The sequence below is a fragment of the Podarcis filfolensis genome (genome assembly GCF_964270895.1).
Source record: "Podarcis filfolensis genome assembly, chromosome: 10".
Taxonomy (NCBI): Eukaryota; Metazoa; Chordata; class Lepidosauria; order Squamata; family Lacertidae; genus Podarcis; species Podarcis filfolensis.
The window spans coordinates 46,793,757-47,365,513 of NC_139612.1; the positions used below are offsets into that span (position 1 = coordinate 46,793,757).

A 571,757-nucleotide genomic window follows, 5' to 3' on the forward strand; every position below is an offset into this window, starting at 1 on the left:
ATAAACATTGACTGCACCACCTTCCCCCCCCAAAAAACCTACAACAAATAACAACACGCCTCTATAAGTGTCAGTTTGAGATGGGGGCTGAAATGTGCAGTTGTGGAGGGGGGGTGCCTTAGAATCTCCTGCCTGTATACAATGAATGCATCTGGGCCATAAAGAGCTCTTAGCTCCACCCTCTGTCTTTCCCTCCCCCTGTGTAAAGCGGCAAGCCAGTCACAGAGACATTCATCCAGGGTATTAGGAAAAACCAAGCCTCCCCTTAGGAATGGCACTTGTCTGAGAGTTTCCTCAGCACACAGCTCCTGAAAAGCCACCAGGCTTGTGAAAGGAGAACAGAGGGGCTATTGGGATACAAATTACAGCTCTCTCAGGATTTGCCCGACAGAGCGGCCGATGTAAGTTTCTCTACCTGAGCTTGGTAACTCACTGTCTCTTTCTCTCTCCCCCTCTTTCTCTCTCCTTTTTAAAACACATCTGACAGTTTTCTCCTTCCACTGAGCTTTGGGTGAAGAATTACAGATTGAAAAGGCAGCCAATTTGGGGTGGGGGCTAATTTCTTTTACGTTAGGGAACCAGCTAGGTGCCTGTGCCAACTTTATTTTTAGGTATTGCTTTCCTGAGGTTGGTTAATGTCTGACAGGGTTGAAAAGTGATAGAAGCGTCAAATTTTCTAGAAGTTTTTTAACATACGTATATATATTAGATATATGCGATGCACACAAACTTTAAAAATAATAATATCTGGAGCGTAAGTGAACCAGGAAGGGAATATGAAGCCAAAATATTTCCAGCCCATTCTATGATGCCTTTTACCTGGTCTGCTTCAAATGGCGCAGTGTGTTTGAGACGCACTCCGAATACACTAATTCTTACACAATCATGAGGCGTTTTGTCTTGATCCTTTAATACTTATAACCACCCATTTCCCCCCAACTGCTGATATTCTTGACTCCAGTATCAAAGCAAGTTAAGAAACTGCAGGCATATTTGGGATTTGGAAGGAGAAATTAAGAAATAGGTCTTGTTTTTTGGTCTTCACCCTCTTGAAGACCTCCCCAATCTTTGTTTGTAAGATAATATGTACACCAAAAAAAAGCGGATTCTCATGTTAGAGAAACTTTATGGCACATGTCAGAAGTTCCCAGCTAATTAGAATGTTTTCCACTCACATTTGATAACGGCTTTTGTAGGTCCCATAAAACAACATGTTAATGTGGTAGGGTCCACAGATTTTTATTAAGTGTGTACCAAATCCTTTCCAGATTATTCGGATATTTTGAACTTTTTTAGCTTTAGTGTTCATTTAGACCTTTTTTGTGTGTGTGGTTCCAGTTGGAAGACGTTGGTACCTGAGGAGTAAAACAAAGAGGAAACAATGACAGACGATCAAGACCTTTCTGAGGTGGAGATGAGTCCTGTAGGTTCTGAAGACCACCACTGCCTCTCTCCAGGACCTTCCATGGCATCAGATGCTAGCTCTCACCTTAGCAACCCCAGCAGCGGTGAGATGGGGAAGGTGAAGAAGGAACAGCAGGACTCAGAAGCGGATGACGACAAGTTCCCAGTGTGCATCAGGGAGGCCGTGAGCCAGGTGCTGAGTGGCTACGACTGGACCCTGGTGCCCATGCCTGTGCGGGTCAATGGAAGCAGCAAGAGCAAGCCCCATGTCAAGCGGCCCATGAATGCCTTCATGGTGTGGGCGCAAGCGGCCCGGAGGAAGCTGGCAGATCAGTATCCTCACCTCCACAATGCAGAGCTCAGTAAGACGCTTGGGAAGCTCTGGAGGTAAGAATGGCTGGGAGAAAGACACCACATAAGATGAGGGGAAACTGGGGTGCACTAGAGAGTGGTGGAAGCTCAGCAGGCATCGATTGATTGGTTTTAACTTTTGCTTTGATGTGGTGATAAGGGGAGAGCAGGTGGGGTGATCCAGGAAATAAGGCACAGATAAGTGGCGTAGGGAGCAAAGCATAGAAGGCACTTTCTTTCTTGATTATGTGCTGCCAGTATAAAACTTGGTCCATGTTTTGATTTGACCTGTAATCCTATTCCATTGCAAGGCCCAGTTAATCTGGCCGCTAAGCCACAGTCCCAGCAGTTGGGTTTTCAGAAACTGCATACTTCACCTTCTCCTCTTGACCTGTTGTGTTCCTTCTTTCTACTACACTTTTGGGGTTCTTCTTCAGTTTTATCCCCTAGTGAAATCACAAGTCTCTCCTCTGCTACATGCTGTTTATCCAACAGTTCTGAAGTCCAAAACAAGCAGTGTCATGGTGGTGAAATTAAGGGAAAGATTAATTCGAAAATGTAAAGTTGACAGCTTTCATGGCTGAGAGAAAAGAAACTTGATTTTCATGGAACAAAGGCTGAGCAGCAAAATGACAAATTGTGCTCCCCTGTACGCAAGCTGGTTTTCATTTCATGATTTTGAGCCAATCTTTGATTTGTGAAAGTTCAAATTGAAGTGTTTGGAATTTGACATTCTGTGTCTGTTGAGTTTTCTAGCCTGGCATTTGTTTGTATTTGTGTTTTTTGTTTTTAAAAACTTCCTTAAATGTATTTGTACCTGTCTTGAAGACAGAGTGAGCTGCTGTTGGCATGGCGGGAAGGAAGGAGCAGGTATGGCAAAGGACAGAAACTCAGCCCCCTGTTACAGACCATTGCATTGTTGTTTAGTCACAGATATCGATAATTGGTGATTGCCTGAAGGTGATTTGGATTTGGAATTTGGCAACTGTGAAATATACGAACAATGAAGAGTCGTGGGGTGGGGGGAGGCTAATGGAGCAATAAACAAGGCTTGTAATAAAAGGCTGATGGCGAGATAAGGAAACACAATCAGAATATAAGATCCCTTATATTGCCACTGAGCAATCTATGCCAATGCATTGCTTCTGGCTAATTGGACTGTCACAATTTGGGGTTGTTTCTGTTTATGGAACAACATGTTAGTCCAACCATAGTAGAAACAAGCCAGTGTCCACTCAGGTAGCGAGAAGGCACTTTATGTTCCTTATTCAAGTGCACATATGTTCATATAGTAAATCTTTGAAGACAACATTCCTTTGCAAATTTACTTGGGAGTAATCCCAACTGAACATACCGGAACTCACTTCTAAGTAAACATGCATAGGATTGTACTGTTCAAGACTTTCCAGATTATCTGTTTATTGTGCATTTGTTGTGCGGCTCTTGCTCACCGTTTAAATGGAATCTAAGCATCTTACATTAAGGAAGCATGACTGTTTCAGAGACATTACATTTCCCTGGCATTCAAGTAACACTATGTTGCAGATGGGGAAATGTGATTATTTACCCCACCTAAGAGGACTGTTGTTGTTTGGAGCAGTGTCTAGAATCACGCAGTTGTGAGAATGTCATGGGCACCTACTGGGCAGTGTCCATGCCCTCATGCATTATGGCAGGCACAACTCTGCCTCCAACCCACGTTCTCCAAATGCTAACCTGCAAAGAGAGGGCTAGCAAGTTGGAGCTGAAAATAGCAATCCTTGAGGCAGAGGATGGAGAAGAACCTTGCTAGTTTCTTGCCCCCAGCAGCCAGTCTCCACATGCCTTGTCTTGAGGCTTTATCTGGACTTATTGCTTTGGTTGATTTGATAAGAAGCTCCTGAACGTTTAATTTTAGCTGGTTTCATTCCCAAGTGAATCCTGACTTTGTAGGCAAAATACTTCCCTTCTCCGGAACATACATCAGAATTTTTTTTCTTTTTTAAATTGGTACCTCCCTTGGCACAAAGGCTGGTTGTGCATTTTGTGAGGATGGGCACTGCATTATTGCATTGACACAGGGACTTGTAAAGCTCTCCTGTGAGATTTGAAATGCAGTGGGGCTGTTCATCCACGTAAACCTTTAAGAACGAATTCCACCAAGGCAGGATATCCCTTCTACTTCAGCTTGCAGTACTCTGACAGCTTAAATATTCAAAACCCACAAAAAAACACTCGAGTTAGGCTTGAGCAAAGCTTAAATTATTTTCTGTTTGAGTTGAAGCCTTGAGGTTATGGTAAGGATTTCAGCTTTTATCTGAAAATCTGATTATTAGAAAATACCTTCAAGACAAAACAAAATGGAAGACGCAGGGTTTTTCTTTAAAAAATAATAATTATCACATGACTCTTGGTTTTAAGTGAACAGATTAGATATATGCAACATGCTGAAATCTTAAGATCCGGCCACCCTGTGGGTTTTTTCCTCTCTTTTTTTTCCAAATTCTTCTCCCATCCACACCCTAACTGCCATTCCTTCATCTAAATAAGCAGGGACCTAGTTCATGTGATTAGCTTTGCTGAGCAATTTGTCTGTGGAAAGCCATGCAGAATCCATGTGATTGCTGCAGGGCCAAGAATTCCACTTCTTTTCAGGCTTCTTGTTTATAGGAAGGGCTGTAGCTCAGTGGTAGGGCATCTGCTTTGCACGCAGAAGGTCATGGGTTCAGTCCCCGGCATCCCTAGGTAGGATGGGGAGAGACTCCTGGTCTGAAACCCTGGAGAGCCCTTGCCAGGCATTGTAGACCAGGGTTTCTCAAAGTAATCAGTACTGACCCCCTGAAGGTTGATGAGACTCTTCAGGGAATGTATAAAGACCCATGGGTCAAAAGGTCATCGTGGAAGTTTCTGAGATACAGTACAAAAAAATTAATTAGGAATTACGAGCCTCAGAAATAAAGGCCGTGGGCATGTACAGAGTGCGCATCCCTTGCCAATGAGTAACGGTGAGCGATTGTTAATAAATATCAATTATATCTTGATCTATTTTCATCTTATTTCATTTACATTACAAAGAATTTGGGATGGGGTTGATGACGACTTTATAAGCTCATCAGTGAGTCAATGAACTCAGAGGTTTGGGAAATCTTGTTGTAGAGACAATACTGAGCTCGGCGGTCTGACTCAATATAAAGCAACTTCCTATATGGAGAAATGCTTTTTCACTGCCACGTTAGACTGGTCAGAGACACACCCCTTTCTGACCCTGAAGTTTCCTCCCCCCCCCCCTTTATGGCAATTCATAAGAATTCAGACTGAGCTTCAGTTAAAGGGTTTGGGTCTCCATTCTTTCCGCCATGTTATATCTGACAGATAACCCTCTTTCTACGTCTAGTGGGCATGAAGCTGAAATATTAAATACAGGCATTCAAAGGCAGGGCCTTTGGGTTATTTCCACAGTTTGCCTCTGTGGTGACAGAGAATAGCGCCCAACGGAACCTTTTCCTCTGTCTATCAAACCACCTCTCTTTTCCTAAGTCTTCCTGCAGTACAACTCAAACAAAATGGCTTCCTCAAAGAATTAAAATGGAGAAATGTGGCAGACCGTAAATTAGATTCCTAAGGCTTGGCACTGGTTGATTTGTCCTGAAAAGAAAAGCCTTGCTAGATCAGGCCATAAGCCCATTTATTCTAGCATCTTATACTCACAGTGGCCATCCAGATTCCTCCGAAAAGCCAGCAAACAGGACCCGGGTGCCACGACATTTACCCCACGTGCGATTCCCAGCAATTGTCCTGCCTACATATAAATTTCTCCCAGTCTAAATATTTAGCCATCATTCCCATAATGCTTCACTGGTATGTGGACTTAAATGCTTTGCTGAACCTGATTAAGATTTTGGAAAGATGTGTACGCCACTCACCTGACTCTTCTTATACACATTTCCTACTTTATCCACCAGTCATCATCATAATACTGCTGATACCTAGCTGATTTAACCCAACTGACTGTTGTTGTGACATACAGACAAGTTGACTGTAGTTCAGTCCTAGGCAGGGAATCCTTTGAAATATTCCATTTAGCCATTCAGTTAAAGGTTCTCCTTTTTCTCTGTAGCTTTTATTTTTAAATTTGCGGGAATACCTGCGTATATCAATTTTCTTGCTGCTTGTCAAATGGTGGCTCAGGGGATTCTTTGACTCAGTTCTGCTGTGGATAGAAGTATATTTGTAGTAAACCTATCTGGGCATGCATCTCATTAAGCTCAATGGGACTTACATCTCAGTGGGATTTACCATAACAGCCCAAACCTTATCATGTCTGCTCAGAAGTGTGTCCCATTGAACTCAGCAGGGCTTTCTCTAGGGAAAGTGGACAGACGATTGCCGCCTAAAGAGCCCGTTGCAATATAAACCAATAAGGAAACCTGTGTCTCTATTGCATTGGTAACAGTAGCACATACATCTGTGTAATGCCTTGGCCTCTGTTGGCAGAGAGGAGTAGACAGAGTGTCAACAAAGGTTAGTTATAATTGTCTGCATGTACTTTCTTATCTAGTCCCAGTCAGAAACCATTCCTTTCTCCCCGACCCTTATTTGATGTGATTTTTCAGCATTGCAAATGTTTAACCGCTCCACAAATGTAAGGATTCAGTTATAATAAAATCTTTTAACCTGTGTAAGAAAAAATCCAACTAGCAAACAAGTATCTGAAATATATAAATTATGGTGGAGGGAGGCAAAACAACAACAACAACAACATTTTTTGAGTGCCGTCCACTTCCCTAACTAGCTACAAGCTCAGTGATGGTGTAAGGTAGCAGTCCCTGCCTTTTAAACCCTTCTCTAGTTAGTCTGATATGTGAATCACTAAACAGAATGACGATATCTTTGGATCTCAATATCCTTTAACTCATGGCTGCATTTACTTTCATTGTTCTTATATTATTATATTTGTCTTATTAATGTCTTATTATCTCCGCTAGTAGAGCATGAGACTCTTCGTCTCAGGGTTGTGGGTTTGAGTCCCACATTGGGCAAAAGATTTGTGCATTGCCAGGGGTTGGACTAGATGACCCTTGTAGCCCCTACAATTCTATGATTATTTGATAACTTTATCACAAATTTACTTATTAGTGGCCTGGATGAGACTCTCTGAATGTAATGGAACTTATTTCAGGGTACCAAAAAAAAGAAAGAAAAAAAAGGGAGAGAGAGAGTTTAGGATGGATCTGTACTGTGGACATTGGTATTTTCATGGGTCTGCTAATGCACTCCCTACAGTCTCTACAGTGAAGAGAGCTGGATGCTACCTTTTGCTTCCCTTTTGTACTAAAAAGTGCTTATGAATGCTCATCGTTTAAGGCAGAGGTCTGGATAATATTCAGCTCCCTTTTAGCCTTAGATCCCTTGGTATTTGCCCTGCATGCATAGTTCTCATTTTAGAAGTGTATTCACAGCATGTCCCAGTGGCTTCCACGAGGACAACCCATGGGCCAAATCAACATGGCTGCCTTGTGAAAAAAAAGAGAGGGGGGAAACACCACCAATGTACGCCTTTACTTGTTTAGCCTTGTTTGCTTTTGCTAACAGAGACTTCCTTGTGTCTCTCGCCACTAACATGGCTCTACACGCTTTCCTCATTTTTTAAATACTCTGCTGCCGCCAACGCTTTAAAATCAGTAGAAATATTTTAAAATAAATACTACACCAAAATACACTTACACTTCTTTTTTTTAAAGAACTTTCCTATGAAGGAAAACTGAAATGCAACTTTACTTTGCAGTTCTGATGTGGCAGCATTTGAGCCTTTAGAATGAAGTCCGTCTTCCTGGGCTCTGTTGCGTGGAAAGGCAGTATACTACTACTAATCTATTATTGTCATTGTTATTTTGATTCTACACACACATATATAAATCAGAGAGGTCACACCATTTACCAAATACTATGGTTCTGTGACTTCCACTCCTTTCATTGTGGCTTGGGTAGGTTTGTGGTTTTTTTCGCATAAGTGGCCGGTTTCAAATAATAGGGGCTGCGCAGTGGCACCATGTGTGGTGGATCGCTCCCAGAAAGATTCCATTGTTGCTGTTCCACTTGAGTTGGGAAGGGTGAGAGACACCAAGCCGAATATAAGAGTCCCAGACCTCTGGTTTGCCACTAGAGGGTCTTATCTCTCCCCCCCCCCCCCCGACGCTGCTTTGGTATGTCACAGCAGCAGTGCTACAATTACATTTTAAAGAAGGGGGTGGATAAAATGTATTTGCTGGATATTACTGGACTCCAGTTTCTATTATCACTGACCATTGGTCATGTTGGCTGGAGCTGGTGGAAGTTGGAATTCAACAATGAATGGAGGACTACAGCTTCGCCACCCCTTGTTTTAGAGGAATGAGAAAGATGATGGAAGGAAGGAAGGTTGGGGTTGGGGGAGAGAAATGGTAGAATTGTATATAACTAAGTCCCATGTTACACAGGTTGGTCCTAGGTCCAGAAGAGTGGATGGGTGGCAATCTAGAGCCATTGTTTCAGGCTGTTTTCACTCATGACATGAGGTTTAAAATGTGAGTGGGAAACTTGCACTTGCCAGAATGACAAATGCCTCTCCTCTGCATTATATTCTGCATTGGGAACAAACAAACAGGCAAGAGAGATGCAAAGGTATTTAAGCTGCAGATATGAAAAAAATTACAGCACCTGGTTTGGGAATTGGGATCAAATGGTGACTGGCCTTGGTGCCACCAAAAGCTGATGCATTAAAGTCAAATGATGAATCGCTTTGGCAAAATATAAATACAACTTGCTCCTCGTATGTTGACCTGTGGTGTGGTTGCTGTTCCTCTTGTGTTGTTAGTAGTTTCCATATCCTTCTCTTTCTGTGACTACATTCTGTGGCAAAAACAGGAGCTCCAAACAATTTTATATTTCATTTTAAAGATTTATTAGGCTCCACAGTAGCCTTTCTTTCCCCCTTCAAGGAATGCAAAACTATTGCCTGAATTTCCAGATTTCTGTTGTTTTAAGGAATACCCAAGAACATTACAGTCCCGCAAAACATAGCGAATACTGTTGCACTCATGTCCTGCTTGCGGACTTCCAGTGGGCATATTTTTGGCCACTGTGAGAACTGGATGCAGGATTAGATGGGCCTTTAGTTTGATCCAGCATGGCTCTTCTTACGTTTTAACAACAACTAGGCTGTTTACACACCGTATCTTGCATAAATCGTAATGCACGTCCTTTGTTTCCAACCCCATGGTTCCAAAACATTCCTTATTCCTGAAGTGATGATCTGTCAGTCCAGTCCTGCGACACATGCTCCTCAGATGCAAAATGATTATAGAATGACATTGATCCCTTTATCACGACTGCCAAAGATGAATGCTAGTGTCCGGAAGATAGGAATCATACTTCCTCTCCATTTTAAAGTAGCTTCCATGAAAGATGTTTCCCTGGGTGAAAGCCAGGGAGCTGTAGTTTGCTTCAAATGTGCCCACGCTTCTCTTCCTCTATCCTCTACATGTGCGCGCACACATGCACCCGCACCAAAGTCAGTCACTGCACTATGGGAACCGCTGTCTATAGAGACAGACATCAAGGGGCAGGGCATTATTCATTGTGGTAATATCTGCATATCAACACGACCTGGGAGTTCCTTGGGGGAAGGAAAACCTGCAGTTAGTACTTCCAAATACACCCAGAATTGTAAAGATAGGCAGCACTTTAAATTTGCAATGTGCTTTAGGTCATCTTTCCCACAATAAGCCTATATGTCTTGTTTTATGGTAGGGTAGCCATGTGTCTTGCCTTACATACCTCTGTTTGGAAGGGCAGTCAGAAGACAGCCCTCTATTTGAAGAGTTGTTGTTGTTGTATTTCTATACCACCCTTCATCCGAGGATCACAGGGCAGTTTACAATTTGAAAACACCGGAAATACATAATGTAGAAACAAACAAATCCGCCCCATGTCTGGTTTAAATATATGTAACTATAGAAAGGGAGCTTAGAAGCCACTAATCACAATTAGCCACCCCTGGTCAGTAAAAAAGTAGGCACACTTGGTGTCTTCCCCACTATAGTGTGATGTACAGTGGTACCTCGGGTTACAGGCGCTTCAGGTTACAGACTCCGCTAACCCAGATATAGTACCTCAGGTTAAGAACTTTGCTTCAGGATGAGAACAGAAATTGGGCGGTGGCAGCGGGAGGCCCCATTAGCTAAAATGGTGCTTCAGGTTAAGAACAGTTTCAGGTTAAGAACGGACCTCCAGGACGAATTAAGTTCTTAACCCGAGGTACCACTGTATTGTAGTTCTTCTTAAATTATAGAAATTATTTCTAGAGCCATGTCTATACATATGAATTTCGTTATGTGAATGTTATGCAAAGTGATCTCTTTTTTTGTCCATGCAAATCCTCTTTTTTGGCAGTCCATAACTGGTCACCCTATTTTACTGATGAGGAGCTGGGAGTGACTTATCCAAGACCCCCTCCCTCGCTGCATAAACACACCAGGTCTGTAGCTGAGTTGAGCTTTAACTAAATAGATCTCTCAGCTACTGGGCCCTGCTAGTTCTTAAAGGCAAAGGCCAGTTACTTCATCCACGATTAATTTCCTTCACAGATGTATATTTTACTTAGGAACTCACATGCACATTCCTCAAGAGTCCATTTTCTTAAGTGAGGAACGCACATGTAGCAAAGCAGACGTTTTGCATTCATTACAAGTTACAGCGCACATGTGGGTTACATGTAATTCGCTTCAGAAAAAGTATGTGCAGCCTGTGTCTCTATTTTGCATGGCAATGTACATATATTTGGAATCCTTGCCTTCTCGTGTGCCTTCTTCTCTTTGCTTGTGATTTTGCCGAGAACCTGTTTGTCTTTTGAAATGTTGCTGTCAGGCAGTGTAGTAATTGGGGTCGCTGTACACTGACGGAATCAACAGTTGCACGGGCATCGGCGGGCTTGTGAGCGTGGCAGAATAAATCTGAGTGAAGCACACTCAACTGCTATCCGTCCCGTGGGCAAGTCATGATAAAACCACACCTCTGGGAGACATAAACAGGCCTTTGAGTGGTTTGCTGATTACTCTCCCACTGGTTTGTTGTGTGCCTTCCCCATATGCTATAAGGCTTACAGTGTGCCTTGAGTTTTAATCGTATTCAACTGAGTCCTACTTGAACTAGATTCATTGGAATTAGTGAACCTACATTAGTCGTGTCCATTACTTTCGATGGGTCTACTCTGAGGAGGACGAGCTTTGAATACCTCCCATCACAATTACTCTTGACAATGTGAAGGGCAATTACAAGGGAATCAGACTCTGTGGCAACATCCGTGATGCTAACGGCTTCATTTTCACGCTGTAATTAATCGGTCTAATTAATTCCCAGTTATTTATCTCCTTTGTTGAGAACAGCTATTTTGCAGCCTAAAAAGCATGTTGTCTTCTCATGATGCTCCATTTTACTGCTGGCTTTTCCGGAGGTAACTGAGGCTGAAATCCTAACCCTGTTTACCTGGGAGTAAGCCACATTGAATTCAGTGGAACTTACTTCTGAGTAGACACGGTATGGGTTGCAGCCTAAAACATCAGACCTCTCTTCACAGGCTACACCTTGGCTTAAGCTCAAGGTCACCAGAACTCAGCCCTGTAACAAAATTTTAGAGCTGCTCAACCGTGGAATATATGGGATTATAAATGTGTATGTCTTGATGTATTTTTAATCCTTGTAATCGCTTGTAAGCTGCTGTGGAAAAAAATATATTTTGAAATGTGAGATAACAACAACAACCAACAGCAGCCTCAATGTGAAATGTTAAGGTCCTACGGCACGGCTTTCAGGGTCAGCTTCAGTTGTAACTTCTAGAAATGAGCCCCTAGATGCAGCAAGGAGAAAAAAGAATTAGAGACCTCCACCCTAGTTATGGTGCTTCCAGATTATCACTATTTTAGGGCGGGATTCAATCACATACAAGCAAATTCAAGTTGTGCGGTTACCACTGACTCAGACTTGGGGAGGTCTTTCACAACTAATCCACTCCCCACCCCCTGCAAAATCTGACTTCTTTGAGAAAAGGAAAATGATGAGTAAATAGAATCATAGAATGCACTGGAAAGTGTGCTATAATACTTGATTTGACACGGTGTCAGCTAACCTCCTTGTAAACAAATAAAAATGAATGCTCAATAAACAGGCTGTTTGGAAGCAGCCTTAAATAAAGAAGTTACAAGGGGTGTGTGGGTGTGTGTGGGTGTGTGTGGGTGTGTGTGAATGCATACGTGTTTCTTTCGACTTGTCGGCTTGCCGCCTAATGATCCAGTTTCCCAGCTGAATGTGTCATCTGTCTCTATTATACAGTATTTTATTTTTGGTTGGAATCCTTCTCAGAAAATGTGGAAATTTAGGCTTCTGGGGTTAATCTGTGGTAGACGATTCAAACATGCAGGTTATCACTGGACATTTCAGCTAACAACAATGCTTCCTTGGGAACTTAAAAGCAGTGGAAATTAAACTGCTGCCCCCCGCCCTGCCATTCTGCCAACTTTGGTGAGGCTAATTATATAGAGCTGATTTCTTTTAATTTTCTTTTTTTAAATGCATCAACCTAGAGTAGTTTTGAAATTGAATCTAGTTGGTTAGTTGACGCTTTTCAACATCTTCCTGTAAATAACAAAAATCGGTATCCAGTGCCTGAGACTGAATGCCAGGAAATTGCTGGACCCAGGATAGCTGCCAAATTCACTTGGCCTTTCCTAGGGCAGGGTGTGTGTGTGTAACCTGTGGACCACAACTCCCATCATCTGGCCATGCTGGCTGGGGCTGATGGAAGTTGGAGTCCAATGAAATCTGATAGTTCCATACCCTGCCATAAGGAAACCTGAATTCTTCTAACTTAGTCAAATCCTAGAATGATACTCTTTAAGGATGATTCCAGGTGGGTATCTATTGTGGGGCAGGTTATCGTTAGGCATACATTTTTTGCAGCACTTTCACAACTTCATAGGCATCAAGAGGTCTCTGTGGCGCAATGGGTCAGTGTGTCTGGCTGTTGGCCAGAAGGTTGGTGGTTCAAGCCCACTCAGGGGTGACTAGGGGCAGAATCCCTGCATTGCAAGGAGGTTGAACTCGAAGACCCTCAGGGTCCCTTCCAACTCTAAAGTTTTATGATTCTATCCCATATTCCCCACTTTAATCTGGATTTACCTTTCCAGTAAGAACTCATAAAGTTAGTGGGGGGGGGGGACTCTGTTGCAAACAACTTATTTGCAATATCTGAATACATCATTAAGTCTGAATTTGGAAGCACTCTTAAGTCTGAAAGAATGATCCTAGGCGTGCCTGTTCAGAAGTCAGTCCCACTTAGTTGAGTTGAACTTAAGTTGAAGAGGTAGGCTGAAAACAGTCAAAACAGATAGGTAGCCGTGTTGGTCTGCCATAGTCAAAACAAAAAAAAATTTTTTCCTTCCAGTAGCACCTTAAAGACCAACTAAGTTAGTTCTTGGTATGAGCTTTCGTGTGCATGCACACTTGGTATCTGAAGAAGTGTGCATGCACACGAAAGCTCATACCAAGAACTGGAAGGAAAATTTTTTTTTGTTTGTTTTAACAGTCAAAACAGTGAGATAGAGGGAGAAACGGGGACAATTGGTAATACTCAATGGTTTCACACCTATGGGAAGTGAAGTGGTGGCTTTCATACACACACACATACATGCAGGGTATCTACAGACATTCTCCAAAAAAGCCTGTAAACAGGAGCCTTGCCCTTTTGGAAGCAAGACAAAACAATTATCAGTATCTGGCATAATGCAGCAGGAGAGCAAACTTGTTTCACTGCTTGAAAAATGCAACGCCAAGATACTGGTGTCCGCAGCAGCACCCTCTACTGGACAAGAAGTCAAATAACAAACAATTGGTCACAGGAACGAGCCGCAGAGGAGTAGCTGTTGTTGCCACAAAGGAGGAAAAGAGGGAGGGAGGAGAGTGCTGAGGCACATTAAACACAAATTAATTTCTTGGTACATGAATTTATGAAACAAGTGAGATGAACCAAGGCGCATTAGAAATACTCCCTGAAGCGCCTTCGTTTCAGTTGAGCGTGCCCAAGAATTTCAGTAAGCAATCTGGTCACAAAGAGATGTTAACTTTGGAGGCATATATACACACGAAACATATATCCGTATTATAGCAGTTTAAAGGTTTTCCCAGACAGTCCTTGGGAGATGTAGTTTAGTGAAGGTTCTGATAATTATGTTAGAAATCCATAGGCATGGACAAGTCTATCCGGTTTCTCAGTATTAAGTTCAATTCTCCACATTTTCACATCTGTTTTCTTTTCATTAAAGAAGCTCTTGTGAAAATTCGCCTGCATGTTTGTGCCATTTCCCCCCTAATATACACAATTTTGCAAAACAATTTCCACCTGATATAATGCATTTTTGTACGTTGTTTTCACAAACATATGCAGTCGTATGCACACTTTATCCTAGTATGCAAACATTGCCTGGATGCAGAACTGCATTGCAAAATTCAGAGAAGTGAGAATTCGGAAGGGTTGTTGTGTTTCAGTTTGTGTGCTGTTTCAGAAAGTGTGAATAAGGCAGATTCACCTTGAAGTACAAACTGAATTGAGCTTCTTCCGCAAACCCCTCTCCCATCGCTAGAGATTCCTATGATCCTCATAGGACTATGGTTCACAGGAAAGAGGGGGGGGTTACTTGTAAACCCATTCTATGCCTGTAAATAATAGGCCCTCAGATTGAGCCTTTCCATACAATAACTCAAAGTGTGCCCTGGCCACATTTCACCTGTTGTGCAGTACTTGCACAAGTGATGCAACCAGCAGCAGTACCTCAGTATCCCATCTCTGCATCCTAGTTGTAAACATAACAAGTGTGTTGTGGAAGTGGAATATTTTTTACTGTTTATTGCATCCTCTCTCTCTCTCTCTCTCTCTCTCTCTCTCTCTCTCTCTCTCTCTCTGAATGCCACAATGCACATGCTTCTCTTCATGATTTGGGAGAAGACAGCTTTCAAACCCAAAACCTAAAATGAAGCATTAAAAAACCAAAACCCAGACAAACCCCGAAATGGATCTGGCAACCAATAGAATGTGAGGGAGAGAGGGAGGAGCTGTTTTCTGCCAGGAATGACATCACAGACGGCTGGGCCCAACAGGTGCCTATGACCCTCATGCAATAACAATCCATGTGCTACATTGACAAGGGCTATAAATAGTGCCGAGTGTCGTGCCACTTGTGACATCGCAAGAACAAAAGCACAGCCTGAGCTTCATGCCCACAGACTGTGCTCCACAAATGCCAGATAATTGTAGAAATCTTCCACATTCAGTTCACCTTGCAATTACGGGAACTACTTTCGCACATAGTTCAGAGCTTTTTGAATGAATTTTGCTAAGCTAAAATAAAGTTTTAAAAGGTGTGACTGGCAAGAACCCACCAACAGCATACAAACTGATATGGCTAACTTGACCCAACAACCCTCCCCCCCCCATGGAAAGAAAACTCACAGCAGTCGGCTGAAGGCAACTAACCATACCCTGAGTCCCCAACCACTCTCAACACCAAGGAAAACTAATTATTGAATAGAAAGGGAACCTACACATGTGTACCTGACACAGAAATATCACACATACACTATGTAAAAGAATGAAAGTTTACTCCCCCCTTTTTCTCTCCCCAGTTTTCTCTCCCTACCTCTCTTCTTCCCCAACCTTCTACTGTATGCAGCATCAAAGTCTCATATCGAATATAAATGATCTGAAAAAAGAACTTTATGATCAGAAAACAGAAACGATGTATGTACTTTTGTAACCCAAGAAAGTCTTAATAAAAACATTTAAAAAAAAAAAAAAGATGCGCATGGCTTTGAATAAAATTGATGCTTCCTAAATTCCCAGAATCGGCCTGCATGCCAGGCCTTAGACTGTGAACATGTGAAAAAATATTAAAGGTGCCTTTGAATAAGTATATTTCCCTTAAGTGATAGCTTCCCCTTTAAGGCAGAATACATGCCTTAGGACTTGCATGTTTATTGTGGCATATGCTTTTATATGTTAGGGTGCCCCTTCGTGATCCTCAGTTAGCAATTTGGTGTACAAATCTCTCTCTCTCTTTCTCTCTCTGTGTGTGTGTGTGTGAAAGTGTATGCAAGTGTGCATATGTCTGTAAGTGTGTGTATGTACATGTGTGTTGTTTTTTCTCTGGGCACTGGGAAAAAGGAGCCCTTTCTCAGCACTCAAAGAGAGAAAACAGCAAGCTGGCCATGTAGGGAACTTCCCGCAGGGGCAGATCATTTTGTTTTCCTCTCTGCGAATGAGCATGAAGTGACAGGAGGGGTCTGGGGGGTCTGATCCAGCCTTATAGTCCCCCACCTCTGATGTAGAGAGCAAAAACTGTCAACAGTGGCATCAAATGGTTAAAAATTATAGCCTGCTGCTCTGCTTATTTTGCATATGCGTTAATTGAATTGTCAGAAATGCATTTAAAAACTTAAATGTACGTATTCAAAATAAGCACAGTTAATTACTCACACCTATAATGAGACAGGAAACCACTGTCTCCATTCAAGTCTGAGTGGATAGCAACTAACGTTTTTATAAGTTAGCAGATTCATGCTCAAGTCTCTTTAAAGTTCCTTTGGTCTCTCTCTTCTGCATTCGGTGCATGGCAAAATAGGATGTAAAATGTCTTTGGGGTGTGTAAATATGGAGGATCCTCTCTCGGAGCAGCATGAAATGAATCCATTGGCTGCCATAGATTTGGGTTTTTTTATTCCATGCCTGCATGCTAGAGGCAAGAGGCCTATCAAATATAACAGATGAGTTGATGGGATCTCAGCATGTGGATAACAGCTGAATTTTCTCGGCACACACCGCTCTGAGCAAATTGTCCCTTGGAGCAGTGCTTGCAACATCTGCATTGGGTCTGTACACACATATGCATAGATACAACTGATCTCTTCCCCCACTCTATTCCCTGCCTTAATTCTCCTCATTGCTCTCTATGGGACCAATGACTGAGCCCTTCTTATAGCACTGACTCAGCTGTAGCAGACACCGATGAGTAAAGAGGCTTGGCAAAATATATCAGCTGCATCCTTTGCAGTCACCCACTAATAGAGCCACTACACTATAGACATACTGTATTTTTCCATGTATAAGACTAGGCTTTTCCCCCTAAAAAATAATGTCCAAAATTTGGGGGCATCTTATACACAGATAGAATAGATCTCCCCCCATTTTCTTAAATCAGAGTCCCCCAAAATAGGGGGCGTCTTATACATGGGGCATCTTATAGACGGAAAAATACTATACTTTGGCACAGATGGCCAAGGTGGTGCCCTCCATATGCATACCCTCCCACTGCCCCCACAATGCCAGGATTGTCACGAAAACCCTTAAGCCATTACAGCATCTCACTTCCTCATGCAGAGTCCCAAATTCCCAAGGGCCCTTCCCTTCAGTACAGCATTTCAATGTGTTACTAGAAGTTCAGTTCTGTGCATCCTTCTAACACATTTATTAGATGCGCTCAATATGGCGTCACTTCCTGTTTTTATGAAAACAAGTCACCTGAATGCCCCCAAGAAAGTTTTTCACCGTTTTCCTGCCCCTCAGTAGGTCGGACTCCCATAAAGAAAGTGGAGAGTGGGGGAGCGAAGGGGGTGGGGCCTTCTGCAAGGCCATTGCCATGGCTGCAAGGGGTGTTGTGGGAGCTGAAGAGCAGCCATTATGGTCACTTGGCTCCAGCTTGGTTCGTTCGGCCACTGTGTCTGAGTCCATGCCCTAGCCTCTGAGGAGAAGGAGGCACGGGGGATAGCAATGATGACACTGATGTAGACTATGTCCCTATTTTCACCTGAGGAATGTTGGAGGGTATGCCGTATGTTGTCAGGCCCCAGCTCCCATCAACTCCAGCCAGTAGCAGTTAGGGAGGATATGAGTTGTAGCATGGTGGTGATGTGGGGGGGGGGGAGTAGGTAAAGGATCCCTGGACGGTTAAGTCCAGTCAAAATCAACTCTGGGGTTGTGGCGCTCATCTCGCTTTCAGGCTGAGGGAGCCGACGTTAGTCCACAGACAGCTTTCCAGGTCATGTGGCCAGCATGACTAAACCGCTTCTGGTGCAATGGAAACTCCGTGACAGAAGCCAGAGCGCATGGAAACATCCTTTACCTTCCTGCCAGTGCGGTACCTATTTATCTACTTGCACTGGTGTGCTTTTGAACTGCTAGGTTGGCAGGAGCTGGGACTGAGCAATGGGAGCTCACCCCCGTCGCAGGGAATCGAACCACCAACCTTCTGATTGGCAAGTCCAAGAGGCTCAGTGATTTAGACTAGTTGCATGTGCTACGACTACAAATGTAGAAGCCATGGCAATGGATCCCCTCCGTGATCACAAAACTGGAGTGTAAATGCCACTCTGGCTGCATCAAAAAGTATTCTGCCTATGGGGAGGAAGGAGGAGAAGGTCCAGTTAAAGCTGCCTTAATACCAATTGCATTTACATGCCAATCTTTCTTTCCTTCTTTCCTGGGTGCCTGCAAAAATTCCATTGCACGAAAGGTCATGAAGTAGGGGGGACGCCAAGGCAGGAAACAAGTGAAATCCAAATCCCGCAAATCTCCTGGCCTCTCTGCCTGCTCATACCGGTTTCCCTTCGCTAAAGCTGATTTGAAGTTCTGATCCCCAGGAAGAACAAAGGGAAGCCAGGTGACATAGCAGGAGAAGACAAGGGCAGGGTTGGGCCACGGGGTAGGGTGGGAGGAACGGAAAGAGGACTTGGTTGCACAATGCAGTCAGGGAATCTCAAGAGCAAGGCTGCTATCGAGCACTGCAGTTCAAATTTGGAGTTCACTGTTTCTGTGGCTTGTTTCCTCCTGACAAACATGTATCTGTAATATTGCACATGATACCTTTTTCACAGTAAAAGGAAATGACATCCTAAACTCAGAAGAAGCAATATGGTTAGGCACATGTGGGTGCCATAACTGAAAAATCCATCCCTGTGCATGCACTGGGGGTTGTAGCTCGGGGCAGAACATCTGCTTTGCATGCAGAAGATCCCAGTTTCCATTCCCAGCATCCCTAGGTAGGGCTGGGTAAAGCCTTCTAGCTGAAACCCCAGAGAGCAGCTGTCTGTCAGTGTAGACAAGTACTGGGCTAGATAGCCCAATACTCTGACTGACTATAAGGCAACATCCTATGTCCACTAGCATAAGCAAGGGATGGAAGCTCTGGAAAGCTTGCAGAAACCCAGTTCCCCACCAGCTTGTACTCAGACCCCCCAAGTGTCCCAATTTTCCAGGGACATCCCTGATTTAGAGAAGCCGTCCTGTTTCTGATTTGATGCCAGAATGTCCCACTTTTCCTTAGGATGTCCCTATTTTCACTGGAGAAATGTTGGAGGGTATGGAGTTATCTGACCCCCAAGCCGTCTGAAGAAAATCCTGTATAGGGAAGGTTGTTTTATTAATGTTTATTGTTTTATCATGCTTTTATATAGGTTGGAAACTTCCCAGAGTGTCTGGGGCAACCCAGTAAGATGTGTGGGGTATAAATAGTAAAATTATCATTGTGAAATGGGACATCCCTATTTTCATTGGAGAAATGTTGGAGTGTATGTTGTACTTAGTACCTTCCAGGTTTAAAAAAGGCTGGATCCTTGGCTGGAATGAGTTTTTGCTTCTTCCAGTGTCAGAAAAAACCTAATTATGCTATCCTAAATTGTTCCAAGCACGATTATTCAACGAGTCTAAGCCCAGCTCCTCATTGTCTCCAAAAAATGGGAGACCCAGGAATTAAACCTATCTGGAAACCTGTTTGGGGGCTTTGGGCAGATCCAAACCATACGTTTAAAGCACATCCAGTGTACATTTAAAACTTATGACTTCCCCCAAAGAATCCTGGGAACTGTAAGTTTCCTACTCACAGAACTACAATTTGCAGAGCCCTTAACAAACTACAGTTCCCCGGATTCTTTGGGGGAAGTCATGTGCTTTCACTGTGTGTTGGGTGTCCTTTAAATATAAAGGTGCCAGGCAAAAACATCCCTCTTCCCTCAGGCCTTTGGCTAATTAAATGATCTATAACCTTTTAAACTGTTTGGGGGAAGTATTGTTTTGTTTGTTGCTACGTTATGTATTCATGTATTTTTACATTGAAAACTGCCCTGTGATCCTCAGAGGAAGGATGGTATAGAAAATTAATTTAAAATAAATAAAGTAAATAAATATGGTGTGGATCCACCTAAAGCACCCAGAATAGGTTTCAAAAGTCTCCCGCTTTTTGGAAACCATCAGGGATAGTCTTGGACTCATTGAATAACTGTGCTAGGAGCAATTCAGGATGAGAGAATTAGGATCCTTGGGGACATTTGTGTGTGATAAAAAGGGGTGGGAAGGAGACACAGGAAAGCTGGTGTTGAACTCAGGGTGACTCAATCGTTTTAATCTCCTGGATTAAAGCCATGGTTGGAATGCAGTTACGTGGCGGAGACCCTCTCAGCCTGGTGTGAAGTTAGGTCAGCTCCACTAGAGGTATCACTGTAGGACATCCTGCCCAAGAGAGAAAAGGAGAAGCTCAATCCAGGGTTGGCCCGGGCCTTTTGCTCGCTGAAGTGAAGTGCAAAATGGTGTCCCTACCTTTGTGTACAGAAGCGGACTGGACTGGCAGTTGGATCATAATTCAACCTTGGTGAACGAGGCAGCACCCTCTATGGCTTCATTGGATAGCAGAGGCATTTGAGGGAGGCAGGGCAGGTTCCTCCAACACCTTGCTGCCACTCCTCACCCATCAGCAACTGCTGCCTGAGGCAGCGTCTTCAGTCTGCCCAATGGCCTTAACAATTCTTAATACTGTATTTTTAAATTGGTGTAACTAGCCCTGAGATACCATGGTGAAGGGTGGGTGAGAAATGTTGTTGTTAGGGCCTGACTAAATCATTCTTAAGTCTGCCACTACTTTTGCTATGGGCTGCTTTGCGTTCATTATTCCTGCCATTAGCTCTTTCCCCCTTTTTTTTCTTTGTCCTGAGTTTATTTACTTTCTAGCAATAGACTCTGCAGAAAGTTTGGTTCTGCATTTGTATAGGCCCTCAGAAGCTTCTTCAGTTTATACTTTCTCCAGAAGTTAACTCAAATTTTCAACTAGAGAACTTGCATATAAATGAAAAAAATTGCATGTGAGATATTACAGCTAGGTCTGTCTTGACTGGAAATGTCACCTAAGAAGCTTTCACACCCTGGAGCTTTTCCGTTTCCTATAGAACACAGAACGGCATTTGGGCTGGTGGGGAATAACAGTCAATTTGTGTTGCAAAATAGAATGACCATGGAACCATATTCAGAACAGAAGACAACTAAACTGGAATTCTGGAATCTACAAAAGTTGTGTAAATTATGTTTGAGCAAATTAGATGGGCTAAATAAGCATATTTGGGAACAAAGATAAGAAACGTGGTCCACTCGATGCTGTTTCTTATGAGGGAAACTGACAACAAGCATGTACACGACACCTTGATTAAAATCTGGTAAGAGTTGCCAGGGTCCAGAAAAAAATTACTCCAGGGTCACCATTTAGCCACCCCTGATGTAGTATGAAAAAAGGTTGTGGTCAAAGCTTGATAGCACCTGCAAAAGAGGTATAGGAATTTGTCTAGTCCATGTCTAATGTGATGAAGAGCAGTGGGATTCTGTTCTAACTGGAGAAAACTCAAAGTGCTAGAGGAGTGACCTGAGTTTTCATCCTGAGTTTTCAAGGCTCTGTGCTGTGTATTTAATTAGTCACCCCAAAACAGAACAGCATCTTATAAAGCAGCGCCTGTTAAAGAGAGTGGAAAATGAGATCAGAACACAAGGACCCTAGAATTTTGTGGTTTTTTTAATGCAACAATATCTGGGATAATTAAATGGGACCTTCCCAATTGCACAGCTTTCAAAACTACACAGAACAAAATAAAGAAAATTAAAAGACATTTTGCCCGTGTGTTACTGAATCTAAATAAAACTGTGCTTAAGGTCAACAACTTTGCCGGTGTGATTGAATTGCAATTCTGATAAATGGATCAGATGGCTCATTGGCTGAGACTAGAACTGTATCAAAAAATGGGGAGCTGATCACATATGCAGGTCGTTCATAAAATGGCCCGAAGAGCCTCACCCTGCCACTGCAAAACCTTTGAAAGGGAGTGCAGGGTTGACAGGGGTCACAATGGAGCAATCCACTTTCAGAACATATTTGCCCCTCTTTCCTCCAATGCTATGGCTTCTGGTGGGTTTGTGGTTCCGCTTTTAACAAACTCGTTTCGCATGTCCTCCCCCAACACCCCCTTCCTCTGCTTTCTTTAAGATTGTTGAATGAAAGCGACAAGCGTCCCTTCATTGAGGAGGCGGAGCGGCTGCGAATGCAGCACAAGAAGGACCACCCTGATTACAAGTACCAGCCGCGCCGGCGGAAAAATGGCAAGGCCGCCCAGGGTGAAAATGACAGCCAGGCCGAGGGAGAAGCTGGTGGAGCAGCTGCAATACAGGCACATTACAAGAATGCCCATTTGGACCACAGGCACCCTGGGGAAAGCTCTCCCCTGTCTGACGGGCACCCTGAACACCCCTCAGGTTAGTCCCATAATACAGTTTAATCCACAGACATAGCCTGAAGATCAGCAGCTGGGTATATCAGGGGTAGGCAACATGGTGTTATTTTTTTGACTCCCACTCCCATGTGCCCCAACCAGCATGGCCAATGGTCAGGGATGATGGGAGTTGTAGTTTCACCTTCATCTGTGGAACGTCACTTGGCTGCCCCTTGTCTAACTGTAGAGTACCATCGTGAAAACAAATGGTTGATTTTGTTCCTATTTTTCTGACCTGGCATAGTTAAGATATGGCACAAGTGAGTTTGGCAACTTTTTATTTTTTTAAAAACAAACCCTCATGGTTCATCATTGCCAAAGTCTAAGGGCTATATTTAACCCAGCTGTCATTTTGTATTTCATTAGCTGCTGCCCAATTTATTTTTGCCTCGCCTCTGAGGAACGATGCTAGCACAGCTTTCCTACATCTAGTGCAGAAGTTCTCAACCTGTGGGTCCCCAGATGTTGTTGGACTACAACTCCCATCATCCCTGAGCTCTGGACCCACAGGTTGAGAAAGGCTGATCTAGTGCCTTCCAGATGCTTTGGGCTCTGGCTCCCATTGACCCCAGCCAGCACGGCCAATGATTAAAGGTGATGGGAGCTGCACCTCAACAACATTTGGAGGGCTTCAAGCTAGGGAGCTGCTCTAGCAGGTCTGTGCAGCGAAGGGAGACAGGTCAGCTACTCTCCTGCTGTGAAGTTGTTCTCTCTGCTTTATTCATGGCGAGGTGGTAACTGACATCTTCTCTCGGCTTCCTCCTATGTGGTTTTCATATCATAGGTCAGAGCCACGGACCTCCCACACCGCCGACCACTCCAAAGACAGAATTGCAGTCCGGTAAGGCTGACTCCAAGAGGGAGGGGCGTTCCCTTGGGGAAGGAGGAAAGCCACACATCGACTTTGGCAATGTGGATATTGGGGAGATCAGCCACGAAGTGATGTCCAACATGGAGCCCTTCGACGTCAACGAGTTTGACCAGTACCTGCCGCCGAATGGACATGCTGCTCACCCAGGTCATGTCGGAGGCTATGCCACAGCTGCTGGTTATGGCCTCGGGAGTGCCCTGGCTGCAGCCAGTGGACACTCGGCCTGGATCTCCAAGCAGCATGGAGTCTCCTTGTCTGCTGCCACATCATCGGTGGTAGACTCCAAGGCACAAGTGAAAACAGAGGGCTCTGCTCCGGGGGCCCATTACACTGACCAGCCCTCCACTTCACAGATAGCATACACCTCTCTCAGTTTGCCCCACTATGGCTCAGCTTTCCCCTCTATATCCAGGCCTCAGTTTGACTACCCTGACCACCAGCCCTCAGGACCCTACTACGGCCACTCCAGTCAGGCTTCTGGCCTCTACTCGGCCTTCTCCTATATGGGGCCCTCCCAACGGCCCCTATACACTGCCATCTCTGACCCGGCACCTTCAGTGCCACAGTCTCATAGCCCCACACACTGGGAGCAGCCTGTATATACGACCCTCTCGAGACCCTAGGGAACGGGGAGCAGTGACCAAAGCAGCAGCGGAAAGGCTCCGGAGAATCAGCCCCAGAAGACGAGCCTCCGGGTCCCGAGGTCATTCGGTGTAATCCAGTCGCCAGAACCCACAGAATATCCGGGCGTGTCTATCTTGACCGCAGTTATCGATGGCTCACCTGGCTGGAGGAAGGTTCCCAGCCACCCCCCACAATCCCAGTCCTTGATTGGCTTCCGAGGTCCCATAGGCCTTCTAGATGAGGACGATTCTAGGCACGGAGCAACTAGTCATGGCGGGTTTTTTTGTTTTTGTTCAGCAGATCAAGGGTTTAAAACAAAATAAAATTGAGAGATAATCCCTTCCCTTCTCTCCCCCTCCCTGAAGTTGTCCAGACCATCATCCTGATGGTTTAGAAAGAAACACAATGGACGCAATTCTGCCACTCGCTGTGGGTGAAGGCTAGGTGGGCACCCTGGTGGGGTAATGTTACAGGTGGAGAAGTAGAATGGTGCAGCCGTCCGATATGGACCATGCTCTAGGACATTCCTGCTTCAGAGTCGCACGTGCATGAAATGTTGCTCCCCATTGGAAGACCAACCTATGCTTGCTTTTCCTGTTGATATTTGGCGCCTGCGCCCACTTTCCCTTATCCATTCCATCGCCTCTCTGCTGCCTGGCTCTCTTAAGACTTAACTACACAGTACTTTGGACTCAGGAACTGCATTATATGCTCTGGCCGCCTTTGCATTGCAGCATGTAAGCATGTGCATACATGCTGGTCCCTTGGACCGTAAAATCAGCAAATGGGACTGAATCCAACTTTGTTGTTATGAACATTTTGTATTCCTAGTTTGTTTCCAACACTTTGTGGCTCCCTTCTAAACTCCCTCAGCTACCTTTCTAACATGCCAGAAGATACCCTACCAAAGCCAATACTTTTCCTTCCGGCTTACGAGAGTGATTGTGTGTCTATATGTGTGTGTGCACATGTGTGTGCAGAGTGGGTGAGGGAAAGCAGAAATCTATCAGTGCCTGGAACGGTCAGTGTGGCTCTGCTATTTTCTTAAACACAGACCAAATGTGCAGGGGGAACTTCTACATGAACACAATGCTAGAACAGACATATCCTCATTCCCCCACGAGAGACAGCTAAAGGCGTTTTGGTGCCCGAGGCAGAGCATGCACATGGCTTGCCAAAAACATTATAAACTAAATCACCAATCATTTGCTCCCGCTTTCCAAAATCTGTGTGCCAGAGGCTGCCTCACCCTGCCTCCTGGCAGGGCCAATCCCTGTCACATGTTCAAAATTGTTAGCAGCTAAGTTCTGTCTTTGCCACAACAAGGAGGACCTTGCTGGTGTAACTGATGTGGAATGGGCATTTAAAGAAGAAGTAGGGCTGTGCAGAATTCAGATGAACCCATGTTCACTTTTGAGTTTTTCAAATGGAGGCAGCCTCCTCAGCTAAATCAAATTTTGCCTTTATTTTCCTCTTCTCCGTGGCCCTGATGCATGCCCATTCCACAGCTTCAAAAAAGGAAAATGAGTATGTCACTTTGATGGCTGCCGTGACTTAGACAGTACCAAAAACACACCCCGGAGAGGCCAGACACTGTGCAGTTGCATGAGGATAGACCCACAACTGGCCACCATGTACATGGTGGTACTTGCTGTTGTTCCTAACCCCTTTGGATTGAGATGACTGAGGCTAACCTCCCCAAAAGTTATGAGCTTTATATATGCTTGACTCCATTTTTCTGCTATGGATGATTATCTCTTCTCCATGGTGTTTGAAAAGAACATGTAGTATGTCTGTAATCCTTGTATGCATGCAATCTATTAACTGCTCTACACCCTTATTTATGGAAGTAGCACATCCTCCCCTGTTCCCAGCACCACAACCCTCTAGCACCATTAACTTTGCATCAAATGTATGGAATAATAAACTTAAGAGGTTTCAGCTATGCGTGTCAATTTCTGTTTCTTCTTTTCTCTATCTCAATCCTCACCCCCACCGCCCAAAAGGGGTGTAAGGAAACTATTTCTACCTACACATACCCTTCTGGCTCACACATTTTTTTCTTCTTATTTATATGTTAAATCTGAATCTCGCCTTTCCTCCAAGTACAGTCGTACCTTGGTTTTCGAACAGCTTAGTTCTTGAACGTTTTGGCTTCCAAAAATAGTTCGCAAACCCGGAAGTGATTGTTCTGGTTTGCAAACTATTTTTGGAAGCCAAATATCCGACGGGGCTTCAGTGGCTTCCGATTGGCTGCAGCAGCTTCCTGCAGCCAATTGGAAGCCGCACTTTGGTTTCCGAACGTTTTCGAAGTCGTTTGGACTTCTGGAACAGATTCTGTTTGACTTCCAAGGTACGACTGTAGTGCTCAAGGCGGCTAATAGCAGTAATGCAAATGCAATATGAAAATGGTGTTTCATATTTCTTCCCTAAACATTGTTGAAAGGGCACAAATGGTAACTAAGAACTGTCTTTGCTGGGTGACCATATCTCCACCCAGTTAGTTTTCAGGGATAATCACAAATGAGATCCACCCCCTGGTCTGCATCTAATCTTTTGGTAGAAGCACCCATTCCCACCTTCTGTGGGAATGTAGTGACAGGGGGCTGGACTAAGCAAATGCTGAGGTCCCTCTCAGCTAGACATGGGCAAAACTATCCATTTCAGTTTCTCATTTTTCCAGACTTAATTTCAGTTCTTCACATTTCCACATCAGGCCCCCAAACTATTCATTTTAAAGTCCTCACCAGTATTTTAGTGTGAATTTGTCCCCGAATAAGCACATTTTTGTATGCAGCTTTACCTAATACACACTTTTTTGCAAAGCAATGTCCTCTAAGTTAAAGCATTTCTGTGTGTTGCTTCCATGAATATATGCATTTTTGTGCACATGGCATTGCGAAATTCAGATAAATGCAAATTTCAAAGGCAGGCTGTGTTTCAGTTTGACTATATCATTGGGAAGTACAAATTAGGTAGGCTCATCTTTAATTGTGATCTAAGCAGAATATCTCCCCCATCCATACCTGCAACTGATTCAATGCATTTGTAAGTTACACACTGCATTAAGTATGACTTCGTTTTGTAAGCCTCCTTCTAATCTATTCCACTAGGTAGCATCACATTCTAGTAGTACTGAAACACATACAGAGAGAGAGAGAACTCAGAGAACCTGCCTTTATCATGCATAGCTCAGTTAAAGCCAAAGGTTAAGTAAAAGAGGATGTTCTGCCTCCTCCATCCCATCGCTGCCTGCACACCTCCAGCAGATTGCTTATGGCAGCAACAACCCATCCTTTGCTCCACACCACTGGCATTTCCACTCCCAACCATGATTCCTTTGTTTCAAGCCTCTGCACTACCCTTGAAGGCAACTGATACCCTCTGATCTCAGAGCTGTCATACTGCACAGTAGTCAGGAGGAGAAAAAAACACCATTTACAGAAGCTTCCCCCGGCTTTTCCACTCCATCAGATAAAATGGTTCCACAGCCAGCCTTTCAAGATGACGAACAGACGACACATCCTTTCTTCACTCTGAAATATCTTTTTGCAAGGCCAAGGGTAGCAAAAGGTAAGAAGGGGGGGATACGCAGCCAGAGGTCACTTCAAAGAGTTAGGAAATGCCACGTTTTTGCATGACAGAGCAGACACTTTGCCCGTTTTCTGCGCGTGGGCACATGCAAAAATGCAGTAGGCGAGTGGGTTATGCATTTGGCCTGACATTATCCCAACTGGCTTTAATGGGAATCTTTGGCTCCACGCCTACAGAGGGTCTTTCCAGTTCAAATGCTTTAAATGCCCAGTCAAATTAAGCAATTTGGACCATGCCTCCATCATGGTGCCAGAAGTTGCCTAATCAAGTGAGGGGGGGTACTCTGCCTCAGTTAAGTGCCCACGTAGCCACCATTGCACCCATGGATGAAAGTGAAGAGGAGAAAGAGGATTATGAAGGGATAGGTCAGCAAGCGGAAACATGAAGAACTGCTCATACCCATTCCTCTTTGTAAAAACAAACCCAGGGAAGAGTTCCTTCACCATTTAAAAAATGCAACCTGTGTAATAAACCACTAAGGAAATATATTATTCACAAACTTACAACACCCAGTAAAATCTAATAATCAAATATGGCTCAAGTGCCAGGTTACCTGGGCAAATGTGGCCTTAGGCTGGCACTGGAAACTAATCAGAGTCTGTACCAGCCATGGCTACACATTCAGATGCTTTCAGATGGCAAACGAGACAGAAATTAGGATACTGCTTAATTCTAGAGGGCCCTTGATCCTTCACTTTCCTGACAATAACAGATTTATTGTGGCATAAACTGTGGTGAACTAGAGCCCACTTCATCCAACGCATCCCCAAAGCTTATGCCAACATAAATATTAGTCTTTTAAGATCCCAAAGACTGTTTTTGCAGCAACACACTATCACAGCTACCCCTCTAGAAGTTGCTCCCTGGATATGCAGGCAAAAGCAACAGCAGAGCAAATTGCCTTGTGGTTAAGTGCACATGAAGACGTGCCCTTGGAAAATCCAAGGCAGAGAAAATATTTTAAAAAGAGTGATGGAGAAAAGCCATTTTTTAAAGTTAGGAAAGATAGCTAAGAATAAAGTGCAGGTTCAAATCCTGCCTTTAGGATTTGGATTAGGGGAATGTGCAAAAAAGTGATGCACATGAGACCAAAGCAAAGCTGGAGAAAGAAAACCTCCCAGCCTAATTCATGGTCCTCAGATTTCCCTACGAAGAAGGCTGCTTAAGAGAGCAGTGGCAGGCTGTCTTGGTCACTGACTGGCAGGAGTTAGTGCCAACGACTCCACTTCTGTCTTCCCAGCAAAAGCAGGATCCGGCACCCACCAGCTTCCACACTGGACACAAAGGGGCTGCACGTTCCCTTTCGCAGTCTGGTGGGAGCTGGCCTAGAGTCCCTCGCTATCCCTTTAATTGTATCTGATATAGATGCAAGGCTTGGGCTGGGGGAAGGGGGGAGCATTAAAACAAAGAAGCTTTTTTTAAAAAAGAGGACCAAGAAAACTACTCCCGCGCTCCATTGCAGATGCCAAAATGATCGCACAAAGGCACATTTCATTACTGAAATTTCATCACGCCAACGTGATTAAACGCCAGGGGGAGCGGGGAGGACAAGGAGGCCTGTAAGCTTTAACTCCACGGATTAACCTTTTCCTGGCCAGGGTGCTGCGAGCACACAGCACATTCCTTGTGGCTTCAGTGCCCTGCTCCTGCTGACAGCTGCTTATCATATCCCTTTAAAGCGGTCATTTCTCAAAACTGCCTCTTAAACCGCTCCCTTGATTAAATCGCCGTTCGCATCTCTGCATTCCATTTTCACATGGGAAGACATTATCGATGGGTTGCCTGAAGCAACACACAACACAGGATGAAGGCTGTTGGTATTTGAGGGCTGCGGCTGGAGTGGGGGGATACAGCCATATCAAATCTGCCTTGTCAGATGTAGCTCAGGATTTCATGGCACCCACAGCAACTGTTGGTCACTGGCAAGGCACATATACCCTACACTGGTCACATGGTGAGGAGTAACAGGAAGCTGCTTTAGACCGAAATCAAGGCTACTGATCCATTTAGCTCAATACCATTCCCACTGGCTGCCATTGGCTCTGCAAGGTTTCAGGCAGGAGTATTTTCCATAGCGCATCCTGCAGATACCTGGGACAGAGCCTGGGATGTTTTGCATGCGAAGTGTCATGGACTGGCTAGATGCAGAAGAGTGGCAGGAACCAAGGAAAGAAGGTTCAGAGCTAGGGGATCGGTGGTGGGATGACGACGAGTGGTCAGAGGGAGAAGATGGGACAGTCTGGGAGGAGGAAGAAGCTGAAGGGGCAACAGGGTTTAGTGAGCAGGAAGAGGCTGGGGCAGAGAGTAGTCCTTATTCAGAGGAGGTAGAGGAGGGGGAATAGGAGACAGAGCGGAGGCTGGCTGCTGAAGAATCCAGGAAGTCTCCCTGTCCTGCTGTGACCAGCTCCCCTCGCCACTGGTCTGCCAGAACACATAGAGAAATGAAAAGAGCAGGGTAGAGATTGCATGCAGACACAATTCCAATTGCTTGGGGGAAACCCTGGAAAGGAAGGGACTTAGGCAAGACCTACATGGGGGCAAGACCTACTGAGATGACTAGGTCTGCACTGTTTTGCTTTATTTGAATTGCTGACCTCCACTGGGCTCCAGCTCCTGACACAAACCATGTGCTCTACTGCTGGGTTTTAAGGCAACATTTCCGTTTTGCAGCTGTCACATGATGCGGTGCAATCACACCATTTGAATGGCAATGCCCATCAATTTTGGGAGTGGGGCCTGGCTCCCTCAAATATTTTATGAGGGGGGGCTGAAGACCCCTCAGCCCCTAGGAGTTGTCTCCTATGAGATCAATTCAGATATGTCTTCCTCTTAGGACTGATGAATCCAATTGGTTTCCAAACATTCTGGAGATGTTGCCAGCTGCTCCCACTAGTGTTTTGGTTTGTAGCCAAGTTGATTATTGAAATCAAAAAGTATTTTGCCATGATCTCTTATGCTGCTAACAAGAAGGATTTCTACTTGGTTTATGGAGTAGTTCTTGGCAATGAAATTGCAAGGAAGAAGCAACCTGAATACAACTGATGGTAGATTTGTGCAGAATTTAACTAAAGTAAGGTTACACTAGATCAGGAGTAGCCACCTTGGTGCTTTCCTAATATTGTTGGACTCCAATTATTTCTGGCTAATAGTTATGCTGGCTGGGGCTGAGGCAAGTTGTATCCGCATCTGGAGGGGATATTGGCTACCACAGATCTAGATTATTAGAATTCAGCAGACAGAGTGTAACAGTGCTTCTTGACCTCAGTGACTTTCACCATTATAGGTCAGAGGTAGGAAATCTGTGGCTCTTTAGATGCCCAGACAGCATGGCCAATAACCAGGGATGGTGGGCGTAACATCTTGAGTCCTACAGATTCTTCACTCCTGATTCATGCAGCCTGGAAGTGCTCCTTGACTGTGTATGGCTGATTAATTCTCAGGTGGAGAAAGTGTCCAGTAATGTTTACCATCACCTTTTGTTGGCAAACCATCTAAGACATTCTTTTAGCCCAGAATTTTGCTCGTATCGTCTCTGTGATGGCAAGGCCTGGTTTAAACTGTTGCAACGTGCTGCCCTGGACTGTTTGGAAAGGTAATACAGAATGCACTTTCCACCTACTGGCAGCTTTGTCTAGGACAGATCATATTATTCCGATGCTGATCTGTCTGCCCACTTCTTTTTTGGCCCCAATTCAAGGTGCTGCTGTTGACCTTTAAAACCACTTTACATGCTTAGGGAGTGCCTGCTGCCTCATGTACTTCCATTCACATTGCGATCAGCAAATTAAGCTCTGCTTTGTAACTCGTCATGTATTTATTTATTTTGATTTATTACATTTATATACCACCTTTCCTTTGATGATCACAGAGTGGCTTACATTTGGTGGAGTCTGTAAGAGCATAGTATAGTTAGGGGTGGTTCTTTCCCCCACCCCAAATTATTAAAATTTCACTTCTGGAATTCTTTGCCTAGGGAACTTCAGTTGTTCACCCACTTTGTAGCTTTGTCATCCGCTTAAGATGTTTTGTTTCTGACACTTTTACAGGTTACCACCAACTGCTTTTTAAAACTTGCAGTGCAGCAATTTAAAGGTGGTGCTGTTTTTAAAGGGTGGTTTTTAAAGGATGGTTGTTGCTTTAAAATCTGCTTTCAGTACCTAAAATCTGGAATTAGTGCTATATATGCAGATCTTTAGATCATCTAAGATACACAGCAAAAACAATGAAGAGACACAATTAATTTGTCAGTCTTTAAGATGCCAAAAGACACTGTTATTTTTTCCAGAACAGACTAACACAGAAACCCATCCAGAAGCATCCAAATAGCTGCTCTTTTCTATTTTGTTTTTTTCAAAAGTGAATATTTCCATTTGTTACCTGCAGAGTGCCTCAAACAGATCCCTGCCTCAATAGTGGTTGATTCACTAAAATTTAAGAACCTCACTTCCTTACAATAGGAGGACCAGATGTACTTACATTAAGGCTATGATGGGATCTGTGGGAAAGAGGTGCACTGATACATACCGTAAATCATAGTTTATACCTAAAGATGTAAAACAGAGCCTCACTGGGTTGGGATTCATAGAGGCAACTGTGCTTTCTGCTGCAGAACTGCCACTGTAAGAGGATCCTGTTGATTGATAAGAAGCTGGGGCAGAAGAAGGGAACAATGGGAGATTTGATGAGAGTTGCTCTGTGATACTCCTGAGAAGCCCACAGAGCCAGCCCTGATCAGAAGGGAAATTGGGGGTTTCCAAGGCAACTTGTTCCCAGGCACAAAGGCATGTCTGTCTGCTGGCAGACAAGAGAAAGGTCTCCTCTACTACAGGCCCCTGGAAAAGGGTGTGGGTTGGGCAGGGGGGAGGGTGTCTCTCAATTGCCTTAGAGGGCACCTGGCAGCCTGGCAGCTGCACAATCACTTTAAAAAACACTTAAATATACAACATGGCAGTCAGAAACAAGTACATGAGAGTCTGTTCTTGTGGCCCTCAACTAGTTTGCTGATGTAGTATTTCAAAGCTCAAACCTAGCAATAGGCCAAGTAGCCTGGATGCTCCAGGAAAACAGAAAGGAAAAAAGGATACTATGGCCTCTTCACGGAATTAAGTTGTGAGAAGGAAGAGTAAGCAACAAAACATTTATAGTGGGGTTTTAGTATTTATTTACACAAAAATAAAAACATCTGCAGTCAAAGTGAAGTCAGAGCACAGAAGGATAGCCGATCAGTCTGTGATAATTAGCTCATCCACACCCCAATCTTCATAGCTTCCATCTGGCAGATACCGGCGGATTATTATCGGAATCTTCCGGGCTCTGCAGGGAGGAAAGAAAAGTATATAGAAGAAGGCACTTTGGCCACATCATGGAGTTTCGCATCCAAGGGCACTTTGGTGGGGTAAGATCACACAAAATGTTTACAAAAACTTCTGACGTTAAGTGATGAGTTCCCCCACAGCTCAGCAGGAAATGGTCTAATTTAGTAATACTGAATCCAAACCAATGGATCATCCCCGCCCCCGCCCCCGCCCCTGCGGAAGTGGAGAAACAATTGAATAAAGATTCTGCTGGGATGACACAAATATCCGCCACATGTTGACCTATCTATAACACATCTGTCTAGCAGAGTCTAAAGAGCTCACACACCTCATCAACCACTGAAACGGTCCCACCTTTGAGTGGAATACAATAGCCGTGAACAAGCATTTGGAAAAGTGAACATTTCAGGACTGAAAGGAAAGAAACTCAAATCCAGATTAATCTAAGTACGACTTTTTAGGTCAACAATGTAATTAGCCAGCTTGGAATTTGTCCAGGACATCAGGCTTATAATCTTGCAGCACATGAACAGTAAAAAAAACCCCACATGAAAATCTTTAAAAATCACAAGAATTCATTACATAGCCGTGGCCAGAATGGCGTAACTGGTAACAGGCCCCTCATCATGACTCCTTCCACACAACTCAAACATGCAGTAAAACAAGCTTACAACAAAACAAGCTTACATACTTTTAATGTTTGGACTATTCAAACTTGTTTCCATGAAGTTACACAGACACAGATGCACAGATGCTAAATTATATGGAAAACAAGAGCCAAATCTCTAGACTCTTACGGAGAAAGCCGAGCTATAAATGAAATATATAAAAGTCTAGCACAGATGCGAGGAAAGGTTGACTGATTTGTCATACTTTTTCTCATCACTTCTGTAATGTGTGAAGCTGAGTTATGAATCTCACTTGCATTATAGCAGAAGCGCAAGTTGCTGGCACTTCTTTCGCAGCTCCTACGTAATTTATGAAGTGGCACTATGGCTTTCAAGCTAATGAAGGTTCTACTGCACTTTTAATAAAATGAATTTTCCATTTAAACTCCATATCAATACCAGCGTTGTCTGTAATCTACGTGTGAATGAAATGACAGCAAATATTAAGAGATGGGATGAAGCCCTCTTCTTCACATTGCTTTATATCAACTTTCCTCTTTCAGGCCCGAGCATTCTACAACAAATCATGCACACGTGGTTAAAATCTCCAACTTACTTGAGTTCTTTCATTGCAATCAGTAACGGGTCTGTCTCTCCTTCTAGCTCTACCATCACTGGGGCACACATGCTGGGAGGAAGGGAAACAATTCCAAAATCATTACAGCAATAGGGATATACTGTGTGGCAGTAGCAGCTCTATTCTCAGTTCAGAGTGGGCAATGAATTCCATCTTGCATCATATTTTTTATTTAACCTGTGTTTTTATCCTTCTACTGTTAGCTTTTTGACCTAGTTTCATGATTTCTGCTTGCTGCTATTTTAACTGAGGTCACTTAATACCACTTGCTTTATTTGTTTGAGATGTTTTGATTGTGTTTTTTAAATTTTCTATTGTAGTTTTTAAATTGAAAGCCACCTTAGGGGCCCTTTTGCGGGCAAAAAGACAGAATAGAAATATCTGAAATAAATAAAGCAAACAGAGAGTATAATTGTCAGACACGCACATTATTCTGACAGGCGCCAGCAAACATGTCTCAGCTGGCTTATCAAAGCAACTGCGCTATGTGGGACTCCTATTAACTTCAGGGAGAAAAGCAGTCCAGGGATCTTTTGTATCTACAAACTACATTTATTTTTGCCCTTTCAATGTTGTGGAAAGATACTGTTAGGCTCGGCTCAGGAGTACTGTATTGCATTACACTGATTCCATGTGCTTCCCTGAAGCCCTAAATAGAAGATATTGCCAAACACTGGACATCACTCCACTTTCAGTGACCAGTTAAGCAGAGAACGGCTGTTTTTCACTTCCAGATTTTACAGAATGCCAAGCAGGGAAAATCTCCATCTTCTGCAAGACATCAGGTATCTCAAGTAACAACAAACACAGGTGGAGCAAGGTACTTTCAGTACCTCACCCTAAAGCTTCCCTTTCTCTTTGCCCAGTAGACTGGAGTAGATGTAGTAATTTTGGTGCCTAGATAGATATCCAACCTCCTGCCCTTCATACCTTCCCTTGTGTGAACAGTGAAGTTATTATATGCTAATATAAGTAACATCAATGTATTAGAAAAAATTGTTTTACCAGGAAAATTAAGAGACTTGGACCATATATCATTTATTCAGAGCATACAAAATGTCTAGACCAGGCACCCGCAAACTCAGCCCTCCAGATGTTTTGGGACTACAACTCCCATTATCCCTAGCTAACAGGACCAGTGGTCAGGGATGATGGGAATTGTAGTCCCAAACATCTGGAGGGCCGGGTTTGGGAGTGCCTGGTCTAGACAATACACCTTAAATTCAAGACAGTTTTTATTTTAACAATTATGGATGCAAATTAGCTTTCTAAAAATTCTGGTTTGCACATGAATAAGATTGCCTGGAAATACTGGTCTTTTCATGAAATAACCTGCATATTATTATCACCAAAACATGCACTAAGTCAATGTTGCATTCACATCTAATATTACACCTGGATGAAAAGTTGAAGAAACATTCTCAGCAAAATAACTATACATGCTATACTGATCTAGCTTCTAGAGGTTTCTGCAGGCCTAGATTCTGTATTCATGGCATATTAAGTTATGCAGCAACAGGTATTAACTCAGAGATACAGCATGGGAACCAATTTAAGAAGAAGAAAACACTTTTCTCCTTGACTAAGATTACTTATCAATGTAAAGAAGATTGTGCATCATATACATTCACTGAAAAATGAAATGTATTTACTAACTACAAGAATATAAAATACGCAGAAAAAAATGAAATATTATGTACCATTTTGTTATATAATTAGTATGTAAGCTGATAAGCTTGTTTTTCCCTTTCATTTCCACTACTACTTTAAGTATAAACATTTTTTAATTGAGTTGATGCTTAAATTATTTTAAGTTTTAACCTTTTCAGGTTTTTTGTTGTTTATAATGCATTTATTGTTTGCATGTTTGTGGACCGATAATAAAGGTAAAGGGACCCCTGACCATTAGGTCCAGTCGTGGCCGACTCTGGGGCTGCAGCGCTCATCTTGCTTTATTGGCCAAGGGTGCCGGCGTACAGCTTCCGGGTCATGTGGCCAGCATGACTAAGCCGCTTCTGACGAACCAGAGCAGTGCACGGAAACGCCGTTTACCTTCCCGCTGGAGCGGTACCTATTTATCTACTTGCACTTTGACGTGATTTCAAACTGCTAGGTTGGCAGGAGCAGGGACCAAACAACAGAAGCTCACCCCGTCACAGGGATTCGAACCGCTGACCTTCTGATCAGCAAGTCCTAGGCTCTGTGGTTTAACCCACAGCGCCACCCGCGTCCCATGGACCCATAATAAAAAATACCAAAAAAATTATCTCTTAGATAATTTAAAGCACATCTCCATAACAGCACTCTAGAAAAATGAGATACCTACATTTTATGACAATATAAGGGACTGGAATTATATTAAAACCTAGAACCAGAGTAAAAGTAAAAGGTGCAATTTCACATGCTCATATGAAAAGCTTTCAATGGGTGAGATTAGGTGGCAGATTATATGCAACCTGTTCTTTGTCACCCCTTATGCACAGCTTACTTCTTTTGGCGATCCACTGCATGCATAGTTGCCACACGTGGCCCCTCAAGACCAGGGTTTTGTGTGGGTGTATTCTGCAACATGTCACTGACACAATAACAGTGTGTTACTGGCCCATCCACACATCATTCCACTTCATTAGTTGTTCTGAAATGCTTCCCAAATGTTATTTTATTATTGCTCTCTGGAGGGGCACTGTTGCACAATGGGGCAACAGAAGGGGGCAGAAAATTATAGAAAAAGCCTAAAACCTTCTGGGATTTGGCTAAAGCACCTAACTTGCTTTATAGCACAGGGATATTGTCCTTGGTTGGAACGCCAAATCTTCTGAGGGGAGAGGATTGAGATAAGAACTAGGTGTAGTTCTAAACAGTAGTAACTTTAAACACATGAAATAAGTTCTACCAATCTTCATTGACTAATATCCATATTCCTGGACCAAAACCATACTTACGCTATCTGGAGGGCACGTGTACCAAGAACTCTGGCACGCTCATATTTGGTCATATAAGGAGTGGTGATTCGCTTCTGGTTTGCCTGCTGGCGTTCTCCAGAGGGGAGGATTTCTACATTTTCCTGACCCTCCTGTAACACAAATATAAGGAATTATAACCATATTCACAGAGTTATATGTGTATTAGTTGTTTGAGCCACTTGAGATCAAATTCAAATCTACAGAGAAGATTTCAATAAAATATATTAAAATAAAGGACTGAAAGAGAAAAACCATTAGAGAGAAGTATTTATTTGATTAACACATAAGGCTACTAAGTTTTACCATTTCAAAAAAAAAGAAAGGCTATGAGATATGTTCACCTTAATAGATTAGATCCCTAACCTTTTTCTATTGTTCTCATCACATGAGTTTTGGAGGAGTTGATGACGTTAGGCATAGGAACCATGCAGGTACAGGTTACAGACACAGATACAAGAACTGCAGGTAAATGTTGGGATGTTTACATATGCTATAGGACATCTTATACTGAAGTCACTTACCTCCTCAGCATTTTCCAGATCATCCAGTCCTTCATCTTCCTCCACATCATCAAAATCATCTCCATCAAAACTGGAGGAAGAAATGTATCAAAGGCTTATATAAAATTTCAGAGCTCAAATCTTACTACATCCCTGTCTTCAAATACTCTCTTGCTTGTTTTCATAATAGCCACTAAATACTCAAATAACTTTTTGTGGAATTGGCTAGTTACTGTATCTTGCTTAAACTTTACTAACAGCAAGATTCCCTTTGCAAAATCATCAACAAAATATGTTCAACTCATCTCCTTTGCCAAGGATTCCAAGATTGGAGAACTGAAACCTGCCATCACAGCTCTCGTACATCTTCCAAGAATCTCCAAATCCTAGCATGAATCTTTTGCATATCGCAGAAGACTTGGGGAAAGGTTGGTGGCAACATGCAGTAGTGGCTAGTCAAAGTTTGTGGGCCACTAGTCCTGCTTCAAGGCCTAATGTGACTCACTGGATTCCTTCCAACTTTTCTAAGACACTTTGGACCAGTTCAAAATACTCTACATAATGTGAGGTGAGAAACTTATGAGCATGGCTGCCATGACATGAGATACATAGCATGTACCTCCATGTAAACAGTGCACCTTATTCTCACAATCCTTTCGATCGCATTGAGTGGAAGGTTTGGAAGAAATGTGCTAACAGTCATATTAATTTCTGAGAGTTTGAACTGACTGCTTGGCTTATGCTTCAGCTTGGCAACTAGTTTAAAGAGCGACCACAGACAAATCACAGCCTTTCAGGTTTTTTCACCTGAATACAGTATAAGAAAAAGGGAAAGAAAAGAACCCAACCACCACCTACCAAAATTTTGATTCAAGCACAAGACTGCTCTCCCCTCCATGGACATAGCCAAAGGGGGCAGGGGGGGCAGCCCCCCCGATCAAGTAAAACAATAGAAAGACAGTGGTACCTCGGGTTAAGCACTTAATTCGTTCCGGAGGTCCATTCTTAACCTGAAACTGTTCTTAACCTGAAGCACCACTTTAGCTAATAGGGCCTCCTGCTGCTGCCATGCCGCCAGAGCACGATTTCTGTTCTCATCCTGAAGCAAAGTTCTTAACCCGAGGTACTATTTCTGGGTTAGCGGAATCTGTAACCTGAAGCGTATGTAACCCAAGGTACCACTGTACGTAACTAATTGACCAATCACATCACTTCTGCCCTCTCCCCTAACAAAAGTCCTCCCCCCAAAAAAATCCCATGCTCCCCTCCTGTAGTTCTACAAACTGGTGTTCAAAGAGATTACTGCTGCCAACTGTGGCAGCAGGGCATAGCCATTGTGGCCAATAGTCACTGGCAATATTTGGTCGATCCTCTTCTAAAATCATCGAACTTTTGTGGCCATCACCACCACAAAACTGTTGGTCAGCCATGAAGCTCACTGGTTGAGTTTTGGCCAGTCCTTATCTCTCCACCTAACCTACCTCACAGGGTTGTTGTGTGGATAGAATGTGGATAGGAATAACCAGGTAGGCTTCCCTGAGTTCCCTGGAGGGAGGACGTAATAAGAATAATGTCAATAATGGCGTTTAATATTTGGGAATCCAGCGGCACAGCACAAAATAAGCGCCCTGCGTAAATACCACCGTTGCTGCCTACAGAAACCCCAGCGACCCACATCCATCCCTTTCCCCTCACGAGGGTCCCTTACTTATCCTCGTTGTCAGACATGCTGAGGCTTTTCCGGGTTCGGCGCGACCTCTCGCGATACCAGAGGCTCCGACGAGAAGCGAGGCGCCCAGCACGAGGGAACCAAGAAACACCAAAAGGCACCCCGGCCGCCGCGCACAAGCCTCGCAAACCTTCTACCGGCAAGGATTTTGCTAGGCGCAAGTCCTTCCGGGTCGCAGCTGACGTCACCGGAAGTGGACGCCGGAGGCGGTTGCTATGGCGACGGGAGCCGCCAGCTCGGGCAAGAGAAGGAGGAGGATGTGAGGGATTCGTCTTACCCTTACAAATGAAGGGAACAATTAAGATCCTATGAGGGAACTTTTTTCTTTTAAAGGTAAAAGGGTGGAACTGGGGCGTCCACGGTATATGTAAGGCGGAAGAAGACTGTCCCTCCGTTGTTTGCGAGGCAACAAGCTGCTCCGTGGCATCACGTGCGATGCCAAAATGCCCCCTAGAACCAGTCAGGAGTAAGAAATGCGCGCGGATTGTTGTAGCAACATGCACGAGGGGCTGTGTGTTCCCTTATGAGATTGCTGCTTTGTTTGTATTTTATTGTTTATGAAACGTGTTCTTACCTTGTATTTTTATACCGGGAACTGCCCTGAGATCTACGGGTGAAGGGCGGTATACAAATTTAATAAAATAAAATAATAAAGATATCATTTTTATCTTTAAATTGGTCTTGTGAGAAATTCTGGCTGAGTGCCCCCCCCCCGCCCCAAAGCACCACAACTGTAGTTTAGCCATCACTGAGCTGCAGTTCCAGCACCATTAACAAACTACAGTTCCCAGTATTTTTTGCGGGGGGTGGGTAGGCATGTCGGCTTTAAATATATGGTGTGTATACAGCCTCAGCATGAGAAACTCATATGTTGCAATAATACCTGAAATATTTGGCTTCCTAGAATCATAGAGCTGGAGAGACAAAAGAATCTGCTAGTTCAGCCCTCCATCACATGACAGATGACCATCCTGCTTAAAAACCTCCAATGAAAGAGAGTTCACCGCTTTCTGAGGGAGTTCGTTCCACTGTTGAACAGCTCTTACTGTCATAATGTTCTTCCTGATGTTTAGTCGGAATCAGCGTTCGAAACTCCCATTGTTCTAGGCGCTTTGTATTCTTATTAAAAAGTGTGTCTAGATACTCCATTGTGGTGCCCATAACCTAGGTTTAAGGTGTCATTTAGCTCCTAGCTTTCATATCTCAGTTTGTAACACTGGTCAGAATATCTGTTCTTGTAACCTGAATCTATTGGCTTGAGTCCTACCCTCCAGAGCAGGAGAAAACAAGTTTTCTCAGTCTTCTGTGTGACAACCCTTTAGATCTTACTTGGTACTAAGCCCCACTGAAGTCTGAAGGGCTGATTTCTGAGTTTTTATGTGTTTTTATTCATAATAGAGGCATATAATAAATTAATCAATATTTAAAATAGCATCTCAAACACAGTTCTGAAAAAAACCCAGATCTGTAACAGCATCAGCTGCTTTTTGTAATTTGCCTCCTGTCCACCCAAACCAAAAGCCATTTGAAAAAGCCAAAGATTTTCAGCTTTTCAGGTCTGATATCATTATTCAGGATGAGAGCAAATGCTGTAAAAAATCTGCTTCTACCAACTGAGGTTCCCATCCCCTTCAATGATGGAATGCAAAGGGTTTTCAAGGTTAAAACCAGCACCATGAATATGGACTGGAAGCACATTAGCAACCAGTACCCAGTAAATATGCATAGGACTGGACTGCATATAAGGCAATCAAATCCTGAATTCATTTAAACCATTACCTGTAACTTCTCAAAGTATAATTTTCACTCCCCATCTTTTTTTCAGTAGTACCTGACAGCACAGTGAAAGGGTAAAATTTGTTGATGTTGACCAACGTTTATTTGAAAAACTATATTTGGTGTTGGAATATGTCTTAGAGCTGTAGTTCTAACCAATGCAGAAAATGCATTTCCCTACCTTTCTTTTAAAGGTGCTGCAATGGCTGCCCGAGAAAGGACCACACCTGCTGTGGCAAAAGGCTCTGGATTCTGGCATGTTCCCATTGTAACCGAATATAGCCAGGAAACACAGAAACTGTTGAAAGGTAATTAAGGCTGTTAAGCAGATATTAGAACAAGACTGAGCTTTCGTAGACCTTGCCCAGCAACTCTGTACCCTGCTTCATGCATCAGATCATTTGGCCATGCTGCCCTGTATAATCTTCTGTGTGAATGCATTCCCATGCACATAGGTCCTTGAGATTGTAGATCCACATTCACTATCACAATCTGCAGTCCATCTAGCACTCATCGCCCCTCTTTTGCGGCCTGTCTACACCTTGGGCAACAGCAAGTGCAGATACAGCAAAGTCTCTGCAGTTACATGAACACTGAAAGGTGCTTTCTACCAGGTCAGATCATTGAGTCATCTCAATCAGTATTGTCTGCAAAGATTGTATGCCGGGTGAGAATCTGGGGCTCTCCAGATGTTACTGAACTCCCACCATTCCTGTTTATTGTCAATGCTGGTTGGGCCTGATGGGAATTGGAGCCCAACAGCATCTAGAGGGTCACAGATGCCCCACCACTGCTCTAGGCTGGCTGGCAACTGCTCTGCAGGGTTTCAGGCAGGAGTCTTACCCAGACTGCTTGGACAAACAAGGGGCTGACATCATGCATACTACCACCGTGCTACAGGTTTTCCTTGAGCCAATAATAATAATAATAATAATAATAATAATTTATTATTTATACCCTGCCTATCTGACTGGGTTTCCCCAGCCACTCTGGGCGGCTTCCAACAAAGATTAAAAATACAATCCACATGGCATGAGTTTTATTGTATAAGTGCAAGAAAATGGACTTGCATTTCAGAGTTATCTAATTTGTGGGCTTCTCACACTTCTGATTTAGCCCTCTTTATCCAAGTCTACACTTAAGAGCACAAGCCAAAGAATATATATTACGCCATAATACAAATAATTTTTAATGGTGCTGAAAGTGCAAATCGGGATTATAAAGCAAAGGCCTAGTTTCAGAACCAATTTCATAAATGATGACTACAGAAACAAACCTACATCAAGTCCCTTCTTTGCCTAGCATGTGCCAGGAAGGATTTCCACACCTGCCACGATGTAGTGGAAGCAGCATTTGGCACACTACCATAAGCTGCTTAAGCTCCCAACGCATGGGGACAAGTGCATGTGTCCCATTTGCCATGCTCTGCAGTTAGCTCCATATCGGCAAAGATTGGGTTTCTCTCACTGCTGCTGTCCACTGAAGTTTTAATGGAAACAGATTCTAAACTGATCTGCAATTTTGTGTTAAAAAAAAAAAAAGCTTCTGTATAATGGCCTTTCTGAATAATACTTTTTAAAATGAAAGATCCAGTACAAACTCATAAAAGTGTCTCTTTCCTTTGGATTTCTGTGGTTCAGAAGGTATTTAAATATTTGTATTCTTTTTCAGAAATATGGGGAAAATCAATTATTCCATTTGGGGGTCTCTTGAAAAGTTCAAATAGTCATCACCATTTCACCCAAGAATTCCACTTATTGAGATCAGTGGGAGCTGATGGCGAATCACACATTTGAAGATTTAAGTAGTTATTTTGCTGTATATACTTTAACCCCCCCCCCCAAAAAAAACACACGTTACCTAAGATCTTTTAAGAATCTGTAGGACCATTGCTCTTCCTGTTTATGTTAAAACTAATCCTGTGAAGGTGATGATGTCCTAGGAATTTTCAGGCCATGATATTTACAGATAGCTTCTGTTTTTCAGTGATGATGCAAGAATCCAAACTTACCAACTTCCAGCAACGTCATCTCACAAACTGCATAAAGCGTGAGTTATGTCTAATTTCAGCCTTGCCGTTACACTTAGCATTGCTGCTGAGTTGTTGGTTGTTACTAGTCCAAATACGGTTTAGTCACATTCATGTTATCCATTTACAAACAAACAAATCATCCCTTTGGAAAGGAAATTAGCATTGACTCAAGCAGCTAAACAGAATGTAAGTGGAAATGAGTCATGGATGATTCCCTAACAGATACTAGTTCTATCCAGCTGTCTCTGTAGGGACATAATAAAGGCTGTTTTATTGTTCTGGTCACTGCATATACTGTAAAACTAGATTTGTAAAACTAGATTTGGGTAGTTTTTATTAAAAGCTAAGAATCAAAAGATTCTGAACGTTAAATGTCATCTACCATGCTGCACCATGCATTTGCAGCCAAACCAATTGCCAGAGCCGCTGCTGAGAGGTTGTGAGTAGAGCACTGTGCATCTGCTTGGCTGTGTTAGGCCTTTGGTTCAAATCTGAGCTCTTGAAATGCTTGGTTTTTACCAGGTATACCTTTGAAGCCTCAGGATTACATTCACTTGCTTCTGTCAGTAAGTCACAAGATCTACTTCCTTGATCTTCTGCTCTTGGTCTTTCCTTCCTTAGGAGGTGACTCCCTTCCTGATAAATGCAGCCCAACATCCAGCAAGGAACCAGAGCTTTCCAAGCCTGTCTCACCACCAAAGGCTTTTTTGTCCATCAGTCCATATGGAAGACCTCGTCTCCGGCCTGCTGAGATGTGCCGGGCAGGCGATGCATACATCCGGGAGAAATTCAGGCCCCAGGCCACCCGTAAGGAACCAAACCTTTGCAAATGATAACATTCCCAGGGGGCTAATTTTGAAATGGGAGTTAAGTAACCATGACAACATTTTGCATTTATGTAGCACTTCAGAATGTAAAATGGATTTAGCGCTCTTCACAACAGCCCTGTCAGGTCAGCATTAACAGTCCTTCCATGTGCAACGGGTGGGTGTGTTTGTGCTGAAGCTGATGGATAAGTGACTTGCCTAGGGCCACCAATAAGTTTATGGTTGAGGACAGGATTTGAACTGGGAAATTCCTGGCTTCCAGCTCCTAGCCACTGCAGTGCAGTAGCTCACAAGTTTTCTTTGCAGTAACGTTTATGAAAGTTCCTGTTTGTGAAAGCTCAGCAGAATTTTTAGACCACACACTGAAATTTTCCAGGTGTTAAACCAGTTTTCACACCTCTCCTCTGAAAAGCTTAATAGAATCTAGTTTCCATTACTAAGGCTACAAGCCTTATGCATGTTTACCTGGGAGCAAGCCCTGTTGAACATAGTGGGACTTACTGCCAAGTAAATATGAATAGGATTGTGTTGCAACCTCTGCCCTCCTCTTACCAGTTTTGGTGCCTGCCATACCTTGCTGTGTTTAGGTTGTTTCACATTACCATTGCTGATTGATTTGTGTCAGAACTTCTACCCAAAATATTTGTCATTTTCATGATGCATGGCCTCTGCAGCCTACAGTCTGTGGTGCCTGATTTTGATAAGTCTCCTATGCAGACACCTTTGTAGGAGCTCTGAATATCTAGCACAGAAACTGCCTGAAGAGCTTGCAATAGAAGAAAGCACTTCTCCCACATGTTGTACATCATCTGCTTGCTTTGGCATTTGTAGGAGACCTGGAGAAGGAGAAGGAAAGACTCCAAAACATTTTTGCAACAGGAAAGGACAAAGTTGAAAAAAAGCCGAAGAAAGAGCCAGTCAAGGTAGAAGAGAAGGTCCCAGAACCAGACCGGTTTGAAGAATGTATGTACAATGGATTGCCTTGGTTGAAAGCAGTGATCTGATGCTCTATGTATGGTAGGGAGGCTGCTCTCCCATTCTGAAGCATAGGAACTGGTCAGAGGAAAGTAAGGGTTGTATTATTGGGTTCAGGGAGAGCCCTAAGTAAAGAAATCTCCCTTATTGTGTCTTGTCAAAGAAGGTTACCTCACTAAGTAGGAATTATAGAGTGCAGGACAAATTCCACCCTATAAACATGGTCAGTAGTGCCCTCTGTTCCCCGTGATGGCACTACAGCAGTCTGATACAAGATTAATACATATTTAAGATGGGTATAATGAGTTACAAGGGCTAGTTTCATGTCTGAGCACACAGTGCAGACCTGACTCAGTAAAGCTGTCCAAATATACAAGCAGACTAGGCAGGCAGCCTAGTTTTCCTAGTTAAATGAACTCCTGCCACAATAGAAACAGCACATGTATTGTGGGCTTGTGTCCTCTGTGTAAAGTGAATTCACACTGCAGACTCTCATTAGTTTAGGAGCCCCAGAGGTGCATCCCATTTGCATGGGAACGCCTTCACAGTGCCAGTGACAGCTGGGGCATCAAAAACCTTGAGTTGAGCTCATTCTGAAAAACATCTGCCAATGGTGTGGGGGAATATTCTCATATTTGATTTGGAAAACATGCTGAGTAGGTGATATATATACATGCAAGTTGGGAAAGCTATGCATATTTTCCTCCGCATTCAAATATGTTGATTGGTGGTGATCAGGCAAAAGTCATTTCATAAACAGGGCTGTACACTGCTCTGATGATTGGTGAGAGGATGGTATAAAATTAAATACTTTTATAAATAAAAATAAAAGGAAACAAAATGTTATTTTTAATTTTTAGGACAGTATGTTTACAATATTTGTAATTGTATACCATTTTTTTAGTAATTGTTTTATACCATTTTTTAATAGGATTGTATTTTTAATGTATATTAAGGCACCCCTGTGTGGTGTATCAAAACTAGAAGGGCAGAATATAAATGCTCTGATGAAAGATTCCTGCTGGATCAGTGTAAGGGCCATCCAATCTAACATTCTGGCAAGCAACTGCTGGCCTGTACTTGTTGCCCTCCAACCACATCAAATAGAATTTATATGCTCAACTCTGAATCTGGAGTTCCTATTTAGTTATAGCTCAGCCTTCGCTAAGTGAGTAGTCCAAAACAGCTGGAGGGCACCACACTCATCTTCCCTGGCCCTTGAGCCCTGCTGCTTGGGGTTGATGTATATTGGACTCCAGCAAGTTGATATCCATAAATTTGCTCAGTCCTATTTTAAAGTTACCTAAGGCTCTGACCACCACTTTTATATTGCAGGCAAATTCGACAAATTAATTAGGCACTGTGGGAAGACTTCCTTTCCATACATGTAAATAAACCAATTCAGTCATCAAGCTTTCTTTCCAAGAGAGCAATGCTCCAAGTTTAAAGAGCATACTAAAAATGAATACAATATGTGTAGTAATTAGGAAATTGGATGAGTCAGAGTTCCGGGATTACTTCTGTGTTCCTGCCTTCAGGCTCCCTCATTCCATTGTTTCATTTTCTCTCTCCCCCACCCCCAATAAAATGCTCAGTGGTTAATGAAGTTCAAGATCGAAAGAGGTTTCTGGAAGAAATGGAGGCCCTGGGACAAGGCAAATTGTACCGAGGGATCATCCTCACTGAAATATCACAGGTATGTGTCCTCTTTTGGTTTGGACATTCTGTCATGTATAGTACTGAGCATTACTGTTCTAGTCTGATAACTGGCCATAATGTATTTTGAGAAGGTAGGGAAAGAGATTGACCGACAGGTATATGAAAGACATGAAGATCCTTTAAAAAAATGCTACAGGGGTGGGAATAAATCTCTGACACTCATTGCATGTGATTTTGTGATGAATGTGTCTGGAATTCTCAGTCTCCCCTTTCCCTGCTTTTCGCAGAAGGTACGAGAGATGGAGATCATCGACAAACAGAGGAGTGCAGAACTGAAGGAGGCAATGGCTAAATCCTTCAATATAGGCAACAAACCTGACCCTGAATGCACAAGTCAAGAAGACCAGTAGTCCTTTCCCACGCCAGAACATGATTATTGCACAAGGGTGCCAGAACTAGGCTTTCCACAAGACAGTTTCAGAAATGGCTCTTAGCCCTTAAGTGGCAAATGGAAGAGTTTCAGTGCCCCCAGGGGCTTTGTTTTTGCAGGAACTCAAAATATTCTATTTTCATAGCCTTTAACAGCAAGAGGTCTTTTCGAGGGTGTGGTTTAAAAGCAGCCATAGGATTAATGCCTGGCTACAGTAAAGGGCATGAATGGGCATTTCGTGTTTAAACAGACCAGCAAGGGGTAGAACTTCCACACACCTATCTAGTCTCAATGTGAAGCATAACAGGATGCAGTTTTCTAGAAGGTTGTGCTTCTGCTTGTTAAAATCACAATAGCCTATTATAGGAAGTGTTTGGGTCAAAAGCTTCTGTCTAAGCTCATATCCTTTACTTTTCACACATTTTCCGGTGAAAGCTGAAAGTTAATGCTGCCGTCTCTTACAATCTTGTGTACAATTATACCTGACAAATGATGTTGCCTGCTGCTTCAGAGCTAGTAAGAACACTGTGGTGACTTGTTTTTAATTTTATGGCTACCTCAGGGAGATTGGGAGCATGTAGGAACATGTCAGGACCAACCTAGATATAATAGAGGGCACCCATGTTTGTTTAGTCACAGGCCTACCCCATTCATGACTAAAGCTGGGGCCAAGGAGGGCTGATGTCTTATTTGCTTTAACTCACTGTGCTCTGTCACTTGAAACATTTTCTGGCTGTTTAGCTCATGGTTGGTATTGGAACCAGGGCAAATGCCTGAAGTGACAAGAGTGGAAAGAGGTAAACTGGAGAGGGAGTAGGCAACCAGCTCCCCTTACCTTTTATTGTAAAAAGAAAACCCACTCCAGTTTAGTTGTGGGGCAGAAGTGTGAATACAAAATACAGCTGCCCCCTCAAGGCTAGTTTACCCCTCATATACTCTTCTCATATTATTATTTTTAAAAACAAGACTGGTATGAAATATATACCTGAGACGTCTCTATTTTATATGCCCTGGGACTACCTTTATAAGAGAGGGTCTGTTTTGTTTCTACTGTGATTCAAAACGGAGAAATAAACACCAACACTGTTGCTAAATACAATAGTTTTATTTCATTTGTTTGTTCCCTGCATGTAAGTGGAGATTGTGGTTAATACAGTGTAATTCTGTCCATCAGGGCTAGGGGGATTTGTGATGGGAGCATCTCTGGTGGCATTTTGTAACAGTTTTGTTTTAGAGGGGAATGTTGTGCTCTGGGATCAAACCCCAGGGTGGCCTTTCTGTGGAGAGCAGGATTCAGCAGGAGGTCGTCAGCCACTTGTGGGGACTGATAACAAGGCCCTGAACCAGCGCTGGCAACACTGATGAACTCAGATCCCCTTCTGGGACAGCATAGGCTGAGTATCATAGCCAGGGACTGGCCAAACATTCCATCATATTTGGATAAGGCAGCACAGCAATTTGCTCTGGGCTGGTAGTCTACTCTGCTAACAAGAACCCAAGACTAACAGCTGACTAACCAACACCTACAATACTATCAGTGTTTAACTCAGACCAAACAAACATCTCAATAAATAGCTCCTCCACTCGGAGGAGAAGGCAGAAAGGAAGGTGGGAAGGCCCCTTCCCTCCCAGCACACACGCAAACACACACACACACACGCAAACAAATAAAAACAAAGCTGGAAGGGAGAGGTGGAAATTCAAGCTAAGGAAGCAGTATAGAAAGGAGCCCTCTTGCACTCTTAGGAAAGTATATACATGTCAAGCTGAGGGGGGAGCAGCTGGAATCCCTCCCAAATGGGCTAAGGGTGGCACTGGTGAGCAAGGCAAAAAGGAAACCTTGTTGGCATCGAGTACAGCATGAGATCTTATGCCCTCACAGTGGAGGGGAACGTTGGACCCTTTCCCAGCCCACTGTGTCCCTTGAAGAGCACCATGGATGAAATTTAGCAGCAGCAACCAAGAGGGTGAAAAGGCCCAGTGAGTGTCCGATTCAGACCTTACCAAGTACATGAAAATCCAATCCCTTTAAGCTTTCCTCCCTGCATTGCTAAAAACGGTTTCCAAGAGACTCGGCATTTGCAGCACATTGGCAGCAGGAGAGAAATAGGCCACTGGTTAGGCTCTTGGCTGTTTCTATCCGCCCTTATGGCATGGAAGCGTTTCCCATGATACTCGGTTTAACAGTTTTAAGCCAAAACAAAAAAATAACCGTGCTCCAAAAGCCCAAAACCTTTCCAAATGCCCCAAGTGGGATTTCTGACTAGCAGGCTAATGAGAAAAGGGATTTGGAGCAGGGGAGATGAGTCCCCGTCCCTGGACTACTATGGAAAGTCTCCTCCTCCCCGAAGGAGAGGGGTACGAGGCACATGTGACTATCACAGTTGAGAGATGGGAGGGGGACAATTAGTGCAAGTTTCCCACAGACACCCAAATTCTGCACCGCTCAGAACCAGTAATAAGAAGTACACACGTACAACCGAGGAAGCCTAAAGCTATTTCACTTTCCCACCCCTACCCAGAAGCCGAAGAGACAAGTAGCTTCCTCCTCCAGTCTGTCCCTCCAACTATTTCAGTGCTGACTAGGCTTGCCCCACCTCTCTCCCCTTTTACTAGGCAAAGGAGCTTCTGTTGATGGAAGAAGACGGAATTTCTCCGAGGGAAGCCAGCTTTGGTGTATGGCGAGGCACAGCATTGGTGGTGGCGGGAGGGCAGGGAAGGGGCAGGAGGCAGAAGCCCCATTTGCCAGGTGGCCGGCCAAACAGGACCGGTTTTGTCCCTCCCCGCTTCTGGCTGCCTCCTGCTTTAGCTTTTCTCCTTGGGCGACTTGCTCTTTGACTCATGTTTGTTCCCAAGCAGTTTCAACACTTTCATGGGCTTGAATTTCCCTCTCTTCTTGCTTTCAGCTTCGGTCTCCTTATGAAATTCTGGAGAAAGGAGGGAGGGGGAGAGAGAAAGTACAGTGATCACTTTCTGTGGAATGCACCTGGGGTTGGGCAAGAGAGGAAGGTGAGAAACTGTATTCAGCTGAGTCAGACAGGAGCTCAGCAACTGGCAGCAGCTCTCCAGGGTTTCAGACAGGAGACGCCAACATTATTTAGAGATGCCAGGGACTGAACCTGGGCTTAAGCCCTCCCATATATATCAGGATCTTCATGCAACAAGTATACACAAAGCATACCCTGGCAAATGCTTGTAACGTCATGGATGCTACAGTTCTATACTAAAATTAGATTCAGTAACCAGAAAATCCAAATGCCTCAAGGGATTACATTAGCTAAATTAGCATAAATCTGCTTATTTGCATGCTTCATACAACAGGCCAATTGTCAAGTCAGGACAAGCATTGTTTACAGAATCTGGAATTATTATTCTGCAAGGGACTGAGAAAGGAGGATCATCACCTGTGGAAAAATGCAAAAAGGGAGGAATAGCAACCACTAAATAGATTTGTGACCCTTGCTGTTTGCCAAAACAAATATGCACCTAAAGGGTGTATTAGATGACTGTATTAGATACAGTCTCAAACTGGAATTATCCCTGGGTGTTCAGGGTGTAGCAGGAGACCCCCCCCCCTTCATTACATCGTAATGCACAAGCACCACACACACACCTCCCACCTTCCCGACCCTGGAGATGCCCCTTCTAGAGGGGCATCCCCTAAAAGCCTTCCATAAATAAGGAAGCGCTAGCCTGACAGCTCCTCACAAAACCCCGTCATTTCTCATGTATTTCCCCGTAACGCTCCACATCGCCCTATCTTTATTATGGGTAGACTTGTGGGCGGTGGGAGTCCTGTCGCGACAGTCTTTTCTTCAATAAAGACCGGGCCTACAGGCTGCTGATTTGCTTCAAAACTGCTCTGGTTGGTGTCTTGATTTTGTCCAAGGGAGCCCTCGGATTTTCCGGTAACAAGGGTTGATCCCAAAGCTGTGTATATCCTGCCATTCTGCAGGAGTCCAGAAAAAACCCATAATGTTTTCTTAGTCACTGAATTTAGTTTCCTGATTAAAAGAAAAAAGAAACCAGGAGGACAGAAAAAGGTTTCTAGCCTTTTTGGATGTGAAGAAAATGCTTGAAAATGCAGAGTTAAAATCTCAGAAGCCATAAAAGAGACTGAATTTCCTATGTTTGGGGGCAGGGCTTTCAGTGCCTTGCATAGTTTCTTGCCCTGCCCTGTGGCTAGCAAAACCAGACTAAATTAGCAAATTAGCAAAAACAAGCATGCATCCATGAAAGAATTTCCATGGCTTTCATTCTTCCTCTAAAATAGTTGCTTCAGAAGGGAAGGGAAAGCTTAGATTCCCTTTGCCCCCCAGGGAACTATTAAGAGGGAAGGATTTAGATTTAGGTGCAATGTCTCAGAGCTTCCTCCTTCTGTACTGCAACTGCTTCCGAGATGAAGAACAGGACCTGGGCTATAGGGATTATGTGCTGCCCTGTGCTGGGAGCGATATTCCCCAACAACAGAGGGAGTGTGCATGCACCACCCATGGCCAAAGGCAGTTTGGGGAGAAAGCAGAGGAGCATTTGACATCCTTTCCGTCCCAAATCCCCCCCACCTCGGCTTCCTGCCCCTACTGCATCTGCAAGCAGAAGGCTACTTTCCTGAGTGATCAGCAGGATTACAAAAAAAGAGAAAAATTATGCAAATTTACTTAATTTTGCATTTAAGTCATACAATTCAGCTTTCCTTGGAGCAGAATTCAAATTGCTTGGGTGCATACTTTTAGTGTGTTCAGTATGGAAAGGACACATAAGCACACTGTGTCCTGGTTAACAGTCGTTTTAACTATCTAAATGAAAGGTGGGTTAGAAATATTTTAATAAAGAATATTCAGGAACCAATGCCTTAACTCCTGGACCTCTCTTACCTTTCTTTTTAATCATGGCTTCCAGCATTTTGTCCTCTTCTTCTTCCCTGGTAAAACAAGGGGAAGGAATAGTAAGATTGGTCTTTGCCAGAACAGTTGAAGTGAAGCTTCTAAAAAGATGTCATTATGCCATAAACACAAGAAGCTGCTCTTCTCCCGATTCTGCCCAGCCAATAGTTTCTATGCTGGGGGATAGGACCCTGTGACCCTCCCCTGGAAGCTGTTGGGCTCCAACTCCCATCAGTCCCAGCCACCATGGCCAATGGTCAGGGATGATGGGAGCTGTAGTCCAGAAACAACTGACAGGCCACAGGTTCACCATTCTTGGCCCAAGTAGGAAAGCCATTCTTTCAGATCCCAAATGCACCACATCTTTGGGCAAGCTCCTAGCACCAGCTCCCTTGGACAAAGCTCTTGTGTCTTGTCTAGGGAAGATGTTCACTATAAAAATGGCATTTGGGGTCATGCAATTACAGCCATCTTTACAGTCACCCCAGCCCTGTTATTTAGAAGTAGGCAGGTCATTTCCAACCACTCCCCCTTCTGCTACCTTTGCCGGTCCTCGTCCAAGCAATTGACAATGGCGTTCCGCTGCTCAATAATGGTCACCAGTTCTTGCATCAGCACCTTCTCCCTCACGCGGTCCTCATCTGTCCAGTCTTTCTCTGTCCACCAAGAAAGAGAGAGGTGAGTAGGCGATTATTTATTTACTAGGTGTTTGTACTTATAAGCCCACCTTCCTTGAAACCGTCCCGGAGCGGATTACAAAAAAAATGTGACAAACAAGTACAGTTTACGTTAAAATCATAAAATGAAAGCACAAGAACACCCAACAGCAAAACATCAGCGCAGAATAGCAGCGAAGAGCAATGCAGGAGTTATGTGATGGAACTTCCTAGGGTTAGATGGTCACACTTCTGCTCTGCGAAGGATTACGTGACAAGTGTGCACTTGAACCCAGCGTGCTCCTCCTCTTAACACGAACAGTGCTGGAAATACCACAAAGTCTGAGCGAGTTCTGGCTTTCTAGCCTAGCACGTGCCACCCAAAGGAGAAAAGGTGGCCCTTATGAAGGGGCACAACCCGTGGGATTGTGTGGGGCAGAGTGTGTCAGTTCCAGATAAAATGGGTGAGAAAATCTGTGTCCCTTCAGAAGTTGCTGGACTACAACCCACACCGTCCATGACGGGGTGTTGGCTAGGACAGACAGGAGTTGTAGCTCATCAACCTTTGAAGGTACCCAGGTTAGCCACTCCTGAGTCAAAAGGGGTCTCAGGTAGTAGAGTTAAGGAAAACCTCTGTCTGGGCCCCCAGAGAGCCACTGCCCTTCAGAGTACATAGAACTAGGCTGGGCAAAGCAATGTGTAAGGCAGTGACTCAGTACAAGACTGCTCCATGTTCCTTTCTTGCCTGTGAGGCTGAACATCTTCCAAGTTCTCCTCACAAAGGGTCAATTGTGGCTCAAGAAACACTGGGTTTTGCTCACTATGTTCTTCCCCATACCTCTCTACAGATCATCCGTGCCTTGAGCCTGTTTCGAGAGCTTCCCTCTTGTTGGACTTTCATTAACTAACTAGGGCAGGAAATGCCATCGACTGAAGGCTGGCAGTAGGGAAAGAACCTCTCGTTTTATTGAACAGTGCTCTCTGCTGGCAGTCAACGTGCGTTGAGATAATATTCTGCTCTGGGTAGTATTGCGCCTACATATAGGTTCATGTCAAAACTCTGAAATCCTTCAATCTCAGCAAGCCTTAGAATAGCCCTGTAAGGTAGGCCACTATTATTCTGTTCGTACTGCAGATGAGATTGAGGCTGGGAATCTATGGCTTGCCAAACGCCACCTAATGCGCCCATGGCAGAGAGAAGGTTCAAACTACGGAGTTCTCCTCTTAGCTGACACAGTAACAGCAGTTGTCTAAACTAGCAACACTCGGGCCATAGTGAAAGAACAGCTGCTGGGCCCCAGGTATCAGGCAGTTTCCTAGCCTGCCATTCCATTAGCCTGAAGCATACAGAAGAAAGGACCGCTCCATCAGCTCCACCAAGAAGCTGTCTCCAGCAGGCTTTTCTTCTCCCTCAAATGCCATCTTGCCATTGTGTCGTACTGCAGCAGAGCAAAGGGAAGGGAAGCAGGACCACTTTACTGGCTCTGATGCAAAATCAGAAAACTTTTGGCTGTTCCTCTCCTTGAGCAGTTTCCCTTCCAGTAGTCAAATGAACTCCATATCTAAGAACTAGTTTCTGAGTTTCGTTTATTTCCTCCTCCTGCCCAATCCTTTTTCCTTTTGTGTTGTGTCTTTCAAATTTTAAACCTAGGGACAGGGGTGTTTGTGGAATGCCCTCCCTAGTGAGGTGTGTCCATCGCCTTCATTACTGACTTTCAGGAGAACTCTAAATACATTCCTGTTTCTCCAGGCATTTGATGGCTGAAAGACATTGCTCTTGGCAACCCTGAGGTCACCGACTGAAATAATGTATTTAGCTGGTTTTTAGAGTGCTTTTAACATGCTTGTAACTGTTTTTGACTGTTTTTAGTTGTGATTTATCATTGCTGTTTCTGCAGTCCTAGACTTTTTCGGCAGGAAAGGTAGGATATAAATTGGATGAATGATTTATTGATTGCTATTCAGTCTTTTTTGGCTGAACAGTAGGGTAAATAAACAAACAAACGGACATACACAATTTTAAGGATACTGAAGGAACTGTAAGCACCTTATGAAGAAACATACTTAGGCTAACATTCAAAGTGAGCAGCCTGGAGCACCGGCCATCCCAGCAAAGCCTGAACACACCAGGGGAACAAGAAACAGCTCACATCGCCTGGCATGGTCTCCTCACGTAGGCCCTGTAACACTGTTCCCTTCAAATGCATCCAAAATCATTTTCAAGTCATTCTCAAATGCTACGGCAAAGATCACTTTTTTAAAAACTGCTCATATCACACCCCGAGAGACGTACCAGGTTTGTTGAGGAGGCATCGCAGCTCATACTCCACGTCAGCCTGACGCTGCTCCAAGTTCTGCTGCTTAAAACTAAAAGGAAGGAAAAGGGGAGAGTTACATGCCAGCACCAAGATGTGGGAGCAGCGGGATGGGAATCTTCAGCAAGGCAAATTTATTTTTTATTTTTAACAAAATTTGCATAAACCGCTTAACTGGAAGTAAAACTTCTAAGTGGTTTACAAAAGGCATAAAATGTACATTAGTATATTGATAAAAGTTAAAAGTTATTTTTTAAAAATAAAATATATAAATAAAATCAGCTAGGCTAAAATGGCAGATTAAAATGCCTGCCAGTTTTTACATGTTTGGGTAAAGTTTCTGGCAGGTGCTGAAAAGAGTACAGTAAAGGCACCTACCTGGTGTCAATAGGCAGTGAGTTCCAGAGTTTTGGTGATGCCCCCCTGCAAGATGTACTTCTTACAAGTGCAGAACTAATATTATGTGGCATCTGTAATAGTATATTATATAACTAGCTCATCCTCCTTGCCATTATGGCATTCCCTATGCCTACTCAGCAAACTCCAGATTATTTCAGAAGGTTGGAAGATCCACTCTTGGATGGGGAATCTGAGCCTCTCAAGATGCTGCTGGATGACAGTTCCCATCATTGCTGACCACTGGCCATGCTGGCTGGAGACAATGGGAGATGGAGCCCAACAACATATGGCGCCCCCCGAACCTCTGATCTACCTGTTTGGGGTGGCCTTTGGCACTTGGGATTGAGCCTGCAAAGAGCGGCACTTGCCCCCTAGAAAGTGTGTGGCCATTCATCAACCATGTGTACTTACATATAGATGAGTTCAGACTCCCGGCGCACCAACATGTGCTTCTCGTGGATGAGCTTGAACCAGTCGACCAGCAAGCCATCTTCAGGAATATCTGCTGGTCAAAGGGACGGAGGAAGGAAAAGAGCTGAGAAGGCCACATGGGTATGAAGCTACCTTATTGTCCTGGCCTATCTCAGATAAGAAAGATGCACATCTGACAGTTAACTCTTTGTTGGCTAGAGAAACACTTACAGCAGCTTCCATCATGCTCTGGATACACATACTGCACTCACACACTTCTAGCCTCTATTCAGCTGTCCATAGGTCTGGGCCCTATGGAGAAGTTGCAGCAACAGTGGGGGGCCCTCCCATCCTCAGGCTTATCTGACGGGTGGCGTGCCCTCAATCTGAGACCTCCTGCACAGAAGTCGTCACTGCTCTTCCCTTTTCAAGCCCCTCCTGCTCCCAGGAGACAGTGGGACAGAGGAAGGTGGGGAATCTACTGACCCGTCCCTCGCCTGAACCGTCTCTTCTTCTGCCTTGAATTGCCTTGGCTCCTGCCTTGTGGGTGGCGTGGAATCCCATAAATCACTGGTCCCTCTCCAGGGTCACTCCCCTGTCCCCCTGCCTCTGCCACACACTCTTCAAAGCCTGACACCAATACTGAATTAGACCATTGGTTCATCTACCTTGGCAGTGGCTCTCCAGGGTTTCAGACCAGGGGACTTTCTCAGCCCTACGTAGAAATGCCAGGGACTGAACCCAGATCTTTGCCACGCACAGCATGTGCTCTACCACTGAGACCTTCCCTGAGATCTGCCCACCACAGAGGCAAAGGGATGAGGCAGCTACAGCTGCTCTTACTGTTAGTCCACATTAGGTTCAGGGCACCTGAAACCTAGAAATGCTATTTTTGAAGCAGAAGCACAACCAGGACACGCACAGAGGCATTTCCTCAATCACCTCCATCTCCGGACACAAATACCAAAGATCCTGGAGGGTTGGCTTTTGTTTTTAAACCTGACCCATCTTTTCCAAGTTGCCAACGCTTAACCTCTTCCCTCCTTGCCTTTGCTCTGAACACAGAAACCCTTCTGCCTGAAAGTTCCCTAACCAAGTATTACGTGGTATATATTTTAACAAACATGGATAATTCATATACATAGAATGTTTTTTAACATTCACCCCATGAATATACACAGTGGGATAAGCAAAGATAGGCAGGTGGTGCCCAAGCCATGGAAAAGCAAACTTGGCTGCATTATATCAGGTGCAGGGAAACCTTTGGCCATCCGGGTGTTGCTGAACTAGAACTCCCAGCAGCCCCAGCAAGCATGGCCAAAGATGACGATAATATATCCTGCAAATCTTCCTGCTTTCTGCCTTGCCCTGCGCAGCCTCACAGGCAGTTATCCACCACCCTACCATTATTTTCCATGCTGCGAAGCTTCCTTTCCAGCTCAACCCCTCGATGCTCCAGCTCATCCAGCTGTTGCTCAATGCTGTCCATCTCGCCATAGATGTCCTCCACTGGAACATACTGGTCTGACTGAACCTGTAAAAAGGCAAGGAACCAAGGATCATGCTTCCTGTTTCTAACAAGGCAGGCGTGGCTTTCTAGAAGATAACTACTGACTCCAGGGTGGGAGGAGGGAGATAAGACTCATGGGGAGTACATTAAAAAAAATATGTATCTGTGAATTAGGGCAAGATGTAGGGCAGAACCTGGCAGGGGTGTCCCAACCAAAATCCCTCCTAACCTCCTTACCTAAAATTATCACTACTGAATGCTCAGATGGTTTCCTACACAATCATGAGGGACAGAAACTTGTTTTGGCCGACATTCTTAAGGAGACAAATTCTGGAGTCCACAGAGTAAACATAAAGCACTGGTGAGGAACCTCCAGCCTGCAGGCCTAACTAAACATGCCCTGGCCCCACTTTGGCCTGTGCTGTCATTTCCCCAAGCCTTGCCCCAGCACCTGCCCTACACCTGACGCCAGATAACTGTTCCTCTGCAAGCGAGGCTTGCCTTCAGCACCTTCAAAGCCAGGTTTCAGGCTCAGCATTTAGAATCTGCCCCAGCAGCTTTTGTTATGGTGTAGCTTTCAGAGGAAGCCACAACCACTGCATACAAATGCTCTCAATCAGCCCGCTAGAAAGTATACAACCCCTCTTCACAGGGGTGGTATTCAATTAAGTTTTACTCAGAGTAGAACCCACTGAAGTTAACAAACACCACTGAGTTAGCTCAGTTAATTTAAATACTCCTTTTGTGAGTGATTTGTGGGAATTTAAGTAGCATGGCAAATGAGGCAGAAGCCCCCAATCCTCGTTACCTTCCGTTTAATTAGCGGGAAGCCATGTCCCGGAGCAGGAGGCCTTGCTGGCTTGGGTCCCTTTGGAGTTTTCTTAATGGAGGGGGATGTGACAGGCGACGGCTTCCGGTTGAAGGGATTCTCTTTGCAGGATGACTGGGGACAAACACACCAAGCAGAATATCAAAATATACCACAATGGGATCCTGAACCTACCACTCCACCCTGGCACTTTTGAGGACCATATCTCTGGAGCAGGGACTCAGCTCTGGCACGGGGGGTGGGGGGTCGTAGTAGCCAGGCCTCTTTTACAACAGACACAGGCCAGGGACTCCTGATTCTGAGCAAGGGAAATGAGGCAGTGCACATGAGAAATCACAAATGCTGGGAACACTCCCAACAGCCATGCTCAGCAGCTGTGGACAAGCCAGCCACAGTAAGACTGCCCTGCAGTTCAAGGGATCCTGGTGGAACAGGGAATTGCATGGTGGAGCAGTGGGTTTTACATTTCCTGGGGTGAAAGATAGAGGGAGGGGGGCTGCCACAAAACCCTGCAGCACTCTGTGGTGGGGAGTTTTGTGTCAGCCCCCTCCTCTGCAGCTCATGAGCCACAGGCAGCCTTCATTTCAAACCCTCTGCATGTGATCAGTTTAGGCTTATGTTAATGGGAAGGGGGAGAGAATGGAGAAAAAAGCCAAAACTGATGGAGAGATAAAGCAGGGGTGGGGGAATCAGAAGCCCCCCAATCAGATCTGGCCCTAAGCACCACTAAACACAGCCCTAGCAGACTTTCCCCGTGAGAACAGCCTTTGTTGTGCATGCCATCTTTAAAGCAGCATCGTCAGAGGATCTGAAACTCTGTGCAATACTTCATAACAGCAGCTTCTACCCAGTTCTACCCAGCAGTACATAACATAACCAGCAGGTGGTGCTAGAGGCGAGAGTGGGGAGCAAGCCAAGAAGTTGTCATGTCTCTGGGAATACAGTGGTACCTTGGTTTACAACCATAATCTGTTCCGGAGGTCTGGTTGTAAACCAAAACAGGTTGTAACCCAAGTGCGCTTTCGCCAATGGGGCCTCCCAAAAATGGGTTGTAATCCCAAAAAAATGGGTTTTAATCCAAAAAACGGGACACACACTTCTAGGTTTGACGTGGTTGTAATCCAAAACGGTTGTAATCCAAAGCAGTTGCAAACCAAGGTACCACTGTACGAAGACAGTAAAGCCATAACTCTGGCTGGGACTTCCTGGCCAGATGCTTTGTTACACGCACAAACATGAACATGCACACATAAAAACTTCTCAGTTGATTTCAGGGACCTTTCAAAGTAACAGAGCAAGGCAAAAGGTCATTGTTTTTCAAAAACCTGCAGGGACGAAGAATGGGTCTCATGACCAGAACCTAGGAAAGCGACTCCAACTTACCTTTGGCTGTGCTTTGGGTGATGGAGAGCTCCTGGCAGCCGCACCACTCAGCTCCGAGGCCAAGAGGATAGGTGTGGGAACGGCCCCGGCCGAAGGCTTGGGGGAAACTCCCCCAGGGGAGGTTTTCAAGTTCCCAGATGAGGAGGTTCGGGCAGTCTGTGAATGTCCCCCTTGTGCCTCGCTGCCATCGCCAGCCAAATCGCTGGAGGACGAAAAGGAGGAGTTGGCCGAGCTGCCGGGCAGGGCCGTGGGACACTCCTCACCAGAGGAGGAGAGGCGGGAGAGTGGGGGGCCTGAGGAGGAGACGATGGAAGTGGCGGCCGGGACATGGACTGCGGGCTCCGAGGAGCTCTTGGGCACGGAGGTCTCATCCAAGTCATCCGCGCCCTTGGCCAAACACTCAGATGCGATGCTCTCCAGGCTCAGGGCGGGCGAGGGGGTGGAGGAAGACGGCTCCGAGCGGGAGAGTCGGGAGATGGGGTGGTGAGCTGCAACGAGGGGCAAGTACAGGTGAGACAAAAGTGGGGGAACTCAGGCCCAAGCATGGCCCTTTAGGCCTCTCTGCCCAGCCCTCTGAACCCTTCCCATGCCACACCTCCCACTGGCCTTGCTTTGGCCCCCAATTTGCCTGCTTGGAATGTGCCCTTGAACTCCAATATTGCCTCTTGATTGTCCATTTGGAGGACAGAGAACGATGTGTGCGCGCAAAACCTAGCCTACTGGTCCAAAGGCAAAATTTACCTTTGTTGCCCCAGCCAATTTGGCTCAACCCACCACAAAGCACCCAGGAGTGAAGGCAGCGCTTGGGCAGAAAAAAAGTCATAGCATGACAGAACACCTTTTCCAGACAGGCCCATTCGAAAGATGGGGAACCTGAGCATCTCCCCTTCAACGTTGCTGGACTCCAACTCCCATCAGCCTCCACCAGCATGGCTAGTGGTCAGGGATGATGGGAGCTTGAGTCCAACAAAGCCCCGAGGGCACCTCAGCCACGGCAAGCATGGCAGGACCAGGCCTCAAACATCCGGTGCAAACCATGAGAGAGCTCACTCTTTTCCTTCCTGTCGGAAGGCAGGGTGGAGACTCACCAAGAGGGGATGCATTGGGGGCCCTTGGAGCTGGCCGCTTCTTGGTCTTGGGGCTGCTGGTGGGGGTGATGCCGTACCAGGGGTGAGCCCCCTTGGAGGTGGGCTCGCCCTCACTCTGCTCTTGCTTTGGCGTGCTCTGTTGCGCGATGACTCCCTCCTCTTCTTCCTCCTGCTGCTCCTCCTCATCATCCTCAAAGGGGTTATACGGCTTGGGCTCCTCCGGAGCGGGCTTGCCTTCCCTGCCTTGCGCTTTCCCTTCTCCACCTTCATCCTCCTCCAAAACCCTCGAGGGGCTCTCCTTGCGACTACCTGGCGGGGGAGGCGGAGGGGCCAGCTTCTTCTTGGGCTCTCCCTGAACCAATGCAATCCAGGGAGGGTCTTTGGGCCGTGGGCATTCCCCAGTTCTGGCAGGAGAAAATATATGGGGTAAGGAAGAATGAAAAGGGGAGAGTACAAAATGGAAAAGAGGCTCCTCCCAAGCAGGGAGGGGCCCACCTGTCTGTCGCTTGAGAGAAAGCAAGACGCTCGGTCTCTGAAGCCCAAGGCTGCACATATTCTGCAAGTGTGCCACACAAGACCACAAGCTGATGCTGAACACAACATTTACTCCCCCCCCCCCGCAGAATCTTAATTTACTTCATAACCCTTTGCTTAAAAAAAAAAGAAAAAAGATACGACACATGTATATTTTGAAAGCTGAAAAGCAGAAAGCAGATTTTCTTGGTACTGAATCATGACTTTTGTTGTTATGTTTACAATATACACAGCCCTGTTATTTTTTTCTCCAATCTTTCAGGAAGGAATACTGAGCAGCAGCTTTGGATTCTCAAGCTAAGGATAGGGATAGTCTGATGCAGTGAGAACAACCCTTTCCATCTGTGCTGGACTGGGAGACATCAAGTGACTCAGACATGACCCTGAGCCTTTCCATCTTCCCCTCTATGTGGCTGAAATTGCTAAGAGCTGCTTAAAGCATGATGAAGAGTCTTGTGACACATTAAAAACTACCCGATTTCTTAGCTTTGCTAGTCCTTAAAGGTGCCACAAGACTCTTCGCAATAGGCTAACATAGCTATCCTTTGGAAATCAAGACATGCTGTTCTTCCTACACAGGGTTCACCTGCATGATTTACTATCTAGTCAGCCTTCCCAACTGGGTGCCCTCAATATGTTTTTTAACTCCGCTTCCCATCAGCCCCAGACTGCACAGGAATTGTTCAGGGATGGTGGGAGTTGCAAGCCAACATCTGGAGAGCACCAGGTTGGAGAAGTGTGGTCTACACAGTTGTTTGTTAACTTGCATTTTGACAAGAGATACACAGATTGAAGGGGGGTGTTGCTGTCTGTATTGCTCTGCAAGGACCCAGGATTCTCTCTTCAATAGACGGGGGGGGGGAGTGTCACTACTTCAGAATAACAAGTTCTGAATAAGCCCCCACCCCTCACTTAAAACCTCCAATGCATGCCCATCCTGCAGCTCGATTTGCATGGATAGGGAAAAAGGAAACTGGAGGGAAGGTCAACATTTATCTTGCTGTCTGAGTGTGATTTGCAAGCGAAAGGGACATACCGCTCGGAGGACGTGGGTCTGCCTCTGGGCTTTGGAACAGGAGGACAGGGCTCAGGAGGCCTACCTAATCCAGAAATGAAGAACACAAGAAAGGGTGCAACATTAGGGGCTTTTATGTTTAGGAGAGGGGGAAAGGCAAGTAAGGGAGAACATGATAGATATGTATAAAATTATGCACAGTTTGGAGAAAGTGGATAAAGGATTTTTCTCCCTCTCTTGCAACAGTTTTCAAGCTCTACTGAATTTGTTGGAAAATTCAGGACAACAGTTAATACTTCTTCACATAGCACACAGTTAAATCTATGGGATTCATTCCCACAAGACGTAGGGATAGCCAGCAAAATAGGTGCCTTTAATGGAGGCTTAGACAAAGTCATGGCAGATTGCCATAATGGCTAATAGCTCTGTTTTCCCCCCTGTACTGTCAGAGGCAATCTGCTGCTGAATAACAGCTGCTGGGAACCACAAGTGGGGAGACTGCTCTTGAGCTCTAGTCCTGCTTGCGGGCTTCCCATAGGCCTCTGGTTGGCAACTGTGAGAGCAGGATGCTGGACTAGATGGGCCTTTGGGCTGATCCAGCTGGGCTCTCCTGATGCTCTTAACATACCCATGTGTCTCATCTCCTAGCAAGGACGTCCAAATCCATTACGCTGGGATAACTTGTTTTTATAGCCAGGGATGAAAGCTCCCAACATGCAGCTGCGCAGCATCTTGCGAAACCTCAGAAACTAGGAAAGTGGCCAAATAAATCTATTGCCTTCTGGGAGCATGACTGCACAGCCACACAGCTCCTTTTCCTCCACTCTGGCTACGGCTCTCTGATCTATGCCCAAGGCACACCCAGCCTTGAATCTCCACGCCCTTCTTTCCATCTACTCCACTGGTCCTTACAAGAAAATCGTGCTTGTGGAAGAAGAATGAAGCATCACACAAGGAGTGAATGCAGTTAATTCATGGGCACAGAATCCAGGTTATCTGTCCCATCAGAAGGGCATGTTTCACAGGACAAAAGGGCTTTCGCCAAGCTGCCCACTGCTACAACTGAAAGGTACCTCCAAAGGTTTTCTCGTACAACCCCCTGCCAATTGTATTTATTTATGCAGAGAATTCTATACTGCCCCTCAACAAGAATGGCTGCAGTGCAGTTTACAAAAAAGAGACAGCAGGGAATCTGCTCCTGCAACATCACGGGTGGCCACCTACCAGAGATGTTGTAGCAGCAGGTTTCCTGCCTCAGGAGTCTAACTAGATGGCCTTTGAGGTTCCTTCTGTGATTCTAAGATTCCAATCCACACAAGCTGCAAATGAGGGCTCCCATTTCAGTTTGGCTATTGCCACGGTGCTGCAGATGGGTTCTTCACTACTTCCCTCTGTGCACGCATTTCCTTACCATTGGCCAGTCCAGTGCCAGGCTCACTGGATCCCTCGCTTTGCACGTTGGCTCTGGGCTTCGGAACAGGCTGGGAGCTTGGCGGTGACAGGGCTGCTGCTGTGTCTGTGCTCTTCCTGGGGGCAGGCGTGGGCCGAGCCTCCTTGAGCTGCCCGTGTTGCATGAGCAGAGGTGGCTTTGCTGGCACAGGAGGTTTGGGGGGTGTTTGGGAGCAGGTTTCAGATCCGGGAGCAGGGGCGAGTGTTTCGTTCTTTGGCTGCGCAAGAGGCATCTCGTTCTCCACTCCATCAGCTACCCTCTCCCCCGTTTTGCCTATCTCTTCCGCGGCTGATGGGTGCTCCTCCAGTATTCCGTTCTCTTCCTCCGCACCAGTGCTCACTATCCCAGCCTCTCCGCTTTCCCCCGCGTGCTGAAGATCTGGGCTTGGTCTGCGCTCTATCCTCCCGCTCAGGCCCAACTTGCCACGATGCTGGGTGCACACAAATGTGCCCAGTTCAGGTCCAGGCTTGTAAGAACCGGGGAGGAGAGTGCTGGAGCATTCCTTACACCTGCCAGAGACACAAGCAAAGCCTGTCACCAAACAGTGGAGATAGGCAAGAATTGCGGAGTTGTGATCACATGCACCCTTAGAAGAACAAACTTCCCTTTACAGCTTCACCAAAGATGCCTTGTGACACTCTAGGCTAAGTCACTTAGCTTCTCTGTTTATTGATTCCCCATTTGTCCACGTAGAAATTACAACTGATTTGCACTTCTAACTCAGGCTATAAGGTTTTCAGAGCAGAGGCTGGTGCCGTCTCTCTCACATGACTTAAACTCAAAAGCAGTTTTGCTCTCCGGGGCTGGATCTGTCTTCCCTTTTTGTGTGGGCAAATATGACACCATAAAGTTAATCAAGTACATTTTATTCCTCAGAGAAAAGACATCCTAAGTAAAACAATCAAAGCTGGTTTGGAAAATGTGCCTCTTTCCTGAGAAAATGCCCCTCACTTTTTCTACACTACAGTCGCACGCCGGTAACACGGAAAGCAGATCACACCTGGGAATGAGAGCGAGACTTATGAGCCTCATGGATTTAAGTAGCAGAACATCACAGTATAGTTCTATAGTCCCACACTTGCCCATATTTTTGAAAAAATTGATATGACCTCATCATTTAACCTACAGTACTGGTGTGAAAAAGCCTTGAAGCCCCATCTGTTTCAGCTTTCTTTTTTCTTTTTAAGCTGTTGGGTTTTAGAGGACTGGGTTTTAATCTTCAGTTTATCTGGACATTGTGGCTATTTTTATGCTGGGCTGTACATTGTTTAAAAGTCTGACTACTTTGTAGCTACTATTCACTGGCTGCTGTTGCAATCTGTGTTTTACCTGATGTCATATTTTTGGAATCATCTCTTAGAGAGGACCTTGAGCTGTATCCAATGTGGCAGCTCCACTACTACAACAGACGTTTGTGTGCGCAATGTCCTCTCCAGCACCCCTTCGTACCATCAAAATCAGCCCTGGAGGTTTGGGGGGACCCTCAGGAGCAGATTCTGGGCGTTGTGGGGAGAAGGACATGAAACAGAAGTCCTCCTATTGTACTGAAATGCAGCCTTAAAAAGAAAGCTTTTAATTTAAATACTAATTAAAGGAGGACATATCTGAAGAAGTGTGCATCCACACAAAAGCTTATACCAAGAACAAACTTAGTTGGTCTCTAAGGTGCTACTGGACTATCTATCTATCTATCTATCTATCTATCTATCTATCTATCTAAACGAGGACAATATCCTATAAAGACAAATAGAGGACAACCACCAGCCAAGTAAAGCCCCTTCTGCCTGATTCTCAGAACAGCAGCAATTATGGGACCCACTCAAGTACAGAAGTTTTAGTCTGCTGCTTATTTCTCTCTTTTCATAATGAAGTTACTGACCTCATGGTAGCTGGCAAAAATATGCAGGTAGTGTGTTCTCACAACTCAGAAAACAGAGATGATCTCCGTGGGCTTGGCATAATTAGAAGGCCATGCCTGGCAAAGAAGGATAAGGCTACAGGAGAGCAGGTGGCTCCACTTGGTCTTCAGTGAGGACGAAGAGCTTACCTGAAGCACTGGCGGTGGTACAGCTTGCCATCAGCCAGGTAGCGCTGGACCAAGTGGACGTGTTGTTGGCAAGCTGCGCAAGTGCTGCTCAGGGTGGTTCGCTGGGACTGCTCCGCCAGGCCTGCAGCATCCTCATCCTGTGGCAACAGAAAGGTGGCGTAAGAATGCCTCCACAAACAAAGAGATTCAGACATTCTTGGGACTGGCCTCAAGAGGACTCTTGTCTAGCACAGCAGAGCCTCAAACCTGAAGAAAGATCTATTCAGGTACTAGGGTTGCTTACCAACTTAGGGCTCCACTGTGCTGCAAATTCCTGCCCCACCCAGTTCAAAGTATTAAGAAGCGACTTATCCAACATCCGCAGCCCAGATCTCAGCAAGATGCTCTGGCTCTCAGCCAGTCTTGGAATGAATGGAGCATGATGCTCTTTCCTACGATGACTGCCAAGGAGGAAGAGGGAAATCTTCCAATACCAGTTCAATAATGTAAAATTCTCAACAGCTCATGGGAACTACTAAATCTCTCAACAAGACCCTTGAAAGAGGCACATATATAGCATCCAGGTTACACTATTCTTTTCAGAATAGAAGCCGTATCTTGACTTTCCTTCTTCTTCAGAAATCCAGTTGTTACCTCCGATTGGTTTGCATTATTTGGCTTACTCTCAATTTGCGGATAACTGGTTTGTTTTCTGTAATCAGGAGTGGCCAACCAGAGGGGTACATGCCACATCCACACACACACCAAAGCAATTTTCTATGGACTCTGGTAGTAGCAACCCCCCCCAAAAAACCTTCTGATTAAGTTATGCTAAAAGATCTGTCTACGTTTTCACTTGTAAAGATGAAAGTTTCTGAGTTTCAGCAGAGAGGCATGCTATGCTCTCTTTTGGATTTTGAATGTATTGTTAAGCCTGAGCAAATGTGCTGCACAACTTTGCAGGATCTCCAATTCACTGTCACCTCCTTCTTCGCATGCATGTTTCCATTCCCCGGATGATTGCAGGCTTCTGTGTTATTGTTTGACATGATCATGTGGAACTGTTGGCAGTAGAAAGTGTTATACTGAGAAGCCATGGAGGAAGCCAGTACTTTGTCTTCATGCATTATTGCTGACTGAAGAAAGACAGGTGTTTATCATACAGCAACCCTGTCCAGAGGCAAGCTCTGTTTCACAGTCTCTATGTGCAACTGAATACTAGTTTGAAATGTGCATGGCAAGGTTTAACAGGTTTGCTATTTGCCCTGGGCAAAAATGTTGACCCTTGTCGCAGGAGGTTGTTTACAATAGAATTGTTTTTATCCCAAGGTGAAACAAGATATGTAGGGCTGATATCCTGTAAACACAGCAACGACTGGTGTGAGCTAAGGGATAGTTATTTCAAAATACTCAATTATGTTAAAAAAAAAAAGGCCCTCGGATATCAGGAATAATAGCATCTCTCTACACCAGACCTGCACAATTTACAACCCAAGTATTGTGGCATGCATGGTGCTAAAACACCCCTTTTTTTGCAATAACTGGCAGGTAGCATAAACATAAGGTTTAGCAAACCCTTACAAGAGAACCTCTAACCCTATAGATATTATTGGACTACAACTCCCATGATCCCTGACCATTGGCCATGCTGCTGAGGCTGCTGGGAGTTGGAAGACTAACAATACCTAAAGGGCCACCCCTGCCTTTGTGGGCTGTTATTAGTGGCACAACGGCTGCATTCAACTTTGTGAGTAACACCTGCTCTATACACTGCATTCCCCTTCCTGAAATATACATATCTCTGTGTCAAGTGCAGAAACAATATAAACGCTGCCGCAGTAACCACAAAAGGAGACCCGTAAATTCTTCAAAGCTGAAGAGGACAGAATGATCAGTCATACTTTTTGAATCGCTCGCTTTTGGAAAGATTCGATTCAGAAACTGGAACCTGAAGCAGGCTAGAGACATCTGACCGATCAGAGGAGCAGGCTCAGTACCTTGGGTGCTGATGTGGTCTCGGAGGCAGGCACAGGTTTGTGTGCTGGCAGAGTAGGTGAGGAGGCAACTGCAGGGTGCTTCATAGGCGGGAGGACTCTGGCTGCAAAGACAGATAGGAACCAATCCATGATGGTGGCTGATGAGTCAGTAAAAGACAGAAGCCCTCTTCAGGTGCTCACCTGAAAGCATGTGGGCTAAAAGTGGGCAGGGGACAAGTACATGTACCCAAGCACATCTCTGAACACAAACCAGAGGGAAAGTCAGAAAAGGGAGTCTTAATGTATTTGGGTGAGTGTGCTTAGGATCCTTGCGATCGAGAACCAGCTAAGGCATGGAGAGGCTCATGGGGAGGATTCTAGGCCTGTTGGGTGAACGCATTTAGAATCTCCCTTCAGACTTCCCCTCTCAACATGGGTCTGAAGCTGAGCTGCTAAATGCAGGGACACTGGAGATGGATTTGCATATCCACCCCCACCCCCTTTTAGCCTGTATGCTTTCAGGGCCAGAAGTTGTGAACAATCAGTGCATTTGACAAGGTGGAATTGGCCTACCTGGATTTTCTCACTTGGCTACTGTCTCATAGTTGAAAACACCTAGACAGGGGTGGCAGCACAGCCTACATGAGTTTCTGTTCTTTCCGGTTGTTGTGGGCAAACTATTCACCCCACTCCTTTATACTTCAAAGCTGCAATGAGCCCTTAAGCTCTGCTTTCAGCACAGAGCCCAGAAGCATTAAGCAGCATCATTAAAACCATGTGCAGTTCTTGGCATCTGCAAAATTTGGCCAATTAGGAGCAGGTAAGTGTTCTGTGTCCTGCCCCACGCCAGTCTCAGGAAGGGTGATGGTGTATTGCTCCCAGTATGGTAGTTTGGAATCTACTAACCCACTCACCAAAGGCAAGACTCAGCAGCTGAACTACAACTCCCATCAGCCCCAGTAAGTATGGCCACAGACAAGGGATGATGGGAGTTGGTAGTTCAGCAACATCTGGAGGGCTAAAGGTTCTAGGAGAAGGGCATGGATTCATCAAGCTTGGAGAAGCCAGTGCTCGCCACTGCGAACAACTTTATGGACTGCAAGCGAGCAAAGGTGCCAATATTGTCATGGAGCGGTCATTCAGATCCCTGGAGGGGTAACTGTGTCATTCAGATCCCTGGAGGGGTAACTGTGTCATTCAGATCCCTGGAGGGGTAACTGTAGGAAAATACCCTGCTTCGGAGCTCTCACCTTGGTTGGGGTTGTTGAAATGGTTGTAATACTGAGAGACATAGGTCATGATGCTGAGGCAGTCGGGGACCTTCATGGAGACCATGTCACTGGGATCCAGCAGGGCAGGGATCCCCAGCTCTTGCTCAGCCACCTCAAAGGCCTGCAAAGGCAACAAAGAGCAGACAATCAGGAAGCGGAAGCTGACTCTGAGAAAGAGACAGGCACGCACCACTGGCGGAACAAAATAAGGGCAGAAGTCGCCAAGTAGAAACTTGCAGGACAGAAGGAACTAATAAGGAAGATGACACATATTGGGACCTAGGCCACTCATACCACCTCTTTCCATTGGCATTGCTACCAGTCACAATGACTATGTTTTGCCTCCACTGTCAGATGCAGCATTCCTCTGAATGCCAGGGGATCACAAGTTGTCGGGGATAACAGGTTGGGAGAGTGTTGCTGTGCTCAGGTCTGCTTTCGGGCTTCCCATGGGCATCGGGTGCCAGAAGAGGTGGACCTTTGGCCTGAACCAGCAGAGCTTTTTTATTGTACACCTCTGAAATTTCAGCAAGGGTCCAATGATCCTTTCCACCATTTTAGTTTAACACCCCCCTCCCCCCAAAAAAATTCTCTCTTTCTCTCTCTCTCTCTCTATATATATATATTACTTACACACACACACACACTTTAATTGGGGAGAAGTTAGTAGCAATAGAAGTGCCCCTGCCAGGGTATGGCAAAGTAAATTTCTCTAGTCATTAGCAATTGCTCGGGGACAGAGAATGAAGCAGAAGTAATAGAGATGACGACGCTGTATTTGCTTCCAGCATGGCCCATTAGTCAGAATTTGGACTCTGACCAATTCTCAGCTGCACCACAGGACTTACTGGGTGACCTTGAGGCTCTCTCCCTCAGTTTGAGAATGTTGGCGCTTATCAAATATAAAGAATAAATCATATTGTGCGGAGTATGTTTTATTTATTTATTTGCTTAAAATTGCTTTTTCCCATTCCGCCCCTCCAGAAATATGTGTTCAAAGTGGTTGCAATCAATATAAAACATAAGAAAACAACACTGAACAAAACACTAGGAAGAGATGCATATTAAACAAATACCAGTCACACAGAAATGGGAGATCTGCCCACCACAGTAGTAGGAACCTAGGAAGCTGTTTTATACTGAATCAGACTATTAGTCCCTCTAGCTCAGAATGGTCTATGCTCACAGGCAGTGGCTCTCAAGGATTTCAGTCTCTCCTAGTGCTACCTGGAGATACCAGGGATCAAACTTGAAAACTTCTGCTTGGTTCCATTTGGTCTTGGGCTGGGAATTTAAACACGGTAAGAAAGCCTGGTACCATGACTTTAGTGCCAAGGGAAACGTACAAGGCAAAACTTCAATAAAGGCACTCTTGACTAAGTATGCATGAACATTTGTACGGTACATATGGTTTGCTCTGGCGTTTTCCAGAATGGAACCACAAAGGATTATGTCAGAACCAGCCCATCTCCAGCAGAAGTCTGCAATTACATCAACGCTTGTTTGCCCAGCTGAGATTATTATTTACACTTGCTTGGTATCGCTGGCAGGCCACAAAGAGAAATCTAAGCACATTCCTCCACTGTCATGGCAAGTCCATCATGCTGGGCTGCATATTTGGGTCTGCAAGTTTGCTGTGCAAATGTGGAATCTCATATGCTACCCTGGAAATCTGAACTTGATTTCTGTTTTTAAGGAACAGAGTGGAGGGTGGGGAGAGAGTTTCTAACAAATACAGTCTGGTTGCAACTAGTTTTATTCAGTCTGTTTGAATAAGGATGGAGCTGTACACTGACCACATTCAGATGGCCATATCTCATCTTAATAAGTCACAGCCTCCTTTGGGAGGAATGGTGGCATATGACATTAATAAAAACAACAAGAAAGAAAGAAAGAAAGAAAGAAGGAAGGAAGGAAGGAAGGAAGGAAGGAAGGAAGGAAGGAAGGAAGGAGAGAGCCTTTGGGGCCTTTGCCCCATCCTTCACACAAGCAAGCAAACATGTCAGGGAGTCTTCAGGTTACGTCTAGTCAGCATCAGACTGTCTAGAGAGACAATGGAGTGTGCCTCCGAGGGTGAAACCAAACTGCTGTGTTAGCAGCACCAAAATGATCTTCCTGGGGCACAAACCTGGGCAGTGTGTATGAAGGTCCTGGACTGCCCAGGCAACAAAACCCCTCTCTTGGCCTCGCTGATGTGGTCTAAAGGAAAGCAGAGCAATATGTTTGGTACCAGCTTGGCTGCAGGAGTTGCCAGAAGGAGGTGTAAAAGGCACCATCCAACCGTCTTGAGGACTCCAGATTTGTCTAGGGTTTACTCCTCAGCTTTTTCTTCTCCCAAAGATATCCCACAAGACAGCGGAGGTTTAGGATTAGAATTTTCCTCTTCCTAGATGGGTTGCCTTCCCAGGTTGCCAAGCCCCTTCTGCCCCTCACCAACTTAGTAATGTTCATTAAATTCCATGGCTCTACACTGATTAAAACTTAGCTAAAAGGTTTCAAAATTCCAGCTTGTTCTGAAGCTATTAACCATAGTTTCCTAGTTCAGACAAAATGGGAAACTATAGCTAACAGTTTGTTTGTACAAGGAAGAAAGGATCCAAGAGTCTGTGTGTGCAGCCAAAAGTCTAATTCGTATTTCATCTTATTAAGCTGAGATAAAGTCATACAAACTTCCTAAGTGAACACATTCTTCCTTCTTTTCAGTACTGGCTGCTTTCAGTTTCATTTCTGCTCCTTTTCCTGTACAAACCAATTCCCTTGCCAGGCCCATCTCTATCCCAGAAACATTAAGCAGCTCACGATCCAAAACTTTGGTCCACATGCCTTACACGCATCCATTTAAACTTTGCAGAAAACTGAAGGTGTAACACTTTCCAGAAGCAAAAGCTGGTAGTTACTGGACAAGGCAGTTCACATTCATCAGATGAAAAGGGAACATCCTCATTTCTTTATATAGACTGAACATTTGGAATTTGCAAGCGAGTGAATTGCAGAACCTGGATACTTAGAAGAACACAAAAACAGAAGCACACAAGATCATCCTGGTGGGCACAGTAGATGATCTTTTGGGTGATTCTATATTTATTATTAATTAATGACTATTTATATTTATTTATACTTCAATATCTTCACTCGCTGGATATCAACATACTTATATTTAGTTAGGAAGAGATAAGAGGGATAATCCCCTCTGTACTTCAAGAAGTGAATGCAGCCATCAGAAACACAATCATGCAGCCAGGGTTGGAAACAGTTGCCAAAATATCTGAGTACCAGCATCGTATTTTCTAGACACCTGGGCAACCAGGCACCTGGGATTTTTTCAAAACCTGCTGTAAGCCAGAATGGCGTCAGAATTAAGTGAAGTAGTCAAGAGAGAAGACAGAGGCAGGGACTCACCAAGCGGTTGTTCTCGTATACATTGTCCTTGGAAAGCGAATTAAAGTCCCTGAAAGGAAAAAAATAATAATAATAAATAAAGGTAGTGTTACAAGAGGAGCAGGAAGCACAGTTCAATCTATACCAGATCACACATGAGATCTGAGAGGCAGCATCTCTGGGTAACCATTAGTATAGAGACACTTCAAAGCACACTTTTCAAACCACAGAATCTTTGTAGTTTAATTGTCCTTGATGTTACAGGCAGGAAAAGAAAGCTTCCGACTACGGCATTTTACAAAACACAAAGGCAGGAAATGCAGGCCGTAGAACCTCGATTTTAGGGCGACCAAAGATGAAAAGTGAGCTTTGGTTCTTATTATTATTTTCAAAAGAAAACCAACACTTCCACTGCTGCTCCACAAAGGTACTGTACAGTTCTACACCAATATGTTCTTAGCCAGTACACGTATGACATTTCAGTCTATCCAAATAGGGATACACCATCATGTGGATTGCTTCACACATGACATTTCCCCTAGCAGAGGGCTGCTATACGTCCGGAATTTTCTGGATGTATCTGGGATTTGTCCGTTGGAAATAGCATCTGGGCACAATTTCCCAAAACCGGTAAAAATGTCAGGGAAAACCCAGGTGTATGGCAACCCATGTCAGAAGTGTTGGGTTTTTGGCAAATTTCCTTTAAAAAACAGCTCAAAAACTTCAATTTGGGGGGGGGGAGATTTTGGCCAAAACAACAACAAAAAAACCTTTTTTGAAATCTGGCAACTCTACCCTAGCATCCTGTAGTTGAAGAAAAACTGTGTGTACAGCAATGACAGCATCATAGGGGAAGGCTGTGGGTTGCCACACTGTGAAGTAAGTTAGTGCTTCCACCTAAAGGGGGTGGGGTATAAGACCATTACATCCAGAGTCTAAAACTACCCAGTGGCACTTAATTGCTAATGGTGTGGACGCTTGTTCAGCAAAAGAGGTAACATTTGCCAAGATTTCCAGTACCTTTCGCAAAGGAGGAAACTTAACAAGCTAGGGCATGATCTGCAAATGTCTGAGTTGTTGCACATCCACCATAACAGCAACCATGATTGGTTATGATGGCACCATCTGTCCAATGATCTCAGCAATTGTGTGTGTATTTTAAACCCTTAATTAGGCATCTCCACGCACCTGAGATGAAGTCAAAGATCATAGAATTGTAGGGCTGGAAGGGACCCAGAGCGTCATCTAGTCCAACCCCCTGCTGCTTCATGTGCAAGAAAACAAGCACTTTGATTAAGGATGAGGCTAAGCTCCCTTTCTTCACATGGATGCATTTCATCAGTTGCACAAGGATTTTATTTTTAATTTAGTCTGTTCTCCTGCTACCCTAAAGAGTTTTAGCACTTAACAAGCTATACAACATGTCCCGTGTTGATTTATGAATTGCAGACTTAAGGATAACAAAATCTAACTTTGACTGAAATCCTATGAATACTTTCTCAGGAACTCCATATGGCTAACTTCCTGAACAAACATATGTAGGTCTGGTCTGTGCATGTCTTTCTTTTCCTGTTATTCATGTTACTTATAAAAACTGCCAAGTAAGAAGAGTTTCAATTTGCGGGCCCTACCTAGCAATGCTCCTCTCACAAAACACAGAGCGAACTTTGCCATCTCACTGGCATATTGCTGAGCAAGTGCCCTCGAGAGGAAAAAAAGGTGCACTTTTTTAGCCTTATATGCAAGTCCTGGAAATAAGAGGGACCTGAGAGCATAGAAATAGAATTCATTCATGCCATTCCAGTATTAGAGTTGCTTTTTATGCACCACCCAGTATCATTACTGCATCTGTTTCAGGGGTGCCCATTTCAGGCCCCAAAAAGTTTGATCTTCAAATCAGCCTAAGCAAACCTAGCTAGCACAGTGTGGGTATTCCCATTACTGAAGTGACCTCAGTGAAGAACCTTCTGGCCACTGACTAACTACTAGATCCTTCAGGGCAAGATGGAATATAAGGCACTCCTGTTCTGCATGAGCTTTCCTTGAGCAACGTAAGCTTGCTGAGCAATAGTGAAAGAGGGAGGGAGGAATGAAGGAAAAGATGCAGCTGAGAGCAGCAGCTCAGAAACACGGCGTGAAATGTGCTAGTTATAGCCGGAGTCGAGGAAGTTCACAACTGGATAATCAAAGACACGTGAAGCTAAACATTCATTTTTCTCCAGGAGGACAAAACACTTTTTTTTCCTCATCCAAGCAAGGTTTGTGCATTTCCCAGCAAGGCCTCCTAGCAGTACTGCTTTTAAGCTCATCCATCCAATGGAGACTCAACTGCAGGAACTACTCACTAAGAAAGGATGGGATTTCAGCACAGATACAGCCAGGAGGGGCTCGGCTCAAAGCTGGAGCGGGTTTAGGCAACGCAGAGGCAAAAGTGGGTCATATGATATTGCAAACTTCTCTCTCTGTGCAACTAATAATCTTAGAAACCTACTTTGAGAGGTGAGGGGGAGCTGATGGGCCTTAATCCCTATCCCGTACCACAGATGCTGATTTCTCTATATCCATCTTGCCCCCAGGTTAGCAGCACAGAGAGCCAGGCAGCGCCTCTCAGGAGCCAGGTTTAGCCCAGGGCCTCTAGCTGCTAACTCTAAAGCAGCAGGGATTTCTCTTTGTGATTTATTTGTTAATCTTAATATGAAACACCTCCTCTGTCATCATCTCACATACAAAAAAATAAAGCACGGGAATTATATGCAGCCAGGACACAACATTGACTAGCTGCTCGTATATAAAAGGTGTCTTAATGCTTGGCATGTACAGAGGCACCACAGCCCAGAGAAAACTTCACTGAGCCCAAGGATGGTATTAATACTGATACAGGAGAGAGAGAGAGCTCATTGGTCAAATTGAACCAACATGCAACTCACTGGCCCAGGGTTTGAAAAGCTGTGTCTGATCCCAGGCTCCTCTGGTTCATTGTGTAGTCAGAAAAAGGAGCGACTACCCTGAAAACAAAAGGGCAAGGCTTATTCCAGGTGCGAGTGAATGACAAGGAACATATGGGTTGCCACACATCACCTTCACTGAATGGCCACAATGAACAGAGAGGGTGGAGGGGTCTATCATCCTCTTCCTCAACCCATATCTAGTTCACCACCAATGATGTATACGAAGGCAGTTTCAGTGCCCCCAACAAATAGAGCTGTGTGTATTCCACAATGGTGCGCAGGGAAGGGGGAAATAACATAATTCAGCTTCTTTGGTGCCTATACTTTAAAAAAAAATCAAGTTCCTAGTCCTTAAGATTGTGAAGATATGCTTAAAAGCACGTTGACAACCCCTGGTGAAATCTCAGGTCAAAATGACTGCAAGATTTCACATGGCCAATAGGCAGAACATTCCTCCCCTATAACTAGTGCAAGCTGAATAAGTCAGTAAACATACAGACTAAATTACGCAAAGTAAGAATTTAAAAGTATTCTATTCAAGTCACAGAAATCTTTCCTTAGCGGAGTTTTGATTTATTTGGTGGTAGCGCAGCTGGGATAGCTCAGTCAGTAGAGCATGGTTGTGGATTCAAGCCCCACTTTGGACAAAAGATTCCGGCATTGAATGGGGGTTGAGCTAGATGATCCTCACCGTCCCTTCCAACTCAACAATTCTATTACTTTTTACCACACAAAGCCCTGATCATATGGTCTGTGTAAGCTGTGGCAATGATTAATAGCACAGCTGCATGTGAGCATTCAGGGCTTTTATAGAATTCACTGTGGTCTAAGCAGATTCTTTGAGTTCTCCAAGGCCTCAGCTGAAACAGCCAGTCCATGTGGAGGACCTTGCAACACAGCCAGAACCCATTAATATGAAGGGAAGGAGAGAGGGTCTGCTTTTGATCTGTTTGAGTGGTTCTTTCCACTCTTAGATCCCCTGCTTCCAAATCAAGGCATACTAAAGTGGTTAAAATGATTCAACACTCCCCTTAGATGCTGCTTCGAAAATCCTTTCTTAACGTGCCATGTCCTTGTAAGGTCCTATGTGTCAAGTCTGCAGTATAGTTCACTAAACTGAGAAGTGCTTAGTTAGACCATCTGCTAGAAAAGAGATTTATGTCCTGGATATTTAGCAGCAACGACTTCTGCTTAATGGGATAGGAAAGCTGTTTGGAGAAGAAGTTTGCCACTGCTGAATGTAGCTCTTCTGACCCACTTGTTCAGATGCTGGCTTAGGCCACATGCTCTTTAAACAGCTGCTTTTTGGACCCTTAACAGCTGCCACACACATCTAAAAAGTATATGAATTGTTCACTGTTTTCATGCCTGTCTGTCATCGCACGTCAATGTCACACAGCACTCCGTGGAGACCCTTGGCAAGAACTTCTCCACCTGTGAAGATAGAACAATGTCCTAGTAACAAAACCTTGTTTGCTACAGGTTGTGGGTTTACTCTCTTGCATGTGGTGCGGACCTGTGCTAAACCGAAGCTGATTTAATTAGCAGCTAACCTTCTGTGTCTACACTGAAAACATCTCAGAATTAGAGTAGAAATCACCAAGATAATGTGTTAGCACAATTCAGTCTCCATTCTGAAGAGTAGCAAATGTTCTCATAAAAAAGGGCCAATCATGATGATGATAATATAACACACATATAACAAGGGAATATTTATTTTTAAAATTACGTTCTGCTTTTCTTCGGTTATAGAATCCAATGCAGGGTACATAAGGTGCCCAGATGGTCACCTATCCAGGTAATTGCCTAGACTTTCTTAGACTTCAGCAAGTCTCATGCACTTTCAGGTCGCACCTTGGCACCATTTACATGCATTACCACAATAAATTATCCTTATGGCTTTGTAAGGTAGGCCAGTATTCTTGATTCCAAATAGCAGAGAGGGAAGGGTCTGAAGCTGAGAGACTACTGGCTTGTGTAAGGCCGCCTTGCAAGAAAATCAAAACCAGAGACTTCACGTGTTTCTGGAAAATCTACCCCAGCAATCTGTCTCCTGCAGAGGTCAGTAAATGCCCTAGGAACCTTTGAGGCAGAGCATGATGAAAACGAACCTACTGTCCATTACTGTTGCCATCAGTAGCCCTGTTCTGCCACCAAAGGAGGTGTGGCTAACAGTAAAAAGACCTTCTTGGGAACTACTCAATTGCTGAATTCTCTCTCCCAAAAGTTCAGTTGGCCCTTTTGTTCATAGTTTCCCAGTTGACAGACAAGACTTCTTTAAAAAAAAAATAATGATGGTCAAGTTTTTAATGAGTTTTAACTGTATGTTAAATTTGTTTTTATAACATTTTTACTATTTTCAATTTCTATCGTATCTAGACTGTGTTTTTGTTTGTCCCAATCTACCATACAGGTCCTAATTCAAGAATTTTTTTAAAAAATACCATCCCCTGTCTGCAGCAGGGCCCTCTAGATACTGCTGGACTCCAGCTCCCACAGCCCCAGGCAGCATGGCCAATGGTCAGGGATCATGGGGCTCGTAGTCCAGCAACATCTGGAAGGTCATGTTTCCCAGTTCTCACCTACATGGTTATTCGAAATGCTAGTTAATTTTTAAAATTTTTATTTTAAATTAAAACCTTTGCCAAGTAAGACCTGCATTTGAACACTCTCAAAGTTCTACATAAGGAAGTTTCCTGTTGAAACGGCACCAATTTTTCTCCCCAAGCACTTAATCAGATCATAAGGAAGCAGCAACCAGATGCAACCGTCCATTGTAATACAAGCACAGAAGTCACTGAAGGACACAAACTAGGTCACATTCATCAATCTCTTGCTTTTGTCTATGGATGTTATTCTCCGGTGCTGCAATTCACAAGTCATGTTTATAAATAGTAATATGGAAGGAAGCAGCACATTGTCTGAGACAATGCAGGAAGCTTTCAAAATGAGATTAGAAGGTGAAGTATTAATTACTACACTAAATGGCAACGATAATACTGAATTGTCAGGAGAAGTTGGCACTATCACATATTAAAGGCAACCTGTCTCTCTTTCAAGAAAAAGGCTCAACCAGTTTGCAACAACCAGGTGTGTGATAAAGAAACCCCACAGTGTACTGGGTTAGATAAGGAAGCTGAACTGATCAAAGGTTGCACATGAAAGGTTGCATTCAGATTTTAAGACGGCACCACCAGCACCCCAATAATCAGATGCCTCTCTTTTGGCTGGAAAGCTCCTCTATGATTTCAGAGCAGCTAAACCAATGGCAGTCTGAGGCCACCACTCCCATCAGAGCAGCCCAAACAAAGAGGAGCCCCATTATCAGGTTCAATCTGCTCCCTCCAAATCCTCTTTGATAAGGATGTTTTCAACCGCCTAACTAGACCCCAGACTTCAGAAAAACAGTCTACAACCTCTCTTCCTTGATATGGATTGAGGATTTCATCTGGTATTCCCTTATATATGGGCCTAGTTTGCACGTAAAACTAAGCCAAACTATGGCTTAGCACGAATGATCAAATATGCAAGTCCCTCCCAGCCTAACTGCAGCCATAGTGCTCCTTTCCCAGCCCTAATACACTACCCATAGTTAAGTCATGGTTTACATTAGTGTCCCCTCCAGACTCAGGTTTATGGTTTGTCTCCCGCTCTCAAAAAATAGAGAGTGATAAACCAAAAACAGACTTTGGTTACAACGCACGATGCCTCTGCAGCAAGACCGAACCATGAGACCGGGTTCAAGCATAACACCATGGCTTTGCTTGCTATAGTACAGCAGCTGCCGCTATGATCTTTGGTCTAGGAACTTCTACGTCTGCTTGTTCAGGCTAAACCATGGTTACACACAACCTGGGTCATGAGATCACCTTTAGGCAGATTAATTACTCCCACGTTTTAACTACCCTAATCTCTATATACATCTATGGGTGATCAAAGAAGGATTAAAAGGGCGGACTCTCCTTCCAGCCTTTTCTAGGCTCCCATTTTTGAGGTGAGGCCCTAATTTGTACTGGCAACTGTAATGAGCAAAGGACAGAAGTCACTCAGGATCAATGAATATGGAGCAGAAGGGTGTGCGCTTGAGTGCATGTTTCCCTTGACAAGGCTTCCCCTCCTACCTGCCAGGTGTGGCAACCTGGGCTCCCTCTCCTCTTTCCTAAGGAGTCTAAATCCCACTCGAGGGCTACCCCACATCTACCCCATGGCCAGGGGGCTTCCTTCCTTCCTTCCTTCTCTACGGCTTGTTCCTCCCCTGCCCTCTTTTCAAATCTCCATTCCGCAGCCGCAGAGGAGTCGTTCCCCGGGCGGGCTGCTTGCCCAGGCGAGAGCGCGGCTGCTGGGCCTAGTCCCGGAGGGGGGCGCGGTGAGGTGGGGTCGGGGGTCTGAGGCGCTCGCCCGGTACTCACAGCAAATCAGGCCGGTTCCTATGGAGGATGGCGCAAAAGGCCAGGCCGTCCCGGAAGGAGCTGCTGAGGTCTCGGATCTCCACGCCCGGGTAGCCCTCGCACTGGCGGCGGCACCAGGCCTGCAAGGCGCTGCGGGGCCCCGACATCGGGGCGGGCGACGAGCCGAGCAGCGGGGCGCGGGTCCAGGCTCAGGGAGCCGCCGCCGCCGCCCTGGCCCGGCCAAGGGACATGGATGGGGCGGAGAGGCAGCCGCGCCAGGCTGGCTAGGCGCGCCTTGGTTGGATGCGGGCGGCTCCTGCGCGGCTCGAGGCGGGTCTGTGCCTCCCAGCCCGGCGCGGCTCCTTTGCCCCGTGCTTGGGCGGGGAGGCTGAGCTCCGGGGCCCGCGCTCAGGTTCCCTCTGCCGGCTCCCGGCTCGCCTCCTACCCCCGGGGGGCGCCTCCTTCCTCTCTCGCCCAGCCGCACCGCCGGGCTCTGCTCAGACCTGTCTCTGCCGCCGCCGCCGCTTCTCCGCCCATGATGATGATCCCCGCGCCGACCCCACCGGAGCGGTTACTCATGGAGCGGCCCCGGGAGAGAAGCCCGTCTGGGCCGCGAGCTGGCGGGCGAAGGGAGGTGCGGCGCGGCCGCCGGGCTGGAGAGGAGCAGGAGGGCATGCCTCGCTCCCCGGCAGCCGAGAGGGGACGGACTCCGGCAGCGGAGCGCGCTGGCTGGAGATGCGGCAGTTTATTTTTAGGAACACCAAATGGAGCTTCCATGGGCAGAGGCAGCGGGCTGCTCAGCGCCAGCTGCATCCGCGGGAAACGGGTCTGTGAGCTTCCCGGAAGCACCGAAGTGGCTTCTGTGGGAAGCGGGATATTTGGTCTAGAGATCAAGGGGCGGGGGGCAAGCTTTGGTCCACCAGGTGTTGCTGTACTACAACTCCCAACACTCACACCCCGACCATCGGCCTCTGTTGGCTCGGGCTGGTGGGAGTTTTGAGTCCCTTAGTTGCTTCAGGTTCCCCACTTCCGGGGCTAGATGGGTTTTTGGTCTGCTCCATCAGGCTCTTCATAACATGACACTGGGCTGGAGGAGACCAGGCATACAAGCAAGAGTTTGGTGCTAAAGGATTGGTAGTTGTGGCAGGGAAGGCCTGAGCGCTGGAGAGTTCAGCGGTCCTCCTGGGAATGCCAGACCAAACTTAAATCTGTAATATCATGTCCCAGACACAGACTGAGTCCTGTGGGCTAAGCTGATTTTCTGTAAAATGGTGTCTACCTAAGGCCATACATAGGTTACCTGTTACTGAAATGCCCCCGAATTAAGCTGAAATAATACTAAATCCTGCCTTTTTTCCTTACAGAGTCATTAGGGTAAGGTTACAAGATTTTTTCCAATGAATCCAGGGACACTTTTCAACTTCAATGCATTGTATGGGGACTGTCCCCAGGAAACAGGGACGTCTGGTAACCTTACACTAGGGGGAAATGTGCAGGTATATGTATCTACTATTCACAGCTCTAGGGTTCTGGCCAACCAGTGCAAATGTTTTGGAAAAAATCCAGCCTAGATAGTTGCACCTAATTCCCTTTGCAATCAATGGGATTTAAGCAGGTCATCATAACTATTTTTTTCACATGGATTCTCATGGGACATAAGGGCAACTAGTTTAGTTAGTCCGGATCCAACTCAAAGACTTGTAAGCATATTGGACCACTTAATTTCAGGTTGTCATTTCACATTAATTTACAACACAGATACTACCTGCCTGGCACATATTATTGTTGCAGAGTCTGGAAAACCTTCCTTTGTTAGGAAGACGGTCCAGGATGGCCAAGGGGGAAATCTCTCTGGGAGAACTAATTATCAGGAAATGGTTTCTGGATGCAGAGATCTCTCAGAAATATTTGGGGCTGAAAAAGCCATCAGTGTGTGTCAGAAGAAGAAAGTAAGTTAAACCATTGTCTCTTGCTTCCCTTGGGCAGGTAGTGCTAATAATGGTTGCAGAGAGACAACAACACACACACAGAGAGAGAGAGAGAGAGAGAGGGAGTTGTGCCCTGGAGGCACGCAGTGAGTTGCAAGGTGCATCCCTCTGGAGTGCCTGTGCCCCCAGATATGTTCTACCTGTATAATGGTAAATAAGCAAAATATTGCAGAAACACAGTTTCCAGTTCTCCACTCACACACATACCCCAAACGAAACCGAACTCTGGCAGTGCTGCTTTTTTAACTACTCACAGTTCAGGGAAGTGAGGAGCATGTGACTTCTAAAAAGTTGCTGAGAATTGCCTGGCCTCTAGAGCTGAGCTAAATCAGAGCGAGCATTACTGCAGAAAAAAGGTACAAGTGTGAAGGAAGAAAAGGAGTCACAAGTGCCATGTGTGAAGCCTTTGGCCACTTTCAGACTCTGGTTATTTTGCAGGAGGGATTCAAGTACAAGCTGGAAATTTAGGTCTGTGCAATTTAAGTAGCTTAAAGTGCTCTGTTGCCCTTGCACAACAAATTCACTTTAAAAAAGAGACATCAGACTTCTTGTGGTTAGGGAAGTGTGCCCTTTGTGGTCTGCATGCAGTCTATGGCTGCCCAGTGCATGATATGTCTGCACAATGCTATACCAACCTGTGGGGCATTTCTTTGCAAACTGCACTGAAGAGCCAAGCTGGTCTGTACCAGCCCAACCTGCCTGGCAACCATAGCATGAGCTTTCCAGCCACCAGTGGGGAAAGGAGGCGGCTGTAGTAGTGCAATACGACTCCATTCCACTCTCACCTGGTAATCCAGTTTTTCAAAGAAATAGTCAAGTCAGCATTCCACAACTTGGTCCTCAATGTGCTCTTTTTGTCGTCGTCCCCTTTTGTATTTTTAAAATCTGCAAACCTTGGGGTTTCCCCCAACCTCCAGCAAGTGTATGTGTGGTGCCGTTGCCTATTTTGCCTACATAAGCCAAGAATGGAGAACCTCTGGCCTGGGAGCCAAATAAAGACTTCCAAGGCTCTCTCTGCCCCTTGGAACTCTCCCCAAGCCACACCCGTCACTGATCTTGCTTCAGAGGATAGAATGAATATCTGACCCAGTTTCTCAGGGAAGGCTCTAATAGAGGAGGCAAGGGAGGGAGGACCCATTCATTGATTCTTACAGTAGTTGGTTGTCCCCAAAACGATGCAGCAAGTAAACTTCTTGATGGCTCAGGCTAAAGTTATCAAAATTCTAACTCCAATCCTCCCATTAACACTCAAGACAGTTGCCTCACTAGAACATGCAGTGTGGTGTAGTGGTTAAGAGCGGTAGTCTCATAATCTGGGGAACCGGGTTCGATTCTCCGCTTCTCCACATGCAGCTGCTGGGTGAACCTTGGGCCAGTCACACTTCTTTGAAGTCTCTCAGCCCCACTCACCTCACAGAGTGTTTGTTGTGGGGGAGGAAGGGAAAGGAGAATGTTAGCCGCTTTGAGACTCCTTAAAGGGAGTGAAAGGCGGGATATCAAATCCAAACTCCTCTTCTTCTTCTTCTTCTACTGCCTGTTTTTTGATCATTTGAATGCATCTGAAAGACAGAAATTTAGCATCGAAAGGAAGGCCATATTTAGCATATATTGCTTCTTGTTTGTTTGGCTTTGGATCCCCCGATGAAAAACCAGGACTCTACTAAAACTGTATAAATCTACAGAAATCACATACATTTTGGCATTAGTGAGTTCCAGTTGGAATCTTTCAAAACGTCGTTGCCCATCCTCTCTGGGAATGAAAGAGAAGGAGATTTTGGTCCCACGCTGTGACACTAATGAATGTGCATATTGTTACATGTTCCCCGCTGCCAAGCATTGAGAAGTTCCAGGGACAGCACAACAGAATTAGTTCCTTTTGAATGAGAGAGCACAGGACTATTGTGGCATTTTTTTTGGTAATATTTGCTTTTAAAACAGATAGGCAAGCCAAGCATAGTGGAGGTGAGAGCTACTAATCCTTCATGAACTCTACAAAAGGTGCAACTGTACACCAAGGATGTTTCAGCCAAATCAACACATACTCTGCCTCTGAAATTCATACTGCAGAACTGGCTCTAAACCATTTCACCTTCTCAGTATCTGCTGGGAGTATTCCATTCCAAGGGCTGGAGAGGGAGACCCAGCTATTAAGGAGCATTAGCATTCTTGTGATCAAAAGTCACTAGCCATTCATTCAGAATTATCAAAACCAGGCATAAACTAAACAATATTGTGTAAACCTCTGGAGGGCTAAGGTTCTCCACACTGAATTAAGCTAAGGAATATGTGATTGAAAGAACCACATATTTATCTCTTGCTTGCCCATTTCCTCCCAACATTTCCTCAGTTTCCCTGCGTCTATTTTAGATTGTAAGCCCTTTGGGGCAGAAACCTGTCATACATGGTTCTTTTTAAAAGCACCATACATATTGCTAGGTAAAATGATGATGATGTGGTGAGAAAGGAATAATTAAAAACAGTAACAATACCGTTTGTTTTCCCCCACAAGTTTGATATTCTGCTTGACGGTAATAAAACCTCAAATAACATAATATTGGATCAGTTGTTTGGGAAAGCAAACACGGCTAGTCCAAGTCGTCTCCCAAGAAACCCATGCAAAAACTGGTCAGACCAGGGGAACTGGAATGAGGAGCTAAGCAAGGTAGGTGTGGAAGGGTGTGTCCTGCATCCAAGCAGAGGCGTGACTTCACCTTTACAGGTACACAAGAGGATTTGGGGCTCTTAACAGCCAGTCGCCTGGCAGCGGTGCCCTGAACCAGCCCTGCTGCAAGGAGCTATGGAAAACAGCGGCATTTTCAGACCAGCGGATACAATGAGTTCTTTGTGGTCTCCAAAGCCGAAAGGGCAGGAGTAGGCGAGCAGAAAGGCTGGAGGCCAAACAATTTGGAATATGACATGCTCCTTCCAGAGATAGCTGCAGATGTTATGGCCTTAGCTAAGCCAGAAAAGATCTCCTTTGCTGCAGTCAGACTGCCCCCCTTCACATGTTTTCAAACAGTTTTGTGGTTTCCTTGATCCAGGTAACGAGGTGTACATGTCTCGAACTCTTCACAGAGGGTCCTTTCTTCTCGTTCTCTATGCTGCTCTTAACCTGAGAACAGAACACTACTGAGGAGAACCTTTATTTCCAGCCAACTTACTTGTTCTACACTCTATTGTTATAAATAAGGGACTCAGCAGCCACATAAGATGATCTGTGGAATTTAAGAATGGTTTACTTTAAAAGCAAAAGTATTTATTTTTCATTTGACTGCAAGCAAGAGGAGAGATAGCTTCTTTGCTGTTGGCTCTTTTTTCTTGAGTTGGATTCCTGTGAGGGATTAAAACAGAGAGAAACAGCGCTTTAGTTGAGAGTCCTGCATGGCAGGGGGTTGGACTAGATGACCCTCAGGAATCCCTTCCAATTTCAAAAGTTATGAAGTGATTGCTGAAAGCAAACCGGGCCTACTGTGTTCAGCTAATTATCACCGAGACTGCTGGGAGGAGCACTGTTAAGTTGTCCCATGTTACAGAGGCCAGACTAACCTCACGGGTCCCATGTTGTGAAAACCTTCTTCCAGCAGAGATTCGATGGGCATCCTCACTTGTGACTTTCAAGCATCTCTTGAACACTTTTTAATGCCAACGGGTCTATGCAGAATTTTAAAACTGATTGTTTTGTATTGTTTTTAAGGGTGTGTTACATCTTAAGTATTGCTGTACACCTGTTGTTGTATATCGCCTGGATAAATAAGCCACAGTGCTAAATGTGCAACAAATAAATAAATTAACTGCATACAGCGTGTCTTGTTCAGACAAGAGTTGCTTCGGTATGTGCATGCAATTTTAGCATGCCAGGGATCAGATGTCTGAACAGGCACCATGCTAGCATGTTAATACCGGACGCAGAGTTGGCCAATGGCCCCATTTAAAATATGAAGCCAGGAGCAGTATGGCATGGTGTGGAGATAAGTGCTTCTTCCTGACCTAGTAGCATGGTTGCTCTGCAGCACCTCCTCGTCCCCCCGCCCTCCTTTGCGTCACCTCTTGCTGACATGAGAGGTCTTGAAGAGCTTGTCACTATTTAGTCATACTTTGGTTGATTGATTTTGGAGAGCTTTTTTAAATGGACTAACACCTTTGCTTTTTACACCTCACTCCAAAATCTCATGAATGATAACTTTCTTTTCTGATCTGACAAGTGTTTTACCTTCCCAACGGCTACCAACTTTCAGAATCTATCACAGCAGCTGAGCCTGGAGAGGAGAACCAACAACAATGTTGCTCCACAAAGGCTTCACCAGCATTTCAACAATTGGACTCTGTTGATGTGGCTGCGTGCTCCAAATTCCTTTTGCCTTCTGTCGGTGCCAGGCACAGACTCTTGACGGAGCCCAGCCTTCCTCTTGCAGCAAAGAGCAACTGGCCTGATTTCTTTCCAGGAGGTCAACTGTGGTGAGTGGAGTCAATCTCTCCTAACCTTTAGCGGCTTGTGGGGGGATCACAGTGGCTTAAGTGTGCAACGCATGACATAAGCCATTCCGTACTAAATTCCTGGGAATGCGTAACAGGTGCAAGATGCACAAGTTCCATATTTAAGCCCCAAGCAAAGGCTGCTTTGTGTGCTGTACTCTTTTTATCACACATGTTGAAAATGCAACACGTAGAAATATGGATCATTTGGAAAGGAACTGAAAAACTGCCAATAAACTGCATTATAAAAATCTATGGTGCAACTGCTCTTGGAATATTGGGTAGAGTTCGGGTCGCCTCACCTCAAAAAGAAAAAGGAAATTCACACCCACCAGAGGTTGTGATTGCCACTTCAATGGCATTAGAAAACCGCTCCACTTCCCAGTGGGGAGGAGTTGCGGTGGACCGTGTGGTCACCCACTCCCCACCAAGGGCAGGGGACTTTGTTCCCCATTGCCTGGGGGATCCCGGCCGCGTCAGAGCCTGGCCAGCCAATCCACTGGCCGGGGGGGGCATGGCCGGGGCCGTTTAAACCAAGGAGCGAGCCGGAGGACTTCCTCTTGGCTTGCTTCCTCAATCACCCGCCCTCCCTCCCTATTTGCACGTTAGGCACTGGCCTTGCTATGGACTTCGGTTGGTTGCCTTGGTTGTCCGAGGGGCCTGGTAGGAATTTTTCCACTTGGCAAATTGGCACTGGCCACTTGGTTTTCGCCTACCTTGTAGCAATCATCACAACTTTGTTAGGGTTGCGGTTAGGCATTGTTTGACCTTGTGTGGGGGAGGGGAGGTGTGGCCATCACCTGCCCCTCCATGCTTAAGGGTATTCTGTTAAAGGAATCCGGGGGTGTTGATCTTGTCCGAAGCCCGGTTGGGGGCTAGGGCCTTGACACAACCCCGGTGGGAACACCAGGGGGAGCTTGAGTTGGCTTGCATCGACAGGGCTCCCCCTACCAGTGCTTTACCCTTACTGGACTTCCTGCATACCAGGCAGGAATCAGATATAGTCGGGTCCAATCAATGCCTAAGCCAATACCACTCACATTCTGTAATTCAATAAAGTTGTGGCCAAATTTGCCCAATAACATAAACCTAATATTTGTGTCCTTGTGTGAGTTATTTTCCAACGAGGGGGTGGCTGCGGGGTCTCGACACGCAAGAGGATTAGACATTCATGGAGGATGGGCTATCAATAGCTACATTCTCCCTCCACTGTGAGAAACAGTATGTCTCTGAATGTGTTGCTGGGAATCACGGGTGGGGAGGCTGCTGTTCTGCTCAGGTTCAGATTGCAGAATTCCCATGGGCATCGGGCTGGCTACTGTGAGAACAAGATGCAGGACTAGACAGGCCTTTGGCCTGATCCAGCAGGGCTCTTCTGATGCATGCTGAATATGGGTTATGTCACAATAGGCTGCAACTCTTTGTAGCATGCGAGTCTCCCAAAACAAATATTTCTGCCTCTTTTGTCTCACATGGCTCTAGCCATTCTGAAATGGTAATATATGTGTATGTAGTCCTATTCCCTCTGTCATCATGAGGGTATGTGCATGACTACAGCCAAGTGTTACATTGGCTTTTCTCTTTTCTCTCTCTCTTTTTTCCATTGGAAAGCTCACTATGACAAAGTTGAAGAACCAGTTTGTTAACGGTCCTGCAAACTACATAAGCTTCTGACACCCATTCATATAAACAGATCTTCCCAGACTAATGAACAGGACCTTCAGTCAAGAGTCATCATACATTGCAAATACGTACATCAACCACCCATTAATACCATTTAGGCTTATGCAGAACACTAGAAGGTTTAAGTCTTCTCTGACTGTACCAATAGTTGCTGCATGCATTCCAAATAAATATCACCCAGCAGCAAGAAGCAGTTATATGAAATGTGTTCAGCAAAGTTGCGAAATACAGGGTTTGCCGGACTCTGGTTTTATATGGATCTGATATCTACCTCCATTTTGGAGGTGAGCAAACAGTACAAGGAAACCCTCACCAGGAGGCAGAAACTAGGGACAGACAACTGTGTTTTGTCCAAAACTGCTTTCAAAGCCTTCAAGCATCACCCATTCCTTACCAAGCCTTATTCCGCAGCCAGAAATGAAAAACGTTTTAAAAAAAGGAACAGAGAGCAGATGCAGGTTCTTTGGATGCCAAATTGTGAGAAGGATCCAATTTTGCTCTTTTGTGGCAAACCTCTGAAGTGAGAGATAAACATAGGCCTACTTATAGTTCTCTTAAGCAAATCCTTGGGAGGCTGCAGCATATGCATTAACAGAGCTCATTATAAGACGCCTCTTACAGGATGCAAACAAGGTTTCCAACAGGTGCTAACCTCACACTGAGAGGATGGATGAAAGCTATTTGCAGTCAGTTTCACATACTTGCTCCTGCTGGGGAAATCAGGAAGGAGTCTAACTTGAACAATGTGCTCATGGTTCTTTCAGCACATTGTTCCATCACTGCAATAAGCCTTCCCCAACACCTGTTGCCCTCACTTACACTCTGAAAGCTATCCTGGCATTGGATTCAAATATAAATAAGATAGATTTGTGCTTTGTGCAGCTTGATCCTGCGCATGAGTACTCTGAAATCAGCCCCAATGAGTTCAATGGGAGTTACTGCCACGTATGCATCGACAGCACCCCAGCCACAGGTTCTTTTATTTTATACAAAGGGAAACTGAAAGGCCCATTTAGACCTTTGCTGCTATATTTTCTGCTGTAAAAGACTTCTTTAAAGAAGGACCAGTAAAAACTGTCAGTTTCAGCATGAACTATGCAACACAAGGAAGTCTGAAAACCTATTGATATTGTAGAACTCATAACAATCCACTGTTACAGTGCTTAGCGTACATTTACCAAAAGGACACCTAGTGATAGTAACACCCCTGAAAGGTAAGCAGTGAATAGCTTGAGATCGGGATAATACTCTCTAGCAAATTGGATTGAACTCACATGACAGTCTAGAAATGCCTAGGAGAGATATAGCCAAGCCCTCTCTTTCTTTTAACAGTATACAGCATGTCAGGTCTCCTTCCTATGTTAGGAAACAAAGCAACAGGGGAAAGGGCAGGTGCAAGCTTTTCATTGTAGGTTGTTTCTTAAAAAAAAGAAAGAAAAAGAAAAAAGGACAGCATCTACGGATCACTTTTCAAAGTAGTGGACGGCTGTCTTGGTGTCCTCATGTGTGCTCTGTCTGTCAGCTATCCCGACACACCTCCCACAGAGTGGAAGTGGGTGCTCTCCACAGGCTTAGTTAAGATATCAAAAGAAGCTAGGAAATCGGTCACCTCCCCCCTGAAGGGACAAATGAACTAGAACTCCAGAGACACAAGAGATATTTCACTCATTTAATTAGATTTCTTAGTCCTTTTATATGAGCTCATCTGTCTGCTATCCAAGTAAAAACTGCAGAACCCTACAGAAAATTCCAAAATTCTTAGCTCATTCTCTCTCCCCGCCCCCTGCTTGCCCACTTAACAGAAAGAACCAGGCGGTTGATGACGAGTTCAAGACGACTTTCAAGGTCTTTGGCCCATCTTTTTCAGAGTGCGATTCAGCTGAAAGAGACAGACATCTAATTACAAGGGAATTCTTGGGGGCAGGGTAGAAAACACACACACACACACACGGTACTGTCCGAATTATGCATTGTTCACTCAAGGATTTGGGCACCATGCAAGAATCCCAAGTGCAGACATGGGGAAAATTAAACCACTTAGACCCTACCAAGATGGAGAGATTTGAGGTCAGAACACAGAAGAGTTAAACATCAAATAGAAGTTTGCATAACTGCGTAAATTGCAAAGGATTGCAAGGATATTGAGTAATTTAGTATTTAGTAACAGGCAGCAAAAGGCTCCCCTAAGCTAACTTGTGGCCTTCCAGTGCTGTTGGACTTTTAATTCCCATCAGCCCGAGCCGGCAGACAGGGATACTCAGAGTTATAATCCAAAAATTTGGAGGGCCATAGGCTCCTCACCCCTACCCTAGCGTTCATATGCCCAGTCTTAAACAAAATCATGCCCTGTCCACGTTCTTGCAGTTGGGAAGCAGCCAGCCAGACTGAAGTAGGCTGCATAAAACCTGTACCCATGGCTCCAGAATCTTCCTTCAACGTATTTTTGCTTTCTTGGACTGCATTTTAGAATGCCAAATACCACTCTACTACTATCTCTGCCTCTCCGACATTCTGTGCTACATATTCCAGTTCTTTCCCTAATCCCTAACCTAGCAATCTTAAAAAACTCAACCCTTAACTTACTGCTGACCTGCAAATCTTGTATTTATCCTTATTCTTACATGTTTAAGTAATGCACAGTACAGCAGAGGATGCCCATCTGTTACCAAGAAGGGCACTCTTCCATCTGTGGTGCTGTGCTCAGTGCTTTCGGTTAACCCAGCTCAAAGTGGCACTCTCCATGTGAGTCAAAACAACACAATGGCTATTTCCCCTTCATAGAGCTTTCATTCCCTCGGGTGGGACTCCTGGTGATGCAGTGCCCTCTGTGGGAGAGCTGGAACAACTACACTGTGTTCCCCCTTGCAAGCAGCAGGAGACAGAAGAGGGTAGGTGACATTGGGAGAACTCCTTCCACTCACAGATAGATGGCACTGCTGCCACCTACTTTTTCATTTCTGGCATTCATGGCAATGCTGTTTAGATTTCACTCTCTCCTGTACAGATAGAGACACACAGACACAGCTTTTCCTCAAACCCTGGCTGAAAGCGTGCAGATAGGTCACCCCATCAAATTTTGCAAACGGTTTCGAAAGTATATTTCGCCTGCTCATTCAAGCAAGTAGCTTACCTCTTCAAACTTATGGATCTGGCGAATGAAGAAATCCCCATAGCGACGAGCAACCTTTGTGTCTGCGATGTGGATCATGTCCTGCCAAGAGATAGGCAACAGTAAGGAACAGCCCAGGGGTGCTAACAGGCAACAGCTCCGTAGGAAGTTCACTCTAGCCTGGAGCTAGGGATATTTTTTCAGATAGGCTCCTTCATTCCTGAAGGAGTGAGGCCAACATTAACGTCTTCTTCGTGCCAGATAAGATCTACATCTTTTCCCAGGCATTTGAAATAATCTGATTACTTGGCTATCTTGGTCCATAAGCACTGTGATGTTTATTTTTTGTTGATGCATTATTGATGTGTTATTAATTCCAAGTGGCTATCAATGATTTGTTTCTATATCTATAACTATATCTATATCTATATTCCCCACTGTAATGGCTTTAGGGGTTGCTTGTGCATAAACAGCCGCCACTCTGGGCTAGGTTGGCTGGTTAAACCATTTCTCGCTGGACAGCCATCCATCAGTGGGCGTTTCTTAAACCTTTTCCAACATAAAAGTTGTTTGACGCCCAGTCTCCTCCTACTCTCCCTGCGCGGAAGTCTTCTGCGCAGGGAGGGCGTGGGTAGCGGAGGACCTGTGCTCTCCCCGCTGGTGTCCAGTGAAGAGTCCCGGAGCCTGCTCTCTGCTTCCCCCATTGGCCCCCCTCTATCCCTGGTGTAGCGCTGATTTTCTTCCCCAACAGGAGACTTGCCTCTCTCCCTGCTTGGCCCCTCTCCAGCATCGTTGTGGGGCCTCGCCTCCTCCTCTAGTTCCGATGGCAGTTCCCTGACACCCACTTTCTGCAAGTTGCCTACGGACTGTTTTATGATGCCACAAATAAACATAATACTACTCCATACTTATAAAGAAGAAAAGGATAAGCCTGTCAGGTATTAAGACAGGGTGCTTCAACCAATGCTCTCTCCATTGAAAACTGTCCTTGTATTCACCCCTCTCCCTAGGAAACTTCATCCAAGCATATGAGAATGGGAATTGATTTGGTGATGGTGTATCAGGATATAGCCCTCCAGATGTTCATGGGAGCTCAAAGTTGAACAACATCTGGAGAGCCACAGGGTTCCCATCCCTGGTGTATAATCACTAATGTATATGCCTTTAATCTGAAGCATTTGCAGAAGATGAACTGATGGAGAAAACTGGGTGAGTAAGAGTAGTTGATTTCTAAAGGTGGGAGTGAATGGAACTCTTTGGGACAAGATTCATAGCTTTGTCCCTTTTAGAATGAAATGGGGGGGGGCTGATGGTACTGAAAAACAAAGTACCTCCTATAGTAGGTGGCACTATGAATTTTTTAAAAGCATGCATCTATTCTTGGGAGAGCCTCTAACCTCTGCCTCTCCTGGCTTAAAGCTCATTTCCACTCCAGGAACTCTGCAGTGAAGAGCTCATTCCTAGCAGGTACCTCTGGCTGCCTGGAGATGGGCGCTCTAGGAACTCTGCAGGAAGCTGCTTTCTACCAAGTTAGACGACTAGTTCATCTAGCTCTGTCTTGCCTACTCTTCGTGGCAGCGAACCCAGGCTTTCAGACAAGAGCTTTTCTCAGCCCTACCTGGAGACCCCAGAGATGGAACAAGAGCCCTTTCGCATGCAAGGTAGATGCTCTAGCACTGAGTTATGGTCCTTCCCCATGTCACCTATGCAATCTGACCAACCCGGAAAGCTTCTCGTAAGGGATGGGGAGACGTGAACAGACAGGCGGGAACGTACAGACCTTGTCAATGTAGAAGTCCACCTCGGAAGCAGACTGGAACTCGCCATCCAGGGCAGAGATGCCGCTTGTCCAGACCAGGTTCTTCATTTTGTGTTTGAAGACGAGCAACTGGATACGGAACTCCTGCTCTGTCAGGTCCAGGAAGCCGGCTAGCTTGGCAACCGGCATAGTGGTGTAGAGCTTCAGGAAGCTGCGGATGGTAGAAAGCTGGGCCTGCTGCTGGACCTCATCGGCAAAGACCTTCAGCTGCTGCAGGAAAGGCTCCTTGTGGTAGTTGGGGTGAACGTTGTCATAGTTGGGGACCACAGGGGAGAGGAACTTGGGGCAGGCATAGCTGAAGAGCTCTTCGTACACCTGAGGGTCGCCTTTCTGCATGCGCAGCATCTTGTCCCCGTATTTCTCTCGGAGCTGCAGGTGGATGCTTTCGTCAATGCGCATAGGGTACATGGTGAGCGCAATGGCCAGCAGGGCGTGCATCTGCTCGTTTTGTTTGTTGATCTGCGACACAAAGAAAGCTCGATAGAAACACTCCGCTCTGTATTTTCAAATTTCCACGTAAGGACTCGTGCAGCACAGTGGCCAAAAGTCTGAGTGACAGAAGCCTCCAGTCAAATCTCACCCCTGCTTTGAGTTGACATGTAACTTTCATGGAGACCAAAACAGAATAGAAAGGCACACAGCCTGAACTGCCAGGATTAAACTGAAAGCTGCCATTGGCCATTTCGCTACACGGATTCAGGCAATGGAGTCACTCTTACCCTGCATTTCCATAGTAAGGCCTATGTGCCCTTGCACTGGTAACTGAAGAGTGCCAACTTCAGAAATGCCAACTAGGAGCGCCTTAGGATCATACTCTCTTGGTGGCCTTAGGTAAGCCACTATTTAGAGATTTCTAGGTGTTATTAATGTTTTTAAAATGTTTTCAATATGTCTTAGCTGCCATATATTTTAAGAAACTAAATTTTGCATGATTGTTCCCAAGATCCAAGTGCACATTTGCATTTATGTTTGGATACAATTGGATGCAGTTTTGAATCAATATGGCAGACCGAACCTTTCAAAACTGCACTGTTTTTTTGGTTTCTTTGAATTTCTGAGCAATGCTGGATATGAGGCTGCTAGTATAAAATACACAGAATAAAGTGTATTATTTTGCAAATTTGTTATTCCTCTCTTCCCCAGAATAGAAATGTAATAAATCAATCTTTGAGTCTCTTCCTCCCAGCTGCAGAACAGGAATAACGATACTGATCTACAGGGCTGTTGTAAAAATTACTGAGATAATGTACACAAAATATTTTCTACAAGTATTACTATGTGAACCTAAGCAAATATAATGGTGCATTATTATAAAAGACAAGCATGTTACTAACCCACAGGGAAAAGCCTAGAAATATGTTGTCGGGGGGGGGGGGGGAGATGTCAAGAAAGCTTCCTTTGGCTATTTCCCACCTATTCTTACTCTCTATTACTTCCCTCCTCACCCTTTAGTTCCCCACTCAAAACAAAAGTTACTGAACTGACCTTTAAAGTAGATACATGCAATTTTGGTAAACAAGTTTAATTTGCACAGTTTATTTTGGACAGAGAACCTGGAGTACCTTCGAATATGATAACAGCATCCCAAACAAACTCTTCCCACTACAATGAGACAGGTAATAACCAGAAGTGGAATGGCCTGGGTTGAGTTGCACCCTGACTCCTGAAAGATTTAATCAGCTGCATTCTGAAGGAGTTTGGCAGAAGATGTGAGTCCTGCAGGTACTATAAAATCTTCTAAAATACTATAGAATGAAGCAGCAAGAGTGTGTGCAAAGCAGTGAGTTTTAAGGCCATTGTACTCACACATTGCTAGCTGACTGAAACACTGCAATAAGCCCTAGTGGGACAATTACACCCAAAAATTCATCATCCGTGATACTCAATACTGACTTACTGGTTTTAGGGATCCAGAGAACAAACTCAACAATTAATAAAGAGAGCAACGGTTTTGGCAGATCAAAATGATGAAGCTGTTTCAAAGTTGGCTCCTACTATTGCAAGGAGGATTAATACAGTGAAGGGGTGGGGATGGGGGGCGCGCACAAATACCCAGAGAGAGAACACCACAGCTGGTATTAATGGCAGGGGAAAGTGTGTGAGCAATGTAACAAGAGACAAGGTCAGATTAGCAGAAGAAAGCCTTGAAGGTGAAGACTAATTTTGATGTATTTGGGGCAGACAGTAAGGAGCCAGGGAGAAACTGGCTCCTGAAAGATTTAATCAGTTGCCTTCTGGATGAAGATATAGTTCCCCAGGAAGGCCAGTAAGTCTGTGGCCAAATCAGGCTTAACTGCAGGTAATATAAAATGGTTTTTTTAAAAAAAGGGGGGGGGAGAGAAAACTTGATAATCTGGTTAGAAAGAACAATAAAGCAGTGATCTTGGTGTAGTCCAATTAAATACAATGGGAGTTACGTCTGGGTAGACAATGCATTAAATTACTCTGGACGTAGAGGAGCATAGTTTGTTTTACACGTAGCGCTAAGACATAGTTTATTTAGCCTAACTATGGTTGCCTGAATGTGCAAACCCAGCCCAGCTAAATAAACTATGTCAGCGCTACGTGTAAAACGAACCATCATGGTTTGTTGGCAAAAAATATGCCTTCCCCCACCCTGCTATGTTTGGCTACCTCAGCAGCTTAAAAAGGTAAAGGTAAAGGGACCCTTGACCGTTAAGTCCAGTCACGGACGACTCTGGGGTTGCGGTGCTCATCTCGCTTTACTGGCCGAGGGAGCCAGCATTTGTCCGCAGACAGCTTCCGGGTCATGTGGCCAGCATGACTAAGTTGCTTCTGGTGAACCAGAGCAGCGCATGGAAACGCATTTACCTTCCCGCCGGGGCAGTATCTATTTATCTACTTGCACGTTGACATGCTTTCGAACTGCTAGGTTGGCAGGAGCAGGGGCCGAGCAACAGGAGCTCACCCCGTCACAGGGATTTGAACAGCTGACCTTCTGATCGGCAAGCCCTAGGCTCTGTGGTTTAGACCACAGTGCCATCCGGCGCCACCTCACCAGCTTACCATGCTACAAAAGTCAAGGGCAGCTGGAAAACAAACCAAACTTTAGAAAAACAAGTCATGACTTGTCTGCTTGTTTGTGAGACAACTTGCGGTTAATTGGACAAATGGAAGTTCAAACAAATAATAGTTTAGCATTGTGTACAAATCTGGTCTATGCCTGGGAGGAAATAATCAACAGCATCAAGAAAAGGCGCTCGGAACAGAAGCAACAAGCAAATGTTTACCACATGGCTTCAGGGTACCTTACCATCTCATACTTGTAGGTTGTCCTCTGGAACATGCTCTTGGTCCTCTGAATATACAGGAGGATATTTGCAAAGACACGGATGGCATCTTGGTAGCGTCGCATCATGAGGTATGCAAAGCCGACGTAATAATAGGTCGTGACCTGGCACTCTGGCACTCGTGAATACATACTCTGGGAAGGGAAAAGATTCAAGTGAGATGACTGGGGAAAATAATTTTCAATCACTACCGAGGACAGCTTTCTTCCAAAGGATATGGTGGAGGAATTCTGCTCAAGTTCTTTATGTTAGAAAGGGGATCAGTGGTAGTCCTGAAGTGGTACAACAGAGCAGCTCCATGCTATCTTTTTAAACCTGGCTTGGGGCTTCATATATTATTTATTCCAGTTTTACACTGGGCATGACTGTTGCCTTTCTAATAGGTGTAACATTTTATTTGATTTACTAACAAACCTTAGCAAAATTTACAATTTATTTATTTTTCAGCATGAAAAAGGGAAATGGGGTGTGCCTATTTTCCTGCAGATGTACAAACATTTACACTTGACACTTCCTCAGTGCTAAGATCCCATGTTGTGTTCTCAGTTCAATGTACTTGGTCACAACGGATGACAATGCAATTAACACTTTGATACATTTATCTGCTTTTATTGAGACCAGCATGTTTGTGTGTACACAACATGCATGCTTTATTTAGAACCAGATGCTCAAGGATAAGATTTTAGATAGATGATGATAGATAGATAGATAGATGATAGATAGAAACAAACATGGCATTCGGGAAAGGGCAGGTAATTCCTGAGGTAGTAAACAGGACTGGCAACATAGAGAAATGGGCAGGTCATATTTGTAGCTTGCCTTCTCTGAAACATGCTCTTGGTCCTCTGATTGATATTGGAGAAGTTCAGAAATAGCATCATGGTGCAAAGGATACAACATCCAAGGTAACAGGACACCTAGCACTCAGATACTTCAGAATATTAACTCAGGGAATGAAAGAAAATGACAAAACAGATGCTTTGAAGGAGATTCTTTGCATATTTTCAAATATACACCTCTAATTTAGAGAGCAAAAAAAGGTTTTTTTCAGAAGAGCTGGATTCTCAAAACCCCAAAATTTTGACTAAACCTGGAACTGAAAACGAAAAAATTTTCACAGTACCCTCCATTTACACAAAATGGCTGTACACACAGCACTTAAATGGGGCAACAGAGATTTATATTTGCCACACATGACAGCATAGGAGAGAAGAGCATTCAGAAATCATTAGGTGCACAAACCTCTTTGAAATCCAGAGGATTCCTCAACAACAAAAATGAATGTAACACACAAGAAGAGAAAAGGAATGTTCAATTTTAATGCTCTAGCATCTGGCAGGATTTGAGTCCTGTGCTCCGTTACCTTCTTGTTAAGTTCAATGTTCTCCAGAACCTTGATGGCTTGATAGTAATCTCCAAGGAGTGAATGGAGGCGCAGCAAGCCCACAAGACTGAAATAGCCCAACATCTTATAGAGAGAATGGCGGCCATACTCTCCAGCTACACTCTCAGGATCACCTACGGAAGGAAAATAGTATTTGCATATTTAATAGGAATTTGAAAGTACCACTGTGCATTCTGTAGCAGGACAGGGAAGAGATGCAACCTTCAACATGTTGTTTTATAATCAGCTTGATCAAACTTTCCATACAGAAAGTTTATTTGGATTCATCTACGGTAGGAGAGGCTAGAACAAGAACTGAAAGTGTTTTAAGAACCTTTACAGGAGTTTGAGAATTTACTAGTTCCACTGAGACATTAAAAGAATCAGATCCTCCTGTCTGAACAAACATCCCTATTGTGCACATTAATCTATCCGAAATAAGCACCATCCTCTGGTTTTGTACTTACAGTCACTACTACATCAGTGTACACAAATGGAGTAAAAAAAGATCAATTTCAACATATATAAAAATGTAAGAGTAAGGAACAAAGAGCCTGATCTATTTTTATTCAGAAATAAAACCAATGGTTTCAATTGGGATTACTTTCAAGTAAGTATGCAAAGAATCATGTCAGGAGTGGGAAACTGGTGGGCTTCCAGATGTTGATGGACTAAAAATCCCATCATCCTTGATCACTGACCATGTAGACAAGGGTGGATGGACCAGAGTCCCACAGCATCTGGAAGGCCACAGCTTCCCCACCCTGAATTACAACCTAAAAATTACAAGCCCAAACCCCACTTACTTGGAAGTAAACTCCATTAAATTCAATTCAACTACTTCTGAGAAGACATAGTTAGGCACTCAGTAAGCTCACTGAACTCAGGGACTTATTTCTGAGTAAACCTGCTGAAAACCGCACTGTAAATGCATTGGAATGAAAATAATCCATATTATGCAATCTCAAGCATGCAGTTTACCAATTCAACTGAAGTAATTTACCACTAGTAAATTGTTTTCATGAACTGTTGATTGTTTTATGTATATTTGTTTTTCATCTTATCATTTATAGTCCGCTGTTTTTGTTTTTTAAAAAAATGAGTATCTTATACTATTATGTAAACCGCTAAGACTCATGTCTGATTAAAAGACCTACAAAACAAAACAAATATATTCAAAATGAAGTTTCCTTCCTGGCTAATCTACACACTGGCTAAATCCAAGCATTAGATTTAAGACTATTTAGCTTCATGTAAACAAAGTGAGCAGGATAGAATTAGCTTAACAGGCTTGCAGATTAAACTGTACCTATCACACAGATAAGGAGAGCTATAGCTCAAAGCCTCTCAGTGATAGGATTCTGGAGAAAGAATACTAATAAAGGTATTGGAGGATAAAACCACAACAAATTATGTTACTTGTAGAAAACTGCACACATACAGAGCTGGTTTTATACAAGTGAGTTAATACAAGAGAACTTACAGCCTCTACAGGTTTCCAATCAGGCAGGAACTCAGGGAATAAGGCTTTGTTTTATTATTTAATCTATTTATATCTTGCCCTTCCTTGATCATGGAAACCAACACATTGTGGTGCCTTCACACCACAACCTGGAACCACTTCTATTCTCTCTAACATGCACCTTTGCATGGATCATGGAAACCAACACATTGTGGTGAATGCATGGTTCTTCATGTGCCTTCACACCACAACCTGGAACCACTTCTATTCTCTCTAACATGCACCTTTGATTCCTTCTTACCTCCACTAGTGTAGACCTCTAGTTGCCGGTTGATGTTGGATTTGTCCACCAGGGAATGCAGCACATTGAGAACGCTATGGACATTCCAGATCTTGGGGTTTGAACGCAAGAAATCAATTTCTTCATCTGACTTCTTGGCTGTCTTGCAACGGTACTGACTGAAGGACTGGAACTGTGAAGGAATACAGAGAACAATGTTGGAGAAAACTGGGTCAGTATATATGTTCACTTCCAATAGTTTGTGCATAGAGTCAGAATACAAATCCCAAATAAATAAAGGAGTTTCCCAGAGCAAGGCTGGAGGGAAGGCAGTTTATTAACATGCATGCCCAAATAACAGAGGTCTCTTAACTAAATGGTATTTTAAAGATGAGCAATTTGAGCAAGAAAAAAACTCCCAGAGGCTTCTTCACCCAGAAGTCTAATGGTGGCTACAAGAATGGAGGATCAGGGAAAACAGCATGGAATCAAATTCCAACTTTAAGCAAAAATCTCACCCAAAGCAGCTAGCAATTCACTTAAGTCTTTTTCTGTTCAATATATCCACATTCTGTATCAAAGAAAATCAGATGCTAGATACAGAAAACATGTAAGCCAAGCAAGAGTCTGTCTAAGCCCATGTCTGTTTAGAAGTAAGCCTCTTGAGTTCAACAGAACTTACTCCCAGGGAAAATGTATATAAGATTGCAGCTTCTACTGCAGATGTCTCGGAAGTACTAAGAGCCAAGCAAAGTAAGAAGGTACATAACCCTCAATGAGAAGTCCTGAGCCCATATTGCCTGGTGCACACACTTTCCAGTTGACTACAGCTAGGTTTCTATTTCTTATGGCTTTCAAACTTAAAGCTACTGCACCTGATAGATGAATTCATCTATGATATCCCAGAGCCACTGGTTGGGCAGTTCCAGGGGAGCTGGTCCATCTGCATCTAGAGAAGAACATTCACAAAGAATTTATAGTGCTTAAGAGACTGAAAGAGCAATCCAACCCCCTCGATGTTGTCTGCTGGAGGGAGCAAACTGCATGCACAGAGAGCTTGGCAGATGAAAAGCTACCGTCGGTGGTATTCCCACAAGTGACAGAAAGAATAGTGCTTCACAACAGGGTGTTCTGGGGTGGAGCAGAGCTGGCTATGGATCCACAGCTGCTCTGTCCCCCCAAGAGGGGCCCAATTTAGGTCCTTAGCTGTACCTGACTTGAGGTGACATAGCTAATTGCCCCCATTGCTTTCAGTATGTGTGGGTGGGTGATGGGGATTAAACATAAAAGGATCTGCTGGACAGAAAAGTTCAGCTAAACAGCCACCAACATTGTTTTGTGCGTGGGTAGGATAGCATTCTAGGTTGATTAAACCCACCCCGGTATATAAATTGTCCTTGTTTTCTCTTTCACAATAAAAGAAAGAAGTTATATATACAGATCCTAGGAACTCACTGAGAATATAGTTGAATAGATTGCAGTAGTTGTAATATGACTCAAATCTCTGTTCCAAAGATGGACCACCCTGTAATTAAAAAAAGAATCAGAGTTGAGATGGTATATAGCTTAGGAGTTTAATTTTCTGGGCTTCAAATACTAGCTGAGCATCTCACCTAATTATAAGCCCAAGTCAAAACAACCCAGGGATTCAAGGTGGATAAGCAACTGAATGAGTCAATTCACTTTCCATCACAGTACTTACACTGACTTTAGCATAGATGTGTCTATAATACAGCTCCTTGTACAAAATCAGGAAGACAGCATCTTCAAGAAAAAATAGATATATTATCTTATTTAAAATATTTGCATCCTATTTTTTCACCCAAAGAATTGATTCAATTCCAAACAACTTTTGCCAACCCACTGCTCACCACCTTGGCTGGGGCTGATGGCAGGAGGGTCCCATTGGGGGACAAGGTGATAATAAGGATAACGACAGTAACAAGAACAACAACAACAACAAATCCAAAATATTTGGAGGACTCCAAGTTGGTGAAGGCTGATACAGAACCACCAAACAAGATCAAAACCACATCTAGATACATAAACCTTTCCAATCAACAGGAGAATGCCAGAAAAGGTGCGGTAGGAACGTAACAGAATAAAGCTTGGGGAAATAAAGTATCGTAATGAAAAAGAGAGGAAAGTGTTTCTCTCAAAATTACCATCAATTAAAAACTCTCTTCTCTGCGCTCAGACATTTATGAAAGAAGTAGGAATCTGCAATACTAAAGGATCTAGACATAATCTAAAGGCTCCATTGTGACCAAGCAGAAACAAGTTTCTTAGAACCCACACAATGGTGGTCATAAGTATCTAGATTACATAGTGCAGATGCCTTTGGTCTCTTTTCCTGCCACCTCCCCAATCTAACTTTTTGCAGTTAAATTAATGCAGTTGAATTAATTGTCGGCCAATTGGCCAATACAATACAGAATAACTGTATCACAGATGTCAAACACAACTAAGCATTTCCAAGCATAAGTAGGGGCCCAGATGAAAATGCAGCACAGAGTAAAGCTTGCTTCTGCTCACTGCAAATGCCCAAACTGTCATGGTTCCATTTCTATTTCTTTTTAATAATAGGTTAACTGTTCCAATGTATGACAAAGGCCACAATGAGTCTTTACCTTAAGGAAGTGATAAGAGAACCTGCAGCCCTCCAGAGCTCCATCAGTTCTGGAGGGCTGCAAGCTCCCCATTACTTTTCCTTATTAAGCTGACCAAGGGAAATGAAAATACTTACCATTTCCAACCTGCGGTGCAATAGCCTCTGCCTCTGGCCACGGTGTGTTTTTAAAGAATCTTTCTGTCAGTTTGGTCCAACTGCAACACACAGAAATGTTTAGTAAATCAAGTGCCTCACTCATTAGTACTAAAGAAACCAAGACATAACATGGTCAATAGCCATTAAGTCATTGCTGCTGCAACTTGCATTGCTTTCTCCAATTTTTTAAATCAAGCATATGTAAATATGGATTACTGATTTGCTGTGAGAAAGAAATCTACCATCTATAGACAGCAATAGCAAGACTTTTCATTTACACATTTCTGTTGGTGAGACCTGAAGGACCCCCTTCAGAATGGAATGAAAAAAAGTCTTCTTCTGTAAGGACTATAGCTCTGCAGCACAGAAACCCCCAGGTTCAACCCCAAGCATCTCTGCTAAAAAAGATCCTCAGTATTATGGCTTAGAAAACAACCTGCCAGAGATTTTGGACAGCCGCTACCTGAGATGTTTTGCCAAAATAAACAGAACTAGGCTAGTTGCATGATTGGACCAACAATATAAACCAACTTCCTACACAAACCTCAGCTAACTTCCCAGAATTTATAAACAAGGCAACTGCTGCGCATTTTTGTCCCATGAATTATTCATTCTCTTACAGGTGTTGATGTGAGGGACTCGATGAAACCACAAGACATTTATATTTACAGACTTCACACTTCCCTGAGAAAACTGAATCTTACCTGTTTTCATAGATGTCTTGGATCTCATAAACCTTCTGATCAATAACATCACTAGATACACGACTGGCCTGAAGCTCATACACTTTCTGGTCAATCAAGTCAGACACAGTCTTGTGAAAGTACTGGATAAAGTTTTTTATCACCTCAGGAATCACTTGATAGGTTTGCTGCTCATACTGTCTTTCATAGGCAAGATCCTGTTTTGGATCTCCTGTGAGACAGAAGAGATGAAAGAATATTAAAACAGAACAGGAAGATGTAGAACAAGGTGGCATTCCAGATGTTGTTGAACTCAAAGTCCCATAATCTATGCCAATCGTCATGCTAGCTGGACGGAAATTGGAGTCCAACAACACATGGAGGGCTACAGTTTCCCCACTTTTGATGTGGATTAATAGGAAACAGTTTGCACTCCAGCCTTCAAAAGCACTTGGCACTTAGAACCCCACTTCCCTTCATAATTTCTTTACATGCTTAATTTCCAAACATCCATACACATTACATAAAATAATACTGGAACCCAGGAACAGCAAGATCGTTTTAATCTAAGAAATACAAATAACCATCATGTTTACTAAAAAGAAAAGTTTTAGGTCTTTACCTAAATTTAGGTCTTTACCAAATTTAGACATTAAATTTGGTAAATAGATATAATTCAAGTTAATCCCCCTCATATCAAATAAAATACAAGAATATAAAATCAGTAACAGTTTAATAGTTACTTTGCTCTGTCAAGATTTTCCTATTAATTAGTACTAATGGAAGGAGACAACATTGAGGGTAGCAAAGTAGCAGGAAGAAGGACCCTCATCAAGAACCTCAGGTATGGGGAATTTATGGTGCTCCAGATGATGGATTACAATTTCCGTCAGGGATAATACAAATTTTAATCAGAAAAGTACCTTGTCTAATCTTCAAGGGTTGTCAGATTCAACACAGGAAAAAGTTTGGTTCTTTTAATAGTGGCCCAAAACAGAAAATTCCAAACAATGTTGTAGAATTCTGATGCAGCACTTGCTGCTGGTAAAATTCTCTTAGCAACTTTTGTACAGCACCCCCTTTTTTTAATTAAATATCAGCTCTGGCCTGTGCATATCCCACAATGTCCCGGCCTAATGTACCATGAAAACATCTTGTGCAGCACATCCACTTTGTCAGCATGTATTGGGAGTGGGCAAGGTCCATGTGTCTTCTTGGTACTCCAGGCCTAGAGGGGAGCCTCATTCCATAAGGACACTTTTTTCAAAAGCGGCACCCTGTTTGCGGACTGCCCTCCTGTTACAAGTACACTTCCATTTTGGCACCAAGTGAAGACATGTATCTGTCTACTCAGGCTTTGTAGATTTTTAAGAAAGGAGTGGGTGGTGGGTTAACCTTCTCTGCTTATTTGTTTCTAACCTAGTGTTTCCTGGTGTTTAAAAAAATCCCAGCTTTTGGTTGTTGTACTACAGCCTGAGATGAGAGAGTAACAAAAACATTCTAAAAAGTTTTGGGGGGGTTAACCCCAAAAGATCTTACAATTTAGCAGCAGTACTGATGAAGAGCAGACCACCATATTTTTAACAAATAAAATAAGAACAAAATAACTCACCTGTGTGCATATCATACTCCCCTGGATAAGTATAGGGATCATATGAGCCCTGAAAACAGAGAGAGACCAGAATATCAACACACCTGACCAGTGTCAGATTTACGTATAAGCTAAACAGGCTATAGCTTGGGGCCTCACTCTCTCGGGGGGCCCCCAAAAACTTAAAAAGGGAAAAAACCTGGATGTACATTTCCAAAATATAAGATAAAATCAAATCAAATAAAACCTACATACAGCAACAGTGTTTTGTGTTGTGTATGGACCTATTAGGTCCATAAATTACCATATAGCATACAGTGGTACCTTGGGTTAAGTACTTAATTCGTTCCGGAGGTCCATATTTAACCTGAAACTGTTCTTAACCTGAAGCACTACTTTAGCTAATGGGGCCTCCTGCTGTCGCCGCGCCACCGGATCACAATTTCTGTTCTCAACCTGAAGCAAAGTTCTTAACCTGAAGCACTATTTCTGGGTTAGCGGAGTCTGTAACCTGAAGCATATGTAACCCGAGGTACCACTGTATATTCAACACAAAAAACAGCGACAATTTGTTGTTGACAAAGGACAGCAGGACATATAAAGGGCCCCATTACCTTCAGTAGCTTAGAGCCTCATCAAACCTAAATCCAGCCCTGCACCCGACACACCCATAAGATGCTTTGCCCTTTCCCTACTCAGATGCGGACTGCCAGCTAACCAGAACGCGACACACCACGGCCTCGCCTTCCTTGGGCTGCTCGGCCGCCCGACAAAAACCGCCCTCGCCGCCTCCCAAGGCCAGCAGGGCTGCCCTCGCACCCCCAAGACCGGCCGGGCGAGTTATTTTTACCCGCCGACCAAGACCCCGGGTGAGGAGTGAACAGGCGAGGCCGGTACCTCTTCGTAATCCTCCGCCGGGTAGGACATGGCGAGGCTTTCGGAGCGAAGGCGAGAGGAACGCACACCGTCAGGGAAGGAGCGTTGCGGCAAAGAAAGCGCTCCGGTCAGCAACCCGCGCTACTTCCGGTGCCGACCGTCGGCGGAAGTACTTCGGGTGTTCGCTGAATATTGGCTATGGGAGGAACGGAAACGCAAGAAGCGGTTCCTTTTAAGCGCGGTTTAACGCGGGTTGTTGTGGCGCAGCACGACTGAGGATGAGCCCCGCTGGCGCATATTTGGCACGGGAGGGGTTAAAAGAATGAGGAGAGTGCTGTTGGAAAAGAGCGAAAGGCGCATTTAGCGCGGTATCCTATTCCCACTGGCCACCAGCCAGATCGAGGAAGCCTGGTGAGAAACATCTCGTTTCTCACAAGGTATCAGATGTAATAAACAAAAAATCTGCAGTTATTCCTTTATGGGGGACACAAGAGCCCTTATAGAGTCCTTTGTAGGTTCTCCATCGGTCGGAGGAAAAAACAAGAGGCCAACCAGAGAATATTGAGAAGCAAAGCAGCTAGTAAGCCTGATCTTTATTGATCTGTTGCAACTCACCACACGCAGGAGGGAGGAGGAACCCAGAACAATGGCACGCAAGGCCTTATTTAGACATTTTAAATTCCCTGCCCTGGAGCTCAAGACCACCCCTCCATAATCACAGAAGGGGTGTAACCCAAGACCACCCCCCACATACCTACATCACAGAAAAGGTGGTTAAAACAGAAATTTGAATGTTGTTTTTCCTGTTTGCCAGGTTATCTGATTGCCTTTCCTGATAGTCTGTCACCCATTAAAATACTGACTACTCAATTCCTGAGACAATAGGAAGGCTCCCTGACCCCCCTCCCTCCTTGCAGGGAAAACGTTTGGTCAGTTTGGGAATCAAAATGGTTTCAGGTCGGACTTCCTGTGCTGATCTATGTACGTGCTTGGTTGGTACACGTATGAACATTTAACATATATCTAAGACCTCAAAATTCCTATCACAGTATGAAAGAAACTTGACAAGAATATCACTTCCCCCACCCCGATGGCGTTTTAAAATACATCATGGCAGGCAGCAATTCTGCAGATAGAAATGCCGCAATGTTAAAAGCTTCACCGGTTGAATTTACACAAGCAAAGGCCCAGGAATGTGCCTTCTTTCTGCTGCAATTGCTTTGAAAGCATTTCTGAAATGGGGCAAAAATAGTTTTTATTTAAGGGAGAAAGCGAAAGGGTATTTTAACCTTGCTGTATAATGCAAATCATTGTGGATTCCTACATGTGAAAAGTGCAACAAAGGGAGCACTTTGCACATGTCTGGAGCTCCAGCCGGCTATCCCATCCTCCCAAGATACTCCGTTTTACTTCCCTTCCACAGTTAGCATTCCCACCCAGCCACATCAAGCTTTTTTTATTAAAAGAAAAGAAAAGAAATCTATTATTAACATTAACAGCTTGGCCCGTCGATGTAGCCCCGCATACGACGGATTCCTGCGTGGTGGCTCCTTTCTCAAATAAAACATCTCTTTGGCGCACGACCCCTCTTCTGACGTCATTTGCCCCGCCTCTTAGAGTCGCTCGCCTTCTGCCATTGGCTACGCGGCGGCTTCTGCGGAGCTCCTGAGTGGATGTTTGCGGTGGCGGCGGCCGGACTCTCTCCTCTTCCCTCTTCCCCCTCCCCCACCTCCTCGCCCCACATTCTATTGTTCCTATGGTTACGCGAGTTCGCCCCCGCCTTCGCGCTCTGAGCCTGGGCCCGCTTCGCTTGAGATCCGGACGCGCAGTGGCGCCTCGACGGCGGGGATGGAAGGCGGAGGCGCCGGCAGCGCGGGAGACCCGAGTCCGGCCTCCGCGAACATGTTCTCCCTGACGGGCCTCGGCGCCGCGTTGCGGGCCGTTCCCGAGGCGCCGGATCCCGCCTCGCTGCACTACCTGCAGCTGCCGTGGCAGTGCGAGCACCGCGTGTGCAAGCTCGTCGGCCGCCGCCGCAAGGCCGCCCGGCTGCACCGCAAGGTGGGGCCTACCGGCAAGGAGATCCACGGTGAGGGGCTGGGCGCGGAAGGGGGAGGCCCCCGTCCGCCTTGTCGGCGCGCCGCGTGAGGGAACCTCCAGGCCGCCGCCGGGCCTGTGCTGGGAAAGATTTGTCCAGGAGATTGGGGGGACGGTGGTAGCCCAGAGTGGCTGGGGCAACTCAGATGGGCGGGGTATAAATGATAAACTTAATATTACTATTTATTATTGGTAGCCCAGAGTGGTTGGGGCAACTCAGATGGGCGGGGTATAAATAATAAACTTCATATTAATTAGTAGTAGTAGTAGTCCAGTGTAGCAGGGGCAACCCAGTCAGATGGGCAGGGTATAAATAATAAATTTATTATTTTTTATTATTATTGCACGACTAACAAGCCCAGCCTGTGGCATGCTTTACTGGGAGGAAATCCTAATGGGTTCAGCAGGGCGTGCACCCATGCAAATATGCATTAGGGGAGTGTAACTTCAGTGGGGATTCCCGGGTAGCTGTGCCCCAATAAACACACACAGAGCTGGGCTTCCATCCCAAATGTGCTTTCTAGGAAGTGAGGCCTGTTGTGCACTGAATAAACAGCCACACGACTGGGCTTTCATGCTTGGTCACATGGTCAGGTATTTTAGCTAAACTGCCTGGAAGTTGTGATCCACTGTGCCTCAGCTCTTCTGTTGCTCTATTGAGGACCCACTGTAGTGTAGCGACCAGAGTGTGCTTATGGGGCACAAAGAACCATGCTGAGCTCCCCAGAAAAAGGGTGGGATGCAATTGTGATACTCAAATATGAATTAACTATAGTGGCTTGGTTTTATAGTAACTGGAACCTTCATTTTACCTGTTTTACCTATTGAAGGTTTGGGGCATGTTGCTGTCTTGATTGGGAGTAAAAAGGGTATCTGAAGTCTGTGAAGGAGTAATTGGTCTGTTTTGAATAATTCTGAGTATGCAGCCTTACAAGAGCAAGACTATTAAGCATGCTTATGCAGTGGAAAGACCGCTGGAGCTTGCTCCTGGGTAAGTGTGCATAGGACTGCAGCCCAAGTGAAGTCAGTTTTGGCTTTGCAGAACCTGGAGAAATAGCAAGCAAAAGAGAAGGAGGAAAGATGCTCTCTTCTGGGTCACTGCATGGGAAGAAAAGAGATGGGAATACCCTGTCGAGTCACACTTGTCTCTTTATACAAATACAGCAACACTTGAAGAGTTTCTTCAGAGTGCACTTGTATGAGAAGGTGCAAAATGAGGAAGTGATTTGAGAGAGAAAACAGTTTGCAGGTAGACTGGCTACATGAATGCAGCCAGGCTGTGGGTAAATTTACACTCCCATGTACAAGATGGGGCAGTGCAAAACCTTCAAAATCTTTTGTAAAACTTTACAAAATAATGAGACTATCAGACAGGGTGGGGGAGGCCTTGCTGCTGTTTGCACCTGTAGTTTTTTTTTTTTTTTCTTAACAGATGAGCGCTCTTGCACAGGAGTTATATGGTGGGGAAGCAGATGGCCTTCTAGATATTTTTTTAAGGAGTGCATATGAAAGTAGAATAGTGTTGAAATGCAGGAAATACCCAGTTTAGTGTCAATAGGAATTGAACAAGCACCTTCTGCATGGCAGTCACAATGAATATTAGCTAGACAAAAACTGTATTTAGCTGGGTGAAATAAATTGAATTATGTAAAAATCTTAAATGCAGACATAAATTAGAAATATTATTTGTATAATCAGTCCTAACTTTTATCATGCATATAACATAGCATTATGTTAAGTTCTTACCCTTAAACAATTACAAATGCCATTCCATTCTTTGTAGTTTCTTCTTTGTTTCTAATATTATATAAAATTATACTACAAATCCAAAGCCCTCTCTAGGTTTTCTTATAACTTAATTTGGTCATCGGCACCATGCTCAGTAAGTTTCTATTCCATTCATCTAATAATGGAGATTGCTGACTTTTCCAGTTTTTCTGACATTTCCAGTTTCCCCCCTTCAGTATCAGAGCAGTTAATTAACATAGTTCCTGCTAACTTTCAAAGGTTGTATCCCATAAAATAAGTTCAGCCTTGTGAAAAGGTATGGCTTGTGTACAGGAAACGAGAAATGAATAAGCATCTGTTTTGCAAAACCTGAATTATTGAATTATTATTTTTTAGAACAAGCCTAGGAGTCAGGAATTAAGCAGTTCTTCTTGTCCTATTTGCTTTCCAAAAAACTCACCCTCTCTTTTTCCACAGCTTTGAAACGCTTGAGAGAAGCTGCCAATTCTAATGATTTAGAAACAGGTACGGTTACATGATTTGGGCCCTAGTGTATATCTTTGTGTGTGGTTGTCTTCTACATCAGTTCTGGTGATGTGTATCTTGTAAGCTAGAAATGTGGCCAGCAAGAATGTGGTTTCCTGCATGGTAAGGAGAATGCCTTGAACTGTGGATTTCGGTGGTTTCAAAATCCCCTTGGAAGGAACACCTTTAAAAGACTCTTGTCAATAGCTTGAAGGAAATTAGTGAACTGAGGAAGTATCTAGTGACCAAGCTATAAGCTTCACTTATTTAAAACAATTTTTACCCACTCTTCAGCTGTCAAATGCCTTCAGAGTAGCTTACAACAGTCCCTCTTAAGGAGGCCAGTGCCCTCAAGCCAGAATCCATTGTGCAGAAAAGAGATGAGAAACCTCTGGCCCATGCACCTAACAAGGCCTGCCTCCTCATTTTGGCCATGCCCTGTACCTGCTGCCAAATCTGACATCCTGTGTCGGGCAGGTGAAAGGGGTTTGCAGGCAAAACCTCATGCAAAGGGCTTCAAAAGACTTGGATCTTCGACAGATCCTGTAAAGTGCTTGAAAGGCACTTTGTGAAGTGTGCATTTGTCCTGCCCAGCTATCAGATTTGGCTCAAGGGGACTTAGTTGGGGGGGGGATAGCAATCTAGCCCACCAGCTAGATCCAGTTCCACAGCCCGGACACAGAAGTTGGAATATGAATGATGAATCACCAACAGAACAGCTCTCTGACTGCTGTCTTGTCTTCCTTGGTGGCACAGTGCAGCAGCTTCTGGAAGATGGGGTGGACCCCTGTGCAGCTGACGACAAAGGTCGAACGGCCCTGCACTTTGCTTCCTGCAATGGAAATGACAGCATTGGTGAGTCACATTGAAATGAGGTGGGCCTGTCAGCTTCTGGCCCCATTTCTCCAGGATAGATTGCTAATCATTTTCTTTCTATCTTTAAAAGCTGAGCTTAAGAAGACAAAAAAAAAACCCTTATCCTTTTTGCAAACATCTCACCCAGCATGTGCAAGGAGACTGAGGAGTGATGTTATGCACACTGATAAAATTTTGGAATATTCTTCCTAAAATATTGTGGTGTCACGCAAGATTGTCAGAATATTTCTGAACAACTTCAGGAGGAGCTGAAGTTTTGTGTCATGAGTCCTGAAATGTTTAGTTAAAAGAATCTTAGAAAGTAGGAATAGGAAGGAACTCTGAAAATGCCAGAAACTACTTCCAAGGAAGAATGGCAAATTGGTGCCTATGATGGCTTCTTAATACTCTGTGTGCAAACTTAAAAAGAGTTTCAGGGGACATAAAACTTAAAAAGAGTTTCAGGGGACTTAAAATAGGCATTTTACTACAGGAGATCCTAGTTCCTGTGGATCACTTTGTGAGGGATGGATTTGGGGAGATTCAGGCAAGGGCACTTTTGCCATAAGAGATACGATTGCTCCCCTTCTTGTTATCATTTAGAAGGGCTCTAAAAATGTTCTTCTTAATGTCTGTTTTTAGTGAGCATATATAAGAGCTGGGGGCTCTTGATTTTTTATGGATGGCTGATGGAATTGAAGTAGAAGTAGTGTTGATATTTTTAAGTCAGTCCAAGAGCCTTTTTGGCTAAAGGGTGGCTAAATGCAAGAAACCAATCATTAAAAAGTGAAATGTTTTACTGCTGCTATGGTTAGAGCATTGTTTTATGTTATATATGCTTTAAAATTTTGAATGGTAACTTATTTGTAACATTAATGAGTCGGCTCTGTTGAATAGCCAGTCTTATCAATTTTAGAGGTAAATAGTTCAGATCTGGTGGGTTTTCTTTGCCCATCATGTTCAAGTTACACTTAGGTTGGGTCTGTTTGTGTTTTAGTGCACTTGCTTTTGGACCATGGAGCCAACCCAAACCAGCGAGATGGGCTGGGGAACACCCCCCTGCATTTGGGTAAGCGTCTCTCACACCCGCCAGACTGCAGCAATGTTGTCACATTTGGCCTTACCTTTGACCTGCCTATTTCTTTCCTTTATATCTTCTTTCCTTCCTTTGCCTCACAGTAGCAACTTGTGTGCTTAAGGATATTTGGATTTTCTTCAGCACTACAAGGAGAGAGTTAGAAAAAGCTGTTCTGCCTTAGGGAGTTTGAAGCCAAACTGAGACTAGATTTGTATACCGCCCTATACCCATAGATCTCGGGGCGGTTCGCAACACAAAACGACAATATAAAAAACACAAAACACATTAGGAGGAACTGAAAGTAAATGCAGGTGAAGACTTTCTCCTGGCTGTGCAGGAGGACGAAAGATGTGTGCATGAGGTTTTGCTCCGAATTGTTCCGGCTTCTGGGTGTAGCACTAAAAGCCATGATTTAGGTTACATGCCAATGGGGACATTATCTCTAGAATCCTTATCTCCATGCTGCTGAAAGTGATTGCTGAGGCTGAGGCAGTATTGGCTTGTTTATGGCTGCATAGGGATTGAAAGTTGAGATTTGAATTGAGGATTTCTTGGCACCTTTGTGAGAGTGCCATGTGCCAGCCTTTACCCCATTAAGCAGAGTCTGTCCCCCACCAAGTTACTGTAACTACTTAGTTGTATGTCTCGTGTTTTCCCTCCCCAGCTGCCTGCACGAACCATGTACCCATCATCACCACACTGCTTCGTGGAGGTAATGCCAATTAGAAAGCTGCCTTCTCTGTTTATAGATATCCGGAGGGGGCTATCTTCCTCCTTAAAACACCCTTTCTTCTTCTGCATGTGCATCTTCCAGGAGCTCGAGTGGACGCCTTAGATCGAGCTGGACGGACCCCTCTGCACTTGGCCAAGTCGAAGCTGAACATCTTGCAGGAGGGCCTCTCACAGAGTCTGGAAGCTGTGTGCCTGGAAGTAAAGCAGGTGATAAGGAGAATGGGTGGGCAAGGAATCTAATACATAATATAGTATAATGGAGGCTGGTTGCAAAATGTTGATCTTCTGTGCATAGAAGTTTCTTATGGAACTTTTTCCATAAAAGCCATCCCCCCCCCCCAGGAACCCTTGAGGAAAATAGGCTCCTGCCATCTGCTGTCAGATTTAATATGCATATAAAATAGGGGGAAAGTCCAATCTTAATAGTAGCAAAGCAGTCTGCTGATCTGAAAAGTATATTTAGTTTATTTCTGTGCCAGTGGAAAAGCCATGGTGTTTGCCCCCATTTAGTTCTCATTTGTTCTGTTTTATTTATTTCAAATGTGCTTCCATTTTATTTCAGAATTCATCAAAACCTATAGCAGAATTACAGTACTTAAATTTTGACCTGGTACTTAGAAGTGTGAACCCTCTACATTGTTCATAGTAAATCCCATCTCTCCTATGCTGCTTGTTTCAGATCATCCAGATGTTGCGGGAATACCTTGAACGCCTCGGGCGCCACGAACATCGGGAACAGCTGGATGATCTTTGCTCCAGGCTACAGAAGACTAGTACAAAAGAGCAGGTGAATGAATGTCAGGGGGGATTTTGTATATTTAATTAAAATCTGACTTAACCAAGTTTAAATATATTTCAGTGTTACAAAATGACAGTGCCTTTTTGAGACTCCTGAAGGGTAGAGAAAAATATATTTATTAAATGATACACTATTTAGTTACAAGACATTGTGGGGGGAAAGCTTTAGTTTAATAATACTTTGTCAAATTGGTGACAGTACATTACTTTCTGTTATTAGAAACATAAGGATGAAAAGTTCAAGACCCATCAGTACAGTTGGAGAAGTTTAAATTTTAAAGGCTATCCTGATTTCAACAGAGCATTGCCCACTCCACTTGCACGTGGTTCTTCTTGCTAGAAGCAATGTCGCAATAGCTTTGCTGTGAAAATAAAATGATTTAGTAGCTGTGGCTCCACTTAAAAGGAAAAGCCATTGTCCTGATTTCTTTTCCATCAAATCTGGTACAGGAGGAAGCCTGTGCAACTCTGCTTCTGCATGGCAGCAGATCCTTTTAACAGTCCCAAGTCTCACTGTCATCCCTCTTGAATCGGGGACCAAATTTTAAACACTGGCTTTTGTTCATGAATTGCACCATTTTCAAAGCTTACAATGGTCGTTGTTAAAAAATTATTATTGTTGAAAAATGATTATTGAAAAAAAAAATCTCTTTTCCTGACCTTACCCTCTGGCCCATTCTTCAAGGTCTCTTTCTTTTGTGGACATACTTCTCTTTTCTCTCTGTCCTTCAGTAGCAGAAATTTCTCTTGCTCAACAGGACCATACCAAGTTCCAGTCTTTGTGAATTAATGAATTCTGTCACCTCACAAATTTCATTTCCTACATCATATTCTTATTTGACTTCTGTAACATGTTCTTATGCTTTTTTCCTCCCCTCTGGAAGGTGGACGAGGTTACTGACCTCCTGGCCAGCTTCACCTCCCTCAGCTTGCAGAAGCAGAAGATGGAGAAGAGGTAACGGGATTTCCCACTGTTTTCTCAATCAACTGCACAAGCCTTGGGAGAAAGAGCAACTGGAGCTCCTCAGCAAGACTTACAACTTGCTGCTGCTGGTTCCAGGCATGCTTTTCCTATTGGATATATTTGCTCAGCTGCCCAAGACTTGTTGGGCCACTATTACTGCCGTGGAAGCTTCCTTCAGGACAAGAGGTTCATACTGAGGCCCTGACTTTCAGAACAATGAACCACTCTTTTTTTTAAAAAAAATGCATCAGTGACAACTGTTTTAGTAAAGGCGGTCACCTTGTACAGGGGAGTTGCCCCATTTCAGAAGCATCTCCATGGTCCTACAAGTGACAAATCCAACGTCCTTTGAGAACATTTGGGGAAACTGAAGCTGTTGGGCACAGCATGCCACACGAGTTGTCTGACTTCTAAGGACATGAATTGTTGAGCAATTGCATAAACAGTGAGAAACTACACCCTGTTGGGCAACTAAGTTTTAAAGGAGGGCTATTTTAAACTGAGAAAGGGCTAAAGGGCCAGCAATGCTAGCTTTGCCCACTAAAATGCTATTTAATTCCATCCTCCTCTGTCCCATCCTCCAAAATAGCAGTGGAAGATTTTTACAGGGTTCTTTGCTTATGCTCCCCTCTTATAAACCATATCACTTTCATTTCCTGCCTTTCTCATGTACCTGCATCGGTAGCTGAGGTGTGCAAGAGAAGAATTCTGCCAAAATCTCTTGTCTGAGAGGGCAAGTAAGAGACTTAAAGAATTCCTTGCTTGCATCTGTCAGCTTGCACCGATTTTTTTTGCATAGTTATGGGCTGCCTGGGATTCAGGCCTAATAGGGAGCTATAATGAGTCGCCAGGCTACCCATTGCCTACTCCTGCTTGTTACTGTTGCTTGGACTTTCTTTTGCTCTCTGTGCCAGTTAACATAATCTAGATCAATCCTCAAAAACCTGAGCTGGAAGTAATGGTGTCTCTCAGGGCTGCTTCATACACTACTTTTCTTCCTTCAAAGACAGGACTGATTCAGAAGTAACAGAAAACCATAGTTTGGCAAGTTTAGACGCAGTGACAAATCACAATTTGTTCTGAAACAGGAACAGAAGCTTTAAATCCCTACACACACACAAGTAAGGGAGAGGGAAGAGCGTGAGCCCAAGGTTTGTGATCACAGCAGCAAACCAAGCCAGTACTCCCAATGTGGATATTGCCATAAAGGGAAGAGAGAGAGAGGTTGCTTTCTCAGTGTGTGGGCACATGCCTAGGACATATATTTTCTTGATGACAATGCTGTACGTTGCTTTGGTTGAATGGGCCTTGGAAATGTATGTCTTCCCATTTGCAGTAGTTGCCTGTCACTGAAGCGAGGGAAGCTTGACTTCTCATTCTGCCGCTAAAATTAAAAAAGACAAAAAGACTAAGCAGCCCTTATGCTCACAATGAGAGAAGAACTCGTTTTGCCTGATACATGCCAACTCATCGGATTCAAGGATGTTGCTGCCACATAACAGCATGTATTGACTTCAGCCAATCCACATTTTTTAATCGGAGGAGGCAGGGGGCATTTGTAGCAAATCCATTATTGTGGTCTGATTCCTGCATCATTGAAATTCCAAGGCTGCTTCTGAACCTTGAGCCTAGTAGGCTATTATGACTGTCTTTTGTTGTTGCTTTAAAAAGTGTGCTGCTTTTGTGAAAGACAAGATTTAATGGGATTTGTATCTTTCGACAGAAGTCCACGTTTTCGATTTCACAAGCTAAGCAGCTTTGATAGGAGAAATCCTGAATGCTCAGGGGAGGAAAGTTGGGGACTGACTTGAATCTGACCTTGCCAGAGCTGTCACTGTGAATACGGAGAACTTTAATACAATGTGCAAGGAGGGTGGGAGGTGATTTGAACTTTTCCATTGTAAACTTCAATAAAGTGCTGTCTGCTTTCAAGGTGGCTTTGCACATTTCTGCCTGCCTACTTTTCCTCTTTCTCCCCCACCACCCTGTTGTCTTCTCTGCCTGGGGCCTGGAGGTGGACTCGGTAGTTTCTTCACTTGAGCAAACTGCATTGAAATGAAAGCTGACAGTGTCTCATTGCCTTAAGCTCAAAGGCTGAGGCAGTCTGTAGACCTGATGTAATTTGCTGCCTCCGTCTTGTGTTTGCGGCTCTGATCCCACGGTTGCGGCCTCCTAACTCTTAATAGACTTGCTGAGGACTCCATGAAAATCAATGTCTCTGCTACCCCCTGCTAGTTTCCTGGCAGTCACTTACGTGCACTGTACCTGGGAAACAGCGAGGCTGTCTAACTGAATCACATTTTCATATTGAGCTCCTTTAGTGTGCAGCCGGCGAAAACATTAATCACCGTTTGGGGGAGGGGAATAGCCGAGAGGAGGGTGCAGAATGTCCTTATATTTAAAGCAATTCACCAGGTTGTGGGAAACGTGGGCGGTTTTTTTTAACAGGAGGACAAGTGGGAAAGGGCAGCACATACAAAGGGCCATTCTGGTGATAGGAAAAGTATGTAGTACAATAAGCATAACCTACTCTTCGTTTCGGAGAACATCTCATTAGCCACATTTTAAGACAGGTGTTGCTAAACTATACCTCTTGTCAGCCAGTGTGGTGCGAGGTGTAGTTCACCTGTTTTAAAACGAGGAAAGGTCTATGTTGGAGGTGTGGTAAAGCAGAGGGGACATTTATACATGTTTGGCAGAGCTGTGAAAAAATCAAAAGCTTCTGGGACATGGTGTATGATGAACTTTAGAAAATGTTTTAAGTATAACTTTATGAAAAATACAGAAGCTTTCCTATTGGGGATAATGGACACAGGTATAACAAGAGAGGATCAGAAAATATCCCTCTATGCCACAAGCATGGCAAGGGCCTTAATTGCCAGAAATTGGGGAAAAAATCGTGCCAACAAAAACGGAATGGCAGGATAAATTACTAAACTATATCGAATTGGCTAGATTAACAGGCAATTGGGGGACTCTCCAGACAATAATTTCAAAAAGAATGGGGAAAATGTAAAGAGTACTTTACAAAACAGTGCCCTAAAATATACACCTGGACTTGTTTCGATTAATGTCTGCAGGAGACTTTGTGGTTTGTTTTTAAGTCATAATTTGAAAAATTGTAATAACAGCTCATAAAAGAAACAGTTCATAAGAAGTAAACAAGGCGGCCATGTCTTTTCTTTTGTTGTTTGTTATATTTTATGTTATGTTTATTTTTTGTTATGTTTATGTCTAATGGTGGTGGATTTGTTTATTTGAGTTGTGGTGGATTTATGTTGTAAATAAATAAAATAAAAACGAGGAAAGGTGACTGCAAGTTCTCACCACGTGGGTAAAGGAAGCAATAAAGGACCATGCCTTTCTGCTTAAGATACCCATCCGCACTTGAAAATTGAAAATGGGGAACAATTCCATGGGAAGCTCTCCGGTGCAAGCCCTTTGGAAGAACAGGAGCTGCGTAAGACATAAGAAGCTGCCTCACACCAAGTCAGGCGGTTGGCAGTGGCTCTTGAGGGTTTCAGAGAAGTGTACATACCCAGCCTTGTGTGAAACCTGCTGGAAATTGAACCTGGAACTTTCCACCCACAAAGCAGATGCTCTTCCTTTGAGGGACAGCCCCTCTCCAGTGGAAGCAGCCTGGTTCGTTGGCAAGGCGAACTGAAACACCCTTGTGTAGGAGAGGAACAACCTCTTTCTTCTGCCATGTAGTTAGCCTCTGCTGTGAACTGGGCCCTCCTCGCCAACTGTTTACTCCCAAGAAAAAGGGTTAGGGAGGGGTAATGAAATCCAGGCTTCAGCTCAGGCAGGCATGCATGCAGGGGACCTGATCCACTACAAAGTTCACCTCCAGTGTGAATGCTGGGAGGCTTCTAGTGCTCCTACACCATATATTTGCACCATCCTTGACTTAATGCACAGACTAAAAAGTTCTACGTTCATGCATGTTATTTCAGGCTCTGCCCCTTGTTACCGCTTCCATTTCAGAAGTAGTCTAAACTATACACACATCACAGAAAATGTCAGGTGCTTCGTACTTCACCATTGTCCTTTGAGTAGACATAATTACCATGTTTGTTTATTCATAACATGGGCCTGAAGAAGTGTGCATGCACACGAAAGCTTATGCCCAGAACAAACTGAGTTGGTCTCTGAGGTGCTGCTGGACAATTTTTTAATTTACTTTGATTGCGTCATACCAACACGGCTACCTACCTGAATCTCTAGTATCATGGGCTTGAAAGCTTCACCTTTCCTAGATAGATCTGTTTCCCGATTCAAAGATAGTATGGACATCTTTGTATTATCTATATACCATGGTACAATAAAGGTAGTTTGGCATGTAGTGTTAACAAATACCAGGGGGCACATAATGATGGGGATGGGAGAGAGAGTCTGCTCAGAAGCAAGTTTCACTGTGTTCAGATCTCTCCCACAAAATGGCATAGGATTGCAACCTTGAAATAAGCTGGAAATTGGGGTAGTTGATAGCACTTAATGTTAGTAGCCCTCAATGTGCTATTGGACTGTACAGGGTTTGGAAACCTTGTGCCTTGTCGGAACCTGCGTTTGATCGAGCTCCTCCGGAATTGCCTCCGATGTGATTAACGACCTGAGCCCCTGATAAGGCTCCAGGCACATTCCCCATTACGCAGAGTTTCAAAGCAGCATGCGGAAGGACGAGAGAGTATGAGCTACATCGCAAAGAGTTTTATTCCTAACTACGCAGACAGAAAAGAAATAAACATGCTTTCTCTGTGAGAGCAGAGAGCAACTGAACAACAAAGGAACAGGAAACCAGTAACATCACATCCGTCTCCTGTCTTCCGTGAGACTTCTAACAGCCTGGAATGTCTCTGGAATGTAAACAGAGTCTTGTGACTCCAAGAGCACTGCACAGTGGCAACACACAGAAACCAACAGGCCTGGGGGCCAAATACAGCCCCCGGTCTGGCCCTTGGAATGCTCCCCGGCCACACCCACCACCCCTTGCTTTGCATCCTCCTTTATTTTTGCCTTGCTGAAATGTGCCTTTGAACTCTGATTATGGCTTGCTTGCTTGCTTGCTTGCTTGGATGGAGGACAGAATGTCTGTAGAAAGTAGCCCTACTGCAGCGAGGCCAAATTTACATCCATTGCTCCACCCACTTTCACCTCTGGCACCTCCTACCTCCTCAGGGTCACCCAGAAGGGGAGTGCAGTTGTCAGGCTCAAAAGCCATTTTCTAACCCCAGGCTATAGCTCCTGTCCTCCCTGAGCATTGGCTTTGCAAGAGCTGCAGCAAAGGCCACAGATCTCCCCTTTCCCTAGTGCAGCATTTCCCCATAGTTATTTGCAGGTTGCTTTGTTAGTGTGGGGCATGCATTTCTTAAGAGCTAGCGAATGAGAGCAGGGATTGTAGTTCTGTGGTGTAATCTATTCCCAGGGATTTAGAGGACACCTGCGTGAACTTCACACTCTGTGCTGGGCAATGATGATACGAAGAGGACCATTGACCCTACAGGGCCACAGGTTCTCCACCCCTTGCTATAGGCCATCAGCATTGTGATAACTACAAAAATCCAGCTCTGCCGCACTGTTTATCTTCATCTGGGGTGCATCTGCTATCATGAAGAATTCATAAATTCCAGATACTGCGGCAGATGTAGCCATACAACCTAAAATGAGCACCACCAGCTCCTCAGCTACTGAAATATTTAAGCTAGGCTTTGAGACAACTGGCATTTCTAGAATCAAAATATACCTTTGTCTTCCCCTCCTGTTAATTTCATACTCCAATCACTTGTATTCATTATCCCTCATTGGACCTTTGATCCGACTTTTGGGATGACACGTTTTTCACTACCCGTTCTTTGAACTCTCTTCTTTGTTTATTGCAGAACATGTTTGTAAAACAAGGTTCTTATTCACTGCAATGTGCAAGGACACTGCGGGGAGAGAGCAGCCATGTCTGTGGAGGAGAAGCATTTGATGAACGTGTGGATAAGTAAGAACTGACAAAGTAGGCTTTCATAACGTCTTTTTAAAATTATTTTTAAGGCCCCTTACAATGATGCTGTTAGCAAAGGGTTCACCAAGCAGCCAACTGGGAAAGTATTACAAAAACATTGAAGACTGAAAAATGCTGATACATATATACATACACATTCTTGGAGGCAGTGGAGTAAACGAAGAGGCAGAATGTATTGCTCATCACATCCCTAATGGTTTTAGTAACTACTGGAAGAGAGAATAAGAACTGCAGAACAACTGATACTAATGGCCAGTGAAGCTGAACAAAATAAAAAGGTGTCTTTATTACAAACAGCTTTAGTTGGTGGTATAATGATAACTGTTTTCAGTTCGGACCACGAAGCCCTGGATTCAAATCCCTTCTCAGTCTTCAAGTTTGCTGCATGATCTTGGGTCACTCGCTGTTCATCCTCAAAGGGTTGTGAGGATAAAATATGTATCAGAGGTGAAGAGTTTTGCATTCTGAGCTCTTTGGAAGAGGGGAAACAAGTGCCTAAGAAATAATAAACATCTTTCATTGCAAGTTGGACTCAAATTTGATGGTAAAACCACAGGATATTCTATTAACTGAATTGCAAGCCATGTGAATCAACAGTTTTGCTGATAAGAATTGTATTACAACTACGTGGTCCTTTCTGGCTGACTCAGAACAAATCCAAGTTATCATCCGTAGCTATTATGCACAGTACATTTTCACAGTCCTAATGGCACTATGTTAGGTTGACAAACAGGTCAGTTTGACCCAGATTCTTGCTGTTCTTGTTTAAAGCATCCTCTGGTAACAAAGGGCAGGGTGGGGGTACTAGGAAATGGAGAATTATTCAGAGAGTGTGAATACCCTGCATCAAATATGGCAGTGGTGGTGGTGGTCCAATTCCTCATGGTTGTTACAGTGATGAACCAGAGAACAAAGACTGCAAAGGACTTCCAGCGGCGAAAAGAGGATAGAGAGTTTGATAAGGCGCACTGGCAAAACATGACGTCCCAGAAAAATGTTTCTCCCAGTGTCCTCACTGCCTGGCATTGGATTGTGAAAATAGTCAAAGTAAGTAATCTATTTTCACTGTTTGGAACTGTTTGTCGTTATTAGCATGATCCGTTCCATGTCTACTCAGAAGCAAGATCCACTGAGTTCAGTGGGACATACTCCCAGGCCAGCAGGATATAAATAAAATAACAACGACAATAATCCATATAGCTCAGTTGGTCGAGCACGAGACTCTTAATCTCAGGGCTGTGGGTTTGAGCCCCACGTTGGGCAAAAGATTCCTGCATTGCAGGGGGTTGGATGAGATGAACCTCATGGTCCCTTCCAACTCTGCAATTTGTGATTCTATGAACTCATACGAAAAGTTTGCAGCATTTAAGGCTTTTTAGTTGAGAGAAAAGGCAAGGTAGAAGTTTTTAAAGTGATGAACAGCATGGAGAAAGTATTTGTCCCTCATAACACTGGCACTCATAGACGTCCAATGAAACCGAATGTTGGGAGATTCAGGACGGAGAAAATATATTATTCGCACACCACATGGTGACACCAGGGAACTTGCTTCCACAGGAGCCAGCAATGGCCACCAACTTAGATGACTTTAAAAGAGGGTTTGGCAGATTCATGGAGGACAATGCTATCAAGAACTACTAGCCATGATTGTTTTGCTCTGTCTTCATGGTTGAAGGCATTATTCCTCCTTAGGCCACTTGTTGGGACTCCCAGCTGGGCTGAGTTATGGGGTGCTCTGGTCCTACTTCAGAGTTTCCCATAGGCATCTGGTTGGCCACTGTGAGAACAGGATGCTGGACTACGGTGGACCATTGGCCTGATCCAACAATCTTGTCTTCTGCTCCTATGTAACCCTGGCACCAGAGGACTTTGCACTGCCACATTTTGTTGCAGGTCCCTTTTGTATATGCTAATAGTGAATTCAGTTCTCTCAGTGCCAGACCTTAATGCAACCAAAACAGCATCGCCCACACACACAAAAGAGAGGTGTCAGCAGCCTCAGGGAAATCCCCAAAGTTTGCAGGCTTAAAAATAAGATTTATAAAGCCTGTAAAGCTCTGCTATGACTTTCCTGAGTGAAATTTTCCATTCAAACAGATTCAGCAGAAAAGCAAGGTAAAACAACGCATTAAGAACTCCTTGCATTCACCTAGTAAGTGAGACGGGAGAACAGCAAACCTCAACCCACAAAGTAAATGATTTTAATTAAAGACAGTGCCCAAGAGCTGAAACATCATCATGTTAATTCATTCAGAGGAAGCAGCAGAGTTCTCCAGAAGCCAAAGGAAATATTAGAAATGTTCTTTTGTGGTAGTTCTTTTCCCTGTGAGCAGCTGTGGCAAAGGCAACAACAACAAAATACCCTTGTGGCTTTTTTTGCTCCTCTTCCAATGAAACTATCAGCAGCTCAGGAACATGGCTGCCCTTTGCTCACTAATATTGATTCTCCTCAAAAATTTATTGTATTACTAGCTAGAGGCCTGTGGGAGAGGGGAGCAGGTTGCATTTGCAGGAAGGGGGAAAAAGGCATCCACCGTTTCCCTTTTCACTCCAGTGGTCCAGCTCCTTTTTCTCCACTGCAACCCCGTCTTCTAGTGACAGCCCAATATATTTTGTTGCCTGAAGCGAGGGACAAAATGGCTTCCCCTTCCTCTTCCACATACAGAAGCCAGCTAAACTGGCAGGTTACTTGGATGCTGGCAACAGGACTGTGCCCTCCTCTCACTACACCTGCAAGCAGGCTATATCACAGGCTATAAGAGATCTTCTTCAGTACATCTCTGTCACTTCCTGCCACATCTGCTGCCTGAAGTGACTGTCTTAATTTGCCAGTGCAGGGACGGGGATCCTGTGGGCCTCCAGATGTTGTTGGACTACAGCTCCTATCATCCCTGACTATTGGTCATGCTTGCTGGGATTGATGGCAGTTGTAGTCAAAAACTGTTGCCTGGGACTATACCCATTACACTGCATTGCTTCTCAGAGTAGGATTGTCAACACTGCTGCAGCTGCCAAGACTAGGTAAAGAGTGTGCAGTGGGAACTAGAAGATTAGTTAAAGACCATAAACAGAGAACGGATGATGGTATTGGTTCCATAAGAAGCATTGGTGTCCACTGCAAGACAATACAAACATAATTACAGAATGCGAAACCCAATTACGAAGCTCCCAGAAGCTGCAGCAAACAGGAACAAAACAGCCCTGAAGTGACAAAAAAGCAAACAGCTACAGAACAGGGTCAACAAAAGTTCAAACGAACGGTGAACAAACAGGTACCCTATAGAGAATGGCATCCCTTTTGACAGTCTGCAATTGACTCCCACCTGTAAATACAGTGGTACCTTGGTTTACGAACTTAATCCGTTCCGGAAGTCTGTTCTTAAACCGAAGCATTCTTAAACCAAGGCATGCTTTCCCATAGCAGCGGGGGACTCAATTTACAAATGGAACACACTCAACAGGAAGCGAAACATGTTCTGCTTCCAAGGCAAAGTTCACAAACCAAAACATCTACTTCCGGGGTTGCAGCATTCTTAATCCAAGTTGTTCATAAAATAAGCTGTTCTTAAACCAAGGTACCACTGCAGTGATATTCTAAAAGTGCCCATAGTCTTCCCCACTTTGGTGAAATACATTGTATTTCTGTTAAAATTATAGTATTTATTTATAAACTGGCATCTGTACTTATTAATTAGCATGTGCAAATCAGAGTACTTTTTTGGACTTCTTTTTTTTTGGCAATGGATAAGTGTGGACACCTTAACTTAGTTGGGAGTAAGTCTCATTAAGTGCACTTCTGAGTAGATATGTATAGGATTGCACTCTAAAAAAAACCAACGGTAATTATAGTGAACGCACCAATATTCTTCAGTTGTAATGCAAACTTCAGACCATGGGTCTTCAGCTCAGATGCTGCTGCTCCTGTGTTCAGTTGCATAACCAGCTTATTAGTGGCTTTTGTGAAAGTGCAAAAAAAAATTGAGGCTGCAGGGGACCCCTTCAGAACATTAAATCCAGGCCACCTCCTTCCTACCAGTCTGCTCTGTGACTGAAAGGATGGTGCTCAGCAGACAAGAGCTGACTATGGGAGACAATGATGTGGGCTGCAATCCTATAATAATTTACCTGGGAGCAAGTTCCATTGAACCCAATGGATCTATACACATATAGAATTGCACTGTTGGAATAATAACAACAATGGGTTTTATATGTGGCCCATCTGACTGGGTTCCCCAGGCATTCTGGACAACTTCCAACAGATACAGTAACACATCAAGCTTTAACAACTTCCCAGCACAGGGTTGCCTTCAGATGTCTTCTAAAAGTCAGATATTTGTTTATTTCCTTGACATCTGATGGGAGGGCGTTCCACAGGGTGGGCGCCACTGCTGAGAAAGCCTTCTACCTGGTTCCCTACATCCTCACTTCTCGCAGTGAGGGAACTGCCAAAAGGCCATTAGAGCTGGATCTCAGTGCCTGGGCTGAACGATGGGGGTGGAGATGCTCCTTCAGGTATACAGGAAGCTTCCGGAAGCTTGATAAAAGTCCTTCTGTCCTTCTTTCCTTTCTCAAGAGCTGCAGCCACAAACCTCCATGCTGGCAGCATGTATGTGTGAATAGAGCCATCAACGGCGACTGGTTGAGCATCCTGTTGTAAACGTATTGTGACATCCCTCCCTCAATATCTTTTCCCTCTTTAAAGCAGCAAGGGCCTGGAGTACACTCTCTTTCAGACCCCCCGTACGGAGTATCATTTTCTTCTCTTTCTAATTACAGTCACTGCTTCTGCTCTCTATTGCATTAGCTGGAATTATAGATTCTAGCCTGCGGGATCAATGAATTATTCACATTCCCCCCCCCCCCTCATTTGGTTCCCCATGCTTCTGTTTGCTTACTCCTTGTCTTTGGCATTATTCATATCAAGGCTGGCAGTACAATGTGTGTGATCCCAAATCCCAGTCCTAGTCCTTGGGTAGGCTTTAAAGAAAGCCTATAATATCCACACACACACACCCTAGGGATTCTGATGTCAGCTTTGTTCTCCTCTCTGATACTCAGTTAATTAGCTGACTGGTGTGTCATCTTTACATAAAACCCAGAACAGTGCATGAGCTTTTGCAGTTCTGCAGCTACTGAATTCTTCACAGTCATTTCCTTTGGTTCTCAGAAAATGTACAATTTTATTTTAACCAGTGAGGTACCTGGTAAAGAAGTCCAAGGGCTCAACACTGCGGAGTCCATAGCTATATCTCCAAGGTGTGTCCAAAAATGTCGGCAGTTCTGTTGATACATTTTTTATACCAATACCCTCCCCCCAAAAAACCTCCAGTAGTACATAGCATATTACCCATTTTATTAGGATCAGCTGACAGTTACAGAAATATGAGCTGGCAAAGGGTGATTTGTAGGGATGGGCAAACATGTCAATTTTTGTTACTCTCAGTTTCTCATTTTTCCAATTCAGATTGCAATTTTTGCAAAAAAAAGAAGTTCTCATGAAAATTCATTTTTGCATGTTATTTTCACTAATTATTTTCACTAATATGTGCATTTATATGTACACTTAACACTAATAAACACACACACACTCATTCATATACAGTAATCCTGCAGGAGTTACATTCCAGGGATCACACCTAAACCAAAATCACGTATCGTCAAAACCCATTGGACTCAACAGTGGCTGGGATTGCCAAAGTTATTTTCCCCAGATGCCTGCCCCCCTTTCCACCCCCATATATATATATATATATATATATATATATATATGCTATACACATAATGCACACAAGTTGAATGCATGTAAGTTGCAGACTTAACTGTACAATGGTACCTCGGGTTAAGTACTTAATTCGTTCCGGAGGTTTGTTCTTAACCTGAAGCACCACTTTAGCTAATGGGGCCTCCTGCTGCCGCCGCACCGCCGGAGCACAATTTCTGTTCTCATCCTGATGCAAAGTTCTTAACCTGAGGTACTATTTCTGGGTTAGCAGAGTCTGTAACCTGAAGCGTATGTAACCTGAAGCATATGTAACCCGAGGTACCACTGTACTGCAAACTCCAAATTAGCATTAATTTGGGAGGAGGGTGGTGTTTAAGTTCACATCTTGTTTTGGAAAGCAAGTTTGCCTTTACGTATGAACTGAATCGGATTTTGCCCCCATCTCTGAAGGTGTCAGGGTTTGCACGTTGGACTTAGACCAGGTTCACACCCCAATCAACCCTGAAGCTCACTCAGGGTTTATTTGTTTTTTTATCTTATATTTTGGAAATGTGCATCCAGGTTTCTTTCCCTTTGCATTTTTTGGGGGTGCCCCAAGAGAGTGGGGCCCTAAGCTATAGCTTGTTTAGCTTATACGTAATTCCGGCACTGCATGCATATAGCATATATATGTTTTGAAATTCAGGAAGTCAAAAAATCAGGTACAGCCATTTGTAATTTTACATAGAACCATATAATTGTAGAGTTGAAGGGGAGCCCGGGGATCATGTGATCGAACCCCTTGCAATGCAGGAATATCAGCTGAAGCATCCATGACAGGTGGCCATCCAAAATGGGTTGGGTTTTGTTTTTGTTTTTTGGTGCGCCACTCTTATCTCCTTAGGGAGGAAAAGCACGATAGAAAATTGTAAATTGCAAAAAGTAATAAATGAAAAAGGGCTCGTTTATTCAAAGGGCTGCTGTGCATATCTTTGACCATCCCGGCAATAGCCATGAGTCATGGATAATACCTGTAATAAGATACTTTCTGCTTCTTTCCTTCCTTGCAATCTGAAAATGCTTCACCATGGCGACAACTAGCTACTTTGCAGTTCTGAGACATGTTCCTCCCCAAAGAATTCCATTTGGAGAATGTAAGCAACATTCAGCAACTGCTTTGATTAGGCAAGATCATTAGGAATTGATGATACAAAAGGGCATCTCTTTAGACTGGCAGCCGGATAGATTTAAATTGGTCCGTTTTCCAGTTTTCGCCTTAGTTCTATCCAAATGCTAACCCATGCTGATTATTATTTTTATATAGAAAGAAAAACAGCATACATTGAAATGAACTGACATTTGCACATGAACAGGAGCCAGGATTTTTGTTTTGAGTACTATAGCTGGGAGGCTGCATATCATCACTGAAGACTTTACAGAGCAGACAGGAACACATCTTTCTATGGTGGAACCATCACCTGCAAAATCACGTTTAGATCTAAGACCAAAACACTGTGCATGATAACTTGGGAGGACACCCCATGGAACTCGGTGGGGCTTATTTCCAAGTAAACATACAATGTACAGGGCTGTGTGAATCATATTGGCCACAGGATGTTGAAAAAAATGGCTGCAATTCAGAGGAAGACTAGAGGAAATTATTTATTATGGGAGAGGATGAAAGTCTATTGCACATAGCTCTGATTATTAAAAGGGAAGACTGTACAATAATTATTCAGAAGCCAAACCAAAACCATCAAAGCCCCTGAATGGTCAAAATAAACAAATTCATAATTATGTATTTGGAGTAACACCCTTATGCCCAAATGAGCTGTATAGTGACAGAGGAAAATTGGGGATGAGTAAGGAAGATTCATAATTCATAATTTTGAATTATGGTGCTGGAGGAGACTCTTGAGAGTCCTGTGGACTGCAAGAAGACCAAACCTATCCATTCTTAAGGAAATCAGCCCTGAGTGCTCACTGGAAGGACAGATCCTGAAGCGGAGGCTCCAATACTTTGGCCACCTCATGAGAAGAGAAGACCCTGGAAAAGACCCTGATGTTGGGAAAGATGGAGGGCACAAGGAGAAGGGGACGACAGAGGACGAGATGGTTGGACAGTGTTCTCGAAGCTACCAGCGTGAGTCTGACCAAACTGCGGGAGGCAGTGGAAGACAGGAGTGCCTGGTGTGCTCTGGTCCATGGGGTCACGAAGAGTCGGACACGACTAACAACAACAAGGAAGAGCAGGGGGGAAATACATACAATAGGGTGACACTGTATCTTATTTTGCAGAGTACAGACCTCTGTTTGAACAGCTGTTCAATTTGAAGATAAAGAGCACCAAGAAGCCTTGGAATTGCTTATCAGCAGTCAGAGCCTGGACAACAGACAGAGGTAAATCCATCACCTGGTCACAGCCCACTACAGTGACAGCCATCTGGAATGAGAGGCAGACACAGGCAGGACAGAAGGAGGGCTAGGAGACAGAGATGCAGCAGGCTTCTGAAGAATCCAGGGAGTCTTGCCCTCTTGCTGTAACCAGCTCCCCTCCCCCCTGGTCTCCCAGAATCCAAAGGGGTTCAAAGAGGGCAGAGCAACAAGATAAAGGCAGCAGAGCTTTGGGTTGCTTGGGAAGGAACCGAGGTGGAATCTACACACATATTAGCGTTTAAATTGGACAGTAAAATTGGCTTCCAGGTGGAAAAATCAAAATTGGAGACAGAATTGTTAGAACCCAGTACTAAGAATTTGTCAAAAATGTACAACTTGCTGCTGAAATGGAATACACAAGACGAAACGGTTAAATCAGCTATGATTAAATGGGCTCAGGACATTGGTCATAATATTTTGTTTGCTGATTGGGAAAAGTTGTGGACCACCAGGATGAAATTTACGGCATGTAATGCTCTAAGAGAAAACATTATGAAAATGATATATAGGTGGTACATAACCCCAGTCAAGCTTGCAAAGATTTACCACTTGCCTGATAATAAATGTTGGAAATGTAAAGAAAAGGAGGGTACATTTTTTCACCTTTGGTGGACGTGCCCGAAGATTAAGGCATTCTGGGAAATGATCTATAATGAACTTAAAAAGGTATTTAAATATACTTTCCCTAAGAAACCAGAGGCCTTTCTCTTGGGTATTGTCGGACAGGGGGTGTTAAAGATGGATATAACTTTCTTTTTGTACGCTACAACAGCAGCTAGAATGCTTATTGCGAAGTACTGGAAGACACAAGAACTACCCACACTGGAAGAATGGCAGATGAAGGTGATAGACTATATGGGCCTGGCAGAAATGACGAGCAGAATCCGAAACCAGGGAAGAGAAGCAGCGCAAGAAGAATGGAAAAAGTTCAAGGACTATTTAAAGAAATATTACAAAATTAATGAAAGTTAGAATGATGTTGGACTGGAAAGTAAACGGTTACTATTAGCAAGGGTTAAGACAAGGAGAATAAGGAAGATTAGATTAAATTTAAATTAAAATAAGGGAAGATTTGCTGAGTAATTGATAAGAATTTGGAATACAGAAAAGGGAGGCATGAGGAAGTCGAGGAAGAAAGGTATAAGAAATTAAGATATGAAATGGTACATGTTTTTTGTTTTGTTTTTGTTTTTGTCTGTTTATGTATTTGTTATATGTTTGTTATTGTTATAAAAACCTTTAATAAAAAATTATTTTAAAAAAAAAGGAATCTACACACATATTTTAAAAATGCTGTGAAAATGCTTTTTTTAAAAAAAAGTTTTGAAAAATACATTGAATTTTGCATAGCTCACTGTCGCCATCTAGTGCCACATTTGTATATTGCACTTTAAAACACATTTTAAATGTTTTGCTTGCAGTTGTATAGCTGAGTCCCAGGAGAAGAGCCTTAGAGACCAGTGGGAAGGCGGGGACCTTGAGTCCTCACAACTGTCTCATTGGGGCCAAGGCTTATTAGGAAGAGTTGCTGTTCTTACTAGGCCTATGCTGTTTTGGTTTCTTTGAATAAAGTGTTAACTTCACTGACACTGGTGATTTTATTGCTGCTACTACTCCTGACAGTAATTGTTTCTAAATATGCACATATGAAATGTGTGGTATATGCCGATAGGAACATAAAAATGTTATGCAAATCTGAGTCTTCTTTTGTTCTTTTTAAAACCATGCATTCCTCTTCTTTACTTCTGTTTCAAAATCTATATCTTAGCATATGCAAATTTTAGGCGAATATGTGTCCTTTTATGACGATTAATTTGTTATTTTTGGTGATATATACAGTGGTACCTCGGGTTACAGACACTTCAGGTTACATACGCTTCAGGTTACAGTCTCCGCTAATCCAGAAATAATACCTCGGGTTTAGAACTTTGCTTCAGGATGAGAACAGAAATTGCGTGGCGGTGGCACAGCAGCAGCAGGAGGCCCCATTAGCTAAAGTGGTGCTTCAGATTAAGAACAGTTTCAGGTTAAGAACGGACCTCCGTAACGAATTAAGTTCTTAACCCGAGGTGCCACTGTACATGGCCACCCTAATATAAAAAATATGCTACATTTTTCTTTAGCATGCTTGCCTACAAAATGGTGTTTGAACAACTGCACAGAGCCTGTTACCTTCATATGGCTATGCACATACTGTTCTCTGAATGTTGAGAGGTCTTGAGGATCTGATCCAGTGTCTATCTTGGTTTTGGTTTTCCTGGAATTAAGGTCGCTGCAGTGAAAACCAATACCATTTCTTAAGATGTAATGTTTGTTTACACAGACATATAGGCTTAGTGTGAGGTGGAAGGCTCCATCCAAGAGGTCTTGCTCCTAATCATTTGGGGGGAGGGGGGAGGGGGGAGGAACCCAAGCCATAGCTTTGGTTTATCACGGAGAACAAGCTAAGCCTCTGTGTCTCTTTCACTTCCAGTTACAATACTGAATCCCAGACGGCAGGCTGGCTTGCCCACCTCCCACTCCACATAGGCAGAGGACAGAACAGGGGTTGGTGAAGTTTTTGTGGCTTGGGCCAGTTCACGGTCCCACAGATGCCGCGGTGGGCCAGAGTGTGTGCGCATGCATGTGCAAATGCTGTTTCTGGTGCTCCTTTTGGCGCAGAGGAGGCGTGCACAGCTTCCGAGTGGCTGCAGGAGCTTCTTGCAGCCAATGGGAAGCCGGCCAGCATCGCAGAAGGCAGTCCCCGCTCTGCTCTACGCCGGTTTAGCACGGCACACAGGAGCCAACTGAGCAGGCGTTGGGGCTCCCCAATCGGGCAGCAGGGGTCCATGGGCCAGTTAAACAACCCCCATGGGCCTTAGGTTGCTGACCCCTGGGATAGAAGCATGAGCTATCCCTCACCTAGAACCCATCTGCACTATATATTTAAAGCACTATTATACCACTTTAAACACTCATGGCTTCCCCCAAAGTATTATGGGAGCTGTTCTTTGTTAAGGGTGCTGGGAGCTGTTAGGGGACCCCTATTCCCCTTCCAGAGATACAATTCCCTGAGGGGGTTTATCAATCAATTGCTCTTTACAAGGAATTCTGGGAATTGTAGTCTCCTAACAGCTCCCAGCACCCTTAACAAAGAACAACTCCCACAATTCTTTGGGGGAAGCCACGAGTGTTTAAAGTGGTATCGTAGTGCTTTCAAAGTATAGTGTGAATGTGGATCATAGAGGAAGCTCCTCAGTATGTCTAACTGACTTATTTGGTTTCCCTGCCCCTGAACACCTCCCACCAAACTCCTATTCACAAAGTTGTCACCTGCGCATTTGTGTTTATCTGCGCATTTGCAATGGCTGTCTTAAATGTGCACACCTGGCTCAAATACAAAGCAAAAGAGGATTAACTTTTCTAGGCAGACTGATGCTGGTTTGGGGGGGGGGATGCATCAAACAGCCGTACAGTGGTACCTCAGGTTACATACGCTTCAGGTTACATACGCTTCAGGTTACAGACTCCACTAACCCAGAAATACTGCTTCAGGTTAAGAACTTTGCTTCAGGATGGGAACAGAAATCGGGCTCCGGTGGCGCGGCAGCTAAAGTGGTGCTTCAGGTTAGGAAGAGTTTCAGGTTAAGTATGGACCTCCGGAACGAATTAAGTACTTAACCTGAGGTACCACTGTATTTGCCAAGAAACTACAGGGGCAGATGGGGCTTGTCAACTTGGGAAGATAGCCCATTTAGGAGAAGGAAAACTTTAATCCTAAACCTCCACTGCCTTGCAGGGTATCTTTGGGAGATGAAAAGGCTAAGGGAGCAAACCCTACACAAATCCAGAGTGGGGCCCCTAAGATGGTTGGATGGTGCCTTGTACACCTCCTTCCAGCAACTCCTACAAGCCAAGCTGGTGCCAAACGGATTGCTCTGCTTTCCTTTGGACCACATCAGTGAGGCCGAGAGGGGTGGGCGGTTCTTGTCATCTGGGCAGCCCAGGACCTCCATATACACCGTCCAGGTTTGTGCCCCGGGGGGGGGTCACTTCAGTGCTACTAATGCAGCAGTTTGACTTCACCTGTGGAGGTGCACTCCATTGTCTCTGAATGTCAACAACAACAGGAAGAAGAGGTTTGACATGGATTGTGGCTAACATCATGTGAATGCAGCTCCAAAAACTAGCACTGGGAACACACCGGGATGTGGAGTAAGCAATATTGTGTGCACAGGAACAGGCTGGGGACATTAAATTGTAGGCAGAGGACAGATGATTGCGTTTTCAGCAAACTGAAGGCGATTTGGAAAAGGGATTACTTTTCATCCTGCTTTTGCCACAGCAGATTTGAAAAGCTTTTGCATTGTTTCCAGAACCCGGACAACCTATTTGAACGTCGTCAGCAGTGGGACAAAAGAACTAGACGTGTGCAACTTCAGGAACCAAAGTCTCAAACAACTTTCATCTGTCATAAAAATCTTGCCTGCCTCTTTCTAGCCTGTGAGCCAAGCGTTCAATGCGGCCTTCAGAACGAATCTGAGCGGGGAGATGGCTGGCGGAAAGGTCAGCCTGATGAGTGATTAGACCTTTTCCGTCTGTAGCTTCTGTTTCCATCAACCAGCAGAGAGTTGGAATGGCAATAACAAAATGTAAGAAAAGCAGGAAGGTTTCCATATCCCCCCTTCCCCTCAAGCTTCACAGTTATTCTGTTGAGCCATAGCTCCTGGGGTGAAATTGGAATAATAAGCTATTTATATGAGCTGCCAGCTTTCCTTCTGGTTGGGGCTTAGTAGGAACAGGATTGAAAATGAGGCCCTCCGATACAAAGCAGCAAAACGGAAGAGGCAAAGGATTAACCTCCAAATACGGCCTGATCATGCTGCAGTTTTCAAAGAGAAGAGAGAGGAGGCAGGAACTGAATTGCAATGCGTATCACTTGCACATATGAAAAGCCTTAGAAAAATAATATCAGAGCTGGAAGGGATGCCAAGGGTCATCTAGTCCAACCACTTGCAATGCAGGAATCTCAACTAAAACATCCATGACAGATGGTCATCAAACCTGTGCATGAAAACCTCCAAGGAAGGGAGAGTCCACCACCTCCCAAGCGAGTCTCTTCCACTGTCGAACAGCTCTTACAGTCAGAAAGTTCTTCCTGATGTCAGAATCTTCTTTCTTGTAACTTGAAGCCATTGGTTTGTGTCTTACCCTCTCGAGCAAGAGAAAACAAGCTTCCTCCATCTTCCATGTGACTGCCCTTAAGATATTTTTGAAGATGGTTATTATATCTCTTGGGACGCGGATGGCACTGTGGGTTAAACCACAGAGCCTAGGACTTGTCAATCAGAAGGTCGGCGGTTCAAATCCCCGCGACGGGGTGAGCGCCCGTTGCTCGGTCCCTGCTCCTGCCCACCTAGCAGTTCAAAAGCACATCAAAGTGCCAGTAGATAAATAGGTACCGCTCCGGTGGGAAGGTAAATGGCGTTTCCATGCCCTGCTCTGGTTCGCCAGAAGCGGCTTAGTCATGCTGGCCACATGACCCGGAAGCTGTACGCCGGCTCCCTCGGCCAATAAAGCGAGATGAGCGCTGCAACCCCAGAGTCATCCGCGACTGGACCTAATGGTCAGGGGTCCCTTTACCTTTACCTTTATTATATCTCTCAGTCTCCTCTTTATCAGGCTAAACATACCCAGCTCCTTCAACTGTTCCTCATAAGCCTTGGTTTTCAGACCCTTGATTATCTTGGTTGCCCTCCTTTGCACACATTCCAGCTTGCCAACATCCTTCTTAAATTGTGGTGCCCAGAACTGGACACAGTATTCCAGGTGTGGTCTGACCAAGGCAGAACAGAGTGGTACTGTTACTTTCCTTGATCTGGATTCTGGACACTATACTTCTGTTGATGCAGCATAGAAAGCATTAGCTTTTTTTTGCTGTTGCATCACACTGTTGACTCATGACAAGCTTACGGCCCACTAAGACCCCTAGATCCTTTTCACAGGTACTGCTAGTAAGCCAGGTGTCTCCCATCTTATATTTGTGCATCTGGTTCTTCTTGCCTAAGTGCACAACCTTACATTTGTCCCTACTGAAATTCATTTTGTTAGCTTGGGCCCAGTTCTCCAGTCTGTTGATGTCACTTTGAATTCTGATACTGTCTTCTGCGGCATGAACTACAACTCCTAGTTTGGTGTCATCTGCAAATTTGATGAGCATCCCCTCAATTTCTTCATCCAAGTCAATTATAAAGACGTTGAACAACAGGCCCAGGACAGAACCCTGCGGCACCCCACTTATCTCTTTTTTCCAGGATGACAAGGAACCATGACAAGAGAGTACTCTTTGGGTTTGATAAGTCAACCAGCTACAAATCCACCTAACAGTTACCTCGTTCAAACCACATTTTACCAGCTTCCTCACAAGAATACCATGGGAGACTTTGTCAAAAGTCAAGATACGCTATGACCACAGCTTTCCCCGATCTACCAATCTTGTTCTAACCATGTCTACTTGGAAGCCAGCTGCATTGATCTGAACCCAAAGCATGATTCTAAACATGGTTACCTAAGTGCATACTACTGAATCTGATAACAGACTCTACTCCCAAGCAAACATGCTCAGCATGGTACATGCACACATACAGAAGCAAGAGTGGGGAAGACACACTTTCCTTTCCTATTCCCCAGAAATTTCTCCTTGCCCCCCCCTCAAATGTTCAAGCTCTGAGCCTGAATCCTTCAGCACCTCTGGGTCCCTCCTGATTCGTGTCTTTCACGCAGGCTGCAATGCACAAGATAATAAGTACATTAGTGGTGGGTTTATACTGGACCATCCATCCATCATTCTGCTTTCATAGTTCTTCGGTGATGCTTTCCCCATGTTATTGCGTTCTTGCCAACCTGACATTCTTACACTATAGTGCTGCAAAAGCAGGGCACACAAACCCAGAATGGTTGCAGTATGAAAAGTTACAGGATTTCAGCAGGAAACTATGGGACACAAATTATTTGGAAATGAAGCAGTATGCCCGCCTCAAAACTTTTGCAAGCGTAAACAGTCAGACAGCGGGATCGCATATAACCACATTGATTCTGTCATGAGCACAAATAATCATGAATGCACAAGAAAAAGGGCATATGGAGCCCATAGTAGGCATATTCCTGTAAGGGATTGGTGGACACACGCAATGGCATTTTGTTGTGGGTCTGTGTTCTGGCTTTCAGCAGGAGCAAGATTTGTGCTATCAGCTGTCCCCCATGTCAATCTGAAAGCCAACTTCCTCGCTTCTCAGAACAGCACAAACCTGGTGTTTAAAAACATTGCAGAGAGTCTTTAAAAATATAAAATAAAAGCACTGACCAAATTTTTGGTTCAATAGACACGTGGTCTCTTGTGGGGAGGGGAGGAAACAAAGCAGACATGTCTGAAGACAGAGGTGGTGGGGCAAAGAGGAAGCAGCAATCCACAGGATGTACATGTATCAGTGCAGGAAGGGGCTGATCAAACAAACAAAAACCTCAACAACCACTTCTCTTTCCAGGTATTTTTGCTTTTATTATCATTATTTATTGAATTTATCAGTCACTTTCCACAGAACATCTCAAAAGCAACTTACAAAAATAGCAGCACACGGTACAAAAATGTTTAAAACCAGTTATAATACTTGTAGCAACATCAAAAAGTGTTGATGTTCCTCAACAACAACAACCATCCCAAAATAACAAATCCCGCCCCCACTCCATGCTCCCCACCAAAGAATTAACTAGCTAAAATACCATCAACTGCTGCAGAAATTAATACTGCCCAGGGGAAGAAAGACAGCTTCATCTGGCAATGAAAATACATTGGTGTTGATGCCAGGCAAGCCACTCTGGGGAAAGCACCTCACAGATGTGGGAGCCAGTACTGAGAAGGCCTGTTCTTACCACTTTCTGGACAACATAGAATAAGGCCTCTGATGATGACCTCAGGCTCCAGTCAGGCTCGTATGGGAAGAGGGGTCTTGTAGAAAATGGGATCCCAATCTGTATAAGGCTTTACAAGTCAGAATCAGCACTTTGAATTGAACCAAGAAACACATTGGTATCCTCTGTAATCAAGCCAGAATTGGTGTTACATGTTCAAAGCACCTGGTCTCCACCAATAAACTGGCTGCTGAATTTTGCCCCAGCTGCAGTTTCCCCAAACCATTGTCAAAGGCAGCTCCACATACAGTGCATTGCAGCAACCCAGCCATAGGTCATAGCTGAGCCAACAGGTAGAGCTGAAAGAAGGCATTCTATACCATTTGCATCTCCTGTGACAGCAATGGAACAAGGAGTATCCCCAATCTGTGCATCTGATTATAAAGTGGGGAGATCCAGTTGCACATCACCTACCTGGACCAAGGACCCACGTAGTAGCAGTATCTCTGACTTAGCTGGATTGAGTTACAGGTAGGTAGCTGTGTTGGTCTGCCATAGTCAAAACAAAATTTAAAAAAATTCCCTTCCAGTAGCACCTTAGAGACCAACTAAGTTTGTTATTGGTATGAGCTTTCGTGTGCATGCACACTTCTTCAGATAAGCTCATACCAATAACAAACTTAGTTGGTCTCTAAGGTGCTACTGGAAGGGGAAAAATTATTTTGTTTTAACGGGATTGAGTTTCAGTTGTTTTCCCTCATCCAGTTGTTTACTGCAGTCAGGCACTGATTCAGTAAATCCATGGGGGTATATGATGAATCCCTCTGAAAGCCCACAATGAAGGCTCCACAGGACTGAACGATAATTCTAAGCATCACTTTTTGAAGTGGACCACCCAAACAGGAGAGGAACCGCCACAAAACAGTGACACCCACTTTCCATTCTGACAGAAGGTCCAGAAGGATACCATGCTCAATGGTATCAAAAGCAAACCAGAGTTCAAGGGGAAGAACAGCATCACCCTTCTCCTATCTCTCTCCTGATAAAGGTAATCATACAGGGTGCCCAATGTTGTTTCAGTGCCTGAAACCTGACTGAATTGGATCCAGAAAAGCAGTCTCATCCAAGCATGCCTGGATCTGGTCAGCAACTACCCGCTGAAGATCTTTGCCGAGAAAGAGGTTGTTTGCCACCAGTTTGTAATTATTCAGCGAGATCTTCCAGATCTAGGGATGGCTTTTTCATGTTTTACCACCATCGCCATTAGCTAGTCTGGGACCACCCACTTTTGTCAAGAGACATTAATAAATTCTCTGACCCAACTGACCATCCCTTCACTGCTGGGTACATCTCAATGCACCCCTTATTTCTACAACCAGTTGGTGGCTTCATTAATAGTTTTTGTAGCCATTACCCAAGGACAGGGTGTAAATGGAACCATTAAAATGCAGTCTCAGCTGGGAAACATTGATATTCTCATTGAGAAATTCTGGGTAGTTTGTGTGTTTTGAGAAAAGCTATCTAAAGCCAACCCATTCCACATCTGATGCTGATGGGGATAGGACTGTGATGCTAAGAGGCACCGCCCTCCATTTAAATAATCTGCCATGGATAATTAGTAGGTTACAGTCCCTCGTGTGTTGTCACAGCCAGTTGATTGTTGTCAGTTGCCCCAGAACCTTCTTCATTCATTAGCTCTCTCTGATCCGAGATGGCTGTGTCTTCTAACTGATGAGACCATGCCTCAGGCACCCCCCCTTCAGTTTCTTTCAGCAACAGGCCCTGGTAGCATCGGATATTTTCCTCATGGAGTTGGGTTACCTCTGTGTTCCCTCCACAGAAGCCTGCCGTATGGTTGGCTAAACCATTGTTGACATTGGCTACGTGGACCTTGTTGCCTGCTCGCCTCTTCTTGTTCTTGTCCTGGATGAGGAGGCAGGTGAAGACCTGCTTGAATCTCTTGCGGAAGTGCTTGGAGATGAGAGCGTAGACAATTGGGTTGAGGCAAGAATTGGCGTAGGACAGGCAATGGGAAGCTAAGCGGCAGGCGTAGGTGGCCCGGTTAAAGGGGAAATAGCCAAACCAGAAGCACAAGATCACTAGGTGGTGGGGCAGCCAGCACAGGCAGAAGAGGACGGCCACTGCTATGATCATCTTGGTGACCCTGCGCTTGGCTTTACGGGACTCCGAGATCCTCTCAATGGGATCTACAGCGGTCCACAAGAACTTAATGGTCCTAGCATAAGCCAGGCTGACAACAAAGACTGGGAGGACGTAGCCAAATACAAAGGTGAGGATGTCCAAGATCTTGCGGCGCTGGTCCTCCCAAATAGGGACACAGATGGGCACCTCCTGGTAGTGGACTATTTGGTAGTAGCTGAGATACGGTCCTGCAAAAAGCAGTGACAGCGTCCAGATCATTACAATGGCAAGAGCTGCATTGCGAGAGGTCCGGAGATCCCGGGATTTCAGGGGGTAACGGATAGCCAGATACCTGGAAGCAGAGTGGATGTGGGGTAAAGGGGTTAGTTTCTTGAACACAATAAATTTTGAGAAGCCCAAAAAACATCACCTTCCCTTTCCTATGGTTGCTTCAGTGCCTGACCTCCTTATTCTCATTTCCACATATTATCTCAGGTCACAGCCATACCATATGTTGAAAAAGCACATGACTTCCCCCAAAGAATCCTGGGAAATGTTGTTTATTGAGTGTGTTGGGAATGGTAGCTCTGTGAGGGGGTAAACTACGGTTCCCATGATTCTTTGAGGGAGGCTATGTGCTTTAAATGCCTGGTGAGGATGTGACCTTGGTGACAAGCCAACAGAGTTATTTTCTAGGCTCTTCCCAAAACTCCTTAAGCTTAAACTGCCAACTAAAACTCCAAATTGGGGCCCACAACAACTTATGCAGATCTAGGAAGCGCTTCCATAATTCACAAAGCTTTTCATATGTGTACAATGTGTTTCCTTCCTCCTTCAATGTGTTTCCTTCCTCCTTCAATACAGAAAACTGAGTGCAGAAACACATATGCCTGAGGAATGCCAAGAATCCAAGTGAACTGGGAGATTGCATGTTCAGGCACAAATTTATTAAGGTGCCCCCTATGCAGAAACAGCAAGAGGTGCTAAGTGGGATTAGGTTGTTAAGGACAAAGGAATGGAGAAAACTTGAGAAAGGGTATTGAGAAAATGTATGTGGAGCAGGTTTGGAAGGATATTTCATTTTTCTGGTATCAAATTCAGCTCTCCACAGTTTGCAGCAATTTAAGATTCATTCATTTATTTTAAATCATCATGGAAATTCATCAGCATTTTAGTGAAAATTTCTCCTGCTATAAATATTTTTCCATGCAATCTTTTCTTATAACCAATCTTCCCTAATACAATGCTATTTTTGGTGATGCGTGCATTTTAATACACACTTTACTTTAGTATATGCATCTTTGTACGCTGGAAAACTGACTGCAAAATTCAGAAAAGCGTGACTTTGGAAACAGAGCTGTGTTTCTGTTCCCAAGGGCAAATTTGGTAGGTTCACCTTTAAATGCAAAGTGGATCAAATTCCTCTCCCATCCCTGAAAGGTATTCAAAGGAGCAAGGTCCTTTGTCCTCTACTCCTTCCTATGGAAGAAGTAGGATCCTTCTACTGATCAAGCAATATATTGGTTTGGAGGACAGAGAGGGAGACATGCCAGAGAGAAGGAGTGCTTGTATTTACCTGTCCACAGAGACAGCTGCCAGGGTGAAACTGCTGGCATACATGGTGAGGTAGATGAGAAAGTGCACTGCCTTGCAGGCAAAGGCACCAAAGAGCCACCCATCCAGCGTGTAGATGGTGGCCTGGAAGGGGACACAGAAGACAATGAAGCACAGGTCCGCCACCGCCAGGTTAAGGATGAACAGGTTGGTGGTGTTGTATTTCACCTGTCCATTGCGCAGCAGCACAGCCAGCACCAAGCCATTCCCTACTGTGCCCACGAAGAAGATGAGGGAGAAGACCACCGGCACAACAATGCCTGCAGTTCGTGCTTCTACGCTGTCTGAAGATGTGTTCCAGCTGTCTGGCATCTCCCCATCTGAGAGAAAGGGGCCTGGAGAAATAGGAAAAGATGAAATGAACAGAGGTAAAAGTAGGAAATCATGGGACAAGCCCTGCCTCAGATCCCTGCACTAGTTTCCTGTCCGCTCCCGGATCCTGCACATACTTCTTGTCCCTTCAAAGCTCTCCAGGGCCTTGTCTTCCATTGTCTCTTGTATCCCAATTTATCCCTGCTCAGGATATTCACTCCTCCAGCTCTACCTTCTTCACCAGCACACACACACACACACACACACACAGCAAACATACACATAATTTCATTTTTCTCTCGTGTGCATGCGCGCACACAGAATCATACCATAAAGACACTGATAAAGACACCATCATACCATTATAAAATTGTACCACACACACAAGATTGCTTTCAGTCACGTTTTATTAACAAGTGGGGAAATAGCCCAGATTTATCAATAAGTGAAAAAAAGTAGCCAACCAAGAGGTTGATGTTGTTTCATGTATCATCTGGACCTGTTGATTGCCCATTCAGGAATACCAGGAGGCAGATATAGGTGCAAGTTATAGGAACCATTTTATAGGAACCTTTTGATGATGGTTAAAGACGGCCTTAAAATGGTTCTCCCAAACCCTGGCAGGTACATGGCAAATAGACCACTCACATTAAGGACTAAAATTCCCGAAGCTAATTGCCCAAAGTTTTCAGAATTTCAAGAATGGGAGGCCATTATCAGTTGATGCCATTAACTTAATACAGCCTGAACTGTGAGAATTATAAGGGTCTTGTACTTTTTTTTGCGGATCATAATAAGAGGTATCAAAAGACTTTTGTCATTCATATGATAATTTATATATTGGGTATGCGATTTACTCCTAAGAATCTCTTTATCAACCAAATCTTGTACAAATAGCCATTTCGGAAAGCATGCACTGGATTGTCAATCTGAGCATATTTTAGGCACAATGGATTCAAGCCTTAATGTACCGTGCTCAAGTGAAGAGTCTACTATTATTCTGCCTAAGCACTTCTGTATCGTGTCTTGATAACTGAATCCATATGCCAGCCACAGCTCCAATAAGCAGGAAAGATTATATTAGATCATGATGCATCAAACACAACCAATGTCCCCTCACACACCAATGCAACTCCAGTGAGGGTAAGATACTAGAGTTAGTTCCCAGTTCATTACTTGCCCATTAGCCTGGATTGGTCAAATTCTGTGCATTTGAAATTGCATTAAATGGAATGTTCAGGAATGGGTTATGGCTGGCAACTTGCACTTATCAGACTCTGTTGGGTACCAGCATGAAACAAGTTAATTTAACAGTGACATCAGGATCTGTAAAGCTCCTCTGTGATGTAAATGGCTCAGATTACATTGGCATGAGACTGGATTAACTCTAGGTCACTCTGGGTGTCTGGGTTCAAGACCCCTTTCTCCTTCAGCAGGCACAAGCCTTAACCCTGACCGCCAATCCATCGTGGAGAAAGCCTCTGCCAAGCACTACTTGACCCTCTTTAGTTCATTACATCCCCAAAGCTCTTAAGACTCTTGTTTTGGTGAATTAAAATGCCCACCTTTGTTTGACAGGACTCAGCTGCTGCAACCAGCCTGGAAAAAGCTGGAAGGAGGGAACAGAACATTTAAAGAGAATAGTGGTGAAAAGGGAGGGCAGGCCTGGATTGTGTTTTGAAGTTGTTGATTAATCATAGACTGGTGTTGAAGTGTCTCTTTTAACGTTGTATTTCCTCCCTCTGCACTTTGAACAGTGGCATGTTGAAAAGATGCAACTTTCCCCACCTGCAGACTCTATCTGCATCCAGGAAATCTGAACCTGCTGAATTCCTGCAGGGTAACCTGTGCTTCCAGGAATGGGATTGGTGGGCGGGGGTCATGGCAGCCGGAGTGCTCCATGCACCTAGTGACTTTGCCTGCCCTCACATTCCACGGGGAAGCAAGTGCCAGACTGCCAGGCAAACTGCGATGAGAGCCTGGTTCCTCTTTCAACCAAAGAAATTCCCCCATCATTATCTGATTATCTTGGTCTGTCTCGCTCCTGCAGCGTTGGGAGACTCCCTTCCTGGTGCACTGGAAACAGGAAGCCTCATGTAGATACCATCTTATCAGGAGAACTGTCCCACACAAAGTAGGAATTGGGACTTTAGCATGGTAGCACCTACCCTTTGGAATTCCTTCCTTTTGAATATGTTAAGTAGAATTGTTTAATTGTACATTGAAATGGGAAATGACTCTGAATATGTATTGCTAAAGGGAACATTGGGGAAATTCCATTGAAGAGCTTTCTGAGCAATACGTTGATCATTAACTTAGGATGTATCTCTGCTGCTCTCTCATGTGGTGTTTAACTGTAGATCACATGGGAGGTTTATTCAGTTACAAATCACCATTTTGAGGGAATCTGTGTTCTCAAGCCACTGAAGACAAAGGTGTTCTAATGTCTCCCCTGGAAAGAAAACAGCCTCCAGGCTAATAGATGTGGGAGACAGAGAGCTCTGTGTGTCAGCTCTGATTATAAATAGTATTTCATATTTGTAAGAAGCTGAAACTGTGCTTGGATAAACATATGATTTTATGTAACTATTCGGATGTATCATTATTTGTTTTTGTGACTGTTTGAACAAAGTTCTGTTAGTAAAGCTTTAAAACCATATTTTGGGTATGGACAATTTTTATTCCTAGAGTTTTGATTCATCCTATTGCTTCAAGCTGCATAATACTAATATTTGCAATAGAATACTAGATTGGCACCATTTCTGTTGTCTTTTTGATGCCTATAGACCTTCCCTTTTCAGCAAGCTTTTTAAGTTGAAATCTTTCCCAGTCTGCCTCTGTATTGGAATTGTTTTAAAGATATTTTTACTCTTCCCCCAACCTATTCTTTGCTGTCCTGGGCAGGATATAAAATTAATAAATAATAAACAAAAAACAAAAAGTCATAATCTCCAATCTTAGCATCATTAGGCTGTGGTAGTAAATCATTTACTCTAGACTAGTTTGGGGACTAAAGCTGCACCCCGTGCCAGCAGGGGCTGATAGGAATTCTAGACCAAAACACCTGGAAGGAACAAGTTTGGCAAAAGCTGCAGTACGATCTGATGCACACAACTGCCTTGCCTGTAGCAGCTGCTTTTATATTGCTTTTCCCTGCTCATGTTGAATGAATGATTTTATTTGCTGCAAGCAGAAGCAAATTTTTTGAATGCTACCAATCAACCCACATGTAAGTGGCTTATGGTGGCGTGCAATATTCCAGGTGCTGCTTGTGACAAAATGAGTCCAACCACCCCATTTGTTGTGAATGTGGGATTGCACACAAATGGGTGCCCTGTCCCTAGCTGGGTTGAGTATGGCAGCTTTCTTCAACAGAACACACAGAGCTTGGAGATGTGAAGTTTGATCCATCCGAGCAGCCAATAAAATCGCATATGGTTTAGTAGTGGATTCAGAATCAGAAAGACTTTGCAATGTTAAGATGCCATTATCAGAATTTGGGAGGGGGTGGGAATCACTAAGAGCTGGGGTTGGGTGGAACTCACATGGTTTTATAACATGCTTAAGATTAACATTGAACATGGCTTTTAATTTCTGCTGTAGCATTTGTGTCATGCATCAGCTACACTCATAATTAAAATATAAAACATTAGTAACCTCTACAAAATTGAGAGTGGGTAGGGGTAAAGGATAGATCATTTCTACAGAAGGAAGAATGCTGTTTTGTTTCAGCTGTGATTTGCCTCTTTAGCCTTTAAGCCTTTCCGCATGTATACCAGAAAGATTGCTGTGTGAGCAAGGTTTGTGCCTTTGCCCCTCCTTCCCAGAATTCTCTTGAGCCCCCCACCCCCGCTTGCTTCCAGACTGCACTCGTTCTCTCCACAAGATCATTCTTTCTTTAAAAGAATAGTCATTTCCTTATTGCAAAGGGTTGCGTACATAATAACCCTTGTAAGCCAAGTATCACAATGAAGAAACTGTATATTTATAAATCATATGGCAGAGCTTAGAAGATATAAGCTACAATATAGCTACAAAACACCCAACATTCAAATACATCATTAAAGTAAAGCCATAACATATCCACAGCTGTTCATCGCTTGCCCAAAGAGAAGATGCTCAGACTCTGACTGTTCACCTGTCCCATTGTGGAAGGTGTCATTTCCACCCCGCCTGCCGTTCCAGCCCATCTGCCTCACACTGAACAGAACTGTCTCTGAGCTGGAATAAAGACGCAGCCCTTTCTGATCTCTTACTTCCCTGCCTCTGAAGAATAGAAGAGAGTGAAGCAGCATCTGCTGAAATTCTCCCTTCGGTACAGCAATTAAAAGCAGGCAGGAGCCTTGCCTACTGAATTTGGCCACTCTAGGAGGAACTCCACACACACACACACCGTCCTGAAAAACTCCCTTTGAGCCACATTGGGGGGAGACAGGCAACCCTCCCCTTGTTTCGATACCATTTCTATTTTTTGTTTTACTTCTCAAAAGCTGTGTACTCACTTGTTAGGAAAGAGGCGAGATCCCCCTGGCCTCCCTCGAGTCTTCGCTATCCGGCACCGATGCTTGGGCAACACGAAGAAGCCCTTGCCCTGCTTCTCTCCAGTGCCAAGGGAAAAGAAACTGCCCGGAGGGGACTCTGCAAGTTGAGGTGCTCAGTAGGTCTTCCCTGTGCCTCTTCCTCTTAGCTACTTCTCAGTGCATCCACCTTGCTGCATCTGCTTTCTTCTTTCTCTCTCTCTCTCCTCCCTTGATGTCTCTCTCTAGATCTCTGCTCCCCCTCTCCTGCTCTTGCTGTGCCAAGCCCATTGATCCTTTTTTTCTTTCCTTGAGGTTTGGTTGGGTGTTAACCCTCCTATGGCCAGATCTCCAGTACTATCTAGCTGCCTGTCGATCTACCTACTTACCTTCCTAATCTAAATGTCTATCTGCTTATCTACCTACCTAATCTATTTTATCTGCCTATCTATATCTATCTATCTATCTATCTATCTATCTATCTATCTATCTATCTATCTATCATCTATCTATCTATCTATCTATCTGATCTCTCTGCTAGCCTCCTTTCCTGACACAGCTGGTTCTATTCTTCAGGGATCCACAGGCATGAAGATGTGAATATATATCCATATATCACGGGTTGCCCTCCACACCCTCTCTACGAGTGCCGCATATTTTACCGCCGGCTTTTAAGTGGCAAGATCACTTCTGCAGCTCCAGCCAAAGAACGTATTTCCAAAACCATCTTGATAGCCAATGGGGAAAGAGCATATTCTGCCCCCTCCGTCTCTCCCAAGCTGTACAAAAAATGCAGGCATGCCAAGGATCAGGCTGCTAGCAGGCACTGGGGACATCTAAGTTTCTGAGTACTTCTTGTTGTGTGCTATGCTTCTGCACGTGGCATTGAAAGCCACCAGCTCCCCTTGGACTTAGCATCACCGCACAAAGGCTTTCCCAGAGCTTTTCTCACAGCCTACATGGGCCTGACCGTTGTTTTTTTCGTTTCTGCCAGGCTCACTGGATCCAGGTGCTGATGGAAGTCATAATCTAAAACATCTGGAAGGCACTAGCTTGGCAAAGGCTGGCATAAATCCTGCAGGGCCCGTTACCAGATTCTGAAATGTGTAGTCTGGAACATCTGGAGGGCACCAGCTTGGCAAAGGTTGACTTCTACAACGGTAGAGCAAACATTTTGTATGCAAAAGGTCCCAGATTAAACTCCTGGCACTTTCATTTTAAAAAAAGGAATGGGTAGTAGATCCCATTCTACACATCAAGGAGAAGAGAGCAGTGCATTTGCTACCCAGCGAAACAGATCACATTTTCCCAGGGACACCCCACTCCCACCCCAAAAAACGCATTTTGAATGCTGGGGAAATGTGACATGTAATAGCTTGAGGAAAGATGCCCCGATCCCTCCTTGTAATTAAGCGATTTATGCACTTATACCATAGCAAAAGCTGATGGGCATGAGTCAGCCAACGATCAATACAATGAAGTCCCATTAACTGCAAGATGGGGATGTTAAGCACATTCTTAATGCTTCCATGGAAATGTATGGTGAAAAGTAGGCATGGCAACCCTGTGTCCAGAAGGGTCTTGTCTCTCTCATATTGTGAGCTCTCTTTGTTTGTGTGCTGTACATATATACACATGTACATTTGAAGGCTGACTGGAGAGAAACATACTCCTCCGAGTGAAAAAGGCTTTCCTCACCATCTCTATTAACAAGAGACACTGCTAACTTCCAGCCATCTGGGACTAGGCGACGCACAGCTTCGAACTAGGCCTCATCAGTTACGGCGCTTCGCTTTCCACAGATTGAACACATCAATATTCCCACTTTAAATCTAAGGCGCTGAAACAAAAAGTAGGCCAATAAAAATTATGCTGCAAGTCTGCAGCAGGGTTTTTAAACACAGTTCTCCATGTTGCACTGCAATGTACTCTGCAATGCACTCGTGCTCAAAGATGTGCCGCGCAGCTCAGCGACTTGCAAAAGTTGCTCGTGGCAGCGGGTGGCAGATGGGGACATATTTCTGTACGTTTTATTTCACAGAATCGGTATACCACTTAATTGTAAATTAAACCTCTAAGCAGTTTACAAGAATGCTAAAAAATACATTCAAACTGTCCATAAAAGTAAAAAAACAGGTTTAAGAATCAAAACATAAATAAAATCACCAGATTTAAATATACACAATAAGCTTAAAATTTCAGATTAAAGCACTTGCATGTCTGGGTAAGCTTGCTTAATTTATTTTTATTTATTTTTAGTAGATGCTGAAAATAATACTGTTTGGTGAAGGCACCTGCCTGATGTCAATAGGCAGGGAGTTCCGTAGTGTAGGAGCTGTCGCACTAAAAGACTGATTTGTAAACAAGTGCAGAATGAATGGAGCTTGTGAAAGTAGCAGACTCATTAACAAGTAAACAAAGCAAGTGAAGTAGCAGCTATGCCCATACCCCTGCCCCCTAACTTCTCCCAAACACACCCTTACTTAGCAATGCTTCACATGCAGGCCTCATTCTCAAACCTTCCAATTATCCACAAAGATAACACTGCTAATCCCTTGCCAACCAGCAAGCATCTGGTCTACAAAAATAGAGCAGCATTAAGCAATATAGTGTCATACAAATAGCAACATATCAACTTTCTATGGGGGGGGGGACCACTAAAACAAATTGTCCCCGAAGAAGGATCAGCGGCAGTTTTTCCCTTATCACTGTAAAGTTGAGGATATAAAAGCCCTACCATACTGGTATCGATATCCATTGGTAGGACACTGGGGAGGAGGAAGAAGATCCCAGCAAGGACTGGGACACACTGGGGCAAGCAGGGGAAAGAAGTACAGTGGTACCTCGGGTTACAGACACTTCAGGTTACAGACACTTCAGGTTACAGACGCTTCAGGTTACAGACTCCGCTAACCCAGAAATCGTATCTCGGGTTAAGAACTTTGCTTCAGGATGAGAACAGAAATCGTGCTCCAGCGGCGCGGCAGCAGCAGGAGGCCCCATTAGCTAAAGTGGTACCTCAGGTTAGGAACAGTTTCAGGTTAAGAACGGACCTCCAGAGCGAATTAAGTTCTTAACCCAAGGTACCACTGTATTCACAGGGTGACAGAGCATAGTGAGGAGATGGGGGTCAGGACACAGGAACCACCAGAGCAGCAGGACCCATCACCAGAGTCAGAGAGACCCCTCTTTTCATGAACACGGAGCAGCAGGCTGGGCACTGCAGGAGGCTGAGGCAGGCAAGGGCCCACAGCCCAGCTCCCTAGTTGGCCAGGTGGGTTTTGCTAGCTCTGGGAAGAGGTGTGTGATTCCTCAGCTGGAGGAGGCTTGCAGCAGGTGAGGGTCACATGTCTCATCAAGCCCAGATGCTGCAATCAGCAGGCAAAGTACAAAAGGGAAGCAGAGCTGCGGGGCTGTGTCTGCTCAACTGCCCATGTTGGTGGACTGTGGCTTGGATGTTCCTGGACCTCTATGAGACTGCTTCAGGTTTGACTCTGGACAGTATCCTGACTGCTGGACTTTAGACTTGGCTACTTGGATTGACCCTGGAATGTGTTTCCTGACCTTTGGACTTTGGATTCGGCATACTGACTTGCTGCCAGGTAGGCCAGGGGTGCAGGACAACAGCAGGTATGGGGAACCCATGGGCTCCCAAGGGATGCTAGGAATTTCTGATGGAAAAGGAAGTGGAAATTGCCACAGTTTGCATGTTCATCTGTGGTCAGGAGCGGAAATCAGTCAAGCAAATATGATCAATATTCACATTGTTCTTGGTTTTTTTTTAACCCGCAGAAAGTGATTTGCTTTTTGGTTTTTTCCTTTGCTTGAAATGTGGGTTAGCTGCATAACATAAAGGCAGACAACAAGGCAAATGTAGTATTTGGAGGAAACCGAACTGCAGCAGAATGTAAATAGAGCTGATTGTAATGAGGACAGGTCAGAACAGAACTCACTGCCTTCTTACTCCCCAAGCCCTCCAGATGTTGCTGTGCTCACTTCCATCAGTCCCTGCACCCCGAACCAGCATGCCCAATGGTCATCAACATGTAGACCAACATCTAGAGAGCCACAGATTCCTTATGCCCGCTTTACTATCAGCCTTTACCAGCACATCTTCTCCGATATCTTAATGTCAATATTTTCCCAACTTTTAACGAGAGAATCTAGACGATCCAATGTGCAATATTTCTGTGGGCCTAAAAGAAATGGGATGGGTGAATCCCATTACATATTGTGAAACCCTCTTAACTCAACAAAGCAGATAGTCAGTTAGACTTGGGGTGGCAATGCGGAGAAATAGATGTAGCAATGAAGCTAAGCATTATTTAGTTCTGGAGTAGGGAACCTGTGGCCCTCCAGATGTCATTAGGCCCAGCCAACATTGCCAATGGTCAGGGATGATGTGAGTTGTGTAGCCACGGCTTCCCAATGCTTGATTTACTTAATATGTTTTACTACTACAACATTTGTTTTTCCATTTCACCTTGTGCAGCCACGTAGTCAGCTGACTTACAGAAGCATCGTGTGAGTAGGTCTAAGGGTATGACTGTGTAAGATTTTTTTTACAAGGATGATTTGCTGTGGAGGTTTCTTGGACCACTGGGGGAATTAGACATTCTCATGGCTGGGCTCAAGGACTCGTTACATGTGCTTCCAGTGAGGTGGCAGCCTCTAAGGCTCAAACCCAGGTAAGGAGGGAAGACATTGGCAGAAAGAAATGTTCTGGGCCAACGTAACAGACATCCTTGGATTTTGTTGTTGAGTTCATATTCTGGATCGTTTATGATAGGCTGCTTAGGGCACCAGAAATGATGCATGATTGCTGTGTAAACACAATTGCTAATCCCTAAGGACATGTTTCTGTCTGATCATTTCTGGTGCTGGTGATTTTTAAGGGCAATGGGACACACGGAAGGAGCTTTTTCAATTGAGATTCTCAAGGTGAACCAAACCTGCTGTGAGACAGGATCCATAAGGCATCACCCACTCAATGGCTGAGCGCAGACTGTCCCACATACTTTACCCCTGACCAAGGGACCTCCTGTTGCTCTAACCCAGCCTTCTTCATGCTGTAGCCCCACCAGATGTTGTTGTATTCCAGCTCCCACCAGCCCCAGCCAGCATGACCAACAGACAGTGATGAGAGTTGTAGTCCATCAACATCTGGAAGGCAGCAGTTTGAGGAAGGATGTTCTAGCACAAGATGCTGATGTTTCTGTTATGTGTGAGCTACAGTACAGATATCTATTTTAGTTGCACACTGAGTTACTGACTGATGAAGCTGAAAGGGGGGGGGAGTGCTCACATGCTCTTGTAAGTGCTTTGTTGCCTTGGAAACAGAAGCATCTAGAGGTATTTGGCCTTGTCAGTGTGCACTGCAAGTGAAGGATTTCTCTCTATTTTTTACTGCCCAATGTGCTTGTCTGATTAGGAGAAATCAATACATTTTGGATGAAAGTAGGAATGTTTTCCTCCTCATCATGCTGGAAACTGGACAAATTATACATTGCCAGGCAATACCAGTAGAGGCTTACAGAAGGTCTTATAAATGTTCATGTGCTTCTGTTGACTTCCTCTATTGCTTTTTCACAAAGTGCTCTGTTGAGATGATACTGGAGCGGGGCCATCCCTGTCTTGAGGCAGATTGAGGCAACCACCTCAGGCAGCAAATGGTGAAGGACAGGGAATGGAAGCAGCTGCATGTGTCATGTGGTCTGACTTGTCCTACCAAAGCAAGCCTGCTGCCCTCAGAGTGCAGTATGCTCCCATTGCCAGTGTCAAAATAAGATCCAACTGCTGTCAATCTGATCAGCTTTTGTACATGAAAAGGGAAAAGTGTCCTTAGGTGGCAAAATGTATTTGGTTGGCCCTGCACAAGAGGTTTAAATGGAATCCAGCTTTCCTGAGTGGGCTGGAGAAGTGCAATTTATTATGCTTGGGAGCTGGGATGGTGGAGAATGTTTACTGGAAACTTATTTTAGTTGAAAATTCAGAGATGCAGAAGGCTCTTCTCAGTTCTAAGCTTCAACCAAGGGCATTACTAGCTACTTAAGACTCCAGACTAGGGATGTAAGGAGGCCTTGTTTTCCATTCCATTCTGTATTTGTCACACGCAGCACTATTCCCATTGTGCTGTATTTTATCTTCTGCCAAAAAGTAGTGATGTATGGAAGTGAGAGCTGGACCATAAAGAAGGCTGATCGGCGAAGAATTGATGCTTTTGAATTATGGTGCTGAAGGAGACTCTTGAGAGTCCCATGGACTGCAAGATCGAACCTATCCATTCTTAAGGAAATCAGCCCTGAGTGCTCACTGGAAGGGCAGATCCTGAAGCTGACGCTCCAATACTTTGGCCGCCTCATGAGAAGAGAAGATTCCCTGGAAAAGACCCTGATGTTGGGAAAGATTGAGGGCACAAGGAGAAGGGGACGACAGAGGATGAGGTGGCTGGACAGTGTTCTCGAAGCTACCAACATGAGTTTGACCAAGCTGCAGGAGGCAGTGGAAGACAGGAGTGCCTGGTGTGCTCTGGTCCATGGGGTCACGAAGAATCGAACACGACTAAACAACTAAACAACAACAATCTGCTATGGTAAAATTACGGTAAAGGTAAAGGTAAAGGTACCCCTGCCCGTATGGGCCAGTCTTGACAGACTCCAGGGTTGTGTGCTCATCTCACTTAAGAGGCCGGGAGCCAGCGCTGTCTGCAGACACTTCCGGGTCACGTGGCCAGCGTGACAAGCTGCATCTGGCGAGCCAGCGCAGCACACGGAACGCCGTTTACCTTCCCACTGGTAAGCGGTCCCTATTTATCTACTTGCTGTGGGTAAAACCTCAGCACCTAGGACTTGCCGATTGCATGGTCGGCGGTTCGAATCTGCTAGGTTGGCAGGCGCTGGGACCGAACGACGGGAGCGCACCCCGCCGCGGGGATTCGAACCGCCGACCATGCAATCGGCAAGTCCTAGGCGCTGAGGTTTTACCCACAGCGCCACCCGCATCCCTAAAAAATTACGGTAGGTAACATATATTTTATGTAATTAGTTATGTAAGTTATATTTTCATTATTATTAAAAGTTGGGGAGGTCAGTTTGAATGATATCCTTGGATCCCTTCCAGGCCAGTGATCCTATATCCAGTAAGAGTTGGAATCTAGTTGAAGCAGCTGTGGAACCTGCCAAACCGGTTCCTTTGATAAGGTAATGGTTTTATCTGGCCACTGAAGTGCCCTTATTAGCATCTCAAAGAATGAACTAGATCACAACAGCTAAGTCATAGAATCATAGAATTGTAGGGTTAGAAGTAGTCCAACCCTCTGCAGTGGAAGGCAAGGCAAATGATATGATTGTGCTATCCCAGCCACCCTGGCTTTTAGGCAGAACAACAATGGCCAGAGCTGTGATGTATGCGAGCTGGAAGCTGGAAGTGGGAAACAGAGACATGTGCTGCTCTGGTTTGGACCACCCTCAAACAATGCCCCTGGCTTCAACCCCACTGTTAAACAATTTTTTTTTGCAGTTAGGGAAGTGAGAGAATTGCACTGTGTGATGAACAAATCATTGACTACATAAGCAAGCCAGGATGGTTGCAGGATAAATGCTCACTGCCACATAATCTCCCCACAAGCAAATCAGAACAAATGCTCCAGAAGAACTGGACATAATCTAACCTCCATGTAAGCTTTGTGCAGGCAAACCAGGATGAACTCTTAATAAGATGCTAAGTTTGAGATTTTAAACAAAGGTTGGATGGCCATCCATCAGGGATTCTTTAGCTGTGATTCCTGCATTGCAGGCGGTTGGAATAGACCATTTGGTTCCCTTCCAACTCTCCAATTCTATGATCTGGAGAAGGCCTAAGGTAGACAATAGCATAACATAGAAAAGCATGGGGCTCAGATAGACACTCATTCTAGTTATTCATTATTGGCCTCTGCTCATGGTAAAAACATATTTTAAAAACCCACTTCTTGGTTTCTTTTCATCTTTATAATTGTTTGTGTCTGGGAGCAACAGTGCAATCTGATATCAAAGTCTGTAGCAGGGAGAAAGGGAAGCTAGGAGGTTCTTAGCCCAAAGGATCTGCTGATTTAAAAGGGTGGGTTGAGAGACGCATCCCGCATACTTTGTTTGCTGCAGCTGAGAGGCACACAAGTCTTGAAGGCTCTGCGGCAGGCATGGGTGTCAAAGCTTGTCTCCTGGAGCCCTGGTGCGAGAGAACCGGAGCAATTTCCTCCTCTCAAGAAAGAGACTTTCCCCTTGGAGAGGCTCCCCTGCTTCCTGATAGGATCGGCGAGCAGCACAACCCCAACGTCCATTTTATCTGGAGCGAGCTGGGTGCTCAGGCGAGGCCCTACAGCCTCTCCCTCTCCCTGGATGACTGCAACTGCTATTTGCCCAAGCCCAAGCTCCTGCGTGCCACACGGCTGATGAAACTGCTGGGCTCTTCCTACAACCCCTTCTGGATGTCTCTCAAGGACCCCCGAGGTCTCAACACAAGCCTAAAAGAAGTGGGCATCCTCAGCCAGGACTTGGGTGAGTGTACAGCATGCTTTAGGAAGAAGCTTCTGCAGCAGGCAAAGGGTTTAGATCTTTCCAAGCTGCTGCCTGTTGAGGGCGGGATCTCCCTCGGCCTGAACAAAACCCTCCTCCACCGCTTCCATCAATGGCTTGTGGATAATGCTACCTGCCGCCTGACTTCTTCCTGGGTGGACATGGGACCCATCTTCTTGCCACGCTGGTACACCATACGGACTGCAACCAGACTCACATTGGGTGTTCTTGGCTTCCAGGCATGACTTGCCAGCCTGCCCAAGTCACCCAGATCAAACTCCTAGCGTGGCACTGCTGGGCAAGGGAAGACCACATGCTGAGGCCGGGGAAGTCCTCGCAGCAATACACTTGGAGGCAACTCCCTTACCCTGTGGTGGCTACGTGCAAGTGTTCCTGCTGATGACAAGGTGATGTGGGTTTCGCATTGCCATGCTACGGATTTCTCAAGGAGTTTGCTGCTGTTTGCTGATGAGTTGAAATCTGCAGAGCTGGTGGTCACCCATAGTCTCAATGGGTCTCTGAACCAGAGGGTAACGGTAGCAAGAGACGCCAGAAAGCAGTGAAGATATTGAAGACTGCGTCTCAGCGAGATGTTTACAGCAAGCAAAGAAAACTAGACTTTGGGGTATTGCTGCCGTCTTTCAGGAAAGGAAGTCAAGGCAGTGATATCTCGTGGGAAGCAGAGAGGGCCAACATCTTTTGTGGACTGACAGGCGTAATGACGAACTGACGGCAGAAACGGAAAGCATTTCACCATTTACGTCCTGGGAGGCAATGTGCTTTGGAAAGTCAAGGAACTGTGCTCATCGTCACTGTTGGTGAAACCTGATTTTTTTTGCGTGGAGAAATAAATGGTTTTAATAAGTGTTTGGGATACTTAGCCTCATTTAATTTTTATCTGGGGCCACAGCAATTGCTATGTTGTTGGGTGTATAGGGCTGAAGTTTTGCTTGAACATAATTTAGTAAGGTGGGTTTTCTACACCTCCTGTTTTCCATGAGACTTATGCTAGTGAATTGTGCCCCATGATAATCTAGCAGGGTAGCTATAAAGATGGGGGAAATCTGTTTAGTTGACTTTGACCTAGGTCTTTGATTCTGAAGGGCTGCTGTGCAGTTTACTTTTCTCTCCATTAGTTTTTAATATGCATTTGTGGCAGGCCTGGGGAACCTGTGGCTTTCCAGATGTTGTTGAACGCCAAGTCCCATCATCCATTACCATTAGCCGTGCTCGTTGGGGCTGACTGGGAAGTCAACAACATTTGGAGGACTTCCTCATCCTTGATTTAAGAAAGTGGATGGAAGGCGGCTGCATTTGTAAGTTAAATCGTGATAGGGTGTGGGTCTCGCAACACTCATTTTGCAACCTCCAAAGAAGCCCATTAGACTCTGAGATACACACCTGGCAACTTTGAAGTGACAAAAACGCCCAATTTCTATTCCCTTTGCACCTCTTGCCTCAGACTTATTTATTAAATTTGTATCCTACCTTTCTTCAATAGAACCCCAGGCAGTCCTCGTCCAGGTCCTGATCAGACCTAGAATGTTTTAGCAAGTGCAAGGCTTCTGCTGCATTTTGTACCTTCATCCCGTAATTTCTCTTAAAGATGTGTCCAGGGAAATATTGCAAAAGACAACTCAAGCACCTGCTGCTTAGTGATAAAATGTGACCTTCCCAAAACAGAATACTTCCTGTACTTCAGTATTTGAGTATATCCACACTACAGGCTTGAACTTGTTCAACAGTTTCTTTTTTCCTGGGACTCCCAGGATTCATAATTTTCCCATGGACCCCTAGGGACAGTAATCTTCTGAGGGAGCCCTAGGAACTGATGTTTGGTGAAGGGAGGATGCTAGGAAACCTCTAAGGTCTTAGAATCCAAACCAAACTGAAATTCTCAGCATTGTCTGCTGGAAGTGATGACTGGGGGTATTGATTTAGGTGTGATGTATGGGATCAGAGCGCTAGTCCTGGGTTCAACTTCTGCCTACTATTGATAGCAAGTCTGAAAGTAGGTCAGGTCCTGATTTGCACAACTATTGTTTACCTTGTCTGGTTCAGGCAGCCTTTTTAATTAAAAGTGCCCCAGGATTTTGAAAACAATGAGCACCAATTTCTAACTGAAGGCACGCTAGAGGAGAGTAGGTATGTTGGAAATATAAACAGGACAGCGATGCTTTTAAAGTATTGCTACCTTGAACTCCTTTGTCCTCGCAATTTCAAGGCTGCAATTTGTTTCCATGTTACAACAGGAGAAATTGCAGCTGAGAGCAACTCTATTGATGGCTCATAATCTCTAAAACAGGAATCATCAGCGACAGGACTGAGACAGGAATTTAGTAATTAAGGAAATCGCAGCCCTGGGATGCACTGATGGATCTGAAAGTGACTGAACCAGAGTAGCAGAAAAGCTGTGGCTGGAGCAACAAAAGGTGGGTGGGTGTTGCTTTTGGCAGTGCATTGTGATGGATGGCAAGAAAAGCTGCTGCATATGAATGTTGCAGATTACATTAAAGGGAAGGGCTGTGGTTCAGTGCTAGAGAACATACTTTGAACCTGGGCCTCTTTGCATGCAATCTCTACCACCATCAGGTAAGGATGGGAAAGAGCCACTATTTGTTACTATAGGGAGTTGGTGCATCTAGCTCTGTATTATCTGACTTGGTAATCTAGAAGCTATCTTCCTTTGTCCCAGTGTTGTTCAGCTGCAGACCGGCAGCCTGCCGTACATCATGGATGCCGACAAATCAGAAACTAGCCATGACCTTTTTATAAACATGAACATTTTGATCGAAACCAATTGCATTATTCATCTTTCCCCTCTGCCAAATCTTTTGATACTGCAGCCCTTTTTATTTCCCAGCATGCCTCTTGCTGCAGGCCAGTGCAGCACTTGGCTGCCAAAAAGTAAGGGGGTGGGAGCAGAGAAAAGGTGGACAGAGATAAAATATTTGGAAGCAGAAAGTGGGGAAGTGCCATCTATCCTTTTGGAAACCAACGAAATCATTGGAAGCTGAGCAACCTTTATTTGAGTGATTTAACCAACGCAAAAAACAACAGTCGTTGAATTTCTTGAAAGGCAAACCTGATTGTTGGGTACGGCAGAAACGATATGGTTTGTTTTCAGTAAGGAAATGGAAGGGAACAGCAGCAGTGAGGTTTGCTAGAAGTACCAAGACACTGTTTGCCAGGGCAAATTAGATTTTCCCGAAGTAGCATTTCTGAAACAGGTTCCCCTTGTAAAAAAAATACTTTACTTTTGTGCACATACCCAATTTTGCACCCAGGGCTAGCCCAAGACTTTTTGCTGCTTGAGGCAAAAGATAAGCTGACATTTCACTTGCTTCCCATTCCCTTTACAAGCACGGAGCAGGCAAGCCGTTGAATTTCACTTCAACACTATAAACAGGGCAGTCCTCCACTCCAATGATCCTGAGAGCAGCAGCTATCTCACGGCAAGCTGCACGGCACACATAGGTCAGCATCTTTCCTGTTTGAAGTATGAGTATGCAGAGATCCACACATGCTGTCATATGTACGTGCACAGCCTGCTCTTGTGTATGAGTATCTCTGGACTGGGAAATTAATCCAGCAATCGAAATACAAGGGGGGCTGGGAGAGAAAGAAAAAGAAGCCTTGTATTCCTCTCCCAAAGTTTGTTTATAGTGTAGAATCAGAAAACCAGATTGCTGATGGAGGTGGTTTTTTGTTTAGCATTCTGTACTGCATCATGATGAACACATCAAAATGATGGGGTTTTTACGATGCATTATCATTGACCTCTTGAGACAGTTCTTCCCTTATGCAAGAGCAACTCATTTGGGACTGTTACAAGGATGCCCTCTAGTGAGCAGGCTGAAGCAGCTGTTTAAATAAAGATGGCATCTTTTCCTAGTCCATCAATGCACAGCAGGAGAAAGAACAAAGAAACTCATTGCAATCTCCCCATATTTTTAACATTATTATAATAAATTTATTTATACCCAGCCCATCTGGCTGAGTTTTCACAGCAACTCTGGATGGCTCCCAATCGAGTATTAAAAACAATACAGTATTAAATATTAAAAACTTCCCTAAACAGGGCTGCCTTCAGATGTCTTTTAAAAATAGGATAGTTGTTTATTTCATTGACATCTGATGGGAGGGAGTTCCACAGGGCAGACGCCACTACCAAGAAGGCCCTCTGTCTGGTTCCCTGTAACCTCACTTCTCGCAATGAGGGAACTGCCAGAAGGCCCTCGGCGCTAGATCTGTGTCCAGGCTGAACGATGGGGGTGGAGACGCTCCTTCAGGTATACTGGGCTGAGGCCATTTAGGGCTTTAAAGGTCAGCACCAACACTTTGAATTGTGCTCGGAAATGTACTGGGAGCCAATGCAGATCTCTCAGGACCGGTGTTACCATGGTCTCAGCAGCTGCTCCCAGTCACCAGTCTAGCTGCCGCATTCTGGATTAATTGCAGTTTCCAGGTCACGTTCAAAGGTAGCCCCACATACAGCGCATTGCAGTAGTCCAAGCAGGTGATAACTAGAGCATGCACCACTCTGGAGAGACAGTCTGTGGGCAGATAGGGTCTCAGCCTGCGTACCAGATGGAGCTGGTAAACAGCTCCCCTGGACACAGAATTAACCTGTGCCTCCATGGACAGCTGTGAGTCCAAAATGACTCCTAGGCTATGCACCTGGTCCTTCAGGGGCACAGTTACCCCATTCAGGGCCAGGGAGTCCTCAACACCTGCCTGCCCCGTCCCCCAAAAACAGTACTTCTGTCTTGTCAGGATTCAACCTCAATCTGTTAGCCACCATCCATCCTCCATTTATATCTCAACAACCCTGAAAGGTACCTTATGCTGAGAAACAGTGACTAGCCTACGGTCAGCTAGTGAGTTGCATCTACACACACACAAAAGTGTGTATAGATTAGGTATGAACTGCATTGGTAGCAATCACACACATGTCTAACTGTCCAGCCACACAGTGGTTAATTCTGTTCCCCCAGTGTTTCCCTGTTCTATTTTACATTGTGCGAAAGCTCAGATAGAATGCAAACGTCAGCCTCGCTTTAAGGCATTCACAACGGCATTCCTAGCCCCTGGAAATCTTGCTGAGCTGTGTTCTGACTTCTGAGACTGTGCCAAGTATTTCTTTCACTTGCCCAAGGCTATCCTTGAAGCCCTAAGGCTAAAATCCATGCTTTAAAGAACTTAAAAGAAGAAGCAGAAACCCTCAGTTTCTGGAACTAGTACAAAACGCTAGGCTTGTGCAGCTCAGCCACAGGATCCTACGATATCAGAGAATAAACCACGTCATCTAGGGCAATCGGTCAGATACCAGGCACAGCAAAGAAAAAGAAGAGGGCACTAGGACAGGGAAGGAGGTGGTAGCTGGGCCCACATATAATGCAGTCCAAGGAATGTTTAATCAGGAGGGAGTCCCACTATGATCAGTGGCTTTAAAACCTTGAAGATGAGCCTACTGGGTAGTACGACAGACTGTTCTCTCTGGAGAAAGGAGGCACAAAATCAGCTACAGGGCCTAGTTAAGGGCATAAGAAAAGCCTGGCTGCATCAGACCATCTAGTGAGCCAGTGTGGTATAGTGGTTAAGAGTGGCAGACTCGTAATCTGGTGAACTGGGTTTGCATCTCCGCTCCTCCACATGCAGCTGCTGGGTGACCTTGGCCAGTCACACTTCTCTGAAGTCTCTCAGCCCCACTCACCTCACAGAGTGTTTGTTGTGGGGGGAGGAAGGGAAAGGAGAATGTTAGCCACTTTGAGACTCCTTTGGGTAGTGATAAAGCGGGATATCAAATCCAAACTCCTCTTCTTCTAGTCTAGCATCCTGGGTCCCACCGTAGACAACCAAATGCCCATGAGAAGCAGGACCTGAAAACAACAGCACTCTCTCCAGTTATGTTCTCCTGCAACTGGTATTCAGAGCCATACTGCCTCTTATGGCTTTAGCAGAGGAACAGACAGATTCACGAGAGAGGGGGGTCTCAATAGCTACTAGCCACAACAGCTGTGTTCTGCCTCCACAGTTGGAGGGGCTGAACAGCAGCTGCTGGAAACTACGAGAGAGGGGGATGCTCTTCTGCTCAGATCCTGCCTGAGGGTTTCTCACAAGCATCTGGCTGCCCACAATGAGAAGAGGATGCTGGACTAGATGGGCCACTGGCCTGATCCTGCAGTCTCTTCTTAAATTCTTATTCTGGAGGGAGTATATACCCATCATAACTAATAGCTGTGAATAAGTTTCTCCTCCGTGAATTTGTACAATCGGCTTTTAAAGCTACCCAAGTAGGCTGCCTTTCGACACTACGGAAATTGGTCCAAAGCCAACCCTTTTCATTTTATTACCCATTCCTGCCTATAGCATCAGTTCAGGGCAGGGGAGGGGGAAATATCAGCAGATCAAGACATATACAAAGGCAAATATGCATCATTGATGCACAAGATAAAAGTACCAGCCCTGTCTCTCCATGAGCAAATTTATTTCAGCAGATGCGTTGTACCAACAAAAAGCTTCCTTCAGACTAGGGTCAGTATCACCTTTATTACTCTCCTCCAGGCACATTGCGGTCCTCCTTAAGCAGAGGTAGAATGCACAGGTTCTAGAGTCTGGCAACAGAGCACCAAAAGTGATGTGAGCAACGCCTCTTTTCAAAGCCACTACCACCTCTCTGAAAAGCAGCACGGTCCACCTGCAGGTTTCAGGTTTCGAAAGGCATCCTACAGCTCACAATCTTCAGCCATTCAAGCCAGGGCTCCATGCTTACGGCCAACTTCCACAAAGGCCTCCACACACCGATCAATATCCTCGTCACTGTGAACAGCCGAGATCTGCACCCGGATGCGAGCTTTTCCCTTGGGCACCACAGGGTAGCTGAATCCAATGACGTAGATGCCTGACAGGTGAGAAAGAGAGGGAGGGAGAGAGAGAGAGAGATGACTGTAGCAGAGGCAGCAGATCAACTGCATAAGCAAGACCTTGTTTTGTTTCTTTAATAAATGAGTAAAATAAATAATAAACAAAGAGATTCATAAATCAAACTCTTTCACAAGGCAGCACACAAAAATGCATAAACAAATATATCACAAGAACATATTACACAATTTAAGAAAACAATGCATTAAAGTATCAGCATCCATCCCTGTAACTCATATGGGGGCATGCCATGTTTGACTAACTTCCACAATTTCATGAGCTTCGCTGCCAGGCTGACCTAGAGAATCTACAACATTTGACGCGGATTGTTAAGCATCACTCGGGATAAAACCCAACACTGTTTGTATCAATGGATTGGTTAAATTCCATCTCCACTGTGCACATATTTCTGTACAACAGCACATGCAAGCTTCTTGCCAGGCAACTTGCAGGAAGCAGGTGACGGATCCCCACTCCCTGAATCTCTTATTTATATTTTTAGTGTTTTGCTGAGAATAGCAAAGCTCCACATGCTCAGAAACTGCATCAGGGTCCCCAACCCCATCATCATCATCATCATCAATAATAATAATAATAATAATAATAATATTTAATGTTTTACTGTGTTGGATGCACCCAGAGTCAGAGAAAATAAAGATATCCACATGGTGGCAGAGGGAAAGTTAAGAAGTAAGAGGACTTTGTTTGGCTGCCTTCACTACCCTTTCACACTGCAGACTATCACCCAAGCTGTCATACAACCCAGGAGGACCAAAAAGGCAGCTGGCAAGGTGGGAATGCTATACTGCTCTGAACTAGCCAACCGCTTCTTGGGTTGCAGACTGTTGTTTAGTACTGCCCAAGATTTCTTCCAGTGTGGCAGATCACGCACCTCTTGAATGAGGTTGTACAGCAAAGTATTGTCTTAGGGCCAGCTCTGGATTGCGACAAGGAGCGTGCGTTTACCAGTGTCAAACTTCCAGGATGGTTTTCTGGAGACAATGCTGCCCTCTACAGAGCTGCCAGGGAAATTCCTGTTGGAAGATGCAGGAGTGGCTCTGTGACAGGTCAGATGGACTTGTGCTGCTATTAAGGTGGGATTGAAACCAAAGCAGAAAGGCAGCTCTGGAAGGACTGAGCAAATCTGGGTTGAAGGGGGGGGGGGGAAAGTAGCACTGAATCAAGGAGCAGGAATCTGCAGGAGTGGAGAGCACTGGTTGGTCACTGTGAGAACAGGATGCCAGCAGGCTGTTCCTATCAATGTTTTTGGATGTGTAGCAAACATCATTTAAGGAACTTAAGTGAGAGAAAAGCAGAAATGCCTCTTAAGACTGGCCAACTGGAGTTTTTTTTAAATTGCAATTACTTGTATTAAAAATGATAGTATTTTTATATGCTTATTTTCAGAAGGCAGATTAAACTTTTTTAAAAAATTGGATCAAACAGATTTGATTCAATGCTGCAGCTTTATGCTGTCCCTGGTGCTCCTCTTCTACTTAACAGCTGCACATCAAGCAAAAAGTTCGACAAATGATTTGCCGATCATCACAGCTTCCGCCCAGGGTGGAGGCACAAGTGTGTGTACTGAATTTCTGCCTGTTCTGGAGTAGCCCCTCAGAACAGGAAGAAAGAGGGAAACTGAGCAAGAAGCAACAGGGGTTGGCAGCATGAGGTCTAGTCTCTACATGTGGCCCATTCTCAAACAGTCTCTGAAATGAAAGTAGCAGGAGCAGCAACACATAATGGCAGGCAGATTATGGTTCATAACCACTGGTATAGGGGATCGGGGATAATGCCACTATCAAATCATTAAGAGAAATGCAGGAACACTTAAGAGTCAAGACAGGGAGGAGAAAAACAAAGGAGGTTTAAATAAGATTCCCATGCTGTGTCTATGGTAAAGCAACTGGTACACAGCATGGAGGTTAGGGATCTGAAGACAGAATTGCCAGGCCTTAACCAGGAATAGGGTCTATATTATTAAACACCCATTTTACAAGAAGTGCTGAGAACACTAGTTAGTATAGCATAATGCACAATATAAAGCAAAACAAAAAACAGCCCAGCCAATTTTATTAGCTCTGAAATGCAAAACACAATTCATGTTCAATGTCTTAAAGCAAGAATTAACTCATCAGCTTTTCCTCCTTTTTCCTCAGAGGCTGCCTGGGACTTCCCTTACTTGCTTCCCTGAGTTACCTGCTGTGCAGAATTGGCTTCACATGAAATGGGGATACAAGGAGAGCCACACCGACTGCGACAGCTTCCAAAGCAAAGAAGAGTCTCTGGGTTTTTCCTCCCAACTCAAAAGTTCTTAAATCCATCCCAGGGCTTTTCAGGCAGTGACACCCGAAGATATCATAAGCTACGCAAAGCTCCCCTGTCCCACATTGGTTACCTCTCTTCAGCATGTCATCAGCCATCAAGGACGCCAGCCGGGCATCGCCCAACATCACAGGGCAAATAGGGTGGTCATTCCCTGAAATGGTGAATCCAGCTGCCGCCATCTTGCTTCGGAAACTGCAAGGAAGAGGAACGCCTTCAGCGTGGGACTTGCTTTGCCTGTCCCCTCTACGGAGCACTCCCTCCCTCTCCCATTTACATCTGTGGAAGGGACTGTGTACTATTTTACTTCCTCTCTGACACAGAAACTGTTCTGACAGCAGAAATCATTGCACCCTCTAATAAAGCAATGGTGTGTGGAGTGCCGACAGCTATAAGTCGAAATGTGACCAGTGACAAATGAAAGGGAGACGACAGTATATTTGGAGGAACAAAAAGATGTACAAAAGTACAAATAGTACTTTCGGTGGGAACGGGACTAGCTGAGCAAACTCCCCCCAAAACAGCCCAATGAGGGTTCAGCATGTTCAGTGGCCAAAGACGGTGGAAAACCAGGAAGGAAAATGGAGTATCCTAAGGAGGGGCACACACTGTGGGATACAACAACAAAACTTTATTAGCAAAGCCAACAGGCCACAGCTGTACAAGAGTTAAAAGTAGAAAATAGAGATAAAAGGAAGAAAAGAACAGGCAAAAGGTGGTCCGTCGGATGAACAAGTCTGTCACTCAGATGGTGGCCCTCAGTTTCGCAGCTCTCTCGATGTACCTCGCGACCTTCTCTGTTATCTGACTTTCCGTATCAGATAATAGAAAATACAGTGTAATGTCTGATGAACGGCCGGGGTTGGAGAGAATGAGTGGAGTAATAATCTCATTCCTTAGGTCTTTGTAGAGGGGGCAAGAAAGAAGGACGTGAGACACTGTTTCCGTGTTACCATCTCCACATGGGCAGAGTCGTTTTTCAAATGGAGTCTTTTGGTAACGACCTTCGAGTACAGCAGAGGGGAGAACATCCCATCTAGCCAATGTAAAGGCACGTCTGTATTTCGGGATGGTTAGTTTAGACAAGTATGAAGCTGGAGAGTCAAAATGAGAAGGGGGAAAGTAGGTATACCATGGGCACAGTTTCTTTAAGATGGTCAGGTTGTTTTGTCGTTCGATGTCTTTCAGGCGCTGGCCTATTAGACTCTTTGCTTTGATAAGGCCCACACTGTGGGTTGTAAACCATCTTGAGGACAATTTGAACAAAAGGTGGGGTATAAATGCTCTAGATAAATGACAGGCTCCCTTACCGTGTGGTCTTGGCAGCCATGGACTGTGCAATGGCATTGCTCTCCATGAGGAGATCCAGAGCCTTGGAGGCACAGCCCACCACAGCAGGAGGCAAACTATTGGAAAAGAGATAAGGGCGCGAACGTTGACGCAGAAGGTCAATGAGCGCTTTGGGGCCGGTTGTGTAGCCACCTGCAAAGAGAAGACAGACAAGGTTAGTTCAAGGCCCCAATGGGCCACCATGGATGACATAGATGACTGTGCTCTTCAAGGGGGCGGAGGGAGCCGCTCATTAGTTGTGCTCATTGGCTCTACCCAATGGAGGTGTGGGAAACCTTTGACCCTCCAGATGTTGCTGGACTACAACTCCCAACATCCCTGCTGCGGCCATGATTGTTGGGGGTGATGGGAGCTGTCGTTCAGCAATGACAGAAGGGCCAATAGGTCCTCACACCAGCTCTAGAGCAATCCCTTCTAGATCGTAAAATGGATTTTATCAATGGCAGATGCTCAGAACTGAACCACTCTTCCTTTAAGGCAGGGGCAGGGAGAGGGATGAAAGTGGGCAGAGCCAAGGATGCGCTTTTACCTTTACACAGCAGGCTGCATTGCAAACACACACACACAAAGGTTTTCTACACACACCTCTCTCTTCTCCATCCAAGCAAGTCAAATACATTATCACAGTTCAAGGATGCATTCCAGCCAGGCAAAACCATTTGAGCACAGAGAAGAGACAGTAAGTGCTGTGGTCTACGGAGAAGGGGGCTGGCCAGACGAGGGGCATTGCCTCTGAAGAGTTCCAGGGGCCAGGCAGAGAAGCCTGGAGGGCCACATTCTGCCCCTATGCCTGAGATTCCCAATCTGTGCTTTAAGGTATCAGGTGCTGCCAAAGTCAAGGCAGAATTGGGGGCTGGGAGCTTTGCTGCTCTCCAATTCCTACTTGAAACGGCTTTCTCCAACTCAGTGGTTTCTCTTGACTCTATTCCCTTTCCCTGCCCCCATATTCAAGGATGTTCCTTGTGTCCAACCTCTTTAGCTTTGGCTCAAAGATGACATAACCAACCTGCCTCTCAAATCGTCTCTGTGAAAGAGAGGTGAGAGGAAGAATAATGAACAGGGGGAGCTCAGGGAAATGGATGGTGGTGAAGAAGAAGATGTCAGCTGTTCTGAGTTTAGAAAGACAAGCAGGGCAGAAGTTATTAATACAAAAAAAAATTAAATGTATTTTTCTCCCCTACACTTCTAATTAGGGTACTGCTAGTTAGCAACTGCACCTGCTGCTCCCCCAAGTGCCTTCCCAAGTGTGGAGTTGATTATAGTGACTTGGTCCATCACTCCCAAGAGTTCGTCAGTACCCCTGCAAGGAGAAAATAACTGTTATTAGCTTAGGCTTCAGAATTCTCCCATTCGTCTGTTCCAGAGCTGGGGAAGCTTTCTCCTCCAGGTGCTGCTGGACTACAACTCCCATCATCCCCAGCAACTGGAAATGCTGTGACGGCCTGCACGTGGTCTGGGAAACAGCTATGAATATAAATGTAGGCCAGTCACCAACTCTCAGCCTAACCTACCTAAATAGTAAGGCAGGTTGGTGAGACAGTGCTCCATTCACTCTAATGAAACAGACTCCACAGCAGGTTTGTTTCCCTTCTAACATGCCTGAATTGCTAGCCAGGATTAAACCATGGTTTGTTGTTTGCTTACAGACGGTGGTTCGTTATAGAACAACAAACCATGATCTCGGGTTCAAACTGAAGACAAAGCAATCTCCTTCCTGATTGTTTGCCCTCTTTCCATTAATATTATTATTTATCCAATTTGTATACAGCCCTTGTTATTGTCGTTTAGTCGTTTAGTCGTGTCCGACTCTTCGTGACCCCATGGGCCAGAGCACGTCAGGCACTCCTGTCTTCCACTGCCTCCCGCAGTTTGGTCAGACTCATGTTTGTAGCTTCGAAGACACTATCAAACTATCTCGTCCTCTGTCGTCCCCTTCTCCTTGTGCCCTCCATCTTTCCCAACATCAGGGTCTTTTCCAGGGAGTCTTCTCTTCTCATGAGGTGGCCAAAGTATTGGAGCCTCAGCTTCACAATCTGTCCTTCCAGTGAGCACTCAGGGCTGATTTCCTTAAGAATGGAGAGGTTTGATCTTCTTGCAGTCCATGGGACTCTCAAGAGTCTCCTCCAGCACCATAATTCAAAAGCATCAATTCTTTGGCGATCAGCCTTCTTTATGGTCCAGCTCTCACTTCCATACATCACTACTGGGAAAACCATAGCTTTTACTATACGGACCTTTGTTGGCAAGGTGATGTCTCTGCTTTTTAAGGTGCTGTCTAGGTTTGTCATTGCTTTTCTCCCAAGAAGCAGGCGTCTTTTAATTTCGTGGCTGCTGTCACCATCTGCAGTGATCATGGAGCCCAAGAAAGTAAAATCTCTCACTGCCTCCATTTCTTCCCCTTCTATTTGCCAGGAGGTGATGGGCCCAGTGGCCATGATACATACAGCCCTTACATCCCAAGATTACAAGGAAGTCCACATAGGCCAGTTAATGGGGGTTCCATAAAAGCCATAAAAAAGTACAGTGTGGTTTATTAAGCTTCCTATTTTACTGCTATGAGCTAACTTAGCAAGGGCATAAGAGATAACACTCTTCTTCAACAATCCCATTGGTCTTTTTATGATGACTGAACTGCTGTTCTCACCCTAGAGTATACTTTATATTCTGCTATTTTAAGTCATTATTGTCATTGTCACTATCATCTTATAATGCAACGCCTGGGTTTTATATAGTGTGTTTGAAACTGTATTTTCACTTGTGTGCCACTTTGGGGCTAAAAAGCAGCACAAAATTAATCCTGACTCATTATTCTCAGGGCAGCTACCCCTGCTCACTTCGTTTGCCAACCTCCCTCCCCACTCCCTATGCTTGACCAACCCCCTCTCCCTTTACACTTAGCCAACCTAGCCAAACCCACCCTTACAGGTCATTCAAACCCCAGCACAGGTAAGCTACAGAGCAAGAGGCAGGGCAGGCTGGGGCAACTCTCCAGGAACCATCTGGCTCTGTGATCATTTCCCTCCTCCTCAGTCTCTGACCCTGGTGAGGCCAAAATAGCAGCATCAGAATGCTGTCCTGGTGTTCCTTTGTGGTTTCTCATGACCACCTGTTCATTCATCTGCCTGCCTGGGCTGCCCACATGCTATTGGCTGCCTTGCTGCAGCTCACATGGCTGCAGCAAATTGCACCTTGACAACATCCTTACAATTTTATTATATAGTTAGAAATCACTGGTGATAATTTTTCTTTGCTAAAAACGACAGCAACGAAGAATGCAACAAAAGAGAATAATTTGATTTTTTTTTTTTTACCGTCCATTGGGCCCAAGAAATCCAGTGGCATGACATTCATCAACAAAAACAATGGCTTTGTATTTCTGGGACAGCCTACAGATTTCCTGCAAGGGAGCAATGTCACCATCCATGGAGAAAGCACCATCCGTAGCCACCATCCTCAAACGGTATTTCTGCGTAGGAGAGCAAGTAGGGATGTGGTCAATGGAGACCAAGTAAGCAAGAACCTAAAGAAAATTGCTCGTGGGGAGGTGGAGACTTGGGAAAGCAGCAATCTCACTTTGCTTTGGAGCCACAGCACCAACTTACTTGGGCATCCTGCAACTTGGCTTCCAGGTCCTGCATGTCCATGTGCCTGTAGCGATATTTGTTGGCTTTACACAGCCGGATCCCATCAATGATAGAGGCATGATTCAGCTCATCTGAAAGTATTGCATCTTCAGGGGTCAGTAGAGCCTGTAGGTACCGGAAGGCAGAGAGAATAGTTACAGCAAGCACCTGCTTACGATACATCACTTAACAACTGATGTTTCATACTTCCCTAAAATAATAGGCTACTCCACAGTCTATTAAATGCCCACAAGAGTCCTGTGGCATTTTTCTTTCCCAATACAAGGGATATCTAACTTAAGCCAGTGTTGTATAATGGTTAGACCTGGGAGACCAGGGTTTGAATCCCCACTCATGCATGAAGCTCACTGGGTGATCTTGGGCAAGTCACCATCTCTTAGCCTAACCTACCTCACAGGGGTGATGTGAGGATGAAATGGGGAGGACAAGAACATGTACACAACCTAGAGCCCCTTCAAAGAAAAAGGTGGTATATAAACTAATAAATAAAATAACTATGTTGTGATGCTTGTGTTATCCATTATGGCCATTATGAATGGTCTGTGTGATTTTTGGATACATAGAAGTTTAACACAGGGGTTGCTAACCTGTGGTCCAGATGTTACTGCATCCAGTGTGGCTAATGGTCAGGGAAATTGGGATCTGTAGCCCAGTAACATCTGAAGAGCCATAACTTCCCCAAGTCCACTTTAACAAAACTGTCATGGACTATGTGTATTTTTTGCACGTTCTTTCCTTTTGTCCTCACTGTCACACACACACACACACACACACACACACACACACCTCCCAGTATGTGGCTGTGCATGTCTACCAGCTGAAAATAACCATGCATATTATGAAGTAAACCTTAGTCCACAAAAACTTATGCCATAATAAAGTTGCTTAGTTTCTAAGTGCTGTGAGATTCTTAGTTCCCTGTTGGTGCAACATATTAACATGGCTACCCCTCCGGAAATCTGTCACAAAGAGAGTTGCTTTGGGATTTTGATGCTTTCCACTGACCACCCCCCAAACACCAACACCCAACTTCCTAAACAGAAAGTGCTATGAACCTCAAAGATCCCAGCATTGGCATCAAAGCAGCTGGCATAGAGAATGGTGTCTTCTCTCTGATGGAAACGGGCAATCTTCTCCTCCAGATCCTTGTGTATATTCTAATGAGAAAGCACAAAAGGTTCCAATGGTTATCCTGTTCAGATGCTTTGAGACATTTTCTTTTTCTCATAAAGCAACTAAGAAATTTAATATATTATATATTATTGCCATCATTAATGCTATAGCCAGACATTCTAGATCACTTATTTATAAACAGTGAAAGTTAAATTGGGATCCTCTTTGGTTCCAGGGTTCTAGCCCTGCTAAGATTTGTACAGAGGTACCTTGGTTGTTGAACAGCTTGGCTCCTGAACAAATCAGCTTCCGAACGCCACAAACCTGGAAGTGTGTGTTCAGGTTTGCAAATGTTTTTTTTGGAAGCTGAACGTCCGACTTCCATGGCTTCCAATTGAGTGTAGGAAGCTCCTGCAGCCAATCGGAAGCCACGCCTTGGTTTTTGAATGGTTCTGGGAGTCGAATGGACTCCCGGAATGGATTAAGTTCGACAACCAAGGTACCACTGTACTCCAGTCCTTCTTAGCCAGTCTGCTTGCCCCCAGGGCCCAGCACTGAAACATCTACATGACCATTCCTTTTATTCTGTAGGATCTACCTTGACTGAAACAGGCGTATGAGAAAAGCTATTACTTCCCACATCCAAAACAGGCCCAGCTTTCTTGCCAGAAACATCTTGATGACTGTGGAAATACCACCTAAGGAGTCTCATGCTGGATCAGGCCAAAAGCACATTTATTCCAGCATCCTGTTCTCACAGTGGTCAAACAGATGCCTATGAGGAGACAGCAAGAAGGACCTGAACCCAACAGCACTCTCTCTACTTGTGCCTCCCAGCAAATGGGACACAGAGACATACCGCTTCCAGCTATGAAATTTAACATATAAATTCATTTCCCCGAGTTTGTATATTGGCAAATTCATATACAGTGGTATCTTGGGTTACGTACGCTTCAGGTTACATACGCTTCAGGTTACAGACTCCGCTAACCCAGAAATAATACCTCGGGTTAAGAACTTTGCTTCAGGATGAGAACAGAAATCGTGCTCCGGCGGCACAGCGGCAGCAGGAGGCCCCATTAGCTAAAGTGGTGCTTCAGATTAAGAATAGTTTCAGGTTAAGAACAGATCTCCAGAATGAATTAAGTATGTAACCAGAGGTAACACTGTACTGATAAATTTGGGAGCTCTGTGTGTGTGTGGTGGTGGATAGGCCTGTACAGTGATCCTTCCCATTATTATTTTTTCTTGGGTTGGGTTGGGGGTGATGGAAGGTGTATGTGTTTGCACTCAATTCAAAGGCTAATTCCTATGTATGATGACAGGTTCTTCATCAATGCAGGTGCACTGAAGCCTTAGAAAGATGTCTTTTGTTGTTCAGGGCCACTTCTGAGACGCATGAGAAAATTCCCCCGAGAGGAGCTGCATCAACATTCTATCGGGATAGTTTTAGGTGGGGCTGTGTAGCTGCCTAGGGACAGAAATTGTTGACTTTTGCATAACACGGCATCGTGGGAATCTTTTTCCTTAAAGTGATGTTTCTAGCCTGTACATGTTGAGAGTGTGTGGGTAACATGTGATAATATCAAATAGTCAACTATGGGGTGGAGACAGGATGCCCTGTGTGGTTTCTTCTTACTGCTTCTTCCCACAACCATAAGAAGTGTAAAATTATGCATAGCATGCAAATACATGTAAATATGCTTATTCTGTATCATTACTGCTACACACTTTCATTGTTTTCTTCATGCAGAACTTTGAATTTCCTTCTCCTCTCCCCCCCCCCAAAAAAATGCAAAGTCCTTGGATTACAGCTGCTTGTGAATTAATAAAAAAGCATCAATGCAGCCAGAGCTTTTCCTTAATTGCTAAAACAATAGCAGTTTTAATCAAGAAGCTTGCCCTCAAAGCAATTACTTGAAGCAGGCCAGTGGCGTTTTCAGACGCTTGCATTGCAAATATGGTTAGGTCTTTGCAACACTCCTGCTCATTCCTACTTGTGTTCCACAGATGAAGCGGACGGAACTGAGGCCAGCTCCATACTTCTCCAGGGCATCCAGTCCAGAACGGATCACCTTGGGATGACTGGACAATCCTAGGTAATTGTTGGCACAAAAATTCAGGATATCTGCAACAACGAGAAGAAGATTGAAACAAACGAGCGATGCGCACACACTCCTACCTTATTCATCTTCTTAAGTAGCTGCATATTTCTCACTTTGATTCTAGGAACATAGCCTTGGACCAAATCAGGCTATTTAGCTCTCTACTGTCTTCAGTGATGCTCTTTAGGATCTCCAGCAGGTGTTTTTCTCTACCACCCACTATCTGATCCCTTTAACTGGAGATGGTGGGGGCTGAAACTGGAGCCTTCTACATGCAAACCATGAGTTCCCCCATCAAGCCGGCCTCCCCTCGCCCACCTGGTGATACCCAGATATTTTGCACTGCAACTCCCACCATCTCTCACCATTCACTATTCCTTCTTGGGCAGATGGGAGTTGTAGTCCAAAATATACAGAAGGCACCTGGTTCGAGAAAACTGCACCCAGTTATAGTCTCTTCCCTATAGCTGGAGCTAGAGGTCAGGTGGTGTTCTTAGCATAATGCTTCTGTAGAGGGAAATGAGAAAAGAAGTCACTGCTGTTGCAATACTCATATGCCATGTCCACCCTACCTTACCCAGCTTAAGGGAATTTGGGGTGGGGAGGGCTGGCTGGCTGGCTAGGGAGAAAGGTTTTATTACAAATCAAGCAGCAAATTTTATTAAACAAAACAAACAATTTACTGGTAGCCTTGGACATGTTCGTAAAACAGAGGATATTAAATGCCTACTTTGTGACAAAGCACTATGCACAGGAATTTAAAGTTAAAATCCCAAATCAAACTTTCTAGCCCATTTTTGATGCTGAGAATTTGCGCTTATGTAATGCACTGTATTTTTAGCCACTTGAAATGTACAGAATACTTGAAAGAACTGGCTGCTTGAAATCTTTGGAGGAGGAGAATTTAATTCATGAGAAATTACAGTTCAAAGCAGAGCTCCACCAAGTTCCCCCCACCCCAGTTTGTGTGTGCAGCAGCTACATAGTTCAAGCACAGGTCAAATATCTGTGGCCTCCAGATGTTGTTGGTCAGTCATCAGCTCCAGCCACCATGACTAATCTTCCTTATTAAGGGTGGTGCAAACTGTGTCAAACCACATTGAGAGGGCCACAGTTTCCTCATCCCTGATGAATTAAATGGAAAGGATACAGCTTTTTCTCAAAAATGACAGCTCAACTCAAAAGACATTAGGCAATAAGTCGAAATTCTGGAGTTTACACAAAAAGATCTGGCAATTGGTAAGAAAAGCAGAACTAAAACACACACAAACTCTCCCTCCATTTGTTTAACAACGCTACTTGGAACCAGGTCAACTAATCAAACCTCCGTGAGCTAAAGAGCTAAAACAAACACACCAAGAGTACTGAGCACAGGATCAGAACTATGGAAACAGTCCAGTTAAGGAAGGTTCTATCAAACATATGCTAAGTTTCTACTGGCTATATCAATTACAACAATATATAGTCTCACAATTGTGGCTCATTTTGTAAGAATAAATAATACTTAGTAATTATATAGTAGGCTATTACAGACATGATTAGTTTTCATATCAAGTCAGTTTTAAGGAACAGGTGTTGGCTAATAGCCTGCTCACAAACAAAAAGGAGGAAGGAAAAACGGACACGGGGCCTGAATGCTGTGGGTTAAGCTTGTTTCTGTTTTGCTGTTCAGCTGCCTTGTGAAACTGATGGATCAGCTGGATCCAACCTTTTAAACAATGCACTCATCCCCTACAACTACCTCTTTTGTTTCTACACTACACCTTCCTGTGCCCCAATCCATGTTTTCACACTCTTCGGGCACTGTAAAAGCCCTCCCTTCTATCAATATGAGTTACCATTCTCTAACTTCAGCCACGGTTAGACTAATAACACTGAACTGAAGTTTTTTTTTCAAACGTAAAGCGATTTTGCAAATATACTTTTAGTTCTGCATAGCTCAGTGGAACTGCAGCACTCACTAGATAAATTACATTGCTGAGAGTAATAGGAGCCACGATGCTTTCTCCTTATAGCCAGCACCTAAGTTCAACAAGTTTAACAGGCCAAGGAACCCTGATGGAAGGGGAAGAAAGGCGGCCATGTTCTCTTGGAGCTGTCAAAAGGAATCCTATTTGTCTAAGGCAAAAACTTTCCTCCATAACCAGGCCTTTAACTATCTGTGGCCTTTTTAAGTGCAATGTTTTAATCTCTTTCCTCTTGGTTTTAATGTATCTATGTGGGCAGTGCTTTTTTCTGGGGGGACGCATACCCCTAAACATTTTGCATATTTAAGTTTGGCCTCAGTGAGGGGCAATATTTCAATATGAGTAGGGAAATGAGAGTACCCTTAAACATTTTTTTTAGGAAAAAAAGCACTGTATGTATGATTTATTGTCTGTCTGTTTTGGTTGTTAAGTCGCTTTAGGTTGCCCTGGGCACGATAAAGCGACTGGCAAAATTCAATTAATTCATTTAATATAATAGTAAGGCAACTCCAGCCGAAGCTCTCTTTCTGCTATCCAAGTCCCCGCCCCGGGATTTTGCCTCTTAGTTAAGCAGCAGCAGGGTGCCTTCCCGCCTGGCCCCCCCCCCACCTACCTCCGCGGCTGCCTTCCACCTGGATACGCGGTCCTTGCCTCGAGGTGATCACCCTCTCGCCCTTCCAGGTGCCCGCGCCGCGGATGCCCTCGAGCTCCCCCTCCAGCACCTGCTGCAGCTGCGCCAGGGCAGACTGGGCCCGGGAGGGGCTGCCCAGGCCCGCAGAAAGCGGGGTCCTCAAGAGGCGCCTGCACCACATCGCCCAGCTCCGCGTGCAAAGCGAAAGAGAGGAGGAAGAAGAAGAGGCGAGAGGCAGGTCGCTGGAGGCGTAGGCCGAGCCAGCCAATCAGGCCTCGGCAGAAGCACGACCAATGGGCGGCGGATCTCATTTAAAGGGGCAGAGAAGAAGACGCGGGCTGCGGGGAGAGGTGCTAATTGCAGGATGCTCTCAGCTTCGTGGATATGACTTTCACTGCTTTTTTTGTAAGTTTCCATGATTTTTAACGCAAGCTTCCAGTGCACGATATGGAGCGGGACCTTACGGTGGTGTATTCGGGCTAACCCTTTTCTCCAGCCGTATCTATCAGCCCCACACCCTGCTTCAGTTTATACTTGGGGGAGGATTGTCATTCGCTTCCATGGGACATTTCCCCCGCATGCGAACTGCAGGCATGGATCCGGGTCGGGACCGTTTTGTGTGCAGACGACAAATGCTTATTACCGCCTCCCGCCTCCCACGCTCGTTTTTTGTTTTTTTTAAAGCCGGATCTAAAATTTTAAAATAAATTAATAGTTGTTCGGTCTTAAGTTCCATACCAGCGGCAAAGCAGGTGCTTGGGAAGGGAAAAGGTTCCAGGTTCACTCCGTTCTCTCGTATGAAGCCCAGGAGAGCCGCTGCTGCCGGTCAGTGTCCGCAGTACTGAGCTTAGATGGGCCACTTGGAATAAGGCAGCTTCCTACGTCCCGGTCAGCAGGACCTGCGGCACAAAAGGTGCTGCGCCGATGCCTAGAAGCGGCCTAGGGCTGGATGAGGAACAATAAGAGCGTGGCTAAGATTGGAGGTTTCGATCGAAGAGGTTTCATGGAGCTAAGGCGGCTGCTTACATGCTGGCCAGGTCTGGCAAGATCCTCCTTTCGGTAGGGAGATATCTGTCTGATTTGTGAATGGCTTGGCTAGGAAACACCGGGAAGGTCCTGAAAGGGGCATATGTCTTTATGACCCCCTGCCACCTCCACCCTAGCTAAGGATGATGTGCTTTAGGTCTGTGAAAAAGAAAATAAGCCAGAGAGGGAGAGATCTGAGGCTCTGTTCTGGGACAGTAAAGGTAAAGGGACCCCTGACTTTTAGGTCCAGTCGTGGTCGACTCTGGGGTTGCGGCGCTCATCTCGCTTTTTTGGCCGAGGGAGCCGGCATACAGCTTCCAGGTCATGTGGCCAGCATGACTAAGCCGCTTCTGGCGAACCAGAGCAGCACACGGAAACGCCGTTTACCTTCCCGCCGGAACGGTACCTATTTATCTACTTGCACTTTGTCGTGCTTTCGAACTGCTAGGTGGGCAGGAGCTGGGACCGAACAATGGGAGCTCACCCCGTTGCAAGGATTCGAACAGCTGACCTTCTGATTGGCAAGTCCTAGGCGCTGTGGTTTTAGCTAATAATAATAATAATAATAATTATTATTATTATTATTATTAATAATAAATTTATTACTTATACCCCGTCCATCTGGCTGGGCTTTCCCAGCCACTCTGGGCAGCTTCCAACAAAATATTAAAATACCGTAATACAATAGCTGTTTGTTGGAATGTTTAAGCTGTTCCTCCACCTATTATCAACCTATATATTTGTATATAATATGTACACTTGTAGGTCAGAGTGCATTTGATTTATACTGTGTCCATTCATTAGGAATTAATTTTAATGAAACAATGCACTTCTAAAAGGGGAATTTCCTCCCATGGAAAGAGAGTTTACTGGAAGCAGGGTTGCACTGCTGGCTCCACTTTCAGATATCCACAGTTAGGCTAGACTGTGTGCATACGGAAAGGTTCACATTCCTGTTCAGTGACAAGAATTTGCTTGGGAATATTGGTTACCATTATCTCTCAGCCTAACCTACCACAAGTGGTTGAGAAGGTGAAATGGGAAGGAAGAAACCCTGAGCTTGGAGGGTTGGATAGAAATAAATGAGAACTATAAGGAGGACAGGGAGGTGTGATGGACAAGTTTGACACTTTCAGATGTGGGCTCCATAGAAATTGAAGTGCCTAGTTCAGCACATAAAATAATAGTGTTGTGTGTGTGTGTGAGTGAGTGTGTGTGTGTGTGCATGGAACACACACACACACACACACACACACATGCATTAGTGCTTAAGAAAGTGCAGAACATAAGCATATAAGAAGAGCTCTGCAGGATGAGACCAAAGGCCCATTTATTTCAGCATCCTGTCCTTAGAGAGAGCAACTTGATACCCCAAGAGTGTTCCCAAGCAGGACCTGAGTGCAAGAGCACTTTCTTCACTTGTGATTCCTCGCAATTGGTAGGCAGAGTCATACTGCCTTTGACAGTAGAGGGAGAACATAGCCAACATGGGTAGTAGTCATTGATAGCCTTATCCTCCATGAATTTGTCTAATCCTCTTTTAAAGACATCCAAATTGGTGGTCATCACATCATCTTGTGGGAGCTTTCTCCATAATTTGACTATGTGCCTTTCCTCTGTCTGTTTTGTCCTGAATCTTTCAGCATTCAGCTTCAGTGGATGGACAGGTCCCTGCCACAAGGAGCTTACATTTTTTAAAAATCTATACGGAGGAGGCACTTGGGTCAGTAAGGGACAAAAAGCAGTCTTTGAAGTGTGCAGGAAAGCTGTGGATGGTGGTCAATGTGGAGGAGGAGGGCTGGAGAAGTGAAGACCACAGGGCAGGGATTTATTGGAACATAAAAGCAGAGAGAGAAGCAAGGAGGACATAGATGGCTTTTACGATAAGGACAAGGAACTTGTGTTGGATGCAGGAACAGACTGAAAGCCAGTGCAGGAATTTAAGAAAGTGTGTCACATGATCAGAACAATGCGAGAGGTGAATGTTGTTGGTGACAGAGTACTGACTAATTGATATCCGTGGCAGGGCAATGAAAATTATCCCTAATTTTATAAAATTTGTATGTCTGGGAGAAATTTATGGAGTCAACTGACTTGAAGCTTAGCCTGGGATCTTCAGCACCTTCTTCCCATCTTTTAAATTTGATAATGAATGATCTAGCTGTTTGTTCTCCCACCTTTCACAGAAGCATTGGCAGAGAGATGTTTTCCCTTCCTCTATAGTTACACAACCTCATATTTGCTTGCCTCTTTCCTCCTTCATTCTTTTAAAAGTGCTCAGAGTCTGAGTCCTTGTCTGCTACTATTCCCAGAAGATTCCGGCATCACACCTAAGTGGATGTTGTTTGTATAAATGTGTGCAATGTGCTGGCAAAGTATTGCAGTGGTTTAATTTGCAATGCAATCCTAACCACATCTGCTCAGAAGTAAGTCCTATTGGATTTAATGGGGTTCAGTCCCAAGTGAGTAGGGTTAAGACTGCAGCCTAAATCCAATTTATCCCCGTTCATTAAAAAATAATAATTGCAGTTCCTTATAAACCTTTGCTACTTTTAATATACTGTTTATAGGTTTTAACTGTTTAAATTCTGTTTTAAGTGTGCATCTGTAAGTCAACCTACGAGCTTGCATGAAGGCAAAAAACATTTTAATAGTAACACCACCACCACTGGATTTTGCTCACAAAATTGTTACTAGACAATGAAATAATGGATTAATGACTTATTCTAAAAGGTAGCAGCACAAACTGAAGCCAATCCAATCTCTATATATTTAGAGTAAGCAGTGGCCTCTACTAGTTAAGCCATAGATTTGTGTTGAAAACGCAAGCATTGGAAATCTCAAAAATCTCAAACTGGATTAGGATTTGGGCAGAGAGCTGGGGGAGAGGCAACAGAATTCTTCATCAGAGATACATATACTGAATTTTCTTTTTGGATCATCTGTTTTCCACAGCTACCAACTCTGCATTAGAACAAAGCTTTCTTTTATATTCCACACTGGCTTGCCCTGAGCTTTACCCGCTACCCAACCCAACCTGTGCTACAAGCTATCTATCTACTCAGCCAAAATCTGCTCAGACTTTGTTTATGGCTAGGGCAGCCAGAGACAGACACTTGCTACAGGAGAGACAGCTGCCTGCAGTTTCTTCCTTGTCATAGAGTAGGGTTTCTCGTGCCTTTTCCAGGCACAGGCTGGGCACCCAACTTTCAAAACTCGACTTATAAAGTGATACCAAGAACGTTATTGCAATAGAGGCACAAATTGAAACTATATTTTGTGTTCCGTCTGCAGGCTTTCATTCTGCTTGGTGACACTGGGACCTTCAACATGGCAGTATCGTGTGGAGCTGTTCATGCATGCAAATTTTGTTCAGTGTCTACAAGTCAGCCTCATCAAAACAGCGCCCCAATTCAATACAGTTTTCTCATTCCCCTGGTTGTTTTCACTTATCAAATTTTCTGGAGAAAACGTTGAATGAACAGAAAACAGCATGGGGTGGCATTTTTATGAGGGTGATGTCATGCGAGTGTTGCACAAAACTTGCACCATGAGCAACACCCATTGGCCCTGATGTTGCACACAACAGTGCACTACAAAGACTAGCAAAATGCAGTTAACAAGCGCACTGGCCTGAGGCAGTGGTTTTACATGGACATACCTGATCTGCATCACAAGCAGATGAGGAAATGTGCATTACGAGATTGTGGTGGATGCACTACACAATATGCAGACACACATCAGCATCCAACATATTCCACAGGGTGGGTCCTGCATGGGACCCCACATTGGAAACCACATGAAGCTCCTAACCCTGCATGTAGGGTATCAGTGTGGAGAACTCTGCATGTTGAAGGTCTCAAGGTTTAGTTCTCAGCCTCTCCAACTAGGAATGGGAAAAGACCCCTTTATGAAAACTTGACAAGTCTGTATTGGTCAGGGTAGACAATACTAAGGCTATGTACACCAGTTTACTGAGCATCCAGTGTGCTCCCATCACTGATTGGAGAAATGGTGTACGCACAGCATTAACCACAATCCACATGTAACCTGTAGTTTGTTAAAATCAAGTACCTTTTGATGCCTTTCCCCACAAACCAGCTTCAATCTCAGTTGAATTAACAGTTTAAGCTAGTAATGTGTACACAGCCAAAGTTAAATGGACCAAAATTCTGAATTTGGATAGGACCTAGTTTTACATGGGGGAAGTCATAATATGGTGTTCAGCAGAGAAGTCCCTTTCCCACCTGAAATTTCCATCTATAAGCATGCCACACATATTTAATTGATTTTAATTTCATAGAACTTCACGGGCATTTCAGGGGATCCGATGCATTCATTCTGTGAATCTGTTTCCTGCATTCCATGTATGCTGCCCTTTATTCTTACTCAAAACAGTAATTGTAGACCAGCACGGGCCTTGGGGCATCTCACTGTGTTACTATGCAACAGAAAAGTAACTGCTCCCCTCCCCCACAATTATCTTCAGTGAAGTGGGAAAGTATAAGAACAACACGTAGTGGCAAACCAGTGTTTGGATGGGAAGTGTATTTGCCATGTGGACTTTAGAATGAAGCACTGTTTTAAACACATAATGGACACACCTCAAGGAGCAAAGTTGGGTAGGGAGGGGAGAGAAATTCAATTCCTTTAACATTAAATGTGTGATCTACTGAACCGACACTTTACAAAATGATACAACTGAAATACAGCCATCCTTAAAAATTCATACTTATCTGAATTTTGTAATGTAGTTCTCTCTGTTTGCAAAAATGCATATATTAGGGGAAAGTGTGGATAAAAATGAATGTATCCATGGAAGTAACATACAAAATTGCATATGACCAATTCATTGCCCCCCCCCAAAAAAAGTGTGCATTGGTTAAAGCTGTATGCAAAAATGTGATTAGGAGAAATTAAAAATGCTGGTGGCTTTTCATGAGGATTTTTTTTTAAAAAAAACTAAACTGCTACAGAAATGTGGAGAATTTAAGATTGGAAAAATTAAAAAGTAGGAGAACTGAAATTGACAGTTGGGTTTTCATGCACATGTCTATTGTGCTCACAAATACATTTACATTCCATAGCACTTAATCACTGCATTTGCTGAAACATTCTTGCCGCATACTGTGGATCAGTTTGCATAGGACTAAGGAACCTACTTGCAAATTGGTTGGCCTTTTCCCTGTGAAACACACAACTATTTCTTAACTGCCTTTTTTCCATTGTAGTGAGATCATGCCTTGCTAGGCTGCCATCTAGTGGCTAATTATGTGGAGATTTTCATGGTGAAACTTTCCATTCATCCAGATTCTTCACAATAACCCAAGAAAGTGTTCCCATACTTGACACCAACAGAAGTTTGTTTCCTTCCATTGCACTTTCACTGATGCAGAACTGTCTCCCCCCCTTCCCTTCAAACTTTACAGAATCAACGGCGCACGGTCCCATTTTGAGAATGTACAGCTGAGCCTGAATTTTCAATGTTTAAAGTTGTTTTATATAGCTGTATTGCAAAAGACAGTACACCGTGGGAAACCTAAGCCATTATGCTGTTTACATTTTATTTTTAACTCTAAAATTACAAAGACAGCTAAATCCTTCTTGCACAAAATTACACATACAAAATAAAATGGACAATCAGCTATCAGTCCTATGAGATCTTCCGTTGTTTAAACAAGCATATCTTTTAAAATAAAAATAAAAATGGGAGTACTGAAAATTATCCTTTCCATTCCCCCTCATGGGAAAAACCCCCAATCCCAAACCTAAGCAATGGTAACACAGCTTTATAGTTACCTCAATAACAAGTCTGCCCCCTCTACATTCATTCTTCCCTCCCTCCCCCATTCAAGATCCACAATTGAAAAAATAAAGATTGCTGGAGGTGTAGGATGCACTGCAGACACAAGATTTTAAACACAAAAAGCTGTGGATAGGCACTGAAGGGTTGGGAAGAATGGAGCTTCTGTTAACACCTTCTCCTGGAAGTTGGCAGGGACCAAGACAGTGGTCAGACTTGTTTGGAAAGAGACAGGAAATTAAATTTTCAATCTATCCCCACTTTGTTGTGGTCAAACTACCATGATTTTAAATAGAGGATCTCCCCCCCCCCCGCATGATTCATTTTAATTCCTTGTCTCCAACTCTACCACCCACTCCAGACAACAGCACAGCCCTCCCCTTGAAAGAGCAGTGAAAAGCTTATCTCAGTCCATCCCAGGGCTAGAAAGACATCATCCTACATGTATGCAGTTACATTAGAATCTTATCCACCATGAAATTTTGAAGTTCTGTAAAAAATGAAGTTACCCTATTCCATCTTGGGTGGCTTCCACTATTAGTTACATTTCTTAATCCCACCATTTCAGGGCCTTGGCTAAGAAAGTCATCCAATGCAAGTCCCTTTCTTAATTCAAATATTTCTAAAAATCATCTCCAAGCAATAGGAACACTAAAATATTCCCTTATCTGACCTGGTCTTCCCTCATGCTCAAAACACAAACAAGTATTGCATACCTTTTAGAGGGAGGGGAAGAAAGATGAACACAGAAATCTATTTTAAAAATTCTAATTGCAGGAAAAAATTCAAACCAAAAAAAAGGAGGGACTTTCATATTGATGAGTGTCATTTAAAAAAGCTATCGATTGAAAGCATTATAGGCGGAATAGTTCAGTCTTTTATAAAGCTGCAATAGAAAGGAGTAGAGAACAAAGAAGGAATCTATTTACAGAGTAGAGGTCAAGAAGAAAGTCCAAGAAAGAAGGTCCCAAGTTTGCACTTCACTTTTTCTTGGCCGACTTCTTTGCACTGGACTTTGCTTTGGGTTTTGACGCTTTTGCCTTTTTAGGCTTTGACGCCTTCACTGGCTTAGCCTTGACAGTCTTTGGCTTCTTGGCTTTCTTTGGAGCAGGCGCTGGCTTCTTTTTGGCTTTTTTGGGCGCAGGTTTGGGCTTCTTGGCCGGCGACTTGGCAGCAGCCTTCTTGGGCTTGGCTGCTTTCTTGGGTGTTGCGGCCTTCTTGACTTCCTTCTTGGCCTTCTTCACGGGCGCTTTCTTGGGCTCATCCCCCTTGGCCAGGCGGAAGGACCCCGAGGCGCCGACGCCTTTTGTCTGCTTGAGAACACCTGTCGTCACCAACCTCTTGATGGACAACTTGATCTGGGAGTCGGCGTTCTCCCCCACTTTGTAGTGGCTCTTGATGTATTTCTGGATGGACTGGCGCGAGGAGCCAGCTCGGCTCTTTTCGGCTTGGATGGCGGCCACTATCATGTCCGAGTATTTGGGGTGGTCCGTCGACTTCTTGGCTGCCTTGGCCCGCTTGGGCTTGGCAGCAGGTGCCGTGGACGAGTTCTCGGTCATCCTCGCTTTGGAAGTTTCCCTTCAGGAAAATTGGCTCTTCGCCTCTGCCACGGGTGGCTCCTGAACAGCACGTGGGACTCCTCCCTTGTTGATGAGGGGAGCAACACTTTTCACCCCCCTCAAAGAGTCTCCTCGTGGCTTAAAACAACACCACGCGCGAGTGTGGCTGTCGCCCCCCTTAAGGCTCCTGCTGGCGGGGTGTGGTCTGGGCAGCTGTCCCAGCGAATGCCCCCCACGGAAACTTAAGGAGCTCCCGGCTCTGGCCTCTGCTGTGCACCTGACCAGCTTCTTCTGCGGGCAAGCGGCCACGGTCAGCCCTCGCTGGCGTGGCTCTGTCCAGCGGCCCGGGCCCTGCTCGCCCCCCTCTTTATCCGCTTCTCTCTCCGGGGCGCCACTGGACACCTCCTTCCTCCGCCGCCGCCGCTGCCTGTGCTTTCCGCTCTGCGTCTGGCTCTCTAGGCAGCAGCCGGCGCATCCGGGTATTTAGCGCTCAGGCGCGGACCGCGGTGAGGACAGGGCTGCTGGCTGCCTCTTCAGGCCCCGAATGGCGCCGCGCCGCTGACATCTGTGTTTCTTCCGCCGCCTAAAGCGGCTTTTTCCCGCGTCCCCCGGCGCCTCCTGGGCCCCGCACCGCGGCCGCCGGCTGCTCCGGTCCTTGAGCTCTTGGGCCCCGCCGCCGGCTCGCTCTCCCGCCGTCCCGCGCCTCCTCAGGGCGCCCCAAACGGCGCTGGGTGCGAGTGGGGCGCGGCGACATTTCCCCTTTGCGCCCCCATAGCCGAGCAGCCGAGGGGAGCCCCGGCAGGGGGAAAGGCGAGGACCAAGGGGCACCCCTGGGCCACCGGGGGACCCCCGTCCCGGCCCTCTGAGCGCCCCGAGAGCCGCGCAGGGGCCCCGGGAGCAGACCCCAACTAACACAGGGAGCCCCGAGCCAGGCGAGGCTCAGCTCAGACCTGGCCGGGGAGGGGGGAGGAGTGACTCCCCCAAGGGTGGGGGGTCTTTAGGGGGACCCTTGCCCCCCATCCCGTGGACCCCCTCCTCCGGACGTCCCCTCCCCGAAGCCCTAGCGCTGCAAAAACTTTCCTTTTTGTCGGATGGGAAGTTTGCAGCCATCCCCTCCCCCAAGGAGCACCTGGCAGCCCCCTGCTTGGACTTGGTCCGTGGCCAGGGTGGGGGGCACAGGCCTGCCTTGCTTGACCTAAGGGGTAGAAAGGGACAGAGGGGGAGTTTGCCTGGCTAACTCTTGTTCCCCCAAAAAGTATTTCACTGGCCGCAGTGGTTTTCTAAATAATAACAAGTATGCCTATATAGGAAAGGATTGGGGAGGGGGGACGCGAAGCCCCCATCTCTTAGTCAACCTAGGGTCGGCGCCTTTTCAGAAACTCCCCCCTATTCCTGCACTACACCTGTCCCCCCGCCCCCGGATCACTTTGAACCCCCACAAAAATGTTATCGAGATTTACATAGGCTGTTTTGTTCCTCCTTGGATTTTCAAGGTGGAGTCGATCCTATTACTTAAAAATACTTTCTCGACAAAAGTTATCGGGGAGGGGGGAAAGGTAGGTGACGAATTGGGGTGCAGGGCAGTTTCTTTAAATGTGTTAACCCTAATTTCCCAGTCCTGTGGGAGTGCTTAACTGTTGTTAGGAGATTAAATGTACGTGCCATCGCCATCTTGCTGGAAGAACTGAGGTTGTTTTTTCCCCATCTCCCCTCTTCAGATTTTTTTCTTCCTTAATAAAGATATTAATTAAAAGCCTTGTGGATGCAAAATTGAAGATGCGGAGCTGCAATCTGACGGCTTGTGGTATTGAGTAACTCCGGGGTGGGAAAGTAAAAAGCACCTCTAGAATACTTTTTAAGAATTATAAAAACAACCTGGGATCCTAGCAACACGGAGAGCACACTAGCAACAAATATATGTATATATAATCGGGCACTTTGGTACCTCTGTCTCCACCTCCCCCCATCCTCATAGGACCCCCCCCCCAACCCCATAGCTGCTCAATGTAAGGCTTTTAAATGTGCGCTTTGCCTTTAGCTTTATTTAAAAATGATCATGGGGATTGCAGTTCTATGGCTGTGGCAGGCGAATAAACGTCAATATCTTTGAAATGCTCCTATCTTTTCTAGTGTTTTTATCTAGTAGAGTTCTTCCTCCAAAAGCAATCGGACTGATGTTTGTCTACTTGGAATAAGTGCAAACACTAATTTAAATATTTTAAAAGGAGTCTCGTGTCCGGATATGATTCTGCTCAGTGAGGGAGAGCTACAGACTTGCGTGTAGTGTTAACCCACCACTGAACACGGTTAAGTTGTTTAGGGAGTTCCAAAGTGAAATGATAGCAGGGGACGGTCGGGGAAACCCGTCCGCACACACCTAGCCCCTTTCCATTGTTTGGATTCCCAGTCTGGATAAGGGTGTGGGGCTCTTTTGCCAAGATACACAGTTCCGGGATCGTCTTCCTTCAAGTAGCCTCCACCCTTTACCACTATCCTGATGAGTGCATATATATAAACTGTATATATAAGTTTTTGCATCTAAGTTAAGAGAGTTTGTGAAACACGCACACACTTGGGTGCGGGGATGGAGCGGCGGGTAGATAACGTGCTGTTTTGAAACTCGTTTTTTTTGAGGTGTCTTTCCTCTTGACTTGCTCTACGGAGATAACGTATCAGAAACGTTAACAGGGGAGAGGATTGCATTAGTGTAAATTCTGAATGCCCCGCTAACCAGTATTTTTTTGGGGCGGGGGCGTGGATTTTTCTGTAGGAACAGAAAGTTATCGATGCAGCAGGTAGAGTAAAAAGGCAAAACTGCAATGGGTGTTTTTCGAAAAAGGCAAAGATTGAGTGTTTTTAGTGAAATAATGACAACGACAAAAGGTGACATCGCGCTTTTGGAAAAAATCGTGGGCTGAGAAAATTGTTCTCATGAAAGTGGCTTTATGAGGGCTTGGCGAGTGTTTAGTGAAGAGTTGAGAATGATCCTGAAAAAGGACCATGGAGGAAGCAGCCCCGTGCACAATAGCCCATTGACAGCCCTCTGTTGACAGTAGTCATAGCTGCTTTGAAGAGCCTCTCATCAGTCAGCTGATTAATTCTTAAAGAGGGTACAGCCGAGGCGAACGCTCGCTCGCGTCGCTCTGGGCCACCGTAGGATGCCCGAGCCGTGGCTTGTGGGAAATGTAGTCGGCACGCTGCTGGGTGCCCTCTGATGGGCAGCAGCAAATGTAGAGCTCTCAAAAATGCGACGGGATAGGATTGCCTTAAGCAGCCGCTGGCTGGCCAATGCACGGGGCCTGTCGAGAACTCGCCTCCTTGCACTGTGCAAGGAGTGCCCCTTCCTGCTCTTCACATTACGCGCACACAAAATATAACAATTTTTTTTGCAGATTTAGTTCTCCTCAACCGTAAGCAAGATCTCGCTGCCTTTGTTGTAACCGCTGATCGAAGCCACTACAGTGGTTTTCTTTTTGATTTCTCGCGGTAGGTATTTTACTTCCCTTTTTGTGGTTTGCCACAGAACTAGTGGCTTCCTCTCGTATCTCCACCGATGCATCAGACGTTTTTTGGAGCGCACCTCGGTGACAGAAATAAGATCAGAAACGGCTTTTTAATGGGCTGTTGTACTACATGCGTTTTGCCAAGTAGAAAGGCTGTTGAGCTCAGTTTCTTACTTCCGAGTAGGCATGCCTAAGACGGCACTGACAGCCATTTTGAAGAGCAAATTTGCATTCTTAAAAAGAAACTTCGATTGAAAAGGGAATTTTAAGCAGTAGGTTTACATACAAACCTGCAGCAATTACTAATAATACTTCATATTTAAGATAATTCTATTTTAAATATCAGGATTTTAATGCCTAGCCCCATCACAAATCTTATTACTAAGGTAAGAGGTGGAGATAAGCAATGGTGTAAATGACTTATTTTAAAAACATAAATGCAGGGCACTAGCTTTCTGCCACACTAGACAAGAATGGCATTTCCTTTGTGAGTTACCTCATTACCAGGTACTGAAGATACCCATCCCCAGTTTTGTCTATCTTTATCTCACCCCCTGCAGATGCTCCACCTGTCAATCATGTGACTGGCAGGTAGATGGCCCCATTCACCTGTCAATAATGGCAAGTGGGAAATGACAACCAAGCAGGATTGAACCCTGCCACCCATCAGCTGTGCAGTGAGGGGTTCAATCCCGCTTTCTGCAAGGATCTACTCTGTTAATGTCACCAGCCCATTGGGGTGATTGACAGGTGAGCATGGTTTCAGAAAAACTGATGTGGGCCAAACTGCAACCTCTGACAGGCCAGAGGTCCCCCACCCCTCCTTCAGGACTTTTGTCACAATGCAACGAAGGCCATGGGTGAGGCATGAGGTTACCATTTTATTGAAGCTAAGATGATCTGGGTAAATTCTGAAGTACTGGTGCTCTTTGTGACCACTCTCATAGCTATGCTACTTCCAGGGATTAACTTTGGGCCATTGGATGCATTATACGTAACTTTAATGGCAAGCCAGCTTTTTCTCACTGTGCTCAACATCCAGATCGATGAATAATTTTTGTGAACTCAGAACCACATTCACGTCACCTTGGGTTCCACAGTGGAAGAAAACCAGGAAACTAATTAAGAAATAAAATTAAATGAACACCATAAGGACTGCTGTGGTCCTTTCTGCGTCTATGATGATAGCCTTGGGTGGGAGAAATCTCAAGACTGGTGCTTGTGAGGTTTTTAAATGCATAGATGGATCTGCAAGAACTATTGTTTCTTGCTTTACTATATATACATAACAGTCAAGCAAGCTACAGATAAGTGCCAATTATGACAATACCAGAGCAGTAGACATCGCTCTTCTGCGAATGCACGAGTTGAATATTTACCAGGGCTTAAGTTACTGTAAAGAATTCATGTTAACTTCTTTTGCCCATGCCAAAAAGCAACACCATCTTTGGTATTTGAGGATTTTTATTAAGTTAGTTTATAATTGTGCAGAAAGAAAGAAAATTCAGCCACCTTCATCATTTGGCTCTGGCGACATTAGCAGTGACATCCCTCCCCACAGGAACACACAGGTGGAAGACTAGCTTCCGGAATGTGGCCGGTGCTGACTTTGCAGTAGGATGCATAGATGTTTCATCGGCATAAGGGGGGAAACAACTGCCTTTGCTTTTAGTACATGAAAAACAAACGGCTGGTCCCAAACAAAAAACAAACCAATCCATATTCTCGGAACAAAACCAGTTTCATCTGAGGAACATCATCCTCCTCCTGGCACAGTGCATCTCAAAACATGGATCACTGTGGATCAACACTGTCCGTCCAAGGAGACTTGCCATAAACTTGGAACCTGTGTAAATTTTGTCTCTTTGCTTGGAAGAGAATTGGAAGCAAGAGGTCATGTGTGGTTTCAGATATATTCAAGGACCTGGAACAAGGATTCTGTTATGACTAAAAGAAGGCTGGGGAGAATCTCTGGCTCACTTCTCTTGTCAACTGCTGGTTAAAAACGTAATACAGGATTTTAAAATATAACACCCCACCCCCATATAAAATATATTTTCATGTATAAAATCCCAAAGAAGGTGCAAGTAGTAGGATCCAGCCCCAAACACGCCGAGTTATGTAGGTGCACGTGATGGATAGTCTGATGGAGGCTTGGTCCATTTCCATTGGAGGGGGATGCTGGTTGCTAGGATACAGCTTTGTCCTCCAAAGCAAGGTACACAAAGCTGACTAACCTATGGAGCAAACAGACAAAGTTAGGAAAACTAACTTACACCTGAAACATACCAAAATGTGCAAGGCTTAGGAGATGGCAGTCATCACACCACAGGTTTAACAGTTCTTGTTTATAAACTTGTTTTAGACCCAGAACCATTTTAAGGAAGCACAGGATATTTACCGTATTGACCTGAATACAAGACACACCCGCAAAAGCTTTAAAATTCAAGGCTTATTTGCAGGTGCGGCCCACCTTCTGGCTCTACCGCCATGAATAGGGGGTGGTGGCTGGCGCTCACTTTGTCCCCCACGACCCTCGTGGGCAGTTGTTTTAGCAGCAATACCATAAGGTCATGAATATAAGCCGCACTTTAACTTTTCACAATCAGAATTTAGGTGGAAAGTGTGGCTTATATTCAGGCCGATATGGTAGATCCTGTAGAGCACAGATAGCACTGTGGAATACAGCTCCCATCATCCATGCATGTTGGCTGGGGCTGATAGCAGTTGGAGTCCAAAGGAAAACTAGAGAGGGGAAAACATTGTGCTTCTCTTGCTGCCGAGAACAAAGGAAGTGTTCACATCTTAATGTTGGTATTTTTGGATACCTGGGTCACCAGAAGAATTCTGCAGGCCAATTCTGAGCTTATGCAGGGAGGGCAGCCTGCTGCTCTAGGCCTAGCTTCAAAAATACAGTGAAAGTTGGCAATTCAGACCTGTGGCAAGTGCAATTTGTCCCTTCCCCTGGAGCCTGTTGGGCAACATGGAAAAGGGGGAGAAAAAAAAAAGGAATGGCCATCCATTTTGGGGTATGAACTACCCTACTCACCTCTAGCATGTGTGCTGCCACATGCTACACCTACACCCACACCCACACGAGAATGACGGCAAGAAAATAGCACCCCCTAGAACACGCTTCTTGAAGGAATAGCTTCACATTGTTTTATGGTAAGACTAGTTTTGATCATTGGCAAGCAGAAGGCAGAGATGCCATGTCCAATATAAATGCCATCCCCCGGGGTTGGAAGCAAAGGTGGCCTCTCAAATCCTATCCCTGCCCCTGCACCCTTGCTCATTCATAGCTCCACCCAACGTTCCCTTGTCAGGCCTGACAGCTGCTCTCGTCTACTTGCCGATACTGTTGTGCAGCATCTCCTTCTCTTGCAGGGCTGCCATGGCCAGGCGCAGGTGCTCCTTCAGCTGCTCAATCTCTCGCTCTGACCGCTGTTTGATGTGGTTCAGCTCCATGTAGACATCCTGGTATTTCCCCGAGGCAAACCTCTTATCCTGTAGGGCAAAGGAATCCACACACTGATAATTGATATCCAACCCAGAGTGAGGCTCAGTTCAAATCCTATTCTCCAGGATCTCCTGCAGTCTACACACCAGGGATGTGGAACCTGTGGCTCACCAGATGTTGTTCAGACTCCAGCCCCCAGCTAGCAAGGCTAACCAACAGGGATGATGGGAGATGGAGTTCAACAACATCTGTACGTCTGTGCTGTCCTCTGCAACAGTCTCATTAGCTGATAAACAAAAGTAGAAGATTTGGAACAGGGGCAGAGGACCTCAGACCTGAGGGCCAAATGTGGCCCTCAATACTTTCCCCAGGAAACACCTTCCACTCAAGTGCTCTTGGCCCGGCTCTGCATTCAAATGCTTTTGGCCTGGCTTGGAACGTGTCCTTGAAATGTGATCATGCTTTTTGCTTGCCAGGATGTAAGTGTGTGTTTCTCCCTGTATAAACCTCTGACATGTACATGGCAGGAACACAGCCTTCTGTTCAAAGTTGAGAATCTCCTCCATTGCTCTACCTACTTTTTGCCTCTGGCCCTGCCTACCATCTTGTTAGCCACTGTGAGAAGATGGGCTGTTGTCTGGTCCAGCAGGGCTATTCTTCTGAAGATCTGCCGTTCTTTCCTATTTCCCCAAAGTCTATGCCTTCAGCTTCCTCTGACCCTCAATGGTCCAGAAAGGATGGAAGCAAGGAAATGAGTGCAGGGGAGACTTATTCTGACCTAACTTAAGAAGCTGCCTTAAGAGCCAGACCATCTAGCTTAGTACTGTCTCTACTGAGTGGCAGTGGATCTCCAAGAGTTCAGTTGAGACTCTTCCAGCCCTACCTGGAGATGCCAAGAATTGAACCTGGAACTTTCTGCATGAAAGCAGATGCTCTACAGAGCAGATTGATGTTGCAGGTGGGAATCGCACAGTGACATCAGCATCAGGGTACCAAACGACACCACACAGAAGTCAGCATACAGAGTACAACTAACTCTGTCCCTGCCTGCAGGACTTGAGCAAAGGAAGGGCTCTGCCTTTTCCTTGCTGACCAGCGAACCTGACTTGCTCCCAGGAATCTACCTTTTGCATCATTTGGAGCTCGTCCCTAAGACACCGGATTTCTTGCTTCAGGTACAGAAGTTCGTTCTCCTTCACTCGTAGCAGCACCTGCAGAGAAGAGCAGAAGGGGAGAGGTAAGGAAATGGGCTGAAAACTTGCCGAGGGCGCAGGTAAAATAGGTTTCCTAATCCACTAGGGAGAATAAGCAACAATAGCTAGGTTGCTCAAGTATCCCATATAGCATATTTGCAAAATGGCTTCTGGTACAATGCAGAAGATCAGAACACACACGTATTTTCATGAATGGGCCAAGTAGTCGTCTAAGAGTGCAACTACACTCAGCAAGTCATCCATCTTGAGCAACAACAATTGGGCCTCATCACAAGCTTTTTCAAATAACTACTTCACAGGCTATGGCAGCTATTGGGGAGGGAAATACCGTATTTTTCGTCCCATAGGACGCTCCGTCCCATAGGACGCACCTACTTTTTTTGGGGGGGGGGAAATAAAGGAAATTTTTTTCCCTTTATTTCCCCCCCAAAACCAGGTTGGGGAACAGTGGGATGGCGGCGCTGCGCCTCCCGGCTGTCCCCCAAGCTTGTGGGGCTGGCCGATGTCTGCCCGGCCCGAGGGGCGCTCTACTTCAGGGCGCCCCACGCGCCGGGCTGCGGACACCTGCGCGAAGCATGGGGCGTCCTCCGGAGGGCGCCCCGTGCTCCGCGCTGCAGGCTGCCGCCCGCAAGCCGTGCGCACCCGGGGGGAGATCCCCCGGGTGCGCAAGGCTTGCGACACCTGCGCGAAGCACGGGGAGTCCTCCGGAGGGCGCCCCGTGCTCTGCGCTGCAGGCTGCCGCCTGCAAGCCTTGCGTGCCCGGGGGAACTCACCCCGGGCGTGCAAAGCTTGCGGATAGCTTCCTGGAGCCTGGAGAGCGAGAGGGGTCGGTGCGCACCGACGCCTCTCGCTCTCCAGGCTTCAGCGAAAGCCTGCATTCGCCCCATAGGACGCACACACATTTCCCCTTCATTTTTGGAGGGGAAAAAGTGCGTCCTATAGGGCGAAAAATACGGTAAGTTGCCCCATGTCAAAGTCTAGCTACGTTAGCCCTCAGAAAGACAAGTTATGTGCCTCTGCTTCCAATGTTCTGACCAGCATGGATCATAGCCTTTGGCACACTACTAGCACACCACTGCAAAACAGTGTTCACTGTGACACACCAATAGCCAATCCAAACTGAACTCCATGCAAGGTTGTCAGACGCCTATGGCTGTTACACGGTGGGGGTTACGCAGCTGCAAGCTTATAATTGGCGGCCATCTTCCCTCATGGCTGTCACAAGTTTAACAGGTTGTGTGAAGAGGCCTTGAGATTTATAGTTTCCTCCAGATTTAACCACCTGCTTGGGATTTCTGTTTGCTAAACAAATAATCATTTCTAGATTCAAGTGCTTTCAGCAAACTGAAGGTAAAAATCGAATTAAAGCTGAGCTTCTATTTTGATTAGTCAGACTTATGGCTTGCTCTTCCTTTGGAGAAGTTCATTGTGTTTTACACATGGTTCCTAGGCATTGACTATGATATTTCACATTAAGTTTCTTACTCTAAATTTCTAAGTGGCTTGATTGTATAGATATTCCTATTGCAAACTGCTTTGATATTTTTTTTAACGATATAGTGGTATATAAATGTTTTTATAAATAAAACATGTAACTCTTTGCTATTTCATCATGGCATTGCTTGAGTATGAAAAGCTTCACTGTCTTTACAGTGCTCACAACCGCCACCTTTTTACGGACTGGGATGCCCTAAGATTACTCAGGAAGCCCAAAGCCAAGGGTCGCTCACACAAAGTCAGACAATATCCACTGTCCTCCATATCAAAATCACTCTCCTTAGTTGCTGTACTCTGTGTTTTATCTGCTGTACAACCATTCCAAGCACAGTTCTCACAGGCAACTGCATAAACGTTTCCTCTTTCCAGCCTTTGATATCTACTCCTTTCCAAACTGATTACTCTTCTCCTGACACTTCGAAAGCAGCAAGCTCTCAGATATAAGCAGCATTTCATATCTGAGACACTTGGCGCACAATGGGCATTGAACCAGGTTATAAAAAGAAACAAGAGTCCTTACCTCCAGCTCACAAGAGTTCCTCTCGTTGTTGTGTGAAGCACCATCACGTGAGCCTTGGGCTGCGATGAATGCTCGTAGTTGCCCAATTTCCTCCGATAGGCGCCTCTGTAACTCCTGGGGACAAGGAGCGGAAGAGTCAGGCTTCATTTATCTGCTGCTCTTAAATGAACAGGCAGACACTTGGCATCTTACAAAGCCTGTCTTTCCAGGGATTCTTCATGGAAATGGCCAAGTCCTAAATGCCTCCAGCTTTAAAATATGCCCCCTGCGCAAGAATCCTATGAGTTGGCCATCATCATCATAATTGTTGCCAGCATCAGTTAGTAGCATGAACCACCACCAGCAGCTCAATAGGAATTTAGGTAAGAGCTAGGAACTTTGAGGTTGTCTTTTGAAAGGCTTTGTGCATTTTAAACATTAACAAATATTGCAATGGTCCTCCTCTCTCCCACACAAAGGCCCCCTCCTGCTTTCATACGCTACCCAGTCATCGCTGTAAGCCTGACTATCGTGGCTAACAATTCATTTCTGGTCTCCACCCAAAGTGCTGGTTTTGACCTATAAAGCCTTAGGACCCTCAAACCTCAAGGACTGCCCCCCCCACATGAATGAGCCCAGATCCTGTGGGTCTTCATCGGAGGCCCTTTTCCGTGTGTCTCATCTAAGGGAAGGGCAGAAAGTGGCCACAAAAAAAATGTGCCTTTTCGGTGATCTTCCCACCAATATTTGTGGAACACTCTCCCCAGGGAAACTTGCCTAGTACTATCTTTGTCAGTTTTTAGATGCCAGACTAAGGGGATGGTTAGTTATTTTTGTATAGGGAAATTATTTAATGTTTGATGTTTTATTGTGTCTTTATATATTTTGCTGGAAGCAAAAAAAATTAATCATCATCATCATCATCCCAGGCCTTTGGGAATGAAGTTAGCTTCTACTGAAGCACTCATATTTTTGTGTGGTGACGGTCTTCCTCGTGTTGCTGGATGCCCATTTTAGGATTTTTTTCCTTTTGGCTTTTAATTAATTGATTTAATCTGTTTATATTTTATATTGTGCAGTTGCTTTAATACCCTTTCATATAAAGCATTTAATAAATGCAATTAATGAAAATACAGTAATGAAATTAATGAAAATCATCATCATCATCATTATAATTTATTATTTATACCCCGCCCATCTGGTTGGGTTTCCCCAACCACTCTGGGCAGCTTCTAACAAAATATTAAAAATACAATAAAACATCATACATTAATAAACTTCCCTAAACAGGGCTGCCTTCAGATGTCTTCTAAAAGTCAGATAGTTGTTTATTTCCTTGACATCTGATGGGACGGCGTTCCACAGGGCGGGTGCCACTACCGAGAAGGCCCTCTGCCTGGTTCCCTGTAACTTCGCTTCTCGCAGTGAAAGTAAATAATGATGAAGATGAAGAAGATATTCTCTTCCACACCAACTTTCTTCTTCCCAATTCCCACCCTTGGATCAGGTGTGGGAAATCTTCGGTCTTTCCAATGTTGCTGAGCAATAATTCCCATCATTCCCCAGCAACTGCTAGGTCTGATGGAAGTTGTAGTTCAGCAACATCTGGCAGGCTAAAGGTCCCCCACTCATGTCTATGCAGAAAGCCACTCACCTGGTTTTGCCGCAGCAACTCCTTTCCCTCCTGTTGGCAGTGCTGCAGCATAAGCTCCTGCTCTTCTGCCTTCTGCACAAGGCCCCCAATCTCCAGGCACTTCTGGGAATACTGCTCTGAAAGCACCTGCAGCTCCCTCTTCAGGGACTCGACGTCAGACCTGCAGCAGAGGTAAAAAAAAAATGCTGTTGCCAAGAACTGTCATCTCATCCCATCCCAGGGCTCTTCTACAAACACGGCTGACTTCCCCGTCTCTGATGGTCTCTTCTGCCATCACTGGTATCCCAGGGTTCCCCCTGTGGGCTGCACAAGCTGCCCCTTGACCAGCGAACAAAGGTGCTAGATGACAGGTGGGATTGGTCATGACTCTGCACAAATGACCATTGATTACAACATCATTGTAATCCAGTGAAAACTGATAGCATCTATTATACAACAGCACTTTGGCTTAAGATAGCTGCATGCTCAGAAACACTAAAAGCTGGACAGGGACAGTATTCAGGGCAGTTTCCTAACCTAATCTGATTTCCAGTGTATCTTGGGATAAGAGAGTGTCCCAAACAGAGTCGTATGTGTTGCTTCAGGAGAAGGGCTCTTATCGACTTCCCTGAATCACTTTTTGCTTAGTGGGGATATGGTAGTTAAAAGAAAAGACACCGACAGTTTTAGGTGGTAGTTTTGTATCCCAAGCCAAATTCAAATGTGCCTCAAGGTGGGAAAATGTCCCAAAATAAAACCATTTGTGGTGTGTCAGATGAAGGGTTCTAATCTGTTTTTCCTGGATTGGTTTTTCTTGGAAAAACCACATGGGAAAAACCCAAAAAAACCCCATTACATTAATATTATCAAAAAAGCACCCCAATAGTAAACATCAAAAGTCTTCATTACTATTTTCTTTTTCAGGTGTCTTTCATTTACATAATCAAAATGCTAAATTGTTAAGTGTCTGAAACTTTGCGACAGTGTTTACTACCATGGAGGTGACAATTATTGCTGGAGATTTATTTCTATGTAAATTCTGAAATGTAAAGTGACCCCAGGCTGGATTTCCACCCACATTTATGCCGAAGAGCTGCAAGTTGGGCAAAAGATCCCAGCACTGGACTAGATGACCCTGCCTTTCAACTCTACAATTCTATGATTCTGTGATTAGTTATCAGGATCCCACAATCCACCCCCCCCATCCCTCCTTTTCATCAGATCCAACGATGTTGCAAGCTGCACTTGGGAATGAATAGACAACCCTTCCCTCCTCTCTAAACTCAGGGACACTATTCCAAGTTCAGAATGGATGCCGAAGAGCCATTGCAGTTACTTACTGATGCTGCCGCCGGAGTGTATCGGTGTCTAAACCACCCTTCTGGAAGCTGCGGGTCCTGCCCAGTTCTTTATTCAGCTCTTCCCTGTGTGCCTTCTTCAGTGCTTCAATTGCTAGAGGGAAAGAAAATTGGAAAAATGGGCAAAAGAAACAGAAGCCGGGGAAGACACGCGAGATGTGCTGAAGTAGAAACTGCAATGCATTTTAATGCTTCCTAGCTAAATGGGAGAAGCCAAGCCTTCTTGGGGAAGGGACAGAGCTCAGTGGGGACACAGCACAAGCGTTAAATTCAATCTCTGCCATCTCGCCAGTTTAAACAGCAGCAGCAACTGAGAAGGCACCACGCAACAAGGAAGATCCTTTGTGCAAGAACCTGGAGAGATTCTGCCAGTCAAAGTAGACAACAGTGGGTTAGATAGACCAATGGTCTGTCTCAGTTGAAGTAAGCCTCATATGTACACAAAACACCCATTATTCTATTCCATGTGTCAGAGAAGATGCATGAAGATGTCTAGACAATATGCATAAATGCACATACACATACAGTGCTACCTCGGGTTAAGTACTTAATTCGTTCTGGAGGTCTGATCTTAACCTGAAACTTTCTTAACCTGAAGCACCACTTTAGCTAATGGGGCCTCCTGCTGCTGCCGCACTGCCGGAGCACGATTTCTGATCTCATCCTGAAGCAAGGTTCTTAACCTGAAGCACTATTTCTGGGTTAGCGGAGTCTGTAACCTGAAGCGTATGTAACCTGAAGCGTATGTAACCCGAGGTACCACTGTATGTATATAGACAGTCATAGCGGCATGTGTCCTGATGATATCAAATTATGTCCCACCTTTCCAAGGAGCTTTAAAAGATGGAAAAGACAGTCATCCCCCAGCCTACCCTCACGATCATGCTGTGCAATAGGTTAGGTTGAGGGTGGCTGGCTGGCCCAAAGTCATCCAGTGGGCTTCATATCCAAGCAGTGATTTAGAACTGGATTTCCCCAATCCTAGGGCCCGTCTGCACTACACATTTAAAGCAATATCATGCCACTTGAAACAGTCACGGTTTCTCCCAAAGAATCCTGGGAGCTGTAGTCTGTTAAAGCTGCCAGGAATTGTTAGGAGACCGAAGGGACCGCTCTAATGACCATATCTTAGCTAGACAAAGGGGCACATCCAGCAACCCAAGAACACACAGTAGCTCCTACCTGCCGCTGTAGCAGCTGCCTCCTCAGACAGAAGCCGCTCCTTCTCTTGCCGCAACCGCTCCATCTCCTGCTGGTGATGCCGCTGCAGTTCCGTCATAACCTGTTGATGGGAAGTCTCCATCTCTGCTAAACTGCGCTCACATGCCTCCTGCCAGAGAGATCGGGAGTTGGGGGTGGCGGGGGCGAGAGGAGAGGAGAATGAAATGCTGCAGGCAGCCTGACTGCGAGACTTAAGTGGGGGGGAAATCTAGGGTGAACAAAGGCTGAGCTTGGCAAACCAAGCCATGGACCCCGATTCAAGAGACATTTCAGGTGCTTAAAAGACAGCTGGCTCAGTGGCCAACTTTTTCCTATAAGTAGCAGCAGCAGCAGCAGCAGCAGCAGCTGTAGTCATCATGACGTCATCCTACAGCTCTCCCCATTGTTCAGGGATGGGGAACTTGCAGCCCTGCAAATGATGTCACGCTCCATGTCTTCAGCCCAAGCTATCATGGCCAAGGATCAGGGATTATGGGAGTTGTAGTTCAGTGGCATCTGGAGGGCAATAAGGTTCTCCACTCCGGCCAGAGCTAGTTGCATGTCTTGAAAACACACACACACACACACACACACACACACACACACACACACGGTGAAATGGAAATATTCAGAAGTGCCTTTCCCTCTCATGCTTATATCTTGGGTTGCCACACGGGGGCATATGAAGAGCAAATGATCGCAAAAGAATGGTAGAGATCCCCCACCACAGACACTTTACACTAGATGGAGTTGTATGACCGTTCATTTATAAAAACCACATCGCAAATGGAAAGAAATGTATTAAAAACACAAAAGCAGGGCAAAACTGAGCCTTTATAAGGCTTACAGTTCATTACATGAAGACTGCAAACCAGTTCTCAATATTTTTTCCCACGGCTTTAATTTATGTACCAACAATTTAAAAAATGTAGTGTGCAAATATACGCATTTTACACTTGTTTCTAGAGTTTGATTTGCACGACACAGAACACAGCAGATGGCTGCAATTATATGGCAACTCGCTTCAGGGGCCAAGACTGCAATAAATACTTGCAGTGTTTGCTAAACTTGCCACTCTTTCCTCCAGACCTACGCTTTGCTTATTTTTGGTGCATAAATAGACCAACAAAGGTGACGCATAAGGACAGGCCAGGATCAGGCTCTCTTCTGGTTTTTCCTAAAGCCGACTGCCCTGGCTATGCATTAGGCAGGAAGGTCTTTGCATACAACAGTTATAAATAATTAGCATTGATTACAGATGGGTCTGATTGTGGTTGCTATGGCAGCAATAAGCTATATTAAGTGCAAGCAAATGAGGTTGACTCCCCACCCCCCAGTCCTCGCTTCCCTGCCCTTATGGCATGAGCTTGGTGGGGAGGAGAGAAAATGAAAAGCTGGCAGATTCAGATCACCACACTAGGCTATGTTGTTACCTGAGAGATGTAGCCTCGGGGTGCGTGCCCATCTCGGTGAGATTTTGCTTCACTGTGGGCACGCAAGGACTCCAGCTGTGACCTCAGAACCTGGACCTGTGTAGGAAAAAAATGAGGTCTAACCATACTGAAGGATTTCTTCAAATCAACATGCTGCACTAACCTCTGTCTGCCCTTATCCAGCCCCCACCTGCCTGCCATCTTGCCAGTTTAAGGGGTGGGCACTGCCTGGCAGCTTTTCCCTCCTCCTTAGTCTCCACAGTGCTCCTTGCAGGACCTAACAGGGAGGAGGAGGAGGGAGGATAAAGCTGGAATCAGTGGGCTCTGCCTGTCATTGGCTTTGGCGCCCCCTACTGCCTGTCTCCTTGCCTGCCACCCTACCAATCTCAAGGGACACCAGCCACCACTGCTCTTTGCAACAAGGCAATATACACTCAGAACAGAGAGAGGCCGAGGCACCCAGAGCAGGGTTAGAAATTAGCTTTTTGCGACTGGCGAGGGTCCAACTGCAACTGTGTGGAGATCTCTGGATGCTGGGTTGGCAACTGACATCTGGCTGGTCTCTCCAGCTTTCCTAAGCAGGCAAACAGAAGAGCTAATTTACTGCATTTAAATCCCACCTTTTTCTCCAAGGAATACATGGTTCACCCTGTTCCTCAGTTAATCCCTACAACAGGCATGTCCAAAGTCCGCATTGGGGGCCTAATCCGGCCCGCCAGTTGGTTTAATCCGGCCCCTGGGGCAGTTTATATCCTAAAAAAAGCTCAAAAACTTCGGTCAGCCCTCACACATGTTCACTTCATCAAATCTGGCCCTCTTTGAAAAAAGTCTGGACACCTCTGGTAAGAGGCTGTGAGTTGCCCAAGGTCACCTAGTGAGCTTCATAACTGAGTGGGGAATTGAACCCTGATCTCCCAGGTCTTATTAAACACTACACTACCCTGGCTTCCTAGAGTACTTCTGCTATGGAGCAGCTATATAAAATAAGTAGGAAAATTAACATGGGGAAAAGCCACATCACATTTAGAGAAGGATCTGAAATATTTTCCCGGAGCTTCAATTTGTTTTATTCTGGATTGTTTTATTTGATGTTTTAATGTGTTGTAAACCGCTTTGAGATTACCCGCCCTTTAAAATATAAAGCGATATAGAAACGAAATTAATAATAATACTAGCAGTAATTTTAAAAAATCTCATTTTATGAGACCAATGTAAGCAGATTAAAACATTAGCAGGATTTTAATCTCACTTGTAATGTAACAAACACTATGGATAGATACAAAATATAGATTATGAAATAATATGCAGTTGAAAATGTTGACAATAGGACCCACGGAGGGGATGGGGAGTAAGTCTACAGGAAACCAGGCAGAGGGCCTTCTCAGTAGTGGTGCCCGCCCTGTGGAACACCCTCCCATCAGATGTCAAAGAGATAAACAACCACCTGACATTTAGAAGACATCTGAAGGCAGCCCTGTTTAGGGAAGTTTTTAAATATGTGACATTTTAATGTATTTTCAATCTTTGCTGGAAGCCGCCCAGAGTAGCTGGGGAAACCCAGCCAGATGGGCGGGGTACAAATAATAAATTATTATTATTATTATTATTATTATTATTATTATTATTATTCAGAGAAATCTCTTTATAGGGATATGCATTTGGTATTGTTATAAATTTATATTCGTAGAATCAAATAAAACAATTAAAATAAATAAATAAAATCTCATTGCAAAAAAAAAAGAAAAAGAAAAAGAAAAAGGCACCAAGACAAACCAAGGTTTAAGGTGCCATTGGGCGATTAGCTTACATATCTGAATTTCTAAGACTGACACAAAATATGAAACAAGCCTGCGAAAAAAAGGAAACAGCACTCTCTTCTTGAAAATGATTAAGGCCACGCCATGACTAACCGTACCTCTTTCTCCAGCGCCTCGTTTGCACCCTCGTGGGCTCCTTTGCCCTGGTTCAGCAGTGCCATCAGGGGCACCCGCTTGGATTCCTTCAGGGGCAAGCGCTCCAGCTCCTGCCACTTCTTCTCTATCTCTTCGCTCAGCCGAGTCCTCTGGGCTTCGGAGAGGGGGCCCCCCGGAGCCTCGTGGCCTCCTGCTTTAGGGCAGACGTCCCCTGCCAGGCCATCTGTCTGCAGGACCCCAGTGGCCGGAGACTCAAACCACTTCCGCCTTTCCTCGGAGCGGAGAGCCAGGTCCCTCTCCAGCTCCTCGCGCTTGGCCACGCTCTCTGTGGCTCTTGCGCTCCCTCTTGTCCATTGTGGAGATCCGTGGCCCGCGGGCCCCTGCTGCAAGGGCGACAGCTCCACGTAGTCAAAAGCGTGGCGCGGCCCATCTGCTCTCCTGCTGCTGCCGCTCCTGGTTACCGCCTCAGATCCTGTGCTTGGCCGCTGCTCCTCTGTTCTGACGGAGCTCTTGGGGGATCCGTAGCTGCGGAAGGAATTCTCCTTATTGCTGTCAGATAGCCTAGAATAAGGAGGAGAGGTGGGAATGGCGCAGGCAAGCATCACGAAAGCGGGCCATACAAAATTCTCCCCAATCCTGTTATGTGGTCATGCCCAGGGAACAGCCCAAGTGCAGTCAGCCCTGTTACATCACGCAGTGACACAAAAGGAAAAATTTTTTGTGGCTGCAGAATCAGGCCAAAGACCCATTGAGCCCAGGATCCTGCCTAGGCCTGGGAAATGTATTGATATACAGTGGTACCTCTGGTTGCGAACGGGATCCGTTCTGGATGCCCGCTCGCAACCTGAACAGAATGCAACTCGCGTCTATGCGGGTCGCGATTTGCCACTTCTGCGCATGCGTGTGACGTCATTTTGTGCATCTGCGCATGCGCGAGCGGCGAAACCCGGAAGTAACCCGTTCCATTACTTCTGGGTCACAGCGGGATGCAACCTGAAGCAAACGTAACATGAGGTATGACTGTATTGCCCAGAACAGGTATGAGGAGCAGACCATGACAGAGGCTTCACCTGGCAGTATATTGGCAGCTGTTACACCTTGTTCCTCCCTCGGCTACTTTAAACTGCTCTGTGGAAGCACGGACAGCTACACACTTCTCAGCGGAGCAACTGAAAGAAGCCTCTGGCTTGTGCAAGCCAGAGGTAGTACGAGAGCAGTTTAACGCTCAGCTGGGGGTGGGAGCCTTTGTGCCCCCCGGCTGAGCAGCGCAAGTTCCCTCCATGCCAAGTTCTGGGAATGGAGGGAATCCCTCCGCCCCCAGCGCCGGTTACAAGTTGCATCATTCCCGGCCCCACAAGGCGCTGAAGTGAAACTGCCTTAGCTCCCTCGGAAAGCAGCAGTTTCAACCTGGCGCTTCAAGGGCCGGGGTCATTGCAGCTTGTTGTGTCAACATCGCAGTGTATCGCCAGATCGTGATGTTTGGTGGGTGATAACATCGTGATGTTGAAAACCCGGCATTGCCCAACCCTAATCCTGTTCTTACAGAGGCCCGCCAGATTGCACAGGCTTGGCATGTAGGAAGTCCCAGGTTCAAGCTCCTGCATCTCCAATCAGGACTGCAAGAGACCCCTGCCTGATACCCTGGCGAGCGACTGATGGTTACTGTAGACAACGCTGAGCAAGATCAGTGGGCCAGCTCATACCTGCTGGGAGAGCTCAGCTGGTAGAGCATGAGACTCTTAATCTCGGAGTTGTGGGTTCGAGCCCCACATTGGGCAAAAGATTCCTGCATTGCAGGGGGTTGGGCTAGATGCCAGCTGTTATAGCTTGGTCCCTTCCAACTCTACAATTTTATGATTCTAGGTGGGCAGAGTGACATCAGATGACTGTTGTTTTTTTGGTTGCCAGGGTCTTGCAGAGCACTTTGCAATGCATGCTGAAAGACGCGCTTTGACCATCGGCAGACAACAAGCTGATGGGTGGTGCCTGCAAACCCCCTTTTCAGATGAGCCTGGTTTTTTACCCACCTCACCTGATGCTCAGGTATAGGGCAGGTGGGTCTGCCATGGCTCCAATGGCCAGCAGGGCCAAATGGGGAGGTCTGGCCCACGGGCTGGAGACTCCCTAATCTCAAGCTAGATAGATGCAGCTTCCTAACTCTGTAAAAACTCTCTGTCAGAGTCACAGTTCTACCATGTTTGTTCTGAACATGGCCTCCAGAACTCCCCACCCAAAGGATATGAGTATTAACCTCCCGTCAGAACTACCAAAAGAGAATTTGTGTCTCTTTGCTTATTTGGCTAAGAGGTCATTACTCCCCACCTGCCCCTAAGCAGCGGCTAATGATTTGCTGCAGCAAACAACTGTCTATTACAGGAGTAATATCAGATAGCTTATCTGTGACATAGGATAACACACCGAGCAACTGCAATGGCCAAAGGAACAAAACTAGATTTACTGAAACAAGAGTTCTTGGCTTGTTCTCATGTATTTTTGGAGAGAGAGAAAATGGTGAGCATTTGTTTCTTGCCTAATGCCAAGCCAGTGCTCTGATCCATTTCCTCCCAGTGTGGCAGGAGAAGGAGAGGACCCATTTGAGCACCAACCCCCTCAATCATCCCCAGTAAGCCACAGTTTGTTTACTGTTTCATACAAATCAGGCCAATTAATAAATCAGGAAAACGGATCAAAACTGCTGTGCTGTCAGACAAGGGGGAAAATATCTGAAGGTGCCTACTTTGTGACATCCGGCACACTGGCAGGGCGTATACTTTTCCTCAGAGCTTCTATCCAATTCCGCCGGATTCCCGATGTCATTGCAGACAACGTAAAGACACCATCTTTAGTCTGAAAGGGAAAAACCGGACACAGACATGTACTCTCCTTCAAATACAGCAAAGAGATCTGAAGATGTAGCAAGGCTTCATTGCCACTGAACCCTTCAAGCATATCTGGCAAACATATCTATTTCCACAGAGCCTAAAAATGTGGGGCTTGGCTAAACAGGGCCTTATATATGCTCATCCCAATAGCAACTGCCAAGCCCCACTGAGCTCCCCTCCCCTCCCCCACCACATTATTATTATTATTATTTTCAATTGAGTTGTTTTGGATTTAGGAGGGTTGCCTAATTTTTTTGGCCTGGTGCCATTGGTGATTCATGCATTTTGCTTCTTTGGAGGCCCTGAGCACGACCAGTTTTTCTTCCGTGAAATGGGTATTTAATGGTGCCCACAATTGTTTTCTTATATTTCCAAAATCTAAATAGGGGAGCCTTTTGAATTAAGTGAGACTTGAGTCCAAGAATCTTTGGCCCAAGACTCTTTGGTCTCACTTTCTACATGTAAATTACAGACATGTTGTGCAGACACTTAATAAGACGATGGTCCCTGACTCCGCTCCTCCTTCTCCTTTCTGGCTGCAGGTGCTCCTGTTCCATGAGATTGAATCCATCCATTAGAAAAGAGAGCTCACTAAAGCTGGCAGCAGACAGCCCTCTCCAAGCATCAAGGCTGTGTCTCCAAGGCTGTGTCTATGGGAATCACCAGAAGTGTGTCTATGGGCTGTGGTACCTCTTCCTTACCTCGAGGAACAATGTTATCAATCAAGAATTGGGCCAGTAAGAATAGAAGAAGCCCCTTGCCACTCAACCACCCAACATATGTGCCTTGGTGTTAGAATGAAGAACTTGTACACTATATAATCAAGGACTGAAGTGAACTGCAGGCAGAAATATCTACCCCACCTCCGCACTTCAAACAACATGGTTATTGCAGCAGTATCTAATCATCTAAAATACGCATAGGCCAGATAGCCTTTTTGCTCCATCCAGACTCTACGGGTTCTAAGCACTCACGTGTATCTGGAAGCCATAGTTCCGCTGCACTGCATATTCTGTCACGTCGGTGCAAGAGCGAAGGTCAATCTCTCCATCCAGTTCATCAGCCTGAAATGACCACCAGACCATCAGCTTAAACAAGGAACCTCACTTAACAGCATCCCCACCACCACCAACAAAAAGCATGCATGTACACACACACACACACACACACACACACACACACACTGCACTTGTCTATCACATCCTATCTACTTTCCTCCAATATTTTTTTTCCCTATACCCCACAGACCTGACATTAAAATTCTAGTTTACTAATCCTCCTCAGTTAATAGAAAATAGGATATAGGATTCCCATAGTTTCCACTCTGCCCTTACAAGCTGTGTCCCATGTACACTTTTGCTTGTCCCCCCCCCACAAATAATAATGTCCAACAAGCAGAAACTGTAAGAAAGTGTTGCAGTGTGATGTGTTCAGGATTCCAGCCATTCCCACTCCCACCCCTCCAGTTTTCTATTTTTAGACCAACAGTCAGCATTGGGGTGAGCACTGAGCATGCTCAGTCCTCCTCGAGCTGGTTTGGGTCCCACCCCCTCAAAGATTCTTGCACTTCTGCAAAATTTATTTCCCCCAAGCCTGCCAATCCCTCCCCTGCGCACATCTGCACCATACATTTAAAGCAGAACCACCTCACTTTAAACAACCATGTCTTCCTGCAAACCATCCTGGGAACTGAAGATAGTTAAGGGTGCTGAGAATTGTTAGGAGACCCCATTTCCCCCTTAGAGGGCTACAATTCTCCAAGTTCCCAAGGAAGGGGGATTCATCATTAAACCACTCTATTAATATCAGGCAGCACCTTCACTGTACTCTTTCTGGCTGTGGCAAAAAAACATTTTTGTTTAAGAAAACCTATCCAGACAATGTAAAATATTTGCATGTGTTTCAATCAGGTTTTTAACTGATTGGTGATTCTGATTACATTTTAAATGTTTTAAATCACTGCTTTTAACAGTTTCTTACTTGTAGTTTTATAAACTGCTTGGAGGTTTTATTACAATAAAGTGGAATCTAAATCTTGTGAAACAAATTTAGGGCATCCTCCCATCAGATGTCAAGGACATAAACAACTACAGTTGTACCTCTGAAGTCGAATGGAATCCCTTCTGGAAGTCTATTCGACTTTCAAAACATTCAGAAACCAAGGTGCAGCTTCGCAGGAGTGCGAAGCTCCTGCAGCCAATCAGAAGCCGCGTTGGACGTTTGGGTTCCAAAGAATGTTCGCAAACCGCAAGTCTTACTTCCAGGTTTGCGGTGTTCAGCAGCCAAAACGTTTGACTCGCAAGGCTTTCGGGATCTAAGGTACAACTGTACCTGACTTTTAGAAGACATCTGGAGGCAGCCCTTTTTAGGGAGGTTTTTAAGGATTGATGTTTTTAGATATGTTGTAAGCCACCCAGAGTGGCTGGGGAAACCCAGCCAGATGGGTGGGGTATAAATAATAAAATAATAATAATAATAATAATAATTATTATTATTATTATTATTAACACATGGTGCAGCCAGGACCTGTGCTTGTGTGGTGCTGTGTGGGCTACACAAGGAACGGCACTCACAACCTGAAAACTGGAAACAAGAGGTAATAATGGCGTGCTGTGCTTTTAACAAAGAACACCCATAAATTTCTCTCCATCGCTGTGCAAGTTCCCCCTGTGCAGGAGAGGTCATGCAGGCCAGGAAGCTTTTCTTACCTCCTCAGCATTGGAGTCCCTGTAATACCTCAGGCTCGAGTCTGTCAACACAAACCAATGCTTCGTCCACTGCAGACAGAACCATTAAAAAGGGGAAGGAAAAGGGGGAGGGCAAGACAAGAGGGGAGAGCTAAATTAAAACGTCGACGGAAGTGCACAGCGTTCATTGACCTTTCAAACTTGCACTCAATAAAAGAAGAAGAAGGTGCCAAACTCAACTCTGACCACTCCATCTGCTCAGGAGACACCTCCCTCCCAGCGTTTATTCAATGAGATGTAGGGCAGAGATTGACAGGAATCGTGCAACAGGGGTTGTGGAATACACAAAGCATGCTAGGTAAAAGAAGCAGTAAGAATGCCTAGTCTTGGGGTTCCCAGGTTCTCAGCTGTGCATCCATTTCATTCCAAAAAGGAATTCTGCAAGGTTGCTCCAGAGAGGTTCGTTTTCTGTACATTTATTGGCTTGTTTTTAAAATCCAGAGAGATTTTCACGCACCAGGCACAAGAAAAGTTTCCGAGAAACAGCACATTCAACCATGAAGGGAAGTCAAAAGCAACAGTCATCCCTGCTGCTTGTTGGGGAGGAGGGAGAAGAGGAATACACTTATTTCTTTGGACCTACCTCTCCTGGCTCCTCCAATATGGACATCCATCCCTTCTTGAAATTGAGAAGATCCGGCTGGAAAGAGGGAGGGGAAAACACACAGAGACATTTATGAAATGGCATGAGATTGAAGACAAACGTAGACGTCTGCAAGAAATCTGTATGTCTGAGATCTAACGATACCTGAACAAAAAAATGAAGACTTTCTTTTTATTCTAGCAGGCGTTATCACTGAATTCTGATTTTATAGTCTGTATATGATTAAAATAATGGGCTGAGTTTCTGTATACCATGCATACGCAATTGTAATTAAGATGGATTAAATGGTTGAAATAAATATCTGGAAAACTGGAGCGTAGAAAGATGACACTTGTGGCAATTAGAAGAATCAAGTTCTACGCTTACTTGTAACGAGCAGAGGAGGTGTCTGGCTAGTCTCTGGTTGTGCAAAAATGAAAATGATACATTTCCCCAACCTGCTGCCCTGCAGAAGGTTTGGAGTAGAATTCCCTGGTCCCTGACTACTGTGCATGCTGGCTGGGGCTGATACGAGGCCAAAACATCTGCAGATCAAGGAAGGCAGGACCAGACAGACCCTTAAGCTGATTCAGGAAGTTTTTTAAAAAGAGAGGCACCCCAGACTTTTTACTATGCCCCTGGTTAAAGCACTCCAAGAGAGAAAATTCAAGCTAGATCTAATTTGCCTAGCCCCAATAACTATTACAGTTCAGCACTCCAGGGATTTCTGTTCTTTGGAGAGGAGCAATTATCCCCAGCAAACATGGTGCAATGGTTAGAGTGTCAAACAAGGACCTGGGAGATCAGGGTTCAAATCTCCACTCAGCCATGAAGCTCACTGGATGACCTTGGGCCAGTCACTGTTTCACAGCCTAACCTACCTAACAGGGTGTTGTGATAACCATATATGCCAACTTAAAGCTCACTGGAGGAAAATTGGGATATAAATGCAATAATAAATAATTGCACAATCTTAAGCTTGCCATTAATTGATGCTACTGTGAGATTTTTGTGTGTGTGAAGCATTTTTATTTTAACCGCACTGTATTTTCCTGAAGCCAAAACATAATATATATTTATCTGGTTCTTTGGGTTTTGTTTAAAAAACCCACAATGCTGAGTGTATATACACATACATAAACAGTGAATTAGCCTCCTGATTCAATCAGATAGCACACACCATCTAACAATTTCTTTTGTAAGCAGCACGCCAGGAACAGAGAAACAGGAGACACCAGATTTAAATTACGTATTCCTTAGGGATGCTGCTAAATTATTTCAGTTCAGATTTTGAGTAACACTTATAGCATCACTGTAGTACCAAATCATAGAATCTTAGAGTTGAAAGGGACGCCAGGGGTCATCTAGTCCACCCCCCTTCTATAGGGGAATCTCAACTAAAGCATCCCTGACAGATGGCCATCCAACCTCTGCTTAAAAACCGCCAAGGAAGGAGAGCCCACGACTTCCCGAGGGAGTCTGCTCCACTGCTGAACAGTATAAAAACTCACAGCTGCTCATTTGTGCAAGTAATTCTGGCTGCCCCCCGATGATTTCCTCACCCATAATGAATATTGTGTCAAGTTGAGAGACATGATTTGAAGAAATGGACAGACCATTTCCTATCATTAGCTTTCCTTCAGAAATTGCATCTTTTCATCATTAACTAGAATCATTACCATGAAGTAGAAAGACTGGGTTCTGTTTTGTTTGTGAAAATGAAAAAAGAATCCAAAGCGTATTTTCATCAGCTTTCGTTTGAACAAGCAAACAAGCGTTCGTTTTGTCATGTCCACACAAGAGAGGAGTAAACATACAATATATTAAAATTACTTGCCCAAGGCTATGGAACAAGTCAGATCTGAGATTATAAGCACTTTTCTTGAAGCGCAAGGGAGCTTTCTCCGATGAGCAACCTGCCCCCCCACTTTCCACCATCACCCCATCTGCTGGCAAAGGCCTTGTGCACAGTCAACAGAAACAGGGTGGATGCCATGCGAAATCAAAGCCAAAATGCCACACACTCACTCACTCTCACCAAACGGCTGCTACAGCCGAACCAGTTTTGCCTCCCAGTTCAGAACAGCTGACATAGAGCAACATTCATCCCTCTTGCTTCACAAAATCAAACATGGGCATAGTTCCCACCCACACAGCGCACACACACACACAATAAAAATCCGGAGAAAAGAATTAAATATTTGGACGCACCACTTACTATAAATATCAAGGGGGAACGGAGGGACAAATAAAGGTATCAAAAGCAGCAGGCTAGATACAGCCCCATTCACAAGCAAAATGTACCCCCACTACACACAAACACCTTCCTATCTTGCCTCTCCTCCGATTCTCTTGGATTTTGGTACTTTCCAGAACTGTTTCAACTTTGCTAATGACACTGCCTGCCTTGCAGAGGTTTCATTTACTCTGCTTCCCCATTCTGCCCACATAGCTCCAGATAGATCCGTTCCTAGTGAGGCAGGGAAAATCTGCTTTTCCTCAAAACCCGAGCTTTTCAAATTGGGGTGCCTCAGGCCCAGTCTGAACACAAGCCAGTAGGTGGAAGTATATCTGGATTCTATAATCCTGAGACTTCAAGATGGGTTTCCATGCCATAGCGAGACCAGACGGCTGCCTCTCTCCACCCCTGAAATGGGAAAAGCAGAAGGGGACATATCCATACCAGACAGTCATCTGCATCAAGATGGCCATTCACAGGAAAGCTGTCCAGCCACCGTGCCACATCCTGCCACATCCTCCACACCTGGGAAGAAGGTAAGAGTGGGAAGCAGCTCAGCAGCTCCTTCCAGGTGGGTGCTCAGAGTTCCCTGCAGTTTTCCTAAGAAAGCATCCGTCAGGATGGCCAGGTGATTTTGCAAACCCAGCTCAGCGAAACTTTCCCTGCTTTCATCTCCCAAGGCTGAGTTCTTGGGTTACACCCAAGGTTATGGCAGGCAGGCTCAAAGCACAGAGGAGTCCCGGCCCGCCCCAAACGGTACAACCGGATTGGACACGGGGCAGGGCCACCTGTTGCTACAACTGCCATTCCCAGCCTATCGCTGCCCGGGCTGGGCTGGGGTGTCCGATTGCAGGGACTGGATGTCAACAGGAAGGAGGGGAAAGAAAAGCCACATGGAAACCAGAGCCAGGTGACCCAGGCTCCTTCACTCTGCACCTCCAGGATTGCTAAACACCCCAGGGAGGAGGCAGGGGACGCAAAGTCAACAAATGGGACTGTGCGGTCCTCACGTCCTCACTGCTTCATGCTCAAACCACCCTTTCTCTGCCGAGGTACAGTCGCACCTCTGCCCATCCGTACAGAAGGATTTAAAGCTCTCAAGCCCAGAAGAATGTTTAACTTTTAAACGGGATCAGACGTTGTTTGTTCCACTTTATTGTTTTGCAACTTGTTAAGTTGCCACGGAATGATCCCTACCTTTTAGAAGTCAGGATTATTATTATTAACATTTTAATGTCATTCTGTTATTGTTACGTTATCCTATGTCTTCTTTTGTTTCTTCCCTCCCCCAATTCCTATTTACTTTACTGTAAAAACGTATAATAAAATTTAAAATTTTAAAATAATAAAAAAGTTGTTATTATTTAACAACAACAACAGTAACAACAATGCACCCACGATGACGACAAAAAGTGGAGCATACACCAAATTTGGCAGATCCTTCCTCCTGGAGCAAGTGTAGAAGCAACACTTGCATTCAATAGTGACGTTTTTAATTTTGTCTTGGATGCATACAGTAGTTCTTGTTCAGGTATGCAGCCAGTCTCCAAGAGAGATCTCGTTGCATTGTCTTTTACCCATTTCCAGGCACCCCTTTAAGGCCACATTCAAACCATACATTTAAAGCACTATGATACCACTTTAAACAGTTGTGGCTTCCCCCAAAGAATTCTGGGGACTGTAGTTTGTTAAGGGTGCTGAGAGTTCTTAGAAGACCCTTATTTCACTCACAGAGCTACAAATTCCCAGAGTGGTGTAAATCAATCCCTCTTCATAGGGAACTCTGGGAATTGTAGCTTTGGGAGGGGAATAGGGTTCTCCTAACAACTCTCAGGAGGCGGTTGGAGGATGAATGGCGGCTAACAGATTGAGGTTGAATCCTGACAAGACAGAAGTACTGTTTTGGGGGGACAGGAGGCGGGCAGGTGTGGAGGATTCCCTGGTCCTGACTGGGGTAACTGTGCCCCTGAAGGATCAGGTGCGCAGCCTGGGAGTCATTTTGGACTCACAGCTGTCCATGGAGGCACAGGTCAAATCTGTGTCGAGGGCAGCTGTTTACCAGCTCCATCTGGTACGTAGGCTGAGACCCTATCTGCCTGCGGACTGTCTCGCCAGAGTGGTGCATGCTCTGGTTATCTCCCGCTTGGACTACTGCAATGCACTCTATGTGGGGCTACCTTTGAAGGTGACCCGGAAACTACAACTAATCCAGAATGCGGCAGCTAGACTGGTGACTGAGAGTGGCCGCCAAGACCATATAACACCGGTCTTGAAAGACCTACATTGGCTCCCAGTATGTTTCCGAGCACAATTCAAAGTGTTGGTGCTGAACTTTAAAGCCCTAAACGGCCTCGATCCAGTATATCTGAAGGAGCGTCTCCACCCCCATCATTCTACCTGGACACTGAGGTCCAGTGCCGAGGGCCTTCTGGCGGTTCCCTCACTGCGAGAAGCCAAGTTACAGGGAACCAGGCAGAGGGCCTTCTCGGTAGTGGCGCCCTCCCTGTGGAACGCCCTCCCACCAGATGTCAAAGAGAACAACAACTACCAGACTTTTAGAAGACATCTGAAGGCAGTCCTGTTTAGGGAAGCTTTTAATGTTTGATGTATTACAGTATTTTAATATTTTTTTGGAAGCCGCCCCATGGGCGGGATATAAATAATAAATTATTAATTATTATCATCATCATCATCATCATCATCATCTCAGCACCCTTAATATACAGTTCCCAGAAATATTCAGGGGAAGCAACAACTGTTTAAAACGGGATCATAGTGCTTTAAATGTATCGCATGAATATGGCCTAAAAGTCTAGTGCGGGAGTCAAGCGTTTTTAGCAAATTTGGAAAAAAACCCAGAATTGTCCTGTCCAACCCAGACATATATACGCCCCAATGGTCTTTTTGTTGCCTCAGATCAACAGAGACGTCACGTTACAAATCAACTCGGAAGTGGAGTGATGAGCCATCCGGTTGAAACCAAAAGGCCTCCCTTGGCCAGCAACGAGGCAAGAATGAAAAAGTAACAGGAAGCCAAGGAACGCATGCTGACAACTGGGATGTGATAAAAAATGACCGCAGTCTAAACATTGCTAGAGCATGAATACCGAAACAATTGCTTGGGCAGCACATTGGGGGAGGGGGGAAGTGAAGAGCCACAAGGATCTGAAGAACACTGTCAGAATGTGCTGAGTTAGGAAGCCATTGCCCATTCTGCTTCCCAAGAAGAAAACTAGAAATCACGGCGGAAGGTAGAAAATGGTGCAAACAGCAGCAAGCAACAGCAATTAGAATCATAGAATTGGAAGGGATCTCAAACAACATCAAGTCCAACCATTTGCCAATGCAGAAAATCTGTTGCTACAGCATCTCCAATTAGCAGAGGCCTAAAAATATTGAACCAAGTAAAGCCCACAACTTTCTGAGGCAGTCTGCTTTCACTGCAAAATGGCTCATACTTTCAGGAAGTTCTTCCTGACGTTCTTTCTCATAATTTAAACCAGTTGGTTCAGGTCCTAGGACTGTGTATGCACCATACATTTCCCGCTACATCCAAAGAAGACTGGGAACTGTAGTTTAAAGGTACTGGGAACTGTGTGGGGTTAACTACAGTTCCCAGAATTATTTGGGAGAAGTCGTGTATTTTAAATGTATGCAGATTCCATTCAACAACAATTTAAGATGGCTATGCTAAAAAATGTGCAATTAACCTTGAACTTCAATTTTACTCCATTGCCCACCCGCCCCTGGGTCACAACAAGCAATGCTAAATTCAAGTAACACTAGCAGCACTGTGCAAGGCAACAACAAATCTAGTTAATCTCCAATGACTTCAAATTCGTTAGGATTGCTGTTCTAGCTTCGTTAAGAGCCAGTCCCATTTAATCCCAGAATACCACATATGTTGTACAGTACTAAAACATTTGATGCACCAGAAGCATCATTACATCATTCACCAAACCAGAGAACCATACTCTTATCCACTTCCTAGTTTCCTCCATCTCATTCCAGATTAACCACCAATGTCTGGGTTGCTAATTCCCAGAAGAAGAAATACACGAGGAGTTTTGCAAGAAAATCCCTAGGTATTTAGATGGCTACAGAAACATGAACAATAAACAGCAAGCGATTATAATGGATCACTCGAGCCAGTTACACCCAGGTTTCAAAAGGGGCCAAAGGAATGCAGCATGTGTAATATATTTGCATTTTTGCAGCCAAATGTTGTACTGCGTCTCCATGGCATTTTAAGTCCAAATAGACTGGGCCGTCACGCAGATTAGAAGCAAGATAGCACACAAGTAGTAGCCGCAACAAACATCAAAGTAATGAGATGGAGCACATTTATCTAAGAAAGATGCATGGTGTGTCAGGCATTTTCCCCAGTGGAAAAAGAGCAAGGATAAAATTTAACCCTGTATGATGGCAACACTAAAATGATGGAGAGCTGCAAGCCACATGGGCCAGGCTTCAGCTTGTGGATCTTCCATATTATACAGTGTGAACCTGTGATATTGCTGGACTCTGAACTCTCTGTCAAGTTCAACCCAGCCAGCATGGGTTGTGGCAGGCTAAGCACATCTGGAGGATCAGCAGGAAATGCCAATTTTAAGATGACCGTTGCATGATTCTGCAGGAAACAGCCAAAGCAATTTAGCAGCACTGCCATGTGTTGTGTTTCGTCTTAGGACACCATGCCATTTGACACAGAAACAAAGCCAATCTGACCGGAGGGATGAATCGGCTGCATTGCATGAAAAGATTAAAGGGAATTAAATATGCTGAGCCGGCAAAAGCAGGTCTACAGGGGGGAGCATGATAATAGAGTGCAAAGAACGCAAGCACCAAAAGAAGGAAAGGAATTGCATAGGATGGCCCAAACGGGTAAAGGAGGAACAAGAAAGAAAGCTCAAAAGGCTTGTATGGAGATAATTTGGTCCAGTGGTGAGCATGCAACTAGCCTGAATAAAAAGGCAGCCCATAATTTCCTGAGAGTATGGAAGATATTTAACCTCCTGAGGGTGAAAGCTCAATTCATGGCTGGTTACATCCTCACCACAGAGTCTATCTGGTCCTGGAACAAACCAGAAGGCCAAGCTGGAAAAGGATGCTGGAGAAAGCCAGTCCCGAGACTGACAAGAGAGAGAAGGGTAGTTGGGTGGGTTTGGCACATAATAGCAACTGACCCACGTCTGGTGCAAAAGAGGAGAACTCTGCTGTGAGGAATCAGATTTTAATCCCTGTTCACTCGCAAATCTTACTGGCTGTTCTGGCAAAGTTACTATGTATTGACCCTCTTCAACAGGCTGTTATGATGATTAAAGTGGCACAAAGTTTTCAAACATGCTTTGGACCCCAACAGAAATGATATGGCAATTTGTAACAGAATCACTAAGACACCCCAGCACCGCATTTCCTCTCCTTGTCTATTTTCCATTGGGGCAACTGAAAAAGGAAGTAGATATTGTCAAAATGGCAGATCTTTTCTATGTGTAAATCACACACTAAAAATAGTGAAAACCAGTCTAGAAAATTTAAGTGGACAAAAGTTAAGGCAAGCACAAGGGCTCACCCAAACCACTACCCAAAAGCTCGGTGAGAGGACATCTGGTAACAGAGGGCCAATGAACAGAGAGCTGGATCTGATCTGCAGGAAGACCTAAGTTTGGCTGCATCCGCACTACACATTAGAAGCACCATACCACTTTAAAGAGTCATGGGTTGCCCCAAGGAATCCTGGTAACTTGCAGAAAAGTCCCACTTCCAGCCAAGATCAACCTCTAAACCACCTGAACTGCACATCCCTTTCCCTACACACAAAAAAACTGGCATTAAAAAACCCTGTTTACGTTGATAACATGGAAAGAGTCCACATCCCAATCAAAATTATTCAGGATTCAAACTCCATCAAGTCAGTTGACCAGCTCACCCCAGCTGAAGGCCCCCATTAAAGTAAACAGTGCATGGTATCCAGGGCAAGGAAAAACAAACACACACTTTATTAAAAATAGGTTGTGTGACAGATAGGGATGAGATAAGGAGGACACAATATCGGCTACAAGGAAAAAAACCCAAACACAGCATGCTGTTCCTTTGCTTAGGGTCTTTTAACCCATTCCACATCTGGTTTTCACTAATGAAGTTTGACCAGCAATAAGAAAGGTCTTACGCTTAGTGTTGCATTATCCTGCTGTGGAGTCTGGCTCCCGCTTCCACTCTGGATAATCATTTTATGGAGCTCAGAGTCTTATCTAGCAGCGTAGTGGCAAATTCAGAGGTGTGGGGTCCCTTCATGACAGTCACAGCTATGCACCTTCTAATATTATACAATAATCCTATAATTACGCAATAATAATTAGGGATGCATTCCTGCAAATCTTCATGCACTGCCTTTCAGCTAGATCTGTGCGCATCTATCGTGCAAAGCCAGCTGTGCGGGTTCAAGCATAGGAGGAATTGTAACGAGTTAAGATCTATGCAAACAACTTGCTGCAGAAACCAAAGCAGCGTCAAAAGCAGCATTGCCAGTAGCTACTTTGAATGTAAGTAGAAAAGCAGCAAATAATTTTTTTTAATTTAAATAAAAATCAAGTGGTGCAGATAATAGTAGCTAAATACCAGAAACACAATATTCCACAACCAGGATATTAATGGATCCTCATCACTACCACACAGAAGCAGTTAGCATCACTGTACCATGTGCCCAGTTTGCCAACAAACTAGATTTGTTGTGGGGCAATTCAGGTGACTGTAGATGTAAAAAAACCCACAACAACCCACAGAAACAGTTAAGCAAGGGAGGGTGGAATGGAAGGGAAGGGAAGGGAGAAAACGATGTCCTCTGCTTTCTTTAAAAGCTTTGATGTGTCTCTACTTCCTAATTTTTAAATGTAACCCCTTCTGCTGGGTGCACAATTAATCTATGCTTTACAACATTGTCCTGATTCACAACACTAGTAATATGATCTTTCAAGTAGCACGGTCATGTGTTTTTTAAACAGGCATTCAGCTAGTTGCTTACCTGGAGTAAAAAAATCAACCTTAGCTGACAGAGCAGGAACACTTTTGTAAACTCTGTGTTAGGTCTCTCCCGCCTCACCCAACAAAACAGGCTATTACCATGTCACAAATTACTTTTTTAAAAAAAGGTATGTGCATGCAGGCTAGCTAGTAACTTTCCAAACATACTTGAGGGCAAAAAAAAGCTGCCGGCAATCCCTGCTAGAAACCCTTCCCTAGCCAGAACAACTCCTCACAGGGCTATCAAAATAGTCAGGATACTTCCATATGATCTTTCAAGATTAATTGTGGGACACGCAGCTGAAATAACTCCGATTTTGAATAAAAGTTGAGGACAGAACATTTGCAAATCTCTCCCCTGAACGTGAGTGGGGAGATGAAGTGTATGCCTAAATAGATAAGTGATTTCAAACCCACCTGGAAAGCGTACGTTTGACAGACAACTCAGCCCTATTTGGGTGTTCACTTCCCACGTGTAATCAGAATAGTGCAAGGGAGAATGCCTCTATCATGGACCCTTTGTGTGGCCATGCTGCTTCCATGTGTAAGCGCCCCTAGCAGGAAGCCTGCTGTCCACGAGAAGATATGCCACACAGTTTGGACTCCTAATTGTTCAGGGTTCTAGACTGCACAAGGAGCTTCTCAGCAGATGCTTGGCTGGAAATGTGTAGAGGGATTGGCATCTGGGCACAACTGGGGTGCAGGTTAGCACATTTTCACATATGAGAAGAATGCATGAGCAGCTTATTATCAACAATGGAAAACTGTGAAAGGAAAATAAAAGATGAAACTAATAGTCAAGACCCAAGACAAAGGTTTATCTTGATTGGGACTCAGATTGGTTAGGGAAGCAGCCACGAACATGCATTTAGGCTGGCACAACTCCTGCTTTCCTAAGATATTCCAAGCCAGTAAATGGCCCTAACCTGAAAGCTTTGCTCCTTGGGAACTGTTGGAACAGCCTAGCTCTAGAGAATGTGTGGAGAGCAGACAATTAAAGGAGGTGGTACATCACTACCCAATGCCCCCTGAGAAGCCACGTGGGCCATTATAGGCCTCCCCAATCCAGTTTAGGACGGTGGGGAGAGAATGGAGAGGCATGATCTGAGTAGCCTCAGATGGGTCATGATAAAAGCTACTTTACTCTGGGCTTGTTCAGACATATCAACTAAACCATGGTTTGGTCTCATCAACCCTGTCCTCACAAGTTCTCTTTCCCCCCCTATCTATGGTACTTAGAGGCAGCCAAACTTTGCTTTGCAGCAAGCCATAGTTTGGTGTTTCATCTCACCGGGTAGACGATGGTTTGAATCAGGATCCCAAATACGTTTGGCTTTGCAGCCCATTGCAAACCAGAGTTTGCCCAGCAGGACAAAAGGGCAGAGTATGGCTTAATACAATACATGGATCAGATGTTTCCAATTGCCACGAGCACAAAGAATGAGCTGAATGCTCATTACATTCTCAACATACCCTACATGGGCAAAAGCTACAGCTGACTGGTTCTCCGTGTATTTCTATAAATATTGCTCTAGGTATGCGCCTGTTAAACTTCTGTCTTCTCACCCTTTTTGGTGAAACTCTGAGGATCAGGAGGCACGTCTTTCCAACCAATCCTTACATGAGCACCGATTACAATCTCCTTTCTGCCCAGATTTGTCCTGGGGTGAGTCTATCTAGTTAACCATGTTCTATGCTCGGAAAAGCAGTGAGAAGGTTAATCAGATAACAAAGCGCCATGAAATGATCTGGAGGAGGAGGCACCCAATAGATGCTGAACTGGGAACAAGACCACGCCGGCAGAGGAAAATGGGTGGCGGTGCCTACTTCAGTCTTGCATATCTGATGAGATGGAATCCAACCCTCCTAGAGATTAAAAACAGCTCCCTTTCTGCTAGGCTTGGCTATCGACCAAAGACACCCACTCCCTCCCCTCCCCAGCCTCCCCCAACAAAAGGCAGGGGGAATGCAAAACAAACAGGGCAAGCTTGGTTAGGATTTATGCCACTGTTAGGCAAAAGGGTTAAGGGGGGAGGAAGTTATTACAAATCTACCCTTCAGGCCTCAATCAGGGGGAAGAGCATTTTCACATGTCAGTTTCTTCCTCTCCCACTCCATTAGCAATTATGCTTGGTTTGGGTGCCAGAGGGTGTGGAGGGAGAGGAAAAGGAGCGGTGTCTCCAGGAAGGATAGGAAGGGCTGCAGGATGTTGTGAGGCTGTAGGAAGCACAGGCCAAGAGAACTCACCACCGAGCTCAGAGCTGTGGGTCACTGCCTTCCCCTAATATAGATGTGCACCCTCCGTTCCCCAGGCAGCCATAGCTAATTGCCATCACACACACACACACCTCATTTGCACCAGGCATTTTTTTCACACACAAACTACAAGGCCAATGGCTACAGAGGTGGAGAGAGGAAGGGAAAGGAGCCAATGTGCTCATTCATTTTTGCCTCCTCTTGACTTTAGCATTCACGTAGGAGTCTCCTGACAAATCTCCCATTAGACCAAGCCTGGCAGCAAAAGCAGCAGCCTTCCTCATCCTTGGGTCCCCAGATGTTGCTGGATGATAATTTCCATCATCCCCTAATCATTGGAAATTCTGGCTGGAGGCATTGCGGGGTGGAATGTTTATAGCTGCTCAGCCATGTCTGGTTGGTGGACATTGGTCCCCAACAGAGACAGGGAAGCTTTGGTTCTCCAGTTGTTGCTGAACCACATCCAGTGTTAGAAATTAGCCAGGCACCAGGTGCGTTTTGCGGCTGGTGCAAGTCCAATTGCAACCACGCAGAGATCCTCTGGACGCCAGGTTAGTAACTGGGGAAAGCAAAAGGCCACTTCGAGAAGGACCTGAACTATTTTCCTGGAAGCTTGAATTTGTTTTGTTCTGTATGGTTTTATCTGATGTTTTAATGTGTTGTAAAGTGCTGTGAGATTTGTTCTTTAAAATATAAAGCAATATAGAAACAGAATTATTATTATTAATAATAAACTCAATTGCGAAAAAGCACCTAGGCATTCCATTGTGGCAACTGTAATCCAAGTTTAAGGTGCTGTTTGGCAATCAGATTATATATGTCTGCATTTCTAACACGGACCACAACTCCCGTCAGCCCCAGCTGGGATGGCCAAGGGTGATGGGAACTGTAGTTCAGCAACATTTGGAGGGCCAGAGATATTCTCCACACCTGCTCTACAAGAACAGAAAGTGAGCTATGCAGCTGGTAGGCCATTGTGCACCGCTGGTATACATTAAACTGGACAGGGCACATGGAGCGATAGTCCTGCCCCCCCAGCGGCAAGCAACTGCTTCCCAACAAGCCCTGGAGAGACCTATAGCCAACATTTGCAAGAAGCAGCCAAGACTTCTTGCTGTCCCACCATTAGCTCTCCCCATCAGGAACACACACACACACACACACCACACTTATCTGTCCCAGATGTGATCTTCCTCACTCAGGTAGAATAGGAAACTCAATCTCAGGGTCGTGGGTTCAAGCCTCACATTGGGCAAAAGATTCCTGCATTGCAGGTGGTTGGCCTAGATGACCCTCATGGTCCCTTCAAACTCTGTGATTCTGTGACACTGTCTGCAATGAGCCGTGGAGATGGGGACTGGACCCTTAAAAAACCTCTGTAGGAGGAGAAGCAGGGAGGAAGAGATAGGAGAGTTAGAAGAGAACAGGAAGGCCAAAAGGTGAGGCAGCCCCAAAGCTTTCTAAATCCTTTGGCTGCTTTGTAATGTTTTCTGACATTGCAAAAGAAAGCAAAAAGACACAGGCCAAAACAAGGGAAATAATCGGGGCTTTTCCAAAAACAGCATAATGACCATGTCCAAAACAGAGAGTGAATCCATTCCATGATTGCAGCACACCCACCCACTCCCAGGAGGCCAGGGTGGGGGAGGGAAGGGGCTGGAGGAAGGACTGCAGTTGTGCAAACTGGCTCCTGGAGCACCTCCGAAGGCCAGGACGGGAAGCAGCTTCCCAGAGGCAACGATCCCTCCTCGGACAGGGAAACATTTCCCTAACCCGGCCGCAGGGACAGCAGTTCTTCCTGGTTACATACACGCCTGCTCTCCAGAGGCGATTTTAGGGGTGGGAACAGAGTCCATCGAGGAAGATCGCTTGCTTCCTAACCCCGCTTTTTGGAATGGAGAGAATATATAATATTAAAATAAAAATGGAGACCTATCCCGTTAACACAGAACTCTTTCCGCAGTAGCCCTGTTTTGAACTCAGAACTGGCACGCGTCTATCCAAGCGGAAGGTGATCTTAAAAAAAATAAAAATGCATCGTGCTCTCTCTATAGTCTCTAACGGCCCTGGAACACGGCAACACTTCGTACTCCACGCCCGTGTTCGAACGTGTGAATCCTGCCAGCCTCGGCACAACAGCAGCGTTGAGGAAACTCTGGGCCTATAAAGGGGCACGTTAGCTCCGGGGGTGTGATGGAGGTCTAGCCCGGAAACCTTTACGAACGGGAGGGTGGGCGGAAAAAAAGGGGCGGCAGACTGGCACGGAATCCAGCACCCCTCTTCTGCCGCAAGAGGAAGCCCCCCCCGCCCCGCGCCAAGCAGGAATCCGGATCTTGTGGCCGAGGAGTAGCTGCCTACCTGTCCTTGCCCTCCAGCCCCTTAACAGAAACAACTGCACGAATACGGTGGAAGGAAACCAAGCCAGAATGTGGCAACTCACCGTCATGCTGCCGGCTGCGCTCAAAGCGGTTAGAGAAGTTCGCTGGTCACTTTTCAAAACCCAGCAAGGCAAAATCGAAATCACCTCCAAGCAGTAGCGGCGGCGGCAGCCTCGATGTCCATTTCCCCACCCTCCCCCTTTCTCTCCCTCCGCTCTCCGCGCTCCCAACCTCTTCTATCCGCCCAGAATAAACTTTTTTTCCTCTCTTTCTCTTTCTTTAAAACTTCCTGGGAGGACCCTTCCTAGCCAATGGGAGGAGATCGAATTTGCAACTTTTGCAGAGCGCAAGTCGCGGGCAGCCAATGAGCAGGCGAAGAGGAGCAGGCGGGGGCGGAGCCCGGCTGCCCGAATGCAAAGAGAGAGAGAGAGAAGCGCCAATGAGGAAGCGGAGGGGCAAGGCTTCAGCCATAATAATGGGAAAAAGAGAGATACAGGCTAAATGTTAAGAGAGGCGCCCGTGAGTCCCCTTTGCCTTGCCAGAGGACAGAGAGAGCGTGCCAGGCAGCGCTGCCAAGGGTCAGTGGCAAGCCGTGGCTGGGGGGGGGGGAGAGTGCTGTCTGGTTGCAGGCCGGCTGGACAAAGCTACCCCACCATTTATGCAAAGCCACAATATTTTGCACCCCACCCTGGTTATAATTCGAGCAAAGCTGCAGAGGACAAGATCTGAGCCTTAATGTTCTGCTAGTTTCTTCGTCTTGCTCATGTGCCTTCTCCCAACGCTGGGAATTGGGGGTTGGGGACCGGCATCTGGTTGCAATTTACAGAAAGGAAAGGAGCCCGTTTGACCTACTGCGGAGGCCTTACACCTCTGCATTCCTTGCTTCCGAATGTTAAACTTGTGTAAAGACGCCCCAGCATCGCAGTAAGAAGCAGTGGGGCTGAGGGGGCAACATAAATATGGGGAATTGAGAGGAGGTGATGTTTAACTGGATTTCACGATGGTTTAACTGGCAGCTTTTTCCTTGCACAAGCGGCTGTCTGATGTTCCTAGTGCCCCCAAACTATAAAGCAAACAAGCGCCTTGGCTGTATTTTAACACCAGGTTAAAATCAGTGGAGCTTACAGTATGTCTGAGCAAACAGACAAGCTGCAAGGTCACCTCTAAACTGCCAATATTTTTGCAGGAGGATCATAGCAAATACCTGGAAATTTAGGTTAATACTCTTTGTCTTCCTAGTATAAAAAATCCACTTTAAAAAAAGAAACACTTTTACTGTCAGGAAAGTGACTGAAATGAACTGAAAAATGTGGGATGAACTAATTATTAATGGGGAAATGTGTGAACACAGTGCAAGCAAATCACAGTGAATGCTCAATAGACAAGTCATCTGAGTGTGGTTACTCATAAATATTCAGTCCGAATAAAAATGTTCAGCTTTCCCTTACACTAACAATTACACACATATTGGGCTCAGAAATCAGAATGATACTGAATGGTAACAGCTCACATAGGAATTTTGTTTCCATGAAATTCCTAAAATTAAAATTAATGCCACTTAAAACAATCAAGGTTCAAGTTCCTTTGCTGGCAATTCACACACGCACACCTCAACATACAAAGACATTTAAGGTCGAAAAGGACCCCCATGAAGTCCACAAAAAGCAGTAACCAAAAATGAAACAAATATTAACGGTACATAGAAGCTCCCTTGCCTATTCCAAACACTAGAAAAGTGTCTACCTCTACTGCACAGATGCACACAAAGGCACATAACAATTTGGCCCATAAAAACGCACATTCAAAAAGCTTAAGTGCATGCACATTGAGACATCTTAGGGAAGCCTGCCTCACACCAAGACTCATACCACTGAGAGAATGTTAGGAATGCCATAAAGAATTTGTAAATATAAGGAGTAGGAACTGCACAGAACATACCTTCCAATGTTTCTTCTCTGTTATCCTTATTATTACAGAGAACTGCAATTATGTTAGGCGCTTTGGAGTGTTTGGTAGGTTATATCTGCCAGCTGTGTTTATTCCAGCACACAGCACATAGGAGTCTCCTGTGCCTTGCCTATTCTGACTATTACAAGGTTAGCAAGTCGCCTTTCCTTCTTTCTCCCAGTCCTTTAGGGGAAAAAACCAACAAACAAGGCTCTCATGTCTGCAGTTCAGCCTGGAGTGTATCATGTAAGCAGGTGCTTCTCCTTTCCAATCATGCTCAACTGAAATTCAACCTAGCAGCTGAACTTCACACTCTCTTAGCTGTGCCGCCCTGCATTTGAAGGAAGGTCCCGTTCACCTGCGGCAAGCACTAGGGAGTTGCCACCCACCCACCGCCTCATCTGTTACGATTCCTATCACTTCTCTGGTTGCATAAGTGAGTAGCAGCACCATAGCAAGCTATAACTGAACACAGATACCCGGCTCCAGTATTCAGTAATTCAATGCGTTAAACCAGCATTCAGAGATCTCAGGGCCAATTCCTGGTGGAGGTGAATGGCTTCGCATTGCCATCTGCTTCCCTGGAGAACCAGGGAACTGAAACTTTCAGGGCATGAAGCAGCCCTCTGCCCTTGCAACAAGCTGAAGACAAGCCAGTAGCAAACTCACTTTGCCAAAGAAAGACAACAGTTGCATGTGTGTGTATCAGCAACGATGGGGAACCTCTCTCAGAAATTTATTTTTCTTGCCCATATTTTATAACATCACTTATAAACTATACATTGTGTTAAGAAGGCAGTGAGGGTGTTTCCTGAGCTTTGAAAAAGAATATCAATCCTATTCCAAGGGTAACGTAGTGTGGGTTTGACTTGGGTCAAAGTTACTTAAAGGACCCTATCACTGTATGCACCTACCAGTACAACAGAAGTGGGGAACCTCCAGCCCTCAGGCAAGATTTGATCCACCCATTTGGCCTGTAAGGCTGTTCCCCCTAAACCACACTCAACTGCCCAACACCAGACAAAATGACATGGCTACAAAAGAACAATCTATCAGAAGCTTAAAATCAGTGCCCAATTGTACATTTGCTGGAGCAAGGCACGACTGATGCGTAGGGGAAGTGCACCTTGCTCCAATAGTACCCAGCAATTGCCATTTAAATTGCAGCTAAAAATGAGGCTTCCACCTCTGTTTTGGCAGTAGCTTCAATGCAAACCATTTGGTGCAGCAAAACCCCTTGTGCTGTGGTGCCTAAGTGACTAACAGGCAAGTTAGGTGCTGGGCACCTGGGAAGCAGTGACCAGTGGGCTGGACAACCCAGCTGTCAGACAGAGGACATCAGCTGATCGGCAGGTGGGTTGTCCCACCCACCTGTCAACATTGGTCCCCTATGCCAAAAAGGTTCTTCACCCCTGCAGTACAATCACATATTCAGTGGAGTCGAGGACCTTCTTAGTGATGGTGCCCCAGTTATGGAATCCTCTCCCTAGAGAAGTTTGCCTGGCACCTACTTTATTGTCCTTTTAGTGCTCTTTTTATTTTTCTGAACTTTTTAGATACAATTTGAATACTGACTGTTTTATGTCACTTTTACCATTTTGTGGCTCATGCTTACATTTTGTCTCATTCTTTTTGTAGCCCATGCTGTAAGAGCAAGACAAAGCACTATAAAACCAACCCCATCTTGCTAAGCATTAAGGATCCCCAAATATTGTTCTTGCAGCCCAATCCGATGTAAAGTTTGGCATCTCTAAAGCCAGTTAAGTAATCCAGCATAGGAACAAGCTGTCAGCTGTAAGGTCAAGGCCACTCTAGAGCAGAATAAACACATAATCCTATGCTTGTACCCAGAAGCTAGTTCCACTGAATTCTACAGAGCTTCCTTTCAGTTAAGTGTGCATAAGACTGTAGTTTTAAACAGGTTGTGGAGCAAAAGGAAACAACTGGGAGACAGTTACCTGATTACTTTACATCCTAGTAGTAAAAAACCTCTACATTTTTAAAGAGTTTCACTGGGATCAAGAAGCCACTGAAATGAAGTCATTTTTTGGCTGATCTTGTTTTAGTAGATTCCGAAAAGATGTAGGAGAAAGAAGACTCACATCAACAATGCACACCTCCAGAGAAATCAAGATAGGCTAGCTATCACCTGTACACTATATCCAAGGTGTTGAGCGACTGCCTCTGCCTCCCATCTGTCTGTCTTACTCAGGAGTACATCTGTTGTAGCAAATTATTGCCCTGCTCCTTCTTAAGCTTAAGTTACATAGCTCACCTTGACAGGGGGCTTTCAGACAGGGGGTTTAATATTGCAAACAGGCCATTCAGCTATCCCAAATGGGGCATTGGCAACAGGTTTTGTTTTGTGTCTAATGTAATCTATTTCGCTCAGAAAGGGTAAATTTGGACTTAAATGGGAAAGTGGGGATAGAGGCTGGCATTTTGATGCTGATGCCATTGTGTGAACACTTCTAGAAGCATGCATAATTTTTTCCTTTTGCATTTTTACAGGTCAACTAGCACAATGCACATGCTTTCAAAGCAATGACCAAGAGCCATTAGCTGGGAGCCTGTATTTAACATCACCCCGTTCCCAGCGCTCAGGGCGTGAGGTGCTGTTTCTTGTGTAGCCAAAACAGCACCACACAGGGAGGTATCAACAGGCATGGGAGAAGGCCAAGGTTTGCAGAAGTACAAAAATATTTTGAGAAAAATACCCAGGGGGTGGGAGCCCACACACCCCAAACAATCCAATGGAGGACCACCAAATTCTTGGACATTTTGGGGTAGGGAAATGAACAGGGGCGAAAGAAGAAACGGAACAGAATAGCTGAAATGCTGAACAGCAGCAATCTATGCTACCACATTTTCTTGCAGGCCTTGCTTATGAATTGTATATTTGTGCAGATGCCTCAAATGTCTCTACAAATATCACCCACCTTGTGATGATGAATATAGTCTGAGCACATGGTGAGAAATGTTTCTAGCCTGGGCCTTTGCCAAAGGCACTGTGACCTTGGGATACTTCACTCAATTCACCTCTGAATAGGAATTAATTGAACTCTTGGGCTATTTGCTTTACTGCTCTTACAATTAAGGTGTGTTGCATGCTCAGCGGTAGAGAGGCAATGTCTGGAAAAGAGATGAGATGCAGGTGCTAGGCTTGCCCAAGGCGTACAGGTAGACACATATCATTCCATTTCAGCTGCATTTCGAGCAGAGGCTTGTTCAGGAGGGTGGGGGGGGCAATGTATAAAAGGTACGTGCCGATGCACCGGTTGAGGAATCAGGCAGCAAGCAGTGGGAAGGATCCCTGCCTAACAGCCACTGCCAGACAGAGTAGACAAATGTTGAGCTCATATAAGTCTGCTTCTAATGTTACCTAGATAGGTCTCAAATCCATTTTCCCAGGATATCATTGCTTCCACTCAGTGGCGGAGCTTTGCTGGGGATGCTCTGGCAGCAGGAGCCTTCCAGGCTGCACCCCCCCCCCCAGCGGGCGGTGTTTGCTTTCCCCGGCAGCCACCGGGCATATTTGCACGATCAGCGGTCAGATTTTTGCGACAGTTGGCCCAATCGCGAAAATTCGCTCGATGGGGGTGCCAGCGCTGCCACGCCCATCCGCCCAGGGGGGATTTGGTCACACGCCCCCTAGGCATGACACCCAGTGCGGACTGCACCCCCCTTGTGACACCCCTGCTTCCACTGTCCTAGAACTGTGACCAAACATTCTTTAACTGAAGAAACCAGGGACTGAACATGAGGAAAAAGCCTGCCTTCCTACCACCAAACTACAGCCTTACAGAGATAATATCCACTGCTTTATTGATCCTTGCCTGTATTGCCAGCATACATTACGGTGGCCCATTTTGGACATTCATCATGGCTTCTCTGGTTTAATGTCCACATCTCATGGACACAGCTAAATTGAAATCCTTCCATTTCATAAACTATTGACCTTTATGAACAATAGCTTATTGGACCCCAGAGATGAACATCAAGGCTATGTTCTCCTCCCTTAATGTACTGCCTTCAGAGCTATGATCCTGGCTTGCATTAAACCTTACTTCCCCATTTCAGACACAGAATAGAACCCAGGTTTAAAAGATTAACTAACTAACCAAGGGTATTATTTCCTTCGGTTTACATCTGCCGTTCCTTCTGAAAGTGTCCACAGGGTGCTTAACAATGTCGAATCTGAAAAAAACTATACTTATGGCTAAACTGACAGTTATTAAAACGACAGTGCCTCCGTGTATCTACCCCTTTCCAAAGGACTGGGCAAATAAAATGTTCTGTCTGAACACAGTTGGAAAAGGGAATGGATTTCACCTGAGACGGAGTTCCTGAGACAGGGTGCCACTGTGAAGAAAGCCCCGTCTCGCGGTCACACCCTCCTCGCCACCCACAGTGATGTTACTGTGAGAAGAGTCCCTCCCTCATGAGCTGCATGTGAGAGACAGATGGAGAAAGGTGCTCCTTCAACTATATAGTTTAAATGTATTTAAGTATATGCAAGTATATTTAGGTTAAATCTAATCCCGCTTTAATATCCTGCTTAGTTTTTAGCCCAATAAATATTTATTACTTGCAGGCATATGTCACTGCAAATACAGTAAAATGCCTATTGGCACAGACATAAAACATGAATAAATATATTAAAATCACCCTTAAATCTTCCAGGGGTTACTCTTAAGACTTAGCTTGCTCAAGTTAACATGTAACTTTTACAAACCACTGACATTCAGTTTGAGATTCTCACTCAGATTTTCTTTGTTGAAATTGCAAACAGTGCAACTTGATAGCATATATACTCATTTTCATCAGATAACAAGTTACCGTATTTTTCGCTCTATAAGACCCACCAGACCACAAGACGCACCTAATTTTTGGAGGAGGAAAACAAGAAAAAAAATATTCTGAATCTCAGAAGCCAGAACAGCAAGAGGGATCGCTGCGCAGTGAAAGCAGCAATCCCTCTTGTTGTTCTGGCTTCTGGGATAGCTGCGCAGCCTGCATTCGCTCCATAAGATGCACACACATTTCCCCTTACTTTTTAGGAGGGGAAAAAGTGAGTCTTATAGAGCAGAAAATACGGTAATTACTATCTCCTATATTGGACACCCACTACATCGTGACATAAGATAACAGTTTCGCTTTCTAGGATAGGCATATCATAGTCTATCCCCCACAACTCTTTCCAAAGGACGCACAATCTGTTTCTTACAGGGATATGACAATGCCTGCCATCCAAATAAATGGGTAGCATCTGTTTATCTGTTAATCTGCAAAAGCTTTTCTCAACTGCGGGTAGGTAGGGTTAAATAAACACCTTTAGATTTGATTTATCTTTTTTAAAGTGCAGCGTACCAGTGAGAGGAGTGATTATTATTAATCACTTCCCTATCCCAGGAGAGATGGAATGTTCCCATTTAAAGTGGGCTGAACGCCAAGGATGGCCGGCTGCATGCTCTGTAGGAACTGAGTACAGACTAATTCTGTCCTGGGTGATCTTCCTTCCCCCTGGCTCTCAGGTGTTCATATTAACACATCTTTTGGAACCCTGAGCCAGCCATTTCATGGCATGCATATCTATCCTGGATCATGCTTTGGTTAACTCTCAATCCCAGTTTAATATCCTGGTTAGTTGCCAACATTAAACCCAAGCTTTCCTTTGGGGGCAAAATGGGGAACACTGGTTTAATGCAAACCAGGTTTGCAACACCAAAGATGTTGCACAAGAGGAGCATGCATTAGGGGGGAGGTGTGCATGGAAATGAAGATATTCATGAAAATAAGATACAAATGCATCATGTTAGGGGGAAACGCTTTCAAAAATATGTACATTGGGTCAAAACTACGTATAAATATGTGTCTACTAGGAGAAAATTACACTAAAATGCTGATGAATTATCATGCTGTTTTTACCATATTGTTAGCAGCCTCAAGAGTCCTTAGACAAAAAGGCAGGAGAGAAGTTGATTAAAGACCAAATGAACACTCCATTCCTTCTGCAACTTGATTTGTTGTATGCCATTATGAGGAAACCTTTGTGACCCAAGTTTTGAATATTAGACGCAACAAATTTAGTCTCCGTTGCTCCAGAGGACAAAGAGCAAGCAATCCTGACTAAAGGATGGGAGAAGTTGGTGGGCTCTCCTTTGCAAGCAGTATTTAACATTTGAAGGCGGCTGATATATGAGATGCTGGGGATTGAACCTGTGACCTTCTGCACGCTAAGCAGATGCTCTACCACTGTGCTATATGGTCACCTTCTTACCTGATACAAGAGCTTCTCTTTGTTGCTCCGGTCACTCTCCGGCCGACTCTCTGGCCTCGCAGGACTCGGACACCTTCCCTGATTTGTACGTTCATCCTCTACCTGTTCCATTGGACTCCCTTGATTTCTCCAGTGACCCTCCAATTGCTGCTGTTGCTGCTGCTGTTGCCCAGGCTTTGCCGAATGAGGACATTCTCCGTGGCTCATCCAGTCTCTCTCCAAGAGCTGCATTGGATGCACGTGGCACAAGGACCCTTCATGGCTCTTTGGGCTAGCCTCCGGCCTCGCGGGGCAAGAGGGGTCTCCTGGGCCAGCCCTCTTCAGCTCAGCCACTGGCAGGCTGGTGAGGCACAGGGATGTGCTGCTATCCTCCCAGTTGTCCTGTCTCCTGGGATCAAAAGGGTTGACCGGCTCTTCTTCGCCCGGCCAATCAGTGTCTAGACTTGTCCGCAGGGTCCTGCTGCAGGCCTCCCTTGGGCTTTTCCAACTGTCTTCTGCGTGCTGCTTGCTCACAGCGCAACACCTTGCCTGCTGTGGATATGCGCGGCTACTCTCTGCCAGCCGCCCAGGACTGGGAGACCGCCTGACCTCCCCAGAGCTATGCCGGCCACTTTCTCTGCAGCTCCCCGGGCTCAGGGAGCGCCTGGTCTCTCTCTGGCTACCCCCAGGACTAAATAGACCCCCAACCTCCCCACGGTTTTTCAAACCAATCCCTGCATCTCTCCCTGGGCCGAGAGACCGCCTGGCCTCTCCTTGAGCCCCACGGCCATCTTCCCTGGGCCTCGGGGGACTCAGGGTCTGCCCTCGGCCTGCCATGGCCCTCCCCGGGCTGAAATCGCACACAGCTCCCCGGTAGTCTCTCGGCTCCTTCCTCGGGTGCTCGCCCGTGTCAAAGGGGAGCAAAGGCTTGCCCCGCGCTTTCCGGTCACTCTCCTTGTACCTCTCCAGCTGCCTCGCTTGACCCTTGTCCAAGCTCCTTCTGGAGTGGGCTGTGCTCACAGCGCCCAGGCAGCTTTTCCACTTGGTCTCCGTGCTTTTCCCAGTGCTGTGCGAGAGCTGCGGTTGGCTTTTCCTCCCATCACCCGTTGGCTTCCCGTGACTCGTGGGGCTGCGGAGAGGTGCCCTGTCCCTGTCACCTTTCGGATGGGGCACGGGGTCCGCCCATTTCCGCCGCTCTGCTGGCTGCTGAGGGACCACCAAGTGTGGAGACACGGCCCTGCTCCTGCTGTCTCTCTCCAGGCGCTGAGGGGAGCTCCCAGAGCGGCTGGGCTCCCCTTGGCTCCTGCTGCTTCGCTCAGGGCGCTGCTCTGGTCTCCCTAGGCGCTGGGGGCCTCCTCTGCTCCTGCTGGGCTGCTCTGGCTCCCAGGGAAGTTTTTTGCTAACCTGAAAAAGAAGAAGGAAATAAGTAGCCTTGTGATAGCAAAAGGCTAACCCTCTGGTCGTATGTTGGGAATTAAAATTGCCTTGGACCACATCCATCTTTTTCTCCAGCTCAGTAACTGTCTCCCCTGACTGACAGTGTAGGAAGCAGACTAAATTAAATCAGCTGCTGCTGTTTCAACTGTGTCCAAAACGCATCACTTCTTTTGGGAATTATAGGGACAGAACTACCTAAACTGTATAGAAACTTATTCATGTATGCTACTACAGCGGCAAGAATGTTACTCGCCCCAAAATGGAAAAAAATAGATGTCTCAGCAAAGGAAGAATGGATACAAAAGCTTATGGAATATGCAGAAATGGCAGAACTTACCGGAAGAATAAGAAATCAAGATAACAAACTTTTTTATATATGAAAGAATGGAAATGGTTTATTGAATATTTACAGATAAATTTTGAACAGATAAGAATGTTGGCAGGATTATTGTAATAAGAGTATATATTTAAAGTAGATGAATAAACGAGCAAATTAAGTTAATTTGGATTTGCAGAAGATATTCAAAATAAATTTAAGGAACCGCAGAAAGAGGGGGAAGGAAGTCAAGTTCTGAAATGTCAAAATGATTGTAATATCAGTGAAATGCATAAACCTGAAAAGTATGTGTATGTATGTGTGTGTGTGTGTGTGTGTGTGTATCTGTAATGCATCACTTCATCCCATACCATGAGAGAGTCAGTCTTACTTATGTTCAAGACCCACTGGGCTCGAACGCCACCTCCTTCCTGGGCTACCATGATCTTTCGGCCTAGCACCACGCAGCATTAGACCTACCTTTATTTCAATGCCTGAAGTAACAGAGCCATTTGCATCCAGGCAGTGCTTGGAAAATAAAGCCCAATGTGATCATCAACTGCAGAAAAGTATCACCAATTGCCCAGTGCACAGATGGGGAACCTGATCTGGACAGTGGTCCCCCACAGGCCGAAAGTGAGAGGTGGGTAGGACCACTCACCTGTCAATCACCTGACGTCAGAACATCATCAATGATTGCTGGGATTTCAAAGCACTATGTAGGGTTTCCAAAGAGCTCTAACAAAGTGCTTCAAAGCGCTGCTGATCAGCAGGCTTGAAGCCACCACCTACTAGCTGAAGGGTGGTAATGCCAAGCCTGCGTTCTGCAGGGATTGGCTGCGTGACTGAGCTCCCCATTTCCTCAGGCCCCTCACACCAGATGTCACATGAAACTTCAGATGCGGGGCAGGTGGGAGTGGTTTGGGGAAAACATCCTTGTGGGCCAAATTGGGACTCGCACTGGCCTGCGGGATGGAGCTTATCACCAGTACTCGGGAAGCCTCATAGAAGATCAAAGTGCTCCTTCCTGTTTCCATCCATCCGTCCGCTGTTCCCAATGGTTCTCAATGGGGCTAGGAAGGCATCAAAGTTGGGAGCTGCCATCTCAAGGTGTGCATGCATGTGTGCAACCTGGGTATGTGAAAAAGGAAACGCAGCCCTTGGGTTGGGAAAGGTTTTCTACCCCTGCTGTATATGTTAGGGAAATTAAGCAAGATTGGTCATTTATGTTCCATTTTTGGCATTAATTTGTGTAAGCAGCCATGCAAGCCACTTTAAGACCAGCTTCCTGGAGATGCCCCCAAAGTTCAGGATGCTTGGCCTTCTTTGGATCCAAACAGCTGCCAGAGGTTAACGCTACATAGCTATGCTGCCACCTCTATCATTACTGACCATGAGTTGCTTTACACATCTTTTGAAGACCTGCTTTCTTACCCACAAGCTTTCCCCAGTTGTTAAAACTGTCTTCTGGATGTTACAAGGCTTGACTGCATTTCTGTACTTTTTAAATTGCTGTCCTTGGTAGTTTGTTCTGATGCTTTTATTGCATGTTTTTTGTAATATTTGTGGTCTTTTGGTTTGCTCTAAACCACTTGAGGTATTTTATACAATAAGCCACATAGAAATGATCTTAAATAAATACCACTCAGCCCCTTTTTTACAGCCTCAGAAATTTCACTAGCCATTGGCAACACAAGCCTTCTTCGTAGTAGCAGAGGCTGGGAATTAGGGTGTGTGTTTACTTGCCATAAAGAAAGGCAAGTCAGTGAGGATGCTGGACTTGACACTCATAAAGAATTGCAAAACATGCAGAATGTGTTGATAATCCACAAAAAGCAAACATGGCACAGGCCAAACTGGTCAGCATTGGACTAACTTGTCCAACAGGCTGTCCCCAGCTGATGACTTCTGATCCCAGGCATATCACCTGTGCTCTGTACCCCTTCGGCATCTTCTTTCCCTTTTTAAAAGGATCACTAGGTGGAAAAACGGCCGTACCTTGGAAGTCAAACGGAATCCGTTCCAAAAGTCTATTTGACTTTCAAAACATTCGGAAACAAAAGTGTGGCTTCTGATTGGCTGCAGGAAGCTCCTGCAGCCAATCGGAAGCTGCAGAAGCCGCGCCAGATGTTTGGCTTCCGAAAATCGTTCGAAAACCGGAAAACTCACTTCCAGGTTTCAATCATTCGGGAGCCAATTTGTTCAGGAGCCAAGGCGTTTGAGAACCAAGGTACGACTGTACAAACTGAATGGCGGTGCTACCTCCCATTTATGTATAGTGCTAGTATTGTAAAAGCCTATGCATACATGTGCATGCGTAGCACCACAAAGGGGGAGGGGAACCCCACAGAAACTGGGACTGTGGCACTGGCAGTCACAAATAGCAAAAAGGGGCAGGGAAGTAAAGCAGCCTGCAGCAATTTTGGTCACCCAGCTGCCACCCTTTGGCAAACACAATGACTAACCAGACTTCCTTCCAACGCAGATATGGCAGAGCTGGGTGGGGAGCATCTGAACAGCAGCATGGTGATCCCTTCCCAATTCTAAGGATGCAAGAAAGGCTCAAGGCAGAAGCTTCGAAGCTCAGCCATCCTGATTTTCGGCTTGGCTGGCAATGCACGTCAAAAATGGCCCACAAACACACAGAGACACATACTAGTGGTGCTAGGAGGCAACAGAACCAGTTCAAGTGGCTTTGAGTAGGGATGGAGAACTGCCATCCTTCCAGAAGTGGCTGGACTTCAGCTTCCCATGAGCTCTGGCCAACATGAGCCCATGGTCAGTGATGATGTCTCCCAGTGGTGCAATGGGTCAGTGCGTCTGGCTGTTAGCTAGAAGGTTGGTGGTTTGAGCCTACCCAGGGATGGCTGTGGGTAGGATTCCTGCATTAGATGACCCTTGAGGTCCCTTCCAACTCTATATTTCTACAATCTCTGATGCGGGAGGGTGGAGCCCAGAAACATCTGGCTGACCCCCAGATTCCCTAATCCTGGCTTTGAGGATCTGGTGCGGCCAGAGGCTGCCAGTTGAGGGAAAGGGAAGCTGGTTAATTGTGTGCCAGGAGGGGGCAGCAAAGGAGGCACAATGCAACAAGGTAGTCAACTCTCAAACCAGTGCACCTTCTGAGTGGTGCAGCCTTCTGTTAAGATGGTACCCTGGGCGGACCTGAACAGCCTCATTCTCTTCAGCAGGCATCCCCAACCTGCAGCCCTCCAGATGTTTTGGCCTACAACTCCCATGATCCCTAGCTAACAGGACCAGTGGTCAGGGATGATGGGAATTGTAGTCCAAAACATCTGGAGGGCCGAAGGTTGGGGATGCCTGCTCTTAAGTAGGAGGACTGTTGTAAATACATGGAGACAAAATGAGGAAAACAAAGGCCAAGAGAGAATACAGTTTCAGCAGGCCCCATTCTACTCCCCCTCAGCACCCCACTGCCATTCCTCACTGTGGATTAGCCACTCACATCTCTGCGCAGACTGGGGCTTGATTGCCTCCTGACTAATCGCCCTTCCTTTGCCAGCTTCAGGGTCTTACTATCCAGTCGCTCCAAGAGTCCCTCTTCCAGGGCTTGGAATGCCCCCAGCGTCTCCGACTTCCTAAACATCAGAAAAGGGGGAAAGGTGGGGATGGGGGAGAACAGATAGTTATGAGGTGCTGAATTAACAGCTGACCTTCAAAAAAGCACCTCCAAACACATGACAAGGGACTTTGGGCCCCAGTTATCGGATCTTGGAGGGCAGCGTTACCTTCCCCACACTGGCATTGTTGAGGCTTAGCTGGGTAAAAAAAAAAGTAAAGGTAAAGGACACCTGGATGGTTAAGTCCAGTCAAAGGCAACTATGGGGTGCAGCGCTCATCTCACTTTCAGGCCGAGGGAGCCGGCGTTTGTCCACAGACAGCTTTCCAGGTCACGTGGCCAGCATGACTAAACCGCTTCTGGTGCAACGGAAACTCTGTGACAGAAACCAGAGCGCACGGAAATGCCGTTTACCTTCCCGACACAGCGGTACCTATTTATCTACTTGCACTGGCATGCTTTCAAACTGCTAGGCTGGCAGGAGCTGGGACAGAGGAACAGGGTCGGAGCTAAACAATATAAACTAAGAGCATTTGCAGATGACTTAGTACTTACATTGCAAGAGCCAGAAGCTAGCACGAAAAGAGTTTTGGAAATAATTCAAGAGTTTGGTCAAATGGCAGGATTTAAATTGAATAAGTCTAAGACAAAGGTTTTGGAGAAAAATTTGACACAGATAGAAAAGGAAAGGTTCCAGAATGAGACAGGGTTGACTGTGGTTAAAAAAGTGAAATATTTGGGTATAAATATGACAGCTAAAAATGTGAATTTGTTTAAAGATAATTATGAAAAAACTTGGAGAGAAGTGAAAAAAGATTTGGAGATTTGGTCCAACTTGAAGCTTTCCTTGTTAGGCCGTATTGCAGCTATAAAGATGAATGTATTGCCAAGAATGTTGTTTTTGTTCCAAGCATTGCAAATAATTGATAAAATGGATTGTTTCAAGAGGTGGCAAAAAGACATATCTAAATTTGTCTGGCAGGGCAAAAAGCCCAGAATTAAATTTAAGATACTAACGGATTCAAAGGAAAGAGGGGGGTTTGCCCTGCCAGACTTTAAACTTTACTATGAAGCGGCAGCTTTCTGCTGGCTGAAAGAATGGCTACTTCTTGAAAACACAGACATTTTGGATTTGGAAGGTTTTAATAACATTTTTGGGTGGCATGCATATTTGTGGTATGACAAGGTTAAAGCACATAAAAGTTTTAAAAATCATATTGTCAGAAAAGCACTACTAAATGTCTGGGACAGATATAAAGACTTGCTGGAAAATAAAACTCCAAGGTGGCTGTCGCCAATGGAAGCTAAGGCAGTTAAAAAGTTAAATATGGAGTCCAAGTGGCTAAGATACTGGGAAATTTTGGAAAAGGAAGGGGACAAATTGAGATTGCAGAGTTTTGAGAAATTAAAAGGGAAGGTGAGAGACTGGTTGCACTATCATCAAATAAATGAAGCGTTTAAACTGGACAGTAAAATTGGCTTCCAGGTGGAAAAATCAAAATTGGAGACAGAACTGTTAGAACCCAGTACTAAGAATTTGTCTAAAATGTACAATTTGCTGCTGAAATGGAATACACAAGATGAAACGGTTAAATCGGTCATGATTAAATGGGCTCAGGACATTGGTCATAATATTTTGTTTGCTGATTGGGAAAAGTTGTGGACCACCGGGATAAAATTTACGGCATGTAATGCCTTAAGAGAAAACATTATGAAAATGATATATAGGTGGTACATAACCCCAGTCAAGCTTGCAAAGATTTACCATGTGCCTGACAACAAATGTTGGAAATGTAAAGAAACTGAAGGTACATTTTTTCATCTTTGGTGGACCTGCCCGAAGATTAAGGCATTCTGGGAAATGATCTATAATGAACTTAAAAAGGTATTTAAATATACTTTCCCCAAGAAACCAGAGGCCTTTCTCTTGGGTATTGTCGGCCAAGGGGTGTTAAAGACGGATATAACTTTCTTTATGTATGCTACAACAGCAGCTAGAATACTCATTGCGAAGTACTGGAAGACGCAAGAACTACCCACACTGGAAGAATGGCAGATGAAGGTGATAGACTATATGGGTTTGGCAGAAATGACGAGCAGAATCCGAAACCAGGGAAGAGAAGCAGCGCAAGAAGAATGGAAAAAATTCAAGGACTATTTAAAGAAATATCACAAAGTTAATGAAAGTTAGAATGATGTTGGACTGGAAAGCAAATGGTTACTATTAGCAATGGTTAAGACAAGGAAAATAAGGAAGAATAGTCTAAATTTAAATTAAAATAAGGGAAGATTTGCTGAACAATCGATAAGAATTTGGAATACATAATGGGGAGGCATGAGGAAGTCGGGGAAGATAGGATATGAAATTAGGATATGAAATGATACATGTTTTTTGTTTTGTTTTTGTTTTTGTATGTTTATGTTTGTTGTATTGTGTTTATATGGAAAAATAAAAATATTTAAAAAAAAAAAAAAAAAAGGGACAGAGGAACAGGAACTCACCCCGTTGCTGGATACGTCAGGGTGGTAGTCAGGTCAGAGATGTGCAGGTGCCCTTCTGAAAAAACTGGATTGGTTCTGCTGGCGCACTGACTCTGCCTTACCCCTACTGCCAGGGCAGTGGTGCTTGTTTCAGGAGACCAGCTCACACAAGGCGCAAATCTCCCAGGGCTGCCCCATTTCCTCACCTGCGCTCGTGGCCAAAGATCCGTTCCACCTCCGCCCGGCCAGGACTTCTGGTGCGGCTGCGCTCTTTTTCGAAAGCTTGCCGGTGGTCCAGCCGCTTCACCTTGGGCAGGTCGGCCAGCATGCTGTACTCCTGCTTCATCAGGCCGTGGCGACCCTCGCTGCGCCAGCTCTGGTCCGAGTCAGCGGAGCTGATGGAGGAAGCAGGCCACCTGCCAGGGCCAGAGGCATCGCCACGGGCAGGCAAAGCGCCACGGCCCGCACGGGGAGGGGAAGGGGCCCGGCTCGGCTCGGACTTGCGTCGCTCCAGAGAGAAATAGCCGCTCTCGGCTTGATGCTTCCTCCTGCCGTCCCCTTGGTCCTGACTCACAGCCCTGGAAACTGGGAGGGGGAGAAAGATCTTGCAGCAATTCCTCCCATGCTCAAAGTGTGTGCATGTGTGTGCATGGGCAGGAAAAGAGCACAAACCAACAGCGAACTTGATGTGCCAAATGGAAATGGGTATTAGCTCAGCACACCCAGTTGCCTCTCCAAGCAGAAGAGATTTATTTTTGGCCAGAAGTGGGCAGCACAGGAGCCATAGCAAGGGAAGCTGTAACCCTCCAGATGTTGTGGGACTCCAATAATCATCAGCTCCAGCCAGCATGGTTGATGGTCAGGGTTGATGGTAGCTGTTGTTGGCATCCGTCTGTCTCAAGAGACAATGGTGTGTGCCTCCGGGGGTGAAGTCAAACTACTGTTTTAGCAGCGACCTTTCTGGGGCACAAGCCTGGGCAGGGTGTATGGAGGTCCAGGGCTGCCCAGATTACAAGACACCCCTCTCGACGACTTCACTGATGTGGTCCAAGGGAAAGTAGGGCAATACATTTGGCACCAGCTTGGCTGCAGAAGTTGACAGAAGGAGGCGTACAAGGCGCCATCCAACCGCCTCAGGGACTCCACCCTGGATTTGTGTAGGGTTTACTCTTTAGCCTTTTCTTCTCCCAAGATATCCTGCAAGGCAGTGGAGGTGTAGGATCAGAGTTTTCTCTCTCCTACATGGGCTACCTTCCCAGGTAATTCCTTCTACAGCACGTGCAGAAACCACCTTCTTGACTGTTGAACCCACTATTGGTCTCATCCACACAATCCGCCAGAGCCTATCCTCACATTCAGGGGAAGCCCCTAATTCACCGAGGCTTTGAAACCCATCGGCTACTCTCACCTGTTTTAGCCGGCCAGTCAAAGCCGTTTCCTGGGGCATGGTCACTGTTGTATGCTGACAGCATCTAGGAGCCACAGGTGAAAGCCGAGTGCAAGGTGGGGACCAAAAGAGGACAAACTGCCCCAGAAGGAGCATGACATGTCGCCCTCATGAGAGCCAGTGTGGTGTAGTGGTTAAGAGCGGTGGACTCGTAATCTGGTGAACTGGGTTCGATTCCCCGCTCCTCCACATGCAGCTGCTGGGTGACCTTGGGCTAGTCACACTTCTCTGAAGTCTCTCAGCTTCACTCACCTCACAGAGTGTTTGTTGTGGGGGAGGAAGGGAAAGGAGAATGTTAGCAGCTTTGAGACTCCTCCGGGTAGTGATAAAGCAGGATATCAAATCCAAACTCCATCAGAGCTAATATCCATCCCCTAACCGAGAAGACTGCAGGTTCTCCGTCCCTGCCCTGTTGCATAATTAAATTGCTGGTCCTCTAAGCTCACCCCTTTTGGAATATCCAGAGGGCCACTTCCTCAACCACACTAGGGGTACGTGTGCATTATAAAGATGATGACATCTACATTTATTATAAGCACTTCACCAGCAGGTCCCAGGTCAGGTGATAACAATTATAAACTACATCCTTCCATTAGGTTATTGTACTGTGGGCAGAATCCAGTTTCTGGCATTTCCAGATTGACTTTTCAATGTAAAAGCTCCCCACGGTTAATAGCCCTCCTGGTCAAGGAACAAAGGGAGGGATCTGAGTAGCACGTCTCATCAGACAAGGATTTCTGATTGTGCAATGGGACTTTTGCTCTACTCCCCACTGCATGCCAAAGCTGCCCCGAAAGGCTGGGAGAACCCCGTAACAGATTGAGGGGGGATGGGGGTAGGTGGAGCGGGAAGTCCCATCAAACAAGTGGAAATCCTTTCAGTGACAGGACTCAGAACATTTTGCCCTTTGCCATCTCAGAACCCCGCTAAAAGTTGCTTGAGATCCTAATCAGTGGGAGAACTGATTATGCAAATGTATTCCTGTTTATTAAATCCAGGCACAGGATTTGGGTTCCTAGTGCAACACTGCAGTTACAGTTCTTTCCTTTGGGATGGTGTGTTCCCACCCTCGGAAGAAACAAGATCTACAGAAAGATCTGTGCTGGCAGGAGGTGGGGAGAGGTCAGGAGACTGAGGAGGGAGATGACACATACCTGCTTTTGGGCAATTCCAGGACTCTGTTCTTCCAGAGGATGCTGGGTCCGCCCATCTGGGTCTATCAGCATGCAGTTTTTCGGGTCGTGCCTCTTGCTTCTGGCCTGCATAGTACATTGTGCTGTCTTTGTCAGGCTCCAAAATGCTCTCAAGCAGCCTGGTCATTTCCCAGTCCTATGTAAAGGGGAGGCAGGGAACACACAGAAAAAGAGAGGCTGTTTCCTACACTGCCCTGCTGCCTCTGTCCGTCAGCAGGAAAGCCTGTGTGTCAGAGATACCAAACATCAGGTCCCTAGGAGAAGGGCCCCAGATGCTTTAAGTCAGGAACGGTGTGTGTGTGTGTGTCTTTTTTCAAACTGAGGGCCACATTCCCACCTAGGCAAACATCTGGAGGCCACATGCCACTGGTAGGCAGGCCATGCCAATTTCACCTTTGTACAGTAGGCTAGTTTTGACCCTCCATTCAGGCATGCAGGATGCCATATCAGAGCCCAAGGGCACATTCCAGCTGAGCCAAAACACTCAAGGAAGGTGTGAAGTGGGGGGTAGCCTGCAGAAAGCTCCGAGGGCCAGATTTGGGGCCAAGAGGGCCGCATTTGGCATACAGTCTGAGCACTGGTGCCAACTCTATAGGGCCGAGGTGTTTTTGCCGCCCCTTCCCACCATATCTGTGGGGTGTGGGCCAGGCCCTCTCAATGTTGAGGGGGCAAAGGAGGCCAAGTGCGCTGTGGCTTCAGTGGCCGGCTCCTCCTGAGAGCAAAAGAGAAGGAGCTGCTGGCCACTGAAGCAGTGCCACATTGGGCTCCGCACTTGGTCTTCTCCTGATGATGCGACATTGCATGTGCAATATGCACCGGCTCTCTTGATCTCGGGCGCAAGTCGGTGCCTCTGAATCTGAGGTTCCCCAAGTTACTGTACATATAGATCATGTGGCTTCCCCCAAACTGTCTCGGAAACTGTAGTTTACCCCTCACAAAGCTACAGTTCCCTTAAACTACAGTTCCCAAGACTTTTATTTTAGGGAGAACTGCAGAGTTGGAAAAGACCACAAGGGTCACCTAGTTCAACCCCCTGCAATGCAGGAATCGTTTGCCCAATGTGGGGCTCGAACCCATGGCCCTGAGGTTAAGAGTCTCGTGCTCTACCAACTGAGCTATCCGGGAGGCAGCCCTGTGCTTGAAATGCTTGGTGTGAAGGTGACCTTAAACTTTAAGGCAATGTATAAGGATCTGCTCTGCCTCCCTTTGCTTGGTGAGCAGGCATGCAGTGGTGCCTCAGCAGGGATCTAAAGAGGCTTGAAAATAAGGAATATTGCAAAGGGAACATGAGGCTGCCAAGAGACGTGTACACATACACACACTTCCATCTCACCTCAAGCGTGGCACGGGCATCTGTGTCAACAACATCCGCTTCTGCATCAAGGACGGTGCTGGTGCTGGGGCAGGTACTAACTTCTGTGGGTTCTTCCTCAGCTCTGCAGCTCAGCTGGGTGTACTCCAAGCTTTCCTGCCAGCTGTAGGGGGGCAAAAACACACACAAATGGTCGACAACCACCCAGCAGGTGAGGGCTAAAGCCAAGCGCTGGGCCCATGGCAGAAAGCTGCTCAAGATGGCCGAGCATTGCCAGTGTAAAGGTAGCCAACGCTAAGAGCCAAGGAAGGCCTCAGCGGCCACCTTATTGTTACACCAGCAGACAATTTGAACCTGGGGCTTCCTCAGAAATTGCTGGACTACCTTTCCCCACATTCCTTACCCCCTGCCAACGCTGGTTGGGGCTGATGGGAGTTGGAGTCCGACAACACAGCTCCCATGCTCTAAAAAGTTTGTGCTGGCTGCGCATGCACTACCAAGCCAGGTTCAAGGTTCCTCTATTAATCTACAAGGCCCTTAATCATTTGGGCCTAGGATACCTCCCTAATCACTCATATTCCTGCCCAGTCACCAACAGGAATCACCGTGGGGGGGGGTGTGTCTCCCACACACCCCGGCACAATCAGAAAACTTACGTCTCATCTTTGTCCTCAGAGCCCACACAGACATAGAGTTCACACTGGGGCACTAAAATGCACAAGGGGTCGCAGGGACTGGTCACGTTGTCACCATCGAGGCAATTGGGAGTTTTCGTTGCGTGTTCCTTCAATTCCTGTCAGAAAGAAATGGGAGTTGGCGGGAGATATTTCAGGGGCACCAAAGTGCTCCCTCTGCACTCTTCAGAGCACAGAAAATGTCTTCCTTGCACAGCAGAGAACAACAAAGAACGTTGCCACATTCCACACACACACACCCAGTTGCCTTCTCAGTCTGCTTGATGAAGAGTTATGTGTAAGCTTTAAAGACTGCAGTGTCCTTTACATTAAAAAAAGCCCTTTGAGACACTTTGTACCGCTTGTATAGGAAAGTAATAGGTGGATCCTCTTTTTGTTTTTATCCTCCCCTTATTTAGGCAACAGAACTTTTTTTTTAAACAATCTGATCCTTGGTTCTTGGGAATTTCACTCTAACCCAAGCCCATTGTGCAATTTCCCAAGATAAATAGAAAGATCAAATTCAAATACAGCACAGCCTTCTTGATGGTGGCTCCTCAACTGTGGCACTCCCTCCTAGCATATTTTGATGGGTTCATCTATCAGCCCTTTTAAAACAGCCACCTTTGCTGGATTTACGTATAAGCTAAACAAGCTATGGTTTAGGGCCCAACTCTCTTGGGCCCTCCCAGAAAAAAATTAAAGAAAAAAACTGGATGTACATTTCCAAAACATAAGATTAAAAACAAATAAAATAAAACTTACAAACAGCAACAGTGTTTTGTGTTGTGTAGGCTCCTGTGATGTAAGTAATGGGCCCCGCCTGCTAGCCTGCTCCCTAAAATATCACTGGTTTGCTCATTTCTATATATAGGGTGCCTACATTCTGCATGGACTGGTTGCATGGTAACATGTGCAAATGGCTTTACAGTAGATACCTATTAGGTCCATAAATTACCATATATTCAACACAAAAAACAGCGACAATTTGTTGTTGACAAAAGACAGCTGGACATATAAAGGGCCCCATTACCTTCAGTAGCTTAGAGCCTCATCAAACCTAAATCCAGCCCTGACAGCGACAATTTCTGTTTAATCTTTTGGACTATAGTTTCTGGGATCCAGAGTTTGAAAAGAGGGTTGAGGAACCACATGACCAAGAGCCAGATATCTCCCTCTGCCTTTTGTACATCCCAGCCACACAAAGGTACAAGTCGCATTCAACATTCATTGCTACGCCCACTTTTGTCTCTGCCCCCCCCCCCCCACAGCCCCCAGACGTTTGTCCACAAACTTTGGACTAAAAAACAAAAGGCACCCCCCCAAAATCCCTGGCTAAAAAGGCTATTTTGCTTCACATTGTTGCAAAAATTTATTATTGTATTTTGTAATCATTGGCTTGGGTCCTAAGTGAGCACAAGGGAGTTCACAAGAAGGAAGGGTCTGTCTCCTCCAAACTCCAGCAGACTCCTGTACCCGGCACCACAAGGTTTTCTTGAGAAAATCAGGAAGAACTTCCTGACCAATGATATATGGGGTGCAGGGAGCAGCTGCAGAAAAGCATTGATGGGGTGGGGAAGCACATCCTGCCTCTTTCACAGCGGAACCTGGAACTCCTAACACTGAAAAGCTAACACACAAGTTACGACTGGCAAGAGGAATATAACTTTAGGGCCACTTTTGCCGGAGACTGCAGGAACTTTATTGTCTTTACAGGAACACCAGAAAGTGGAAGACCAGCCCCTAGGGTTTAAACCAACATATGGATTTTATGACAACCAAATTTCACATAGATATACAGACACACGCAAACATATATATTCCTATTTATAGAAATGTCTGCTATTATTGTGTGGGAATTGTTTTTATTACAACAGCGACGGTTTCTCCAGAGCGAATAGTTGCAGCTTTTTGGTTTTGCTGATTGTGGTTATGTAAGACAACTGTAAAATGACAATAAAAAGTTAATTCCCCCCTCTTTTAAAACTTTTAACAGCATCTGGCTTCTCTGCAAAGCACAGCTGGTGAGAACCCAGCCCAGCCACCCAAATTTTCCACAGCAATCTATACATCTAAATTAGCACTGGCATTTTTTTTTTTTGTAAATTTGGACCACAGGCCTTTGCTCTGAGTCCTTCAAGTGCCTAGCAACACCTTGCGGGTGGGGGAGAGAGAGAATCAACCCAGATTAGTCTTGGATCTTAAATTAACTTTAATTTAAGGAAGGAAAACTCCATCACTTCCTTCCAGTACAGCTCCCCATGCCCCATTGTTCTGGAGGGGGTCCTGATCCTCCAGAGAGCCTTTTTTTGAGGGGGTCACAGATGCTTTCAGGGAAGGGAGGGATAGGCAAACTTTGCTTTTGTGAACTTGCTTAAGGCAACTTATGAGATCCAGGCCTTTGGCTTGCAGCTATAATTCGCTTTGAGGACAGTGGCTTAAAGAGCAAGTTATGGGTTCCTAAAGAGAGAGAAAACATTCTCAGACTCTAGCATGCTTAGCGACTGAAAGTCTGAAAGTCATTTGTTAAGATGAAGTATTCTTTGTGTTAAGGCTCAACCAGGGCCTGGACCAAAAAGCTTGCAAACCAAAAATATAAATAGCATATGCCAAACGCCGTTCTCCCAATTGATCAACCGTGGCAATCAATAGCCGGCAAAGGGCACACCGCCTCCTGCGCTACATTAACTGGAAGGTATAGACTGGATGAGCAACATTTGCCTTGCGCTGTCACAAACGTAAACAGAGCACTCCTCTCTTGACAACCATCCTCTCATGGAGCCCTGCTCTAAAAAGGTGCCTGCAGCATCTCCAAAGCCAAGGAGCCTTCCTTGTTTCTTCAGGCATGGCACCGGGTCACCTAGATGTCACAGGCTAATCAGGCAGAGATATAGAAAATCTTCCTGCCCTGTGCAGGAGGTTGAGCTAGATCGCCACCCAATCCTATGGTTCAGGAAGTCTCCACTCCATCCCTCCTACTCAGCCCCACAAGCAAGGCAGGGAAGCACCCTGGAAGCACAGGAGGGCTCAGCAACATAGGAACCACTCTTTATTGCCTGACCTCCAGTGCTTGGGAGAGGGGATTTCACAAGGCTCCAGAAGCAAAGACAAACAGCAGGTCCTTCCCTGCTCAGATCCAGAGTTCCATTTCAAGCGCGCCTGTCCCTTTAAGAGCTTCCTCGCTGCCCTAGCCAGCTGGAGAGTCATCCCACCCACCCCGCCTTCACCCCAGCCCAGTTACCTTAGCAGGTTATGATCTCCAAAAGGGAGGGTCCCTAGCAGGCTGGTTGTCAGCACCACTTCCCCTCCATTGTCCTGATCAAGTGGGGGGGGGGGAGTTGAGCAGGAATGGCTCTGAGCAGATCACAGGCGAGCCAGGAGGAAATTCTAGAGGGCCAGGACTGGGGAGAGAGGGAACCTCATTACTATTTCATAATCCGAGGCTGACCCAGCGCAGCAAACAATGAACAACACGAAACCCTTTGCTAACAGGACACCAGCTGGCACCCCATAGGGAGGGATGGAGTTTACACCTGGCCAGCCAGCGAATGGGCCAGGAGCCGACAGGTGACTCAGGCTGCCTGGCCTTTTAATCCAGGGCCACAGTTAAAGACCAACACTTGCTAAACAGTCCCTTGTCAGGTTGGCATCTCTGTCCCAGAGCAGGGACAGGGAAGGTGCAGAGCTCCACATCCTGCTGGATTACCGCCCTGTCATTCCTAACCCCTGGCCATGCTGTCTAGGGCTGGCGGGAGCTGGAGTTCAGAAACATCTGCAGAACCACAGGCTCCCCACCCCGATCCTGGAAGGAACGTATAAACTCTGGGCAGCAGAAGCAAAACCCTGACTTGCCAAAGTGAAGCGAGAGTCACAGGTTGCTTCTATTTCTCAAGTGGAGTGGAGAAATTAAGGTGCCTCTCTCTTCCCATTATCCACACCTGTGAAATGTCGTTCTGCGAGGAGATTCGGGAGCTTTTAGAATGGCCTCTATGAATTTCTTGCTGAAACCAAGACAGGAACGCAGTTTTCAAGCCAGATCAATGTTTATAGTGTAGAAGTCGCTTCGGTACTTTCCTGAGCGGAGGAGGGGGATGTAACTTTGACCACGACCAGTTCAGGCTTCCTCTTAAAACTGTAAGGAAGATTAAAAAGTGGGGGCTTGACACTCTACTGTTAGAAATATCACACCTGATCCACTTTTCCTAGGTGTGAACTCCTAGTGTAGCACAGAAGAGCCAGCGTTAGTCCTGAGAAACCTAGGAAAGTCAATCATTTAAAGCACTGCAGGTGACCCCTAAATTTGTAGCAGCTTCTCCTCTGCTCGTTTTGAGCATAAACAATTGGTGAGTGTTAATGCTGTGGCATCCATACTCCTTTATTCATTGCAAAAGATCAGTGCCTGCATTTATTTGTTTTTAAATGTTGGAATGCCTATCTACTAGGCAAGGTCAAATGTAGGCAGGAGGTGCATGATCTGTAGTTTCTTCAGCCAAAGAGCATTACATTTTTTGTGCCCGTGGGAAAACATGGCCAGATTCAACCCCTGGCATCTTCAGGTGCAGCTGGGAAAGGGCTCTGCCTGACTCCCTGGAGAATGCTGCCAGTCAGTAAATAGATAATACTGAGCTGAAAGGAACAATAGTAAAGGGCTGACTCTGGGGTTGCGGTGCTCATCTCACTGGCATACAGCTTCCTGGTCATGTGGCCAGCATGACTAAGCCGCTTCTGGCGAACCAGAGCAGCGCACGGAAACGCTGTTTACCTTCCCGCTGGAGTGGTACCTATTTATCTACTTGCACTTTGTGCTTTTGAACTGCTAGGTTGGCAGGTGCAGGGACTGAGTGACGGGAGCTCACTCCGTTGCAGGGATTCGAACCACTGACCTTCTGATCAGCAAGTCCTAGGCTCTGTGGTTTAACCCACAATGCCACAGTCTGACTCAAATTAAAGGTAAATCAGAGGAGCCATCCTGACTGCTGCATTTCAGGCTTGCAAGCTCCTTGAGGGACAGCCTCTTAAAGCACCAAGCCCATTGATAAGTGTGTTTATCGAATAATAATGGGGAAGTTTTTCCTGCTGAATTAGTCCCTGGCCCACAGTTGTTAAAAATACAGAGCCCATTTCCATTAAAACAAGGAGACCACTAACTACACTGCCCAGCAGCCATTGAGAGTTTATTTGCAGCCTTTTACACCTCTTGTCGGAACCCTTAGTATCTCATTAACACATAATCTAGCAGTCTCTGTGGTCTCATTCAAAGTCCACATTCCCAAACAGCACTCAAATGCCTTTCCTTTCTTCTTGCTTGTCAGCAGGGGAAGCCCCTGCTTCCCTCCAATAGCTGCTCAGATTACAGAACCAGTTCCCGACACTGCCCCCCCCCCAAAGTTGCTCTAAAATATGGAAATGGATGAGCTGGGCAAAAGCCAGATCCATTTCCTGCTCTGTGGCAGGGATGCTCAGCCTTTTGACACTGCGACAGCCGCAGAAAAAGGACATTTCAGCAGGTGGAGCTCGTCACATCGCAACAGGGCAAGAAAAAGCTGAATTTACCAACATTCCCTCTTCTACCCAGCTCTTAAAGGTTTGGTGCGCCTCACTTTCTGGGTCAAGCCTTGATTACAGCCTGCAGGTACATTAAAGCCAAAGGAATTACAATGAGGATGTGGGAAGGGCTGTAGCTCAGTGGCAGAGTGTCTGCTTTGCATGTAAAAGGTTGCAGGTTCAATCCCTGGCCTCTCCAAGACCCCTGCCTGAAGAGCTGCTGCCAGAAAGGGCAGACAGTCCTCAGCTAGATGGAGCAACCCGTCTCAACTCTGCATGAGCTGGCTTTCTATGTTGGGAGAAACTGATGGGATGAACCTGGGAAGAGAGACCAAGCGTGAGCATAGGCAGCAATTCCAAACAATGGATGGGGGGGGGAAACAGATCCATTGAGGAGGCGGAGCTCCATCCCCAGGCTGCCCTTAGAACAGGGGTAGGCAACCTAAGGCCCGTGGGCCAAATGTGGTCCAATCGCCTTCTAAATCCGGCCTGCGGATGGTTCAGGAACCAGCGTGTTTTAACTTGAGTAGAATGTGTCCTTTTATTTAAAATGCATCTCTGGGTTATTTGTGGGGCCTGCCTGGTGTTTTTACATGAGTCGAATGTGTGCTTTTATTTAAAACGCATCTCTGGGTTATTTGTGGGGCACAGGAATCCGTTCCTTTTTTTTTCAAAACACAGTCTGCCCCCCCCCCCCAAGATCTGAGGGATGGTGGACCGGCCCACGGCTGAAAAAGGTTGCTGACCCCTGCCTTAGAACAACCCAGTATAAAAGACTGCGATGAAAGGACCGGAATTGGAAGAGAGGATGGCAAGCTGAGGCTGGAAGGCAGCAGTTTACTCCAAGACAACCTGTGAGTCCGTGACTGAGATATTAACCCAGTTCTCCAGATCACAGTCAAAACATTAAACCACTAAACCACATGGACAATCGTCATGAAAGAGCTAACATCTAAGGAAAATATTATGAACACCCACTCGGCGATCTCTGTGTGTTGCTGCAAATTTAAAGGCACCAGCCTCTCTCATGATAATGGTCTTGATCCTGCACTGCTTTAGCCACCATCATGCCTCAGTCCTTGGCTACCGAATCATTTCACAGTTATGCTCCAGTCCCATTCACTCAGCTCTGCCGATAACTCACGCCACACCATTTTCTTATTTTCCCAGCCTTTAAAAAAACTTACCCCTCCCTATGATGCACATGCCATGCTGCTCTGGCAATTGTCATGCTCTGTCACCTGTCAAATTGCCAACTTTGGGGAAGGTTTAAAGTTATTTATTAAAGAGATCTATCGACTGCTTTTCAGGCCTCATTGTCCTCACAGGGCAATTTTACAAAAAAAAAAAAAGGAAAGAGAAAAGATTAAGGCATGCAGCATATCCACCACAATTACGTGCGCCAAAGAGCCTGCTAAGTTAGAAACAGCAGCAAGAAACATTTCAAAGCACAGCACATTGAAACTAACTGAACACAGACTGGAATGAACATGTCTCTGACATCCTCTTCAAGACAGCAGTTATGGGTCCCATTCATATTTCCCTAGGAAAGATATTCTAAATGGGTGGAGCCACAACCAAAAAGGCCCTGTTCATGGTAGGAGAAGGCCTACTCTCAAGGGCAGAGCGTCTGCTTTACATGTACAAGGTCCCAGGTTCAATTCCTGGCATCTCCAGGTAGGGCTTTTGGGGTGGGCTACTGCTTTGATGCAGTATAAGGCAGCTTCCTATGATGCCCAACAAGTCAATGGCTCAGTGCATCTGGCTGTTAACCAAAAAAAAGTTGGTGTTTTGAGGCCACCCAGGGATGGTTGTGGATAGGATTGGATTTCTGCATTGCAGGGGGCTGGGCGAGATCACCCTTAGAATTGTAGAGTTGGAAGAGATCCCATGATTTTTTATCAACAGACCACAGAGCAGTGCATCTTATGCAGATCATAAATCTTGGAAAGCCTTACACAACTGATCGTTTAGGAATATTGCCTCTTAACATTACTTCTCCTTGGAATGTTCTGCTTCCTACATTTCCTTGGGAACAGCCCCCCCTCCCCAAAACATGCAATAGAAGATCCTCTCCCCCTCTGCCCACAATAACCAAGGTCAAATATAAGCTCACCTGGTTACCACGCTTGTGAGCAGTGAGAGTTCGAAAGCAGTTCTGGCACCGGGTCTTGGCAAATACATTGGCCTCGAATTTCTCACACAGAGTGCTCTCTGACATTTCTGACATGGTCAATGCAGGGAAGGGAAGATTCCCCCAGGCATGCAGTTTTAGGGAACTAGCTTCAGGGTAGGGGTGGGGAAACAGCTGCAACGAAAGGATCATAAGACATAAGACACAATACATCAGTACACCCCCCCCCCCCGATTCCTCCAGCCTTATCAAAGAGAAAATGTTCTGTATAGCCTGGTGCTCATTGGCACCAACCAGCAGGAAGTGTCTCGTGCTCCAAGAACATCAGAGGAGAAGGAGGAATCTTCAAAGAGCATCAAAGTCTGCAGGCCAAAAACAGACCCGTCCCATATGTGGGGCAGTCTGGTGTAATAGTTAGCGTTAAGAAGTGGGGAGACAGCAGCTCAGATCCCTGCTCAAACCGTGACGCTCACTCAGACAGTCATTATCATTCAGCCCCACCTACTTCACAGGGCTGTCGTGAGGACAAGACTATGGGATCATGTAGCTCAGTTGGTTACAGTGAGGTGCTGACAACGCCAAGGTTGCAGGTTCAATCCCCATATGGGGCAGCTGCATATTCCTGCATTGCAGGGGGTTGGACTAGATGATCCTCAGGGTCCCTTCCAACTCTACAATTCTGGAAGCCTCATTTTAAAATTATACAGGACAAGTCAGACATGAAATAAAACTGTGGAGTGCTCTTGTTCAGCATACTCCATTCCAGAGGCAGCCAATACCCTCTACAGAGGTTGTTGAACTACAACTCCCATCAGATCTAGCTGGCCATATTGACCAAGAGATGTTGAACTCCACAACATCTGGAGAGCACAACTTCAGTTATGTCTGCCCTGTTCCATTCCTCTCCCCACCCTAGTTTTCAATTTTACTCGCACATCTAGCAAACAGTTACGTCAGCATTCTAGGGCCATTGAGCTTGCTGAATTCTCATTGGGCTTTTTCTTGGGGGGTGGGGGCTTTAGGGTTTTTTTGGTACTTTTGCAAGCTTCAGGGTTTCTCTGAGCCAGCAGCTACTGCTCTCTTATGTTGGGGCGGTGACATTTTAGCTATATTAGCAATGGTACTCATAGTCTGAACATTAGAATGAGAAAGAATAGCATTTAGTATGCAGTAAGATTATCACATTCACCCCTTCACCAGGTGTGTTAGGTAAGCAACTTTAATTTGACAGACCCTGGAAATGGAAAGGGCCAAGTTCATGCAGAAGGGACAACTTGGGGGAGGGAGAAGAGGAGAAACAGAAACACATGCTTGGTCACCAGATTAATTTTAACAGTGAGGCATCAATCAATGGGTGTTTCCATAAGCATTATGTCTGGATTAATAACCATTGGCACCTACCCTTGCTTTTAATCTATTCGTGCTCATGAGGACATAAGGAAAGGTGAATAAAATGAGGTTACTTGAACCAAGCATGAAACAAAATTGCCTTTGCAATTTCGCAACTTTAAAATAAACGTAGGCCTAATTTGTTTCCCACCACCAACAGGATATTTCTTCAGAGTTTCGACACATACTATTTCTGTGTGCTGGATTTTATGAGCCACCATAGTCATTTTATTTCTTTGAAAGAGGTTGCTGTGCTCTTCTTTTAAGAAATAATCCATCCATATCAAACACCACTGTGGGAAGCAAAAGGCTGTGAAGAACAGACCAAACCACCATACAATTATCACTTGCACACATCACAAAGCACCATATCCAGTCTGGCTAATCAATCAAAAGACCATTTTCGTATTAATCAGAACTACCATAATATTTTTGGTTAAAGCCAGTTAAAATGAATTTATCCTACAGCAGTGGGTACTGCAGAAGACAAACTCTCACAATTAACACATGCTCTCCAAAGCTTCTTCACTTCTCAGCCTTGCGGGACTTCAAATTTTTTTTTTGCCCCCATTTGCAACGCCTCTGCAACAATAAAACCAGGTTTTATCATATCACCTGCGGAAGCCACAAACACCTGACAATCCACTTTCTGCCTTTAAACGAGAGTGGGGCGGGGGCGCGTTAGGTAGTTTCACGTGTGTTTATCAAAATTCGGAAGATACCACTAAAATACTTCCGTGTTGCTTCCCCCAATTAAGCTTATCAATATGCTCGCAATTTATCAATAAAACATACCGACAGAAAACAGAAGAAACGCGCGCACCCTTCAAAATGCAATCCTAGATATATATACACACGCGACTACAGCTGGAGCCCTTCCGCCGCTGTCTTCTCTCGCTCTCTTTTTTTTTAACAATGAATACAAACGGGGAGGTGGACCCAGAATACAAGCACCGGCCCCTTTCCTATTGGCTGAACCAATCACCTTCATTTGAATACTACGTTTTAAGTGGCTGTTTGGGAGAGGGGGGGTGGGCTAATTCGGTAGCGAATCAGAACCGCCGGAATGTTGATCAGGGCTTGGAACTTTCGGAGTCGAAACTTTTGTTTTGTTGCGTTGTTTTATACATAATTAGCTCGGCGCCTCTTCATGTTTTGCGAGCCACGTTGCAGCGGCGCTGGGGATGTGATCGATTTCTCCCTCCCTTTGCAGCGTGAGCTCGCTTGGCCTTCGTGCCAAACCAGCGTCTCGCTGATGCTCCGAGTGTTTTAAGTAATGGGAAAAGAAACGTGGAATCTACGCAAACGCAGCCACATGTGTTTTGAGTCCTTGCGAAGTTATCTGCCTCTGCTTTCGCCGTCACGGAAGCCTCTGCCTCGCTCTCTCGGCTTAGCGCTCTTCAGAGGCTCGGCGCAATGTGTTTTGCAGGTTGTTCAGGGAGCAGCAGCAAATGACGCCTGCTCTCCAGCCCCGCCCCGCCCCCAACAAGGTGCATCTTAGTACCCTGGGGCAGTTAATTTATTTTGGCACCTTAAGCAGAAAAACAAAAATCCCATAAACACCTCTTCGCTTACCTGGCAGTAAAAACAAACGTCAAATTAAATAGCTAAACCATTTGCTGACCTTTCCCTGACACACAAAATCAGCTGCCTTAGGCAACCGCCTCGCTGCTTAATAATGGAAGGGCCAGCCATGATTATTCGTCTCCCCTGATCGCCTCCTTCCATCTTGCTCAGGCATCCAGTTCATCATCATCATTGCAAGAATGCTGTCCTCAGTCATATTACATATTACATATTACTGTCCAGGAGAGCTTATTTTAAAACAGCAGTCCTAAAAATGCCACAAGGCTCTGCATTGTGTTTGCTGCTGTTGAGTGCACTATGATTGGAACACAGGAAGTAGTGTTATGCCTGGTGGTCAAACTGGTTCACCTAAGCTCAAGTATTGCCTAGGGGACTTGGGATCTTCCTGATGTAGCCAGATTACAACTCTCATCATCCCAGACCATTGACCATGCTGGCTGGAGCTGATGGGATTTGGAGTCCAACTGTATCTGGAAGGCCACAGGTTTCCCATCCCAGTTCTAGCCTGACTGACAGCAGGTCAGGGGTTCAGATAATATTATTTACCGGCCTTATCTGAAAATGCTGGATCTACCAACTGAGAACATTCATATGCAAAGCATGTGAACTTCCCCTGCCTCTATGAGTTACCTGTGCATTGGTGTAGTTTTGACTCTGGACTAGGGTTTGTAAAACTCTGTATCCTGAAGAAGCTTATTGGGGATTTATTAAGAAGATGATCATCAGTATGGAGGACTAGATTTCCTTAATGGCTGCAGGCCAACTGCAGCTGATGTTCCCTTCAAATGTGCAGCAGCAAGGGTGGCTGTGGTCCAAGGTGCCCTCTGAGTTCAAGACGGGTGACAATAAGGCCCAAGAGACCCAGCTTATCATGCACCATGCAAACTGAGTATGCACACGAGAACACACATCAGAATTTGGTGCAGCTTTGGTTTTGCAGCAGACAGTCCAATCTGGAAATGAATCCCCGGAAGGTAAAGTTTCAATGCTGCTGTCATTATCTACAGACCAAGTAAGTTCTACAGCATAGAACTGAGACTGTAAGGTTATATCCAAGGATAGTCATGCTCAGAACAGACCCATTGAAGTTCTATGCACAGCCAGGTTCAAAGGCTAACCTGTTCCAGTCCAGACCTGCAAAAACTTCCATTACCTGTGCCACACACCTATACAGTAAAAGGCTGGGTGCAAACCAACTCAAACTATATCTGTCTCCCTTTGTTCCATTCGCTTTCATTTCTCCTTGTTGCACCCGGTTGTTGTTTTGGCCTAGTGCAGTCTAATCCCAGCTTCACTTGTGGAAATGGTGCACCTGTCATTTCTAAACACATCCTTCGAGGGGAAAAAGGGGTCAACAGAAGGCCCAGATTAGCCTTTCAAAATAGCAAATTACTAGCCCAATCAGAGCAGATGAGTAGAACGAACTGGGGCCTGCACCTGTGCGAGAGACTAAACACAGTCACATTTGCAAAGGGAGGCCAGCACTTCCAGCCGCAGCCCCACATTCCTGCTCTCTCCAAGGTACCCTCTAAGGATGCTCAGACGTATTTCTCACTAGCTTTCAAGCTGCAGCATTGGGCACCACATACTAGAAGCAGTTTCTGAGATCTTGGTCACAGGCAGAAGATGTGAGTGTGGGTACCCTCAGTCCTGGGGGCCAAATCCTGCCCTCTGGTCCTCTCTGTCTGGCCCTTGCAACTCTTCCAAAACCACATCTGCTTTCACATATCCCCAAGTGTTGTTGTTGTTTTTTTCCTGATTGGAATGTGACCTTCAACTCTGATAAACCCCTCTTGCTTGTCCGGATGGAGGATAGAGAAGGGTGTGTGAGTGTTCACAGAATATAGCCTACTGTACAGAAGTAATAGTAACAACGATAGCTTTCATTGCTTGGCCCGTTTCTGCCTCTGGCCTCACCCACCACTGGCACGGGGCTTCCTGGAGGTTGCCCAGAAAGGAATGCAATCTTCTTATTGAAAAAAAATCTCCACAATTCTATTACATAGATAATGTGTTTGGTATGGACCAGGGTGCCTGCGAGATGGTGCCTTCAAGCATGATCAGGGATGATAGGAGTTATGGTCCAACGACCTCTGGTGAGCACCCTGTTGGCTACTCTGGGTGTGGACTATCTGCATAAGAGTTGGAATATGAGCTCCTGGCATCCCCTTCCCAGGATGGAGAACCTGTAGTCACCCTTCAGGTGTTATTGGACTCCAAGTACCATCATCATCCCCACTCAGCATGGGCAATCAATGTCCAGGGAGAATGAGAGTTGTATAGAATCATAGAATTGTAGGGTTGGAAGGGACCTCAAAGGTCATATATTCCAACCCCCTGCAATGCAGGAATCTCATCTAAAGCATCCATGACAGATGGCCACCCAACCTCTGCTTAGAAACCTCCGAGGAAGGAGAGTCCGCCACCTTCCAAGGGAGACCGTTGTAGTCCAGCAATACCCAAAGGGGCACGTTTTCCTGAATACTTGCATGGGCTGCATCCACTGAAATTAGCTCCACTTTCTTGGACCTTTTCAATTCTCATAAAATCTGGGGTCCCTGCAACCATGTCTGGAGCCTCCCTTGTCTGTCGCTCAGTCTACCTGCCCCCCAAGGTGGGATGACAGCCTCATGGAAGCTTTGGCTTCGATACCCTTGGCCATGTTGTTCTCGCTCTCCACAGGGGGAAACTCACTACAGCAAAGCCTGCGCATCTCTTCATTAGACCACCCAGCCACTGAAAGCTGCTCTTCCGCCCATCAAGAGGAAAGCTAATTCATTGCACATTCAAGCACATTTCTGGGCGATTCCCAGATGGAGGCAGCTGACTGCAGACAGGCCTTGCAATCCTATGATGCGGCTAAGTTGGCAAGAGGCAAGGATGACGTTACTAGCTGGGGTCCTGCACCTCCGCAGCATCACTCGGACACACTGCAGCACAGACAGAGGAGCAGGGCGGGGGAAGTGCAACTCCTGGGACTGCCATAGGAAGAGGCGCACCCCCCCTCCCGTCCCTGAGACCACCAGTGCCATAGGCTTCAGGTCCAATACGAAGAGTGAAAACACAGTATGCATCTTTGGACCAAGAGATATTGGTCTAGTAGTGAGTAAGGGTCTACGCATGAGTAAGCAATCCCTGATACTCCTCCACTGCTAGCAGCTGTGGTTAGGGTGTGGTTTAGGAGGCCAGAGTATAAGCCTTCTCTGCAGGATCAGGCCCATGATCCATCTAGTCCAGCATCCTGTTCTGGACAGTGGCCAACTAGATGTCTGTAGGGCATGGTATGTTCATGGCTGTTTGGCTATTCTCACTCCTTGGGGGCTTCATAAGAGGGAGTGCAGGAGACATATCTTTTTCCATAACCTTCCACTATTTAACTTCTGGTGGAGAACTGCAACGAGCTCTAGATTAGCTAGAATCTGATTGTCCACTGCGGTGGGAGTAAGGCTGACATCTTCAGCTCCCCATCAACTACAGCGGGCGCCTATTCAGCTCAGGAATTACTTTGCTAGTGTAATTTCACATACAAGAGAGTGGCAGACTTTGGGCTCTCAAATATCAACGGCGCCCTGGGAAACGCTAAAATTTGGTACTCCCCTCTTCTACATCATCATTGCAGTGCCCAGTGCAGCTGAACTGGTCATGCTACCCTAAAACTGCCTCTGGAGGGACCCAGTCATGTAGAAGACCAGGATCTGAACTGAGGGTGCTCACCATGCCCTTAACTTCTCCCCCGCCTCTCTGCACCATTATAATTATGAGGGACATTTAGAACAGTAGAGCCACAATATTGTCCGAAATTCACTAGGCTTTTGGCTAGGTCATCTAGCTTGAAGGAGTGATGTCATCTTCTGACCACTCATGTAACCCTGATACTGCTTTGTACTGTTGCCCTGTTTTGTTTTTATTGTTTGGAATAAAAATGATATTTTATATAAGAACTTCATTAGGCTGGCACGAGGAATCGAGTGAATAGCTCTCTTATGTTCACCCAGCTGCTGCAACTCAGGGCTAGGACTGCAAACACTGGCATTTCCCCCCGCAAACACTGGCATTTGACAGAAATTCTTTTAAGAATCGACATTTGAAATTTTCACCCCAATCTTGTATGATTTCAACAGAGGCAATGGCAAGCTAATGCCTTCCGGTTTCAGAGGATTATACGTGGTTAACTAAAACACTGAAAAAATAGCAGCACTGAGCTGTGGAACCAGACCATTACGAGTTACTCAGAAGTAGGGCAAACCCATTGATATTTCTTCATTTAGCACCAAAACATCAGGCCCTTTTCCAACTCAATTTCCATTCTCTTTGCTAGTTAACAACTTTGGGGTACAGAAAACACTTCAGAGGCTGTCCAAGAGCCAAACACTGCTGCTTAGCTGCAGCCAATAGCCAATAAGAAAAATATAAAAGACATCATTTACACCCCCTATTAAAAAAAAAATAAACAGAGCAAGGGTTCTATAGCAACCTAGAAAGCAGAAGATGTAACGAAAAAGCAGAAATACTTCTGATTGTCACGAAAATGGTGCTTTTTGCATTTATCCATGCACCAGGAGTGGCCTAAATATTTAATCCTATGAGCTGCATACCAAAAATCCTCATATGATCGGGAGTCACAAGACACACACACAACTATGCCTCTTCACAGTCGGATGCAGTAATGCTTCTTAACACCAGTTGCTGAAAACCCCAGGAGAGAGGGCTCGTGCTTGGATTCTGCTTGCAACTTTCTCACTGGCATCTGATTGGCCACTGTGAGAACAGGATGCTGGAGTAGATGGACCACTGGTCTGATGCAACAGGCTCTTCTTATGTTCTCTCTTCTTCCCACCCCCACACTTATCCAAGAATCCCAAATATCTCACCAAAGAAGGCAAAAAACAAGTTGCCTTAGTCCTCCTGTGAGGGGCATTTTGGATACTTACGCTTGCTGTTTACAAATGTCTACGTACTATATCTTGCTTACATGAGTAAATTGCTCCCCCAGTTCCTTGGCGCACTGTTTGTTACTTCTACAATACAACTCATAATTAAAAATGGCACAAGACCAAATGGGACAGATTAAGACAATCCAGCATAGACATGAAGGCTAGGTCTCTCGACTGATGGCAAAAAGATAAGAAACTTGCGGCAAGAATCCCAGAAAAGGTATTCCATATACAGGCTGTCACAACTGATAAGCCTCTCTGACCTATTAAGAAGTGGTGCCTGAGTTTGCTTTTTTCCTCCTCCCTCTCATCTCCTTTTCCTTTTATGTTGGACCTTTTAAGCCCAAGTGCAGGGATTTGTCTTGTGTTTAACTGATTTGAAAGCCATGCCAAGAGACTTTTTTGTCCAAAGAGGGGTGGTGGTGCGTGCTTTAAAATAAGTAAATTATAACCACAGAAGGCAGGAGGACTCAGTTGATGAATATAAAGTTCACACAGTCTCATATGGGAGAAGACTGTCCTTACATACCTGAGTGTCTCAGGTTTTAAAATGTGCAAAACCAGCACTTTTGAACTGTGTGCAGAAACAGAACAGCACCCACTGCAGCGTTTTAAAAAATATGTTTCTTGAAGCCCATTCCAGTTAGCGGCCAAGCAGCTGCATTTGAACTAAGCGAATCAAAGAATTGTAGAGTTGGAAGGGACCCTGAGGGTCATCTAGCCCAACCGCCTTCAGATCTAGCCCAATCTGAAGTGTCTGGACAGTCAAAGGCAGTTTTGTGTTTAATGTATTGCAACAGTCTAATCAAAAGGTTGCCAGAACACAGCTAAGTGCAGTCGACCTTTCTATCTACATCACATCCCACACTTAGGGCTCCAGTGACAATGCCGGGTCTATAAGTGGACCAAGAATGAACGCAATTCTTTAGAAGTGCTATTCCCACTAGAATAGGTTAAATATCGCCTCACCGTTATGGGTGTGTGTGTGGTTTCATACGGAAGTCAGTCAGTGGGCAATACAATGTTGCTGGCCCTTTCTCAATTAAAAAAAATATATGTCCCTTGTGAAAACTGCTGCTGCAAATCTGGCTTCCATGATTTCAAAACATGCACACTATATAAGCAATGAATTATCCTGCAATGTTTAGACAGGCCTGTGAGGCTTGTCTTCAGCACATCCTTCTCTAAGCACCATTATTTTTTAAAAAATTGGTGCCTCCTCCAATTGAGAAACAGTGCTAATGAATACCAGCTACCGCGTAGACTCGTAGTATCCAAAAAGCAAAGTAGAGCCTGATTTTTAACATGTTCACTGAACAGCTGTTTTGAGAATAACCTCAAAGGCAGTTCTACAAGTTCAAAGGGGGGGGACCCCAGTCTGTGCTGCTGCTTCTGTACAAGAGGCAGACAACAGATGAGTTTCTACTTCACACACGTCTGAGGGGCTCTGTCTGTATTGGTGGAGTGGACATATTGAAGCAAATGCCAGGTCATGACACGTGAAATCCCAGCCTTTAGTAGCTGAAGAGATTACTTTCCTCCTAACACCACCCAGCTCCAGATAAGCAAGAAGCACTGTCCAGGATCTGAAGAACTATGCTACAAGATCTACAAACAGAAACATGGGCCTCGTGTTTTCCAAAAATCCTCCACCCCCATCAATGCATACGATATTCCCATTTTTGAAATTCAGGGGAGATTCTGTAACACTTTACGTAACAGCACAGGGTCTGTTGTTAGGGGAAAAAAGACTAAGAGAGGCAGTGTGGTGTGGCAGTTTTGCGTGCTGGATTAGGACCTGGCCGACCAGGGATAGACTCCCCATTTAGCTATGAGGCTCACAGCGTGACTTTGGGCTAGTCAGTTTCTAAGCCTAACCTACCTCACAGGGTTGTTGCGAGGATAAAATGGGGAGGGGGATAAGATGTGTGTACACCATCTGGAGCTCCTTGGAGAAATGCTAAGATATAAATGTAGCACAGTAGTAATAGTAATAGCAGCAGCAGCTGGAATACCCAAACTTACCCTCTTTGCCCTCCCCAGCACTTTCCTTTTGCTGCTACTGCTAGCTTCCTTTGGCTACCCCATTGATAAGACCCCCAACCCCCTTGGCACTGCATTTAAGACAAGTTCAATAGCCACCTGTCATGGATACTTTAGTTGGAATTTCTGAATTGAAGGGTTGGACTAGATGACCCTCAGGGTTCCTTCGAACGCTATGATTCTAGGACTCTAAGTTTCTGGTCATTTGGAGGACAGCAGGACCAGCTCTTCGTTGCACGGGTTAGCTTTAATGGGTGTGAGTGCGTGTGCACGCTAAGTTTGCTTTTGCTCTGCACTTACATATTAAGTCTAGATTTACAGTGGTACCTCGGGTTACATACACTTCAGGTTCCAGACTCCGCTAACCCAGAAATAGTACCTCCGGTTAAGAACTTTGCTTCAGGATGAGAACAGCAATTGTGCTCCGGCAGCACGGCGGCAGCGGGAGGCCCCATTAGCTAAAGTGGCGCTTCAGGTTAAGAACAGTTTCAGGTTAAGAAAATACCTCCGGAACGAATTAAGTACTTAACCCGAGGTACCACTGTATTTCTATAATAAATCCTATTTGAATTTATTAAGATGTTCTGTAATAATTTTTCCCCTCCAAATGTCTTGTATTTTGACAGTCACTGTGGTTTTATTAATTAAGCAAGATTTATATACCACTTAATCAAAAATATCTATCTCAGTGGTTTGCATGATACTAACACTGTGAGTGGCTTTGGGCATTGTGGGAAATGACACCAAAAGTATCTTTTAAAAATCCCATCAGGTAAATGCAAACCCATGGACACAACTAAGCTAAAGTAGCTCTTGGATCCTGGCCATGCTATTTGTTTGGATGGAGCAACAGCCTTTGATCTGGGAGACCTGCCTCCCATCCCCTTCTCTGCTGTAGACTCACTGTCTGTGACCACAGGGAAGTAACTGTGTGTGTTTTCACATCTAAAATGAGAATAGCACAAATCTTTTATGAGGGTAAAGCAGAGAGTTACAAAGCCCTTTGTCGCAGATGCTCTATAAATAGTAGCCAGCAGATTCTCCTACAATCCAAGTGTCAGAAGAGTTCGTGAGAAATAAAGGCATACAAAGTTTCCTCCCAACAGACATTTATATAATAAAATTAAAAAATGATGCAGGCAGAAGAAAGAAGTTTGCCTGGGGCCTATGTGGTCTCTCACTGAGCATTCATAGCACCAGAACTCCCAGTGAGGAAGGACACAGACCCTGGACTTCTATGCAGACGTAACCATTTAACAGTTTAGCTGTTATCAATACTTGGGAAAAGTGCATATGTCCTTTCTTTCGTGTGGGGAGTTACAGAGCAAGGGGCCTACACACAACAATCACACTTGCTTAGTCAAAGTAGGCTATTGTGCACAAAAATATTTTACTTTTCCAAGCAACAGGCCCAGCACTCCTTGGCTCACGAACTAGTTTCAAGAAAGTTTTGCACTTCCACTGAAGCCCTGAACAAAAGAGACATCGCTGACACAAAATGAGCTTTCCAAGTAAGCCAGAGCTCTCAAAACTTAGCAGGCTACTGCCTTCACTTCAGTCTTGGAAATGCCTCCCTTTGCCCGTCATTCTTCGGCGCAGGGTCTTGCTCGTCCGCCCTGTAGTTGGCTTCTGGGCTTTCTTCCTTGATCCTTGGCTGTGTCTGGTCTGCCTTCCTTTGGTCTTTTTCTGGCTACGGGAATGCAGTGTGGCCGTGAGCGAAGAAATCCTGTAACGGGGAGGAGAACAAACAAATGAATTCCAGAGGCAAACCAGTTCCCAGTCTTCATTTATAAAATGCTTCAGCCCCAGCTACATTTCCCACGCCCATTTCTTGCTTCTCCTTTGTCAGGGCACAGCTGCATGTTCTGTTTGGAAGGCATGTGGTGTATAACTATTGCTGAAGTTAGGCAGATCTGGCCCTGTATGCTACCTAGATGGGAGATCACCTGGGAGAAGGCATAGCTCAGCGGTATGAGCATACAGCTGGCATATGGAGGGTCGTGGGTTCAATTCCTGGCATCTCCACAGATCTCAGATAGCAGGTAAGACCCACGCTCGAGACATGCTGCCAGCGTAGACTGTACAAGGACCAATTGGCCTCACTTGATACATGGGGAGCGTCATATGATCTGAATGCCATATTCTAGCCACTCCTTCTAGTCGAAAGAAGAGGGATAGCCAACGTGGTGCCCTCCAGTTGTTGTTGGAGCCCCAACCAATATAGCCAATAGTCAAAGGTGACAGGAATAGGCAGTCCAACAACCTCATCGGATGTCTCCTTTCTATCTGCAACCTGCCAGAATCTCCCCCTGTACCAGGAATATTAATCAGTCCTCTTTTCTCTCCTTAAGACCCCCCTTTTTCCCCAACCTCAGTCTAGGCAACTCTGACCTGCATAACCAGAGCCCTGTTGCACCAGGCCAACCAGATGCCCCTGGAAGACCGCAAGCAGGGCATGAGGGCAACAATCTTCTCTTGCTATTGCTTCCTGCTAACTGGTATCCAGACACATGCTGTGTCTGGTTCTGGAGGTGGTATAGAGGCATAACTAACAGCCACTGATAGCCTTGTTCTCTGTGAATTGCTCTTATAGCATTTGAAAGCCATCTAAGTTGGTGGCCATCGCCACGTCTTGTGCAAGCCATTTCTGCAGGCTAACCCAAATTTTGCCAACCTGGTCCTCTCAATATGTTTTGGACTGCAACTCCTATCAGCCCCAGCAGCATCTGATGTCATAGGACAGCGGCCCAGTCAACAGCCTGGGTCAAGAGGCTTGGCTAGATCCAGCCCCCCACCTTGACAACCTCTTTCGTCGAGTGCTAATCCTAAGGAAACTCATTGCAATGTGACAGCAAATTGATGCAGGAATGGAAAAGGTCTTCAGAGGCACCAAAACCTAACCAAACAAACATACACACACGTTTGGGATAAAGGCAAAACTCCAAAATGACAACAACAACACCCAGCCCCAATGAAGATTGAGCATGTTCAGTGGGCACAGAACATTGGCTGACTATTTTGGACAGGATGTGGGAGAGGGAGGAATGTGAACCAGGCTTCCTGGAACCCTGAACTGGAGCACTGCACACAGCGACACTTTTTAAAAATGCACTTGCTAACATACAGTATTTTAAAAGGATAGATTACAACACAAACGATGTCATCAATGGTGGAATAAAAACATTCATCTATGAACACGTGTGACGCAGAAACCTGCTTGGACAACAATGGTTTTTCCTTGCCTCCTAAAAATTTAGAAAGTGAGTGAATGGCGCTGAGACAAGGCAGAGAATGCCCTCTTGTGGTGCAGCATGGTTATCAACCCTTTTTGCTACATAATGGTATTTCAGCATTGAACCCATGTTGCATTTAACAACACAGTAGCCACTGGTGACCAGGAATTCCATGCAGGTGAGTGAGTGGGATGGTTGAGGAGAGGCAAATCTCTCCATTCCTCCTCCAGCACTCTGCTTGGTTTCTGGGCTGGTTGCAGAGGAAGGCAAGACAGTACATTTGCATTGTCCTCTCTGCACCACTGTTTGCTAGAAGGCTTTACTTTCCTTTTTTCTTAAACAGGCTGTGAAAAGTTACAACCTTGCACTTCCACAGCGGCCCCAGAAGAAGGCATTTCTCCTCTGTGCCCACCAGCATGGAGGCAGTTTTGGGTAACTAACAGTGCAAACCTAACTATTTCTACCCAGGAGTAAGTCGTATCTAGCTCAATGGGGCGCAAATCCAAGGTAAGTAGGATTGCAGCGTAACTTATTTACAAGGCAGTCCTTAAGACTCAAGGTCCTTGGCACACTGCTGACATTCAAGACAGTTTGTTCACAGATTGGCTTATGAGTGGGTGAAAAAGAGCAAGGGGGAGGGTCTCTTCCAATCCCAGAATTATCTCTGTGAGGGAGAGCAAACCCCTGTGGCTCTCCTGTAAGAGGAGTCCTGGTGGATGAGAATTAAAGCCCATATAGTCCAGCATCTGGTTCTCACAGAAGCAAACCAGATCCCTATGGGAAACCCATCAGCAAGGCATGAGTGCAATTAACTAGAATACAGAGGCATGGGGCCTCTGATACTGAGCTCACATCAGCCCCAACCAGCATAGCTAATGGTCAGGGATGAAATGAGTTGCATTCCAGCAGCACTTGGGAGAGCCACAGATGTTCTGAACTTGGTTTTGAAGGTTAAAAGGTGATGGTTAACCAATCATAACTACCTCTGAGACAGGAAAGGATCTCTAGATTTCTTAGGAAAGATGCATGTAGGTTTGCTTGAAGCATCTTCATCTTTTTTTTCCATTCCAGCATCTTCTCCCTAAAAAAAATAAAAAAGAGGCATATGAGCCACACAGAAATCTAGGCACTGCTAGTGTAAACATATATGAACCCGGGTCAATTTGACAAGTAACTTACTTACTAAGCTAGTTTCAAAATCAGCTACTGCATCAGACTTGTCTTCTTTTGTAGGGTAAATCAGAACTTGCAGCATGGGTGTACAAACCTCTCGCACATATTCATTAAGTGTGGTGGCTATCAGTGTGACCTTGGAGCCAGGAAACCTCAGTTTAAATCAAGGATACCATGTGCTGTTATGCAAGCTCTCATCACCATCTCTAATACTGGCCTATCATACAATGCTATTGTGGGTATTAATGAGATCTAGGATGTTAAATCCTTCAAATACACAGAGCACCGTATGTGAGTCAGCATGGTGCAGGACCAGGGAGATCCAGGAACAGATCCTCACTCCATCATTTTATTCTAGCCTACATAAGAGAATGTGAAGCCATGTGTTTATATAAAGATCTTTTTTTTTTTTTTTTGAAGAAACAATTCTGATCAAAAGCAGATTTGACTGAACAGCACAGAGCTTGTGCTGGGCTCTGAAAAAGCAGCTTGTGGGAATCTGGCTGATACCAAAAGAGGCAAGGACTCAGCACAGAAAATGCTCCTCCCTCCAGCTGTTCACGTTTATCCCAAGTGACTAATGTTGAGGATTTCCCTTGTCAAGGACTGCAGGAGTTGCAAAGCATATGGCAAGAGACGCTTATATTGAACTTCTCCAAGTACCACTTTGGACAGAGACACGGTTCCTACTTAGCAATAGCATATTCTCTTGAGAAACGGTCGGCCCTGAAAAATGCTTAGATGGCTTTTCTATCTTACAAGACGTCTCATGAAATGAAACATTTTCAAACTTGGCTGGTTCAGAGATTCAGTCTTCAAAAACGCGAATGTGAAGTTCCATGGAAATTAAGTCCAACTACAAGGTCAAAACTGAATGCATATTCTTCCACCCCCAATGCCTTCTCTATGCTGAATTTTAAGCTGCAGGCTCCTTGGGGCAGCAACCTTTTTTCGTGGAACACACATGGGATTGTTAAATAATTTAAGAGAGATGCCAGTCCTAAACTCCAGTAGTTAGTTAATCAACAAATATACACCTCTAGAAAAAAATAGAATTGGGCTGAACATACAAGCTTGCAGAGAGGAATTACCTCGTTGGTGCTTAGTCCCACCAGACGTGCTCCTGAGAGGTCCAAGTCACTGATTGTAGTAACAGTGACTGTGTGGTTTGGGTGGTCATAGCTCACAGACTCTGTTTGGGATGTTACCAGTTGCTCCAGTTCATCAGCTTCCTCTGGGAAGATTAAATAAGGAACCCAAAGAAATCACAAGTGTCAAAACAGTTTCTTCAATGTAACGGATAGAGAATTTAGGGCAGAAACTCTTCTGAGTTTGAACTTCTCAGACAAACTGCTACATATTCTATTTCTTCATACACACAGGCGCTTGAGACTCCCAACTACTTTTTGTTGTAACTAGATGATTTCTGCCACGGTTTTTAGAATTCTAATGAACTATACCAATACACTCCAGGTGATTTGAACTACAAATCCCATCAGCCATTCAAGAGGGCTGATCTTTGCTAGGATTCCTGCAACGTCATACAATAACTATCCTTCTAAAGGTGGAGGAGAGGGAAAGTCCATCAGTAACACATAACCAAAAAGATGCACAAAATGAACTGCTATCTCCACAGTCTTGACATTTGTAAATTCCCTTGCGACACATGTAAAAGGGGATTAATACATTAAATAACAACACAGACCACTTTAATGGTTACACCTTCAGAAAGGACACGTACCCAAGGCTTCTTCTCTCTCTTTCAACATCTTCATGTATTCTTTGTGCCTCTAAAAACAAAGAAATGCCCCAAATAATTAGAATGCTTTCAGATAAACAGTTGCTTGGTCTCATCCGAGACATCAGCCAAAATCCCAGAAACCAGAACTTGCACACCTTCTCCTCTGGAGCCAAGTAGTAAGTCAGCAGCTATCTGGGGAAATTCCAGCATTTAGTTTCTCAGATAACAATACTGTGTCCATCATGCCTGAAATCCCAGGGTTGTTGCTTTTTTTACTATGGAGTAAACAAACACAACCTAGCAGTTCGAAAGCACGTCAAAATGCAAGTAGATAAATAGGTACCGCTCTGGCGGGAAGGTAAACTGCATTTCCGTGCGCTGCTCTGGTTCGCCAGAAGTGGCTTAGTCATGCTGGCCACATGACCCGGAAGCTGTACACCGGCTCCCTCGGCCAATAAAGCGAGATGAGCGCCCAACCCCCGAGTCGGGTCACGACTGGACCTGATGGTCAGGGGTCACTTTACCTTTACCTTTAAACAAACACAGGTCTGGGCTGCATGTCTAGAATGAGATGATGAGTAGGAAAGACAGGGAAGAATAGGTTGTCAGGATAGCGAACAAGTGCAATTTTGCATACTCTTGTGTGGTGTTAAAGGGCACGAAGGGAAAATGGAAGGCAGGCTTCTGAGAAGTAGGACTGAAAGGAGACTCGAGGTTTTGACCAAGCCAAAATAGAAGGAGAGCAAGCCTAGAAACAGACCTTTGGAAGAGGCATGAGGATCAGGGTGTGATAAACAACAAGGGATGTAGCCCAGTTGCAGAGTATCTGCTTTACATGCAAAAGTTCCCATGTGCAATCCTGGGCATCTTCAGATAAGGATGGGACAGAACCCTATTCTGAAACCCTCAAGAGCTGCTACCAGTCCATGCACTGACCTAACCGGACCAATAGTCTGGCTCAGTATAATGCAGCTCCCTAAATGATCTTTTGGGGGCCAAACCAGTCATTGTAGGAATCTCATGTTCCTTGAGAAATCCTGTCTGTCAGGCTATTCTGTTGGTCATAGGCTCCCAGCAGGGATAGGAAACGTGGGGCCCCAAAAACAATGCTGGACTCCAACTCCCATCAGGTCTGGCCATCAGTCAGGGATGATGGGAGTTGTAGCCTGGCAACATCTAGAGGGCCACAGATTTCTTGGCAAAAACCGTTTCTGACCAGGAGGAAACTCTAAGGAAACTCATTCAATAGTTCCTAGGCAACCATTGCTTCACTATAGCTTCACGAACCATGCAGTATTACTTAATACAGTGACACTTCATCAGAGAATTGGAAAAGCTGACAAAGGTCTGATATTTTATTGTGTTTGCTTTGAAAATACATCCCTCCCCGCCCAGAATATATACCTCTTCCTTCATCTTCTTTTGCTCATCTTTCAGTTTGCGTTTTATCTCCTCCACAGCCGCTTTCCTCCTCTCAACCTTACGCTTGTGGAACCCGGTCAAGTAATCCCTGGGAAGAGTAAATATACCAAAGAGCAAGTCAGAGACACTGGAAGAACAGCTATCCCCTAGCAGCTCAAAAGCCATCTTTCTCAATCACCTTATAAAGCCACAAACAGCACCATCAGCATCATGGTCTAAGCTCCCTTTATAGGGTCTGGTGCACACAGGAGTTAGAATCTGGACAGGGATAGCCTAACTTCTGTTATCTATGCTCCGGTAACCTCTAGGTTAGATTACTGCAACACATTACATGTAGGGCTGCCCCTGAAGGCGGGTGGTTATTCACAGGGACAAGATGGTTTGAGCATATTACAGTGGTACCTCAGGTTACTGATGCTTCAGGTTACAGACTCCACTAACCTAGAAATAGTACCTCGGGTTAAGAACTTTGCTTCAGGATGAGAACAGAAATCGCGCAGCGGCAGCCCCCATTAGCTAAAGTGGTACCTCAGGTGAAGAAAAGTTTCAGGTTAAGAACGGACCTCCAGAACGAATTAAGTTCTTCACATTAGTTTCCGGGCCAAATTCAAAGGGCTGGTTTTGACCTATACAGCCTTAAAACGACTCAGGACCACCTCTCCCCATATGAACTGACCTGGACCCTGCAATCATTGTATGTGGCCCTTCTTCGTATGCTTCCTCCCCAAGAGGTCTGGAGGGTGGCAACACAAGAGTGGGCCTTTTCTGCTGTGGCTCCCCATTTGGGGAATGCTCTCCCTGGCACATTCATTAAAAAACATTTAGGCGCCAGGCTAAAACATTCCTCTTCTCCTAGGCCTTTGGCTAATTACACAGCCTTTTAAACTGTATGAGAGGATTAGTGTTTTGTTTGTTTGTTACTCTGGTACGCTTGTGGTTTTATATTGTAAACTGGGGAACCTGAGCAGTATAGAAATTCAGTAAATAGATAAAATAGGCAGAATGGACTTTATTATAAAACTCAGTCTAGCTATTTGCCCGTTATACACCTTTAGGCACCAGGCAAACACGTTGCTTTTTAACCAGGCCTTTGGTTGATCTTATTGACATCCAACACCCTTTTAGAATGTGGCTGGTGGGGGGAGGTATTGGGTTACTGCTTTTGGTTTGATTTTTATATGTTATGGTCTTGTTGTGAACTGCCCTGAGACCTCCGGGTATAGGGTGGTGTATGAGTTGAATAAATAATAATAAATAATAATTATACTTGTTTGCTTTGTGGGAATGTTGTGTGTGTACAGGGGGTACCTTGGTTCTCAAATGCTTTGGTAGTCAAAGAACTTGGAACCCAAACACTGCAAAAAACCTGGAAATAAGTGTTCCAATTTGCAAACATTTTTCAGAAGCCGAACGTGCTCCATTTTGAGTGCCACACTTCCAATTTGAGTGTTACGCTGAGGTCTGTTTTTGCAGCTTTTTTGTGACTGTGTGGAACCCAGTTCAGCTACTGATTGATTGATTGTGTGACTGCAGTACATTGTTTATTGCTTTCATTTTACGGATCAATGGTCTCGTTAGATAGTAAAATTCATGTTAAATTGCTGCTGTAGGTTCAGGTAGGTAGCAGTGTTGGTCTGATGCAGTTGAAACATATTAAAAAATTGTCCAGTAGCACCTTAGAGACCAACTAAGTTTGCTCTTGGTACAGTTGTACCTCTGGATACGAACGGGATCCGTTCCGGAGCCCCGTTCGCATCCAGAAGCAAACGTAACTAGCGATGGCACGTCTGCGCATGCGCGTGTCGCTTTTTGCTGCTTCTGCATATGCGTGTGACGTCATTTTGAGCGTCTGCGTGAGCAGCGAAACCTGGAAGTAACGCGCTCTGTTACTTCCAGGTTGCCGCGGAGCGCAACTCGAACGCGCTCAACATGAAGCATATTCAACCCGAGGTATGACCGTATAAGCTTTCCCAAGAACAAACCTAGTTGGTCTCTAAGGTGCTACTGGACAGTTCTGCTGCTTTAGGGTTTGTTTTTAAAAGTCTGGAATGGATTAATCCATTTTGCATTACTTTCTACGGGAAAGCGCGCCTTAGTTTTGGGACGCTTTGGTTTTGGAACGGATTTCTGGAACGGATTAAGTCTGAGAACCAAGGTACCACTGTCTATGTATGTGTTTCCCTCGCCCCGTCGAAGCACACTCCACTCCATCCCCGTCCCGCTGCACGTGTGAACGAGACCCTCGGATTGCAGTGCTCACGCGGTTTGCTTCCGAGCGTTTCGCAGCTGCCCTCCGGGCGCGAAACCCCGCTACCTCCCGCGGCGAGAGGCACTTCTGGATGGGAGACCTCGTGCAGGGAAGCCGCGCCCGTCGCCTCGCGCGGGGAGGGAGAAGCAGCTTGCCGCCCGGCCGCCCGCTTCCCCTGCACTCACCGCCGGTTCTCCTCGTCGAAAGTGACGATCCTGCGAAGCGCCGCCGCGCGACCCTCCTGCTTCTGCTTCTTCTTGCGGCCCATGCTGGGCTCCGGCGGCCAAGGCGCGCTTCTTCCGGGGCCGGAGCCTCGACGCCGCCTCTTCCGCCTGGGTCTCGCTGCTGGGCCCTTCCTCCACCCAGCACAGCCGACTGGCGGCGCCCGGCTGCCTCTTCAGGAGGCGTGTCGCTCCCCAAGCCTTGCATTAAAAAAAGAAAGAAAGAAAAAGCAATGCAGACTGTGTGCACGCGACAGATTCGAATTACGTCCCCCTCTCCACCGCTTCAAAGAATTCTGGGCGCTGATATTAATATTGGACTAAGTTTAGTTATGATTTGTGTTTGTTTGTTTGTTTGTTTAAAAATGTGGAAAATTAATAAAAAAATCGGGGGGAAAAAGAATTCTGGGTGCTGTAGTTTGATAGGTAGAGCAGCTCGAGACTTCATTTCAGGAATCACAAGACAGAGATTCACAAGACAGAGAAACCAGTAGCAGAACACTTCAATCTCCCAGGACATTCTATACAAGATCTCAAAGTAGCTGTATTACTACAAAGGAATTTCAGAAATAGACTGGAAAGAGAAGCTGCTGAATTGCAACTCATTACCAAACTTAAAACCATGGAGAGACCTGGTCTGAACAAAGACATTGGATTCTTATCTCATTATACATGACAAAGCCATTTTTCACCTTCTCACCCCTTGCTTTTTCCTGTAAGACCTATTGCAGTCGTTAAGAGTCGTCAACAGGCTCATCTCAGCTATCTGCCAACCACCCATTCCCACCACCCTTCTGAGTAATACCCCTCCCCACCTTCTCACTATATAGAAGGATCTGGCAACTTCTGTTTCAGTGTATCTGAAGAAGTGTGCATGCACACGAAAGCTCATACCAAGAACTAACTTAGTTGGTCTTTAAGGTGCTACTGGAAGGAAAAAATTTTTTTGTTTTGACTATGGCAGACCAACACGGCTACCTATCTGTAACTTCATTTCAGGGTTATGGGTTTGAGCCTCATAGGTTGACTAAAAGATTCCTGCACAGCTAGGGGTTGGACTAGATGACCCCCGGGGTCCCTTGCAACTCTACCATTCTAGGATTCTAAGGGGCAAACTATATAGTGTCCAGAATTGTCTTGAAGGGGAAAATGCACCGAGAATCTGCTCTCAAGAGTTACAGTGCAGTTTGGTGGCGCCATAAAAGACTAGCCCGGTTTATTGTTGCAAGAGGCAAGCTTTTCCCTCTGGAAATTGCTTCATGCATCTAACGGAGTGGATCTTTATGGCGTAACAAATTGGTTGAAGGTGCCCCGTTTCTTGTTTTTTTAAGACATGGCTGCTGACCTGGGAAAGATTTTAGTTCTGTGGTTAACTGCAGTCCTGTGCATGTCTACTCAGAAGAAAGACCCATTGAGTTCAACAGGATGTACTTGTAACTGTGTACTGGACTGCAGCCTAAAAGAAACCATCAGCTACAATTGCCAACCACTGTACAGTGGTACCTCGGGTTACATACGCTTCAGGTTCCAGACTCCGCTAACCCAGAAATAGTACCTCGGGTAAAGAACTTTGCTTCAGGATGAGAACAGAAATCGTGCAGCGGCGGCACAGTGGCAGTGGGAGGCCCCATTAGCTAAACTGGTTAAGAACAGTTTCAGGTTAAGAACGGACATCCGGAACGAATTAAGTTCTTAACCCGAGGTACCACTGTATTGCTATGCATCTCCTCTCATTCAGTAAGCTGATGTTTTCTATTTCTTCTATTATTATTATTATTATTATTATTATTATTATTATTATTATTAATTTGTATACTACCCTATACAGATCTCAGGGCAGTTTGCAACACAAAATTACAATATGAAAGGCACAAAATATGGTACATAATAAAAATAAGAACAAAAACCAATAATCCCCACTTCCACAACACATTTAAGTGGGCATCTATAGAGTGCAGTGGGCCTTATTCCCAAGTAAGGGTGCATAGGATTGCAGCCTAAGCTTTAAAGGGGGCTTGTATGCGTGCAATACTGTCAGCTTAACATTTTTAGATTATAGCATTGCTGGTGGGAGATGAGAGTCCCAACAACATCTCGGGGGCACCAGGTTGGCAAAGGTTGCTGCAGGGAGACTTCTAGCCTTTGCCACTGCTTTGTTGTGTGGGCTTGGTCAAGCTACAATCTCTTGTCTCTTAGATAAGACCAATACCAGCTGCAAAGGGAGTGTTAGTGTAAGCTGAGGAGTGCTCTTAAGAATCTTTTTAACAAACAAGGGCATAGTAACAAATGTGGGTTGTGCTGCATTTTATCACTTTGCGTGCTGCTTGAGTTCCTTTTTCTTGGGCTTGGCCTCTAGCCCTGTGAGATGTGGAAAAACCGGTTTTTATGTTTAATAGCTGCACTTCCCTTAATACCCACAGGCACAGCCTCCTTTGCCGCCGCTGCTGCTGCCTCGCCTGCAGCTAACACCTCTCTGCCTCTGCTGCTTTCCCTTGCAAACATTTTCTTACCTCTCCAGCTGCCTCGCACAGAGGCAGCTGTGTCTCTGCCTCTCCCTCCTTTAAAAGAAAAAAAAACCAACAACCTCTAAAAGTTCTCTAAATCTACCTCTTGTGCAAGGTGGACGTGTGATCACAGGTACCAAGGAAGCAGATTTCCGCTCTGCCCCAGAGGGTTCCAAGGCATTCCAGAGATGATGGCTACAGAAGATGGTAGGAATGTGAACAGCCTCAAGGAAGTGTGGAGCAGAAAAGAAAATGCCTTGTGTGCAGATTGCGGGGAACCTGGTAAATCAATTTTGGAGGCTTCAGGGCAGAAGTGGAGGGCAAATGTGATGGACGTCTGAAGCAGTCAAAGAAATGACCGTTCCTTGGAAGGAGTGGCGGGTTGTGGGGAATTAATGAAGGAGAAGCAGCGCTGGCACGTTTGGGCATTGTGTTTTTATCTAGCCTGGAGCTCCTCCAGATAACTTATGCCTTGCGCAAAGCTTCCATGGAGATTAGATTATATCTGGTATTTGGTGAGTGTTCGTTCTGATTTGTTTGCGGGTATGTTATGTGACAAGGCGCATTCATCCTAAAGTGTGTGCAGGGCATTCATATATATTTTCATTAATCATTCATTCATTCCTTGCTGTTTTAAAAGTGAATTTGTTGTGCTAGGGCAGAGGTTGGGGGCCTCAAGCCTGGGAGGCCGAATGTGGCCCTCTGTACCTCTCTGTTTAGCCCTTGCACCTTTCTCAGGCAACACCCATGGCTTCACCCTCTCAAGTGTTTCTGGCTGATTGGAAAGTATTCTTGGATTCCAATAATGGTTCTTGGTTTGTTATTTTTACGAACTGCCATGTGACATGAAATCCCAGGGTGGGCCACAATGAAGTGAAACACGGCATTTAGAATTAAACAAATTTCAGTCAGTGGGGCCTAAAATGAACGCCTCTCAAGGGTCAATGGGCTTGGTGAAGAGCTGCATCTTCAAACCCTTGAAGAAAGCTTGACAATGAAGGTGACAGAAACATCTTTGTGGTGAGGGAATTTCACCATTAGGGGGCTGCTGCAGAAAATGCCCTCTCACTAGCCTTGAGTTTGGGGCTGTCAAGATGGCGGATAGAGAGTGGACCTTAGAAGATTGCCCTGGAATGATTGTGGCAAACCTAAACTGTGCTCAGGTCCTGCTTGTGGGATTACCACAGGCATCTGGAGGGCACTAAGAACAGGCTGATGAAGGGCCTTTGTCCTCATCCAGCAGGACTCCTCTTATATATTAGTCAAACAAGGCCTCTCAAGAACTTTGGGGTGGGTGGGTTTGAACCTGTTTATTAAATAAATATAATACCCAGTCTCCAAGCACTGATACGCTTTTATTCCCCTTAGACCCTGACTGGGCCTCCTATACTTTGGGCGTCTTCCTCTGCTTAAACTGCTCAGGGATTCATCGCAACATCTCTGGCATCAGCAAAGTCAAGTCACTAAGGATGGACCACTGGGATGAAGGTCAGGTGCAGGTGAGTCTTGTGTCCCCAAGAAGCTACTCACTCGATAATATATTTGCATAGGAGATGCAAACAATTCGCCCCTCTTTTCTCTCAAGAATGCTGGGAGTAAAGAGGGAAGGGAAGAAAAGAAAAGAAAAGAAAAGAGAGCACCAAGCTTCAGAAATGTAAGATTGGTAGTCATGGAGGATGAGAAAAGGTTGAGCTCTCCTGAGGTTGCTGTGTCAGGGAAGGAGGGGACCCTGGGGCCTTGTAGAGGTCAAATGTCATGGTGGTGTGGCTGGTGCATGAGCGTGGAATAGGGAAGATAGGGATTTGTGTTAGATGAGGAGTCACTCAGGTGGCCACAACCATGTGGCTGGCTCCTTCCTCTCCTCCACCCCAAAGCCTGGATTGCTTTGTGAGTGTAGCAAAAGGGTTTCAATTGTTTGTCACAGATCTGAAACAGTGAGCTGGGGCATAGCCACAGATCTCATTAACGGGGAGTTCAATAGTGGCAGGATTTTGTGATCAAGAGCAAAGCTTGCCAACTGCCTGAAAGTGACTGGTTCATGCTCAAGAATGAAAACATTTGGGTACCAGTCTTACCCAAGGACAATAATAGAACAATAAAATTCAAAACAGTAATAGTTAATTCAAAACCCAAATGAAACAAATTAGTTTAACTAATTCAACAAAATTGATGAACTGGATCGAGTGATACCAGCTTTTGAAAGTCATTTAACAAGAGGCTTAGATACATTTAGTAACTATTTCACTGTTCAGCAAATTCTAAATGCGTTGGATGCGCTTGATGAAGTGAAACCAGTTTCCCAGTGTCTTGTTTAAAGTCACGTAGCAAGCGTCTTAAAACACCTCCTTTAGTAATCTGGAGTCTGTTTCATTGCTTGGAGAGAAGTTGGATGACCACACTAAAACCACGTTCCACTGAATATGTTGTTGGAAATGCAACACGGAGCTTTTTTACCACTGTGCTTAGATATTCCCTTCTGTAACCAAACCTCTTGGTACGATTTCTTAAGCTTTGGCTTCAGCTCATTGTCATTTTGTAGTTCAGGGCTTGTCCCCCTGTTAGATGACTGCTGTCCAAGTTGACCTGTGTGGGGTACAGGCTGGAGGGGTCAGTGGAGAATTCAGTCCTGCTGGCTGCAGGGGTCTCCTTTGTCAGTATGTTTCCCGCTTGGAATACACTGGGAAAACTGCACCCAGGAGGAATGAACCCTGCCCATCCGCTGATATCACCCAGTAACATCAGATGATTGACAGGTGGATGTGGTTTGGAGAAATTGCCTTGCAGGCCAACTTGGACCCTTCGGCAGCCCAAGACTGGCATTCAGCCTGGAGGTTTTCTCCTCCCCACCAACCCACTCTAGCGTCTAGTTGGAGGACAGCTTTGAAATGTGTAAAATGGCCCTGATTCCATTGATAACAGAATCCCAGAATGTGATTTCAGCCTATGCTCCCCATTTCACCGTGTTCTGATTTTGGGAGACAGTTAGCTGTACAGAGAATGGATATTGCGCAGAGTTGTAGGTGGCAAGGCTTTTGAAAATTTATGGGGTGGTACGTAAAAGTAGGACTACCCAGGAGAGCATCTCTGCCAGCTGATCCAGGCTAGCTGGGGCTGATGGGAGTTGGAGTCCAAAATAGGTGGAGGGCACCAGGTTGAGGAAGGCTGGCTTACATGAAAAGAGTATGAGCATTAACTTGTGCATCTTCCCCTTTTTAGTTTTTGATGCAGCATGGGAATGCAGTGGCCAAGGCAACGTATGAGGCCCATGTTCCTATGTACTATTACCGCCCAGTCCACACTGATTGCCAGTAAGTGCCGAATCTCCATCGGGGAAGGGAGAAAGGGTTGTGCATTGCGAGATTTCTCTTACCTGTCACCATATCATCTCTCTCAACTTCCCACAGAGTCCTGAGAGAGCAGTGGGTACGAGCCAAATACGAGCGGAAAGAATTCACGGAGCCAGGAAAACATCCGCCATATTCCAATGGTAATCCTTCTGCAGTGGAATCAATCCCTCTGAAAAGCTAGCAGCCTTGTGACCAGTGCCAGATTTACATAGAAGCTAAACAAGCTATAGCTTAGGGCCCCACTCTCTTGGGGGCCCCAAAAAAATTTAAAGGGGGAAAAACCTGTATGTACGTTTTCAAAATATAAGATAAAAAACAAATAAAATAAAACCAATGTACATACAGCAACAGTGTTTTGTGTTGTGTAGGCTCCTATGATGTAAGTAATGGGCCCCACCTGCTAGCCTGCTCCCTAAAATATCACTGGTTTGCTCATTTCTATATATAGGGTTCCTACATTCTGCATGGACTGGTTGCATGGCAATATGTGCAAATGGTTTTAGATACCTATTTGGTCCATAAATTACCATATAGCATACATTCAACACATAAAGTGACAATTTGTTGTTGACAAAGGACAGCTGGACATATAAAGGGCCCCATTACCTCCAGTAGCTTAGGGCCTCATCAAACCTAATCTGGCCCTGCTTGTGACAGGTGTTTTTAGGGGGGCCTGTCAAGATCCTGGGGTTCTGGTGACTGCCCCGGGATGTCAGGTGCAGACTCCAAGAATTTTAAAGAAGAAGACAATTTGGCACATTGTCTTCCCTCCCAGAGTGGGTCATGAAATAACATAATCAGGGCTGCTCACCAGAGGAAATGGTTTACCTGTGAAACAGGAAGAATTATAATTCAGTGCTTGTGGCTTGTATGTAGCAAAGGGTGTGAAAACAGAGTGGAAGACCATCTCTATATGTGAGTGCTTCCTCCGTGGGGGCAGGCAGAGCAGTTTTCACGTCCACCTTCCACCCTTTTAGAACTGAAGTACTTACAGCATGGCTGCTACTTTTTCTTATTGCAAAGCCTCCCCCCCCAAAAAAAAAGACTTCAGAAATTCAACTGTGCTTTTTCCAGCAGCGTTGGAGGAAAGTGCTACCTGCTGAATTGTTGCTGTCACACAGCTGTAAAAAGACACAAGGAATGGCCAGAGGAAAAGTGGAAGCTATAACTTAAGTAGCTAGTCCTTAATAACCTCAGCTCAAATAATTCCTCAGTCATCTCTCATCTAGGATGTCTCTCACCCTGACGGCATGGAGGAGAATGCACTGTGCTAAAATATGTAGACTTTTGGAGTAGAATGATGGAGGGGTTTGGTCTCTGTAGGTCAGTATGTATCTGCTGTACAGAAACCTCAGTGGTCAGTGCACAGGGGCCATAGCTCAGTGGCAGAGCCCCCCCCCCCCCGCATGCAGAAGGCCCCAGGTTCAGTCCTCTTGAGATCTCCAATTAAAAGATGAGGGAGAAGGTGATAGGAAATACCTTTCTCTGACTGAGACCCTGAAGGACTACTGCCAACCAAAACAGAGAATATTGGGCTAGATCAGGCTTCCTCAACCTCGGCCCTCCAGATGTTTTTGGCCTACAACTCCCATGATCCCTAGCTAGCAGGACCAGTGGTCAGGGATGATGGGAATTGTAGTCTCAAAACATCTGGAGGGCCGAGGTTGAGGAAGCCTGGGCTAGATGGACAAATAGCCTGGTATAATCTGTTTACAAATGCACTAGATAAATGAGGTGCAGGAGCAACTACACAGACCTCTTCCGGACGGCCTTTTCATTGAGCATTAATTCTTATTTGCTTGCATAAAGCCTATGCAGAGGTTAGGCAATGTCTGGTCTTTATTGAGTATTTGTTGTGATTTGCTTGCAAGGAGGTTATGTGGCTGAGCATTCATCCTCCTGTGCTTGCGTGGTGTTTTTGCTTCTTCCCCTTAATCATTTGTTCATTCCACACTTTCAGTGCATTCCCCCATTGCTTTCCTAGCTGCAAAAAGTCTCAATGTGTGTGTGCGTTTAAGTGGATTTTTTGTGCTAGGATGACAGGGCACTTTAATCCACTTCAGTTGCATGAACCTAAATTCCCAGTATACGCTGGAATTTCTCCCACAACATACTGGCAGTCTGTAGGCAACTCTGATACACGGCAGCTTCCTGCGTGTCTTGGGCTGTCTGATGTTTCCATTCTGGCCAGCGCATGTAATCTCCAGCTTGCCTTTTCCTCCTAGGATTGAAGGAAGGGATTCTGTGGAAGCGAGGCAGAGACAACGGGCAGTATCTTCCTCGCAGGTTTCTGCTGTCTGAGAGAGAGGGCTGTCTCAAGTATTTTGTCAAACAGGATGTGAGTAGCAATTTACTTGTGTAAGTGCATCCCAACCCGGAATGGGCAACCTTTCCTACAGTCTTCAGAAGGATGCTTCAGAATTTTCTTTGCAGTACCGTAAAGAAACCTGAGTTGCCCTTGCAACTCTTCACACTTTAAACTGTTAAGGGCCTGCCTGTTTTTATTTTTGCTTATGAAGCTCTGCAAGATCCCTTGTGCACCAGTGGTGTTGCATAAATACCAACATTATTTTCTTTTCAGGCCAAAGAACCAAAAGTAGTTGTTAAAATTGACACTATCAATGCCACGTTCCAGCCGGAGAAGACAGGGAACCCAAATGGCCTGCAGATCACCTACCTGAAAGAGAACAAGACTCGCAACATCTTCCTTTATCATGAGGATGGGAAGGTACAGGGGCCTGGCTAGCAGTATGGTGTGGCACTCTGTAGGAAATGGTGGAGAAAGCCTGGACTTGACAGAGTCAGCGTCTTCTGTCAGAAGATGGTCTAGATAAGGAGTGACACAGGTACCGTATTTTTCGCCCTATAGGACGCACTTTTTCCCCTCCAAAAATGAAGGGGAAATGTGTGTGCGTCCTATGGGGCGAATGCAGGCTTCAGGAAGCTATCCGCAAGTCTTGCAAGCCCAGCGGGAGCCTGCAGCCCAAAAGCTCGGGGGATAGCGGGGAGGCGGAGCGCTGCCACCGCGCTATTCCCCGACCTGATCTGGAGGATGGCGGGGGGGGGGAGGAAGCAAGCTTGCTTCTCCCCCCCGCCAGCCCCACAACCTCGGAGGATAGCGGGGAGGCGGAGCGCTGCCACCGCGCTATTCCCCGACCTGATCTGGAGGATGGCGGGGGGGGGGAGGAAGCAAGCTTGCTTCTCCCCCCCCGCCAGCCCCACAACCTCGGGGGATAGCGGGGAGGCGGAGCGCCGCCACCCCGCTATTCCCCGACCTGATCTGGAGGATGGCGGGGGGGAGAAGCAAGTTTGCTTCCCCCCCCGCCAGCCCCACAACCTCGGGGGATAGCGGGGAGGCGGAGCGCTGCCACCCCGCTATTCCCCGACCTGATCTGGAGGATGGGGGGGGGGGAGGAAGCAAGCTTGCTTCTCCCCCCCCCGCCAGCCCCACAACCTCGGAGGATAGCGGGGTAGCGGAGCACCACCACCCCGTTATTCCCCGACCTGATCTGGAGGCTGGCAGGGGGGAGAAGCAAGCTTGCTTCTCCCCCCCCGCCAGCCCCACAACCTCGGAGGATAGCGGGGAGGCGGAGCGCTGCCACCCCGCTATTCCCCGCCCTGATCTGGAGGATGGCGGGGGGGGGGGAGGAAGCAAGCTTGCTTCTCCCCCCTCCCCCGTCAGCCCCACAACTTCGGGGGATAGCGGGGAGGCGGAGCGCCACCACCCCGCTATTCCCCGACCTGATCTGGAGGCTAGCGGGGGGGGGGAGAAGCAAGTTTGCTTCTCCCCCCCCCGCCAGCCCCACAACCTCGGGGGATAGCGGGGAGGCGGAGCGCCACCACCCCGCTATTCCCCGACCTGATCTGGAGGCTAGCGGGGGGGGGGGAGAAGCAAGTTTGCTTCTCCCCCCCCCGCCAGCCCCACAACCTCGGGGGATAGCGGGGTGGCGGAGCGCTGTCCGGTGGCGGAGCGCTGAGAGAGGCTGTCCCTGAAGGCAGAAGAGGGAGACGGAGCGCTCCGTCTCCCTCTTCTAGCTTGGGGGTGGCTGCGCAAACCTGGGGGGGAAATAAAAAATTTTCCCTTGATTTCCCCCCCAAAAAACTAGGTGCGTCCTGTGGGCCGGTGCGTCCTATAGGGCGAAAAATACGGTAGTTCTCTGGGTGTTTCTGATTCAGTAGCTTGACAACAGCAACAGCAAAATGACTTTATCCATCTAACTGGGCTGCTGAAATGAAGAAAGCTAAACAGGAGTGGTCTTCTGTGTGAAAGGCCTGTGAGCCTATTTTCCGTTCTGGTTCCGTTCTAGGCTCAGAAACGTGCTCAGAAGCAGCCTTTCTTCAATATCAGCTGCATGTGTTTTGCACCTGGCTCTGGCTGGTGGGTCTTAGGGGTTCTAGTAAAAAACCCAAGTAGACCCAAGAAGCCTGGGACTGCTCACACCTGGCATAAATTGTACCAGAGGTCAAAGTCCACCACTGGAGACAACCCAGATCCTTCTTGCTTCATGTCTGGGAATCTTTGGGTCCAAGGCAGACTCCCTTTCCTCATCTCTCACTCCGTCAGAACAAGCATTGTCTGCAACAGCTGCAAATTAAATACAAGTCCTTAGCACTACCAGGAAATATGGCTGTGGTAGGAAACCATTGTGGGACAGGATGGTCTTTGGATTATTATGAATTCTAGTTGTGGGAGATGTTCACTGATGTTGCCCAGGAACTTTCTTCAATTGGATTTTGGGTTCCTCAGACGCATGCTGCAAACTTACCAGGAAGAACGTTCCATAGGCATAGGGGATTAGACGAATTCATGGAGGATAAGGCTATCAGTGTTTACTTGTCACAATGGCTAAGTTCTTCCTACGCTGTCGGAGGCAGTGTGCCTCTAAATGCCAGCTGCTGGGGATCACAAGTGGAGAGAGTGCTGTTGCATTTACATTCTGCAGGTGGGCTTCCCATGGGTTGGCCGCTATAAGAGCAGAATGCTGGTCCAGATTGGCTTTTAGCCTTGTCCAACAGGTTACTTAGAAACCAACGAGATTTGCTTCTGAGTAGGCCTGCTTAGAGTCAGGCTTCCGGTTCATTGTTCTTTTGTGTGCCCTTCCTCTATCTAGGAAATTGTGGACTGGTTCAATGCGATCCGCGCAGTACAATTCCACTATTTGAAGGTGGCCTTTCCTGTTGCCAGTGATCAAGAGGTAAGGAAGTTATGGAACAAGATTGGCCTCCTTCAGGCAACCTGTTTATGCAACATTCATCCTGATTTTCTTGCACAAAGTTTGTGCAGAGAATAGATTATGGCTGGTCTTTATTCATTTTGATTTCTTTGCAGGAAAGTTATGTGACAGCAGCATTCATCCTGATTGTCATGTCAGGTGTTTGGTGTTTACACATTGCCTTGTCAACCATTTGTTTATCCCACACTTTTCAGTGCATTCAATTTATTAGCTGCATTATCTTTTTAAAGTTGGTTTGATTTCTTTAAAAGTGGGTCTCTTGTGCTGGGGCAACAGAACACTTGAATCCACTTTGACTGCACAAACCTAAATTTCTGGCATGTGCTTGCATTCCTTCTGCATAGCCTGCTTGAAAGGCTGCACTACAGACTAACTGGCTTCCTAGTGTCATTGCAAATCTAATTACTTTCAGCTCTGTGGCCATCTTTGACTCAAAGTGAAATTGGGTAGTGTGTGTGTGTTTGGTTGGGCCAGCATTAGGCATTTTGTGTTGGGGGGGGTGTCTGTGGAGCTGGCATGTTTGGGTTTGGCTGGACAGAACTAGTTGTTTTGATACCTTGGGTAAAAAGACGTTTCCCCCCTACCCACCCCACCCCATTTCCAGTCTATCCAAACCTTTGATTATGCATAGTGTTTGAGTGTCTTCCCAGTCATTTCTGATAAATCAAAAGCTGCCCTTCTGTTGCAGCTCAAAAGCCGGCTGACTCGGAATTTCCTGAAAGAAGGCTACATGGAGAAGACTGGGCCCAGGGTATATCAATTTATTTATTTAGGTTTCTATATTTATTTTAAATCTCTTTTTATCTCAGAAGCTATTGCGAGGTGACAATATGTTGTTGTTTTTTTAAAAAATCCCCTGCCCAAGGTTTAGCCAAGAGTAAACTATCAGCAAAATGAAAACAGCAAGAAGGCATCTTGCGAGATTAAGGTTGAGGCAGTCACACTGCTTCACTTCCAATCAGTACATATCCCATAATGTTTTATACCACAAGTGTTCTGGTATATTTTTGTCCTGCTTTGGTATCCTCTAACACCCTCGCCCCCACTCCCCAGACAGCTTTAATATGGTAGCACTGGGGAAACACTGTAGAACAAATTAAAGTAGGGAAAAAATCCACTACAGTGGTACCTCGGGTTACATACGCTTTAGGTTACAGACGCTTCAGGTTACAGACTCTGCTAACCCAGAAATAGTACCTCAGGTTAAGAACTTTGCTTCAGGATGAGAACAGAAATCATGCTCCGGCGGCACCAGGAGGCCCCATTAGCTAAAGTGGTGCTTCAGGTTAAGAACAGTTTCAGGTTAAGAACGGACCTCCAGAACAAATTAAGTACTTAACCCGAGGTACCACTGTACTAATGCATTATTATTGTGTTAAGAACTTGTTGTGGAATACCTGCAATAAACAACCATCAGGGTGGGCCCTCTTAACTCTGTGCTGCTAGGGCAGATGTGATATAAGAATTGAATGCACTTCTAAAGCTACTATTGAAGATTGACCAGGAGAGGGCTCCCTCCTCTTGTAAACATCTCTGGTTCTTCTGCAGCAAAAGGAGTCTTTCAAGAAGCGCTGGTTCACTCTGGACCACCGAAGGCTGATGTACTTCAAGGATCCTATGGTAAGCCAGCAATCGGATTGCCCCTTATCCCCTCCCACCTCGCTCTGCTCTCAGTTCTTTACTAAGTTACACTGTCTTCCAGCAGATGAATAGCCGTCTTGTGTTGCTTGAAACAGGAGCAGGGTTGCTGACTATCAAACCGGCTCCTGTCGCCATGCTGATTTAGGAAACTAAAGTTTTAGTGCTTGCTTTCTGCCCGTCAGACTTTCGTTAAAGCTGGGTTTCCCCCCTCTCTGACCAGTGGCAAGCTCAAAACAGGTGCAAAGAGACAGCTCCTGAAACCTTGAACCGTGGGACTTGTTCCCCACAAGATGGCCCCCAACTTGGACGGCTTTAAGAGAGGGTGGGAGAAATTCATGGAGCAGATGGCGATCAGTGGCTACTAGCCATGATGGCTGTCCTCTGCATCCATGGTTGGAGGCAGTAATGCCTCTGAATATCAGCTGCTGGAAACCACAGGGCATGAGGAAGTGGTCTTGTGTTCAAATCCTGCAGGCACTTGGCTGGCCATTGTGAAAAAAAAGACACTGGGCTAGATGAGCCATTGGCAGGAATGGGGAACCAGGTTTCCTTGGACTGTAGCCCCCATCACTCCTGACCGCTGGCCATGCTGGCTGGGGCTGTTGGAGCCCAACAGCATGTCAGGTCATCTGTCTGGGATGCTTTATTTGAGATCCCTGCATCACAGGGACTTGGACAAGATGATCCTTGTGGTCCCGTCCAACTTCATAATTCTGCGATTCTATGATTACCTTCTAGAGGCCCATAGGTTTCTTATTCCTGTTATGGAGGGAACAACGATGGAAAATGTCCACTCCCCCAGGCTGCTGCTTCAACTGTCCGAGCTGCTTCTGCTCCTTCTAACGTTAAAGGGTGGGGGTTAAGATTCCAGCACTTCATCAAGCTTTACTCCCTCCCCATTGTGCTGCTACACACCCTGGGAAACTGTTTCAATGACCCCTTCAGAGTTTTCTTTTCCCCAAAGTTTTACATTGCAAATTTAAATTCAAACATTAAACACCAACACCAACATTTAGGATTCCCTGAATCCTTCGACTCCCCTCCACCCTTCCATGGTTACCACTATCAATTTTTTTTCAGCTGCTTCTCTTATTTTTTCTATTTTTCTTAAATAATCAATTTTTACCATAATTTTTAGTACATTACAAGCATCCCTCAAATCCTGCCAAAGTTTTTAGTTGCTTACAGTGTTCTCTTAAATACATTGTAAATTTTTCCCATTCATTCTTAAAGTTCTTCTCTTCCTGGTTTCTGATTTTCCCAGGCAATTTCGCCATTTCGGCATAGTCCATCATCTTCATCAACCATTCATCTCTGGTCAGGACTTTATCTTCTTTCCACCTCTGGGCCTGTAGTATCCGTGCTGCTGTCATTGCATACATAAACAATAGTTTCTGCTCCTTTGGTATATCTGCACCTAAAATTCCTAATAACAAAGCCTCTGGTTAACTTGGACCGGAATCCCAAGGCACGTCTCCTATTTCTCTCCTACCTTGCAGGATGCTTTTGCGAAAGGTGAAGTGTTCATAGGTAGTGATGGACATGGATATGGTGTCCGGCAAGGGCTGCCAACTGGCACGCAGGGAACCTTCACCTGGCCGTACGGCATCACCATTATCACACCTGACCGGGAGTACCTCTTCACCTGTGAGACTGAGAGGGAGCAGCAAGAGTGGATTGCAGCCTTCAGGCACATTATAGAGCAGCCCATGACACCCCAGGAATATGCAAGTAAGTGTCAGAAAGACTTTCTTCTTGGGCACTTGGGTCTTATATATAATTTTTCTAATTTACATTTCAAAATATTCATTTAAACAACCTTAAATCAGTGACTTCCCTTCTTCTCTTTCCATGGTCCATTTTGCATACGATACATCCCTGCATGTTTCACATGAACTAAACCATTCTGTAATCCATTGTTACATCCATCAAAACTTATTTACGCTGTTGAATTTATCTTAATGCTACCAGCGTTTTTAAATGAACACAATTTTCACCCATATCTTCAGTAAACATTTTCAGTCTTCTTTAAATGTACATTCTTCTTGTTCTCTTATTCTGTATGTTAAATCTGCAAGCTGCGCGTATTCCATCAGTTTAAGTTGCCATTCTTCTTTAGTTGGGACCTTGCCTGTTTTCCATTTCTGGGCTAAAAAAACATGGGCCGCAGTAGTAGCATACATAGATAGTCTTTTTTGACACCTGGGAATTTCCCTCTGGATTATCCCCAACAAAAAGGACTCTGGTTTTTTTTGGAAAGGTACTTTTAAAACATTTTTTTCAATTCATTATATATCATTTCCCAATACCTTTTTACAAGTCCACCACATATGCTATCATATCACACCACAACACTTTCTCCTTCCCACCTCCAGAAAACACATGTACATGTTCAGGAGGCTCATATGAACAGCTTTCATACATGCTCACATACATTGCAGCACTTTTGCTCTTAAAGCAGCACAGGGGAACGGGGGTCTCCTACGCCAGCACTGGCCTGGAGAAGTAAAAATTCATCTTCCCTGCCTCTCTGTCTTCTTCTTTCTCCTTACCTGTTGCAGCTAACTCTTCTTTTTACAGTGAGTGTGCTGCTGCATTCGGAGCAAACAGTTGTTCCCATTCTCTCCAGTGCTCAAACTGCCCCATACCTGTTTGCTTTGCTTCCAGCAGTGCCTCGACTGTAAAAAGTTTTTTTATTTTTTAAAGATGCTGGAGACTGCCAACTATTGTGGGGACATTGTTTTAGGAAACCCAGAGGCTGCAGGGCCTCTGACCTGTGCCCCAGAATCTGGTCTTGTTGCTGCTTCTGTGGCTGACCTCTGGAAACCCCACTCTGACGTCTATGATTTTACCAGGCACTGTCCACATCCTTGAAAACTTGTCTCTGCATCCTTGAGAACTAGAAACTTAGGTTATAAGATAAAACAAAAGCTGCATTCCGTGTGCCCAACACTAAATTCTGTTTGAGAATATATGTAATTGCAGAACTCGTCCATCCCTGCTCTGATGCCTCCTCTGTTTTCCTACAGTTGAAGCTTATTTCAAGCTGAAGCCCTAACATCTTTGAAGAAGAGAGACTTGCTGCTTTTCTACTTGTTATCTGCCCTCTTGGGAAACACAGGGTTAAAGAAGGCACCCTTTCTCAAAGAAGCTGCCATGCTATATTCCAGTGCCTCGTGGTTGGGATCCATTTGGACAGCAGAGCTTTCTGCCATTTTGATCAGCAACGGATCCAGATGGAAAGCACAGGAGCTGATCAACTGAGGCATTATTTGTCCTGTCCCACCATAGGCCTGGCAGACTTGCTTTCTGTTGGTCACACTATATGTGGGGGCCCTCCTCCATGGCTTACTACTGCTTGCTGCTGATTGGCTGCTGCCTGTTCAAGGCTTCAACAGGAAGATAGAAAAAACCACCCATCAAAACAGCTGTGTGTATACGTACCAAACTGATGAGTATTTTATTTTGCTCCTGTTTTTGCTGCTGCCCCATGTCTCTCACTCTGATTATTCTGATGTCCTGGCTGCCAGGTTTCCCCACTTTGCTATCTATTCAAAACTATGATAAACTTGCTATCTTTCTCTTGACTTCAAGTTCCTGGCAGCCTGCAGCAGTACTTGTCTTTTGAGTTCCTATTGTTGCCTCCAGTAGAAAAACGAGGACTGTCCTGAGTGCTGAGGCTGTTCTGGGTGGTCCAGTCATGCATGCCACTCCACTGCCTGTAACTTCTGTGTTTTCTATTCAAATGTAATGAAATTTCTACTTACCGTATTTTTCGCCCCATAGGACGCACCGGCCCATAGGATGCATCAAGTTTTTTTGGGGGGAAATAAAGGAAAAAAAAATTATTTCCCCTCCAGGCGCTTGTGGTGCCGGCAGCAGGGAGAAGCGCTCTTCTCCCCGCCGCCCGCCTTCAGACCAGGTCCGGGGACAGCGGGAAGACGCGCTGCGCCTCCCAGCTGTCCCCGGAGCTTGCGGGGCAGGCAGCGGGGAGAAGCGCTCTTCTCCCCGCCGCCCGCCTTGAGATCAGGTCCGGGGACAGCGGGAAGACGCGCTGCGCCTTCCCGCTGTCCCCGGAGCTTGCGGGGCAGGCAGCGGGGAGAAGCGCTCTTCTCCCTGCCGCCCGCCCTCAGACCAGGTCCGGGGACAGCGGGGAGACGCGCTGCGCCTTCCCGCTGTCCCCGGAGCTTGCGAGGCAGGCAGCGGGGAGAAGCGCTCTTCTCCCCGCCGCCCGCCTTCAGATCAGGTCCGGGGACAGCGGGAAGACGCGCTGCGCCTCCCAGCTGTCCCCAGAGCTTGCGCGGCAGGCAGCGGGGAGAAGCGCTCTTCTCCCCGCCGCCCGCCTTGAGATCAGGTCCGGGGACAGCGGGAAGACGCGCTGCGCCTCCCCGCTGTCCCCGGAGCTTGCGGGGCAGGCAGCGGGGAGAAGCGCTCTTCTCCCTGCCGCCCGCCCTCAGACCAGGTCCGGGGACAGCGGGAAGACGCGCTGCGCCTTCCCGCTGTCCCCGGAGCTTGCGAGGCAGGCAGCGGGGAGAAGCGCTCTTCTCCCCGCTGCCCGCCTTCAGATCAGGTCCGGGGACAGCGGGGAGACGCGCTGCGCCTCCCCACTGTCCCCGGAGCTTGCGGGGCTGGCGGCGGGGTCTCCCCGCCGTCAGCCTCCAAACCACTTCGGGAGACAGCGGGATGGCGGCGTTCCGCCTCCCTCTGTCCCCCGACCTTGTGGGGCTGGCGCTGGGGCTCTCCCCTCTCACTCTGCAGGCTTCAGCGAAAGCCTGCATTCGCCCTATAGGACGCACACACATTTCCCCTTCATTTTTGGAGGGGAAAAAGTGCGTCCTATAGAGCGAAAAATACGGTATTTCCCCAAAGCATCGGACCAGCCAAATAATTTCATGCAGATTGGTCAAAGGGTATCAGTTTTATAAGGCATTGAAAATATCCTTGCATATCCAAGGTACTCCTAGTTTTCAATGGAGAACCAACCGCCTATTCCTCTGCTTGTAACTTGGCATGATAATTTTGGTGTGTCTTTTTAATAGACCCCATTTTATACTGACAGATGCATTGATCTCTCTGCCTCTTGTCGTCTCCACATCAACTTTCTGTGACCTGTATAGGCTGCTCCAGACTGCTGTTTCTGTTTCTTCATCCCAGCGGAAATGAGTGAAAAATAATCAAATGAAAGATGTTTTTGTTGTTGTTCAGAACTCTTCAATTTGAATTCACATATGTTATCCTAACTAAAACGAATGAAACTAATGGGGTTTGTTCCTTTCATTTTCCATTCGTTTCCCACAATGAATGTGGAGATAGCTATAACAACACAACTTGCTCTTCTTTATAGACAAGCTCTTGAGGATTCTTGCCAGCCTGTTTGGCCCTCTTCTCTGGTCCAATGGGCTTCTCCTTATATCAATTAGCCCTCTCTGCCAGATGAAGAACTCGAATTCATGTTTCTCTGTCTGCCCAGTTATTTAATATAGGCAGAGGAAAGGCAAGGGTTAAAGGTCCATCAGGCGTAGGAGCCAACTCCTATGGGCTGAGGTCCCTTTGCCCCCCCCCCAACAAAAGATATGAGGGGGCTATCCCCCGCCCCAAGTTGATGGGCATTGCCATTCAAATAGTGTGTGTGCTGTGTCATGTGATTGATTATCACATGACAGGTCAAATGCATGGCAAAGTATGAGCTGAGACATTGATCCAATAAGCAACACTCTTCCTCCCGCTCCTTTCTTTTGAAGAGCAGGGAGGGCACAAGCCTTAGCCCATCTGAACCTACTCCAGGCTACCTGCTCCCCTGACACTCCTCTGTCTCAGACATTTTTCCTCCCTCACCCCGTTCAGACCCTCCCTCAGGTCATCCAGCTCCCTGGTCTCTTCCCCTCTTCAGGATTCAACTGTCCCCTCTGTGACATCCCTGCAGGACTGATGACAGTGGGGAGGGCAGCTTTGCAAATTGTCTCAAGTCCATGTTTGTATTTGCAACCAGGCATTATCCCAGAAGCAGAGGCAGATTTATGGGAGCACATCCGGTTTGCCCAAATTGAGCTCCGAGCCAAGAGGGCGTCACAGGGAGTTCTGCAATAATGACGAGCGATGGAAGGCAGGAGGGGGCACCAAATTTTGGCATTGCACTGGGCACCACTGAAATCCGCACTGCCAGAAGTGGCGGATAGATTTTTTTCTGTTTCATGAAATGCCTTGCAGAAAATGACTAGAGATGTATCAGGTTGCATGTGAGCAAGGACATTGTGTGTGTGTGTTTTGGGTTCAAGAAGATGAGTTCTGAGTGGCTCAGTAAGAATGCTGGAAATGTTTGTAGGAGTATTATTTTGTTAAACTGACTCCAGAAAGAGCACTGAAACAATCGGTTACGCTGCCAAACCCTTTGCAGTCATGCTTTCCTCTCGGCTGATCAAGCTGGGCTGATGGAATGGCTCATCTAGCACCAAATTGCCAAGGCAGCTGTTTGCAGCTGGATTTTCCCCTAACTGCGTTTGTGGAGCTTAAGAGGAGGGAAAATGGCTGGCTAGAGAATTCCACTTAGTGCTATCTGAGATCCCTGGCATTAGCATTACTGCTGACTACATGGCATAAACTAAGGGTATTGTTCCAAGCCATGACATGCAAGCAAAAACCTCACTGCAAGCGTGTGCATGCCTCCTTACACATTACTGGTATGCAACAGCCAACAGGATAGAGTTTTGTCTTTTTTATGCTGTGGGCCAGGGATGGGGAACCTCAGGTCCAGGAAATAAATGCAGCCTTCCAGGCCTCTCAATTCTGGTCACCTCAGAAGACTCCCTTGGACACTCCCTGCGCTGGCCTCCCTCCACACCCTGAAAGTTTTTATCTGACCAGAATGTGCCCTTGAACTCTGACAATGCCGCTAGCCTATCTAAACAGAGGATGGAGAAGGGTTTGTGTTAAACTATCCTAGAGGTCAAAGATGAAATGTACATTCATTGGGCCACCCACTTTTGCTTCTGGCCTTGCCTGCCACTAGTATGTGGTCCTTGGACAGTGGTCAAAAAGGGTCAGATAAAGGGCTAAGATAGGTTGCCCATCCCTGCTGCGTGCCTGTGGCGTAGAATTGAGAAATGTCCTGATTTTGATCATGATAGGGAAATTGCTATAATGTTTTAAATTTAAAACATGCTTTTGCAGGGGCAAGGAAATATCCAGAATGTTTAAAACAACACTACAAGCAAGCAGCTGTGTTGGTCCTTCATTAATAATAAAAAAGTAACAATAACATTTGAGGACCTATTAATGTTGTAAACAGCTTTTATTAAGCTGTGTATGTGCTTAATCTTTAAAGCCCATTTGAAATTCTTACTCCAAAGAGTTCTGGGCACTGTCGTTTGTCAAGGGTTGTTCAGAATTGTAACTACTCCTAAAAGTAGAATTAAAATTGAGATGCTGTCCTTTGGGTTTTTGACTGCCAGGCTTGGTTGACTTGATACATGTTAAATGCAGCTGGCTATGCACCATCCATGCACCATCCTGCTATGATGACATCCTTGTGTGTTGTTTCTACTGCAACAGGCAGATATTTGCACTGAATACAGCTACTCCTCTGCAGCATGTTCATTGCTCTGCTTCCCAAAAATATTTTTAAAAGGAACTTATCTCAGATCATTGTTCTCTTTCCCAGCCCCTATTTGATCCAGTTCCTTAACCACATCTGTATTAATTCAGGACCTTCCATTCCCCTCTTTACGGGGTTGAGGGCAGAGAAAGGAAGCAAGTAGAGGCAAGGTTAAAAATAAAAACCCCCAAAGGAAATACAGACAGAAACGGGAATGTTGAGGAGAAAAGAATTCTGCAATCTGCTGGGTGGTCGCACTACAGTGCCATTAGATATTGCTGAGTGTGTTTGCACTTGAGTGTGAAGCCATGAGTCAGAGATGCTCCGCCACTCAGCGGTGAATGATGTTTTTGAGGAGGGCTGCCGTTGGGAAAGCACAACTGCCCTGCATCTCTTGTCGGGCAGAAGAAGACGAGGAAGAAAGCATCTTGGCTGCCGTGGGGCTAGTTTTATTTGTGTCAACAAATGCTTGATGACAGAAGTCGCGGAGGGCCAGCTGGAGAGAGTATGAGAACTCTGCAGCAACAGAAAGAAGCAAGAGGATGCCATGCCATCAAATCTGTAAGCGTGGAACGGATGTGCCTTCAAGAATGGTAAGATGAGCATGGGGTGCAATGAGGACAGCCACCCCAATAGCCTACATAATTCCCTATGAGGCTCACACCCACCCACACCTAAGTGATTTTAGTTTCTTCCCATCATCCTTTGCCTCCCTGTCCAGCCAAGGCTGTCAAAAACACACTGTGTGTGGTTGGTAGTTCCTCTTAGAACCAGAGTCCCTCGGCTATCCAATGACGACGGAACTCATTGAAGAAGCTTCGTTGGGCAATTTCTCCTATGACATTGAGCGTGGAGAAGAAAGTCCTGTCACCAGGGCCTTGGGCGCAGTCCTCCTCCTCATATGTCTCTTTGGGACAACGGGCAATATCTATACGCTGGTGGTAGCATTTGGTGGCATGTCTGTTCGCTCGGCGGGTTCTTTGCGCATCTACGTGGTCAACCTGGCCTTAGCCGATCTGCTCTACCTTTCCACCATCCCCTTTGTCGTGTGCACATATTTTGCCCAGGACTGGTTCTTTGGGGACGTGGGCTGCCGGTTTCTGCTCAGCTTGGACCTGCTGACGATGCACGCCAGCATATTCCTGCTGACGGCCATGAGCGTGGAGCGTTATTGGGCCGTGACCAGACCGCTAAGGGCCAGGCAGGCTGGGAACAGCTACCGCAGGCTTGCTTGCATTGCCGTGTGGCTCGTCTCGTCTTTTCTTACAGTGCCCATGATGGTCATGATCCAGCAGAGGGAAGGCAGGAGTGGAAAGCTCATCTGCTTCCCCACGTGGACGCCTGGCGCTTTCCAAGTGTACCTCACGGTTTTGTTTGGCACGAGCGTCCTTGGGCCTGGTTTGGTCCTGGGGGTCGTGTACTCCCGGCTTGTGCAGGCCTATTGGGCTTCCACAAAAGTCATGTGGTCGCCTGTGGCGAGCAGGGCCCTGAAGCAGAAGCTGTTTCCCAGGATCTTCATCATCATCGTAGCCTACTGGGCCTGTTTTGTACCATTCTGGGCCTGGCAACTCACCAAGCTGTACTGGCCAGAGGACTTGGAGATTGGGCCGACCGCCCAGGCTTACCTCAACTTTGGCGTTACCTGCTTGACCTATGGCAACAGCTGTGTCAACCCTTTCCTGTATACCTTGCTCACCAGGAATTACCGCGAGTACATGGCTGCTCAGGGCGGAGAAAGGCCACGTAGGAGGCATGCTTTCTTCAAGAAGAAAACGCATGAAATGCCCCAAGCAGAACATGTGTCTGTGGCAGAGGGAGGAGGGCTTGGATAAAGGAGGCAAAGGGTGGCCACCAATAATCTCCCCCAAGGATGCCTTTGTGTCTGCCTGCACAGCTGGGCTTAGCCTTGGAGAGCAGCAGCAGCAGCAAGATGGGGAACAGTGACTGCAGACTTCACTCTGGGAACCTGCATGTTTGCTTGTTCACACTAAACCATCTTTTGGCTTAGTGTTGTGTTGTAACTGGGCCATAGTGTATATCAGAGGTAGGAAACCTCTGTCCCATGGGCCAGATTTGGCGCACCAGGCCATTTCCCCCAAACCACACTGACCCAACCTATAGCTGCTGTTTGGCCTGGCTTCTAATTTTTCTATGCAATTCTGTTTAACCTTATTCTTTTCTGCAGATCAGTTTTCCCTAATGTACAGTTTTGTATGCTATTTTCACTAATATAGTGGTACCTCGGGTTAAGTACTTAATTCGTTCCGGAGGTCCGTTCTTAACCTGAAACTGTTCTTAACCTGAAGCACCACTTTAGCTAATGGGGCCTCCCGCTGCTGCCGTGCCGCTGGAGCACGATTTCTGTTCTCATCCTGAAGCAAAGTTCTTAACCCGAGGTACTATTTCTGGGTTAGCGGAGTCTGTAACCTGAAGCGTATGTAACCCGACGTACCACTGTATTTGTATTTTTATGCACACTTTACCCGAGTACATGCATTATGGCTGGAGAAGTGCCTTGCAAGATTTGAAGCAGTGTAAGTCTCCAAGGTTGGCTGTGTCTTGATGTTTGTGTTGTTGCAGAAATTTCAAATTGGGTAGGTTTGCCTTTAAATGTGAACTGAACTGAATTTCTCCCCATTCCTACCTATAGCTCCCAGTCGAGACAGTGAATGCCATTTGGAAATCTTTGCTTTGCAGCTGTCCTGTAATAAGTACAGCCAGATCCGTAGCTGCAGTAATCACATATCCTTCCCCTGTTGGCTCCTGTTTTCATTTCTCTCTCCGTCATCTGTTGCCTTCCTTGTGTTGACAGCTAGACTGTAAACCCTTTGAGGGCAGGTACCTCTCCTTTGATTCTTCAGTTAATTTATACGGAGGATGCTTTAATAATAGTAGCAACAAACATTCTGTTCTCCCTCCACTCCCAAATAAGCATGTATTGTAATCCATTTGCTAATACAAGCAGCTTTAGTAGCCAGTGTAGGACAAATTATTGAGGACTAAATGAATGCAGCATACAGGAGGCAGAAAAGAGATTTCAGCAACAATGTTAAGTGAGAGTGGGGAGGAAGGACTCAAGTGATGATCTTTGGTGCAAGAATAGATGTTTCAAATACGGTACACAAACGTCTCTAGTTTTATCTGTGAAATATTGGCATGGCATGATACCAGCTTAGCAGCAGCCAAAGAAGGAATGTCTTATGTGGCTGTAACATACCTCATAGCAGGAGAACTTCAGAAGGCAGGAAAATATGTGGAGAGAGAAGGGTTGGGAGGTCACACTTTCCTGTGACTAACGGAGTAGTTTGTAGAATATAACAAGGCCTTTAAAAAGTTGGTAGTTGATCCACAGCAAGGTGAGTTTTTCTACTGCACACATATAAGTGCTTGTTGCACCAGATCAATGTACATACAGGATTTAATAAGTTTTTAGTGCTTTATAAACATTAAGAATAGTCGTCGGTATTGTCCTACTGAATGAAGAAAAGCAGAATCCTTTGCAACTGTCTCAGCTGCAGACTGTTACTGTTTTGTGAGAGGGACTCAATAACTTGTAGGTTCCTGAAATCAGAATGGATTAAAGAGGTCTGCCACTCTGGTGCAACAAGGCCAGCTTTTTAAAATAAAATAAAAACTTTTTGTGGTTTGGAAAGCAACACCCCAGCTGTAACGGTTGTGCAGAGGATGTGGTTTTGTCTGGCATGCCTTTTCTAAACTCAGCAGCGCAGTGGCAGGGCAAGCACCACCAGCCACATTCCCCTCCAAAATGATTCTGCTTGCCCTTTGAGATCTGTGGAGGAGGTCTGTGTGGTGCATATGGGCAGGGCCTTTTCTGTCATGGTGCCCAGACTTCCCTCCCTCAAGGTGCCTGTGTAGCAGAAGAAGAAGAAGAAGAAGAAGTTTGGATTTGATACCCCGCTTTATCACTAGCCTAAGGAGTCTCAAAGCGGCTAACATTCTCCTTTCTCTTCCTCCCCCACAACAAACACTCTGTGAGGTGAGTGAGGCTGAGAGACTTCAGAGAAGTGTGACTAGCCCAAGGTCACCCAGCAGCTGCATGTGGAGGAGCGGAGATGCGAACCCAGTTCCCCAGATTACGAGTCCACTGCTCTTAACCGCTGCACCATAGACTGCATTGTCTGCAGGCACTTGCATATTCTGAGGCTGCAAATATACTATACATTTAAAACACACAAGTTCCCCATGGAAATTTGCTCAGGGTGCTGGGAATTGTAGTTTTACGAGGGGTCAACTCCAGTTCCAGGATTTGTTGGGGGAAGTCATGTGCTTTAAGTGCATGGTGTGTATGATGATAGCCACGCCCCCTGACAGCCACACCCCTTCCAAGATTATACAATAATCTTAAAACGATACATTAATAATTTGGGATGTTTTGCAATGATCAATGATCTATCTCAATATGTTGCCTTTCAGCTGCATCTACTATTTTCTGTGTGTGTATATCAGCAAATGATTTGGAATGCTCTATCTCCTTTTGGAGTGACTTGAGTTACATTTCCCTTGACGTTCCATTGTGCATAACAGAACCTGCACACCATTGAAGAACCTGTGTTTTCGGTGTTCCTAAATGCTTAGCTTTGGAGCATACAGGACAACTTCTCCCTGGTGATCTTCCCTAGGAGCCAGTCCTCCATGGCTGACTCGCCTCCTTTCACTCTGGCTGACTCTTAAGCATCACAAAAGCTAAGAAGTTCCCCTTTCATGCTGATTGTGTAGTTTTAGGATGCTGGAGACATGGTCCCTTCTGCAGAAATAGTAAAGGCTCTCTGACCCCCCCCAACCCTAGATCAGTACACACCTGAATGAATTTGACTGGGCTTTACTCCTCACTTTATTTCCAAAAGCGTCTGTACCGTGCTTTTTATTATGTTTTTCTTGAGGCCTTTATAGTGTTCTAAAATACAATTGCATGCCACTTCAGGAGACCTCTCCTTAAAAAGCATGCATATATATATATATGTAAAATAAACTTTTCAAGGGATTGTCTCCCACCAATGCATTCTCAACTGATCCACTGACATTAATAGATGTAAGATAAGTCATTAACTCCAATGGATCTACTCAGAGTATGACTACCATTGGCTACAGCCCAAGGTAAATAAAAACACTATCCGCTCTTGCACTTGATGACCCCAGTAGGTTTGTGTGTATTTGTGTGTTGTGCACACCTATGATGCAGCGCTGGTGCCTAAAAACATGTGAGCAGCACCTGATGGAGGAGTCTCATCAACTGGCCAAGCAGGCAGTGTTGGCTGGCGCCCATTGGTACCGGTAGGGCAGAAAGCAGGGAGATCAGCAGTAGGTGGCGCTAGAGCCAATGGGCTATTCTAGTTTTGTCCCTATCCTTCTGCAAGGGCAATGTGGAGACTAAGGAGGAGGAAGATACCAGGCATGGCCATGCCTTGGACTTGGACAGGCAGATGATGCTGAGTGCAGACTGAGGTTGGAGGGATGGTGCCCCATTCCCACCCCACCCCCGATCAGCCTCCACTGCTTCCAGTGGCTAGAGAGATCAGACTTCAGTGTTCTGCTTAACTCCTTGCCCCTCTCTATGGTTACTGGACGCAGGCCACATTAAAACAATAAAATGAAGAAATGAAATGTGCACCTGCATATTTTTATTTTTTTTTAAATCAGAATTGCGGTTAGACATGTCAGGAGTGTTGGCTCTTAGTTTGCCCCCCCCCCCGCAAATTCCACAAGCATCTACTACTACTGACCACAAACATCATCTGCCTCCATGGCAATGATGGCCCTGGAAGAACCATGTGGCAAAGACTCAGAAAGACACATCACCAGTTTACACCAGAATTCAGCTGTGTTTATTTTGCTGCCTTATTAAGCAGGAGAGGTGAGCAAGACAAGACCGGGAGAGGCTTAACCGAGAGATATGCCTTTGAAGTTAAAGTCGCCTTCTACGCAGACATATTCAATGCCTTCCAAGTGAGCGCTGTTTGGGACCTTGAACTGATGGTTGCCAGGCAATGTGATGGTAACCTCGTTTTTGTCATGAGTGAAGAGCACCTGAAGGAGGGGAAAAAAGGGGTGGGGGTGGCATGGTTTCAGCATGAGAAGAGCACCAACCATCAGTTATCCCAACTGCTGAGAGGGATAGCTCACTTGGTAGAGCATGAGACTCTTAAATCACAGGGTCATATGTTCAAGCCACATGTTGGGCAAAATATCCCTGCATTGTTTTTTTGGGCGGGTTGGACTAGATGATCCTTGTGTTCCCTTCCAACTCTTCTATCATTCTAGTTATCAAGCGACTGGACTGGAGTTATGGCTGCTAGTGGAAGATGCACATCTATCCTGGGCTTGCTGGCTTTTGACAGAATTCCTGGGCCTTTTTAGAACAGCAGAAGAGGCAGGAGTCCAACAGGTAGTGTTTCCTTTCCATACTAACAGGATTGGGATCCTACTCCGTGCCCCCCCACACACTGAGGGCCATTTTCCTTCCTGGGCAACTGTCTGGGGGCCACAGGCCAGTGTTGGTTGGGGCCAAACAGGTGACACAAAACAGGTAAATGTCACCTTTGGACAGCAGGCTAGTTACTATGCACACACTTAACACACCTGTCCCTAGCACTCATCCAGGCAAGGAAAAGGCAATGTCAGAATTTGAGGAAACATTCAGCCAGGCCAAAGCGCACTAGGAGGGTGTCAAGGGTTGTGGCCTGGAGAGAGTCTCAAAAGCCTGAGGATCTCTATCATCTGCATTCCAAGGCAGCTCAACCTGTTGAATGTTTGCTTCTCCTTCAGCTGCTAAGTGCACAGACAGGAAGCATCACCTCAGTTTGGATCAGTTGCATAGGAACTGGGCCTCCGGTCCAAACCTCAGCAGCACCTTCACCCCATATTCATGCACTACAGAGTCCTCCATCCATGCCGCTTTCAAACGTGGCTTTGTCACCTCTCCTTATGACACTTTCCCACTCAAACCCACATGCAGTCCCCCCTTGCCCCTGCCACAACCTGTGCAGATCCGAGTCTCACCTCTGCGCTGCTGCCCTCTTGGAAGGGGAAGTTGGTCTCCCTGTGTTCTTGGCCCCATTTCCCGTTGATCTTGGAGTTGCAGACAATGGTTCGGATGTCCCCGTGAGCATCGAAGCGTGCGTTGAAATGCAGCATGATGTCATTTTCGCCTTTGCCCAGGTTGATGACCCAACTGAAACAGGCGGCAGACAGTTAATTGCAAAGCCCTCATGTCTCAGGGATCCACTGCTACGCTCTTCTAATGCTCAGTGAAGACTGGGTGCAATCTAAACGCATACAAGCACACATACCCTGCAATCTTTGTGCTAGCAAATCAGGAGAGATGCTCAATAAACAGGTCGTGTGGAGGAGCCCTTAGTGTCTCCACGTTTACTTCAGAGTTGCCCAGAGAACCACAGTGGCAGCTGCTCCGCGTTCAGTGCCACCTGAAGCAAGTTGGTTCACTCCCTGCTGCATAACAGAGCTGGCACTCTCTCTGGGACAAATGGTGCCTTTTCCCACAGAGAGAAGAGGTGCCGGGGAGTGATTTGGAGTGGAGAAACAAGCCGGTGGGGAAAGGATTAAGCACACAGGGCCTTCCTGCTTTAAATGATGATAAAAAAGCTAGCTTTCATGAAAAGAGACGTTTGTTCCTCCCCAAGACAAGCTGTAATAGCAGAAGTTACTTCACAGACTCATAGAATTAGGCTACGTAGACATTGCCTGCTTAAAACTCAGCAAGGTCATTTCCTTCCCCTCACTGTGTTTCAAGGCGCATCAGTACGCTTGGATTTGTTTCCAAGTTGTCTGTCCACACATAGAAGCCAACTCCTAGGTGCTGAGGTCCCTTCAGCCCTCCCCCCAAAGTATTTGAGGGCGCCAGCCTCCCCTCATTGATGGGCATTGCAATTCAAATGGTGTGTGTGCACCGCATCTTGTGATTATGTGGGGCAGGGCCTACCTGCCCCCCCACCATATTTTACTCAAGTTGGCACCTTTGCAAGGGGGTGGGACTGCCTCTGTCCGATGGATTATGGTTGACGTTTTCAAATTGGGTTCAAGCTGGCTTTGGAGTGGGGAACACGTCAAGCCACAGTATTGCACAAGAAGCTACTCTACGTTGTGGGTATTATTGTGTGTACAGGGATTCAAAAACCAGCGGTGGGAGCACAATGGAGCCACAGCACATGGCCATGTGTTCACAACTGTGGAGATCATCTTGTGGGGGCAACCAACAGCCCACCAGATGTTGGACGGCAACTCCTAGCCAGCATGGCAAATGGCCAGGGGTAATGGGAGTTGCAATCATGCAGCATCTGGAGGGCTACAAGTTAAGCTTCCTTGATCTAGGACCATCCCTCTGCTCAGTTTCTATTCATGGAAAAATGCAAGCTGCTTCTACCTGTCCTAGAGGCAAGTTGAAGCAATTCCACAACACCTCTCCTTATCGAAGAATATTATCTGCCACTTTTGAGTGATCCTCCCTACCCTTGAGGCGTCACCATGTAGGTGCAAGCCAGGGAGGTTTGGGGAATGAAAAACTAGGAAGCTTCACTGATGGTATCACAAGGAGATGGGAAGAGTTTGGGCATGTTCACCTTCAAGCGTTCCCAGTGATGGAGCCAAAATCCCTCTGATTTGGCCCTGAGGCCCCCTGCTGTCCAACCACAGACCTCCTCTTGCATTGCTGGAATTTCCCAACATTTGCTCATTAAGCCCTCTCTTTGAACAGTTACAGTTCCTCATATAATGAGAATTCAGAAGAAACAAAGGCAGCTCCAACCCTTGTCTTCTGGAAGCACTAGAACCACCTCCAGTGGCTAGATTTCACTGCTGTAGCATGTGGTCGTGCAGCAGACAGAAAGGGGTGTGGTGCTGTCTCCCCGCTACTGTCTTTTTGGCAAAAGAAATCTGTCAGCCAGCAGAACTACTCAGCTGGGCCTTTGATGGGGCTGGTTTCTGGCCTATGCAATTGCAGCCTCCTTCAGTTTGCTGCTTCATGGGAGCCCTTATTCCCCACCCCTGATTCATAAACTCTTCTCCTTTCATCTCAATCCAATCCCCACAAGCTAAACTTTGCTCAGGATTGAATCCAACCTGGCGCGGATTAGGGGGTGTCTCAAACATGCAGATTCTTTTGGCAAATGTTCCGTCTTCTTCCCGCCCCTATCTGCACTCCATCGCTCTGTGAGATCTAGAAGCGGCTTGGCATGCATTTTTAAGTATTTCAGAGGTATACGTAGGTCAATGTGGGAAAGGTGGTGACTCTGTGGCAGAGCATCTCCTTCAGGTGCAGAAAGTTCCAGGTTCGATCCCCAGCATCTCCAGAAAGGGCTGGGAGAGACCCTTTCCCAAAATCTTGAGACAGCTGATGCCAGTCACTGCAGGTGGTTTAGAGCTAGACGGAGCAACAGTCTGACTTAGCTCTGGCATTAAGTCCTGGGCTGGCATGCCAGTACCCACGCAGGTGCCGAGGTTGCCATACCTGCTCAGGACATTTTGCTGCTTGAGGCAAAAAAGGAAAATGGCGGAGGGAGGCACTGCCTTTTCTCTGCTGCCGCCTCACGTGAAGAGGCTGCCCAGTGAAGCCCTGGAGTGGTGAAGGTGGCAGCGGAGAGAAAAAGAAGGCTGAAGAGGAGCAGGTGGCAGTGGTGGGAATATTGGAGGAGGTGTGGTAGTGGCTGAGTTGGAGGCAGCAGCAGTGGAGGAGGCAGGGAGTGGTCCAGATCTGACGCCACTCCTAGCTCTGCCTGCCACCTGAGGCGACTGCCTCACCGAGCCTCATGTGTGTGCTGGCTTTGGACCCTGGACTTTGGTTCCAATGGCCAACCCCAGATGCTCCACTGCTGCTAAGTGAAGCCCCCTGTTGGCTGCTATTTGCATCTCCGATCCCCTGCACATTCATTGCTCTTACACAACTGTGGCTGCTCCTTGAAAGTAGGCAAAGTTCTGTGCTTTCGTTTAAATGCTTACCCTGATTGGTGTGGGATGGATTGTACAGCTTGCCCTACAAAATCGAGACGCTTGTAATTCTGGGACAGAGGAGGGACTCCCAAGCGGAAAACCACAATGAGGAAAGAGAAAAAGCAGTGCGTTCGTCTGGAGAAGATGTACATTCTTCCTGGCAACAGCACCAAGCGGGTCTTGACTGTGTACAGTGAGCATTCAGGGGAGAAAGGCTTTGCAAGAGGAGACTGAAGGGGCGGATGTGGGGGGGGGAGGGAGAAGGATGGTTGCTTCCAACATCTGGTTCTGTTTAGGCTCTTGGCAGGAGCAGCACAAGCATGGGGGAGGCGAGGCCACGAGCTGGTCTAAGTTCCGATGTAACGCACTGGAAAATACTGCTGGGGGTGGGCATTACTCCTTCCCCTTCTTGGCAATTTCCACAAAAGCAAGGGTTTCTCCACAATGGAGAAAAATGTGTATTTGCACTGGCTTGTTTCCCCATTCCTGTTGGGAGACATGGCATCCTCTACACAAACCCCTCCCCATCTCAGGGTTGCCCTTTCAAATGCGGGTGTGTGTCCCCCCCCCCCAATCCTTAGAATGTCTGACATGGCCAGGATCAGAAAAAAAATTCCACATTTAAGGAGGGAGGAGATCTGGAGACAACCTGGGATGGGGTCCACCTTTTGCTCCGGTGTGGACACACCCTAAGACCAAGGGAAATGGGCTTCCTCTCTGTAGCTTAATGGGGAGCAGTTTTACCCCTAGGTCTCCCTCCTCCCTCCCATGTCACCAAGGGCATAGCTACAGACTTATCCATATTGCTTTTTAAGGTGGGCAGTAAGTTTCCTGAATCTTCATTAATTCTCTGTTGTGTATATGAAGTTTTCTTCCAACCACTGCCTTTTCATGCTTCCTTCTCTCTCCTTAATCCAGACTTTCTCATATCGAGGATACTCCAGAAAGGAGAGGGAATGAGAAAATCTGCATTAAGAGCAGGGAAAGGGGTGGGCAGCCAGTGATTTTGAGGAGAATGTCATGCAGGGAACATCATTACTGTCAAACGACAATGGAGATGAGCCCTAGTGCTCCACGCTAGTTCAACAGTCATTCTGATGAATCCCTTGGAGTTTGGATATCTGGGAGACGAGGGGCAGTGCAGGTCTGCAACAGAGTTCTCAGTATGTTGTGAACGATGCCCAGGATTCTTTGGGGGAAGCCATGAGAGCCAAAGCTTCCCAAGGCCCATGCAAGTTTGGAATGTCTGCGTGCTCAAAGGTAATCTCTCCCTATGAAACCAGCTTACCTCTTAGCTCCTGCTGGGATATCACCTTTCACAGCAAGACGGGCGCCGGGGGCCACATGCAGGCTGGTGCAAGTAACTCCCTAGAGAAGGAATTGAGAGAGGAGTGATTTGTTCTCTCCCTTTGCCAGGCAGCAGTAAATTCTGGTCTGATTATATTATTGCAGATGAACTGCTCTCAGGAAACTTGCCCCCATTTTCCTCCTTAACTAAGAGGGGGACAGGGAATCTGCGGCCCTCCAGATATCACTAGACTCCAGTTCCCATCAGCCCCAGCCGGCATGGCTAGCGGTCAGAGATGATGGGAGTTGTAGTCAACAGCACCCAGAGGGCCATCTCTAATGAAAGAAGATGTCATGTTATTCATCACCCACCAAAAAGAATCCGAAACAAAAATGTGGGCATGTAGCACATTCGATTCCTAAGCTCCAAAGCAGGTTAATATTTTTTTTCACCTAGTCTTGAAATAACTAAATATCTGGCAATTTTTGTGGCGTTAGGTTTGGCAGGCAAGAGTCTGTTTTCATCAGATGAATTAAATCAACCAGGACACTCTTAAGCACCAGCTTGTCGGGCGGTGATGGGAAACCTGTGGATGCTGGAACTACAACTCCCATCAGCCCAGACTATTGGGCATGTGGCTCTGAGTGTCCTGCTCCAGACTCCCTGATACCCCATGCAAGGGAGTATGGTCCTCACCTCTCCTGCTTCAGATGAACAGAGAAGTTAGTGCACCACTTGCAACCTCAGCCATCCAACCAGTAAAATGGGTATAAAACCTTGCTCCTTTTAAGCAGCAGCCTGAATTAAACAAGTGGGGCTTTTCCTGCCACAGAGAAAGAGCTGGAGGAAAAGCACCCTCATCTTAGCTCCTGTGTTGGGAGCAGGGCCAGCAACAAGAAGGTAGCAGCCTAAGTTAGAAGTGAAAGAAAGAAGTGAAAATGATATATATTTTTTCCTCCTAGCAAGAAGGGAAAGGCTTATCTGGCCGCTGGCAGATGTTCTGAGCCACGCCCAGCTGCCTTTGAAGATTCCCATCTCTCACATCCAACAGGTGCCTTTAAGTGCTTATAATTCATTTATTATTACTCCGGGCTCCGAGTAAGTTTCAAAAATGGGATTAGAGAGTCTGGGCACAAGCTAGGCTGGTGCCAGAAGTAGCTAGTTCCAGCAACTTTCCCTATCTGGTGCATGTCTCTGTGTGTGGTGGGAAGCTTATAGGCGGAAGACTAGGAAAAATGAATCATCGCAAATGCAAATCTAAGCAGAACTCCAATCTTCACTTTGCTACAAACATGCTCTTCTGAGAAAGAGAGGGTTGCAGGATCCCCATTGCTATGGGGTTCTCCCCTGACCACATCCCTCCTCTTGATTGCGGCGTGTGAGGAGAACGCACAGTCTAATAGCCAAACAACCTATCTCACTACAGATGAATCAGCACAACTCCTATAAAAAGCACCATCAATCGATAGCAGGACTCTCTCCCTTCAGCCTTGCTGACATGCCTGCAGATTTCCAGCACTAAGAGAGGCTGGCACTCCAGAGCCCTTGGTGCATTGGAGCGCCTGCCCCTGTGGCCAGTCAGTGATACCCACCAGCTGCCCCCCACCTTCTCCCCAGACTCACAGGCATGATGCTGTCCTTCCAAGCTGTTTGCTCCTGTAGCTCACTTGGGTCCTTGCTCAAAGTTGTGGGGGACGAGAGTGCCACTCCCTTGCCCTTATATAGGCTAGCAGCTGAGGAGTCACAAGTTCCAATGACCAATCCAAAGGCAGCAGCAGAAGATGGGCGGAGAAGGGGGTGGCGGCAGCAATTTGTGGGGGATGTGGCACAGCCTTCCTTGTGGATGCTGAAGGCGGCTTTCATGATGCATCCCAGCCATTTGCTGGGAGAGGGAACATCCAGCTAAGTGTGGCAGTGACGAAGCCAGTGGAAAAATAGTTTTACAATGAGAGGGTTTTATTGTCCGGGATCTTTTTAAAAATTAAACATGGCAGTTGGCAGGCACAGTCCTGGGCCTCTTTGTTTAAAAAAAAGAGCCGAGAGCAGTTAGAAGTACCGAAGCCAAAAGATGCAGAGAGATATTGGAATAAACGGCCTTTATAGAAGAAGGCAAAAGAATAAAATCAACGTACGGAAGAAACGGCGTGTATTTATGTAACACAGATATGAAAATGTTTGAAAACTTTACAGACAGTTAAGTCTGTGGCCTGTGGCCAAACACTCTAATGTGGCTTCACAGCTCTGAAATGCAGGGAAAAAACAGGATTTGCTGAGCTGGAAGTGTCTTGACTATTTAAGCCATTATCCATGCTCAAATCAACTTATCACATGTTTGTCCAACAAGCAGTGATGGACACTCAACAACATCTTCTAATAATTGGTTCTGCCGCCCAACTCTTCTCCCACTTTGAGATTTTAAACCTAAATATTTGCTTCTTTTTGCCATCATCTCCGGAATTGGAGTGGGGAGAGAAAGAGAAACCTAGTCCTCTTTAGTTTTTGCACATCTTGGCATGCATGGCTTCTTCTGTCCCAAAGCCACCACTAGGGGCTCACCTGCATGACACATAAATAGGGCCACACCCCTGTTCTCCACATTTATCCATCTGAAATAGCTACCACACCACACCCTGGTCCCATGCTTTTAGCTTCCATATTGGAAGATTAACCTCTTTACCAGCCCATTGTTACCAGCTAGGTGGATGTTAAACACAACCAGGGTAAGGTTGGGAAACCCAATAGTAACAGCCCCACCCAATGAAGGATCAATTTCCTTGCCCATTCCAAGAATGTAGAAAATTCTGGCATCAAAATATACACACACCCTGTAGTTGAGAAGACCTATGGAGGGCCAAAGATTCCTCACACCTTCATTAAAGACATTATATGACAGGGTTACTATATAAGTCTATAGTGACACTAAGCGCTTCAAACTGTGGCTGGCTTGTTCCCACGCAACATCTCAGTCTCCAGACTGCCAGCTTTTCCATTTGTAGTCCACGTCAGAATAAATGTACTACAGACAGGCAGCATCATATACCCCAACAGGTGAAATTAAGAACAAATTCAGTAGAAGCCAACAACCCGTCCCACAAATTCCAATATGCGAGGGAAGGATATCACTGCACTTATTCCGTATTGCAAGAACAAAGGGTTCTTGCTGAAAATTCCAACCCTTGCTTGGTTTGTGCTCACATTGTCCAGTGAGTATGTTCACACGCTGTTCTTGTGCTGGATGTGTGCCGCCAAACAGAGAGACAGTCTTCTCAAATGTTACAGCAAGGAACATTGGCTTGTGCATGTGGGTTTCAAATCGAGGCATCTTCCTCACCCCTTCCACGTTAGCAGCCAGTCAGTGCTTGATAGCACTGACTTGACTCTTGGTTTGGTGATTTCTTCTTTGCAGAAATACAGGAGAATACATGTTGCATGCAAGGATCTCTGGTTCAGCTCCCCACCGAGAAGATAAGTGTTGCAACTTTTCAGCAACTATGATAGGAGAGCCTGCTGGATGGATGTGGGGGCAAGTGTTGTTTGTAATCATTCTAATAAGTACAGCGGAAACGCATGTATCAAGAAACAAACATTGGTCTTACTTTTCTGCTAAAGCACCCAGCACAGAATGGAATCCAGCGTGCTGGCTGGGGCTGATGGGAGTTGTAGTCCAGAACATCTGGAGGGCATCAGGTTGGCGAAGCTTGGTGCATCTCGGCCGATCCCTGTTGTTAATCTGCACCTGCACTCAAGCACCTGAGAAAGCATGACTCATGCATGGCTGCTAAAAAGGGAAGAAGGTGAAGCTTGCCGGCTTGGGGTCTCAGGGTTTGTTCGGCTGGTGGCCAAACCTCCCATCCATCCTTGGCCGGGTGTGTCTTGAGGCAGCCCTAGTGCTTCTTTCAAAAAGGGCGAGCAAACAGTTTGGTGCAAAAGGCCCTTCCAGAAAATTCCGCATCTTTTGAAATCTACCCACATTTGGTAGACCAGACCAATTGTGACTCATTCTGAACGGAAAATGCTTTTTTTTTTTTTGAAGGGGGGACGAAATAACTTCTCTGCAAGAGCAGCATCTGTATAATTAAATCTGTAGAGCAGAGCAAAACCAGGCTGCAGGCCAAACGTCTGCTTTTGTGGTTTGTGTGGCTTTGCTCGCCTTGTATGCTTCCACCCCCTCCCCTCATCACAAGATAGGCTGAAGCTCTTCCAAGAGATTCAGAACAAATCTTTCTTTCTTCCTCTACTGGGTTCGTTTCTCTATGCTTATGGCAACAGCATTAATGGTTCACATATCATTTTAGCCCTCTAGCATAAATTCCAGAGTTTAATAACAGTTTGATGGTGTGTAGTACAAAAGACAGGAGGCACTCCAGAACTTTGGTGGGTGGTGGTAGCACAGGACAGGGAAAACAGAAATCTTGTGGGGAGGGATAATTCTCAACTCTTGTTCAGCAACAGAGCGACTTCCCTACTACCATCGCACTAGCCCCAATGTAGCATTTGCAGATTGATAACTGTATGCCGGTAACAAGGCCTCTGAATGGCAGCCATCTATGTCAACTATTCTATCTAAGTCAACAGAATCATGAAATTGACTATGGGAGCCAACAAGCTGTTTCTAGCCTGGTGTCAATTTCGTGCCCACCCAAAAGTGTTTTGGAGATGGGGAAGAGGAGTGGGGAAAGAAAAAAAGTGCTTTCGAATGACAGATCACTGCTGAGAGTGAGAAACGGCTTTGCACTGCTGCTTCTCCCTTTTGAAAAGTCTGCATCGGTGCATGTGTGGAAAATCAGGCACGCAGAGTTCAAGTGGGGTGGGGTGGGAGGTGTATGGGTGTGTGTGTCCTGCTTTCCCAACCAGAAACGTTGGAAGGCTTGCTATGAACATCAGTGTCCAACTTGGGATAATCAGGGAAGTACCGGTAACTAAAGAGAGGGCAGTTAAGGAAGCCTCTTTACAGATGAGCAAGCCAATGCTATTCTCTCACCTGGACAAAAGCTTCTGGTTCTCACCTGCTGGTCTCAGCTACTAGCTCTGTTCTTGCTGGCTATAAACTGTCTCCACCCTCAGCTTCACAGAAGCTGAGTTAGACATGCGAGAAGTCTGCAGACCAGAAGAGAGATATTATCTATCAATTTGAGGAAGAGGAAGGAAACAGAGAGAATTAAATAGATCAAAAGTCACTCCTTGCAACTCCCCCCCCCCCAACAGAAGCAATTCTGTTATATTCCTCTTTTAGCATTGAGTTCCCCATCAGTCTCCAACCTTCCCTTGCCTACAGGAGATCTTGCATCAGAAACATGTACTGAAACCCAGTGCTTGCTAGCTAGGCTGCCACACCTTTGTGTGAGTCATTCCTAAGACATTGGCCCCCAAAGCACCTGGCAACATCTGCCCGGCACCTGAGAGAGATTTTAATTATGATGAACGGTGGCAAGACCAGAAAGAGTGTTAACAAGTATATTAAGTCAATGGAATGCTTTCTATGCAACAAGGACTGAGAAGGCCCATTCACTCATCAAAACATCCCTGGATGTTGCAGTAATCGAAGAATGGACATACAGGCGTGAACTAGGCTTGGCACAGGCACCCAGTGGTGACTGGTGGTCTTTGGTGCTGACAGGAGGGGCCATCGTAAAGACTATCACACACTGCCCTGGCTTCCTCAAGCCAATCCAAGATGGAAGCTCCTGCTCTGGAGCAGGTCGGCAGGAATAGGGAACATTATTTCAAGCTGAGGGCTGCCTCCCCTTCACGACGCATCTTCTGGAGGGGTTCCATGGCAGCGGTGGGAAGGGCTGGAGCCAAATGTTGGTGAGGCCAGAGCCACATTCCCTTTTCCTTATGCACATACAGATTCTAAGCATTAGAAATAATAGTAAAATACAATAGCGGCCTATGTACTGGGGCGCTGCTCTGACACTGGGGTTGATTCTACACAGTGGTTGCTCCCCGTCTCCATGACACTGAAATCAGAAATAAGGTCAAGTCTACACCATACATGGTTCCCTCCCCCCAAGAATCCTCAGAACTGTCGCTTGTTAAGAGTGATGGGAATCATAGCTCTGTAAGGAGTAAACTACAGTACCCAGAATTCTTTTGGGGAAGCCATGCATTTTAAATATATAGTGTGGGTGTGAAGTAGAACTGCCTTAGGGGAGTAACCACATCATCTAATTCTCCCTTGTCATGACCACAAAGAAGTGGCAACAGAACATCACAGGTTTTTTAAAAAAAGCAGCCCAAATTTCAAAGTTACAATCATGAATACTCCCTTTTTTATGCAGATTGATTGTTAACAGTCCAGGCTAATCCACTGAAATTTCATCAGTGGGAACTAACCATTAAGACATTTTTTTGGGGGGGGGGGTGGAATCCCTAATATGGAATGAGAATCTTTCTTATGGGCCAACATGGGCTTTTCCTGTGACTTGGAAAATGCCAAATTTAGCCATTCAACAAGGGAGGATAATAAACTGGAGGAAGAATATTTTATGCCACCAGAAAATGGGACTTCATTCTGTGAGGGAACAGTTCCCTCTGACAGCTGGGTGAAGCTACCCAATTTGTCATCTATTGACTTATTGTCTAGCACGCCACCAAAAATTAATCTCCACCTTTGCTGGTAGAAACACTGCCTGGTTTCTTTGGATTCCTGTTCTCTGCTTATCAAGGAGCTTATGCATTTTGCCTACGGATGGAGACAGACCTGGGCAGAAGCCAGTTCTTGTGTCTGATGGGGAAATCAAACTATTGTTCTGCTTCTTCTTCCCAGCAGGCCTTGCTGCAACTACCTGAAACCTGTCTAGCACCTTAAAGAGCTTCATCTGAATGTCTGCCACCTTCTTGCCCCATTCTGCCTTAAGGCCAAGACCAGATGCAGACTCCATGGCTTCTGTGTTAGCCCAATCCATTTTTCCCTCCCTTCCCCAATTTATTTCCTTGCCATCTTGTCTGGTGAAGCGATCCACCCTATGCATTTGAAAATTCTAAAGCACATCGAGTGCACATTTAAACCCCATGGCTTCCTGAAAAGAACCATGAGAACAGTAGTTTCTTAAAGAGTGCTGGGAATTGATGTTTGTGGGGACGGGAAGACAACAGTTGGAAGTCTTGTGGTTAAACATGCATTGAATGTGCTTTAAATGTATAGTGTGGAAGGTAAAGGTAAAGGACGTGGGTGGTGCTGTGGTCTAAACCATTGAGCCTCTTGGGCTTGCTGATCAGAAGGTAAATGGTTCAAATCCCCGTGACTGGGTGAGCTCCCATTGCTCTGTCCCAGCACTTGCCAACCTAGCAGTTCGAAAGCACACCAGTGCAAGTAGATAAATAGGTACTGCTGTGGTGGAAAGGTAAACAGCATTTCTGTGTGCTCTGGTTTCTGTCACGGTGTTCCGTTGCGCCAGAAGCGGTTTAGTCATGCTGGCCACGTGACCCAGAAAGTTATCTGTGGACAAACGCCAGCTCCCTCGGCCTGAAAGCGAGATGAGCGCCACACCCCATAGTCACCTATGACTGGACTTAATTGTCCAAGGGTCCTTCACCTTTTTTATATAGTGTGGACCTAGCTCGAAAGCAGGCACAATATTTTGTGCTGTTTTGATTGGCCTGATAAATGGATTTTTGAACTATTCTTAGGAGCCAACATGGCCACTTTTACTTTCAGAGTTTATGGAAGATGCAAGAAGTAGAGAGAGATGCATAAACAGTTTTTTTCTGGAGCTACCAGTAACTGGAGTACAGTTATGGGGTCTACTTGTAAGGGGAGCTGTTTGCCTCCCCTCTTGTTTTGTTTGGGTGTCAATAAATATAGCAAATATTTATTAATATATGCTGTAAGTCACCTCCAACATCCAAATAAAACTAAGCCTGGTAGTTCTGCACTTATTCTCACCACTCTGGGAAGTCAGGTTCAATGTTAGTGCAATGTAGCGGATCATAGCGCAACTATTTGTTTGTGTCATATTTTATGACGCTTTAATTCATTGTAGTTCATGGATACATTGCAGTGTATTGTTCACAATTTTAAGGTGCAATTGAGGTGCCTTGAGGAGACTTTTGAGTTAAGTTGGTAGAATACAAGGTCGTGCATTGCTTATAAAACACCTACAATTTACTAAGCACTGTACAGAGTCTCAAAGATAAGACAGTCGCTGGTCGCAGGCTTACAACTTAATAGACCCAACACAGAATATAAATCCAATGAATGAAAGAATGACAGTCGCTAGGCATGAAGACCAAAGCTTCAGGCCTGAAGGTGTGGCCTTCTCAAATGAAAATCTCCAATCTATTTGCCACACAAAAAAGAACAATAGAGCAGATATCCCCTATAGCAGGACTGTCCAAAGTTATTGAGCTTTTTTAGGGAGCCAGAGTTGTTGAGCTTCCACCTCTTTCTACTTTAGAACTGGATGGTTCTCTGTGTGTGTTTGTGGCCAAGATAAACTTCCATTGCTGTGTAATTACCGGGGAGATGGTGCTCTCACTGCAAAGCTACGTGGGTAGTCCACACCCTCTCCCTGATTTTCGTGGCCACAGTGATGTTGCCTGCAGCTTTGCAAGCCCACACAAACTCTTAATTCTCAGGCTTCCAGGCTGAACTCAGAGCTTGCAAAATGGGACTAACCTGTTGGGTCTGATATCTTGCCGCCTGTTTTGTGTATGGGACAAGTCGTAACTATGTAAACGTCCCACACATGCTGTCTTGGACTTTTCTTGGGAAAAAGAAATGAATGATTCTGAAACAGCTTAAAATAAATATTGTTTAACACAAAGTGGAAAAGTTCCTCTTTAGCATTTATTTTTTGTTAATGTGTCTTTTGCTTTATCTTTCTCTGTGTTTCCTCTCTTTATTTCTATTGCCCTTTTCTTGTCTTCTGTTTTCCTTCTTTGTTTTGTGTTTTCTGCACCTGCAATTTTACTGTATTATGAGAAAATCTCAATTAAAAAAATCAGTAACTGAGGACCATCCATTCTGATGGGCAGCAACTATCCAAGATCTCAGATAGAGGTATTTCCCACCGATGCCAATGATCTTTGGCATACAAGCCATCTGCTCATTATTTGAACATCACCTGCTTATCTCTAGCTAAGAACATAAGAGCAATTTTGCTGGATCCACCTAAAGGCCTATCTAGCTCAACATCCTTCTTCCCATTATGGTCAACGAGATTCCTGTTCGACACCCACAAGCAGCTCACGAGGGCCAAGAGCACTCACTCCCTGATCATGTTTTCCAGAGATTGGTATTCAGATGTTGATGCCTCTAATTCTGAAGTTAGCACATCACTAGGGACCACTGGTAGGAGTCAGTGTAGCTGGGATCCTGGTCGTGCCGCGTAGCTCCTGGGCTTCCTGCAATGCCGGTCTTATGCAGAACACAGACTACTTGTCCTAATGATACATTAGATTTTAAAAGCAGGAGTCAAATAAACCAAGCAGCAGGCGATCTAATTCAAAACCAAAAGCCCACCAGAACAGAAAAATCTTTGCTTTTATTTTCGGAGCTTCAGGAATGTTTGCTGCAGGAAAGGCTGCAGGAATATCTTTGCTGCAGGAAAGGCTATATGCTGCCTTCATACACACCTAAATAGTGCACCAACATTCTGCTGTGGTTCTCTGTTGATGGTCAATCACCATATAACATAGTGCTATGAGTTTGTGGGTGCTAGCCCACTGTAATCTCTGAATCAAGCAAATGTTAGAATTTAATGAATGCTTGGAGTGTTAAGACATGGGTGCCAGACTCATATGCATTAATCCAGACCCATGTGTATTAAGTTGTGTGCTAGACAATGCCAATCCCCCAGAATCAACAAGTCTTAAATACAGTCGTGCCTCATGTTACGTTTCCTTCAGGTTGAGCTTTATCAGGTCGCATCCCGTAGCGACCTGGAAGTACCGGAAAGGGTTACTTCTGGGTTTTGCTGCTCGCGCATGTACAGACGCGCAAAATGACGTCACACGCATGCGCAGAAGCGGCAAATCGTGACCCACGCAAGCACAGACGCGGGTTGCATTCTGCTCATGTTGCGAACAGGCCTCCAGAACGGATCCCATTCGCAACCAGAGGTACTACTGTACTAATTAAGCAAGGGTAACTTCCTCTTCAGGTGATAGCCTGGGGGATGAGCCATTAGGACTATGAAGGATCAAAGGAACTCAAGTGTGAGATGGAAAATGGTTGGGGCCTCTCCCTCAACTCAGAGTTAGTAGAAGATCAAGCTTAGAGAGGTTGGAGGGAGGAGTGATATCACTGGGAAGAAGGCAGCAAGGTGAGGAGGCAGAAGCAGAGCACAATGTTTGATATCTGTGCCCATGGAGGAAGAAGGGCCCTCTTGGGGTGCTGATGCTGTGAACTCCTCCATCATAGGCTCAGGTGGTATATATGTGTAAATAAACCATACACCATAAAGGCACCCCAGTCTCCACTGTGCCACATTCCCCAAAGGAAACACGAACCCTGGGTTAAGCACCTGAAACCCCTGGGAATCTCACAACACTCGGAGATTTGGGGGGTGGCATCTAACAATACTTACCGTATTTTTCGCTCTATAAGATGCACCAGACCACAAGACGCACCTAGTTTTTGGAGGAGGAAAACAAGAAAAAAATATTCTGAATCTCAGAAGCCAGAACAGCAAGAGGGATCGCTGCGCAGTGAAAGCAGCAATCCCTCTTGCTGTTCTGGCTTCTGGGATAGCTGTGCAGCCTGCATTCGCTCCATAAGACGCACATACATTTCCCCTTACTTTTTAGGAGGGAAAAAGTGAGTCTTATAGAGCAAAAAATACGGTATATGGGAAGTCTACAGCCCACCCCCACCCCCACCAATATTTTTTGTACTTCTGCAAAACTTGAGGTTTTCCCACACATGCTGATTCCTTTCTCTTCTTTGGGCTCCTTAGCATCCTGGCTTCCTTATGATATTCACAGTCTAATTATCAGGAATACAAGGAGCAATAATAATGATATGCCTCCATCCCTCCTCAGTTTTTTGAATATTCTTTAATATGAAATATTGATGATGACAACATTGATTACACTGGTGGTTCTGGAATGGCATATTTCATATTTTTTATGTGACAAATATTATGCATGTTTGTTAAAATGTTTCTGTCTCACCTTTTCCCATCAAACTGAAGTGCCCGTGGCAGCTCACATCTGAAATTTTCAATAATCTGTTTTTTTTAAAAGGTATATGAAACTGACAAGGGATAGGAGATTCACAGAAAATCCATGGCTACCAAGAGGGGAGAGATGTATAAATGCTCTTATTTCAGGTTAGGGTGACCTCTTCTACATCACCAAAAAAGTAGAACTACATCACTGAAGGAAAGGAGGACAGAACAGCATGGATTTGCATATACAGTGGTACCTCAGGTTAAGATCTTAATTCGTTCCGGAGGTCTGTTCTTAACCTGAAACTGTTCTTAACCTGAAGCACCACTTTAGCTAATGGGGCCTCCCACTGCTGCTGCGCCACCGGAGCACGATTTCTGTTCTCATCCTGAAGCAAAGTTCTTAACCCGAGGTACTATTTCTGGGTTAGCAGAGTCTGTAACCTGAAGCGTCTGTAACCTGAAGCGTCTGTAACCTGAAGCGTATGTAACCCGAGGTACCACTGTACTAATTCATATTCATAAATGCAGATTTGGAAATAATCCCCACAATTTAAGCAAACTTCATTAGATCACATAATGGAAAGACTGTTCCTAGGTCACCTGTTTGCCTACTAGGTCTGCTGTCCAGGTACGAACTGTTGATGGTGAATTTAAAGCCCATACTCTCTGTTCAGTCAGTTCTTTATCTTTAAACCAGATTTGGACCAGACAGCCCTTCAAATAAAGGACTAAATTCTGAAAGAGAGTCCTTCAAACAGACGACTGTCTTCTCTTAAGTAGGACTCTGTGGGTTGTTGTTTTTAACAAATAATCAAGGTTGGGGACTATGTGCACCTGATATTTCAGCTTTCCATATCATGTGGAAGGATTTCTGTGGTAACCCCATGAGTCATTATGAGTCATTCAGCAACTGAGGCTCAACAGTTTTGATACAGATGGGGTGTATCCATAGAGCTGTGCAACAGAGAGATGCTTTATAGGCCGCACAGCAGCCACTTATTAAATGGAGGGGGACTTCCCATACTAGCGTGTGATATGGCCTGGGAGTCTGCTGACCAAAGAAGTGGAGAAGAAAAAGAAGGAGGCAGCAAAAGTTCAGCCTCCTAACCACATCTGGGTCCTTGAGTTTGCCTAATGCAGCTCTTTGGCTCCTTGCCTATATTGCTTAATTTCGGAGCATGTGAAATCCTTCCAGAAAAATGAGCTCGAGGGTTAAACCCTGGCAAGACTCTGGTTTACATTATGATAATACACAGAATACTTTGGCCCATGCATGTTGCCAATGTGGTTCTTAATAGGTGCTTCCTAATGTCGCTCTACTCAGCCATTGCCATGGAATCAGGGCAGGCAATTCCTAGAAGTAAGATGGGTCGTTCTTCCCCATCCCTGCATTTAATCACGAAGCACGACTGGTGTCTGTTGGGTCTTACCAGCCATAATCTATTACTTCTCCCTAAATATGTCTTTTTTTATATAAGAGGGCTCTGGCACGATGTTGGCTGTGGAGCGTGGGAAACTTTTACTGTCACACCCTTTTTACTGTCACACACCAGCATCTTAATTTGGGTGGAGAGAGCAATAAATTAAAAAAAAGGATCCATACGGGTCTAGATAAGATTGCTTGCCAGCAATCTAGCGGAACGGAGGGGAGAAACTCTTTGTGGTTTGAATGAATGGAGCAAGACTAGTATAAATCGACACCCACGTTTTCTTGAGAAAAATTGCATCGCTGCACCTGCACCTCTTCAGAAACTAGTATATCTTGTGGGTCCAACTATGGTTTCTGGAACATTTTTGAATCCAATATACAGGAGCACATGCTGTCCTTCTCTTGCAGGGCAGTCTTGGGATCAGGTCTGCCTGGCCACCTTCTTCACGCGGGTAACGCTTCCCCCAAAAGCTTGTGGCATTGCCACCTAGGTGCCAACAGGAATCACAAGTGGCACAGCCAATGGGAGTTTCTTGTGTACCCGAGCTGGAGGGCCCCAGTGCCTGTCTATGGTACAGTTTGGCTTGTGGTGCCCACTCCCTGCCAGGGTGGACTAGAAATAAAACTAGCTCAATGTTTTATGAGTGTTGCACACAATACATCAGAGCACCAGATGCTCATATTTAGGACTTGGCCTGTGGCATTTTCCTTCCTCCCCCTCCCCCAATCAATTGAAGGACATCTTTGGGGGAAGAAAAGGCTAAGGGGTAAACTCTACACAAATCCAGAGCGGAGTCCCTAAGATGGTTGGATGGTGCCTTGTGCAGCTCCTTCCAGCAATTCCTGCAGCCAAGCTGGTGCCAAACATATTGCTCTGCTTTCCTTTGGACCAGCTACACCTAGTCAATGGAAAAGATAAGCCCGAGCCCAAGACAAGCTGCTCAGCATTGTTCCCAATACAGATCCTTGGAGGACCCCACTGCCTACTTCCCTCCCCTGGAAAAGCTGTCTGTTTATTTATATACTCTGCTTCTGCTTTTTAAACTGGTTACCAGTTCATATGACAACACTCGCTTTTTTCTGCTGACAGCTGATGTTACATGGCTGCTTTGGAGATGTGGAATTAGGAAATCCATCTATGGATCATCAGCTCTTTCTAGATTATTGTGGATTCTCTCACATGATTCTACTTTGAAATCTTTAAGATAATATTTTAGTTTCCTGTTAATTAAGATGTTTTTAATGTATACTTTGACTTTCTTCCGTAAAGTTTTATTCTGGCTTATTTTATTTTGTGCTTTAATGTGTTGTAAACTGCTTTGAGACCCCCCCCTTAAAAATATAAAGCAGTATAGAAATGAAATTAATAACAATACAGTTGAGATATTTTTGTGTGAGAGAATGAGCAAAAGTTCTCCCATCCTAGGCACGGAGACCATACAAATCAACAGTGAGGTACAGCAGAGAAGACCTCAAGACTGCTGGATTACAGTGAAAAATACTACCAATGCCTCCATGCTTCACAAAGAAACAGGATCAAGCCCTCCTTTTAAAAGGTTGCAAAGTTGGGAAGTATAGACTTCTTGAGGTTTTGCATCAAAGACTCCAGGTCAGTGGCGTAGCGTGGGTTGTCAGCACCCGGGGCAAGGCAAGTAATTTGCGCCCCCTAACCCGTGGATTTGCGCCCCCTAACCCGTGGATTTGCCCTAACCCCCAGATGTTGCGCCCGGTGCGGCCGGCCCCCCCTGCACCCCCCACGCTACGCCACTGCTCCAGGTGTTCTAGGCACCCTGGTGTCTTTAGGATGGAGGTGGTCACAGTATTAACACCCCAAAAGAACTTGCTTCTCCATTCATTGCAGTTTTCAATCCAGAACAGAGTAAGCAGGTCTCTGTGTCTCCAGATTCCAGCCCTCACATACAACTCTGGCTACTCTTCTCATACCTAGCAGCTAGGTATGGGAAGGTCCACCAATTTGTTCAATGGCACAGAGCAACTTCTTTGGTTATGCTAATGGTGGTGCTTAGCTAGCCACCCAAAGCAATTTACCTAGTCCTAGACAAAGGGACTGGTTGGGCAAGCTTGCTCTCATACGTTCTACCCCTACAGATACAGGATACCAAGAATGGGAAAGGACTCAGGGCACCAACCAGAAACTCCTAACAATACTCTTTCTAAACTAGCAAGGGCAGAAAGAGAACCCCAGTTTGATCCAACATAAAATAATTTGTGCTTGAAGGCCATACACCGATCCTAGAGAAGACAGCTGAATCACTCCATGGAAAGAATGAATGGGAGTAGGTTATGCTAACTAGCAGCCAAAGGGTTAGTAAAAGCTATGTTATTTGAGTATGTGAATCAGAACATAGGACTCTCACTTCTTCCTTCTGCTTTCTTGTGGTTCAAGCTGAGCCCCAAGCTTTCCTATGGTTAGCTTTTCTGTTTCTCCCTTTAATTGGTACCTTAGGAGTTCTTTGTAAATGTTTAAATAGGCATAGACCTGCTCATCCGTTTGCATTTTGGTGGCCAGTACATGTTTTGATTATTTTAGGAGTCTCACTTGGCAAGTAGACCACTTAGTGGGGAACAGGAGGAAGGGGCAGCCCAGCGCTTGCTGCCTTGGGTGTATGTGTGTCCAGGGCAGGATGGGGCAGATTATGGGATGAGAGAGGAGGCCATGCCATTGCCCTCTAATCCCGTGAAATTCAGAAGGCTGAGAAAGGGAAGAGTTTAATTCATGCCCCACAGAAGGCAACCGGTTGCTAACTTTTATTGTAGGAATATAGAATCTATTGAATAAATATACTTGCTTCATACACAAGGAATCAGCACATCTTACAACAAACTATTTTGGCCCCTTAAGCCGAATGCTCCTTGCATCAGCTGCTGCACTCGGGAGCCCTCTGCTGGATGAAACGTTGATTTGAAAGGTTTGGTACTTGCGACGACTTTCAGGACTGGGCAAGCTTGACAGTTTTAAAGTGTAACAAATGTTGTGGGGAATCAAACTGTCTCCCTTCAAGTGCTTCCATTTCAAGAAAATGAAGATATCCCAAAACCTAACAGGGGAAATGCATTTTCCCTATAGCTAGCAGGATTCTCCCCTGCCCATGTATAAGCTAGAATGCACCACCATTCATCAGGTATTAAGAAAGGGACCGGTTTTCAGCAGCAACCCTCTCAGAACAAAACTACCCTCCAATCCATTACAGTACTTTACTTCCACATTTACCAGGCTTTCATTTCTGAAGCGGATCAGCTCCCGCAATGCAACATGCAGGGATGGATGCTTTAAACTGATTGTGTGAATAAGTCTGCAATGCCTTATTATCCATAGTTGAGTTTAATTCCTCTCTTATTATCTCATTGTTACTTGGGCTTCTTTATTTCACAACCTTGGATAGTAAGTCAAATATTCCACTGAAGATCACTCTACATCCACCCACAGAAGCCAGATAATGACAGCTTCTCGCTTATTCATCACCCTATGTTTATAACTACAATTAGAGCAACATTTTAAAAAATGCAGCACGTTACAGCACAACTATAGTTTTGCACAGCAAACACACAAGATAATGCATACCATTTTGTTACCAAGGGAATTTCTTTTGGACCAGGAACGTCCGTCCACTTGACTCTTGTAGGGTCTGGGATGAAGAACCCATGAAAGACTACAGTTCCCATCATCCTAGTCCGGTTATGCTGGCTTGAGGGGCAAGGGAGCCACAGCTGTGTTGCCAGGCTCATCATGTTATATGTACAGTGAAGTCCAAGGAAAATGAATAATCACCTGTAACATACCATGCCCTCTTTGTTTTCTGTGCACCACTTCTCACTTTTCAAGGCTGTTTTGGTGAAACAATGTGTGCTATATCTCTAAAGCATGACCAGAACAGCCAGGCAAGAGCAGCAGCTAACTTACTCATTGCCCTTGGGACTGGCTTAAATGCAGCATCTCCCAGCTCTGACAAAATTAGCTGCAGGCTCTGTAGTACCTCAAAAGAGCTGAACTAAAAGGTCAAGTCTGCATCTTGTTTCCCCATCGTGAAAGGACATATGAAAGATGAATTTAATAAGAGCAAACAAGCTTGCTCTGGTAATATTTAGACTCGAGTTGAAAAAGGTATCCCATAGGTGGGTTTTGTTTTGCAAATACAGTGGTGCCTCGCAAGACGAAATTAATTCGTTCCGCGAGTCTTTTCGTCTTGCGATGTTTTTCGTCTTGCGAAGCACGGTCCGTCGCAACTGCGCCTCTTCAAGCGGCTTTAAGAAAAAAGGGAACAAACTCGCAAGACGTTTTCGTCTTGCAAGGCAAGCCCATAGGGAAAATCGTCTTGCGAAGCAACGCAAAAACCGAAAACCCTTTCGTCTTGCGCGTTTTTCGTCTTGCGAGGCATTCGTCTTGCAAGGCACCACTGTAAGAGCAAAGCAGGAATGGGGCACCTGTGACCCTTCAGATGTTGCTGGACTCCAACTCTCATCAGCCCCAGCAAGCCTGGCCAATGGGCAGGGATCGTAGGAGTCAGAATCCAGCAACATTGGGGTAAAAGGATGGTAGTGTTTGTGGAGAAGGGATGCAAAAAGAGGCTGCAAACACCCACAACAGCAATTTACAGAAAGATGTATTGAATCACCTGTTCTCTGAACCTGCCCAAGCCCCAAGATCAGACAGGGAGACCTCTCTTTCTCCCCATCAGTAAAGGGCTTTTTCAGAACTGAAGCATCTAACACAGTGGAACAGCACACCTCAATGATCTCAGCGATTGGGATAATAGATCTATAACTGCTGTGACGCAAGCCTGAATTTCAGAGCTTAGGCTTGAACTGAATGGCTTTCAGATGAACTGAAAGATTGCCAAGCAATCTTTCAGTTCATCTGACACAACTTCTCTGGTCACCTTCCTCTTTGGCACTTTCTTCTACATATGAACTCAGTGGCTGCTCAACAATTATATAGTTCTTGGATCAGACTCAAAACAGAATATTTTTATGACCTAGTTTGGTCTGGCTTTTAATGAGTCTCATGAAGTATCAAGTAATGGATTTTTGTGTATTACAAGGTACCCTTTGGCTTCATGATTTAAGCTTTTAAAAAATGTGTATCTTCTCGTGAAATATATCAGCTTTGCTCCATTGATTAGGGATAAACCTCTGTAGAATTACCGTCTCTCCTAAAGCTTCCAAAGCTGAAGAGTTCAATTCTTCTTCCATTTTTTCTGGTAAACACCCAAGCAGGACTCTTTCAAGCAACTGAACAGGACTGAATTCGCTCTCCTGAGTTGCACTTTGTCACCAAGTTCACTTGGCCCAGACTTAATTTCTTAACATTTGGATATTGTCTGGAATGAATTTTAATTAGAAATCAGGAAGAGCTGTAAGTTAGCACACAACAGGTATCTAAGCAAAGTCACAGCAAGTCTTGGAAGAGCTTCACTACCAAAAAACAAACAAACCAGCTTCCAGTTCACACCGACTCTAAAACTTGAGTGATGTTTTGTATTTGCCTCAATTCAGCTTCTCAGCTATTATGTCAGGCGGATTATTTGCATTTCTAAAATGAAACAGAGCTCATCAGCAAGTACACCCTTACTTGGTAAGAAGTTGTGTCCAATTTCAGCACCTTCCATTTGGGTTTCTTCTCCCCCCTCCCCCAATTTGAAAAGATAATGTGTGTTAAGATAATCAGCTAATTTATTCAGTCATTATACACAGCTATCCCTGATTTGAGATATTTCCAGCATGCCCACTGATTAGATTAATGGGGAAAAAAGCCAGATTCCATCTTGTGCCTGCATTTTATTATGTGCAGAATGACAGCGAATGTCAGAGAACCACAACAACATGGAGGTACAGGTAAGTGAGTGGGCCCAGAGGCTACATACCCACTTTGGCACAACTCATCAGCATAATTTATACAAACACTTTAATAAATACATAATAAACCATAAAAAGACAAGCAAGGACTTATTTTGGGATGCTGTGGCACATTGACAGCACTGGAAATGCCAACGTTATCCCACAAATCAAAGAACACCACAGCAGGTCAGAGGGCGGACCAAGGTTCACCCCCCACCTAGGAGAGTGGTGAATCCTATCAGGCACAGACAGGAGTGAATTAATTTACTGACATGTTTCATTGGTCCACCCAGTCAGAGAGAAGGGGGTGGGGGAAAACACATTGTGTTCCTACCTCAATACAGGCAGGAATATCTGGAGGCTGTTATTACTGAAGGATTACCAAGACGAAGTGACAGCCAATTCAGAACTTCATGGGCACAAAAAATTGTTCTATGCATTTCATTCCATACAGAAGCAATCCCAAAATTAAACTGGAGTGATAAAAATTCTGTCACCTGAGAAAACTCTCAAGACAGAAAAAAAAACCACTTTCATATTTAATTCACAGTTAAAAGAGTTTTACATATTCCAGATTTACCATACTTATATGCTTTCTGACTGAGCTATTTGGCAATTTCTCCCCACCTGCACAAAACAGCACTTTGGGAGTAATTCCTGTGGATGAAAATGCCAGACAAAGTTTGAATGGATCAAACACGTAACGTGCATCAGAAACCTACCCTCAGCCCTTATCACTTCAGAGCAAGTTGTAGTGTTATGATAAGCTTGTATATACACCCACAGGAATCATTTTCCCCGAAGAGCCGTTCTGTAGAAGAACTGTGTTACTTCTGAACTGGATTTTGAATGCTCCCTTTTTCACAGCAAGAGTTCTGGGATAAACCCCGCTACCCCAACACTGGCATGGAATGACAGTGGCTATAGAAGAGAGATAAATAGTACCGGTACAAACGTTGCTTCATTCAAGCTTGGGAACAGCAAACACCACAGCAAGCACATTGCTGTGCTTCAAAGAAAGAAAGAAAGAAAGAAAAAGCCGAGGACAACAGTAAGAAGGCCACTAGTGGCAACAGTAAAACCAAGATAATTTAAATAAATAACTACTTCATGCCAAGAGGAGGGGGAAATAAATAAATAATGGTTCGGCCTATAAATAACCCACTTTCACATAAGATTCTCTGTTCCCTTATAGCTGGCTAAAGTAAAACAAAAGGACCTCAAATAATGAACTAACACCCCTCTCTTCATTCTTGAAGAAACACTGGAATGTGATGAGCCCAGAATCAAGGAGAGAGGGAGCAGAAGTAGGAAAGGGCGGCAATCAGGAATGGGACTAGGAACTCTGCCCACCCACATCTCCCCTTACTCATCCAGGCCGGGTATTAAGTCTGCAATACTGTCCACATAATAATGAGGCACCAGGTCCTTTGCAGCAGGGCTGTCGCTGGCCATGTATGCCTGTGCCTCCTCTAGGTTTGAGACTCCCGTCAGGGTCAAGACCGTTTCAAGGCCACAGTTCTTGCCAAACAGGATATCTGTCTCCAGCCGGTCACCCACCATGAGCATGCGGGACGGATCCACACCAAAGCGCTCCACAATGCACTCAAACATATACGTGTTGGGCTTCCCAATTACCATTGCCTTGCGCCCAGATGCCGTTTCAACTGCAGCAGTGAGACTCCCTGTTCCTGAGAGAGAAAAGAAAAGAAGACACCCTCATGTGAAAAGATTGGTCTCCAATTCATTAAGCAATTTAAGCATAGCCTACATATTTATGCAATCAAGCTAGATTGGGTTGACAAAGGATGTGCAAAAGAGCAACTTTTTAAGCCTCCAAATGGTGAGACTGAACAGGCCTAGTTGTCTCAATGAGGTGGTAACTCTGCAACTGACAATACTCTTTAGGGGACAGGGACATGCATCACTGAATGCTCCTCCAATTGCATGAAGGAAAATTCAACCATGCAGTCCCCACCTGCATCCCAACACACTATGTCCTCAGCCTCAGTGTTGGAGATAAGCACTTGCTTGGTAGGCAAAGGCAGCAAAGAACTGCATGCATGTGATCTAGCAGGCAGGTGAGAGGCACAGCACTCCATCCCTCCGGTGTGCCAGGCATAGAAACCAAGCAGACTGCAAGACAAGGGAAGGTCCCACCTCCATCCCCAGGATAGAAATGCAGTGAGCTGGTGGAAGAAGGACAGAGCTTTTTATCTCTCCTTTGAGAGTCTTCAGCAGGCTAGTAACTTTTGTGGGCTTATTACAAGGCTGCTGCACATCTTAAACCCTAGTCCGAGAACTTAAATCCTAGTCCAAGGATAAAAGCACAAGCTCTATCCAGGATGAGAGAGCTGGCTCCAAGGCCTTGATGAAAAGAAATTCTACTCCACCCCCTGCTGGTGTGTTAGTTCATGGAAAGAACACATTTCTAGCATTAGGCTAGATATTTGAATTTCCTTTCATTGTGTCATGTAACTTCCACATTGTCCTGTAAGCTTCTCCTTTGACTGATTAGCACTGGCACAAAGTGGGATGTAAACTGGTCACATTTGGGATATTGTTGAGGTTAACAGTGAATATTTCCAAATAAAGAATGAACAGACATGTCAGCTGCCTCACAAGTGAGGCACTAGGAAGTCTGGGAAAATAAAATCAGGAACCTGCAGCCAACTAATGGAATTGTAGTACTTTTTTTTAAGTTCTCTTACAATCCTTAATAGATTCTAGGTTTGGGATTCCCCAAGGTACAGAAAAGACCTGAGAAAAGACGGCCTGCACTGTCACACAGAGCCTGATGCACAGGGGAAGGAAAGTGGATGGCTACTCATGATGCAGTTTGAGGAACTGTATGGCTAACTCACAATACTGATCAATGTAAGGCACCATAATACTGCAGATCCAGCTAGCAACCCAAACAGCCTACCAAGAATATTAGGTACCTGGGATGTGCCATGTATCACATAGCTTTACAGGACCCCATACTTGGCGGACATAGTATTTTAGCATCTGATGAGCAGGATACAGGAATGGGCTCCCAAACTAATAGTGCTTGACCACTGATGACATAATACATGGCCAGGAGTTCCTCCCAGACCCAGAGGGGAATACCATCCTTAGTCCAGAATGCTCCTAAGAGGCTCCACAGATGCCAGCAATGGGACACAAGGGTAGTGTTCCTTTCACTGGTATTTTAGGAAAAAGGACACCTGATCCTTTTGGAGAACCATCCTTAACCCTTGACCCAAGAAGGGTGGTCTATGGACTTAGATTCAAACCCTAGCTCAATTCATGAGGTGTCTACGTAAGCCAAAAGAGTTCAGTCTCAGCTTGTGCATCTATGGTAAAAATACTACAAGCGAGATGGCGTATTGTTCCATTTGAACCACAGCAACATGGGAACAAGCCCCATAGGCTTAAGAAGCACTACCCAAATTCTAAGATTTTCCAGGTATCCATTACCAGTCACGAGTGTTTACCATCTGAACCCAGGGCACACCCTAAAGTTCGCCAGCTGAGGCTCCAGACCTTACTTTAAAAACCCTGGGCTCCTTGTCCTGTCGGTTTGGAAATCCCTCTGCAAAGCTAAGGAACGCGAAGGCGGAGGGGAGGGAACAGGGCAAACGACAGTCCCTCGGCCATGAGCGGAAAGGGAGCTCTGCTCATGCTCAGGAACCCACCCCTCCTGCTACCACCAGGCGCCGCAGAGGCTCCGAGTTGGAGCCCCGCTCCCCGTCACTCACCCGGGGTGCGCTGCCCGCTGCTCAGCGGGTGCCAAGGGTCCGGGTCGGTGGCCACCAGCAGGCACTGCGGGTCTCGCAGGTAGGCGCAGGCCTCGGTCAGCTTGGCGAACGTGAACTGGTCGTCGTAGCCGACGACGACGGCGCGCACCGGGAGCCTCTCGTGGCCGGCCGGGTCCTCCTCCTCGTCGTCTCCGCCGCCTCCTTCGCCCGCCAGGCGCAGCCCGGCGTCCCGCAACTCCCCGCGCAGCCCTTCCCCGCCCAGCACGAAGACGCAGCCGGCCGGGGGCGAGTCTCCGGAGCCGCTCTCGCCGCCCAGCAGGCGCTGCCGGAGGTAGAGCGCGGAGCAGAGCGCCGAGCTGAAGACCTGCTCGGCGCGGACGCCGCGGAAGCCCAGGCGGGAGAAGCGGCGCTCCAGCTCGGGCACCGAGCGGCGGCTGTTGTTGGAGACGAAGAGGGCGGCCTTGCCGTTGCGGCTGAGGCGCTCCAGCAGCTCCGGGGCGCCGGGCACCGCCCGCTCGCCCGTCCACAGGACCCCGTCGCAGTCGAAGAGGACGCCCTGCGCCTCGCCCAGCACCTCGCGCAGGCACGAGCCGCTCAGCCGCCTGCAGCCCGCCATGCTGGGACCGGCCGCTCTCGCCACCGCCGCCACCCCCGCACCGCCTCTTCCTCCTCCTCCTCCGCTCCCGCCCGGGCCAATCAGGAGCGCGGCGCCGCCATGACGGACGGAGGGGAGGCGGCGGCGGAGGAGCACCAATCGCGGGGCTCGGCGACCAGGCGCGTCGGGCCAAACAGAAGCGGGCCCTGGCTCAGCGGCCAACCGCGTTGCAGGAAGACCCGTGACTGGCAGGTTCGAGGGACGAGGCGGATGTTACCAGCCATGGTGATAGGGGCGGGGCGGGGAGGACGGGGACTGTGTTGCCATGGCAACCCGTTACAGTGATTGGGAAGGGAAGAGGATCCAGATGTGAGCGCGCTGGATGGGCTTTCGGAGCGGGTGGGGGGGAAAGGATGGAACCGAGGACTTGAAAAGCCCGCCCCCTCCCGCCGTAGCCTATGGGAAGAAAGCGGTATGGAGGCCCGGAGCAAAGTGACAGCTGCTGTAAGCCTATCAGGTAGAAGAATAGAGGTTAGTAGCCTATAAAATACGGCGAAGGAAAAGAACAGCGTTAGCGAAAAGTGGGCGTCACAGCCTTATCTACCTATCGTAATTAAAGAGTGGAAGCGGGACTAAAAAGGAAAACGGAAGTAGACTATTAAAAAAAAATACATCAGATGGTAAACAAACCTGGGTAGGCGGGGAAAGAATGAGCGGCGGTTGTTGACGCCAATTGGCGGTTTCAGAATGAAAAAAGAAGGCGGAGCAAAAAAAAGGCCAGCCAATGACTGTCTTGGAAAGGCCTTGTGGACGTTTGCTTACACACGGTTCTTTTACAGCAACTGGCACCAAATAACCCCGGGAACTGTAGTTTACCCTTCACAGAGCGCCAGTTCCCAGTAGATTTAACGAACTACAGTTCTCAGGATTATAAGGAAATGGAACTGTTATGTATTCTGTGGCCTGAGTTTGAGTCTGGACTAAGGAATCTGAGCTCCTGTGTTCTGATTCGATACAGGATGTCCAATCACAGAATTCAGAACTTAAGGATTTGGGCCTCTGCCTCTGCCATTGGTCCTTGAACAGGATTTGGGCCTCTGCCATTGGTCCTTGAACTCTTGAGTCGTGATTCGCAACTTGGAGGTTTAGCCAGCCAATCATGTTGGGAGTGGGAGTGGCCCAGACTTTCAGGAATGTATATAAGCAGCTGCTTTGCCCCGTTCCCCAGTTATGTAGTTCAATAAAGGTTCTTGCTGTCATCACTGCATCTTGCCTTGTGGGAACCCGCCTACACTTCAGGTATGTGCCTGAGATGTGTGGCATGGGCTCAGGTTCAAGGGTGGCTGCGAGGTCCTTCAGAACTTCCCCTTCGTCCTCCTCCTGGCAGAACTGAAGTCCTGTGGATGCCTACCTGGCTTTCGCCCTCTATAAGCAAAGGACAAATAAATGGCTTTTCACTAGCAGCTGGGTGGAAGAAAAGGAATTGACCCATCTACTCACCCTGCCTATGGCTGACTTGTGGTCCCACCACAAATTGAGATATCGGGAAATGCAGCCTCCACCATAAAACAGATTCACCGCTCCTATTAAGAGGGCATCTGAATTTTATCCAGCTGCAATTGAATAAGCATGACTATATCTAAAGTAGCAACATTAAGGATAAATCAAACATGATCCTGGCCAACCACTCGTGGGTCTGTAATTCATGGAGATTTAATGAAAACCGAGTACAATAGATCTTGTCTGTTCGGAGCACTAAAGAGAAGTTAGCAACACTGAGAATACAGTCATATTCATGTCTGAAGTACTTAACTTCTTGAATTAAATGAGACTTACTACTAGGTAAGAGAGTATAGCTGGGGTGGTGAACTTTTCGTCAACTAGAGGGCTGCAGTCCCTCAGGAGAACCACATGCCATGGGTTCTAGCCACACAAAAGCCAACAGTTCCTATCTACACACACATACACACCCCTTTCATACAGACAGAAAAGATGCATTATTCACATTTCAACTATACATTCCAGCTAGGCAAAAGCACTAAAGAGGGTTGTGGGGGTGTCTTTTGGGGAGTGTCCCCAAGGATCACAGTCAGCCTTGGCCCTGGAGGTTTCCCATCCTTGCTGTATAAGATTGCACCTTCATTTACAAATTCTGTTATTAACCACTGGTTTCATCTGGACTCTCAAAAAATCCAAATCTCAGCTGATCTTCCCTGCATATCTAAACAACATAGCACAAAGTTAAATCTTGAATGCATGCAGTGTGGGAACTGCTTCCTTGTCCCTATCCCTCCCCCTGTACCCCTGAGATCCATTCAGATTGATCATGTGGACAATTATTTTGTGCAGAATGCCCTTCAGCCTGTTTGCCTTTATTGTGTGACAGAATGCAAAGCGATTTTCTGGGAAAGCGTGCACATGACTGCAGCTTGGTGAGTGAGCTGACTGGATTATTTATACACAGAAACAGCTGTGTGCTTGCTCGTGGTTTGCTGGGTTCTGCAACTAGCAGCATCTGCAGTGGTGTGCGTCCTTTTTGTCCTATCAATTTATAAATAAATTGATTTTAACGGAGTCATCATTGTAAGACTCTGGTGCTCTCTTCTCTGCATCTCTGCTCAGTGAATATAGGAGGGGGAGGAAATACCTCTCCCACAAGTGCCAATATGATTTGCATTGTAGAAGATTCAATGTTTTTAAATTTCAGAGAAATAATGGGGAATTACACCATCAAAGAAGGCAAATACTCCTGGTTTTTTGCACAACAGAAGTAATGCTATCGTGGGAATTTGCAGAGGGTTAGTACCTCTGTCAGCTTGCTGTAGGAAAAACTATGAAGAGACTTGTGGTCACCTTGAAGGCTAAAAAGTATGGCAATCATCCCCAAAGCTGAAGTCTACTCCATGAGAAGCATCTTATGAAGTTGACTTTATCCCACAAAAGCTTATGCAGTATACATTTAAAGCAACACAAGACAATAGTAAGAGACTCTACAGTATTTGATGATACAGACAAAACTCTTATGTTTGAAGGTAAGAGAAAGAGCTGCAAATCTCTAAAGACAAAAAGCAGTAAAAATACTGTATTTAATAAATTGCATCTGGTGAACAGGACTCTGGACCATGAAAATGCATGCTGCAATATATTTATTAAAACCTTAAGATGCCACAGAGCACTCTTGTCATTTTACAGGATTTTCTCAAGAACTATCCAGGAGTTCAGTTTATCTCTGACACAAGCAAAGCAGACACATTCTTTAAAAAATGAAGGAACATGCTCCTTCTCTCAGCCATAAATATGACCGTACAGTTAAAAAATAATTTACCAGCTATGTATAAAAATAAGTGGTCACCTTTCCAATACTAAGGAAACCCATTTGAAGAGTTTATTAGGTCATGTCTGCATTGCAAATGTAAATGAGCTTAATTGTCCTCTCCCAAAAGATCCTGAGAATTGTAGTTCCTTAAATGGGGTACTACACATCTCTTTCAAAGTCTTATTACAACACTACTGCTATACACTTTCTTGGAGAAGCCAAGGTTAAAGGTTGCAGGGCACATGTGCCTGCAGCAAAAAGCTCATCCAGAATATAAGGTGGGAAGTCCACTATCCTTCACTCATCCATCTTCAAACTTAGGAGTGGTTCAAATACACATTTGCACCTGAGCACTTGCATGTGTGATTGTGGTGTTGTGTGGCAAAGTCCAGACAAATTTTCAGATCAGCTCAAACAAAATGGGCATTAGTTATGGTGCTCACACATTTATCTGCCAATAATTGTATAGAGAAACAAAGCGATGTGCGTGCATACGTGATCAAGCCCTGTATCTAGGCTCTCCACAGTGAGAATACATACACTGACTGTAACTAGGATCAAGCCTCTACCTTTAAAGAGTGGCCAAAAGGGGGAGTCTATTGGTGACAGCTTCTAGCGTTACTACAGTTCTATGATGGGAAAAGCTGCACGTAAAATTAGTTCCATTAGTTCTTCTAGGTCCAAGATCCTTTTTGGGGTCCACAGCTGACAATTGTGTTTTGGCCTGCACTTTTGATTTTTATTGTGCTGCACCTGCTGCCCTGATAAAAATAACTACAAATATCGCATATAACCTGGATATACATAGGGTTGATTTTCAGATGGCCCACCCTCTCTACCAACCACATCCCAATCAATCACTGTAAAAGGACAGAATAATCCCTGAGACTGAGCTAAGGTGGGATGTAGGGCAACTGGAATCAAGTGAACATACCCTGTTAGGATTTGTTGAGGCTCTGAATTCTCTTTAAGGGGGAAAAAAAGCAAATACATTAGAAGCACAAAAAAGCAGATCTGCACGTTATACAGAATGGAGCATTAGACAGGAAGAATTCTGGACGGTACCACATCACACAGCAGTGCGGGGAAGTGAATCATATGTTTGAATGCTCACACCTTGGAATGAACTATTGCATCAAGAACAAGGTTATACAGTGCAACTTAACTACATGCTGGAAGGATATTTTTTTTTTAAATGTCTCTGGCTCTGCATCTGAATGCTGCTTGGGAAAGGTCAGAGGAGTACCAGGAGGAGAGTTCAAAATAATACAAAGTAGGAAAAGAGCCATTCATGAATAGTGGAAAAGGCAGCAAGAAGCAGAGGCACATGGAAGAAGAGAGATTGCTTTTGAGGTTGCAGACGCGAGTGCTGGTTTCCAAGCCACAATAATGACAGATGTCAGTATGGCACCTCTATGTCCCCACAAGAGCTGCTAGCCTTGTGTGATGTGCCCAGGGTCACACCTGATCGTGCACCTTTTCCTTCCTTACGCTGCAGCTCCTTCTTCATTATTCTCCAGAGCATCAACCTCCGGATCCGGTGCAGATGGAGAGCTGCTTCTTTCTACAGGTGGGGGTTCACTGGACTCTGTTGTCACAGGGAGGGATTCCTTGGATGTTTCTATGCTGCTGCCTCCAGGAAGAGAAAGAGGTGCTTCATCTGCCTCATTGGTCCTGCTTTCTGAAGGAGGCTTCGGGGATGGGGACGCATTGCGACTCTGACGCCTGACTGGCTGGGGTGGAAGTGGTGGAGGGACAGAGGGAGCTCGCACGCTTCCTCCGACGGTTCTTCGAGGCATTGCTTTAGGGATAGAAGGAGAGTCTGGGGCAGGAGGCTGGGTCTGAAGCTGCACAGGAGGTGGGGTTCGAGGCTGGGCTATGGGTGGAGGCACCGTGGGTCGGGGTGGAGCAACTCGCTTTGCTGCAAAGCAAAACAATGAAACAAAATCCAGGTTCTGAGACTTTTCGCCTTGCGGATGTCACCTGTTATCTGTATGGTCTCTCCGCACAGCAGCTCTGCACCTCACACCCCTCCAAATTTCTACTCTTACCAGTGCTTGTCCTCAAGTGTATTTTTGCAAGTTTGGAATTAAGATTCCCTTCTAAGGATTCTCTCCCATTCCTCTGAAAAGCTATGATTTCCTTACAAGCAGGCTGTAGATCAAGTCCCAAGCCCCCAAAACCACTTGTGCAGGCAACAAAAATCCAGAGGCATAGCCTGCTTCCACACTACGGCCTTGCAACATTGCACAAATAATGCTTTTCTCTGGTCACCTGAAAGTGGAAACTGTGGATCCACACGGTGAGTTATTTCCTCCACTAACAGCACCCCCATACACACTACAAATGCATAATTTGGCAATGGAAGAAGCTGTGGCTCTCCATCTCCCATTGTCCCTGGCCATTGGTGAGGCTGCCTGTGGCTGATGGGAGTCCAATACCTTCCCCATCCCTGGCATAAACAAAAAGCACAACACTGGTGGCTGGATCTCAACTCTGGTACATTGCTGCAGGAACAAGCCATGCACAAGAGTTCCACTGCACAGTGTAGCTCTTCACAATTAATGGTGATGATTATGAAAAAGAAGTAGATTAAAATGGTGCAAAGCATAACTAAAACCTGAGAAGTTTATTGAAACCTGGATTATGTCCAGCTCTCCCCAACTGCACTACAAACTTGTGATGTAAGCAGCCATTGTTTCCAGCTAGGTTGACAAAAAGAGCTACAACAATTAATCACTGTTGCAAAACTTTGTCATTTAGAATCACAAGTTTCCTTACAGTAGGGAAAAGGCTTTGTAAGCTGTGCAAATTTTTCAATCATTCTTTAACACATTCATAATAAAACATTATGATTTATATGTTTTGAAGAGCTATTGCTCTTCTGTGCCAAAGGAAAAAAAGTGGGAAAATGTTAATGGTGGAAGGGACCATGTTGCAGGAAAGCAAATGACAGATATGCTGACAACCAATGCAATGTGTTAAGGTGTGGAAAAAGAGACTGGGTGCTTCAAATGGGGGTGGTCAATATTGCAAATGGGTCATTCAGAGATAACAAATCACAGATTTTTCCTGGGAAACGGCAATTTGGATTTAATGGGGGGAAATATGGACTGGCATTTTTGATACCTACAACTGTTGTGTGGACTATGTTAAAAAAATCAGATTGCTTCCAGATGTGGATTTATTAGGGGATGGAGTCTCTTCATGCATGCAAGTTTTTTTTTGCAGTGGGTCCACATGACATCATTAGCACCACTGGGAATCAAATTTACCCTTTACAGGGAAAACCCAATAAGTAAAAAAGCTTGTTGCCAATGGTGTGCTTGCAAATTAAGCCCCTGTCTGGAAGCACCCTAGAATGCATGAGCAGTGCCCATCCCTAAACCACCACCCACCTGGAAGCACCCAGTCCCCAGGCAATGATACTACTTGTTTCACAGAATATTCTCCTGCAAAAAGGAGCTCAACTAGTGTAAGGATAGTGCTGCAATCGCATTTGATGTCAAGTGTGTGTGTGGGCCTGGCAGGGGGAGAGCACACAAATACAGTTTGAGAGCAGTGTCGTCTGGATTCCCCAGAAGAGCTGCACAAGCTGACAGAGCCTATTCTGGAGCAAACAGTTCCTACAGAAGCACCCATAAGAACAAGACTTACACTTCCTTGAAGCATCCTCAGCAGGAACAGGAGTAGGCAAAGTGACTGCAGCTTCAGTAGAAGGTTGGGTCATCTTTGAGAGGACTGTTCCAGGGGTCGCCTCAAAATTTTTCCTGTCAGTCGGTAAAAGGCTTGTAAGCTGTTTGTAGTCTGATCTCTTGGCTCAAAAAGACACGAGAGTGCTGTGTGTGTGTGTGTAGGCTGGATTTCTCAAACAGATTTGAGCAGCTCAGAAAACTCTTCCACTAAAGGCTTCTCGTTTATGTTGAGCCCTCTAGTTTGGTGGTGCTGTTACTGGGTGCCATGTCAGGCCATAATAAGACGATGCTCATCCACAGCTTGATCATGGATGAAGGGGTTGGCATGTATTATCAAGACTTGGTTGGGGGAGCTGAATGGCCCCAAGCGAACTCAGCTGTGTCCATCTGGGTACTCAGTCTAGCACCAAGCTAGATGGGCTGTGTGTTTCAAGAGCTATATGCCCAACTGCATGCCTTCTTGACCCCTGTCCCTCCCGGCTTACAAAAATTTAGCAGAGTGTAGGGCATTGACAGGTTGGAGCCAGAGCATGATTAATGCTTCATTGTGTTACTAAAGCTGCTTCTATATCATAGAATTGTAGGCTCCTTGAAGTAGAGACCTGCCAGATCTTTGTAAAGCACTTTGTGCCTGGGTGGCTCTATATAAACAAACGTATCTCACAGTTCCAGGAAAAACTGTGACAAAACATATGCTTATACTACTTGCCTTTCTCCGGGCCGTGGTGAAGCTGGTTCAGCAGAGAGAAGCAAAGATGTGGGTTCTTCTGCTGCGGAGACATCTCTATCTTTAATGTCTGATGGCGGAGTGAACAGGCCAGATACATCAAAGTCAATGTCTTTAAAAAGGGGGAGAAAGACAAAGTTATTGAGACGATCTGAAGTACTGAATCATACCCATTATGAAATGTTGTAGTCTTCCCTTGCAGGAGGAAGTTCAAATTTTGGTATCTTCCATCTCTTATGGCTCATGATCTTTATGATCCAGAAGATGCGGCTTGCTCATAGACAATAGGAGATGCCCTGGCCAAGAGTTCCTTATAACTAGGTGGTTATTTATGTATTTTTGGTGGGATTGCAGTCAAACATAACCACTAAGCTGAGGGCGAGTTAATGCATGAAGGGGTTAAGATCATATAATTGTATTCCTAGACTTGGCCAGTTCTATGAGGGCAGGGACAAGGAACCTGTGACCCTCTGGATGTTGCTGGACTCCAGCTCCCACCATCATGGTCAGCCAGTGGTCAGGGATGATGGAAGCTGTAATGCAGCTCCTCACCAGGGTAAAGAAAAATTCAGGCCAACAGATGATGGACTACCTCCTGGGAAGAGGATGTCAGCATTTTGTATCAGGGGTTCCACAACTCCCACAACTTGGATGGAGGATACAGAAGCCATATCTAGTTGCACCTGGCACCTGGGGGAGAGAGATTGAGAGACAGCAACAAGAACTATGTTAAGCAAAGGCTGTTCATCCTAACTTTTCCTCTGCAGTTTCTGATGGGAGAAGTCAGTGAAATTCTTCTTTCCGTGCAGCTCATAAAAGTTATACAAGCCTTTTTAAAGGCTAGAGGTGACAAATCTAGGACTGTTTTAATTAAGATAAGGTAAAGGGACCCCTGACTATTAGGTCCAGTCGTGACTGACTCTGGGGTTGCGCTCATCTCGCTCTATAGGCCAAGAGAGCCAACGTTTGTCCGCAGCTTCCGGGTCATGGAGCCAGCATGACTAAGCCACTTCTGGTGAACCAGAGCAGCACACGGAAATGCCGTTTACCTTCCCACTGGAGTGGTACCTATTTATCTACTTGCACTTTGACGTGCTTTCGAACCGCTAGGTTGGCAGCAGCAGGGACCGAACAACGGGAGCTCACCCCGTTGCGGGGATTCGAACCGCCGACCTTCTGATCGGCAAGTCCTAGGCTCTGTGGTTTAACCCACAGCGCCACCTGCGTCCCTTTAATTAAGATATTAGCTCTTTAAATTTCACAGAGGAACCAGACAGAGTGTTTTCCCTTCTGTTAGGGCATCACAACCTGTTTCTTCCTCCATTTGAGGAGAAGGAAAGGACATGTGCTTTAATAACGTAATTGAAAGTTACTTCTAGGCTTGCCATATCCTATCTGGGACAAGTCTTCAGTTATTCCCAGAACCACAGAGGAAAGCAGACTTTCCACAGGTTGGACTTCTCCCATCAGTCTGTTGTAATGGCAAGGAAAACGGCACCTTTGAGATCACAGGGGAGGAACTGGATCTGGCCGATGGAAGGGATCCTTACTTCCCCATATCCCACAAGTCCATCTACTGGTTAATCACCTGAGGTCTATACATAATAATGCCAGGGGGCAGCTTAAAAGGAGCTCACTCTCAGAGCCAACCTAGTGATTGACACTGACAGCTCACCATCAAAGGACCCGTTTGCATTCAAACCACTCTTGCAAACAGGGAGGGAAAATGTCTCTTTGCATATGTGACTTGAATCCAAACAAAGTCTGCAAACAGACTCTGAAGGCGTGCTGTCAGGCAGGAGTTTGCAGGCACCGCTGGTCAGCTGATTGGCAGTGTCTGCAAACCCCACTTTGCCAAGTCTTTTTACTGTCCCATAACTGGGGACAGGTGTGACTTCTGGCATGGGGCAGGCTTAGTAAAAACAGCATCACAGACCAAATGGGGAAGCCTATGGGGCCTAATTAGACCTGAGGGTCAGCAGTTCTCCACATCTATTCTAGACATTTTCAAGTTCTGGATAAGCTGCCTTGGGTGGCCTCTGGAATTCTTGGTATGATAAGGCTCTGGTGGGTGTACACAACACCGTTCTCAATTACAATTGATACATGTATATTTCTAAAGAGTTCAATTACTGAATACATACTAAACCAAAAAGTGGAGAATGATGTTGTTGGCATCTGTCTGTCACAAGAGACAATGGAGTGTGCCTCCAGGGGTGAAGTAAAACTGCTATATTAACAGCACCAAAGTGACCTCCCCAGAGTGCAAGCCTGGGCAACGTGTATGGAGGTCCCGGGCTACCCAGACAATAAGATACACACACACACCCTGGACTCACTAATGCGGTCCACAGGAAAGCAGAGCAATGTGTTTGGCATGAGCTTGGCTGCAAGTGTTGCCGGAAGGAGGCCTACAAGGTGCCATCCACCTGCCTTGGGGACTCCAGTCTGGATTTGTGTTGGGTTTACTCCTTAGCCTTTTCTTCTCCCAAAGATGTCCCGCAAGACAGCGGAGGTTTAGGATCAGAGTTTTCCTTCTCCTGGATGGGCTACCTTCCCACGTTGACGAACCCCATCTGCCCCTCACTTCCCCTTCCCTATACCCCAGAGGAGAATGTATTTTGCCAGTTTTATACAGTTACCCTTCAGTCTGTTGGGGCCACAACAGGTTGGGCCCTAGGACAATGGCAATGTTGCTGGGGGTCATCTTATTCACTTCCTGCTGTTCAGCCAGCTTGGCTAAAAAACGAATCAGATACCTGTTGGGAAAAGGCAAGTACTGTAGTGAAAACCAGGAAAACCACTGCCTTGACATTTCAAGCAGGGCTCTTTTGCCTGTCTGTTGAGTAACAACAGAAATGCAGCAGGCTTTTCCAGCACTGAGAGACAGTGATGGTATAAGCGCCACCTACCAAGCTTCGTCTTAAAGCCCCTTAATACTAACAGGTGTGCCACACCTCATGTTGTTATAGTTGTCCTTGGGGAGACGGCTGCAAGTGTCCCGAAGATGCTCCAGTCGATTCTCTGGCTCTTTGATACTGAAAGGGAGAGGTGAGGAGGGCTACAACACGCTTCAAAAGCAAAGGGATGCATCTACTATGATAATTGCTTATATGGAGTCTTATCTTTATTTTCTTCTCATGGGCATTTCGATCACTGTCTGGCTGCTAGTCTGCTGCTGCAGCTCCACATGTGTAAATCCTATCCTTCTTCCTATCAGCTCAGAGTGGCAACCCTGGATGGGACTACTCTGTTTAAATTCACAGTGGCAGATCTTCTACATTTCATCTACCTTGGCCCTAGAACTAAGTCTCACTTTTTCCAAAGGGATTTATGTTGAGGTGATTGTGCACTTGAGCCAGGAGTAGCATACCCAATAGTCAGGGATTGTGGGAAATCTGGGCCAGAAACATCTACAGGGTTCCATGTTGGCCAACTCTGCCTTAAGCCGAGTATGTTACTAATCATAACACTTTTCATGGTGTTTTTTAAAAACTCAGCTGGAAGGGGCCATCCTTCTTAACTCCCCCCTACCTTGCTAGATTTGTAATGAGGCCCACTGCTCCTCTCCAACTCTGTGTGCACCCTGACACATGCCATTTTAATTTCTAGTAGCATTTGCAACAGGTTTCAGTCATTCCCAGAGTAGGCAATAATACAATAATACATTGCTAGTCAAGTTAACCTAATCTTAGCATTGAAGTGAAATCACAAACTGTGTGAGCTGTAAGAAGGCAGCCCATCTTCCTAGTCCCAATGTACCTTGCAGTTTTAAGCCAATCATCATAGAGTTCAAAGGTCATCAAGGGCTGGGGCAGCTCTCGCAGGTAACATTTCAGTGCACCTGAGATGGAAGCAAAGAGATGCTGTTTTAGAGGTAGAACATGCCTCTCCCTCTCTCCCGGATCACAATACTCTCTGCTGCTTAATTATCTGATACCTCTAATCAGGGCTGGGGAAATCTGTGAACCTCTAGATGTTGTTGCACTCCTAATGAAACCCCTGACCTCTGGGTGGTACTAGCTAGGACTAACAGAAGATGGAGTCCAACAAGATCTGGAGGGCCACAGGTTCCCCAGCCCTGCATTATTTTAATATCCTACCTGCCACAGCATGAGGATCTGCATAGAATTCACCCAGGGCACCTGAGCCACAGGCAAGGCTGTACTTTAACTTCTTCAGCACAGATGCTCCAGCTGCCAACCGGAAGAGCCCCTGCAGAGTGGAAGAAAGGTGAGGCAAGGAAATTGGTGGCAAAAGAAGGGCTGGGCAAGTGAATGCCACCTACCTCTTCCTTCATCCCCGATGCCAGCAGCATCATGACACAAGCTTCAATGGGGACAGCAATCTCCCGGCCAGAAGCCTTCAGGTGAGTCTCTAGCGGCATCCCATACACCCCTACCACAGCTGCATCTCTTGGGAATGGGGAGTCTGAGAAACAGCAGGAAGGAAGGGAGAGGGAGAGGGAGAGAATAAAGCCCACTGTGCATATAGGACGGGAAGTTTCCAAAATTCATCACCATCCAACTGCTGAGCCTGGTTTTCAGGAGCCAACTCAGCCCAGCAGTGGTCCATACCAAAAGCTCCTGAGGACCCCAGGCAGACAAAGGCATTTTGCTGCCTGAGGCAAGCAGCAAATGATGCTCTGTCTCCACACACCCAAGCCAAGTTACATATTAGAACTCACAGACAACCAAGTTCTTTGGGTGTCTAAAGCAGAAAATCTCCCTGGCAGTAAAAATGCAATAAATGAAACAATTAACACTTTGCTCTGCTTTCACGACACCCACAACTGCCTGACACCGTCACCTCACTCTGTCTAATGGTCGGGCCGGCCCTGCTTCTCAGCTCTGGTCTACGCAAGCGCAGAATTTTTTGCCTAACCCTCTTCTTGGTGTGTCATTTTTCCTCACAGGAAGTGGGGTTTTAAAAAATCTATTTCAGGGACCAATATAGACACACCGCTCTGCAGAATCAACTCTCTTTTGGTCCCAGTGGGTCTCAGAGACTCTTTGTTTGTTGTCTATCTTTTTAGGCCAGCTTCCAACTGACGTTTTCAGAGTGGTGTATAAGAAATACAGTAACATGCAATACAAAATAAATTTGAAAAAGTACCCATCTCACCGTGCAGCTACAAAAATAGCAGCACTGTAGAGGCGCTTCAGAATTTGTGCTTTGCATGTTACCTGTTGTCTTTCCCATGTTCCTGGCTAACATCACTAAAGCTGCCCTGAAAATGACTAATGAATGTATCTCTCAGTAAGCAATAGCAGGGGCCCCACTTGCAATGAGCTGTGTACGTAGTGTCACACTGGGAAGCTACACTACTTGTAGACATTCTGGAACACAATAAAATACAGTGACGTACATACAGGGAGAGCCACCAACAAAACAGCAACAATAAACTGCATCCCCCGAACTCTAGGTGACCCAGCATGAACAAACCTATCTCCAGTGTGGCAAATAAAAAGATGCAGCTCAACTAATACCTGGCTGGTTGTGAGTCTCTTTCACCTCTGCCAAAGTAGTATCCAGAGATTCCAGGGACTTCCGGTGATACTCTGCTTGAATTTCCATCAACTGCCAGACAAAAAAAAATGCACATGTATTTTTCCCCTGATTGGTGTTTTTCTTCTGCTTAGTCCTATTAAACCTGTAAGATTGGCAAAGGGAATTCTGTAGCCCTCCAGATGTTGCTGGACTTCACCTCCCATCACCTCTGACCAATGGCCATGTTGGCTGGGGCTGATGGAAGCTCAGCAACATCTGGAGGGTTACAGAATTCCCATCCCTGCCCTAGAAAGAGTAAAGAGGAATTAGGGAGGTGATGATAATGGCGGTGGGTTTCTTTACAGAGATGCAGAGATGACTGTGGGGGATAGGTCTTAAGGGAAGACCAAGCTAGACATTGGGAGGGGGGAGGTCTCGGAGCATAATTTTTCTCTTCTGATAGTTGCAGAAGTCCCTGATTTGGAGGCCCATAGAAAACAGAGCAAAGGGAAGTAGTTGGGGAAGGAAAATATACATTCACAAAACAGGAAGAAAAAAATTGAGAGGCGCAATTATAGAACTCCAACAAAATGCCTCTTTAGACTTTGAGAATTATCCAAAGGTATGCAAAACCATCTTACAATGAAGGATGGAGCAAAGGAAAGGAGAGAGATAAGGGAACGGACTTACTTTGATAAAGTACTTAGCATAGCTGTCTTCCTTGGTTGAAAAGTGATACAGGTCTGCCATGTACTCATCCTAGAAAACGAGATGGGGGAAGCATTGTACTTTGTTCCCTTCACAAAGAGCAAACCACAGAAATATATCAGCCTCCTTTCCTGTTAACTGCACCATCCCAGCTCCCTGCAATATCCTTACCGTGACACAGTTAGATGGTGACTAGAGATCTATGAATCTGTCAGTTTCAGTGACTGTCAGTTTCTCATTTTTCCATTCTTGGTTCTCTACATTTCTGCCTCATTTTGCAGAAAGTCTTCATGTATTTTTAAATCTTTGTTGGAAGCTGCCCAGAGTGGCTGGGCAAACCCAGCCAGATGGACGGGGTACAAATAATAAATTATTATTATTATTATTATTATTATTATTATTATTATTATTATTCATCAGCATTTTACATATGCATTTTTGTCTTATATACACAATTTAGCAGGCAAATCTATGTAATATAAGACATTATTGTAAGTTCCTTTCACCAGCTATGCATTTTAATGCACACTTCCCTCTAATATATGCCTAGTTGTAAATGTTATCTGATTAGAGAACTGCATTGCAAAAATTTGAGAAGTGCGGTTTTCAAATGATAGCTGTGTTTTGGTTCACAAATAGTTTCAGGAAGTGTGCATTAGGTGGATTCATATTAACATGTGAACTAAAATGGTTTTCTCCCTCTTCCTTAGTGGTGGCCTGTTTCCAGGATACACAGCATAAATACATCTCAGGACACAAAAAAATCTACAAATGGGATCTAAGAAATCTGTGTGTCTATACCTCCTACTCCAACCTGGTAAATATTGCAAGGTCCTTAATACCTTACGAAGTAGGAAGAATATGATGCAATGTGACTTGGCACACACTGACTCCACTCTAAATCTCATGCAGCTTCTGGGATAATAATCACATCAGTAACTAGGGATAGGTGAATCTGTCAGTTTCGGTTTCTATTGGCTTCTCATTTTTCCATGCTTAACTTCGGTCCTCTGCATTTTCCACATCAGTTTGTGATTTTTAAAAGAAACATCCTCTTCAACATTTTAGTGCAAATGTCTCCAAATATACACATTTTCATATGCTATTTCACTGAACAGACACATTTTTGCAGAACAAATTTCCTTACTATAATGCATTTTTGTATGCCATTTTCATGAACATGCACATTTTTATGAACACTTTACTTGAGTACATGCATTTTTATACACATTGCTTGACTGGAGAATGGCACTGCAAAATTCAGAGAAAGGCGAAATTTGAAAAAATGGCAGTGTTTCAGTTTGTGCATTGTTTCAGAAAGTATAAATTGGGGAGGTTCGCTTTTCAATGTGAACCAAATTAAATTTCTCCTCCACCAATATCAACAACTGCTCTAGTTTGCCGTTTGGATCTCCTTTGTGGGATCTAAACAATGACCCACAGCACAGTGTAGCGCAATCAATGGGAGTTCTGCATGGTCATGTGTGCACCAGCACTCTTGTCATATTCCTCTCTCCACCCCTCATCTTTGGGCATTTCCTATACAAACATGCTTCGTTCTAACTGAAAAGGGGAATGTCAATCCCCAGCACCCCAGCCACATTTCACACTTACCTTACTCTGTTCAACCCTCCTCTTCATCTCTTCTTCCTCTTCCTTCAGATTTTCTAGTTTGATGGCAGCAGATGATGGGCCTGGGCCAGTGGCACCACTGGTATTATTGCTGGAGTTCTTGGCAGCTTGGTTCAGACTTCAGATTCCCAAAGAAGAGCCAGAGGCAAGAGTTGAGTTGATGGCATTCAAAAATTATACAACAATGTGTTAGACATAGAGATTGATGACCTGTCTGATGCATGCAGCTAACCTCAAGTTGTAGGCGTCTGCTCAAGGTTGATGAGGAGAAGGCTTAACTGTGAGCCCAGTTTCAAACAGCATGCTAATCAAGAAACTGCTGTGTTAGCTTCCCGGCAGGTGGGTCACTGTCGTTTACTGGGAAGGAAAGGGGTGAAGCAGCGGGGAGGTCAGTGTGATGTAAACGCACCAGCAGGAATGCTGGGTGTTCTCTGCTGGTGCGTTCGCACTGACCTGACTTGCCCCACACTACAACACCCCTTCGCCTCTCTCTAATGGTTAGCAGCAGTGAGTCAACGGCCAGAGAACTAGCACAGTGACTCTCCTTCTGGCTTAATTCTTAGTGAAGTCACAATGAAGTACTTTGCTGCTGAATGTGAAAATAAAAACATTTACAACTAAAAAGGTATGTATCACTGCATGTGATCAGAGTCTTTGCGTATGTGTGTTTTTATATAGACCAGCAAGGAAAACAGAGTGTGTGCTGTGGTGCAGGCTCCCATCAGAGGGGAGACTAACTTGCTCACACACAGCTAAATGGGCAAAGAGGTGGAGATAGCCATTAGAGACATGGCTAGGGTAGGAAAAGGTAAAAGGTAAAGAAGAAGAAGAGTTTGAATTTGATATCCCGCTTTATCACTACCCGAAGGAGTCTCAAAGCGGCTAACATTCTCCTTTCCCTTCCTCCCCCACAGCAAACACACTGTGAGGTGAGTGGGGCTGAGAGACTTCAAAGAAGTGTGACTGGCCCAAGGTCACCCAGCAGCTGCATGAGGAGGAGCAGAGATGCGAACCCGGTTCACCAGATTACGAGTCTACCGCTCTTAACCACTACACCACACTGGCTCTCAGGACACCTGGACGGTTAAGTCCAGTCAAAGAAGAAGAAAAAGAAGAGTTTGAATTTGATATCCCACTTTATCACTACCCTAAGGAGTCTCAAAGCGGCAAACAATCTCCTTTCCTTCCTCCCCCACAACAAACACACTGTGAGGTGAGTGGGGCTGAGAGACTTCAAAGAAGTGTGACTAGCCCAAGGTCACCCAGCAGCTGCATGTGGAGGAGGAGAGATGCGAACCCGGTTCACCAGATTACGAGTCTACCGCTCTTAACCACTACACCACACTGGCTCTCAGGACACCTGGACGGTTAAGTCCAGTCAAAGAAGAAGAAAAAGAAGAGTTTGAATTTGATATCCCACTTTATCACTACCCTAAGGAGTTTCAAAGCGGCAAACAATCTCCTTTCCTTCCTCCCCCACAACAAACACACTGTGAGGTGAGTGGGGCTGAGAGACTTCAAAGAAGTGTGACTAGCCCAAGGTCACCCAGCAGCTGCATGTGGAGGAGCAGAGATGCGAACCCGGTTCACCAGATTACGAGTCTACCGCTCTTAACCACTACACCACACTAGCTCTACAAAGGCGACTATGGGGTGCAGCACTCATCTCGTTTCAGGCTGAGGGAGCTGGCGCTTGTCCACAGACAGCTTTCCAGGTCATGTGGCAAAGATGATTAAATCACTACTGGTGCACAGAGGATTGTGACGGAAGCCAGAATGCACGGAAACACTGTTTACCTTCCCGCCACAGCAGTACCTATTTATCTACTTGCGCTGGTATACTTTCAAACTGCTAGGTTGGCAGGAGCTGGGGCCGAGCAACGGGAGCTCACCTCATCGTGAGGATTTGAACTGCCGACCTTCCGATCGGCAAGCCCAAGAGGCTCAGTGGATAGGGTGTATATCAGTTCAGTGTCCATGTTGATCTAACAACGAAAGATTGATGCTTCTGCCACCCCCATGTCCCCATCTTCCCCAGCCTTTTCCTTTTTTGGTTTGTTTGTTTTAGAAAAAGGATGATGACTAAAGTAGAGTCAGAAGCTTCATCAGCTGGCCCTGTGCAGAACCATCTGTGTCAGCCTACAATCCCCTTTACAAATAAGTTACTCAGTTATTTCACTGCCTTTGAAGAGCACAGAGAATGTTTAAATCAGAGCTGATGTAACAGAAAATGACTTCCCAAACATGATGATGGACCCGTGGCCAAGGAAGGGCCACATTTCAAGGACTTAGTCCTGTTTCTGCTCTTGGGCAAAAGCAGCCAGATCCCAATGGATCTCTTTTGCCAAATTCGTCAAGCTTTCCCGCACCATCTCTCCCCTTCCCTCTCCCTCTCAGTACCGGCTCTTGATGGCATTCCAGTCTGAAATATGTTTCTGAAGGTTCTTTTTGTGCTTCAGGATGGTGGGCAGCTCTTCCTGGAAGAGATGAGGATGGGGAAGGATGAGTCACACACCAGTGGCACTTGCCCGTTGGTTAGGAATTACCACCAGTACTTCCACGCTAGGCTTTTACTGCGAAGAAAGGAAGCTGCATTATACCAAGTCAGATCGTTCATCTATCTAGCTCAGTATTGTCCACAGCTCTCCAGGGTTTCAAGCAGGCATCCTTCCTGGTCCTACCTGAAGGTGCCAGGGATTGAACCTTGGACCTCCTGTATGAAAAGCAGGTGCTCTTTCCCCGAGCTGAAGCCCTTCCATACATGTGGAATCACTGTGCTTCGTTCACTTCCATTTTCCCCATCAGCCACACTCCACCTTAGAACCTTTAGTGCTAAGTGCATCCGACTTTTTTTACAGAATGGAAGAGCAGTGCAATCTCCACAGGTGTAGATGCAAAGCAGGGCTCTGATATGGGTAGTGACACATTGTGCAGGTGAGCCGACCACAACTTGGCACACTTGCGCAATATGTCACTTTTGTAAATGTGTGCCGGCTTATGGTAGGCTCACCTGCACAATATGGCACTATCACAAGTCAGCACGCATTTACAATAAAATGGCACCTATTGCCTCACAGGTTATCACTAAGAACCAGAAGTCACTGGAAAATGCCATGTTTTTGTTGTTTTTAAGTGGATTTGTTGTGCTTGGGCAACAGAGTGCTTTAATCCACTTTAAATGCACAAGCCTAAAGCATGAACTTGAAAAATACTGACATTCTCTGGAGCCACCCTAAGTTTCTATGCAAGCTTTTTTTGGCTGAAGAGGATGATAACAATTCCTTAAATAGATAAAAGAGTGTTCCATAGAGCTCATACCCTACCATGCTCATCTTTAACAGATGAAGAAATAAATATGACGGAAACTTTTAACCATCTTGCTAAAACTGCAGGGTCTGAAAAGGATTCCTCCCCTTCATGACTTTTTAAAAATAGCATTATTACATATAAAAGGGTATCAAAATGCAAATAATTTAGAAAATAATGTACATAAATGCAGTATTACAGGGGAATTGGTCTGCAAAAATGTGTATATTAGGGGAAATGGCATAGAAAATTTGTACAATAGGAGAAAGTCACAGTAAAATGCTCATGGATGTTCATGAGGGCTTTTAAAAAAAACAAACCACAAAGTGATGTGGAAATGTGAAAAACTGAACGTAAAAATGGAAAAACGAGAAAGTGTGAAAAACCAAAACTGGCAGATTTGTTCATCCCTACATTTCACTATGCAAATTTATTTTTAAAGTATTTTAGCTTATTCAAAATTGATGGGTAATAAAAATGTCAGTCACCACTGTAAAGGTTGTAGCGAATATGGTATTTAGCTTTGAATGGGCAGTTAAGGGGAACTGGATCTTTGCTTTCCTCACCCCCAGCAGCTATATCACTCCCCTTGGTTTGGACAGAACAACACGGTAGAATGTACACATAGAAAAAGCTTGAGCTTCCCAAAAATGTGGAAAGTCGATTGCAGTTCTTCTTGTGGCTTACAGTGTAAGAGCAATGACTGGTCAGTGCCAGGAGACACCCATCTGGAGGCAGCTTTTTACATGCAGCAGTAAGGGTGGAGGGAGGAGAGAGGGAACAACCAGATGACCAGGCAGAAAAGAGGGAAAACGGAAGATGAGAAGAGAGGGAGATGAAGGATACCTCGCTCAGTTTATTGAGGGGTTGTAGGACGTCTCGCTCGAGGGCCATTTCAAACTCAGCCAGGATCCTGGCTAGCATAGTCTGAATGAAGCAACTCATTTCTAGAGCTTTCCTGTAAGCCAAGAAGGAAGAAGAGTTACAGTAGTGTATATAACCAGAGCCAATAGCTCTCCAACGGCCTGAAAAATGAGGAGTATGAGTCCTCAGTGAGCTCTCTCTCTCCCTCTCTCTCTCTCTCTCTCTCTCTCTGGGGCTCCATCTGGCAGAACTAAACCATCACTGTAAAGGGGATTGCAGGGTGTGGGAGGGAAATGATATTGTGTGTGTGAAAACATCAATAAACTAGCAGTAAAAAAAAAAGGTGGGTTAAAACCTCTCTTCCCCCTCCACTGTGGTGCCATTTTATATACCCAGCAGCTATTTACTAAACAAAAAAGCAACCAGTTACCATTCCATCTAGTTTGGCCCCAGTTCTGAATCACTGCACTTGGGGGTTATAGAACTTATGCAGGCTTTAATCTGAGCACCAGGGCCTGATCCATGGCCCTTCCCAAAAACACACATCCCAGATTGTCATGTTTTGTGTTCAGTGCTGACGCTGCACCTATCCGATGAAAGGTAGATCAAATGGATCTAGCAGGAGATCAGCCTGTGTGGCACAATATCAGTCAGTGGTTGCCTCCAGACTGTCAATATTTTGTGGGGGGAACTGAGGCGCAGACCAGGTTAAAGCCCAAACAATTTCAATTAGGGGAAAAGTGGACTTCGTGCGGTTAGGAAAGTAACGGAAATGGACTGAAAGGTGTAGGAGGAATGGTTATCACTGAGAAGATTTATAACCACCATGCAAACTAATTGGGATGAATGCTCATTGTCATATAACCTCCTTGCAAACAGATCAGAACGGATGCTCAGCAAAAACTGTACATCGCCTAACCTTCACAGAAGCTTCCGGCAAGCAAATCAGGATGAATGCTCCATAAGCAGGTCATCTAGAATAACCTAAAGGTAAAGGGACCCCTGAGCATTAGGTCCAGTCGTGACCAACTCTGGGGTTGTGGTGCTCATCTCGCTTTACTGGCCAAGGGAGCCGGCGTACAGCTTCCGGGTCATGTGGCCAGCATGACTAAGCTGCTTCTGGCGAACCAGAGCAGCGCATGGAAACGCCGTTTACCTTCCCACCGGAGTGGTACCTATTTATCTACTTGCACTTTGATGTGCTTTCGAACTGCTAGGTTGGCAGGAGCTGGGACCGAGCAACAGGAGCTCACCCCATTGCGGGGATTCAAACCGCTGACCTTCTGATCGGCAAGTCCTAGGCTCTGTGGTTTAACTCACAGCGCCACCCGCGTCCCGTACCCTCATTCTTCCTGGTGCCTTTTCTATGAAGTGCCCTCCTGCCCTCCACTTGGGTTTAACACCACAGTTCCCAAAGACAGCTGCCATCCATTCTGTCTATAGTGTTGCACAGCTGAAGAAGGAAGGGATAACAGCATGACATATATTACCTATTAAACGGGGGGAAATGTGGCATAGGACAGGGTTCCCTACTGAAGCTGACCCCTATTTTCTGTGCAGAGGTATTGCCCAGCAGCTGAATGGTGTGTAATGCAGATTTTATACCTGAGATGCACCTTAAAGCGCACAGCCATAACCCAAAGCAAGGCATGGTAAACAGACAGTGCAAACACAGTCCGTGATATAACACCAATGCAGGAGCCCCTCAGTTTGCTGTTCTACTTCTGCAGAAAGGTTCCTGGATCAATGTCAGCCATATTTTAAGTAGAAAGGGTATTGCCTTTTAAGAAATACACTGCATTAAAAAAAACAACACAGTTCTATCTTGCAAAGAAGATCCCTGATTTAGATTTGGTGGTGATTTTTCATACCATCATGACAAAATAATGGCATCCAATAATGGTGAAGGAAATAAGCAGCTATCTTCTCTTTAAAAGACATCTGAAGGCAGCCCTGTTTAGGGAAGTTTTTAATATTTAATGCTGTATTGTTTTTAACACTTGATTGGAAGCCACCCAGAGTGACGGGGGAAGCTCAGCCAGATGGGCGGGGTATAAATAAAAATAATAATAATAATAATAATAATAATAATAATAATAATAATAATATTTTCTGTGAGCAACTTGTGATATATGTTGCTTGCTTATGTTCTACAGATCAACAGTTTGTGTGCACCTTAATCTATAAAACACACTGATTCTTACCCAAGGCTGGAATCAGTGTCTAGCTCCTTGAAGCTTTCTGCCATGGTCATCGATAGCGCCATCAAAGGCAATTTTTTCTGCAGAAAGAATTGGAAAGTGAGAAGATGCAATGAGCAAACAAGATAAACCCACAGCCTTTTTCTGAAACAGAGTGAAGCTCTCCAACACCTGACAATGTATAATTCATAATTCATAATTGCAGCAGTTACCCCATGTCCCACACAAGTAAATGGGGTGGTGAAATTAGCTAGACCAGATCAAGTAGTTTGCAGCCTGGTCCGTTTCGTTGTCAAGAAAAATGTACTTGGAAGTGATGGAAACAGGAAGCAGACAAATTTAAAGGAAAACAGAGTTTAAACAAAATATGAAAATATTCTTGAAATGCAGGTATGGGAGCAGGTAGAACACATTATTTACCTAACTAAAAATCAATTAATAAAAAAATACAAACTGCTTTAGTGGAACGTTCAAATATTGGGTGCTCTATATTGTTTTTAAGGTGGAGAAAACTTAGGATGCTAAGTAGCTTGCTTTAATGCCAATTGAAAGCAATTAGGAAGGGGGAAATAGCAAGTTGCCTATTATCAACGTGGGCACAGTGGTACTATGATGCCAATTTGGAACAAAATTTTAAAAGCTCCAGCAACTGGGGAGCAGCAGCAGAACCAATACTGGACATCAGAAACAGTGTCCAGACGCAAATTGTGAATTTTGGCAAATTTCAATAAAAATAGCTGGAAAAACTCAGAAAGTTTTGTGTCCAGATTTTCACTTCTTGAAATAGGGTAATCCTATGTATGTCTACTACTTTGATGAGATACAGACAGGTTTAGTGTCAGTTGTTGGCAGTGCCAGGCACTTGCCAAGGCCTAAAACTCAGCAAGGAAGTGCTGAAGGAACAGCAGCTGTCACTGCCTGCTCATACATCTGCATGTTCCTTTCCGGAGGGTTGTACAGTGGTACCTTGGTTCCTGAATGGCTTAGATGCTGAATGAATCAGCTCCCAAATGCTGCAAACCCGAAAGTAAGTGTTCCGGTTTGCGAACGTTTTCCGGAAGCCGAGTGTCTGAGTGCAGGAAGCTCCTGCAGCCAACTGGAAACCGCACCTTGGTTTTCAAATGGTTTAGGGAGTCAAACAGATTCCCAGAATGGATTAAATTCGAGAAAAAGGTACCACTGTACTAGGGATTTAGTCCAGAGGCAAAAGCAAGCAAGCAGATGATTGTGGAAAGGAAGAACAGGGTTGTCTTGCCTGAGCTGCTACCCCTCTGCCCCCCCAAAAAAATATCTGAGCACAACCACAGATGTTACGAAACCCACAAAGGGAACACTAGCCAAAGATGACAGATCATAGGATGTGTTGTTACTTAGTGCCAGTTATCAACAGAAAGTTACACAACGTCCAACAATCTGGATATACCTGTAGAGATTACATTTTATGCCCAGCCCTGGAACAGATCAAAGAAGCCTGTTCACATCCCCTTCTATGAAAGACAAAATCTTACAGAGCTGGCTGAATTAGATCTGCAGGGGGTTTTAAAATCAACCCACGTGTGCATTCAGGCCCTAGTGTGTGGACACAGCCTATATAAATATATATATTGGAAAGTTCCCTGTCCACTCACTATGCATTCAAACACCTCTTAAGACATGGCAACCCATTTCTGTTAGATAGTTCCTGAGATCAAGGGTAGGTTTTCGTCTCTGTTTGGGTACAACTGGATACCATTTTCAATCAAGATAGCAGAATGAACCTTTCAAAGCGGCCCTGATTTTTACCTCTGATTTCAAAACATTTTTGGGGGATTCCCAAGAGAGACTGCTAGGTCTAAATAAACTTGGAGATCTGTGATTAGAAATCTCAATGTCTGTCTTTCTTTCTTTTTCTTATAAAACAGCCATATAAGGTAAGGTAGAAATTAGGGTCAGGGCAGGGGCAGTAGTACTGTGGACAGGAAGAACTCACCCTTTTGCCCCTGTGCTGCAGTCACAATCCAAAATCCCCACCATTCAAAGCAGCTACAAGCTGCAGAAAGAGGGATTTGTATTGGGGAACTGGCCCAGGGCAAAGATTAAGGGCTGTGTTCACACACTCTCTTTACTGTGCATTCACTGGGCTTCCAGTGCTGGTTTTTAAATCTGTGTTCACACAACGTTATCCAAAACGACCCCTGGTGTGTACACAAACAGAAATGAATCTGACACTAATGAAGTTGTGCTGATGTGAAGAGCTGTGAAATGCACCAGGGGCTGGGGGGGGGGCGGACTTCACTGCTTGAAGGCAGTAATGTGAACACAACCCAGAGACCAAGGGAAGACAACCTGATGCCTTCCAAATGTTGCTGGACTGCAGCTAGCATCATCCCTGACCCGTGTGGCCAAACTGGGGTTGATGGGAGTTGTAGTCCAGGACACCTGAAGGGCACCAGGTTGCCTATTCCTGGGTTAGACCCTCTTCCTCTGTGCTATGACCCTAAGTCACTTTTAAGGAAGAAGAAAAGTATGCCAACCACTGAACTCCCATATAGCCATTGGTTTACTTGATGCTGAAAGAAGAGAGGCAAACACTCTTACCACCCGTTTGTCCATGTCTGCCCCATATTGGCCTTGGAGACAAGCCAGGAGCCTCTTCTGAACATTGTGAGCAGCACGCTTGGCTGGTTCAATCCTCTGTTCAATCTGGAAAAAAGGAGAGTGAAAGAAAATGAGGGGAAAGATTCCCTCACTGCATCTGTCCCTGTTTGAGAGTGTTTCTCTCCTTCCAAGATCTCTTGCAACACCGCAGAGGGAAGTGTCTTGTTCTGTTCACCTTCCACAAGATTCCATGCAGATTTTGGCATTAGGGACAACATTTGAGTTTCTGATTTCTCAGTTTTTCTGGCTCTCAACAATGTAAAGATATTTGAAAACAGAAAGGGTGGTATTCAACCGACTTTTAGGCAGGGTAGACACACTGAAATGAATGGAACTAATGTTAACAGTCTGCTCTGAGTAAAAATTGGTTGGCTACCACCCACTGACCTGTCAATGGTATGCACCCCACCCTGAGGTTGCTTACAGGTGAACTGTCAAAGTCACAGAGGTTTTGCAGCCCATAAAGACTATACAACTAATTTAAGTAAACAGACACAATCTATACACACATTTATAGGAACATGTGCACAGATCAAGAATGAAAGAGGAAGCTTGAGTGCCCAAGTAAATGACGTGTTTAGATCTTCAGATTAAGGGTGAATGTTTGCCAATGGACTTAAAGAGCTGAGTTGTTCTGCACCACACCATGCATAGAATCATAGAATCATAGAGTTGGAAGAGACCACAAGGGCCATCGAGTCCAACCCCCTGCCAAGCAGGAAACACCATCAGAGCACTCCTGACATTCTTTCATCCATTTCTGTCTATTCAGCTCTTCTGCCTCTCAGTTGTCCATCTCTAGTCTTCTATAACACACCTTGTCGATTATGCCTGGAGAAGGACAGTGGCACATTCATAGAGTATCTGCCTTGCATGCAGAAGGTCCAAGGTTCAATCCTGGGTGTCTCCAAGCAGGGCTGGGAAAAGCCCCTGCCTGAATCCCTGGAGAGCCACCGGCAGTCAGTGTAGACAGTACTCATTCTAGATGGACTAAAGGCTTGACTCAGTATGAGGCAGCTCCTAGGAACTCTGAATTATGCCACTCCTCAAATATTAGTGGTGGTGGTGCTCTAATTTGCTTGAGATCTTTAAGGAGAAGATGGATGGGTCGGCACCTGCCAAGGCCACATGATTCTGCCATGAGTTGGACTTGATGGCTCTTTGCAACTCTTAACATTCTATGGAGAGAGATGCGATCAGATTCCATGACCTGGTTTCGCTCTACTTTACTACTTTACTCTCCTGCTCCTGGCCAGGGATACTAATAACTCCTGCAACCCTGGGCTAGTTATGGCATCATGCTGCAGAATGCACCCCCATGAATAAATTGAAGCACAAATAGGCAAGAATATGTTTGCTGCGGAATACTTTCTTCTACATAACTTACTGTCTATTAGCAGCCTGGTTTTATCTCATAGGCTTAGTACCACAGACATTAGAAATATCACAGAAGTGCAGATTTTGTGGTACAGAATAGGTGTGTGTGTGTGCCTGTGTGTACATGAAACCATTCTTTTGCAAATTAGTTGCCCTAGCGGCTTTCTAATCTGCCCCTTGCTCTGAGTTGTTGAGATCTCCTGGGACCCACTCTAACAGTAACGCTTGTTGCTCTTTGAAGCTTAAAAGTCATCGCTCCCACTGGAACATCTGGATCATTCTTCAGGGAGTGGGTAAAAACCCAGAGCAAAACTGTCCTGTGACTCAGGCATAAGCAGAGAGCAAATAAATCACACATGAAGACAAGGGACTCTTTCTCTCCATGCCTGCAGGTACAGGTAAGCACATGCCCACTGATCAGACCCACGCCTCACCTGTAGCAAGTCTTCTGTCAAGTATTCTGCTGTTTCTTGGGCTCTAGGAAGAGGCAGCAAAAAACAAGAGTCAAAGAGACAAACTTTACATTAATGCTATATGTTTTAGCACCTTCTTCATTTGTGGCTGCAGAGGGAGAAATCAGAAGAAAGTTCTTTCAGAGTAATAGATACTGGCAAACTTGTCTTCGATATCAGGACTCACTTATTTTATCTTCCGCCTGTTTTGTACAATAAGGCAGAACACTTTGGCTAAAAGAAGTACTGTTTATTCGGCTTTTATAGTGCTTTTTTCTGGAGGGACGCAGGGGTACGCATACCCCTAAACATTTTGTGAATCTAAGTTTGGCCTCATTGAGGGGCAGGATTTCAATATGAGTAGGAAAATGAGAATATCCCTAAACAATTTTTTTTAGAAAAAAAAGCACTGGGCTTTTATATTTTGACATTTTCAAAGACATCAGTGTTGGACAGTAGGAAGAGCTTGTCTGAATCTCTGTTGCATTATTTATCACATTTCTACCAGGTCATTTGATTGAGGAGTTTTGAGCAGCATATATGTTGGAGATCCCATTTAATCCTTCCCTGGAAAAGAGAGAACGGCTGGCCTAAGGTCCTCTGGTGAACTTTACGACTGAGTAGGGCTTCCATTTCCAAAACCATCAACTCTATCAACTACAGTGGTACCTCGGGTTACATACGCTTCAGGTTACATACGCTTCAGGTTACAGACTCCGCTAACCCAGAAATAGTACCTTGGGTTAAGAACTTTGCTTCAGGATGAGAACAGAAATCGTGCTCCAGCGGCGCAGCAGCAGCAGGAGGCCTCATTAGCTAAAGTGGTGCTTCAGGTTAAGAACAGTTTCAGGTTAAGAATGGACCTCCGGAACGAATTAAATACTTAACCCGAGGTACCACTGTACCTGCTTAGAATGTCCAGAATTATTTTTATATGATTGAACATAGGACAGCGCTCCATGAAGTGATTCCGTTGGCACAAAGATTTCTGCTTGCACAATGAAACTTTTCCTTCCTCTTTTCTCCCCATGCAACCACCCAAATCTGCTCTGGAGAACTGGGGTAACCTTGAGAATGGGCTTTAGGGAACTTTGCCTGCCCAGGAGTTTCAGAAAGATAGAAGGGCACGTTGGATTATGATTTCTGTTGTTGGTTGCGTATAACAAGGGAAAGTATCCCTGAGAAAAAATTGGAGCAATTAGCACAAAACCCCTGACCCCAAACACTCATAAAACGAAATGGAAGATTATAATGCTACAAAATGTTAGACTGGATGACCCTAATGCACCAGGGGTCCTGAACCAGGTACTGGGTGGCTGCCAGACCCAGGCACTTGACTCCCTTTGTCAGTGCCATACCAGTTTGCCAAAAGAGGGAGCTCCTGGCTGTACACTGCTTCCTTTGTGGCCAAAGAGAAATACTGCAGGTGACAAAAGACACCAAGGAGTTCCACCTGGACCCTCAGCCTATGCAACTCTCCTACTGTATGTACCGTATTTTTCGCTCCATAGGATGCACCGGCCCATAGGACGCATCAAGTTTTTTGGGGGGGAAATAAAGGGAAAAAAATTTATTTCCCCCCCAGGCGCTTGTGGTGCCGACAGCGGGGAGAAGCGCTCTTCTCCCCGCCACCCGCCTTGAGATCAGGTCCGGGGACAGCGGGAAGACGCACTGCGCCTCCCCGCTGTCCCCGGAGCTTGCGGGGCAGGCAGCGGGGAGAAGCGCTCTTCTCCCTGCCGCCGGCCCTCAGACCAGGTCCGGGGACAGCGGGGAGACGCGCTGCGCCTCCCCGCTGTCCCCGGAGCTTGCGGGGCAGGCAGCGGGGAGAAGCGCTCTTCTCCCCGCCGCCCGCCTTGAGATCAGGTCCGGGGACAGCGGGAAGACACGCTGCGCCTCCCAGCTGTCCCCGGAGCTTGCGGGGCAGGCAGCGGGGTCTCCCCTCTCACTCTGCAGGCTTCAGCGAAAGCCTGCATTCGCCCTATAGGACGCACACACATTTCCCCTTCATTTTTGGAGGGGAAAAAGTGCGTCCTATAGAGCGAAAAATACGGTACCTACCCAATTGTTAATAGGTTATTCATAGGCCCTGCTCTCAATTCCCCTGCTGTCTGAAGGATGATGGGGGATCACCCAGGACAGGGCCTTTCCTACAGTGGAACCAAAGCTTTGGCACACCCTGCCAGGGGAATTTCATTCTGTTCATTTGCTGCTGATATTCTGGTGACAGGTGAAGGCTCATGTTGATTTTGGAAGGCAGCCAGAAGCACCGAAGAAGGGATTTCTCTCCCTTAGTTGTTGGGCAGAGCTTCTTTTCCCTCTTGCTAGTTTTATTTTATTTTCATTATTTACATGAGCTGCTCTTAATGCTTTCAAATTGTAATCGCTGTTAGATACCTTCATAGGCCATTGGCATAAAAGATGGGATGGATGGATAGAAAGACTGACAGACAGATACAACCCCCCCCCCCCGGCATACAAATCAAGATCAAGGTGTAATCGGTTCAGACTGTCTTCCCTGCCTCTCCACTCCCTGGCTTGAAAGGACATTGAAGGTTTCTGGGTAGAGGGAAAAGCACATATACTGAACCTTTATGTGGATGATGTTGAGTTGTGTTGTGTAATCTGAAACAGCAATACCTGCATGTACTGGAAAGGAAACTCAGTGCATTCGAATGCCTGGGTGGCCTTAAAATTAACTTTGAAAAGTCTAGTATACTGTTCCCCAATATCAAACCATGAGGCCAATTGGATATACAATGGTTAATGAAATTCCTATCTGTCCCAGAATCTTTAAGTACTTGGGGGTGTTTATACTCCAAAAATTAAGGAAATTGTTTACTCTAAATTGTCATCAGTTGGTAAAAAAAGTAAAGAAAATAATTAGGAGATGCTGGGGGGGAGGTGATTGTCCTAATTAAGGAGGATTGCAGTGATCCAGATGAAAAGTACTTTCCGTCTATAAGGCGCACCCATGTATAAAACGCCCCCTATTTTTTGGGGAGCCCTCCAATTTAAGAAAATGGGGGAAGATCTATCCGTGTATAAGATGCCCCCAAATTTTGGACATTATTTTTTAGGGAAAAAACTAGTCTTATAGTCACAAAAAATACGGTAATTCCAATGTTTCTGTATGTATTTCAGGTTCTCTCCATCCCCCCTCAGCTTGAATGTATGATAACACTGGCACATACTTCTGAATGACTATGTTTTTCAAGGCAAGAAATCTAGACTGCTGATGAGACATATGTATGACAGACTGAATGGAGATGGATGGGGATTATCCCATCTTTCTCATTATGATGAAATATACTGTATTTCTATTTAAATTGTAGTAATTAGTTCTAAATTTATCTCTATATGTATACGTTAGCACATGCAAAATTGAAAGCAAATCTGTGTCCTCTCTTTTGGCAATGCATATGTTGCCACTCTAGTCTGGCTTGCTTTCCTTCAGATTGTCAGCTGAATCCTTCATGCTAAAGGTTGGGTATTCCCAGTGGCTAGTATACCTTTGAACTTGCCTTGAGATGAGAACCACATCCATACACTTAAACGCTATTGTACCATTTTAACAATCATGGCTTCCCCCAAAGAATCCTGGGAATCATGTAGTTTGTCAACTGTACTGACCTCACAGAGCTACAATTCCCAGCACCCTCAATGAGCTACAGTCCCCGGGATTCTCCACGACTGTTTAAGCAGTATGTTTTAATCGTATGGTGTGGTTGTCACCCATTCTTAGACCCTAGAAAGCACGGCAGCCTAGAAACAGAGGAACTATAAATCAGTTTTCTCCAAGGGCAGATTATTCAGCATCACTTGTCAACAGAGGAAATCTCAGACATGTAGCTCCGCCTCTACCTCCTACTCCTTAAGTCTGTCATAGGGTTACACTTACACAGGGGGAAAAATGCAATTCAGGTTCTTCTCCTTTCAGGAACAAGGCTGCACCCAAAATGAAGGGTAGGAGAAGAGGAACTCTCAGCAATACTGAGGTGTGTGACACAGTTCAAAGAGGGTTTGCATAGAGACTCCAGGATAAAGTTAAAGAGAATGGCTGGGGCAAGCCAGTCAGATGGGTGGGGTACAAAGAACAAATTATTATTATTATTATGACATTGATGAAGAAGCTGCTGAGGCAGCGGAAAGGGTGATAAGGAGACAAAAGCTCCCAGGATTTAAAAGTTTACAAGGCCCTTTCTTCCCACCATGGGAATCCTGCATTCGCAGCAGAGGAAATAATTCCTGCGGTTTGTAACTTAACATTAAACCTGCTCTCTTAACCACCTCACTTTCCACTTCTGAGACAATTACAGATCTAAAACACTTCATTTGCATCCTATTCCACATATTAAATGAAGGCTTGTTGAAAACGTGTTGCTTCAAACATGGAGACAGGGAGATAAATAAGGGTGTTTATAGAAAAGGGATTAATATTGTAATCAGGCCATTGGCAACAGTGCTGCTGGTTTGGTTTGTTTGATAATGATGATGATGATGATTTCTTATTGGATTACTCCCAGGCAGGGTAAATTTGGATGAAATGGACAAAAAATATGCTAGAATTTCATGTGGAAACTTCAGAAGCTTGCATATGTAAGGAACACCAATTGCACCATAAACTTCTCTCTAGAAGCACTTACATGATGTACATAGGAGCAAAAATTCCTAACATCACGCATGTGCTAATGAAGACTCAGCTGGTGGTAAGAGAACTTGGGGTTTTGATAGAGAGCTAAGAACAGAAATGAAAATGCCAACCCTGCGTGCGGCAGCTGCTGAAAAGGTGAATTCCATGCTAGTGATTATTAGAAAAGTGACCCAACACTGGCGTGCCTTTGTGGTTTAATGACACATATTTACACCCTTAATTTATGGAGCGGGAGTACAGATCTTACAGCATGGTCATCTCAAGAGGGGCTTGTTCCCCACAGAAGTGCAGCATCCCTCCCCACCTGCCTTCAGCCAGCCAGCCAATATTGTTTTGCCATTTTCTTAGTTGTGCCAAAGCCCCCCCAACTCTTCCTGTGACATCACACAGTTACCTTGGCAACCTTCCAAATCTCCTGTCTCTGTTCACACCTCAGGACAGGGGGGAAGGGCCATTCTTCAAAATGGCCTTGTGTTGTTTCTTAATGGCCCTAGCGTGGCCAGATCGTTTTGCATAGGCTAACCTAGGAATTCCTCTGCCGTTTGAATTTTCCCTTCACATCCCATTCTACTATTCACTAACAGGAAAAAAAATATTTTTTTGTTGAGAATTTGCCAAAGAAGCTCAACAACTTTGGCCAAAACTAAAAAAACAAACAAACCCTAAAAAAAACTATTGTGTCACATTTTGAAATATGGCAACCCTATTATACAGATACTTTATATGTTTGGTGTGTTCACATTCTGGTTGCCACAAATCAAAAAAGATGTAGAGATGGGAAGGGGCAGAACTGGGCATTCAACTGATCAGTGGGCTGGAGCAACTCGTCTATGAGGAGAATTTAATCCATCTGGTGCTTTTAAATTTGGGGAGGGGCAGTAAGGAAAGAGGGACATGATCAAGGTTGATAAAATTCTGCCTAGTGTTGGGAAATATAATAAGACCCAGCTAGAAATCTAGAAATTTAGAAGTCTCTCACTGAATCTCCTACCCAGGTTTCCTGAGGAGGAGTGACTGTTAAACCAGTGTTGTCTGTGGTGTGTAGATAAACCCTTAATGTTAAGCAACTGCAGAGCAGATCCAGCTTTAGCTGAAGGACCCAAGCGCACCAGAGGATGTGAAGAGTGGAGCAGGTCTTGAAATGCTTTCTGCTGTGAAAGAACAGGAAACCATCAATTGAGGCGGGGGGGGGGGGAGAGACAGAAGCTGTGCATACAGGCACCATGCATATATTTCAAGTACATTCCATCTCTCCGAAGAATACTGGGAAACATAGTTTGTTAAGAAAGTTGTGAATTGTAGCTCTGTCAGGGAGGGTAAACTACAGTTCCCATTATTCTTTTTTGGGGTGTGTGTGCTTTAAATGTATGGTATGCATGCAGCCAGGGAACAGAAGGAACTGTTGTAGCAATGAATTTAGCAAGGACTATATCACTTGTTTGGGGGTTAATGTATATTTATTTGGATTATATGTAATATGCACACATCGACAGGATACAAGTGTATCAAAATCTATTCAAACACAGCACTTGTGAGCGAATGTTTTTAAAGTGGGCTAGAAAGTAGGAGGAAGCCATTAAAAACAGTTAAATTGATGTACACTTTATCAAAAAACACAATTTGTTTTTGTTTTTTAACGGTGAGGTGTGTAGTTGGTAATTATTCTAATTTAATGTTGTCAAACTAGACTGAATTTTTCTTACAAGTATACAGAGATATCGCCGTGGATCTCAGAGGGCCCAACGTTTTAAAGCATAGATATAAGGAACTATAGTTGTACATTAAAAAACAAACTAAAAAGCTCTGGAGATATTAATTTAGGCTGCAGAGTTTAAGGGGGAGGTGGAGTTTTACATGCTAGGTTGCCCTTAGGCTCCATTGAAATTGAATGTGGAAAGTTAGTAAGCATGCCTTAAATCCTGTTGATTTAATCCAAGTCTGCACCTACCCTATTGTCCTCACTCTGAGAGTTCTTCTTACTCCTTCACTGATACATAAGGAGGGTTAAAACAGAAAGCACAATATAGTAAGTGTAGGTTTTCCCCTATGCAGCAATGTATTTAAATCTCTCTTGCGAAATTGGCTGATGTGAGCAACTACTTGCTCTGCAAAAGATTCTCCTCCTCGCCCAGCCTGGAGTGAGATGAGTAACAACTAAATTCAGCCTTCACATCACAACAGCTAGACAGGGAAGACGGGAAAATCAGCTCTGGAACACCCAAGTGCCCAGCCCTGCTGCTTATGTCATTCCTTGTGCTTTCAAAAGTAGAGCAGGGGATGGCAGAAGCTGGGCCTGACCAGGGGGGGAAATAAAACAGAGAAAGGATCTTCTACTCGTTGAGAAACTTCCCGCCTCCATCAAACCATTTTTTGGTCTGTTTAGTTAAGGTGGGCAACTCTTTCAATTTCGGTTTCTCCAGTCGTAAGCTCAGTTCTCCAAATTTTCATATCAGTTTGGATTTAAAACAAAACAACAGCAAAACCCCCCACAAAGTCCTCGTGAAAATTCATCAGCATTTTAGTGTGAATTTCTCTAAATATACTTTTTTTATGTAGTTCTTCCTAACACACACATTTTTGCAAAGCAATTTTAATGTTAGTTTCACTAACAGATGCATTTTTGCGCACACTGTAAGCTAGTATGTGCATTCTTGTACACATTTCTTGGCTGGAGAATGGCACTGCAAAATTCAGAGAAGTGTGAATTTTGAAGGACAGCTGTGTTTAGGTTCTTAGATTGTTTCAGAAAGCTCTGATTAGAAAGGTTTGCCTTTAAATGAGAAGCGAACCAAATTTCTCCTCCATCCCTACTGACTAGCGGAGTACATACTTTTCTCAGCACTGGGATTTCAGAGTACTAATCCCATCCAGCTGTGGGTTGTGCACACACTGCCAATGACTCACCACCCAGTGGTTCGGGAAGTGGTGTACACACAACCTTGGCCACAATCCATTTCTATCCTTTCGTTTCTTGTGAAATCCTGCATTTGATGTGTTTCCCGCCAAACTAGCTTCAGTCAGAGTTGAGAAAAGAATGTCCTTGCTGCATTTTAAGCCAGCGATGGACTCACTGAGTGGGGTCAGTCAGGCAACTCAAAAACACAACAAAAGAGTCAAGCCTCAGGTTCCAGGATGGGGAACCTGTGGCCCTCTTGATTAACATCATCTAGAAACTACAATTTCCATCATTCCTGATCACTGTGGCCATGCTGGATGGAGCTGATGGGAGTCCAGCAACATCTGGAGGGAGACATGTTAGCCATACCTGATCAAGCCAATACTATTTTTTTTAATGTTATGTACAGATTGTGAAAAGTTCAACATGTTTGATTAAGGTATCTGCAATAGCTATGTATGTATGTATGTATATATGTATATATGTATGTTTGTGTGTATGTATTGCATTTATATTCTACCTTTCATCCAAGGAGCTCAAAGTGGAATACATAGTTCTCCTGCTCCCTGTTTTATCCACACAGCAACCCTGTGAGGGAGGGAGGAATGAAGGTTAGGCTTTGGCTAATTCAACAATCCATGGCCTTTTAAACTAAGGGGGAGGGTTGTTGTTTCGCTTGCATTATGTCGTGTATTTTTGTGGGGGGTTTTGTGATCCATGGATGAAAGGTGGAATATAAATTTAATAAGTAAATAAATGAGTGACTGGCCCAAGGTCACCCAGGGAACTTTGTGGTTGAGTGGGGATTTGAACCCAGATCCAAGTCCAACACTCTAACCAGTACACTGTACAGATTAATGATACTGGTAATGATAACTTATAGGGCTTTTGAACCCTCTGCTCCTCAAAGTGGTTAGCTGAAACAGCAACAGCTATTGATCCCTTTCTTATCAACCTACAGTTAGAGACCCTCCAAGTGTCCCTATTTTCCAGGGACATCCCTAATTTAGAGAAGCCGTCCTGGTTTCTGATTTGATCCTGCAATGTCTCACTTTTCCTTCAGATGTGCCTATTTTCACTGGAGAAATGTTGGAAGGTATGGAGTTATCCATCCCCCAAGCTGTCATAAGGCAATCCTGTATAGGGAAGTTTTTAAATGTTTAATGTTTTATTGTGTTTTTATATATGCTGGAAGCTGGCTAGAGTGGCTGGGGCAACCCAGTAAGATGTGTGGGGTATAAATAGTAAAATTATCATTATGGGACGTTGGAGGGTTAGAGCAGTTACTACCTGGTGCAGCCTAGTCTAAAGGCTGCATATCTACAGATCCCCACCCTGAGATATACTTGATATCCAGCACCACAAAGCAAAATGGAAGACACGGGCCTTCCATTGACACCAGGTACTTAATGGCCTGAGGGAGTTGCTAAAAAGCAAATCCCTACAGCTCTCTGCTTCTTTCTCATAGGCAGGGTTATATGAATTGCTGGAATTACACACAAGAGCAGAACCCATCCGAGAACCTCAGATTTCATTGAAAAGAACATTTGTATATTAAATTTATATCCTGCCCTTCCTCCCAACCAACCAAAAGAGCCTAGAGCTGCATGTAATGTAAAAATAGGGTTAGAAGTATCTGATAATCTAAAAAAACACACACAAAAATCCAAGAAACAAGAAAACAAAACCCAGAGGGCTTGCTGAGTTGCACCAGAGTGAACATGGCTGTTACTATTTTTCTTCACATTTGTATTCCACCCTTCCTCTGGTTTGCTGAGCATGGCATTCATGGATGTGGATTACCTCACTTTATTCTCCGTGCAGCAGGTTAGGCGTGAGTATGTATGAGTGGCCCAAGGTCACCCAAGGGGCAAATGTGGCTGAGAACTCAGATCTCACCCCCCAGCTGAAGTCCAGTGCTCTAGTGCCTTACATAGCTTCCTTGCGCCCATTTGCCTCAGAAATAAGCACACCGTGCGGAGTACACACAGTACCCTCTGATCTCAGGGACATAGCACTTGTTCCACATGCTGGCTGGGCCGGATGGGAGCGGCAGTTCAGAACATCTGGAGGACACCAGGGTGGGGAAGACTAGTCTAGGGCCATAAATTTCCCTGATAATCCTGTTGCACGGTCAAGTTCTCTTTACCACTTGGCAAGAAGATACAGACAAATATGCCTGCCAGAGGGGTGCATGGGGATGGCAGGGTGATGCAGCAGAGAATAAAAGCAGAAGAGGCTGGATTGTTGACTGACCCTGAACACGTACCTGGGGCCTCAGTTCCATAGCATTTGATGCTTTGTGGTGAGGGGTTGGAGTCTCACCTGGACATCACCACCTGGGCTCTCATGTTCTGGTTCCTTAGTCCCATTAGTGATTTTTAAGTGGTTACAGGCACAGTTTGTTGAGTGGCCTGGTCACTAGTTATATGCTCATCTATCCTGCCAGGAAATCAGCCCTGAGTGCTCACTGGAAGGACAGATCATGAAGCTGAGGCTCCAATACTTTGGCCACCTCATGAGAAGAGAAGACTCCCTGGAAAAGACCCTGATGTTGGGAAAGATGGAGGGCACAAGAAGAAGGGGATGACAGAGGACGAGATGGTTGGACAGTGTTCTCGAAGCTACAAACATGAGTCTGACCAAATTGCGGGAGGCAGTGGAGGACAGGAGTGCCTGGCGTGCTCTGGTCCATGGGGTCACGAAGAGTTGGACACGACTAAACGACTAAACAACAACAACATCCTGCCGCTAGTGGCCCACTGGTTGTGAAAGTGGTGGCCCTTTACTTTGGCTGTGTACTCACTTTAAAGCACATTCAGAACACATTTCCCTGCCTCAAAGAATTCTGAGCACTGCAGTTTGTTGAGGGTTGCTGGGAATTCCAGCTTCCCAAAAATGCAGCGCCCAGAATTTTTCTGAGGGAATTACATGTGCTTTGAATGAGTTCTAAAGGTAGAGTCTGTAGGCAGCCTTATAGGGAACCTGTGCCCCCCTCCAGATGCTGGACTACAGTTCCCATAGTTCCCTGAACTTTGGGCCATACTGGCTGGGGTCGGTAGGAGCTGGAGCCCAATAGTATTAAGAGAAGACCACTGGTTCTCCATCCCTGACAAAGGAAGATTCAGGCAAGGGTAGGGTTGAGCTTTTTTAAGGAAAACCCAAAAGTTATTGAACTCTCTCTCTCTCTCACTCCACACACACACACACACACACCCCAACAACAATGGATCCAGATAGTAGCCTCTAGTCTGCTAAATAAACTCCCTGATAAACTGAATTCAGGAAAGGAGGGGGTAAGAGTTAGAATTAGCACCTGGTTAGTGCTGGGACTAGAGACAAGCAAGCATGTCTCCACGCGCTCAAAGCTCTCCAGCAGTCAAGTTTTCACAAGCAGCTACTGCCCAGTTAGGCACCATCTGAGCCCTACTTACAAGTTTTCATCTGGCCCACTCAGGTCCTTGTGCAAAGTCCAGAGGGCCTAACCTGTACGCTACCTAAAGGGTGGGTCCTGTCAATGATCAAGCCAAGGATCCTCCTTACCTTCCGCCAATGCTGGGGTGACTGAGCTGCTGCCGCATCCGATTGAACTGTCTCTTCATCATCTTGAGGGAAAGATAACGCAGTCCCACCACAACGACCAAAAACCAGCTGGGTGTTCTTTCCCTCCTCCTCTTCAGCACAAGCCACTCGCACTTGTTGCCATCGATGATTCTCTCCTCCTCCTCCTCCTCCTGTCAGCAGGCTTATTCCTGTCACTTCCTTGTCATTCTCTGGTCTTATTTTATTCTCTCTCTCTCTCTCTCTCTCTCTGTCTCTCTCTCTGACTTCACCCTTCTCTTCCCATTTCTACTTCCTCCTCCTCCTCCTCAACCCTCACTGATTTCCTCTTATTTCCCTTTCTTCCGATATCCTTCCCTCACAATCTTCAGGGTGTTTCTCCACCTCCTTTTCCTCCCTAAGTTTCAAGTCCTTCCCGTTTCTCTCACACTTTCTCTGCAGCAACTTGCCTCTTTCTCTCTTGCCTCCGCCGCCACTACCTCTCGCAGATGCTGAGATCAGGTGAGATCTGCTGCTGCCTCTCTCAGTTCCTGTCACCACCCCGCCAAAAGAGAGAAAAAAAATAAAAATAACTCCAGCCAAGCCTTAAAGGGGAAATATTATTACAGCAAACATGCAACAAGGCAGAACAAGCCTTTATGCTGCAAGGGCTCGCGCTGCAGCACTTCCTACTTTCTCTCTCTCTCTCTCTGGCTCAGCTTACGCTTGACAGCGTGGGGGTGACGCTGAAATGAAGTCTGAGGTTTGGGGTGAGGAAGACGGTTGGCTGATAAAGTTGCATGAACTCAGGAGGGTGGGGGTGTAGCTTTTGCAGCAGAGGCCCAGAGAGGGTCTTTCTCAGGTTGGCCCAACCAGCATTACTGGCAAGGTGAAGTAAACAATGGATTTTGGGATAGCAAAGCTAGCAGTGTGCAACAGCTCCTGCTAGTTCAGCCCTGGGCACCATACATTACTATATGCAATTATAAATACTAATACTCTGTCCTGCCTGTCTCTGAAGTATCTAATTGCATCCTGCACACACAATGCTGCAGACCAACTTCTTAAGACTGTGTGCTCTTCCATAAAACATGTGCAACGTTCAACATCAATTTCCAGAGGAGCAATTTCCTTTCCTGGAGCAAAGGAAACTGCAATGTGAAATTGCTGAATGTAGCCTTTGGAATGCACAAGGGTCATTTTTCCACATTACTACACAGTGGTTTGGAACTGTACACACCTTCACATGATTTCATTTACCATCTGTGTTGTCTGTGCCCATAAGTGGGAATGTTTTCACGTGCAACAGTGTTCTGTATTCCCCTCCCCTCAAATAGCATTTCCATAACTTCCTTGCCTTAAAAAACAAAACATTTTGCACATTTTGCTTTCGAAAGAGAGGGGCTGAAAACTGGTGTGTTTCTGCATATGTTTGGCAGAATGCAGAAGATCTACAGTCGTACCTTGGTTTTCGAACAGAATGTGCTTCGGGAGTCCGCCTGACTCCCGAAACCATTCGAAAACCAAGGTGTGGCTTGCAGCCAATCATCCTGCAGCCAATCGGAAGCCGCGCCAGATGTTCAGCTTCTGAAAATCACAATTTTATCCTCACAACCACCCTGTGAGGTAGGTTAGGCTGAGAGACAGTGGCTAGCCCAGCGCCACCCAGTGTGCTTCATGTCTGGGTTGGGATCCAAACCCTGGTTTCCCAGGTCCTAGTCCAACACTCCAACCAATACTCCACAGTGACTCTATTGACAATATGGGGATTGTGTCATGTTTCCAGGACTCTGAAAAGGTGCTTGGCATCCAGCGTTGAATGCCTATTATCATGAAGTGTGCACACACCTTTAAATGGTAATGTGCATTCGTTCAAAATGTGGGAAGCCAGCCCTGATGCATTCAGGGACCATCTTGCTCCTTTTGCTGAGTGGAGTCCTGGGAATCTGCCCCAAAGTCCTGACATCACTGCCTCAAACAACCCCCCCCCCCAATTATTGGACACCTATTGCTTTGTTCAGGGACGCGGGTGGTGCTGTGGATTAAACCACAGAGCCTAGGACTTGCCAATCAGAAGGTCGACGGTTTGAATCCCCACGACGGGGTGAGCTCCCATTGCTCGGTCCCTGCTCCTGCCAACCTAGCAGTTCGAAAGCACATCAAAGTGCAAGTAGATAAATAGGTACCGCTCCGGCGGGAAAATAAACGGCGTTTCCGTGCGCTGCTCTGGTTTGCCAGAAGTGGCTTAGTCATGCTGGCCACATGACCCAGAAGCTGTATGCCGGCTCCCTCGGCCAATAAAGCGAGATGAGCGCCGCAACCCCAGAGGTGGCCACGACTGGACCTGATGGTCAGGGGTCCTTTTACCTTTATTGCTTTGTTTACTGAGGCAGTTTACATGATCGTTTGGGAGCTGGATCACAGCCACGTGGTGTGATGAGATCTGGAGCGATGATGCTGGGAGCAGTGCTCAACGAGGTGACATTAAGCCTTCTGAAATGTGCAGTAACCTTCCTAGGCACACCCTGGATGGAAATGACTGTTGTGTTCTAAACCCCCAACACCCCCCCCCACTCTGTCAGCAATCTCTCAATTTGCAGCCGTTTACAAGCCAATTGTTGCAGAGAAAGCCCAGGCAGGCAAATAATTATAGGGGACAAAGTGCATGAAGTTACTGAGAAGTGGGAAAATTAAGGTGAGGAAGTGGTCAGGGTGAGTACATCGAGAGATAAAGTTCTATAATTGTAAATGAGAAAGGAAAGGAGGAAAGAGCTGCCTCAGGCCGGCTACTAAAAAGGTTGCATTCTCACGGCTGCTAAATTTATCTATTAGCTGGGCTAGGTTAGAACTGGGCTAGGTTAGAACTGTGTTTTGTTTTCGTCTTGTACAGATTACTGGTACCCTTCTGTTGAACTAGGGGCTATGCAGGCTTTGAGGTTACCTAGTTACCTTTATCAAGCACACATGAATGTGATGGCCTAAATTATTCAGTCATTATGATTATTATTAAGCTTTAAGGGCAAGGATCGAGAGCCTGTAGCTCTCCAGTACTCAGTTTCTGGGGCTTAGTCTTGATTCTCTCCAGTCACATATATTTCCTGTAGCAATTCTACCACAAAGAATAAACAACTACTACTATTATGACCACTTGATTGCACATACCTTGGCAAAGCCCCTATGCTGCAGCTGAGTGCTCAAATTTTAGATTCATTGCAAGCGTGCCTATAGAATGCAGCCTGCATCAGCTGATATGTTTGACAGAGACAAGATGGAAAGTCGTGTCGCCTATGATGTAAAGGGGCTGCTGAAGTTAAATTTATTACTCAACAGGCTGTAATGGACAGAGCCTGGAGCCAATTTGCCTCCTGCTCCCCATGAACTGCAGCTGGGCTGTTCCAAAGTGCTTGCCCCTCTTGTTGGCATGGTGAACATTAAATGTCCCCAACCCCTATAGTTATAATTTGTGGGTTGCCATTGGATTTTATTTTGATTTTAATCTGCATTTTAATTGTTTGATTTTATGTTTTTAACATATTATATATCTTGATGTTAGCTTGATGTGAGCCTGGTCCTGGCCGGGGAGAGCGGGGTATAAATTTTATTATTATTATCATCATCAATCATCATCATCATCTCAGGTCCCCTCCCCACCCCTTTTAGTTAGGACTTCTCAGGGGCATGAATACCAAACATCATTTTAAAAAGGATCTGCTTTTCCTAGTGTGCTTCTCTTCAGGTGCTACTGCAGACAAGAGAGATCATAGAATTATCGAGCTGGAAGGAACCTGGAGTGTCATCTAGTCCAAGCCCCCCCCTCCCCATCATGCAGGAATCTCAATTAAAGCATCCATGACAGATGGGCATCCAGTGGGATGAGGAGGGAAGGTGCCATTTAGATGCCACTTTTGGGTTCCATGGGGAGGATCAAGCTTAGCCTACTCAGGAGAGAGCAGGCCACTAGAACAGAAATGGGATCGAAGCCCCAACAAAATAAACAAGCGCAGAATTTATTGTTGCGGGACTGCGCCTACCATCTCAGAAGCTGCAATGCAGATAGAAGAACTGCCTACATGTTATGTCTATTACAGAGGAAGCTGGAAACAACCTTCCTGATTCTTATCTGGACATATCAATGCTCAGTGACTTATCCTTAATGCCACTGCTGTAGTCCATCACACCACGATTCCTCATCACTTGGAGAAGCCACACAAGTCATTTCTTTAGGCTCCTTTGGGAGGAAGGTTGAAATAATAATAAACACTGCAAAAAAAACGAATGACCATAATAAATTACTACTACTACTACTACTACTACTACTACTACTACAAATGATGATTAATTTCCAGCTTCCTTTTTTTGTAACCCAACCTGTTTCTACTAAGATATGTGTGGGAAGTCTACCTACTGCAGAGGATTCAAGCTGTCAATAGTAGTGCCATTTTGCTTAGAGGGTTGTTGCAAGGAATGGAACGCGAGATTTGTGCTCTCTAGAGACTGCAGCAGATTTTGGACTCTTTTTAAAAGAGAGTTTGCAAGACAAGATCTTCAAGACAGCTCCTAAGCTGGAGATGGGAGCAGTATTATGTCCCCAAACAAGACATCCAGCTGCACGCTGTTAAGTAGCTACCTTCCGGCCTCCACAACCACTGCTGAATCCAGCTCTGCGACACACAGCAGCAATTATTGCTACAGAGGCCTCTGCAAAAGGAGTGGGAAGTGGGGAAGAAGAGGAAGTGTGAGCTCTTCGCATGCACACAGCAGACCCAGCCACAAACGACAAGCCCACAAGTTTGAGCTGAGACCAAGCTTGCCGGCAGGAGGAGGAGGAGGAGGAAGAGGTGACATTTTCCAGAGTTAATGCCTTGGTTAGCTTTGGTAGCAATTCCACGCCTCCACAAATGCAGAAATAGTCTGACTCTTGAGGAGATCATCGCACCATCGCAACCCTAACAAAAACAAGGAGCCAACAGTGGTTGCCATATTCATATCTTAATGTCACATGGATGTTCCTGGCACTGAAACAGGAATTGAGATAGAGGAACAGAAGCCGGGATGACTGGAAATGGTTGCTGGTGCTCAGAGTCCTCTAATAAGATAAATGGCCCCTCTAATCCAGCCTCACAGTGGCCAACCAGACGCTTGTAGAAAGCCAGCAGCAGCACTCCATCCACCCGTGATTGTCAGCAACTGGTATTCAGAATCATAGAATTTTAGCGTTGGAAGGGACCACAAGGGTCATCTAGTCCAACCCCCTGCAATGCAGGTATGTGGGACTCAAACGCACAACCCTGAGATTAAGAGTCCCATGCTCTACCAACAGCACCTCCAATACGGTAAGTGGACTCCAGCCATCATGGCTGGTGGCCATCAATAACCTGATCCTCCATGGATTTGTCTAATCCTCTTTTAAAGACATCCCAATTGGTGACCATCACTACCTTTTGTGGGAGTGAATGCCGTAGTTTAACTATGTGTTGCGTTCCCCCGTCTTCAATCTTCCAGCAACATTCAGCTTCATTGGATGTCCCTGAGTTCGAGCATTACGAGAGGGAGAAAAACTTCTTATCCACTTCCCCATACTTTGCATAGTCTTATACACCTCTATCATGTCCCCTTGCCTTTTTTTCTAACCTAAGAAGGCCCAAATATCATCTCCTTTCCTATAGGAGAGTTGCTTCAGCCCCTCAAGTGACTTCGGTTGCCTTTAAATTTTGAACCTTCCCAGCTCTACACGGATCCTTTTTAAGGTGAGGCAACCAGAATGTAGATTTGTACAACTACATTATATTAGCAGGGTTTTTGTTTTGCAAATGGTTCAACGTTTACATCCTGCACCAGGTCTTGGGTGCCCCTTAAGTTAAGGGTTGCATCCCCTCTAGTCAGTTTCATGACCAAATGTTCCAGGGCACAGTCATTGCAGGCATCTAAAACTTTTATCTCTTTGTCCTGACCGGAACATAGGCAATTATCCAGTCTAAACAATTAAAGCACCTGAATTCACTGATTACTGCAGCACTTCCTCGATTGCAAAACGTAACAGAAAAACGTATTCAGATTGCAAAACGTATTCAGAATTCTATATATAGAATACAGAATTCAGCTTTTCTCAAAATAGTATTTTGATGGGGTTTTTTAAAAGCACAGAGTACACACAGTAGTGACCGTGCCTAAGGTAGTGAGGGTCAAGACAGGGTAAGTGGAGAAAAGACACAGGCCTGCAAGTGAGAGATAGGCTACTTGAGATTGCCCTTCCAATCAAGTCCTGACTGATGCGCTTCAGGAAAGAAATTGTTTTATTTCCCATTAATACAGCAGATTTCACACAGAGTCTATTTTAAAGTCCTTTTCCATAGGCAGAATTTTCACCAAAAATATATATACAAGCCTGTTTCAAGAACCAAACCAAACCGAATCTAGAAAGGGGTCAAAGAGAACCCTGAAAGAGAGACCAGAAAGTAAAAGTATCCAGTCACAGCAGAACCCCACTTCAGAAAGGCTTTCCTACCAAAAGGAGACAATTGTTGTCGGAAACAGGGGCGTAAGCCCCCTGGGCAAAACATCGTTCTTCACAATCCCACCCACTGCTCTCAACCGTAAAGCTCAAGTCCACCTCCCGGGGAGCAGCCTGTTCAGTAACTTGCTGAGGCCTCACTCCCACTCAGGCCTGAGGAGAACTCAAGTCAGTCAGAGTGGGCGCTTCCTAGCCCAAATCCTGTGAGCACACCGGTTGGTGGGCGGGAGAAGAGGGGCAGCTTCAGCTGGCAAAGGTCTGTGGGGAACCAGACATTGTTATGGCAACTCTTTCCTCCTCAGCGCCCTCCTCCCGAGTACCAGGCCTGTGCCATATTTAGCTGTGAAATGCAGGAGCTCCACAGTGCCACACAGGCAATACAGTGGGCCCCTCTTCACCCTGCAGGCAGCCTCTTGGTATTGTCGGCTTCCTCTCCCAGAAAGGAGAGGAGAGTGTGGACTACGACCCCTCCCTTGCAGCTGCACAACAGGCCGCAACTACCAACCCTTTGAACGTAAGGCATAATAGACGAGGCACACTACCTGCTTTCCTCCTCGCCCATCCCATTAGCTGAGTCACTCGGCTCACTGGTGGCTCATTCAGCATGGTGAGCATTAGCCCACAGCCATGATGCAGCCCAGGGTGAAGGAAAGGCCTCGTGAGCAAAACAGACTCAAACACCCTCCTGTTGTGTCAAGGCTGTTTTGCCCGCAGAGTCGTGAACAGGCGCCAACTAGGCCTCCGGTGGCAAAACGGTGGTGCCTTTTGCCCCATCTGAGATCCCATCCCAGCTTCATGTTGCGACACAGGGAAGCAGAGCGAGGGGCATCGCTCCCAGGTATCACGCTTGTGTGTGGACAGGGTGGAGTGTGAAAAGAGCTGAAGGTTGGGAAGGGGGTCAGGTCCAACATAACCTTAAGCAGGAAAGAGGAGGGGAAACGGTCCCAGGAGTCTTTCCCCAGACGTCTTGGAGCTGATCGTGACCGCCCTCTTCCATGGGGAGAAAAGCAAGAGCCGGGAGAGCAAGGTGAGAGGAGGGGGCTCAGAAACCAAGTTAGAAGAACGGAGAACAACTCACTCTGCCCCCACCAACCCCAGCAGGCCTCCCCTCAGCCCACTGTCCTCCACACACAGCCTACGGCCTGCTGCCAGCCATTCCAGTCTGAGAGCTTGGTCTGAGGGCCAGCCAGCTCCGGGAAAGCTCTTGTCCTAGAGGCGGCAGGATCCTTTGAAGCCAGACGCAGTGCAGTGGCGGCAGCAACTAAAGGTCGCCCCATGACTCTGGAGGGGGGAACTGGTCCACGTCGCCCATTTCATTGTAGGTTCGGTCGGCCATGGTGAAGGTCAGCTTGTATCGTAGTCTTACTTTCTCCTGGACAGAGGGAAAGATGAGCAACAGGTGAGGTTTCCCTTCTTATGGGGTGCCTCTTGCGCTCAAGGGGTCGTGCATGAGGGTTTCCTACAGGCATCTGGGGAAAAGGTGGCGGACTTGAAGCACAACTGCCCTGATCCCGCAGGGCTCTTAATAAAGGAGGGAGGGGGAAGAAAAAATGCTGGCAGGGCATTAGCAGTTTGACGCTGATAGGACAAGAAATGCCGCCCACCCTACCCCTCTGCCAATGTGCCATTACCTTCTGTGGGTTAGCAAGCAGGAGGACCTGGGTGATTGCAGTGGGGGGCACAATAGGGTTGAATGCCGGGAGCTCTGTCCCCGAGGGTGGCTGCAGCTTCACTTTCATCACCTACAGAAACAAAAGTGCATTAGGAGGATTCAGTGAATGACCTGAAGCTGTCAAAGAGCACAAACTGGAGAATCTCATAAACCTGCTTCTAAGCAGCCAAGATGGCAAGATCACCTGGTTACAGTCTTCCACGTTCCGTCTCCATCTAAGCTGCTGTGAAAACAGCTCCCCCTAGTGCCAGAACCTTGATTTAATGCAATAATCTGGGTGCTTTGGGCTCAGGATTTAAGAAACCTGGCTCTTTCTTTTTCACAGTGGATGGCAGGAAATGTAAACCGGACCAATACTTTTCCCGATCTTTGACTGTTTTAGGGGGCAGGGTCCTCACATTTGGTGTTCCAAATACAGCTAATCTTTACAGTACAAGTGCCAATATACAACTGAGTACATAGAATCACAGAACTGTACAGTTGGATGGGACACAACCCCCTGCAATGCAAAGAATCTTTTTGCCCAATGTGGGTCTCAGACCCACAACCCTTGAGATGATGCTGGACTACAATTTCCTGCCATCCGCATTCCTGACCACTGGCCATGCTGGCTGAGGATGATGGGAATTGAAGCCCAACGCTGGTCCCACACCGCTGGCATGGGGATTGGCAGCAAATGACCGCTGGGCCAAAATTTGAAATTGTCTTGTATAAAACAGACCACTGGCAGACAAAGCCCATGGACATCTTTTTTCAACTAGCAGCAGGACTCCAAGGTCTCAGGCAGGATCTTCCCTGTTTTAGCTCTGATATTTCAAGATCCTTTTAACAGGAGATGCCCGGGGAATGAACCTGAGACCTTCTTAAAACAAAGCATGGTTATGCTACACCGCCTCCCACTCCTAAGTTATCAAAAACGGAGGCAAGAGGAATGTATGAAGATTGCACAGGTAGTGTTCATGGGGCCCTGGGAAGGGTTGCAGGCCTGCTGTCTTCCTCCACCTTCTCAAAGCAGTGTGGAGTAGCGGTTAGTGTGTTGCACTAGAACCTGTTTATAATAAGAGTTACTTTTTAAATTGCTTTTAGTGATATTTATCTGTGGTTTTGGTTGCATCTTTTTTAATTCATGCTGTGAGTTGCTTTGCATCCTGCACCGAAAGGAAGTCAGGATATGAATGAAGTAAGTCAATAAAATACCTTGGGGACGGCAGACTGAAAGATGATGTTCCTAATGGGCAAGGGGGCTGTGCTGAGCATGGAGATGACCACTACTAGCACATCAGGCCGGTCAGGCAGAGAGTCCTTGGCAAAGTGGAAAAGGACGCGGAATCCATGCTGGTCATACACTGTCACCGGCAGGATGTTGCCTGGAGCAAAGACATACCAGGAGAACCACAAAACAGAAAAGAGAGGATTGGTTCATTCCACAGAAGCAAACAATTCACTCGCTGGCTAAATGCAATTACACGCTGGGCATTATAACATTTGAATCACAGAGCTGCAGAGTTGGAAGGGACCCCGAGGGTCTTCTAGCCCATCCCCCTGCAATGCAGGAATTCTGCCCCCAGTTGTCCCTGGGTGGGCTGAAGCCACCAACCTTCTGGTTAGCTGCCAGACACACTGACCCACTGTGCTGCCATAGGCGCCCTCTGGAGCCCAAACAAGGCTGAGAACAGCTTGTAACTCAATCTCCTTGTTTAATACTGTTTGAGTTAATAGCGCATCCTTTCTCAGATGCAGCAAAGGCTGGCAACAACAGGTTTGTAAAGAGGCAAAGACACGTCAATTTCAATACTGAAAAGCAGATAAGTCCTTCCCCACAATCTCCTCCCAGCCAGGGCCATCTTTACCCCGGGGTGCAAGGGGCAGGGCGCCCAGGTGCCGAATTCTGGGGGGCACCAGGCGCCCGCCACTGGAGCCGCCTAAGCTCTTAACTATTTACCTGTTACGAAATAATAAATAATTTTGAGCAAGCTAGAAAAACAAAATACATATACAGTGGTGCCTCGCAAGACGAAATTAATTCGTTCCGCAAGTTTTTTCTTCTTGCGAGTTTTTCGTCTTGCGAAGCATGGTTTCCCATAGGAATGCATTGAAAATCAATTAATGCATTCCTATGGAGACCGCCTTCAGACTAGGTCCGGGGACAGTCTGTCCCCGGACCTCTTCTGAAGGCTGGCGGGGGGAGGAGGACTTTTCTCCCCACGGCCAGCCTTCAGAACAGCCTTCTGAAGGCTGGCGGTGGGAAGACAAGCCCTTCTGCCGCCGCCAGCCTTCAGAAGAGTTCCCCCAGGGCTACCTAGGCTGCAGAACAGAACAGCCTTCTGAATGTTGGCGGTGGGGAGGAAAACCTTCCTCCCACCGCAAGCCTTCAGGACAGGTCCGGGAACAGAGGAGAAGGCGCGCTGCGCTTCCCCGCTGTCCCTGGAGATTTCCCTATGGGCTTTCGTCTTGCGAAGCAAGCCCATAGGGAAATTCGTCTTGCGAAGCCGCTAAAAAATCGGAAAACCCTTTCGTCTTGCGGGTTTTTCGTTTAGCGAGGCATTCGTCTTGCGGGGCACCACTGTACACCTAGGTATTACCGAAATGTATACCTACCGTTTCACTAAAGGACTTTCAACTTTGTGCGCTCATTCACTAAAGACACGTTGTGCTAGCTGCGGTGCTTATCATTCACAATGGCGGTGCTTGTTAGACTCAATGATGGCGCTTGTCATTCACAACAGTGCCGTGCATGTGAAATGAACTCTTAAATCAAAATATCATGTTCCATATTGTATTGAGCTGCTGTGCAGCGGCACCTTTGACACGACTGTTTCGCTAAACTAAATCTGGGGGCGCTGGGCGGATCTTTGCACCCTGGCGGCACATATGCTAAAGACGGCCCTGCTCCCAGCTAACACTTAGCCTCTAAAAGTCGGGGCAAGTGAAGATGCTTCGCAACAGGTGCAGAAGACCTTCTTGGGCTGAGACTTATTTACAAGAAGGGTTTCAACACATGGCGGCCTCCTGCATATGTGCTCTTTCCTACCAGTCCATTAGAGAGCTGAGAAGAACTAGGAGAGCCACCACCTTGCATCCTGGAGTCCAACACCTTGCTGGGAGGTAAGATTCATCAACCCACCCTGGCGAAGATCAAGCCCCTTCCACCCATCTGAGAGAAAAGGTGCTTACAGAATGAATAGCCCCAAGTATCTCAAGCAGCTGAGCCAAGCCACCTGTCCCAGGGTAAGGCCACCCTCCACCTCTGCCCAGACTCACTTGGTTTGATGGATTCCAGAGGCACCGTGACGTTTGTCAGTGAGATTTCCAGGGGGGATGTGGAAGCAGGGAGACCTGCTGTGGGGAGCGTGGCTCCAGAAGGTGTTGGGGGCCCCCGAGGGACTGCGGCAGGTGCTGGCTGCTCGGAGGACAGGGGCAAGGGGGCAGGAGGGTTTGAAGAGAGGCTCGGGAAGAGAGGCAGGGCGCTGCTGGTGCTCACAGCTGGGCTGGAAGTGCTCTTGTTTTGGAGGTCGCGCAGTGTCAACCGTGGCGGGGGCTGCTTCTCCCTGCAAAGTGGGCAAGAGAGACACAAGCTGTTGAGAGAAGGACAGGAAGACGGGCTTCCACTTCAGCCAGAAGCTGCTCTCCCTCCTCGCAGCCGGCCCTTCCCCACCTTGCTTCCTACCATCTGACTTGCAGAGACTCTGGGGGAAGAGACTGTTGCATCAAAGTCTTGCCCAGCAGATCCAGGTCATCCATGCCGCTGGCGGCAGCAGGAGGTGTCGTAGCAGGTGGTCCAGCATCAGCTTTCCCCGCTGGGGTGGGTGGGACTGGGGGCGCGCCAAGTTCAGGGCTGTCGGAAGACTGCAGTGGAAAGAGAAGAACTAACAGCAATGCAACCAAGAGCAAGCAAACTGAAGCAAAACCCCTTGGCAGGGAGATCAGAGATATTACCACCCAGTACACAGAACACAGTTCAATACACGGCCTTTGACACACGATGACAGCTCTGGCAAACTACTATGATCCTGCTTCAGAACACAGCTGGAAGGACTGCAGTGGTTTGCAAGTTTGTACATTTCCACAGAGCAAACTTGCACAAGCCCCACACTGACAGCACCACTCAAGGAATGATGGGGGTGATGGGAATGTTATTACTACAAGGTTTGGTGCTGAGGCATGAAGCTAAAAAGGGGGTCCCATACATACCAACAATGCAGCAGTCAGAGATTAATGTGCACTCTCAAGCAATAGAGGGAAATGCCTATTCACCTACAAAAATAAGAGGCAACTCTCCATTTGCTGGAGACTTAGCCTTCATATGGTGAAGGGAAGCTGTAGCCTCAAGCTACTTCAATCCTTTTCTCTCCACTCCAAGAAAGCAGGACTTCCCCTTCCTCTCACAAAGACCACTAGGAGCAGGGAGATTGGTTTTCATGTGCGATGGAGCTTTGTTCTAGTCCAACTGAAAGTTCCCCCCATTCCCAGTTGAAGAGCCAACATCCTGAAGTGGTAGTAGATGATGAGAACTACCTCAGAATTTACAGCATTTCCTTCATACGTTACTTCTACATAGAAACCACATGCACACACAGATTGCCATATTCAATGATTGTATGTTTCCCCACCACCAGCCCTTGTACACATGCTGTGGGAATATAGTCAATTTCAGTTCTTCAGAATATGCACTCCGAGCAAAAATACAAGCATACAATCTTCAGTTGTGATCATCCACGTGCAGGTTTCATAGGACACATTCAACGGAGAAAATGAATAGTTTGGCCTTACAGCTGACCTTCTTTCCTCTTGAAAAACCTGCAGCATCAGCTGCAGTTCTTCTCCCATCCCAAAAGGGTTCTGAATTCTCTCAAAAAGAAATTAATATTTTCTAAAAACCAAGCCCTTACCTGAAAATTGTTCCAGCCACTGTTATCTGTACCCTGGGCTGAGGGAGTTGCTGGATCATTAAGCCCTAGAGAGAAGAAAAAGATAAAGGAGATCCCATGATGCCAGAATGGAGAATCCAAAGAGCGTAGGACCAGGCAGAGGTTTGTAAACTGCATCTTGCCTTTGGAACACCCTTCCAGGGAAGGCCACCTCTCATCTTCCTTAATGGCCTTCTGCAAACAGGTAGAGCCTTCCTTGGGCTCTGAGTTGCTCTCTTACAGAATGGTGGTGGTGGGTGGGTGTGTTTTTAAAGATTACTGTTGTATTCTGTTATTTCCTGCTCCTGTTTCACTGTTCCCTTGCAATAGTTGTTTTAGATTGTTAATATGTGGTTTTTGTCCATGTCTTTAAAGGTGTTGAGCTCTATGGAGGGCAGAAGGGGTAGTGTTTTAAATAAATATGTACAGCAGAGAAACTGGAGAGGGAAGTCCTCCCCTACTCCCACCAGGTTTGGTGGGGAAACTAACCAGTTTTCCCCTTACATTTCATTATCACAAGCATCTTCCCGTTTTGCCCAGCCCCATTCTGCGTATTTCCTTGAATACCAGACACTTTCCATTTCCCAGTGGCTTCAGAGTTTCCCTGGACTCACCTAATGACATGAGCTCGTCATCCAGCAGAGAGACGGAGCTGGTCTGCTCTGGCACAGAAGTTGCTGAGCCACCACTTGAGAAGCTTGGTAAGGCTGGGTAGGAGGGGCTCGTGGTTGGCATGTCGAGTCCGGATAGATCCAGAAGTGCTGAAGTGCTGCCTGTGAGAAGAGGCAAGCAAGTCAATTATGCTAGTTAGATGCTTGTTCCACAATCCCCCGTTTCCTATATTTTCTGCTCAACTGACCCAGCCCTATTGCCAAGACATTCCTCCTTCCACTTCCTTAATTGCAAGTTTGGATGCCCAACCAATTTCACTCGGCAATATTTCGTGGTCAGGGTCTTGCTTTGGAAAGGACAAAGCAAAACCTTCCCTTTAGGGCAGTCCGTTCCTCGGGCTTCCTTACCTGGGAGACAACCAGCCGCAGTCTCACCATTGATCTCCTCTCCTTTCACAAGCTGCTTGTACAGGTTGATCACTTGTGTCAGGTTGTCATTGGCTTGCAAAATTTCCGCTGCAACAGGAGGACACAGATGATGATCGCAGGGTGCCCCAGCACCCCATTACTCAACAAGAACGTGTGTGAATGTTGAATCCTAAAACTTGATTTTCTGCAACAAGAATGTACTACACCGCTAAAAGCATGTAGATGGCTATTGAGAGTTAGATTGCTATCCTGGTGGGTCTACTGATGCAATTAAAGTACAGTCTTAGCTGAAACGGTCCAGTTATCCAGTTCTGAAATTTGGAATATTTTCTCAAGGACCTCCACCCACCCATCCAAGTAGCCTGTCCTGAACAGCTCAGCATGAGTTGGAAGTAGGGAAGCCGGGAGGTGGGAATGGGTAAGAATAGGAAGGCCCTTGTCACCATCTAAGGTGGCTGCCTGCATTTACCTAGTGCCTCATCGTTGTCCTCTGTATCACTAGCAAGCCGAAAAAGCATGGGCCTCATGCGCTCACAACGCTGGTACAGCTCCTGCAATGGGGAAAGAGTCGGTTTCATAATATGCTCTCTTGGGGTTATATACAGCAGGGATCGCAATTTGGCTCACAAGTTCGTTCCCCCCCCCCCCCAAGTCTCACACACCTGCCCACACCTGATATCACAGGTGATGTCACGTGTGGGTCTGGTAGAGAAACGGCACAAGGAACACCTGGGAACCTTAAAAAATGCTTCTGGCTGCTCCTTGATAAAGGAGACATGCTATCAGTGGCAATCACAGGACTGGCCCCGGACAGCAAGCCCAGCTGAGATCAAGAGTTAGAGCAAGATCCAAAGCAGGGCTTGCTTTCAGTGCAAATATTCATTTGCACTGCCAACCTGAATTCAAGCCAGCAACGCAAAGGATCTTCCCCAGCAGGTGGATCTCAATCCATGCCCACAAAGGAAATCTGTTACATTGGATCACCTGATGTCATTGTGACGCCAGGATCAACAGGTCCTGGCCACTTGTCAAAATGGCCTGCGAGGGTGGGGGATGGTCAGGAGCTAGACCTCCAGCTGGAACCTGCTCCCCACTCTTGATATACAGTCTAAAAACACAATTGTTTTGTATTTGGGGAGGTTTCTGAAATTTCTGTAATGATATTTATGGTTTGCGTCAATTTGAAATCATCATTAATTTCACCAAGACCAGCTGAAGGAACTACAGTTGTACCTTGGATCCTGAACACCTTGCGAGTCAAACGTTTTGGCTCCCGAACACTGCAACCCAGGTGGTGTTTCGGTTTGTGAACGTTCTTTGGAACCCTAACGTCTGACACAACTTCCATGGCTTCCGATTGGCTGCAGGAGCTTCCTGCAGTCAACCGGAAGCTGCACCTTGGTTTCCGAACGTTTTGGAAGTTGAACGGACTTCCAGAATGGATTCCGTTTGACTTCTGAGGTACCACTGTAAAAAGCTCCCACAACTAGGACAGCTCTTTTCTTACTTTCATGAGGTCCTCGCTGCTCTCGGTCGTCTCCCCTTTGCTGTAGTTATTCACCATCTCAGTCAGGAGCTTCACATTGTTGTTCACCTCCTCAATGGCGTTCACCCTCTTGGAGATCTTCTCCATTCGCTTTTGGTCCTGGAAGAAGTGGAAGGGTGAGAGCAGCTGGGATTTCTTCCTTACCCCTTTGGAAAACTCAGAATAAGTGGCCCACTTTCTGGAATGCCACGTGGAAGGGACTCTGGTGATTTGAGACCCTCCAGTTTTACACCACCGACACCGCTGCATGCTGGGAGAATGCCACAACACCCTGGACACTGGGGAATATTACCCAGCTGCATTATAGAGAACTATTACAGCTCCTTTTACAACAGCAAACTGTACTTCTGAAGCTCAAGAATCTCTTTCCCCCTCCACCCCTCAGCACAACAGCAAAGGACAACCTAGGAAGAGGTAAAAACACACCACCCATTTTCTTGCTCTGCTCCAGCCAGGTATTTTACTGTTCTTCCCCTCAACCCAATGTGGACAGAGGGACGAGGGCTTGACACAGAATGGAATCCGGGTTCGAATCCCTGCACAGATATGCAACTCACTACCTGAACTACGTCACAGGGTTGCCGTGGGGATACGACTCTGCTCTAAGATCCCTTGGAAAAGAGCAGAATGGCACACAAACGGCACAAACCTGGTTGACAGCTGGAGGTGGAAAGAGTTCTCAGTGGGGAAAGCTTACCTCCTGAACCATCTCTTTGATAAGTTTGTTGGCAGCCCGGAGGTCCTCAGGGTGGGAGCTTTTGAGCAGGCGAGCCAGCATCTGCAAAGGCACATAGATCAGAGGAAAGCAGGCCTGAGGGGCAAACAGGCTGCTCTGGGAGCATTTCTGTACCCCTGCCTTACAGCTTGTAACCACTTAGCCCAACAACTATATACTGGGACCTGCCAGAACCCTAAGGATCCCCTAGCTTGGCAGTTCCAGGCAGGCAGCAAAAACAAGAGGTCTCTTGAACCCACCACACATGGTTGGTAGCTTACATTTAGCTTGGTAGCCTGCTATAACATTTCAGTCTCTTAGCAACAAAGTAGGAAATTAAGATGTTTAAAGGGAATACAGGGGGAAATTCCACCATTTTTGCGGGAGGCTTTTGCCTGTTACTGCAGGGGAAACAAACTGCAGCAGGTAAGAAATTCAGAAAATTTAAAGGGGCTGATAGAGGCTCCTTCTGCACCTGGAAGTATTTCCCCCAGTAAACCTTGAGAAAGCGGAAAACTCTATCTTGGATGAACAAGAAAAATGAGAAAAGTTTAAAGTCATCTATTTAGTGCTTACTTTGGACTTCTCTTCATCATCAAAGATGACATTCTTTGGCCTGGGAGCAGGCAGCGGGAAGGGGGCATCGTCCGGCAACTTGGGGTCACATTTTACAATCCCTGCAAGCAAACAGCAGTTTTTACCAACTTAAAGGTCTCTGCATTTCTCATGGTTTTTGTTATGGAATAACGACGACAGGGGAATGTTCAGTTCTTAATACTATCCTTCCAGTGCTGCTGATGTGCAGTTCATGATTTTTTTAAAAATGCCAAAACGTTAACCAATATGGTGTAGTAGTTAGAGAGGGTTGGACTAGCCCCTGAGAGACCAGAGTTCAAACTCCTAATCAGTCATAAAGCTCACTAGGTGACATTGGGCAAGTCACAATTTTTCAACCTAACCTACTTCACAGGGCTGCTGTGAAGGTGACATGGGGGGGGGGGAGAGAACCAGGTATACCACCTTGAGTTCCCTGGAGGCAAAGTTGGGAAATAAAATGTAAAAAACAAATAAATAAAGCTTGACAAGCTACATTCTTCTGCATCAGAACAAATAGCTGGGGGCGGGGGGCAGGAAAGCCATGGATTCTCTGGGCTCAGAAAGGGTCTCTCACCTTGTTTTTTCAGCATCTGATAGGCCTCTGTAATCTTCACTTCATGAGGCAGGCCCAACGTCCAACTATACAACAGCTCCAAGATCTTGGATTTCACTTTCTCTGGGGTCCGGCTTCCTAGATACTGAGGGAAACAAGCACACACCCACATCAAACATGACGGGACTTAGAGGAGGAATTTATATTGGGAGAAAGGCTTGCACCATGGTCACAGGGAGCTTTGTAACAAGCTCAAGGTGACATTTCGTGTGCTTGGTTGGAGTGGAAAGTGAGGATTTACCCCTTTGCTGTATTTTGAAAGTTAAGGAGTCCAGACCAAACCATCTGTAGCTGCTGGCAGAATGGAATCTGATCTCTACTTCAGCATTTCCACAAAAGGAGAAGGGGGATTCAAAAGCCAACCTGAGGCTTTTTGTAAGCATGAGTGAGGACACAAATCAAAGGAACAAATAAAAGACATATTTTGTCAAGCAGCTCTGGATTTCCCACGCTATTGCCATAAAGCCAACGTATATCCCTAAATTGCCTTCTACTGCTCTGGAATCGAAGTCTGCTGAAAAGTCTGCATGGCGTAAAACCGCTCCTTCTTTGCTGTTTCAATGAAGCCTATGTCGCCACCCCTCTTGTTCCTGCCACACCACTGACGAGACTCACCTTGGGCGACACCACCTTGATGAGCTCGTTAAGGAAGCGGAACTTGCCTACTTCGTCATGGAAGCGTTTGCCACAGCTTTTCATACAGGCCTCCAGCACCTGTGCATGGGCAAGACAGCAGGGAGTGAGAATGGATATCTAAACCCCAGGAGGCCCTAATCCCATTCCCTGCTTCAGGGTGCAATAGAACAGAGGACTGGGAAGCTATTTAGAACAGGGCACAAACAGCACCCTATGAAATATATGTACCAGAAGACACCACACGTTTCTCCCCATTTTTTAAAAAATGTACTACCGTGTTTATCATTTTGTCCTCCTGATGCCCATACTCACAGCAGTAAACCTCATCATTGTGCTTTACATTGATGTTTGGCTGAATCCAGCCAGTAAATCTACTCCAGCTATTAATAGGGTCCCTTGGAGACCTATTTTAAGCTCCCACGTGGCTCCCTGCACAAGTTACCTTCCCTATCTCACAGGGCTGGAAATAATCAAAGGGAATCCCATCTGAACTCAATGCAGAATTGGCCAACACTTCCTGACACCTCTGGGGTACACCTCTGAGTAGGGGCTGAATCTCCTTATCCCAGGCATAGGGAACCCACGGCCCTCCAGGTGTTTGTTCCCATCATCCTTGACCACTGTTCACGCATAATGACATAACCAGTCAATGACATGTGTTGATCAATGTTTGCTGTTCCCAGAGACTCAAAAGATCCTGCCCTCCTCCGCTGCTGTGTGCACAGGTGAACAGAATTCATTAGACACACTGAATGCTGCAAGAGTATCCTTATTAGGCACCTGATCCCATATTTCACATGTCAATAGTCAGATGAGAGTTTACTCTTTCCCAAGCTCTTATGTGCCAACTGCATTTACTCTTGCTAGAATCTGAAAGCTTCTATCACATCAGCAGAAGGCTGGTCAGAGTCCCCTCAATTCATGATGCAAGATGAATGTAAGGAGTGGGGTCGGAAGAAATAACAGGGATTTTCCATTTGTGACTATAAATTTCATTTTAAATAGAACACCATTTGAGGCATTTTTATTCAGATGTTTTTAAATTTATAGTTTATGAATTTCTTTTTTAATATGATATTGCTAAGTAGCCTAATTCTTGTTTGGCAATTCATTTAGCATTTCCGCTCATTTAATTATAAGCACTTTTATTGTTCCTAACCATCTAAAGCAACTGTTTTGTGTGGATGGGGAAGAAATCCCTTATGCCATAACCGTAATGCACAATTGCCACAGGCAAGGCAAATTCCTAGTCGACATGGCTGTAAAGAAGCATTCAACAAGAGAAATGCAGTTTCTCAAAGGAGCTCAGATATTTTGAAAGAAAATAATCCCATGACTTCAAGGAGCTGGCTCATGACTCTGAAGAGGTGGTATGAAGAGGAGCAGGACTAGAATAATCGGCTTGTGAAAAAGTACTTGTCTCACTCGCCATCATGCCAAAATTACTCACTGAAGATAAAATTCAAAAGATGGGATGGTTTGTGAGACATCACAGAAGTGGAGAAAAAATATATATTGGCTATGATTCACTTTTTCATCATGCAACTATTTACATAAGACAACTATTTACATCTCAATAACTACTACTTAAAACAACTCTTCTACAATGCTTCAATGTGTGTCCAAGAAAAGTACCATTACTAGCCCATTGGATGCACTGTTTTCAATTTATTTACTTCTTAAATAGTCCAAGAGCCACTGTCAAGAAAATATCAGTTCAAAAAATTGAGATTGAAGTCAGGTTTCATGGTGTAAAATAATGGAAGAGAATACTTAAGTCACGGATGAAAAGACCTTCATTAGGGTGGAAAACATAACTGGCTAGAAAATTTCCTAAATAACATGTAAGGGTGGGGGATCCTCTTCCACTTTATATAGAACAGTGGGAAGTGCTGTGTATGAAAGACTGTGATAGAAGAGCCAAGACAAAAAACATGTGTGGCATAAGCAAATGATTTTTTATTCACGATCTACGTTTGTCCATCAGAGGATCAGAAATTAGTCTAGGAAATCTATTTGTTCTTAATCTCTTTGGAGGCAGTAGTGGGAGGACTGGGAAAACTCTCACTGCAATGTGAGAGTTGGTTCACTTGTTTCACTTATCTGATTTTTCATTGCCATGTACATAGTGTACATAATCATCAGGTCCATTCAAGCCCCAATTCTATACTGATCCTGTGTCTAGAATTACACAAATCAGTTGTAACTTGCCAAAGTGTTTCCATGAAGGCTGTTGGCTTGAGCAAGTTTTTCACCACTCCTCAGGGCCAACACTCCCCACACCATCCCTGAACATAGCTGTCAACTTTTCCCTTTTCTTGTGAGGAATCCTATTCGGAATAAGGGAATTTCCCTTAAAAAAGGGAAAAGTTGACAGCTATGTCCCTGAAGTGCTGAAAACAATGGGACTAGAGTGCCTTTTCCGAAATACTGAGAATCCCATGAGAAAACAAAGGCATCTGGCAAAACTATCTGACCTGCTGCTATACAGTGGGGGGACTCATCAACCCTCCTGAGCCAACTGCCTCAGCCTTCGAATAGATTCGTGTTAAGCTTTGGTCAACTCCTGCCCAAGGCTGCATCCAAAACGTAAAGTTATGACACCCCAGACTGAGATATTCACACGGAAACTTCACCTCCCTCCCTCCAGCCTTTAGTCCAGGTGTGGGGAACTAAAACTGAACTAAAACTCCACAACATCCCTGACCGTTGGCCATTCTTGCTGGGGCTGACTGGAGTTGTGGTTCATCAACATTGGGAGGGCCAACCGTTCCACACACCTGCTTTAGTTAAAACTGGCAGGAAATGGTTCAAAACCTCTTACCGTAAGAGCCTGAATGGCTTCCCATTCTTGTGGTGACTGGATCTTGTGAGCTAGAAGTCGAGTGGCAAGCGGTGGGCTGAATGATAAGACACAGGAATGGTTACTGAAGGACTTGCTACTGTGATAAAGATATTGATGTGAAAACACTTGGGGTAAATGGTCTGGCCTTAACTCCTGTGTGTGCTGCAGTTTGTAGGACCTGTTGGATGCCTTCTTTTACTCCCGTGTTCATTTTATTTCACAGTCCAATTAGCTCCAGCAACCTCAGCACACTTTTGATGCAGTTTGGTTTACAGCACTCTCCAGCTACAGCAGAATTGGGCTTGCAGCCAAGACACCCAGCCACTGTCTCCGCCTGTCCCTCCTAGCTCAGCTGATCCCATTAGCAGTTGTTGTTAGGGAGCCCCCAGAGGCCAGGCAGCAGCAGCATCTGAAGCAACTGAGGTTGCCTAGGTTTCTGAAATGGAATTGCCCCTGACAGATCAGCGGTTTTGGCATTTTATTGAAAGGCTTTATGTAATTTACTGTGGTTTCCCAGACCATAATTTCCAGGTCTCAGGTTTGGAAGATATGTAGCAGCAGTAATTTGAAATACATTAGAAGTAATTTGAAATAGTAGTAATTTGAGCAGATTATAGGTCAAATTTGTTTTCTGTTGCTGCAGAGTAGGTGTAGCCAACATGGTGCCCTCTAAGTGATGCTGGACTACAAATATCATCATCCCTTTCCATGCTGGCTGGGGTCTGAATAGTCTGTCCCATGATGAATTCATAATCCTAATTCAAGACTTTAGTCGAGGACTCCAGTAACCCAGAATGGCCACACTGTGAAACCTGACTCACTACTGACAAAGAGAGGTGTGCCATGTTCCCATTTCCTTATGCACTATCTGTTTATTATAGCCCACCCATACAGCACAGCAATTCTTTCTTGCAATCTGCTAAATCCCCATAGCATTTAAACAGGTTTACCCCACACAACGTATTTATCTAACTCAGCATTCACACTGTGCCATCAAACCTTTTTAGATCTGATTTTGTGCATACCCATCCAATAAACCATGTCTTCTGTAACTAATTCCCTTTTCTATTTGTCATTCCATCATTCCCCAACTCCTGACTACATCACAAAGAAGTAGGTTCCCATTTTTAATATCTAACACCCCCCCACAAATGTTATCCCAATGAGAGGAAACGCAGTTTCATGTAAAATAAGAAAATGAACCAAAGTCTTAGGAGATCAAGGTACAAATGAAGGGGGCGGGGGACACACACAAAACCAGAAGAGCAGAAACAACAGGGTGCTGGTGCAGCCATATGCTTCCTCTGAATGCTTTTCTAGAAGACCCACATTTAACCAGTTATTTGGAATGACTCAGGCTACTTCTTGAGTGACATCCACAGACAAAACAGTTAATCTATCTATAATTTGTAGGGCAACAGATTAGGTATACTAACCCCTCTAGTTCCTTATTGAGCTGGTCACAAAAAGCATTAATGCTGTCCCATTCCAGGTCCTTGTTCAGAGGGTTGGTAGCTCTATCTGAATTGATAAAGAAAAGAAAAACTTCCGTCAAGAGCAGATCTTACCTGCAAGGGGAACAACAGTTTCCCAGAGTGGTTTTCCAACGGTATCCCACATAAAGGGAAGTTTTAAAAAAAGACAGTTTCCTGCAAGGGTGCCACGACATACAGTGGGAATTAGGCAACTGAAAGAGGTCATAACTCAGGAAAGGAGCACATGTCTTGCATGCAAAAGGTCCCATGTTCAATCCCTAGCACCACTGCTTGAAAAGCTCTTTCAAAGCAGGATTAGAAAAGATCTGTGAGTGCCATCCACAGTATGACTCAATCTAGATAGCTTCATTTGATTATGAATGAGATCTGGGACTGGAGCATAGAGTGGTTCAGTCCAGCTCCTCAACTCTTGGGAAGATGACATACCCACATTTTCACCAGCTTACATTATTAAGCATCATGTAAAAAAATGAAGTGAAATGAAGCTGCATTAAGGACCAGATGCTCACCATAGCCAAAATAGCTACACTGTGTTTTGTTTATTTGTTTGTTTGTTATTTTGCTTTCATCTTGGTATAACTAATCAACAATCTTCTGGCACAAGAACAACAACATGCCTTTTTATAATGATCTACCAACTGCAGACTGGGTTAATCCTGAAGCATTAATCAAGCCGCTTTGGAGAACAGAATGACACAAATAAATCTCTGTATGGATAGATAATAAAAGGGGCAGAAAGAAGCTCTAGAAAAGAAATACAGCTTAAAGACCAACAACCATATTGTGACAGAAGTTTTCACAGACCAGAACTCACTCGTGTGAAATGGATGTAGACCTTCAAAGTGGATAGCCCCCAAATGAAACCTGTCCACTTCATTTTGGGGTCGATTGTTAGCCCAAGCTAATGTCTCTTTCCCTGTCTATTAAAGTGCAAATTATGGGTGATATCCAATGTTACACTCAAGTGCAGAACCAGGGAAATCTATGGACTTAACTTTCAAGTATGACTTCACTGGGTATTGCCCATTGCCTATGTCTCTGAATGTATTTTAAGCATCCCTTGCTACTTTACGACCAGAGCTGACAAGAGTGTGGTAGGAGAGGCATCTCTTCCCCTCTCTTTCAGTGGCTGCGCATATTTTAAAGTTAAGTTTTTATTATGGCCTTTTTTTGCACTGGATCAGATCGTTATAAGGTGTGCGATCTTTGTTGTGTGTGTGTGTGTAAACCGCCTTGGGTATGGTAATGTAAAAAGGCGGTTTACCAAATAGAAATGAAATGGGGAAAATAATCCTTCTAGGTGTGCTTGACTGCAGAGCAAGCCTACTGAATCCAACAGCACTTTACTTGGGGGTGCGTATTCCTGGGACACGCCTGCACATTCGCACGTTACGAACTGCGTGGGTCGGGGCAGGGGAGCAAAGCATCCCGGCGATTCGCGAGGAAACAAAAGCGAGAAGGGGGGCGTCTGGGCTACCTGGCCCAGAGCTTCCGAGCTCCGTTCCCCGGTGAGCGTTAGGCCCAGGGCAACGATTCCCCTCAGGACCAGCACCTGCGGCTCCGGGTGGGGCCAGAAATCGCCGAGGGGGCCCCTCCCCCCCCCCCGCACTCACTGATCCTCGACTCCAACGTCTCCGCCTCCATGCCAGGCTCCATCTGCTCCCGGCCTTTCTCGCCGCCGCCGCCGCGGCCTCCCGGCTAAAGACGCGACGTCCCTGCCGCCCTCCCGCTCCGGCGGCGCGGAGCCATAGAGAAGGAACCGCTCCAGAGAACAGTCTAGAGAGTGGGCCGTTCTTGGAACTATAGACAGCCGCGGAAGTGAGGGCTAGAGCGCCCCCGGGGAGCGGGGTTTAAAAAAAAAGAACCAAAGAAAAAAAAACAACCCCGTCCGCCGCTTCCTCCTCCGAGTCACTGAGGTTGACAGGCTGGGCCTAGAACGTCCCCGAGGGCGGAAGTGAAATGGGCACCGAGCGCGGTTGATATCCGTATGACGAGTTTACGAGTAGCGTAACTTCCTGGGCCGCGGCGGAAACGACGGAAACCGGAAGCCTGGCATAAGGGCTGGGATAGTCCTAGACTAGAGAAAGGCAAACACAATGGTTTTCAAGTCCTACATGGGTGGTTGCTTTTTCATCTCTATGGTACAACGCGGAAGCCGCTGACGGGATATCATAGAAGAATAACGCCTGGGCCTAGAACGCCTCAAGCTGAGCGTCTGTGATTTGCCACCGCTTGTGTCAAGGTGGTTGGCGGCCTTTGATTGGAGCGCGAAGGCTTCCGCGAGAGAGACGGGAAGGGCGGGGCGGGGGAGACGTAGGGAGTAACTTCCGCTCTGAGTCCCGTGTCCTTGTTTGAAAATTTACGGAGAGGAAAGGGCGCATAGCTGCCATAGGGCGTTGCTATCGCGGAGGCGGGGCTATGGGTGGCGCGGTTTGATTGGTCCACGGTGGGAAAGGGCGTGGCCAAGGGAGAGAGCCGGTGGGAGCCGTTCTGTAACGTCTGAAGGCGCTCCCCGTGTTGGGCTGTCACCTTTGCGGGGCGCATTCCTGGCAAAAAATGCGCCTAGCCAGTAAAGCAAAACAAAGGCCTCTTTACGGGACCTGCCAGTATTCGCAAAGTGGCACTGGAGGCACGAGTGTCAGCCTCAGCGTCCAGGGTGATTTGAATCGGTTGATTCGGCGCCAGGAAAACACATTGTTTCTATATTTTTATTTATTTTTATAAAAGCAAGCAAGTTAAATTTAGAGGCGGTCTCACAGTTCGTCCAGAGTGATGAGTAGGGCTGCCATACGTCCTGATTTTTGAGGACACGACCTGGAATTCGCGTCCGAAAAAGCCTCAACAAAGCTAAACAACTGTCGGGTGTCCTGGTTTTTACTTTTTGAAATATGGCAACCCTAGTGATGAGGCCCATTGAATACAATGGGCACGCTTTTTTAAAAAAATGCATTTTTAGTTGGCTGTTCAACTAATAGAGAGCTTCCAATATGATTTTTCTAGCTATATAAAAAAAATTAAAATTAAACAGTGAAATGCCACTTAAAGGAGCATTGTAGCACTATGATGCCTTTTGATTTATTTACAAGAGGGGACTTTCCAGTCACTGACATTTTTTGCAAGGTAATTAAAGGTGTTGAGCAGAAAGACGTTTTCCTCTTTAGCTGGTCCCATGTCCCTCTCCCACAGTTTGATGAAATGACTCCTGTAGATGAGAAATCAAGGAGAGGCCTGGCAGCCCTATTTCTCTCCTTTAGAGCCTAATAGAATGACTATTGAGCTGTCAGCTTAGGGAGGAACCCAGGGGAACTGGTACTCTGTTCATAACTGATGGAGATACCCTGCTGGCCCATATCTGACTAGATATGTATAGGATTACACATGGGGTTGTTAAGCAGTATCTTAAGGTCCTTGGAAGATTAGCTTGAAAAGATAATATTCTTTAAAATTATTGCATGTCAGCTTTTTGAGTTACACACCATTCTTATTCTCCATTTCATACATTTTTATCTTTAATGAAAAGTTCAGGACAATATTTAGTCTATTCCCCATATTTAAAGTTCAGTAGTGGGCAAAACACAACCCCTCCACCCTGCGGAAACTGCTGTTCTTCATTTAAGTGTCACTGTTAGTAAAAAATGCAATTTGGACTCCAGTCAGTGTAAATATGAGAAATATTAAGGTTGAGGTGCTTTCAGTTCTTGTATCCCTCCCTTTAAAAAGTATACAGAATATATTTTCAAATTATCACAGAACTGTCCATAGTTTCCAGGTTTTTGTGTTTAAATGTTTTTGGGGTTTTTTATTGCTTAATTCTAGGAAAGAAGGAAAGGGTCACCTTGTCCACTGCTGGACATGAATAGGGTAGCAAAATGACTGCAGTGGAGTCAATTATTGGGTTTTTCAGACTGGGAAAACCTCAGCAAGAGAACAGCTCCTCTGGGGGCTCATGTAATCTTTTTAGACTCAGGGATGGAGATCTTGTAGCGCTTCAAATGTTGCTGGACTCTCATTCTTCTCTGGCCATCAGACATGCAGCTAGGGGGATGGGAATTGGAGTTGAACCACACGTTCCCCACTGCCGTCCTTGACTACAGAAGGCAACTGCACTGCCATCAGATGCAACCCATGAAACAAATCTGTCCCTATTTCAACCAGCACATAAATCACCATAGATGGAATTATATCTGCTTCCACATTTTAGGAATCTCGCTTCCCGTTTATTTCCATGTTACCTCTCCTTGTCAGTAACACCCCATCACCGCACTGGATAAATGTAATAGAAAAGCAGGTATAAATAATGGATGATACTCAACTAAGTTAAACTTGAAGTAGATTCATTGAAATCCATAGGCTTATGATTAACATTGGATATCGCCCAGTAATGTACTCAGTCACAGTATCACTTTGTCATGTCGCCACTTTGTTTCTGACAGACCACTTCCAGTTATCAATTAAGTAACTATTCTATCTCGCTGTTTAGTATTCAACCCCTTTCTCTGAAATACAAGATACTCATTTGTTGGAGGCAGGCAGGTGCGCTAGAGGTCTGCTGGTCTGATAGTACAATGATTTCTTGGCTTCTCTGCTGTTTCCGAGAGCTCAAGCAGCTAGGATCATATCTAATGCATCTCTTTGCTTCCTTCTGAGTATAATAATAATGCCGCTAGTGTTATTTACTGCAGTAATTGAAAATGATGTGCCCGAGACCTTAAATGAACCAGAAGCAGGAAATTGGAAAGTTAAGGCTTTGGCAGCAGTGCCAAGTTGGCTACTCTGAGCTTGTGTATTACGGTATTAAAACATTCACACCATCTGCAAGGCTATAACAATGACGCCTTCTAATGGAAGTGCAGGGGGCTTAGTCACAGATGCTAGTGCAACCTTAAAGGGACTCTGACCCTATCATTTGAGCCAAATGAGTCTGTAACAAGTTCAGATGGCGAGCTTGCCTCAGCTTCTCAACAGATTACGTTGAGGAGGTTTGATGTAGTTCAAAATAGGTGTTTTCTTGCCTGTTGTTGGAGAGGCCAATGTAAGGTTAAAATGATAGAAAGAAATAATGGAATACGATAACCCGTCAACAGTCAGCAAATGTGCATAAGAACCAAGGTAGGAAGAGAGGATGACATGAAGCTGAGTATTGTGGAGGACTGAGGGTACTAAGATCTTGGATATCCAAAAGTCATTTACAGATAATGCAGCTATATCCCAAGGGTCCTTTGTTGAAAGCTGCAGCAGATAGGAATGTAGGAAGTTTCCCAATGTGAAGAAGTTCGTTTTGTCATCAACACTGCTTTGTGAATAGTCACAGTAAGAAAACTGATGAATCAAACACATCGTGAAATGTGCCATTTCCCCATTTCTGGCTCAAAAAAGTGGTTGAGTTTTCTTCCAGTTTGTAGGGCACTTTTGTTCCTCCTCCTTCGAAGCAGAGGGAGTTAAACAATCCCGTGGGGGGGAAACAAGCCATTTTATAAGCTATTTGTCCTTCTCCTTCAGCCTCAGTAATCTAGTCTGGCTGTAATTATGACACTTAATAAAAATTGCTTTCCTTTTCTCTGCTCTAGCAGTCCTGGAGGAACATTGTATGTTAACTCTGGGAAGTGCTTTTAATTTAATGCTCGGAAGAGGTGCCAGCTCCACTCCCGCAGAGTCCTCCATTTGCAGACGGACACAGCCTAATGGAGAGGACGGCTCCAAGTATCTCACCTATTTAGATGTGATGGTGCAGAATGTAGATCCAGTACGTTTAGCATTGACTTCTCTAAGGCCTGTTCAGTCACAAAAGAAGCATCCCTTCACAGTCATCTGAGATAGTGAGCTTGGTCCAGAAAGCAACCTGAGAAAGTTAAGCAGATCTAGGTCTGGTCAGCGCCTGCATAAGAGACTCACAACTGCACCAGCTACAGCAGGGGTCAGCAAACTTTTTCAGCAGGGGGCCGGTCCACTGTCCCTCAGAACTTGTAGGGGGCCAGACTATTTTTTTGGGGGGGAATGAACGAATTCCTATGCCCCACAAATAACCCAGAGATGCATTTTAAATAAAAGGACACATTCTACTCATGTAAAAACATGCTGATTCCCAGACCGTCCGCAGGCCAGATTTAGAAGGCGATTGGGTCAGATCTGGCCCCCAGGCCTTAGGTTGCCTACCCATGAGCTACAGGTCTCTGCAGGTGTGCATGCACACTTCTTCAGATACACTGACTTCAGTGTATCTGAAGAAGTGTGCATGCACACGAAAGCTCATACCAAGAACTAACTTAGTTGGTCTTTAAGGTGCTATTGGAAGGAAAAAAATTTTTTTGTTTTGACTATGGCAGACCAACACGGCTACCTATCTGTAACCAGGTCTCTGCAGGAAATATGAGACAGAAATGCCATGGAGAATAAGGCTATGCTCTGTTTCCTCTCTTGGAGGCAGTATTCCTCTGACTGCCAGTTGCTGGGAATCACAAGCGGGCAGACAGAGGACAGTACCTTGTGTTCAAGTTCTCTAGTGTTAAGATCTGGGTGGCAGGGGCAGGATTCAAACTTGAAGTTGGGTATGGTGCTGAATCTGATTGGCTGCTGCTTTCCACCTCCATTCCAGGGCCACCCAGAAATCTCCCTCTGCAATCCCTGGAGCAGTTTTGTACTTGTAAAACTTTCATTTCCTAGCTGACAAGGCAATGAATGAATGGATGAAGACACAGAAGATTTTTGCGGCGCTTTTTGAAAATAAAAAGCAGCCAGCCAGCCTGTCTGTAGAACGATGGGGGGCAGCACCAAGAAGGGTTTCTAAACCAGGGTTCAATTTGCCAATGTGCACATCTATCATATCAGTTGTAAAGCTAAGAGGATCGGGGTCTTATGGCCGAGGGGCATGCGCTGAGCTCTCTATTAAATCTGTATTCTGTCTTTGTTCTTGCTCTCTTCAAAATGATGGGCTCAGGGGGTGCTACTACATTTTGAGACAAATACTAAAGCTCACCATTTGAGACAATGGCAGCACTGGTCCCTAGCCCTGCTGCTTTTGAGTGCCATTTCTCTATACCTGTTTGCGCAGTCGTTCACTTCCCATGCGATGAGGAGACAACATTGTTTTCCCCCTCCTTGCAGGGAAGACATTCTGAGAAATTCTCACATGCGTCATCGTTGCAGTGAGACATTATTGCATTCACAGCCCATCCTGCTAATAATCAGTCACTGCTGCTCCAGATCAGCTTAGGGTGGGCAGCTTGTGTGGCGTCAGGCAAAAGGAAAAAGTAACCAATTCTTCAAAAGAAGATGACATAGAAATCCCTGCAATAAGCAGGGATGTGATAACCTGACCTCGGAGGGAGATCCCTCTCGATATGTACTGAATGCAGGCTGGCTTCAACCCAGAGTGTTGGCAGCTCCTACCAAAAAGCGCCTATGTGCTTTAATGCATCTCTTACAATAGCTTGGGGTGTTTGGATAAAATAAATAGAAACTGTTTGAATCCTGCCAAATTTTTGATCCCATCGATAATCACCATGGGAATTCTTGCCAAAGCTGTTTGCTCATTGCACAGAACATTGTTGGCTCCTATTAAGGCAGAATTACCTGTTCTTTTTCCATTACATGCTTCCTTCTTTAGGAGGGAACACCCACACCTTGGCTTGGAGCATTCTCCTTTTGCATCCGGTCCCACCAGCTTTATACCCGCAAATGTGGGAAATGCTATTTTAACCTGCTCTTCCTCATACGGCAGAACCCCGAAACGATTGCAAAGCAATTTCATGGGCACACTGGAGGCAAAAGTGGACAGTAGTAAATATAGGGTGGTAGTCCACTAAGCTTTACTCCGAGAAGACCTATGGAAATTAATGGACCTAACTTAGTGATGCTTATTGATTTCAGTAGGTCTATACTGAGTAAAGCTTAGTTTGAATACCACTCATAGAGTGGGTGGCAAGTCTTGCAAATTTCTTCAGTCTTAAAAATATGCTTGTGGGTGTGTGGAATTCAAATATGCAAATCTTCTTTGTGATTGGACAACATTTGGCTTGGTAAATCTACGTTTGATGGAGAAGCACATAAACTGCTTTCGGGAAACCAAAGAATTTTAATTTTACGTTCAGAAAATGTCAGGCAATGCTAAATAATAAAAATAAATACTATGTAATGTAACCCGGCAATCGTTTTAACGATTCCTATGCAATTTTATGCACATTTTACTTACCAAGCAAAACTAAATTCTACAAATTTAACCAAAATATATTTTGAATTCCCAAGTCATGTAACAACTTTTTAGCACCCCTCATTTTGGGAATTGGAAAATTGGAAAATCCAGCATTCCCTATGACCCTTATATGTTTTTTATCTTCAGTAAACCCTATGAAAAGGCTAGGTTGTGAGACAGAGAACTTTATTCAGTGCTACACTACTACACGTCCTAATCTGCAAAGGGCTTTTCCATTATTATTTTTTTGTTCACAGCAGTCCTGCGCATTAGCTGAATATTTTTTCCCATTTCAAAGTTGGGGAAAACCGAGGCATATATTGGTTTGCTCAAAGCCACCCCTAGAGTCCATGACCAAAAAAGGGACTTGAATTCAATGTGAAATGCTGTTTATTGGACCACACCAGCAAGAAAAGCATCCAAAATATTGACTCAAGCTTCAGATACAGCTGCATTGGTGCTGAAACCAGTCTACAACTTGCCCATTTGCATGACATATTCTCTAAATACACCAATGGCTCTCTTATCTTATTTAGGAGATCTGCCAGGATAGCTCAGCTGGTTAGAGTGTGGTGCTGGTAATGCCAAGGTTTGATCCCCATCTTCCAGCATTGCAGGGGGTTGGACCAGATGATTCTCAGGGTCCCTTCCAGCTCCTCGATTCTAGGATTCTTTGTTGGAATTATTCAAGGCTCACTTCTTGGCCTGTTCTGTTATGCAGGAATAAACAACAGGAACCATCTAATGTCTTCTATTCCATACTAAAAGTCACTGATACTGGTCAGCCACCTGGCAACCACCCACCTGGTGGTGGTAGTTTCTGACCTGCTATTTGAAAATATGGATTGGGCCACAATAGGCATGAGACAAAGGAAGCGTGAACTCACTGTAGGATAGCCTTCAGTGCTGCACTTTTGTTGCACTTGCCTACAACAGCCACCCCCAACCACGATGCTCTCCAGATGTTTTGGTCTATAGCTTCCATCAGCTCCGGTGTAGTCTGGTGTAGTGGCTAGTGTGTTGGACTGTGAGACCAGGGGTCGGATCCCCACTCAGCCACAAAGCTCACTGGGTGACCTTTGGCCAGTTACTTTCTCCCAGCTTAATGTACTCCATATGGTGGATGTGAGTAGAAAATAGGGAGGGGTTGGACTGCGTCCTCATGAGTCAATCAAACAATAACGTCTGGAGGGCAGCAGGTTGAAGAACTGGCAGCACAGAAGTTTGCTTAGACCTTGTGATTGCTTAGAAGTCCACTTCAAAGCAACGTCTCGAGGTAATTCATTGGTAAAGTCAAAAGAGGAGCCACAGGTTATGTTTAAATGACAGTGCAAGCAGATGAACCTGAGATCAAAGTAGCCTAGTTGTGGTTGAAATCCACAGGATTTTCATGTTTGCATAAAGCCTCACAGCAATTCACAAATAAGTAACCTTCCTGGGTGTGGAACTCAGGTTTAACTTGCCCTTTCCCCCTGCCTGAATGTGACCCACATAGCTGTGTAGTCCTAATGCTTTCATACTTGGCTGAAGTTGGTCCATCTGAAGGTTTTGGGTGCAATCAAACTATCTGGTTATATCATCATGATTCCCTATGCTCAGCTCTGTCCCTCGGTGCTATAATGTTTTATGGGTCCACTGAGTTGCAGTCGACATGAATAAGCAGCAGCGAAAAACGTTGCGTTTTAGATGTTTGCATCAGGTGCCATGCTTTGGCCATCTGGAACTCGGGTGTGTGTTGTCATCTTCCCCTGAGCCTGTCTGCCTCTACAGCCTGATGATCTAAACCCAGCTTCTGCACAGTTCATTGAGTAATGCTGGCTTCCATGCTCTTGAGTCTCTTTTGTTCCCTGCCCCCCCCCTTGCCTGAGATTTTCATACACCAGGAGGAGAGTGTTTTTTCTCTCCCCCCCCCCCCCGGTTTCCTCCCTTCTCTGCATTATGCTGTAGGGCAGCAGCAACTGATCTACCGCAGTGCTTTTGTTCTCTCTGCTAATTTCCCTGTGTTAGCTGTCTGCAGTAGAAGGTACCTGGGATTTTGGCTGAGTCGCCTTTTCTGCCTCCCCTTGAAGTAGGGCCAAACAGCTCCCCTCTGGATGACATCCTCCCCGCCCATGTTTCTATCTAATCTAACGCATCCTTTCTCTTCCCTCCCTCTTGAAGTTGGAAGGAACTGCGAGGGCCATCTTGTCCAACCCCCTGCGATGCAGGAATCTTTTGCCCATTGTGGGGCTCGAACCCCCGATCCAGAGATTAAGAGTCTCATGCTCTACTGACTGAGCTATCCCAGCAGTTAGGCCTATGATCAGATTGACACTAGATGCAGAGCATCACCATCATGTCTGGTGGCTGCTGAATTCTTTACCTTCCAAGAGGGTTTATTACCACACACACAATATAATACCGTCTGAAGCTGCTGTTTGGATCTGGAGGAAACAGGCTTCCCTCCTGGTGCAAGTAGCTTTTGAGATGAAATTTTCCTTGGAATCAAGGGTGGTGGTGATGGGAAGGACTTAACTCTCCTTTGCCAAGTTGGTCTGTGTTATGTACTGAAGTTCTCACCCTGGACCAGCAGGGGGGATACTGTAGATAGTTTCCATTCAGCTCCACATATGCAAATAAGGAATTGAAAGTGACGTTCAGTGATTGGATAGTTACAGAAAGTTGTTACTGTTGCGTTGTAGTTGAGCTCTATATAAGCAGGTTGGCTGAACCCTTCATTTCAGTTCTGTTCCGGCTTGTGAATAAACAAGAGCTGTCTGAAGAATCGCTGTGTCGTCTGATATGTTCACCCACAACTCAACAGTCTGAGCCCCGTATGAATGAATGGGGGAACTTTTCATCACTTCTGCAGGTCTATAAGGCCCAGTAGAAGAACCAACTCTCTCTGGTCCCTTGAAACTGATCCGTATTTCTCACTCCCCTTCTGAGCCATGCACCTGCACTGCTCCACATGCTGCCTTTGAAGAATCTTCTGCAAGTGTAGTCTTCCCCTTCCCACTTCAACGAAGGCTCTGCACCGTCCAACTAAGAATAGGGTTGATTAGAGGCTCTTGCAGAAAGCTGGACTCCAGTAACAGACAGTGCTTGTGAAATTAGAAAGGCCAGACATCAGAATGAAAAAGGTGCTCAGGAAGAATAGGCTGAAGATTTTTTCCTCCTCCTTTTTCCTTCAAGCTTTTAATAGTCTCCAGGCTGGGGTGGTGTTTTTCCCTCCTTACCAACTACAAAAGGAAGAGAGTTCCTGTATCTATGAGCCAAAAATGAAAAGGGAGAGTCAGATTCTGCCCGGTGGAGTGGAGCAGCATTTGAATTTAACAGAGCTAAGCAGGCAGCTCCTTTAAAGAGCTATATTTCTCTGCCAACGCAGGCTGTGCTCCTGTATTGATTTGATGGATTCACGTATTTATATACTGCTTTTCAATTACCTAATTTGCAAAGCTGTTCCTAACCTAAAAAACAAAGTGCAATCCATTAGAAACAAAAAGCCAAAGTAATCAAAAGCTATTTGGCTATCAGCAGCAATATCCGTTTTCAATACCTCTTTGTAAACAGGGCTTTTGCTTCAAGCGGAACGGGAAAAGCTTTTTAACTGTCTCTGAAAAGAGGCAAATGGAAGAGCCAAATAAGCTTTTGATGCAGGGGAGCCACTTACGCAGGAGGAAAGGAGGAAAACCCTGACCCCAAACGCAGATGGGGAAGTGCCTAGAATTTACAGGTGCAAATTTATAGGCATAGATGAAAATGAATAAATAATTGCTGAAGTTTAAATAGAAGCATAATATATATCTCAAGATAGTGGGGAAGACTGTGAGCAGGTTGCCTGTGTGCCTGTTGGCAACACAAGTCTCTGTTGATGGCCAGGTTCAAGGCCCATGTCCTCCCTTCTTATGGTTCTATATATTTTTAACCAGACGGACTGGGCAACCAGCCCTTCAAACAGGACTCCTTAAAAAAAGAGGATTGTAAAGTAAGACATTTCCATACCCTCCAACATTTCTCCAGTGAAAATAGGGACATCCTAAGGAAAAGCGGGACATTCTGGGATCAAATCAGAAACTGGGACAGCTTCTCTAAATCAGAGATGACCCTGGAAAATAAGGATACTTGGAGGGTCTGCATTCCTGGAGGAGAGCATTCCACAGTATGGGGGCAACAGCTGAAAAGGCCCTGTTCCTAGGGAGAAACTATACATCAGGCATAGGCAAACTCTGCCCTCCAGATGTTTTGGGACTACAACTCCCATCATCCCTAGCTAACAGGACCAGTGGTCAGAGATGATGGGAGTTGTAGTCCCAAAACATCTGGAGGGCTGAGTTTGCCTATGCCTACGATATATTAAAAGTGTGACTGCATTTATTGTATCTGTTGGTTTGGTCTCTTTTCTGTGGCTTTTTTTTTAAAAATAACAATAAGATTGGTCCCATGGATGAGCTTAGCTCTTTCCCCCTAGTCCAGCCTTTCTCAACCTGTGGGTCCCCAGATGTTGTTGAACTACAATTCCCATCACCCCTAGCTAGCAAGGCCAGAGCTCAGGGATGATAGGAGTTGTAGTCCAACAACATCTGGGGACCCACAGGTTGAGAACCGCTACCCTAGTCCCAATGCACATCTCCCATAGGCTGCTGGAGAAGCACAGCTATTGGCTCTTCTGCTCCCAATTCCACCCCTACACAACGGCAATGGGTAATTGGATCCCTAGTGGGTGTTAATCTTGCATCCCCCAAAACTGGTACAGGGTCCCAGATCTCAAACCATTGGACTGGGGTGGGCATATGGGAGAAAATGCACCATGAGAAACTCCAGACCCAGACTGCCCAGGGACTTGAATTGCGTCTGGAAACCTACTAGCAGCCCATGAACTTGCCGTAAGATTGGTGTAATATATTCCCACTGACTTGTGCCAGACAGCAGCATTTTTGTACTAATTGAAGTTTCTGGACAGTCATTAAAGGCAGCCCCATGGAGAGCGTGTTACAATAGTCTAATCTGGAAGCCACCAAGGCATGAATGACAGTGATTAAGTCTCTCTCTTTCGGTACTTGGCTCAGGCAGCAAGTCCGCAGAAGCTGGGAGGGAAGTTTCCCGAAGCTACAGCTGCTAGGTGAGGCAAGCAGGGCCCAAGAGTTTCCTGGCTCCAAGCTGCAATCCCACCCATAATCCTATGCCTTTTGGAGACCTGCTAGGGGACCCTACCCCCTATCTCCACTATAACGGCTGGTATCACAACCAAGTGCTGTCTGTGTGCATAGACTGGAGCAGAAAAAGATCCGTCACTGACTGTGCCCAACAGTAGTGCCTTTAATCCCTGTGCATGTCTCATGTTGGCAGTGCAGGAGATAAAGCCATATTTATATATATTTTTAAAGAGAGAACTTATCTTTTGCTAGTTTCCCAGTGGCGTTTATCAGATCTCCTAGCTGGATGAGATTGTGGGTTCTTTGTCATGTAATGGTACATTTTTGCACTGCTTTGAGTATGATAAAAACATGCCTTGCCTGATTTATAGTAACTTTCGCTGCCTTACAGCATGGGGAATGCCCTGGCACTGAGCAAAATGTTCCCTTCGCATCCCAAGTTGGTTGCAGATGAGCTCGCTCCCATTTGGGTATTGGTTCAAAGACATGGGGTGTTAAGAAGAGTAGATCACTACTGCTGGCCGCACCTATTTGGGATGACTCTGGGGCAACTGGGTTATCCCTGGCCATGGTCTCTGGTTTTGCCCCACCTTATTTATTTATTCATTTATAACCACATCTGGAATTGCAGAAATTTTGCATGTGCTCTTGCTTTTCTCTGCATGACAGTATCCCCCCACCCATTTTCTTTTTCAGGTATGAACATAAGATCAAATGATATGTTATGCTATCCTCATCTTTAGACCCCGAGTAGCTGCTTTTAAAAAATAAGTAAAGAGTAGGTGCAACCCCGACATGGAGCGATTGGGGCTTTACCCATGCCTTTGCCATGGAACCAGTCCAAAGGACATATTGTAACGTTCTGGTGATGAATAGTATGGAGTTATCATGGATGCAGAAGAACAGTGCAAGGAATCAGCTGAGGAACCCCTGAGAGATCACTAGATGGGCAGCAACCAACAGATGCAGAACTGATTACAGTGGTACCTCGGGTTAAGTACTTAATTCGTTCCAGAGGTCGGTTCTTAACCTGAAACTGTTCTTAACCTGAAGCGCCACTTTAGCTAATGGGGCCTCCTGCTGCCGCCACACCGCCGGAGCACGATTTCTGTTCTCATCCTGAAGCAAAGTTCTTAAACAGAGGTACTATTTCTGGGTTAGCGGAGTCTGTAACCTGAAGCATATGTAACCTGAAGTGTATGTAACCTGAAGTGTATGTAACCCGAGGTACTGTACCACTGTATTGAGAAATCAGGTCAGCCATGGCTCCATCTATTTTTAAAATAACTCCTCCACTGCACTAAGTTTCCTTACAATCAAGCGACATATAAATTTTAAAATAATAAAGAAATAAAAGCTGAACCGGCTCTAAACTTTATGGGTGAACAATCTGTATAAGTCAGCTCCATATGTTCATATCCTGCACACTGTGCTTGTTTCTAGCAAGGGTAGAAGGAGGGAGAATTTGGACTTTCAACCTGTGAAGGCCTTGGGTGGGTGGGAAATAAGTTGTTTCACTTCTGGAGCTGTGTTTATTGCCTGAGAACTAATCCCTAAAATACCCATAATGTGTGTAATTTATTCTGATAGAGGAATTTAAGTAAAACGGATGGGAGTCCTTTTTTGTTGTCGATTCAGAATATGCAACTGCCCCATCCGAAACTGTGTGTGCTTCTCTTCTGCTTTTAGCTCTCCCACACCCCTTGCGTAGCCTAGATTCCGTTCTCTCCCTTGTGTGCTGCTGCCAGAGTCCATCCGTTTGTTTTATTTTTAGTGTTTCTCCCCGGGCAGATTTCCTTCTGTTCTCCCAGGCTGTTCTTAGCTCCTTCTTCTGCCGTATGAAGTCCCCTTTTTCAGAAGCCTGTTTCCCTGCAGCAAGTCATTCCTTTGGGAATGTCAATTTTCCCCTTTTTGTGTGGCGCTCCCCCCTTCCTCCCGCCCCCTTCAGCAGCTTTTTCATTTCACTCTCTTACCATCCAACCCCGACTCTTGCCATTTAATTTCAAAGACAATCAAAGAGAACGTGTTCCATTTAATTTCATAGCAACATATGGTTTTCGGCTTGACGTTTCATCCTGCAGATGCAGCGATTATTTTAAGCCTCTGATCTCGCGAGGTGCTGAGTGCTGCAGACTCCCATTGAAGTTGCGCTTTCCAGGGACCCTCACGCAGAGCCTCACAAGAGCCGGACCTTGAAGTTGGAGATATGATGACTAGGAAACAATCGCATTTCCTTTCTCTCCTCCCTCTGTACCCCTGCCGCTTCTCACCAGGCAAACTCTCACAGCTTTTCTAAATGTATTCTTTTCTAGCCGGAAACATTTCTGTGCTCTCATTTGACAAGTTACCCACGGAGTTTTGGTGGCACGTGATTAAAATAACAGAATTTCTGCTTAGCATGATGTTCTCTCAGTCAGTTATCAGATGTGGGTATTTATCTGCCATCTCTTTAGTGGCGCAGCTTTTCAGTTTTTTCCTATGTTATTTCACCTGAATTTAAGTTGCCTGCCGTTTCACCGAACAAGGACGAAATCTGCATAACCAAACTACAGTTCCCTCCTACATTATCCAAGAAAGAGGCTGCACAGCTGGGATCAAATCGGCTGATTTTGCAGAAAGGCACATCAGCTCACAGGGCTGTCATAAGCATATGTGGCACTGGGGTGCAAAGATCCGCCTGGCGCCCCTCCCAGTTGCCCATAGTTGTCAGCCCTATTTTGGGGGGAGAACCCCAAAGTTGTTGACCTTTTTTTAGGGTGGCTGGTTCTGGACATTTTCAGAGCAATTACAGCAGTTTCAACTCAGCTTTGGCACACTTAAAATATTACATTTGTTTTCACCCTTCGTATGGTCCCTTCCTATTCTTTCTTTCCAGGATGCTCCGCATGCCACTAATTGCCCACCGGGAGCTAGAAATACTGTTCTATATATGGATATTCTTTGCAAAACATCCTATGATTACCATTCATTTATTTCTAGGAGTTTGTGGCTTGGCACACACATTTAAACATTACTTTCCCTCTGTGTAGCACACCATAAGCAAAAACTTTCCAGCGTCTTGCACATCTGAACTAACTCTTTAAACAAGAGCATTAAGGAACTTGGGAGACCTGGCCTATATAATGAGGAAAGTTTGTACCCAGTGTTGTCCCATGTGCTGCTCTATAATTGTATTCCTATTTAGCCTTTTCACTAGGGGCCAATGCACATAGTATTTAGGTAGTGAAGTGAAGTCCCACAGAGGACATCCATCCATATACATGTCACCATCCCACAGTCTTTCAATACCCTTTTAAGGCTGTCTTGTGCCTCACATTTAGGGCGCTTCCAGACTGTCACAGTTTTGCAGGTGGGATTCAATGACATACAGTCAAACCTCAGCTCCCAAACAGCTCCGTTTTCGAACGATTCGGCTCCCGAATGCCAAAAACCCGGAAGTAAATGCTCCAGTTTTTCGAATGTTTTTTGGAAGCCGAACGTCCACTATGGCTTCCGCTCGAATGCAGGAAGCTCTTGCAACCAATCGGAAGCCGCGCCTCGGTCGTTGAACATTTTGGAAGCCGAGGTTTGACTGTACCAGCAAATTTAGATGGCGCAATTGAAGATGATTTGGAATTCTTGTGCAACAAAGTCCCTTCCTCCCCCAATGGACTTTTTTTCATTAAGGAAACCGATAGGAAATGCACAGGAGTGTGTGCAGTAACGCTTGATGCCACTTCACTGCAAACAAATGGGAATAAATGCTCAATAAATAGCTAATGTTTAACTTTTTTTGGTTAAAAATAATAATCTGATTTTGCTTTCTAGAGGGTTTACATATGCAGTTTAATTGACTGAATTTTTGACAGTGCTAGACCCTTGGGGATGAGATAGCTTGGCCAATGGTGATGCCATTGTGTGTGTATCTCAAGATGGAACATGGGAGGAGGTAGCAAGCATTCAAGGGAGGCTCTGTTATGTGCAAAGTAAGCTGCATACACTTATGCTTTTAAAGCACATTCAGAGCACATTCCCCTCCCTCAAAGAATTCTGGGCAATGTAGTTTAAAGGTTGCCAGGAATTGTGAGGAGTAAACTATGGTGCCCAAAATTCTTTGAGTGGGGAAATGTGCTTCGGATGTGCTTTAAGTCATTCTCAAAATCAAAGTTTATTTTTTCCAGCAGTGATTTCTGTTGGTGGAAAGACTGCTACTATGTAAGAGCCAAATAAATAAACCAAAGAATTATTGGGTTGGGTTTTTTTGTGAGGAGCAGTTAATTAAAATACAGGTAAGCAAGCACTCCTTAGCCAGGGTTTGTCTCAGGATGGTTGAAGGCGTCTATAATAATTGCTTTCTCCTTATCTAGCAAATGGGATCTTTACAATCCCATTCCTTTCCTGTCTTCTTCTTTCTGCTTATAGTCCTTCTTTCAAGGCAGCCCAGTCTGAAATGCAACCCAGTAAAACCAAAGGATCTGCACTTTTACAGCAGATTTGGCCTCATTGCCGTAGCATTTAATTTTAAGGCTTAAATCCAAGTGTTTCAATTTAATTTCACTGTCGGCAAGGTTGCCTCTGAATAGCTTTCTGCTTCTTCTGGTTTCTTCTAATCTGCTGAAAGCAAAAGCAGGCCAACCATTTCAGCCTGAATTTTGCCTTTCTCTGACTTAAAACTGCTCTGAACAGTCTTTCACTCGCCTCTTGATTTCTGTTCAAAATGCTGCTGCTGCATATCTGATTTTCCCCAACCTGCTGAGACGCCTCTCTGCTCTCTTCACTAACCCCCAACCTTTTATCAATTTTTTCCTCTCCTCGTCAAACCCACATTTCTTTTACTTAGAACATGCACCCTCTTTCCTCTGCATTTTTTTCCACCATGAAACTCTCCTTTCTCTCACTCCTATTAGTTTTCCTCCCAGACTAATCTAATTCCAGACTAGCATCTTTAATAAAGGGGGGGGGGAGACAGCATCCCGTCTTCTCTTTACTTGTTATGCAAAAAGAGTGTACCTGAATCGTACAACTTGTTCCTCTGCCTAACAGCATGACCTTGGGTCAGTCACGATCACACAGCTTAATCTGCCTCGCAGTGCTGCTGTTGCGGCAATAAAACAGGGGTGGGAAGGTGTACGCTCACCTGAGCTGCTTGGGGTGGAAGGTGGGCTAAAAATGCAATGAATAAATGGTTGCAATGTCTACTGCTTTCAGTGGGATCTGGTTACAGACAACCTCTGCAACTCTGCTGCATAAGATTAAGGTAGCACCAGATTTAGGGTGGGGTGGGCGGTTTTCCAGCATAGGACACTGATCTGAGGGGGTGCATCATCATCATCATCATCATCATCATCATCATCATCATCAAACCTACCATATATTTATGTGGGCACCTACTGAGAAGATCCAAAGAAGAAGCATCTGTAACAAAATGAATTATTGTAAAAAGAATACATGGCTGCATGGGCGTAGCCAGGATTTTTGTTGGGGGGGGGCAGAAGCTCAGATTGCTATGTATTTTTATTGATTTAGGTGGGGTGCAGCTGCCCCTCCCTGCTCCCCTCCCTGGCTATGCTCATGTATGGCTGTATGGAAACATGAAGCATTAAATGTAGCTCATGAATGAGGTTTATTTATTATTATTTTATTATTTTAAATCAGGTTTCTAATTCTCTTACAGTAAAGAAGCTGAGTATGTGTTTCTGGAGGGTAAATGCTCAGAAATGAGAAGGATTCCAGCAGGCAAAGAGTGCTGGCACTTTACTCATCGCTGGTCTCATTCCTTTCCTGTTCCTCTGTCATTCATCACAACAACCTATCTTCCTCTGCAAAGTTAATTGTTCCAAACCTCCTTCCTCTGTCTGTTACAAAAATAAATATGAAAAATTGTACCAGTTCCCGAATTCTGATTCAGTCAGTCGTATGACTTCACACTTGGGTATCCAAAGTGTGAGATGATCTACTTAAAGATAAACGAACAAGCCCAAGCTCATTAAAAAAAATAAAAATAGAAACAATTTTATTAATGTTATATTATTACAATTTGTAGTTAGGGTCCAAGCTTATTTCTAACATCCTGTGATATAAATCCAGATCTGGTATATATATTGAATGTCGAGAAGGCACCAATCCAAAGTGCCTCCTTGCTTTGGCCTGGGGATCAGTGTAAGAATTCGTGACCTTTTCTTTTTTGCAAAAGTTTTGAATAGGGTTTCTTTCAGACATCGTGTATTCTGTGGAAGCTGATCACAAGGGTGGGATATGGTACCAAGCACAGTTTAACAAGCAAATTTTAAAAATTCCTTAAGGCCATAAAGAAATATTGGAATGAGTGAAAAATATAGGATGACATCTCAAGAGGTCAGGGTGGGACTGATGCAGCGAGCAGGTTTTCATGGCACAGAATTAGGATTGCCTTGATGCAGAAATACAATTTCTTTTTGTGACACAAGCTACACTCAGCTGAAGTTATCGGCTCCCCTTTTACCATTGATCTTTCTGGTGCATTGAATGGAACAAAGCAAAGTTCAAAACTCTGCTCAGTCCTGAAGCTCAGTGGGTGACCTTGGGTCAGTCACGCTCTCTCAGATGACCTACCTCACAGGTTTGTTGTGAGGGTAAAACAGGGAAAGGGTAGAACTGCATATACCATGAACTCCTTGAAGGAAACGTGGGGTATAAAGGTAATAATAAATCAATAAACAAAGTAAGTTGCTCTGGGAATGTCCTCTTCAGTTTGTCTTATTTCATGCCTTCTCATATCTACTTTCCTGTGTGTTTGTTTAACACGGGAGACCCACTGGGACAACGGAAGCCTAAAACAAGAGGCAAATGGATATATCTATCACACTGTGGGGGGTATAAATAAATTATTATTATTATTATTATTATTATTATTATTATTATTATTATTATTGCAGTCATAATCTGGCTTGCTGCTCTCTTTTATCAAACATTGTGCTTATGCGATAAGAGAGAGGTTAAAAAGATAAAACAACTACTGACCACTTTCCCTTTCTTTTGCAGCTTTGAGCAAAAACACTGTGGAGGTTTCAGTAAAAATACTTCAGGGGTGAAGGTGGGAAGACAACTTACGAAACAATGTAGTTGGTTTGAAAACGTTAGAAAGATTTAATAAAAACTATGTGTAGAAAGAAAAGGAAAGGAAATGTGTTCCTTTTTCTAGTGAGCTATGGCTGGGGAAAAACAATCCACCATCTGGAGCTCAGTACTGCAAACGAGAGGGAGAAAAAGCTACGGAGGAATCTAAGCGAGAGGGTTCTTCCTGAAATACCTTTGTGCACAGAAATCAATTGAAGAACAAGAGTATGACGATACCCTTGTTAAAACAAGCACTGAGGGAGCTGGATGTGGTGCTCCTATTGCAAGTGATATAAACTCTAAGGCAGAAGTTTCACAAATGGGAGATATTTATAGAAAACACTCAGAGGGAAAAGAGTATGTCAAGAAAAGGGAGAGTGCTGCGAAGTCTGCATAAGAAGATGGTATTGTGCCTGACTTGAATTATAGTGAACCTGCTAAGTTTTGAGAGATGCTACTGAGATTGCAAAGGAGCTAAAAATACTACCAAACTTTGAGACAGAACAAGTTAGAAAAAGGAGAAAGAAATGGAAGTTTGAGGGTGAGGCCTAAGAAGATGCACCACAAGATCCAAAACAGAAATTCAAAGTAGGTTTCTGCTATACTGTCTTAGACATGGCCATAACAATCTGTTGCAGAGAGAGTCCAATGTTATTCCCTATTTGGTTTCGTGTATGTTATATAAAGTATCAACAAAAAAATCTATTGAAAATGTTACTTAAGGTAGAAATGGAAACAAGAACAAATACCAAAGTTGGAGGAATAGAGAACGAAACTGATGGAATATGCAGAACTTGATAAACTGACTGGGAAGATTAGATATCAACGAGATCAAAAATTCATCGAGGACTGGAGAAAATTAGCAGAATACTGGGAATGTATAAGTGATAACGGAATAACGTTAGTGGCATTTAAAGAAGCTCTGTAACAGAATAAGAAATATTGTAAAAAAGCAAAATATAAGAGGGGGGTAGGTATAAAGGCAATACTAAAATTTGGAAATGTGTATTTAAAAAAATTAGAATTTGAATGATTGGCAGAGAAGCCGAAGGAAGTCAAAAAACCGAAAAGTTTAATGCAAATTGTTAATGTGGTATAAATGTATGGAAAACTAATAAAATATAATTTTAAAAAAGAAAAGAAAATGTTACTTAAGGTCTGCAAGAATTTGGAAAAGTCACTGATGCACAATGGAAACAATGATATTGATGCGGAAGGTCTGTGCTGTGAACTTCTATCTACAACTCAAAGATTTCCACAGTCCATGTGGCCACAATGAGTACTTCTCTTCATACTACAACAAAAACACCTGTATAATGTGCCTAATGTTTCTGTTGCTTAAAGGATCCTGCTTATACTTCCAGTGTCAGTGGCAAGTAGTGAACATTTTCTTAAAGCCCAAGCTTATTAAAAAGTTACATAACTCAACAATATTGCAAAAGAGGCTACTTGGCTTAGCAACTGTATTAACTGAATATGCCCAAGCCATAGCACTTGACCTGAAGGCATTGGGGACAAAATCTGCAAAGGAGAAGGCACACAAAGGGAGGTTTCGATGTGCCTGAAACTGAAACTTTTAAGAGACTTAAATGTTGTGAACTCACAGGTCACAAAATCATTCATAATGATTTGCCTGCTAAAACATTTTCTTTTGCATTTGAGAAAGATAACCAAAGACTGCTGTATTTTTTATTCTTGAAATTTAAAATAAATGTGGCAGTTTTGATTGGATGGGGGCTGATGTAAGTAGTTAGCCTTGCCTATGGCACAGAACAGCATGGTACTGGTAACCCTTCAACTGGTGCCAAGCAGCAAATCCAACCATTCCATGGTTCCCGCTGCCTTAGCTCTTCTGTTTAAAACCTAGCAACAGAAATAACTGTGTGCAGGTCTAACATCTGCATCAGTCAGGATGAAGTGGTAAGAACGGACAGTACCAGTTCAGACTAGTATGGTCAGGTGAAAAACAGGACAGGTTTTAATAGCTGTGTAGAAGAGGGAATTTCAAAAGTGTAGCTTGTCCTGCAAGCTTCAGCTCTATGGCCTTTCTCTACCAGTCAGCCTGGGGTCAGCAAAGTTTTTCAGCAGGGGGCCAGTCCACCGTCCCTCAGACCTTGTGGGGGGCCAGACTATATTTTGAATTTTTTTAAAAATGAACGAATTCCTATGCCCCACAAATAACCCAGAGATGCATTTTAAATAAAAGGACACATTCTACTCATGTAAAAACACGCTGATTTCCGGACCATCCGTGGGCTGGATTTAGAAGGTGATTGGGCCAGATCTGGCCCCCAGGCCTTAGTTTGTCTACCCATGGCCTAAACTTAGTGGTTTGATGCAGAAACAGCTTCATCTTGGTACCAGACACCTTCAGTTTGGGGAAAGAGGCACCCAGGTGCTGTGCTTTGAATCACATCAAGGGAGAGAGTCCTCCTTTTATATTATCTTTGCTTCTCTTTTATCTCTAGGGAAATTCCAGCCAGGTTAGCCATTAACTAGGCCTTGCCATATCTTATCTTCCTCAAGCTGGGAGAGGGGGAGTGGAATTGCTACACAATGAAAACCCTTGACAGGTTGTGTCCTTCATGCAATCATCTGCCACAGGCAGCATCTAGCAAACATCTGATGAAGCCCAGAAATTGCTGTGACCTGGAGCATTACAGGCACTCAAGTGTGTCTCGCACTTTCACATCAATTCATTTCAGTTTGGCCTTCTGCATCTAGAAGCGAATCTTTGCACATTACCAGCCCACATAATACTTGTTCCTCTGAGGACTGCAAACTTAATTCTCCCCACCCCCCAAATAATATGTTTTAAAAAATCAGCACTGAATACATGCCGTTGAACCGTTCTACAAATACACATATTGGGCCAAGCTGGTGGTGGGCCTGAAATGGGATTGTGAATTATCTGTGTTTGTGAATCTTTTTAAATGCATCTTTTTAAATGCATCTCCTCCCTTTTAAACTCACGGATTCAGGAAGTCAGGGTAACAAACACAAAGGCTGAGGCCTGCGAAAGATGCTTTTCAAGGGGGCTGCTAACATTTGTGAACTAGGTTGGCTATAAGGCAAAAAGAGGTTGAGAATTCTGTGGCCTGTGTTGCTGCAAGAAAGAAGAATGCTTTTTCTGTGACTCTGAGTATTTGGGCAACCAACCTCTGACGCATCATGTAGACTCACAACCAAAGAACGCTGTCCAATCAGACTCTTCCTAGGAGTCTGGTAAAATGATTAGTCATTCATTCATCCCCAGTCTCATCACCATTTTAATAGCCTAAGGAAGGAGACTTCAGTTGTTAGGAAACTGCAGGAGGAACTCTGAATGGGTGTGATATGTTCGTGTAGGGTGCATGGGTGGGTCTTGCAACCAAGGACCCTTATTCTAGATCCCTAAAGTTGTCCCAGTCTCAAGGGGGGGAAAAAAGACTACCACATCACCAGTCAGTATATAATATATGTGTATAAAAATTGTAATATTGAGAACAGTAATAAGTGCAAGGAATACATAGAAGGGGGGAATCTTTGGTTTGAAGCTTATCAGATAAACCAGAAAGATCTTGGAGAGATGTTTGTCAAGAGCAAGCAACACAAGGTCTCCTCTCTGCTTCCCTATAACATATAGAAAAATGGCCAGGAAGCTATGGAAGCTCCAATGGATGACTGGCTTTTCACACACCGTCAATCCCTTGGGGCATGGGTTGCCAACATGACACCCATGGACCCACACCCACCCACCGACACATTCACTGACACCCACAAGGTTCTGTTTCCCTGCCTGCTGAAATTAAGCCAATGGAAATGCTTTTCCCCAAGGCTAATTGTGGTGGTTTGTGACACCACCACCACCAAAAAGCTACAAACACAGCTGTACCACAATTAGGCTTCGAAGATTCATATTTTCCCCCTTTTACTATTATATTATGGGTTTTTATGTTGTAAACCGCCCTGTGGTGTTCTGAAGAAGGGAGGTATAAACATTTAATTAATTAATTAATAATAATACAGTCGCCTAATCGTTGTGGTGGGAAAGCGATCATCCTGATTATTGGAGCTTGGGGAGGGAAGGTTAACTCTTGCCTCCCCATCCTCACTCTCCAGTAAGATTACATCCACTGGGGTTGCAAAAGGAAGCAACAACACTCCCCCCCCCAAGTCTAATTGCTGGCAGAGGGGGGAGTTTGCATGTGTGTGTAGTTGCCATGTATTTATGTGTGCTTGGTTTTGGTGTGAGCATGGTGCCTTGCAGCAACAGTTTTCTCTGGTTTGCCCACAGGCTGGGGGGGGGGGGCGGGAAGTTGGTGATCCCTGCTTTAGGCCTAAACTAGTCATGTTCCTAAATGTGCCGTTGCATTTAACATGCTCATTGTTTTATATACTCTATTTTTTGCTCTATAAGACTCACTTTTTCCCTCCTAAAAAGTAAAGGGAAATGTGTGTGCATCTTATGGAGCGAATGCAGGCTGCACAGCTATCTCAGAAGCCAGAACAGCAAGAGGAATTGCTGCTTTCACTGCGTAGCGATCCCTCTTGCTGTTCTGGCTTCTGAGATTCAGAATATTTCTTTTCTTGTTTTCCTCCTCCAAAAACTAGGTGCGTCTTATGGTCTGGTGCGTCTTATAGAGCGAAAAATACGGTATATATATATATAAAGAGAGAGAGAATGCAATTAGCAGCTGTGGTGTGTATGTCTGATAACTACTGGGACAACAGCAGGCAGAGTGGAGGAGAGTAACTCTTTCTTTCCCTGCTGTTGTCCTGACAAAAAAAATCCTTTGAAACTGCTGTTTGCCTTGGGAGCACACCTTCCTTTGACTACAAGAGCTGTAGCTCAGTGCGAAAATTCATATGCAGGGGTTCTAGGTTCAAGCCCTGGCATTCCCAGGAAGTGCTGAGAAACACCAAATGAAACTCTGGAGAGCCACTACCCATCAGTGGAGCTAATACTGAGATTGGTGGGCCAATTATCTGACAGTATAAGGCAGCTTCCTTTTTTTAAAAGTGCATGTTAAATGCAAAGGTACATCTAGTCTGGCTGTTAGATTTAACCCAGTGCTTCCTAGAACCCGGCAGTAACCACCAGGATGACCAGCCCTGGAATACCAGTGTGAGCCGAGTATTGAATCTCCCCACAAATGCCATTTATGTATAACTGCAACTGCAACTCTTCAAGTTCCTCAGGCCACCAGTGGGTTGAGGTCAGCAAGTCAAAACCCACGGGAGTGAGGAACAGCCGTTGGCAAAGCCTTCCTCCACAGTGCTTGTCTATTATACTCCTGCTGTTACTTCCTGCTTTCCTCTCCCTGCTCCTGCCACATAGATCTCGTTGGCAGCTTTTGCAGCAATGGGCTTCCTCCAGCCACTGCCAGCTCGTTGAACAATCAGAGTGCTGTGAGGGACAAGTTGTGTGACCTCATCCCCCAGAAATCTCTGCCTTGGCACAAAAACCTCTCTGTGTGAGTGTCGGGGAAAACGGGCTCATTCCAGAGAAGCTGCAATGCCAAGAGGCATCTAAACCAGAGGACACGTGGAGCGCTGTGATCCAACACCCCTTGCTGAGCAGAGGCACCAGGAAGGAGAGGAAAGGACAGACAAGGGTTCCCCAAGCCCTTGGAGAAACTGTGTGCTCTAATCATTAACGCTCTTAGACAGAACTAGCTGTATACAAACAGTATACAATACTGGACCTTGGTGGACAGAATTGTGGAGAAAAGACTTCCTGAAGGGTGTATATATTATGGGAAAGAAAAGACTCCTTTGCCTTATCTGTCCCTCAAAAACACTGGGTAGAAGGGCAGTGAGACCCTACTCTGGACTGGTGTTTGCTTGAGTCAACCGAGCTAGATACCAAGAGAACAAACTTTATGGAATCTTTTTGCAGTAACAGGGTCAGGGAGGGAGAGGAACAAAAATGCATCTTCCTGGGTCTTTCTAAACATGATTTCTATGGGAAATCATGTGGTGTGATGCATTCTGATTCTTACTGGCAGCCATATCAGATGCTGCACAATGACTTCTTCCTCATGGCTGGCATGTCCTCTGAATACCAAGCGTTCGCTCTTTGGCATCCGCCTCATCCCTTTTGTTTATCATCTAAATAGTTTCTTGAGAGCAGAGTGATTTGACCACAGAAAAATGCAGACAGGGCTGGAAAAAGGCTGTGTATGAGTATCTCCTAAAATATGCAGAGTGGGGGGCAAGGGGAGAGTTGGACTTAGGAGCCTGATTCTTATGTTGTTACTATGCTAGGAGAAGATGACAACAACCCCCAGCCTTTTTCGTGACGACCTCTTCAAAATGTGCCTCATGAGAGGATTCAGAGTGACCCACCTCATGTTTCACATGAGGTGTTTCCCCGCCAAAAGCATCCCTATGTGTAATTTACCAGCTCAAAGAGAAGGCGTGACCATATTCACTCTTTCTGGGGTGGGAAATTGTTGCTGTGGGAGAATATTTCCCGTGAGGTACATTTCAAATGTACTTCTCCCCACTTTGTTAGTGAAACTTGAGGTGGGGTACAGTCTTTGAGGACTCGATAATGCCGTTGTGCTTGTCTGAATGGCCCCTGAGGCCACATCTTTGAGGACAGGGGTGGGGAAAACCAGATGTTTTTAGATTCCATCTCCCATCATCCTGCTCATTGGCCATGTTGGCTACTGCTGGTGGGAATTTGGTTCCAACATCTGGAGCGCCACATGTTCCCCATGTGAGACAAGTTAGGCATGTTAAGGCAGACTGAGGGGCTCCACCCAGCTATACCCTGAGAAGTGCTTTTCTTCCAGAACAAGCAGCCTGTGGGTGAGCTACCACAATGGCAGTGAGGCTGTGAGTGCTGGGGACACAGTTAAAAAACAACAGGTATGGCTTATGGGCCTTACATGCCCTATTCCTGCTCTAGGAGACCCAGGGAGCAGGGTGAAAAGAGGCCCCCCTCTGTCTCCCATTTTGTGAATTGGATTCCTACACTTACACAAAATGGAGGATGCTGAACTCAATTCCTGTGCAATCCCTGGAAGCAGGGTGAATAACAACTTCATAGATAGGCTTCCCTGGAATGAGCTCAGAGTGATACCTCATAGAAGACCAAAATGTACATTTCCTCAATAGAATGCAAAAGGAAGGATAAACAGACCAGGTCCAATCCAGGTTTCAGTAAATGAAGAAATGGATGGAGCACCAAAGAGGATGGAGCAGTTTGAGGTCAAATCCAATCCAAGTCTGGTGTTCCTTATAAGCAGAGGAAAGAGGACATCTTGGATGGTTTGATGTTCGAATATCGGACTGGAAGATTAGTGACTGTGATCTTTACCTCAAGCAGAAGACATAAGTATTTCCTGATAGGTGAATAATGTTGCATTGGGACTGAAGGAAGCCTAGCAACTTGTGGCTTTTCCTGTTCCACCTAGACCTCAGGTTTGCTCCTTTTTCAAAAAACTTCCCTTCTTATAATTGTTTGACAGTGGTGTGCAGGGTCTCCTTGGTTTCCCCCCTCTTTCCTTAAGGATAAATTCTTTTTGCCGGGCCATGGAGGGGTCATGGCACAATTTGCAGTGACAGAATCAGTCAGCCAATGGGGTTAAAGGGAAATGTGAACTCATTAACACCTGTAAATGCTGGCTGCATCGCAGAGCCATGACCTCAAAGAAAGAGCCAACAAAGGCTGGCCATCTCCTTTGTATGGTTCTGCTGTACTTCTGTTCCTTTCTTTAGACCACCAAAGCCGGAAGGAGGAGCAGGAGAGCAAAGCAGGTAATTGAGCTCCATCGTTCACTGGCCTATCACCATCTAGAACATCTCCAAAGAAGGCTAACCTTGTGAGTTCACACACCAGTCGGCCTGCAAGGTGCATAGTTCCCTTTAACATTGGTCTCTCCTGGGAGTGTGATGGGAGGTCACAAGAGAGCATCTACAGCTGTTCAGACCTTAACTTCATCGTCCTCCTCATCAACATAGTCAAAGGAATCACTGTGCCCCTCCCTAGCAATGCTTGCTCCATCTCTGTAGAACTCTTCTTCTTCTTCTTCCTCTTCCTCCTCCTCGTCTTCCTCCTCCTCTACTCTGTGGTGCCATCTGGCCTTGCGTTCCTGCTGTTCAGCCTTCAGTCGCCACATGTTGGCATCTGGGCTTTCCCATGAGGCTTGGTTTCTTGGCTCTTCTCGCTGCTGCAGGCTGCGGTAGGAAGCTAAAACCTGGGCTGCCCGGTTGAATTCTCTTGCTTCCATGTCACAGCCATTCTGGTGCTCTTGCCAGTGGGTTTCTTTCGGCACTGCTCCCAGCTCAGAGGGCTTTCCCCTAGAGCAGGGCGACCCTTCCTGCGACGACTCTCTGGAATGAAAATCCCCATTGGCACAAACGGATTGCACCAGTGGTGAACTGGCCTCGGAGCGAACCCAAAAGCTTGATGCAGTTTTGCTCTCTTCACTTTTAGCATGAAGAGACCCTGGTCTCCAGGGCAATGAGTCCTCCCCACTGGTGTCCTCTGGGCAAAGAGGTGAGGCAGTGTCGCTGCAGGCTGAAAATTTGCCCTCCCCTCTTTCCTCCTCTTCTGTGTTGCTGCGGCCGTGATCTCCCGGGAAGCTGATGACATGGAGGAGTTCACTCATCAGGGAGGGGCCAAGGTCAAGGTCAAGGCGAAAAGACAGCAAGGAGTCTGAGCGATTCAGCGCTGATTCGGCACGGTGGGAGCTTTCCTGGGTCTTCTCTGAGCGAGGAACACGAGGGATGGTGCAGAATCCAGATTCCACTCCTGAAAAGGCAGTGAAAGCAATGGTCAGAACAAAGCATGGGAGAACCTGTCCTTTGCAGTACACAGCCTTCTCCAATGTGGTGCCCTTCAGATGTTTTCGAATGTAACACCCATCACCCCCACATCCATTAGGACGGGAATTGTAATCTAACAACTTCTAGGGAGAATCAGGTTGGGGAAGGCTGGTGTAGGATGGCAATCCTCTTATCCATATATCATACAAAACATATGGATGGGTCAGCATTCGTCTCCCAGTATCCCAGGGAAAGGGAAAGCTGTTTTGTGTGGCCCAATCCTTCTTTTTAAAACCCTGCGAGTCTCTGTCCCTCACAATTGGAGAGATGTTAACAGATGTGATAGCAAAAGAAGGGTGAAAACTAAGCAAGCGTGTCAGAATGAAGACCACATTTATTACGTTTGACAACTGATATGGCTTCCAAGACCCAGTTTTGCTGCTTTTCAAGTGCTTAGTCAAGGTTTCTCTGCATCAGAGGATGGCAATTTCAGGATGAGGTTATCGCAGAAGGAGCGCACTGTGTCAAGCTAATGTTGATTCACATTTGCTATGCTCATGCACGTTGTGTTAATAGCATGCAACTAAAATATGCAAATTAGCCACAGCTCAGTGGCTTATGAGCTAGTTCCAATGAGCAGCTCTCGATGCTAAGAGCAAATGGTTCATCCCTGAGCTCACCCGGTATCCTCCCTCCCTCCAACAGAGTCTCTATCAGATGTAGAGAGTAGAGGAAATATGTGACATCTCAGTATGATAATGGCACACCACTTTTCTTGCTTGTCTTTTCTATCCTCTGGCAAATAAAACTCAGTGGCCTGAGCTTCCCAAACTTTCAAAAACCAGGGCAGAGGGTGTTTTCCTACCTTTGAGGCACAATGTACTTTCACAAAAACACATCATTTATTCAGTCAGCTCCCAGAACGGTAGGAGGAAGGTGTTTACCTTGGAGTTAGGGGGCAGGCTAGTTAATACTTTGCCTTTGCCCAATCAGTCATGGCTCAGGGGTGAAATACCAAGATTTGGGGGGGTAAGAAGGATGCTTCTTACATCACCCCAAACCAAGGGTATCCAAGGTGGTTCCCTCCAGCTGTTGCTGGACTCCATCTCCCATAAACTCCAGCTGTTGGCCATGCTGGCTGGGGCTGATGGGAGCTGCGAGTCCAACCACAGCATTGGCTACCCCTGCCTCTATGCCTGTCAGCTGTAGGGTGGGCTGTGTCCTCTATCAGGATACTATCACTTTCCATACAGAGGCAGAAAGAGGGGGATGAATGCTGCCTTGCTAGATCCATTGGGCATAAACTGATGGGCGATCCAATAACTGCCTAATAACTCAAGGCACTCTCCAGTCCCTCTCAAGTGCTACAACAAGTAGTGTGGGGCTCATTGGTTTAAAGATACTTTGATGTTGATGCTGATCACTTTTAAGTTAATAGCCTTTGTGAATAACCTTCAGTCTTTTGTGTACACCGTTATGATAAGAGCAGAGCAAATTCTGCACCAGGGACATTTGGCCTGAGTGATGAAATCGTAGGGTTGGCTGCGCCGCAAATAAATAGCAAGCAATGGGATTGCAGGCTTGATTGCACTACAATATTGGCTGGATGAATTGGAGAGAATGGGGAACCAGGTCTACATTTGAATGACTGACCCAGGCTTCTCCTTTACTCATAAAGCTGGAATTAATCTGGGTGAAAAGAAAAGGCGATATAAAGAAATCTGGGGGCGGAAGGATGTGTGCGCGGCAACTGCTGCATGGCTTGCAATGTTCGACAGAGGGCAGCATTGCCCTGCTCTCTGCCTTGATGAAAGCCAGGCAGGCGCCAGCAATGCTAGAGGGGGCCAGGCAGCTGGGGAAAAGCCATTCTGCAGCAACAGGAGCTCAGAACAGAGACCGTTATTCACCTCCCTGCTAGTCCCACCTCAGTGCAAATGCTGCAGTGTGGACATTTCGTATCGGGCATGCAGAGTCTAGACAGAGGAAGCAGTGTCTCTGTTTAAGCAGTGAAAGTCAGGCTAGCTGCTATGCAAAGCTTTGAGCTCAGATCACCACAGGGCTAGAAGCTTTACTTATGCTGGTTAGTGGAGGGTCTAGTTTCCCCCTTTTAGGTGAACCAGGCAATGCGTTTTGCCAATGGAGCAGGGTTGCCCTATTGCACCCTGTCTGTCTGCTTCTCCCTCCATTCAATACTCTCTGTTCCAGGGCCCATGTTACTGTCACCTTTCCCCCATATCCCGCTCTCTTCCTTTCTCCTCTGCCAAACATGCTGTAAATTCCTTACCCAAAACACACACACAGTCCTATTTCCTAACAGCTGCATGTTCGGCATTTGTTGCCTGAGACAAACATCCAGACTCCAGACAAAAAAGACAGGCTTTTCCAGAGCTTCTGTCAAGGCTGCTCCCAAATTATTTAACTATCACCTTACATGCCCATGACTATCTGACAATACTGGACAAACCAGGAAACCGATGTACAGCCCAATCCTAGGTTATGTGACAGTGAAATTATCTCCACTGCATTTGCACATTTAAGACTTCTAAAACAATTGGGCACAGAACTGAAGCCTTAGATTTCTTTCTCCATCTTTTATTTCCTTCTCTTCCACACTTACTAACCCCTAAAGTAATACCAGTACTGTAAAATACCAGCCAGTTTTTGTCTCACATATTATTATTATTATTTTTAAAAAATTCTAAGCTGAAAAGGCTACCAGTATGGCTTACATGGGAACAATGACAAGCAAGACTCGTTACATATCTTGATTCCAATCACAAATCAAATATATTTTAAAAGCGAAAGTGTTAATGCTATCTTCACTCACATGCACTGCGCACATTCAGCATAAGTTGTGAAAAGCTTTTCCATGCTATGCAAATGATACACACATATGTCCTGTATGCCAGTTGGGGGTAACCTGTCTTCTCCAGAGGTACAATTTGTAAATGTGCAGGGTTTTTCACAAATAACACTGAGCATGCAGATGAGGCAGAAGTGAGGTCTAGAGTTTCCAGACTTGAAGGGCTTGTGAAAGGCTTGAATCTCCAAGTGGGCAAGGCTGCATTTAATAATAATAATAATAATAATAATAATAATAATAATAATAATAATAATAATTAGAAGATGGTGCATGCAGCTTTCAGTCTGGCATGAGCTGGCTGCAAATTATAGCACAGACACGCTCTGTGTGTGCATCTGCCCTACTCTCCTCTCCTCTCCTCTCCCAATTAACCTTTGTCTCCAGGACCCATCTCTATGACACCACCAAGGGCCACCACAAGGACTCTGGTTTGGGCCCTGAAATTTCAGGGTCTGGGATGCTCTTGACCTGACCTGGCAACTCTAGCAAGGACAGCAATAGCACTATCCTCCCCTTAGGATGCTCCATACTGTCATCATTTGCAGTCAGCAGCAGATGGTGGGGTTGGGTGTTGCTGTTCACCTTACTTCCAGTTGCTTGCACTGCTGCTGCTTACCATAGAGACGTGAGGCAGTGGCAAGGCCAACATGGTGCAAACACACTGGCAGGGACAATCCAGCACTCCTGCTGGTGTGTTTGCACCCACCCACTTCTCCCTTCCTCCATTACTTCCTGGTAAGCAGCAGCAATGTGACCAACCAGAGGTCAGGTGAGCCATGGTGCCACACACAACTCTGTCTGTTACTGTTCACAGTTCAGCAGACATCAATTATTTTTCTCTCCTGGTTTGCTTGTACATTTTAATCTAATTTGATTTGCTCATGATGTCTGCAAAGCTGATCTTGTTGCTCTTGATTATTTTGCTCTAATTTCTACCAGTTTAGCTCTTGCAAAGTTAAGCTTGCTTATTTGCTAGTAACATGGTAAAGGAAGGAAGGAAGGAAGGAAGGAAGGAAGGAAGGAAGGAAGGAAGGAAGGAAACCAGCAAAGGACATCAGAGAGTAGCACTTTGATCTAAAGTAAACAATGAAGAAACAGATGAGAGAGAAAAGTAATAAGCAAGTCAATAAGCCAAGGTAGTAGAGGTATGCAAGCAAACAAGAAAGAATCAGTAGCTGTCTTATAGAAGACCCTATGCACTGCACTGACCTAATGTTTACTCTGAGGAAAATAAGACGTCTCTGAAACATTAGTCATTCCTGAAAATATCCAGGGCCTTTGCTTTGCTTTCCTGTAATATTCACTAACAGCATGTATGGTTGCAATGAGAGATCTACCCTGCCCCTTCTTTTCCTTTTCCCTTGTTTTTTCCCAAACCATGTTTCCCATCATCAGTCTTTCAGACTTCTGTGGAGAACTGGGTAGACCAGAAAACATACGTAGCTATTTCTAGCCTCTTCTTAATGGTGCCAGGAGTATGTGCAGTGCATTCTGGGATTGCATGACTTGGCAGAAATATCACTGCTTGTACACTGGTGGAAGTATATTGGAAAAGCCATCACAAGGAAATGGATGAGATCTATGGCGCATACTTAAATGCTTTGCTACCATTTGCTTGGGGGGGGGGGGAGAGATTTATGAAAACACTCAGAGTCCTGGAGAGCTACGTCCCAACCAAAAACCTTCTATCTCCTTAGCTTTTATTTTATATTATGTTACTCACTTAAAAGTCTTCTAGACCTAAACATATGTACAGTCATGTTTGCCGGTGATGCCCGTGGAACAACTTAAATGCAAGCCTGTCATTTAATGTTGTTTATTGGACACGTTGCAATGACTCAGGAGAAAGTACTGATTTGTTAGTACAGCAAGCTGCAGACTTGTGTTGTAACAAGTAAAACAACTGAAGAAAAGAGATTTAATGGAATAGATAGAGAAAGAGCAATGAGGAATAGTTGTACTATTACGGAAGAGGCCAAATTCAGCATGCTGCCCTTAAACATGCACAGCACTCCTAAATAAACAGAAATCTCAAACGTATTCAGTAAAGAAGTATTTGCATATGTGTAGGATTGTTTTGATTGCCCACCTAAGAGTGAAGCAAGGCAAACCAATCCACCACCAGATGCCACCTACCATAGCCAGAGAAGCTGTTGGGAGTGCTCTTGAAGGCAAAGGGTACTCCAAAGCCATCGCTCCCGTAGCTTCCTTCATTGAGCTGCGGCAGTGATACGGCGTTCTTGATGATGGGTGAGATGGCAGGGGGCGTAGGAGAGGCCTCGTCCTTGTTCCTGCTTCCTCGGCTCCTTAGCGGGCTCCTCCTCACGTGCCACAGTGTCCGAGCAAAGAAGTTGTTGGGCTTGGCTTCCTCACCGCCATGGTTCCTGAGGAAGGAAGTGTCCCCAAAGGCATCGCCGCCACGACCCACATGCATGGTATGGCGGAAGTCCCCCAGTGGTGGGCTGATCATGTCCGGGGTCAGCTCCACTTTGAGACGGCGCTTGCTGTGGGAGCCAGACACCCAACCAATCACCGGCAGCTTCCCAAGACTCATCTCCTAGCCCGTTTATCGAAACACTGTCTCAGAAATACAGCGAGGTGCCGTTCAAGAGAGGTGGGCACAACTCTGGAGGTGTTTGTGTCTCAGTGACTGGTCACAGTCCAGGATCCCTCCATCACTTGTCCCTCTGCTTCCTTTCTTGCTTCAGAGATCTTTCTTCCGACCTATTCAGGACCAACCTGTCGTGGAACTTCTAGGTTTCCAGCTGGGTGTGGGCACCTGATTTCCACCCACCTCTGTAGATCCCTTAGACAGCGCCTCTTCACAGCTTTAAGGAAGCCACCAGGCTAATTTGTTTCTTCTAGGTCTGGGCCTTCAGGAATGCAGAGAGATGTGTGTAGACCAGAACCCCTGTCTCTCTCTCCTTGGACAGAGGGAGGAGAAGCAGTGATCAAGGAGGCTGTTGTTACACCGGTCGTTGTTCCTGTCTGGCTGGAAGTGTGCAAAGCTGGAGGATTAATGCTAATCCGCTAACTCTTCTTCCGCCTGCTCTTTCTCTCTCCCGGCTTCTCTTATTCCACCTCCCACCGGTATGGGAGCTGGCTAACAGATGGGACAGCAGGTCGCCAGAGCCAGAGTCAAATGCCTTGATCCTGGATTCCTGCTGTAAGAGGTTCTGAAAAAAGACAGAAAGGAAGGTGAGGCTCCTGAGCTGAGATGGTCTGAAACTGAAAACCTCAGAAGAGAGACTTTGCTCAACTGCTTCTTGTCGCCAACTTGTGTAGCAAAAGCTCACTTTTTGCATTGTGCTCCATGGGGCCCATTAAATAGGACTTCATCTAAATGACTAAACAACAACAACTCAGATGCCCCACCAGGTGGGTGAGGTTTTCTGCCTGTTATGCTTTAGTGCTCTCATGGTTTATATTTAGTGCAACATTGTTGGTCAAGCAGTTGTGGAGAAGGCACAAGGTCTTCCAATAAGCAGGCAAGAATAACTTCCCCCCTTACCTCCCCTCTCTGCTAGCATGGCTCAGGATGGCCAACAAGATAGTCTGAAACAAAATTTGATGGTGAGTGGAAGTTCTCCTAATTTATTATATCTGCATAAGTTTCATTGGTTACCAGTGATTACCTTTAAAACCTGGCATGGCTTAAGTCCAGGATACCTTAGGGACCATCTCCTTCCATATCACCCTGCCTGCTTCTTAAGATCGAGAGAGGCCCATCTGTATCTCATGGAGGGTGGGAAGCCTGCTTCAGTGGGGTGGGAGGGCCTTCCAAAGGAGCAGCACCCAGATGAAGGCACACCTGACCTTGCCCTGCGAAGTGTGGTGGGTTGGCTTCTCCACTCACTTGTTTTTCACTGCTTGTTGTGCACTCTTATTCTGGCGGGTTCTCACTGCATGTAGCAGATAACGCTTTTTTGTTTTGACTTCAACTGTTCACCTTATCTCATTGCCCTGACTTTTTTTTAAAAAACAACAACAACAACAGAAAACCACAATTTTTAAAATGTTTTGGAAGCAGCTCTGAAGGGTATTTTGCTCAGGGTTTGAAATTTCAACAAAGACGAAAAGTTCACAGGTTTGACATGTTGCCAGATTTCAGTACAAAATTTCCTTTCATTCAGCTGGCTCCCAAGAAATGCTCTTATGCCCATTTCTCAGCTGAATACCTTTTTTTTTTTTTTGCCTGTTGCCTTGTGCCGGCCCTGCCCTTAGCCTTTCCAGGAGCTCCATCCCACCCCCCTCTCCATTTGTTCCCTCTCTTGCGGATCACCTTGGAAAGCACAGGTGCCAAGGCAGGCTAGAATGCCATGCTCTATGCCAGGGCCACGTCTCCTTCCCAGCCCTGGCTCTTGTTTGCTCACTCAGGGGCCCTCTTATCTACGCAGCTGGCAAATGAAAGATTAAAAATCGCAAACTGGGATTTATGATAGATGTTGACGGCCCTCCTCCCACCCCAGGAGGGGGAGAAAACAGTGACCCTCTGCCCTTCATTCCTTGGGCAGCCAGTGTCACTTGTCTGTTGACAAAAGGACACAGAAGTGGTGGTCACCCATGGGGGTGAAGGCAGCATGAAAAAATCACAAGATGGATCGCAGTGTTAGTAACAACAACAACAACACCCTCTCTCCAGTGGATTTGCTATTTGCTCCTTGCATTCAGTGCCAGCAGTGCTATAGCCTTCTTCTTAAATAATGGAAGGGGTTAGTCTTAAGCACATGGTGCTCCCTTCTGCCTGGGACCTTCCTCTACCATGTGCACTCTCCAATAAACTATGGCTTCCATCACTATGGAAGAAATAGCTTGCTTGCCTTTACTGATAACTTTGTACACAGGTAGGCCACCCACAGCCCACCCATGCTGCCCTTCACCATCTTTGGCGCAGCACCCAAACTCGGGATGAGGCAGGGAGAGAGAATGAATGAATGATGGATGGATGGATGGAGATGAAAGAGGAATGAATGAAGTGAGAGAGAGAATGGGTGTTTGTGTGTGTGGAGAGAGACTGAATGGATGACACATGAATTATGAGGAGACAGGTAGAGAGAGAGAAGTGATGTCCATTTCTTTTTCTTTTTACTCCACCTGCCACCACCTCCCAACCACCTTTCCCCCAAGGGAATATCCACTCCCCCCCCCCGCCCAACCCGGGAGGTAATACATGAGCTTTATTCAAACATACTCTCTCATACCCTTGACAGGAGCTAGTGAGGAATGCAAGATGCAATGTTTATTTATTTTTTAAAATGTGTAGCCCACCTTCCTTTTTCAAAAAAGAAATCCAGGACAAATAGATAATATGTATCAATAATAATCAAATATAAAAATAATATTTTTTAAAAAATTCATCAGAAGTGCTATCAGTTTTGCCACCTTCTTTATGGCAAGGCTCTCCTATCTTTAACAGCTGCAGGGGCCAAAATTCAATAGGTATAGTTTTATCCAAGAACAGAGATGCAATAGTTGAATTCTTCCCATCATGCAGCTGTTAAAGGCCCCAAAGCCCTGCCAGTAACAAATAGTGGCAACCTAAAATACAGCTATTGTAAATAACAGTTGCCAACTTTTTTCTGGCAGTGTTTCTGTACATTTCACAGCTGCACAACAAGCACAAATTCAAGAGTCCCAGGCTTTTCTTATCAACGTATCTCCATGCTGAGAATATTTCCAGCTGTATTTTCTGTGTGTCACGCAGCTATGAAAGGCACAGGAGCCCTTTCAGGAAAAAAAGAAGGGACTGTTGATGAAAATTTATCTTGCTTTTAATTCTCCCATTCCCTATATACCACAGAGATACAATCCACTGCCTAGAACAGCCTTCATAAATCTGGTGCTGATGTTTTAGTGTACAACTGCCATTATCCCAGACCTTTGGCCACATTAGCTGGGACTGATGGGAACTGGTGTACAAAACATCTGGAAGGCACCAGGTTCAGGAATGATGGAGTCTAGAGCCATCAGTGGACCACATTGCCTGAAAAGCTCCAGAAGAAGGGGATGCATTCCTGAGCCTTGCTTCCTCTGGAGCCTTCTATCTTTGCAGGCTACGAGCAGAAACTGGGAATGTACAGAATTGTAATATACACCATTTTAAGAAAAATATGTGCTGGTTAAGGTAGACACATGGAGTGACCAGAACCAAGGGAGAACGGGATCTCCTGTAACTTTGACAACGTTGAAGAAAATGTAATTTTTGCAGCTGGTCTCGTCACAGTGTGGCATGTTTGAAAAAAGATGCACCTGCTGCAATTCCCTGTTCCACAAACTATTATCAAGTACAAAGCACCAGGCATCTCTTGCATCCAGTCAGTCTAGAGCTGCCCATTCAGGCTTTTCGTTACATCATATTCAAGTGCAACCAGTGAGCAAGCCTGAATGTACTGTAGTTGGCAGATACTATATTTCTATTACCTTCTACATCATGCTGACCAACATGGCAGCTTTTGCAGGAAGCTGGGTGTGTATGTTCTCATTTCTTGCACAGTAGCCTAAACATGTTCATGGGATATTTCTACAACTGTACAGTCAGGGATAAGCACTGACTCTTCTGTCCTCTCCCTTTCCCTCCAAGTCCCTCATACTCCAGTCCATTTGTGAGTTTGAGTGTAGGAACCTATTCCTTTTATTTGTGTACAATGTACAATGGCCTGGTTGACACATCACATTAAACCATGGTTTAACACTGAGGGTGAACATCTAGCAGGCCACAGCTTCCCTCTCCCTGGTCTAGAGTGTTGGGCCTGCATTCCTAGTGAAGCTCAGTGGGTGACCTTAGTCCAGTCAGTTTCTCTCAACCAAACCTACCTCACAGGGTTGCTGTGAGGGGAAGTACCCTGTATGCCACTCTGAGCTCCTTGTAAGAAAGGCAGGACAAAAATATAATGAAATAAACAATAAATAATTCCTGACACATACAACAAGCTCAAAGTCTAACTCTTTGAGTCCTTGCTGCCCCAGGTGGCAAATGCCAAGCAGTGCCCTTCCCCTGCAGCCAGAAGGCCTTGGTCTAATGCCCAAACCACAATGTGCCACTGGCTCCACAAAACTCCTTATCTTCCATCTTTGGCTCTGCTCCCTCTTTCGTTCTTTCTCCTTCCAGCCAACCTAGGCTGCTGCTGCTGAGACTACCAAATTAGTCTGGAACGAAAACAACAAAAATCTTTCCCACTCACTAGAATTCACAGGCCAAACATCCAGTTATGCCTTTGTTTGAGGAAAGCTCTCGTGGTCAACAGATGAACAATGGCTTTTGTTCTGCTCCTCAGTCTATGTATTTCATCTGTCACATGTGCAGTGGACTCCTAAGCGTATTTACTTGGCTCGTCCAAATGAGTTCAACAGTTGCATACTCCCAAACATGGGTGGATAGGATTGCAGCCATTCCTTTACAGCATTTGCCACACTGGCCATCTATTTAGAACAGGCTTTCCCAGCCTGGGGCCCTCCAGATGTTTTGGGCCACTACTCCTTGCATGCCCCTGCTGATGGGAGTTGTAGTCCAACGTATCAGGAGGACACCAGGTTGGCACAGGTGCTTGCCCCCTACTTTTCTAGCATCTCTCAGGTTGGATACCCAGCTTTCCTTCACCCCAGTCCTGCCTATTATAAGAACCCCAAAGAAAGAAGAGAGTGAACAACATGAAATGGCCACCATCTTCATGACGCCTCTTATTTTAGGGGATTCTTCTGGCTTGCTGTTGTCCAGCCCACCACAGTCACATTAAACTTAATCAATGTATCATGTTAGTTGCCCATTAGGCTTTCAGGTTTGAGTTGGTAAAGTTCAAAGAGGTCACCAGAGATAGTTCTCTTTCAAATAAGAGTGAAAGGGAACTGATCCAGATGTCTCCTTGCTTGGAACAGCTAGAACCCAAATTGGCTTCCCTAAAGGTAGGCACACCAAAAGCAGAAAGAGATGGTTCAAGGTGGTCTGAGAACAGAACTAGAACTGTTTGGAGTCACACTTTTGAGTGCAACGAATCCTTGCCCATTTCCCCTTGCTAGGCAATACTTAAAGCTATATCAGCTGAGCCATGTGGAACTGGAACCAGCAAAAGTCTAGAAGATCCTTCCGCTGGAGACAGTTTTCCTGCCCAGATCGGGAGAATAGTCTGGAAGGTCAGCCTCATAAGCCTTGAAAGCAAAGTGACGTGTGGTGTGTGTGTGTGTGTATGTGTTTATCTGATCTTGAATGTCAAAGTACTTCAGATGCACCTGATGAAGTGAACAGTAGTCACGAAAACTTACGCCATAATACATTTGTTAGTTTTTAAGGAGCCACAAGACTTTGATCAAAGTACTTCCTAGTCCCTTCACATATACACCCCCCCCCCCGGAATTCCCTTTCCTGTCTGAAAAAGCAAAGTGGCCTGCTTAACCCTTCAAAGAAAAGATGATCCAAACTACTTTCACCTGGCGCACGCACACATCACAACTTCTGCTTCAGTGCCCATTTTCCTCTGTGACATGGCTCCCTCTTGACTCCTTAGACCTTTCTCCACCCTGCTATCTCTTCTTCCCTCTCTGCTCATTCCTCCCCATCTACAAATCCCCTTTCAACTTACTTACATTTCTCTTTTCTCTTACATTGTCTCTCCCCTTCTCCTTCCAGCAGTGGCGTAGCGTGGGGGGTGCAGGGGGGGCCGGCCGCACCGGGCGCAACATCTGGGGTTAGGGCAAATCCATGGGTTAGGGGGCGCAAATCCACGGGTTAGGGGGCGCAAATTACTTGCCTTGCCCCGGGTGCTGACAACCCACGCTACGCCACTGCCTTCCAGTGCCCATCCCGCAAACAACTTGCTTTCCATTTCTCCTCCTGGCCTCTTTAAATTCACATTTTCCTATTACAGCTTCCCTCCGTTATTCCCTGCTTCTCATATGATGATGATGAGGATTTTATTAGCAGTTGCCATAGAGCTCAATTTCCTTTAAGGCCCCCGATGTCACTCCCCACCCCACAGCTCCACTTTCCCCTTGCCAGCCCAGTCTGCCTCACACCCCTCATGTGTGACACGCATACAAATACCAAAACTTTTGGACTTTACCTTATCTTGAGGGGACAAAAAAAGAGAAGACTTTCTGAGGAGCTTGGGTTTTTTTTCCCACACAGCAAACTTGCCGGCACGCCCACAACACGGGGAGAGCGGTCCCCCCTCGCCCCACACAGCCTGGCGAGGGATGCCAGTGACGTGAGAGACCCCCAAATCCTTCGCCCTCCGTTCCCTCACAGCGGGCATCCAGCACTGGAGTCGCTGGAAGAGGCACGAGAGGGATGTGGAGAGCGCGGGGCGGAGTTTCAGCCCGCCCTGACCAATCCGGAGCCGTCAGGGAACGAAGTCCAGAGGAATGGATTTCAAAAGTCCGGCCAGGGGGGAAATTCAGGAACTCCTGAGCCCCATCCTCCCCCCCCCCCGTCTTTCCACACGAGACTTCCGCCTCACGAAGCGTCTGGCATTCTGGCTGCTCCCCCCTCGCGAAGTGGAATGGAGGGCAGCCTCTTCTCGCGCGCTCCCAACAATACCCTCTTCTTTTCGCCCAAAACTCGAGGGGGGAAACTAGACGGTGCGCCAGGCGCGCAAAGAGCAGCAGCGCGCATGGGACTTGCGAGCGTGGATCGCAGGCAGTGGCGCAGCGGGGTCCTTTTCGACACCCTCCGTCCTTATTTTATGGGAGGGAGGGATTCAAGAGCATACTGGGGAGTTTTAAGTCCGCGCGCCATCGAAGTGTCTTCAAGCGCTCTCTTGCCCTAGCGTGACAAATCCATTTTGACTTCTTGTGGTTAGGATAGGAAAGCGCCGGGGGTTGCACTGAAAAATGTGGGATCAGGGGTGCCAACTTGAATGAAATATGGGTGGGGAGGCAAGTAGGCCCCGCCTAGCATAATTAACCGCATGACGTGGTGTGTTCGCACCATTTGAATGGCAATGTCCATCAACTTGGGGAGGGGGCCGCTGGACCACCTCAAATATTTTTGGGTGCCCCAAAGAGACCTCGACCCCTAGAAGTTGGCTCCTATGCATGGGATGCACCAGCAAGTAAGGGGAAGGCATAGATGAACAACAGCCCAGAAGCAAATCAGGATGCATGTGTAACCAGCCCACAATCAAATCAGAACAAATGCTCAAAGAAGGCCAGGCGTTGCCTAACTTCTGTGTAAGCTTTGAGCAAGCAAATTAGAATGAATGCTCAATAAGCCTTACACCGCAGACCTTCAGCTGTGCAGCACACAGTAAACTCTTGTCTTGTCACCTCTCCTCCCCACCTTTCCATCCTTTTACAGTTGCGTCTATATTGGCCATGCTGACTGGGGCTGATGGGAGGTGGCCTCCACCACCTCTGGAGGGCCACAAGTTCCCCATCCCTGCTGTAGTGAGTCTAGTTACTTCCAGAACAGATTGCCATAATGAGCTCCAGATGGGACTGCCCTTTGGTTCAGAACGCAGCTACCAGGTTTCGGTCTGGAGTCAGTAGATGAGATAATACTACAACTATTCTCTTCTAGCAAAACTGGTTAGCAAGTTGTTTCTGGACTCGGTTCAACCCAAACACAGATCTTTGCTATCTTGTCCTTGATTCTTTTCTAACACTGGCATCCTGTACAGGCATTTTAAGGTAGTTCAGAAAACATACTTTCCGCTGCAAGTCTTATCCTGGAAATATGCAAATCCTACCATGGTACGACCAGGTTCCATGTGCGAAAACAGTTTGCTAAGTCTTGAGATAAAGTTCCCCGGGCAAACACACCCATGCAGTGACTCCCGGTAAGTTCATGGGAGACTCTCAGCTGTAGCAGTTACTGAGTCCTTGATGCAGTAGGGACTGAAGCAGGGGACATTTGGCCAGATGTAGCAATGGGTTGGTGTTTGGGGCAGGTGCTGCAAACCAGTGTCGATAGTCAGAACCAGCACTGGGCGGGACCATTCACAAAAGCTCTGTAATTTAGGTCAGGCTGCATCGGCAGAGGTGGGGAACCTTTTGCAACCTGAGGGCCACATTTACTTGTGGGCAACCAGAAGGGGGCCACATATCAGTGGTGGGTGTGGCCAGGACACACCCCACACTCCGTGGCTCATAGCCCATCCATCCAGGCAATCAAGCAAGAAGTCTTACCACAACTCAAGGATATATTCCAGCCAGGTAAGATCACTAGAGGAGGATGCAGAGGCAGGACAGTGAAGGGTGTGGCTTGTGGAGTGATGACTTGGGCAAGTCTCAAGGACCGCATAGAGAGGACTAGAGGGCCACATTGGCCCCTCTGAGCCCAAGGGTCCCTATCATCAATGCTATAGCAAGATAATTATTTCTCAGACAAGTGGGGATTAAAGGGGGGGAAGGATTCATGTATGTGCTGCATTGACTTCCTCAAAGTTACACAGCCTAAATAATGACAGGCTGTGTAAATGCAGAATGCAGGCAGACTGGATGATAACACAGGCCTGAGGATTCAGGAAACATCCCTGATGCTACCCTCCACTGGGCTGATGGTTGACTGGGGAGATCAAGCAGCTGGGAGAACTCAGTTGGTAGAGCATGAGACTCTTAATCTCAGAGTTGTGGGTTTGAGCCACAAGATGGGCAAAATATTCCTGCATTGCAGGGGGTCAGCCTAGAAAACCCTCATGGTCCGTTCCAACTCTACAGTTCTATGATTCTATGATTCTAAGTGATGGCACTGGCAGCAGCAGTGATGGTGCTGGGATCAGGAACCTGGGCTTTGCATTCATGTCCTTGAGGCCAGAAAGCATGATCCTGTGTGTCAGAAACTCAGAAAGCTGTGTTGATGACACAGCTTCCTCCTTCCCCACACCCATGTGGAGGAGGCGCACTGGGCATTAAGGAAGCTCATCTTTCTGCCTTTGGAATAACTTCGTATAGGCTGACTCTTGCTGCAGCAGCAGTAGAGTATGGGATGCTGAGGGCTATCCATGGTCTTTAGCACCAAATCCCAAGGTACACTGCAGTTAGCTTCTCCTAGCAAGAGAAGTGGAGCCTATCTAAAAGCAAAGTGGGACAGAGGTGCCTTTAAACACAGGGAAAACACAGGAGCGGATGGCAACATGCAGGTGCCCTGTAAATAGTGAAGGAACTGGAGTGGCTGTTCTGGAGGAAATGCCAAATATGAAAGTATCATAATGTTCTGTGAAAGATAGTAGCTGTTAAGTCTCTTTCGGATCCTTCCTTGGTTCTGTTGCTTCACGTTGGCTTCCATGCCTCCTTTCTTCTCTCCCTGCTATCACTTTGGGAAAAGTTATTGATTGAGTGCCAGGATCAAATCAGCATTTTCTCAGCATGGAGATGCAGCGATCGAGGGAAGCTTCACCTCTTGAATTTCTGTGTCTCATGCAGAGGAGTCCTGCCTGAAATGGGTGGCATCCCTATAAATCCACTTTTCTCTAAAAATGATCTGGAGTTCAAGATCTTTTACTAAAATTGCATGCCATTACCCCCTGACTTTCCCTATGAGCCATTCCTTGGTCCATCTTCTCTCTAGTTAACTCATATTTTGTATGTCACGTTTGTGTCCCACTCTTCTGCTAATAAGTTTAGGACAGTGTATATGGTATATCAGACTGTCCGATTTTTATCTTCACAACAGGGAGGTCAAGCTGAGACTGAGACAGTTACCCCAACCAAGTAGAGCAGGCTTCCTCAACCTCGGCCCTCCAGATGTTTTTGGCCTACAGCTCCCATGATCCCTAGCTAGCAGGACCAGTGGTCAGGGATGATGGGAATTGTAGTCTCAAAGCATCTGGAGGGCCGAGGTTGAGGAGGCCTGAAGTACAGCAGAGGCAGCAGATCTGTGTGAATGAAGAAATTTCTAAGAGTGTTGCCATTATAGATTGACATTTGTCAAATCCCTCTTCAACTGGCTGGATGCATCTTTTTGATGCAATGTTCATCCTCATCAAATGTTTTGTGTGGTTATTGTCTAAAATGACAGCTGGATCTGGGCACTGCCACCCGCATCCTCAGAGCTACCCAGTGAGCATCATGACTATGCAGGGGTTTAGCCCACCGTCTTTTATATTTTTACAGTTCTGGAAATGTAATTCAGCACCCTTACTGGGAAGGAGGAAGCTATATTGTCAGGCCAGTTGATACCATGAGCCCCAGGGGTATCGCTTGGCACTTAAAGGGTTTGGAGCACATGCTCCTGGTACAAATTGACATAACATTAGCATCTTATAATGTACATGTATATGTCCCTCTGGGCAAATTGAGAAGATGGATAGCTGGGGGTCTCACCCCCAGCACTCACTGTTCACTGCCACCAGCTGCCCCTGCCCTTTAAGCAAAATTGTAAAGGTTTCTAAAAGCGAGGCAGGAGGGGAAATTCAGGGCTTGGCACAGGAGGCCAGAGGCTCAGCCACCCCCGCTTCACCATCCAGCAATGCCCCCAGTGAACTCACTTTCAGCCTTCGTTTCTTAAATTCATCATTTCTACAATAACTTACCAGATACATGGCTGGTGTTTCAGACTAATGGCAACAGCAGCATTTAAAAGGTGGTTTTCCATGCTCGATAAAGCATGCTGCTTTTCGCCCTTGCTTGATGTGGCATCTGTCAAATGTTGGAGGGTTCGGATGCCTGTGAAACAGGGTTAACAATTACTTACCCCACAGCGGGGTTTCTGAGGCCAGACTTGCTAGACCAATTTATTATTAACGTGCAGGAGTGCTGCATTCTTTCGGCCTTGGCGGATGGGGTGGGGCTTTCTGCTAAACCCACGGATCTGGGTGCACCAGGGCGTGATGTCTGAGCAAGTCCTGGCTAAAAGCAGCTGTCCATTCCCTCTGGCTTCTGAACCCACCCAGCCACCCATTCATCCAGGATAGTACCTTGAGGATGCCATACAACCCATCCCCTGTCACAGAACATTATTTCACTCTGTCTTTTTGCCCCAGCTGGCATTGCTCAGCAGAAGTTTTAACTTTAGCCCCATGAGTATGTCCACCCCTTCACTGGAAGATCATGGGATATCCACCCCCCTTCCCCAAACTCTCTCGTTGTTGTGGGGTGGGGGGAGTTGATTCCAAAGAAGCTGTAATCATCCCTGCTTGGGAATGCAGAACAAATCTCTTCCAGATTGGGGTCTGGCTGGGGTGGAGTCACAAGACTCTCAGCTGAAAGGGGCTGCAAGCCCTTTTCATCCCTCCCGCCCCCTTTTTCTCTCCCCACAACTCTCAGCATCTCTGTACTCCAGGGCAGCAAAGGCTTGCTAATTTTTTCTAATAAAATGGATGGAATGCTCCCTTGCCGTCCTGCAGTCAGACCACCCGGGGTTGTGATTCCATCCTTATCTTCTTAAATATGAAGGTTTCCTATTTAGTCATGCTTAAATAGTGGACCACCATGGATCAGGCCACTGCGCTGCCAACACTGGTGCAGAGAAGTCACAAAGGGAGCAAGGTTACTCATTTCACTCCTTCTCTGTTAGGTCAGCCATCCCCATCCTGGACTCCGCTGGTTGCTCTGGCCTCCAGCTCCCATCAGACTTGTTGGGCAAAGTAGTTGTAGGCTACAAGTTTGGGGAAGACTGTGTGGAGACACTGCAAGACATTGTTATTCTGTTCAGATGGATGGTGCGTGAAACTTTGCATCTTCCTTGAGCCCAGATTATGGAGGAGAGGAAAAAAGTATAACCACACAGGCCAGAAAGATTGTTTGTCTTGCTTGCAATGTTTCTTCAGCGTCTGTACAAAAATGTTAATAAAACTAATTTGCACAACATATAAATGCATTTTAAAAGTAATAAATAAACACAGCAGGAAACTAGATAAGAGGCAAATACCAAAAATCGGGGGGGGGGGGGGACTAGTAACAGAATAGGACAAAATTCCAAAATAAAAAATCATCATCATCATCAAACCTTTATTGGCATCACATACAAACATTCAGAATAAATAGGCCAGTGCGATCTCGTAGCCATTTCAACAGTACAGTCATACCTCGGGTTGAAGTAGCTTCAAGTTAAGTATTTTTGGGTTGCGCTCCGCAGCAACCTGGAAGTAACGGAGTGCGTTACTTCCGGGTTTCGCTGCTTGCGCATGCGCAGACGCTCAAAATGACATCACACGCATGCGCGGAAGCGGCGAATCGCGACCCGTACACACGCAGACGCGTCTTACGTTTACTTCAGGATGTGAATGGGGCTCTGGAACGGATCCCGTTCGTATCCAGAGGTACCACTGTACAGTCATTTGCCAAAGGGAAGAAGAGGTGAGCAAAAATTAAAAATGCCTGGGCAAACAGGAAGCTATTTTAAATTGTTTTTAATATTGTTTTTAATGCTGTACCCTGCCCTGGGACTATAGGGCAGGTGTGTACCTGGTTGGCCCCCACCAAGGGCCCAGGCCCAGGGGTGTGTGTGCACAAAAATCACAAAGAAAGACAGAGAGCTGCCGATTGCCAAGGGCACAAGGGATGGCAGGGGAGGGGTGCTGATGCACCTCTTTGCCAAGGGCACAAGAGAGCCTTGATGTCAGAAACTGGCAGGATATTAGGGGGGAAAGGAGGAAGAGGATTCCAGCAAGGGGTGTAGCTGGGACTGGGACACACTGGGGCAAGCTGGGGGTGGGGAAGGAGAGCTTGGTGTAAGAAGAACTCACTGGGTGACAGAGGGTGGTGAGGGGATGGGGATCAATGCACAGGAACCAGAGTGGCAGGACCTATCACGAGAGCCAGAGGGGCTCTTGTCTCCATGAACACGATGGGCTCTGGGGCGTAGGGAGTAGCAGGGGGACGCTCTAGGATGCTGAGTCAGGCAAAAGGCATGTGATTCTTCAGCTGGAGGAGGCTTGGAACAGGTATGGGTCGGCTCAGATGCTGCAGTCAGCATGCAGAGTACAAAAGGGAAGCAGAGCTGAGGTGCTGTGTCTGCTCAACTGCCCAGGTTGGTGGATCTTGGGTTGGCTGCTCCTGGAGCTCTCTGCAGGACTGTGCTTTGGTTTGGACTTTGGACATAAGGCTTGACCCTGAACTGGGGACTAGATATACTGACTTGCTGCCAGGTAGGCCAGGGGTTCAGGACACTCTGCTTTAGGGTGAAGGCTGGGTAGTCTAAACATCAGTAAATATACAGTGGTACTTTGGTTCTCAAACGGCTTAGTTGTTGAACAAATCGGCTCCTGAACACCGGTTGTTGAACGTTTTTTCGAAGCCAAACATCTTCTGCGGCTTCCAATTGGCTGCAGGAAGTTCCTGCAGCCAATCGGAAGCCACGCCTTGGTTTTCGAATAGTTTCGGGAGTTGAACGGACTTCTGGAATGGATTAAGTTCGAGAACCAAGGTACCACTGTATAATGATAATAATTGTAATGGGTGGGGGATCTTTTTCAGTCTCAGGGCCACATTCTTTTCTGGTTGGTCTTCCAGGGGCCAGTAATGGATGCAGCCACAGACTGAAGGGGGCTGAGGAATACCATACCATACCCTCCAACATTTTTCTGATGAAAATAGGGACGTCCCATCCCATAATGATAATTTTACTATTCATACCCCACACATCGTACTGGGTTGCCCTATCCACTCTGGGCACCTTCCAACATATATAAAAACATAACAAAACATTAAAAAAAATTCAAAAACCTTTCCCTATACAAGATTGCCTTCAGATGGCTTGGGGGTCGGATAACTCCAAGCTCTCCAACATTTCTCCAAAGAAAATAGGGACGTCCTAAGGAAAAGCGGGACATTCCAGGTTCAAATCAGAAATTGGGTTGGCTTTTCTAAATCAGGGATGTCCCTGTAAAATAGAGACACTTGGAGGCTCTGGAATACATGTACATTTCACCTTTCAACTGTAGGCTAATTTCAACACATACACACAGTCCTTTATCCTCTATACAGGAAAGCAGGAGTAACCCCATCAACAAAACCCTACATTTATAGCAATTGCTTCACTCAAAGAATCCTGGGAACTGCAGTTTACTTCTCACAGAGCTATAATTCCCAGGGCTGTTAATAAAGTACAGGTCCAGTAATTCAGGAGGTTGGGGGGGGGGCAGAAAGGGAGCATTGCTTTTGGCACAGGAGATGTTTAAGTGTTTGTGTTTGTACGGTAATTCTTATGTTACGTTTGGAATAGAAGTGCTTGTTGTGAACTGCGTTGGGGGCCCCAGCTGAGCCATAAGGAGGGGTCATAAATCTGGGAAATAAATAGAGAGAAATAAATATAAATGCAAATCCAGCTTCCAGAAAGTCTCCGTGGTATGGGAGATGTCACATTAAAATAGCAAAGAAATAGAAAAGAGGGACTGGCAAGGCAATCCTACACATGTCTACTCAAAAGTAAGACCCAGGCAAGTGTGTTTAAATTGCAATCCTAAACATACTTAATAGTTATTTATTAATGTTTTCTGACATTTTCACCCCAGCTTTCTTCAGTCATGGCATGGCTTACATGTGGCTCCCCTTTCAGAAGGACTTGCTTCTGAGTGAACAGGCATAGGATTGTGCTGTTTAGGCTTGTACAGGGGTGGGGGACCTGTGGCCCTCCTGATGCTGTTGGAGTCAGGCCCCCATCACACTGAGCTAGCATGGCTAATGGCCAGGGATGGCGGGAGCTGTGGCCCAAAAACATCGAGAAGGCCGCAGGTTCCCCATCTCTGCCCTACAGCATAATGAAATGGCTGGTCCCCCAAGGATGCCCCTTTTGGACATTTGAAGTACAGTGGTACCTTGGGTTAAGAACTTAATTCGTTCCAGAGGTCCGTTCTTAACCTGAAACTGTTCTTAACCTGAGGTGCCACTTTAGCTAATAGGGTCTCCCGCTGCCGCCGCGCAACTGCCATGCGATTTCTGTTCTCACCCTGAAGCAAAGTTCTTAACCCGAGGTACTATTTCTGGGTTAGCAGAGTCTGTAACCTGAAGCGTCTGTAACCTGAAGAGTCTGTAACCCGAGGTACCACTGTATTCACATGCTGCATATAACAAAATGTGGCATTTAGGCACATAAAGGTAACTCAAGGAATCTCTCCCCCCCCCCAATGAACCCACTCAAGCCCTGTGGCCACCATCTGAGGCCCTTCTTAAAGTGCCCATTCCACAGGTGGTTTGGAGGGAGGCAACATGAGAATGGTCCTTTTCAATGATGGCCTGGTGCCATTTTCATGCCATTTTAAGTGACGGTGTTTCTCTTCTCTCGGTGTTTGGGTCCTAACATGAAGGGCGTCATTGTGGCCTCTTTTAGTTGGGCAGTAACTGTAGTCCTGCAGCTAAGCCACAGCTGTATTTTCAGCCCTTCATTTGTGTCGCTATGTTATTTTAAGTTTTTGTCGCTGGTTTTAATTGCTTTCAATGTACGTCGCTTTGAGTTACTTCGTTGGAAAAGCAACTACGCATGTTCGCAATAATAATAACTCCTGAGCAAATTGCTTCTGTTTGACGAAGCTCTATTTCCCATTGGAAAGGTTTTAAACGGCCTTGTTATTATGCATAAAAACCGCACTAAGAGGAGGAAGAGTTGATTGAGTGTGGCGGGGGGGGGGGGGGAGAGGAATGATGCTGAGTGTTGGGGTGGTGGGTGGGAGGGTGTCTAGTCTTGCACAGGTGAAACAAGTATCCTGTTTCTGCCCAGAGTCCACTCCTGGCTCATATTTCCTCATTAACTGGGAGCACTGCTCAGTTGCAGGCAGTGCCGGATTTATGTATAGACTAAGTAGGCTTAAGCCTAGGGCCTCTAAATCTAGGGGGCCTTGCCAGCCAGCCCGCTCCCCACCGGCAATCTCCCCCCTCCCAAAATTGCAAACCCAAGACTTCATGCAAGGATGGGGCAACTCAGGCCCACCAACTATTAGACTCAGGGCTAGCCAGTGGGGCCCAATCTGAAGCAGTGGGGCACAACTTTAATTATTATTTTTTGGCAGGGCCCCAGTTTACAGCCAAAGTCTGCAAAATCTTATAGATATTAATAAAATCCATCTAGATGTCCCTGAAGCAGGTGCCCCCTTAGGAGTGGCCCGCAGGGGCCAATTTGGCCCAATTGCCTTAAGGTCAGCCCTGATGACACTGTGCAGGGGTTGGACTGACAAGCCTTCTATGTCCCTGGTGTCACTATTCAGAGTACAGACTCAAGGACTTGTTATGGAAATAAAGGGGGGGCACTTATTGGAAATCGGTTTTGTCACCTCTTCCCCCCAAACCCCAAGACAATGAGCCCAGCCACCTTTTATTCACAGTCACATAAGCACTACACTACAGCATGGCCATTGTACGTTCAACTGGTGAAATATACACCCAATGTGTGGCAATGAAGATTTATGTTACTGCTTTATGAATGAACACTGTGTTTTATGAATGGACTCTGTATTTTGTGAATTACCTAAGAGCCACCAATAGGAAGCTCTAGAATCTGAAAGCTAACCAATTGGGTACTACCAAACAGCGACCCATATTGCTGAAAGCAGGTAACCAGCAGGAAACACTTCAGCTCACGATGGAAGCAAAGGCTCAGAAAAAGCTCAATATGGAGGCCAAATGGCCGAAATATTGGGAAATTTTGGAACAAGAAGGAGACAAATTGAAATTGCAGAGTTTTGAGAAATTAAAAGATAAAGTGCGAGACTGGCTTCACTATTATCAAATAAGGGAGGCTTATAATTTGGACAAAAAAATTGGCTTCCAGGTGGAAAAATCAAAATTGGAAACAGAACCGTTAGATCCCAAAACAAAGATACTTTCAAGAATGTATAACTTGCTGTTAAAATGGAACACTCAGGATGAAACGGTTAAATCTGCTATGATTAAATGGGCACAAGATGTTGGACATAACATTATGTCTGCTGACTGGGAACAGTTGTGGACCACAGGTATGAAATTTACGGCATGTAATGCCCTAAGAGAGAATATTATGAAAATGATATACAGGTGGTACATGACACCAGTCAAGCTTGCAAAAATCTATCATTTGCCCGATAATAAATGTTGGAAATGTAAAGAAAATGAAGGTACATATACCTTCCTGAAGAAACCAGAGGCCTTCCTCCTGGGCATAGTCGGCCAATTGGTGCCAAAGAAGGATAGAACTTTTTTTATGTATGCTACAACAGCAGCAAGAATACTTATTGCAAAGTATTGGAAGACAGAAGATTTACCCATCCTGGAAGAGTGGCAGATGAAGGTGATGGACTATATGGAACTGGCGGAAATGACTGGCAGAATCCGAGACCAGGGAGAAGAGTCGGTGGAAGAAGATTGGAAGAAATTTAAAGACTATTTGCAGAAACATTGTAAAATTAATGAATGTTAAAATGATGCTGGATTGAAATTAAGCGGCCTTAGCAACAAGGATAATAAGAATATGTAAAAATGGATTGATAACGGATGAAAATATATAGTTATAATATGTTGAGATATAGAGTTAAGATAAATGAAAGAGGGTAAGGATTTGCTGAGCTAATTATGTGAAAGGGAACACAAAAAAGGGAGGTGTGAGGAGGCCAGGGAAATAAGCAAACGAAATTCAAGATATGAAAAAATTGATTTGTTTTTATTTTTTTCTATTTACTTTTTCTGTATTTTGTATCTTTTTTTCTATGTATTTTTGTATTTTTTGTATTTTTCTTCTTTTTTTCTCTTGTTCTCTTTTTATTCTGTAATTTTCTGCTTTTTGTAAAACTTCAATAAATTTTTTTTTTAAAAAGGAAACACTTCAGCTCAGCCTTTGCACTGTTGTCTGAACACCCCCTGCTGTGCAGATAATGGAAAAAGCTCATAAATTGTATCCCTTCTGGCATCCTGGCCAACTCTATTACGCTGGTGTAAACTCTGGTGCACCGGAAACACAGAATAGCAACAAATAAAATCCACTCATACGTCAGCAACAGATAAGACTTGTCAACCAGTTCTTCCTAAATTATAAAGCTCCTAAATTATAAAGTCTTCCTAAATCATAAAGCTCCAAAATGCAGGCCAAAAGAGAGCAGGTTTGGGAAGAGCGAGGCATACAATGGCCACCACAAGTGAAAAGGCCCTGCTCTGTGTAACTCCTGCCCTGTCAATTGATAGAGTGCCCACTTGCCTTCCTTCTTGACATGGAATGCTCTCTTTCTTTCTTTTTTAAAATAATATTTATTAAAGATTTTTTTAAAAAAATTATACAAAAAACAAAAAAACAAAAAAAGACAAAACAGAAAAATAGAAAAAAAATACATCCATCATTCTCAAATTTTCAACTTTCATTACCTTCTTTCTTTGACCTCCTCCTCCTCCCCTTTCTTGTATCCTGGTTAATAATTATCACAGCATCCTTTCCATAGTTCATAATATTTTGTCCTTACATTACCTTAATCTATTTTCATCTTGTATTATAGCAAACCTTAAAACTTAAAGCTTAAATCTTATTTTTATCAACTTCTCATAACCATATCATTAACCTAATTCTTTAAACATTTTTACTAGAACCAAATAGTTCCATTTCAACATTTTTCTAACATTCATCAATTATTTTAAAACAGTCCTAATGATAAAAGAAAAAAAAAAAGATAAAACAATCCAGTCTTCATCCAGCATCCCTTCCTCCTGGTCCCGGATTTTGTCAGTCCTTTTTGTCCCATTAATCTAGCGCATTAACCTGGTATCCTTATATCCGAGGCCCTCAAGTCTCTTCCATGTCCCTTCCGTGACTCTTCTTCATATTTTCCTTTCACTCGTGGGAACTCCATCTTAGTAATGTTTTTAACCCTTTTCAGCAGATCAGCCCCATTTCCATAGTCCAGACTAAACTCCATGTAATATTTAAACACCTGTTTCAGATTCCCTCCAAAGTTAAGAGCCCCCACAACTCCAAACATCTGATGGCCCATTACCAGACTCAGAAAGTCCCAACATCCCTTCATAGGAGGGTCAATCCAACCCCCCATTTCCAAACCAAACCAAACTTTATCTTTCCAAATCTGGTTTTTTCCGAATTCATTTATCAAATCCAAAGGCTCATATTCTTGCAGGGCCGCAACTCCCTCCATTTCTGGCACCCAGGATTCAGCAGCATCCTCTTCTCTCATCTGTGCTGTCATAGCACACTCCTGTTTTATTTAGTTCCTGGGTAGGCTCCATGTAGTTTCCTGCTGCCTGTTCAAAAATTCTGGCCGCATTAGTCATCAAATCCGTCTTCTGACTTAACTGATCCAATAGGGCATTTATTTTACAGAAAGCACCCAACAGAGCTTCTGAAAACATTGTCCTACAAGGTCACAAGTCCTTTCCCACGATTGTAATCTGTAGCAGCTGCAAGCTCCTGAAATTGGTTACAATTTCACAGTCTCCCTCTAGGGGGAAAACTTCTGTTTATTCTTTCTTTTATGAACAATAACAACAAAGTTTCCTTTTTAAGATATTCTGACAATATTTGTTCCTTTAAAATGCGAGAGGAAACAATGGAATCACTATGTTACTTTTCTTTTAGCTATCTGTCAAAAACATTTGTCTCTGGTCAATGAGCTTCAAACGTCAGTCCTGACACTCCGCTCCAGGATCAGGACGGTGGAAAGTTACTTTACTTTAAACACACTTCTGCAGGTTTAAACAGTCCAAAAAGAGATCCCCCTTCTTCTCCTGCTACCGAAGGGGGGTTCCACGATTTTAAATGATGAAAGCTAATCCTTTAAAAGTAATTTTCTAAGCTCTAGTTTATGTTGTCTTTGCTTTATTCTGACTACAAAGAAACAGAAGGCAGACTTCCTGTTTAGACCTTCCCATTTCAGTACCAAATTGAAGTAAATTTTGAGTCCAATTCCTCTCTTCTGGCCAGTCCTTATTTAGAGTCCAGTTGTTCAAGATTTAAGTACTCACGGGTGATTCTTTAGATGCCAAATTGTCCCAGGAAAAAGGCAGCGCTCTCCGGCAATGGCTATGCGGCTTCGCTCCACGGAAAAAGCAGTTGACTCACAGCACCGCGCCACTTCCCCCTCTTCGCTTCGGAGCCCGTTAATGGGTTCCTTTGCGGGTGGGGGGGCGCTAAAGGTGCCCGCCGAGTCCCATGGTCACAGGCTTCACCCGCCTGTGATTTTTTAAAGGGTCCCCGCTTCGCCGTAGCGGAAAAGACCCGTTTCGCGCAGAGCTGGTCCCTCCAGTTCAGAGGGAGACGGCCATTGCCGATGGCGCCACCCCGGAAGTCCTTGACATAGAATGCTCTCTATTGGAGTCTCCAGGTCCAGTACAAAGACCATAAGAAGGGAGAGCAGGGACCTTGAAGTTCCCAACAGCTGTTAAGCAAGCAAGCAAGCAAGCAAGCAAGCACACAGGTCACCTTTGTCACAGTCAAGACGCTTATGTCCTGGCCAGGCCTGCACCTCTTGTTTTTGTACAATCTTGTTTGTCCTCAGTAACCAAAATTATATTACCAACATATACAAGCAGAAAAGTTGTTTTCCTTCATTTGCAAGGAATTGTACAAAACAAAGTGGCACTAATAAAGAAAAGTTCCAGGGTGGCAACAGAAAGCAAACAAAAAATGCTTTTGCAGTTCATCAGAACTATCTGGTAATATCAAGTTATAGGACAACTGGTGCTATTAACAGTAATTCTTCTAGATGGTTAATTGGTTCGGCAACTTCCATTCACATGACGTGTGATACTAATTATTTCCCCCAAGAGTTAAATGATAACTAATCAGAGGCAGCTACAGGAGAGCTATGAGCTTCAGGTGAGGGTCAGATGCCTTGTCAATTCCAGCAGGTATATAAGAGGATGACGCGGCCTGTCCAGGCCTCTGGCTTGCCCATTTCAGAGGAGAATTCTCTGTCTGATGCGCTGTCTGGTCCAAGTCTAGTTTAAAGACCAAGAACCATTAAAAGAGGATCAGGGGCCTTGAAGTTGTCCATCAACAATGATTGTCAGGTCAAAATCTTCCCCACCATAGTGAGATGCATTGTATTTCCATTTGAGCCTGTTTGGTATGGTGATTAGAGTGCAAAATAGGACCTGGGATACCAGGGTTCAAATCCCCATTTGGCCATGAAGCTCACTGGTGACCTTGGCCCAATCACTGCCTCTCAGCCTAATCTACCTCACAGGGTTGTTGTGAGTATAATATGGAGAGAGGAAAACCCATGTTTGACACCCTGAGATTCTTGGAGGATATAAAAGGCAGAATATAAACGTAATACTACTATTAACAAAAATAGATAAATCACAGTAGTTATTTCTATACTTGCATTTATATGTATAAATTAGCTTACAGTATATGCTAATTTTATGCAAATCTGTATCTTCTTTTTGGATGACGCTTTTCCCATTATTTTGGTGATTCATAAGTGGTTGAAACCTTTCGCTGCTCAGAGAATGATCACAGGCCAGGACTTTGTGGGTTAGGAGATGGCAATCACAAACATTCAGTTTCCCAGCGTTCTCTTGGTGATGAAACAAGGATCTAAAAGAAGGTTGCTTTTCACTTTAATTATCTGCTGCCTTCACCAGTTTGAGCTGAGTCTGGAGGCAAAAGTTTCTCCCGTCTTGGGCATCAGACCCAAAGGGAAGAAGGCATTTGTATGGCTTCCAGGTCTGCGTGCTTCGTGCAGAAGTGAGCTGGTGTTGGCTACAGCTCATTTGGTGCAGCCTTTGAAGGCAGCAATAGTAAAAAAATATACAAGGATGGGAGAGAAAAGGAGGTTGGGAAGCTGTGTTTTGCAAAAGTGATTTATCAGGGTGAAATACACAAAGCGCCTTTAGAAGAAGAAGAAGAAGAGTTTGGATTTGATATCCCGCCTTTCACTCCCTTTAAGGAGTCTCAAAGCGGCTACCATTCTCCTTTCCCTTCCTCCCCCACAACAAACACTCTGTGAGGTGAGTGGGGCTGAGAGACTTCAAAGAAGTGTGACTAGCCCAAGGTCACCCAGCAGCTGCATGTGGAGGAGCAGAGACGCGAACCTGGTTCCCCAGATTACAAGACTACCGCTCTTAACCACTACACCACACTGGCTCTCTTTACTCAGTCAGTAGCAGCAGATCCAGCTGCCTGCCCTTGGTGCTCTGCTAGCGTATGACATTTTCAAGGATGGACTCACCCACTCCCTCCCATGCGTAATGGTTTCTGCGGCAGTATACATGGGATAGGAGATTCCTCAGAGTAGCAGTCCAGGTCAAAGTGACTCACATTGCTATTTTATATCCCAATGCATATGAACGCAGGATGAGTCCATAGTTAAGTAGTAGAGCACATGTTATGCATAGAGAAGCAAGAACTTCAAAAGTTCTTTTTTTAAAGGGAACTAGATCTAGTTCAAGTTCAACATGTCTGAAAAAAAGGAACTAATTCCAGTTCACTTTTGTCCCTTAAGGTACAAATCTTTTCATGTTCAGTTCACAGTTCAGTTCAAGTTCCTCCAAATAATCCTTGGCAACTCCCCCACCCTGCCCCAAGCATTAAGAATGTTACAAGCTGCTTAACTGAACCACAGAAATATACTGGGGAAGACTAAGAAAACATCCAAACACACACAAACAGTGGAATGGGAATTGTTTTATTTCTCCCCCCCCCCAAATTATGATCTTCAAGTGTAAAGGCCCAAAGAGTCAGAACAGTAAAAAGCACATGGAACTGAATGAACTTGAAGATGAACTAGAAATCATTCAGAGTTTTACCCCCCCCCCCAGATGAACTTAATTCACATTTGGTCCACTTGGTAATTATGAGAAATGCTTCCATGTGCAGTTCAGAGATTTTTGAACTACAGGTGGCGACCATTTAGCACGGGGCTCAATTGGCAGAGGTTGAGTGGCCATCTGCCATGTATTATCTAGTTGAGATTCCTGCATTGCTGGGGGTTGGACTAGATGACCCTTGGGGTCCCTTCCAACTTTACAGTTCTATGATCGGCCAATGCCAACTTGGCCAAAGGCCAGGGATAACTGGAGCTGCAGTCCAGCAATATCTGTAATATAAATCATGGGTGTGGAGACACAGATGATGATGCTATAATGTTACGCAGAAACACCATGTTCTGAAAACATCTAGTCTGGGCTTTAATTTGCTAAGTTGCATCATGAGGCATGTCAAGTCACTGCAGCATGAGTCACACTGAGGTTCACAAGCAAACCCACATGAATCTCACAGGGTGGCGTTGGCCAAGTCACTAGCTGTCAGCCTGTCCAACTTTGCAAGGTTGTTGTGAAGCCGAACCCCTGCTCTGAACCATTACAAATGTGATAAAGAAGGAACAGGAAGAGGTGTTGTCCCATCTCTCTTCATTTGATGAAACTGTTTTACCCTAGGGTTATCTCAGGAGGAAAGGAAGAGTAAAAGAGGAGGGGAGGGAGAGAATAAATTGCAGTCAGATCACTGTAAAACAGAGGCACTAAAAGTGAGTCTGAGCAGCTGGAAGGGCGATAGAAAATGCCAGTGGAATTCCAGACACTTGGGATAGGATCCCACCTACTCTCCCCCCAAATCCCCTTTAATTCTCCAGATCATTTTCATAGGCCCTTGGAGGGCTGGCATTTGAAGTATTTGCTTCCTCTCTTGCGGGAGACACAGTGGTAGCAGTAGAATATAAGCCGGCAGGCACTTTGGGGTCCATTTGTTCTCACTTCTCCACGGTTTCTGTCCAACAAGCTGAAGTGTGTTTGTGTTTGTGACTTCTGTAAAGCGTGAACTGCACAGCTGCATTGAAAATCAATGCTGGGAGCTGAAAAAATAGAGGCAGAGAGAGGGAAAGAAGGAATGGATAAATATTAGAAAGCAAGGGCAGGACAGCAAACTTAAGAAAGAAGCGGCTTTATTTAAAATAAAACAAATACAGCTCAGTTGGTTAAAGCTTGGTGCTGATAACGACAGGGTTGCAGGTTCAATCCCCGTATGGGACAGCTGCATATCCCTGCATTGCAGGGGGTTAGACTAGATGACCCTCAAGGTCCCTTCCAACACTACAATTCTATGACTCTATGAAATAAAAACCTCTCACAAATACGTAAAAACTGCCTCACGTTCAGTTTTTGTTCAAGAACACCCAAGATCCTTTTTACGCATGCTGCTATGCAGCCAGATATCCCTTATCCATATCTGTTCACGTAATTATGATGATGCCTAACTTTACATTTCTTTCTGTTGAGTTTAGTTTTGCCAGTTTTGGCCCCATTGTCCATTCTGCCAGGCAATTTTGAATGACAAGGATTCCTTCCACCCCCTTCACCACATTGTCCACATTTGAGCACTGTTTAGCTGCTAATCCACTCACCCCTTCAAATTAGACCAGAGTAGTCCACTCCCGCATGTATTTGAAACTGTAAATGAGGAGCAGCTTTGGTCTCTTCCATTCATACCAGGAGGCGTTCCCTTTTGTGGCTGTCCTTGCCTTCTGATTGGTCAGTTCTATTTTGCCAATGACGCACCAACAGGGCATGCATGCAGTTAGCTGTGTGTACACCTTGCTTTCTGAAACTATTTCCCTGCAAGAGAAGTGCACACAGTCCGGCAAGTGTAAATTTGCTTGTGCAGTTTTCTGGTTTTGTAAGGGATCAAAAGAATTTATATATATGTGGCTAAGATCCTGCCCTGCCCTTACTAGCATGCTGGAAAAGAAATAAATTCTCAGCGCACACTTTTTTTACATCACTGCCCAATATATCTGATGTGGAATTTTTAAAATGTGGTTTGCTTCTATAAAGAAAGCAGCCACTGCTACAAGAGCAGTTACTCAGCCTGCCTACCAATTATCATTTTTATTATATTTTTTCTGACCAAACTGCGGGAGGCAGTGGAAGATAGGAGTGCCTGGCGTGCTCTGGTCCATGGGGTCACAAAGAGTCGGACACGACTAAACGACTAAACAACAACAATTATATTTTTAAAGAAACTCATTAATGAAGGTATTTAAGCATGTCTTTCCTTGCCCATGGGTGGCACTGTGGGTTAAACCACAGAGCCTAGGACTTGCCGATCAGAAGGTCGACAGTTCGAATCCCTGCGACGGGGTGAGCTCCTGTTGCTCGGTCCCTGCTCCTGCCCACCTAGCAGTTCGAAAGCATGTCAAAGTGCAAGTAGATAAATAGGCACTGCTCCGGCGGGAAGGTAAACAGTGTTTCCGTGTGCTGCTCTGGTTTGCCAGAAGCGGCTTAGTCATGCTGGCCACATGACCCGGAAGCTGTACGCCGGCTCCCTTGGCCAATAAAGCGAGATGAGTGCTGCAACCCCAGAGTCAGTCACAACTGGACCTAATGGTCAGGGGTCCCTTTACCTTTTACCTTCCCTGCCCAGAGTTACATATGTAGTGGTTGGCAGTCAGCGTGAGCGAGGGGCTCGTATGAAGGCTGGATCGATGACTGACACTTTCGTCCCAGGTTTAGATCTGAGCAGAAGATTGCATGTTCCTGTAGAGGAGAAGCATCATCTCTTTTATCTGTGTGTCAAAAAAACACAAGCACAGAGAATGAACATGGCAGAGGAGGGCAGATGCAAAGAGCACAAGCAAGAGGACGACAAACAAGACCGAGGGCCGGAGAATTTTGGAGAGTTACTTTATCTTAAGTGCTTTGGCTCTCCACGCTGCTTGTGTATTTTTGGCCTGCGGAAGCGGAGAAGTCGGGCAGCTAAAAATAGGCACTTTTCTGCCCCAAAGTGACTGTCCATAATCCATCTGGGGTTGGCTTTTTTTTGCGTGGGTGCTGGGGGCAGGGTGTGGTGCAGAGGGGAGCAAGCCTGGTCTCCGCCCTGAGCTGTCTGGTTTTGCCTTTGTTTGTGTCCCAGCTCTTGCGAGGACAGGAAAAGGCCTGGAGGCTGCGGAACAATGGCTCATTCTGCTGGAGTCAATGCCTGGTGCTCAGCGATAGGGAAGCGGGCAAGTGGCCAGCCTGCTGGCATTGGGTCTCACCCCCCCTCCAGTCTCCCACTGTATGGAAGGGTGAAAGGAAGAATAGTTATTGATGCCTTGCACAATGCCACCCCCCCTTGCAAACCAGACAGCATCCTTTTCTCTTAACCGGCCTGTATGATGTGGAAGGGGAGAGAACAGACGCCTTTGCAAGACAGTGAGAGCCTGTATAGAGGTCAGGATTGACTTCTTATAGAGCGCAGAAAATGGGCATAAGAAGCAACCCAAGAAGACCAGGCAGTGGTTCCTGGGCTAAGTGGCAGTTAGAGAAGAGCTAGAGGTGGAAGGGATAGCAGGAAATAAAGTTCATGCACTGGTTATAAACATTTGGGGGAAGGGTACACGACCTCTCCAGAACTAGAACTCAGAGCTCCAGCATTGGCACAAGAGATGCAATATTTAAAACAGTGGGGTTTCTGAGCATATGCAGAGAGTCTTTCACTTGCCACTGGGTAGCAACAGCAAACATTTGGGGTGAAGGGGCAGAGCATCTAGGATGGTGAAACTATGAAGATTTGAGCCCCGGCAGCTCAAGTTTAGAAATGAATGCAAGAAAGTAAGAAGGAGCACATGAGGTCGAACCAGAGACCTGGGATATTTTGTGTGTTGTGCAAAAATGATTAGAAGGGATACTCAAGTCACTTGTGGATCCTCTATTGCTGCTGCTTTGAAGTGTGAGAAGTGACTCTGAGCTTCTCAGAGTCCACCAGATAGGAGCAAAGGACAGATTCCTTCCTGGGGTGAATGTGTTGCAAACTGGGAGAAATTGAGCATCTCCTATTGATAATACTTGAAACTGTTATAGAAAAACCCTGCTTCTTTTCCCTTATGGGGTATCCAAGAGCCCATATAGAGTCCTTAAGTGGGTTCCCTATCGGCGGGAGAAAATAACAGAGGCCAACCAGAGAATACTGAGAAGCAAAGCAGCTAGTAAGCCTAATCTTTATTAAACTGTTGCAATAGGGTCCTCACTCATCACATGCAGGAGGGAGGAGGAACCTAGAACAATGGTGTGCAGGCCCTTATATAGACTTTTGAAATTGCCCATCCTGTAGCTCAAGACCACCCCAAAAAACATCATACATACATCACAGAAGGAGGCGGTCTACAGCAGAAATCCTGTTTGCCAGGATATCTGTTAATGGTCACTGATTGCTTTACCTGGGCAGGCTGGCCATTCTTTTGTGATGGTAAATACTTTTAGTTCCTGAATCCAGGTCACAGGTTCACTCTATTCATACACAAATATGCCCTTAAGACAGGATTTGTAAGCAAAATGACAAAGGGAAGTCTTTCCCCATTTTCTCCCTCCTTGCAGAGAAACATATTGAGGTCAATTTGGGAGAGACAAAATGGTTTCAGGATTGCTCTCCTATACTATTTCAGACACGTGGTTTATATACTTATGTATGTGTTTGCCTTGTACATGTATGAATGTTTATTTGACATTTGGGATCTTTGAATTTTTGTAACAAAACAAAGAGACAGGCTAAGACTAGCTGCCACTGAAACCCTGGAGAGCTACTTCTAGTCAATGTGCGGACAGTACTGAGACAGATGTCTCAATAGTCTGACTCAGCCTAAGACATCTTTCCATTTTCCTATGGTTAGACTCTTGTCTGCTCAAAAGCGTGAGATGATCTCTCTTTCCAGAATCTGAGTCTTCGCCTAAGCCTAAGCCCAGTTTGTGGGAAAATCTGTTTACAAAGTCTATTTCTTTCATGCCTTTTTTAGAAGGCTTTACTGGAATGTCCCAAGCTTGGTCAACGACCGTTCGGAGCAGAGAGGATTTCTGCCACCCGACATTTATGGTCTTGACAGGATGACTCGCCGGCCAGTGACCACCGCGGAGAGCAGGCAGGGGAGGAGGGAGGGAATGAGGCTTGTTAGACTTTGTGCTGGGGGACCTTTTTCCAACTCTTCACTCAAGGTCTCCGATGGGTAAGGCCGAATTCCTGCCAGAAAAAAACCCCTTGTTTACTCAACTGGGAGCTGACACATTCAAGGTCTTTGCTGAGTCCATTTTCCCACACGCAGCTTGTTAGCTGCATTCCTGGGCTGAGGGGGGACTCACAGCAGAGTCCAAGAATGTGAGGGGGCTTCTGTCAGGCACCCGAAGGCATTCCATAGCCGTTCTACACCAGACGGCTGACATGGCAGGCATGTGACACTCAGGCAGAGCTGTGGGGGCTGATTTGCAGGAACTCTTGTGTAGCCAACATGTGATACACTGTTATTGGGCAATGGTAACCTTTTTGCTCTCTGTCGTGTCATGGGAAGGCCCGGTCTCTACTGCCCCAGTCTTGGCCAAGCCATTCCCATGATGCTTCTAAAACTCCCAGTTCTCCTTCCCTGCAAGTTTACCCTTTAGGCTAATCTGACCATTTCTCTCTCTCCATTTCTCATTTCCCCAATCTTAAATTCCATTCTCCACATTTCCACATCAGTTTTTCTTTTCTTTTTAAAGTCATCATGAAATTTCACCAGTGTGAATTTATCCCAACAGGCAAAAGTTTCTTTGCAATTTTTCCTAATATACAATTTTTTGACAAAACAATGCTCCCTAACAGAATGCATTTGTTGTATTTCATTTTCATGAATATATGCATTTTTGCACATACTACTTGGTTGGAGAACTATATTGCAAAATTCGAAAAAGTGAAAAATTCAAAGGCAAATTTCAGTTTGCAAATTGTTTTGGAAAGATCAAATTAGCTCTTTCCAAACTGAATAGAATTTATCCCCTATCTCTACATGCTGGGCAATGAACATTTTCATGTAGATTCATGGTTTTCTTAGTCAAATGCAAAGGAGCAGTGGGTCTATTTTTAATATATATATTTCCTAATATATAAACCTTGTACTCTCCATGAAGTATTTTTGCACACACACCTTCCCATTTCACTTTGATGACATAACTTACAGAGATTCTTGAGATTTTCCTGCAGTTAGCACTACAGATGAGAAACTCCTCTTTGATCAAGTCTCTTACTGTTGAACGTTTGTCTTTAATACCAAGCGAGCCTTTGTACAGGTCATACTGACCTGTGCTTCAGCCAGTAGCTGACAGCACCGGGAAGCTTTTCCAAAGTAAGTTTACAGAACACATTGCTACGCTTATGTCAACTGCAGTGTCTGATCCAACTTGTGTTACGCAGCAGGGAGCCTTAAACTTGGACTTTCTGAGATGGATTTGCTCACTCATCCACCGCCTCTGCATGGTGGCCAGTACTTTTCCTAGGTCTCAGCAGCACTAGCATTCATTAGGGAAATTATACAAGATCACAGTGCTTTTCCTGCTAGCCCAGAATTCTGTGCTCTGACTGGTGGCGGTTTTGCAGAGCTCTCACTGATCTTTTAAAATAGAGATGCTTCTGCATCGGCCTGCCCTCTGACACAGGCCTCTTGGCATTCTAAAGATACCTACCCATCTTGCCTTCCATAGTCTCTGTCAGGGACTGGGAAGAGGAGGAATGGTGGAGACCGCCTCCCCAGCCTGACCCTTCCAGAGATGAAGAAAAGACAGTTCAGAATTACAACAGGGGTTTGAGGGAGATCACAGCTCAGAGGCAGATGAGGGGGAAAGCTGGGAAATAATGGGAGAGGAGGAAGAAGAAGCACCAGCTGACAGACACAGTGTCTTTAGAAAGCATTCCAGACCCCCCTCCCCAAACCTGGTGAGCATTGAAAGTAGGAGAGCAAAGAGCTCAGAGGCAGAGGGCCCTTCTCAGCACCCGTAGTGATGAAATTTGAAGGAAGAGAGGGAGGGGTGGAGACTCACTCAGGGCATCGCCATTATTCTAAGGCTGCATTTCCAAGCCTCTCTCTGTGAATATTGAATAAAAAGCAACTGGTAAGAACTTTTCCTTGTCTTATCCGTTCCTGGCAACCTGCCGTGGGGGCTGGCTCCTCTGCCACCTGACAGACTCCGATCCTCAGCTTCTTGTTAAGTTTACTCCGATGACAGCCTACTTCCCCGAGAACCTGTTCACGCGAAGACATATATAAGGGACTGACTTTGGTCTTTCAAATTTCACTTTTGTTTATAACACTCTTCCCTTTTCTTCCAGTTGTGAGGGTGGGGGGTGGGGAGGGGCCTCACAATTGAGTAGCCTAGGGCCTCTCTTCATCTAAATCCGGCCCTGCCTGCGGTGCCTCCTAGACTTGGCCCCAGTGGCGTAGCAGGGGGGGGGCACAGGGGCAGTGGCACAGGGCGCAAAATTGTTGGGGGGGGGGAAACATCAACACCTGGATGGTGCTGCCTTGAATACAGCTGCACACTTCCATTGCTGGCCTCCGTTGAAAATGGCTTCTCTGTACAAACCAGGAAGTGACCTCTCCAGATAACAGAATGACTCTTGTTTACTTATCTCTGCGGCTGTGTTCTCCTGGGTGACATGGATGCCATTAGGCAGTTGAATACGCATGCATACTCCGTCTGTTTCTCTAGCCTCAAGGAGAAGCCCAGGTTCCTGATGCCGACACCATCACATAGAGTTATGGAATCATAGAACTTTAGAGTTGGAAGGGACCATGAGGGTCATCTAGTCCAACCCCCTGCAATGCAGGAATACTTTGCCCAATGTGGGGCTCAAACCCATGACCCTGACATTAAGAGTCTCATGCTCTAGCGACTGAGCTCTCCCAGTTGTTTGATGCAGCTGGGAATCAGGAAGTCCCAATGCAAATGTTGTCCCTGCCATGTACTCATTAGGTGGGGTCTTTAGGCAAGACCCTCCCTCTCTGTTTCTCCTCATTTTTGCCGGAAGCCATTTTTGCACCCCCCCCAAAAAAGAGTGTGTAGATTTGCATAGGATAATTTATGGGTAAAGTTAAAGGTAAAGGGACCCCTGACCATTAGGTCCAGTCTTGAACGACTCTGGGGTTGCGGCGCTCATCTCGCTTTATTGACCAAGGGAGCCAGCGTACAGCTTCCGGGTCATATGGCCAGCATGACTAAGCCGCTTCTGGAGAACCAGAGCAGCGCACGGAAATGCTGTTTACCTTCCCGCCAGAGCGGTACCTATTTATCTACTTGCACTTTGACGTGCTTTTGAACTGCTAGGTTGGCAGGAGCAGGGACCGAGCAACGGGAACGCACCCCGTCACGGGGATTCAAAGTGCCAACCTTCTGATCGGCAAGTCCTAGGCTCTGTGGTTTAGCCCACAGCACCACCCGCGTCCCTAAAAAATTATGGGTATCGATGCTAATTTAGAAATCATGAACATGATTTCAATAGAAACACAGCATTTTTCGCCGTAGTGGGGAAGGCAGTGTCCAGTTGAAGAACGTTTTACCAGTGGAGTTCTGTCAGGCCACAGCACTGCAGGCTTTTTGGAAATGGTTGAGAAATCATTCTCCACTTTGCTGGCTTTTTCATTCAGTTCATCCAGGGGTTTCAGCCACTAGGTTCTACTCTGTGCATGAGGGTCTTGGTTATGCTGTAGCAATTTGGGGTCACTGTGCTTGTTTAATGAGTTGCTGGTTTGTTAATATTTTATCTGTGAGTATATTGCATTGGATATTAATGTGTTTTTTTGGTGGAAATTGCTTTGAGAGAGTTTTACTTTTACAGGTGGGCATTATTTATTCATCGCTCCCATTTATGGACCCCTCTTTATTGATGAAGATCTCAGGGTGGTTCATGATTCATCCTAAAGGCAATGAAATGCAATCCGTCTCGAGATCATCACTAAAACATGAAAATGAATTAAAACCTGCAATTTAACACCTAAAAGCAATAGCAGAACAGAAGACAGATTAAAGCAGCTACTCCAACCTCACATGAACATTGAAATGTCCCCAAAGCCTGCACGAATACAGGTGTCTTAACGACAAAAACCCCACAAGGAGGATAAATGACTTACTTCCAGGGAAAGGGAGTTTCACAAATGGGGCCTAAACGTATTTTGAATAAAATAACTATTGATGGGTGAGTCATGTGACCCGCACCTTGCTCTCACCTCCCCCTCCCAAAATAGTGCTTTTCCCAGGGCAAGAGCACAGCACCCAAAAGGACTGCTGAGTTCTGGTGCGAAAAAGTGGGGTGCCCCTTTTTTCTGGGGCACTTGGGAGATATAAGCAGAACCACCTCTCTGGAGGGGCAAAAATGGATGGAGGTGGATTAATACTCCTTGTTCTGTTTTCACAGCTGCCTCTATAGCCTATCCACACTGCAAGATTAGCTCAGTTCTTCGTCTCAGCCTTTCACTCCCCGATGGGGTTGGCAGCGGCTGAGAGAAGGAGCAGGACCATGCCTTGTTCTGCTACTGTTTGTTTGTTTGGTTTTGCAGCCTCTACCGTCTCCAACAAGCTGCTTGTTCCCTCTGGTTCCTTTCCTCAATCCAAGCGCACGAGGTGCCAAGGGTTAAAGCGCATTGGCCGTCGGCAGATGGTGGGAGCGAAGGCAAATCAATCCAGACTTGCGGGAGGAGGAAGTGGGGCCCCTCCCTTGTGGGCACTTTGGGAGGCTTTTTTTCAGGCCTCGCCAAGTCCGCACCCTCCTTGGCAGCAGCAACAGCAGCAGCAGCAGCCCACACCAAACTTGAGATTTGGGTTTAACTGGAATAGCACCACAGAGGTTCTGTTTGCGTCCCGCCCCCCTTCTCCCTTTGAACAACAGCAGCAAAAAAAACCCCTCTGCTCCCGAAAGAGCTTCTAAAATGGACTAGGGTGGTAGAAGCAGAGTGAAATCCTTAGCAGTCTCCCCTCGCTTTGCCTTCCTCCCAGTGACACTAAGGAAACAGCCTGGGGACCTCACAGAGAAATGTCAAGGCAATAAACAACTATTTTACTTTTAAAAGGCAACTGAAGGCAGTCCTGTTTGGGGAAGTTTTTAATGTTTCATGCTGTATTGTTTTTAATATTCGGTTGGAAGCCGCCTAGAGTGGCTGGGGTATGAATAAATTATTATTATTATTATTATTATTATTATTATTATTATTATTATTATTTTATTTATTTTGCACGCAGAAGGTTCCTGGTTCAATCCCCAGGCAGGGCTGGGAACACCATGGAAAGTTTTCCTTCTCTCCTTCTCATGGGCATCCAATGAAGCTGAATCTTGGAAGATTCGTGGCAGATAAAAAAAAAATACTTCTTCATAGTTAAACTGCAGAACTCCCTTCCACAGGAAGCAGTGATGGCCACCAACTTGGATGGCTTTAAAAGAGGATTAGACAACGTCATGGAGGGGAAGGCTATCAATAGGTGCTAAGCATGATGACTAAGCTTCAACAGTTTGAAGGCAGCAATGCTTCTGAGTCCCAGTTGCTGGAAACCACAGGAGGGGAGATTGTGACATATTGCTTTTTGATGTTGTGAACTGCCCTGAGATCTGCTGATAAAATAAATAAATGCATATAATTGTGCTCAAGTCTTGTTTAAGGGTTTCCCAGAGGCATTGGGTCGGCCACCGTGTGAACAGGATGCTGGGCTAGTGTTGGGGACTGGACTGAGGAGGAATGGTGGAGACTGCCCCCCCTCCCCTGCATTTCCCAGAGAAGAGGGGAGACAGTATAGATTTGGTTCAGAGACTGCAGAGGGTAAAAGCTGGGAAATATTGGGAGAGGAGCAGGAAGCAGCAGCAGCAGCAGCAGCAGCAGCTGGGGAGAGACAGCTGACAGACTCAGTGTCTTTGGAAAGCATGCCAGATCCCCCTTCTCCCAGGTCCTGGAAAGCATTGAGAGTAGGAGAACAGAAAGCTCAGAGGCAGAAAGGACAGATCAGCTGGCACAGGGATGATGTATGACAGGAGAGACGGAGGGGGTGGGACTTCCCTCGGAGCAATGCCATTACTGCAGCGGAGAGGCACTTCTCAAAGCCTCTCTCTGTAAATATTGAATAAAGGGCTGGGTAAGAACTCTTCTTGGTATCTGCTTCTTGGCTGCCCACCGTGAGAGGGATTGGATTCCATGAAGTCCATGAAGCTAGATGGGCCATTGGCTCTGTTGGCTCTTAGGCTCTTATGTTCTGAGGGACCATGGCTCAGTTGTTGAGCATGTGCCTTGGATGCCTAAGGTCCTAGGTTCACAATCCCTGGCATCTCCAGATAGGGCTGGAAATATCCTCTTGTCTGAAACGCTGGAGAGGTTCTGCCAGTCAAAGCACATCATACTGAGCTAGATGGACTCAACATCAGAGTGAGATGACATCTTGTGTTCCCTCTTCTCTGTGCAGGCAAAGAAGCTCAGGCACGCTTGGGAGGGGAGGGGGAAGAGCAGGAGTTCACATGGGACCAGGTGATGTGGGATGCGGCTCCTTCCAGGATCTGCAGACACCGAAAGGCCTTTCCCCCAATTCATCTGCCTTCCCATTTGTATTTTATTTGAAGGGATGTTCCTCCTTGCAATCTGTTAGCCCTTATTCCAGCACATCCTGGTGCCATGGAACATAATGGATGTCCCTTATCTCAGACACCACAACCGCAGACTGTCCCCTCGTTGTTGTTTTTCAAATAGTATTCCTTGTCTGTGTGTGTGTGTTTTGCTTTTGTGTTTTCACGTCTCTCCCTGCCTAGAGTAAAGGGGCTTAAGCATCTGTCTCTGGCAGCCTTTTCAACTGCCACAGGAAATGCATGGAGGTCAAGGGCCAGCCAGCAGTCCCTCCTCTGGGATTTGGGGAAGGGGGGAGTCCTGCACACATAACGCAGGGCCTTGTTTAACTCCGAAGGGGGGAGAGGGCCAGGCATTTCCTGTTTATGCGATTTACAGACCCCAAGAAGGGGGGTGGGGAGGGAGTGAGCCGGGATGGGTCTGAGTGGCTGCAGCTCAACTGAAAGCAATCTCAGCGGCCTGTTGTGGGTACACATGCATGTGTTTTGGCAGGGAGGCAGGCTGCCTCGCTGTCTCCGATGAAGGACTGCAGCTGAAAAGCCTCCTTGTGACGGAGGAGTGAGGGATCTGGCATACAACTGCATCCTAACCTCTCTTTGTCTGATGTAGTTTATTTCAAACGGTTCTCCAACTTGGCGACCTCCTGAATTTGCTGAGCTGCAATTTGGTTGCTCATTTTTCCAATCCACTTTTACTCCTTTCCGTAGCAATCTGTTGTTTGTTTGTTTTTTTAAAGAAAATCCTCATGGAAATCTTATCATGAATTTGTCCTCATATATAGGCACCCCCTCCCCCAATTATGCACGTCCTACTCATGTGCAACCGCGATACACGTGGCGCTGGGAAATAAAGAAATCCTCACTCAGCCGTGAAGCTCACTGGGTTCCCATGGGTCAGTCACTGCCTCTCAGCCTAACCTACCTCACAGGGTTGTGGTGAAGATAAAAATCAGGGAGGAAGAGAACCATGTACGCCACCTTGAGGTGCTTGGAGGAAAGGTGGGAAATAAATGCAAAAAATAAATAAGTATTGACTTAATGTTCAGTAGAAACTACCAACATACCTCTAATTCTAGTTCTTTCCCATAACAATGAGGACTAGAAACTAAAACAATTGCCTAGATTCTCCAAATTCTATAGAAGCTACTCAGTGCCCTATAGGAGGCCACCCTTTCCTCCTCCTTGTGTGTAGCTGTGTACCTTCTTAGAACTCTGCTTTTTGCAAAAGCAGCTATTGATTTTACTTATTTATTCTGGAGGTTTATATATCCTGCCCTTCAACGAATTCCCAGGGTGGCTATTGTCCCAGAGGCTGTGGCACAGATTCTAGTGCTGCTGTGTGACTCAGTTTTTGATTTTTCAACGTGCAGATACTACAGTTTAATTAATCTTAAAGGTCGAGACCTGGGTCAGATTCTCCAGGGATGAATGTCCTCCTTCCTGGTACAGAAAAACTGGGTGTTTGTCTCTCAAGAGCTCTGGCACAAAATATTGTCGCAACAGGGCTCCCTCGAGCAAGTTGTGTCTATAGATTTTTCTTTCTTTATCTTGGTTTGAATGTGATCTTGTCTCTGTCCTTGGCTGCTGTAGGTATCTGGGGGAGCGGGAAGAGAAAAGAAATGTTGGCTTGGGACATCAAGCCCTGGAAAGAGTGGAGAATGTAGCAGTGGAGGATTTGAAAAGAGAGGCAATAAATAGCACCAACTGAACAAGGACGTCTCTGAGCTTGTCTGAATAACTGAGGCTGCTTGATTCTTCTAACTTGGGGAATGGGCAACCTGTGGCCCTACAGATGTTGAGAGACTATAACTCTCATCAGCCTAAACCATCACGGTCAGGGATTGTGGGAGTTCCAGTTAGGCTACATCTGGAGGGCCACAAGTACCCCATCCCTCTTAGAGCTTCTGAGCAGCTAAAATAAATCAAAATCATCACTTGGCAACACATAAATAGCTACTGAAAGTGCAAGGAAAGCGATTTCCGCTTTTGACCCTGGTGTGCCTTGGGATTTTCTACTAATGGGAGGTTGACAGTAATCTAGACCCTCGAAAAACTAACACAAATGGTTTTGATGGACATTTTTCTACCCCAAACTAAATGCCAGTGTATCTCGACGCCCAACAAAACGATGCGTATTGTGTCAGGAGAAGGGCACCTAAGTGTTTGTCTGAAAAAGCTGTGTGACATTTTCATCCTAAATATGTTAATATCGGCTCACTTTTTAAAAAAAAATCTGTGGCAAAAATCAATAGGTTTCTCAGAGTAATTTTTTCCTCCCAGGCTCAAAAGCAAATTCCATTTCAAAGCATTTAAACCTGCAACACTGGATCAGGTTTGTTTGTTTTTAAATCGTTTACCCCAACAGGTTACAATGGCTGGGACAAAATAGCACCCAATGTGTAAAATTCAGCTGGTTTTCTTGGTTGGTTGGTTGGTTGGTTGGTTGTTGTTGCTGTTCTAGGCTTTTTTTTAGAGAGAGAGAGAGAGAAAGAAAAGAGGAAATGGTAAACAGATCAAGTTTGAGAGCATTGGCCTGGCTAGCACATAACACTGAACCATGGTTTGTTTGATTGTCCAAACACTGCCCAGTGGCTAAACTATGGTTTGTTTAACCACGGTTTGAAGCCACGGCTTGTTGCTCACTTACCAACCTTGGTTTCTTTTAATTACCATTTGGCATTGCACGTGGACCCAGCATCCTTCTTTAACCATGCTTGGTTTGCCCATTCCACCATAGGTGCTCTTCAGTCTGCAAAGATATGAAGAAAGAGCAGCTGGTGAATGAAACCAGTTTTGAAGAAACTGCCCATGGTTTGTTTGATCATCTGTGGACTGGCTTGTGTCTTAATGTTATGCGCAAACCAGACTGCTGTTTATTATTGTGCAGGTGACAACGCCCTGGAAGCCCTACTGCATGGTAGGTCTACTTCTGTGTAAATTCTGCAATGAAGTGCATGGGATGAGTAAAGGCACCCCAAGGCTTAGCTTATTTGCATGACTGATTGTATCTGTTGGCCTTTCGAAGTACCCAAAAGTAGCGTACAGAGTAAAATACAATAGTTAAAATTTAGCAGTGCAATAAAATTCAACAGTCAGTGAACTCCTCACCAAAATGCTCCCCAGCCTGAAATCACAGCATAACTAAAAACAGCAGTTCCTTTTTATCTCCATATGTAGGAACACACAAAGCTCCCACAGAAACCTCCATACATGAAAATAGAGGGACGGCCTTCTGATAATTAGCCATTTTCTTCTGCTGGTGAAAGTTGTTAAGGGAGAAGGGTGGTTTTGAGTTCCATTGTGTGTGCTGCAAAGAGCAAGAAAAATTGTAAGTGGGAGTCACTCAGGATGCTTACATGAGCCAGCTGTTTAACATTCATGCAGCAGAGAGACTCCACTTGGAATAGCTTTGATTATGTGTACAAAAGAGTAATTAGAGTGCACGAAGAAATAACTAACCTGTGTCGAATGGTTGCTCTAAAAAGGTCCTTCTGAAATGACAGCTGTCATCATAGTATCATAGAATTGTAGAGTTGGAAAATACGCCACGGGTCATCCAGTCCAACCCCCTGCAGTGAAGGAATCGCAGCTGAAGAATGCCTGACAGGTGGCCATCCAAGCTCTGTTTAAAAACCTCAAGTCAAGGAGAGTCCACCACATTCCCTGGTAGGCCATTCCACCATCAAACAGCTTACTGCCAGAAAGTTCTTGCATGGTGAGGCCCCAAGCCCCACCCCATTTCTTAGATAATGAAACACATGGACACCAATATTTTGGGTTAATGGGATAAGTAAGGCCACAACTTTATTGGTTACAGATGTGAGTGGTGTTGGCTTAGGCCAGGCATAGGCAAACTCGGCCCTCCAGATGTTTTGGGACTACAACTCCCATCACCCCTAGCTAACAGGACCAGTGGTCAGGGATGATGGGAGTTGTAGTCCCAAAACATCTGGAGGGCTGAGTTTGCCTGTGCCTAGCTTAGGCATTGGAACCGAACAGACTATATCTGACTCCTGCCCATCATCCAGGTAGTCTCATAAGGGTCAACCACCAGTAGGGGGAGCCCTGTTGATGTACATCAACTGCAAGCTCCCCCAGGGTCACCAATGGGGTCGTGGCATGGCCCTAGCCTATACCCAGGCTTCGGACAGGTTCCACACCCCCGGATCCCTTTAACGGAATACCCTTAAAGAGGAGGGGCAGGTGAAGGTCACAACCTCCCCTCCCATAAACCAGGTTTACCAATTCCTAGGTAGGCCATTCCACCATCAAACAGCTTACAGCCAGAAAGTTCTTCTCCTAATGTTGACTCAGAATCTCCTTTCTAGTCATTTGAATCCACTGGTTCGGGCCCCACCCTCTGGAGCAGCAGAAAACAAGCTTGCTCCGTTTTCCATGTGACAGGCCTTCAGATATTTTAAGATGGCCATCGTGTCACCTCTCAGTCTTCTTTTCTCCAGGCTAAACATGCAGGAACACATATCGAAAGGTAGCATTTTTTGTGGTGTGCATGTGCTTCAGCATAGCTTGAGGTTCCAGCCTAGTTCAGGGTTCACTTTAATTGAAACAACCTGATCATCTGTTCCACTTGCCCCTATTGTTTCACGCCACCCTAATCTCCAAGTGGTGAGAGACTCCCAGGATTCCAGCACTTACAGAATTCAGTTTCCTTGGAATGAAAGCCAGCAGAGATTGTGGTGTCTTTAGGACACATGGTTTGATTTACACATACAGTCATACCTTGGATCCCAAACGCCTTGCGAGTCAAACGTTTTGGCTCCCAAAAGCCGCAAACCCAGAAGTGAGTGTTCCGGTTTGCAAATGTTCTTTGGAACCCGAACATCTGGCGCAGGTTCCACGGCTTCCAATTGGCTACAGGAGCTTCCTGCAGCCAATTGGAAGCCGTGCCTTGGTTTCTGAACATTTTGGAAGTCAAATGGACTTCCGGAATGGATTCCATTCAACTTCCGAGGTATGACTGTATATACAACCTGAGCATAGGATGGAGAGGCTTGTGGCATTAACACCCCAACTCAGGCTTCCTCAAACTCAGCCCTCCAGATGTTTTGAGACTACATCATCCCTGACCACTGGTCCTGCTAGCTAGGGATCATGGGAGTTGTAGACCAAAAACATCTGGAAGGCCAAGTTTGAGGAAGCCCACCCCAACTGATCTTGCTTTTCTGCTATGTTTCTAGGGATGCCGCAAACTCAGCTTTCACAGAGCAAGAAAAGATGTGTTCCACAGCAAGTATTCAGTATATAGCCAGCTTCCAAGCTGTGTGCTAACTTCGTAAAGTAATTCAGTGACAGAAGGATCGGGTAGCATATGTGATGGGCAAGTTCTCTGCCTGGAGAGGGACCACCACTCGGGGTAGACAATATTGAACTAGATATTAAGGAAATAATCTGACTTCATATCCAGGGACGGGCCATAGCTCAGTGGTAGAGAAGGTCCCTGGTTCAATCTGGCACAGTGAGTTAGTGCGTCTGGCTGCTAACCAGAAGGTTGGTGGTTCGAGCCCATTCAGGGACAGCTGTGGGCAGGATTCCTGCATTGCATAGGGTTGGACTAGATGAGCCTCAGGATCCCTTCCAACTCTACAATTCTATGACTCTATGAATTCGAACTCAGTTCCAAGTAAGGCCAGGAATGTCCCCTGTCTGAAACCCTGAAGGGCCATTGCCAGTCAGCCTAGATGGACATTACTGAGCTTGCTGGACCAGCGACCTGACTTGGTCAAACACAGTAGCTGTTTGATCTGCCTCCAGCATCCTGTAGCTCCACTGCTGTTTCCATGTGCTGCTATGTGGTACATTTCCTCGTAAGAACGTCCTTTATGGACATTTTGAAAAGGCCAGCACTCTATATCCTTCTCAGTCTCCTCAAAAGCCCCTCTCCAGACAGACAGCAAGTGTGGCTGGATGCGTTTTGAGTTGCAGCTGTTCCACAATAAGCGCAGCCAGATCCAACGTGGAAAAAAATAGTCTTAAATGCAAATGGTTATGATCAATTTCCAGATGGCAGCCGCGGTAGCCTATTACAGCAAAAGCAGCCAAGAGTCTTGCGGCACCTTAAAGACTAACAAATTTATGATGGCATAAGCATTTACGGACTTACAGTCTTCGACATCAGATGGCCAGTTTACTACTAACACATTCTGCTCCTGAAGCTCGCTTGGGATAGGCTGTTTTGGAGTAAATGAAAAATAAGGGGAGGAGAGAAGAGGGAGAAAAGTCATTACCAACAGAAACAGATTTGTGCTCTCTCTGTCTGTGTGTGTGTGAATGAGAGAGAGTGAGAGAGAAAGAGAGAGAGAGAGAGAGAGAGAGAGAGAGAGAGTGAGAGAGAAAGAGAGACAGACAGACAGACAGAGACATGGCTTGGGCCATGATTTTTGGTTTGAGGATAGTATTACAAAAGTATCTCTGTTTTCACCTGTGCAGTGCCATGAGGAAGGGCCACAGCTCAGTGGCAAAGCATCTGCTTTGCTTGCAAAAGGTCCCAGGTTCGGTCGCTGGCATCTCCACAAGGAGTCAGGAATGTCTCCTGCCTGAGGCCCTGGAGAGCTGCTGATAGTCAGTGTAGACATTGTTGAGCTGGATGGGCCAGTGGCCTGATTCTGTATAAGACAGTGTCACGGACTGGGTGGATGAAGAGGAGTGGTGGGAACCCCCAAGGAAAGAAGGCTCAGAGCTAGGGGATCTGTGGTGGGATGACAATGATGATGGGACAGTCTGGGAGGAGGAGGAAGAAGCTGAAGGGGCAACAGGGTTTAGTGAGCAGCAAGAGGCTGGGGCAGAGAGCAGTCCAGACTCAGAGGCAGGAGAGGAGTGGGGCCAGGAGACAGAGAGGAGGCTGGCTGCTGAAGAGTCCAGGGCAGGCATAGGCAAACGGCCCTCCAGATGTTTTGGGACTACAACTCCGATCATCCCTAGTTAACAGGACCAGTGGTCAGGGACGAGGGGAGTTGTAGTCCCAAAACATCTGGAGGGCTGAGTTTGCCTATGCCTGGTCCAGGGAGTCTCCCCCTCCTGCTGCAACCAGCTCGCCTCCTCCCTGGTTTCCCAGAATATGTGGAGGAATGAAGAGGGTGGAGCAACTAGAGGCAAGACAAAGGAGCCTGAGATTGCTTGGGAAGGAACCAGAGAAGTCTTAGGGAGAGGTGGGAAGGCAGGGACCTTCAGCCCTCGCAACTGCCTCATTGGGGCAAGACTTACTGGGAAGAGTTGCTGTGGCCTCCACTTTATTCTTTAAATACAGAGTTAACTTCACTGACACTGGTGGTTTTATTGCTGACCTCTGCCAGACAGATGGCTTCCTCTGTTGGAGGTTTTGCTAGATATCGGGACTTACCACATGGTATCTACTCCTGCGTCACACACTTAGGTTGCATCCCCCTTTCTGTTCTTACTGTGAAACTTGTACCTCCCTTGCTTGTTCCACAGATATTGCCTACCCGACAGTGTTTCTCAAATTTGGGTCTCCAGAAGTTGTTGGACTACAACTCCCATCATCCCTCGCTAGCAGGACCAGCAGTCATGGATGATGGCAGTTGTAGTCCAACACAGCTGGAGACCCGAGTTTGAGAAGCACTTGTGGAAGCTTTCCAGTTGTCAACAGTGACAGATAGATGGGCAGTGACTACTTGCAGATTTTAGGGTATCGAATCCTGTTCTCTCAAATATGAATTGTGACCCAAACAGAGCTGCGGGGGGTGGGGGGGTGTTGATTGAGGGAGGGGGGCCAACTAAACCAGGTGGGTGTGAGAGCAGCTTATCTTGCTCTTCTGAGTTTAACAGCAGCCCGAAGTGCAGAAATCAGCAGGGGAAGCTGTTCGCAGCATGGAGCCAACCACAATCTATTGACTGCGCATTAAGCTGTCAAAGGCACAGCTAGAGTGGCCAATATATACGGTGTGTGTGTGTGTGTGTGTGTGTGTGTGTGTGTGTGTATCTGGAGACTTAAAAAGAAGAATGGAGTGTGTGTGTGCATGTGCATGTGTGTGTCTGCATGCACATGAGCACCCATGCACACCTTCATGTGTGCATTGTGTGTGAATAGAGTTTTAAGAATGAAAGACCTAGAACCACAGAAGGATAAAGCTGAAGTGCAATGGAATATGTCTTGCAGCATCTTCCGGGGTTGGAGATAGGTTGCTGCTCCTATAAATGGCAAACCACTCTGATGTGGGAGGGGCTGTGAACAGGGCCAATGAAGAACATAAGGAAGGCTGGATCAGGACAGTGGCCCATCTAGTCCCTGCGGCGTTTGCCCTCCTAGGTGACATCATGCTGGGTCATAAGGAAAGGGTTAAATGGGTGTGAAGTGATTGGCCAGTGGGAACCCAAGGGGAGGAGTTAGAGTTAGAGTTGGAGTTGTTGAGAGTCAGTTGGGAGTTGGAGAAGGAAGAGGGAGGATAAGTCTGTGGGTTGGTCGAGTTGTGTTGTGAGAGAGTGAGAGAAACTGATAGGAGGAGTCAGATAGACAGTTGGGATAATCAGTTAGCAGTTATTAGGAAAGGTATAGGCCGGTATAGAAACTAAGATTAAGAAACTGACAAGAAAAATTATCTGAAACCATAAACTTGTTAAGGCTTATAAAATAAACTTGCTTATTTGATTTAATGTTAACAACTGTCTGGACTCTGTGTGTACCCGAGAGAAACGGGTTGGTGGCAGTGGGAAAGCAATCACAGTGGTGGCACAGGGATCAATAGACCGTCAAACATCCGGGGACCCTGTGTGATCACCACAGTCCCGTATCCTGTTTTCACAGTGGGAAACCAGCGAGCAGAACATGAACACAAGGGCACTCTCCCTTTCTGTGGCTTCCAGCAACTAGCATTCATAAACATTGCTGCCTCCAACTGGGGAGAGCCGCAGTGTACATTTAAAACACACCCAACACACTTTTAAAGCACACATCTCCCCACAAAGAATCTTGGGAAACTGCAGCTTGCCCCTCACAGAGCTACGGTTCCCAGCACCCTTAGCAAACTACAAAATGTGGAGCCCATCTCAGGGTTGTCCCACGGTGACAGCCTGGAGGCACCATGCAGCTCCTCCCAGCACAACAAATCGGGGGTTGGGGAAGGAAGGGGCCAGCTCTGAAACAAACCAGGTGCAGACTGAGCCTAGGAGACCCCACAGAGCACCCCCTGCCATTCCCTCCCTCGGGGTTGGAAGAGACCAGCAGAGCCTCTGACATGCCAAGTGACAACACTGGCCTCCAAGGATTCTGCCACAGCAGCAGTGGGCGATGCCTTCCTTGGAGGTCTGATCTGCTGCCCCTGTGGATCCTGCCGCCTGAGGCAGTTGCCTCACCTTGCCTCATGGGTGGGCTGGCCCTGGAGCAGGCAAATCACAGCAAACACTCAGGAAACAAGTTGTCTGGAGAAGCCCTTGTTGTTTAACACAGACTAACAGTTACCCCTTTGAACAGCAGAGGGCAATGTTGGCTCAGATTAGGTGCACTGCCATTGTGTCAAATATGAGTTCACATTCCCTGCTTTTTCGGGGGGCCTTGGAATTTGATGAAAATTCGCACTCTTCCCTTAAAAGGGAAAAATGTGACATTTTTGGCCAGTCCTGGATATTCTTGCCCCCGCAACTTTGTGAAATATATTTTCTCCTCCCCTCAATTCATGGGAAGCCAATTCATATACTACCCGAGAAGAGAGTGAGAGAGAGACACCTTGTGGCTGTTTATGGCAGCGCAAGTGGTTTTTTTTTTTTTTTTTTGCAGGAGACAGGGGGTAAATGTGAGCTGTCAATTTGTAATCCCGAAAGAGTGTTAAATATATTGTTGTCAATATTTGTCAAACAGCCTTTTCTTCATCAAAGTTCGCTTATCTGTGCTGGGAGTATAATATATAAATGATAAATAATCTCTCTTGGCAAAAGAAGCCTGATTAGTCCTGATTTATATATTTGCATATGGTGTTAATTAATCTCCCAGCTGAGAATACATAAATACATAAAAAATACATAAAATACATAAAAAATAAAAAGTGTGTGAAATAGACATAGGTCTGTATGAACCTGTTGCTGAATCTTTGCCTATTACTGTTATGGTTGGATCCTGCCATGGTTATGGTGGTTTATTGATAGTCAGTATTCTATCCATTGTTCCCCCACCGCAATAGATTTACCAGTACAGCTGAGAAGGTTTTGTAATAACGTGAAGTAAAACAATCTGATCTAGGAGCTTTATTTCCTCTTCTCCCCACCCGTCCGCCCACCACAAATGCTCAAATAGCCTCTAATATTTCATTTTCTGATTTTCTTCAGTAAGACTCCAGGGAAACTCCTGCAAGAAGCAGCGAAAACACCAGCCCCCCCCCAACTTTACTCGGAACTAATAAAAGGAAAAGAGAACTTACAAATAAAAAGGGGGAAATAAACTTACAACCAGCATACACAAAAGGCTCTGGCAAAGGAATAGGTCCTTCTCTGGCACGAAAATGATAGCAGGCAGGGACACTGTTATTCCACAAATGGGGTGGCATAATTGAGAGACACACCTCTCCAGCCAGAAGGCATGGGATGATGGAGAAAGGACCCTCAACCCCAGCAACCAGGATTGGGCCACTTTAAGTGGTAGAAGGTAGTTTTCCATGTAACAGAGGAACCTAATATGAGCTCTGCAGGATTGGAGCAAAGGTCTTGCTTCTTATTGTGGCCCAGCAGAGGCTCCTGATAAGTCCTCAAGCAGGACTTGAAGGCAACAAGTGTTCAGACGGGTCTTGCCTCCCCCACCCCCGGAGGTGCTGAATGGGTACAGACCCTCCAGTTGCCCCTATTTCCCAGAGAAAATCCTGGATTTACAGAAGCTATCCTGGTTTCGGATTTGATCCCAGAAAGTCTTGCTTATCCTTAGGTTGTCCCTATTCTCATCAGAGAAATGTTGGTGGGGTGAAGGAATAGGACGTCTCCAGGTCTTTATTTCACCTGGAACTCAGTTCTGGCGCCTCTCAGGAGGGCACCATTGCCATTCTAAGAGAATGAGGTTCACTGTGAGTTCTGGCACCTCTTTCCCTAGAAAAATAACACTGGACACCCCTATTTTCATCGGCGAAATGTTGGCGGTTATGTGGGTTATTGTGATTATCGTTTTTTAGCATAGACACAGGTGGTGCACGCAGGAGAGAAATTAGTTTTCCTTTCCAAAATGTTCCTTTTAAGCCTTCAGTAAATAATTTAGTAATTAATACACTGGCTTTTAACTATGCCCCACAGGGATCCCTGACATTCCTGGCCAAATTTTGTTTGCTTTGAAACGGGAGGATAAATAGTGGCAGTTTGCAGCTAGGTCCTTATCTGAGGCACTTTTGCTTAGGCCGGGTGTGGAGAGCCTTTGGCCCACCAGATGAAACTGAATGACAATCCATCCATCTTAGTAAGCAGGGCCAACAGCCACGGCGATGGGAATTGTAGTTCAACAACATCTGGAAGGATAAAGGTTCTCCACACTTGGCCTAGAGCCAGTCTTCTGAGTTGCTTTTGTCTTTGAGGCCTGTACAGTGTGGCCATGGTTGTCAAAAGATGGACCGAGTGGGGGGTCTTGTCATCTCGGCAGCCCTGGACCTCCATGCCCACTGCCCAGGTTTGTGCTCCAGCGAGGTCACTTCAGAGCTGCTAACACAGTGGTTTGACTTCACCCCTGGAAGCACACTCCATTGTCTCTCTAGACAGACAGAGGCCAACAACAATGATTGAATCCCACCCCCAAATAGTGACAGTCTGGAAGCATCCTTCGTAGCCACCCTAGGCCTGCAGAGTTTATGCCTTGGGGCTGGCAATCCTCCCGGCATGGACTTCCACATCCCATGTCTTCCCTCCTTACCTGTGACTGTGGCAATAAGCTGATTTTTTAAATTTATTTTTTACAAACACTCTGTGAGGTTTCAGTGTACTCTTCTTTGAAAAGAACTGACCTTGGGAAGGCAGCTCTGAACTCCCCGCTGCTCCAGAAAGAGAGGGAAGAAAACAATATCTTTCTGAATTTACACATCCAGCTGGGGGACGTTAAATATTTATTTTGGGCCTCGGAGGATGCCAACATGCATCCGAAATGCGGCAGTCATTAGTGGGCGACTGTGCGGTGTGGGAGAATCGCAGATAGAACCAAAATCTCTCAATGAATTCATACAAGCTGCTAGTTGGGGAGCTGTCGATGGAAGTGCAGAGTCAGCAGCAAACCTCCTACGGAGCAAAGTGGAGCAGGATTAGCCCCAGAGCCCAACAGATCATCTCATTCTTTTTGCTTCATTTACATTGCAGTTGCTGAACTGTGTGCATTTCGGAGGGCTCCCTCCCTGCGGGGGTAGATGGGAGCTGGTCAACCTGGGAAGGTAATCCATCTGGAAGAAGGAAAACTCTGGTCCAAAACGTCCACTATCTGGCAGCATATCTTTGGGAGTAGAATAGGCTAAGGAGTAAACTCAACACAAATTTGGAGCTGTCATTCAGAATTGCAGCTGTGCCATTCCAGAGGGTCTTCTCGGTAGTGGCACCTGCCCTGTGGAATGTCCTCCCATCAGATGTCAAGGAAATAAACAACTACCTGACTTTTAGAAAACATCTGAAGGCAGCCCTCCTTAGGGAGGTTTTGAAGGATAGATGTATTTATCGTGCTTTTAATATTCTATTTGGAGCCACCTAGAGTAGCTGGGGAAACCCAGCCAGATGGGCGGTGTATGTGTGTATGTATGTATAAACAAACAAACAAACAATTATTCCATTGCCCCACCCTCCAGATTTCCCCTACCCACCCCATAGTTGGTCAGCACTCCATGGTCACTGCGGATGCTCAGTCCCCTAATGGCTATATGGCTATTTTTTAAGCATATCTACCCTTCTTTGAGGGTTGTGGGTTATTTTTTTACTTTTACAAACCTCTGTTTCTCCACCACCACCACCCCACAGCTGACTCTGCAGATGCCTCCCTTTCTCTTGTGCATGGAGGCTGCCATTTTGGTTAATTAAGCCACGCCCCCCTACATCTGCACACTGAACATAGAAGGTGTTATGGAAATTACAGGGGGGCCCCCCACATCTTTAAAGTTAAATGTTACAAATATTATGCCTGAATGTATCCTCCCAACTTGACAGCTCAGGGAAGTTACCTAGCTTTAAAAATAATATAAAATCATCTCCTTTGCCAGTTTCCTCCATTCCAAAGCTATTTTCTCCTTGAAAAAAGGACTCCAGGAAGTTTCCAGAGGTGACAGTTGCTGGGCTCATTGTTAGCCAAGGGAAGCCAAATCTCATCACCTGACTTGCCTCAGGCTGCAGACATGCAAAGGAAGTTCTATTGGGTGGTGGGTACTTAAGACATATTTGTCTATGCTAATCTTATACCTGAGTCTTGCCCTGCCATGTCTGCTTATGCTAATCTTGTACCAAGGACTTGTCTGGGCATGTTTGCCAAGGTTAACGCCTCCCCTTTTGTGACATGACAGTGATGCAGCAATGATGTATCAATGATGCTGTACGAACTGTATTCTGGGATATGGTGGGAAAGTTCTAAAAGTCTTTGTCACCCCATCCTCGGGGTTCAAATTTCCTCTTTGAACCTATTGCGCAATAAACTTTGGTCTACGGCTATTTGCTCCGATTGGTGGAATAAATCCGTCCTTTATTCCGCAGGGAACCGCGGGTTCTGCCCGATGAGCTGGGTGACTGAGCAGCCTCACACCTAGATTTTTCCGTAACATTGGAGTAGCTAGATCTCACACTGAAGAAAAAAAGCCACGCTCCATCCCGCAGCCTTAATACTCCCATTGTGGCCCTTTCAATATTTTATCTGTCCTGTAACTTTGGCTTGTTCCCTTTAAGCAATGGACACCTCCAGTTTTGGCCTTCTGTTCGCCAGCTACCTTTGAGTGCAATGTGGGGTTGGGCGTTGTTGCAATCAACAGCCAACGTGTAATTCCAATTTGTGCTTCGAGTCTACAGGGAGGATTCCAGCTCCTTGCTGTTTCAAGGCCAGACAGTGAAGAATCAAGCTCTTATGTATTTGCTAATAGAAATGGCAAAGCTTTTCGATTAAGCTGATGCACAGTCTCTGAACTGTTGCTTAGGGGAGCCGGAGAGCAGAGAGAGAGGGTGTTTAAACTGGATTAAATTGTTAATTTCTTTGATCACTTGTTTTGCTTGCCTTCATCTGGCACGCAGGGCTACGTGTTGTTCTTTGTTCTGCCAGTGAACAAAACAAAAGAAAAACTCGGAGCAACTTCTCAGGCTCTTAATTTCAAGTTGGCATTATAGATCCCCGGTGCGAAAAATGCAGTATTATAAAAATTTGGGCAGCGGTGTGGGAAGGATCATGATTCAGAGGTAGTGCAAGAAGCACCCAGGATCAGTCTCAAAGAAATGATCAAGTGGGGGGGGGGGCGCTGCCTGAGATCCTGGAAATTTCCAGCCAATAGGAGCAGGAAATAGGGAGCTAGATGGATGAATAGTCTGACCTGGTAAAAGTTGTATTCAGGATTCTCTTGTATGATAGTAGAGACAAGAGAGGATGAGATATACATAGAATCCTAGATTTGTGGGGCTGGAAGTGACCCCAAGGGCCATATCTAGTCCTACCCCCTGCAATGCAGGAATCTCAGCTCAAGCATCCATGGCAGAAAGCCATCCAACCTCTGCTTAGAAACCTCCAAGGAAGGAGAGTTCACAACCTCCTGCGGGAGACCGTTCCGCTGTCCAGCTCTTACTGTCAGGAAGAGGGAGCTATGGGGCAGAAGAGGGGCAATTAAAGCCTTAAACACCTGCTATTCCAAGAGCAATGAGCCCACCACATGCTGTTGGGCTACGATGACCACCATCTCTAACCATTAACCAGGCTGACTGCGGCTGGTGAAAGCAGGAACATAGGAATGTTCCTTACAATGAATTGGATGTTCGGTCTATCCAGCTCAGTACTGTCTGCACTGACTGGCAGTGGCTGTCCCGGGTTTCAGACAGAGGAAATTCTCAGCTCTATCTGGAGATGTCGGGGATTGAACCTGAGACCTTCCCCATCCAAGTCTGATGTTCTGTTCCTGAGCTATAGCCTGGACTCCGCAATATTGGCAAAGTAAAAACGCTTTATATGCGTTGTTTATGCATTCTAACACTGTCACACCAGATGGCGCTGTGGAGTTCCGTGTTTGCTTACCCGATTTCTCATACAGTTTGCAACGTGTTTCACTGAAACGCTTCTTTGATGTGTCTAGATCCTTCTCCTATGACATCTGCGGGGCCACAGGTTCCCCTGTAGCATCCTAATCCGCTTCAATAATACACACGCTTCTGAATGCTTTGGGACCAGGGACTAAAGCATATGTAGGCAACCTAAAGCCTAGGGGCTGGATCCAGCCCAATTGCCTTCTAAATCCGGCCCTCAGACGGTCCGGGAATCAGCTTGTTTTTACATGAGTAGAATGTGTCCTTTTATTTAAAATGCATCTCTGGGTTATTTGTGGGGCATAGGAATTCATTCATTTTTTTCCTTCAAAATATAGTCCGGCCCTCCACAAAGTCTGAGGGACAGTGGACCGGCCCCCTGCTGAAAAAGTTTGCTGACCCCTGGACTAAAGTATGGTTTGAAAGTGTGTGTAGGTGTGTGTGTGTTTGTGTGTGAGAGAGAGAGAGAAGGAGGGAGGGAGAAAATCGGCTATTTTATTTTATTTTTTGCAAACACAACAGTATTTTAATAAGAAGTCAGTATTTTAATAAGAAGACAATTCGGAAGCAGAGCCAGGGGTATACCTATCTGAAGATGGAGATTTATGGTTTAATTCTGATTCAGGCTTATTCATCACTGGCTGAAGGATGGGCCGAGCTTTGCACTGAGAAATGATTCAGTTATGAAAAATGGATTCCATTTAAAAGACCGTATCTAAGATTTGCTTTTGCTGCAGGCGCTCAAGCCTTGCTTTCCTTTGCCCCAGCACATGGCCTGCAGTTCTAATGAACACAGGAGGAAACTGGCCATAATCTAGTAAGGGGTTCATACCAATCCTTTTCTCCCTGGGGGCTGGCGAATCGTAGGCCTATAAAAGACGTGGAGGTCATCTAATTCGGCTGCCTGCATGCAGACCAGTGTGATGTATTCGGGGGGAAATACAGTTAGATACGAAGCTGCGCATCTAGTTTGGAACCCTGTTGTTACTTAAGGGCAAGTAAAGCCATTAAGTTGAACTGTGTTTCCTAAACTTTTTTGCAGCTGGAGTACTTCTGGTTTAAGAGGGATATGCTACTCTTACAGCCATTTTTTTAAAAAACATTTTGCATTCCCCCCTGAGAACTCAGGCATATTTTGCTTATTCGGGTAGAGCAGAAAATGGCATCTCACCCCCACTCCTACCAAGTATAGATTTGGGAAGTGCTTTTTTTCCTCAAAAAATGTTTAGGGGTACTCTCATTTTGACTCAAGAAAATCACCATTTTATAGTTCAAATCAGGGAAAATAAATACAGTAAATGGACAAAAGTACAAAGATTCACAAAATGTTTAGGGGTATGCGTCCCCCCAGAAAAAAAGCACTGGACTTGGGTGTGTGGAGAGTGTTATATGATGTTAACTGTGCTTAACTTGTTTTTTTAAGTTACTATTTTGTTAATATTGCTAATAATGTTTTATAGATTATAAATGCCGTACTGATTTTTTAATCATACAATAGGATTTTTGCTGTAATTGTGGTGTTCAGCTTATTTTTTAGTAGTGTTAGTAGTGTTTTATTGATGATTTGTTAATTATTTTATATGATTCATGTGATGTTCCATTCTGTTTTGTTCTGTTACTGTTATTGATTGATTGTAAGCCGCTTTGATATTCATTTGAATGAAAAGCGGCATAGAAATAAAATAAATCAAAATCAAATCAAACAGGGTTAGCACTATGTGCAAGAAATCTCCCTCCCCAACATAATTAGGCCTTCCCTCCAGGCATGGCCAAATTTGGCCAGCCAGATGTTTTGGGACTACAATTCCCATAGTCCCTGACCACTGGACCTGTTAGCTAGGGATGATGGGAGTTGTAGTCCCAAAATATCTGGAGGGCCAAGTTTGGCCATGCCTGCTGTAGGCCAAGAGCAGCTAATATGCTGCCCTCCAGATGCTGAACTACAACTCCCAACCAGCCAACAGGTAGAGATAATGGAGGTTGTAGTTCAACACCTGGAGGTAACTGCATTGGCTGCCCCTGCTGTCGGCTCACCAGTGCGAACCTGTGAACAGCTGCAAGCCACACTACCCAACATAACAGGAGGACCCAATGGCAATGGAATGCAAAATTCCATTCCTACAGCAATTCAACGAAAGCTTAAAATGTATAGAAGTTAGAGATTGCTGCTTAGAAGCTACCAGTTTAGAAATTATCAAGAGAATCGCTTCCATCACTTCTGGCTTGAATCAGGATAGTGTGTTTTATCAAGTACATTGTGAATTTAATTTCCCTCTGACCTCTCTGTTTGCCCCTTCTCATCCAACCATGTGTATACCAGCAACTCAGGAAAACACTTGGACACCTGATGCACTGGATGAAGTGGACTCTCGTTCATGAAAGTCCTTGTGCCATAATAAAGTTGTTTGCCTTTAAGGTGCTACAAGACTCTTCGCTGCAATAAACTAAGATGCTGGCCACTCGTCTGGAAATTGTTAAAACCCGTCCTAGCATTGCTAAGCTAATTAACACGTGTAGTGAAGTAAGGAATAGGGAAATTAACCTTATCATATGCTTTCATTTTTTTAAAGCGTTGATGTTCGTTTTAATGCAGCATTTTACAGCATTTTATGTGACTGCTTTGTATGCACTGCCTTGGTTAGCAGAAGCTGAAAAGAGGCATAGAGATCTTGAAAACAAACCAGTAAAGGTTGTAGCTTTGGGGCAGTCTGGAGTCACCCAACCCCAGGTGGGCAGGGAGAAAGTAATCCCCATGGATGGGGTCTTGTATGCCTCCTTCTAGCAACTCCTGCAGACAAGCTGGTGCCAAACATATTGCTCTGCTTTCCTTTGGACCACATCAGTGAGGCCGAGAGGAGGGTCAGCATCTGGGCAACCCAGGACCCCCAGACACACTTCTCAGGCTTGCGCCCTGAGAAGAAGAAGAAGAAGAAGAAGAAGAAGAAGAAGAAGAAGAAGAAGAGGAGGAGGAGGAGGAGGAGGAGGAGGAGGAGGAGTTTGGATTTGATATCCCGCTTTATCACTACCCAAAGGAGTCTCAAAGCGGCTAACATTCTCCTTACCCTTCCTCCCCCACAACAAACACTCTGTGAGGTGAGTGGGGCTGAGAGACTTCAGAGAAGTGTGACTAGCCCAAGGTCACCCAGCAGCTGCATGTGGAGGAGCGGAGACGCAAACCCGGTTCACCAGATTATGAGTCCACCGCTCTTAACCACTACACCACACTGGCTCTCAGTGTGACCTGAGGAGGTCACTTCAGTGCTGTTAACACAGCAGTTTGAATAAATTAAAAAAATATACCCAGAACAAACTTAGTTGGTTTCTAAGGTGCTACTGGATAATTTTTTAATTTATTTCGTCAGACCAACACGGCTACCTACCTGAATCTAGAATCACAGCAGTTTGACCCCCCATTGTCTCTTGAGAGAGATGGATGCCAGCAATTGAGATCAGCCCTCAGAACAAGCCTGTTTGAGGGATGGAGAGAGGAACAAACAAATAAGATGCTAATTCTGTGAGTCAGGAGATCTGCTTGGAATACTTTAACTGGGTATCAGTCTCCTACTCTCTTAGGGATAGCCCGGTGGGGAAATTATCTGGGTACTTGACTATCTGGTGCATAAGTAGGATAATTCCTCATTTGCTCATGTTTAGACATTCAGATGTTTCCCCCCGCAAGAGATTTTAAGCACACATTTTAATCTGGAATGTACAACTTTTTAATGCTGGATAAAAACCCAAAGTGTCTTTGGAGGGAAATGGCCAATGGTCAGAGACGATGGGAACTGTAGTCCATTAATACCCGAAGAATCAAAGGATCCTCATCCATGACCTAGACTTTTGGGTGCTTGCCGCTTCAGTAAATGGGAGGAGGGCAGGGAAAGTTTTGTGTTGTTCAATAGAGTGGCATTATATAATGCATTGGCCTTGACTTCATGGTACACTTCCCATAAAGGTTCCCCATCTGTTCTAGTCAATATGCGCTTTGCATTTCAGTTACAGACACAGGGAATGCAGAAAGCTGATTTAAGCGTGACGCCTCGCAGCTGTTATCTTGTGGGGGGCTTATTTGTGACATTTGAGTAAGCTCGCTTCAGATCACTGAATTAATTTGTGCACAAAGCCCACCCCGACCCAGCGCTCTTGATGGATTTGCATAATCCCTCGCCCTACTGACCCTTAATCTCACACAGAGCTGCGGATATTACAGGAGGACAAATGCAAAGTTACAATTCCAACAAGTTTAGAGGGTGCAAAACTGATTGGTGCCTGAACCATAAAACCTTCAACCGGAGGCAGCTTGCCCCATATCGCAGGGTGAAGCATTCACCTCGTGCTGCTGAGAGGGAGGCATTCTGGAGCATAGCGTTTGGCATTCACCTTCCCCATCCCCAAGTGGAGAAGTCAGACATGAGGCAGCACTTGGAGGGGTGGCCTACCTCCTGCCAAGTTTGACAAGAACTGGGATGCAGTGGTGAAGAAAGAGGAATGCGGCAGGCGGGGCCAGGAGGTAGCAATTCAGGGCCACCCCTGCCCCATAACCTATACTGTAGGGAGCAGAGAGTCCAATGATATATTGAGGGCCACAGGGCTTCTTGCCACTGCTGTACTGTATCTGTCATGAAACTAAAACTGAGGTATTCTAACAACAACGTATGCTGGGTAGACAAATTGTGCTACTCTCTATTGCTGCCTCTGTGAATGTGATCACAACTATGTATACAGCTATGAAGTTGCACAAGACCTTACTGCGCATTGTGCACATATACAAAGGAATGTGTGATCGGTCCCTGGTATTCTTGGGTTCTCCCACATGTCATGCACACTCTTTCTTATGGTGGCATCTTCATGTGCATGCCCAGCATGAACTGACCTCCAACGTAGTGTCTGAACAGGGCTTAGGGAAGCAAGGAATCAGATGAGGAGTGTGTGGTCAAGTTTACTTTGGAAAAACCAGAAGCAAGACTTACTGTCAGTGCCAGCTTCCCAAATCGTTATCTTGACCTTGACCGGAGACAAATATCCAATGCATTGACTATCCTTTTGTGTATGTTTTCTGGTCTCAGAACTGATCCCAGGTCCTTTTTATCAAATAGATATAGGTTAAGAATGGTGAAAGTAGTGTAAATTCCTAGTGAAGATTGAAACAATCAGGTCTGTGCGCGCATTTCCATTTTGGTGGGATAATGCTATACTAGGAGTGAGGAACATCTGGCCCATGTGTTGATCTTGGGCTGTTTGGCCTTCAAGACCTTAAAAAATAAAAGTCATGCAAAAGTGTCAATCAACTATGATGGGCCAGTGGTGTCAGCTGATGGGGTGGGTGCGTGTGCCACTTCCCTGCAGGATTATCAACCCCCACCCCACCCCTGCTCCACGATGATGGGGAGTTTAAATCCTGCTCAGTTTGACTGTGTGAGTAAATTCCCTGTGGGCAACCCTCCTGACCAGTCAAATCTGACCTTAAGAATCTGGCACATAGTGGGGTCCAAAAGGTTCCTCAGCTCTGTGCAATATCATCCCTTTTCAGGGGAAGCTATCATTCCTTTTTGCTTTAAGCTTTGAACGTTTCTTTGGCACATGCCCCCGTGATCCTTGTGCAAGAGATCTCGTTAAAATAAAAAAAAGCAGAGGGAATAAATAGTCATTCTGCGGGAGAGTCATTCTGGTTGGCTGCTGTGGAATAACTAGCAGCAACAATTGCCAAAGCTCCATTTGGTCTCAGTTCACTGAAGACAGTACAGCTTGTACTGGCTTCTGATCATTCATTTGAAACTGGCGAATTGATTCTTCTGACTGGAGGCAAAGAACCGAGACTGGAATTTAACGCTGACTAGAGGCCTTGGGTTGAGTTCTCTCTCTCTCTCATTCTCTCTTCTACAGCTGCATCCGAGAGGGAGAAAGAGAGAGCGCACAATAGATGTGCGGTGACTGGCAGGGAGAAGACAGGAGCTGCCTTGAACATACCCCCACCTCTGTGAAAGTCTGCCACTCCACCAAAATTTCCCTTCCCAAAGATGAGTCAGCAGCAGAGTTAACACCCGGCTGTGTTAACTGGAGCTTAATGGAGCAGAGGAAATGCAAATGCTGAATTGTGCTTGTTCGCAAAGGCTCTCCATTACACACACACACACACACACACACAGCACAGCAGATTAAAGGCTGCACTTTTCAAGCAGTAGAGGATGGAGGCCACAGGTGTGTCTCTGCAAAGTCTGTAGAATAGGACTGCACACTGAAGTAAAACAGGAGCTGCTAGGAGACCAACTTTTTGACCAGCTCTTGGTCCTGTGCTTAAAATTCCAGATATGGATTTGAACCCAAAAGTCAGATTTTTAGCTCAGGTTGCTAGCTGAAACTATTTGAATAATTAAAGAGGCTGTATTGATCTGGATGGATTTACTTCTGGGAATATGCATGTGATTGGCTTACATATGTACAGAAATAGATGTTTATTAGCTGAGCCTGTAACAATTGTTGCTGGACGTTGATGTGTTTGTGGTGTCTATTTCCTCCAGAAAGATCGGGTTTGTTTGGGAAAGGTGGGAAACTGATCACTCATCTAAAGTTGGATAAGGAGAATGTATTCCCTGCCCCCAGTCTGTCCCAGTCCTATAGACACTATATTATGATCCAGTGTTGCCACAAACCTCTGCCCTCCCCATTTTCAATGGCTGCCAGTTCATACAAGGAGGTTTCTCAGCTTTTCTGACATGCTGTGTCTTTCCCCTTAAAATGTGCTTCCTCTCCTGGCAACAGTGCACATTTTGCAAGGAGGAACGGAAACCCATCCTTTGCTGAATCTCTGCAAGTGTAAATTGAGCTCCTAATTAACTAATAGGCATCCGCTAGACTTTTGAAGAAATGCCTCTTCTGGTATTGCACTGTAAGTTGCATAAATTGCTTTGTGGAACAAGTCCCCAGGTCCACCAGTTGTAGCTCCATGACTGAGCCCATTTATGTAAATCCTGCTAATGTGATGATCATTTCAAATATGGAAATCACCTGTGGCCCTAGTGATGAACAAGTTGCCCACCCTCTGCAATGGAACATCCCTCCTTGTTTCAGAAGCTCAAAATGTACAGCTTTGCTCTCTTTCCCCCCTTTTTTAAAAGCTTAACATTAATTTGCAAAAACCTGTGGGCATGGAGAAACGTTGGCAAGACTGACCCCGATATGTGTTATTATTACCAAAGGGAACAACTCTGAGATATCTGCTACAGCCTTTTCTCCTCCATTTAATTATAGAAACATTAGTGCAGGCAATTAGGGACAACAAAGAAACAGAGGGAAGGGGGTGGGAGAGAGGAGCAGAGGAAACGCTCAAAGTTCCTCTTTGTGCTTTTTGATACTAAACCGGAGGGTCTGTCTAAATTAGCTGGTTTCTCAGTGCAATTTGTACCTGGAAATATTGTGAATGGCTTGGGAAGCCCGCACTTAATTTTTGCAGTCGGTTTTGATCAGTGCTCTACTTCCAGTATTATTAAGTGCAAAAGTTAGGAGATAGCAAGCTTGCAGCAGTGCTTGTTTCTTAACTATCAAGATGTACCTCAACTAGCACATTATCTTGCTCATTCTCATCCCTTACCACAGTATTTTTCTTTACCATCGTAGGCATCCTTCCGATTTTTTCTGTTAATATTCTCCAGCAATTGTGGAAACTTCACAGTATCTTCTGGACATGTTAGAAAGTCTCTTACTGCATCCTTTTTATTTGTACTTGCAACAGACTCAGGGCAACAAAGAGTCTTGTGGCACCTTAAAGCAGGGGTCAGCAAACTTTTTCAGCAGGGGGCTGGTCCACTGTCCCTCAGACTTTGTGTGGGGCTGGACTATATTTTTTTGGGGGGGGAATGAACAAATTCCTATGCCCCACAAATAACCCAGAGATGCATTTTAAATAAAAGCACACATTCTACTCATGTAAAAACACCAGGCAGGCCCCACAAATAACCCAGAGACACATTTTAAATAACAGGACACAAACTACTCGTGTAAGAACACACTGATTCCCGGACCCTCCGTGGGCCGGATTTAGAAGGCGTTTGGGCCAGATCCGGCCCCCAGGCCTTAGTTTGCCTACCCATGCCTTAAAGCCTACCCAGTTTGTTCTGGTTATATTGGGGCAGCTTTGAACAATAAAAGTTTCATTCATTCAGTTTGTGAGAGCATAACCTTTTGGTAGACGACAGTCCATTTCATCAGATACATGAATTGTCATACACATGATAAGATAAGAGATAAGGAGGAAATGAAATGCAGAAAAGTACAGATGAGATGGTAATAATTACATTATCATACAGTTGGGTGGCTATTGTTGCCTGAGGATTGCCTGATGTAAATGTTTAAGTTGCTAATTTCCACCTAAAATGTTTGAACAGTTGTGGCTGTAGGGCAGTGGTCAGCAACCTTTTTTAGCCGTGGGCCAGTCCACCGTCCCTCAGACCATGTGATGGGCTGGAGTATTTTTTGGGGGGTGGGGGATGAATGAATTCCTATGCCCCACAAATAACCCAGAGATGCATTTTAAATAACAGCACACATTCTACTCATGTAAAAACACCAGGCAGGCCCCACAAATAACCAAGAGGTGCATTTTAAATAAAAGGACACATTCGACTCATGTAAAAACATGCTGATTCCCAGACCGTCCATGGGCTGGATTGAGAAGGCGATTGGGTCGCATCCAGCCCATGGGCCTTAGGTTGCCTATCCCTGCTGTAGGGCTTGGCTGTAGACAATGGGTTTGGTGGTATGTTTCGGGTGAAAGGTCGAAGAAGTGTGTCAGTGTGCATAGTAGGTTTCTTTCATATGGTAGTGCTTACATGCCTGTTATATGGTCCTACAAATGTTGATATACTACAACTCCCATCATTCCTAGCCATCTGTCATGGTGCCTGGTGATGATGTGAGTTGAACAACTATGGGGTTAGAAAGCAAACTTCTTCAAGGGTAAAAGAGTATTGGGCAATGATACATAATGAATTGAAAAAAAAACTGTTCAAAAGTACTCCCCTGCCCCAAACACACAGAGTCCTTTCTGTTGGGGATAATTCAGACTGAAATTCCCAGGTTTCAAAAAAAAGGTTATTTATGTATGATTATTTATGAAATACATAAATAAATATTTATGTTTATGTACTACTGAGACCCATGTTTTGTTAGCCCCAAAATGGAAAATGAGCGAGGTCTCAACCAAAGAAGAATGGATAATTAAATTGACAGAAGATGTGCAGCCTGCAGACTTAACATATAGAATAAGAGAACCAGAAGAACACACATTTAGAGAAGATTGGAAAACGTTTACAGTGGTACCTCAGGTTAAGTACTTAATTCGTTCCGGAGGTCTGTTCTTAACCTGAAACTGTTCTTAACCTGAAGCACCACTTTAGCTAATGGGGCCTCCTGCTGCCGCTGCGCTGCTGGAGCACAATTTCTGTTCTCATCCTGAAGCAAAGTTCTTAACCTGAAGCACTATTTCTGGGTTATCGGAGTCTGTAACCTGAAGCGTATGTAACCTGAAGCGTATGTAACCCGAGGTACCACTGTATTGAATATATGGGAAATAACTGTGTACAGCTGAAAACGCTGGCAGCTTTAAGATAAATTCAACAGTGTAAATCAATTTTGATGGATGTAATAATGGAATACTGAATGGTATCGTTTTTGCAAAATATGTAGGGATTTATGATATGCAAAATGAACCATGGAAAGAGAAGAAGAAGGGAAGTACTTCTTGCATAGCCTGATCTAGGCGACCCCTTTGGAAATTGTAGCAAACTATGGGTATTGGTAGTGGATGGAATGTGTGTCTGTTCTTACATATTTATCTGTAAAACAAAGAAACAGTGGACGGGTATACAATACAAAGTGGGAGGAAGCACACATAGAGAAAGCCACTGTAGCATAGTGGCTTGCAGAGCAATCCTAATCAAGTCTATTCTGAAGTAAGTCCTATTGAATTCAGTGGGGCATATTCCCAGGTAAATGGGGGTTAGGATTGTAACCTAAGTGATTAAACCACCATGCTTGTAGTTCAGATCTCAATATTGCAATGACTGAGTTGCTTTGTTAGGCAAGTCACTGTGTTCTGGGCTCTGATCAACAATAAGGAAATAATAATGCTGACCCACTTATAGAAGTGTTTTCTGAATTAGTCAGATAACATATGTGAAGCACTTTGGATACACATGAACACCATATAAATTCTGGTCATTTAACCAGTTTGTAACAGTTGTTAGACGATGGAGACTCAGGGTCAAAGCCCTATTGCTAACCCACAAAACGTATTGGGTGATATTAGGCTAGTCACCATCTCTCAGTCTAACCTAATTTACAGGGGAAATAAGTGAAATCATTTATATTTCCAGGAGATCCTCAGAGGAAAGATGGAATACACTAAATGGGAGAGTCTATCTTTAATGTGAGGAATCTTCAAAGGGTTACAGCTGGGTATCAGGAGATAATCACCCCAAAATAAGAGATACAAGTAAGTCCCCTTAAATTAAACAGTTTGAATTTACTTCTGAGTAGATATGAGTAGTGGATTGTACTGTAATGCTGCAATCCCTCCCATGTTTCTGGAGTATCACTGAACATGATAGGAGTAAACATACATTGGTATTGCACTGCACAACACACACTAATGTCAATGAATGGACAGTATTATCTGGAGATGCAAAATAACCTCCACAGATGGATGCTATTATCTTCTCTAACGCTGTTTGGTAAAATTCAGGTTTGGTGGAGTCTGAACAAATATGGTGGATGGTGGGTGGAAGAAATTAAGTCATAAATCTAATGTAATATATGGATGGTTTTGCTGTAAATGTTTTATTATTCCATTAAGTGTTTTATGAAGACTTTTATGGCGAGTCACACTATTTATGGGATTATTTTACCCAGTTATCTTTGCTGTTTATTTTTACTTGTTCTCTGCTCCTGTTATAATATGTATTTTATCTTTTATCACAGTGATCAATAGCCAAGTCACTGGTAAATATATATGTGTTAGTCCACGAAAACCTTTACTGTAAATTATTGTTTATTCCAAGCATACACAGCAGAACGAGCTGTCTGTGTCTCCCCCTTTTAATGCAGTACTGTATAACAACTTCCCTGAATCGCTGACTGCTTTAACAATGTAACTAAGGCTGCAATCCTACACCCCACTTGCCTGGGAGTAAGTCCCACTGAGCCCAACAGAGGTTGCATCTGCATAGGCATCCATAATTGATAGAACATAATTGTTTTTCAGGGTGAGAGGGCGCTGAGGAATAATGATTTTCTGAGTCCTGAGCTGGAGGAGCTATGAGCTGCTAGGCCATGGGTAAGCAAACTAAGGCCCGGGGCCCGGATCCAATTGCCTTCCCAATCCGGCCTGCGGACGGTCCGGGAATCAGCGTGTTTTTACATGAGTAGAATGTGCCCTTTTATTTAAAATGCACCTCTGGGTTATGTGTGGGGCATAGGAATTTGTTATTTATTTATTTCAAAATATAGTCCGGCCCCCCACAAGGTCTAAGGGGCAGTGGACTGCCCCCCCCCCCGCTGAAAAAGTTTGCTGACCCCTGTGCAGCTAGGCAGGGCTGAATTTAGATGAAGAGAGGCCCTAGGCTGCTCCATTTGTGAGGCCCCTTCCCATCCCCCACCCTCACAACTGGAAGAAAATGGAAGAGTGCTATAAACAAAATTGAGTGAAGCCAAGGATGATGACAGGTATTTAAAATTCTACAATTCACAATTTCTCCTCGAAAGGACATAAGATATTATTGTTAAATACCATGGTGATTTTAAAAAATGCATAAAATTAACACTGAAAAACTTTTGCAATAACTGAACTTTGTAAACGTTTTGTGGCCTGGGCAGCCTGGAACTAGTTCCCAGGTCTTGTTCCTCTCTAAGGAATCAAGTTCAGCCTTCATGGCATTTAACCATGGATCAGCATCCTCTGAGGTTAAACTTTGGACCTCTTGGAGGCTTACACCAATATACCAACCAATATACCAACAGGACTGTTAAGTTGTGGGCGAACATATCAGACGACACAGCGATTCTTCAAACAGCCCTTGTTTATTCAAAAGGCCAGAGCAGAACTGAACTGAGGAGCTCAGTCAGCCTGCTTATATAGAGCTCCAGAACAGTGTAACTGTTGCAACTTTCTAAAAACTATCCAATCACTGAACTATCCAATCTAAAAACTATCCAATCACTTTTCGATCCTTCATTTGCATACAAACTATCCAATCACTGAACGTCACTTTTCAATCCTTCATTTGCATAACTATCTACAGTATGCCCCTGCTGGCCCAGGGTGAGAACTTCATTACATAACAAGGACACAGCACACCCACCCTCCACCACCCTAAGAAAACCCCTTAATCCCGATTGTATTTGATTTTATGCTTTGGCCGAGTTACAAAAAGAAAAACATACACCAATAAATAAATTTTATAAAGGGGCAAGATTAGATGCGGATGCACCTGCCTGCCTGCCTCTCAGAGCCCCCACGTCACACAGGGCTGGGCCTCTGTGGCTGCAGCCTCTCTCCTCCTCCTTGCCCGCTCTCCAGATAGATGCCACTACGAGCTGCCCAAGGGAGGAGGCCAGCAGTGGTGGCCATGGAGAGGCAATGGGATGCTCCTGCCACCATCGCTTGGGACAAGGACCTGCTCATCCTCCTCTCTGAACTCAGCAGCAATGGAACTGGTGGGGGAAATAGGGACGTTCCAATATAAAATCAGAAGCCAAGATAGCTTTTGTACGTAATTCCGGGACTGAAAATTGGGACACTTGGAGGGTATGTCATTAAGATGACTGGCTAATCAACCTTGCTTATTATGTGGTTGCTATATCTCCCTATCTTACAGAGCCATTGCTAGGATTATTAGTAAGATAATGAAACTGGAAAACTCAGGAAGAATGCAATTTTTAATGCCTAGGTACAATGGTACCTCAGGTTAAGTACTTAATTTGTTCCGGAGGTCCGTTCTTAACCTGAAACTGTTCTTAACCTGAAGCACCACTTTAGCTAATGGGGCCTCCTGCTGCTGCCGTGCTGTCGGAGCACGATTTCTGTTCTCATCCTGAAGCAAAGTTCTTAACCCGAGGTAATATTTCTGGGTTAGCGGAGTCTGTAACCTGAAATGTATGTAACCTGAAGCATATGTAACCCGAGGTACCACTGTATTGCTATTATTAGCATCAGTCGCAAGGATTCTTTAGCTGAGATTCCTGCATTGCAGGGGGTGGAACTAGAGGAATGTAGGGGACCCTCTACAATTCTATAATTATATGGCAAATGATTGTAAATACATAGTGACGTTAAATAAAGCTTGTCCTTGTGAGTTTAGGTCAAGTAAAAGGGGATGGAGGTGACCTGCCACATCAGACAGGGATGGGTAATCTGAAGTCCTTGGCCTAATTTCATGTGGTCCTCAGTCTGATTTCTTGCAAATGGGGTGGAGTCTGGAAGGGGAAAAACGGGGAAGGTTGGAATAATGAATGTGGAAGGGGAGCCCTCAGTGATCAGTTCAGATCTCTGGCAAAAGTGACCTGTTGCTTCTGATATGCTGGACAAAGAGGAATAGTGGGATGGGGGGGAGGGGGAAAAAGGGGGCTGGAAAGAGAAAAAAATGGTATCTGATTAATAAGTCTCTGCCATGTATCCCCCACACCTTTATATGCAGTTGCCCCTTAAGGGGATCAAACCTGGAACCATGGTATTTTTAGCACCACATTCTAACCAAGTGAGTTACCCACCTATGCAAATAGGTGAGTTTGTACCAGTGGAGGTATGTTGAATGCTTCAGATTTAGTGAAATCTACCTTCAAACTTATCCATTCTGAAGGAAATCAGCCCTGAGTGCTCACTGGGAGGACAGATCTTGAAGCTGAGGCTCCAATACTTTGGCCACCTCATGAGAAGAGAAGACTCCCTGGAAAAGACCCTGATGTTGGGAAAGATTGAGGGCACAAGGAGAAGGGGACGACAGAGGACGAGATGGCTGGACAGTGTTCTCGAAGCTACCAGCATGAGTTTGACCAAACTGCAGGAGGCAATGGAAGACAGGAGTGCCTGGCGTGCTCTGGTCCCTGGGGTCATGAAGAGTCAGACACGACTAAACGACTAAACAATAACAACACCTTCAAACCTGCCATCTCCAGTATCTACTCTGTATTGTTTTTAAATATAACTACCATCTATTTCTGCGTTACTCTTGACTGTTTTCTAGCTAGTTTATTGTGTTTTGTACATCAACTTGAGACATGTGGGGAAGGTGACTGATAAATATTAATATTAATAATTCCTGCCATAAGGCCAGGAATTCCCACCGGCACAGGGATTCTCGCAAGTAGCTGGGCGTTTTTCACCTCCGCTTAAAAGCTTGGTGGGGAGGCAGGCAAACTTGTTGGGACAATTTCACAGTTCCTTTGAAGTCTTGAAACCCCTTGGCCTTGAATCTGAACTGGGCTTATTGTGGCTACCCCTTTGCCTTGGCTATTTTCTGTTCTTTCCTTCATGCCAAGTTTGTATCACTAGTCTGCAGTGATAAACACTTCTTTACTTACAAGAAAATGCACCTGTTGTCTTTTTGGGTGGAAGGTGGAATCCTACCTGCCTGTTCGTTGGCTCTGTCTTGCAAGCCATTGTGAGGCACAAGAGTAGCCAGCAACAATGGCAGTAAGGAGGGTAGGCTCACTGCGGGAATGGGGCCACATTGAGGGTCTCCTATCTAGGCCTCCCCCTCAAAATCTGCCTATTTTATTTTTGGAGCACTCCTTGATTGGTTAGCAACCCTAATGTGGAGAGGCAATAATTTTTCTCCTCCACTCAAACGCCACTACAGATCAGACAAGAATATCTACATCTATTATTAATATTTTTTACTTCAAAAAAATCCAGAATCTCTACATCTAAAGCAGGATTATTCTGCACCCAGGCTCCACCTTTAACCCCAATCTTCAACATGGGACTTGCTTCTTATTTTTGCTGCTCTTCCTCATTTTCTCCATCTCTGTCTTCCTGGTTTTCTGCAACTTCTTTCCTCCTGCAGGCTCATCAGACCTTCCCTGTTTCCTTGAGGTGCCAGTTTCATACTTTCCTGTTTTCAAACGCTTTTAATACTTTATACTGCTGTGTGTGTGTATGTGTGTGTTTAAAATGCTGTAAATAGTTAATGTTGCTGGGTGTTGTTGCCAGTTTAATATTTTAAATTGGCTTTATTGCTTTTTAAATCCCTTTTAGGTTACCTTGGATGCTTGCCTCAACACAATTCCTAAAATAAAAAACAAATAGCAAATAGCAAGCATTTTTGTATTGCCTGCTTGAGTTACCCCCACCCCTCAGCCTAAATAAATTTCAACACACATGCTTCAGGCGGTAGATTTCTTTGGGGGCATAATGAAAGGTCAAAAATATATCATTAATGTATTATCATAATTATTTTATCACCAGGGGCACCACTAGTTGTATTTTATTTTGCCATAGGCAGCACAGTATCTTGGGCTGTCTTGGGTATCAGCATTTGTGTGAGTGTTCAGTGGCAGCCATTTTAGATTTGTTCCTCCACCCAGCTACCCACCCCTTTCCTCATGCCAGGCTGGTAATTCTGCTTCTTTCTGGAGTTTGCATCTTTTGTTAATGACAAAAGGCCTTCAGGACTCTTTATTTGTCTTTCATAAGAAAATAAAACGGAAGGGGGGAATATTTACAGCCATTACTAACTGTCAGCCAATATTAGCTCTTCAGAAAATGTATGGTTTCAGAAACACATAACCTTTGCTTATTCATTTATTTATTGAAAAGTGTTTATAAGCTGCTAAATATTTATCTTTAAGCATAGCGCCACATGAAAACAACAATCAGTATTATTAAAACAAAAATGCTACACAAAACAGCTGCATAAAAGCATATAGAAACAAATATACATGAAATACAGATGGAGAAAAACAGCACCACCACAGTCCAGTTCTATGTGCCAGGGAAAGTCTGCTCAAAAATATATGTCTTTACATGATGTTTGAAGCAACTGGTGGCTGCTGCTTCACGTATGACAGAGGGAAGGGCATTCCATAGTGCAGGCGCAGTAGCAGAAAATGCCTGTTTTCAGGTCAGTGCCTATGGTATTTAGTAGGGCAGAGCTTTCCAAACTGTGTGTTGCGACACGTTAGTGTGTTGGCTGCAGTGTGTAGGTATGCCACGCAATATGTATCCATATCTCCTACAAGGAGTTAGTTTAACCTCCGGCTTGACAGTAAAACTGAGTTACTGTGTCGCGAAGTGATGCATGTCTAAAAAGTGTGTCACCAATGTGAAAAGTTTGGAAAGCTCGGCAGTAGGGTGTGGTAGAATTTCCCCAAATGATCTAAGACAAGCAATCTTTCAGGTCTATACAGAGGCAGGCGACCTTTCAGGTAATGGCATTCACTTGGCACTAGTGCTTGAAGAAAAGAAGAAGAAGAAGAGTTTGGATTTGATATCCCGCCTTTCACTCCCTTTAAGGAGTCTCAAAGCGGCTAACATTCTCCTTTCCCTTCCTCCCCCACAACAAACACTCTGTGAGGTGAGTGGGGCTGAGAGACTTCAAAGAAGTGTGACTGGCCCAAGGTCACCCAGCAGCTGCATGTGGAGGAGTGGAGACACGAACCCAGTTCCCCAGATTACGAGACTACCGCTCTTAACCACTACACCACACTGGCTCTCAAAGTGTGTTTGCATCAAAGCAGATCTCCTTCGCCCCATGCCCATGATTTCTTTCTTTCCAAGGTTTCAAGTTGGCAGCTCTACAAAAGTGCACCCAAGAATCCAAATCAGTGTTCTGGAGCAACTGTTTGCCTTCTTCATCAATCAGCAGGCAGAAAAGGAAGAGGCAGGTACGAAGAACCAGGGAAAGTTCTGCACCACATCTCCTGAGAAAAGATGCTACAAGCCATGTCAGACTTTGCCAAGCAGTGCAAAATTCCAGGGGTCTTGGCACTTAACCAGGGTTCATCTTTCCTTTGGAATGAGGCACAGTTTTCTTTACACACCCACCCACACCAGAGCCTTGATGGAGGGAATGCAGAACTTTACACTTCAAGTGTGTCTCTTGTTCCCTCTCTCGTAGCTTCAGCAAAGCTTGTGTACAGAGCAGAAGTTAGCTATGGTCCCTGGACTCTGGGTGCAGCCTCTCCCTGCCAGTCCGCAAGGCGTTCTGCCCCACCTTTCTTCTTGCTCTTTCCAAAAACCTCCTGCAAAAGGACACAGCTCACCTTAATTCTCAACACACCCAGCACCCAGGAATCTAGGGGGAGTCCGGGCACCCAGAAACGTGGAGGAGTCAGGGCACCCACAAATCCATAGCAATAAGGACCCAAGAAATGTCTTGCATGATCAGTCCAAAGGTATATTCTAGACTGCTGCCGTTTTACCAATAGCGAGCCATTAGATAATGGGAAGCCCCAAAGTAGGAATTGAGCATCGTAGTCTTCTCCTACAACTGATATTTAAGAGCATACTGCCTCTGATACTAGAAATAATGTATGATCATAGTAGCCACTCTTACTCTCTACGAATCTGCCCAATCCCCTTTTAAAGCAATCCAGAGCATCTTGTAGTAGAGAATTCTATAGTTCCAACAACCTTTTGTACAAGTAGTTCCTTTCGTCTGTCCTGAATCTCCCGATATTCTGCTTAATTGGATGACTCCAGGTGTTACTATTATGAGATCTACTTTCCCCCAACCATGCATAATTTTATACAGCTCTTTTACTGTCCTCCTTTACTTGCCTTTTTTCTGAGATAAAGAGTCCCAGACACTGTAACCTTTCCTTGCAATTGAATTGCTCCAGCCCCTTGATCATTCAGGTTGCCCTTTTCTGCGACTTTTCAATATTCTTTTTGAGATGTGACGACTGGAAGTGTACAAACTATTCAAAGTGTGTTTGCATCAAAGATTGGCATAAAAGGGCATTGTGATATTGGCAGTTTTATTTATTTGACTTTATGTTTCCTAATGATCCCCAACATGGAATTTGCCTTTTTTTCACAGCAGCCGTGCACCTACTGGGTTGAGCTACACACCACAACTCAAGACCCGGAGGATCCCTTTGCAATATCGCTCCTGGGCAGGTGTGACACCTACAAACACCTGGGAGTACACCTGACCTCTTGGATCACACATAACTTTCTTGTAACCCAGGTAACAGCCAAGACAACAGGTTGTAACAGAGGAAGGATGAGAAAGGATGCAAGGCCATTTCATCTGAGCAACTTTTGGCCCCAGCTTGTCATTAGAAGAACATTTAACTACTGCATGTATATAAGGCAGATCTACACCATACATTTAAAGCACACCCAACACACACTTAAAGCACATGGCTTCCCCCAAAAGAATCCTGGGAACTGTAGTTCAAAGCCACTAGCAACTGTATCTCCATGAGTGAAAAACTAAAGTTTCCAGGATTCTTCCCCCCCCCCGGGGGGGTAGTCATATACTTTAACTGTGTATTAGATGTGCACATTTGAACACATTTATTATAACTGCCAACTTTGCGTGGATATTTGCATAGCACATACCGCTTAATATGTTTTCATAAAGATGGACATATTGATGACTGCCTTTTTAATGTGAACGGATGGTTTTTTTCTGCTTTTCTCTCACCCCTATTTTTATATTTTTCCTTGGTTTTGGTTTTCTTTCTGTTTTGGCAAACTTTGTTATTATAGATATAAACAAATACTAACAGAACTTGTAACTAAGACCGTGCACTTGGCTTCGCTTATTTCCTCCTCCCTTCCAACCTATTTGCCTTTCGCGTGGCGTCTTTTAAGACTGTAAGCTTCCCGGGAGATCCGTGGGCTGCTCTGAAAACATTTTTGGGCTGATGGGAAGGATAAAAAAACAAAAAACCACGACCAAATGCAACCTGCTCCTATAATCCAATGGGCCTGTTGAGCGACAAATCCCCTTGCTTGAACGCTGCCGGTGCCAAGAGGTCGCTCCAGGGTGTTTTTCGGCAGACCACCCTCCTCCCCCCTCAAAAAAAAAAAAAAATCCACAGAAAGGAATAACAACAACACGGAACTCCTCTACAGTGTTGTTCAGGATAATACAAGATGTGAAACATTTAGGCATTGTTACGTGATGGCTAAATGCCCATTCGCCCCACCGGCCGAGCTGGGAGGAAGCGCATGTGTTTCCTAAGGGATCTTGTGGACCGATCCCTTCGGACCCTCTTGGCTTCGGGGTCCCTCGCTCCCTTTCGCCGCCGTCCTCCCCGCCCCCCGGGCGAGCGCCTGTCTCTCCCCGGGGAATGGCATCCACACGGCGCGCATTCCTGAGCCGGCGGAGGGGCTGCTGGGACTTGTTTTGGCTCAGAGGGCGAATTCCTCCATTCAAACGCCAGTGTGCAAATCTGCCCTTGCCTGCCTATAGCCCGGCCCCCTTTCCGGCCCGGGACCAGGCTGGTGACTGGTGACTGCTCCCGCCAGGTGTGCGTGTGTGTGCAAGGGATGAGTAGGCGAGAGTATGCAGGGGCGAGAGGCGGGCCGGGTGCGGGGCTAAGACGGAAGAAGGCGACGAGGGAGGCAAAGGGCGCGCGCGGAGCGGGGAAAGTGGACCAACTCCCCCGGCTGCTCCTTCCGGATCGGGAGTTTGCTCCTTGGGATGCCCAATTCCTTGTGGAATTAATGAGCCGCTCAGCTCAGAGGCTCAAGGTGATAGTCCTCATGGTGCACAGAGGAAGCCGGTGAATGAGTGGGCGGGGCCGGGCCTGCAGGTACACTTTGTGTGTGATTCCCAGGAACGTTTCCTGAGACCCTTATTGTGAGTGTGTGTGGCTGATGGTCCCAAGTCCTACTGCAAAGTATCCTACATGTAAGTATGTAAATCGCAAATATTCGCGTTTCTTTCCTTCCTTTTCAACCCTGCCTCTTGTTTCTCTCCGTTGCCGCCCCCCCTTCTGCCTGTTTCTAGATTGCAAACTCGTGGGAACAGAGAAACGTCTTTTGTATTTATTTTTGCTAACACCCCTGCATAGAGATAGTGTTATTTAAGTAATTGTGCGTGTAGTTCTAGATCTACAGTGATGTGAGTGGTATTTAATTTCTGTAGTGAGGCCCAAGATTGCTTGGAATGGCACTCCCTTGCCCTGAAAGCTTGAACTCTTTGCACCTTCTTCAATATCCCTGCTAGTAGTATATGCGTGGGAAGCCACCTGGAATTGATTTTTGTGAAGGAGGAGCATGTCTGCACATGGTCAGATGGATGCTCATTTTAAATTCTCCCAGTGTTGAATCTGGGCTGCACACACATTACCAGCTTAAAATGCAGCTAGGTTGTTCTTTTTTTCTCAGTTTGGTTCAAAGCCAGATTGGAATGAAAGGCATCAAAATGCCGTATGTCATAAGAAATGACACGATACAGACAGAATAGATATGGATTGTGGCTAATGTTGTGCGTACACTGCTTTTCAAAACCAGCCATGGGAGAGCACTGGATGCAAAATAAGAGGTGTGTGTGTGTGCAGAGCCCTAAATTGTGCAGCAAGTCCTATAGACCCCTGGCTTAAATTAAGATCTCTTGAATCCTGTAAACTGCTTTTGCCACGTCAGATCCCTCCAAGAGCTCACGTTGAGCTGCATCTGGCCATACTGAATATTTGAGCAGTGGCATTATTTAAGGAGGTGGTGAAAAGTGAAAATCACTGTGCCACTTTCAAAACAGTTTCCCCCCTCCCTTTGATCGACTCAGAGATTTGTGGTGGGGCGGCAGCGATTCTACTGTGTGTACTTTGGACACACAGGAATCCCAGGGAGAGAGATGCGTGAGGAAGGAGCAAGAGAAAAAGGGAGGGGGAGGAGCCTGCATGTGTGGAGATGAAAAGAACCATTCTTCATGTCATTAAGAATTAGTTAATGAAACAGAAGGGAAGGACCTTGCTGTAGAAAATAACACAGGCTTTTGTTGTTCTCTTGCCAGCTGCACTTAGGATAATCCACCCTTCGCGGAAAGTGAGATGGCCCACGGATGCATATCATAACTAAAAGGGAGAAATCAGAAGTGGCCGCCAAAGTTGAAGTTTTTATCCTGGGCTGGTGCTACCTGTGATTCTTCAGCATGACAGGTAAGCCAGTAGGGTCAGTGGAGGTGCAACAAGCTGCAGAGTTGATTGGCTTATTTTGAGATTGAAGTTGTTCTATATGGAAGTTGTGTATGTGTGGCTCAGAGAGACATCCTTCCTCTCCCTTCCTCTCTTAAATATATAACCCCATAAGTCACTTGGGATTTATGGCAGAGAAGCCACTGTAGGAAATACCTGCCCTGGGGGGGGGAAGAGGCAAGACCTGCGACTGATGACTCAGCAGGTCATTTGTGTGTCTGAGATTGATGACTCATTCTTGGAATGGCCCTGCCCTGCTTAATCAGCCAGGATGGGGAGAAACAGAGCTACACTTATTCGCATTTAGTTCAAGGAGGGATGGGATTCCCCCCTTTTACTGTCACAGGCAAACTGTAGTTTGTCAGCTTTCTTTAGCTTCAAAGGGAAGCTTTGGTGCTCAATAGCTGCCAGCCTATTGTGCATCTATTAATACCACAGAATGAGTGTCTAGGATCAGTCAGTTCCATCTCTTTAGCTTATCTTTATCAACCGCCAATGGGCTTATTGAGATGTTAGAACAAAGGAGTGAATGCTGACCTTAATGAATGGATGTATAAAGTTGTATTACTCAGAACATTGTTCCACAGCAAGACCCTCCTGAATCAGACCAAGAACCTTTCGGGTCCAGCATCCTGTTTTCTACAGTGCCTCATCTGGAGCTTAAAAGATTGCAGTGTTGACAATACAGTACCTTGAATTGTTTGTGGTGAAATACTCAATGCTTCTGCCTTGTGTACGTCTAGAATTCTCCCCACCAGTCGCTGTTCACACCGCCCCCCCCCCCCAATCCATTATCCCTGTTTTGTCTACATACAGTCACACCTCATGTTACGTTTGCTTCATGTTACGTTTTTTCAGGTTGCATCCCGTGGTGACCTGGAAGTACCAGAAAGGGTTACTTCCAGGTTTCGACGCTTGCGCATGCGCACAAGCACTAAATCCCGCTGCGCCCCTGCACAAATATGGTGCTTCAGGTTGCGGGCTTTTCATGTTGTGAATGGGCCTCCGGAACGGATCCCGTTCGCATCCAGAGGTACCACTGTATTCAGTAATATTGTCTGCAAGGCCAGCCCTGCCGTTAGGCAGAGCGAGGAGCATAGGAAGTTGCCTTTATATTGAGTTGAGTCACCTGGCACAGTGTTATTTACACACTGACTACATGCTGCTGTCTGGGATTTCAGACAGCGAACATTCCCAGCACAAACTGGAGACACCAGAGATTGAACCTGAGGCTTTCTGCATGCAAAGCAGATGCTGTACAAAAAAGCTATATAGTCCATCCTCTCTGAGCTCTGGCTTTCCTGCTGCCTTAGTCAGCGAAACTTGGGATGTGTCCCCAGTCAGCAGTGGAAACCACCCAGTCTGCTTCTCCTGTGGACAGCGCTGTATGTTTCACATTCTTTGCTTGCCACCCCTAAGCTATCCTGCTGCCCTCTGGTGCTACAGAAGATGCTGTCCCATCATCAGTGTTGAAGTATGATTCAGATGCCTGTCCAATTGGCTCTGATCATGGGATGTGAGAGGGGTACCTCGGTTTACGAACTTAATCTGTTCCGGAAGTCCGTTCTTAAATGGAAACCATTCTTAAACCAAGGTGCACTTTCCCTAATGAGGCCTCCCACCGCTGGCGCCCTTCCACCGTTCGGATTCTGTACTTAGACTGAGGTAAAGTTTGCAAACCAGGACACTACTTCCAATTTTGCGATGTTTGTAAACTGAATCGTTCGTAAACAGGGCTGTTTTTAAACCGAGGTACCACTGTACCTCTATAGCATAAAAATATCAAAGACCTTTACAGCAATATCTATATATAATAAAGAACCACATTAAAAATTGTAATTGGAGACCATCAATTTCCAGTTATGGGAAGGTGCTTTCCTGATCATCTGCATAAGCCCAGTGGCATTGAAAAGCTTTCAGGAGGCATTTAAAGATTGAAACAGAAGGCGGCTGCTGGATCTCTCTGGGCAGAGCATTCCTCAGAATTGGACTGATAACACTAAAGGCTTGGTTTCTTGTTCCTGCAGACAACACTGGTCTTTGCTGAAAGAGGTTTCCGTGGGAAAGCAAACATTGGACTCTGGGGCTCTGCATTACGTATTTGTTCTAATCTTCAATTTCTTAGAAAAGGCAGGGGGAAATGGAGCTCCAGGGAGCTGCAGGTCAGGTTCAGGCCTGCTGTTATGAGCAATGTTGATACTGGGCTGCTTTGGAGGCCCTGAGGTTGGGGATTTGCTCCTGTTTGATGGTGTGATGGCAGTTTTGTTCCCTGGAGAGTGCTGACTTTGCCCATGTAAAGATTGCCATTTTTGAGCTTTGGAGGGAGGGAGTGGAGGCAACGCTTTGTGGGAAAGTGTTTTGTGTGTGTCCGTATTACCAAACAGTTGGGGATGTCTACTTGTCGTCAAGCGATCAGATTTATCAACTTGGTTCCTTTTGGGGGGCCTTTAAATGCTCTCACATTCCTGCTGGTTTGGCTTGCCAGTTGATGGCAACAGTGCACCACTCTGGTTTGCCTTAAGGTGGGCAGCTGCCAGAGAAGGCAAGGCTCCTGCTTCTTCTGCACAAGGTCCACTTTTGTGAATGCCAGCTGCTTGGAGCCACACCAGGGGAGGAGAGTGTTCATGCAATCAGGTCTGACATCCCATAAGCATCAGGGTGTGGCCTCTGTGAAAGCAGGATGCTGGACCAGGTGGGCCATTGGCCCTGATCCAGCAGGGCTCTCCTTATGGTCTCAGCATGTTTTTATCTGTTACGTAGCATTATCAATACATATGGTGGTTTATAGACTAAAGTTGAGACACCTGCTTTGAAAAAGTTAAATTTCTGTAAGGGTGCAGAGGAGGAAGAGCAGGGTGTCCTTTTAGTCATTAAATGTTAATGCATGGCAAAAAAGGAAAAAAATATGAAATGCATCAGCACCTGAAGAGGATAAACAAGGATATGCTAATCTTTTTATATCAGGCATGTCCAAAGTCTGTTTTGGGGGTCTAATCCAGCCCGCTGGTTGGTTTAACCCGTACCCTATGGCAGTTTATTTCCTGGGGTAAAATTCCCCAAAAAAGCTCAACATGCATGTTCACTTCATCAAATCTGCCCCTCTTTAAAAAAAGTTTGATTTATTTATACCCCTGATTTATTTAGATACAAATTTAGTGATCATTTACTATAATTTCACGGAGTCATGTTGAGTTGGAAGGGACCATGGGGGTTATCTAGTCCAGTCCCCCAAAATGCAGGGATCTTTTGCCAAACAGGGGGCTCAAACCCACAATCCTGGGATTAAAAGTCTCATGCTCTACCGACTGAGCTATACATCTTGCCATAGTGAGGAAGATTGTGGCCAGGTGTCCTGTGTTCCTGCTTGGTCTGCCACTCAGGTGCTCCCTGTTGCTGATGGGCAATTTCAAGGCCCTGCTCTCCCTTATAATTCATTGTTTTCCCACTGGATTTGTCCTCTGATTGCCCTTCAGATAGAGGATTGTCTTTTGGAAATTAGGGCAGATGGCCACCGTAGGCAATAGTAACAAAGAGGAAAGGGAGCAAATGCAGTTCTTTCTATTTAGTTCTCAGGTGGAAATGAGAACAAAAGGGTTAACCCAGCCTTCCCTCAGCCTGATCCCTCCAGATGTTTTGGACACATAACACAATGGGAGTTTTTAGCTCTATGGCACCAGGTTGGAGATGGTTGCCTTCTTTGTGGGCTTTGAGAAGGTACTTGAAAGATGCTAAAGAGGAGACATTGTATTTTTTTTTAAATGATATTTATTAGAATTTTCAAAATGTTACAAAATAAAAAATCAAAAACAAATGCAAATTCAAACCAAAAAGGAAAGAAAAAAATAGAAAAAAATACAACAATACATCACAAACAATTAAAAACATTAAAAAAACAAATTCATTATTTCCAAATCCTCAACTGTCATTACCTTCTTTCTTAGACCTCCTCCTCCTCCCTTTCTTTGTATCCTAGTTGTTAATTATCCCAGCAAATCCTTTCCATATTTCATAATATTCTGTCATTACATTACCCTAATCTGTTTTAATCTTATCTTTCTATAATAAGATAAATCTTAAAGCTTAAAACTTAAATCTTGTCCTTACCAGCTTCTCATAACCATAACATTCTTTCATAATTCTTTAAACATTTTTGCTAAAGCCAAGTAATTTCATTCCAACATTTTCCTAATGTTCATCAATTTTATAAAACAGTTCTAATGGTAGAGGAAAAAAAACACAAACAAATCCAATCTTCATCCAACGTCCCTTCCTCCTGGTTCCGGGTTTTGTCAGTCCTTATTATCACGTCGATCTAGCTCATTAACCTGGCAACCTTATATCCGAGGCCCTCAAGTCTCTTCCATGTCCCTTCCGCAGCTCTTCTTCATATTTGTAGCTGTATTTTCCCTTGTCTCCTGCTCGTGGTAGCTCCAGCTTGGCAATATTTTTAACCCTTCTCGACAGATCAGCCCCTTTTCCATATTCAACACTAAATTCCATTTGGTATTTAACAGCATGTTTCAAAAACCCTCCAAGATTAGGAGCCCCCACAATCCCAAACATCTCACGGCCCATTGCCACATTTGAAAAGTCCAGACATTTCAGCATAGGAGGGTCAATCCAGCCCCCCATTTCCAAGCCAAACCAAACTTTTTCTTTCCAAATGTGGCTTTTTAAGAGGAGACATTGTAAAGGCCTTTTGGCAGGGAGATTATCTCTGTTGCTTCTGGGCGACTTCCAGACCATCAATAGTGTGTAGGAGGAAATCAGTCAGATGCTGGAAATTTAGGTTTTTGTAATTAAAGTGGTGCAACAAATCTACTTAAAAACAAATAAAAAACTCAGATGTCTTGCAATTAGGGAACTGATGAGAAAAAACACTAAGAAGTGTGAGTTAAATGATTCCAAGGAAGTCAGGATGAATACTCACTGTGGTATAACCACCCCACAAACATTTCGGACCTCATGCTCAATAAACAGCAAGCAAGTTGGGATGAATGCTGAATAAACTGGTTTGTCTGGAGGAGCATCCGGTCACTACAGCAGCAGCAGCAACAGCTTTGTTGTTTCGTCCTTTGGGTTTGCAGTCAAAGGGTGCTTGCAGGCTGTCACAATTTCCAGGTGAGATTCAGTCCACATACCAGCAAATTCAGGTTGTGTGGTTGCGGTTGGCCAAGAGGACTTGTACAACAAACCTGCTTCCCCAAAAGGTCAGACTTTTTTTTTCCCCAGTAAGGAAGGTGATGAGTGAATGCTCTGGAAAACATGGAATATTATTTGCTTTGATGCAGCGTCATTTAACCTCTGTGCTAGCAAGTCACAATGAATGCTTGGTAAATTGGCTGCCTGGAAGCACCCCAAGAACTGGTGTCAAGTCCAATGCCAATTCCTTCATTATCCATGCAGTGTAGCCCATGATCTTTCTATATTGCATACATAGGAGCACATCACTGCGCTCCCTGTAAATGAAAGGAGAACAACAAACAGACATGTGCTTCCATGTTGTTCTAAGGCTGGCATTCTCCATTCACCCAGGAGTGCGCTCTGAAAAGGTGGGAAATAGCCATCCTGATTGTGAGTATGGAAGACTGGCTGAAAGCTCATCAAGGGGAAACGAGTTCATTTTTTTAAAAAATATTTTTATTAAGCAATTTCAACATAACAAATTATCAAACCATATAATCACACAGATTATTTCCCCCCCCTTTTTCCCCACCCCCCTTCCATCCCTCCTGCCCCCCACCAGGGACTTCCCTCAGCTCCTCTCTCTGCATGTTATAAAATTATACATATCCTTGCGTTGTCTATCTATCATGTTATCAACCAATAAATTTGTGTATGTTTATTCAAAACATGCCAAGGAGTCCAGTTCATTTTGTTGTCTTTTTAGATAATTTGTAAAAAGTTCCCATTCTTCCTTAAAGTCGCAGTTTTCCTTGTCCCGCAGTTTATATGTCAATTTAGTCAGTTCTTCATAGCTCATCAATTTTTCTCGCCACTGTTCTTTCGTTGAGATTTCCTCATTCTTCCATCCTTGTGCTATCTTTTTTTTTAAAAAAAATATTTTTTATTATTTTATTAATTATTGTGCTATCAAGACTCTTGCCGCTGTTGTAGCATACATAAATAAGTTCTTTGTTTTTCTTGGCAGGTCTTGTCCTACAATCCCTAACAAAAATGCTTCTGGTTTTTTTTACAAATGTCATTTTAAACATTTTTTTCAATTCATTGTATATCATTTCCCAAAATTTTTTAACTTCTCTACATTCCCTCCACATATGGTAAAAAGTCCCCTCTTTTTCTTTACATTTCCAACATATGTTTGACGAAACGAGTTCAAATTTAATGACCCAGTCTGTGAACCCCTAGGGCCTAAGGAGATAGTAAACGAAAGCCTCTCGGAGGCAGGAGAGGAAGAAGATGCATTGTGGGAAAAGATTGAGAGTGTCCGGCACAAGCTGACCCGCTCTCTGAACCCAGCCAAACTGACTCCATACCTCCGCCAGTGCCGTGTGATTGATGAGCAGGATGAAGAGATGGTGCTGAGTCCCCATCAGTTTCCATGCAAGAGCAACCGGACAGGTGAGAGGAAGTGAAGAACTCACATGGAAAGTACAGCGCTGGGGGTGAAGGCTTGCTTTGTATAAAGCAGTCCTGGCCCAAAGCCCTAATCCAGGAATGGATCCCAGACACATGTCTCTACGGTCCTGGCTTATTGCTTTTATTTATCATGGCTTCACATTGCATTTTAATATGAAAAGAGCTTCTCTCTCTCCCTTTCCTTCTTCCCCTCACTCTGCCTCACCCACACAACAATCACTATGATTTATGCTCTTGTTCCCATTTTACAAAATGGGGCTTAAGATTCACGCAGGGAGACGGAGACTGAAATGAAATTGGGCTCAAGCCTTCCGGATCCAGCAGCTTCTGCATGGTTTTGGGACAGCGGGAGAAGCTTGGGGTAGTATCTTTGGATACTTGAAGCTGCTTGGTTTTTGGTTCAGCTCGCTGCTGATCGTGTGGCACTCATTTGTTCTATTATTATTATTATTTATTGTCTTCCTCCGCAGGACTCCTCATGGATATCTTGCGAAACCGAGGGAAAAGAGGCTACGAAGCGTTCCTAGAATCCCTGGAGTTCTATTACCCTGAGCATTTCACCCAGCTGACGGGGAAGCAGCCAGTTCAGCGTTGCTCGATGATCCTGGGTAAGAAGTTGTGGAAGTCTCCTCCTTATAGGTCCCTTGGCACAGGAGGCCGACAGCTTGCTTAAGTTAAGCAGGTCAGGGTCGGGTCAGTGCTTGGCAATCACATGCAGGGTGAATGGGCATGTGGTGGCCAACCTGGTGCTTCCGCTGCCTTCGATGCCACCTCTCCCTGCCCCATCTCATTCTTGACAAGCAGCAGTGGTGCCACATCTGGGAAGGCAGGGCAGGAGCAGCACCCCAACTCCCACTCTGTGACTGCTGCAAAGTGTGAAGCAGAGATGTGTGTTTGTGTACACGCAGTGGGATGCTTCAGTTGGACTGCATCTTCCTGGCACATGCCCAGTGTATGTTTATAAAGAAACATCTCCACATGCGGCACTGTCTGCTGCTGCAAATGCCAGCCAATGTGTGGTGAACATGTTCGTCCTGTGAATGTGTGATTTGACTGCCCTTGGTTAGAAACACTGAGCTGGACCATTGCTCCATTTGGCCTAGTACACAATTCAAAGTGTTGGTGCTGACCTTTAAAGCCTTAAACGGCCTCGGTCCAGTATAACTGAAGGAGCGTCTCCACCCCAATTGTTCAGCCGGGACACTGAGGTCCAGCTGCAAGGGCCTTCTGGCCGTTCGCTCCCTGCAAGAAGTGAGGTTGCAGGGAACCAGACAGAGGGCCTTCTCGGTAGTGGCGTCTGCCCTGTGGAACGCCGTCCCATCAGATGTCAAGGAAATAAAAAACTGTCTGACATTTAGAAGACATCTGAAGGCAGCCCTGTTTAGGGAAGTTTTTAATGTCTAATGTTTTATTGTGCTTTTAATATTCTGTTGGGAGCTGCCCAGAGTGGATGTGGAAACCCAGCCAGGTGCGTGGGGTATAAATAATAAATTATTATTAATTATTATTCCTAAACTTCCCTCCACCCTGTGGTCTGCTTGCAAATTGCTGAGGATCTTGGTGGACCACTTAATGATTCTCCTGTCTGTTGCAGCAGTTGTGGTGTGCTGTGACAGATGTGGCATGATTTTTAATTGCATTGTTATTGCTGATTTTATTTCATATGTTGTATTGTATTACAGGGTGAATTCCATAAATACAACATAAAATAAAAATCCGTATGGATATTAAATGCACTGTGCCTGCTGTTCACATCTGCTGCTCCCCCTGTTCTTCACAGACACACCATGGGCCACCTGTATGAAGCTTACGGACCACAATTTGAGAACCCCTGGTCTACGTGATTGGTAGCCAACATGACTACCAGTCAGATGTTAGCTACAACTCCCAGATGTTAACTACAGCTCCCATAACCTTTGGACGTGCTGGCTGGCATTGATGGGAGTTGTGGTTCACAACCTCTGGAGACCATCAGGTTGGCCACTCTTGATCTACACACCAACTGATTTTTGGGCAGGAGGCTTATTCCAGTGCTACCTGCATATGCTGAACATTGACTCTGGGAATTTTTTTGCAGTCAAGACAGGCACTCTGCTACTGAGCTATGGCCCTTGAGAGTCCATGGGTTATCTGCAAAACGAGTCCTAGAGTAGACCCACTAACTAACATAAGTAAAGGTAAAGGGACCCCTGACCATTAGGTCCAGTCGTGACCAACTCTGGGGTTGCGGCACTCCTCTCGCTTTATTGGCCGAGGGAGCCGGCGCACAGCTTCCGGGTCATGTGGCCAGCATGACTAAGCTGCTTCTGGAGAACCAGAGCAGCGCACGGAAATGCCGTTTACCTTCCCGCCGGAGCGGTGCCTATTTATCTACTTGCACTTTGACGTGCTTTCGAACTGCTAGGTTGGCAGGAGCTGGGACTAAGCAATGGGAGCTCACCCCATCGCGGGGATTCGAACCGCCAACCTTCTGATCAGCAAGTCCTAGGCTCTGTGGTTTAACCCACAGTGCCACCCGTGTCCCACTAACTAACATAGGCCCATTAATTTCAGTGGGTCTAGTGTGAGTGGAAACTTGGTTGGCTGTAACCCCCATGTGCCCAATTTGCTGAGCATCCTCTTGCTTTCCAGACGAGGAGGGCCATGAAGGCCTGACTCAGTTCCTGATAATGGAGGTCAAGAAGATGAGGGCTCAGCGGAGAGGGCAGTTGGAAAAGGAACACGGGCTCCAGGCGAAGAACCGGGCCTTGGAGGAGGAGGGCGCCCAGCTGAAGCAGCAGCTCCAGAAGCTGCAGAAGGTGCAGGAACGTTACCAGAGGTTCCAGGAGGAGTGGGACTCCCACAGCATGGAGCTGCTGAAGCTGAAGGACGACAACTACATGCTGGCCATGCGCTACACCCACCTGTGTGAGGAGAAGAACGCTGCTGTTCTCCGAAGCCGGGACCTGCAGCTGGGGGTATGGAGAGCAGGGGGAAAGAGGGAGGTGGGGACTATTGGTGAATGCATGCAGGTGTTAACAGGGCAATGGAAACGGGTGTGCACACCCAAGATAAACCAAGGTGCCAGGAATCACTGTGTTAATGATTCACTGCCTGCCTGGATGTAGGTGCTTTGGGTTCATTGGCCCGGGCCTGCCAGCCACTCCTTTATAGGGAAATAGGGGAAAGGTGTCTGAAGGCTGGCCAGCGAGTTGCTTGACTGTTGTCTCATATTTGAAGGTTTAAAAACGTTTCCCCAGAGTAGTGCTCAAGGAAATTAGGCAAAGGAATGCAGTGATTTGGAATGAATGGCACCACCAGTGGATTCTCAGAAACACAGGAGTGTATATACAGTGGTACCTCGGGTTACAGACGCTTCAGGTTACAGATACTTCAGGTTACAGACTCTGCTAACCCAGAAATAGTACCTCGGGTTAAGAACTTTGCTTCAGGATGAGAACAGAAATCATGGTGTGGTGGCAGTGGGAGGCCCCATTAGCTAAAGTGGTACTTCAGGTTAAGAACAGTTTCAGGTTAAGAACGGACCTCCAGAACGAATTAAGTTCTTAACCCAAGGTACCACTGTACCCAGAAAGGGAACGCCTTATATTTTCCAAATGACGCTATGTTATGGGTGTGTGAACTTTCGTCATGCAGTCAGTTTTGGAGGACTGGTGTCATAAGAGAATATCCAGGCTGCTGTTTTTGCATGAAGGCCAGAGCGTGCATATACTTTAGGAAAAGCCCCAGGTACAAATAAAAGGTTCTGAATTATAGAGAAGTAGCTGCGTTCTCCAGCAAGTCTCATAACATGATAATTCTTAAGCTGATGTTTACTGGGGTAGGGAGCTGTCTGATACCCAGTCAGATTATTTGTCAGTCTTGGACATTTTTGGGATGTAGCCCCTGCTTGCCCTACTCAGAGTAGACCCATTGACGTTGCTAAACAGGACTAACTCACTGATTTCTATGGGTTTACCTTGAGTATAACTGAGTTGGAAACAACCCATTGTGTCTGATCTGGCTGGCAGCAGCTCTCCAGGCCAAGGGTCTATCACAGGCATAGGCAAACTCAGCCCTCCAGATGTTTTGGGACTACAGTTCCCATCATCCCTGACCACTGGTCCTGTTAGCTAGGGATCATGGGAGTTGTAGTCTCAAAACATCTGGAGGGCCAAATTTGCCTATGCCTGGTCTATCACCTCACCTGATCCTTTGAACTGGAGACACCTGGGATTGAACCTGCTTCCTTCTGCATGCAAGGCATATGTCTTACCAGGTATAGCATTTCCTGATGTTCCAAATATTCCCAGCCAGCTTTTTCTCACCTTTCAAGTCCCTCCTTGGGAGTTTTGTATTCTCTTGGGCTCCTCTCAAAGCTCTCTCTCCCCCCACTTCCCCTTCAGTTAATTTAGGCATATGTATACACCCTGTTTGCTTTCTGTCTTGTGGTTTCTCTTGTGTTTGTATCCCTCCCCTCTTGTCCTCCCCTTCCTTTTATTATCTCTCCCACTTGTCCCCCTGTACGGCACGGCCACTGTGGAGTAAGCAACTGTCTGCTATTTTGCTCCGTAAAGCCCTATGCATATTGATGACGCCGTAAAAATGATTGATGACGGCAGTCCTCGCCTTCGTTGGTTAGATCTGAGCCCTGTAGTTACTTTCACATTTGCTCCAGGAAGGCATTAATACGCAGACCATGGCTAAGGCACTTCTTAATCTTCTCTTTAGTGAACTGAAAAGGGGCTTCGTTTGTGTTTACAGCAGAGCATCTTTTCATGTAGGATGCAAGTACCAGAAAGTGAGGGCCTGCTTCTAGGGTACGTTTGTGTATGTCTGCCTGCACTTATTCACAATGGAACATGTATATAACATGTCATTCTTCTTGTAGATTATTTTTATTATTTCCACATTTCCCACTCTGTCCCTAAAGGTTCAGGATAGGATGCCAACAGCAATTAAAATTACGATATTTGACATTTTTTATAGTGGCTCACAGTATTCAAAATGCTTCATGTAAAATAATAAATTATTATTATTGGGAAGCAGGAAGAGGGCCTTCTCGGTAGTGGCGCCCACCCTGTGGAATGCCCTCCCATCAGATGTCAAAGAAATAAACAACTGTCTGACGTTTAGGAGACATCTGAAGGCAGCCTTGTTCAGGGAAGTTATTAATGACTGATGTTTTAATGTATTTTTAATCTTTTGTTGGAAGCCGTCCAGAGTGGCTGGGGAAACCCAGCCAGATGGGCATGGTATAAATAATAAATTTATTATTAATTAATTATTATTATTATTATATCAGTAATTCCCTTAAAACTCCCCTGTTGGGTAAGGTTGGTTTTATGAGATATACCATGGGTAGGGAACTGGATCAGATTGGCAGGTTGGACCCAGAATTCCTTCACCTTCCAAGAGCCACTTTGGCAGCTGGGCAGGGCTACTCACCTGTCAATCAGCTGACATGATATGATGTCAGGTGTTCCAACTTTAAACCTGTAGCTTTCAAGAAGATGCTTCCTTTGCAGCCTCTTTAATTCAAGCTGCATCTGAAAAGAGGCATCCTTTGTAGCTGTGTCTTGACTTCAAGCTGTGGCTGCAAAGGAAAACCGCTGTAAGTGCACTCCTGATTCTATGTTTCTAGCTGTAATTCAGTACCTTTTGAATGGGGTGTGGTGACCAAAAAAGGTGCCAGCATTAAAAAAAGCTCTGAAATCTACCGGCAGTTAGTTGCCTGAGCTGCATCAGTGGTTGTCAAATGCTGACTGTCTGGTGGGAAATCAAGAAAACCAGGTGGATGGGGGGAACAGAATGAAGTGCTGAACCCTGAAGAAGAAGCATTTTTGCACTGCAACATTTTATTGCAAGTCCCACTTGTCACCCCCATTTTACAGAAGCGGAGGGTGAGGCTGGAGAGAGGAACTGCTGAGCTCATGGCAGAGTCAGGATATGAGCCTAGCAAAACCAACCCAGATCTGCAATGTCAGTATGTAGCAGCAATTAAAGAAAGCCTCATGCTTATTTGCTGTTGCTAAAACCTGTGTTCATGTGAAATGGTTGTGTGTGTGTGTGTGTGTGTGTGTGTGTGCTCACGAGAGAGATGAAAACTTCCTTATTTGCCCTTCTTGTGATTCATGGGACAGAACGTTGATCTTTTCCACATTTGTTTTAATCAGATAAAGAGTTTGGTGTACTGTGGTTTAAGCATAGTAGGTTTCGTGTGTGCTTGTGTGTTGTTATGCATGCAAGGCAAGCTTAGGATTTCCCCTGTTGTTGCTTAGTATGTAGATGTGTCATCTGATTGTTTTTGTGCTCCCAATCACTTCCCATCTGATGACTCATCAGGAAATTTGTAGGTACTCCCGGTGAGATAAAAACATGAATGGACCTTTAATTGACCTTGTAAGGCCACTAAGGAGATGCTGGTTAGAAAGTGGTTGGAAGCTTAAACGGTTGGGTGATAAACCAAGGAGTCTTATCATTCCAAATACCTGAAGGAGTTTATGGGGCTGCAGCTTGGTCACCTGGCTTTCACCTTGAGCAACTGACATACCTCTTTCCTCTCTCCGAGACAGGAGAGTTTCACTATGAGCTAATCTGTTCTGATCTGATTTTACTTATCTGGAATAACTGCAGTGCTGTTTTAGTCTCTTATCTGGAATAATAATAGTCTTCTGGTTCCTGGGATTCTTGCCACAGAGCTCTTACTCACTGTTGCCCTGCGGTATCGTCTTCATCTTCATTCCTGGGTTCACCTAAACTGCTCCTCCCTGTTTACCTGTATCCTGTACTCCTTCCTGTTTATCTTGCACCACCTCTGCACTTTCTGTCACAGCACTATGGAAAACAATGTGGAATGTGGGTCTAGTGCAGAGATAGCCAATGGGGTCGTCCTCCAATTGTCAAACTACAACTACGGTCAACCCAGCCAACTTGGAACAATGGTCATGGATGGTGGGAGTTGTAGTTCAGCAACAACTGCCACACTGACTGCCCCATGCCGTGAGAGAGAGAGAGAGAGAGAGAATAACTTGGTTGATCCTGCCTAAGTTGGAGTATTTCTGTTTTCATATTAATTTCATTTACAAAGGAGCAACCCCCCTCCCGTTTTTGCAAGCCTGTTTTCCAAACAATATGACATATGTCATAAAATTTATGTACCACTTGCTTGTTAAAAAACCCCTCAAAGCAGTTTACAAAAGATAAAATCAAGCAAAAAATTGCAAACCTACTTTGTCAGATCAACCCTGGTCTTCTGCTTTGCATCTGAGGCTGTCCAGGCATCTGGCAAGACTCTACTCCTCCCCCAGTTTGGGAAAAGGGAAAGACAGAGCCATTGAACATGAAAAGAAGGTTGGGGGTTGGGAACGAGGAGAATGCCATCCTTATAGGACCCTGATTTTTACTCCAGTAGAATGGCCCAAGGCTATTAGGAATAGCTGATCAGTCCCAATTTCTATCTAATTCTTGGCATTCTTTCTTCTTAATCAGAGATATTGAGTGCCTGTCCTAAAAAGAGAAGTGGTTGTTTTGGCATCCTTCCCTTTTGATCTGGAAGTTCTGATTCCGATCCCCAGAATCGTAGGATGGGTTATGGGGAGAGAAGCTCACTTTGCTCAGATTCATTCATGCTTAGTCCATCCCCTTGTCTTTATTATCACTTGATAGGTTTGAGGGTTTTAGACTGCGGCTTTATAATTTGTAATTACATCGTTTTATGTGTTCAAAGTGTTGTGAACCACTGTGAAGAAGTTAATCCTTCAAAGGCAGCCTGCCAATCAATCAATCAATCAATCAATTAATGAAATCAATCAAATCAGTAAATAAAAGGGGGATTGAGCGGCTGTGGCCTTTGTTTCCTATATTTCAGGTAGACCAGATGAAATGCAAGGTCAGCAGCCTGGAAGAAGAATGCTCCCTACTTAGGAAGCAGGCATCTGCAGCTCCCCAGAGAGAAGTGGAGGATCGTGGCCTTGCTGACACTATCTGTGAGTTGCGAGCAGAGAACCAGAGACTGATAGCTTCGCTTCAGGAGCTGCAGAGCAGCCTGCAGGTACTTGCTGAAAATGTTTACGCTAACCTGTGGAGGGGCTGTACTGAATTGCATCTAATGTCTCACCACTGAAACTTGAGCTTCTCCTGGATGGTAAGAGCCAGCATCTGCTTGCAGGAAGTTCTTCTTGGTCCAGCAATGTCTTCTCCAGTCTGATGGGGGTACCTCAAAGGCAGAGCATATTGTCTGAATGTGGAAAATTAAAATACGCAGCCCTGCTGGTTCATCTAGTTCTCACAGTGGCCAACCAGATGCCTGCAAGAAGCCTGCCAGCAGGACCTGAGGGCAACCTGAAGATCAAAAGGGCCTGAGACAGTTGGTATAGTTCAGGATGGGCAAAAACAGTTGCTGGACTACAACTCCCATCATCCCTGACCATTGGCCATGTTGGCTGTGGCTGATGGGAGCTGGAGTCTTAACCACACCTGGAGGTGGTGCAGAAGGTATATGTTTGTGGGATGCAGGCTGCTGGAAGGTCTGCTTCAACACACCTGCCCATCACAGTGCTTTAGCCTCATCTCTGTTGCCTCTACCTCTCTCTGCTATCTAGCTAGATGTTTGATTTTACGTGTGGCCCTCCAACAAGCGAAGGGTTGGACACCAGCAAGGCTGCCCTGTTCGCATTGCTGCTGTGCCTTGCCTTTTTGAAAACCTTTGTTTTCCCCTGCCCCAAATAAACCCTTTTCAAAGCTCCTAATTTCACCTTTGTGTTGCTGGAGCTTGCACTGCCCACAATTTGTTTCGAAAGAGAAAATGTGCTGAACAGACAAATCTCCTGCAGCAAGGCTGGTTCCTGATGCTGCATCCAAGGCGACCACAATGCTTCTCATGATGGAGCTCAGTGTTCCTGTTGCTAGATCACGGCTCTAGCCCTAGTAAAATGCTAAGAGAAATAAAATCTGTTTAAAAGAAAGGCGTCTAGTGTTGACTTAGAGATGTAGGTAGAATACCAATGGGTGGTTTCAACAGCTGTGACTGTTTAGGAGATGAAAGCTGCCTGTTGATATCTGGGTTACAAAATCTTAACCCACAGATAGTATCTGAACACATTATTTTACCGTTTTCCCCCTGTTTTGTTTTAAAAAAGGTATCCTGCACCACAGACCTCTTGTGGTTTGTGAAATCTCTTATCTCTCCACCCTAAATGCTGTTTGTACGACCTTATATCACGATACACAGCCTATTTGCAAAACCTGGAGAAAAATGATTAAAACCCATTTTCAGTTTGAGATTATTTCCAACCCCCCAGCCCCCAAAGAAGAAAGGTTTAACCAGGAGAGGACATAATTTAACTTGGAGATGTGAAAATAAATTGATTGGTGAGGAGGCAGCATCTGGATAGAATCAGTTCGTTATATAAATCTATTACATGCTCAGCAAAATGTTGATATTGCCATTTAAAACTGTGTAATTTAAACTTGGAGTGGTTTAAGAACAGGGCCCATAAAGCATGAAATTATAAGGTTCTTATCTTGGAAGACGTGACCCCATCTTTCCGTGTTCCTAATGAACCGTAAAGCATTGCTTAGTTACGACATTTTGACATTACAGCTTCAGTCATTCACAGTTTGGTTCTTTAGTTTGAGATGGAGGGTATATTTTCCATTCAGTATCTTGGATATCCCTACCGGCATGTTACGTGCAAACAGAGCTAGCATGTGAACCAGCTGTTAGGGCACATCCACCCAGCAGACCTCCCATCATTCCTTTTCCCCAGGAAACCTTGGGAGTTGTAGTTCTGTGAGGGGGTGGATAGGGAGTCACCAGGATTGAGAACATAAGAAGAGCCTGCCAGATCAGGCCAATGGCCCATCTAGGCCAGCATCCTGGCATAAAAAATGGTGTGGAGCTTGTAGTGTAAGAGGCACCTGCAGTTTGTGGTGGGGGAAATTATAAATCAAAACAAAAAAAGTATATATAGATGACGTTTTCTACTCTGAAGCCCCCAGTGGGAGATACTGTAAACAGCCACCCTGCAAGTGCTGACTGCTGTTTCTCTCTCTGTCCATCATGCTATCCCTAACTCGGCTCATCCCGCCAGGCAGGTGATTCTGCGTTTCTGTCGCTTAGGTAGCAGGTGAAGGTCCAGTCCCAGGCTCTGAGAGGATCCTTCTAGACATTCTGGAGCACGACTGGCAGGAAGCGCAAGCAGACAGGCAGGAACTGTGCCAGAAACTGGACTCTGTGCAAAATGAGCTGCAGTGGGCTGAGGAGCTGAGAGATAAGGTCAGTTGCCCCTTCCCCGGGCCTCTGTTTTGGGGGATGCTTTGATGCAGTTGTGGTCTGAATGCATTCAGTTGTTAATGTCTCAGCCAGGTTTTGCAGGGCCCTTCACCAAGTTGCTTTCAAAAGTCACCGTTCTCTAAGTGGTCCCCTCCTCGCTATGGCTCTTTTGCTTCCCCTTCACTCCGGCCCCAGCCCAATCTGCTTCACAGAAACATTAGGAGCTGCCTGATACCAAGACAGCCCATAGCATCGTCTAGCTCAGTGTTGTCCATAATGGCAGCAGCTTTGCAGGGTTTCAGACAGAAGTCTCTTTGTCAGCTGGACCAGAGATGCTTGAGATTGTCCCTGGGACCGTCTGCGTGCAAAGCGGATCCTCTGCCGCTGTGCCATGACCCTTCTTGGGCTTCACTGCCCGGAAGGAGAGGGCAAGATGAGTGGATGCTGCCGCCTGCCCCTGCCTTTGCTCTTTCCACTGCTCACTTGCTTGGAGAGGGGAAGGTGAACAAGCAGAGGTAGCCAGGAAGAAGAGGAGCAGGACCAAAGTGCTGGCACTGGGTGTGGCTCTTGGCAGCTGCCCATCAATGCTGACTGCTGACACTAGCCCTGTTCAAAGCTACTACCATGAAGCCAGGCTCTCAACCCCATTAGCTGGTGTATGCTGAGCTGTGTGTGCTTGCAAAGAGGTGACAATAAATATTTGCACATGCATCCTTTTTTTCCACTTGATGTGTTACAGATCTGGCTGCACAGGTTGTAGGTCTAAACCTGCAGCAGTTTTAAGCCCTAAATAGATTCCTTGAAAATGTAACCCTCTGGATTCTCTCCCCGCCCTCCATCCCACCTCTCCAGTATCTGCAAGATAAGGAAGACCTCCAGCTGAAGCACCAAACTCTGCAGAAGAACTGTGACCTGTACAAACACAGAATGAGTACCGTGCTGGCTCAGTTAGAGGAGATTGAGAAGGAAAGAGATCAGGTGAGCTGCTTCTTTAAGGCAGTCTCCCCTTATGCTAGAAGCAAGGGTCTCTGATAAGAGATAGAATCCCTCTACTATCATTCTGGGTTGCTAGGTGAGGACGAGTGGTACTGATGTAGTTAGTCATGAGAATCAAGAAGCCAAAATGGAAGGAATGCTAAGAAAAGTATTGGAAGCAGAGGAGATCAACTGGAATGGAGACCTTTTTGGTGGCTTCCTCCTCTCCTTAGTCCTATGTCACCATATAAGGCAGTGGCTGAAAAGCTCATCACTACATTGGGCCACAGTGGAGAGAACCTGTGGCCCACCTGTTGTTGAACTCCAGCTCCTATCATTCTTGACTATTGGCCATGCTGGTTGTGGCTGATGGGAATTGGGAGTCCACCGGTATCTGGAGGGCAGCAGTGTTCAGTGAGAAGGTGCTCCCATTAGAAGCCGTCATGCGGAGGACCCCCCCCCCCACTCTATTCCTGAAGCTGCAGGGAGTTGAGGATTGGTATCCTACCAGCCAAGTATGAGCCTTGCTGTACCTGTCTGAGATTTGTAGTCCATAAGTGTGGGATATGATACTGAGCTCCAGAGCTCAGCATCTGGGGAAACCCAAAATTTCTCCAGAAAGCAGGCTCTCTAGTCCTTAAGACACCAATGCATACAGATGGCACCTGGTTGGCAGAAGAGGACCTTGCAGTAGCCAGGGGGGGGGGCATTATTGTTCTTGTAACTCCTTGTCCCTGTCCCCTGGCTATGGAAAGCAGAATCGATAAGCTGTGCAAGATAAACAGAGGCATGCAAAGTTGCTTAATTTGTATACTCCATTGCAATGTACAAAAAACAAAATCAGAAGAAAGCGTCTGTCTGCGTGTAATCCCACCTTCCCAAGGTATGTCAACCACCCCCCACCAGGAATGTGTTTTGTTTCAGGCAATCCAGAGCCGAGATGGTGTTCAGCTGCAATACTCCCAAATCCTCATTGAGAAGGACCAGTACCGCAAGCGTGTCCGGGCCTTGGAGGAAGAGAGGGACGAGCTGCTGGGCAGACTCACAGAGGCCGAGGGCAAGATTGGCACCCTTGAAGCTCAGGTGCAGCGATGCCATTGCACCAGGGGCCTAGGCAAGAAGGTGCGTTTTGAAAAGAGGAGAAAGCTTTTGGGCAGAAAGGAAGGGGAGAAGGTGGATATTTTGGAAGGAGGGAAGGCAAGGCAGCTGAGACTTGAGCGGAATAAAGTTAGGAGGGAAGGACAGAATTCCTTGCAAGTTAAGGGGATGGGCTGAAGGTAAACTAGCAGCCAAGAATTCATCAAGCTCTTGGTTTATTACTTAGGCCCTCAACTGCAAACTTGCAGTTTTACCAGCTGTCCATCTTCAAATTGAAGTGGGTCTTTCCCGCTTTTCTTCTATGGAGCTTGAGCTGGCAGGCCTGGGTTTCCAAGGTGGTCTCCCATCCAGGCCCTCACTCGAGCCACACCTGCTTTGCTTCAGCAAGGTAGCTGGATCATGCGCCTTCATGCCACAACCTGGGAGGGACCCTGCTGTGTTGTGAAGCACATGTCATAATAAAGTAGGCCATGAGTATCTGCCGTGTACATCCGTAGTGGAAGCTTTCCTACCATTCAGTAACAGAATAGCTCTGGTTGCAGCTCCACCTGCCCAAGATAGACAAACAATAGCTCAAGCGTGTTGAAGATGGTGTGATTTCAGGGAGCCTCATTACCTGTCGTATGCACATATATTTTTGAACCATGCAAGCCTGTGTGTGTTCACTCAGAAGTAAGCCCAATTGTTTTCATTAGGGCTTACTGCCAAGTAAGTGAGCATAGGAGTGCAGCCTGTGTGTTGGTTAATTTCAGTTGTGCAGTCTTGTGGTGCAGTTAACCTTTGAAGTGGCTCGTGGTCAGAGGTGTTGTGGCCTCTCCTCTGTCCCCCCTAGAATCACTGCAGGAGGTGCAGCTTGGAGAGGGCGGCAGCTTGCCAAGTTTCAACAGTGCCACCTCTCTTGTTGAGGAGCTGACTCCTGCTTTTGTTTTTCCACCCTGCAGATGTGTTCCTCCTCCCATTCACTTTGCTCCATCCTAAGCAGCACTTGGAGCATGGTAGAGAAGCCTCCATCGCTGGAGGGTGGAGTGGTTGATACGCCAGGTGTCTTGGATGTCGTCTTCCCTGATGACTGTATAAGCCAGAACGGGGTAAGAGAGGGGTTGGATAAAGCCAGAATGTAGTAGAACTCATGCCTTGCATGTAAACGTTTCCCAGATTCAATCTCTGGCATCTCCAGTTAAAAAGAATCAAGTAGTCTAGGGACACGGGTGGCGCTGTGGGTTAAACCACAGAGCCTTGGACTTGCCGATCAGAAGGTCGGCGGTTCGAATCCCTGCGGCGGGGTGAGCTCCCGTTGCTCGGTCTCTGCTCCTGCCAACCTAGCAGTTCGAAAGTAAGTCAAAGTGCAAGTAGATAAATAGGTACCGCTCCGGCGGGAAGGTAAATGGCGTTTCCGTGCACTGCTCTGGTTCACCAGAAGCGGCTTAGACATGCTGGCCACATGACCCAGAAGTTGTATGCCAGCTTCCTCGGCCAATAAAGTGAGATGAGTGCTGCAACCCCAAAGTCGGCCACGACTCGACCTAATGGTCAGGGGTCCCTTTACCTTTACCTTTAATTTTGGTAGGGCTGGACAATATATCAATACATCATCCAAAACCTGTTTGAAAGTCCATATTGTGATAATCGGTTTCATCATTTTTGACCTGGCAATATATTTTGAATCATGATGTGTATATGTGCTATGCAAAAATTACAATGTGAGGAAAACTGAAGCCAGCCAAAGCTTCTCTCAGTTCCTGCAGCCCCTTTAACTTAGCCAGCTCAGCTCTCCCCCACCTCCTGCAGGAGCCAGCGAATCACAAGAGCAGGCGCTGGCAAAAAACATGATGCGGGGAAAACCGTGAAGCCAACCAGTGCCTCTACGTAGCTCCATCCTCATTTCAGACATTGTGATATATTGGTATATAGCTGGTGATATCACGATGTTGAAAACCAGATGTTGCCCAGCCCTAAGTCCTGGTGGGAAAGACCCCTCCCTGGGACCCCTTAGAGCTGTGGGCAGTCAGAGGAGACATCTGGGCCAATGATCTGACTTGGAATGAGGCAATTTTCCTCTGCTCCTAAGAGTTTAGGCAGCTGTTTCACTGTGGGTGTGGATGTAACCTTTGTACGCTAGGCTAGTTTCTGCACACTCCCTTGTTTATCCAGAGTTCAAGAACATATTCCAGTCAGGCTGAAAAAAACTAAATGAGAGTGTGAAGCAGCAGCTGGGAAGTTTATACGGTCTAAGAAGAGTCTCAAGGGCCAGGCAGGTAGACTTGGAGGGCTGCATTCGGCCCTTGGGCCTGAGGTTCCCTGCCCCTGCTAGAACTCCTGCTCTTCATGCTGCCTGTTGTAACATGCACCCCCACCATCCAACCCCCCCACAAAAGTAGGCTTTCTCCTCATACACAAACTTATACACACACTTGATTTACAGTTTACTGGGTTTTAATCTCGCTGATGAACAGTGAGACAAGGAAGTTTGTGGTGCGTGTGGCGTTTTGGCTTTCAGGTCTTTTCTCCTCTCTCCTTAGGAAGTGACTCCAGAACGCGAGAGAGAAATAAACCGCCTTTCCATCTTCCCCTTCCCCCCCTGCACTGGCTCCATTCTTCGGCGGCAGCGTGAGGAAGGACCCACCCCCATCAAGAGGTGACACTTGGAATCCCAGCGCAATGGCACTCTTTTACATGTTGGTGTCTTCAGCCTCAGGCAAAGCCTCAAGGGATTTTTTTAAAGCATTGAACTTGAATGCTTTAAAATCCCAGTTCTTCCCCTTCTCCAAGTCTCCAGCTTCTTAAGGGGGGGGGGAGGAGGAGAAGGAGGGAGGTAGAATCTGTGTAGGAGGGCAGGAGAGTAGCCTTTCATTGGATGTGATGATGCTCTTTTCATAGTTTCCCATCACGGATCCCAGGCTCTTATCCCTTTTCTGCTCTCCCACTGTCCTGTTTCCTGGACATAAAGCTTTTTTTAAAGGTGGGGCTGTCATGGAGAGCAAGGAGGCAGTGAGGGGGGGGGAACAAACCCCATTTTGAGCTGAGTGCAGCTTGAAAAGGGCTGGATCTGACTCCAAATGCAGCCAGCCTTCTTTGAGCAGGAGAAGATTCCCTTTCAAACTTTCCCCTCCCCATGTCTACATGGGACAGGAGCCGACGGGCAGGTAGAAAGAAAAAGGGACTCCGTGGGCAGGACCTGAGACCTCGTGGTCTGTGCATGCTGTAGGATGCAAGGGGGTAGCAGGCAGCAAATGTGGAGGAACTAAGAGGTTTTCATTGCAGCTAGGTAGAGATACGGGTGCACCAGTTACAGTAGATCACAGGGATAAATGACTGACTGCAAGGGATGAAAAGTGGGGTGAACTGAATATGCCTTCTCTGGAGAAAGTGGGGTATCTTTTTGGGTAGGACCAGATGATGTCTGTGTGCAGGAGGATAGATGAGCAGCTGTCATTTATAAGAAGGGATGCAAAAGCTGGCTCTAGGGCTGCATCTATGAGCATCTCTGCAATGATAAGTCTTGGAAGTGGCTTGGTGGTGCTGCAGGCAGTCCCACCTAATGTAGCTAAGCCTGTTTTGCCCTCGGCCAGTACTTGGGACGGCTGAGTGTTCAGGAACCTCATGCAAACCACCCTGAGCTGTTTGGAGACAGGGAAGGATCCAAATGCAACAAAAGACATTAAGAGAAAACTGGAGAAAGGTGGAGGGATGGTTTTGATGTTTGTATGCTTTTGAATTAATCCCTTCTGTGTTTCCTTCATGCTTTTAGTTGGTCCTGTGGGTCCTTTGGCAGCTTGGAAGACTTAACAGGTATTGCCAATCCTTTTCCTGCCCCCACCCCCCGCGTTACAGAGCCTCTCTTCTTGAGAGCTGTGGGCTCCCCCCTGCCAAATCAGCTGCTTGCCCGTGTGCCCACGAGGGGGCACCCTTGCCCCACACTTCCCCTGCCAGCTCTTGGGATCCACCTCCAGGGTCTCGCCAGCACATCGTTCTGAGGCTATTCCGGTCTGGTGTGTTTAATTTACAGCGGGTTTTTGTCTGACAGTGAATTTGATTCAGTTTCAGAGGAGTGGGAACCGGAAGAGATAAATGCTTCAGCTTCAGGCTGTTATCGGTTCTTGGTGACAGGCTGTAAATCTCCCAACGCCTGTCCCACTGTATATCTCAGGCCTTGGCTAGATTGTGGAGTTTTCTACCAATGCGACTCCTTGGGGCAATTGGCCCACGTGCAAAGAGTGTCTGGCTTCTGCAGTCGGAGGCTTTGGAAAGTGGAGAGATTTGCCTAGAGTCCACTCCAACATACTTGGGGAATCCACTCCTGGATTTGCCCTGCTGCCTCCTTTTATGGGCATTTGGAAGAATCCAGTCTAGGTATTGGTGGAGTACAGCTGACCATCCTTTCGCCTGCCTGCCACTCTGCTTGATACACTGTTCTCCAAAACTTATGTACTGAGGGGTCTCTTCTGAGATTATTCTAGCTCAGGTGTGTATTTGTGGGGGGACCTTTTTTCAACCCAAGAGGTGCATGAAGGAAGAGGCACAGGACCAGAGGCAGAGCACTGAATGTAGATTAACATTCACAACACACAAAAGCCAGAGGGTTCCCCCACACACGCAGCTCTCCATTCAGGCAAGGTTGGATACATAACCACAGTTTGGGGACACATTCCAGCCAGGCAAAAAGAGGGTGTGCAACAGGGCCCTCTTAGGGGGCGTGGCTTGCAAAGCCACTTAGGGGGCGTGGCTTGCAAAGGAGGCGTGGCCTAGGAAGAGTCCTGAGGGTCAGAGAGGGAGGCATGCAGCCCCTATCCTGAGCTTTCACTGCCCTTACTCTAGCTGTCTGGGATTTGCTTTTCTCCGCAGCTGTCGGTTGCACAACTGAGCTGGTGTTAAGTGACCTAATAACTTTGTTGAGGGCAGGGTTGTGTGAATCCTAACCTACATGGCCAGCTGCCCATGTAGCTGGATCATTTAAATGCAGTTCTGGAGCTTGGGGTTTCCCCGGCCCAATGACTTCAATGCCTTTCAAATGAAAGGTGCTTATGAATCCTTGCATGTTGCCCATGGTAACTTCTTGTTGTTCTGTCTGTCTCTCTCAGGAAGTGCCGTCAACACTCCTTCATCTGCCAGATCCCGTTCCTCTTCCAGCAGTGCCTACACCAGGGCAAAGTCAGAAATCTGCTTGTCTAGAAGCTCTGTCAAGCAGGACTTCTCCAGGAGGTCTGTTTCCCTTTCTCAAACAAACACTCCTGCCTCCCTGATGGTTTGGAGAGGCAGCCCTATGAATGCAGGCATCCTAGGTGGGGCAGGCACGCTGGGTAACTCTGTGAGGTCTGTGCCTGCAGTTGAATGGCATCCGTTTCCAGGACTCATCTCCCCTCCCTGCTGCTGGGTCCTGCAACCATTGCTGCTGCTTCCACCGCTTCACCTGGTTGTGAAGATTGGAACACGTAAAGCTGCCTTTTATAGACTTGTTGACCCATCTACTCCATCAGTGCCTGCTCTGACTGGCAGCAGCTCTCCAAGTTCTAACCAAGGTCCCTCTAGTCGAGCATCCTGTTCTCAACCAGAAGCTGTGGTTCTTCCAAAAGTTGTTGGACTCCCAAAAGTTGTTGGGCTCCCAATTCCAATTAATGGCCAGTAAGACAGAGATTATGGGATTTGTAGTCCAAGCAACATCTAGAGGACCACAGGTCCATCCCGGCTGCATATCCTGCTCATCGAAACAGAGAATGAGAGGTACCAAATTCTAAATCCATGCTGTCTTCCCTCCCCATTCAGGTCTGTTGTGGTGCATCTGCCTCACACGGGGCCCATAGATGTCCCAGCGCCCCAGAGCAGCAGACTGGCTGGGGACATCACCATCCTTGGAGGAAACACAACTGGGATTTATGTCCAGTGGGTGAGGCCAGGCTCAGAAGCGGAGCGCGTGGGGCTCAGAGAGGGATGCCGACTCCTAGAGGTATGAATGAATGTATGGAATTGCAGATAATGTCAGAGTGGGAAGAGTTATAAGGAAGTGGAATGGGTGGGGGGTGGGGGACTGCAGTAATAAACCAAAAGGTGACTCCCCTTGTTTGTCTCTCGGTTAGTCAGATATACAATGCAGAATGACACCTAGTGGCTGAATTCTTTATTGCAAATGTCTTACTTCAGACATTCAGCTGCTGCCTAGTTACTTTTGCACGGGTCCCCTCATACTTTTGCATAAGTCCTGCAATGGAGATGTCATTTACACCCATGCATAAGTAAACCTGGCATCAGGTCGTAAGTGGTTTATTTGCATAAATCCCCTCCCCAATGGAGGATGGCGTTGATATGTGGATGTGGGCTTGGTCCATTCCAAGACTATACTAATTATACTTCACATGTAATTTAACCTTTGCAAGCAATCAAGTTGGTTAGGGAGGGGTGTAACTTGGTGACAGAGCACATGCTTTCCATGGGAAAAAGTTCCAGGTTCAATCCCTAGTATCTTCAGACAGGACTGGGAAATATTCCTGTCTGAAACCCTGGAGAACCACTGGCACTTTGTGCAAGCCGGCTAGATAGGGAGCCTGTGGCATGGTGCTCCAGGTGTCGATGGACTCCAGCTCCCATCAGCCCTAGTCAGCAGAGTCTGATGGTCAGGGATTGTGGGAATTGTAGTCCAGCGACATCCTTAGTGTAGGGAATACTGAGCCAGGTGGAGTGACGGTCTGACTAGGTACAAGGCAGCATTCCGTGTTCCCAAAACACTTCATATACATTACCTCTTTGTCCTTCTTGCAACAGCTGGGTAGGATGTGCCAAGTACTGCTGCTGTTCCCATTTTGCAGATAGAAATCTGAAAGAGAGCCTTGCCTAACAAGTACATGGTAGAGGCAAGATTCAAACCTAGGATATCCTGAGTCCCAGCTCTTAAGTCTTTTACCCACCAGGCTACACCAACTACGAAAAGATTGGGCGTCTTTTTTAGTTTCTGAATCTGATTTGCACACCTGTGCCCACTTAAATGCCCGACTCCCATCGCCTGCCCTAGCGATGCTGGGGAGCCTTTTCCAGCGCACAGGCTGCATTTCCATCTGTGCAACCTTCCATGGGCCATGTGCTCGTGGTGGGAGGGGCCAGAGGTAAAGCAGGCAGAGCAATATATGCCGATTTTACTTTTGTTTGACAGGCTAGTTTCACATCCAGGCAAGCAAGAGGCATTAGCAGAGTTAACAGACATATTCCAGCCAGGCAAAAATGCTCAAGGAGGGTGTGACTGGGGAGAATCTCAAGGGCCAAGTTGGGCCTAGGGTTTCCCCCCTTTGTTCTATAGCTGCTCTTAATGTCTGTCCATGTGCTACCCTAGTGGCTGATATTCGTCTAGGCTGCAAGAATGAGCTTCCTTTGTTCCTGATTCTCCCCAGAAGTTGTCCCATTCCCCAGCATTTACATGGGCACTGGGGTGAATGTGCATAGGCCACAAGTCCACCTCTGAACAGAGCGGCCTGGAGCCTGTTTCAGTAGCTCTGGAAAGTTCTTCTTCAGTTTAGGATCTCCCAATTCCCTGCACCCCTTCTTTGAAGAAAGATCAAAGAATCCAACAGCAGCCTGTTTTTTCAGATCTCCTGTCCCCGGGAAACCTGCTATCAAGCATGCATTAACAGCCTACAGCTTGCTTGCTTGCTTGTTTTGTTTTAAAGATTGCAGAGGGGATGGATGGAGAGGTAGCAGCACAGTTCTTTTTCTTTTTTTTAAAGTCCAGATTATTATTATTATTTTACAAAGCTAATTGTAACTGATCCCTGCATCTCTGCTCTGTGTGTGTTTCTGCGGCAGCTTAGGGGTCCACAGCTAAACGGGGAAGTGCTCTCTCTGGAGAACTGCACCCTGGAAGTAGCTTACCTGAGTCTGCTGCACTGGGATGATCCATCTGCTCTGCTTTTCCTCCCTGATATGAGAGGTAAGCCACTTTTTCCCAATCCTGCATATGTGATTGTTCTATCGTTAACTAATCTGGACAGTCAAGGCTGTGGGTCTGTTGTGCAGCTGCGATGCTGCAGCAGAAATATTTTAGCTGAATATCTGGCCTAGGGTGCCGCCACTTTTCAAGTTTTGATTTATTTAGGAAAAGTAAGCATAAACCAAGTTTCTAGTCCCTGTGGCTATGGAATGATATCTTAGAACCCTGCCATCAGATCACAGGAGACTTGCGGTTAGCCAAGAGTGGCAGTTCAGTGCAGTGCCCCTGTTGTAGCTCTATGCTTTTCTTTTGCAATACTTGAAGTGTATACCGCGCCGTTCATTTAGGGTGTCATATAGGTTGCCATGCTGGGACAGATTTCCCATTGCTGCTGCAAGTCTCTGGTATCCCATGGCTTTCTAATTTGCTTGTACAGCTTTAAGGATTACCCTTGCGGTGATAAGAGTCCCTAATTTTAATTTAAGTCACCTAGATGGAATTTGTCCAAAATCTGGCCAGCTCAAGCCAGACTCCCCAGTAGCTTGGATTCAGATCATGGGAGTTAGTGCCTGGAGGGCAGTTTGGGTTGGAAGCCCAGATGCCTCTTTTCCCTTTGAGTAGCAGGGCCGTTATGGAGCCCTCTCTCCATAATCAGCTGTCTATAAACAGCATCTTTAAACTAGTGCTTCTTTTACATACAGGACCTCAGTTTAGAGGACTTTTCCAAGTAGCCTTGTCACAATGCTGGAATTGCAGAGTCCCGTGCAAAAGAGCAAGGAGAGGGGACCAGCCACTGGCTCTTCCTGGTGCTCCGTTTTTGGAGCAAGGCAGTGTTGTCCTGCTCTCATGCTGATCAGTAACAGGATACAGAAGTTCTCTCTCTCACTCTCTAATGCTTTTTTGAACACCATGTTCACAGGAGAGGTAGGAGGAGTAGAGGGCCCACTTATTGGGCCCCCTAAGTCACACCTGCTTATCTGATGTTGGAGAGGGATACATGAGACTTCTAGATCTCCCATCTTTTTTTCCTTTGGTGCTCCTGTGAGTTCCTAATTTTATGTGGAACTTTCCCCCTGGTTACACAGAATTTGAAGACTTCTATCTATCATCACCCTCTCTTGTCTGACTTTTTCTGTGCACGTTACATAATGCATCATCGCGATGAGCTCCATCAGGTTCCTTCCTCCATCAACAATAACTTGGAGACATCCGCTCCACTGAGCTCCAGCTGTTAGAGGGAAAGGAAGCAGGGCACTCCATCCATCTGCTCTGCCGAGAGACCAGCAACTCATGGCTCCTCCTCCTCTCCTTGGAACTCATTTCATTCCAACTGGTCATTACAAGAGCTTCCTTATAACAACTTGTTCCTTATCTGCAAAACCCAAACAAAAACCAAGTGCGGAGGGGCCCTTTGTTACAAAACCGTGCCTGATTTTGCTTTTTTCCTCCTCCTCCCTCCCAGTCACTTTTCCTTTGGTGCTGTGTCATTTAGATTGTAAGCCTGAAGGCAGGAACTGTACTGATGTTTGTGAGCTTCTCCTTGAGCCTCCTTTTGTGTTCCTGAAGAGGATGGTAAACCATGCTTCGGATCAAAAACGAATGCATTTATTTGGGTCTCTCAACTGCTATTTGCAGTTTCTTCTGCATGCTAGAGGCTGTACTGGTGGTGGAGGGGGGAGCAGCAACAACAGGAGAGAGCTGCTGTTTCCATGCCTGGCTTGTGAGCTACCTGGTTGGCAAATGCAGGAGACAGGCAGCTGGACTAGATGGGCCTTTGGCCTGATCCAGCAGGGCCCTTCTCATTTGCATGCTCTTCTCTTTACCAGGATACCAGCCTCTCAAAGAAGCACTGGATGCTGGGAAGAAGGTTCCTGGCGACTCCTTTTATGTGCGGGCCAACCTGAGCCTCCTGGAGCTTGCTGACCCTTACGCCTTGTGCGTGAAGCACCGGGAGATCCTTCACGTCACGGACACTTTGTACAAGGGGCGGCTGGAGTGGTACTGTGCCCGCGTGGATCCCTTCACCCTCCAGGACTTGGACAGTGGCACGGTACCTAACTACAGCAGGTAATGGACCTCTGTCCCTTGGGTGTGATTTAATGCACAAGAACGTAAGTGGGCGGAGGGCTGCTTTGCATGCACAAGGGATGCTTCCAGTCTTTTGGGGTGGGATTCAGTCATACTGGCAAATTCAGCCTGTGCAGTTATAGCCGAATGAGAGAATCATGGAATTGTAGAGCTGGAAGGGACCACGGGGGTCATCTAGTCCAACCCCTTGCAATGTAGGAATCCTTTCGAACCTATGACCCTGACATTAAGAATCTCATGCTCTACTAAGTAAGTTATCCTTTAGGCAAGGGAGGCCTTATACAACCACCACATTCCCCCCCTTCCCTTGCCCCGCCCCAATCATACTTCTTGCAATGAGGAAAGAGACTGGAAAATGCAATGGAAAGTGTGGAGTAACACTTGAGGCAACATCCTCTAACTTCCCAGTAAGCAAACCGGAATGGATGCTCAGTAAACAGCCACCTGTCATCTAATCTCCCTGCGAACAAATTGGGATGTATGATCAGTAAGCGGGTTGTCTGGAAGCTACCAAGGTCAATGCCTGGTATCTCTAGTTAAAAATGGGGAAAAGGACAGTAGCAGCGGGTGATGCAGCCGAAATTTGCCCAAGACAGAATTTTAAAACTGGAGGGAGGGAGAGAAGGGTCAAGGGGTCACCTAGTGCAAACCTGTGCTTGAGTCTGGGAATCCATAGAATTCAAGCGTTCCAAATGCTTGATGGCTGCCCAGCTTTTCCCCAAAGATCTTGAAAGACATACATTGGGTCCCAGTACATTTCTGAGCACAATTCAAAGTGTTGGTGTTGACCTTTAAAGCCCTAAACGGCCTCGGTCTTGTATACCTGAAGGAGCGTCTCCACCCCCATCGTTCTGCCTGGAAGCTGAGGTCCAGAACCAAGTGCCTTCTGGCAGTTCCCTCATTGTGAGAAGTAAAGCTACAGGGAACCAGGCAGAGGGCCTTTTTGGTAGTGGCGCTCGCCCTGTGGAACGCCCTCCCATCAGATGTCAAAGAGATAAACAACTACCTGACATTTAGAAGACATCTGAAGGCAGCCCTGTTCAGGGAAGTTTTTAATGTGTGACATTTTAATGTATTTTTAATCTTTGTTGGAAGCCGCCCAGAGTGGCTGGAGAAAGCCAGCCAGATGGGCGGAGTACAAATGATAAATTATTATTATTATTAAGATTGGCAGTGAAGGAGGATCCCTCCACCCTTCTTTGGCCATTGGCTGCCTTCTAAGCTGCTCTTAAGAGCACAGGGAACTTATAAGGAGTCAGGCCCACTGGAACATCTGGCTGTGTCTACATTGGCTGGGAGCATCTCTCCAGGGCTTCAGGCAGCGGACATTTCCACCTCTACCGGGAGATAATGGGAAATGAACGTGGGGCCTTCAGCATTCAAAGCCCTGCACTACAACCCTTCCCATAACCATTCAAGACTTCTCTCCTGAGTAACTCCCTCCCTGTAACTTAAGTACATTTAGATGCAGTCGTGCTCTTTGGGCAGCAGAACCCGGAAAACAGCTGCTGGGCATAACAGAGATCTAGAGAGCGACTAATACCAAGAGATGGCATCAGGCAGCTTCTTAAGATTCCCCTCTATTTTTTTGTAGTTGCAGCACTTGACTAGCACAAGGTACGGCGAGTTGTAACCCATAGATCTAAGCACCACTATGATATGTGGGTGCTGTAGGAGAAGGGTTTATAGGGGAACCCACAACTGGGAGGAGGGGAGGTTGTTAGTGAGTGCCTCCCCGCCCCCATTTAATTTCTTCTGGTAAGGCCCTCCTCCTTTGAGGAATCCTAACAGTTGCAAGAGCTTTGTGGAACATTCTGCCCCCTGAGAATTGCCCAAGTCCAGTCTGCAGGTTTTTAGCAAGATCTGCAAAAGCATCCTTGTTTAAACTGGGTTTTTAAAGGTATCTTGTAATATTTATGTAGCGTTATTGGATTAATTTTAGATGGACTCGGGTTTTGGAGTGCTAATTGAGTTTTATTTGGTGCCCTGCTTTTTATTGTGTCTCCACTGGATTTTTAGAGAAGGCTGAGTGGATGGCAGGCAGTGCTGGGTAAGGCAGCAGAAGCAGAAATTTGGTGGGGGGCAGCCAGGTGGAGACGTGGCCACACTGCTGTTGCAGAGGCTGCCTGGGAGCTGTAGGGAACTGGTGAATCAGTGGATTTGAGCTGGGATTCGGGAGACCGGGTCAAGTTGCCCCTCAGCTCTGGAACATCCATGTGGCCTTCCCTGGTTAGGATCTGTGTGCTGAGCTCACCTCCAGTATCATTAGAGATGAATGAGAAGAGAATTGTGTTAAAGCACTTGGAACAGAGTGGAAATAAGTAATGACCACACAGTCCTGTGGCATCTTAAAGGCTAACGGAATTTGCCATAATAAATGGTTCTTGCTGCAAAAGACTTAACACGGCTGCCCCTCTGGAAGTAATGATGTGTATATAAAAGCTCAGGCTGCAACCTTTAATAATTTAAATTAATTGGTTAGGGCCATTTTAATAGACTAAAAAAAAAAAGGACCTCTGGTTTGATTGGGTGGTAAGTTTTTATTTTTTTAAAAGTTAAATGTGAGTTTACCCTAAATACTTGCAAAAACTGAAGGTGGCAGGCAAATCTTAGAAGTGGCACCCCCCACATCACTTTCTACACACATGGCCCTTGCTGAAGCATGCACTTCCATCACCATGCCTCCCCTCACTTACATAAGCTCTTGTTGTAATTGTACACACATTTATGCACATTTGATTTTTTTAAAAAATCCGTTTGATTAATTGACTTTCCTTAATGAAAGCCCAGTTGCACCTCCCTCTTTCCAGTGTTGAATTCTACACTGAATTCCCCATCACTTTCCAAATTGCATTAAGTCTGGCTTTTGTTTTTGTTTTTGTTAAACTGGATTTGTTCTGCTAGGCTGACAGAGTTCCTTAATCCACTTTAGTTGCACAGACCTAAAGTTCTGATGTGCACTTGAATCCTGCAAAACACTGACTGTTTGGAAGCACTGGCAGTGTACCTCTGTGTTTCCATGCCTTGCTAAGCAAAACAGGAGCTGAGGCTCACCATCCTGGCTGTTTGTGAGGATGAGAGATATCTCAATATGCCTTCTTCACTAAAAAGGGCGTTGGGAATGATCAATTCCTGTGCCTCTTGAGAGCAGTTGGCCATGGTACTGCTTCTCTCTCTCTCTCTCTCTCTCTCTCTCTCTCTCTCTCTCTCTCTCTCTGTGTGTGTGTGTGTGTGTGCTCCCATCAAGCTGGTTTTCAATTGCCGTCATCTTTCAGGGCTCATCAACTCTTGAAGATACAGGAGAAAAGTCAAGTGGCAGCCCAGCAAAAAGGCTGCAAGACTAAGGTAAGCTGGAGGTGAGAGAACAGGGGGAATGTGTGGGTTGGGAAGAAAGGACTGGTGGTGGTATTATTATTGTTAATCATAAAAGTTCTTTGAGTCCACTCTTGGAGAGCCCCCCTCTCCAAAAGCCTCCCAGAACAGCTTGCACTTAGTAAGGGAGTCCCTTATCCTCAGGGTTGCAATCCAAAAGGAAAAGGGATTGAGATGGAGCAGAGGGGGAAAAGCAGATAGAATGGTTGCTGCTCATTGGTGATTTTGGTATAACTCCTTGGCTGTTATGCCAAAGTTGTTGAGAGAGGAGGCTCACATTTGTAAGCTGTGCACAAGAGGAATTGTCTAGACTCAATCCTGGAACCTGCAAATCAGTCAATCAATCAGTAACTGCCCTTCAGCCGAAGATCACTGGGCGGTTTACAGTATAAAAACACAAAATGATATGGTGCAGCCAGTGTCGTGCAGCAGATAGAATGAAGGACTTGGACCACAGAGACCTGAGTTCAAATCCCCACTCAGCTACAAAACACAATGCGCAACCTTGGGCCAGTCAGTTTCTCTCCAGGCTAGCCTACTAAACATTCATCCCTGGGTTAAAGGGCTGAATATGATAATAATAATAATAATAATAATAATAAGTAATAATAAGGTTCTTTCCTGCAACGTGTGATGTACCATAAAGGAGGGAGTGCTTTTGAACATGCAGGAAGTACTTTTATCTAGTTGTGGAGTGATCAAGTCGCACCCATCTGGAATTGCCGTGAAAAGTCTAGCGGTCTTAAGCCACCACGAGTGGCTGAAGATGCAGGGTTGTGATGTTTTAGACCAATTTATAGGCAGAAGCGTTCTGCATTTTAGGAAATCATTGCAGCTCTTGACTTAGGGAGGCTCACCGTGGCAAAATCCAGGGGTGCGGTGGGGAAGGGAAGATGGAGAGAGAAAACCCCATCCTGGTCTAAGCCTTTTCCCTTGCCCACAGGCTGCAAAGCTTGGAGCAGTCCTCGGCTCCTACTTCCTGGCCTCAGTGTCTGGTTTCCTGGATGGAGTGTGTGAGTGGGTAGCTGGTTTCTTGCTGCCTTTCTCTCTACATCACACAGCCTAGGCGAAAAGTGCTACACTTCCCTGTGTGGTAGCCGTTGTCTCTGCTGCTGCAGCGTTTTCTTAGGGACAGCCTTCCCTTATGGGAGATGCAGAGAAATGCCTTGCATTGTTATCTTGAGCTGTTTTCTCGAAGGACCGGAGCTTGCGAGAGAGGAAGGCTCTTAATTGCTGCTATGCCCTGCCTCACTCGGGGAGTTGTATCTCAAGGCACAGCCTATTTAACTTCCAATAATAAACATGTAGCTGTCATTTTGCAAGCGCCTGAGTGATGCATGCTTTGTTCTGTCTGTCTCCTTCCCCCCTCCCCTCCCCTCCCCTCCCTTTCTCTTTGTTCTTTCCAGCTGAAGAAACGGGCCCTGGACCAGCTTCGCCTGGTGAAACATAAGCAGCAAGGGGGGCAGAGTGAGGAGGCCCCTTGGCAAGAGCTTTGCCCAGGTGAATTTGCAAACCTCTGCTCCCAACAGAAAAGAGTTGCTCTTGAGTTAACATCAGATAAGTAGCTCCCACGAATGGTCTATCTACTGTGGTGTGCAGGCTCTCTGTACAGGGGCAGTGTCTCTCTGTGTGTGTTTTGCATATTCATGAGGATTTGTTTTATTTATTCAATATGCAAAACACCACCCAAAGATCACAGGGTGGCTCACAACATAAAAATACGAAGTAAGAACCCAAAATAGAAAGGAGAACAAAAGCAAACCAGTAACGCCCCCCCTCCCCACAAACACATTTTTAAAAGACATAGAATGTTAATCAGCCAAAGGCCTGGTTGTAGAGAAACATTTTCACCTGGTGCCTAAAGATATGTAATGAAGGCGCCAGGCGAGCCTCTCTTGGAAGGGCATTCCACAGTGGGGGGTGGGGGCTGCAGAAAAGGCCCCTGTGAACCTCTTGTGAAGGAGGCACATGAAGAAGGGCCTCAGATTAATATCACAGGGTCTGAATTAGTTCATATGGGGAGAGGCAGTTGTTGAGGTATTGCTGTCTTGCGTTGCTTAAGGCTTTAGAGGTCAAAACCAGCACTTTGAACTGGGCCCAGAAACTAATCCAGCCAGGCCAGGATTGGCGTTATATGCTCTGACTGTCTGGCCCCGGTGAATTTATTTATTCATTCACTAATTTGTGGATACTCCACCCTTTAATTATGCAATCGGGGTGGCTTTCAATAAAATGAACGGGGGGGAACCCACATTAAAATAGCTAGTACTTAAAAATAAAGAATAACAGCTAATCTAGAAAATCCTAAAAATGGGCCAGGATTAAATAGATTTTTTTTTAAAGAAAGCTTTTAGTTAGGCACTGATGAGGCATTTGAGTGGCTTCCAGGTGAGCCTTTCTCTTGGGAGAATGCTCCATTGCCACAGTGCCACCACTGAAAAGGCCCTTCCTTTGTTAACCACATGTTGATCTTGGGGAAGGCATTCTGATGATAACCTTAGAGTTGGATTATGTTGGCATTGTGTGCCTGCCAAAGAAGTGGGAAGCATGGGAATCTCATTCCTTCCCTCTCGTTTTCCCCAAGATAACTACAGAGCGGGGGTGGGGGCCCCTTTCAACCCAAGGACCCCATTCCTTCAAGGGCAACCTTCCGAGGGTCAGGAGTAGATGCCAAAGCGGGCAGAGCAATGGATGTGATTCTTGCCTTTGTTGATTAGGTTACATCACAGCCTGGCAAAAGCATTTGAGGAGGGTGTGGCCTGTGGGAGGGGTATGTGGCCTGGCACAGTCTCATCGAGGGCCAAATGGAGAGCTGCATGTGGCCCCCAGGACTGAGGTTCCCTGCCTTCCAGTAATTCATAGATGATGGTGATAGGCACTTGCTGTTGCTTGAATAAAGCTTGTGCTTTTTTCACTGGTCTTATTTGCTAGTCTTTATGGTCGGCTGGACCTAATGGTCAGGGGTCCCTTTACCTTTACCTTATGGTAGGATTGTAGGGATGGGGAAGCTGTGGTCCTCCTGGTTGCTATGGGACTCAAATTCCCATCAGCCTCGACCAGCATGGCCAGTGGTCAGGAATTATGGGAGCTGCAGTCCAGCAACACCTGGAGAGCAACAGGTTTCCCAGCCCTGCTTTGTGGTGGGTCACAGGACTCCTTGTTCTGCTTGGAAAATAAATAAGCAGGCCCTCTCCAGCCAGAAGTGGGCTGAGCACAGCTTGCAGGGGTCAGGGAATGGGGACCTCAGAGGCCCACGCAGCTTCCAACCATCACCATATTAAAGACATGTAAGGAATCACTGAAGCCAGCAAGCCTGCCCTCGCTTCTCTTGCTCACTGACACTGCCTTTTTATGTGCAGGTGGAACTGAAAAGCCCTACAGCCCAGTATGCCCTCTCGTGGTTCAGACCCGTCGTCCTGTCATGCTGTCACCTGCATGCTTAGCACCCCATCTCATTAAGAACCTTCTGGCTCTCCCTTCCTCCCATCAGGACTTTTGCTCGTGCCCGTCTGGTAAGCAGGAGAGGCTGAGTGATTTGACTATGGGCCGGTGGTGAAGCCGGAAACCCCAAGTGGGTCTACTTCCTTTATCCTAGCTCTGGACTTGCACCTTGAGACCATGCTAGGAAATGAGTCTCTGGTTTAATAATCTTTACTCCTACAGGAGTAAGCATTGAAAGTCTCTTTTTCATGCCTCTAGCTCAGAGTTGGGGTGATCCAGGCCTTGCAGAGATTGCAACTCTCCGTCATCTCTAACTGTTGGTCCTACTGGCTGGGGTTGATGGGAGATGTAGTCCAACCACACCTGAAGGACCACAGGTTCTCCACCCTTGTTTGAGCAAGGATCTTCCTTCTGCATCTTGAAGTGGGTGGGGGGTGACTTTGACAAGACTTTCTGCCTTTTGCCCTTCCCTACCCCACAAATGCAGGTTCCACACTTTGGGTGCAGGAAACAGAAAGTAGAAATGGGAGACCTATGGCCTTCCTGATATTGTTGGACTCCAACTCCCATCGGCCCCAGCCAACGTAGCCAATGGCCAGGGATGATGGGAGTTGGAGTCCAACAACATCTAGAAGGCCACAGGTCCCCCAGCCATGATGTAAAGAAAAAAATCCGCCACTGACCCATGTTCATGGCCCATAGTGTTGCTGCAAAGGAGGTTTGCTGATATGAGATGAATGCCTCCTAATGCAGTGAAATGTGGGACCTTGAGATTGTGCTATGATTCTTGTACTGTGTGGTGTGGAAAATGAAAGGACAGGAAGTTCTTCTGCATCGAGGTCAGGGCCAATAGATGGATCTTGAAAAAAATCCATTGGTCGATCCCCTTAACAAAACTACTGGGAACTACAGTGCTAAGGTCATGAAAACAAAAGACGTTCTTCTGTTTTCCTTCCCTTGCAAAAGAAAAAAAATAGGGCAATTTTTTCCCTTGCAAAAGAAAAAAAATAGGGCAGTTCTGCATTGCAACTTGCATGATTTACAGCGCGATCCAATGCATGTTTATTCAGAAATATCTCCCAGTGTGTTCAGTGGGTTTGACTCGCAGGTTAGCCTTAGGATGCCATTCCCTGCACTCTTAACTGAAACTGGGACTTAATTTTGATTAAAGAGAATTTCAGATTGAAGGTGCACGTCTTAGCCCAGGCCAGGGGTCCGCAACCTTTCTCAGCTGTGGGCCGGTCCAGCGTCCCTCAGACCATGTGGTGGGCCGGACTATATTTTGGCGAAAAAAATGAACGAATTCCTATGCCCCACAAATAACCCAGAGATGCATTTTAAATAAAAGGACACAATCTACTCATGTAAAACATGCAGTTTCCCAGACCGTCCGTGGGCTGGATTGAGAAGGTGATTGGGCCATATCTGGCCCATGGGCCTTAGGTTGCCTACCCCTGACCTAGGCTTTGAAAGCAACCCCCCCATGATAACTCATGCTTATTGTAACATCTCCTCCACGACTTGTCCTTTTGTGGTTTTTGCTCCCTGCATTCACAGATGCCCCTCCTGACCAAAGACTCTCCTCTGCCTCCTCCAAGAATATTCTTATCGCTGATGGGATCTCTGAAAGCCAGAGGAACTGCGGGAAGATGCGCACCATCAAGGAGGCTATTGGAAAGGTGAGGACTAGAGCACTGCAATTTCAGGGCTGAGAGGCAGGGCGAGACGAATGGTTATGCTAAACCGCCTTATGGAAAAACTCGAGACAAATTAGATTCCCCTTTTATTGTAACACTACCCAGGCAACTCTTTGTGGCGAGAGCTTCTACACTGCTATTCCCAATTACTCTCAGAGCAGGGAGTGTACTAGCGGCCATCTGGAGCTGTGGGAAATTTAATGGCTACACTTTGGCCCTGCTTCCAGGGAAGGGGAATCCAAATTATCTTCCTCTGCCTCAAACCAGTCCCAACAAGCTGTCTCCACAACTTCCTATGTAAGCTCCATGACTGCCATTTTGTGTAATATCTGTACACATCCCATTTGTCCTTCTCCAGAGAAGAGGGTCTTCTGAGTGCAGATCTGCAAGCTGGTGGGCTCTGCAGGTCTGTGGGGTGATGCTCTCCTTGACTAGCATGGGAGACCGAGTGTCCCTGAAGGTGAGTGCCGAGATCTCCTCCCACCCAGACGTATCGGACACCCAGTGTGCTGTAGATCAACTGACCCTGCCCTTCAATTCTCTCTTTTCCTCACTGGTTTGGTTGTAAATCCCATCCTTTAATGGAATTACTATTGGAAAAGCAATGATATTTCACAGTGTAGGGTTTGATTTAATGTAACTTGTCAGGGACGGGTTATTTCTTTTCCATTTAAATCAGTAAATCTGTTGGATTTCCTTGCAGAACAAACACTGCCTGCTGGAGCTGGAGGTCCAGGTGGCGAGGGAACTAATTAAAAGTGAAATATACCCCATCGTTATCCATGTCGAGGTCACAGAGAAGAACGTCAGGGGAGTCAGGTATGAAAAGCCCTTCTCAGGATTGACACGGGTTGCAATGCAGATGGGAAGAGCTGGCTTCAGATGGTATAGGCAGTCCGGCGCCCCCTTCTCTGCCATGACACAGCTCCAGATGAGAGCCCTTCTTCCTCTAGCTGAGCCTGCCGGAAGAAGCACCAACCTTTCCATTGTGCTTAGACCCAGCTCCGTGCCCTGCTGAATTACCACCTGGAGAAGGGCAATAGCTCGGTGGAAGAGCATCTTCTTTGCATGTAGCATGTCCCAGGTTCACCCTCTAGCACCTGCTACTAGGAGAGACCCTGTCTGAAATCTGTGTTGCATGCACAGTCTCCCAGGTTCAGTCGTTGGAATTTCCAAGTAGGGCTGTGAGATAGCCCTGTCTGAAATCCTGGGAAGCTGCTGCCAGTCAGTGTGGACCGAGCTAAATGGACAAATGGCCTGGTCCAGCTCGCTCAGTAGAGGATGAGGCTCTTAATCTCAGCGTCATGTGTTTGAGCCCCAAGTTGGGCAAAAGATTCCTGCATCTCAGGGGATTGGACTAGATGGCACTTGTGGTCCCTTCCAACTCTACAATTTTGATTCTATGAATATAAGGCAGCAGACTTAGGGAAATGTTCCCTGATACCAAGATGAAGGATTCTGTGGAACGCAGATAGAGAGAATTGATAAGAATAATGATCTGTTGTGACCTTGATGGAAGCATACAATAGATGAGCCTTCTTGTGTTTTGGCTCATCTTCCTCTCCCCCCCTTTTTTTCTTTTTTCTTTTCTTTTTCCTCCCCTCCCCCTCCTCCTCCTTTCCTTTTCCTTTTTTCTTTTTTTCTTTCCCATAATGGCTTATGTTCTATGCCATATACTTTGATATTTTTTGTAGTTTTTAAAGCCTTTTTCATTATTATTATTATTAAGGATTTTTCATTTAAAAAATTCTTCAATTTTGGTTGTTTATATTTATCTGTATTTGTTTAAAGAAAAATAAAAGTATTAAAAAAAATAAATAATAAGGCAGTGGACTGGGGCATTGAACCGTCTAAAGAGGTGTAGCAAGCTATGCTTTTTTGAAATTTCCTCTTCTGCGCTGCAATCAAAGCTGCAAGAGCCATGTCCTCTTTCTTGCTTTGGCAGCTGACCACCCTAGAACACAGGTGTCTCACAGTGAGAAGATGAGTATAACAGCTGACAGGTTTCCTGAAAGACAATTTCTCCATCTTTGTTGGTCCTCTCCCAAACTCCGTAGCCTCAAGGAAGTGTTTTTAGGGAACTATTCTCATTCTGTGCAAGAGGACAATAAGACCCAGTAGGCTGAGCCAATATTCTGAAACAACTGACTTGGCGGACCCCAATAGGCTGAATCAACTGACTCGGGGGGACCATAGAATTGCAGAGCTGGAAGGGACCATCTAGTTCAACCCCCTACAATGCAAGAATCTCAGTGGAAGCATCCATGACAGGTGGCCATCCAACCTCTAGTTAAAAACCTGCACCTTCATTGCTTCAATTTTTTCCTGCAACTCCTTCACAAGCAGTGCTGATGCAGAAAGCTTTGAAAAACCACCACATTAGAAGCCATATAGGCCGTTGCACCCATCTCGGTTTTCTCTATATGGATTGGCAGTGGCTCTTCCCAGTTTTGGACATGCAGTCTTTCCTGGCCTCAGGTGGAGATTGAACCCAGGGACCCTCTGCACATGAAACGAGTGCCCTACCACTGAACTGCGCCCCATCCCCAAAGATGCTGTGGACCATAAGGTTTCACCGGTTGCCCAAACTCTCCTTTGGGCGGTTACAGCTGAATTTTTTTTAAGCTCCTTCTGCAAAAATCCTGAACATTTTGCTTCAGATGGGAACGCACATGGACTGTGATTTGTGACATCGTCCTGGTGCAGGGGGCGGAGGAAGCTCCCAACTGGAGCGTTTGCTTGGCGGTCCATCAGTTCTTGGGATCAGACCATTAGACTTCAACATGCTTAAGCTAACATGCTTGACTTAACCCATCTCGGCGAATGCATTATTCATAGCGTCTTGAGGAGTCTACTGATGGCATGTTTCTCTGCTGTGCTCTTCCCTCCTAGGAGCTGGCTGGGGAAGCCGGGGCTTCGCGACTCGGAGGTGCTGAAGCAGTGCCGGAAGGCCAAGTGGACTCTGCACACTTTGCCGTGCTTGGGGGCCTGGGTGGATCCTCACGCCTGGGGCAGTGCGGAGGAGCTGGTGAAGGTGGTGCGGGCCCACGTCTTCCAGGAGCAGACCAGGATTGTGTGGGTCGAGGAGAGGGATTTGTGATGGGTGTCTGGAGGTGTCTGCAAGCAGAAAAGCCTCTGCAGGACAGAGGCTTCGATCCACGACCCGCTGATGATGTTCTGGATCTGTGATTCACTCCAGATATCCTACAGACATAGCCCATTTCCTTTGTGGTCCAGTCGTTCCCTCAATTAGCCCGAGAACGGGAGAAATGTGCCTCTGCATTTCACTGCCTCCAGTATCGACTCCACTCTCCCAGGCCCTTCCTCGTTTCCTGTGTTCTCTGTGGCTGTTGTCTCTACCTCTTTTCACATCCTGATGGAAGTATGTGTGTGCGTTGGGGGGGATGGGGTGCCCTCGTATGCACGCACATGGACATAGAGTGTCCCCTCAGCCAGAGGGACTGTGAGCGGGCAGGAGAGACACCCTCTGCGCCTGCTGCTTTATTGTGCCTAAATTATTGATGGACCCTTTTTATTGAAGACCGGAATATGGAAAGAGAATTAAATAGCATTAACAATGGAAATGAACGACTGGCTGCTTCTTGAGTTCACTGGGAAGGAAGCACATTTCCAACTTGTTCCTAGTTGCCTGCCTCTGTCTCCACTCTTTCCTTTTTGCCTAGTAATAATAATTTATTGTTTATACCCCACCCATCTGGCTGGGTTTCCCCAGGCACTCTGTGCGGCTCCCAACAGAATATTAAAAACATGGTAAAACATCAAACATAAAAAACTTCCCTAACCAGGGCTGCCTTCAGGTGCCTTCTAAAAGTCAGATAGTTGTTTATTTCCTTGACATCTTATGGGAGGGCACCACTACCAAGAAGGCCTGGTTCCCTGTAACCTCACTTCTCACAATGAGGCAACCACCAGAAGACCTTCGGAGCTGGGCCTTGGTGTCCAGCTGAATGATGGGGATGGAGACGCTCCTTCAGGTATACTGGGCTGAGGCCGTTTAGGGCTTTAAAGGTCAGCACCAACACTTTGAATTGTGCTTGGAATTGTGCACAATTCTTGAATTGTGTCTCTTTGCCCTTCACCTGCTGCCTCTTGTGTGGCTAAAGGCACAAACTGTAAGTAGGAATCTGCCTTATACCAAGTCAGACTTGCAGTGTTGTCTGCACTGACTGGTGGTGATTCTACAGAGTTTCAGGCAGGGGTCACTTCCAGCCTTACCTGGAGAAGCTGAAGATTGAAGCTGGGATCTTCTGCTTGCAGAGCAGATACTTTACCAGTGACGCATGGCCCCTTCTAGGGAAAGAGTGGCTGTCGCTTCTGTTCCTGGGCAACTTCCTGTTCCTCTTTGATTCCTTCCCCCTCAGTCCTCAGGAACAGCTGTAGTGCTTTGTCAGAAACAAGAGGTTGGGTCCACAAGGGCCTCCAGAAAGTCAGCTGTTGCACTTACTCAACAGAGGCTGTCTTCACTTAAATCTCATGAGCTGGGGTTGCCAACAGGGTGCCCTCCAATTATAGCTCCCATCACCCCTGACCATTGGCTGTTCTGCCCTGGACTGATGGGGAGCTGGAGTCCAGTAATATCATGTTGGCTGCCCCTTGATGTAGGATGACTTGCTAAGATCACTCGGCCTTGAACTCTTCCATCTTATCTTTTCCCCATGGACATGGGGGCCAAGAATGGGGTGGAGCGGAAGAGGATGAAGCACAGTAAATGAAATGCATGGAGGGGGGAGAGTTAAGAGCTACCATGCAGAAGTCAGCCCCAGCTGGCTTTTGGTACATAACAGAGCTCTTGGCTTACCTTCTGAGTTGTGTTCTGGGAAGGATGTGACTTAGAGAGAGAGAGAGTTGGTCTGCTCCCAGAGCTTGTCTTCTGTTGCTTCTAGGGGCCCACTGACATGTGCAAGATGCCACAAAAGTCTGGAAAGCTGGTATAGAGCAGCTCCTTAGCCTCTTCCTGAGTCAAGCCATTGGCCCTTTTAGCTCAATGCTGTCTATACACTGGCTGGCAGCGGCTCTCCAATATGGTCTCTCCAAGCTTTACCAGCACCTTGTTCCTGGCCTGAAGAAACTTAGACATTTTTTTGGCAGCTGTATTTCACTGTAGGAATCACACCCCACACTGTTTCTCTTCCCTGTGTTTGTTTCGGAACCTGTTTCTGACGCCCACAATTTCTTCTGGGACCCACTTGTGGTAGCTACTTCTGCATTTGTACTTTACCAGTTCCTTTTGTGCCAGCGGCCTGGTTCCCTGTGTGGGTAGAGCTGGGTTAAAGGAGTCTTGGGTAAATATTAACCCTGCAAGTTAATTTGGCCTGCCGCAGAGCAAGGGCAGCTACAGGCATGTTAGCAGAGGAATGCCATTTGCTTCCTCAGGCAGCTATTAGAAGGGTAGTAAATACCTTGTAGAAGTCGTGTAAAGAGTCATTTAATGCAGCTGCATTTGGGAAGGTGCAAAGGGGTGTGTGTGTTGTTCTGTAAAGCCATAAAACAAAAGGAGGAGGTTATTTCTCAAGAACATCAACAAAAACACCACCAAAAGATGAAAAACGGCAGCAAGGCTAAGATAAGCATTAACATAACACAGTCCTATGCATGACTTGTAGTAAGGCATCTTTTTATATTCCTAATCATAATTCATCTCTGTTGTGGCCTTATAGGCCATTGCAGTTTCTCCGAATTCTCGATTTAGAATCGAACCCAAAGATATGGGTGTTCTGAGAACAGAGATTAGATTTATGTTTGGACTGCGGACTGTGACTTTCTAACACTCTTGTACAGACGGGCTTTTAGGCTTATAGCCAGTCCATTTCATAGGTTCAAGAACCCCGATATATTGGGATACAAATTGCTGGAGAGGAAGGGGGGAAATGTTGCTTGCTTGCTGCTAGTATTGGACACATCTGACCTTGGCTGTTCTGGATTCCCTCATTTTCAACGCCTTGGTTGGCAGATTGAGAGCAGCACTTATTTTTTATTTTGTTCATTTGTTTAAAATATAAATATCCCTCTTTTTTTAATTAGGTGGCTAAGAAATAGTAGTACAAATAAAAACGTCGGTAAAAACATCTCAGCGTTGAGTAAAAATGCAGGCTGGATAAGGAACAAATGAACCCTTTGGATTATAAAACAAATCCTCTAAAAGCCCAGTGGAAAAGGAACATCTTTTAAAAGTCGACAGGATTGGACTGTGGGAAAACTAGTGCCGGGGATATAGAAGAAAGGGTATTGCTTTTTTCCAATTGAGCTTAGCACCTGTAGCAAAGGGGCTTTATGTGTGTCCTCTTCCACAGCTGTTGAAGGGTAAGGAGGCTCCTGCAGTGCCCATGTATTAGAGCCTTTTCAAGTCAAAAGCCAACATATTGAATTTTACCTGGATGTTAATAGGTAACTTGTGCAACTGATCAGGCTGAACACTCTCACATGTGTCATTCACCATGTGAGGTGTCGGGCTCTGACATGCTGCACAAATTGGTCCAGCCAGACAGCCTCCAAGGGTTGCTCCACGAAAAGTGCCTCCTGGCAGCCCAACCTTAAAGACACAGAAACATGAATGATGGTAGCCAGAGCCTTAGTGGGCGGGTTGGAAGGATATTAACTGAAGCAGTGCTAGAGAGGAGGCCAGATGATTTTGTGCCGGGAGAGTAATATAATAATAATTTATTAAGCACCTAAACAACTAGGTGCTGTACAATCAATGAAGAACAATAAAACAAATGGCTCTGCCAACAGACTTAGTGTCTGTAAATCAAATGCGGGGCAGACATGGTAAATTATCATTGGAGTAACACTGATAGCAGACTGGAGCAGGCTGCTGGCCTCAAGCCAGTCTCAAAGCAGCATAACAGATGCAAATTCCACTGGAGGCAGCAGGGACATCCCACCATTTTGTCTGGGTCCAAATATTAGGAGGATTGAGGGCTACCATGTATGGTTCTCTACATCATTCTGGGAGTCTCCTGTCACACTAGGCTCTCCAGGGATCTGTCGATGTTTCTCTTTAGCTGCTTTGGGTCAGAAAACTGTATGCGAAACGAACGCGGGGGCAAATCGACCCCCCTGCAAGGAAAGGTTGCGGCATTCAAGACAATTTATTTAGCAGAAAAGGAAGTAAGAGGTGACACGATAAAATTACACATGGCATGGAGAAATCAGTAGAGGAACATTTTCCTCTCCTTTTAAATTATTTATTTATTTATTTGGTTTTTCAAATTAAAATTTTACAGAGATATCTCAAACATAAATCATAAAAACAAGATTCTAAGGAATCTCCTGCACTTCCATTCTCTGATATTAATCATTTCCTCCTGCATCTTTTATGATGATTCAAATCTTTTACATCTCCACTGTGTCCAGAATTCACCCTTAAACTACAAGTGATATTCCAATCCTACTAACGATTTTAACTGTCCTTAAGATAAGTTACAAATTTTCCCCATTCCTTATTAAAATTTTGGCCTAAATGATTTCTGCCTCTTCCGGTTATTTTACCCATTTCAGCATCGTCCATCCACTTCATTCTTCTGTGGTAGGTACTGTATCTTCTTTCCATCTCTGGGCCAATAACATCTGTGCAGCCATCAGCAGCCTTTGGGAACATCACTAGCAGGGTTATCTGAAGATTTGTAAGATGAAATTACTACCTGTTCAGGATGAGTAATGTAATAACTTAGGTAATGATATAACCAGAATAGGAAGGGAAGTGAAATGCAAAGATGCAAAATTTAAGTTTCTAAACCATTAGGCGGGAAGGAGGGAAGTTGTTAGGCTCAGTTGAGCCAAAGAGATTTAATAAGAAGATACGATGCTACGCAATGTGATTATATGTAAAACTAATAAAAAATATCATTAAAAAAAATCTGTGCAGCCATGGTATGCGAGCATGGTAAATTTTCCTCTCATATAACACTAGAACCTGTGGACATCCAATGAAGTTGAATGTTGAGGATTCAGGAAAATGCTATGGACTATGGAACTCATTGCCACAGGAGGCAGTGACGCCACCAACTTGGATGGATGGCTTCAAAAGAGGACTGGACAGATTCTTGGAGAAGGCTATCAAAGGGTACTAGCTGTGATGGCTGTGCTCTGCTTCCACAGATGGAGGGAGTAATGCTTTTGAGTACCAGTTGCCGACAACTGCAGGAGGGGAGAGTGCTATTGTGTTTGAGCTCTGCTTGTGGGTTTCCCACAGGCGTCTGGTTGGCCACTTTGAGAACATTGGTTCTTCCTATGCTCTCATGTCAGTGGAAGACCTCCAAGGATTCGTTTCTCTGGGGTTGCCAGTTTGACCCATGCAGAGTGCTGGAGCTTTGCAAATGTGAAGTTTATCAGGCCACGGCGGTTCCAACGAGTGCCTATCACCTTCACATCTCAGGGCCTAAGGCATGTTGTTCCCAATAAGTCAGTGAAAGAACATGCTGATGTTCAAAGGGAATCTAAAAATAATATATACATTTATATATTAAAATACCAGGGGAGCACCAAAGAAATGGAAAGCTGCCTGGAGTTCTTTGAAAAATCTGTGGCAGATAGAATACTGTGCCTTTCGGAAGAGGTGAGCGCTCAGCTATGGCTAAAACGAAGCGGTTCAAGTATTATTTCACTGTACATTTTAGTTATTAATTTTATATCCCATTCTTCCTCCCAAAGGAGCCCAGGACATCTGTGATAATGCAATGCAATTACAAATATGTTTAAAAACCGTTTTAAAACAATTGAAATGTCTGAAAACACATGACTCTCACAGCCAGTAATTTCAAGGTTGCCAAGAACAGTGTTTATCAGCTATCAAATGCCTGGGTCAACAGAAATGTCTTAAATGCTTCCTAGAAGTTAATAATGAGGGCATTCCAGAAATGGGGATCTGCCACTGAGAAGGTCCTGCCCTGGGTCAAATGGGCTGTATCCTGCAACGGCACCACCAACAGGGCCTCCTATGCTGATTATGGGGTACTTTGCTGGGACAATTATGGACTTTGGATTGGGGGGGGTTGGAAATAGGAGCAGTATAGTGTATAATCTTTGAACAACAGCAACAAAAGAGAAAATAAAATCCTATTGGAGAAAATTGTCAGGAATATGATCTGGAGTAAGCCTGGGACTAGGAGTCGGGACCAAACAGAAATCAAGATCAAAGAGCCAACCAGGACCAGCAAGACTGGGTTTGCCACAGTTCATTTTTTTAAAAAATGATATTTATTACTTTCCCAGCAATTTAAACACTACAAAAGAAAAAAAGTTAAACAAAACAATACAATACAATACAAGAACAAATACACTACATAACACTAACACTAGGACATTAAACCAACAAAACAAAACAAAAACAATTTAAAACACAGCAAACAATTTCCATATCCTATCTTTCATTCACTTGTTTCAACGACCTCCTCACACCTCCCTTTTTGTATTCCAGTTCAGTTAATTGTTTGAGCAATTCCTTTCCATCTTCCTCTGATTTCTGTCCTGTAATTATCTTAACATATTCTAACCTTATTTTTCCCTTTAATACACAAATAATCTATTTGTACTTAGTTCCTTATAACATTTCTACTAAAGCCATATAACTTCATTCCAACATTTTTCTAACATTCATTGATTTTACAATATTTCTGTAAGTAGTCTTTAAACTTTTTCCTGTCTTCTTCCACCGACTCTTCTCCCTGGTCTCGGATTCTGCCAGTCATTTCCGCCAGTTCCATATATCCATCTTGTTCCAGAATTCCCCAATATTTCGGCCATTTGGTCTCCATATTGAGCTTTTTCTGCGCCTTCGCTTCCATTGGTGACAACAAATGATTTTATTCCTTCTCAGCAGGGCAACCAAATCTCCGTAGTTGGGCCTAAGATCCAAGAGGTATTTCGGGACGTCTTTAAAAATTTCCACTCTTGACTGTTGTACTTCTAAGTTGGGTTTGCCACAGTTCATGCAGCCTCTGTCAGCCAAGCAAATCTCTGCTGAGACAGGAATATGTTTTACACTCCTTCCTGTTGTTCTTCAATGAAAGGCTGCAGTTAGGCATTTCACCACACGGGGCAGTGGTCAGCAGTTCCTAACACTGTTCCCAAAATGCTGAATTCTGCAACCTATATAAATTATGCAAATAGAGCAGATTTGCATAATTTCACTTGTTTTGCATAATTGTTTAAAATCTATTATGTTTATTCTTTTGAATAATTAATTCCGTCTGTGGTGTTTTGTTTTTCAAAAATAGAACCAATCAAGGGAAGAGAAAAAAATATTGGCCAGACAAGCTAGTGCTCCATTTTCAACCACTGGACATCTCATTCATCTGCTCCTTTGACTTCCAAGAGTTCAGCAGACTTCGTCTAACACTTTCAAATATACATTCAAAGCAATAAGGCCTAGATGCCTGCTTTTTTTTACAAAAATGTAAGCCAAGACCTTCAGGAAGCTGCATGAGCCACCCACAACCAATTTTTGGTGCACTTGTGTCTTTCTGTGGAACTGTTAGCATCCACAAAGCTGTGAAATATGGGTCTCATAGATGAAGGAATCAGACTGGAAGGTTAACTCCATCTGCAACTGAACTTGGGGAGGGGTAGCTCGGCTTGGTGTATGCAACAGTACTCACTTAAGCAGCTATTGATTGCTGAATCGTAAAAGTGACTGCAAGTAACAGCACTACATTATGAGCACTGGGAGTATGTTGGGAAATAGAGCTTCATAAGCTGGAAAGGAGCATAGTTTCATAAGCTGGAAGGTGGATACGTGTCCTGCCTTAAAGAGGACAGTCCTCTGTTTGAAGGGCTGCCCGAGTCCAGCCCAAGTCTGGTTTAAAGAAAAAGAACAATAAAAGGGAAGAGAGGCAGGGGCCTCGAAGATGCTCTTCCAGTTTGCAATTGGACAGCAGACTGAGCAAGCACACAGGTTATGCAGGCATTCCTCAATCCATTAAGATATAAAGGTAAAGGGTAAAGGGACCCCTGACCATTAGGTCCAGTCGTGACCGACTCTGAGGTTGCAGCGTTCATCTTGCTTTTTTGGCCGAGGGAGCCGGCGTACAGCTTCTGGGTCACGTGGCCAGCATGACTAAGCTGCTTCTGGCGAACCAGAGCAGCGCACGGAAACGCTGTTTACCTTCCCACCAGAGCGGTACCTATTTATCTACTTGCACTTTGACGTGCTTTTGAACTGCTAGGTTGGCAGGAGCAGGGACCGAGTAACAGGAGCTCACCCCGTCGCGGGGATTAAAACCACCTACCTTCTGATCGGCAAGTCCTAAGCTCTGTGGTTTAACCCACAGCGCCACCCGTGTCCCCCCCATTAAGATTTATTTCTATTTAAATCATAGTAATCCTACATTTCCATTTCTACAAATGAAATTGCATATGCAGATCTGAGTCCTCTGAGTGGGCGTGGATGGAGTGCGGCAGGCAAGGGGCAACCCCAGTGTGGCTCGGCTCGGCTTCCTCTCTGTGGGCATCAAGGGGGGGGGGCTGTCCTGGCAAGGGCTGCATCGGCCAGCCAGGCTCTACCCTGCACCTGTGGGCAGGCAGGCAGCACAGTGTGGCTCTGGTGGGGGGTCACTCCGGCGGTGTCTGCAGTGAAGTCTGGGCTGACATAGCAGACTCCGTTCACCCTCCTTGCCCCGCCTCTGCCTGGCACACACACCCGGGGCACCGGCAAACCAAGCTACGCCACTAAGTAGACGATGCTTGTGGTCCCTTCCAACTCTATGATTCTAAGAATTGGGGCTCCTTACGGAATATTCTGTCACTGATTGTTATGCTGTACAGTAGTACCTCTGGTTAAGAACTTAATTCGTTCCGGAGGTCCGTTCTTAACCTGAAACTGTTCTTAACCTGAGACACCACTTTAGCTAATGGGGTCTCCCGCTGCCGCTGCACAATTTCTGTTCTCATCCTGAAGCAAAGTTCTTAACCCGAGGTACTATTTCTGGGTTAGCAGAGTCTGTAACCTGAAGCATCTGTAATCTGAAGCGTCTGTAACCCAAGGTACCACTGTATAGTTTATTTTATTTCAGATTGTTGTTTTAGCATTTGTCTTTAAAAGTTCTTTTTTGTGTGATTGCTGTTAGCCACCCTGGGCTCTTGTAGGAGCAAGAATGGTGTGTCCAGAAATAATAATAATAATAATAATAATAATAATAATAATAATAATAATCCTCCGATTTGTATTCTCTGGCAAAAACCTAGTAATTAAAACAACAACAACTCTGTTGCCAACAACCTGTCTGTGATATCTGAATGACCCATTTTCATAATTTAGAATCCCCCATCCGGCCATCTGAAAGCACCCTAAGGCAAAAATCTAGCAAGATGTGAGCTAACGCACCATCCCAACAGGTGGTCTGGGGGAACATGGACCAGAATTGATAGATTGGTAAGCTTGCATGGTCGGGCACTATTGCAGCTGGGGAAGCCGGAAGGGATTTGAAAGCTGGAAGGGAATCTAAAAATCTAGGTCAAAAAGACTAGATGTGCATATCTTCCCTTCAAGATGCCATTGATAATATTCTAAAAGGCAACATGTTTTAATTAGGTCACTGCTCATCAAAGCATGTAACAAAGAGAAGAATGTGCATAAAATCCAGAGCAGCATGATCTACTTGGAATGAATGACTGTCCCTTATGGGAAGGTCTTTAGGAACAGAGATGTGGGTGGGGGAAAGGGGGAAATTATCAGTTTCACTTCTCAAAAGCAGGGAGGAGGTCAGCTTCCAGCAGCCAGCCTATAAAGGCAAGCATGTAAAAATAGAAATGTACATTTTTTGTGTGTGTGTGTGCGCATGTGTGTCTGCACGCAAATGTGTCTGAGTTTAACTCACATGAGCATTTTTTCATTCCTTGCCAAGCTAGGATCGCCAGATGCTCTGGTTTTCTGTTCCTTATTGCAGGAACATCATTCACAGAAGCAGAAAATGTGGCTGGTGAACTGCTCCTGTATTGTTATTCAAAATGCTTTAATTCCATGAAGCGGCAGACCATATGACTCTTTTTTGAAATCTGGCAGCCTACTGCAAAGGATCCTTCTTAGCTGAAACTACCTGTGAGTATTGAAAGCAGCAAGCCCTTGGACTCTGCATTTGCAGCCTCAGCAGTGAGTCAAAGATGGTTTGGCAATCTTCAGACTCCAGGTTTAATGGCCTTGGCATTCCTCCATCTGCAGATGGCAGAGTGCATCGCTGCACGTAAGAACCATCCTCATCATGCATTTAAAGCATTCTTGCATCATCCCCCACCCCAAAGAATCCTGGGTCAAAGATCTTTCTCTCCATGGTTGCGGTTTGGCTGTGGAGTCAGGGAACTCTCCATCCCAGTGCACAAACATGGCGCTTTGCCTGATATGTTCTTGTACCTTTCACAGAAGACCATCGAAACATGCTAGTAGAAGGGCTTTTTTTCAGCTGAAACTCACCAGAACTCAGTTCTGGCACCTCTCAGACGGGCGCTATTGCCACAATAAGAGAACAAGGAGGGCATTCCTGGTGAGTTCTTCTGGTACACCTTTTCTGCATAGAAAAATAGCACTGACTAGTAGACGCGGGTGGCACAGTAGGTTCAAATCCCCGTGACAGGGTGAGCTCCCATTGCTCGGTCCCTGCTCCTGCCAACCTAGCAGTTCAAAAGCATGTCAGAGTGCAAGTAGATAAATAGGTAAACGGCGGGAAGGTAAACGGCATTTCCGTGCAATGCTCTGGTTCGCCAGAAGTGGCTTAGTCATGCTGGCCACATGACCCAGAAGCTGTACGCCGGCTCCCTTGGCCAATAAAGCGAGATGAGCGCTGCAACCCCAGAGTCGGCCACGATTGGACCTAACGGTCAGGGATCCCTTTACCTTTACCTTTAGTAGCATCTATTCTCAAACCAAGAATTGTGCTCTGACCCCAGCATCCCCTTCCATCGCTATTTCACACTGTAGAAGACTAAAACAAAAACTAAATACCTTACAGCTAGTTTGCTACATTTCAAGAGGCAAGTTTGCTACCTTGACTCTTGTTTGTAAGAATTAAGCCGTAATTCTTCCCCTAGATGTTTTTAATGTATGCCTAAGCATGGAAGCGCAGTAAGGGGGAGAGACAGGCATTTGCAAAGATTATCATACAGCTGTTCTTGCCAGGGGTAGCAGTGGCTGCATACATACCGTGTATTTAATTTGGAAATTGCTTAATTGTTTAAATTGGTTGTGAACTTTTTGATGTTTTTTATTGTTTATGACTACTTTTGTTATGTTTGTAAATATGTACTTTTTCATGTTGAAACCTGCCTTGTGCATGGTTTTAACTATGAAAATGTGGCATGCAAAAAAAATGTATGTATGTATGTATGTATGTATATATGTATGTATTTAAAGCATATCACTTTTTCCAATGAATCCTGGGAATGGTTGTTTACACCTCACAGAGCTACAGTTCCCAGCACCCTTAAACTACAGGTCCCAGGATTTTCTGAGGGAAAGCCATGTAGTCAAAATGTGCCTTATAAGTACAATGTGCAGTGCCGGATTTATGTATAAGCTAAACAAGCTATAGCTTGGGGCCCCACTCTCTTGGGCCCCACCAAAAAATTAAAGGTGAAAAAACTGGATGTACATTTCCAAAATATAACATAAACAAATAAAATAAAACCTACCTACAGCAACAATGTTTTGTGTTGTGTTGGCTCCTATGATGTAAGTAATGGGCCCCGCCTGCTAGCCTGCTCCCTAAAATATCGCATAGCTTGTTGTTGTTTAGTCGTTTAGTCGTGTCCGACTCTTTGTGACCCCATGGACCAGAGCACGCCAGGCACTCCTGTCTTCCAATGCCTCCCGCAGTTTGGTCAAACTCATGCTGGTAGCTTTGAGAACACTGTCCAACCATCTCGTCCTCTGTCGTCCCCTTCTCCTTGTGCCCTCATCTTTCCCAACATCAGGGTCTTTTCCAGGGAGTCTTCTCTTCTCATGAGGTGGCCAAACTATTGGAGCCTCAGCTTCAGGATCTGTCCTTCCAGTGAGCACTCAGGGCTGATTTCCTTAAGAATGGATAGGTTTGACCTTCTTGTAGTCCATGGGACTCTCAAGAGTCTCCTCCAGCACCATAATTCAAAAGCATCAATTATTCGGCGATCAGCTTTCTTTATGGTCCAGCTCTCACTTCCATACATCACTACTGGGAAAACCATAGCTTTAACTATACGGACCTTTGTTGGCAAGGTGATGTCTCTGCTTTTTAAGACCTAGAGGTTTGTCATTGCTTTTCTCCCAAGAAGCAGCATCTTTTAATTTCGTGGCTGCTGTCACCATCTGCAGTGATCATGGAGCCCAAGAAAGTAAAATCTCTCACTGCTTAGGGCCTCATCAAACCCATATCCTGCCCTGACAATGTGCACCCATTGTGTTGCTGCCCCTTAATATTTGAGGTGTACCAGGAATTATTCCTGATAAACTAACATATTCTGGTTTCTGTCCTCTCAAACAAACTCAGCCCAGCTCTGTAATGCAAAGAGCAAAGGAATTGCTCCTTTTTACCTCCTTAATTGCCTGCAACCCACAGGTTATCAGGTGTGAAGGGAAACTAATTTGCACCAGGTGATCTTTGCTTGCGCACCCTTATTTACTAGTGAGCCGGCCTGAGAAATCAATGTTTGCAATATGCGTGCCATTTCCTTTACTGAGAAGATAAATTCTCCATTGGGAAGGGGGTGCTTTTCACGGCCTGACAAAGCCTGTCAAAAGGGCAGCAGCTGGGAGGGCAGGCAGGCGGCTGTTCAGAGGGGAAGATTTCCCCGGAGACACGGGGGATCTGCCTAGCCGTGAACCCATAAAAGCCATTTACCCATAAAAGGGACTGGGCGGAGTTTGCCTCCTTGCAGCCAAAAAATGGAGCTGGGAGGGAGGGCAGCAGACAGCTGGTGGGACTGGAGAAAGGCAGTTTCCTTTTGCAGCCCTGGCTCTAGCCTGTAATTGCTGGGAGACGAAAAGGAGGCGATCAAAAAAGGAAAAACCTGCCTTGCCTTTTAGGTTAGAAGCTCTGTGTTCTAGCTGGGAAAGAGAGGCTCCTATTTGGAAATCCTTGCTATGGAAAAGTGGGCACTTTCTTCCCTGCCCTTGGGATGGGCATTTGTCCATGGAGTCTTGACTTGACAGCTGAAGCTCATCCTGTGTGACTTCAGATGGGGACCCAGGGTCATGCCCCCTTTGGTTACCTAGGCTCAGGTGATAGGGTCCTCCTCATACCTAAAAGCCTCTGTCACCTGCCCTCTTTGATATCTGGAAAATCAGGTCTCCCTAGATCCCATGCCTCTGCCCTCCAGGCTTCCTCATCCCCTGAGGTGTGAGTGGGGGAGAAAAGAGTGAGGCAGACCTCTTTGGTAATTTCTGCTTTCCTGAAGACCCACACAACCCCACTCACTGGCCCCTTCCTCTTGCATTCCTGGGGTATTTATTAGACAGGCCTTGGCCTATCTCTTTAATCTATGCACACAGGCTAGAGCAGGATTTGCACTTCAAGCTTTGAACCTCACCCATCTCCTCGCTGCGGGATCGAAAGCCATGCGCCGGCGTCTCCTCCAGACCTCCTCTGGAGTTGTTCTATTTCTTGTGAGCATGGTGCTCCTTTCCACGAGGCGTTCCGGCATCCAGGAAGCGGTCGGCAACCAGAGACTTTCAGGAGGGATATCTGGCAGATGGGCATGGAGGGAGATGATGCTGGCGGGTGGGGCAGACTGGAGAAACAGGAGGGAGACTGAGCATGGAAAACAACTCAAGGGCCACGATGACGGTATGGCGCATTCTGCTGCTGGGAAAGGCCTCTTGCTGGAAGAGCTTTTCATCGCTGTCAAAACAACCCAGAAGTTCCACCAGTCCAGGATGGGATTGCTGCTGGAGACCTGGATCTCCCAGGTTAAAGGACAGGTTGGTATGAGGGTGAGAGGGAGGGTTGAATGGACTGCTGACACCAGAATGCCTAAGGGAAGAACCTGTGTGTGATTCTCATATGCGCTCATGCACACGCATTGCCTAGAACCAAATGATGCCTTAAGCCAGGATAGGTCATTTGGAAGCCTCAGGGCTGGAAACATCCCCAGATGTGATTTGATTTAGCCCCAAGCCCTGGTGTTGCCTGCTTTTAATCAAAGCATAGTAAAAAAGAAAAATAAGAAAAGTGCCTGCTGTTGCACTTACAAAAAAGAGGATGTTTTTACAACGAAGCTGCCTTATACCAGTTTCTAGTCTTTCCACCGTTCATTATGCTGATGGCCATCTGTCTCATTCATCATTTTATTTTACCCAAGAAAAGTAACATCAGTGTGTCTCTCGGAGAACTTCAAAGCAAGCCGAGGGAGCAAGCCGCATAGATTTGGAGGAGACTGATAATGGGGGAGGGAGGGATGCAGAGCAGAGCATGGTGATGTTTTTCTCAGCTAAATCCTGAGTCCTGAATCAAATCAGGCTGGTTTGGATCAACCCAGGATTCCACCATATTGGGTGGAGGTAGCCCCTGGTCACTCTGGGTTGTATCAGGTCCAGCTGAAGCAATCTGGGGCTGGCAAAAGAGGTGCAGGATCTGGTGGTAGCAAGAGGGGGGGGAGGAGATATATAGGGTTTAAAACTTTAATTAGACACTGTGCAAGGTGCTCAGATTGGTTCAGAGTCTGGTGCCGAGTTGAGTTGGTCTCAGGATGGATTGGTGTCTCTTCAAAGTGCCCAACCGAGCCCTGAATTGGATCAGGGAGAGGCATGCACAGCCCAACTGTTCTAACTATGCTTTCTTTGTGTGGGAAAGGTTGTCCCTGGACTAGCTCCCCAATGCCTCTCAGGGCTTTTTAAGCTGCCTTAGAAACACTGGCCTTCCAAAACACTTGTGTCAGGGCTACCCTAGGTCCCAGCTCACAAAGGACCAACGCTGCTTCGTTGTTAAGTATAAAAGCCTTTATTGAAGTTCAGTTTCACTTCCAGAGCCGCAGCGCGCAGCCCCACGTCTAAAGTGTCAGACCACTGATGCTCCGTCTGAGTCTCCTCCCCCTTGACACCAATTTAAGAGTCTAGCCTTGCTCCACCTTCTCCGCTGCTCCTTCCTCCTCTGGGTCCGCCTGCCCGCCGGGGTTCCGCCCTTTCTAGCCTCTTCTCCCGCTGATTCCCCTGAGCCTTCTCCCTCCCTCCGGCGGGCTTTAGGAGCTGGTTCCCCATCCGGGTCTCCTGCTGTTCCGCGCGCCTGCACATTTGAACTTGGCGCGCGCGCCCAGCCAGCAACTTTCCTCCTGACCGTTCCACTGCTGCTGTCACTGCTTCCCCCATCGGGGGGGCTAGCTGCAACTGACCTCCCCTCCGTTGGAGGCGTGGTCAGCCCTGACTCCCTCTCTGGAGGAGACACTGCTCCTGACACATGTGACTCCTCCCCCCCACTACGCTCTGGTGGGGAAACTGGTCCTGATCCTCCACTGCTGCTTTGGGGTTCCCCTCTGGCTCCTTGTTTCTGGTGCGTCCCCCCTGGGACCCCCCTTGCCCTGACCATCGGCGCCCCCTTCTGGGAATCTTCTGATTCGCTGGAGAAGCTCATGGAATCTCTCGGGCCACTGTCATACTCCCCTACGCTGCCCTCGGATTCTTCCCCTTCGCTCTCCCAATCCTCTCTCCCCAGTGCTCCTGCTCCTGATTCCCTGACAACTTGTTTATGAGCTTCTCCACATGTTAAAGGTAAATGGGCAAAACATATTTGGTGAGGCAGATTTCATACTGTTTTCACTTATGAGGAAGGTAGAATTGGTTGACTCTGAGGCAGACAAAGGATTGCATTCATGTAATGTGTGAAACAGGCCTAGGAATTCATACATTTGTTTATGTATGAGTATATACTGTGCTTTTTTTTCCTAAAAAAATGTTTAGGAGTACTCTCATTTTCCTACTCATATTGAAATACTGCTCCTCAATGACAAACTTAGATTCACAAAATGTTTAGATACCCCTGCATCCCCCCAGAAAAAAGCACTGAGTATATCTCTCTCACACACACATAAAAAAGGGTAAAGGACCCCTGACAGTTAAGTACAGTCTCAAACAACACTAGGGTTGGGGCGTTCATCTCGCTTTCCTGGCCGAGGGAGCCGACGTTTGTCCGCAGACAGTTTTTCTGGATCATGTGGCCAGCATGACTAAGCCGCTTCTGGAGAAACCAGAGCAGCGCACGGAAATGCCGTTTACCTTCCCGCCGGAGCGGTAACTATTTATCTACTTGCACTTTGATGTGCTTTCGAACTGCTAGGTTTGCAGGAGCTGGGACCGAGCAACGGGAGCTCACCCTGCTGCAGGGATTTGAACTGCCGACCTTCTGATCGGCAAGCCCAAGAGGCTCAGTGGTTTAGACCACAGCGCCACCCGCGTCCCTCTCTCACACATACACAAAGCAAAATGTTGAGGACCTTGCAAAATGTACGCAGATAGTTTGCCATCACACCAGCACCGAATGCTCTTTCAGGGGCGGACAGTTCTGGTTGACATATCATTTAGAAATTCACATCTCTAATTGGTGATTTAAGGAGCGAATGTGCCATATTCAGCCCTGCTATATTCCCAGCAAATGTGTTTTTTCTCCCCTCCCTCGTATTTTTTGTAGTGGTTGCTTCGTCCGCCTGGTTCCTTTTCTTTATCGCTGTCCCTCAGCTCCTTCATTCTTCCAGAGACAAGAGGCTCACAATAAAACCCAGGCTGGATTTGTGAAAAGGCCTCGCCACCGCCAGGCCCAGGGGAGGCCCACGTGCCTGGGCGACTGTCTGAATGACTTTGCCCATATTTCAGTACATAATGCAAGTACACTGTTTAACCAGCCTGCAGGCAGCTGGTGGGGAGATTGTTTAAGGCTTGTGTCTCTCTCTTTCAGTCCCCTTGGCTTCTTGAAAGCCCATTTTCCGCTTGAGAGGAGGTATTCTTTGCTGGACGCGATCCCCACTCTGCCCTTGGGATGGAAGAACATGCCACATGATGTTGTCGAGAGGGCCTGGGAGGGACTGCGGGGAGGAGGAGGAGGAGGAGGAGAGTAGGGAAAACAGCAGAGAGCTTATAGGTCTTTTACACACGAACAGATGTTCTTTTCTGAATTCAACTTTCCTTTCACTACAAAGCTTCTGTTTAATCTGCTGTCAGATATCTTGCAAACATCACAGCAGGATTCTCGAGGGACAAACCTGAGCTATTCGATGGTCACCCCTTGGGCTCATGAGTTATTTAGGGATGCTGGATCAGACCAGGTTCTCCAGCCCCAGGCTGGTGACTAAAAGCTCAGTGTGAGCTGGCTCAGCACAATGAAACCTATATATCGAAAGCATCTGTTCTACAAAAATGACTCATACTTATATCAGATATTATTGGGGCTCCAGAGCCCTAGCAGAACCCCCTGGTGCTACAGTAGGCGCTTACACATTGCACCCCCCAAAAGGAAATACACCCCCCTCTCCAAAATAGGTCAAAAGAGAACATACATTTGCAAAAACAAAACAAAAACCCACACATGCAAATTTATATCCATAGATAAAAATCTACAAAAACTATAAGTTAAATAGACCAGGGATTACTGCTATGGGTACGTGCATGCCTGTTCGGTTTGCTGTATAGGTTCTAACTGTTTCCCCCCTCATATATTTTTTATTGAATTTTAATAAGGACAAACAGGTGACAGAAAAAAAGAAATGAAGGGAAAAATAAATACAGATAAGTTGTCACAGTTGCCAATAAAGAAATACAGGAAGCAGTCAGTGCAATAATAAAACGTACCGAAAGGAAAAAGATGCGTAGTTTATAATTGCAATGAGTTCTGCAGTTTAAATCAAAACAATTAGAAATTTTAATTCAAAAAAGATGATAAAACGTATTCCATCAAAACACCCGCATAGACCTGTGGTATCTGACACTCCTTGTGCTTGTATATAAAATAAAATTAGACCAAATGGCAAAGCTGCGATCTTGAACACTTGGGAACCCTGGACACCCTTCCAAGAAGGCTGATTTGCCAAGTCTTGGAATAGCAATAGTCTAGATTACTGAGATCAAAAGTTCTGCGAAATTTGGCAGTTGTGACTCTGGCTGCTGTCAAATGATGCAAAATCAGTTCCTTGTTATTCAGGTCTTGATCCGAATCTGCAAACAGATTCAAAAGAGAAGACAAGGGGCGGGGTGAGTTTTGTCCAGTTATCAATGGATTCTCAGAAAATACTTCTATCCAGAAGGCTTTTACCTTGAGGCAGTACCATCACACATGTAAGTAGGTTCCAATACTTTGGCACCCCATCTAGCATAAGGGGGGAAGGCATCTATGTGGGGCCTTGAACCAGAGCATTTTCCAGCCTTCTTCTATCTGCACTCCACAGGTGCTAACTCCTACTCTCCCCTGTGGTGGTTCTTTAGCTTTAAACTGGACTTGAACTGGATCGCCCTCCAAAAAGAGAGCTCCTTCAAATAGAGGACGATCCTCTGACAGCCTTTCAAACAGAGGACTGACCTCAGTAAAGTAGGACACATGGCCACACTAACAGAGGCTGGTGCCTGCCCTGGCCAAACGTCATGCTGATCTGGGGCACTGTGGAAAATTGAAAATGGCTGTCCACAACTACTGCCAGAAGAACATGCATCTGAGGAAGTGCCCGAGAAGACACTTTACTGAAATCCCTTTCATAACTGACGCTGGCCACAATCTATGTTGTATTTGTTTTAAAAGCAATTTCTCAGTGGGTGCGGTAAAGGTAAAGGGATGCCTGACCATTAGGTCCAGTCGTGGCCGACTCTGCTCATCTCGCTTTATTGGCCGAGGAAGCCGGCATACAGCTTCCGGGTCATGTGGCCAGCATGACTAAGCCGCTTCTGGCGAACCACAGCAGTGCATGGAAACGCCATTTACTTTGACATGCTTTCGAACTGCTAGCTTGGCAGGAGCAGGGACCGAGCAATGGGAGCTCACTCCGTCGCAGGGATTCGAACCGCCAACCTTCTGATCGGCAAGTCCTAGGCTCTGTGGTTTAACCCACAGTGCCAACCGCAACCCTTTAATGGGTGAGGTACTCAACACCAAAACACTTGCTGGGGTGGGGGTGGGGTGAATGCCATTCTACAAAGACGTTAGTGACCTGTTCCACTGAATGATCAACACCCTCTCAAAACTGCAGCATGCAGGGTCCTTTGGGAAACACCAGCTTCAGATCCATCTGAATTTTTTTCAGCACAGAACAAACAAGCATTTCAAAAGATTATCAGCTAATCAATCAATCAGCAAAGGGGAGAGTGAATCTCTCTCTCTCTCTCTCTCTCTCTCTCTCTCTCTCTCTCTCTCTCTCTGCAAAGAAGCTGGGTCAAATACTTACTTTCCATCATCATATAGCACTTAAAAAAATATCAGAACTTGTTACAACCTCTATTTTGCCGCATCTCTGTGAGATGGGGGCATTATTATTCCATTTGTACAGATAAAACACTTTCTGAGTGTTCAAAGCATTTCACATTCATTACTTCAGTAATAATCTCATATGACGCATAGCCACGGTGGAGAGAGTTATGTGGCTTGTCACTGGATGGCAGGTATGGAACTCAGCACATTTTAGGCACTGGAATAACCCTTCTCTCTTCTTTTCCTCAGACATATGTCTTCACTGATAAAGAAGATGATGAGCTATGGGAAAAACTGGGTAATCCGGCCTTTAGTGTTGCGCAAGATCTGGAAACTGACTTCTGTAAACTGTGTGTCAGGAGCGTTTGGGTAATAGCATCCTTACACGGCTGACCGTGGGAAAGGGTTATAGCTCAGCCACAGGGCACATGCCTTGCATGCAGAAGTCCCAGGTTCAGTCTTGCATCTCTGAATGAGGTCTGGGGAAAACATTTGTGGTGTGTGTGTTGTGGCTGCTCCTCCCATTATTTCTGGGTTGAATCGAATGATTTATTTTTCTGGTATTGTGCATATATGCGGTTGTGTGTGAGGCGATCGCGTGAAAGTGGGGGAGGGGATGCCTATACTGTAATAGATGGGATAACTCAGTCTTGACTCAGGGCTTATACATACATCTACTTGTCCCGTGCTGCCTAGACATGGGCCTGAGTGGTTCTGCCTTTGTCCCGCTGCTCCCTCTTGGAAAACTCACTCTTTAGTGCTAAATTGGAACAAACAGCAATGTATGGAAAACCCGATTGCTATTTGTTCTGATTCAGCCCTAAACTGCAGGTTTTCTCTGGGAAAAGTGGCATGGCAAGAGGAAAACTGCTTGGACTCATGCATTCTAGGCACAGGAGAAGTAAAAATGTGGACAAGCCCTAAGACTGGGAAGACTCAGGGTGAAGTCCCTGCTCAGCCATAGAACTCACTAGGACACCTGATAAGGGGCAGTCAGTTTGACTGTCTGTTGGACTATGCTCAATCTTATTATTATTAGTATTATTAGTATTTAGTTTGTATACCACCCTTCATCCAAAGATCACAAGGCAGCTCACAACATAAAATAATAATTATTAAATACAAATCAATATAACTGAGTCTATTCTGGGTCTATTCTGAGTATGACTTAAGGCTGTCTGTGTAAAGATAAAGAACCCTGAGAATGAAGAGCCATATCAACCATCAGCACCTGGAGAACAGACTGAGCAGGCACACAGGTAACCCGGACATAGTTACCTAGCATCTAGATCAAGGGAAGTAATAGTGCCACTGTATTCTGCTCTGGTCAGACCTCACCTGGAGTACTGTGTCCAGTTCTGGGCACCACAGTTCAAGAAGGACATTGACAAACTGGAACGTGTCCAGAGGAGGGCAACCAAAATGGTCAAAGGCCTGGAAACGATGCCTTATGAGGAACGGCTAAGGGAGCTGGGCATGTTTAGCCTGGAGAAGAGGAGGTTAAGGGGTGATATGATAGCCATGTTCAAATATATAAAAGGATGTCACATAGAGGAGGGAGAAAGGTTGTTTTCTGCTGCTCCAGAGAAGCGGACACGGAGCAATGGATCCAAACTACAAGAAAGAAGATTCCACCTAAACATTAGGAAGAACTTCCTGACAGTAAGAGCTGTTCGACAGTGGAATTTGCTGCCAAGGAGTGTGGTGGAGTCTCCTTCTTTGGAGGTCTTTAAGCAGAGGCTTGACAACCATATGTCAGGAGTGCTCTGATGGTGTTTCCTGCTTGGCAGGGGGTTGGACTCGATGGCCCTTGTGGTCTCTTCCAACTCTATGATTCTATGATTCTAGTCTTCTCCACTTTGGTGAGATGTGCTGAGTTTCTATTTACGGTAAATTATACTACTTATTTCTAAATTTGCATGTATACATATCTGCACATTTAATGCAAATTGGCACCTCTTCTACGCCTCCCCCCATGTGTTTCTTCTTTATTGGTGATGCAGAAATCTCCACCCAAGGCTTACTTCTGCGTAGACATGCGTAGACTTGCTCTGGCACCGCCAGTTCCAATCCAAATCTGCTTAAATTGACAAGGTCCTCAGGGTCAAATACTGCTATGCTTGGCTCTTCAGCTATCAAGTAATTAGTAATTTCATTTACCGCAGCTTGTGCAGTTCTCCAGAAACACTGAATTAATGGGCAGAGCCAAAAAATATGACATAAAATCTGCAGGTATTGAACTGCAACACCAGCTAACAATCTGTGTTTGGTAAATACAACAAACGGAGTGATCCAAACCCTCAATCTATCCACTGGAAGAAGTTTAGAGGAGTTGGAGTGGAGGTATCTCTCTATACCCTGCCTTGACTTGACTCTGCTGACCTCCACCAATGGCAGGGAAGCCCCAGCAGTGAGGAACAGCTCAGTGAACCACCCAAATGGCAAGTAAGTGGAAGCTACCATTAGTGGTGTCTCTGCTACCAGTAGCATTTCAGGGGAAGGGCTAGACTGGGTCTATACAGGATCTGCTGGATCCTGAGCTGGTCCTACTGCTGTCATGTGTTGACAGCATGCCGGATCTGGGCCTTCTCTTACTTCTTTCTTATTAATAGCTTTTAAATACAAAAAAAAACCAGCATGGATAATACAGGTTTTGATACAAAGAAACTAAGGAAAACTTGGTAAGCACAGGGCTATTTACAGATGATATAGAAGCGTGTGGGTTGTATACGAAATCCATCTATAAGCAAGACAAAAATACGTAGATTGACCTAGACAGGAAGGAAAAATCATAGATAAGCAGGAAGAGAAGTTACACATAATTTCAAATAAAGTCCAAGTATTTTGGTACATAGTTTTTGAGGATCATGTGACATATAATTTTAAAATGGCCACAAACAGTTGCAAAATCTCCTGGATTGCCCTCGCCTCATTGTACTTTCAAATTTTATGTTAATTTTTCAGAAACTGCAATAATTTTTTAAAATATATATATATTGCATGTCTAAGTTTAGATTCTTTGCATCCTTCGAGTTCTGAGATATGGTGAAACTCGCAGCCCACCAACGTAAAAATGATCAAGTCCTTTGGATGAAGTTTCTTAGCCCAATCAGTAAAAACCAGACAATTAATATCAATTTGGATTGTGCAGCACATCAGCATGTGTTGTCAGGCTCATTGCGCATTAACACTGCTATCCAATTTCCCTGCACAACTGGACAATACTGTCTACCAATTATGGAAGATCTGGGCCTTTTTGCTGCATCAGCCTGAGAGCTGGTGGAGCAAAGAGCCATTTTTCTGCCCCACTTCCCCTGCCCAGCTGTTGTGAGTAGTGGGGCAGTGGATGTTGTGGTGGCTGTGCTGCCCCCATGAAGCTCTGTCTCTATTGGCCAGGGCTTTGGATTACTCTGTGTGATGTTAACTAGGTGTACCACTGCTATTGGGTGGGATTCACTGAATGAGTTCTGTCATCAGAAGCCATGTGCAAGGATTTCCACTTGAGCAACAAGGTCCCACCCTCCTCCCATGCCCCAGGCCCCCCAAATTGGGGTCAAGAGAACCCCAAGAAGAGCACACAGGACGAGGGGAAGGAAGATCATTCCGTCTGGCAAGCTGAAATAAAATCAGAAGACGGTGACCTTGAATTCCCCCAAAGAGTTTTTTTTTAAGGTTGATATTCCTACTCAGAGTATACTCACTGAAGTTAATGGACATGAGTAATGTAGGTTCATTAATTGCACTTGGTCTCCTCCGAATAGGGCTTAGCTGAATACCACTCATAGATTTTAAACTGTCAGATCACAATATTGGAAGTACAGCGTTTATTATTATTTTTGTACTATAAATCCATTGCAGTTGCTCTTTTGTTGCCGCCATTTTCTCTCCAGATGAGGCTTCTGTTAAGGAGGTCCTAACTCATTTCCCCAGCTCTCAGAACCTCAATATCATGTTGCTGAGAAAATGAGATCCTTTCCCTGACTAGCGCTATCATTGCTAATGTGATTACTATGCAGAAGGTAATTGGCAACTCTTGTCAGCACCCCCTTGGGTAGTGCCTGGGAGGAGAATAATGACCATCAACGAACCAATGCCATTATCTGACTTTGCTTGATGAGCACTCCCTCGCCTGGTTTTGCTTATCAATAATTTGACTAGGTGTTCAACAATGAAATGTGGGGTTGTTTCTTTTTTTTTACGAAGTTAATACAACTTTGAACTACTGATTCTACTTCGCTCTGTGCTTTCTAGCTAGTGAAACAGGAAGGAAGGAAGGAAGGAAGGAAGGAAGGAAGGAAGGAAGGAAGTCCCTTCACTTTACAATTCCAGCTCAGGCATGCTCAGCCAGTTCCTGCAAGCTGCTGTGCAGAGCTGCCTTTTCAGCTCCTACTTAGGGGTGCAATTGGCAGGACATCCGATAAACTACAGTATTGGGGAAAGCCATTGCCCAAATGCATTGTGGTTCTGAGATCTTGGGCAAGGGTAAACAAGCTTCACTGGAAGTACTACAAATAGTTTTGTTTTTAAATCTAGAACTATCCACAGCACTCCTGCAGAGAGCAGAAGAGACCTGTATCTTCTACGAAATCAAGAGGTGGTAAAGAGAGTGATTCAGTCTTGGTGCACAACTAGGGGATTACGGACAGATCTGTCAGGCAGAACATGGCAATATTCAACACCTGTAGAGCAGGGTGGGGGATCTGTGGCCTTCCAGAAGTTGGTAGATTACAAATCTCATCAGCTCTGACCTTTGTTGGCTGAAGCCGATGGGAACTGGAGTTCAACAGTATCCGGAAGGCCACAGTTTCTGCCCCCCTGCTGCATTTATTAATTATTATTTATTTCAATAATTTATATACTGCTTTATGCAGTAGTTTTGACGTGTTGTACGATGAAGACACAAAGGAGATACAAAGGATGAAATCAGTAAAATTAACCACACAATCAGAAAAGTTTACTTAAAATGCCTGCTGGGGAAAAAAGAAAAGACTTCACCACACAGCTTAAGTTTAGTAGTGAGGCAGGCCTGCTTGATCTCAATCAGGAGGGAAGTCCACAGAGTTGGGCCCATGATGCTCATGGCATGGTTGCTGGTCATTGCGAGCTGTGCGACTGACTGGTGGATGACCACTAACAGCAACTCTGCTCATGACCTCCATGATCAGGCAGGGACATTAGGAATCTTGCAGTCCAATCTCACTGGACCCAAGTTCTTAAGGGCCTTGCGAATTAAGAACCTTGAAATTGGACTCGTACCATATGGGCAGCCAGTGCACGCTTTTAATCGCCAGAGATTTGCTGGTGGTAGTCTGTCCTCTCACAAGTAGTCTAGCTCCAGCATTTTGCACTGGTTGGAGCTTCCAGACCAGCCCCAAGTGTAGCCCCACAAAGAGCGTACTGCAGTAATAAAGTCTTCACATTCCCAATGCATGAATTAGGATCCCTGTCCAAGAATGGCTATAGTTTCTGTACTAATCATAGTTGGTGAAAGATACTGCTAGTCAGGCTCTGAGCTTCCAGTGACAAAGATGCATCCAGTAGACTCCCAAACTATGAATCTTTTATTTCAAAGTCCAACCCCACATATAGCAGGTAACTGGGCAATGTCTGTCTTACCCTGTATCTCAACTTATGGGGTGTCTAATTCAAGATATACCAGCATTCTTACTTCTCATTGAGCATGGCTGTATCTAGTTTTATTATTTGGTGCAACAGCTAAGAAAATTTGAGCAAATATCTTGAAGGAAATACCAGTGAATTTGAAAAGGTGATCCACTTGAGTAAGCTAAGTCAAGCGTAATCACTAAGAGTCTTTATTAAGGATTTATTTTAGAAACGGCTTTTACATTAAATGAGAATTGGGAAGCTCAGTTGGTCATGGTTTTTTGCCTTCCAGACATTTTACTTTTTTAAAAAAGCTACCATTTGCAATGGCCTGTGGCTTCAAGCAATAAACACTGACTGAGTTTCTGACTGCCTCTCACTAAAATGGTGACTCTTTGGAGCCAGCTGACTTAAGACAGTTATTGCAGCAAGCCTTCCTCTGTTCACTGTGTACTCATGCTTATTTAAAACCATGGTGAGCTTTCCTCTCATCTAGGCTATTCCCACCCCACTCTCTAAATCATGGGTTGCTAAGATGGCTAGCATCATGGGAGCACATTTGCCCACAGAAGCCTTCCCTGGCCACCCCAGGATCTTGCCCCCGAGCCCCTCTCTGCTGAAATGAGGTTTGAAAGAAGTCTTTTGTTGCGCACACACACGTGTGCATTGTTGTAGTGCATGTGCAGCTTCAGGACATGTTTGGTGCAACAGTTTCTCTCATTTGCAAATGTGCCCAAAGGCCTGAAAATGTAGGGGAGCCCAGCTGGATTATCACAATGTGCCCTAAATGGGGCTGCCCTCAAAGATGACTCAGAAACTTCAGCTAGTCCAAAATGGAGCAGCCAGATTACTGGCTGGGGTTCCCTTTAGAATTCCTATACCCCTTGTTTTAAAACAGCTTCATTGGTTGCCAGTTCATTCTGGGGGTGCAGCTCAAGGTCTCATGTTAGTATTTAAAGCCCCAAGACCCTAAATATCTGAAATAACACCTCCTTCTCTACAAACACTCTTAGGTGTTAAGAGACTGGAAGAGGCAGCCAACTTGAAAGTACTCTGGGGGTGGGGTGGGGGAGAAAGGACATTCTCCGTGGCAGCCCCTAAGTTGTGGAACTTCCTCCTCATAGAGGTGTCTCTGGTACCTTCACTATACAGTTTTCAATGAATGTTGAACATGCACCTCTTTATGCTGGCCTTTGATGCTTGAGATGTATACTTTAGGACCCACCCTATTCTTGTGTCTGTAGTTTCTTTTAAACTGTTTTTAACGTTTCATTTTAAATTGTTGTGATGTGCCCTGGGACCTTAGGGTGAAACGTGGGTTAATGAAAATAATATACAAACCGGCTTATTCTGTTTATATCATTCTCACCCCTGCACAATGACCCTGTGAGGTAGATAGCTGGGAGAAAGTGACGGGCTGAATGTCACCCGAGAAGCTTTCATGGCTGAGTGGGGATTTGACCCTAGGTCTCCTTCAGTTCTGGTCATGATGCTGAACTGCTGCAGAGCATTGCTGTGGTACGGAAGACTTGGAGATGTACTGCACAAAGATGCCCTTTGCACTGGGGAAAGGTCTCCCATCTTTGTCTTGTTGAGGGTATAAGCTTGTCTGTGTTTGAAGTTGCTTTAAATAAATCAAAATAGGTCCAGGAACCCATCCAGAAAGCGTTTCTCCTTTCCTCATTAGGTGACCACGTGATCATCACAAACTGCTCTGCAGAGTACAGCCATCCAGCACTTTCTTGCAAAATGGCGGCGGAGTTTGATGCCTTTTTGGTTAGCGGCCTAAGGTGAGCAAATGGACTTGAGTTGGGAGATGTGACATGGGATGGAGTCCATTTCTGTCCAAGTTTAGTGAGATTATTTATTGACATATAAATGTTGTCAATAAAAGTAAACACTTGTTCTCCATAGTTGGCTTTTTGTGGTCTAGTTATCCAAAGCTCCATTCAAACTGTAGTTTGCCTCTGCAAAATTGTCCTAGGAGGGAGCCACTAATTGGAGCCATCTAAGATCACTCAGGAAATGCAAACGGCATTTAGCATAGGTAGCATAAGGAGTCAGCTCCCTCTGATCAACATGCACTACAGAGCAATTGTCTGCTTGCTCCAGGTGGTGAATGCCAAGGTTAGTAAATTAAACTGTGTACGACAATGACTCAGTGACAGAAGTGCAGTTATACCAACCATGAATCAAGTGGCGCCTAGATTTAACTGGTGGGATAGATGCCAAAAAACTGTTCAACAGCTAACTATGACAGGGCAGTCTGGTCCATTAGGGCAAATGGGACACAACCCAAGCAACTCAGTCTGCGCTCAGCCAACCACCAACTGCTTGTTTTCTTTCTTACAATTTGTGTGAGTGTGTGCTTGCACGCCTGTGCCTCTTATTGGCTGTGGCTCCACTCACTGTTGTTCTCCCTGCCTTCTACCCTACCAGTCCCAATGGGCAGCAATCGCCATTGTTATGGAATCAAGTTGAAATTATATTCTCCTCTTGAATCTACCGGCTGTGCATTTCTCCTCCTTCTCCAGCTGGTTTTGCCACCTTGATGACGACAACTACCTGAACCCACAAGCTCTGCTCAAGCTCTTGTCTTCCTATTCTCCGGACCAAGATGTGTATATTGGGAAGCCCAGCTTGAACAGGCCAATTCGTGCCTCAGAAGCTTCGCCTAACAATCAGACAGTAAGTCCAACCCCTTTACCTCAGGAGTAAACAGCAGGTTGGCTGGGAATTCTAAGGGCAGCTAGGTGAGCTTCTGCACCCCAAACAATAACAACATCTGGTTTATCACAGTTACAACTGCTTTGAGGAGAGAGAAGAATGTATACCAGGCTGATCTCAGGAGCAAATGTTGGGTTCCTATCATAAATTTCAACAAAACATTGAATCTCCTCTGCATTCCACCCTTTGCCTATAAGGGAAGAGACTGCATAGCTCAGTGGTAGAGCATGTACGCTGAATACCCAACATCTCCATTTTTCCTTCTTTCAGAAGTCAGTGTATTTTTGGTTTGCCACTGGAGGTGCTGGATTCTGCATCAGCAGGAAGCTGGCCCAAAAGATGGCTCCCTGGGCAAGGTGAGCAGTGACCACTAAAAGATCTTGTGTGAATGTCTCTCATTTCACATCTTCCTGCAATGGCTGGGGTGGGGAACCTGTGGCCTTTCAGATGTGGTTGGACTCCATCTCCCATCAGCTCCAGCCAGAATGGCCAGCGGTCAGGGACAATACAGATTTGCGCAAAGTTTGCATCTGCTGATTTATATGCATGGAGGCACATTGAGCCAACTGTCTGAGGGAAAGCTGCTCTGCAAGTGAAGTTTTAACAATTAACCCCCTGTGCCATCCCTTAACAATGCTCCTGGATGGGAGATGTAAATGAAGATGAACATTTGCTGAAGTGTGCGCCTGCACTCACTGTATCTTTCAAAGGCATTTGCATGTGCACGCTGTAGGGATCAGACAGTCCTTAAGGTACTTTGGACCCAAATTGCTTAGGGCCTTGTGAATCAACACAAGAAACTTGAACCTGGCCCTGTGGCAAATCAGCAACCAGTGCAGGTCTCTCAGTAGTAGAGTAACAGGCTGTTGGTAGTCTGTTCCTGTGAGCAGGTTGGCTGCTGCTGCCTTCTGTACTCCTTGCTACTGCCAGACCAGATACAAGGGCAGCCCCACATAAAGCGTCTCACAGTAATCACATCTTGAGGCCACCAATGGATGGGTGACTGCGATCAAGCTGTTGTGGTCCAGGACTAGTCACAAATGGCGTACCAGCCAGAACTTACAAAAGCACTCCTGGACTCAGAGGTCACTTGGGCCTCAAGGGATAGTGGTGGATCAATGAGTACCCCCCAGACTAAACATTGGATGAACTTTCTGGAAGTAAGAGCTGTTAGGCAGTGGAATGGTCTCCCTCAGGAGACCGTGGACTCTCCTTCCTTGGAGGTTTTTAAGCAGAGGTTGGAAGGCCATCTGTTATGGATGCTTCAGCTGAGATTCCTGCATTGCAGGGGGTTGAACCTTGGGGTCCTTTCCAGCTCTATGATTCTATGATTCTATGACTGTTACAACAGGAATGACATGTTTTGGGCCTTTGGCAATATCTTAGAACTCTCCAGTGGTTAAAAAAAAAAGGAAACTGATTTGAAAACAGGTGCAGACTTTCTAAATGGCAAATGAATATGCATGATGTTGGTCAGCCAAAGGTGATGGCAACCTTTGTTAGAAAACCATATGTTTAGGGAAGAGGTCATTCGTTGTAGAGCAGGGATGGGGTACATGTGGACCTATAAGTTGTTGTTGCTGGACCCCAGCTTCCATTAACCCCAGCCGGCATGGCCAGTGGTCAAGTATGATGGGAGTTAAATCCCAATAATGATTTGGAGAGCCAAGGGTCTCAGTCCCTGATGTAGAGTGATATTAATGCACATGGGTCAATCTCCACTGTAATTTGAAAGTTGTGCTATTAGTAGTATTAGCATTACTACTTTTTTATCTCAAAGCACAATGTTTACATAAGATGAAGAAAAATCGACAAAATATATATGAGACGAAAGCAGGGAATATACCAAGGAGAAATAAAAACAGCTGTTTCAACAACAAAAAAGTTACAAAAACGAAACATATGGTTGAACATTATCATTAAATTTTTCATTCCAGTAATGAATAAACAATGCCCAGTGTTCTACAAACTTGTTATCTAACTGGCATCTTTCCCAAACCCTTATATAATATGTCAGTTCAGTCATTTTGGCTATTTGCCCAATCTTTTCCTCACAGTTGTTAAACTTGGAAGCGGTTGCACTTTTCTTCTTAGCTGCCAAATTAATCTTGATTGTGCACAAAAGGTTAATAATAAATTCAAGATCACGTGTCCCAACCTTTCTAGGTATATCACAAAAGATAGAATCGTTTGTGAATCAAATGGTAATTGGTAATCTATAACATCTTTTACTATCCTAAATTATTGCTTGTCTGCCAATATATTTGTATTTTGGGGCAACATGACCAACTATGAATAAAATCAGCTGGAGCAGAATCATCCCACTAGAAATCTAAAACACACAGATACACATACACACCCTAAAGTAGCTCAAAAAGGATTTGATTGCACTGATCCTTGATTTTATATACATTTTCTCTCAAGTTCACACAGAATAATTTTGAAGGAACATTGTCCCAAATCTAATTCCATGCATTTTCTATGAATGTTTGAATTTCCCCCCTATTTTCTTTTGTACCACTGAATTTTGTTTCGATTAACATCCAAAACCGATCATGGCCCCGACTGCACTGGCTTACCAATTTGTTTCTGGGCCCAATTCAAAGTGCTGGTTTTGATCTATAAAGCCTTAAACAGCTCTGGACCACAATACTTCAAGGACCAACTCTCCCTTCCTCTTCCCATAGGAACCAACCCAGACCCCATAATCAACATTTGAACCCTTCTCCGTTTGCCTCCTCCACGTGAGGAGCAACACGAGAATGGGCCTTTTCTGCAGTGGCTCCCCATTTGTGGAATGCTCTCCCCAGGGAGGCTTGCCTGGTGCCGTCATTACATTTCTCTAGGTGTCAAGCGAAAACATTCCTCTTCTTCCAGGCCTTTGGCTAATTATACAATCTATAGCCTTTAAAACTGTATCTGTGAGGGTACTGTTTTTGTTACTTACTATGGTATGTATTTTTGCTTTCTATATGGTAAACCACCTTTTGATCCTTGGATGTTGGGCAGTATAGAAATATACATCATCAACATCATCATCATCATATATGACCAAATACTTGTTTTTAGTCTCAGTAGGAGATATTTACCTTTCCCACTGCAGAGCAAACTAAGAGTCTTGCACACCCTATGCCTGATATCGATACCAGAAGACAATGTAAGAGGGTCAAGGCCCTTTCGTGTTGCCCTTTGCTATGGCTCACTGGCATGCATGCTAAAGAGGAAGTCCTCCACACTAAAGGAAAAACAGAAGATAACGATGTCCAGGTCAGGCAGTCAGGGCTTCTCTCGCCATGTACTTCCTCCCGCAAATTGATTTGATGGTTTATCCCTCCTTCAAACTGGTTTGATGGCTTGCCCCTCTAAAATGCTGTGTGCTTAACAAATACCATATCTGAAAATCCTGGGGTGAGGAAAGCCAGAAGATCTTACACTAGATGTTCTTTTCATGGCAGTGCATTTCCATTATACACAATTCTTCCTAATTAAATTATACCACTTCAACAATTTAAAATTTCCTAACAGTCCTAAATCAGGCAGGACCTTATAAATATTGAACAGATGCTAATGGTGAGACATTTGACTCAGTTTAGGTTTATAAATCTTCCATGTCTCCCATACAACTAATATGTACTAAAGGACAGTGTATTTTCTTTAAAATCTATTCTGTCTTATGGCATAATATAATAAATAGTTCAGGGGAAGGGAATTTTTACATCCTAGTGTCCCAATTCTGTGCTTTTATCAGTACCAAACATTCCCTTGCTGCTGCTAAGGGTGATGAAAGGTAGCAAAGAAAAAGATTTGATACAGCTAATTGCCTGCTCCCAACTCTACTGTATGTGGCAAAGACGCATGCCAGTTTCATTCTCATTTTTTGCCTCTAGCCCGAATGAGCTTAGTAATATATTGTTGCCAGGTCTTTACAGTTATCAGTATAGATAGGAAGAACCATAAATAATGGTTTGACAAAATTATTATCTTTACTGTACAGATTGTTCCAAACCATTAAATCTTTAAATTAGCCCGTAACAGAAACTTCTGCATTTCCTTAATCACGTTAACATAATTATCCTCAAACAACCTATTCAAGCAATCGGAAGACTATATTCCAGGTATTTAATGACATAGGTTTTCCAGGAAATTTCAGAAAGGAGGTGTGCTTCAACTTTCATTTGTTTCTGTGTTTAATACCAGAATTTTGGATTAAAAACACCTGGTCTTATAACAAGATACTTCATTGAAAGAAGTAGCAGACAAAGTTATTGTAATGAATTTTCATTCCTCTAGTAAAGTCCGTCCAGTCCAGTCCATAGGATTTATTAATTTTAGCATTTTTCATCACTTTCCCCCTAGTAAATAATGACTTCTGGTTCTATTGCATTTTCAGGAATGAAATACTTTACTTAAAATATCATATATATTGTCTAGAAGACTATGAGCACAAATCTAACCAAGCCTATTAAGAAGTAAGTCTTATTGAAACAAATGGGGCTTTCTCCTGGCTAAATTGGGTTGGGATTGCAGCCTCAACAAATGCTTCAGATATGTTGCACATATAGCCTCTCCATTTTTGCACGATGAGGAGTCATTTCCTTTGCTACTTTGATTGCCAGGATTTTTGCCAGCCTTTCTCAAATTCCGTACAGCCAATCTTCCAATGATTGAGGACCCCATAAGATAGAAAGACCCTATGCACATACTATAGGCTCTTCTCTACAGTTTCTTCCCTCACTCGTGAGCAGTTGGGGGAGAGGGGTATGACAAGATGACAGTGGCACAGCCCCACTCTCTCCCTCCATGTGATCACAATGGTGTGAAGGACACTGACCCAAAATCACTTCTGTTGCAATACATCCAAAGCTTTTCCCATGGTGTGGCTATACTAGACCAGTTTTTGCCAACTGGGTATTCTCCAGATGTTTTAGACTACAACTTGCATCAGCTCCAGTCAGCTGGCTGGGGCTGATGGGAGTTGTAGTTCAAAACATCTGAAGCATATCAGATTACGATACGATACAATAATCTTTATTGTCATTGTCCCATACAGAACAACGAAATTGAAAAATCTACATAAGACATTCAAAAACCAACAAGCCTGCTATCCCAGCTACCCCAACCTGATTAGCCCGCTAAAAATTATGATACCCCATTTTTAAATACAATATACTCCCATAGAGACTCCTTATACTGCATTTAAAACCAAAATCGCATTTGGGTAGAAACTGTTTCTCAGGCGGCTAGTCCTAGTCTTTATAACCCTGTACCCTTCTTCCGGAAGGCAGAAGCTGAAAGAGATCATTTCCTGCACTATCTCTGCAGATTGTTGAAGGCTTTGTGATTATGTTCTCTTATGAGGATCATGCCTATTTTAAATGGATCAGTTCCTAGACATTTTCCCAAGCTTTTTGCTCTCTTTAAAAAACAACAAACACCAAACCACCTGCTTGCTGATTTCTTTTCTTTTTTTGTTTATTTAAATAAGCTGAAAGTTTAATTAACTGCCCTGTCACCACTGACTTTTCTCCATCCCAAATAACAATATGACCCATAGTCTGTATGTGTGTTAGTTTAAAATACCGCTGAATTTTTTCCTTGGTAACATTCTTAAGCAATGGAGTATTTAATTTCCAAGACTGAAACAAAATGGTATGTCCATCTTTCAATTACATGGTTATTGGTGCAAGATCTGCATAAAGCTGAGACTCTTACCTTAACATCTACTGTTTGTGCTAAAACACCCGCTGTGAAGAGACAAAATGAATATATAAATGTGAGTAATGCAGTCTCAGGTCAATGGATAACAACACCTCCATGAATCAATAGGCTAAAAAAAGCTCTCGAGTCTAGATTCTTCATAATACTTCGGGAAACATTCCAACCAGAGAGACCACATCTTGGTTTGTCCAAACTCAGTGGATTTCTCCAACTAGGGTCCATTGCAATCCCTTCCTACAATCATCTTGCCCTCAACAACATTTTGCAGGCATTGAAACAGTCCTGGATTCCCTCCCTCTCCTTTGTACCAACAATTATATATATAAATACATCCTAAGGTGCTGTTTTGATCTACTACATATGTGCCTTTCACAAATTGTCTATTCTCATATGCAAAATAATATAATTTCTTTTCTTTTTTTAAAAAGACCAATTTGATATGTATTTTTAACAATTGTTACTCTCCTTTTTAAATAAAACAGGCTGCAAAAATGGCTCCTAACTTTCATGTTAATTGGTTATGAACAGCACTGGGGACAGATTTAGGCACTTTGTAGATTTTGTATTTCCAAAATATACAGGGCCACTGAAAATCTCTTTTGTGTCTAGCAGAAACTAATCCCTGGGGTCCACCAAGACAAACGGCAGGTTATAAACAACAAACAAACAAAAAACAAACAAACAAATTAAGGCTGCAGTCTTAACCTACCAACTTGCTATAAGTCTTATTGAATTCAGTTTCTGAATAAAGAGTATATAACAGGGTTGGGGAACCTGCAGCCCTTCAGATGTTTCTGGACTTCAGCTCCCATCATCCCTGTCCATTGGCCATGTTGGCTGGGGCTGATGGGAGTTGGAGTCCAACAACAATTGGAGGGTCATCTTTTCCCAAACTCTGGAATTATAACACTTCATGCGGCCAATGAACTGAATTGTGGGCCTCCAGATGTTGTCAGATCCCAGCTCACTTCGGGCCAATGGTGAGAGATGATGAGCGTTCTAGTCCAGCAACATCTGAAGAGCACCACGTTGGCTAACCTTGATGTAGATGATTGTGTTGTCAGCCTGCCTAACTTCTGTTGACCTTCCTTAACAGTGCAAGCCTGCTTGTGTTTTCTCAGGAGCCCCATTGTATTCAGTGGTGCTTACTCCCAGGTAAAGGTGCATAGGATTGCAACCCAAGACTATTACAAACTATGTATTTTTGAGCTCCAATAGCAATGGCCATGCCAGAACTTTCCCTCCTTTCTCTCCCTCATCCCATTTTGCTGAACATCCAGCCTGAGACATTCTGGAGAAGTCAAAACTTTGCTTACTATTTGTGATATTTTAGTTACCCCCAATAAATGTATCACCCCACAGTAGTTTTCAGCACAGCTCCTTCTCTCTCCCTCTCTCTGCATTCAGTTACCATCCCTCCCACTTCTAAATATGGATTTCTTGCAGGGGGAAAAACCCCAGCAGCTTCCCTTCTCTTTTTGAAGTTTTAAACCAAATAATGAACTCATTAATTTTCATATTACACAGGAAGTGGGCCAGGAAAAGGAAGCTGCCCTGTTGAGGAACTTATTAGCACATTTGTCTCCTTTACACAGAGTATTGATTCAGACATCTGATTTGCAGGCAAACGGGGTTCAAAAGGAGTAGGGCAGATTTGTTGAGCACGCATTCTAAGAGTGAAAAGACAGCTGAATCTAGAGGCTCGGCCATTGACTGGTTGCAGTTTAGAGGACTACAAAGCTAGCATCATTCATTGGTATTCCCCAGCCTGGTGCCCTCCACATGTTGGTGGGCTATGTAGCTTTGCAAGAGTTCCCCCCTAATGGATTGATGTATGCATAAATACAAGGGAACCCTTTTTCATCTCAGAGAACAACTCTTAAGAAGCTGAGCTAGAAGCTTCCTCCTGTTTGATTCTCTGAGCAAACACTGATGGGCCAAAACCAGCAGATGTACAAGAATTGAACGAAGCTTGACCTCCAAGTCATGATGGCTATATATTACTGCCAGGAATGTAGGCACATTATTATTACTATTACAGAGCCAGACATTGGTCTATCTAGCTAGGTATTGTCTACACTGCCTGGCAGCAGCCATCCAGGATTTTCGATGGGGGTTTCTCCCAATCCTACCTGGAGATGCTGGGGATTGAACCTGGAACCCTCTGCATGAAAAGCAGTGCTCTATCTGGGGAAAATTGCAGTCAAATCCGACAGTGCATATTCTTGTTACTTGGTGAGCTTAGGAGCTAATGACCCCAGCGCTGTATTGCTGACAGGCAGAGACTCAGACCATAGAAATGTAATTGATAGAGAGGGCTCTGTGTGATGTCATTTTCCCCTCCTCTCTTGAGTGGGAAGAATCAAAGAAGTATTTCCTATTCCTTCCCTCACTTTTTCTCTTTGACCAGCAGGAGGACATCTGACTGTGCCAGGGGCTGGCAGGGCTTTGAAGAATGTGTGGTGGAGGTAGAGGACCAAAGCAGTGGCCTGCTCTCATCCACCACATTCAAGAAATCCAATAACAGAGTTGTGCACAATTGCACACAATTATCATTGTGCGATGCTAATTAAAAATAGTATTTAAACCCAATAAAATGGCTATGATTGTAGTGCCATACAACTTGAGGCCACAATTATACAGATGTTTATGTATGTGTGCCACCTCTCAGCCCTACCCGCCCACCATGATATAATTCACATTCCCTGGGCAAACACGGGTCGTCCACCATCCCCACTGTCAGATTCCTTTCCTTAATTTGATGAAATGAATGTATCTGGCCTGCTTTGATTTCCAGTGGCAACAACTTCCTGATCACATCGGAGCTCATCCACCTCCCCGATGATTGCACCGTGGGCTATATCATTGAACGTAAGCTAGCCGGTCACTTGGTCCCTAGTGACCTGTTCCACTCTCACCTGGAAAACTTGCACGTCCTCCAGGGTCCCCAACTTACTAAGCAGGTGAGATGATGCAGGAACACCATCTTGCCCTTGTTAGAGAGAGTGGGCACTTTCCAAATGAACTGTTTTTGAATGACAGTTCAGATGCATGAAATTGCCCCTCCGCTATGCATTTGTTGCCCAGAATCCAATCATCTCCTCTTGAAGTTGCACATTGGTCGCCGTGATATAGCATTTTCTCAGTCGAATTGGGATGTGTTGTATTTTGTACCTGGGGGTAACATAATTCTTTCCCCAGATGAACTCATCCATTGCTGCTGAGATTGCCGGGGCCAGCCTTACACTTTACGCTACTGCCTGTGGCATGATATCTCCCCATCCATTATGTGTGACCAGATAGCCTGCTATTGTCTTTGAATGGGGATTCACAAGGCTATCAAAATGCGGCTGGGGTTGTCTGGATGAGAGAGAGAGAGAGAGAGAGAGAGAGAGAGAGAGAGAGAGAGAGAGGGAGGGAGGGAAGAAGAGTCAGGAGAAGGAGAGAGGAACAGGCAGGAAAGCAGTCATTCACATCATCTCCTCAGTAATTGTGACACTGATTGAATCAATCATGCATTATTTAGAGGAGGCTTTCCTGACAAATGCTTCCCCAGACACTTCTCTGCAATAATAGGCAAGGGGATGGAAAAGCAATTAACTAGCCAATAAAACTTCTGCCAGTCAAAGTCCAAGAAAAGGCAACTCCTTCCACTCAAGAATAGAAGTCTTAGTGCCAATAACTTGTCCTCTTCTCCCCCGAGGGCAGTGTGACCCAACCAGCAGAATCACAGAGTGAAACTCTTGCTGGACTGTACCATTTTAGAAAGCAGAGGGTAGGCCACATGTTTCAGGGGTGGGAAACTTGTGGCCCTCCAGATGTTGTTGGACTCCAGTTCCTATTGGTCCCCTTCAGCACGGCCCAATGGTCAGGGGTGAAGGGAGGAACACCTAGCAGCCAATGAAAAGGCTTGGTAAGTTAGAACACTTCTACTATTGTTGTTGTTGTTAAACAAATGTATAAGTTGCTTCATAGCATGAAGCCATTAAAGCATTGTACAAGATAGAAAATAACACAAAAATGCAAGCTTTAAAATCAATGAAATAATTGCAACAAACTCTGAAAGCAGTAAAACAAAACAAAACAACAACATAGCCATTTCTGCCACTATGCTGTTAATATTCCATAAATGACTGGGTCAGACCTTGGGGAACCCTTAAACAAAAATGTGTTCAGTAAGTACCAAAACATTAGGCACCTGTCTAATTTTGGCAGGTGATTGATTCCAGAGGGCTGGAGCTGTGATACTAAAAGCCCAGTTTCTAGCATAAGCTAAGCACACACTCTCTCAGCAGTGCCCCATTATACCTGGTATAGTAGTTTCTATGTTGGTTTTTAAAAAACCCAAACACCAACAGCATGGGGGGGGGATGGCGGCAGAGAGGTTTCATCTTGAATGCTCCATCCCAACTAGAACTGCCCCCATGTGATTCTGCTGGTTATGTCCTTCAGCACTTTAATCTGATCCCTTGCATGGCAATTGCTCGAAGGCGAAGAGCCTGGGAAAATATGGCTAAACCTGTGTTCCCAACAAGTCTGGAGCACCTGGAGAAAATAGAAGTTACTAGAAACAACCCAGGCATTGTAATTTGGCTTTGAATAATTTTCAGGTAGCAGAATGCATGTGTGTGTAATAAATTGGAGAGGGCAGGAGACTCGTACGGCTGAGAAGTATCTTTGGCTGTGATGCGTAAAAGGAGTTTGTTGCCCACAGGGCATGTCTATTCCTCAGTCGTCTCTCTTCCTTTCTGGTATTTCCTTGTAGGTCACTCTCAGCTATGGCATTTTTGAGAAGAAGCTCAATGTCATCGAGCTTTCTGGTCCTTTTTCTCCACAAGATGACCCTTCCAGGTATCTCCCATGGGAGCAGATCTTTCACAACGTGCTGGCAATGTTAAGAGGGCTTGAAGGACAAGGGTAAAAAGCCTGAATAGAGCCAAACCGGGGGTACCAGCAGAGCTTTGGGTAGGGACGATGCTGATGAGGAGCAGAAGCCTGCAGTCCTACGGCCAGAGCTGAGCCGAGCATTTTTGCTGCTCATGGTTTGCTCTCTTTTATCACCCTTTAAGCTCAGCCTTTATTGCAAAGTCTGGAACCAAAGCCAAACATTCAAGGTTATTCAGCCCCAAGGGGATGGGCAGGGCGTACTTTGGCTGAGGCGCCTATTAAATCTACACAGGATTAGAGGGTGAGAAGCATCCATCTAGACATTTCACTGCAGTGCAGTGTGAGAGCATCTGGTGTTGGATGGGGCACTGGGGAGCACGTACTCCTCACATGCAGCCCTTTCCCCATCTGCAGCAAGAGCCGTCTCTTTACATTCCTTCCCCCCCTCTCTCTCTCCCTCCTTTCTAGGTTCCGATCGCTTCACTGCCTTCTTTATCCAGACACTTCCTGGTGCCCACAGCCAGTCATCGTGTGAAAACTGCTCAGAAGGTCTGACTGTGAATGGTGGAGAAGAACATGAGAAGAGCCCTGCTGGACCAAACCAAAGATTTACCTAGCCCAGCCGTCTGTTCTCACAGTGGCCCAGGGGCCCAGGGGTGGCCACAAGCAGGACATCAGTGCAACAGTACTCTACTGCTCCTGATCTCCATCAACTGATGGAGATGCATGAGGCAGTTCACAGCCATCATGGCTAAGACCTCTTGATAGCCTCATCCGTCACAAATTTGTTTATTCCCCCTGTAAAGCTGTCGAGTATTCCAAATCCCTGTTCAACAGAGACCACAGTAGCTGTGTGTTGACTTAGCTGAGGGCTTTATTGATTACTGAAGAAAGAGCTGAGGCAAGAGGGGAGATACGTTAAAGTGTGTGGCAAGACGATGGATTGAGAACTGCTCTTCAAGTTATGTCAAATGAGGTAGTAGACTGCAAATGTGACTGCCCTTGGGCCAACTCATATAACTTCTGCTGTGAATCATATCTCCTTACATGCCACCTGTATACTTTCATGTGGGACTCAGTTCATATGCCTTGCCTATGCTATCGCTTTTCATTTTGATGGACGTATCACACTGATGCCCTGGTTCATCACATGTGATGCTCTACATGTGCCTGAAGATATGTTGGAATACGCAAGCCACACCACTGCTTTTGAACTTTGGGTTCACAGATGTTGCCAGACTACAAATCCCTTCATCCATGGCCATTGGCTGAGCTGGCTGTGGTATGTGGGTACCCGAGGTTCAAGAACACTGTTCTGTATGCTTTAGGCACCAGGGTCTTGTCAGATTAGCATTCTACCCTGACATTGACAGCATCACTTGTGTCACTCCTGCCTACAGGGAGGGACAGGTGAGGCAGTGGGGAGATTGGGGCAGTGCAGATGCACCAGCAGGTGTGCCAGATTGGGTCTGCCAGAACATTTGCACTGCATGGACTTTGCTGCCAACTTGCCCCTCCTCCTCTGCCTCTCAGGAAGCAGCAATGATGTGACTGATGGGTGGTTACCACCCCACCACCCTGTCTCCTGCTGGTCATTGAGATAACCATCAGAGACTTTTGTGGGTGTACAAATTGCAAAGATTGATAACAGTCAAAGAAAAATCCAAGAGCAAAAAAAGATGTGAACCATGTCTCTTGTGCAGTTGTCCTCTATTTTCGCTTTCCTCCTGGTGACCTAAGGCAGGTTGTGAATAGAGAGTGTCTCCGGGACCATAGGCCAGTAGAAGAGCTTCTGCTTTACATGCAGAAGGTCCCAGGTTCAATCCCCAACATCTCCAGGAGGCCCTGAGAAAGACTTCTGTCTGAATCCTTGGAGCATCACTGTCGACTCACTATATTGCAGTGCCCACCTTTGGAATGCTCTCCCCATGGAGACGCACCTACCATTCCAGTACCCAGCTTTGTTTTCCTAGGCTTCGCCAGACATTGTAAGGCACTGAGAAAGTTGTGTTTTTCTCTGCCGCGTTTTTACTCTTTTTATCTTTGTGTGGCTGTTCAAATATTATTGCATTTAATGTCTGATTGTATTGTTCTGTTTTTATTGTGAGTCACTCTGGGAATGCACACTTGTTGAAGGTGTCGGATGAACAAAATTAATCAATACATAAAATGTCCAAGAATGATTCTCTACTCACTGAAATCTGAAAAGGCACCCTTAGCTGTAACTGCAGTAGCAAAAGTAACAGGAGGCACTTTTGTTTCTCTACCAATCCAGGCAGCCTTCTCAGTTACGTCCACGTGTACCCAACATAGCACAATTCAAGGTTCTGGCCTTGACCTATAAAGCCACAAGGACGTATGGAAAGCCTGGTGGATCAGGCTAAAGTCTGAGTATCCTTCAGAAATCCTGAACTGGGTTTTGGAAGAAGCAAAGTTAGGGGTGGTAATAATAATACTGGTAGCAACAATAATTAATTATAATTTTGTATGGGGTAGGGTTAGGCTGAGAGACGGTAACTGGCCAAAATGAGCATTATCACTCTGCCAGAATTTGAACTTTAATTCCAGCTTGACACCCTAATGACATAACCACACTAGTGCCATTTGGATTTTGCACCTCAGGCACCAGATTGTTTTGGGCTAGCTCTGCCTCTTTGTGAATCAAATCTGTTGATTTTGTTAAACCACTTTCTAGGGACCTGGAACTTTGGCATTTCCTACCAACTTCTCAAGCAGCAGATTTTTAAAGGGCTGCCCTTACTCTAACATTCTACGTGACTCTACACCTTAACATTTTGTCTCTAAGGAGCCTGTTCTTTCATCTGAGAAGTTTCTGGCGACAATCCTGGCCTTGTAACTTCCAGCTATTCCTCCCTCTGAGTACACAGAGGCGTGTGAATCAAATAACAGGGCGCTGATCAAAAGCCCTGGGAAAACTAAGCCTGCACTTCAATGAAATGCGAATCAGTGTGCGTTCTGAAGCTCTTGGTGCGAAATGAACCTTTTGAATAAATAAATAAATTTGAGTGAATGGATGGTGGAGAATTCATTTTTTTATTTTTTGATCAGGACAGAAACTTAAGACCTTTTGCAGAATAATCCACAGTCTGTAAAAGGAGGTCCCTGTCTTTAGTCTGTCCAATGCTTTGAGCTCCAAAACTTTAAGAAGAACCATTCCATCTGAAGAACAAAAAGAAGGATAAGCAGTCCTTTCTTATGAGGGTACTCAGGGGTATGCAGTACCAGCACCTATTTTTCCCCTAAAAGATAGAGAATAAGGAGATCATTGACCACCAACCTGCCCACAGTGAAAGTCCCTACACACAAGAATGAAAAAAACAAGAAATTGTATTTGCAATATACCACACAAACAAACATGCCAATTACTATGAAATACCAGTAATACTCCATTTCAGCTAAATGTAGCCTTTCTCAAATTTGTATAATTTGGGAAGAATTATTTTTGTGCGGAGCTTTAAGGCAGCATCTCTCCTTGAAGTTCGACATGAAAAGACTCTTACCCGAGGGACTAGGACTGGGTTAGGCAAACTCAGTAATAGATTACATTTGGGGCTTATCTACACTGAAGCAAAATGTGGATTTGCACCTGCCTGTCTCCCCATTAATGTAGGCGGGGGTGCTTCTGTATGTCTTCCTTATCTTAGTGTTGTCCTGGATCTCCCCCCGCCCTGCCCCCATCCTTTAAACGTAGGTTTTCCCAATCCTGGTCATTCTGAATTTTCTAAGCATTGAGAAACCCTGCAGTTAAAAGGAAAGGTCTGGGATGATGCTGGGATGGGGAGGGCATCATGTGGATGCCCCATCATTAGGGCAACACTAATGATTCAATTCTCACCGTTGCAATTTGACATCGAAACAATACATAACCATGCCAATGGAACACCAGTAATAGTCCCATTTCAACTAAAAGCCGACTGCACCATTGCAAAACATTGATTTGCCCCAATCTGAACCCCCGCTCCCCATTAATGATGTTTTCAACATGTATCCCCAAATAGTTAAGATATTTCCAAATCAGCTAGAGAGCTCAGTTGGGGATAACTGTCTAAACATATTTCCATTAAGAAGGATTTGGGGATGTTGTACTTAGATCATAAGCAGAACAAGACTTAGAAATACAACGTTTGCTGTGAACAAGGACCGAAAAACTATTCTGAAGTGCTTGATTGTAGCAAAGCCTGAGAAGAGGGTATAAAATGCCTGTAATGCATGAGGTAGGAGAGAGAGACAGAAAAAAAATATCTGGGCTTAGAAAATTACTCGGCTTTGGAAAAGAAAATTAAATGGGGAATATAACATTCACCAGGTTTTAAAATGCTACCATAAAGATGATGTAGAACACCCGGTTGTCCACTGAGGGAAAGATAAGATCAAATTAATTGGAAGTACCAGCACTGTAGACCAGATTGGTTGTCTTGGGTTATTCCGTGCATATAGAATTTGCTGCAGAATATGGTAGCCTGTTCAGAATCCTAAGTATCTCACTATCTATCTATCTATCTATCTATCTATCTATCTATCTATCTATCCATCTATGAAATATGCCAAATCATCTTATGGCTATCTTCCAGCATGACCAAGAGGTAGCGGGGACTATGAAGAGAAGATTGGGGCTTGAGGAGTGAGTTAGCAGCAGTTGCAGCAGTAGATTCATGCCAATACACGAGGAGAGAAGAGAGGTGTTGGTTACAGAAGAAGCCATAAGACTTTGTCATAGCCCCCATGACAATGACTTGTCGGAGGGCATTTTTACATCTCCTGCTCTGGGTATTGAATGAGACACTAGATTCTACCTTTGTTTCTCTGAGTAACACAGGGGTCATGTTTGTGGGCTAGGGCTCACAGGCCTCTTCTTTCCCTCCACAGCTGCTGGAGCACCCCCTGGCCACCAAGATTATGGCAGGGTGCCAATTACGCTCTCAGGGCATGATTTCCAAGCATGTGGCATAGCAGCTGTGTTCAAGCTAAAGGCAATGACCCTGGACACAGTTGTCCCTTCCTTAGGGAATAAAGCTGGGGATTCAGGCCATGAGGGAAGTGCTCTCAGGGCCAGCCTCAGAATCACCTAACCACAACGAGAGCTTGTGGCATCATCATCCCCACCCCCACTCCCGCTGGCCTGAAGACATTGTATAGCCCTCCTCTGACTCAGAAGACCTCAGCTCGGAAGCCCTACAGCAGGGCGGTCCAACACATGGCGTGGGGGTCGCATGCAGGTGACACTGTGGTCTAAACTAATGAGCCTCTTGGGCTTACTGATCAGAAGGTTGGCGGTTCAAATCCCCATGACAGACTGAGCTCCCGTTGCTCTGTCCCAGCTCCTGCCAACCTGCAGTTCAAAAGCATACCAGTGCAAGTAGATAAATAGATACCATTGTGGCAGGAAGATAAACAGCGTTTCCATGCACTCTGGTTTCCATCACGGTGTTCCGTCACACCAGAAGCGGTTTAGTCATGCTGGCCACATGACTCGGAAAGCTGTCTGCCCAAATGCCAGCTCCCTTGGCCTGAAAGTGAGATGAGCACTGCAACTCCATAGTCGCCTTTGACTGAGCTTAACCATTTAAGGGTCCTTTACCTTTACCTTTACCTTACCATGGTTGGCTTTGAGGAGAGGTCAGAAGAACGTAAGGGTGTTTGCCTCATGGGGTTGTGGAAGGTCGCTTGAGGCCTAATGGGCCTAATGGGGAGCAAGGGAGAAAGGATGGAGTTGTTTGAGGAAGCAGGAGGATGGTGAAGTTAAAACAAATGACGGTCATGTGTCAGGATAAAAGGGTGGAGAGATAAAGTGGGCAGGCAAGGACATGGAGGAT

At 45.5% G+C, this 571,757-nt stretch overlaps 20 protein-coding genes, 4 long non-coding RNA genes and 1 pseudogene across 39 annotated transcripts; 11 read left to right on the top strand and 14 right to left on the bottom strand.

The window, feature by feature from the left end:
* Positions 1–217: 217 nt before the first annotated feature.
* Positions 218–25,832, top strand: SOX10 (SRY-box transcription factor 10). Its single transcript, XM_083573673.1, has 4 exons — positions 218–401; positions 1,339–1,791; positions 22,110–22,375; positions 23,177–25,832. The coding sequence occupies exons 2-4, from the start codon at positions 1,382–1,384 to the stop codon at positions 23,884–23,886; spliced, it is 1,386 nt and encodes a 461-aa protein (XP_083429799.1). The 5' UTR covers positions 218–401; positions 1,339–1,381; the 3' UTR covers positions 23,887–25,832.
* A 6,786-nt stretch (positions 25,833–32,618) lies between these two features.
* Positions 32,619–39,347, bottom strand: POLR2F (RNA polymerase II, I and III subunit F). The gene is made up of 5 exons (XM_083573517.1): positions 39,213–39,347; positions 37,526–37,595; positions 36,984–37,114; positions 34,021–34,092; positions 32,619–32,794 (listed from the first exon to the last, which is right to left on the bottom strand). The coding sequence occupies exons 1-5, from the start codon at positions 39,230–39,232 to the stop codon at positions 32,704–32,706; spliced, it is 384 nt and encodes a 127-aa protein (XP_083429643.1). The 5' UTR covers positions 39,233–39,347; the 3' UTR covers positions 32,619–32,703.
* Positions 39,348–39,426: 79 nt separating this feature from the next.
* LOC310743342 (UPF0193 protein EVG1) lies at positions 39,427–48,031 on the top strand. Of its 2 annotated transcripts, XM_083573516.1 has the most exons (8): positions 39,433–39,566; positions 40,138–40,251; positions 41,204–41,317; positions 42,996–43,058; positions 43,663–43,848; positions 44,700–44,831; positions 46,439–46,539; positions 46,790–48,031. In XM_083573516.1, exons 3-8 carry the CDS (start codon positions 41,212–41,214, stop codon positions 46,910–46,912), a joined length of 711 nt encoding a protein of 236 aa, XP_083429642.1. In that variant the 5' UTR covers positions 39,433–39,566; positions 40,138–40,251; positions 41,204–41,211; the 3' UTR covers positions 46,913–48,031. The 2 variants fall into 2 exon arrangements, with proteins under 2 accessions (XP_083429641.1, XP_083429642.1); XM_083573515.1 differs by lacking the exon at positions 40,138–40,251 and having other exon boundaries at positions 39,427–39,566.
* MICALL1 (MICAL like 1) lies at positions 48,019–80,216 on the bottom strand. Of its 6 annotated transcripts, none has more exons than XM_083573510.1 (17): positions 79,768–80,109; positions 79,414–79,672; positions 72,078–72,126; positions 68,658–68,799; positions 67,429–67,529; positions 65,453–65,589; positions 63,367–63,914; positions 61,977–62,040; positions 60,407–60,810; positions 59,319–59,806; positions 57,915–58,049; positions 57,001–57,130; positions 55,597–55,690; positions 54,765–54,838; positions 52,357–52,471; positions 51,807–51,853; positions 48,019–49,859 (listed from the first exon to the last, which is right to left on the bottom strand). In XM_083573510.1, exons 2-17 carry the CDS (start codon positions 79,557–79,559, stop codon positions 49,738–49,740), a joined length of 2,796 nt encoding a protein of 931 aa, XP_083429636.1. In that variant the 5' UTR covers positions 79,560–79,672; positions 79,768–80,109; the 3' UTR covers positions 48,019–49,737. The 6 variants fall into 6 exon arrangements, with proteins under 6 accessions (XP_083429636.1, XP_083429638.1, XP_083429637.1 ...); XM_083573512.1 differs by having other exon boundaries at positions 55,597–55,687; positions 79,768–80,100; XM_083573511.1 differs by having other exon boundaries at positions 55,597–55,687; positions 79,414–80,216.
* An 8,975-nt stretch (positions 80,217–89,191) lies between these two features.
* EIF3L (eukaryotic translation initiation factor 3 subunit L) lies at positions 89,192–104,993 on the bottom strand. Of its 2 annotated transcripts, XM_083573944.1 has the most exons (13): positions 104,840–104,992; positions 103,964–104,012; positions 102,373–102,583; positions 101,648–101,727; positions 100,604–100,665; positions 100,357–100,426; positions 99,777–99,850; positions 98,923–99,094; positions 97,139–97,293; positions 95,739–95,909; positions 92,426–92,923; positions 90,667–90,747; positions 89,192–89,415 (listed from the first exon to the last, which is right to left on the bottom strand). In XM_083573944.1, the coding sequence occupies exons 1-13, from the start codon at positions 104,867–104,869 to the stop codon at positions 89,377–89,379; spliced, it is 1,692 nt and encodes a 563-aa protein (XP_083430070.1). In that variant the 5' UTR covers positions 104,870–104,992; the 3' UTR covers positions 89,192–89,376. The 2 variants fall into 2 exon arrangements, with proteins under 2 accessions (XP_083430070.1, XP_083430071.1); XM_083573945.1 differs by lacking the exons at positions 89,192–89,415; positions 90,667–90,747 and adding an exon at positions 92,023–92,042 and having other exon boundaries at positions 92,398–92,923; positions 104,840–104,993.
* Positions 104,994–106,465: 1,472 nt separating this feature from the next.
* On the top strand, positions 106,466–115,524 carry ANKRD54 (ankyrin repeat domain 54). Its single transcript, XM_083573979.1, has 8 exons — positions 106,466–106,904; positions 109,118–109,165; positions 109,922–110,020; positions 111,018–111,089; positions 111,763–111,810; positions 111,913–112,037; positions 112,510–112,617; positions 113,513–115,524. Exons 1-8 carry the CDS (start codon positions 106,667–106,669, stop codon positions 113,585–113,587), a joined length of 813 nt encoding a protein of 270 aa, XP_083430105.1. The 5' UTR covers positions 106,466–106,666; the 3' UTR covers positions 113,588–115,524.
* Positions 115,525–135,283: 19,759 nt separating this feature from the next.
* On the bottom strand, positions 135,284–144,657 carry GALR3 (galanin receptor 3). Of its 3 annotated transcripts, none has more exons than XM_083573276.1 (4): positions 144,197–144,657; positions 139,551–139,717; positions 139,345–139,466; positions 135,284–138,120 (listed from the first exon to the last, which is right to left on the bottom strand). In XM_083573276.1, exons 2-4 carry the CDS (start codon positions 139,692–139,694, stop codon positions 137,250–137,252), a joined length of 1,137 nt encoding a protein of 378 aa, XP_083429402.1. In that variant the 5' UTR covers positions 139,695–139,717; positions 144,197–144,657; the 3' UTR covers positions 135,284–137,249. The 3 variants fall into 3 exon arrangements, with proteins under 3 accessions (XP_083429402.1, XP_083429401.1, XP_083429400.1); XM_083573275.1 differs by adding an exon at positions 141,260–141,303 and having other exon boundaries at positions 139,345–139,717; XM_083573274.1 differs by having other exon boundaries at positions 139,345–139,717.
* Positions 144,658–152,387: 7,730 nt separating this feature from the next.
* LOC310744076 (noggin-like) lies at positions 152,388–153,296 on the top strand (annotated as a pseudogene). Its single transcript has one exon. The product of its transcript is annotated as a noggin-like (transcript).
* A 5,936-nt stretch (positions 153,297–159,232) lies between these two features.
* GCAT (glycine C-acetyltransferase) lies at positions 159,233–173,043 on the bottom strand. The gene is made up of 9 exons (XM_083573953.1): positions 172,805–173,043; positions 170,117–170,247; positions 168,062–168,163; positions 166,965–167,111; positions 166,674–166,828; positions 164,580–164,662; positions 163,323–163,494; positions 162,086–162,207; positions 159,233–159,667 (listed from the first exon to the last, which is right to left on the bottom strand). Exons 1-9 carry the CDS (start codon positions 173,001–173,003, stop codon positions 159,516–159,518), a joined length of 1,263 nt encoding a protein of 420 aa, XP_083430079.1. The 5' UTR covers positions 173,004–173,043; the 3' UTR covers positions 159,233–159,515.
* On the top strand, positions 168,172–401,019 carry LOC310743629. The gene is made up of 2 exons (XR_014539125.1): positions 168,172–168,461; positions 398,489–401,019. It is a non-coding gene; the product is annotated as an uncharacterized lncRNA (long non-coding RNA).
* LOC310743624 lies at positions 173,073–186,986 on the top strand. Its single transcript, XR_014539119.1, has 3 exons — positions 173,073–173,227; positions 184,603–184,696; positions 185,274–186,986. It is a non-coding gene; the product is annotated as an uncharacterized lncRNA (long non-coding RNA).
* On the bottom strand, positions 179,396–183,317 carry H1-0 (H1.0 linker histone). Its single transcript, XM_083573991.1, has one exon. It carries the CDS (start codon positions 181,208–181,210, stop codon positions 180,632–180,634), a length of 579 nt encoding a protein of 192 aa, XP_083430117.1. The 5' UTR covers positions 181,211–183,317; the 3' UTR covers positions 179,396–180,631.
* On the bottom strand, positions 186,160–249,655 carry TRIOBP (TRIO and F-actin binding protein). Of its 2 annotated transcripts, none has more exons than XM_083573917.1 (21): positions 249,534–249,655; positions 247,332–247,523; positions 239,654–239,790; positions 239,019–239,160; positions 237,647–237,821; positions 235,252–235,630; positions 232,451–232,583; positions 227,253–228,635; positions 205,133–205,189; positions 204,511–204,579; positions 202,777–202,866; positions 201,658–201,767; positions 198,923–199,481; positions 197,008–197,103; positions 195,557–195,704; positions 194,357–194,468; positions 193,038–193,197; positions 191,405–191,518; positions 189,298–189,384; positions 188,067–188,220; positions 186,160–186,950 (listed from the first exon to the last, which is right to left on the bottom strand). In XM_083573917.1, exons 2-21 carry the CDS (start codon positions 247,443–247,445, stop codon positions 186,946–186,948), a joined length of 4,224 nt encoding a protein of 1,407 aa, XP_083430043.1. In that variant the 5' UTR covers positions 247,446–247,523; positions 249,534–249,655; the 3' UTR covers positions 186,160–186,945. The 2 variants fall into 2 exon arrangements, with proteins under 2 accessions (XP_083430043.1, XP_083430044.1); XM_083573918.1 differs by having other exon boundaries at positions 249,596–249,633.
* On the bottom strand, positions 258,395–267,462 carry NOL12 (nucleolar protein 12). Its single transcript, XM_083573988.1, has 6 exons — positions 267,305–267,462; positions 264,854–264,959; positions 263,450–263,498; positions 262,800–262,942; positions 261,519–261,616; positions 258,395–259,028 (listed from the first exon to the last, which is right to left on the bottom strand). The coding sequence occupies exons 1-6, from the start codon at positions 267,385–267,387 to the stop codon at positions 258,857–258,859; spliced, it is 651 nt and encodes a 216-aa protein (XP_083430114.1). The 5' UTR covers positions 267,388–267,462; the 3' UTR covers positions 258,395–258,856.
* Positions 269,750–283,653, top strand: LOC310743799 (arf-GAP with dual PH domain-containing protein 1-like). The gene is made up of 11 exons (XM_083574264.1): positions 269,750–270,126; positions 271,213–271,343; positions 273,061–273,152; positions 273,249–273,331; positions 275,417–275,529; positions 275,773–275,919; positions 278,303–278,386; positions 279,114–279,176; positions 279,974–280,045; positions 281,566–281,797; positions 283,096–283,653. Exons 1-11 carry the CDS (start codon positions 270,033–270,035, stop codon positions 283,122–283,124), a joined length of 1,140 nt encoding a protein of 379 aa, XP_083430390.1. The 5' UTR covers positions 269,750–270,032; the 3' UTR covers positions 283,125–283,653.
* On the top strand, positions 288,437–290,773 carry LOC310743800 (urotensin-2 receptor-like). Its single transcript, XM_083574265.1, has one exon. The coding sequence runs from the start codon at positions 288,449–288,451 to the stop codon at positions 289,487–289,489; it is 1,041 nt and encodes a 346-aa protein (XP_083430391.1). The 5' UTR covers positions 288,437–288,448; the 3' UTR covers positions 289,490–290,773.
* On the bottom strand, positions 293,478–300,783 carry LGALS1 (galectin 1). The gene is made up of 4 exons (XM_083574266.1): positions 300,529–300,783; positions 298,906–298,985; positions 294,675–294,846; positions 293,478–293,702 (listed from the first exon to the last, which is right to left on the bottom strand). The coding sequence occupies exons 1-4, from the start codon at positions 300,766–300,768 to the stop codon at positions 293,556–293,558; spliced, it is 639 nt and encodes a 212-aa protein (XP_083430392.1). The 5' UTR covers positions 300,769–300,783; the 3' UTR covers positions 293,478–293,555.
* On the bottom strand, positions 317,228–322,610 carry PDXP (pyridoxal phosphatase). The gene is made up of 2 exons (XM_083573977.1): positions 321,051–322,610; positions 317,228–318,998 (listed from the first exon to the last, which is right to left on the bottom strand). Exons 1-2 carry the CDS (start codon positions 321,664–321,666, stop codon positions 318,673–318,675), a joined length of 942 nt encoding a protein of 313 aa, XP_083430103.1. The 5' UTR covers positions 321,667–322,610; the 3' UTR covers positions 317,228–318,672.
* Positions 322,735–324,753, top strand: LOC310743626. Its single transcript, XR_014539121.1, has 2 exons — positions 322,735–324,077; positions 324,353–324,753. It is a non-coding gene; the product is annotated as an uncharacterized lncRNA (long non-coding RNA).
* On the bottom strand, positions 324,775–359,853 carry SH3BP1 (SH3 domain binding protein 1). Its single transcript, XM_083573935.1, has 18 exons — positions 359,141–359,853; positions 348,033–348,075; positions 346,162–346,266; positions 343,588–343,664; positions 341,366–341,477; positions 339,614–339,690; positions 337,196–337,331; positions 335,564–335,632; positions 334,873–334,963; positions 333,672–333,814; positions 333,487–333,598; positions 333,146–333,227; positions 332,341–332,421; positions 332,026–332,142; positions 329,976–330,073; positions 329,366–329,495; positions 328,619–328,731; positions 324,775–326,882 (listed from the first exon to the last, which is right to left on the bottom strand). Exons 1-18 carry the CDS (start codon positions 359,200–359,202, stop codon positions 326,449–326,451), a joined length of 2,082 nt encoding a protein of 693 aa, XP_083430061.1. The 5' UTR covers positions 359,203–359,853; the 3' UTR covers positions 324,775–326,448.
* GGA1 (golgi associated, gamma adaptin ear containing, ARF binding protein 1) lies at positions 365,413–383,994 on the bottom strand. Its single transcript, XM_083573666.1, has 17 exons — positions 383,329–383,994; positions 381,656–381,740; positions 380,199–380,274; positions 377,354–377,452; positions 376,700–376,823; positions 376,105–376,205; positions 375,511–375,591; positions 374,775–374,912; positions 373,737–373,818; positions 373,247–373,354; positions 372,842–373,000; positions 372,210–372,274; positions 370,988–371,166; positions 370,582–370,868; positions 368,518–368,687; positions 367,280–367,390; positions 365,413–367,020 (listed from the first exon to the last, which is right to left on the bottom strand). Exons 1-17 carry the CDS (start codon positions 383,369–383,371, stop codon positions 366,910–366,912), a joined length of 2,019 nt encoding a protein of 672 aa, XP_083429792.1. The 5' UTR covers positions 383,372–383,994; the 3' UTR covers positions 365,413–366,909.
* Positions 401,020–405,556: 4,537 nt separating the features above from the next.
* Positions 405,557–422,992, bottom strand: CDC42EP1 (CDC42 effector protein 1). The gene is made up of 4 exons (XM_083573960.1): positions 422,789–422,992; positions 415,872–416,911; positions 406,748–410,858; positions 405,557–406,490 (listed from the first exon to the last, which is right to left on the bottom strand). Exons 2-3 carry the CDS (start codon positions 416,287–416,289, stop codon positions 410,029–410,031), a joined length of 1,248 nt encoding a protein of 415 aa, XP_083430086.1. The 5' UTR covers positions 416,290–416,911; positions 422,789–422,992; the 3' UTR covers positions 405,557–406,490; positions 406,748–410,028.
* Positions 422,993–453,238: 30,246 nt separating this feature from the next.
* On the bottom strand, positions 453,239–454,444 carry LOC310743627. 2 transcript variants are annotated; one of them, XR_014539122.1, is made up of 3 exons: positions 454,339–454,444; positions 453,531–453,628; positions 453,239–453,341 (listed from the first exon to the last, which is right to left on the bottom strand). It is a non-coding gene; the product is annotated as an uncharacterized lncRNA (long non-coding RNA). The 2 variants fall into 2 exon arrangements; XR_014539123.1 differs by having other exon boundaries at positions 453,305–453,341; positions 453,550–453,628.
* Positions 454,445–485,374: 30,930 nt separating this feature from the next.
* On the top strand, positions 485,375–528,216 carry CARD10 (caspase recruitment domain family member 10). Of its 4 annotated transcripts, none has more exons than XM_083573922.1 (22): positions 485,375–485,912; positions 487,017–487,161; positions 493,567–493,779; positions 494,268–494,405; positions 496,429–496,754; positions 501,647–501,764; positions 503,904–504,055; positions 504,905–505,030; positions 505,952–506,149; positions 507,067–507,213; positions 508,645–508,760; positions 509,874–509,914; positions 511,204–511,324; positions 511,886–512,066; positions 513,911–514,034; positions 515,861–516,101; positions 519,398–519,467; positions 520,901–520,994; positions 522,854–523,006; positions 524,493–524,614; positions 525,336–525,451; positions 527,525–528,216. In XM_083573922.1, the coding sequence occupies exons 2-22, from the start codon at positions 487,155–487,157 to the stop codon at positions 527,730–527,732; spliced, it is 3,012 nt and encodes a 1,003-aa protein (XP_083430048.1). In that variant the 5' UTR covers positions 485,375–485,912; positions 487,017–487,154; the 3' UTR covers positions 527,733–528,216. The 4 variants fall into 4 exon arrangements, with proteins under 4 accessions (XP_083430048.1, XP_083430045.1, XP_083430047.1 ...); XM_083573919.1 differs by having other exon boundaries at positions 485,378–485,912; positions 501,647–501,829; positions 503,900–504,055; XM_083573921.1 differs by having other exon boundaries at positions 485,378–485,529; positions 487,027–487,161; positions 501,647–501,829; positions 503,900–504,055.
* A 12,297-nt stretch (positions 528,217–540,513) lies between these two features.
* On the top strand, positions 540,514–566,895 carry MFNG (MFNG O-fucosylpeptide 3-beta-N-acetylglucosaminyltransferase). Its single transcript, XM_083573530.1, has 8 exons — positions 540,514–541,532; positions 547,237–547,285; positions 554,279–554,381; positions 555,126–555,279; positions 555,589–555,674; positions 563,834–563,999; positions 565,802–565,887; positions 566,392–566,895. Exons 1-8 carry the CDS (start codon positions 541,170–541,172, stop codon positions 566,456–566,458), a joined length of 1,074 nt encoding a protein of 357 aa, XP_083429656.1. The 5' UTR covers positions 540,514–541,169; the 3' UTR covers positions 566,459–566,895.
* Positions 566,896–571,757: the final 4,862 nt, after the last annotated feature.

Coding starts and splice junctions, on each gene's coding strand:
- PDXP (XM_083573977.1), bottom strand. CDS start 321,666: ATGGCGGGCTGCAGGCGGCTGAGCGGCTCGTGCCTGCGCGAGGTGCTG. Junction 318,999..321,050: donor CAGCGGGCAGCGCACCCCGG/GTGAGTGACGGG, acceptor TTTCTCTCTCAG/GAACAGGGAGTCTCACTGCT.
- SOX10 (XM_083573673.1), top strand. CDS start 1,382: ATGACAGACGATCAAGACCTTTCTGAGGTGGAGATGAGTCCTGTAGGT. Junction 1,792..22,109: donor ACGCTTGGGAAGCTCTGGAG/GTAAGAATGGCT, acceptor GCTTTCTTTAAG/ATTGTTGAATGAAAGCGACA. Junction 22,376..23,176: donor GCACCCTGAACACCCCTCAG/GTTAGTCCCATA, acceptor TTCATATCATAG/GTCAGAGCCACGGACCTCCC.
- MICALL1 (XM_083573509.1), bottom strand. CDS start 79,559: ATGTCGGGGCCCCGCAGCGCCTTGCAGGCCTGGTGCCGCCGCCAGTGC. Junction 65,590..67,428: donor AGACCACATCAGCACCCAAG/GTACTGAGCCTG, acceptor CTGTTGCCACAG/GATGAGGATGCTGCAGGCCT. Junction 60,811..61,976: donor AGACCCACGTCCTCCGAGCG/GTATGTCCCTTT, acceptor TTCTCCTGCCAG/AACTGGGGAATGCCCACGGC.
- LOC310743800 (XM_083574265.1), top strand. CDS start 288,449: ATGACGACGGAACTCATTGAAGAAGCTTCGTTGGGCAATTTCTCCTAT.
- POLR2F (XM_083573517.1), bottom strand. CDS start 39,232: ATGTCTGACAACGAGGATAA. Junction 37,115..37,525: donor ATCTGGAAAATGCTGAGGAG/GTAAGTGACTTC, acceptor TTTGTGTTACAG/GAGGGTCAGGAAAATGTAGA. Junction 32,795..34,020: donor ATTGCAATGAAAGAACTCAA/GTAAGTTGGAGA, acceptor TCCTCCCTGCAG/AGCCCGGAAGATTCCGATAA.
- EIF3L (XM_083573944.1), bottom strand. CDS start 104,869: ATGTCCTACCCGGCGGAGGATTACGAAGAG. Junction 104,013..104,839: donor CGGCGGAGGATTACGAAGAG/GTACCGGCCTCG, acceptor CTCTGTTTTCAG/GGCTCATATGATCCCTATAC. Junction 99,095..99,776: donor TAGATGAATTCATCTATCAG/GTGCAGTAGCTT, acceptor ATTCCTTCACAG/TTCCAGTCCTTCAGTCAGTA.
- LGALS1 (XM_083574266.1), bottom strand. CDS start 300,768: ATGAAAGCCGCCTTCAGCATCCACAAGGAAGGCTGTGCCACATCCCCC. Junction 298,986..300,528: donor GGAAGGACAGCATCATGCCT/GTGAGTCTGGGG, acceptor TTCCTTCTCTAG/GGAGTTACTTGCACCAGCCT. Junction 294,847..298,905: donor ATCCCAGCAGGAGCTAAGAG/GTAAGCTGGTTT, acceptor CGCCTGTTTCAG/TTGGGTCATCAACCTGGGCA.
- TRIOBP (XM_083573917.1), bottom strand. CDS start 247,445: ATGTCAGAAATGTCAGAGAGCACTCTGTGTGAGAAATTCGAGGCCAAT. Junction 197,104..198,922: donor ACGAGGCGCTGGAGAAAGAG/GTACGGTTAGTC, acceptor TTTCCTACACAG/GTCCAGGTTCTGAGGTCACA. Junction 193,198..194,356: donor ACACTCCGGCGGCAGCATCA/GTAAGTAACTGC, acceptor CCTCTGCTGCAG/GTCTGACGTCGAGTCCCTGA.
- GGA1 (XM_083573666.1), bottom strand. CDS start 383,371: ATGGAGCCTGGCATGGAGGCGGAGACGTTGGAGTCGAGGATCA. Junction 376,824..377,353: donor TCAAGGTGGTGTCGCCCAAG/GTGAGTCTCGTC, acceptor TGTTTCCCTCAG/TATCTAGGAAGCCGGACCCC. Junction 373,001..373,246: donor TGCGGCTGGTTGTCTCCCAG/GTAAGGAAGCCC, acceptor CTCTTCTCACAG/GCAGCACTTCAGCACTTCTG.
- NOL12 (XM_083573988.1), bottom strand. CDS start 267,387: ATGGGCCGCAAGAAGAAGCAGAAGCAGGAGGGTCGCGCGGCGGCGCTT. Junction 264,960..267,304: donor TTCGACGAGGAGAACCGGCG/GTGAGTGCAGGG, acceptor TACTCTTCCCAG/GGATTACTTGACCGGGTTCC. Junction 259,029..261,518: donor GATCCTTTCCTGTCTCAGAG/GTAGTTATGATT, acceptor TCCCCGTTACAG/GATTTCTTCGCTCACGGCCA.
- H1-0 (XM_083573991.1), bottom strand. CDS start 181,210: ATGACCGAGAACTCGTCCACGGCACCTGCTGCCAAGCCCAAGCGGGCC.
- LOC310743799 (XM_083574264.1), top strand. CDS start 270,033: ATGATGGCTACAGAAGATGGTAGGAATGTGAACAGCCTCAAGGAAGTG. Junction 270,127..271,212: donor TGCAGATTGCGGGGAACCTG/GTAAATCAATTT, acceptor TATTCCCCTTAG/ACCCTGACTGGGCCTCCTAT. Junction 280,046..281,565: donor TGTACTTCAAGGATCCTATG/GTAAGCCAGCAA, acceptor CCTACCTTGCAG/GATGCTTTTGCGAAAGGTGA.
- SH3BP1 (XM_083573935.1), bottom strand. CDS start 359,202: ATGATGAAGAGACAGTTCAATCGGATGCGGCAGCAGCTCAGTCACCCC. Junction 348,076..359,140: donor CACCCCAGCATTGGCGGAAG/GTAAGGAGGATC, acceptor GCCTCTTCCTAG/AGCCCAAGAAACAGCAGAAT. Junction 333,815..334,872: donor AGAGACTCACAACCAGCCAG/GTATTAGTTGAG, acceptor GCTGTTTCTCAG/ACTCCCCATTCCCAAGAGAT.
- MFNG (XM_083573530.1), top strand. CDS start 541,170: ATGCGCCGGCGTCTCCTCCAGACCTCCTCTGGAGTTGTTCTATTTCTT. Junction 547,286..554,278: donor TGAGCTATGGGAAAAACTGG/GTAATCCGGCCT, acceptor TTTCCTCATTAG/GTGACCACGTGATCATCACA. Junction 555,675..563,833: donor AAGATGGCTCCCTGGGCAAG/GTGAGCAGTGAC, acceptor TTTGATTTCCAG/TGGCAACAACTTCCTGATCA.
- GCAT (XM_083573953.1), bottom strand. CDS start 173,003: ATGTGGTGCAGGCGCCTCTTGAGGACCCCGCTTTCTGCGGGCCTGGGC. Junction 166,829..166,964: donor CCAAGTTGCAGGATGCCCAA/GTAAGTTGGTGC, acceptor TCTCCTACGCAG/AAATACCGTTTGAGGATGGT. Junction 159,668..162,085: donor TGATGACATGCTGAAGAGAG/GTAACCAATGTG, acceptor CTCACCTGTCAG/GCATCTACGTCATTGGATTC.
- LOC310743342 (XM_083573515.1), top strand. CDS start 39,542: ATGAGGGAACTTTTTTCTTTTAAAG. Junction 43,059..43,662: donor TCTCACAAACTGCATAAAGC/GTGAGTTATGTC, acceptor TTCCTTCCTTAG/GAGGTGACTCCCTTCCTGAT. Junction 44,832..46,438: donor ACCAGACCGGTTTGAAGAAT/GTATGTACAATG, acceptor TAAAATGCTCAG/TGGTTAATGAAGTTCAAGAT.
- ANKRD54 (XM_083573979.1), top strand. CDS start 106,667: ATGGAAGGCGGAGGCGCCGGCAGCGCGGGAGACCCGAGTCCGGCCTCC. Junction 109,166..109,921: donor TTCTAATGATTTAGAAACAG/GTACGGTTACAT, acceptor TTGGTGGCACAG/TGCAGCAGCTTCTGGAAGAT. Junction 110,021..111,017: donor CAATGGAAATGACAGCATTG/GTGAGTCACATT, acceptor TTTGTGTTTTAG/TGCACTTGCTTTTGGACCAT.
- CARD10 (XM_083573919.1), top strand. Junction 494,406..496,428: donor GCGTTGCTCGATGATCCTGG/GTAAGAAGTTGT, acceptor CTTGCTTTCCAG/ACGAGGAGGGCCATGAAGGC. Junction 506,150..507,066: donor CCAGGGGCCTAGGCAAGAAG/GTGCGTTTTGAA, acceptor TCCACCCTGCAG/ATGTGTTCCTCCTCCCATTC.
- CDC42EP1 (XM_083573960.1), bottom strand. CDS start 416,289: ATGAGTCTTGGGAAGCTGCCGGTGATTGGTTGGGTGTCTGGCTCCCAC. Junction 410,859..415,871: donor CAACAGCTTCTCTGGCTATG/GTAGGTGGCATC, acceptor CTGCCTTTTCAG/GAGTGGAATCTGGATTCTGC.
- GALR3 (XM_083573274.1), bottom strand. CDS start 139,694: ATGCCAGACAGCTGGAACACATCTTCAGACAGCGTAGAAGCACGAACT. Junction 138,121..139,344: donor GCAGCTGTCTCTGTGGACAG/GTAAATACAAGC, acceptor CTCTGCTTCCAG/GTATCTGGCTATCCGTTACC.